General features: G+C 42.2%; 2 protein-coding genes, 1 long non-coding RNA gene and 1 pseudogene across 5 annotated transcripts; 1 reads left to right on the top strand and 3 right to left on the bottom strand.

Annotated features, from left to right (window-relative positions):
* Window positions 1–94,772: 94,772 nt before the first annotated feature.
* On the bottom strand, window positions 94,773–176,388 carry LOC126266760 (peptidoglycan recognition protein-like). Its single transcript, XM_049971280.1, has 3 exons — window positions 175,921–176,388; window positions 132,582–132,695; window positions 94,773–99,818 (listed from the first exon to the last, which is right to left on the bottom strand). The coding sequence occupies exons 1-3, from the start codon at window positions 176,321–176,323 to the stop codon at window positions 99,400–99,402; spliced, it is 936 nt and encodes a 311-aa protein (XP_049827237.1). The 5' UTR covers window positions 176,324–176,388; the 3' UTR covers window positions 94,773–99,399.
* LOC126268297 (5S ribosomal RNA) lies at window positions 147,895–148,012 on the top strand (annotated as a pseudogene).
* A 2,257-nt stretch (window positions 176,389–178,645) lies between the features above and the next one.
* On the bottom strand, window positions 178,646–343,021 carry LOC126267588 (lipase 3-like). 3 transcript variants are annotated; one of them, XM_049972888.1, is made up of 8 exons: window positions 342,899–343,021; window positions 288,558–288,750; window positions 254,533–254,647; window positions 239,572–239,890; window positions 227,172–227,330; window positions 222,582–222,666; window positions 214,117–214,262; window positions 178,646–178,740 (listed from the first exon to the last, which is right to left on the bottom strand). In XM_049972888.1, exons 1-8 carry the CDS (start codon window positions 343,007–343,009, stop codon window positions 178,693–178,695), a joined length of 1,176 nt encoding a protein of 391 aa, XP_049828845.1. In that variant the 5' UTR covers window positions 343,010–343,021; the 3' UTR covers window positions 178,646–178,692. The 3 variants fall into 3 exon arrangements, with proteins under 3 accessions (XP_049828845.1, XP_049828844.1, XP_049828846.1); XM_049972887.1 differs by lacking the exon at window positions 178,646–178,740 and adding an exon at window positions 202,852–206,466; XM_049972889.1 differs by lacking the exons at window positions 178,646–178,740; window positions 214,117–214,262 and adding an exon at window positions 202,852–206,466.
* A 148,118-nt stretch (window positions 343,022–491,139) lies between these two features.
* On the bottom strand, window positions 491,140–548,824 carry LOC126266970 (uncharacterized). Its single transcript, XR_007548951.1, has 6 exons — window positions 548,739–548,824; window positions 548,298–548,448; window positions 504,390–504,497; window positions 497,800–497,913; window positions 491,892–492,119; window positions 491,140–491,315 (listed from the first exon to the last, which is right to left on the bottom strand). It is a non-coding gene; the product is annotated as an uncharacterized LOC126266970 (long non-coding RNA).
* Between the last annotated feature and the right edge of the window lie 27,892 nt (window positions 548,825–576,716).

A 576,716-nucleotide genomic window follows, 5' to 3' on the forward strand; every position in this document is an offset into this window, starting at 1 on the left:
CTCCACCTAACAATGTAGAACAGCAGCAGTTAACAAATTTTGACAAAATTTGACATTCAACGTGTAATTTTGATTTATAGAGGCTAGTAATTCTTTTTAATCAATTCCTTGCGGAATTTTGTTGATTAATTATAAATTAAAAGAGGTATTTGATAAAAAAGGAAACAAATAGAAGTGTGTACGGGTCTCGAACCAGGGTCGCCTGGACGGGAGTCTTGCTTCCTTGTCATTCGGCTACTCGCTCACTTGCCACAGTAGTGAAACTTTTCTGTACATAAAGAACTGCCCAAACTTTAACAGGAAACATTTCATAAACGAGGCCGCATTGGCACCTACAATTTTAGGGTGTGATAGGTGTCTACCCACACTACAAGCAGGTGAAGTGGGAGCTCTTAAAGCGATTCACCTCCCAGAAGGTCCCCTCGTGAGAGTCTTCTGAAATACAACTGTTGGAATGGGAATGTCACGTGAAAGTGAATTTGATCTCGTCGCTTAAGCACTGTAATAAAATTTTCTGACTTAGAGAATACAAAATTTAATTTAGCTGCGAGAATGTAAAATGTCAATAACTTTAAACCAAGCCAAAAACTGTATGCATTTACGTAACACAAAAACTGAACCTGAAGCAACACTATCGGTAAGAAACTGGCCCTGGTAATAAAAAAAAATTGATCAACTTGAAAATAATGGTCCCTGTGCTCAATCAATCCTATCCCTGAAATGATAAAAATTCTATCTTTATACGCGCAATGGTAACGCTCTTCTCACTGCTGTCTGTTAGTACTTCAAATTGTATAGTTAGTAAACAGCGTTCTACAAGGCTGTTGCTTAGCATACATCCTAAGTAAATCGAATATGACTGAGACAATTACTTCTTGAGGAATATAGTTAGCCGGCCACGGTGGCCGAGCGGTTCTAGGCCCTTCAGTCCGGAACCGCGCGGCTGCTACGGTCGCAGGTTCGAATCCTGCATCGGGCATGGATGTGTGTGATGTCCTTAGGTTAGTTACGTTTAGGTAGTTCTACGTCTAGGGGACTGATGACATCAGACGTTATGTCCCATATTGCTCAGAGCCATTGGAACCAATATAGTTAGTCAAAAAAGACATGGACCTGGAAACTAGTATTGACTTGGGGTTAGTAACAATATGGCACTAACTTCAAAACCTCTTTTTTGAATCTTTGAAAATTTATAATGATCACAATTAACACTCTCAATAAAGTAATTACACATTAATTAGGTTTACAAAATCATTGGATGTAAGTACTATACATTAACTCTATCATCACGCCCATTGCATTAGTAACAAAACAACTTTCTTTGCCTTAATTATTTCCTACTTCTGTTAAGATTCCCTTCACAGTTTGCAAAAATAGTGTTGTTGTTGTGGTCTTCAGTCCTGAGACTGGTTTGATGCAGCTCTCCATGCTACGCTATCCTGCGCAAGTTTTTTCATCTCCCAGTTCCTACTGCAACCTGCATCCTTCTGAATGTGTTAAGTGTATTCATCTCTAGGTCTCCCTCTACAACTTTTACCCTCCACGCTGCCCTCCAATACTAAATTGGTGATCCCTTAATGCCTCACAATATGCCCTACCAACCGATCCCTTCTTCTGGTTAAGTTCTTCCACAAATTTCTCTTCTCCCCAATCCTGTTCAATACCTCCTCATTAGTTATGTGATCTACCCATCTAATCTTCGGCATTCTTCTGTAGCACCACATTTCGAAAGCTTCTATTCTCTTTTTGTCTAAACTATGTATCGTCCACGTATCACTTCCATACATGGCTATATTCCATACAAATACTTTCAGTGACGACTTTCTGACACTTATATCTATACTCGATGTTAACAAATTTCTCTTCTTCAGAAACGCTTTCCTTGCCATTGCCAGTCTACATTTTATATCCTCTCTACTTCGACCATCATCAGTTATTTTGCTCCCCAAGTAGCAAAACTCATTTACTACTTTAAGCGTCTCATTTCCTAATCTAATTCCCTCAGCATCTCCCGATTTAAATCGACTACATTCCATTATCCTCGTTTTGCTTTTGTTGATGTTCTTCTTATATCCTCATTTCAAGACACTGTCCATTCCGTTCAGGCGATCTTCCAGGTCCTTTGCAAAAATCATATTATCTTGCAAATAAAAAACTCGTTACAGTCCGTAGAGAGTGAGTATATATTCAGGACGCATCAGGTGCAACACGTCTTTACACTTGAGAGTCCTCCATACATATCTCGATCTAAAGTTACCCTAAAACATGACCCATAACACATTGAATCAGGGATCGCTGTTGAGCAGCGACGCTACTACACAATCGATACTACATTTGACCATCTCTAGTTCAATATAATATTTTCTTACATAACTTGAATTAATTTTTACCCTGCGTATATACCTTTCACATTTTATTAAATGTTATTACACTGGGTGAAGTCACGTTTATTGTAAGCATCTCCCCTTCTCCTCAGTCCGAGCAGGCCTCGGAAGCCCAACTTGACCGACCGACCTCCGTCTCATCCTCAGCGATAGGTGTCACTGGATGTGGATATGGAGAGACATGTGGTCAGCACTCCGTTCTTCCGGTCATTGTCAGTTTTTAAAAAAGAAATCGACCAAACAGCCGCGCAAATTAAGAAGTTATTTAATTTTTGCTACTAGTTTCTGCAGGTTCCATGTACACCTCACAAATATTATCGATATTGGCTCCATTTGTTTCTGGATATCAAGAATTCTCAAATGCTTCCTTCGAAGTCTTGACCGGAACTGCTACTTCTCAATTAGGTAGCCCTTCATGTGTCCTCACAAAGGCTGAGTGCTCCCGCTAGCCAACAGCGCTCGGCAGATTGGATGGTCACCCATTCAAGTGCTAGCCAAGCACGACAACGCTTAACTTCGGTGGTCTGATGGGAACGTTGCAAACATGTGAGTGCTTTAAGGTTGTGATCATAATGGCACTGGCAAAGATCGACAAACGCCGTCGTCAAAGGTCACACGAAAACATCGACCAACAGCTTAGTCACAATTAGGTCGCTCTCCTTCGGCATTCATTGGCCAAATCAAGGAGGTTAGAATTAATTCTTCTTCGTATACACGTTAGATACATCAACAAATCGGACAAACACAATTATTTAATTTCTGCTATTGTATCATGTCGCCACGTAGATCCATGTTTCTATGATGATAGCATATTGCCACATTTCACCTCCAATAACGTCTGCGGTGATGGCTTGCTTTCTATGATGACAGCATATTGCCACATTTCACCTCCAATAACGTCTGCGGTGATGGCTTGAATAACATCCACCACGTATATCACTCCAAGGCGGTGTGTTTTTTGAGGAGGGTGACTATTATATTACTGGACGAGCTAAATAAACAAAGAATTGTATGACATTATTGACTAGAAGATTCAGTTGATTAATCTGGAACGCTTTTCGTTCTCCGTATGAGAGGCTTTAATGCCCGCATCCGACGGATAGATGACAATGTTCCATGAGACACTGCGGAGAGGTGTGAAACTGTACCCACATGCCACAAAGTCGTCCAGAATCGGCTCTCTCCGAATTGACTGCCATCGCACAGTCGCGCGTAACTGTACTGAACAGTGGTCTCGATTGATGCAGACTATCTATCATGTATGATCAGCAGCATTTTCATATAGTTCATTGATATTGCCGTTGTCTGCAGCAAAATATTACCGTCGGATTATTGTATAGAAACGCAGAACATATTTCCACGTGCTGTACGGAGCAGCAGCTGTCCTGCCAGAGCTGTACGTGGTGGCCGAGCGGTTCAAGGCGCTTCAATCCGGAACCGCGCGACTGCTGCGGTCGAATCCTGCCTCGAGCATAGATGGGTGTGATGTCCTTAAGTTAGTTAGGTTTAAGTAGTTCTAAGTTCTAGGGAACTGATGACCTCAAATGTTAAGTCCCATAGTGCTCAGAGCCATTTGAACCATTCGTCATGCCGGTAATTCCCGGAAACAAGACAAAGATGCTGATAATAGTCGATTACAACACAAGTAGTACATTTAAGGAGGGTATTGCAGAGCTTGAAAACCTTTAGTTGTAGATATTCGCATGTAGGGCGCCAGTGCGACCCATTCTTGAGTACAGCTCGAGCATTTGGGATCAGTAACAAGTGAGATTAAGGAAGACGTCGAAACAGTTCAGAGGCCGATTCCTAGACTTGTTGCCGGTAGTTTCGAAAAACATGAGATGCTTCGGGAAATCAAATTGGAATTCCTGGAGGGAAGGCGAAGTTCTTTTCCTGGAACACTATTGGAAAAATTGAGAGAACCGGCATTTGAAGCTGACTGCAGAATGATTCTGCTGCCGCCAACATACATCTCATATAAGGTCCACGAAGGTAAGATACGAGAAATTAGGTCTGATAAGGAGGCATATTACAGTCGTTTCTCCCTCGCTCTTTTTGCGAGTGGAACAGGAAAGCAAATGACTAGTAGTAGTACAGGATACCCTCCGCCACGCACTGTACAGTGGCTTGCCGAGTATGTTTCTAGAGTTATATGTAGTGAAAGCGTAACGAAGTGAAAGCAACATTTGAAGTCAAGTTCTTTTCACATAAATCTGAGAGAGTAGGTTCCACAAGCACAACATTTGTACAGTCAGCGTAGGCTACACTAAAGAGTAGAAATGGCGAATGAGCAACTCCATTGGGAATAGTCAGAAGAAAAGCGACTGGTTTCACGTCATACCTTTCTCGGTTGTCGAGAACCGATCCGCAGGAAGAATGTGCAACACATCTGCTCCTTCCGTCGTACATGTCACATACACTCCTGGAAATTGAAATAAGAACACCGTGAATTCATTGTCCCAGGAAGGGGAAACTTTATTGACACATTCCTGGGGTCAGATACATCACATGATCACACTGACAGAACCACAGGCACATAGACACAGGCAACAGAGCATGCACAATGTCGGCACTAGTACAGTGTATATCCACCTTTCGCAGCAACGCAGGCTGCTATTCTCCCATGGAGACGATCGTAGAGATGCTGGATGTAGTCCTGTGGAACGGCTTGCCATGCCATTTCCACCTGGCGCCTCAGTTGGACCAGCGTTCGTGCTGGACGTGCAGACCGCGTGAGACGACGCTTCATCCAGTCCCAAACATGTTCAATGGGGGACAGATCCGGAGATCTTGCTGGCCAGGGTAGTTGACGTACACCTTCTAGAGCACGTTGGGTGGCACGGGATACATGCGGACGTGCATTGTCCTGTTGGAACAGCAAGTTCCCTTGCTGGTCCAGGAATGGTAGAACGATGGGTTCGATGACGGTTTGGATGTACCGTGCACTATTCAGTGTCCCCTCGACGATCACCAGAGGTGTACGGCCAGTGTAGGAGATCGCTCCCCACACCATGATGCCGGGTGTTGGCCCTGTGTGCCTCGGTCGTATGCAGTCCTGATTGTGGCGCTCACCTGCACTGCGCCAAACACGCATACGACCATCATTGGCACCAAGGCAGAAGCGACTCTCATCGCTGAAGACGACACGTCTCCATTCGTCCCTCCATTCACGCCTGTCGCGACACCACTGGAGGCGGGCTGCACGATGTTGGGGCGTGAGCGGAAAACGGCCTAACGGTGTGCGGGACTGTAGCCCAGCTTCATGGAGACGGTTGCGAATGGTCCTCGCCGATACCCCAGGAGCAACAGTGTCCCTAATTTGCTGGGAAGTGGCGGTGCGGTCCCCTACGGCACTGCGTAGGATCCTACGGTCTTGGCGTGCATCCGTGCGTCGCTGCGGTCCGGTCCCAGGTCGACGGGCACGTGCACCTTCCGCCGACCACTGGCGACAACATCGATGTACTGTGGAGACCTCACACCCCACGTGTTGAGCAATTCGGCGGTACGTCCACCCAGCCTCCCGCATGCCTACTATACGCCCTCGCTCAAAGTCCGTCAACTGCACATTCGGTTCACGTCCACGCTGTCGCGGCATGCTACCAGTGTTAAAGACTGCGATGGAGCTCCGAATGCCACGGCAAACTGGCTGACACTGACGGCGGCGGTGCACAAATGCTGCGCAGCTAGCGCCATTCGACGGCCAACACCGCGGTTCCTGGTGTGTCCGCTGTGCCGTGCGTGTGATCATTGCTTGTACAGCCCTCTCGCAGTGTCCGGAGCAAGTATGGTGGGTCTGACACACCGGTGTCAATGTGTTCTTTTTTCCATTTCCAGGAGTGTATGAGTCATTTCAATAACAGAAGAGTAATTAAGATTCAGACTTGTTATATCCTGTTTTCTTCCATTTCATTACGTGAGTCAGCTTATGGCCTGTTTTCGGTATAACATGGATGCTGTATTTCCTTCCTCACCGATGCTTTCCGTCACCGCTTACTCCAAGGTGATTGTTCCGACAGTGACGATGGGTTAGGAACTTCTACGAAATACACTCGTGCGGTATTGGCCCAGTACTCAAGACAATTCACACGACACTTTGGGCGATGAGCCTCATTAGCGTGGGCGAGGCTAATGATGGTGGTGGGGTGGGGGAGCGTGGGGAGGGTCAGAAACAGCGAGGTATGAGGAGGAAAGATAAAGCAGAGCAAGTCATGCGATGAGAAGTCGACTACCATGTGGCGTTGTGCTTGTCACACGACGAGAAATAGTCCAGCAGCAAGCTCTGAATATGGATACAGCTGAAATCCGCCAAGCGTGGCATCTATTGTTATTCGGACCTACCGTACATGGGTTACAATTCCGAAGACCACGGGTTACGAGAATTAAGGGATGAAGGCACATCTTATATGTTAAATGAATAACATAGAAACACATTGTGGACAATGTATGTCTGCATTTCACGCAAGTTAAAATAATTAAACGCTTGTTTGATTTTATGTCTGCTTCATTGCTTAAAAAGTCGAGGAAATGGCAAAAATTGACCTAAGTATTCATTTGGTTTTTTTTATTTTACACTGAAGAGCCGACGAAACTGGTACACCTGGCTAAACCCGTCTAGGGCTCCCGCGAGCACGCAGAAGTGCCTCGACACGACCTTGGACTCGACTGATGTCTGAGGTAGTGCTGCAGGGATTTGATGCAACGAATCCTGCAGGGCTGTCCATAAATCGGTAAGAGAACGAGGAGGTGGAGATCTCTTCTGAACAGCACGTTGCAAGGCATCCCAGATATGCTTAATAATGGTCACGCCTGGAGGGTCTGGTGGCCAGCGGAAACGTTTAAACTCAGAAGAGTGTTTCTATAGCCACTCTGTAGTGAACGTGTGGAGTGTCGCATTGTCTTGCAGGAACTGCGAAAGTCCCTCGGAATGCACAATGGACATCAATGGACGCAGTTGATCAGACATGATGCTTACGTACGTGATACCTGTCAGAGTCTTATCTAGACGTATCAGGGGTCCCATATCACTCCAACTGCATGCGCCCCACACCATTACAGAGCCTCCACGAGCTTGAACAGTCCCCTGCTGACATGCATGGTCCATTGATTCATGAGATTGTCTCCACACCCGTGCATGTCCGTCCACTTTACGCAATTTGAAACGAGACTCGTACGACCAGGCAACTCGTTTCCGTTCATCAACACGGGAGGCGTAAATGTTTGTGTCATGCAGTCATGAAGGATACACGAGTGGGCCTTCGGCTCCGAAAGCGCATGTCGATGATGTTTCGCTGCATGGTCCGTACGCTGACACTTGTTGATGGTCCATCATTTAAATCTGCAGAAATATGCGGAAGGGTTGCACTTCTGTCACGTTAAACAATTCTCTCCAGTCGTCGTTCTTGCAGGTTTTTTTTTCCTGCAACAGCGATGTCGGAGATCTGATGTATTATACTATTCTCGATATTCACGGTACTCTCGCGGAATGGTCTTACGGTAAAATCCAACTACATCGCTACTTCGGAGATACTGTGTCACACCTTTCGTGCGCCGCGTATAACACCACGATCAAACTCACTTAAATCTTGATAACGTGCCATTGTAGCAGCAGTAGCTTATCTAACAAGTGCGCCAGACACTTGCTGAGTGATATAGGCCGCCAATCGCAGAGCCGTATTTTGCCTGTTTATACATCTCTGCATTTGAATACGCATGTCTATATCAGTTTCTTTGGCGCTTTTGTGTATGTATCTGAAAATAGGAGGTGGTGTAAAAGCTTTATCATTAAGCATGTTAGGCGGATGGTTGGAATTATGTGTGAAATTTGTTACAAAACTAATTAAAAAGGAACAACATGACGTAATTTCATTACATGGACCAATGACATTAACGAGGAAAAAAAAAAATATTTGTATGTTATACTGATAGGCCGAAAGCATTACGATCACTGCTCACCGCGAATCTGAATGCTACTTGATGGTGTTGTGGGCGTGTGACAGGCTAAATGTAGCAAAAGGGCAGTAACTGAAAATGAGACAGACTGAGAGCAATAAGTAAATTGTTTATCAATCAAAAGTAATCTCCATAAGTATTAATACATTTATCCACTCCTTCATGAAAAATGTTTGCGGTTCCTAGGGAACGATGATGGTATCTAGGCATACACGTCTTCATCCGAAGCAGACGGAGGACACCAAAATTTTGGTAATCGCATTAGGAGAAATCAGTACTGTATAGGGGATGTCTAAGAACTTTTCAACAAAATTTATGCAGCGTAGTCGAAACAACCTTGGCAACATATGAGAGGGCGTATTCCTGCAACGGAATAATGCCGTCCGTTAACGTTCCTGGGCATTTGGACTTGACAGCGTGCTTCAATTTTTGCAAGTGTCTACGTGGACATCAAGTCCAAACGCCCAGGAATGTTGACGGACAGAATCATTCTGTTACAGTAAAACGCCCTCACAAATATTGCGAAAATTATTTCGATTGCGTCGTAGGAGTTTCGCAGGGAAGTCCTTGCACATTCTCCATACAGTCCCGATCGCTCTCCATGCGAATCTCATATTTGTGATTCCCTGAAGAAAGGTACTCGCGGTCGTCGGCTTGCTTCGGACGAAAGTGAACGCCGGGATACAATCGGGGTCCGTAGACAACCGCAAACATTTTCCCATGCAGGCACTGTGTAAGTATGCTGTTTAGGGTTTTTTTATTGGTAACGCCACGTAGCGCTCTGTATGAAAATCACTGGCTGTGCTGTGTGCACTCTGTGGCTGGTTTGCATTGTTGTTTTCTGTTGTAGTGTTGGGCAGCTGGATGTTAACAGCGCGTAGCGTAGCGCAGTTCGAGGTGAGACGCCGGCAGTGGTGGATGTGGGGACGGAGATGACGGAGTTCTGAGAGTGGATGATCTGGACAGAGACAGTAAATTTGTAAGACTGCATGGATATATTTCGTAAACCATATCAAATACGGACGAATCGATTCCACAGACCGAACGTAGGAGAGGGGCTAGTGTAATTGGTTAATAAAAACCATAAAAAATGCACGGAAGTATGTTTTTAAGACAAACCTACGTTTTTTTAAATGGAATTCCATTAGTTTTGCTAGCACATCTGAAACATATAAACAAATACGTAATCAGTGCCGTTTGTTGCATTGTAAAATGTTAATTACATCCGAAGATATTGTAACCTAAAGTTGACGCTTGAGTACCACTCCTCCACTGTTCGATGGTGTGTATCGGACAGCACCGAATTACATAGGGATCCAAAGGGAACGGTGATGGACGTAAGGTACAGAAGAGACTGGAACAGCAAATTACGTCCACATGCTAACACTTTTTTATTGGTCTTTTTCACTGACGCACATGTACATTACCATGAGGTGTGAGGTACACGTACCCACGTGGTTTCCGTTTTCAATTACGGAGTGGAATAGAGTGTGTCCCGACATGTCAGGTCAATAGATGTTCAATGTGGTGGCCATCATTTGCTGCACACAATTGCGATCTCTGGCGTAATGAATGTCGTACACGCCGCAGTACACCTGGTGTAATGTCGCCGCAGGCTGCCACAATACGTTGTTTCATATCCTCTGGGGCTGTAGGCACATCACGGTACACATTCTCCTTTAACGTGCCCCACAGGAAGAAGTCCAGAGGTGTAAGATCAGGAGAACGGGTTGGCCAATTTATGCGTCCTCCACGTCCTATGAAACGTCCGTCGAACATCCTGTCAAGGGTCATCCCAGTGTTAATTGCGGAATGTGCAGTTGCACCATCATGCTGATACCACATACGTCGACACGTTTCCAGTGGGACATTTCCGATCAACGTTGGCAGATCATTCTGTAGAAACGCGATGTATGTTGCAGCTGTTTGTTACAACACGCAACTGAACGTCGGAGGTTTCAAGCGTCAACTTTAGGTTACAATATCTCCGGATGTAATTAACATTTTACAATGAAACAAACGGCACTGATTAAGTATTTGTTTATATGTTCGGATGTGCTGACAAAACTAACGTGGTTCCATTTCAAAAAGTAGGTTTCTGTTAAAAAACATATTTCCATGCATTTTTGTATGGTTTGTATTAAACAATTACACTAGCCCCTCCTCTCACGTTCGGTCTGTGGAATCGGTTCGCCAGTATTTGATGTGGTTTACGAAATATATTCAGCGGTAACGTTAGGTGACTCACCGTATATATATATATATATTTTGAACACTATTAGGTAAATACGTAAATACATTGTTTGTTCTCCATCAAAATCATTCATTTGCTAACTATGCCTATCAGTAGTTAGAATCTTTTATCTAGTTGGCAGTATTGGCCCTCGCTGTATTGCAGTAGTTCGAGTAACGAAGATTTTTGTGAGGTAAGAATTCATGAAAGTTATAGGTTATTGTTAGTCAGGGCCATTCTTTTGTAGGGATTACTGAAAGTCAGATTGCGTTGCGCTAAAAATATTGTGTGTCACTTTAGTGAATGTCTGAGTACGTTCAGTTTTGCTCAGCTGTTTGAAAATCAAATAACATAAGATGTTTATCAGCACAGTAATTCATTAATTTTTCTAAGGGGACGTTACATAACTGGCCGTCTTGTCTCACAATGAAATGAAGTACCAGTTATGGTGATTACTTCTGAAATAATGAACAGTTTACTTACTTTCTTGCGTCTGTCTAGTTTTCATTTAAGTGTGCCTTACAGTTACGCGTAGCAAGGAATGATTTTAGCGACGATACGGATGGCTAATAGGTCAATCCACGACATATGCGACTTTCACAAAGCGAAGAATATTGTGACCTGGTGGTTGAGAAGGAGCCTCGGAAATTGCGAAGGTGTTCAGCTGTTCGTGTGCTACTCTTGTGATCGACTATGTGGTTGTTGAAAGATCTATGGAAAGTGGTTGTTGAAGGAGAGTGAAACGACGAGACATTGGGCGTCCACACCTCATCACATAATGAGGACATTAGAGGCTTGCCCACATTGTAAAGCAGGATAGACGGCGATCTGCGGCAGATATGACGAGACAGTACAGCGTTTGTGCAGCAACAAGTGTTTCGGAGCATACTGTTAGCAACACTTGTTAAACACGATGATCCGCACCAGAAGACGCCTATGGGTTCCGTCGATTTGACGACATCGTCAATTACGACTGCAGTGGGCACGGGAGATCCGACAGTGGATTCACGGAAACGGACCGCCTCATGGGATGAATAAGGTTTTTTGTTACACTAGGTTGACAGTCGTCTCCAGAACATGTTATCGTCGAGGCAAACTGCTTCCCGCAATATGCACCACGCAATGGACCCAGGCCGGTGGACGCAGTATCATGCTATGGAGGAGATTCATTAGGCTTTGGTAATAATCGAAGGCACCATGATGGCTTACGACCACTTGAATATTGTGAAACGTCCCCTTTATTTCTGATTTTGTTCCATCTGTTGCATTAATTGCAATAATAATGTATTAGTGTCTGGAATCTGTTTTTCTATGCTTTTTGGCAGTGCATTTTCACCGGCAACATTTAAATTTTGACAGGCAGAAAATGTGTCTTGACTCATTTGAGAAAACGGTGAGGACCCATAACCTAAGTCTACAGTATTTGCAATATTGTGTTCTGTCATTTCGGATTCCTGAGGCGAGCTGTTGCTGACTGATCGATCGATAATTGTTCCCTGTTCACTACTTGTTTCATTGTCTACACCATTATTTGCCGCCCGCTCCATTTCCCTATGCACAATTACCAAATTACTACTTCGAATGTCTGTTAATTCACTACACAGTGGTGCTGATAAGCGACGATCGTCGTCACTATTATTTCTCAGTTTACTTTAGAGCCTAGTGTTACGTTTTTCACACGCCATTATTGTCACAATATTTCACACGATAACACATAAAAGCACAATTTGAAGAGCAATAATAAGAGAACACATTAACATAGCACTGAAAATAATATCTAGTTCATTGCAAGCGAAGCTGCGAAATACTTTGTGCAAATCTACATGCATGCCACAACTGTTTTACTGTACAACAATGAAAGACTGCAACTACAAAGGAAATTCTCTCTGTGATTACGCGCTAGCAATAAACAAAGGCTACACTAACTACACAAACTACAAGAAAAAATCAGAAGATTCCAGTGAGGTATCCTTGGCTAAGGGTCGACATATGAAACGTCCGCTTAGAAAAATTTATACACGACTGTGCTTAAGCTGACACACAATATTTTTAGCGCAACGCAATCTGACTTTCAATAGTCCCTACAAAAGAGTGGCCCTGACTAACATTAACCTATACCTTTCACAAATCACTTACCTCACAAAAAATCTTCGTTACTCGAACTACTGCAATACAGCGAGCACCACTACTGCCAGCTAAATAAAAGATTCAAACTACTGAAGGCACTAACTACTGATAGGTATAGTTAGCAAATCAAAGATTTTAATAGAGAACAGTGTATTTACCTTAATAGTCAAAATATATATGATAGTTCATGACATCCAGTCTTACAAATTACAAAACTCCGCCATCTCTCTCCCCACGTCCACGACTGCTGGCGGCTCACCTCCAACTGCGCAACGCTACGCGCTGTTAGCATCCAGCTGCCTCTGCTCAACACTACAATGGCAGACAACAATGCAAACTAGCCACAGACTGCGCACAGTACAGCCAGTGATTTTCATACAGAGCGCTACGTGGCGGCGGCGTTACCGATAAGAAAATGTAAACAGCCTACTTACAATTGCTACCGACCACCTGCATCTCTTCCTGCTTGATGTATTCCCTGACAGCGGTAGTATCTTCCTGCAGGGTAACTGTTCAAAAATGGTTCAAATGGCTCTGAGCACTATGGGACTTAACATCTGAGGTCATCAGTCCTCTAGAACGTAGAACTACTTAAACCTAACTAACCTAAGGACATCACACATATCCATGAACCGAGGTAGGATTCGAACCTGCGACCGTAGCACTCGCGCGGTTCCGGACAGAAAGGCCTAGAACCGCTCGTCCACCGCGGCCGGCCGGTAACTGTCCAAGACGCGTATCGTAACGGTTTTGAGGAGCTTGATAGTGAACTCTGAAGGCTGTAGGACACAAGTGGCTAGCTATCGGGCACCATTTTTTGCTCCTGAGAGCCACCATTTCGTGCGCAGTTATCTGGCGACTCTGACCTTCGGAAATCTAGCCAGAAATTGCTGAATCCAAGCCACTTAGAATGGCTGCTAAAATATGTTACAGAGGTCGGCATAATATTTTGAGTAATCAGTGCATATAGCTTTGTGACAATCATTTGAGCAATATTTCTTTTCATGCAGGCAGTGGATCATCTAACATTCCGAACACATCCAAGGATTCTAGACATTATTTCGCTTGGTGGTAAACGTTGCACAACGACGAACTGTCGTCCTCTCTGGCAGGTATTTAGAACTGCACAGACGTGGCTCTTCCGGTACACGATACTTGTACCTCTTTTCCTCCGCCGTTTACCTGTGTCGCTCCGTATATTACGCTGAGGTGAAACTGTTCTTTTTCCAAATGTCCTGACGTCTAGTTGCCGCGCGGTTAGAGGCGCCATTTCACTGACTGTACGACTCCTCCCGCCGGAGGTTGGAGTCCTCCCTCGGGCATGGATGTGTGTGTGGTTCTTAGCATAGGTTAATTTAAGTTAGTTTAAGTACTGTGTAAGCCCACGAACTAATGACCTCTGCAGTTAGGTCACTTAAGAGCTCACACACAGTTGAACATTTGAACGTCTAGTTTCTCAGAGCCCTCATGTTCATTCCACATAATGTAACAGTTGACTGTGTTGCAATCAAATGTGTGTGAAATCTTATGGGACTTAACTGCTAAGGTCATCAGTCCCTAAGCTTACACACTACTTAATCTAAGTTATCCTAAGGACAAACACAAACAGCCATGCCCGAGGGAGGACTCGAACCTCCGCCGGGACTGACCGCACAGTCCATGACTGCAGCGCCCAAGACCGCTCGGCTAACCCCGCGCGGCTGTTGCAATCGACAAGATGATAAACAGTTCTGTGTCGCCATTTGTTCCTTTATTGATCTATCTCATATGGTTTCCACAACTGTAAAAATTTGTCTGCGTGGCTCATGTTGGCATTTTAGTATTTCAACATACAGGTAACAAAAATAATATATGTCCACTACTCCCACCCCCTGTCACACAGTATATATATATATATATATATATATATATATATATATATATATATATATATATATGGTGGTCCATTGATAGTGACCGGGCAGATATCTCACGAAATAAGTATCAAGCGTAAAAAGTACATAGAACAAAACTCGATTAGCTTGAAGGGGGAAACCAGATGGCGCTGCCATATGTCAAACGGATATCAACTGCGTTTTTTAAATAGGAACCTCCATTTATATTACATATTCGTGTAGTACGTAAAAAAAATATGAATGTTTTAGTTAAACGACTTTTTTCGCTTTGTGATAGATGGCTCTGTAACAGTCATGAAAGTGTAAGTACGTGGTATCACGTAACATTTCACCAGTGCGGACGGTATTTGCTTCGTGATACATTACCCGTGTTAAAATGGTCCGTTTACCAACTTCGGAAAAGGTCGATATTGTATTGATATGGCTATTGTGTGCTATGTATGCTGCTCGGTATCCTGGACGACATCATACAAGTGCCCGGACCGTTCGCAGGATAGTTACGTTATTTAAGGAAACAGGAAGTGTTCAGCCACATGTAATACGTCAACCACGACCTGGAAAAATTGATGAGTTCCAAGTAGGTGTTTAGGCTGCAGTCGCGGGAAATCCGCGCATCAGTAGCACACAAATTGCGCGAGAATCGGGAATCTCAAAAACATCAGTGTCTTAACATCGACTGCGCCCGTCCAAATTTCTATGCACCAGGAATTGCATGGCGAAGACTTTGAACGTTGTACACAGTTCTGCCACTGGGCACAGGAGGAATTACGGGACGATGACAGATTTTTTGCACGCGTTGTATTTAGCGACGAAGCGTCATTCACCAACAGCGGTAACGTAAACCGGCATAATATGGACTACTGGGCAATGGAAAATCCACGAAGGCTGCGACAAGTGGAACATCAGCGACCTTGGCGGGTTAATGTATGGTGCGGCATTATGGGAGGAAGGATAATTGGCCCCCATTTTATCGATGGCAATCTAAGTGGTGCAATGTATGCTGATTTCCTACGTAATGTTCTACCGATGTTACTACAAGATGTTTCACTGCATGACAGAATGGCGATGTACTTCCAACATGATAGATTTCCGGCACATAGCTCGCGTGCTGTTGAAGCGGTATTGAATAGCGTATTTCACGACAGGTGGATTGGTCGTCGAAGCACCATACCACGGCCGCCACGTTCACTGGATCTGACGTCGCCAGATTTCTTTCTGAGGGGAAAGTTGAAGGATATTTGCTATTGTGATCCACCGACAACGCCTGACAACATGCGTCAGCGAATTGTCAATGCATTTGCGAACTTTGTGGAAGGTCAACTACTCATTGTTGAGAGGAATGTTGTTACACGTATTGAGAAATGCGTCGAGGTTGACGGACATCATTTTGAGCATTTATTGCATTAATGTGGTATCTACAGGTAATCACGTTGTAACAGCATGCGTTCTCAGAAATGAGAAGTTCACAAAGGCACATGTATCACATTGGAGCAACCGGAATAAAATATACAAACGTACCTATGTTCTGTATTTTAATTTAAAAAACCTACCTGTTACCAAAAGTTCGTCTAAAATTGTGAGCCATTTGTTTGTGACTATTACAGCGCCATCTATCACAAAGCGAAAAAAGTGATCCAACTAAAACATTCATATTTCTTTACGTACTACACGAATGTGGAATTAAAAAAACGTGGGTTCCTATTTAAAAAAATACGCAGTTGACATCCGTTGGACCTATGGCAGCGCCATCTAGCGGGCCAACCATAGTGACATCTGGTTTTCATCTTACAGCTAGACAAGTTTCGCCCTGTGTAGCTTCTTCGTTTGATGCTTATTTCGTGAGATATTTGGCCCGGTCACGATCAATGGAACATCCCGTATATATACATATGGGGAAGTTTTTCCTCTTGTTTTAGGAATAAGATACATTTGTCGCTGAATTGTCAATCACAATCCCCTCCTCTCAATAACTTATCAGCTTTCAGTGCTGGCAAGTACTCCTTTTAACGTGCTTCACAGTTACTTTATTAATTTTCTTACTACTATGCCAGAGATATCAACTATAAAGAAACTGCAGTAATGGGCGTGCGAAGTGACGGGTATGCCTGACAAACTAGGCGTCCTGCCAATTGCAGCGAGTTGACACCGTTGACCGTTGGACTATGGGGGGGCCCGCATTTTCCTGCAGCAGTGACCGCTGCGAGTTTAAAGGGCAAGGAGCGGCTCTCGTCGCGTGCAACCTGGTTATAGGGAGTGCAAAATGCCGTGGCCGCTAGATGCACAGTCGGCTGGGGAAGCGTGGGAAGAGCGTCAGTGGTTTGGAGGGAGGGAGGGAGGAGGGGGGGGGGCGCAACTTGGATGATGGGAAAGTTTTTACAGCTTTCTGTTCCTGCATGGCAAGGTTTTAGTGACAAAATCGTAACTGGAGAACCTTATACGAAATCAAATGTATTAGCACTTTCATTCATAGACAACACGCACATATATTACAGTAGTATTTTAACTGCTTTAACTTATTCCATCATGGAGAGTAAGAAGACCACACAGCAAACATGTATCGTCACGTCTGATCAACCACTCTACATAAAAACTAAAGATATTGTAGTTCCAGTGGAGGCTAATGGAGGGAATGAGCTATACACCAATGTAGAGTTATTCTATTAGGAGGCTTTCACTAGATAATGTCTTTCTGGTAGCAATAGGATTCTTAATAAGAAACAAAAGACTCTCTCTACTTTTGGAGACTGTATATGCAGTAGCTTCTGTTCCCCATACACTTTCTAGTCGTGCAAATACGAGGGCAATTCAGGTTCACTCTGCAGTCATGTGTGTTGTTTCCATAATACTGGAAGAAATGGCAGTCACAGAGGAGCAGAAGCAACTTATTGAAGATTATATTTCTGATTTGATTGGAAACGATGCATCTTTCGACTATTTGGAAAAAGATCAAGTAGAATATGTCGTTTCAGTCTTCGATCGCTATTCTTTATTTTCAATAACCGGTTTCGGGCTAGCTGCCCATCTTCAGATCATATATTCCAGTTACAGAGTAACTTGTCCGTACAGAACTTATGACAGTGAACCGATTGTTCTGTACGGACAAGTGACTCTGTAACTGCAATGTATGATCTGAAGATGGGCAGCTAGCCCGAAACCGATAATTGAAAATAAAGAATAGCGATCGAAGACTGAAACGCCATATTTTATTTAATGAACGATCACGGAATTCCCATTAAGACAATCATGTCTAGTTTTGATAAAAGATCAAGTGACTAAAAAGCTGAAAAATAAATTTGTCAACACAGTGGATGATATTAAGCAAAGAGGCAAAACTTCCCACTTATGGGTACAATACATTCAGCTTGTCATCTTGGCACTGCATTTCATCCAGGCAGAGCGTGTGGGAAATTGGAAGATCCAAATAGAATGTGTGAGAGCTATGCTCCAATATTCCATGCAACTGGACACTTCCTTATGCTATCGCGTGTTATTTGTACCTCCAGGACATGGAAAAACTGAAGAAACCACGTAACTTGGGGAGTTCGATAGATTCATGGGCAGCTTCTTCACGGTTCGACGCTCTGAAAAGTATGGTGCGGAGTATGGACCGACATGACGATAGAACGAACGCTTATGAAGAACCTGAAGAATTTTAGAGGTGTTTCACACTGAAGAGGTTTGGTTCAAATGGCTCCGAGCACTATGGGTCTTAACAGCTGAGGTCATCAGTCCCCTAGAACTTAGAACTACTTAAACCTAACTAACCTAAGGACATCACACACATCCATGCCCGAGGCAGGATTCGAACCTGCGACCGTAGAGTCACGCGGTTCCGGCCTGAAGCGCCTAGTACCGTTCGGCCACCCCGGCCGGCGGAAGAGGTTTCACCGACACTATGTTGAACAGATGGATTTGCGGTATACCAGTTGTCCATCACAAATGTGAATCTATGGAACAATTGTGCAATTTACATTCGGTTTCGAGTGATCAACATGTTGGAATGACGACTGGGAGGATAGAAAGTGACGAGAAAATTCGTAGAACATTTGAAGGGCTTATTTCAATAGTGGTACAAGTCCATTTTTGTTCATATTGAGATACAGAGCCCTAATGTTAAATTAGCGCTGAAAAATCTGCAGTTGAGATACCAGAAATATTCTAGCATATGGCTTCTTGCTTAAGATGAATCTTTCCTTCTGTTTGTTTGGCTCATTAATTTGAGAAGCATTATAGACAGAAAAGTGGAGGTAATGGACTTGTACCACTATTCAAATAAGTCCTTCATTTAATCTAAGGCTGCAACAACGCACTCCATTTGTTTATATGGAGCAATTGTATTCATTAGTATCTGGATTAGTAGCTTCTCAGGAAGTACACTGCTAAAGGTGCGTCTTTTTGTGAATAAGCTCTTCGAACAATAGCTACTGTCTCGCCAAAATTTGTTTCTCTGAAGCTTAAGAAGCTTAAGCGATCCAGCATGGTTAGGACAATGTGCATGTCAACTGTTAGGTTTGAAAAAATGTAACTGAAGTAGATGCAACGCAGTTATTTTAGACATTACTGTGCACGTTTCATCCACCTGATGATTTAAAGGATTGCTTCATGTAAAAATTATCGAGTGTACCAATGTCTCTGTTTGTCAGCAGTTGATTGATGAGGAAAACAAAAAAAGTCGTTGCTGTACAGTCTTTCAATCAAGTACCTGAAAGCAATGTTGACAATAATGAATCTAAGTTCTTTGTTATAGACGTCGTGTGGCCCGAGAATGGAACTTTTGGCGACATTTATAAAACCTTAATAGCCTACATTCAGAGACATTATAAAGATGATGTTGCTGTTGTATTTGACAGGTATTCGAAATTTCTCTGGACACAAAAGCTATTGAACGCCAAAGGCGAACGATGAAGCCGACCTCACGAGAAAGTTTCTTTAATGACTAGAAACATCTGCAGTAAGGAAATGTTTATTACACAGCTTGGGCAAAAACTAGACAGTTTTGGTATTGAACCCATGATTGCGGATAACGATGCAGAGGTTAAAATTGTTGCGGAAGCAATAAATGCCTCAAAATTTTACCAGTAAGTGGTTATAGTGGGTCAAGATGCAGATCTTCTTATGTTACTTATCGCTCTTGCTCCAGACGACACAGACATAATCCCGATGAAGGAAGATAAAGGTATTAATAGAGCAAGGTCTTACAGTTCTAAAGATGTACATAATTCTTCACTCATTCACGAATGAAATAATTCAATTGGGTCGGAGATTTTCTCCGCTCAGGGACTGGGTCTTGTGTTGTCCTAATCATCATCATTACATCCCTATTGACGAGCAAGTCGCCGAAGTGGCGTCAAACCAAGGACTTGCACCCGGCAAACGGTCTACCCATCGGGAGCCCCTAGTCGCACGACATCTACATTTACCTGTATTCGTACAAACTTTATGTAATTCCTGTTCGGAGGAGGACATTTAAATCGCATTTAAATCGATAGTCGCTGCCTGAGACAGGCTCGTTCGAGTCCTGGTCCGGCACAGATTTTCATCCCATTATACAGCTGATGGTTATCCATATTAACAACTGGGAATACGTTTCATTTATTTCGTAACGGCTGTAGTTGCTGCAGTGCCTACTCCTCAGGACATGCATGCATATCCGAAGGAACAGTGCATCGATTTTCTTAACAACACAGGCACTTGAATGTCGCATTTACAGTAAGATTCATACCTGTGACATGTGTTTATATTAAATAACGTCAGTTTTTTTTCCAGCCCCTACTCTTATTATCTAAATAATACTTGGCGTTGTAGTATGAATTATATAGAAGATAAGCTGTCACTGACATTTAAAATTTGTATTTTAGTAGTCTCTTTAATCTTCTGGACCATTACTGGTACAATTTTACTCCCTCGTAGAAAACGCCGTTTAGTGTTCTTTGCTTGCTTGCTCTTGGCAAATGTAACTCTATTCCGGCTCTTTTTCTATGGTCGCGAATGCTGTTACTTGATTTTCTTCTCGATGTGCGTAATAAATTGGTAGGGGTTCTCACATGGAGTGTAAACAAGTCTTTACAAGTCTCTCGATTGCTAATTTTATTTATTATTATTATGACGGCCATTTTCTTTAGTTTGAATACTGTACCCGCTATTTATTTAGAAAATTTGATAATGTGGATTACTTTCCAAACTACTACGTAATAAATGCACACAACATAATTAATTTTCCCGAAGTGAATATAAAAAAATATTGAGAAATTAAACAATGTCGGGTCTGGCTAGCACTTTTGTAGGTCACCGTTCGGATCTTTCGAGCGCTGTTGACAAGTGGGTTGAGGCCAATTGAAGAGCTACTCGACTGAGAAGTAGCGGCTCCAGGCACAAAAACTGAGAATGGCCGGGAAAGTCGTGTGTTGATCACATGCCCCTTCGTACCCGCATTCAGTGACGCCAATCGCGCGGTCGGTCGGTACCATTGGGCCAGCCCAGACCTATTCTATAAAACTGGATCCCCAATGTGGGGATTAGCCCTGTACTGTTACTGTTACAACTGGTTGCTGTCGGTGCGTAATGAAAGAATAACAATCTTTGAAAAATCCATTTTACCTCATACCTTGGAGAAAATGTACTAAAATTTTTATTACTATACGGCTAAAATGATTACCCGATCCCAGTTACAGGTAACAAAATTTTGATATATTTTCGTATAATTGTTATGACCCAAATTAAAAATTTAAAATGTTGACATAATTTACTCATTACCAGGTGTATCGCACGTTACTGATTTAATACAAGAAGCCAAGTATGAAAATTAGAAATTGTGTGTATATATCGTGAGGCATTGTAGCCCATGGCTCCCAAATTATACCCACTACATTCATCCAGTGTTACAGAATGAGAGCATTTAACTGCTTCCAACAAACTTTACACATGATATGAACGCAAAGAAGCGAAAGGAAAAATGTTTTTTGGTAACTACGTTTTCGCTATTCATTCATCAAAAATTTCAGAGTCAGGCATGGCGTTTTAATTGGTTACTTCTTTACTGCTAACTCCTTTCGAAAAACATTTGCACATAGTATCAACGTACAGTGTGGACCATTTTAACCCATAGTGGGAGATAACTCGGATGGAGACGAGATACAGTAAAATGATTTAAATAAAAGTTGTAGGTGGCAAAGAGGGTCACTCTCTGCTAGGACGGCCAATACCTTGAACGTGATTTTCAAGATGATTTGGAGGTAAAGGTGATTTTTTAAAAATTTGAACCGTGACACTTGATTTAAGATTTGAAATGAGCGGCAAATTTTAATTATAAAATGATATATAATTCAAGGTCATAGCACGGTTCAATGAAGGTCGAATAAACAAACATGTTTTTAGTTCTAGTAGAGATTAATTTGGAATAGAGGAGGTACAAAGCAAAATAAAATGTTAGATACGAATTTGGAAGGCCATAAGGGGTCACGTATTGTTGCCAATAACCATGATCTTAAAGGTAGTTGTCTAAGGTCTGTCGAAGGTTGAATTTGTTTCACGCAAACCCCTATTTGTGACGTCGAATTTGGAAAATACATACATCTCAATGTGTAAATGTTATTTTGACATTTTGCAAGAAAGATAAAACATAAATGTAACGTATATAATTGATTTAAGAGTCGTTGAATGAGTCCCCTCATATGACATTCCTGGGGATGCTTCTTCCGATTTGTATCTAACATTGTATTTTGCTGTATCCCTCCTCTATTTCGACTTAATGCCTAAGAGAACTAAAAACTTATTTGTTTATTTGACCTTCACTGGATCGTGACATTGTCTTGAATAGTTTATCATTTTATACGTAAAATTTGCCAATCTTTTCGAATCTTAAAACAAATATTATGGCTCCCATTTTTAAAATAATCAGTCAAACATCCAAATCACCTTGAAAATCACGTTCAAGCTCATATCCATTAGCAGCAACACGTGACCCTCTTGGCTACCTACAACTTTTACCTTAAACATTTGCCTGTATCCATATTGTCTGCGTGGAGTGGCCTCGCGGTTTGAGGCGCCATGTCACGGACTGCGCGGCCCCTCCCGCCGGAGGTACGATTTCTCCCTCAGGCATGAAACTGCTCCTTCTATTGAAAATGTTCGTTGATGAAGTTCGTGCTCCGACCAGCTAGCGGTAGAATGTCTGATAAGGAAAGTTACAAAAGAAGTCTGTCCTGCTGCACTATATTCACGCCGAGTGCGTATTAGTTGTACCGACCAGCTCAAATCATCACATGCTCCCCGACGGTAGACGCATACAAACTGCTATTATTCCACTAATCATGGTTACAGTTGCGGGCTTTCAAAACGACTACGCTCCCTAAGACTCAGAGTTGCAATATTAAAGGTTTCGGCTGCTTTCATTGTCTAGGGGTAGGGATAGGTAGTTGCCGCATTACAAGCCAAATACTGCTGAGTCAGCAGTATACAATATGAATAGACACATGAATAGAATGGTCGAAGTTCCTATCACTCGGCAATTGCGAATTTTGAACGTAACATAGACGTCTACAAATGAAAGATTGAAATTAAATAAAATCTGCAAGTACTACCTTAACGTCTATAAATGATGAGTACGATAGGTAAAGTCGGTCTGAGAATGTGGTATATTTCTGTAAAACACTTATTGGCGTCGATGATCCAGCAATTAAATAAAACATAAGCTGAATAACAGGGAAACAATAGATTCCTACTGCACGTAATTAGTTATGAACGACAACATAGCCCGCGAGATATTCACTTATAAACACACACTACGTCTTCACTGCAGAAGACACGCAAATAACACAAGAGCACAGGTCGGCACGCCGAAATATTTCTATTCCCCGCGACCACACGCAAACTGCTCCACTGTCTTTCCAGCGACTGTGCGTCCGTCGCGGTGTACCGTCTGCGTCCAGCACTCACTCCCGTGTCCTGTGCCGTACCTCCCAGAACTGTCGCACCGCCAGAATTACCCTTGTGTCCTCTCCGGAAACTCGCTTCCATTCAGTCTCCCCACTCAACAGCGCTGTGATTGGCAAGAGCGCTCGCACCATGTCTTCGTGCCGACGCACATTCACACAAATATAATAAAGCATATTCGAAATACTGGATTTACATTTAAATACTTGCAATTAAATAAATATTCCTAAGGCTTGACCACAAACACGCTCTAACACACATTATTAAATACATAAACAATTAAATAAACATATATCAAAAGAAAAGAAGCAAAACGTTGACCAGGAGCCTAATGTCTCTGTGCCCTCTAAAATACAGTAAGTATTTAACCAATTTCTTCATGAATAGTATATATCGGATATAAACAAAGACATAGATGAATAAATATATTTATAAACATGCTGTTACCATTTTATCGTGTAACTGTGGAGTACTTATGGCTTGACGCTATCGATAGTAATCGGCCACTTTGACCTCCAATAACTCATGTACTATTTAAGTTACGTGCCTGTAATTCATACCAATTTAGGTTTACTCTTTTTTTTAATCTATTTATTTGGCCTCCGGCAGCTCACAGCCATTTAGCCAAAGAGTGGGGATTACCTTGACAGTGCAGCGCAGCCCGCCAAGGAAGGAAAAAACCAATGAACAACAATGAATCGCACATCTGTGTCGATCTACAGTAGTATCATTAACTCTCCATTATTGTTTCTGTCAAAGTAGACAACGAGACTACAGAATAGCGCTTCAGTGATCTTTTAGTTCGAAATACGAAATATACATTATACTAATTGTAGGATGTTGATGACAAATAATTGTTTGTCTTTTGTAATGCAACGTGTAGCCAATTATAAAAGCACAGCAGATGATTGTCCAGTAGCCGAGGGAAAGATTCTTATACATTTGGATTTATCTAGGCAATGAGACCATTAAAATAATAGGAGGGACCGACACTAGGTCTGCGCTGATCACTAGTATTCAGTTTTTTTGTGCCCTGCATCATATGACTACACTAAACCAAGCCGTAACCGCGCGACTCCGTGGCTTGCGGACGCGGCACTGAAGCCACTGAATAGCTCGCATTACTTGTGACCAGAGACAGATATCAGTATCATTATCATTTCAAAAACTTTTTGGTACTTTTAGCTACTTTTCATTCCCAACAATGTATGGTCTAAAACTGATATAACAGTAAGCTACCCGCTACATAACTGTTTCACTACAAGATTTGTAAATCAAGTGGACAACGCTGACAAATAGCATCATTTCACAATGACTGTTAAGAAATATGGAAAGATAAATGATTCAATACGAAGCTAAGATGTTACACTACCGCGTGTACAAAAATCAGATTCTTTAGCCGCATACTTTCTTCAAAATAGGTTGGGAAGCGTTACGAAACTAAGAAATCACGGGAAACTAAAAGTAGACTTTTTCTTTTTTCACGACGTAAGTAAGGCTTTTAAGGAAAAAATAAGTTCATAAAACGATGTGGCGAAGTCTTAATATACCTCTAGGAATTTTTAAAACATTAAAATCGGAGGAGTGGATTTTTCCCCCATTTCGCCGTCCCGGCTCGGCGCGGCGCGCAATGTGAATGCACCACACGTCGGCCTGAGCTGGCTAGGCAAGAGCCGAGCCGGTTGGCGTCATCCCGGACCCGCCCGGCCGGCAGTGTGAACGCAGCCTAACAGCTTTCTAAAGACACGGCGATCGACAAAATCGGATGAAGCGTTTATAGTTTGCAAATTCGTTGCTGGGTGTCACTTGTACAATTTACCGTCAGATACTAAACTTTAAACTAATAAAGATACTGAAAATCTGATTACACCACCAGAATCGTCGTGCAAATAATTGTAATGTACACGTTTCTTTTTGAGGTATCACGATTCATCTGGCTACTATTAATTTCTATACGAACTGTGAAATGTCTGCCATTATGGTTTCACGAAGTCCGCCATCTTGGGCGCTCTGGGCAAACAGCGTCACCAAGGAATTCCCAGCCACGCGGCTGGATGGACCACGTGGTCCGGCCGTTGTGCGGCATCACGCGCTTGGTAAATAGCCGCCGGCCGCGGTGGTCTCGCGGTTCTAGGCGCGCAGTCCGGAACCGTGCGACTGCTACGGTCGCAGGTTCGAATCCTGCCTCGGGCATGGATGTGTGTGATGTCCTTAGGTTAGTTAGATTTACGTAGTTCTAAGATCTAGGGGGCTGATGACCATGACCACAGCTGTTAAGTCCCATAGTGCTCAGAGCCATTTGAACCTTTTTTTTTTTTTTTTTTTTTGCTAACTACCCGCGCCTTGCCGAACGGCCCGACTGGTGGCTGTCAATTCTGAACTTTGAATATTTTCAGGGCGCCACGACTCGCCCGTTACCTCACACAGTCTATATAGAGCAATAGTTTCTCCACTAAAGTTTTCATTTTACGTAAGCTAAATAGTGAGTACGATAACTTTTTTAGAAAATGACTCTGAGCACTATGGGACTTCTGAGGTCATCAGTCCTCTAGAACTTAGAACTACTTAAACCTATCTAACCTAAGGACTTCACAAACACCCATGCGGCTGTGGATATTTTCCGTCCTTTATCCAGATACTAGGCACATAACACTCGAGACCACGATTTACAATCTGCTTAATCAGCTTTACCCATAAATCTCTACAGCCATCTTACTGGAACTAAGTGATGTCAGTTCGCTAAGTGAAATGTTAGCAACTGCTTATCGGCTCTATCTATCCTAACATTCTTCACTGATTTATTAACTTTCGTGTAGTTTCTATAGTGACACCATGATCGCTAGTCCCCGTCTCTACACTGACATTGTCGATAAGGTCCAGCCTATTTGTGGCAACAAGGTCTAAGATATTTGCATGGCGGAGGGTTGCCGAGCTAGCTGCTCAAAACAATTCTCAGAAAACGTGTTCAAAAGTATTTCGCATGACTGCATCTCTGTACTGCCGCACTGAATCCATAGACATCCCAATCTATATTCGGTAGGTTTAAGTCGCCTGCAACAATGATCTGCATGATCTGTGTATTAAACAGCTATTGACCGTAGAATTTCTGACAACCATCCAGTCTGATAAGTTATTATTTTAGATAGATCCCAGTCCATCAAGAAAGTATCCTCAACCAGTGCTACTGCGCCCTGGAAAATTGTAAAAAAATTTTATCAATCATTGCTACTGAAAATTGTGAATATTGTCTACTAATGGGGTGGACTGTGTAAGATATTTTTTTTAGCGATACTTCTTAGTAATGCTGTGTGAGTTTAAAGCCTTTCTGCACTGAAAATCCACAACCGTATTCAGTCATAGTTATAAGTATTTCTGAATTGAAATCTTAGAACCAAATTGTATCTCAAGAATACCTGAAGAACTAAACTGTACCTGTCAGAACTAAATAAACGAAAAATTCGATACCATAAGTCTTTCTTGTTGTTACTTACAGCAAAACCCATCCCAATTGTGTATATAAAGTATGTGCAAGACGTAAATGACAATCGTTTGAAACATGAGTGCCATTAAGGAGGTGAAGTTCTAAGAAGGAGAGTAACGAAATAAATGTAATGACGTGATTTCTGGGTAAAGTTACTTACTAAAAACAAAATGTGAAAATTCATGTGTTTTTCATCCAAATGAAACTGAATTTAACGTTTTCGTAAGCATACACGACAGTATTTTCACACTTCTTCTTCTTCTTCTTCTTCTTCTTGAGTCGATGCAGAGGAGGACACCCGTAGAATTCCAGGGCTTGAATAGCAGCAAACTTGAAGATTCGGCACATCCCTGTGATATTCTCCTCGCCTTTGACGTACATGATGGTATCTGTGGGGTCCAATAATCGAAACAACGTCACCATATCTTTATACGGTACACCAGGATCATCCCAGTGAATACCTTGGTTGAAACGTCGTAACCACATTGCGCTCCTCTGTGTTTTAGCTCACTTCAAAACCTTGAAGATCTCGGTGTCGCAGTTTTTGCTGAGGATGTGTCTCTTAAAATGGCATCTTATGTGTATGCAATGAATGCAACATCTGTAAATATGAACTATCTACGGTCATCATCATAGAAACCCTGAGTTTCTGCAGTAATGTTCACACCTTGAGATGCCATTATGGAATCCTCTTGGTATGGTGCACCGCTTCCCCATTTCTACAACACATTGCATGTCACCAATCAGCAGGCAATATTTAATCACACGATCACGTAGAACTAGAGCACACACTGCAGTGCGTTCTGGGAAATTTGCCGAAGATTCAGCTTCATTTCGTACACCTATAGGGCCACGCGGGGTTGATGCGCGGTGTAAGGACGCCTTGTCACCGCCCGCGCGACACCCCCGTCGGAGGTGCGAGTCCTCCCTCGGGCATGGGTGTATGTGTTGCCCTTAGCGTAAATTAGTTTAAGGTAGATTAAGTAATGCGTAAGCTTAGGGACCGATGACCTCAGCAATTTGGTTCCATAAGACCATACAACAAATTTCCAATTTCCAATACAACTATAGGTCCAGATTTATCTATTTCGTTCTGTTCTGCGGTATCTATTACGACAACTGGCATCAACTCCTAGAAATCAGTGGGATTTGTAGACATCCTTCTTCTTCATAGTAAGAAACACGGAACCTCTTGATCCTTTTAGAGACAACACAGGTCAACATTTTGTGTAAAATGAGTTATTTACGTGCAGGCCTTCGTTAAGGGTAGCTGCAGCGTTGTGTATAGAAACGACGTGATTTCCATCTACCGGTGTGTTTCTTTTGAGTCTATTGATGTGGATCCAACACTTTAATACAGTAGTATATCATATCCAGGAGTCCATTGCCATTAACATTGATTGGTCTCATTTCTATTGTGCTATGTTTGGTTTGATTAAACTGTGAAATTATTTCTTCGAAAATATCCATCCATTTGTATGAAATACAAAGATTAAAATGCATACACATTTGAGCTTTTGTTGTGCTGCTCAAACGTTCCACAATACTCGCTTTCATGCGGGTGACTGAATTTTGAATAGTGATTCCACACAGCTGCCTCATGATCTTGTAATACCAATTGTAAAACTCTCCACTGTCATCAGTTTGGAGGTTGTATGGGCATCGATTCGTACCTGTCTGCAACAAACACTCAGCCACCTCTGCAACATCTCTCGCCGTTTTTGTTTTAACAGGTAATGCCGAAGGCAGATTTAGGGCATCTACCAATGACCATTAAAATATATTTGAACCCTTTATTTGCATATGAATATTTGGTATCTACAAGCTCAGCCTGACGTAAGTCACTCAAACCTTTAACCATAACATGCCTAAGAGGGTATGTTCTATGTGCCGGTTTTTGCAGTTCTCGAACTACTGTATCCAAATTCATTCAATTATTTATAGGCTATGTGCCCCGTATGTATGTATTTCACCACTGACACGGAATATTTCGTCTCTCCTATAAATTCTGTGATGATTAATGAAATCAGCGTCCAGCCTCTCGTATGAAGTGTCCGGGAAGCGTGTTAACTTGTCCATGTTATGATGCATACTAACGTACCGACCTCTTTTATAGCTGTATATATAGCAATTCCTGTAGTTGCATCTGTGCCTACCGTCACTCAGTTTCGTTGTTTTATAAATGACAAGAAACCTGTACTGTGTGTGAGAATCCAGCAATTTCCACATATCTTTACAAATACATTGAATGACATGTCAGTTCCACATAATCTTGGTAAAAGGATTTTTAATTCAATCTGTATTTTTCAAGACTAAAATGGGGTTTGCACTTTCCCTCACAAATTATTTCGCGATTCTGGAATGTTGTTGACTCAAATAAAACACATTAACATCCATATGACAACCAAAACAGAAATATCGGATAATTTGATCCTGGTTTTCGACAGCGACATCATGACATATGTACACACTGGTTTTTCTGGTGGGGGAATTTCACTGCTTTGACTGCATGTTGTATATGTTACATCATCAACATCTTGCTGTATCTTTTGCTGCAGCTGGTACTTGGGCTGACCAGCGATTTTGAAAATACACATACCTGGTCAAAGCTGATTCCATCTGGGTGTGTTAGCAGTGCCACGAGAACATTTGTCATGCCGGAGCTGGATGGACTCACAATTAGGGCCCTTATACTATTGGGTTAGAGTATTCCAATCTTCTTCTTCTTTTGGTCTTCTTCTTCCACTCTCATAGAGCCAGTGAGTTCCAAGAAAGAGTTTGAGTTGAGCTGTGATACCAACTACATCAGTTTTGGTGATGCCAATCCCTTGAGGTCATCAATTAACTATCCCCACTCCCTCTAGAAAACCCCAGCTCATCAGAGGGTCCCTCCTCTCCCAGCCATCCCCCTATTGCTAGAAAATCAAAAATTTCGCGGTAAATTCGAACTTTGAAGGTAACTTCGAACGCCATTTACATTGCATTGCAGAGAACGTAATAATAATTAATAATAATTTATTTATTTATTAATAATAATTTATTTATCCTCCCCCCATGAACCATGGACCTTGCCGTTGGTGGGGAGGCTTGCGTGCCTCAACGATACACATAGCCGTACCGTAGGTGCAACCATAACGAACGGAGGGGTATCTGTTGAGAGGCCAGACAAACGTGTGGCTCCTGAAGAGGGGCAGCTGCCTTTTCAGCGGTTGCAGAGGCAACACTCTGGATGATTGACTGATCTGGCCTTGTAACACTAACCAAAACGGCCTTGCTGTTATGGTACTGCGAACGGCTGAAAGCAAGGGGAAACTACAGCCGCAATTTTTCCCGAGGGCATGCAGCTTTACTGTATGGTTAAATGATGATGGCGTCCTCTTGGGTAAAATATTCCGGAGGTAAAATAGTCCCCCATTCGTATCTCCGGGCGGGGACTACTCAAGAGGACGTCGTTATCAGAAAACTGGCATTCTACGGATCGGAGCGTGGAATGTCAGATCCCTTAATGGGGCAGGTAGGTTAGAAAATTTTAAAAGGGAAATGGATAGGTTAAAGTTAGATATATTGGGAATTAGTGAAGTTCGGTGGCAGGAGGAACAAGACTTCTGCTCAGGTGAATACAGGGTTATAAATACAAAATCAAATAGGGGTAATGCAGGAGTAGGTTTAATAATCAATCAAAAAATTGGTGTGCGGGTAAGCTACTGCAAACAGCATAATGAACACATTATTGTGGCCAATATAAACACGAAGCCCATGCCTACTACAGTAGTACAAGTTTATATGCCGACTAGCTCTGCAGATGATGAAGAAATTGATGAAATGTATGATGAGACAAAAGAAATTATTCAGGTAGTGAAGGGAGACGAAAATTTAATAGTCATGGGTGACTGGAATTCGACAGTAGGAAAAGGGAGAGAAGGAAACATAGTAGGTGAATATGGATTGGGGCTAAGAAATGAAAGAGAAAGCCGCATGGTAGAATTTTGGACAGAGCATAACTTAATCATAGCTAACACTTGGGTCAAGACTCATAAAAGAAGGTTGTATACGTGGAAGAATCCTGGAGATACTAAAAGGTATCAGATAGATTATATAATGGTAAGACAGAGATTTAGGAACCAGGTTTTAAATTGTAGTACATTTCCAGGGGCAGATGTGGACTCTGACCACAATCTATTGGTTATGAACTGTAGATTAAAACTGAAGAAATTGCAAAAAGGTGGGAATTTAAGGACATGGGACCTTGATAAACTGACTAAACCAGAGGTTGTACAGAGTTTCAGGGAGAGCATAAATGAACAATTGACAGGAATGGGGGAAAGAAATATAGTAGAAGAAGAATGGGTAGGTTTGAGGGATGAAGTAGTGAAGGCAGCAGAGGATTAAGTAGGTAACAAGACGAGGGCTAGTAGAAATCCTTGGGTGACAGAAGAAATACTGAGTTTAATTGATTAAAGGAGAAAATATAAAAATGCAGTAAATGAAGCAGGCAAAAATAAATAGAAACGTTTCAAAAATGAGATCGACAGGATGTGCAAAATGGCTAAGCAGGGATGGCTAGAGGACAAATGTAAGGATGTAGAGGCTTATCTCACTAGGGGTAAGATAGATACAGCCTACAGGAAAATTAAAGAGACCTTTGGAGAAAAGAAAACCACTTGTATGAATATCAAGAGCTCAGATGGAAACCCAGTTCTAAGAAAGAGGGGAAAGCAGAAAGGTGTAAGGAGTATATAGAGGGTCTATACAAGGGCGATTACTTGAGGACAATATTATGGAAATGGAAGAGGATGTAGATGAAGATGAAATGGCAGATACGATACTGCGTGAAGAGTTTGACAGAGCACTGAAAGACCTGAGTTGAAACAAGGCTCCGGGAGTAGACAACATTCCATTAGAACTGCTGACGGCCTTGGGAGAGCCAGTAATGACAAAACTCTACCATCTGGTGAGCAAGATGTACGAGACATGCGAAATACCCTCAGACTTCAAGAAGAATATAATAATTCCAATCCCAAAGAAAGCAGGTGTTGACAGATGTGCAAATTACCGAACAATCAGTTTAATAACCCACAGCTGCAAAATACTAACTCGAATTCTTTACAGACGAATGGAAAAACTAATAGAAGCCGACCTCGGGGAAGATCAGTTTGGATTCCGTAGAAATGTTGGAACATGTGAGGCAATACTGACCTTACGACTTATCTTAGAAGAAAGATTACGGAAAGGCAAACCTACGTTTCTAGCATTTGTAGACTTAGAGAAAGGTTTTGACAATGTTGACTGGAATACTCTGTTTCAAATTATATAGGCGGCAGGGGTAAAATACAGGGAGCGAAAGGCTATTTATAATTTGTACAGAAACCAGATGGCAGTTATAAGAGTCTAGGGGCATGAAAGAGAAACAGTGGTTGGGAAGGGACTGAGACAGGGTTGTAGCTTCTCCCCGATGTTATTCAATCTGTATATTGAGCAAGCAGTAAAGGAAAAAAAAGAAAAATTTGGAGTAGGTATTAAAATTCAGGGAGAAGAAATAAATACCTTGAGGTTCGCCGATGAGATTGTAATTCTGTCAGAGACAGCAAAGGACTTGGAAGAGCAGTTGAACGGAATGGACAGTGTCTTGAAAGGAGGATATAAGATGAACATCAAGAAAAGCAAAACGAGGATAATGGAATGTAGTCGAATTAAGTCGGGTGATGCTGAGGGAATTAGATTATGAAATGAGACAGTTAAAGTAGTAAAGGAGTTTTGCTATTTGGGGAGCAAAATAATTGATGATGGTCGAAGTAGAGAGGATATAAAATGTAGACTGGCAATGGCAAGGAAAGCGTTTCTGAAGAAGAGAAATTTGTTAACATCGAGTATTGATTTAAGTGCGAGGAGGTCATTTCTGAATGTATTTGTATGGAGTGTAGCCATGTATGGAAGTGAAACATGGACGATAAATAGTTTGGACAAGAAGAGAATAGAAGCTTTCGAAATGTGGTGCTACAGAAGAATGCTGAAGATTAGATGGGTAGATCACATAACGAATGAGGGAGTATTGAAGAGGATTGGGGATAAGAGAAGTTTGTGGCACAATTTGACCAGAAGAAGGGATCGATTGGTAGGACATGTTCTGAGTCATCAAGGGATCATCAATTTAGTACTGGAGGGCAGTGTGGAGGGTAAAAATCGTAGAGGGAGACCAAGAGATGACTACACTAAACAGATTCAGAAGGATGTAGGTTGCAGTAGGTACTGTGAGATGAAGAAGCTTGCACAGGATAGAGCAGCATGGAGAGCTGCATCAAACCAGTCTCAGGACTGAAGACCACAACAACAACAACAACAATTTATTTATAGAAATTCAGTTTGCATATCGCTGTTTTTGAGGGATGTAGGGTACTCTATTTCATCATATTTGGAATTCTGACGCAGTCGTTGACATTGCATTCCAACTAAGAATACTGGTGCAGTCCAGCTCCTCTCCTCCTACTGGCGGGAAAATCTAACTTTTTTTCTTGTAGCTGTGAAGTTTTGGAACAGGGAGGGACAGGAGCCCTTGATTCACCACTAGACAGTAGCTTACCCAATTGCGTCAATAACTGCTGGATGTAGAAGGTATATTTTCACTAATAATGTAGCACTAGAGAGTTGCGCCAGCCAGCCTAGCTGATAGCCCTAATGGGAAAGACGGGTAATGATAGCAAGCTATCACTGAAGTGCAGAGGAGTTGTCTCCTGGCAATCTACAATTGAATGGCTGTGGGGAGGTACATAAAGATGGTTAATAATATTAGAACACCGATCCATTGTCCAAGTGTGGTTACTTTTCCTTTATTAGTATTTCATCCCCCTCACCCCACATGAGTGAGGGATGGGCCGTCAGCACTACAGTTTTCCGCTATCCAGCCAAGCAAACTAAAAAAAATCAATGAATGAATATAACAGAACTTAGGGAATTTTCTATTTTCAATTAAAAATCAAGAATGGACAGTTAAAAAACAGAAATATGTCCAGTTTAAAAACACATTGCACGAAGGGAAATTCTGAAAAAACTCCAATGCACTGCACTTTCACTTAAAATACTAAAGAACCTGCACTAGGGTGAGAGGTGTAGCCAGACGAAAGAGTGTACCCTAGGGTTGAGCGGTGTGGATAGGAAGACAGAAGTCTGTTATGTATGAAAAAATATGGAGGTGAGAGTTAGGAGCTGAGCTGGGCAGTGGGAAATACAGTCAGTGGGAAGGACAGAGAGTGAGGAGTAGTGTGTCGTGTGGGTAGGGCAGTGGATGTAAGAGGGAAAGGATGGGAATGGACGGAGAGGGAGAGGAGTGTGATATGTTGTCCAAGTACTGGAAGCTGGGAGCCGGGGATGGGACACAGGTGCTTGTACGTTCATGGGCAGTAGAGAAAAGAGAGGAATCATAATATGGGTTATGAGGGATAAAGCAGATGTTAGACAGGTAGGATGCAAAGTGGTTAGCTTTGCTCAGGTCGTCAGGTGAGGGATGGCTACAGCAAAATAAATAAATAAATAAATAAATAAAGGCAGTTTGTTTCCATACGCGTTTTGCTTCATTTATTTTGGAAGCATCAACAGTGCTTGAAATACGTGTTTCTTTTTATATATACAATAATCGTATTATGTGATTGATATAATATGTTGATATATTACTTTTTGTCGTGTCTTTCTCTTGCTTTAGGTTAGAAGCAACTTTTGTAGCACAAGTGCCATATCGTGAAAGTATCGTTCAGTGTAACTTATGATTTCCAGCGCTGCTAACACATATATGTGTTCCTGGAGATGTATTTGTTGGTCTTCGTTCTCCATCTAGCCGAATCTGGTATTGTTTATATACATTCGTCACATCACATGTATCACTTTCACTTCCAAAAAAATGTTCAAATGTGTGTGAAATCTTATGGATCTTAACTGCTAAGGTCATCAGCCCCTAAGCTTACACACTACCTAACCTAAATTATGCTAAGGCAAAACTCAAACACCCATGCCCGAGGGAGGACTCGAACCTCCGCCAGGATCAGCCTCACAGTCGTGACTGCAGCTCCTTAGGCCGTTCGGCTAATATTGCGCGGCTTCACTTCCATTTTATAATAAACATATATGTATTTTCGGTGTGTAGTGTTGCCAATTTATTGTGTGTTTGTCTGTCTTTTGTTCCTGTTGTGTTCGGTGTTTTTCATTTGTTGTGTGTGTGTGTTACATGTGTGCGTGTGATTTGCTATGTGCAAAAGTAAATTCGTTTTAATAAATATGAGTTCATATGTGACTGTCTGTGTGATTTAGGGGGGCGGGGGAGGAGAGAGAGAGACAGAGAGAGAGAGAGAGAGAGAGAGAGAGAGAGAGAGAGAGAGAGAGAAAGACAGGGAGAGAGAGAAGAAGGGAAGGAGATTCATTAATTATTTATCCTGGTTACATTTCAGTTTGTTATTGTCTTGGTGGCTAGCATGATCGGGGAGTTATGATTTGTATGGATTTTGTCATTAAGTACCTTCTTTTTCACTGCAGTGGATCTTTGTATGTGAATGTTTTCTTGCAATGACAGGAACTTTTTGTTGTGATTGTTCCCTCTGATAACAGTCTTGTCACATTACATGCTGGATGGTTCAAGTCCATGTTTTACCAGCTGTTCGGCAAAGGCAGAATGACTGTTCTCCTATTGCTAACTTCTTGTATGTTCTTTATATCTATTTTTAAAGTTCCTGCTTGTCATCCCCAGATATAATGATTTACATACTTGGCACTTGAGCTGGTATATACCTGCTCCATGGTACTTATCTGGTTTTTCTGTTGTTTGTAAATGTGATTGGAGTGTGTTTCTTGTTCTGTAAGATATTTGTAATCCCTGTTTCCTTAGTATATTTGCTATCTTGCGAGTTGCTTTGTGTTTGTATGTAAGAGTGTATCACTTTTTTTTTATTCATATGATGACAGTTACTGTTTTGTGTTTCTGTGTGTACTGTAGTGTCTGTGGGGTTCTGTGCTCTTGCCTGATTTGATTTTCCTTTAGTTGTGTGTGGGTAAAATTTGTGGCGATGGGAGTGTTGCACTTTGTCATTCTTTGTGTGTTTTATTAAAAACCCAACAGTGATGATCAACATAATACAAAAAACTGAACACATCACAGCATGAACCCTGTAATACACACAAAACAAACACAAACGAAAAATCAGAACACTCACTAACAAAAATAACCTTAAAATAAAAGAATAACAAAGTGCAACACACCCATCACCACAAATTTACCCAAAATTAATAAATTTCACAGATTCAGAATTAATGGAGAAAGAAACATAGCAATCAGAGAAAGGGCTCAAACACAAAATCAGGACAAAAATTGATAACCACTACATAGAACACTTGATTGTAGAAACAGAGCCAGTCGTTGTGCCCGAGCGATTCTAGGCGCTTCTGTCCGGAACCGAGCTGCTGCTACAGTAACAGCTTCGAATCCTGCCTTGGGCATGGATGTTTGTAATGTCCTTGGTTAGAAATGTCTATGTAGCTCTAAGTCTCTGCGACTGCTGACCTCAGATGTTAAGTCCCATAGTGCTTAAAGCCAAACAGAAAACATCCTGGCAGAGGAAGAGAGAAAAGAAAATAACACGATAAATATTGGGCCAACATGAGAACTAGTGAAGAAATACGTAAATAACATAATCACCATGTCAAAGAAAGAGCAAAACAGTAAACTTCAAACAGAAGGAAACACCACTAAGAAATGAAAAGAAAAATTGCAAGCTAACAACATTATAGTCACAACAGTTCATAAAGGAAACAGGGAAGTACTGATCAATGAAGAACAATACATAGAAAAAACTAAAGATTTTATGTCTTCTAACAATATCACAAAACTAAAATCTGATCCACCAGCACGCTTCCAAGCACACATAAAAAACAACTTCGAAGAGAGCAGACATATACTCGCAGGTAAACAAAAACTACACATCACAAAGTATAACCCAAAAGCACGAACTCGCAGAAGCCAACCCTAGGTTCACAAACCCCACATTCCATTGAGGCCTGTTATTAATCTCATGAATGCACCATCAAGCCATGTGGCAAAACACATTAACAAAATCATAATGCAACATTATTAAATGAAAATCAGCAGAACAGTGAAAACCACAAATGAACTCATAACAGAAACAAGAGACTTACACATCCCACAAACAGCATCACTCATCTCTTTTGACATAGAGGACATGTACACCTCAATACCCACTGCAGACACAATAAAACTAATTGACGAAAACTTACTGACACACAACTAACTAACTGCAGACAATATTAATGAAATAAAAAAAAAACTCAAAGCAATCACATCCCAATATTACTTCCAATTTCAAAAGGAATTTTACTTACAAGAAGATGGGCTCCCAATGGGATCCCCAGTTTCAGGAACACTGGCAAACATATTCATCACCCACACAGAAAACACAATCTTTGATACAGTCATCACATAGAAAGGATACAGAATTCTTAACTGGTAAAGATACGTGGATGATATAATCTGTATGGTAGATGAACCAACAGAGAAAATTGATAAACTGCAGACAGATATAAACATATAAAAATATTCAATTTACCATGGAAAAAGAAACACAAAAGCAAATACATTTCTTGAATATAACAACAAAGAGAGAGATAAAAAAACATACATTTGACATCTTCGGAAGGCCAAAAGCCACAGTCATAATCATACATGCTTCATTCAACAACCCACAAAATCAAATATGAGCAGCCTTACGACACACATTACACAGGCTAAATAACATTCCACTCACGAAAGAAAATTATGAAAAAGAAGTAGAAACAATACAACTCATAGCCACTAACAATGATTACAGCACCCATATAGTACATAAACTCAATCAAAAAATTAAAACACAACTAAAGGAAAATCAAATCAGGCAGAGAGCACAGAACCCCACAGACACTACAGTCCACACAGACACACAAAACAATAACACTCATTATATGAATACCAAAAAAAGTGTTACACTCTTACATACAAACACAAAGCAACACGCAAGATAGCAAATATACTAAGGAAACAGGGATTACAAATATCTTACAGAACAAGAAACACACTGCAATCACATTTACAAACAACATAGAAACCAGATAAATACCAAGGAGCAGGTATATCCCAGCTCATGTGCCAAGAATGTAAATCATTATATCTGGGGATGACAAGCAGGAACTTTAAAACTAGATATAAAGAACATATAAGAAGTTAGCAATAGGAGAACAGTCGTTCTGCCTTTGCCGAACACCTGGTAAAACATGGACTTGAACCATCCAACATGTAATGTGACATGACAGTTGTCAGAGGGAACAATCACAATAAAAAGTTCCTGTCATTGTAAGAAAACATTCACATACAAAGATCCACTGTAGTGGAAAAGAAGGTGCTCAATGACAAAATCCATATAAAACATAACTCCCTAATCATGCTAGCCACCAAGACAATAACAAACTACAGAGACATATACACACACACACACACACACAGAGAGACATACGCGCACACACACACAAACACACACACACACACACTCACTCATACACACGGACGCACGCTGGCATGCAAACACACACACACACACACACACACACACACACACACACACACACACAAGCAATGAATGAAAAACATCATACACAACAGAAACAAAAGACAGACCAACACACAACAAGAGTTGGTAATACTACACATCGAAAACACACATATGTCGCTCACCATATGGAAGTGAAAGTGAAAGGCATGCGATGTGACAAATGTGTATAAACAACGACAATTTCGGTTAGCTGGAGTATAAAGACCAACAAATACATCTCCAGGAACACATACATGTGTTAGCAGCACTGGAAATCGTAAGTAACACCGAATGATACTTTAACAATATGGAACTTGTGCTGGAGAAGTTGCTTCTAACATAAAAAGCAAGAGAAAAATGCGACAAAATGGAATATCTCAGCATATTATATCTATCACATAATACACTCCTGGAAATTGAAATAAGAACACCGTGAATTCATTGTCCCAGGAAGAGGAAACTTTATTGACACATTCCTGGGGTCAGATACATCACATGATCACACTGACAGAACCACAGGCACATAGACACAGGCAACAGAGCATGCACAATGTCGGCACTAGTACAGTGTATATCCACCTTTCGCAGCAATGCAGGCTGCTATTCTCCCATGGAGACGATCCTAGAGATGCTGGATGTAGTCCTGTGGAACGGCTTGCCATGCCATTTCCACCTGGCGCCTCAGTTGGACCAGCGTTCGTGCTGGACGTGCGGACCGCGTGAGACGACGCTTCATCCAGTCCCAAACATGCTCAATGGGGGACAGATCCGGAGATCTTGCTGGCCAGGGTAGTTGACGTACACCTTCTAGAGCACGTTGGGTGGCACAGGATACATGCGGACGTGCATTGTCCTGTTGGAACATCAAGTTCCCTTGCTGGTCTATGAATGGTAGAACGATGGGTTCGATGACGGTTTGGATGTACCGTGCACTATTCAGTGTCCCCTCGACGATCACCAGAGGTGTATGGCCAGTGTAGGAGATCGCTCTCCACACCATGATGCCGGGTGTTGGCCCTGTGTTCCTCGGTCGTATGCAGTCCTGACTGTGGCGCTCACCTGTAAGGCGCCAAACACGCATACGACCATCATTGGCACCAAGGCAGAAGCGACTCTCATCGCTGAAGACGACACGTCTCCATTCGTCCCTCCATTCACGCCTGTCGCGACACCACTGGAGGCGGGCTGCACGATTTTGGGGCGTGAGCGAAAGACGGCCTAACGGTGTGCGGGACCGTAGCCCAGCTTCATGGAGACGTTTACGAATGGTCCTCGCCGATACCCCAGGAGCAACAGTGTCCCTAATTTGCTGGGAAGTGGCAGTGCGGTCCCCTACGGCACTGCGTAGGATCCTACGGTCTTGGCGTGTATCCGTGCATCGCTGCGGTCCGGTCCCAGGTCGACGGGCACGTGCACCTTCCGCCGACCACTGGCGACAACATCGATGTACTGTGGAGACCTCACGCCCCACGTGTTGAGCAATTCGGCGGTACGTCCACCTGGCCTCCCGCATGCCCACTATACGCCCTTGCTCAAAGTCCGTCAACTGCACATACGGTTCACGTCCACGCTGTCGCGGCATGCTACCAGTGTTGAAGACTGCGATGGAGCTCCGTATGCCACGGCAAACTGGCTGACACTGACGGCGGCGGTGCACAAATGCTACGTAGCTAGCGCCATTCGACGGCCAACACCGTGGTTCCTGGTGTGTCAGCTGTGCCGTGCGTGTGATCATTGCTTGTACAGCCCTCTCGCAGTGTCCGGAGCAAGTATGATGGGTCTGACACACCGGTGTCAATGTGTTCTTTTTTCCATTTCTAGGAGTGTATTTTTATTATATGTATAAAAAGAAACATATATTTCAGGGCACTGACGGTGCTTCCCAAATAAATGAAGCTAAACGCGTACGGCAACAAATAAACTGCCTTATTTAGTTGCATAGATGGTACATATCTTCACAAATTTTGGAGCAACCAAAAGGAAAAGACGGAAACAGATAAAAATGACCATGAAAATGATTTTAACCATCGTTTAAAATGGCTTGAGTTGTCCATCTACGAGTGGTTCGCATTATAAGCGTTCAGTACTTACAGATGCTAGTGGATGAATTTGGAGGAAGCAGTCCTTGTTGTACAGTCCACCGGCGACCGATGGTGGCGGATGTTAGAGTTAGCTGCGGCCAAACAGCGGTGGTGACTCTTTATCAGCGATCGAAACACTCTCCCGTTTCTATGCTACCTCCCACATTAGGCTGGTAACCGACACCAGTATCTCAATGAACTCGGGCCATAATGGAGGTATCTTAAGAATACGGTCTTGCATACGATTATCCACAAACGCCCTCTTTTACAGGGTTGGAATAAACATGGCTGTGCAGAGGTGAAAAAACAAACATAACAGCATCTCCCTTTTCCGGAGGCTATCTGTAGCTGCGGCATAGTGGAATTTCAAATGGACTAGCATAAATACCGCCAGCGTATTACGGTGTTTAACATTCCCGAAACGGATTCATTTGACCCATTTCAGTGTGTGGTAGTGATTGCACAATATCTTTGTGTGTCAAATGCAACTATCGTGTGTGGTCTAGGATGTGACACTGGCAGAGTGTGTAGTCTGGAGACCCCAGGTGCCTCTTGACCGAGGTTCACGAGGATGCGCTGGACAAGCGCCATGGTCTGTCAGTAAATGGAACATGTCCTGGCTGAGCTGACTTGTCTTATTCCCAGTCGCTCCCGGATGTTGGAGAAGAAGCCATGCGCACAGCGTGCCTCTCCCTGTGCCGTGCATACATTTCCCATTCTTTCAGTTGTTGCAGGGCTTTGACGACATTCTCTGTAATTTATGGCACCTTGTGTTTACGTATCTCCTCTCAGCGTAGTGCAGTTCATGTCTGTCGAGTATCGTGTATAGTGCTTCTGCTGGTGCGGTCCCTGATAGTTACAATAGCACGCCCCTTGTGCACTCCTAACAGCTCTGACATCAGTCATGAGAGGGAGGCAATATGCTCATGTACTGGTCATAAAATATACTATGGACTCGAAGAGCTTACATTTATATGTTTGTAATAGAATGTGTTACGGTTTTTTGTATTTTTCAGTGTCAATTCTGAACACGTTGTGGACTAGTTTTCTTACTTTTTCTGTTTGATATTTTCATTAAAGGGTCATTTTTGGTCAACATTTATTCCGAGATAGGTCGCTATTTGTCTCCTTGGTTTACTAACATTCTTTATCTCCCTTTTTAAACTATCTTTTAGTATGTGGGAATGCAGGCTTTCGCGGCGAGTTTAACTGACGAAATATTATCGGGTTATCAGTCGAGAAACGACGTCGTGTCGACACATCGTTTTAATTATTTTTCTGCCCGTCATCTTGCTCGTCTTCGCCTGAAGTCGATCAATAAGAAACTCGTCGAAACGTAGCGAAACACGATGCAACGACTCTGCTGATAACCAGACAAGATTTCATTCGTGACTTTGAGTAATACATTGCCTCCCAGCAGGAATGGGCAGGAACAACTATTGAAACGTCCCCTTAGAACAATTTATACACGACTGTGCTTAAGCTGACACACAATATTTTTAGCGCAACGCAATCTGACTTCCAAAAATCCCTACGAAAGACTGGCCCTGATTAATATTAACCTATACGTTTCACAAATCACTTCCCTCACAAAAATCTTCGTTACTCAAGCTACTGCAATACAGCGAGCGCCACTACTGCCAGCAAAATAAAAGATTCATACTACTGAAGGCACTAACTACTGATAGGTATAGTTAGCAAATGAAAGATTTTAATACAGAACAGACAATGTATTTACCTTAATAGTCATAATATATATGATAGTTCATGACATCCAGTCTTACAAATTACAGAACTCCGCCATCTCTCTCCCCACGTCCACCACTGCTGGCGGCTCACCTCCAACTGCGCAACGCTACGCGCTGTTAGCATCCAGCTACCGCTGCCCAACACTACAATGGCAGACAACAATGCAAACCAGCCACAGAGTGCACACGGCAGAGCCAGTGATTTTTATACAGAGCGCTATGTGGCGGCGGCGTTACCAATAAAAAAACCTAAACAGCCTACTTACATAGCCCTCATGCTCCCCACAAAAAAATTTAGAAATTGTTTTGGGCAGTGGCCAATACAGATTTGAAAATTTTTTTCATAATTACAATGACAAAGAAATGAAATGCACACACTTATCGATACAATGTTGGTCAAAAGCTAAAATTTTCTCACAGTCCATAAAGACAGTCCTGATCATTCATCAAAGTAAAATTGCAGTGTTTTTCTCAAAGTCTGAGTAGTAAAAGAAAATGCACACGGAAGTAGTGGATTTCCATGCAGTCTTGAAGGAGTAGTGTTGTCCTTCCAACGGAAAGACAGTGCTGACTCTTGACATGCAGACAGGTAATGGGCCACAACAGAGCAAACCCACAGCAGAGTCAGTCGAAGTTTTAAAGAATATTGGTAGGTAGGTCGTCACAGAGTAGACCCATTGTAGTCCTGGTAGAGATTACGGTATTGGTGGGCCACCAGATGTGCAGACCCACTGCAGTCCTTGTAGAAATAATGGTATTGGTGGGTCATCAATTGTGTAGACCCACTGTAGTCCTTGTAGAGATGGCCAGCAGCCATCTGTTTGACTGTGCAGGCGCACAATCACCATTGAAGAGTCTTGCGGATAATATAGCAAGCCCATAACCACCATTTGTGCAGTCGCAAAAATTGTTTTTGAAATGTCCTTAGAACCACCAATGCTGTTATCCAGTCTTACTGAATTATTAACACACGTGCAAACACTATCAGTCCCTACTTCTCACATATTGTCCATATACTATGACCAACAGAAACGTGTGCAGTGAAATGTAATTTACAAGTTACTTAATTTGATGAACTGGTGTCAATTACAATTTTATAACATAAGAATACAATAACAAAGGTACAAAATACATCATTAAAGAACATAACAATACAGATAACATTAGCAGTAGTACAGGCTTTACAAAAGAATCGAAATAGCAAATACATCAGTGTTACAAAATTACGACATAAGTACATACATAAAAGATCAGAATAACTTTTGAAACATCAACTTCACACATGAGCATTAAAACAGAACAGAATAAATAATTTCTAAACATATTTACAAAGAAAACGACATATTATTAATGCAAATTATATTTGAGGATAACAGTATTCCTCATCATAGTGAATGTAGCTGAATATTAGAAAATTCTACAACATAAGTCTTATCTGATGAACATATAAAGACAGCAAGAACATAAATACACAAGGGTACACAAACACATAGTGGGATAACACAAGGAAAGGGCAGGGTTTGTTTTACTGCAGTATTTTGCAAACAAAACACTCTTTACTTCTCGGAGATCTCCCTTCGTTCTTCATTATTTCCAATAAGTCCTATCTATATCTGCTTTCTGTACTTTTCTCATATAACCTCTCACTACATTTCTTAAATTCATCGCAACTCATTCTCTTATATAGGTTACCCCCTCTTAAGCTAACTTAAATCTACTGAGCTCAGATGCTTAACTAAGGGATGAGGCAATGCAGCAGCACAAAACAATTTACACAAACAGTAATGATAAAAAAATGGAAATTGGCAAAAAAGGCAGCAATGTTACAACTAATATAAGACAATGCGCAGCAAACAAGAAAAATAAATCAGTAATAAAATTGGCCTAACCTAGTAATACAAAGTGACATTCAGTAGCACTATGAATGGCAAACAGCCGCAGCAAATGCTATAACTTATACCTAAACATGACAAAGCTCAAGCAGAAAAAATGTTACACTAAAGACAAGAATGCAGATAAGGACAATGTCTATTCACATCTTAATGTCTATGCAATTAAAATGGTGCACCACAAAAACTAATGCCACAAAAAATTACCAAGTACTTGAAAAGAAAATTATATATACAGTTACTGTTATTAGTCGCTTCTTATTGCTCTTTCCATTCCAAGAGCTCCTTTTTCGAAGAATGTGGATCATAAAATAATTATTTAATACATCTGTCGACAGAAAGTGTTCACATTAGCAAATGCATTTAATTTTATAAAACCAACACTGCAACACAGCTGGGAAACAGATATCAAATGAAATAAGCAATTATGGACAAAGCATAAAAATATCATTCAATAGTCATGTGACATTTCATAAGTTAGTAGAATTCTCTCAACTCTCGTAGAAAGACGTTTGTTATAATCAGGTGTCAGATGTAAGTATCTTTCTCAGTAATGAGCGTGTCGTATTTGCGGTGCTTTCTACAAAGGAATGTCAATAGCGAGGATAATGGCCTCTTTTTTTTCTGTTCCTCTGAAAGGCACACACTAATGGCTTTCGTTTGTCAGGTGGTTGTCGCGCAGCTGGGTGCCCACGACACATTACGTGCAGGTGGTCACTTAACTGTCTAATCGAAATATTTACGACACCAGTTTCCGCTACAGTGGCAGTCTCATATAAAAAATTTCACAGGTCAAGAACTTGCGTTACAAATCTGTAGAAACAAAATCCTGTAAATATAATAGTGTCCAAAAAAGTTCCGTCGGCATTGTAATACATTCACGCATTTACATACATTTCATAACTCTTAAAGTACAATTCTTGGTTTCCAACTACCTTTTTCATAAACCAGAGTCCCTAACCACTACTCATTATTCCTTACATTATTCATAGACACTTCTTTAATATTTCATCACAAAGATACATAGCATAATCAAATAACTCATATAGCATCAGCTTATTGATCATAAACATACCGCAACAGCGTAATTCACATCGTCATCATAACATCATAAATCCTCAGCCAAATCTCAAAATCGTCGTAGCTTCTTCCAATAATTTCAAAACCGAAAAAAATCTCTGCTCATGTCAAAAGTGTCATCTACCTCAAACGTACTTTAAAAATCATGATCCCATACCAAATATATCATTCAAAGCTCTCATAATATCACAATGGTTCCGAAAAAATATGAACTGTTCACAAAGTACAGACAAAATACAATTTCATAAGTGTTAAGTTATCCAACGGTGCAATTATAAACATCTGTCACTGATGTAGTAAAATAAATCTTTGTCTCTCTCAGTTAAATAACCAGATAGCTGTGTAATTTATGTGTTAGAGAAATATGGCACCGACGTGTAAAGTTGTATAAGCAAATACCATACTATCTAGGGCTCCTTGTGTTTGCCAAACACATGGTACACAAAGTAAGCGTGTACCCCCCTGAGGATTAATGTAATTATATCCTCAGGTGTTACAGATTACAGTAATGGAATGAAATGTATCACGGGAAACTTTCTTTGTAATTCAAATATGTTGAAAAATAAATAGTTTAATGCGTGTCCTGTAGCGCTAAATGTGCGTCTTGCTGTAAGACAATCTCTGTGGAAGTGTCGTAGTTATTGTCCTCCGAAAGCTAAGTTCTGTAGAAGTCAATGTACTTACCTCATGATAAACGAAATTGAAATGCTTTGCGTATAGATATCTTAGTTACTACGCTTATTGCCGTGATGAAGTAAGTACTGTACTGTACGTATTGTTGTGCTACAGAAAAGGCTGTCTCATTGTAGCTATACCACAAAGTTACTACTAAAACATGTTTTACTTTCGAGAAAAATTCAGAAAAAACTGTGCAGATATAAAACAGATAAACTGCAAAAGCAACATTGTAAATTGTCACTCATTAGTAGCGTCGTGATAAAATCGTGTAGCTGTCACATAAACTAACCACTGTATCATCTGGTATCTCACAGAAAGTACTTTAAATCCAGAATGTATTTTCAAGTAAACCAAAATATTGCATTAAAATCTCATTAGCAATACTGGTAAATGTTCTAAGTATGTGAGCCTTATAGTCGTTACGTAATCGTGCAACTAACAAGCAAGAATGTACACACGCAATAACACAGTGATGTCTGTTCACTATAACAATGCACTCGTAAATACTGTCTAAATATGTTCTGTATGTTCTAGACTGGATAGTAAACTTCAAACATTGTTGCATGTTAACAGTTTCTCAGTGTGACAAAGCATACTAGAAATGTGAAGTGAAATGTCTTATGGCAAAGACAAAGTTAAAAAGCAGATTATCTTTCAATAAACGGTTTAACATGTGAAATGTGGTGTAAACCTTTACTCTTCCTAGTACGCAGAGTTTCAACTTCAACGCAATTATCATGTGGTATACGTCGGATTCTGTAAGGTCCATTGTAAACTAGAAAGAATTTGTGACTCAAGTGTTTCTTCTTATGTGACAATGGATGAGCTTTAATGAGAGCTTTCTGACCAATATATAATTTCTTTGCATTTGCTTTACCGTGTAATTTTTTCCTTTTGTCTGCAGCAGAATTTATATTTTTAATAGCCAAATCAATTATGTAGTTGTGTCGAAGTTTACGTGTATTCGGAAAAGGTACAAGCTCTCTGATTCTGTTTGGTGGTTCTTTGTTCTTCAGTACAAGAACAGGTGGTAAAGCAGTGGAGTCGTGAGGCATTTCATTCAGCACGTTTTGAAATAAGTGTAAATATCTGTCCCAATGCTGATGTTTTCTGTGACAATAAAGTCTGCAAAGCTTATTGATTTCTTTCATAATCCGTTCAGAAGGGTTACAATGTGGTGAGTACAATGAAATAAAAACAGATTTGATTTTATGGTTACGAAGCATGCGTGACCAAACAGCAGATCTGAATTGCGGTCCGTTATCTGAAATTACTTTACTAACGTGTCCAACTTCACGTAAGAAATTTCTAACAAAGGCGTTGGATACAGACCGTCCAGTGGCTTTACGTAACGGAGTAAAAGAAACAAATTTTGAAGTAAGTTCATCAGCGACTAGAACGTACGAAAATCCATTAGATGTCCTGACAAGCGGTCCCAAGAGATCAACAGCAGCAAATTCTTTTAATTTAGAAGGAATGATAGGAAACAATGGAGCACGATGAGAGACAGTAGATGGTTTCGCCTTTTGACAAAGTTTACAAATAGACAAGACTCTTCGAATTCTCTTTTACATATTGTTAAAATAACAAGTCGTTCGAAGAATATGATAACATTTTCGTGGACCAAAATGTGCATAGCTGAAATGAATGTACCAAATGAGCTTATTAACAAAATCGTCTGGAATGCAAAGTACCCATAGTTTGTCATCAACAGTGCATCGTTTGAACAGTATGTTGTTTCTAACCAGATAATAATGCCGAATCTGTGTGTGTGTCTTTTCATGCCATTTACTTTTGATGTCTTTCCAAATCGGATCTTTATCTTGTTCATGAGCAATGTCCGTTGAAGATGTGGTGATGAAGTTTTCAAGGCGACTTTCTGAATGTAAAGAATACTGAAATCTCTCTCGAGGTTGCTTTCTGTGTTACTTTTCTCAAGCCCAGCCGGTGCGCGTGACAATGCGTCCGCAACAATGTTCTCCTTGCCGGGAATGTAGACTATTGTGAAGTGGAATTCCTGCAGGAACAAGGCCCAACGTTTTAACCTGTCATGATTTAATTTTGAAGACATAAGAAATTGTAATGCACGATGGTCACTGTATACTTTTACGTGCTTACCATAAAGAAAGAAACGGAATTTGTTAAATGCCCAAACGATAGCTAAAGCTTCTAATTCAGTAACGGAATAATTTTTTTCAGATTTTGTTAGCACTCAGCTAGCAAAAGCAATGGTTTTCTGAACAGTAATGTCATTTTCTGTGGCTTCTTGAAATAAATGGGCACCAAGACCGACTTTAGAAGAATCCGTGCTAAGGCAAAAATCTTGTGAGAGATCTGGATGAGCTAGTATTGGCGCGTTAAGTAACGATTCTTTCAAAGAATTGAATTCCAACTGGGCTTGTTCGTCCCAGTTCCAAATAGTATTTATTCCAGTGAGAGAACAAAGTTTTGGTGTAACTAGAATTTGCATATTCAGAAAACGACGGTAAAAATTTACGAGACCTAGAAAACTGCAGACTTGTTTTTTTGTGGATGGAACTGGAATGGCTCTGATTGCTTCTAACTTTTCAGGATCCGGCTGGATGCCTTCAGAAGAAATAATATGTCCCAAAAACTTCACTTTTGTCCTACCGAATTCAGACTTTTCCAAGTTAACTGTAATTCCAGATTCTGCAAAAATATGTAACACGCTGTTGAGGATGCGATTATGTTGTTCCCATGAGGCTTCTGCTACCAGGATATCATCCACATATAAGGTGATGTGACGTTTTAAGAGCTCAGGTAATATGGAATTTAGCCCGCCAATGAATGCTGCCGAGGAAATGTTCAAACCAAAAGGAAGTTTCCGAAACTGATAACAAACGCCGAAACAAAGGAAAGCTGTGTATTTTCTACATTCTGGATGAAGTTAGATCTGATAAAAGCTGGATCTGAGATCAATGGAAGACAACACTTTTACACCATTAAAATTTTGAAAAAGTTCTTCCAACGTTTGCGGCCTGTCTGTTTCAGGAATAATGATAGTATTGATTTGTCTCGAATCTAAGACAAGCCTGATCGATCCATTTTTCTTCTCAACAACATGTAATGGATTGTTGTATGAGCTTACTGCAGGCTCAATAATGCCCTCGTCAAGCATAGATTGTATTTCTGTTCTAACACGGTCCCTATAATGTCCTGGAATTACGTATGGTCTAACACAAAATTTAGTATGCTCACGAACACGAAATTGGTATTGAAATCCCTTGATTGTTCCTGTTTTGTGATTAAAAACTGTGGAATGTGCTTGTAAAATCTGAAAAAGGTCCTGCCTCTCAGTGTCATTACAATTCTCAATTGTTTGAATTTTATTCTGAATTAACTCATTAGTTTCAAATGTGCCGTCGATATCATCCCTGTCAGTACTTGCAGAGCGACTGTTAGTGTCTAGTTCCGTAGAAAATTCCGAACTGTTGTCTAACAGAAGGAAAAGCCGATTAATTCCCTCGTCATGGTTTGAGAGCCAATCTTCAAATTTCAAAGCTATTGACTTACCTTCTTTCTCTAAACTTATTTCAGCATAGTGAAAGTTTAAGATTGCTTTGTATTCATTCAAAAAGTCTACTCCCAGTATAATTTCCGTCGACAACAATGAAACAATAAGAAAGTTCATAGAGAAGCTGTGGCTCTGACAAAAGAATTCTAAGTTGGTTTGTTGGCGTACATCTACACTTTTTCCAATGACTGCACCTTGTAATTTAATCTTGCGTAACGGAAGTGTGGGGCAATCGTTCGATTTGTTGCATTTGCTAAAAGCTGTTTCACTAATTACTGAAATGGGACTGCCTGAGTCAAGTACTGCCGTAAATTTTACTTCATTTACAGTATTGTGAATCACAGGATATGCAATGTTGTTATGTTTTACGTCGTGTTCCTGGAGTAATATGTCCCTAATGTCTTCCATTTTAACGTAGTTACTAGCTACGGCAGCTGCGTCGTCAGTTTCATAAGTACGTTTTGAGGCTGCCAGCGGTATGAGTCATTGCCTATTGTGTCTTTGTTGGCGCGCGTCGTTATTGGGATTTGGAGACCTAACTTCTACAAATTCACCTTGTCGAGAGGGCCCTGCTCTGTTTGATTCCCGCCAGTTCTGCTGCAATTCAGGTCTGTCGTTACGATCATATCGTCTGTCGTCATGTCGGTAGATTCCATAGTTTCTTTCTTGTCGGTCACGTGGTGGAGAATTTCTCTCTGAATCGTTACCGCGCGCTGGACCGTTGCGTCTAAAGTTATTCTGTCTCCCTTGATAGTAATTATTTTGGTTCCCATATTGTGTGTTTCTCTGATTGTCTCTGTGATAGTCACTACCGCGGAGAGGTGACCTTTCCCTGTAATTATTACTACTCTGCCAACGGTTGTCATACGGGTGGTGTCTGTTTTGGTCACGATTTGAATTGTGAGAATAGCCTTGTCGTGTCCAGTTATTATTTCTGTCATCGCGGAATTGCGACTGATGTGACCTGTAATTGTTGTGTTCCTGTTTTCGCGTTCCGCGATTGTCAGTGTCAATTCCTAATTCTTGTAAGAGTCCCTGAAAAGCTTCAATGTCGTCTTTGCAACGCCCTGCCAAAATAATATTCCTTAAATGTTCAGGCAATTTCATTATGCAAATGCGGATGAGTTCTGAAGGGCTATATGGGTTAGAAAGATATTGGTTCTTATGCAACATGTCTTCAAAATATTTGACAAGACTGGAAAATTCAGATTGTTCAAAGTGTTTCATCATCATTATGCTATGTTTTACTCGGTCTTGTGTAGCTTGAGAGCAATATGCTGATAGGAAAGCATGATAAAATTCTCCTTCATTGTGACAATCGTGAATGACCGATCGCACTCTTACAGCTGGTTCATTCTCCAAGTAGCCACACATAAATTCTAATCTGTGTTCTAATGACCAGTTGGGAGGAAAACAATGAGAGAATTGCTGAAGCCACACTTGTGGATGAATGTCGTTGCCAGAATTCTTAAATGTTTTGAATTTACGAGTAGTAATGAACAGCTTATAGTCAAAATCATCATGTCGGCGAGTCGCATATCGGTCATTGTTACGTCGTTTCTGCGGTTCCATCTCAAAATTCGGTGTACCTTGCCAATTTCTTTCATAATTTTCGAAGTGCCCTGTATTATTATTTTGTGGCTGTTCCGTATTTATATGTCCCTCTTCCCGTATTGGAGCGCGAGTGTCCTCTGAAATACGTAATTGTTGTATTACCTGTGACAGCTGATCTTGTACTTCCCGGATTTCTCTTTGTCGTTGCGTACTAATTTGATTCAGACTTTGTTTGAATTTCCTAATTTGTTCGTACTCTTCTGTGTCATTAAAGACTACCGGTTTTGTGTCATTCAGATTATCATCTACCTTCGTAGATAAATTAGTGAACTGATCCGAAAGTTCGGCTACTTTCTCCGATAGTGAACACATTTCCTCAGTGTGTTTTTCTGAACCAAGTTTCAGAGTGTCCATTTGTGTTGAAATCGAAGCTACTGTGTCCTTTAAGTTTTCCTGAGTTCTTGCAAGTTGCGTAACCGAATCGGTGGATGCAACTGAGTCCATTTTAGCTTGCAAGGTGTCGTGATTTTGACGAACAACAGTTTGCAATTCTTATATGGCTGCTTCGTGATTCTGTAATGCGTTTTCATGCCGCGAAAAAATAGGTTGAAAATGCTCACAAATTTGTGTTTTTACGTCATTGCAGTTTTTTTGACATTTCGATTCAATGTTATGTAACTCAGTAGTTAAATCTTCACGTGTTTGTTAAAGTGTGGTGTCTAACTTCCTAAGATTTTGTTCCATTGTGTCTAACTTTTGAAGCTTTTGCTGTGTTTGTCTCTGATTTTGTTCCATTGTGTCTAACTTTTGAAGATTTTGTCCCATTTGTTTCTGATTTTGTTCAAGCGTTGTGTCTAACTTTTGTAGCCTTTGTCCCATTTGTTGCATTAACTGTAATAACAGTGCACTGATGTCTGAAACGTGTTCCTCAGTGCTTTTCGGCAGTGCATTTGAACCGGCAATATTCTGTGATGTCCGGAATTAAAAAAAAAGTGGAGGGTGGTAATTTTTTTGTTTTTTATTTTGTTGAAAGGAAAGAAAGAAAAAAGGGTGAATAAAGGTGAAGGGAAGTGGTTCTATTTTTACTGGAATGAACTTATTGATGGACATCACAAAAATTTATTTTACCTATATTTTTTTTTTACTCATCGAAGAAGACAACACAACACATATAAAAGAAATCATCACACTAATATTATCCACAGAATGATCGTTTCACAAGACACTTTCTAGCTCGACTGACTCTTAAGACTGAACAAGACTCGACTGACTCTACTCTCTCTCTGGACCACAGCCTCTTCACGTCCCTCTGGACCAGAGATTTCAACTGTGATTAGCACGCCGATTATTTAATTAATCGTACAGCCGCTGGGCGCGCGCTTGGCGCGTCATTTAAATGGGGTTAAACGCACACAGCGAGAGGCGTGGGCTAGCAGTGTCTTACAGGTATCGCCACACGGCCCCCTCTACTGGTGCGTAAGTTTTTCAAACTTCGCGGCAGTACCAGATTTGAGTTGACGAACAAGGTTGTGCAGTGTTTGCACCAGCATTATACAACATTTTCAAACATATGACAAGTACATACATATATAAAGAATTATAGCCTAAAGTACAAAGTTTAAGTAAATATACATAAATTGTTGCACATTACAAAATAGCCACTTTGAAATTGATCAATGGATGATTCATTTTTTTTAGAGAGATGCCTGCACCGTTGGCAGTCCTGTTATTAAAACAATAGCTGCTACCCTGTATTCACAGTTCTTATTGTGTCGACCAGTGAGCACTATGCTTTGCCTCAGTTCAGTGTGGTGCGTTGTGCGAAGCACAGTAAAAGTCACAGCACCACAACTTTGTTTACTTTACAGTTTGCACATCAGGACAATAGGTAATGAATCTGCTTACGACAAAAGAACACAAAAGGTCATACAATTTGGTTTTAAGTTGTCGATGACAACAAAGTTCATGTCAGTATTGTTGGTGTTTAAGAGTGGCTGTGCGTGCACGAGTGCAGTAATTTTGATAAAGTGGTCCATCCACCACGCACCGCGGCACTGCGTACAGCCTCGCGCTCGGGTCCGCTGTTGAGTTATAATAGGCGGTGACACGTCTGGCGGCGCCACCCCTTTACGACGGACGCGACAGTACTGGTAGCCGCATCCGAAGACCGTACAACGCAGACTTCCAAGCACTTTCCAAGGTAGGGATCACTGTGATACGCATCATTGCTCTTTATCGTAGAATTTGAGATTAAACTTATCACTTTGTACGGAAAACACTTTTCTATCATATTTTTACTCTTGACTGGTTGATTTTTCTTTATCAACACTATTTGATTTTTTTTACACTGTTCAGAAGGGAGGTTCGACGTCCTGTTCCTTCTGAGAACACATTTTCACAGACACTTCACTTTTGAGCAAAATTACACTTTGCATCTTTTCTCCTTTTACATTAGGTGCACATAGTAAGACTGCTTTGTGTGTAGCCTTCACAAGAGGACATTTAAGTTTTGAATAGGCAAGTTCAAAATTACATAGAAAAAATGGACATGTACATATACATAAAATGATTACCTACTATAGACATGAAATTCAATATACATAATACAAATGAACTTCTTCGTAGCTAAGTTGCTACATAGCCATTGAAATATTTTGCTAGTCGTGACCTGTGAAACTCTCCCAAAATTCATATTTATATAGAGAATACTAGTTGTTTACATCTTCAAAAACTTACAATTAGACATGTTTTGCTAGTCGTGTCCTGTGAAACTTTACAAAATTCAGATTTATATTGAGATTGCTAGTTGTTTACATTTACAAAATTTTACAATTAGACATGACATGACATATTTATGTACACGAAATTCAGGTTGTGCCATCTATTTCTTGCTGTGCATGTGCACTAACGGAGTACTATCTCCTTCTTTACAGAATATTGAAATCTATGGCATCTGCCATCAAGAATTCTGCAAAACTCGACGAGAGACCCTAAGTGCTGCAAATTATGAATGGACAAAATATACAAAAGAATAGTGCAAAAACCTCACTACCCCACTATCCATCGTCCAGCAGTGGGCAAGGAGGTGGGAGTAGGATCAAGATAGAAGGATTGGGTTATATTCATATTTACAAAATCTTCATCAATACAGTAGTGTTTTCACACATGTGTGCGACGAATAGTGTATCTGTTTGCGTAACGTATGCATCATAAACTTTGCCATTGCGCAAGTGTCACTGACTTTAAGCCAATTCATGTTGTATTCAGTTTCATCCTTTAAAGTTGATCCGAATTGCTGTTTAAGCAAAAAGAAATTCAATGATCATTGTCAATCACTTCCTGTAAATCAGTCAAAGATTTTTGCAAGAATCAATGTGAGTACCGTATATGGTTTAATTCACTCGTTGAATCAGTCATGTTTAGGTAAATACGCGCTTAATGACACGGTAGTTTATATTCCTGAAAAAAATTCGGTCAGTAAACGTACTAATAAATGACTATAGGGTCCTTCCATAAGAGGTGTACTTTAGTGAGTATCACGTAGTAAAATAAATATATGAATTTCCTGTAGGTAAAGGAAAATAAATGCGCTTTAGTTTCCATAAAGACAAGAAATCGCTGTGTCCACGAAGACAGCTGCGTCGTACTGCTTCACACACAAATCTTCAAAAACTTATCCACTTTGCTGAAAGAGAAAGAAAAATCTCATACACTAAAGTATGTTTTCTTGTAATCGTGAATTGTACGTCGTACCGGTAGTCGTGTAGTTTTTGTTTCCTGGTCGAGAACATGAGCAGAGAGCGGGAGACTTCGTATCCTAGCAATTGTTTTATGAGAGTCGCATTTTCATAACTCTGGTCCAGACAGAACGACATAAAATTGCATAACTTATATACTATCCCACTTACACAAATACATATGTCCATGTCCTCACAGTATCAAGTAATGAGTGCTAGATTTCACCTAAATTACTTCACAGGATAAAAACATTTTTTTAAATAGTGTTAATGTTAGTGAGTTCATAAGTTCGTAACCATTAAACACGACCTTCGTAAATGTAGAATACGAATCTTACGAAGGCAGCCTGCATGCATGGTACTACACAATTAGCCTGTGTAAATAATGAGATTCTATAACGAAAGCAATTTTTATTCGCTACGTAAGCAGATTATTTATTTCGCTGTGGCTGATAGACATTTTTCCTCCACAATGACCTATGTACAAAATTTACGTTTGTTACGATGGAGAGCACACAAACTCTTTATGCCAAGCGTGAGATAATGGTTTTTTAAATAGGGCACATACCAAATAAGTTTTTCTTTCTCCTTTTTTTGTTGCCTACACGGCGAATCATTTCTCATTAACATCTATCAGTATTCATACACACGTATCGTTTTCATTCATACAGCTTCATATAATTAATATTCACCTTTCTTCTCATAGAACAGCTTCAATATAAATCGCAAATCATCAAATAATACTACGTGGTGGCATCATTGGCTCACACACATCGAAATCCTCATCATCATCATAAAAACTACCTTATCAACTAAAATTCACATTCATTCTTTCACACTCATTTCAGCACAATCATTCACTCATGCTGGCGTATAGTATAGCATTCTGGTGGCTCTCAAATTCATCACAGCTATTAACATAATAAAATCTTTTTTCTTGTACATAGTTTCCTGTTCTAGAAAATGCCTGTTTAAGGGGTAAGTTTGGTCGCTAACTTCGTTGTCCTTGGCTAGTAGTCAAATTATTCGTAGCATAGTAAATATAACGTAGATTAAATAGTTCTTGGATTGCATGTAATGTTTAACGTAGATTTGCTATAGTTTAATGCGTTATGATTCTTTGCATTGACTAACAATTAACACTAACATTTTAGCTGTAACTAGCACATCCTTTCTCTTTCTCTTACTTTACATACTGCTTTAAGTGGTGGTGGGCGTAAAGTCCTTTAACTTTCTGTGTTGTAGGGTGTGCTAATAAATAACGTCCAGGGTGAGGAATATCGACGATCCGGTATGGACCTGAGTAAACTAATTGCCATTTCTTAAGCAAACGTTTTAGCCTCGTAGATTTGGGATGGGTTGTGAGCAATACCAAATCATCAATTTCGAACACACGTGTCGGTCTGACCCGTTTATCAAATTTTTTCTTCCGGAGCTCCGCAGCGTGTGCCAGGGTAATGGCAGCTTGCCTTACCTTTTCCTGCAAAGAAATATCGTTCGAAGACAACTTAGGCAGGGGACTTGACCATGAGTTTTTTTTCTGGTTCGTCTGATAATAACTCGGCAGGTGAGAATCCGGTTGAACTATGTGGCAAATTGTTCACAATGTACTCGAACGGAGCGAGGTATGCTATCCATTTGGAATGTTTTGTAGAAGAATGGATGCGCATAAATTGATTAAATTCTTTAAAAATTCGCTCAACGGGGTTACCCTGTGGGTGAAATCGGGAAGTAAGAACATGTTTAATATCGGAATCTTGCAGAAATGATTTCCACTTTGCACTCGTAAAGTACGATGCATTGTCCGTTAGGACAGCGACAGGTTTTCGACGCGGGCTAGGTAGTCGGCCGAAAAGCGTCGAATGATAGCCGCAACAGTGGCTGTGCGCAAGGCGTACAATTTCACATACTTAGTAAAAACGTCCAATATAGCCAAAATGTATTTAGCACCACCGCGGGATTGTGGATAGGGTCCGCCAATGTCTACGGAAATCAAATCAAGCGGTTGCTTTGGAAGAATGGGATGCAATTCAATTGATGCATGTTTGTTCAAATATTTTGCCTTCTGGCAAATGATACATTTGCGAATGACCTGCAGGACTCTACGTCGCATGTTAGGAAAATAGCAGAAGCGTAGGATCTTGGCGGCACATTTATTAATGCCATAATGTCCCCAGGTTTTGTGGGTGAACAAAATGAAGTCGTCAACATAAGCTTCCGGTAAACATACCAACCAACGCTCTGACACGAGATGGGAACGATGAAACAGTACACCATTGTTGATCTTGTAGTAATTTTGAAGATTAGAATTTGAATTCTGACATAATTTTGTTTTTACTGTAGACCACCTAGGATCGTCATCTTGTAACTGTGCAAAATCCTTGCAGATTCGGTGATAGTAGCGGTTGTAGGATTCGTCATACATTAACATGACCTGAAAGTCGGAAGTTTGCTCACGCAAATCTGAAAGATTTTTCGCATCGTGCGGAAGACGAGAAAGAGCGTCCGCAACAATATTGGTTTCGCCGGAGATGTAAATAATTTCGAAATCGTATTCTTGTAACGACAAACACCAACGAGTGAGCCGGGAATGAAGTAATTTGCAAGACAGTAAAAATGATAAAGCTTGGTGGTCTGTATAGATGCGTGTATGTTTTCCCCAGAGAAAATATTGAAATTTTCGCATAGATCAAATAATTGCAAGGGTCTCGCGTTCCGTAACTGAATACGATCTCTCGCATTCAGTTAAGGTGCGACTGGCAAAACTGATAGGTTTTACTATTGTTCGATCATGTTCAACAGACAGTTGAAACAAAAAGGCCCCAAGTCCATAAGATGACGCATCGGTCGATAGGCAGAAGTCTTTTGACATGTCCGGATGACAGAGGAGTGGTGCGTGGATTAATGATTGTTTAATTTTTTCAAACTCGGCTTGACATTCTGTAGTCCATCGCCAAAGGGAATTTTTCTTTAGAAGATTTAGAAGATGTGGGCTGTTAAGAGCTTGCTGTGTCACGAACTTTCTGAAAAATGACGAAAGACCCAAAAATGCTTTGTTTTTTGGTTCGGGGTGCAGGAAAGTTGCGAATTGCTTCAGTCTTTTTAGAGTCCGGCCTGATGCCTTCCGGCGTGATGATGTGGCCAAGGAACTTAATCTGTTGTCGGGCGAACTTTGATTTTTCCAAACTGATTGTCACGCCTGCATCGGCGAATTTAATCAAAATTTGTCTTAGAAGATCGACATGTTCTTCCCAGGTGGCAGTCGCCACAACTAAATCATCCACATAGGGAGTGATGTGTGAAAGTAAATCTGGCCCGAGGACGTCGTCAAGCGCCTCGATAAAGATTCCTGCACTTATTCGTAACCCGAATGGCAAAACACGGAATTGGTATGATCGTCCTTCGCACAAAAATGCGGTATATTTACGTGATTCAGGATGTAGAAGAACCTGGTAGTAGGACGATCGTAGGTCGATATTAGTCAGAAATTTGGCGTTGTGAAATTTCAGGAGTTGTTCGTCCAGATTTACAGGGCGAGTATTTACCGGTATAATAATTTTGTTGATTTCGCGTGCATCGAGAACAAGACGCACGCTTCCATCGGGTTTCGAAACTGACAACAAAGGGTTGCAATACGGCGAGTGCGAATTTTCTATGATTTTCCAACGTAGCATTCTGTTAATTTCCTGCATAACCGCTGGTTTTTTAGACCACGGTATATTGTAGTGTGTACGACAAAATGTTAGGTGGGGTTTGACATCCATCTTGTACACATACCCACGTATGATACCAGGTTTATCTTGAAAGACTACTGAAAATTGTTGAAGAAGGTGAAACAGATTCTGTTTTTGCAAATCAGTTAGATGGTAGGCTTCGGCACACTTTTCCCACAGAGTTTTACTATCAGCATTGTAAGAAGAATTGCAATTGTTTGTCATAGAAAAATTAGTGATGGGCACAGATTGTACTTTCAAGTGACGTACGTCCCGATAAGAATTGTTGTTATTAATTGTTTTAGATAAAGGTATCAAAATTCTTTGCTTTTCAACCGTCAATTGACAGATACCATTCCCTAAGTCAATCACTGCTCGATACTGATTTAAGAAATCGATGCCGAAAAGACATGGAACTGTTAAATTATCCACAACAAGGAAATGATAACGAACATGCACGTTGGAAACAACAAAAGTTAGAAGAGCTTGTAATTTGACATTTTTTGATTTGTTTCCAGTGGCACCGATGATTCGGCAGTTCTGCACTGGAAACGTAGGAAGTTTAGAACCTTTATCTAGATCCAAGTACAGGGAACTAGAAATCACGCTTGCTGACGCTCCAGTGTCGAATAACAGTTCTACAATGGATTTCTCTAACGATAAAACAGCAGTTGCCTGAACCGTTACCTTTACTTTGTCGTTATTACTAGACTTATTATTCTCGGCAAGAAGGTCATGTTCTATAGTGTGTCCGTCTTGGAATCTCAAAAAACAATTTGCAAGATTATTTGCGCCCGTGCTCACGTTCTCGACCGGGGGTTGGGCGCTTACGCCGGTCTGCTCATGTTTTCCGCCGCGTTATTAGGCGACGCATTTTGGTCATCACTTACCTCAATAATATTTATCCTTTGTTCATGGACATGTTTGGTATTCGGTGGAGTTTGATTACCGCAGTCCTGATTATTAGCATTGTTTGTTGGTACAAAGTGTCGTGCATTCGGAAACATAAAATTGTAGTTGTGTGGTGTATAGTTCGGGTTTCCCCACTGCGGGGGTGGATAACTGACTCTAGAATTTTGACAATTTGAATTATTCTGCTGATATGGCGAATTTCTCTCAAAATAACCAGGGTTGTATCTTCCATCCTGACGTCTGTTTTGATTGTTGTTGTTTCGGTTACGGTTGTTGTTGCCTCTGGAGTACTGATTGTTGTTGAAACTACCATTGCGTCTGTTGCCATTACTATTACTTTTTCGGTAAAATTGACCATTACCAAAACTGTTGTAATTGTTGGAATTTTGGAATCGGGGATCGCAAGATTGCTGCGAATATTGTGTGAAGTTGGGCTGTTGTGATTTTTGCCCCTGATTTTGAGGAAGCGGGTTTGCATTCCACATGTTACCGCTGTTGTTATTTTGATTGAAATTATGGCAATTGTTTTGGCGAGAGTTGGAATTAGCATTATAAATATGTGGAGTGTTCCCTGGATCTCCTCTAAACACAAGGTCTACTTCATTCAAATAATCTAGAAATTTCTTGATGTTAGCTTCCGGAACACCAATTAATTGTGTCCGGTAATGCAGGGGTAAATGACTTTTTAAGGTGTTAATCACATCGGCAAGATCGGCCGGTTTTGACCAATAAAGTGTTTTGTCCAGGTACCTTTCAAAATATTGACGCAAAGTTTCTTTACGAGGGTTGTATGATTCGGGATTGTGAACTTCACGTCGAAGTTGTTTTTGCTCATGTTCTGACCAGAATTCCTGCAGAAAAGCCTCTTGAAATTGCTTGAAAGTTAAATTTTGCCTTTTTATTTCAGGTCCCCATCTGGATGCTCGCCCCCTCAACAGATTACTTACAAAAAAAAATCTTTTCCGCATCTGACCAGTTGTGCGGAAACATTCCGTCAAAAGACCTAATAAAAACAATCGGGTGCACCGCTTGGGTATCATCGGAACTGAACGTTGGAAAATAGGCATGTTTAATCATGTTACCGTCAACAATACCGGCAGGCACTATAGGGCCTGAACTATTGTTCCCTGGTGAAACTTCATGGCACAAGGGTGGTTGAGAATTACTGTTTTGTGCGATCACTGAGAGCGGCTCTGTTTGATGTTTTTCGCTCGCAAGTGATTCGCTGTTAGACTGTGGAACAAACTGCACAGTGAAATTAGGCGGTGAACTCGTTGTGAGTGGGGTTGTAGGCGGAACAGTAACTAAGTTAGAATCGGGAGTTAATAACTGAGAAATTTGGTTTTTTAAAGTGTTGGTCTCGGTTTGCACCTGCGACATGGCCTGGTGTAAAATCTCTTTTGTAGCGGTTTCTACCCTTTGCTCAATGAGCTTGTTGCAAATACCACATTCGTGCACAAATTTTTCTGCAATGTTTGCGTTACACTCTAAAGAAAGCGATTCTGTTTTTTTCCTCCAAATGGGAAATTTTTTCTTTCATTTCTATTTGTTGTAAGCATACTACGCTAACTTGGTGAGTAATACCTTCGATATCCATCGAAATTTTATTTTGTGAGGTGGTTTGATTTTGCACGAAATTCTGAACTAGATCATTGACCTGAGCCTGAGCGCTCGTGACCTGATCCAACTTGGTTTTACATGACTGCATTTCGGAATTTGTCACTGTTTGATATTTAACAAAGGAATTTTCGTGAGTGTTTACACGACATGACAATTCGTTGAAACTTTCGGTCAATTGTGTCGTTTTTGAATTAAGTTCTGAGATTTGGTTAGCCTGTTTTTCCAGAGTAGATGTTACCTCAGAAGACAATTGATCGATTTTGCTGTTTAATTCTTTTGTACTCTGCTCCTGTTTCTCAAATCTAGTGTCTAGTTTATCAAACCTTTCATTAAGGATGCTATCCATACTTCGCGTAAGAAGTTGTATTAAAATTCCGTACTGATTCGGATCAATGTTTGGATCATTGTTCCTTTCACTAGAGTTGTGCAAATTAGGATCGGAGTGGGAAATCCCTAGTTGGACACGTCTACTATCGTTTTCCATAGGGTCAGGATTATTGGGTGTGTCACCTGATGAATTACTTTCGTTACTTAGTATTATTTGATGTGATACACCTGCAGTAAATTCCATAGATTCTGGGCTGGAAAAGCCTAGGAAAGGGGATGCTGATGATACAGTAGCATCACCGTTATCAGTTTGCTGTTGCTGTTGTTCCATTTTTGCCAATAATTAACAAACGTGAAATATACAAATAGTACACCCAGAATGGCGATGGCTTGCAAAGTACAAAAGATAAATAAAATTTAAATAGTTAGATGGTAATAACTATTACTTGATAGAATTTCCAAAAATGTCTGAATTATTATTGTGGTTGTAACCGTATTCACGTAGCTAATCTGAAAGTGGTGACATGACGTCACAAACAGGATTGACTCATAACAATGACTTCTGCATATCTTGCTGCTGAATTTCAATGTTACAATAATAGAAATTCCATTGACAAAGGGTATGATTCTTGTTTAGGGAAAGGCATGGGAAATGGGAATAAAAGTTAGCATAGGCGGGAGGCGCACGCTGGACAATGGCATAGCAGAACAAATGCTTTTGCACTACTCACCGCGCTGCGTTGAAGCTTGCAGAAATCTTGTTAATCTTGAAACAACGTTAGCTCTCGTTTTCATATTGGGCATGAAAGAGAAAATTACAGTTTTTTAGCCAATGTACAAGACAATAAATATTACTACACGTATGATTTTACTTTAATTTGCCCTTGTTAAGTTCATTCCAGTAAAATCCGAAGATTGGCGTCCTGTCGCGGTCGCCAGTGTGATGTCCGGAATTAAAAAAAAAAAGGGGAGGGTGGTAATTCTTTTGTTTTTTATTTTGTTGAAAGGAAAGAAAGAAAAAAGTGTGAATAAAGGTGAAGGGAAGTGGTTCTATTTTTACTGGAATGAACTTATTGATGGACATCACAAAAATTTATTTTACCTATATTTTTTTTTACTCATCGAAGAAGACAACACAACACATATAAAAGAAATCATCACACTAATATTATCCACAGAATGATCGTTTCACAAGACACTTTCTAGCTCGACTGACTCTTAAGACTGAACAAGACTCGACTGACTCTACTCTCTCTCTGGACCACAGCCTCTTCACGTCCCTCTGGACCAGAGATTTCAACTGTGATTAGCACGCCGATTATTTAATTAATCGTACAGCCGCTGGGCGCGCGCTTGGCGCGTCATTTAAATGGGGTTAAACGCACACCGCGAGAGGCGTGGGCTAGCGGTGTCTTACAGGTATCGCCACAATTCGTATTTTGAAAAGCAGAAAATGTGTCTTCATTTATTTGAGAAAACGGTGAGGACGCAAAATCTGAATCTACAGTATTTGCAATATTGTGTCCTGTCATTTCGGAATCCTGAGGCGAGCTGTTGCCGACCGATCGATCGATAACGCTTCCCTGTTCACTAATTGTTTCACTGCCTACACCATTATTTGCAACCCGCTCCATTTCCCTATGCACAATTACCAAATTACTACTTTGAACATTAGTTAATTCATTACATGGTGGCGCTAACACACTGCTTTCGTCTTCACTGTCATTTCTCAGTTTACTTTGGAGCCTAGTATTACGTTTTTCACACGCCATTATTGTCACAATTTTTCACACAACAACAGAGAAAAACACAATTTGAAGAACAAAAGTAAGATAACACATTAACATAGCACTGAAAATAATATCTAGTTAATTGCAAGCGCAGCTGCGAAATACTTGGTGCAAAACTAAATGTATGCCACAACTATTTTACTGTACAACAATGAAAGACTGCAACTATAAAGGAAATTCTCTCTATGATTACGCGCTAGCAATAAAAAAACTACATTAATTACACAATCTACAAGAAAAAAAATCAGAAGATTCCAGTGAAGTATTCTCGGCTAAGGGTCGACATATGAAACGTCCCCTTAGAACAATTTATACACGACTGTGCTTAAGCTGACACATAATATTTTTAGCGCAACGCAATCTGACTTCCAAAAATCCCTACGAAAGAATGGCCCTGATTAACATTAACCTATACGTTTCACAAATCACTTACCTCACAAAAATCTTCGTTACTCAAGCTACTGCAATACAGCGAGCGCCACTACTGCCAGCTAAATAAAAGATCCAAACTACTGAAGGCACTAGCTACTGATAGGTATAGTTAGCAAATGAAAGATTTTAATACAGAACAGACAATGTATTTACCTTAATAGTCATAATATATATGATAGTTCATGACATCCAGTGTTACAAATTACAAAACTCCGCCATCTCTCTCCCCACGTCCATCACTGCTGGCGGCTCACCTCCAACTGCGCAACGCTACGCGCTGTTAGCATCCAGCTGCCGCTGCCCAACACTACAATGGCAGACAACAATGCAAACCAGCCACAGAGTGCACACGGCAGAGCCAGTGATTTTTATACAGAGCGCTATGTGGCGGCGGCGTTACCAATAAAAAAACCTAAACAGCCTACTTACACTATTCGAAGGAGAAAAGTCTAGTAAACACGAGCTTTAAAATGTATTACAGTTAGGAGCACTTCATCTTCCATACTTTGAAATGAGGCTCTTCTACCAAAAGCTCTTTACTGTCCATATTGTTGGAGGAGGTAGCATGGAGCAAAACAAGAAGAAACTCTGGTAAACATAAAATGCATACTTTAACAGCAATGTGCACTTGTTCAGTAGAGGAGACGGGTTTCACAGTATCGAAGATGAACAAGTGCTCATAGCTCTTAATACACTCACTTTAGAAAACATGTTTACTGCACCTTTCTTCTTGTTTCGGTCCACACTACCACTTACCAGAATATGGGAAGCAAAGAGCGTGCAATAAAAAAAGCATCGAAAGTGAAGAACTGTTTATAGCTCTTAAGTTATGCGTGTTAGAGCCCATGTTTACTGCATTTTTTTGATCTAAGTGGTCGCTCCTCTCATGCCCCTGACAATTAACCATTCCTCCTGGGACACCATGTATATAGGATGACTCAATGCCCCTAACAACAGGTTTTATGTAACCCACAACGCCTTCAAAAACCATCGTGATACTGTCATACACTGTCGCTCTATCTGTCCACACTATTAGTCCTACAGAAAAAATTGATTAGAAACTTTTTGTAGAAAATTAAATGTAGTTAAATTTTGTACTGGCATATGTTCTTGCCGGAGGTCACGGCTTTCCAGTTAGCGAAGGAAATCGCTTGTGAAGATACTTTGGAACGATTTTCTTGAATAATTCGAAAACTACTGCCTCTATCGAAAATGTAACCAAGTACAAAATTTAGTTACATTAAAAGGACCTGTTCCTTTTTTGCTGTTGGACTACACGTTTGCATGTAGTAAGCGAGAGAATATGAAAATCTTACATATGGTATTTGAAGGCACTGAAGGTTGCATAAAACTCATAGCTAGAGGCAGCTGCATCACCCTTCATACAATGCCTTGTTGATTGCTATTGATAACATATTTTGTCTATACCACTAGCCCATATGATTAGAGAGGCTGATTTAAAACGAATATTCAATAAAATGGTGCAACACTCGTGTTGATATCGGTTAGGATGGCTTTTAGACCTCTATCGTTACTCTGTGTTACACGACTGCAGTAGATACTATCGAAATTCCACACTGGTAAAGAAACCATGTTCATGTCAAAACTAGATAGCTGGTACCAGTTCGACGCATTCTACAGTGTTCAGAAGCGTGCAGTGTGTTTTTCTAAGAGCGACCAATGTTTTGTCCAGTCAGATATCTCAGTGAAGTCTGTTAGGAACAAGGAACAGACGATAATGCTCAGTTTGTCGATTGTTGATTAAAGGTTTATCATGAATATGGCCTTATCACGGTCCCTTACTGCGTGCAACAACATGAAAGAACGCTTCCTTGAAGTGCTTGCCCAACAATGAAACTCTAATATTTCCTCTGTTTTTGGCAGGGACCTTATCGAGTAACTGTCATTGCAACATATGCGTACGCAACAGATTAAGTACGAAGGTAACTCCACTGACGAAACACTGAATGTGGCAGTCATGGAATCATGTACCATCAGAAGAAATGTATTTTATACTTCTGAATTCTTATTTGGAATTATGTGGAACATTGGATTCGCCGTACTCCATCCTTCGAATATTTTACCACACAAAATAAATAAGAGCAGAAACGTGGACACTTAAATCTATACTCGATGTTCACAAATTTCCCTTCTTCTTTCCTTGCATTGCAACTCCACATTTTATATCCTCACTACTTCGACCATCATCAGTTATTTATTTACCCAAATAACAAAACGCATTTACTACTTTAAATGTCTCATTTCCTAATCTAATTCCCGCAGCATCACACAATTTTATTCGACTACATTCCATTATCCTCATTTTCATCTTATATCCTCCTGTCAAGACATTGTCTGTTCCGTTCAGCTGCTCTTCCACGTCCTTCGCCGTCTTTGACAAAATTACAAACTCATCGTAGAACCTCAAAGTTTTTATTTCTTCTCCATCGATTTTAATTCCTACTCCGAAATTTTTCTTTTGTTTCCTTTACTGCTTGCTCAATATACAGATTGAATAACATCTGGGAGAGGCTACAACCCTGTCTCACTCTCTTCCCAACCACTGTTCCCTTTCATGCCCCTCGACTCTTATAACTGCCATCTGGTTTCTGTACAAATTGTAAATAGCCTCTCGCTCCCTGTATTTCACCCCTGCCACCTTCAGAATTTGGAAGAGAGTATTTCAGTTAACATCGTCAAAAGCGTTTCCTGAGTTTACAAATGCTACAAACGTAGGTTTGCCTTTCCTTAATCTATCTTCTAAGATGAGTCATAGGGTCAGTATTGCCTTACGTGCTCCAACATTTCTACGGATCCCAAACTGATCTTCCCTAGGAAGCACCATATCACTCATGTTTTACTGCATGACTTCCATGAATTACTACGAATTGTGACCTTACTAATAGGAAATCTTGAATCTAAGCCTACATCTGAGGCGATACTCCATAGCCAGGCAATCTGATTAGAAGTCGCTTGTGAGGAACGGTATCAGAAGTATTTTGAAAATCTATAAATATGCAATAAATGTGAGATTCCCTGCCTACATCACTCATTACTTCGTGAGAATAAAGAGCTAGTCCTATTTCAGAAGGACAACATTTTCTGAATCCTTGCAAATCGTATGTCGACAGATCGTATACATCGAGGTAATTCATAATGTTCGAACACAGTATATGTCCCAAAACCCTACTGGAAATCAGCTTCAATTGTATGTGTCTGTATTTCATCGGATTACTTCAGCTTCCTTTCTTGAGTAATAATGTGTGCCCTTTGCAACTTTCCTCTCTCTCAGTATAGTATTTTGTCGTTGAGTACAGAACTATTACATCTACATACTCTGGAAAGAATATAATTGGTATCCAATCTAGACCTGAGAACTTACTCATGTTGCAGAAGTTCTTGATTCAAATTTGGGAATATTTACTTTGATTCCTTTGATGATGAAATTTCGGAAGGACATATTTAGTACCTTTTCCTTCGTGGCCCTGTCATCGTCAACATTAGCATCGATCTCGAACAGTGAAGGTATAGACTGTTCCTTGCGGCTTCGCATACCACCCGAATCCATCTGGATTTTTTGCCAGATTTCGAGTTGGATGAAACTATTAAAACCACCATGCTTAGAGATGAGAAGTTGGTACAAAAGTTATGGATGCACCAGCAGGTTGTTCATCACCAAAGGGTGCTGAATTAGTCGCCTTATTGATTGCTTATTAATTCCTCCTCGACTCTTTCTTTGTTTGCAACTTGACCAGCCACTCATGACCGCGTCCCGCCACGTGACATTCCTGGGAATGTTCGTACAGAATGATATCTTTGTGCAAACTGAGACGAAAGGGAACCCGAGAAGTTCCTTAGCACAGTGGAAAGTCGCTTCTAAACTCATGCTCATAAATTAACGAATATGCTGATACAAGGTGAAACAACGCTCGGGTGGGCGGTTTGCGGGTTTAAATCACCTCGGGGTATGAGTATGTGGTGGATTTGAGCTGCGGTCGTCGCACCGTGGCGCTGGCAGCAGTCCACATACGCAGAGGAGTGTAGGTGCAAGTCAGAGTACGGTGCAGCGAGTAAGTGTGCAGACGTTTTCAGACGTGCTAATGGTGACTGTGTGTTGAAAATGACTCAAACAACACATATTGATGACTTTATGAGGGGTAGGATACTAGGCCGACTGGAGGCTGGTCAAACACAGCAGGTCGTAGCACGGGCACTCCGTGTGCCACAGAGTGTGATCTCAAGATTATGGTAACGATTCCAGCAGACAGGAAACGTGTCCGGGCGCTACAGTACGGGACGTTCACACTGTACAACACCACAAGAAGACCGATATCTCACCATCAGTGCCCGCAGACGGCCACGGAGTACTGCAGGTAGCCTTGCTCGGGACCTTACCGCAGCCACTGGAACAGTTGTCTCCAGACACACAGTCTACAGACGACCCAACAGACATGGTTTACTCGCCCGGAGACCTGCAAGGTGAATTCCACTGACCCCTGGTCACAGGAGAGCCCGTAAAGCCTAGTGTCAAGAACACAGTACATGGTAATTGGAACAGTGGCCCCAGGTTATGTTCAATGATGAGCCCAGGTATAGTCTGAACAGTGATTCTCGCCGGGTTTTCATCTGGCGTGAACCAGAAACCAGATACCAACCCCTTAATGTCCTTGAAAGAGACCTGTATGGAGGTCGCGGTTTGATAATGTGGGGTGGGATTATGATTGGTGCACGTACACACCTGCATGTTTTTGACAGGTCAGGTGTATCGGGACGTCATTTTGCACCAGTATGTCCGCCTTTTCAGGGGTGCCGTGGATCCCACCTTCCTCCTGATGGATGATAACGTACGGCCCCACCGAGCTGCCATCGTGGAGGAGTACCTTGAAACAGAAGATATCTGGAGAATGGAGTGGTCTGCCTGTTCCCCGGACCTAAACCCCATCAAGCACGTCTAAGATGCTCTGAGTCGACGTATCGATGCACGTCTACAAACCCCTACGACACTTCAGGAGCTCCGACAGGCACTGGTGCAAGAATGAGAGGCTATACCCCAGCAGCTGCTCGACCACCTGATCCAGAGTATGCCAACCCGTTGTGCGGCCTGTGTACGTGTGCATGGTGATCATATCCCATATTGATGTCGGATTACATGCGCAGGAAACAGTGCCGTTTTGTAGCACATGTGTTTCGAGAGGGTTTTCTCAACTTATCACCAATACCGTGGACTTACAGATCTGTGTCGTGTATGTTCCCTGTGTACCTATGCTATTATCGCCAGTTTCGTGTAGTGCCACGTTGTGTGGCACCGCATTCTGCAATTATCCATAATTTATGAGCACGAGTGTATATCTGGTATGGTAAAAGGATAAACATGAGTATGGCGCTTAAGAAGAAAAGAAAGAATCGTATGGTATTGTTATTTGTGGAACTTCCAAGAGCAGGTTCAGCTGCATAATCTGACATTACTTTCTTCCATTGGGGACAATGACCTCTTTCCACAAGATGTTTGAACGTTGCGTCTTAAGTATATTTTTTAAATGTAGGCGATTGAAATGGGTATAGTGTCATGTTGGTATCCTACGATGATAATAGAAGGGAGAGGATGAAATCCAGTTCCGGCACACAGCCTATACTTCTGCAGTTAATGTATCCATCTGGCTGACGTATCACCATCAACGGCCATACGCCTTCGGTTCATGAAACGCTATAGAGAGGTTTGAAATTTAAGTGATGACACTACCGCAAAGTCTGGTTATCAAGACTTTTACACTGCCACCTCTCCTTTCGTTGCCGACCATATGTCGGATGAGAAATTTTTTTTCACCGCCAAGGTTCAAACACACTACCATCAAGTCGAACGCCTACACACAAGTATGAGTTACCATCCCCGGCTACGTAGACAGGTGCTTAAGAATAACATGACGGTCTCTAAGAATAAAAATTTGATTATGTGTTGGGTAAGTAGAACCCTACTTTACACACGAACAGTATAGCTGATGTACTACACTCACATTACACGAGGGTAATCCCAAAAGTAAGGTCTCCTATTTCTTTATAAGTACAGAACTCTGTTTGTGTGACAGTTGGTCATACTGTTATGAAGAGTGCTTCACTGGCTGTGTGTAAACATGCGCACGCCGCGCTTCGGCGCTCGGTCTTGGCTTGGCAGCCGTTGAGAACGGAGCTCCCGTTGGATGTTACCGCCAAGTGCGAATTGCAAGCAGTTATTCGGTTTCTGAACGCAAAGGGCATTGCGCCGATTGAAATCAATCACCAGTTGACGAAAGTGTATGGTGAGTCGCGCATGGATGTCCAAAATGTTCGTTAAGTGGTGTAGAGATTTTGCAGCTGGTCGGACCGAAAATCACGAGGAATACAGGTGCGGGAGGCTTTCAGTTTCTGAGGAGACAGTGTTGAAGGTTGAGCAAGGCATGCTTGAAATCGTCGGATCACCCTGGATGATCTCTACACGTTGGTTCCTGAGGTTTCCCGAAGCACCGCTCACAGAATTTTAACGGAAACATTGAACTACCGGAAGGTGTGCGCAAGATGTGTGTCCCGCATGCTGAGGACCACATGTGGCAACGTGTTGATGTTTCCTGCACATTTCTTCTCCACCTTGCAGCCTAACGGGACAAGTTTCTGGATTCAAATGTCACGGGTGACGAAACCTGGGCATACCACTTTACACCTGAGACCAAGCAACAATCGCGCCAGTGGCGGCATCCTTCTTCGCTAAAGCCGTGGAAATTCAAACAAACGCAGTCTGCCGGTAAATTCATGACAACTGTTTTTTGGAATCGGCACGGGGTGTTGTTGGTCGACTAGGTTGGTCATCTGGGACCACAATCAACGCTTACACGTACTGTGAGACTCTGAAAAAAACTCAAATGGGCAATTCAGAACGGGAGAACAGGAATGTTGAGAAAGGGCGTACACATTCTCCATGACAACGCTCGGCCACACACCACTCGGCAAACCGTTGCTATCCTGCAACAATTACAGTGGAACATAATCATCCACCCACTCTATAGTCCTGACTTGTCGCCCAGTGACTATCACTTCTTGCCTAGGTTAAAAGAACATTTGGCGGGAAAGCGATTCAGCTCCGACGACGAGGTGAAACAACAGGTTTATAACTTTCTGAACAGCATGGCGGCGAGCTGGTATGAGATGGCCATACAAAAAAAAAATCATCGACAGAAATGGTGATTATGTCGAAAAATAGCTAAATGTTCACGCTGTAAACTGATGTAAACCATTGTAGGAATAAACAGGTCTACGTACTTTTGAAAAAAATAGGAGACCTGACTTTTGGGATTACCCTCCTAATAGGAAAGCAGATTTAGCATAGAGGCCACCGATTTCTTATACTCTCTATGGGATATACAATGTTTACCCAGCATCCATTTGATCACCTAGCATTATAGAGGGATCTGGAGACTGCATAATCCAACATCTAAATTGATTTCAATAAAATGAATATTTATGGATATGTCATTTTTACTGTGGAACCAAATGGTAATAGTCATGATCATTATCTATCGGAAAACGGACGCACGTGAATAATGCAAGACCAGCAGCAGGAGGGTCAACTGTGAGTCAGAGTTAATGCCAGTCTACCACAAATGGTACTTATATTCATGATTCTGGTTGAAGACAACATTAAAGTACAGATAACGTCTGATCCTTACGTCATGCGAACAGGCCATTGCTGCTCGGATAGCTCATGAGGGTTAGATTTCCATCAGTGGTGCTGCGGACAAGGTGGAACTCAGTTGGTTTCTCCTCACTCTCGTTACCACACAGAAAGTTTCTGATGATGTTAAGAAAGATGTGATGAGTTACACACTGCTTTGTTTAGAGATGTGAACAGATTCCGCCCCGGCGGCATTCGTGATCGTTAGCCACCGTAGCACGTCGACCAGCAGATAATTGCTGGAGTGAATTTGGTACTTGCGTAATGAGAAAATCCGCGCATTATGACTACGCAAAGTCTACAAAGCCCAAACGTCTCTGTTGTTGAGTGAGCGCTGAACATTATAGATAAATACATAAAGACCTGAAGTGAAGAAAGTTATGGGATACCTCCTAATAATGGGTCGGACCTCCTTTTTCTCGGCATGGTGTTGCAAATGGACGTGACATGGACCCAACAAGTAGTTAGATGTTCCCTGCAGAAATATTGAGCCTGTTTAGCCATCCATAACTGCGAATGTGTTGCCAGTGCAGGATTTTCTGCACGAACTGATATCACGATTATGTCCCAAAATTTTCGATGGGATTCACGCTGGCAGATCCATATGGTCAAACCATTCGCTCGAATTGTCCACGATGTTCTTGAAAACCAACATCATTGTGACCCACTGACATGGCACATTCTCATACATAAAAATTCCATCGATTTTTGGGAACTTGAAGTCCATGAATGGCTGCAAATGATCTCCAAGTAGACGAAAATAACCATTTCCAATCAATGATCGGTTCAGTTGGATCGGATGACCCAGTCCATTCCGTGTAAACACTGACCGCACCATAATGGAGTCACCGCCAACTCGCACAGTGCCTTGTTAACAACTTGGGTCTGCGCCAGACTCGAACCCTACCATTTGTTCTTGCCAACTGAAATCTGGACTCATCTGACCACGTCACGGTTTTCCCGTTGTGTGGAGTTCAACCGATTTGGTCACAAGGTCAAGAGAAGCGCTGCAGGCGATGTCGTGCTGTTAGCATTGGTACTCGAGTCAGCCGTCAGCTGCCACAGTCCACTAACACCAGATTTCGCCACACTATAGTAGCGGATACATTCGTCGTACGTCCCACATTGATTTCTGCGGTTATTCACGCAGTGTTGCTTGTCTGTTAACACCGAAAACCCTGCGTAACTGCCGCTGCCCTCGGTCCCTAAGTGAAGGCCTTCGCCCGTGTCCGTAGTGAGGGGTAATGCCTAGAATTTTGTATTCTAGGTACACTCTTGACACTGTGGATCTCGGAATACGGAATTCCCTAACCATTTGTGAAATGGAATGTCCGTGCATCTAGCTCCAAATACCATTCCGCGTTCAAAGTCTGTTTATTCCCGTCGTGCGACCATAATCTCGTCGGACATCTTTTAAGATGAATCACCTGAGTACAAATGTGAGATCCACCAATGCACTTCTCTTTTATACCTTGTATAAGCGATGCTACCACCATCTGTATGTGTGCATATAGCTACCCCATGCCTTTTGCCACTTCATTGCATAATCCTGCTAGTATGGTTTCTTCAAAAGAACACAGCTAATTTTCTCACTTCTCCCTTCTCAGTCTGAACTGGTTCTTAGTCTCTAATGGGCTTAAAGTAGATTCTATGTTCTGATCATCCTTCCTTCCTAATAGAATAATATCCCACTCATTCTGTTGTCGTTCCTTCAACGTCATGGAAGTACACTCTTCCAAAGAGATAGCACCCCTCAGAGGCTCACTCAATAACAGTGTGTCATCAAACTTTTATGTTGCCTACTAGTATTCGTACCTATTTTGACAAACGTCGCACGTACCTTCGGCATGTGCGTGAAAAGACATAATTTTTCGTTGTTTGTAAACAGCTTTTCATTTCACGTACATACTCTGGTTTTTGTATTGGTCAAAGATGTCGCGTTAGATGTGGTTCACTAACGCAAGAGACTGTCAAACTGAGCAGAATCTGCAACAAGAGAGAACTAATTTATCTTGGCTGCTCAGTAAAAAGACTTAGGAAATCTGGCAACAAAGAGCCACTGGATTGCACACTTTTGTTGAAGATGCTGCTTGCAAGGGGCGTCGCCGCTGCTGAAATACCTAGGTCATAAGATGCCTGTTTGTATGTCGGCAGCGCTGTAGACTGTTTAGATATCGCTGAAAGCGCTCTGCGCGCTCGGCAAGAGATTCTGTCGTTGGACGGACTAGCTGTCAGCGAGCAAACAGAGAAGGGTTTGGACTTGAGGTCTTAGTGGAGACTCAGTGTTGGTAGGACATGGATTGTAAAATAAAGATGGATGTAGTTGGTAGTATTTGGGTAGTGGAATTATTGACAACTGTTTAATTTTTGGACTGTATGTCACATGAAAAAGGTAAAATCTTCTAAATACATTGTTTGCTCTTCAACAAAATCTTTCTTTTACAAACCATATGCCTCATAGTAGTTAGCATATAGTAGTTAGAATCTTTTTATTTAGCTAGCTGTAGTTGCTGTTTACTGTAATAGCCGGCCGGTGTGACAGAGCGGTTCTAGGTGCTTCAGTCTGGAACCGCACGACCGCTACGGTCGCAGGTTCGAATCCTGCCTCGGGCATGGATGTGTGTGAAGTCCTTAGGTTGGTTAGGTTTAAGTAGTTCTAAGTCCTAGGGGACTGAAGACTTCAGATGTTAAGTCCCATAGTGCTCAGAGCCATTTGAACCATTTGTTATTGTAATTGCTGTAGTTCGTCTTATGAATATTTTCTGTGGGGTAAGTGACCTATAAATTAAAAAAAATGGGGTTCTACTATCGGGATTCGTGATTGAAATGAGTTTAGCCAGTTAACAGAGTTGGAGGTAGTTTCATATTTCTTTAACTTCAGTTTTTGGATTTTTATTATTGTTAGGATTTCTTGCAATTCAGGGCCATTCTTTCGTGTTAATTATTTCAAGCCATGTTGTCATGGGATAGCAGTCATATTGCGGTGGGTTTGTATATTGTGGGTAATAAATGAATAGGTTAAGTCTGAGTTGTCTTTCTCAGGGAAAATTCCGTAGGTCAGTGTTGAAATGATGAAAATAAGTGAAGAGACAGCAGTTTCAATTACACTCAGTAGTTGGAAGATTGGGAACGTTCACGAGGTAGAATTAATCAACCTTTATCGTTACAGATCCTCTCTCACATTAACTGTATTATTTAGAAAATTAGTTCATGAAATTAATAATTAAAGTTCTCCAACTGCACGTGGCTCTCAGATAACCAGTTAGTGCATCACCAGTTACTTAAAAGCTTTATTATAATTTGTTTCTGTACGTATAACTTAATCATAGCTAACACTTGGTTTAAGAATCATGAAAGAAGGTTGTATACGTGGAAGAACCCTGGAGATACTAAAAGGTATCAGATAGATTATATAATGGTAGGACAGAGATTTAGGAACCAGGTTTTAAGTTGTAAGACATTTCCAGGGGCAGATGTGGACTCTGACCACAATCTATTGGTTATGACCTGTAGATTAAAACTGAAGAAACTGCAAAAATGTGAGAAATTAAAGAGATGGGACCTGGATAAACTGAAAGAACCAGAGGTTGTACAGAGTTTCAGAGAGAGCATAAGGGAACAATTGACAGGAATAGGGGAAAGAAATACAGTAGAAGAAGAATGGGTAGCTCTGAGGGATGTAGTAGTGAAGGCAGCAGAGGATAAAGTAGGTACAAAGACGAGGGCTGCTAGAAATCCTTGGGTAACAGAAGAAATATTGAATTTAATTGATGAAAGGAGAAAATATAAAAATGCAGTAAATGAAGCAGGCAAAAAGGAATACAAACGTCTCAAAAATGAGATCGACAGGAAGTGCAAAATGGCTAAACAGGGATGGCTAGAGGACAAATGTAAGGATGTAGAAGCTTATCTCACTAGGGGTAAGATAGATACTGCCTACAGGAAAATTAAAGAGACCTTTGGAGAGAAGAGAACCACGTGTATGAATATCAAGAGCTCAGATGGCAGCCCAGTTCTAAGCAAAGAAGGGAAGGCAGAAAGGTGGAAGGAGTATATAGAAGGTTTATACAAGGGCGATGTACTTAAGGACAATATTATGGAAATAGAAGAGGATGTAGATGAAGACGAAATGGGAGATACAATACTGCGTGAAGAGTTTGACAGAGCACTGAAAGACCTGAGTCGAAACAAGGCCCCCGGAGTAGACAACATTCCATTAGAACTACTGACGGCCTTGGGAGAGCCAGTCATGACAAAACTCTACCAGCTGGTGAGCAAGATGTATGAGACAGGTGAAATACCCTCAGACTTCAAGAAGAATATAATAATTCCAATCCCAAAGAAAGCAGGTGCTGACAGATGTGAAAATTACCGAACTATCAGTTTAATAAGCCACGGCTGCAAAATACTAACGCGAATTCTTTACAGACGAATGGAAAAACTGGTAGATGCAGACCTCGGGGAGGATCAGTTTGGATTCCGTCGAAATGTTGGAACACGTGAGGCAATACTGACCTTACGACTTATCTTAGAAGAAAGATTAAGAAAAGGCAAACCTACGTTTCTAGCATTTGTAGACTTAGAGAAAGCTTTTGACAATGTTGACTGGAATACTCTTTTTCAAATTCTAAAGGTGGCAGGGGTAAAATACAGGGAGCGAAAGGCTATTTATAATTTGTACAGAAACCAGATGGCAGTAATAAGAGTCGAGGGGCATGAAAGGGAAGCAGTGGTTGGGAAAGGAGTGAGACAGGGTTGTAGCCTCTCCCCAATGTTATTCAATCTGTATACTGAGCAAGCAGTAAAGGAAACAAAAGAAAAATTTGGAGTAGGTATTAAAATTCATGGAGACGAAGTAAAAACTTTGAGGTTCGCCGATGACATTGTAATTCTGTCAGAGACGGCAAAGGACTTGGAAGAGCAGTTGCACGGAATGGACAGTGTCTTGAAAGGAGGATATAAGATGAACATTAACAAAAGCAAAACGAGGATAATGGAATGTAGTCAAATTAAATCGGGTGATGCTGAGGGAATTAGATTAGGAAATGAGACACTTAAAGTAGTAAAGGAGTTTTGCTATTTAGGAAGTAAAATAACTGATGATGGTCGAAGTAGAGAGGATATAAAATGTAGACTGGCAATGGCAAGGAAAGCGTTTCTGAAGAAGAGAAATTTGTTAACATCAAATATAGATTTATGTATCAGGAAGTCGTTTCTGAAAGTATTTGTTTGGAGTGTAGCCATGTATGGAAGTGAAACATGGACGATAACTAGTTTGGACAAGAAGAGAATAGAAGCTTTCGAAATGTGGTGCTACAGAAGAATACTGAAGATAAGGTGGATAGATCACGTAACTAATGAGGAGGTATTGAATAGGATTGGGGAGAAGAGAAGTTTGTGGCACAACTTGACTAGAAGAAGGGATCGGTTGGTAGGACATGTTTTGAGGCATCAAGGGATCACAAATTTAGCATTGGAGGGCAGCGTGGAGGGTAAAAATCGTAGAGGGAGACCGAGAGATCAGTACACTAAGCAGATTCAGAAGGATGTAGGTTGCAGTAGGTACTGGGAGATGAAGCAGCTTGCACAGGATAGAGTAGCATGGAGAGCTGCATCAAACCAGTCTCAGGACTGAAGACAACAACAACACGTATATTATTCCTTGAATTAGCGTTTATTGGAGCTTGTTACCATGTTTCTTCGTTTGACTGCAAATGTCTTTACTGTGGTTCTTTCTCGTTGACATATTCCTTTAATGTTGAGTAATTTGTTACGGTGAAGTATGTGATAGGCTCAGGACATTTTTGTGGGTAATTTATTTAGTAAATTGTCATATGTTGTCTTCTGATCACCACCTAATTTATTTTACCACATTCTGGTTTTTTGCCCCAGAATTCTTGCGACTTTTATGAAATAGGAATGTTGTCTAATACTGCACAGAAATTTATAGTTATTTGAGTCAATAGCGAGGTATTTTTATGTTCGTGTGGGAATCCGAAGCATTCATGGTTTGCGTTGGTGTAGAATAAGAGTGTCAGGAGGCTCGTCTTATAGTGTTACCTGTGTACTACATACACTCCTGGAAATGGAAAAAAGAACACATTGACACCGGTGTGTCAGACCCACCATACTTGCTCCGGACACTGCGAGAGGGCTGTACAAGCAATGATCACACGCACAGCACAGCGGACACACCAGGCACCGCGGTGTTGGCCGTCGAATGGCGCTAGCTGCGCAGCATTTGTGCACCGCCGCCGTCAGTGTCAGCCAGTTTGCCGTGGCATACGGAGCTCCATCGCAGTCTTTAACACTAGTAGCATGCCGCGACAGCGTGGACGTGAACCGTATGTGCAGTTGACATCCAAACCGTTATCGAACCCATCGTTCTACCATTCCTAGATCGGCAAGGGAACTTGCTGTTCCAACAGGACAATGCACGTCCGCGGTCTGCACGTCCAGCACGAACGCTGGTCCAACTGAGGCGCCAGGTGTAAATGGCATGGCAAGCCGTTCCACAGGACTACATACAGCATCTCTACGATCGTCTCCATGGGAGAATAGCAGCCTGCATTGCTGCGAAAGGTGGATATACACTGTACTAGTGCCGACATTGTGCATGCTCTGTTGCCTGTGTCTATGTGCCTGTGGTTCTGTCAGTGTGATCATGTGATGTATCTGACCCCAGGAATGTGTCAATAAAGTTTCCCCTTCCTGGGACAATGAATTCACGGTGTTCTTATTTCAATTTCCAGGAGTGTAACATGTAACTTCTGCTGTTCATACCACTTCTGAATGTACGCATAAAAAGTAATTTTCGAGAGTCTGTCTATAGAGTAATATTTCTTTGTTAGTGAATGCTTTTTTCTTGGAGCACACTATATAGGTGGTGTACGATCGTTTGCAGGCTTAGTTCTTCTTTAATTTAGGTCTAAACCTGACGGGTGTGCATTATGCATTCGTATTTTTCTTTTCTAGTATCTTATTAATCTGTGTTGGATACATCTTACATCTCTGCATCCCTAGGCCGCTTATGGCTTTAGCTTAGATTCCTTTTATTAAAACTGACTGAAGACTGATATTCTATCTCAGCTGGGGAATAGGTAAGAGAAGATTTACGTTAAGAGATGCTATGTTTTTGAAAGCAAGTGGTCAAGACCAAACTTGGCTATTGCACAATCACTTGTTACAAAGCATAGTAAAGCATCGCTTTCCTTTCAGGTCATTGCTTCGCTATAAGACAGCCAATTTGTCTGCGAACTTCACAAAGCTGCTACGAAGTTTTAGATGTCATTAGGTATAGAATAATGGGACAGATATTACGGGTAATCTTTTCACAGACAGAAACGTTATCCAACGTTCGCTTTTGCTTAAATAATGCTAAATTAATTCCGTTGCACTTAAATAATACATCTTACAAAGACATGCTAGTGCGCGTGTTATATTAGACGTGCCTGTATATTCCACAAGAGAGCAATTTTCAGCTTAAAATAATAGACCTTCATTCTGAAAACTTTCAACTTGTCGTTATGACCTATATAGAGCCAGGGACATATTCGCCAAATACTCTGCGATCTAGCTGTGGGATAGACCTGGTCCCAGTTGGCACTATACCCCTCTTGATCCCCTGTCAGCTCCCGTAATCAGCACGACAGCGGAACTTATAATCTATCAAGTACCTTAGGGCCACAATGTCGTGGGATTTGGTCCCTTGGCTAACTCGCACAACAGGTGCACGAAACGTGGAACATGCTGTCACAAGATGATATTTCACACCTCTTGGAGTGTCATGCACAACTAGGCATTGCCTCAAAAGCCTTATGGCGCCGTGATTATGATGACATGCAGAGTAAAATAAATGAAATACCTGAACAGAATTTCATCTCGGACCACTGCTTCAGTAAGTTCTGTTTTCTGTTTAAATTAATGTATAAACCTCTCGCCCCGATTAGTTTTGCAATGATGCAATAGAAAAGTCTAACATACTAATTCGTGCAAGTTTAATCTGTTTGACTCCTTTGTTCAATCTATTCACGTCTTTACTTCTTCTGCGAGCACTGAAGTAGCAGCCAAGTAGACACACTAATCTGAGAGATACAATCTACTTTCGCGAAAAATCCATTCAAAGGTTAACAGTAGCGTTTCACATTAAACAACGTGCACCATACACATAATTATGGTGATAAAAGTCCGCTCTCGTTATATAAGGAAACCCTGTTTCAGACTGACGCGAGAACGTTCGGTCGGAGGTGTTGGCAGAGCTAACACGATAAACTAGTTTCAGGAAGTGGGCAGAGTTTAAACTCACAGCTGTTTTACTCCTTCGGCGAAAAAGACCTTTACAAGCCACTAAGAATTAGCTGTTCCGGTAACAGTTGACTAGACCGCCTGAAATACGTTTCCCTGTTAGGAAAACGTTATAACCGTTCCCAGTTTGAGCACTGTTTTCCTTGAACCATTTTACACAGTCGTTGGTGGTGAATTATTGCCAATCTAAGTCGGGAAGTGTCAATCATCTGTAAGACTGAAAACTACAAAAAGGAACATAAATCTTGATAGCTCTAAGAATGCGTAGGTGCTCTGTGCTTACAAACGTTTCGTTGCACTTTATGCCACCCAGTTGTCTCAGAAGCCAATATTGAATCTACGAGGGCGTACTGAAAAGTAATGGCTCCAATTTTTTATGGGAAAACACTTAAGGCTTTTTATACTACTGGCCATTAAAATTGCTACACCACGAAGATGTGCTACAGACGCGAAATTTAACCAACAGGTAGAAGATGCTGTGATATGCAAATGTTAGCTTTTCAAAGCATTGTCACAAGGTTGGCGCCGCTGGCGACACCTACAACGTGCTGACATGAGGAAAGTTTCCAACCGATTTCTCATACACAAACAGCAGTTGACCGGCTTTGCCTGGTGAAACGTTATTGTGATGCCTCGTGTAAGGAGGAGAAATGCGTACCATCACGATTCCGACTTTGATAAAAGTCGGATTGTAGCCTATAGCGATAGTGGTTTACCGTATCGCGACATTGCTGCTCGCGTTGGTCGAGATCCAATGACTGTTGGCAGAATATGGAATCGGTGGGTTCAGGAGGGTATTACGGAACGCCGTGCTGGATCCGCATTGCTGTAGCGGATCGTGGAGCCACGTCTCTATCCCTGAGTCAACAGATGGGGACGTTTGCAAGACAACAACAACTGCACGCACAGTTCGACGACGTTTTCAGCAGCATGGACTATCAGCTCGGAGACCATGGCTGCGGTTACCCTTGACGTTGCATCGCAGACGGGAGCGTCTGCGATGGTGTACTCAACGACGAACCTGAGTGCACAAATGATAAAACGTCATTTTTTTCGGATGAATCCAGGTTCTGTTTGCAGCATCGTGATGGTCGCATCCGTCTTAAGCGACATCGCGGTGAACGCACATTGGAAGCGTGTATTCGTCATCACCATACTGGCGTTATCATCCGGCGTGATGATATCGGGTGCCACTGGTTACACGTATCGGTCACCTCTTGTTCTCATTGACGGCACTTTGGACAGTGGACGTTACATTTCAGATGTATTGCGACCCGTGGCTCTACCTTTCATTCGATCCCTGCGAAACCTTATAATTCGGCAGGATAATGCACGACCGCATATTGCATGTCCTCTAAGAGCCTCTCTGGATACAGAAACTGTTCGACTGCTGCCCTGGCCATCACATTCTCCAGGTCTCTCACCTTTTGAAAACGTCTGGTCAATAGTGGCCGACCAACCGGCTCGTCACAATACGCCAGTCATTATTGACGAACTGTGGTATCGGGTTGAAGCTGCATGGGCAGCTGTACCTGTACACGCCATCCAAGGTCTGTTTGACTCAATGCCCAGGCGTATGAAGGCCGTTATTACGGCCAGAGGTGGTTGTTCTGGGTACTGATTTCTCAGAATCTATGCACCCAAATTGCTTGAAAATGTAATCACATTTCAGTTCTAGTATAATATATTTGTGCAACGAATACTCGTTTATCATCAGCATTTCTTCTTGGTGTAGCAATTTTAATGGCCAGTAGTGTAAATAAAACAAACGTTATTTACAATATACGTCCTTACTCTTTATGTCTACATAATTGTAGCCCTCTGCCGCTAGAGGGCACATAATTGTAGCGTGTAACACGCGTAACTCAGCTGTGTCCTTGCGTGAGAAATAGTGTTTTAAAATCGAGTTTCGAATTCGAAGATTTTGTCCACTAATGGAACACTGTCTTGTTCAGCACGACAGTGCCAAACCACACATGAGCTGTGGTGTCACCGCAAGGCGCCACACTGGCTAGGTTGTAAGCATCAAATCGGCCGCGGTCCGTCAGTACACATCGGACCCTCGAGTCGCCACTGTCGACTCTAGCAGACAGAGCCCCGCCACTCGGCTGTTCTTACGAGACAAGCTAGCGCACTGCCCAGTTCTACAGACGACATTAATAGGAATGGTTGACCTGTTATAGCTTCAGAGATCTCATTTTCAGACGCTAGTTAGCATAGCCTTCAGCTAAGTCAGTAGCTACGACATAGCCAGTCACCACATACAATTTATGCATTAACAACTGATCTATATGTGTGAAACAATCAGAACTGTAAAGAAGTATTCGCAGTTCAGCCTATAACTGCACTTGTAAATATTATTGCACATAGTCAAGATCGATGTTCACCGCAGATGTTGAATTAAAGTTAAGTTATAATTGTATTCCTGCCTACTAACTTTCTAATGACTTAAGATGTTCCAGATACATCCTGTAAAGTACAGTTCATTGATCCTCACGTCAGCCTACGTGATCAGCGCTTGCATTTAATGGCCACACCTCGTGATCAGACTAAGAGTCAAATTGCGTGACTCAGCCGGGTCACTTTTTTTTCCATGAGGTCCATAGTTCCGCCTCATACATAACATGAGCACTATCTGGATTAATCCGATGCCTGTTGTTCACCGTCATCAATCATCCTCCATCAAGTTCCGTCTTGGAACCATACGATTTTCATCTGTTTGAAAAACTTAACGAACACTTTCGAGAGCTTCACTTTGATAGTGATGAAGCGGTGCAAGCAGAGGTGAACTTGGGTCAACAACGTCAAAGATTTGGCAATGACGAGGTCAACAAACTTATCCCTTGCTGGGAGAAATGTCTTGAGAAATAATGTGTAGACATGAAGGATAAAAATGAAGAATGTTAATAACGTTTGTTTTATTCAAAATGCTTCAAGCTTTTTCACATAAAATATTTTACTTTTTAGCCCGCCCTCATACTCTACACTCCTGGAAATTGAAATAAGAACACCGTGAATTCATTGTCCCAGGAAGAGGAAACTTTATTGACACATTCCTGGGGTCAGATACATCACATGATCACACTGACAGAACCACAGGCACATAGACACAGGCAACAGAGCATGCACAATGTCGGCACTAGTACAGTGTATATCCACCTTTCGCAGCAATGCAGGCTGCTATTCTCCCATGGAGACGATCATAGAGATGCTCGATGTAGTCCTCTAGAACGGCTTGCCATGCTATTTCCACCTGGCGCCTCAGTTGGACCAGCGTTCGTGCTGGACGTGCAGACCACGTGAGACGACGCTTCATCCAGTCCCAAACATGCTCAATGGGGGACAGATCCGGAGATTTTGCTGGCCAGGGTAGTTGACTTACACCTTCTAGAGCACGTTGGGTGGCACGGGATACATGCGGACGTGCATTGTCCTGTTGGAACAGCAAGTTCCCTTGCCGGTCTAGGAATGGTAGAACGATGGGTTCGATGACGGTTTGGATGTACCGTGCACTATTCAGTGTCCCCTCGACGATCACCAGAGGTGTACGGCCAGTGTAGGAGATCGCTCCCCACACCATGATGCCGGGTGTTGGCCCTGTGTGCCTCGGTCGTATGCAGTCCTGATTGTGGCGCTCACCTGCACGGCGTCAAACACACATACGACCATCATTGGCACCAAGGCAGAAGCGACTCTCATCGCTGAAGACGACATGTCTCCATTCGTCCCTCCATTCACGCCTGTCGCGACACCACTGGAGGTGGGCTGCACGATGTTGGGGCGTGAGCGGAAGACGGCCTAACGGTGTGCGGGACCGTAGCCCAGCTTCGTGGAGACGGTTGCGACTGGTCCTCGCCGATACCCCAGGAGCAACAGTGTCCCTAATTTGCTGGGAAGTGGCGGTGCGGTCCCCTACGGCACTGCGTAGGATCCTACGGTCTTGGCGTGCATCTGTGCGTCGCTGCGGTCCGGTCCCAGGTCGACGGGCACGTGCACCTTCCGCCGACCACTGGCGACAACATCGATGTACTGTGGAGACCTCACGCCCCACGTGTTGAGCAATTCGGCGGTACGTCCAACCGGCCTCCCGCATGCCCACTATACGCCCTCGCTCAAAGTCCGTCAACTGCACATACGGTTCACGTCCACGCTGTCGCGGCATGCTACCAGTGTTAAAGACTGCGATGGAGCTCCGTATGCCACGGCAAACTGGCTGACACTGACGGCGGCGGTGCACAAATGCTGCGCAGCTAGCGCCATTCGACGGCCAACACCGCGGTTCCTGGTGTGTCCGCTGTGCCGTGCGTGTGATCATTGCTTGTACAGCCCTCTCGCTGTGTCCGGAGCAAGTATGGTGGGTCTGACACACCGGTGTCAATGTGTTCTTTTTTCCATTTCCAGGAGTGTACTTGCAACTGAGAAAAGTCTCTTTCAGCCAGCTGTTAATTGGGTGTCTAAAAACACCCTGTCTGCAAATACTTAAACTGTTTCTCTTGGCCCTTGCGACTAATTTCAAGCATTTAATTAAACTGTACTTAAAATTCGAATGCTTCAAAAGCAGCCTAATTATCTAGTTACAGATCCATGTAGATTAAAAAGTGTGTACACGTCTGAACACATTATAATGTTTTCTGATAATTATCGTTTCCTTAAAGACAAGTATATTTCAATAGATCCCACAGTGCAGTATTTGTTAAATGACTTTTACAGGGTGGATAGATTGCGCCACTTATTTCAGCACGATTTTATAATACTTGCTCTAAGAAATATAATTTGAGACAAAAAAGAGTGTTAAAATTTACTGTCTGTTTTCTTCTTCACAGTTGCCTTGCTCACAGTTATTTATCTACTGTGCTTTTTAGAATAAAAGTTCATTTGTGTTTATTGTACGCTATCAAAAAATAAACACTCGGCCTTTAGAGTCCATTATTCATAACACCCTGATGCAGTTGACTCCATTACTGCAGTGCTATTTCTGCAGTACAGCTTATTTTCCTAACAAATGAATATCATTACGGTATTTCTAATGTAGTACGCTGATAAAATGAATGAACTGACTATTGTTGAACGAACCTAACACTTGTTTGCAATCGAATGTGGCGAATGCAATTAGTGTCCATTGCAACATGCGCTCTGCACATTGATTCATTCATTCAATTGTTCGTTCATTCCCTCTTCTTTTCTACCTCAGATAACACGTAACAGTTCCCGTTTTTATTTGAAATGAAGGACGTGCTGGGGACTACCAGGGCAGATGAATCATGCTGAAAAGACTGAAGAGCAAAGGATAAAGCGATCAGAATAAGAAAGTAGCTGCTTATAATTCCTCACTAGTGAACATGAGAGCAAGTGACGCAGCAGCGAGCACTGATATGTCAATAAAAAGATGGATTAATTAAGGAATATCAATCGCAAAGCGTTAAGCAAAGTAACAAAATCTATACAATCTGAAGTACTTGTCTTCATGAAACCCTTGCGCAGTACAGCAGATGTATACGTAGCTAAATTAGCTATGCAAGTATTCAGTGAGCTTTCACTCAGTTCTTGGATGCTACATGAAGGTATAACACTGAGCTTTTGTAATTGTCTACCCATTTGATGTCTTTGCTCCTGTGGAGACGTCGCGAGTCTGTTGTTCTTGAGGTGAAGTTTTAATAATCTATCTAGTGAGTAGGCTAAGGCTGTCAGATCAGCAGTCGAATTTCCATCAGCGATGCCGGAAGGTATTCTTTAAGTACCACACGGATCAAGTACGGGACAAAGCCATAACTGCTAACAAAACACACTAAAAACTCACGCCTACAAAGTCTCACATATCACAGTTCCTTTTTGAAACATTTACTGTTCTGGTACATTCAGTACATTGTAGAAATTACGTTCACAATTTAACTTACTAATCGTCTACTCCTGTCTTTTCTGCATTGTACACAGAGTCGTGATTAAGATTATTCTATGCAGCGGGCATCTCAGATCTTAATTGCGCAGCCCTCAAATCGAACTGTCCCTCACAGACCAAGGTCTGACTGAAGCAATCAACACGAATCAATTTGTTCGGCTCACATTTTTTGCGGCAGCCGATGACGAAGTGTTTCTTCTGAATATCATTATTCTAATGTTAATGAAAGCTGTTATAATGTAGGTTGTAAGTGATTGGATGACAACTTGCAATTGAGACATTTGTTGGCACAATTCAGTCTGAGCTATACTTTATAAGTCAATAATAAATGAAAATTATATTTGGTGCTCTGACTCGTGTCGTGGCAGCCACTCAGTTTATCCGACTACTAAACTGGCGAAATTTCTCACGGAACTGGCACTCATTGTACCAACTGTCGTCTGCCTCTAACTCCACTTGTCACGTCACACCTCAGCTATTGCAGTCCCATCCAAACCATGAAAGAAGCGATAGGATATTATGGCTTCTACATGCCGAAATAAAAGGCATCGTCACCCTTGTGAGATTTCTGGAATTTTCTCGGAGACAGTAGACAATTTTGAAATACGTTGTGCTTAGATTACTAGGAAGAAAATTGAAACAACCAGAACCCCTCAATAACAGTTTTATCACACTGATCTTCGGTCTCTACGTGCACCCAAAATTTATTTGTGCCATTCTATTAATGGAAATAGTTAATTAATGTACATAAATAAAAAGAATATTCTCCTTTTAAGTAGTTCATAAATCATAAATGTTTTGCTACCTAAAGCAGTATTCGGAGAAACTAACTTTCTAAGCATTTTATCACAACTGATGTAACCCATTTTGTAATCATTCTGTTATGAGTTCTTCTGTAACAAACTCTAGTTTTAAATGGGTTAATAACTTTAAAGGCTGTAGTACTTCACTAATCAATTCATTTACACTGCAAAATCCTAATACTAAGATTTTATTTAACATTTTCTACTGGAATTGTGCTTGAGCAGTTGTATGATCACAATGAAAAATTTTATTGCTAATACATGTATTTGTTACGAACAACTTTTCCATCAGTACAGTGCGGTTCCTCCACTCCATTATGTTTTCACATAGACGTTCGCTTTTTTTTTTTAAAAAAAAAAAGCTGTTCTTAAGCAATTTACAAGGACTTCTCACACGTTTCTTTGATGTTCCCTTTCCCAACAAACTTTCCACTCAAGCGGTTTCGTGAACGTGGACATAAAGGTTCCCCTTTATCTTACACTGCTACTGGCATCGATGTGTCAGAAACAGAGAAGTCTGGACGCGACTCCGTCATTTGTAGCGTAATCTCACACTCCGTGACGTCAGACTGCTCCATGGAGAAACCACAATAGTTAATGTCCACCTTCTCTCGTCTCCAGTACCAGCATACAGGAATCGTACGCATTTACAAGGAAGGCACAAAAATGGCATCAATTCGTTACTTAATTTACATAATCAAAACTAAACATGTAACTATACATAGTAAAAACACTCATTGCTCCTCAGCGTCTCCATCAATATGCCATAAAATCATCATAATATCTGTCAGCCATTTAGTTCAGAGATAAAATCTCAATTCGTAGTGTTTAACTGTTTACACGGCTCATGTGTCCAGAGCACGTTGCTTCATCTGAGTGTGTCACAATGTCAGTGTACAGATGAAGATAATCTCCTATTCCTGTTATGAGTCACCCGGGTTCACTGGTCTCTCTTCACATCATGTGTGCTTTAAATTCCTTTTATGGTCGTCTGCCACTGTATGACTTGCCTTACACTATGCAACGTCACTTTGCTGCTCCAGCCATGTCATACTTGAAAATACAATGTCACTATTGGTTCCAAGTTCCGTAAACTTTATCATAAATACATGTAAAATGTAACATTTTGGTTATTCTTTTTTTTGCAAACTTTCTTACACATAGGCCGTTCATAATCTGCTTTGACAGTGAAAGTATGTCTTATTAATTATTTAGACGTTACAAATATGATTCATAGCTGTTTTGTGAAAACACTTTGGTTTTCATGTCAAAAATTTGTGGATATATGCTTTCATACACCGATAAAAATGAAAACTCAGTAGCCAGTATAATACACTCCTGGAAATGGAAAAAGAACACATTGACACCGGTGTGTCAGACCCACCATACTTACTCCGGACACTGCGAGAGGGCTGTACAAGCAATGATCGCACGCACGGCACAGCGGACACACCAGGAACCGCGGTGTTGGCCGTCGAATGGCGCTAGCTGCGCAGCATTTCTGCACCGCCGCCGTCAGTATCAGCCAGTTTGCCGTGGCATACGGAGCTTCATCGCAGTCTTTAACACTGGTAGCATGCCGCGACAGCGTGGACGTGACCCGTATGTGTAGTTGACGGACTTTGAGCGAGGGCCTATAGTGGGCATGCGGGAGGCCGGGTGGACGTACCGCCGAATTGCTCAACACGTGGGGCGTGAGGTCTCCACAGTACATCGATGTTGTCGCCAGTGGTCGGCGGAAGGTGCACGTGCCCGTCGACCTGGGACCGGACCGCAGCGACGCACGGATGCACGCCAAGACCGTAGGATCCTACGCAGTGCCGTAGGGGACCGCACCGCCACTTCCCAGCAAATTAGGGACACTGTTGCTCCTGGGGTATCGACGAGGACCATTCGCAACCGTCTCCATGAAGGTGGGCTACGGTCCCGCAAACCGTTAGGCCGTCTTCCGCTCACGCCCCAACATCGTGCAGTCCGCCTCCAGTGGTGTCGCGACAGGCGTGAATGGAGAGACGAATGGAGACGTGTCGTCTTCATCGATGAGAGTCGCTTCTGCCTTGGTGCCAATGATGGTCGTATGCGTGTTTGGCGCCGTGCAGGTGAGCGCCACAATCAGGACTGCATACGACCGAGGCACACAGGGCCAACACCCGGCATCATGGTGTGGGGAGCGATCTCCTACACTGGCCGTACACCTCTGGTGATCGTCGAGGGGACACTGAATAGTGCACAGTACATCCAAACCGTCATCGAACCCATCGTTCTACCATTCCTAGACCGGCAAGGGAACTTGCTGTTCCAACAGGACAATGCACGTCCGCATGTATCCCGTGCCACCCAACGTGCTCTAGAAGGTGTAAGTCAACCACCCTGGCCAGCAAGATCTCCGGATCTGTCCCCCATTGAGCATGTTTGGGACTGGATGAAGCGTCGTCTCACGCGGTCTACACGTCCAGCACGAACGCTGGTCCAACTGAGGCGCCAGGTGGAAATGGCATGGCAAGCCGTTCCACAGGACTACATCCAGCATCTCTACGATCGTCTCCATGGGAGAATAGCAGCCTGCATTGCTGCGAAAGGTGGATATAAACTGTACTAGTGCCGATATTGTGCATGCTCTGTTGCCTGTGTCTATGTGCCTGTGGTTCTGTCAGTGTGATCATGTGATGTATCTGACCCCAGGAATGTGTCAATAAAGTTTCCCCTTCCTGGGACAATGAATTCACGGTGTTCTTATTTCAATTTCCAGGAGTGTATGTTCTTGCTTTAACTTGACAGTCAGAGGTTGTTCCTGTTGCTGTAGTCTTGCCTGTGACTTACAATCTCGTCACTAATCTATAATGTATTTATTACATTAACTTTATTTAAAAAATCATGGATGATTGATTTGGAAACATGCGTATTTACGTTTACCCATGGATAAACGTCTTAAAATATTCCTCCGAGCAAAGTCATTGTCGCATTTGCAATAAATAACTTCCTATGAAGTATGACACATCCCATGAGGCTAAGTAGATATTTTGCAGCCGAGTTAGTCATTTGTTTACTGTAAAAGTGACTCTTACGAGTGCATGACGCTCCAGATTGTTCGTTGTATTGTAGCCTTAGTCTAAATTTTTTATGTACTATATCTTGTTTCATTTGTAGCATTCACATTGCTGACGCTGAACCTTGCACTTAGCAGCTGTATATGTCTTCTCCCTAATACTTCTTTAATCATTGGTGGAGACCACAATGCCTTAAATCTCCTAAAAAGTCCATCTGTATTAAATAATTAGCCGACTTGCCGACTTACCTGTCGCTTTATAAATCTGCCAAATACAATATAAATCTCATAGGCAAGATCATCCCTTCCCAATAAATTTAAAAAAAAATCATATTGTTGGAAATATATGTCGCATAGTAAACTCCCACCATTACAAAATAACATTGTTCATACATACACCGGCTTCACCTTGTTATGACCATGAGACAGTGTACTGGTTCTACTGTCTTCTGACATCACCCATGTAAATTACATTTAGTTCATACAATCGTTATTACGTCCTGACCACTTACCTCGTTTTGTTTAACCACTCATCCACTGCAGTGAAATAATACGGTACTATACAGTACCACGTAACTTCGGTGTTATTTGTTTCTTAATGTCATTTACAAAGTATGGGTGTATATTAAACCTCTTTATCTCTTTGTTTCATGTTTAAGGAAACGTGTTCTGTGAATAACTGCGCTTATTAACAGGTCTACTGCAATTGCAGTCATCGTGTATTTTACAAAAAAGTTGCACCACTGTGTGTTGTAAAAGTTTCAGCCATACGTCAGTAAACTGCGAGTGTGCTCATTGCCAACGCAAAAATTAAATGAGATCTCTTAAGTCATGACATGCTTTTGCTTGTTGTTTTTCGGTTGTATCACGTCTAGACATGCAGACTGTTACAGAAATGTATTTGTTCTATTTGTTCATTGATTTGTCACATATCTGTTGTAACGCTGTCACATCTCGACACTCTCATTTTACGCTTATATAATTTTTACGTACGCATACGATTCCGTGTCAACATCTATTCCCACTTATGTAACAAACATTTCTCAACACTCTTAACTTACCTTCCTCGCATTTCTGAAACTTAGCTTTCATAATGTAGGATGATAAAGATGATAGATGTAGCTCTGAGCGTTAGCAGTGGAGGAAATGACAATACGAAACGAAAATGAAATAGAATTATCAGTTAACTTGGGCACGTGACCTGGCTAGCAATGAGTAATTGCCTCCTGAGCTGTTTATTCTTGGTCTTGCAACTCAACATCATGGATGCTTTTCCCACTACTGTTCTCATATTGCAAATCAACAATATTCTGCGTAGTTTGGGCAACCATTGTTCTCTTTTCTGCGACTTTAAACTAGTAAGCAACTCACTGGAATTCTTTTTGTTGTGCCCACTGGAAAAGAATAATGATCTCTAACAGACGCATGAAGATCAGTCCCCGCACGTTTCTTTCAGCGAAAACACTAGGCGGAGTGACACACCGCAGCTTGGCACTTATATTGACTCTCCATTCTCTCTCATTTACGAATCACTTGGTGATTGCATTTAGAATTTTACATTCCCTGTAAGTTTAGTTAGATTAATGATGGAAGTTTCACTCACTACTTCGGTAAATTGCTCTTCCTTTTCTGCGGTATCTTTCAAGTTAACTTGCTCACATTTGACTTATCTTTACAAACGGATTCTACATTGGAAATCTTATTTCTAAGTTTCTATATTTATTTATACATTGAATCAATCTGTGGGTCTCGAAACGAATAAACTGTACTACCAAGTTCACTAACCTCATCATTTGTTCTGACAACTTTACTTGTGTCTGATGTTACAACTTCATTAATGCCTAATGCTTCAATACCAGTTTGAGTCACATTCATTTCGTCTTTAGCCACTGATTCTACATTAATAGTTTCATACCTTAGCCAGATACTGGCACAATCCTCGTGTACGGACTGATTATTCGTATCACAGAATTCACTGACTTAACTTTACATAGGAATTATTTGACTAACGTTGGAACAAAGTGGTACGATATCAGTTTGAATCACAGCTTTCATCTTGACAAATAAACTCTACGTTAGCTAAGCTAGTGTTAATTTCACGTTGTTCATTGGATACTGATTCATTTCATAGTAAACGTTAATGTGGTCCTTTAAACTATCCCTTACTCTATCCTCACATTCAGCAACATTTTGTCTGAACTCTTGCATTTCTGCCTGCGTCTCTTCCCTTCTGTTTTAGTGACATAAGTAACCACAGCTTCTGTTTAGGGAAGATTTTCTACCTTTTCCTCCATTTCTCTGAATTTAATGTGAAACCCCTTTGTGTTGTCTTTACTTTTTGAGCCTACATTCGAAATTTTCCTGGTAAGTTTATTTCGCTCATTTGTAACAATTTCTAATTTTATACACTGCAGCTAGTGTCTGTATTTACATGCCTTAATAACTCGAGTTTGAATGATATCTATTTCACCAAGTTTCTGACTTATTTTGTTAATTACAGCTAAATATTCTCCTAGCTACTCCCTACGATCCCTAATTTGTTCGTCAACTTACTCTCCATTTTATCCTGACCCTCATTCAGATTTTTAATCAATACCTTTGTTTCTGCAAATATTTCATTGATCATTTTATCTGTTTTAATTTAAAGTTATGAAGTCTTTCCCTGCATTAACGTCTATTATTTCATATTTACTTTCTTGTAGTCTTACCTTGAAAGTCATTGGCATCACTGATTCCAACTCTGACATTGACTTTAAATCTGATTCTGATGCCCAACATTATTCTCTTAACTGTTACACTCATTTGGCAAAGTGCCGGATGATACAGAGCCATGGCTTCACCTGTGTAAGTCTTATGTCGGTTCATTTGAAATGTTCTAAACATTCATGGTGGTTTCTGTTTGTTCTATATCGTGTCTCCCTACCACTTTCGCGCAACGACGCTCTGAGCATGTCTTTTACGGAATTGACTAGTTTGAACCTGGGACCTGTTGCTGGTAAGGAGACGCCAGACCACACATGACATGTAAAATTCAGAAGAGTTCAGTGAGACTAGTGATGATATAACCAAATACTTAATGATCCCAGCGTCAGCTCCACTGCACTCCCTGTAAAAGAATCTTAATACTAACTAAATTTAGTGGAAGGGGTTCAAGGCTCCGCTCGCCATCTCGGAAGCAACTCTTCTCCTAACTTCTCCTTACTACCATTTACCGAAGTTGGTTTAAAAAAAACTACCTGGCTGTGTTTTCATCTGACCAATCAGGATCTCAATGTTAACCTTAAGCTCCGCCTACAAAAATTCTGTCCATCCAATGAGAAACGTTATACTTTTCGTAGGGGGGCAATGTTTTTAATGTTCGCAACGTAACAGAGATGCGAAAAAGTCTCACGCTAAAACTTGCAGCTGGTGTGGTCCTTTTTGCGTTATCGTAAGATCTATACTGTTCTTTTGGAGGGCTCTATCTTTTAACACGGGCTGGGGGGGGTGGTCCTAATGTAACAGAGATGCGAAAAAGTCTCACGCTAAAACTTGCGGGTGGTGTGGTCCTTTTTGCGTTATCGTAAGATCTATACTGTTCTTCTGGAAGGCTCTATCTTTTAACACGAGCTGGGGGGGGGGGGGGTGGTCCTAATGTAACAGAGACGCGAAAAAGTCTCACGCTAAAACTTGCGGGTGGTGTGGCCCTTTTTGTGTTATCGTAAGATCTATACTGTTTTTCTGGAGGGCTCTAGCTTTTAACATGGGCTGGGGGGTGGTCCTTGACGCAACAGAGATGCGAAAAAGTCTTACGCTAAAACTTGCGGGTTGTGTGGTCTTAGCGGTTAGCTGGCGACGTGGGTGTCCGTCCATCCCTTATCGTAGGGCCTTCCAGCTTAACACGGTTCTGCTCTCGGCTTCTCTGTTCTCGTTTCTCCCCTCGGAACTGCGTCTGTCTCACGGTGGGAAGGTATGACATGCATTTAGCCATTCTTGTGTTAGTCTGTGGTATTCCATTTGCTCACTCGTTACTCGTATTACTTTGGTTAATTTAATGTGACGATTTATTCGGAGCTATGTGACATACTACTGGATTTGCTTATCGTGTAAGGGTTTTCATGGAAGGTGTTGGATTTGCCTGACACCTTACAATGTCGACGACAGATTTTGCGTCTCTGGCATCTTCATTCAATCTAACACATCATTGTTGCCAGGCATGACAGAACCTTCATTCTCAGTGCAGTCATTTAATACGGAATCTGCCTTTTCACATTCATTATATATGTTTTATCTACTTGTTATCGGAATATGGTCAGAAGTATCATCGCTACCATTATCACTCTGCATCAATTGTAGCTGATCTGAAAAGTGTCGCTACTACAGTAAACTTCACTGCTTCCAAGAAGATACTTTCTCTCCCCTTTCTTAATCATATTACAATTTGAAAAAAATTAGCTTAGTTTTTAGAAATGTACCTCAATGCAACAATTATTATACAATACACTTTAACCAATTTCGGGTTATTCAGTTACTTCTACTACCAGCTAATCATTCTGAACCAGACTATACAGACATAACATTTACTGCAACCTGCTTTTTAATCTGTGTGCTGCCACCGAGAAGTTCTGACTCCACTAGCGGCTGCTCTGAAGCCTGCGTGACATACTGCTTACATGACTGATGGAACACGCCGGCCGGTGTGGCCGTGCAGTTAAAGGCGCTTCAGTCTGGAACCGCGTGACCGCTCCGGTCGCAGGTTCGAATCCTGCCTCGGGCATGGATGTGTGTGTTAGGTTAGTTAGGTTTCAGTAGTTCTAAGTTCTAGGGGACTGATGACCTAAGATGTTAAGTCCCATAGTGCTCAGAGCCATTTTTTGACTGATGGAACATCCTGTTCAGTGTCACAACTAATGTGACTCGTTCGTTGCTCCTAGTCACTCATTCTTTCATCTGGCGTTGATTACTTTTCGTAGCTCTGCTGCTCTGCCTTCTGCGTTGTATAGTTTGGTAGCATGGTGAAATCTTCATCAAATCAGCACTCACATAATCCATGGATCGCGCATGTGAACATTGCTTTACACAGTTTATTATGTCCTGATACCAAATGAACGTTTAGCCTGTTTTCATACAACGCACTTACGATTATGTAGTTAGAAATCGTTTGTAGCGTAAGTCCCCACAGGTCAAACACAATTCAAGTGGAGTTCAGAAACAGTACAATTACAACACAGATACGATTCTAATACAGTCCTACACTCATATTTTCAATGATCTGTCTCGTTTAATATGAAAGCTAAGGAAGAGTGTGAACTGGTAACATAAAAATGTCTAGTTTACTTATTATACCATTTACTGATAATACGTTGTGGGAAAAAATTTGCTTTCAGTTCCGTTAAATACGCTATTAGGTATTTCGTGTAAACATTTGTCATCGATGAGTAAGTATAATATAAACTCTGGAGGCCAAATCAAACAAAAAAAGATAATTATGACCTTCATCATGCTCCTGCTGCTCAAAATGCTGACGATGATGATACTGTATCTGAACTTATGTTCTCTTACATATGATGTCTGAGTCAATAAAAAGCCTATTTTTTTACATTGTACGTAATATTACGTTTGATCTCCCATTTATTTACGCCAGTGTAGTATTTTCATTTCGGTGGAAGTAAATTTCACGATTGTGAACTGACAATCATTAAGAAACCTTCTGGCGGTAACATCATCATTTTTCTTCTAAACAAGATCGAGGCCTTCACCAGACAAGTGGGGTTGCTGAAGTTTTTGCATTTGCACCAGATATGCAGAGATGGTCAATATTATGTACTGTTTGGAGGTCGTTAGGTTTCGTACGACACAAATAAGAACGATTACCGAAGATTTCCACATTCCACAGTGAATACGCTTCACAGTACATTTCCAGCACGCAGAAAGTATAACCATATGGAGGCTGTACACAGCTTACTTCTCCTCTGTGAATTCCAAATATTTAGTGTACCCAAGAAGATCTAATCAATAGCAGAATACGTCTAACAGAACATATTGGTAACAAGCTACTTGTATGGGTCATGCAGCAGTAAGCCCCTTCAAGAACAGGACAGTGCCTCCCTGCTGCAAGTATCTACACTTCTTTCAATAATTATAAATCCTATTATTTTCCTGAATGAAACATCAAGCCGATAACTTAGACGATCACTGGATCCCCTTGATTTGGTAACTATTTACATGAGAAAATTCCATTTCAAATAAAAAGTTCAGTTTTCTTGACGTCTTGTCTACTGGAAGAGCAGCGAAATATTATCAATTTACTCATGCAAAACTTCAGTCAGAGCGTTATTAGACATCGACACATAAATTATTTGGTCGGAGGTGCCCAGTTATTTGACACAAATATAGGTAAAATATACGAATTGTAAGCTTTCACTAAAGTTCTTTTGGTTGAATGGCCATGGCAGAATCTGAATACAATTTGCGAATAGAATAAAAATTAACAGTTCAATTCGTGCGGTGTATAAAATGGACAACTGGTGAAAAACAGAGTGTATTTGACTGTTATACAGATAAGAAACGTTAATACTTCTTACACTTGGCGAACTGTTGCTGTTTAAAACTGATTTTTGTGGAACAGCATTTATTTATAAAATACTTTATTTATCATTGAAATATCAATATTTAATATCGAAACAAGACATGACATAAGAGATTACAGCTTTCAAGGAGAGCATACGTGCAAATAACGCAGCACAGGTACTGATACTTTCATTTAAGAGTATACGTAGTTTCCATCTCCTCAATGCCTCTTCACATTTCTGTGCAACAACTCATGGACTTTCCACCATCAATGTAACATACGACATAGCGAAACAATGATAATATGAGAGCCATACAGATTCAGCAGTACTGTTTCTAACATTTTAGGAAAAGTGTAAACGTTTCATATGCTTTGAAATGAAGCGTAATCCATCTTTATTTTCCGTGGTTAAAGGCAGGCAAAAAGTAGAGGGCTTTTGCCGCTCATTTCCCAAAACTTTTTTGAGCGCAGGGAGCAGATGAAACGGCGGTTAGGGTAAACGAAAAAGATCTCCGTTTACATAACTGCGACACATATACTAAGTTTTATCATAGATATTTTAAAAGGCTTATTGAGGAAAAAGCATGAGATTTCATTCGATAAGGCCTATACTTCAAGTACAAATATTCCATCTGTAGGTAGTCCAATTTCTTTTTTCTTTAATGTGAAAAACGATAATTGCGCCATGGTTCACCATCCACATTAAACTGAAAATCCCTCTGCAATAGCTGGGGAGAGGCCTACCTCTAAACAAAATGTATGTACAAGAAAACCCTATGGCTTTGACATGATAATATGGCTTTACTATAAAAAAATTATGTATTTTCGAAAATTGCTGTGGTTTCCCATTCCAAACTACTGTGTACTTCCTCGATACAATCTCTCTTACGACAATGGTAAACTCAAAGAGTAAGAAACCACACTACCTGTCGTGAGATGTTTGGCTGATATACTGCTTTCCTTCCAGAGCACGAAGACTTTCATGATTCTGCTTATTCTTTGAAGAATAACGCATAGATGAGCAAGACTTCAGTCGGGCCCCCTTCTTTGTGCCTCTCCAACAATCCTCGCTGATGGCTTTCACTATCTTCCTAAAGTAGAGTTCTATTTATAATTATGTCTTTGTAGACACGATAAAACCCAAACATAGTTTGAACTGTGTTAGGTTAGTGCTACAACCGAAAGTACATTCTTCGTACTCCAGACGAGATTTCGTGTCTCTCAGAAAAGTTGCCTGAGGTGTTTTATGGGTAGGAACTCACCTGTCAGTACCAGACGTGGCGACACAGCCGTTAAGAGAGTGGACTGACTTCCAGCGAGTAGCAAATCCCCGTCAGATTACACTTAGGTTTTCCCTAAATTGTTCCAAGTTGATTCTGAGATTGTCCCTTCAGTTGAGTCGTCTCCAATTTCCTTCCCTACTTTTATTCAAATTATATTATTTAGTGGCACTAATCTCGACAAATCAAGAAACTCAGAACTTTCTTTCTTTATCTTGCAGCCCTGTGGAATACCTTCAAAGCTCACACGGAAATTGTGCCCAGTGTACGATTCACGTGACATGTTCATTCTCAACCCCGGAGACTGCACTCCATACAAAGGGAGAGAATCTATTTATGGCAGCGTTCAAAGATTAATTAACTACAGCAATGCATTTTACTGTTGATTATGTACTGCATATTGCTAATGTGGCAGTTTCGCAGGATGATTTTCATTTAATTTGATCTGATGACTATCAGATGATCGCAACGTTTTCAATTACCTACGAGCTGTGGGCAACGAATTTCACAAAACGTAAGCATGGCATACGTGAATACAGTATTTTATGTTTTTGATCTTCTACTGTTCACCTCATGCATGAAGAATCAGTTACCAGGATATACACATTAACCGATTGTCTTCAGTCAGTAGTTGATCAGCTTGGCACAGGGTGCCTATTCGAAAGCATTTAAAAGCAGTTCACATCCGCGACACACACTATGGTGCGTTATATCATGACTGCAAACCCAGACAGCCACTCCAACATGAACCCGTTGCGATTGTTTTCTATATCATCAACAAGCAGACTGTTAGTAGGCGGTAAGGTGTCATACAGTGTGTGACGTCACATGTTAGCACACGTGGCACCACGCATAGCTACATAAATATTTATATGGATGTGGTGTCTCTTCCTTCGGACATGTCCGAAAGAACAGGCACCATTTCCATATAAATATACAGTTCTGACAATACCGGCCATGACCTTCCTCTTCTGTGCGGATGCACACATATTCCCCGAACTCTTAACAGACTTGGAAAGCATGTCTTCCACGAGTAATGAGAGTGTTGCGGTGGGACACTACGGACGTAGTGTGTGGATATACAAGGTAAGAATGTGAGTATCGCTGGAGGCGTGCGCGAGATAGCCCCTGCAGTCGCGCTATCCTCTGTGCCCTCGGTGGCTCAGATGGATAGAGCGTCTGCCATGTAAGCAGGAGATCCCGCGTTCGAGTCCCGATGGGGGCATACATTTTCACCTGTCCCCGTTGATATGTATCAACGACCGTGAGCAGCTGACGGTATTAATATAATTCTAATTTCACACATAGCTACAGTGGAGACGGCGAAAGAGGATCCCTGACAGCTCTCAGTGCTGTTGTCAGCTTTCAGTTGTGAAGTGCTAATTGTTGCAGGCGACAACAGTGGGCGTCTACAGAGCTATGACGACACTGAGCTGATGCAACAGAGACGTTCACACAATTGCTTTACGATATTGGTTGAGGCATGCGAAGCGGCCATGTCCAGCCCGCTGTATCTGTCAGAGATCAATTTGCAGCGACTCAAAGCTTCAGTTTTCTGAGCATGTGGCTTAATGAGACATTCCAGCCGTCACACACAGCTGTATATGACACCAATGAGTGTACTGGCAGGGCCCTCACTGTCCGAGACTATCTGTCATCAATCACAAGGTTGGCCACCACTGGGTGTTCTGCGGAGTGTCACACCACCTAACTTTTGGAGCCAGGCACTACCAGCTGTGAATGAGGCCATCATGTACATGCCAGGGCTGTTTAGTACCCAGATCCAGCTCGGTGAGCACATGGCAGTCCACAGCTGGGTGTCACATGGTGTTCCACATCGTATGTCGCCACAGCTATGGCACACAGAGCGTCCATCCAGACATGAGTCCAAAGGCCACACGGCCCAGTCTCCAGGTCCAGCTGGCTCACCATGATCACACGAGAAGCAGCCCCCAAATGTGACATAGTGTTTGACCTGATACGATGTCAGAGCTGTGGCACCCAGCACGGTCAACCCAACGTGAGACCAGCGAGCTCATGACCCCCACTTCCGGTGTTCCAGGTCCAGCTGGTTCTCGGCCGATCAGACACTAGGCGGCCTCTCCAGACGACGTCACAGTTGTGGCGCCCAACGCGGCCAGCCCTGCATGAGGCTGGCGAGCGCGCGGCCCGGACTCTCGGTGTCGGGGTCCAGCTGGTTCTCGGCGATGAGGCGATAGTCGTCCGCCAGGTGGCCTTCGCGCTCGCCCAGTCTCAGCAGCCGGTGGAGCGCCGCCAGCGCGTCTGCGCTGGGCAGCCGCGTCGAGAAGGAGCCCACGAAGGCGACGCTGAGGCAGCCCTGCGCCATCCCGCTGCCCACCGCCTCGGGCGCCGACGCCCAGCCGCGGCCCTCGTACACCTGCCCGTCCATGCCCACCATGAAGTTGTAGCCGATGTCCGGCCACATGCGGCCCTCGATGTGGAACGTCTGAAGCCGTCGCACGATCATCGTGTTCTTGCCCATCGACGTCGAACTGTCCGTCGCCGTGTGGCCTGAAACATGTTAAAACACCCAGGTCAAAATAGCCTCGGCCAAATACACTACTGGCCATTAAAATTGCTACACCAAGAAGAAATGCAGATGTGAAACGGGTATTCATTGGACAAATATATTATACTAGAACTGACATGGGATTACATTTCCATCCAATTTGGGTGCATAGATCCTGAGAAATCAGTACCCAGAACAACCACCTCTCGCCGTAATAGCGGCCTTAATACGCCTGGGAATTGAGTCAAACAGACCTTGGATGGCGTGTACAGGTACAGCTGTCCATGCAGTTTCAACACGATACCACAGTACATCAAGAGTAGCGACTGGCGAATTGTGACGAGCCAGTTGTTCGGTCACCATTGACCAGACGTTTTCAATTGGTGAGAGATCTAGAGAATGTGCTGGCGAGGGCAGCAGTGGAACATATTCTGTATCCAGAAAGGCCCGTACAGGATCTGCAACCTGCGGTCGTGCATTATCCTGTTGAAATGTGGGATGTCGCAGGGATCGAATGAAGGGTAGAGCCACGGGTTGTAACACATCTGAAATGTAACGGCCACTGTTCAATGTGCCGCCAATGCGAACAAGAGGTGACCGAGACGTGTATCCAATGGCACCCCATACTATAACGCGGGGTGATACGCCAGTATGGCGCTTCCAATGTGCGTCCACCGCGATGTCGCCAAACATGGTCACGACCATCATGATGCTGTAAACAGAACCTGGATTCATCCGAAAAAATGACGTTTTGCCATTCGTGCACCCAGGTTCGTCGTTGAGTATACCATCGCAGGCGCTCCTGTCTGTGATGCAGCGTCAAGGGCAACCGCAGCCATGGTCTCCGAGCTGATAGTCCAAGCTGCTGCAAACGTGGTCGAACTGTGCGTGCAGATGGTTGTTGTCTTGCAAACGTCCCCATCTGTTGATTCAGGGATCGAGACGTGGTTGCACGATCCGTTACAGCCATGCCTGCTATCTCGACTGCTAGAGATACGAGGTCTTTGGGATCCAGCACGGCGTTCCGTATTATCCCCCTGAACCCACTGATTCCATATTCTGCCAACAGTCATTGGATCTCGACCAACGCGAGCAGCAATGTCGCGATACGATAAAACGCTATCGCGATAGGCTACAACCCGACCTTTATCAAAGGCGGAAACGTGATGGTACGCATTTCTCCTCCTTACACGAGGCATCACAACAATGTTTCAGCAGGTAACGCCGGTCAACTGTTGTTTGTGTATGAGGAATCGGTTGGTGGTGGTTACGGTTTAAGGTCCCGTCGACAACGAGGTCATGAGAGACGGAGCGCAAGCTCGGGTTAGGGAAGGATTGCGAAGGAAATCGGCCGTGCCCTTTCAAAGGAACCATCCCGGCATTTGTCTGATACGATTTAGGGAAATCACGGAAAACCTAAATCAGGATGGCTGGAGACGGGATTGAACCGTCGTCCTCCCGAATGCGAGTCCAGTGTGCTAACGACTGCGCCACCTCGCTCGGTGAATCGGTTGGAAACTTTTCTCCTGTCAGCACGTTGTAGGTGTCGCCACCGGCGCCAACCTTGTGTGAATGCTCTGAAAAGCTAATCGTTTGCATATCACAGAATCTTCTTCCTGTCGGTTAAATTACGCGTCTGTAGCACGTCATCTATGTGGTGTAGCAATTTTAATGGCCAGTAGTATAGTTACAATTATCCTTATTCCATTCCCTCTATTCTTCAAATCTAGTTTCATATTCTTCTGTAGAGACCAACGTTATAGCTGCCACCGAAGTTTAAATACTTCCTGCAAGGGTGACATTTGTCTCGCAACCATATGATTCTATTCTGTACTTTGCAATGCGTGAATGCTAACATGTTCTAATATCAAAGCACACATCACTGCAAGTCTCTGGATCTTTTTTCAGATTTTACTATCTTTGGTGGTACAAAGCACCAAAACCATTGACGTGATTTCTCCGAGGGTGTGTTTGTAAGTAGACTTGTCTTTTAATCTAGCGAGCCTGGACAATACAATATCTCTGATAAATTCGTCAGTCAGATTTGACATGTGTTCAGGTTCACAGCCGGCCGGAGTGGCCGAGCGGTTCTAAGCGCTACAGTCTGGAACCGTGCGACCTCTACGGTCGTAGGTTCGAATCCTGGCTCGGGCATGAATGTGTGTGATGTCCTTAGGTTAGTTCTAAGCTCTAGGGGACTGATGACCTCATAAGTTAAGTCCCATAGTGCTCAGAGCCATTTGAACCATCCGGGCATGGATGTGTGTGTTGAAAACATTGGAGGTATGAATTAAACAACGTCTTCAGTCACAACTTTTTCGTGTTTTATTAAGCACACGATGCATTTTGGAACCTGTGGGTCTACCGTCAGGTGTAATTTGTCTTAATACATGTTTTATTTCTTCTCCTGCATGTGGTGAAATGCATATTCCTGTCACAAAAAGGTTTAATGTTAGATTATGAATTTCGTTCAGTCGAACGCAGAAAATATATGCAAAATTGTGGAAAATGAATAGTATAAACTTACCACATAATCCAAAATCAGGAAACCAGAATCTATGTTAAACGAACAAACATATTTTGCAAGCCATCGTTATTTCTGTAATTTTAAAGACCTATTCTATAGTTATTTCTTGCATATGTCTATTGTTTATAGCTATATCTTTAGCACTACGAATAAATTCATCTTTGATAACACCATGTACAAAAACATCTGTCAAGTGTTTATAAACACGTGTAGGCAAATGTACATCCTGAAAGAAGTGACATGCACCAAAACGACGGAGAAAAGAATATTTGCCAGTACTAAAACGTTGAAAATGCTTTCCTTGTGTTATGTAGTAAACTCACACTCTTCATTTTCTACTATTTTGTACATATTTTTCGCGATCTACTTACGAAATTCATAATTTAACATTAAACCTATTCCTGACAGGAATATTCATTTCACCTCATTCACGAGAAGAAATAAAACATGTATTAAAGCAAATTACACCTGACGATGGAGCCACAGGGTCCGAAATGCATCGTGTTGTTAATAAAACACGAAAAAGTTGTGACTTAAGGCGTTGTTTATTTCATACCTCCTATGTGTTACATCACTAAAGTTTAGCTCGAGTGAATTCTTGTTACAGACATTTGTATATGTGAAACGTGCGTACAATAAAAATTTCTGAGCTCCACTTTTCACTATTTCGGCCAACAATTTGTTTGTTCTTACAAAGGAAAGAATCCATTCCACAGATTCTCACCAATACGGCTTTGTATTCACACAATCTAAGAGGTGCAATTAATACCATTATTTTGGAGACAGTACTGTTCGATTAACAAAATATTCTCGGGTTTCAAGTTGCGCCATATGGTTAAGTGCCCACGAACTTTCCGCAGAAATCTCCTCTGCCGCTGCTGCGCGTGAAGAAGGCCAATACGTTTGTTAGCCTTCTTACTAAGGTGTCGTGCTGACAAGACGATCCCATAATTAACCATCACATCGACGCTGCGGTAACTAGAACAAGATTTCACCGTGCCAGTTTCACCCTGCTGCTGGAGAAGATGTAGAAGATACACTTTACCAGAAAACAGCTGGATACAAACTGCCGCGAGCTTTTGGCTGTTCACCTGTTACTGACGCGGTCACTTTCGACATTAGACTGGGACCGAATCGACGCAACAACGGTGGCACAACTCGCATCATCAATGGTGTGATCCGCAGAGAAGCATAAACAACCACAACATGCGGCAGAACTAATAACTGTAGAACTTACCGTGGTCAACATGACAGCAAGAAATTTCGATGCAGCTGCCAATTCAGCGCTTAAGAAGGGACTTAACTTTATTCCTTCTCCATGAAGTATCCCTTCCGCTGATATATTAAGTAGTTTTGAACAATCAGTTTGTAAGTTTCCCAGTTAAATTGCGGGAGAAATTCGAAGAGGAACGAGCTGGATTCTTTTAAAATCCAAACCGCCAGCAGTAAACATGACCAGAGCTCAACACAATGGCCTCTGTGCTCTAAACTGCTTTCCTCTAATGTTTTTCGTGCCAGATTACAAGGTCAATGCTGCTCTCCTAATGCAATGAGCCGACTATGAGGGCGAAAATCCGACGGACGATGGAAAAAGATATGTACGAAAAACTGCCTCGTGACCCAACATCCAGAACAGTGAGGACAACGTTAGTGTTTCTCAAATGATCATCGCTGGAAAAATGTGCTGTTAAGAACCTCATCCCTCAGGCACCCAGACCAACCACGTCCAACGGTCTACCATAGGTACATATGAAGAATATACCTTCAAGCCCTATAGTGAGCACCAACGCATTGCAAAACATTTGGTCAGCCTCCTCTCGACGCACACTCAACACTGTGCCTATCAGATAAAGCATTAGGCTGACTTCATCGACAGTATTAAACGTCTCCGCCTTACTTCTGATGTGGTTTCCGTATTCACGTGGGCGCCGATCACATACTTGCGGGGTCATGGATTTTCTCTGCCTCGTGATGACTGGGTGTTGTGTGATGTCCTTAGGCTAGTTACGTTTAAGTAGTTCTAAGTTCTAGGGGACTGATGACCATATATGTTAAGTCCAATAGTGCTCAGAGCCATTTGAACCATTTGAACCATATACTTGCTCTCCCAGCTCTTTGACAGCACCATCGTGGATTTATTTAAGTATTGCCTGACAACATCGTATTTTTTACATGGTGAAGAATATTTCAACCAGATGGACGGCGTCGCGATGGGGAATCCATTAGCTCCATTTGTAGTTGACTTCTTTTTGGAGCATTTCGAGGTCATCGCCTGGGACACGGTACCTGCAAAGCCTAATTGTTTTTATCTCTGCGTCGACAATATCTTCGTGAGAAGCTGGAACAGTTCCTGGAACACAACAATAACCACGACCTCACAAAGTTCACGATGGAAGTAGAGAAGGACGGTTTCCTTGCCTTTCCTGACATCCTTGTCCGCTGTAAACCCATTGGTGTCTCATTCATAGTCTTTTTCAGAGGACCATGGCACGTTCAGCTGAAACCGTCCCAGGGGCTGATAACTGCCAAGGAAACTGATCCACCTACGTAACGTTTTTCAAGCAAAAGTTTACAACATCACCAACTACAGAAAGCAGGAGAAGACACGAAGAAGATTGCCGTTTTACCGTTTTGCGGTTTAGTAACAGAAGATTAGCTGACTCCTGAAGAGACATAAAATCGAAGTCTTCTGGCCACTTGCAAAGACCCGGCAACTAATGAAGCCTGTGAAAGATTATATAGGCCTCAAACTATAATATACAAAATACCGTGTGGATGTAGGCATTTTTATGTCGGTCGAACTGTCCATGCTATTCAACAGCACGGCTTACAACATGAAATGTGTTCCTGCGTACCGCGAAAAATCAGCTGTAAAGAAACATGCACTGGAAAACGGACAAAGATTTGCATTCGGCGGGACTTCTACTATTAAACAGACCAGCTGCTTCTGTGATAGCGTAGTAAATGAGACAATAGAGATCAAAATACCGGGCCGGTCGGAGTGGCCGAGTGGACGCCGCCACGGTAGCTCAGCGTGTTCGGTCAGAGGGTTAGCTGCCTTCTGTAATAAACAAACTGAGTAAATCGATCAACAACGAACTTAACCGGACGTCTTACGACGTCCGCCCCGAGCAGATGAAACGATAACAAGCGAACAAAATGAGCTTAAAAAAAAAAGTAGTCTAGGTGCTGCAGTCTGGAACCGCGCGACCGCTACGGTCGCAGGTTCGAATCCTGCCTCAGGCATGGATGTATGTTATGTCCTTAGGTTGGTTAGATTTAAGTAGGTCTAAGTTCTAGGGGACTGATGACCTCAGAAGTTAAGTCCCATAGTGCTCAGAGCCATTTGAACCAAAATACCGGGTAACAGTCTCAATAAAGACGGTGCATTGCAACTGAGTACCGTCTAGGATCCTGCGAATGGGGAATTGAAGTGTGCACGGCGGTCGCTCCGTCAAAACATTACCATGTGTTAGGAGCCGGCAGATAGCGGCCTGCGTGGCACATGCCGTCCCTAAGGGTTTTTGTGTGGCTCGCTAAGGCAGCCAGAAAAATCCGCCTTGAACAAGATTCCCTTCAAGTGCGCGACCAGGCATTTCCACGAAGCCTGGCGACGTCAATACGTATGCGCACCACACAGTGTAGATACTAAACGCACAAACAAAGTCGACACTTAGCGCAGTGGCTGATAGGAGGGACATAATGACATTTTCCATTTACTTGTTGACATGCAGTCAGACCACGCTGTGAAAGACGTACTTAATGCTTTGACATTAGTAGACTTTTTCAAACCCTTTCCTGCAGCAAAATTTCAAAGTACGAAGAAATTTGCTGGGAAAATGTTCTCCACTCTTCGGTCTGCACATATTTATGATGAGAGTTTTTCTTGAATGGGATTTTCACTCTGCAGCGGAGTGTGCGCTGATATGAAACTTCCTGGCAGATTAAAACTGTGTGCCGGACCGAGACTCGAACTCGAGACCTTTGCCTTTCGGGGGCAAGTGCTCTGCCAACTTTTTTTTTTTTTCGTTATTGATCGTTGTGTTTGGTCGTTGCGGACGTCGCAAGACATCCTGTTCAAGTTCGGTGGTTGATCCTTCCACTCAGTTTTTTTATTACAGAGGCCAACCGGCTCTCTGACCGAACACGCTGAGCTACCGTGTCGGCGCCAACTGAGCTACCCAAGCACGACTCAGGCCCCGTCCTCACAGCTTCACTTCTGCCAGTATCTCGTCTCCTACCTTCCAAACCTTACAGAATCTCTCCTGCGAACCTTGCAGAACTAGCACTCCTGAAAGAAAGGTTATTGCGGGTACATGGCTGGGGGATGTTTCCAGAATGAGATTTTCACTCTGTAGCGGAGTGTGCGCTGATATGAAATTTTCTGGCAGGTTCAAACTGTGTGTCGGACCGAGACTCGAACTCGGGACCTTTGCCTTTCGCGTGCAAGTGCCCGCAAAAGGCAAAGGTCCCGAGTTCGAGTCTGGGTCCGGCACACAGTTTTAACCTGCCAGAAAGTTTCAAAGTTTAGCTTCCTAGATGCTCTTTGACACACATTAACTTGCTGCTTGTAATCAGAATGCAACAAGCAATTCCCCCGTTCAAGAAAAAAAAAAGAGTGTAGAAAGAGGTGATAGGATACATTTGTCTCCATAAACCGATTCTAAAATAAAACAGGCTTGCAGCCATACATGATATGACATTAGGATTATAAATAAATTGATTATAACTGCCACTATTTTATTTATATTTATTGATTTTTATGGTATAATTTATACTTTTCTTGAAACGGAGCCATCTTAAAAGGAGCGGCCCTCCCCTAACCTCTGCTTCCATAATGTTGCCCCAAGCCAGAATAATTGCGACCCCTGCAATATACGACAGAGGGTTGAGCACCCGTGACGTTGTAAGTAGGCTGTTGAGGTTTTTATGTTGGTAACGCCACGCACCGGCTGTGCTGTGTGCAGTCTGTGACTGGTTTGCATTGTTGGAATATTTGGTATTGTAGCTTTGGGCAGTTGGATGCTAACAGCGCGTAGCGTTGCGCAGTTGGAGATGAGCCGCCAGCTGTGGTGGATGTGGGGAGCGAGATTGCAGAATTTTGAGAGCGGACGATATGGACGTGTGTCCATCAGAAAGAGTAAATTTGTATTACTGGATATCATGAGCTTATATATATATATATATATATATATATATATATATATATATATATATATATATATATATATATATATAATGACTTTTGAACATTGTTAAAGTAAATACATTGGTTGTTCTCTATCAAAATCTTTCATTTGCTATGTCTATCAGTAGTTAGTGCCTTCCGTAGTTAGAATCTTTTATTTAGCTGGCAGTACTGGCGCTCACTGTATTGCAGTAGTTCGAGTAACGAAGATTTTTGTGGGGTACGTGATTCATGAAAGGTATAGATTATTGTTAGTCAGCACCATTCTTTTGTAGGGATTATTGAAAGTTAGATTGCGTTGCCCTAAAAATATTGTGTGTCAGTTTATTCGTGATCAGAATAAGTAAAGAGAGAAATGTCTGAGCACGTTCAGTTGTCCTCAGCTGTTTGAAAATCAAATAACGTAAGAAGTTTAGCAGCACAGTAATTTATAATTTTCAAAAGGGGGCGTTTCATCGTCACTGGCGGCGGCGCGGCTATAAATATGACAGCGGCATCCACAAGACAGTCAGACACTTGGAAATGGCAGACGACATCTCTGCCGAACGCTCGTAGGTAGTGCACCACTTGATGCGGCTTGAAACCAGAGAATATTTTATTAATGGATATCGCCGCCAGAGCATGCATTCGCACAGTCTTGTTCGAATTTCAGCGACATATTTCTGCTCGTCGCAAAACGGTACATAAAATTTTATGTTGTGTTGTGCGCCGCGGTGCACTAGGAAACAGTTACACCACCAGTGACAAACAGCTTCATTAGCTTTCCGCACTAATTATAATATTATCAGTATTTTGCAAAATGATGCTGCCCAGTGACAGACGAAGGCTTCTAGTACTCACATGCCACCTGAAGTATTTCACAGCGATAAATTTCGTAATTGTCTAATAGCGAATCACCGAATACATTCTTTGCAGCCTTCGATGTCTTTTAGACTATTTTACATGCAATAATTTATGAAGAAGTAACGAATTGTGGTTCCAGGATTCGTATGTTTTTCCTAGGGCTTCTGTCAGCAACTGTTATCATCTGAAACTAAAAGTAAGTCAGAAACAAAAGCGTTCTTTTCACCTAATTAAAGAGGCATCATCTGCTGTCACACTTGTAGGCCACCTACAACTGGTATGAGACAAGAGGGATTTGTTTGTAGCTGAACTCTAGAGAGTGGGTCCAGGTCCCAGAGGCTACCGTGGGCGTCCTAGCCGAAACAACCGCTATTGGTCCCCCAATGTGCAAAGGCGAGTGGCAGGAGGACAGAAATGGGTAAACCCAGAGTTGCGAATGTGCGGTTGATCGCATGGGTATGGAGCAGGAGACGAACCAGAAATGGCGCAATTTAAGGAAGTCTGAAACGTGGCTACTTACAGCTCCTAGAAATTCAGCAACAATTCACCGTTATGTAATATAGCAAATCTTAATACATCTGTAATCTCAGAAAAATGAGGCACATCCAACGAGAAAAAAAATAACGTCAATATCTTAAAAATTACCAAAGTTACTTAAAAATTTATACTGACTGAATGTCTTCTCAATAAACTTTAAAATTAACAACTTCTAAACACATTTCAGCATACAATGTCTCGGATGATAGCTTTGCACTATAGCTATAAGCCCTGAAAGTTAAATATCTGTATCTATTTTATTACTGACTTATTACATATTTATATCTTTTTCATGCTACAGATGGAACGTACTCGTCGCCACGTACCATACGATGCCTTGCAGAGTCATATGTACCGGATGATCAAAAAGTCAGTATAAATTTGAAAACTGAATAAATCACGGAATAATGTAGATAGAGAGGTATAAATTGACACACATGCTTGGAATGACATGGGGTTTTATTAGAACCAAAAAAATCAAACGTTCAAAAAATTTCCGACAGATGGCGCTTCATGCGATTAGAATAGCAATAATTAGCATAACAAATTAAGACAAAGCAAAGATGATGTTCTTTACAGGAAATGCTCAATATGTCCACCATCTTTCCTCAACAATTACTGTAGTCGAGGAATAATGCTGTGAACAGCACTGTAAAGCATGTCCGGAGTTTTGGTCTTTCAACATCCCTAGAGATGTCGTTCGACCACGATACACTTGCGACTTCAGGTAACCCCAAAGACAATAATCGCACGCACTGAGGTCTGGGGACCTGGGAGGCCAAGCATGACGAAAGTGGCGGCTGAGCACACGATCATCACCAAACGACGCGCTTAAGAGATCTTTCACGATTCTAGCAATATTTTTGTTGTTGTTGTTGTTCTAATAAAACCCCATGTCACTGCAAGCATGTGTGTCAATTTTTACCTCTCTATCTACATTATTCCGTGGTTTATTAAGTTTACAAATTTATATTCATTTTTTGATATGTAGGTGTAGAAATGTTTGTCAGAACACTGTATCTTACACGATAATGTACCAACTGAATGTAGGATGAATACCTCACATCTTGACACTCTTGTGTAGTTATTTAAGGTATATGTAACCGTTTTTGCCATTAAATTTATTTAAGATAATTACAATTGGTATTAAAAACCATGGTCAATCGCATGGGTTATCTGACACCACCATTGAAAAGAATGCCAAAAGACACTTCTATCAACCACACATAAGTAAGTTTTCATTCAATATTTAATAACATTTTTCTGTCATTTAACGTAAGCACTCATGTGCAAGAAATCTGGCTTTTTTATTTATGAACAAACTGTTTTTTATATTTATTGTAGATGGTATGAGTGTGGCAGAATGAGTATAACATTTCTGTTATTTAAATGCTGTTCAACATATTATTTTAGCAAGGAAAGTAGTGGACTTGAATCACATCATGTCTGTAGGACGTAGGAACCATATATGCTCGGTGGGGGTGGCCTTCAGCCAGTGGAAAAGAAGGCTTTAGTGGAACACTACTGGAGTTAAGTGGAGACTGACACTTTTTGAATGGTGCACGCAGGGGATCGAGTCGGAACAATTCAAATCGAGATCTGGAAGAAGGCAGACTTGCTGGAGGTAACGTGTGAGGTTATCGTGTGGGTGACAGATCATGGGCGGTGAAGCGCCGTTTGAATACTTTAACTTTTGAAGGGACTTTAACTTTCACGAGGTCTGAATGTGCCCCATTAGGGAACACTAACACTTCGACATGCATTTGGATGTGAAACTAAACGAAGTTTGACTTTCTAATAGCTATCTCTCGTGTGTTAACGAGTAAATTGTCCTGCTGAACTCTGAATTACTTTATCTGGCGAATATTCATGTATCGTGTTAAGGAAATGGACTGCATTTTTCGGGGGTCTTGGATGGCCATTTCGCTTGGGGATTCTGCTGCCATTCTTGCTACGCTCTTAATGATACTTTATTGTATTTTAATATGGTTGCTGTTTACATTGTAACTGGCAATCATAGGACCACTTTCCGTTGATTTGAGATTACTTTCTTGAATAGACATCGTTCTATATAAATATCTGATGTCATAATAACAACCTTCCATTAATTATTCATTTGCCATTTATGTGATATTTCCGACTACTTTATCATTTCGCAACTATAGCCAACGCACAGAATATTTGTCTGCAGGATCTCAGGTACAGGTCGTTATTTGCAGCGAGTTAGCTGCTGGGCATGTAAGTGGACATGTGCGACTCGATCCTATGACTTCATCAAGCCAGTCTTTTCAGTCAGAGCCATGAATAGAGCAATTACCTAGCGGAGTTAAGAGAGTAATAAACAAAGCAACCACAAGTTTCTGAAACAAGTGAAGCTGTTGCGGGCAAGAACTTGAATTGACATCTTATCTTCTATAAGAATCTAAAAATATCAGTCCATTCGCCTTCTACGATAACCTACTGCTGGATGGACAAAACTAAGAAGTTTAATGACTGCCATACTGAGCTACTTTCCATGCTTCAGCATTTCGCATGGCACAAGAAAAACAGTCACAGTGAAGGACAGCTTCCTTCAAAGATCTATATCAGCTGTAGTACTCTTCCATTTATACACGAATAGTGACCTGCCTTGTACCACTTGTGGTAAACTCAACAAGTCTGATGATACAGTGTTGGTTGTACAAAATACCTCATTTGGGGAGAACGTCCTGGGATGTAGACAGCTCGATTTGGCTTGTATGAAAGTGGAGACATTCTACAGCTGCATTCACTCTGATAAATTAATTTGCGTGCGGCTGATCACGAGTATTACTGCACGGACGAGAGTTCGGTTACTCCAAGAATTGTAAATTATAATCACTGATGATAGATACATTCTTGCAAAGTTCCATAAAAGGTGAGTTTTGTCTGCTCTACAACGAGTTTTTTTTTCAGTGATCTGCTGGATGTATGTCCAATCTAAGTGTTCTTCTACAGTTTTAAACCTCTACATCTCTCTTCAATACCATACGAGTTATTCCCCGATGTCAACACTTTTTCCTATCACTCTATAATTTATTATTTTATTCCATATGTTTTTCTACTCGCCTCTTCTGAAGAGGAACTTCTGGTTTCTTGTGTCCGCCTAATTTTCAACATCCTTCTATCACACCACAACTCCAATGCTCCGATTATCTTCTTTTTCGGTTATCTCACAGTCCATGATTCACTACCATATGACACTGGACTCCAAAAGCACATAGAGATTCCTTCATCAACGTATGATGTTTTATATCAATAGACTTCCTTCGGCCAGGAATGCCCACTTTTGCTGCGCTGGTCTGCTTTTTATATCTTCCTCGCTTCGTTTTCTACGGGCTATTTTGCTTTCAAGGTAACATAATTCCTTAACGTCTTCTAGTTTGCGGTCACCAATTTTGATGTTAGTTTTCTCGATATTCTAATTTCTTCTATTTCTCATTACTTTCGTCTTTGTTCAGTTTACTCTCAATCCATATTCTGTACTCATAAGACCAACGTCAGCCAAGATTTTTGTTCAAGAGCTGTGTTATGGCACGAGTGCCATAGGGCTTAGCCTGGACTGCAAACTTCCCCCACTGCCACACCACACTGTCTGAGTGCAAGGAGGGGAAGAGGGCGAAACTGCAAACGTGCCACATTTAAATAGTTGTGCGGTCGCAGCCATTTTCCAGCCACACAGATCACAAACAATACAGAATTTCAGTACAATTTCATTATTTTTTGGGTCAGGGAAGACATAATCTAATTTTTTATCTGTTAAAAACTGTTAGCATATACCCACCAGGTTAGCCCTGGACTCGGGTAGGCGCGCCTGCCCCGGATCGAATCCGCCCGACGGATTAACGAGGGCCGGTGTGCTGGCCAGCCTGGATGTGGTTTTTAGGCAGTTTGCCACATCTCATTAGGTGAATACTGGGCTGGTGCCCACGTCCCACCTCAGTTACACGACTCGCAGACATTTTAAACATTTTCACGCTATTTCATGATTTACACCACATGCAGACAGCTGGGGTACTCTGTTTCCGTCCCGAGAGGTAAGGGGTGACGACAGGAAAGGCATCGTCCACCCCTTCGAACTAACCACGCCAAATCCGACTGAATCGGTGTCGATCCTGCGCAAACTGCGGGACAGAGGCTCAAGTAAAAGTAAAGTACCAACTGTTAGCGCCTGGACTGACGCAGACAATTTCACAGATTTTTGGACACAGTTTGCCACATAATCACGACCTGCTTAGTTTCTAATCGAGTAAAGGTCTAACACATAAATATGTCGATACAAATACTGTAGCACTTTCGCAATATCATTACAGAGACGTGGAAATTGTATCTAAGGAAAGCAATGTAAACGCCCTGGACAGTTTTGACGTGAAATGATTTGCCATTAAAACGAAAGTTACGTTGCACGTCAATTAGTTACATGCACAGTCGCGCTTTTTAACGGTCTCGAAAATACCTTTGAAACAGATGTAAGACTGGCAGTGTCTTCATAACGTTTAGAAAATTATCCTTTTAATTATTTCGAGGCCACAATGAATTCTTGAAACCTTGCGTCTTCTTTAATGCCAGTCGGCTTAAGTGGAGGCTGTTACTCGTCAGTATCTGTCCCTTCCACAATGCATCCCCATCAAATCAGAAATAAGTTGTTTCTCATCTTGCAATGTCTTACTGTGGGCAGTGGGCGGTCAAGTACACTTAAAATGCAAGGTCTAAAATCCATTTCGAATGTTATAACTTTCGTTCCTGTACTCTTCTCTCCTTCATGAATTTAACATCATCAAGTTTTAAATCGCAGAATCGTTCCAGGCACTTCACTTGACTTAAGGGACGTACTTTGCAGTAGTACAGAAAGACCCCATACTCTCATTTCGATTTCGTCGATAACTGTTGCAACTGGCAAGTAATGCGTGTGACTCAAGAAATTTTGTTATTCATACAACTAGTATCTTCACGTGCTGCATGCCTGTAAATTTAGCACAAAGTGCATTTTGATGTACAGAACAGTGAATCCCGTCTGTCAATAGTTGTAATTTTTTGCTGTTTCTTTGTGAATTAAATCTTTAAATTCTTTCTCCGTTGTATTGTAATGTCGTAGACAAGACAAATGACAGCCTTAATAAATACTAACATTGCAGCTGTTGAGCACATCTGCTTTCATTAACAAGGGCAACGTCATGACTGCCTCTGTGGTGCCTCTACCTTTTCTAATGCCAAACTAATTGTTATCTATAACAGACAACTTCATTTTTGATTCATGTGTATATTATTCTTGTCAGCAACTTACATCCGTCTTGCGATAGTTCTCGCACTTCTCACCCCTACCTACATTCGGAATTATGCAGGTGATATTTTTCCGAAATTCTGATGGTACTTTGCTAGTTTGATCCTACACACCAACTTAGATTGTCGTCTTGTTGTCACTTCCCCCAATAATTTTAGAAATTCCGATAGAAGCCCTCCATCTTATTTGGTCGCAAGTCTTCGAGGACTTCGTCAAGTTCTCTGAGGTCAGACGGACACGTGGAAAGAGTATACTGAAGGCCTGTACGAGAGGGTGCAACTGTCTGATGACGTGTAGCAGAAGAAATGGAAATCGACATGGAAGATACTCCCTTATGTATAGAGAATATCTTCCATATCGATCTCAATTTCTTCTGCTATCACGTCATCATATGATTGCTCCCTTTTGTATTGAATTTCAGAGTACTATTTCTACATATCTGTATGACCTCTGCGTTTCACAGTGGAATTTCTTTGTTCTCTTGATTTTGGCGCTTTTGCTTTTAATTTCACTTAATGTCCTTACGATAATTATTTCTTTTCCAATTTCTTTGAACATTTCCTGAGTCATTTTGTTTTGGTATCCCTAAATTTCCTACTTATTTCACTCCTAATTGACTTATAACCTGTTGTTGTTGTTGCGGTCTTCAGTCATGAGACTGGTTTGATGCAGCTCTCCATGCTACTCTATCCTGTGCAAGCGTCTTCATCTCCCAGTACCTACTGCAACCTACATCCTTCTGAATCTGCTTAGTGTACTCATCTCTTGGTCTCCCTCTACGATTTTTACCCTCCATGCTGCCCTCCAATACCAAATTGGTGATCCCTTGATGCCTCTCAGAACATGTCCTATCAATCGATCCCTTCTTCTGGTCAAGTTGTGCCACAAACTTCTCTTCTAGCCAATCCTATTCAATACTTCCTCATTAGTTATGTGATGTACCCATCTAATCTTCAGCATTCTTCTTTAGCACCACATTTCGAAAGCTTCTATTCTCTTCTTGTCCAAACTATTTATTGTCCATGTTTCACTTCCATACATGGCTACACTCCATACAAATAGTTTCAGAAATGACTTCCTGACACTTAAATCTATATTCGATGTTAACAAATTTCTCTTCTTCAGAAACACTTTCCTTGCCATTGCCAGTCTACATTTCATATCCTCTCTACTTCGGCCATCATCAGTTATTTTGCTCCCCAAATAGCAAAACTACTTTACTACTTTAAATGTCTCATTTCCTAATCTAATTCCCTCAGCATCACCCGACTTAATTCGACTACATTCCATTACCCTCGTTTTGCTTTTGTTGATGTTCATGTTACATCCTCCTTTCAAGATACTGTCCATTCCACTCAGATGCTCTTCCAAGTCCTTTGCTGTCTCTGACAGAATTACAATGTCATCGGCGAACCTCAAAGTTTTTATTTCTTCTCCGTGGATTTTAATACCTACTCCGAATTTTTCTTTTGTTTCCTTTACTGCTTGCTCAATATACAGATTGAATAACATCGGGGAGAGGCTACAACCCTGTCTTACTCCCTTCCCAACAACTGCTTCCCTTTCATGTCCTTCGACTCTTATAACTGCCATCTTGTTTCTGTACAAATTGTAAATAGCCTTTTGGTCCCTGTATTTTACCCCTGTCACCTTTAGAATTTGAAAGAGAGTATTCCACTCAACATTGTCAAAAGCGTTTCCTGAGTTTACAAATGCTAGAAACGTAGGTTTGTCTTTCCTTATTCTTTCTTCTAAGATAAGTCGTAAGGTCAGTATTGCCTCACGTGTTCCAATATTTTTACGGAATCCAAACTGATCTTCCCCGAGCTCGGCTTCTACCAGATTTTCCATTCGTCTTTAAAGAATTCATATTAGTATTTTGCAGCTGTGGCTTATTAAACTGATTGTTCGGTAATTTTCACATCTGTCAACACCTGCTTTCTTTGGGATTGGAATTATTATATTCCTCTTGAAGTCTGAGGTTATTTCGCCTGTTTCATACATCTTGCTCACCAGATGGTAGAGTTTTGTCAGGATTATATCATTGTACTCCTTTATTTTCCTGTACGTTTTTCTTCTGTTACCCAATCTTTCTTTGCGTCTACCTGTCTTGTGTCTATGTGTGTCCAGCTTCAGTGATTGGCGTTTTAGTCCTCTTCAACAGAAGTGCCTATCGTGGTAACTCTTAGAGCTGTAGCTAAAGCTTCTCATCACAGTGTCCAGTTTCTTCCAACTTTGATTCTCTTCTACCATTATCTTAAATTTATGTCTCTTTTCGTGATTACTTAATTAGGATTTGACTCTTTTTACCCGCTCCTGGGTACGCCATAAAATCCATCGTATTTCAGAACCTCTCTCTGACCACAATGTAATCCATCAAAAATCTTCTCGTATCGCCGGACCTTTTCGAAGTATACCTCCTCTTCTTGTGATTTCTGAACAGTGTATTCGGTTTTATTAGGTGAAATTTAATGGAGAAATGTCTGCTCAATCATTCCTACTACCGAGCTCACATACTCCCATAATCCTGTCATCTATTCCTTCGCCCACTACAACGTTTCAGCCACTTATGAGTATTAGATTTTCCTCTCGCTTCAGATACAGAGTTACACGTTCCGTATCCTCATACACTTTGCTGTTTCTTCTTCTGCTTCCTAGAGTCACAATTCGTAAAGGATCAAGTAGAAAGAATGGATACCGATTTTCGCCAGAACACATCCCCTGAAGAGAAACTCTTCGTCAGTTTTAGGAATGTATGATGAAATAGGTCAGTTATCTTTCTGCAGCATCAGGAACTAAATACTAAAGGAATGAGTACTATATTTTATACTTATAGATATAATTTTTAGTTAGGTTAAGTCAGTAGGTAAGGTGCAAAAATTTTCAAGTCGTCCATATTTTTGTCAAAGTCCTTAGGAAAGTTACTCTATTTCCAAGGATCTTCCCATACTACACCAAATAACAAAAATATTTTCATTAGTTAATGACTACGAAAATGTGTAAAAAGAAGAAAATGTTTTACCGATAAAATAAATTGCCCTCAGAATTGCGAATAAGTTTCTCGAGTAAGGATAAAAGTATGAAGGATGCAGCTGCTACTGAATATCAGCCTAACCCTAAGGAATTACGTAATTAAGCGGGATATTGATAATAATAACGATAGTGACTGTCCTATTAGCTGGCGTTAACTGTACTACTCTGTACACCATTTTGGGAAATCGTATGCTGTTGCTGGTAGCTGCCAAAATCAGTTTAATGTTGGTAAGATTCAACCAGTTTTATCATTCCTGTTTTTTTTCGTTGTTTTTGGAATAACCCGGTATCTTTCGATAAGCACCGAGAAGTGGCAGCAGAAACAGTTTGTCAAGTCATGACGTTCTATCTCGTACGAGAGGTAAGCGATATTTTAAGATAGTAAACAATCCAGGGCCAATTTCATCTTCAGTGAGTTTTCTCCGCAGAGCTCAAAACTGTTTGGTGCTGTTGATTGAAGGTAGATAACAATAATTCTTAACCCGCCATTTCTTAATAGATGACTAAACTACACGGTCCAGTCAGAATAATGAGACCACCGCCTATATCCGACGTCAACGTGCAATAAACACTCACAGACGCCATGTGACCACACCAGCAATGGAGGGTATATAAGGCGTTTTGAAGGGACGCGAAAAACAGTGCAATTGTTGTCAATTTATCCGGCGTCCAAAACGGCATAATCATTTGCTTTCGGCCAAGGCTGGAAGCATTTCCCAAACGGCTATGTTTGCAAACTGTTCGCACGACACAGTGGTAAAATAATAAAAATATATAAAACCGGCATGGAGGTATCTGTGTTTTCCGCCTCTGTCAGGTTCTATAAAGTCCTCCAAATCCTCAAACACCATGCACTCCGCCTCGCCTTCCTCATCTGCCTTCCGTTCCCCACGCGCATCCTCTACGGCCTCATCCCCTTCTCCCGCCTTCTCCTTTTCCTTGAACACATCCTCTATCCCTCTCACCCCTGGTGTCTCCTTTCCTTTCCATCCCCAGTCCATTGCTGTACCTTTACCATTGTGTCCCACCCTCCCTCCCTCTCCACACCCTCTGCCTCCATTTCCATCTTCCAGCATCTACCCCTCCCAGATGATGAACTTCGCCCAGACGTCTACCTACCCCTACCTACCTCCTGCCTCTTCCTCAGGCCTCCCTCTCCTCCCCCTCGCTCCTCAATGGCTTTCCCCTCCTATGCCCCCTCCCTCTTCTGTGCTCCTCTGCAGTGTCTCAGCACTCCCTCCTGCCTTGCCTTCCCTCTTCATCTCCTGCCCCATCTGTCTCCTTCCTTTTGGTGTACCCCTGATGCCCCTACTCGTTTCATCCCGCCCCCTCCCCTGCTGCATCTTGCTCTCCGCTCCTTTTCCACCCTCTCCGAGTGGGTTTAAAGTGTCTTGTTCGGAGTGTTTTCAATACTGTGGACAACTTTTAACCTGTGTGTGTGACTTCAGTGTCTGTTTTGTGCTCTACGAATCGCCAACTGTGTATTTTAACTTACATCGACTTCTTTTAATTGCCGCCCCCCCCCCCCCCCCATGAACGTCTCCATGTCAGTATATTTTTACCTTCATTTTCTCCCCTTACTCTCTTTTTATGTCTCCCTTTTTATCGTCTTTATATGTATAATTTTCTTCTTGTATTAGCTGTGATGTCATTCGGCTGAAGAGCGGCATATTGTGCTGCAGACAGCCCTCAACTGTCCATGTGGGAGAGGGGAATGAAATCACAACAAAGAAAAGAAAAAAAGCAGCAAGTGTGATGCACAATGGACCATGGATGACAGGGATGAATGAGGTCTGCGGAGATGTGTACGAGCGAACAGAGTGCAATTTTTAAGCAACTGACCGCCTACATGAACCTAGGGAGCAGCAACAGTGTGTCATCGACGACCTTTCAGAGGTACTCGTTGCGTTTGAGCCTCTGCAGCAGTTACCTGGTTCATTCAGCCAATCTGACTGCTGTTCATCGGCGAGAAGGCTGGAATTTGCACACCGATACTGCAACTGGACGTCCAATGAGTGGCCTTTCCAGGTGAATCATCTGAGAGCAAACACCATGCTAAATGTAAATGTTGTGAGACTACGGCCTTCCTTCGGGTAGACCGTTTGCCAGGTGAAAGTCTTTCTATTTGACGCCACTTCGGCGACTTGAGCGACAGTGGGGATGAAATGATGATGATTAGAACAACACAACATCCAGTCCCTGAGCGAAGAAAATCTCCGTCCCTGCTAGGAATCGAACCCGGGCCCTTAGGACTGACATTCTATCGTGCTGACCACTCAGCTGTTGGGGGAGGATAACACCATGCTAACAGGACAGAATGTTATGGTGTAGGGAATGTTTCCGTGACGTTCCCTGGGTGATCTCGTAATTCCGGGTGACACAATCAACACAAGTACGCATCTACCCTTGGGGACTATGTCCACACTACATGGCAGTTTGTTTCCCTCGGCACGATGGCCTCTACCAGCAAGACAATGCAAAATTCCACAAAGATTGCAGTCTACGTGTGTGCTTCGAAGAGCACCAGGATGAGTTCATCGCACTCCCGTGGCTACCAAATTTCCCTGACTTAATCCCAATCGAGAATCAGTGAGACCGCCTAGATCACGCTCTACACGTCACGAATCCTCTACCGAGAAACCTTGCTCAACTGGCCACGGCACTGGAGTCGGAATGATTCCATATCCCTCTCAGTACCCTCCAGAATCTCATTCACTCTCTTCCTACGCATATCGCAGCGGTCTACGGCCTTTTGGACAGGTGATCACATAGACGTGATTGGACAAGGGACTTTTTCACCAGCATTGTTTCCTGTGATGCATATACAGCTTGTAAGATTATCGGCTTTCATAAATACGACCAGAAATACATTAAGTCTACAACTTTGCTACCGCTGTTTAGCAGTAGACGGCAGTAGCGACAAGTGTGTTCCAGGTGGTTGGTCATAGGTGTAATACACTCTTGGAAATGGAAAAAAGAACACATTGACACCGGTGTGTCAGACCCACCATACTTGCTCCAGACACTGCGAGAGGGCTGTACAAGCAATGATCACACGCACAGCACAGCGGACACACCAGGAACCGCGGTGTTGGCCGTCGAATGGCGCTAGCTGCGCAGCATTTGTGCACCGCCGCCGTCAGTGTCAGCCAGTTTGCCGTGGCATACGGAGCTCCATCGCAGTCTTTAACACTGGTAGCATGCCGGGACAGCGTGGACGTGAACCGTATGTGCAGTTGACGGACTTTGAGCGAGGGCGTATAGTGGGCATGCGGGAGGCCGGGTGGACGTACCGCCGAATTGCTCAACACGTGGGGCGTGAGGTCTCCACAGTACATCGATGTTGTCGCCAGTGGTCGGCGGAAGGTGCACGTGCCCGTCGACCTGGGACCGGACCGCAGCGACACACGGATGCACGCCAAGACCGTAGGATCCTATGCAGTGCCGTAGGGGACCGCACCGCCACTTCCCAGCAAATTAGGGACACTGTTGCTCCTGGGGTGTCGGCGAGGACCATTCGCAACCGTCTCCATGAAGCTGGGCTACGGTCCCGCACACCGTTAGGCCCTCTTCCGCTCACGCCCCAACATCGTGCAGCCCGCCTCCAGTGGTGTCGCGACAGGCGTGAATGGAGGGTCGAATAGAGACGTGTCGTCTTCAGCGATGAGAGTCGCTTCTGTCTTGGTGCCAATGATGGTCGTATGCGTGTTTGGCGCCGTGCAGGTGAGCGCCAAAATCAGGACTGCATACGACCGATGCACACAGGGCCAACACCCGGCACCATGGTGTGGGGAGCGATCTCCTACACTGGCCGTACACCTCTGGTGATCGTCGACGGGACACTGAATAGTGCACGTACATCCAAACCGTCATCGAACCTATCGTTCTACCATTCCTAGACCGGCAAGGGAAGTTGCTGTTCCAACAGGACAATGCACGTCCGCATGTATCCCGTGCCACCCAACGTGCTCTAGAAGGTGTAAGTCAACTACCCTGGCCAGCAAGATCTCCGGATCTGTCCCCCATTGAGCATGTTTGGGACTGGACGAAGCGTCGTCTCACGCGGTCTGCACGTCCAGCACGAACGCTGGTCCAACTGAGGCGCCAGGTGGAAATGGCATGGCAAGCCGTTCCACAGGACTACATCCAGCATCTCTACGGTCGTCTCCATGGGAGAATAGCAGCCTGCATTGCTGCGAAAGGTGGATATACACTGTACTAGTGCCGACATTGTGCATGCTCTGTTGCCTGTGTCTATGTGGCTGTGGTTCTGTCAGTGTGATCATGTGATGTATCTGACCCCAGGAATGTGTCAATAAAGTTTCCCCTTCGTGGGACAATGACTTCACGGTGTTCTTATTTCAATTTCCAGGAGTGTACAATAAGCTTAGGCATCTGTAAACATAACGCCATAAAAATATTATTCGATTTGTGATTGCCTCATAAGGTTATTCTCGATTAAGTACGTCCACTTACGTACCCATTTCTCGCCATTTGCTGGAAGTTTTAATTTTCTGCTTTGCCGTCAAGAAATCTGCAGCTGTGGCTCTTAAAACGCTCGGTGAGACCAATGGTGAGGGAACTATTAGTGGAAGAACGTGCACAGAATGTTTTCAACGCCTTAAGGACGGTGATTTTGATGGCGAAGACCGGCATTCTGTGGGAAGACAGAAAGTTTTCGTAGCTACTGAAACAGACGAAAACTGTTACAGGACATTATTATCGAAAGCAGTTAATGCGTTCGAGCCCAGGACTGAAAAACAAACGGCCACAATACAGCGATAGACACGTAAAGGTAATTTTTGAGCAGGTCAGTACTCGACTCCATGTCGCAAAAACCGTCAAAATATACATGGAAACGTTGAAATCAGAAGTCTTATCTCCCCACCCCCCCACCCCTCCCACCCCCCCGTATTCTCCATACGTTGCTCTCTCTGACTACCACCTTTTTCGATCAGTGTCATACAGTCTGGCTGACCAGCACTTCCGATCATATGAACAAGTGCAAAATTGAATCGATTCATGGATCCCCCCAAAAGACGCCCAGTTCTTCCGCCACGGGATTCGTATGCTATCCGAAAGATAGGAGAATGTAGTGGCCAGCGATGGGCAATACTATCAATCGTAATTTTTTTGTAAGTTTTTCAGAATAAAATCCAGAACTTCAAGAAAAATCGGCGTAAGTGAAGTTGTAGACCTACTACATGCACATCTGAAAATACGTACGTAATTATGTAGTTGCACCGCATCGCTACCGCAAAATTGGTCGCTTGGAAGTTGACAGCCGCATTGTATCAGCGAGTTGGCCACATCGCAGCCTACTGTAAGTGACAGCCGCGTGCCGGAACTTCCCTAGCCGCGGGCTAGCGGCCGCTCTAGTCTGAACGCAGTCTAAGAAGGAAGTGTGAGCACTCCATTTGAACAACAACAAGCATCACTGCTCCTTTCGCAAGCTGGTAATGAACTAATTCTCTTTTCGATATTGTTTGTAGTTATTTCGATATTTCGAAATTAACAGAGTACCGCATATATTTTTAAAAGTTTGAAGTGCAAATATAGTTCCTGGACAGTTTAGGTTTGGTGTATTTTAGGTTATACATGAATGCATACCAATTGTAAACTATACTATTTTTAACACTGGAAAGAGAGCGTTTGCAGTCCAGAGTAAATAGATTATGTATTTTGACGTTTGACAGCGATGACCTGCGACGCACCACACTCAAGACTATAGCTGTGCGCTATGCAGATATCTTTACCATCTTCCTCTTACATATGTGATTTAAATAATCAGCTGCAGCCATTTTTAAGTAAACAATGCATTAAGGGTTTTTTCATTTTAAAATTAGAGCCAGACAATTGCAGATCCAGTGGCAGATTCAGCTATATATCGAATATATCGATTTTCTTTGTCTGCACTAACAGTTTCATTCACAAGTCAGTCAGTAACAACTTTAATCGAACAAACGATGTGTGTGTTCCAGCGAGCAATCAATATGAGACGTCATTTTGTAATTAATGTTAACTAAAGCACATTGTGTTATAGATGTCACCAACTTCAAGACACATTTGCTGCAAGAAGGTTTGAGTCTGCCACAATCTTCGGTGAAAGAAGAAGAAATAAATCAGCAATAAGAAAATAGATGCAGTGACTGGTTATTTTATAAGTGAGATACGTAAATTACCTTGGAAGGATGGTAAGTTGTAAAGCCTTTCATGCATTTCCATACACATGTGCAGTTCTGTGAATTTTATTGCTCCATCTTGATTCCTATTTTTTGTAGTTGTATCTATAAATGCCCCGGAAACATAATAAAGCAAACTAATCTTTTACTAATGACTCAGATTCTTCCTCGGACTATCTAGCTATCCACTTTGGAGCAGCGCTTACTGGACGTGGATTGCTTAATATTCCAAGTTTATCGATGTAAAACCACTAATTCCAATAAGCTAACTGTCCGAGGAGATAATGTGGCTTCATTCATGTGATGCAACAGAAATGATGCCATTATTGCAACTTGTTCTCGAAACGAAAGTGGTAACAGTATCCTTTGTCACACCCTATAATAGATGATAATGTTTGCAGCCACCAATGCCTCATTCTTATTGGTCATTCATTTAATTTGTTTTGCACCATTACAACACAATTAAAAAATTACATATTTACCTTTAAACCAACAAGAAGTATGTTAGACATGTCCTCATTATCCAGCCATCGATCAACCACGCCAGGAATTCTTCAGAAACTACATCATTTCGAATTTTTGTAATTATTTCATGTGTCTTACCCTTACTTGCATGTTAAGAAAAACTCGTTATCAGAGTCCGTCATAACTGAATTGAAATTTGTCTATTTGCTAAGTTGCATAGGAAGATGCACAATGCAACCTCTCAGCAATAAGAGAAACGTGGGAGTTTTTCAAAACTTGATCCCATAGCTATTTAGCATCTAATTAGCGAAGTTTCTTCACACCTTTAAAAAAATTACACAGTAAACACTTTATTTTTTTAAAAAAACTAAAACAATCTATGTCTAATTCTCTTGTGGCAATCCTCTATTGGTTCTGGACAAGAGAGTGCGCCTTGAAACAATATTTTACTGAAACAATATCCTTTAATCACTCTCCCATCACTGATGTGATCATACTTCCAAACGTCAACTGATAAAAGTAATCCATTTGCATCTAAAACAGCCAATACGATTATGGGTTGGTACTATAAAATGTTGATACAGATTCAGCAGAAGCTTTAACCCTGATATGGTTTCCGTCGAAGCTACTACTACAATTCGGTAAATTCCATTGCTACCAGTCACAATCAGCTGTTTTATACCAGAATTATTTAATTGATGTTGATAGGAACTCAGACTGCGGATTTTCTCATATTGATTTTGAGACGGCGGATTCCAATACGGCTATGCACAGCAAATAGCTGAAATTTTTACGATGTATTCCTAAGATCCCGATCTACAACAACCTTGAAAATTTTCTTGATATATTTATCTGTTTCCAGACACAGAGGTTCAAAGTTACCCTGTTTGTACGCGTGATGTGAGGCAAAAACGTAGTTTATTAAGTGACGTAGCACAGAGAACTGTGTTGCACAGTGCTTCCGTTACCATCAGATGTGTTCTAGGAATCCCAAGTTGTTGTAGTACTGAAGCACATGCAAAGTTTTTGTGCCCATAAAATCGGATCCGAGTTGTAAAATTATATACTTTAGCGTATTTCACTTTCACATGCGTAAACCATAAAAGTTTGTCTGATTCATAAAGTTCTTTTCATGTGAGTGACATGCTCAGCAGCAGCGGGGATAAGATAGGGAACCAGCGGAAAAATTCTCCTATAGGAGCACAAAAAGGCGAATATGGTCCTGTTTATTAAAAGACTCTGACTAAAGTGGGAGATACCACCTTTCTCATTCTATCTTACTTGGCACCTTCCAAAATTTTCCCATAAATTTTGGCACGCATTTTTATGCTGAGAGAGAAGCAGACAATGGCTGTGGGAAAGAGACGGAAAAGTGATAAATACTGGAAGACAGTGGCTGTGGTATTGAAAGAGTGAATTACAGTTAGGGGAGTTTGTGGAATTAGAGGTGTGGTGCATCTTAAAAAGAGTAGTACTGTTTCGTACGCCAAAATTTTTGGGAAAAGTTTTAAAGGTGCTGAGAAACATAGAATCCCATCGTTTAATGAAAAAGGTAAGAGCATATGGACTATCAGACCAATTGTGTGATTGGATTGAAGAGTTCCTAGATAACAGAACGCAGCATGTCATTCTCAATCGAGAGAAGTCTTCCGAACTAAGAGTGATTTTAGGTGTGCCGCAGTGGAGTGTCTTAGGACCGTTGCTATTCACAATATATATAAATGACCTTGTGGATAACATCGGAAGTTCACCGAGGCTTTTGCGGATGATGCTGTAGTATATCGAGAAGTTGTAACAATGGAAAATTGTACTGAAATGCAGAAGGATCTGCAGCGATTGACGCATGGTGCAGGGAATGTCAATTGAATCTCAATGTACACAAATGTAATGTGCTGCGAATACATAGAAAGAAATATCCCTTATCATTTAGCTACAATATAGCAGGTCAGCAACTGGAAGCAGTTAATTCCATAAATTATCTGGGAATCAGGAAGTCGTTTCTGAAAGTATTTGTATGGAGTGTAGCCATGTATGGAAGTGAAACATGGACGATAAATAGTTTGGACAAGAAGAGAATAGAAGCTTTCGAAATGTGGTGCTACAGAAGAATGCTGAAGATTAGATGGGTAGATCACATAAATAATGAGGAGGTATTGAATAGAATTGGGGAGAAGAGGAGTTTGTGGCACAACTTGACAAAAAGAAGGGACCGGTTGGTAGGACTTGTTTTGAGGCATCAAGGGATCACAAATTTAGCATTGGAGGGCAGCGTGGAGGGTAAAAATCGTAGAGGGAGACCAAGAGATGAATACACTAAGCAGATTCAGAAGGATGTAGGTTGCAGTAAGTTCTGGGAGATGAAGAAGCTTGCACAGGATAGAGTAGCATGGAGAGCTGCATCAAACCAGTCTCAGGACTGAAGACCACAACAACAACAGGCATTAGGAGTGATTTAAAATGGAATGATCATATAAAGTTGATCGTCGGTAAAGCAGATGCCAGACTGAGATTCATTGGAAGAATCCTAAGGAAATGCAATCCGAAAACAAAGGAAGTAGGTTACAGTACGCTTGTTCGCCCCTATTTGAATACTGCTCAGCAGTGTGGGATCCGTAAAAGATAGGGTTGATAGAAGAGATAGAGAAGATCCAACGGAGAGCAGCGCGCTTCGTTACAGGATCATTTAGTAATCGCGAAAGCGTTACGGAGACGATAGATAAACTCCAGTGGAAGACTCTACAAGAGAGACTCTCAGTAGCTCGGGACGGGTTTTGTTGAAGTTTCGAGAACATACCTTCACCGAAGAGTCAAGCAGTATATTGCTCGCTCCTACGTATATCTCGCGAAGAGACCATGGCGGATAAAATCAGAGATGCTAGAGCCCACACAGAGCTATACCGACAATCTTTCTTTCCCCGAACAATAAGAGACTGGAATAGAAGGGAGAACCAATAGAGGTACTGAAGATGCCCTCCGCCATACACCACTAGGTGGCTTGCGGAATATAGATGTAGATGTAGAATGAGACAGCTGGCACTCCAGTTTTCAGTCTTTTAACAAATAGGAACATATTCGTCTCTTCTCATTTTTTCCGCCGGTTGGGACTATTTGCACCTTTTATTGTCCTTTACCCCGCGCCTTTCATTTAGATACGAAACAGTCAAACACCCTGTACGGAAAAACACTTTGACAGATGCATGACTCTTCCTACAGTTTTTATCGTAGCCCACTGTCACATAGTGGTCATCGGAAAGTAATTTTTTAATAAGTACATTTCCATTAGTTGTGGTTCTCTAACTGAAGAACAACGAGTGAAATCCGTTGAACGGCACAGCACATGTTTGAAGCATCCGTAGCTTCGGAAAGAATTCACTGTAAAGTTGTTCTAGGCAGGCCTGTGGAAGCGATTTCTGCATTACGTTCTCCCAATTCCACTGCGCTAGCCACATATCTTCTGCTCGTACGAAATATGAACCGCGAAGTTGCTGACGTGATTTCATGCTCAAAGCTCTGGCAAACACCGACAGCTTTGCGAAGCGTTTCCGCGTGACAGGACTGTAAGAAATTTGAAAAGACCTTCACCAAAGATGCTATAACACTTCCTTGAGAAAAGTACCTCACTAACGTCATTACATTTTGGTAAAATTTTTCACAATAGTTGTTCGGTAATGCGAAGAAGCGTCTACTGTAAAGGTAACAGCGATTACTTTGTTTGGAAATAAAGAGAAATTGAAGCGATTGTGGGTGAAATTGTGAATAAAGAAAAGATAATCTCGAAGTGTTCAGCAGAATTTGGTTCTTGGGCTACAGTGCGAGGACGTAAAAGACTACGAAAAAATTTGAGAATGGACGAAACAAGCATCCTCTCATTTTTGTAAATCAGATACCTACCTAAGAAATACTATTTCTGCTAAACATCGCCTCACGCTTACGCTAAGATTTTTACTGACGGATGATAGTTAATCGCTAAGAATGAAGTAAAGTGATTATTTCAAATTAAAAAAAAATATGTAGGAAAATGTCTTATTTCGATAAATATATAGTGGCTTTGGTCCAAATGAAAAGCCTCCTGTTATTATCCATTTCTCAGTCAAGTATTGACTACTTGGGCTGTGTTTGTGTTATACACAAGATAAACTGAGTTTCGTTCCTAAGTTGTTATCGCTAGATGTCGTCTTTGGTTTAGGACTGCGAACAACATCAGCAGTCTAGTAGGAGGGCGCCGTTTCGTGTTCAAACGTGTTGCATTCTTGCTGTAATGAATATGAACTTAAGTCAATCGAACTGTAATACAATTCAATGAGTAGAACAAAAATGACATTTACACTAAAGAATTTACTAAACATCTAATTCCGTATCTCATGTCACATTATGTTTCGTTTTACTTAACTCTTCGCGAAGTCAGAATTTTATGTGACTCCGATGGGCCAGGAGTATTTTCATTGTTATTCATTACTAAATAGTTTATTAGTTAGTACTGGACACACGTACACCGAGCAGCTACAGTGCCACAGTTTAAACGTTGCAGCTGCTAGAAATTGAAGACATGACGTCATAGTCACGAAGATACCGACTCGTGCCGTTAAGTATCGAGCAGAATTAGAGAACAAAGTACACTGCTACATGGTTACAGGTCAGCACCTTTTATTTCTATTACGTCTCGTAGTTTTCTTGTTTGATTACAAGAAATTTCCTTTTAAAAATATAAATTTCAGAATAGTGCTTTGTAAAAAACGATTTCTCACTTTAAGTTTTATACAAGTGATTTTTATGGTTGGAGCGTAAGATGGGTAGTTATACAGTTGGGGTGGAGCATTCTGGCACTTAAAATTTTAGTTCTAAGCTCTGGGACAAACTTCTGGAAACGGTCTCCAGAGGATAAGGAGCAAAAAGGGTCAAACGACACTACAGCTGGAAATGCTTTTCAAAGGAAGTGAACAGACCTGAAGGTGCAGATAAAAGATGTGTGATCGTGACACCAGTACCAGTAACAGGCAGGTGGCCCACCAGCTCGTAGAGCTGCACAGCGTCGGCTAGAGGGCGCTGTGGACGGCGAAGATCTTCCTTTCCCGTAGTGCTAACCTACTATGCATCGCAACCATCGATACCACAGAGGGTGCGGCTGTGATTTTTTTTTTTTTTTCGTACGAGAGAGGGTGTGGCGGCACTCCATGGATTGCCGTTTCGTTTCGGGTTTGATACGGTGGACCCACGTCTCATCGCCGCCTGCGCTGATTCTCAACAACAAATTGTCACGATCAGCCTCTAACGCACGAGCAATTGCGCACAGAAAGTCCTTCGTTGCTTTTTATGATATTTTGTTAGGCGGCAAGGAACTCTGCCGGCACACGCCCTTGAGTACCCCAACCGATGGACCAGTGTGTCTACACTACCAACAGAGACATAAACTTCTGTAGCCACGTGTTTGTTTGTGATCCGACAATCACCTCCAATGAAAGTGTCTTTTTTCACACAATCCAATTCAGCCACTGTCACGAATGATGAATATGATTATGATGATTAAGATGAAATGATGAGGGAAACACAAACACCCAGTCCCCAGGCAGAGAAAATCCCCAACACGGCCGGGTATCGAGCCCAGGACTCTGTGGTCCGGAAGCAGCAACGCTAGCCACTACACCACGAGCTGCGGACCCAGCACTGTAGGAGTTATACTCGTGTCCATCCGACCGGCACACAAACGATCGGACAGGTAAGTGCGACCTTGTCGCCTCACCCAACGACTCACCGTGCTTTTGTTTACTGCCAGGTCTCCGCCATATTCTGCAAGCACCTATGAACATTTACGACATTCTGGTTTACCGCCAAAAGAAACTCAATGACAGTTTTCTGCTTGGAATGCACTGCCATTACAGATGCCATTTTCAAGGCTCTTTATATCGTCGCCACCTATCGAAACTTAATGTAACCATGTCGGCTAAGGCGGAAATCTTCCACGATGCCCCAAATCAAATTCAATTTTTTTTCGACCGAAATTGGCCGAGACACAAAAACGTGTTGCATTACTTAATTGGGTGCCCCTTGTAGCTACTGTAAACAACAGGTGTGCATTCGACAAGTCCTTTGAGAGCAGGCAGCGTTAAGTAGTGGTCGTGTGGATACAGTATGCAACATTGCTGTATCACGAATCGAATGGAGCAATATCTCTAAATCAAGTGCTCGAGACATTCTCTACAGTGTCCTCAAGAAGAGAAAAGTGTGTGCAGAGTTTGTCTCGCAGACATCGACTCCCGCGCAAAAACGACGATTCGTGGACTCCTGCCACGACTTGATTGAAATCCAACACGCGAGCAGTTCTTTTCTGGAGGAAATTATCACGGCTGACGATATTTGGCGCTATCAATAGGATCCTACCGCAAAACGACAATGTGCAGAAATTCCCATGAACGGTCAATGCTTAGATGACATAACCGACATTCAAGTCAATGCAACGCGCGAGTTCCTGGCTGCGCCCTGTCCTCAAATATGTGGAGACAGTGGAACGTCTGTCACGCTAAGACCACCATCTTTACTTTTCTGTGCTTTTTATTAATCCAGTTTTGCAACACTCTGGATAGACAAGGTAGACATATACTACCCACAGTAACCATTATACACACTGCTGCACTCGCGCACAGGACAAGCACTAAATGACTGAGTACGTTTTCACGCGCGTAGGTATTGCTTATCTCTTATCTAATTCTTACGACCCATATGTAAGATATGCGATAGAGACAATAGCGCTGCGACATTTTCGGTTCAGAATGATTCAAATGGCTCTGAGCACTATGGGACTTTACATCTGAGGTCATCAGCCCCCTAGACTTAGAACTACGTAAAGCTAAATAAACAAAGGGCATCACACAAATCCATGCCTGAGGCAGGATTCGAACCTGCGACCGTAGCAGCAGCGCGGTTCCGGTATGAAGCGCCTAGAAGCTCGGCCACAGCGGCTGGTCGACATTTTCGGAATCCATGTTGGCTGTTTGTCAAAAAAATCTTTTTCTTGGAGGTGATTCATAACGTTCGAGCACAGTACATGTTACAAAACCCTACTGCAAATCGATGTTAGTGATATGGGTCTGTAATTCAGGGGACGACCCCCATTTCCTTTCTTGGGTATTGGAGTGACTTGTGCAACATCCATTCTCTCGGTACGGATCATTCTGTGAGCGAGCTGTTTTATATGATTGCTAAGTATGGGGCTAATGTATCAGTATACTCCGAAAGGAACCCTACTGGCATATAATATGGGCTGCAAGCCTTGCGTTTCTTAAGTGTTCCAAGGTACTTCTGTAGCCAAGAATATCTGCTTTTAAGTTGCACGTGTTGGCAGTTCTTCTTGATTCGAATTCCTGAATATTTACTTCGCCTTCTTTTGTGAAGGGATTTCGCAAAACCGCGTTTAGTAATGTTGCTTTAGTGACACTATCACCAAAAACATCACCAACCCGCGCGACCGCTACGATCGCAGATTCGAATCCTGCCTCGGGCATGGATGTGTGTGATGTCCTTAGGGTACTTAGATTTAAGTAGTTCTAAGTTCTAGGGGACTGATGATCTCAGCATTTAAGTCCCATAATGTTCAGAGCCATTTGAACATTTTTTGAACATCACCAACGTTATTGAGTAGTGAAGGCATCGTTTGCGTCTTGGCACCCATTTACTTTAAATCTCTTCACATACGACTGAAATTTTTTTGGTTTTTCTGCCGGATTTAGAGACTGAGTTTCGTCGTGGAAAATATTAAAGCCTTTCGAATTGAGGTTCACGCTAAATTTCGAGCTTTTGTAAAACTTCGCCAGTCTTGGGGACGAGCTTTTTTTCGTTGATTCTGCAATAATGATCTCGCCTGGACGAAATGTAAGTTGTCTCTCAGGAAGGTGGTTGATTTTATGCTTGGGCTACATTTCGCCTAGCTTTCCGTTGTTACTCTCTATACGTTCAAAATGGCTCTGAACGCTATGGGACTCAATATCTGAGGTCATCAGTCCCCTAGAACTTAAAACTACTTAAACCTAACTAACCTAAGGACATCACACACATCCATGCCCGAGGTAGGATTCGAACCTGCGACCGTAGCAGTCACGCGGTTCCGGACTGAAGTGCCTAGAACCGCACGGCCACCGCGGCCGGCTCTCTATACGTAATTGATTTTTATCAACACCGCCATAATTTAACACTATTAAGTTCGTGCCATTTTTATAATTATGTTTCATTTATGCCAGCCGAGATGGCCGAGCGGTTCTAGGCGCTACAGTCTGGAACTGCGCGACCGGTGCGGTCGCAGGTTCGAATCCTGCCTTGGGCATGGATGTGTGTGATATCCTTAGGTTAGTTAGGTTTAAGTACTTCTAAGTTCTAGGGGACTGATGACTTCAGAAGTTAAGTCCCATAGTGCTCAGAGCCTTTTTTTTTGTTGCATTTATCCACATTTAGAGTGAATTTTTATTGAATGCAGCTGTTGGAAACATTGGTTAAGTCATTCTACATGTCTTTACATCATGTGACGACGATATTCTTGTGCACACGTCAGACAATAATCTTGAGAGTGTTGCTGATAATATCTAATGTGTTAAGTGTAGCGACCTTGAGTCTTGGACACGCAAGGAATCTGTGTCACATACAAAGGCAGGTGAAGGTTTGCTACCCTGGGTGATCTTGAGAAAAGCGTCTGGGAGGGATACTCACTGATGATTACGGTGCTCACCGGCCTCTGCAGTGGAGTCAGGGTGTGCAGGGGCGGCTGCGCCAACCACTCCAGGCGGCGAACCACCTGCACCTCCGGCTCGCCCTCCTGCCCACCTGTAACATACAGCAGCACGGTAAAGGACAGCCACTGTACACCGGGGACACAGTCGTTACTCAGCGTAAATGAAGCTCACGGCGCACAGGAACGAGAGGGGTCTGGAAAACTACAAAATACTTGAAATTCAGATAGCGAGCAAACCGAGATCGGTTACGTGTAAAAAGACATCAACTACAACAACCTGTCTGTATCTCTCTCTACCGTGTAGTTATAATTAAAGTGGAGCTACCCATGGAGGTCCAGAGTGGGCTGTAATCATCGTATGGCAGCGACACTTGGTAGATATGCTAATGCATTATTGCGGATCCAATTTAATCTGCAAAAATTAGTTCTTACAAGGGTCATTATTTTTTTAAAATCCATGTTTTAGTCTACATGTTTGAAAGTTTTACAGTGTGTAGATACATCCTTTAGAAACAATATTTTCATTTCTCCACATAGTTTCCATCCTTCTCAAATGCCTTATGCCATCTTGGAACCAGCGCCTTTATACGCGCACGGTGAAATTCTGGACCAACCTGTTGGATGAAGCCACTCCATTGATTGCCTATTCGTCTCTGGTGAAAAATGATGGAGCCATGTTTCATCACCTGTCACAATGCTTCCCAGAAATTCATCTCCACCATTCTTGTACTCTTCCAAACGTTTTTCTTGTTTCTTTGTGAGCAACTGTCAACAACCTGAAAACCCACCTGGCACAAACCTTTTTTAACGCCAACACTTTCAGTATTCTGCAAACACTTCCTTCTCCTGTCCCAACGTAGCGTGACAATTCGTCCACTGTGATGTATCTGTCAGCAGTCACCAATTCGTTAACTCTCTGCACATTGTCTCGAGTGTGTGCAGTATGAGGCCTGCCGCTGCAGGGGGAATCCTCAATATTGCCGTGTCCGCTTTCATGACGTAACCTGCTTGCCCACCGACTAACTGTACTGCGATCGACAGCAGCATCTCCATATACCTTTTTCAACCTCTTGTGGATGTTTCCCACTGTCTCGTTTTCACAGCACAGGAATTGTATGACAGCACGTTGCTTCTGACGAACGTCAAGTGTAGCATCCATCTTGAAGACATGCTGTGACAGCGCCACTAACGGCAACAGGTCAAACTAAGTTTGAAAACAAGCCGGAAGGATGTATCTACACACTTTAAAACTTTCATACATGGAGAATGATAATGGTATTTTTACAAAAATAGTGTGCATTTCTTTTGGACTGACCCTTGTATTTTGGTTACGAGGTACATACAGGGTGTCGCACGAAATGTGTTACCAATTGTTTCTTTCACAATTTACGACGCACATTAGATATTCCGCTGGGATTTCTACAGCAGTACCAGCAGAGCTTGGAAAAACAAATGAGTTACGAAATGACGTGTAATTCACGATACTGCCGCTAGGATACTAGTAAGCAGCAATGGCTGACAATGGAAGACTGACTACACAGCAACGATCGGCAATTGTGTTACATTTTCATGAAACGAAAAGCCTCGTTGTGACACAGAGGCGTTGTCGACAACAGTTTAAAACACGATGGGTCCCTTACAAGAAGACCATCCACAGGTTCTACGATACATTTGTACAGGAAGGAACAGTATTGGAATCGAAGCGACCTCAGCCTAAGCCTGTTTGTTCTCCGGAGAATATTGAAGCGGTACGAGTTGCTGCACTGAGAAGTCCGGGGAAATCGTGTAGAAAGGCAGCAGTGCAACTGGGAATATCCAGATGCTCCGTTCACCGCATTCTTAAAAGTGACCTCCATATGTACAGGGTGCACCCATCTGCAGGTGGTCGCTCATGTCGGCACCAATGATGTGTGTCGCTATGGATCGGAGGAAATCTTCTCTGGCTTCCGGCGGCTATCTGATTTGGTGAAGACTGTCAGTCTCGCTAGCGGGATGAAAGCAGAGCTCACCATCTGCAGCATCGTCGACAGGACTGACTGCGGACCTTTGGTACAGAGCCGAGTGGAGGGTCTGAATCAGAGACTGAGACGGTTCTGCGACCGTGTGGGCTGCGGATTCCTCGACTTGCGCCATAGGGTGGTGGGGTTTCGGGTTCCGCTGAATAGGTCAGGAGTCCACTACACGCAGCAAGCGGCTACACGGGTAGCAGGGGTTGTGTGGCGTGGACTAGGCGGTTTTTTAGGTTAGATGGCCTCGGGCAAGTACAGAAAGGGCTACAGCCTCAAAGGGTGCGAGGCAAAGTCAGGACATGCGGGGACCAAGCAGCAATCGGTATTGTAATTGTAAACTGTCGAAGCTGCATTGGTAAAGTACCGGAACTTCAAGCACTGATAGAAAGCATCGAAGCTGAAATCGTTATAGGTACAGAACGCTGGCTGAAGCCAGATATAAATTCTGCCGAAATTTTTACAAAGGCACAGACGGTGTTTAGAAAGGATAGATTGCATGCAACCGGTGGTGGCGTGTTTGTCACTGTTAGTAGTAGTTTATCCTGTAGTGAAGTAGAAGTGGATAGTTCCTGTGAATTCTTATGGGTGGAGGTTACACTCAACAACCGAGCTAGGTTAATAATTGGCTCCTTTTACCGACATCCCGACTCAGCAGCATTAGTGGCAGAACAACTGAGAGAAAATTTGGAACACATTTCACATAAATTTTCTCAGCATGTTATAGTCTTATGTGGAGATTTCAATTCACCAGATATAGACTGGGACACTCAGATGTTTAGGACTGGTGGTAGGGACAGAGCCTCGAGTGACATTATACTGAGTGTACTATCCGAAAATTACCTCGAGCAATTAAACAGAGAACCGACTCGTGGAGATAACACTTTTGACCTGCTGATAACAAACAAATCCGAACTTTTCGACTCTGTAAGTGCAGAACAGGGAATCAGTGATCGTAAGGCCGTTGCAGCATCCCTGAGTATGGAAGTCAATAGGAATATAAGAAAAGGGAGGAAGGTTTATCTGTTTAGCAAGAGTAATAGAAGACAGATTTCAGACTACCTAACAGATCAAAACGAAAATTTCTGTTCGGACACTGACAATGTTGAGTGTTTATGGAAAAAGTTTAAGGCAATCGTAAAATGCGTTTTAGACAGGTACGTGCCGAGTAAAACTGTGAGGGACGGGGAAAACCCACCGTGGTTCAACAATAAAGTTAGGAAACTACTGCGAAAGCAAAGAGAGCTTCACTGCAAGGTTAAACGCAGCCAAAACCTCTCAGACAAACAGAAGCTAAACGATGTCAAAGTTAGCGTAAGGAGGGCTATGCGTGAAGCGTTCAGTGAATTCGAAAGTAAAATTCTATGTGCCGACTTGACAGAAAATCCTAGGAAGTTCTGGTCTTACGTTAAATCAGTAAGTGGCTCGAAACAGCATATCCAGACACTCCGGGATGATGATGGCATTGAAACAGAGGATGACACGCGTAAAGCTGAAATACTAAACACCTTTTTCCAAAGCTGTTTCACAGAGGAAGACCGCACTGCAGTTCCTTCTCTAAATCCTCGCACAAACGAAAAAATGGCTGACATCGATATAAGTGTCCAAGGAGTAGAAAGGCAACTGGAATCACTCAACAGAGGAAAGTCCACTGGACCTGACGGGATACCACTTCGATTCTACACAGAGTACGCGAAAGAACTTGCCCCCCTTCTAACAGCCGTGATTGGAAAAGAGCACAGGTAGTCCCAAAGAAGGGTCGTCGAGCAAATGCGCAAAACTATAGACCTATATCTCTGACGTCGATCTGTTGTAGTATTTTAGAACATGTTTTTTGCTCGCGTATCATGTTTTTGGAAACCCAGAATCTACTCTGTAGGAATCAACATGGATTCCGGAAACAGCGATCGTGTGAGATCCAATTCGCATTATTTGTTCATGAGACCCGTTAAATATTAGGTGCAGGCTCCCAGGTTGATGCCATTTTCTTTGACTTCCGGAAGGCGTTCGATACAGTTCCGCACTGTCGCCTGATAAACAAAGTAAGATCCTACGGAATATCAGACCAGCTGTGTGTCTGGATTGAAGAGTTTTTAGCAAACAGAACGCAGCATGTTGATATCAATGGAGAGACGTCTACAGACGTTAATGTGACCTCTGGCGTGCCACAGGGGAGTGTTATGCGACCATTGCTTTTCACAATATATATAAATGACCTAGTAGATAGTGTCGGAAGTTCGATGCGGCTTTTTGCGGATGATGCTGTAGTATACAGAGAAGTTGCAGCATTAGAAAATTGTAGCGAAATCCAGGAAGATCTGCAGCGGATAGGCACTTGGTGCAGGGCGTGGCAACTGACCCTTAACGCAGACAAATGTAATGTATTGCGAATACATAGAAAGAAGGATCCTTTATTGTATGATTATATGATAGCGGAACAAACACTGGTAGCAGTTACTTCTGTAAAATAGCTGGCAGTATGCGTGCGGAACTATTTGAAGTGGAATGATCATATACAATTAATTGTTGGTAAGGCGGGTGCCAGATTGAGATTCATTGGGAGAGTCCTTAGAAAATGTAGTCCATCAACAAAGGAGGTGGCTTACAAAACACTTGTTCGACCAATAATCGATTATTGTTCGTCAGTGTGGGATCCGTACCAAATCGTGTTGACGGAGGAGATAGAGAAGATCCAAAGAAGAGCGGCGCGTTTCGTCACAGGGTTATTTGGTAACCGTGATAGCGTTATGGAGATGTTTAGCAAACTCAAGTGGCAGACTCTGCAAGATAGGCGCTCTGCATCGCGGTGTAGCTTGCTCACCAGGTTTCGAGAGGGTGCGTTTCTGGATGAGGTATCGAATATATTGCTTCCCCCGACTTATACCTCCCGAGGAGATCACGAATGTAAAATTAGAGAGATTTGAGCGCTCACGGAGGCTTTCAGACAGTCGTTCTTCCCGCGAACCATACGCGACTGGAACAGAAAAGGGAGGTAATGACAGTGGCTCGTAAAGTGCCCTCCGCCACACACCGTTGGGTGGCTTGCGGAGTATAAATGTAGATGTAGATGTAGACATACAAGATGACCTGTGCATAGAAACTCACTGAAGAACACAAGCAGGTTTCCAGGTCGCTTCAGTGACGGACAAAATTGGCCCCCCAATAGTCCAGACCTCAATCCATGTGACTTTTTTCTTTGGGGGTTCCTAAAGCAAAAAAATTTCCCGAAACGTCCACGTGATTTAATGGAGCTCAGAAGACTTATTCTGCAAGCTTGCAGTGAAATTACGGAAAACATGTGCCGTTGGGTAATCGCTAACTTCAGTGTTCGTTTGAAGGAAGTTAGGAAACGAAATGTTGGACATATTGAGCAGGTTCTGAGTTAGAACAAATCTCCATGGACGTGTCTTCATTGAAGTATATGTTCCTTTCAGATTGTATTGACAATAAAGTTTATATTCAAAAACAAAATGGTAACACATTTCGTACGCCACCCTGTATCTGGCGCTGTCCACTGTTTCTATGATGGTATGTCATCCACGCTGTCACTTGACAAGCCATGACGTGAGTGAACAGTATGGCTATCGAGAAAACGGGCCCCGCTCTATTAATGAAACTGTTTTATGTCAACGGCAGTAATTACAGTGCTGGATTAAGAGATTATCGCCGAGTGAAAGGTCTGAGGAGAGGCTAAATTTCATTAAAAGGTTTAAAGAAGGTGGTAATGAAATTCGAAAACATGGGTGAGCTTAGTGTGCACCCGGAAGGGGAAGGCGTCCTATCCGGGTGGAATTTATTCACGATTCTGCTGTTGCTGTTACTGACCATGCATCACGTGCCCCAGATAGCACTAGCGCTGGTGCAGTGTCGCGAGAGTTACTCACCCCATGGTCAAGAGTGCAAAAGACTTTCATTCTATATTTACACTGGTACCCACACAACATCCATACGGTTCAGCAAAGTGAATTCTCAAGATCCGCAGCAACGTTCTAATTTTGCTCTTCGATTTCTGGCTCAGATCGAAGTTGATGATATGCCAGTCTATGTTATTTGTAGCGACAAGTCGCATTTTAGGCAGTGAATGTACAGAACTGCCGAGTTTGGGGTACTGCTACTGCTGGTCACGAAGAGCCATTGCACTCGCCGTATGTGACTTCGTGGACTGGATTCACAAACACCTTTATTCTCGATTCGTTCTTCTTCGAAGAGAATACAGCCACAGAGCCTGACCTGTGTACCACGACGTCTGGACGTTATCGAAGCCTCTTTGTACAGCATGTGATTCTTGCTATAAAAGGGCGCAGCTGTATGGAAATCAGTGGTTCCATGCGAGATGGGGAAACACTTCATGTCACTCGCCCAGTGAAAGATCTGCTTAATACAGCCTTCCACGTACTTGTTTTCTCCAGCTTTTTTCTAAATGAATGGCCAGCAATATGTCCTGATCTGAATCCATGTCACTTTTGGCTCTGGGAATATCTAAAAGAACACGTTTACCAGGGGCACGTTTAGTCTGCATCTGACCGAAGCCCAGTATGAAGGAGAACGTTGCTCATATTCCATTGGAACTGCAAGTAGCAGCCGCGCGGGATTAGCCGAGCGGTCTTGGGTGCTGCAGTCATGGACTGTGCAGCTGGTACCGGCGAAGGCTCGAGTCCTCCCTCGGGCATGGGAGCGTGTGTTTGTCTTTAGGATAATTTAGGTTAAGTAGTGTGTAAGGTTAGGAATTGATGATCTTCGCAGTTAAGTCCCATAAGATTTCACACCCATTTTTTGCAGATAGCAAGTGTTGATTTCATCGTTTTACCTACGCCGTTTCCGGTGCTCATATTGAACAAATTATCTAAGTGGTGTTAATAATAACATCTACATTACGCCTGTCTCACTCGTTTGAGCTTGTTTGCCCACGTCCCATTCCTAATCCGTACATATGTAAACATTCCAACACGTCTTTCTTGCATTTACGGCGCCACATCTGCACCAGGTGGCCAAAATTGGAACTAATTTTTTTCAGCGTGAATCGGTTTCTCGTTACCGCAATTGCATATTTACCTATTTCTCTGCGATACGGTAATTACAGTGCACACTAGGCCTCTGCGAGTAGCTGCACTTTAATTATAGCCACCTGGTATCTAAAGGTAGCAACATCTTGGAAGCTAACGAGGTGCACATTAGAAGTACATTTTAACATCGTAAATTAAATTACCTTGCTATTTCAAGCGTGAATGACATGTGGGGAGATTAAAAGTCGAGGCACAACGCAATTAGTTGGGGAGCTGGACAAAGACTGTAACATTTGCGGCGTGGGCATACAATCAAGCGAAATAAAAATGGTCTTAAAATACGGAGATGAGCGTGTTCTGCCACCTGTCTGTAAAACACTGCATTTCTGTACAACCTTTAACTGAAGGTCAACGAATATAAAGAGTAGTGGAGAGTGTTGTACCTGGAGGATGTTGTACCTAGAAACACATGTTTCATAGTCGGTATTACAATACAGTTACAGATTTTAGATTCACATGACGGAACGCGAACCAGAGACCTCCATAAGCAGTTTCCGGCATTTTATACTGTTTCTCTTGTTGTGCGACAAGGGTATGTTTTTTGCAAAGCGTTTATAAATATTACGAATTCTACATATTTAAGTGTTGTATAAAATAATTAAAGTTTTTTTGAGGACATTGTTAATCCTTTGTTTAGAGTTTTATGGCGAGTAAAATTTTGTATATTTTTGAAACTAGTTCCATAACGCATGAACAATTAAGCCATATTTCGTCAGTCGTAACAATCTTACAACTTGAAACGGAAGGACTTTTTAACATGAAACACGTGATATTCGCAAATGAAATTTGTTTCTGTAATCTCTTAACAATCTTCCCTATCTCAAAACTACAAGTTTGTGTCAATTGTTAAAAGGTTATGTTTTAGAATGGTTTTAGTAAGTATCTGGTTTCTGATAATATTTCTTCTCACCTTGATTTCATTTACTGATTGTTGGTAGTTAGTAGATTAATAATGCAGCACATACAGTATTAAACATCGTATTGCCAAGATTTTCTCGATTGAATCACTTTTATATTAGAACAGAATATTTGTTCCTAAATACATAATCATACTGTACCTCGAAACAGGTTTTAACATTTGTGAAAACCTTATTGTTCTCGAGTAATGTTTGTAATTTCCGAAAAATACTGCACTGCACGTAAAGTGAATACTATCATTTTAAACCGGAATAGGAAAATATATTAAACTTCTATTACAGGACTGCTAGAGACGGATGTCTGAAAAGTATTCTAATGTGCAACACTCTCTCCTACATTAGCACAAGTCGCTGAAGAACAATTATGCCCATCAGCTTTCCAGGAGTCATAACTGAGGTAATATGGGGCATAGTGAGGAGTTTAGTGTAGTAATTAGCACACAGCGAAATAGAATAGCACGCTCCAAGGTTGCAGGTTAAAGTGTACATTGTGGATTTTATTACTGGACTGCAGCCATCCAGATACACCGAAAATAATGTTCCAATGTCTTCATGTTGCTCTTATCCAGTGTACATTCTGCTATGTTTTCATCCACTGAAACTGCATAGTTATCTTTCGGTGACGAGTACTGACAGAACGCATGGTGACATAGCAGCTTCTGCTGTGACAAATATGACTCTGTAAATACTCCATGGTTTACTATACCACGTGAACCAGTATTTGCACACTCGGACACCACTTGCATTACTAACGTTTAAAGAAATGTGCCTAACATAATTTCGTTTCATGCACATTTTCAGTAGAAAATGCCCGCCAAAGAAAGTCAATTTGGCAATATTGTAATCACGTGAACGGTAAGTATCTTTATTGACTACAAACAGGTGAACAGAAAGGAAGATTGACAAAGAAAGTTCTTTGCTGGATTTCAAGAGATAAGAAAAGTCAGTGACATAATAGAAGGTAGGTAGCTCACATTCGGTGACGCCTGGTTATCATGCACCAATGTGCTACACTACATTGTAAACATCGCACTTAAATTACATCATTTCTCTTCCAATGCAAGCCGGAAATTGCATTAAAAGTACGCAATTTCTCTATGAGTGCATACTGGTATGCAAATAAAATGCACAAAAACATATTTTCTAACGCTCTCTCCGTGATAACTAGAAACCAGTGTCGAGTGCTGAAACCACTGTCAGCCCCACTGCAGTCGGCTTAGAGAAGGAACATAGCTGTCTGTTTTCGACTGCACACTCTCTGTTGTGACGTCATACCTTCCGGCACTACGAGTGCTTTGTTGTTCACAGCACTAGGTCAGTATTTTTCTTTGAAAGTGCATTTAAATCTAACAAAGGGAGGTCTTAGGATGAAGTTCGTCTATTTGACGCAAACTATGTAAGTAGAAGCAGGTAGACGCCGTTTGAGTTTCCTACAGTATTGGGCCAAAGGAAAATGTAGAACACACTCTAAAGATTTATGGATAGAGTAGGAGGGATTTTTGATCTTCAGGATACGTAACGGTGACATGACTCAATGGTCAACTGCACTTACTCGGGTAGGGTTCTACACATCTCTCAACTGCAGTCGCCAAATTTTTCTTCATTTTAATTCATTCCTCACCCAGTTAAGATATTAATTCTAAAATTATCGTAGCACATTGATAACATTTTGTACGAGCTGCCGCTGCTCACCTTAGTTACACAAGTTCAGCGGCATTTTGTCTAAGGCGCTGCAGTCATGCACTGTGCGGCCGGTCCCGGCGAAGGTTCGAGTCCTCCCTCGGGCATAGGTGTGCGTGTGTTTGTCCTTAGGATAATTTAGGTTAAGTAGTGTCTACGCTTAGGGACTGTGACCTTAGCAGTTAAGTCCCATAAGATTTCACACACATTTGAACATTTTTCAGCGGAATTTGTTGCACTGCCCTACTACTAAACAAGTCTGTGACCACTCTTTGCCAGTGCTTTATGTCTTCCATTTTTCCAAGACATTTAAGTGTCTCACAAGTGCGAATACTAGCCCAGAATAAGCTTTGGAGTATTTCTGTAAGTGATGCACATTAAAGCAAAATGGATGTTCCATAAAAACCAAAAAGAGTTCTGAATTGGTACTACACTTCGACTGAACCTGGAATTAGCTTATACAAAGAGTTCGTGAAGTTCATTTTAAAATATACTAAATGAAGACAGGTGTCGTTCTTGTGAGGCTTCATATGTTTTCAACACTTGCGTCTGGCTATTGTTTTAAACAGCCTGAATGTTTTGGATATTGACAGGTCTGCATAAAAAAAACGAAAATGTATTTGTCAAACATGCTCAATAGATAATTCCCTTGTAGTAGCCTTAACAGATACTGACCACAAAATTGTTTTGAAACGAAGAGGCCAGTCATTAACACATTCTCGAATTGTACTCGAATCTTTTAGTCGAAGTTGTTAACTTCCGTGGTGAAACAATATCCAATTATTAACGAAGAAAAGTAATAGAATATTGCATGGTAGACAGAGGACCATAGAAATATGTTTAAATAGACATCACACATTTAATGTCTGCATTTCCGTCATCGTTCTGTAAGAGTCTGCTGTTCTCACTCATTTACGACCTGAGCGTTGAGACATACATTTCAGAGTAAGTGCTTTAGCTGACAACGAGGAAGCTAATAACAGAAATTATTTCGTCAAGCAAGTAATTCAGTAATGTATTCTTCTATCCCAGTCAAAGCTGAAACTTTCTTTTTACCGCTGCCTAATTAACATAGCGTTTTGATTTACTACCAATAACAAAAATCGAATAAGTTCGACTGAATACGAATAATTAACGAGCAACCATTTTCTTTAGTATGAAAGAAAAACAGCATGTTGTCTGCATTCTTGATTGATAAAAAGCTTTTCATTATTCCCATCTGAACTGCGTGGCTTTCGTTGACACAAAATAATGTGTCATTCTAAGAGTGTTAAAGAAAGATTCTAGGGCGCTAGCAACGTTAACACTTAAGATATTTTAATTTATTGGTTTTTGACGTTCGATAGGTCGGGAGCTAACGATCGCTAATAATAATATGCATAATTGTATTGTCCATCTGTATTATTTTTTTGCGTTTTACTCATATGTTTTCGCTATGATCATACCGACATTCCACTGTTTACATTTATATAAAAATCGATGCATTACAAAACCAACGAAATATAGAAATGAAGATCATTTCTTACTGCCTGATTCAGTCGTGAAGAAATGCGAAACTGTCGGTAGAAAAAAAAGCTATATTTATTCTGAAAAAATATTCTATGTTTCTCTTCTTCCTTTCTTCTTCTTTTTCTTTTTCTTCTTCTTCCTCTTTAAGACATGATGTTTTTGGGAAAACGGTCGCAGGTTCGAATCCTACCTCGGGCATGGATGTGTGTAATGTCCTTAGGTTAGTTAGATTTAAGTAGTTCTAAGTTCTAGGGGACTAATGACCAGAGCAGTTGAGTCCCATAGTGCTCAGAGCCATTTGAACCGTATTGTGGAAAAGTTTTCTGGTGCCAGCTGTCATCTCAGACGGTAATGAGAAATTATAATCGTCTTTCGAAGTGACCTGGCATCAACTGTTACATAAAAGCCGCCTTCAGCCACTTGCATGTACTACAGACTTCTTTGCTCCTACACATTCCGCAGAGTCAGCTACGCAGCGTCCATTACGACACTGCCTAGGGTCTTTTTTATCTCTTGGAACGTAACCAAAAAATTCCTTTGTTTATCATTCATCCATTACCTTTTGCTTAGCACCGTAAGGACATTCAAAACAACTCCTGCCATTTCGGAAGGTTTCATGATCCGTTTGTATCCATCCCCTGATTCCCCTACTAATTACCATCGTGTACATCTGCAATGATCAATAACCTACTGTTGGATTCTGAATGGTTGTCACATTAAAGTTAAATGTTCATTGCTGTAACTCGAAACTCGTAACACAGACGCATTGTAACCTAATTCATGATCATTGCAAGTTAACTTTTGAAAATTCTATTTATTTTAAACATTTTTATTTTTCAGCTTATGGCTGTTTATGTCCATTCAGCAGTCTACAGTCATTCTAAATCGAAAACGTCTTCAGGTGTTCTAAATGAAAAACCTCGCCTAATGGTTCTGTGAATTCGTTGTTACTTCGCATTGTTTTACTTTCGTTGTGTTTATTCCTATTAAAACTGATTTTGGGGTTCCTTTTGACTTAATCTATTATCTTCTTGCATTCGGTGTGCAAATTTAACTGTACTAGAGGCAAACTGTTCCATGTCGTCATCTGCACATACGTGTTTTAAGGGTGTTGCAGCAGCATGTACCGTTACTGTTTCCGAGTTTAAACGTCTAACAACGTCCGCTAGAGCTGAGGGGAATACTTTCGGTTATATGGAAACTTCTTTCCTGACTTCTCTTTCAGTTCCAAAGCTGGCACTTTCCTGATGACTCCTTGTGTAACAAGGTATATTTAAACAGATGCTTGTTAAGCTTTGGTAAAAGCTTCCACAACTCATAGGATTAAAAAATGCCGTTTCCGAGTGTGTTCTAGAACATTCGAGGGTATTCTATAACTTTCGAAACATTGGTTAGCGTTGGAGAGAATCTGAAATTTCCAGAACGTTATAAAACAATCTCCAATTTTTTACCTTGACAAATACATTGATACAAAAAATATAGATGTACTGGACATCAGTATGGAATCATGGAGAGCACTTCAAATACTCATGTCCCCACGACAACAGAGACCACCACACAACCACTATAGTGCACAAAACAGGAATCAAGGGAGGCACCAGACATAAAAATCAAGCTTTGGCAGTATGTAGTTTTAGAAGTATCGTCAACTTCACTCATAAAGGCTTAAATTTAAAGTGATTGTGAACTAATTAATAGTTCTCAGAGGGAAAGATAAACACAGACAGATATCCTGAAAAAAATACAATGCACCTTTAATTGAACATATAGTTAGGTAGTATGTTATATACTGATATGCAGCAGCTCTGTAAACTGATTGTCGCTGCCCCACCATGTAAAGAGACCGTCATTTCCAAACGCTGTATACTGTTTATCATTAACCTAACTGCATTCAGGATAATGGCAGGGACCTTGCAAACTGACCATCATTGACACAATTATGATTGAGATAACGATAGTTACCCTATGTCAACTGAACATCATCACCCGAATTGTATTTGGGGTAATGGTAGTCCTCATAAATATGTCAATTGACAATCACCCCCCCCCCCCCCCCACCAACCAGCTGCCTTTGTGCTAGTGACAGCCACACTATAAATTGACAATCATTGCCCCATCCTTAGAAAAAGACAATAACTGCCCCATAAAATTGCATTTGGGGTAATGGCAGTCACCTTGTCAACTGACCACCATTGCTCCCAATGCACTTATGATAACAGCAGTCACCGTATCAACTTTGGTAATGAGTGGGAAAAATCTGGACAATACATCTGTAACTTCGCGACGTATGGACCATTTTTGACACAAAAAATAATTTCTCTCATTTTCCCAATCTATATTTGCAAAGACGTCTTCCATGGAGCCGGCACGTTCACCGATTCCGCTCTTCACCACGAGAGAAGGTGCTCTGTGTAGCAGGGACTGGAGCAAGCGATCTGCAGAGAACTGACACACAACCTCTTTGCATATTCTTTAAATCTTGTTGTGCAATAAAAAGTACAAAAGTAAATACAGAGAACAGATCGTAAGTGTCGATCTGCCTTAAGAAAACTAGTTTAAATCCATGAAAAATTTTAAAAAAGACCAATTACCGCCCTAACCTGTGGGAATTCAGTGGTACATTCAATCAGCTGCAAGGAAGCTTATAGTGATTTCTGAGCTAGACGAATACTGATATGATCCATATTCGCCTATAGCTACTGATCCCTTCAATTGGCGGAATCCAGAAAATTGTTGTACCCAACGCTTCCAATTTCGAACAAAATTATGTACCCCAGCTACGTCAGTGGCCCCTGAGCGTATCTTTTCCAAAGCAGGGCAAATATGCACAGCAAAAAGAAACCAAATCACATTGAGTAAATTGCTTTATTTTTGTTCATAACTCCTAATTTTGACCAGTTCCATCTTCTTACACCCATATTGTGATACTGACTGTAAATGACAACAGCAGAAAATTTCAGGTGGTAGGTAATTAATTCAGTTATTTCTAGCTTTCTTCCTGTATTTTATTTTACAACAAAGTTATGAAAAAGTAGGAACAACTAGTTCAAGTTTTAAATTTCGAAACCTAATAAAAGTATTCAGAATTGTTTTGCGAATTTTGTACTTTTTACTGACGATGAATTTTATGCAAATCTTAAAACTGCAAGCGGCGTAGTGGAAAATTATTATCTCTCTGTCCACGTTCTTTCGAAACATGGTAAAACAAGGTTAAAGTAACAGTTACAGTGACCTGGATTAAAAAGTCAAGGCAGTTTCATTTATTCTAGGAAGTGAATAGTATGGGGAGTCATGAAAAAGTACTAATGCGTTCCAGTTAGTGAGCGATTCTGATCTGATCTCTGAAGAAAATGGTTTACTCTGTAGTCCATCTCTACCAAGCACTTCCTGAGCGAGACACCGCGCTCACAAAAACTGTACCCCAGCTCTTCCAGTGTGATTATGTGTACTGTCTGGAAAAGTGTGATACTGCTCCTTGTGACAGAGCAGCGAATCTTTATGGACAGGATGAAAAGAGTGACAAAATTAGGTAATCACGACAAACTCTCGCTCTGTACAGTGACTTGTGCATTAATGTAGACCACCTGAAACTGCATGTCTTATAAACGTGTCTACAGTTATTGAAATTACGAAACTGGATCTATACAAGTTAGAACGTTTTATGGCAAGTTTCGTCGTATGGTCTTACTACGCAATTCCCGCTGTCTCCCACAGCTAGCATTGTTCAGGGCAGCTATCGCCAGCTGTCATCTTTTACTGTGCCTTCGAGCCAACATTCCGGCCCCAAGGTCGGGTCCCTGCTGCTGAACTGCGCATCTACTCTCTGGTAGCGGCACGCGTTTGTTCCCTTCCTAAGCAGTGAGGCGTCTCCTCCTGTGAAAGACGCACGCTAAGCAGTCGTCAGCCACTCGTATTCGACTCGTTCCTCTGTCCATTTGGACCGTTCGATACTCGCCTATCAGGGAACATATTAATCTCATGCGAGCTACGAAAGACTTACGATTCATACAAAAATGTATGTTTCAAATATGGTTGGTGTGGACCTCCACAGATCAGGGTTTATAAAAGGAATGTTCTACCCAGTCAAGTATGTATGACAAAACTCAGGTTATATCCGGCAACAGCCTTGCCGCAGTGGATACACCGGTTCCCGTCAGATCACCGAAGTTAAGCGCTGTCGGGCGTGGCCGGCACTTGGCTGGGTGACCATCCGGGCCGTCATGCGCTGTTACCATTTTTCGAGGTGCACTCATCCTCGTGATGCCGATTTAGGAGCTACTCGACCGAAGAGTAGCGACTCCGGTCAAAGAAAACCATCGTAACGACGGGGAGAGCGGTATGCTGACCACACGCCACTCCTATCCACATCCTCAGCTCAGGATGACACGGCTCAAATGGTTCTGAGCACTATGGGACTTAACATCTATGGTCATCAGTCCCCTAGAACTTAGAACTACTTAAACCTAACTAACCTAAGGACACCACACAACACCCAGCCATCACGAGGCAGAGAAAATCCCTGACCCTGCCGGGAATCGAACCCGGGAACCCGGGCGTGGGAAGCGAGAAGGCTACCGCACGACCACGAGACGCGGGCGATGACACGGCGGTCGGATGCTCCCAGTGGGCCACTTGTGTCCTGGAGACGGATTGCTTTTTTTCTCAGGTTACATCCGAGCTTTAATTAGCGCTCCTGTGAAGGAGAGTGGTTTAGACACTCATCGGCCATCCAGGCATCCATTTCACTAGCTCACACCAAACAAAAATGGAGATACTCCGTTGAATGGCCGGTGACAGATTCTTCTATTTGTTGTCAAATGCTCTACTTCGCTATTTTGCTGGAAACTTTGGAACTGCTTCATAACCAGTACTCACAGACCTACAAGAGCTATTGCCAAGTTTCGTTGTGGTGGTCATGTAGATGTTGAAGTAGCAATATGTGTGTAAGTCTCCACGATTTGCGTCGAACATGTTAACTGTAACGACTGGCACATAAGTTCAGCAGCGACGCACATTGCATGTTAACTACAACTAACTAAACTTCGCGATCAGACACTGCAGACTACGCGATGTGGATCGTTCAGATACCGTTCTTCCGGCCATTGTCTGCTCCCCAGACTTTGGAGCCGCAACTTCTGTCAAGTAGCTACTCAACTGGCATCACAAGTCTGAGTGCACCTCCTTCTTGTCTTTCCAACAAGGAAAAATTTCTGGCATTATGGGAGCTGAACCCAGGACCTCCGCATGAGAGTCAGATGTGATGATCACTAGGCTGCAAAGGCGGACCTTACACATTAATACAATTACAAAACTGCATTTTTTGTATTTTCTTGCTTTGGTACATGATTCGTCTTTTTCTCTCACACAACCCCTTAATTTCCTACCGATTTTTTCTTGGTTATTACTATACTACTATCAATTGCCGTGCGAATTAACAATATTTCGTATTCGATTACATAGGTAATTTCTAACAAGTCTTGATACTCTGAACACAATTCAGAAAGAAAATTTTAGTAGCTTGTACGTTCATTCTCAGACATTGCGTGTGGCATTAGACATAAACACTAACGTAAGGGGTGTTACCCACTTTCAATTTTATCGCACATTAACACTTAATGAAACAGCAGACGTCGCAAATAATCATTAATTTAAAAGGATTATATCCGATCTTGGCTGGCTCATTATGTAATAAAGTACAATAGACCGCTTTTTTTATCTTCAACCACGCCATCTAAAATTATCGTACTTTCTCATGCTGATTATTCTGTCTTTTCATCACTATGGAAAAATTAGAGAATCAGAAACGGGGAGACAAACATACTTTTTGTAATAAGTACACTCACACTTCTTCCACATACATGCAAGCAGTTTCACTGGGGAGCTTTTGAAAGGCAAATAAGATTTTTTTCCATTTAATTGAGGGATAGTTACGTCGTTGATGAACTGAAGTGGAGTTTATGAAATCGGGTATCTTGAATGTGATGAGTTTTGCGTTGGTCAGTGAGTCAAAACGGTAGCAGATGGATTAGCTGTAGATGAACGTAATCAGGCTTGCGGATATGTAGTGAGAATCAAGTTGCCGTATCATCTGAGACATCCCCTTGTCCTCCGCATGGTAAAGAAATGACCCAATTGGGAGCCCTTGTGATGAAGAATCACCCAGCTCAAAAGCCACGCATAAGTCAGACCAGTCATAAATTCTAGCTCTCCACATAATCCTCTCGTTTCTCAGTACTATCCGCACCGTCTAATACATGCTGCACATCTGTTCTGATTTTTGTTTTGATATGTTCCAAATTGTTTAACAGTCTGTAGCTTTACACGCGTAGCTTCTCTGCGGTTTTGAGTAATTATGTATACAACACTACAATTTCCGTCATACCTACAACATGTAGGTATCCTCAGCCATAAATTTCGATTTATGGTTCAAATGGCTCTGAGCACTATGGGACTTAACATCTGTGGTCATCAGTCGATTAGAATATAGAACTACTTAAACCTAACTACTCTAAGGACATCAGACATATTTATGCCCGAGGCAGGATTCGAACCTGCGACCGTAGCGGCCACGCGGTTACAGACTGAAGCGCCTAGAAGCGCACGGCCACACCGGCCGGCTATTCGATTTATGTGTAATGTTATTTTAACCTGGAATCTAATTTGAATCACATATTTATTCAATGCATAGTTTCAATATTTTCCTCTATGGCACGCTAGCTCTTTCAAAAATATTTTTACTTTGTGTGTTTAGCAAAGCGTGTTAGATCTACCTCAAAGCTTTTCGCCAGTTCTGTAAACTCCTTGAAGACTAAACTGTTCTTGGTACACGACAAAAAGATAAATAAGTTTTCTTACGCAGCATTACCTTTGCAACTTACATGCATGCTGATAACTAGTGTTCACTTAAAACCGATGACCTATCAGTCAGAAAATTATAACGTAAGCATTCCAAAACCATATCTAACTTTACTTGACATTCAGCCAAAGTTACTACTCCCACTCTACTGCACTGCGATTCGTGAGCAAGTTCGATACAATACGCCACGCGGTTTTTGCGTTAGACACGAAAGGAAAAGCTAAAAGTCACACTGTTTACAAAAATAGTCAAACATCATAACCGTGCCGTTAAATCACAGTTCTACCAATACCTAACATTTTATTCACGATGTCCTATACATCATACTGTACGGAGAGGTACACCTTTGGTTTTCAGAGCACTAGACGGCACATATTTCCTGCTCGTTGGCTTGGAACTCTTTATGGAAGCATGGCTTCTGAAGGCTTCCAGAAAACAAGATCGTTCTCCTTCTGACTGGCTGTTACCGGCAAACTACCTGTTCATATAATCCCGTTCACTTTCGTATCCTCATGACTGACATTTCACTACTAAGATGGCTATATGAGCACGTCCCGAAAGTATATGACGTTCTTCCACTGCCCAGCCAAGAAAAAGCCTTGCTACAATTAATTAACTACACCTCAATATTTAGTAGAATAAGTAATAAAATTATTGTTCAAATGTTGGCCCTTTTCCGAAGGAAGAGTCAAAAATCTTCCTTCGGTCAGCATGAAAACCAGTTTTACAATTAGCATTCACATCAGTTCCAGTACTTACTGCACCACTGCACAACATTCATTCCCACGCTTGGAGACATGTAAATAATAATAATTACTTTATTTAATATATACGGCAGCCATTTATTATCTCATTCACCCAGACAGACATCCTAAATATTAGTAGTATTATCAGAAATCCACGTTAGTTGAAAATGAATACATCTTAAAGGTTTAGTATTGAAAGCTAACCATCTCAAACTAAATTATGTACAAAAAAACTACACAAGTAATTTCCTTCTATGCGCAGTATTTTGTTCTTATTTCGGTACCTATCCGGTTCAGACGTTGGCAATCATTATGGCTATTCTTCTTTTGTTGGTAGCAACACGGAATGGTTCGGTTGAAGACATACTGAACCAGATTCTACAATTGTCAAACCAAGATATTCGTCTTCTTCCAACTCCTCTTTTGGTGTTGATTTTCCCTTGAGGATTTTTTGTAGCAAATCATGTCTAATTGAATTACGCATGATGTCTCCTAGATATTGCAACCGTCGGCATTTAACTACCTGCGTTAATTTAAGCGTTTCACGTCCATTCTTCTCAAAACTTCTACATTTGTCAGTATCTGGGTCTGAGGTACTCTCAGCACCAGCCTATAAAGCCACAATTCAAAGGCGGCCAGCTTCTTCTCCGTTTTTTGATTTAAGGTTCATGTCTCTATCCCATATACGAGCACAGAATACACATAGCAGTGCAAAAATCTGTTTTTTGTTCTGAGAATTAGGTTATGGCTTTTGAAGACAGCACTCATTTTCTGAAGCATATTCTTGCTTTCCCGACGCGAATCTTGATTTCTTGCAAGTTATCCCAATTTTCATTAATTATGGTTCCAAGGTACGTGCATTGTTTTACCCTTTCTATAGTTCTTTGGTTTATGACTTATTTTACTCCTGTAATATTTTCCTTACTTACGACCAATAGTTTTATCTTTGTGGTGTTTACTTCAAGCTCACACTGATTGAATTAAATCGGGTGATGCTGAGGGAATTATATTAGGAAATGAGACACTTAAAGTAGTAAAGGAGTTTTGCTATTTGGGGAGAAAAATAATTGATGATGGTCGAAATAGAGAGGATATAAAATGTTGACTGGCAATGGCAAGAAAAGCGTTTCTGAAGAAGAGGAATTTGTTAACATCGAGTATAGATTTAAGTGTCAGGAAATCGTTTCTGAAAGTATTTGTATGAAGTGTATCCATGTATGGAAGTGAAAGATGGACGATAAATTGTTTGGACAAGAAGAGAATAGAAGCTTTCGAAATGTGGTTCTACAGAAGAATGCTGAAGATTAGATGTGTAGATCACATAACTAATGAGGAGGTATTGAATAGAATAGGGGAGAAGAGGAGTTTGTGGCACAACTTGACAAGAAGAAGGGACGGGTTGTTATGGCACGTTCTGAGGCATCAAGGGATCACAAATTAGCATTGGAGGGCAGCGTGGAGGGTAAAAATCGTAGAGGGAGACCAAGAGATAAATACACTAAGCAGATTCAGAAGGATGTAGGTTGCAGTACTTACTGGGAGATGAAGAAGCTTGCACAGGATAGAGTAGCATGGAGAGCTGCATCAAACCAGTCTCAGGACCGAAGACCACAACAACAACAACTGATTGATAACTCTTACAATTCTATTTAAGCAAGTCATAAAACTAGCCAAAGTTAAAAATTTGCATAACTGTTAAATTAATTGATTTACTATGCTCTTGGTATTCGGAAAACGTTTTTAATCAGAAACTCATGTTTAAAATTTCATCTCCATTTTTGATTAGAAACGGAGATATAAAAATCATAGTTGGATTTTTTTGGTAGTATTTCCATCGTAATTAAACAAGCGTGGCATCGGCCAGCAAACGCCAAGACCACGTGGGGCGATGAGGACACAACCTCTTAAATAGAAAATCTAATATTCCTAAGCCACAACGAATTAACATGAAAAATTATTATCTTGTAAACCATGCACAGTTTATATTGCTTACTTTTTATTTGAAGGCTATGTGATCATATGTGATGAGCATTTAACTTTATACCTATCTATTGTCAAACTCAAGCCGAATTCATTGTACCTTCATTACTTCAATTGCAGCAAAGTAATTGTACGTCTAATTATTATCTTGCTTGGTCTGCTACCCTAGTCTGTAGACCGGTAAGAGCCGACAGCTGCAGTGAACAGCCGTTCTGGATCTGCAGCGCATCATATTGCTTTAGTTCTCGGTTCCGGAGGATTCTCGGTTTCGGAGGATGTCAGATTACAGTGGAACTCTGATAAAGACAAGGATGCAATGGGAGCCTGGGCTTGGTGTTTGATAACACGGTCAGTTCCAGGAAATGAGGTTTCCTGCTGTGTTCGTCGACACCCAAATCTGCTGATACGTTCTTCCGGAAGCTTTCTGGGGACGCAGCTCGTGACATGTTGTTTCGAACAGTAGTAATAAGAGGGGAAATGCGACGGTGGCCCACACTGGTACTATCTGTAGCTTATCGTCCGCTTTACTCGTGTCAGATGCATCAGATTACGAATTAAAAGAAGAAATAAGTACGAGTTGTATGAGTAGTATTCTACACCTATGGCACTTGTAACACAAATTACGTGTTACAAAATATGGACTACATAATGAAGCGTGTTAGTTCCACGTGGAAGCAGACAGTGTCAGCTGCATTAGGAGTTGCTGACATGAGATCTTCGAGGCTGTATAGGCTGGGACAATCAGGGAGAGAATATATACGTTGCGTTGACGGTCCTCACCACTAGTGCACAGGTCACGCGTTAGTGATTATCCTAATTTTAGGACAATTGTCCTGACTGCAGTCTATTAAGGGATTCTGTGATGGCCAGGGCAAGTTGTTCTGCTGGTTCCATCCTGTAACGCCCTTTTTTTTTAACTTGAACGGATCTCCATTTAAGGCTGGGTTTGTTGTTCTTACTCTTTAGAAGCTCTGAAGAAGCTATTTTTAGATTTAAGCCTTTGAGTAGCTAGCCTAATGCAGTACACTGAGTGTTGTACGACGTAGAGAGCATTACTGTCCGTTTGTAGACAACTACCTTTCGTCGAATTGTCAGTGAAATTATTCTATCGAGGTATCCGGTTGTAGACCGCTGGTAGCTTCTCATACTACCAAGGAGGTTGTGTGAAGTGGGGGAGTCCACTCGTTATCAAGACGACAGGACAGCCTTACAGACAGGGGGTTGCTAAATTCAACATAAAAACGGTACCACGGCACCAGTCATATCAAGCAACATGAAGCACTCTAGTCCACCCTCCCCCCTCCCCTCTCCCCTCCCCCCCCCCCCCCCGCCCCCGCCAGTACCATCACCACCCAATCACACACACGCGCGCGCGCACGCACACACACACACACACACACACACACACACACACACACACACACAGCACAGATGCATACAAATGGCGATTCATTTTTCCTCGGACGATACCTGAACGGAATAGAACAAAATCAGGTTGACACTGATACGAAATACCGTCGACCGTCCACTGGAAACTTCCTTGCGGAATATAACTTTAGATGTACGAGTAGACAAAATTTGACAATGAAATTACATGTACTGATTCAATTCTGTACTCCTATTTAATGTACAAACACGATCTTAACGATTGTCGGACTACACGTGTGACTGGATTCAGGACTTTCTAACAGATCGATCACAACATGACATTCTTAAAAAGTAAAGCTGCTAACAACTCGAAAACTATGGTTTCTAAACCACGGTGGTTTATTAAGCAACGACTTACTGTAAGTGTTATACATTTGCTTTCCACTAAGCCAGCCGGCCGAAGTGGCCGAGCGGTTCTAGGCGCTTCAGTCTGGAACCGCGCGACCGCTACGGTCGCAGGTTCGAATCCTGCCTCGGGCATGGATGTGTGTGATGCCCTTAGGTTAGTTAGGTTTAAGTACTTTAAGTTCTAGGGGATTGGTGACCTCCGATGTTAAGTCCCATAGCGCTCAGAGCCATTGCACTAAGCCATTACCTCAGCAACCAGGAAGCAAGCTATAGGGAAACATGGGTGATATATAATACCTATACGAACCAGGAGGGAACAATAAGATTGAGAGACCAACAAAGAAATTTAACAAAGAAGTCATTCGCTAATAGTGTCAATTCATACATCTAAATACATAAATGAATGAAACAAAAGAGAGGTTCAAGAGGGGGATTAACATTCAGGATGAAGGGATGTCAATGAATTTTCGCTGATGACATTGCTACACTCAGTGAAAGTGAAGGAAATTAACAGGATCTCTGGAACGGAATGAACAGTCTAATGAATATAAAATACAGACTAAGAGTAAACCGGGGAAAGCTAAAAACAATGAGAAGTAGCAGAAACGAGAATAGCGAGAAATTTAAAATGAAAATTGGTGAACACGAGATAGACGAAGTTCAGGACTTACTCTTCCTTGGAAGCAAGATAACCCATGAAAGACAGAACAAGAATGATATAACAGCATACTAGCACCGGAAAAAGTGGCATTCCTGGCCAAAAGAAGTATGGTTGTATCAATCATTGTACTTAACCCGACGCAGAAATTTCTGAAAATGTACGTTTGAAGCACAGCATTGTGTGACAGTGAATCAAGGACAGAGGGAAAACAGGAACAATCGAAGTGTTTGAGACGTGGAGCTACAGAAGACTGTTGAAAGTCTGGTGGACTGATAACAGGTGGAGGCTCTCTGCAGAATCGGCGAGGGAAGCAACGTATAGAAAACACGCAACAAAGAGAAAGGACAGGATGTTAGGACCTCTGTTAAGGCACCAGGAATTAACCTCCATGGCAGTAGAGGTAACTGTAAGGGAGGACAGGGATTGGAATACATCCAACAAATAATTGAGAACGTAGGATGAAAGATTGGCGCAGGAAAGGAATTCGTGGAGGGGCGCATCAAACCAATCAGAAAACTGACTTAAAAAAACAAAAAACAAAAACTAAGTACTGTCTGAAAAATGCCGCACAAATATTCAGTTTGAGCTTGATAAGATTTCAAAGTGATGTCAGGATTGGGAACTTACTTTAAATGTTCAGAAATGTAAACTTTACACATAAAAAACGAAAGCACGTAGTATCCTTTGACTACAATACTAGTTAGCCACAGCTGGAATCAGCTCGTACAAACACCTGGTTGTGACAATCTGTAGAGGTACGATATGTAGCTATCGTACAGGTTCTAGTGGTAGGTGAAGCAGACAGCAGACTTCATCGTTTAAATACTACGGAAATGCAATCAATCTGCAAAGGAATTCGTTTACAAAATAATTGTGTGACACATTCCTTGAATACTGCTCAAGTGTGTGGAATCCATATCAAACAGGACTAAGAGGGGATACTGAACATGAAAAGAGAAAGGCGCAAAGAATGGTCACAGGTTTGTTGGGCTCCTTAGAGTGTGTCGCGGGGATGCTCGGAGAACTGAAGTGGCGGACTCTTGAAGATAAACGCAAACTATCCCAGAAAACCTACTTAACAAAATTTCAAGAGCCTGCTTTTAGTGATGAGTCTAGGAATATACTAGAGCCCCAACGTATCGCTCTTGTAGGGATCACGTGGACGAGGTTAAACTAATTACAGTGCACAGAGAGGCGTTGAAGCGTTCATTCTTCCCGCGTTCCATACATGAATGGAACGGGAAGGAGGCCTAATAAATGGTACAACGGGAAGTACCCTCTGCCACGCACATCACAGTGGTTTGCAGAGTACGGGTGCCGATGTAGATGGATTGGCAGTTGACCCCAAACGTGAATATATTCCTGTTTATTTAAAAGACTCTGACTGAAAAGCGGAGTACCAGCTGTCTCATTCTATCTTTCTCAGCGCCTTCAAAGATTTTCGGAAAATTTTTGGCATGCGAACATATTCGCGCTCTTTTTAACATGTAACTCACTTCTCACGACCGTAAGTTCCCATAACTTCAGTTCACCCTCATCTGGCGTCGCGTCGCTGTAAGTGGCTTGCACCCTTCCAGGCCGGCCGGAGTGGCCGAGCGGTTCTAGGCGCTACAGTCGCTATGGTCGCAGATTCGAATCCTGCCTCGGGCGTGGATGTGTATGATGCCCTTAGGTCAGTTAGGTTTAAGTAGGGGACTAATGACCTCAGAAGTTAAGTCCCATAGTGCTCAGAGCCATTTGAACCATTTTTTTTTGTACCCTTCCACTATCAGTTGCACTTTGTCTCTCGTTCATTCAGCCCAACTCATTGTCATTATCTCTCAGTCATTCTCCTGTGTTGCAGCAACAGTCCCCTGCGTTCTGTACTACCACTACCGTCTCCTCCCACTCGCTCTCTCTCTCTCTCTCTCTCTCTTTCTCTCTCTCTCTCTCTCTTGCTCTCTCCAACTGCTAATATTTCGTTCCCTCCTTCCTGCTGCTGCTCTGTCTTCTCACTGTAACTATCTCTCTCTTTTTCATTGTCATTGTCATGTACTATGTCTCTCATCATTACTGGCTCTCACCTACTCCCACTTTTTCTTCCTCTTCATTTCTCAATTCGCCCCCCCCCCCCCCTCAGGCACTGACTCCTTCATGCTTTTCCTAGCACTGTTCTGTCATGTCAACTATGTTCCACTGCACTGTGTCGCTCTCTTTCTTTCAGACTGCCATTGCATCCTTCGCTCTTTCTATAACACTTCCAACACCTACTACCTTCCAGTATTTATCACTTTTACGTCCCTTTGCCACCGCCAAAGTCTTCTCCTTTCTCAGCATAAAAAAGAGCGAATATGTTTGCATGCCAATATTTTTGGCAGGGAAAATGAGATAGTTGGTACCCAATTTTTCAGTCAGTCTGTTAAATAAACAGGAACATTTTGGATTTTTTGAGCTCCGACAGGAATATTTTTCCGCTGCTTCACTTCTCATCTCTGTTGCCGCAGGGCATGTAATTCATATGAAAATAAAAATTTTGTTTACTCATGTGAAACAGAAATAACGCAAAACTAATTTTACACCTCAGACTGGATTTATTGAGGGAAAAAAAATCATGCGCCTAAGTAATATAACACGGTGTTCCCAGATGATAATAGAGACACTTTACACCGTATTTCTACGTGCTACGTTACTTTATAAACTACGTTTTCGACTCACGCCGTATTTTACGTGCTTATTTTACATGTACAAGTAAGGTAGCGCTGAACCTCTGTACCTCGGAAAGAGATAATCATTTGAAATAAATTCTAATCGTTGTTCGAGATCGTAAAAATTACAACCATTTGCTGTACATAGCCGTCTCGGAATCCGCGGCGTTTAGGAAGATACTAGGTAAGCATGCTGTCGCATGCATACCGATTCACGAACGAAGTGGTTTTTATAACACTTGATTCCTGAGTATCGCTCGTCAGTGTGGAGATCTATAGAAGATGCAGCCAAGAGCGGTTGTGCTAGGGTGAGTCAAATGAAAACCTTAAATTTGTAATAACAAATCGAAATTTCGCGCCGTTATCCTGTAAGTTGGTAAGAGTGCTACAAACAGCGTGCAAAATGGCCTGTAGGTGCAGATACACACATACCGTCGCAATATCAGTATAAATATGGCCGCCCCACTTGCTACTTGCACCAGGGAAGAACAGTGTTCTGTTATTCGGTTTTTGCGTTGTGAAGGTGTGAAACCTACTGAAATGCATTGACGAATGAAGGTTCAGTACGTTGATGCATGTTTGTCACAGCAGCAAGTTTACGAATGGAGTAGGAAGTTCGCAAATGGTGTGACTTCAGTGGAAGATGCTCCTCGTCCAGGTCAGGCACAACGAGTTGTGACGCCACAGAACACTGCAGCAGTTGAAGCCATAGTGAAGGAAAACCGCCGAGTGACACTGAATGACACTGCAGCGTGTTTACAGATTAGTCATGGGTCAGCACACCACATTGCGCATGATGTGCTCCAGTTTCACAAAGTGTCTGCAAGATTCCAAATGGCTCTAAGCACTATGGGACTTAACATCTATGGTCGTCAGTCCCCTAGAACTTAGAACTACTTAAACCTAAATAACCTAAGGACATAACACAACACCCAGCCATCACGAGGCAGAGAAAATCCCTGACCCCGCCGGGAATCGAACCCGGGAACCCGGGCGTGGGAAACGAGAACGCTACCGCACGATCACGAGATGCGGGCGTCTGCAAAATGGGTGACACGGCAGCTGACTCCTGAAATGAGAGAACGACGTGCCTGTGAAGAACTTCGGCGCTTTGAACGAGAAGGTGATGGCTTCCTTGCAAGAATCGATACTGGGCGCGAAACTTGGGTTCACTTCCACTAACCGGAAACGAAGAGATCGAGCAAGGAATGGCGTCATTTCTCGTCACCAAAACCAAAGAAGTTTCGAACAGAACCATCAGCAGGGAAGCTTATTCCGACTCTCTTTTGGGACGAAAAAGGCGTCAATTTGGAGCATTACATGCCTAGAGGGACCACTGTCACCAGTTAATCATACACAAATTTCCTAAAAAATCATCTACATCCTGCAATCTAATCAATGCGACGTGGATTGCTGTCAGCTGGTGTCCTTTTGCAACATGACAATGCAAGGCCCCACACTGCCCGTACGGTCGATTTCCTTCCCTAACCCGAGCTTGCGCTCCGTCTCTAATGACCTCGTTGTCGACGGGACGTTAAACACTAACCACCACCACTGCCCGTACAACAGGTGCAACAATCATAGACATGCATTTTGAGTGTTTTCCTCGTCCACCATACGCACCAGACCTTGTCCCAAGCGGTTTCCATTATGTTTAGACCACTCAAAGGCGCAATGGGAGGAAAGAAGTCCCTTTCTGATAAAGAGGTACGCCACACGGTGCATGAGTGGTTACGCGGACTATCAAAAGAATTTTTGTCTGAAGGAATTTATTCAATCTGTAAGTACTTGCATTGAGTGTGGGGGAGATCATGTTGAAAAGTGATACAGCTTTGTACCACTTCGGCACAATAAATAATATTTTTAAAAACATTAAAGGTTTTCATTTGACTCACCCTCGTATTTCGTCAAGGGATCATTTAGTCGGCGCAAACGCGAAACATAAGAACAAAAGGAAACACTGTAGTCTGCATGCTGACTCATAGCTCTGACAAGCGAAGTTAATTAGCGCCTCCAGGAGCACACAGAGGACACTAGTAAGCCAGCTAGTCAAGGTGCACCAGTGCCACTACGAGTAAAATGCACTCGGCAACCTTTCTTAAACGACTTTAAGGAAACTGTTCGGAGAGAAAAATTAATCTACACTTCTGGAAATTGAAATAAGAACACCGTGAATTCATTGTCCCAGGTAGGGGAAACTTTATTGACACATTCCTGGGGTCAGATACATCACATGATCACACTGACAGAACCACAGGCACATAGACACAGGCAACAGAGCATGCACAATGTCGGCACTAGTACACTGTATATCCACCTTTCGCAGCAATGCAGGCTGCTATTCTCCCATGGAGACGATCGTAGAGATGCTGGATGTAGTCCTGTGGAACGGCTTGCCATGCCATTTCCACCTGGCGCCTCAGTTGGACCAGCGTTCGTGCTGGACGTGCAGACCGCATGAGACGACGCTTCATCCAGTCCAAAACATGCTCAATGGGGGACAGATCCGGAGATCTTGCTGGCCAGGGTAGTTGACTTACACCTTCTAGAGCACGTTAGGTGGCACGGGATACATGCGGGCGTGCATTGTCCTGTTGGAACAGCAAGTTCCCTTGCCGGTCTAGGAATGGTAGAACGATGGGTTCGATGACGGTTTGGATGTACCGTGCACTATTCAGTGTCCCCTCGACGATCACCAGAGGTGTACGGCCAGTGTAGGACATCGCTCCCCACACCATGATGCCGGGTGTTGGCCCTGTGTGCCTCGGTCGTATGCAGTCCTGATTGTGGCGCTCGCCTGCACGGCGCCAAACACGCATACGACCATCATTGGCACCGAGGCAGAAGCGACTCTCATCGCTGAAGACGACACGTCTCCATTCGTCCCTCCATTCACGCCTGTCGCGACACCACTGGAGGCGGGCTGCACGACGTTGGGGCATGAGCGGAAGACGGCCTAACGGTGTGTGGGACCGTAGCCCAGCTTCATGGAGACGGTTGCGAATGGTCCTCGCCGATACCCCAGGAGCAACAGTGTCCCTAATTTGCTGGGAAGTGGCGGTGCGGTCCCCTACGGCACTGCGTAGGATCCTACGGTCTTGGCGTGCATCCGTGCGTCGCTGCGGTCCGGTCCCAGGTCGACGGGCACGTGCACCTTCCGCTGACCACTGGTGACAACATCGATGTACTGTGGAGACCTCACGCCCCACGTGTTGAGCAATTCGGCGGTATGTCCACCCGGCCTCCCGCATGCCCACTATACGCCCTCCCTCAAAGTCCGTCAACTGCACATACGGTTCACGTCCATGCTGTCGCGGCATGCTACCAGTGTTAAAGACTGCGATGGAGCTCCGTATGCCATGGCAAACTGGCTGACACTGACGGCGGCGGTGCACAAATGCTGCGCAGCTAGCGCCATTCGACGGTCAACACCTCGGTTCCTGGTGTGGCCGCTGTGCCGTGCGTGTGATCATTGCTTGTACAGCCCTCTCGCAGTGTCTGGAGCAAGTATGGTGGGTCTGACACACCGGTGTCAATGTGTTCTTTTTTCCATTTCCAGGAGTGTATTAGCAGAAGTGGAAATGTACACACGAAAAAACAACTCTCCTTACCACACCCCTAAAAGGCAGGCTGAGTGGCTAATACTCTTTTGCTGAAAAGCGCCGGCCGCGGTGGTCTCGCGGTTCTAGGCGCGCAGTCCGGAACCGTGCGACTGCTACGGTCGCAGGTTCGAATCCTGCCTCGGGCATGAATGTGTGTGATGTCCTTAGGTTAGTTAGGTTTAAGTAGTTCTAAGTTACAGGGTACTCATGACCACAGCAGTTGAGTCCCATAGTGCTCAGAGCCATTTTTTTTTTTGCTGACAAGCTTCCAGAAAGTACTTTCCACACTTCACATATCTGTAGATCACGTTACAAATCTCATAATACTGTATGGATCTCCATACTCAGTAACTTTCATGGCACTAAATGTAAATACATTTTAGTGTTCTGTATCAGTAACGTTCAAATAGCAATGAAGTTTCTGCATGCCTTCTTATCCATATTTCATTCTCCACCGTTTTCAAAAATAGCTATGTAATGCTGCAAGTAACTAAATCATATTTACTTCTCTATATTTAACGCACTATACTTAATGAAAAATACATGTTCAGTTTAATATAACAGTAATATGAGCCTCATTTTTCAGAAATTCTATATCTTTTAATGTGTCACTGTACTGCAGCGTCTTTTGACACTCATTTACTTTGCAATCACGCTGCATTTGTTTTCATAATTTATGAGTCAATCTAAATAAGTGAGTGCATTGGTTCAAAATGGTTCAAATGGCTCTGAGCACTATGGGACTTAACTGCTGTGGTCATCAGTCCCCTAGAACTTTGAACTACTTAAACCTAACTAACCTAAGGACATCACACAACACCCAGCCATCTCGAGGCAGAGAAAATCCCTGACCCCGACGGGAATCTAACCCGGGAACCTGGGCGCGGGAAGCGAGAACGCAACCACACAACCACGAGATGCGGGCAGTGCATTGGTAATTTGTTTTAGTAGCCCAACGAAGCTATACAACAATGAAAACAAATTGTGTGTGTGTGTTTGTGTGTGTGTGTGTGTGTGTGTGTGTGTGTGTGTGTGTGTGTGTGCATGTTTGTGTGCGCAAGAGTGCCCGAAAATACGAACACCACTTTGAATATGACGCACTGGAGAAAAACTATAAAAACAAATGTTCCAGGTAAGCATTCTTCGTATGTTGCATTCAAACACAAGTTGTAGCTCAACCGTTATTACTTTACTTGTGTAACTGTGAGTCATCTTTTATCCTAGGGCAACTAACCTGTAAATGAACTTACGTGTTGTGACGAAAGCACCTGATGATAAATTGTATCAGTTCGGAACTGGTACCGGTACTTTTTCAATGAAGTATACCAAAACGAAACTGCGGCTGCATGCACGTGAACAATTTGAAAATATTGTTCTTCTGCATCTTATAGCCTAATTTGTCAGCTTCATGATGAATTGACTATTTTTTGCTAATACTTATACGTTTTTATGATATTTCGAAATTAAATAGCTCTACGCGGAATTTGAGTAGTCTGCAATGAAAAATTTGTGTCATCATGAGTTTATGTCTGGTGGATGTTATATTGCGACATACGAAATGTAGCTAACATATTGAATTTCGTTTGAACCTGGGAGCGGATTTGTACATTTCTCCAGTCTCGAGAAAATGTGTTTATGTGGCGCACCAGCAATTAGTCATAACAGGCTCAAAAACAATTAGCTACGTACTTTCGTAACCTCCGTATACAGAGAGATAAATCTGTCTCTAATAGAGGTATTCGAATAGAACTATTCTGCTTCTTGGCTCCACAACTGTAATCCTCGTTGAGAAAATACAAGTATTTCGTAGCGCTGAAGCTGTGAACAATGTTGATGACTCCTCATCAAGGTGAAGATACAATACCAAAATGTTTTGACAAACAATATGAAGTTTGAAGGAAAGAAGTTTCACACACAGATGGAGTCAGGTTTTCATTGCCTATCATGCAAGCGTTTTAACAACGTGGAAATCGGAGACGCGGATTTTCCCCTTGTCGCTGTCCTGGCTGGGCGCGTGGCGTCGTTGCAGCGTAAAATGCAATAATGCACCCAGCAAGCTGCGAGATGCGATGTGGCAAGTGTTAGCAGCGCAAAAAAACATTTCCTACAAAAAAATGGCTCTGAGCACTACGGGACTCAACTGCTGTGGTCATCAGTCCCCTAGAACTTAGAACTGAATTACTTAAACCTAACTAATCTATGGACATCACACACATCCATGCCCGAGGCAGGATTCGAACCTGCGACCGTAGCAGTCGCAAGGTTCCGGACTGCGCCCCTAGAACCGCGAGACCACCGCGGCCGGCCATTTCCTACAGTGATAAGTTTAGAGCATCGTGTGTCTCCACACTGCAAATTCGTGGCCAACATGCAAGCGCGTGGCATCCGTGGGGTTGACAGAAGCACTGAAGAACGTGACTACGCACAGCTGTCAAAAAGCTCTCAAGCGGTTGCGTTATCAGGCGAGATCGCATCGCTCCATCTTCGGCAGCTTCCAGCAAGTAGCATAGTAGAATTGTAAACTTTCTTGTTACTTTAATGAAAGTGTATTATGAAATATTTGACGGTAAGAAAATATAAATGTGCTCTTTCTGAGGAGTGAGTTTGCTCGATTGGCATAATCTACAAGATATCTTGCACAACTTGCAGTAACATATTTTGCACTACCTTCTTAAAAGTTTTGTATTTTATACACTACTGGCCATTAAAATTGTACTCCACGGAGATGACGTGCTACAGACGCGAAATTTAACCGTCAGGAAGAAGATGCTGTGATATGCAAATGATTAGCTTTTCAGAGCATTCACACAAGTTTGGCGCCGGTGGCGACACCTACAACGTGCTGATGTGAGGAAAGTTTCCAACTGATTTCTTATACACAAACAGCAGTTGACTGGCGTTGCCAGGTCAAACGTTGTTGTGATGCCTCGTTTAAGGAGGAGAAATGCCTACCATCACGTTTCCGACTTTGATAAAGATTGGATTGCAGCCTATCGCGATTGCGGTTTATCGTATCGCGACACTGCCGCTCGCGTTGGTCGAGATCCGATGACTGTTAATAGAATATGGAATCGGTGGGTTCAGGAGGGTAATATGGAACGCCGTGCTGTATCCCAACGGCCTCGTATCACTAGCAGTCGAGATCACGGCATCTTATCCGCATGGCTGTAACGGATCGTACAGCCACGTCTCGATCCCTGAGTCAACAGATGGGGACGTTTGCAGAACAACAAACATCTGCACGAACAGTACGACGACGTTTGCAACAGCATGTACTATCAGCTCGGAGACCATGGTTGCGGTTACCCTTGAGTCTGCATCACAGACAGGAGTGTCTGCGATGTTGTACTCAACGACGAACCTGGGTGCACGAATGGAAAACGTCATTTTTTCGGATGAATCCATGTTATGTTTACAGCATCACGATGGTCGCATCCGTGTTTGGCGACATCGCGGCGAACGCACATTGGAAGTGTGTATTCGTCATCGCCACACTGGCGTGCCATTGGTTACACGTCTCGGTCACCTCTTGTTCACATTGCCGGCACTTTGAACAGTGGACATTGCATTTCAGATGTGTTGCGACCCGTGGCTCTAACCTTCATTCGATCCCTGCGAAACCCTACATTTCAGCAGGATAATGTACTACCCCATGTGAAGGTCCCCTACTGACCTTTCTGGATACAGAAAATGTTCGACAGATGTCCTCGCCGGCAAATTCTCCAGATCTCTCACCAATTGAAAACGTCTGGTCAATGATGGCCGAGCAACTGGCTCGTCAAAATACGCCAGTCACTACTCTTGATGAACTGTGGTATCGTGTTGAAGCTACATGGGCAGCTGTACCTGTACACTCCATCCAAGCTCTATCTGACTCAATGCTCAGGCGTATCAAGGCCGTTATTACGGCCAGAGGTGGTTGTTCTCCGTACTGATTTCTCAGGATCTACGCACCCAAATTGCGTGAAAAATGTCAGTTCTAGTATAATATATTTGTGCAATGAATACCCGTTTGTCATCTGCATTTCTTCTTGGTGCAGCAATTCTAATGGCCAGTAGTATATCTTGTAAACATTCTGCTACTGAGTAGGAATAGGATCAAGTAAGAATGACCTTGCTGTTTTACTAAAAGATGAGTATGATAATTTTTATCTTTTTATGGAGAACTGTGGTAAATTTGTATCGCATTACTTACAATGGAGCTTTTATAGGCTGATGTCGTTACTGACCAGACATGGTACGAGGGCTGTTCGGAAAGAAGGTCCGTTCGGTCGCGAAATGAAAACCACAATGAAAATTAAAAATTTGTTATTCGCAACAGTTGGCCACACCCTCAAGCTACCTCTCTGAATAGTCGTCGCTCCAACTTACACCTTTGTCATGGCGTTGTACAAACTTTCCAGTACCCTCGTCACAGAAAGCTGTCGCCTGTGCTCTCTGCCAATTGTCTACGCTAGTCTGCCTTACGTTGTTTGCGGCAAAATGTTGTCCCCTTAGCCTGCAGTTCATGTGAGCAGCGATGAACAATGGAAGGAACCAATTAAGGGCTGTACTGTGGGCGACCAAACACTTCCCATCGAAAACGCTGCAGGAGCGTGTTCACTGCCCCTGCAGAATGTGGCTGAACATTGTCTTGAAGAAAGAAAGGCATGTCATTTAAGGTGTGCAGGCTGCATAGATTCAGGCGAAATCTCTCCCCATATCCAAATACTTGGCGGAGACACTGTTGTTGTAGGCATTTCTGCGTGATCACTTTGCGCTCTGAACTGAAAAGAGCGATGTGAAGCGATCGACAGGCAAACAAAGACACAGCGCAACACATCTGCGCTAAGTTCCATTGGATTTTCACAGTGATTTTCATTTCACGCCTAATCGGACCCTATTGTCCGAATATGCCTTGTACTTTCTTTTTTGACGTATAGTCACCAGTAATCTTTATTTTACAGTTGCTTTTGCCTACTTTCGCCCAAATAAACAGGTACTCATCTGCATTGAGCTTCTCCTTTCTTCTTGTAGACAAAGTAAACGGCTTGTCTGGCACCTAAGTACCATAGGGAAACTTAGCAAGCAGTCCTCTGCTCTCAGCTATACTCCATGTCTTCCAAGCCAAGATGTTTGCATCAGGGAAAGCTTCAAGGCTACCATAATCAGCATGGTTATCCCGAAAATGAGTACTGACGTTTTTATTTATATGTGGGCATACAACAGAAAGAATAATACGAGCAGCGTAGAACAAGAGAGGAAATGTGCTTTTTAATAGAGCTAATGTCGGAATTTTATGCCCGTTCCTTTCGGAAACAGTGTGATCTGCGAGCTAGATACAGCCAACTAACGCCGCTGCTAGCGCTGCGTTCGCGCACATCACATAGACACACGTAGCCCGTACACTGGTCGCATTGTTTCTAAGTGTTCAGCAGCATGTTGAAGTCGGCACGCTCAACGTTGGCTTTCAACAGCACGATCCGTGTACTGACTGCTTAAGAATTTCTCGTTTCTAGAAAGAAACATCTATGCCCTTTAATACGTAAGTGTTAATGTGAATACGAAGTGGTTATAATATTTTTATGTACCAAGTTACAGTGGATTAGCAAGATATGTGAATGATCGTGAAATAAAGATAAAAACAGCCAAATATCACTGATGTGATGAATGACATAATCTATAGCAAAAATAAATAAATAAATAAATAAATAAACGTAAGTTAATGCGGATGAGTAGGGTGAACTAACCTGCAATGTTCGGATACAGTATCACAGGTGTCCAGCTTGACACAGTCAAGTTGTTTAAATACCTGGGGGTAACGTTGCAAAACGATATGAAGTGGAACGAGCAATGAAAACTATGGAATGGAAGGCAAATGGTCGACTTCGGTTTATGAGGAGAATTTTAGGAAATATTGGTTCACCTGTAGAGGAGACGGCATATAGGACTCTGGTACGACCTGTTCTTGAGTACTGCTCGAGTGTTTGGGATCCGTACCGACTCGGATTGAAGGAAGACATCGAAGCAATTCAGAGGAGGGCTACTAGGTTTGTTACCATTAGACTCGAACAATACTTTAGCTTCGGGAACTCAAATGAGAATCCCTGGAGGGAAGGCTGCGTTCTTTCCGGGAAACACTATTCAGAAAATTTAGAGGACCGACATTTGAAGCTGACTGCCGAAGTATTCTACTCCCGTCAACATACATCACGCGAAAGGACCACAAAGATAAGATTCGAGAAATATGGGCTATACGGAGACTTACAGACAGTCGTTTTCCCTCGCTCTATTTGCGAGTGAAATAGGAGGGGGAATGACAATTAGTGGCACAGGGTACCCTCCGCCACGCCCCTTACGGTGGCTTGTGGATGTATATGTAGATGTGACATAATCTACAACTTACCCACGAAGAAATACTTATGAATACATGTATAATCGCAGCTTATTCTACTGAAAGCAATAGAACAAAACTTAATATTTTAAGCATGATAAGCATAATTTCAGTTGTTGTCTGCTCTTATTATGATAGGCACTTTCCTTGCCACGTACAATTTTTTTGTTGAGTAGACCCAATCATAAACTTCGCTCGATTTTCTAATACAGGAATGTTTTTGTAAATGTAATTACACTCCTGGAAATGGAAAAAAGAACACATTGACACCGGTGTGTCAGACCCACCATACTTGCTCCAGACACTGCGAGAGGGCTGTACAAGCAATGATCACACGCACGGCACAGCGGACACACCAGGAACCGCGGTGTTGGCCGTCGAATGGCACTAGCTGCGCAGCATTTGTGCACCGCCGCCGTCAGTGTCAGCCAGTTTGCCATGGCATACGGAGCTCCATCGCAGTCTTTAACACTGGTAGCATGCCGCGACAGCGTGGACGTGAACCGTATGTGCAGTTGACGGACTTTGAAAGAGGGCGTATAGTGGGCATGCGGGAGGCCGGGTGGACGTACCGCCGAATTGCTCAACACGTGGGGCGTGAGGTCCCCACAGTACATCGATGTTGTCGCCAGTGGTCGGCGCAAGGTGCACGTGCCCGTCGACCTGGGACCGGATGCACGCCAAGACCGTAGGATCCTACGCAGTGCCGTAGGGGACCGCACCGCCACTTCCCAGCAAATTAGGGACACTGTTGCTCCTGGGGTATCGGCGAGGACCATTCGCAACCGTCTCCATGAAGCTGGGCTACGGTCCCGCACACCGTTAGGCCGTCTTCCGCTCACGCCCCAACATCGTGCAGCCCGCCTCCAGTGGTGTCGCGACAGGCGTGAATGGAGGGACGAATGGAGACGTGTCGTCTTCAGCGATGAGAGTCGCTTCTGCCTTGGTGCCAATGATGGTCGTATGCGTGTTTGGCGCCGTGCGGGCGAGCGCCACAATCAGGACTGCATACGACCGAGGCACACAGGGCCAACACCCGGCATCATGGTGTGGGGAGCGATCTCCTACACTGGCCGTACACCTCTGGTGATCGTCGAGGGGACACTGAATAGTGCACGGTACATCCAAACCGTCATCGAACCCATCGTTCTACCATTCCTAGACCGGCAAGGGAACTTGCTGTTCCAACAGGACAATGCACGTTCGCATGTATCCCGTGCCACCCAACGTGCTCTAGAAGGTGTAAGTCAACTACCCTGGCCAGCAAGATCTCCGGATCTGTCCCCCATTGAGCATGTTTGGGACTGGATGAAGCGTCGTCTCACGCGGTCTGCACGTCCAGCACGAACGCTGGTCCAACTGAGGCGCCAGGTGGAAATGGCATGGCAAGCCGTTCCACAGGACTACATCCAGCATCTCTACGATCGTCTCCATGGGAGAATAGCAGCCTGCATTGCTGCGAAAGGTGGATATACACTGTACTAGTGCCGACATTGTGCATGCTCTGTTGCCTGTGTCTATGTGCCTGTGGTTGTGTCAGTGTGATCATGTGATGTATCTGACGCCAGGAATGTGTCAATAAAGTTTTTCCTTCCTGGGACAATGAATTCACGGTGTTCTCATTTCAATTTCCAGGAGTGTACTTTTGCTTAAAAAGCGAGGGGGTTGAACATTCATGCCATTTCGGCCCAGAGATCTAGCAACTGTTGCGATTCCGCAACAGTTGCTGGTTTCTGCTGCGTTGGGAAGCAGTTTTATTGCTTTCGACGTTTTACCACCACGTCTGTGTCGTCTTCCTTTCACCTATAAATGTAGTGGCTTATTTGGCACCCTTAATGATGAAGGTATTACTTTTCATTAATTTGTCCTACGGTCCACATCCACCGATTTTGCCGAAAGTGAGTCGGAAAAAACCTCGTGACGGTGGTAAATATAGGTCGCCTTTCTGAAACACGCCAGTCTTCCGGTATTAACTAGGAACTGTTAGTTATCCAAGAGAAATGACATTCTTCATTAAACATCTATACATTACAAGAGAATCGCAACCGCCTTTGATGTACGTTTTCATATCTCTCAGAGTCCTTTTGAAATTAAAGAACGACTAATTTGATGTAATTTTTTAGTTATTGTCGATTTTTATGTCACTTCACACTCTTCCTATTATATAAACAGTGTACAAATCAATATAAACGGTATTATTCGCATTCATCCGATATCGTTTTAAGAAATGTCGCTTGCTGATCCCTCAGCGCAGTGCTATCGCAGTCGGTAACAAAAGTGACTGAGAGTTTCGTGACTGTTATGTTACACACTGCAGCACGTTGAACTCGGCATGCTCAGCTTTCTTTCTGAGTTCTTTCACTGGTGCCGTGTCCCGCATTGACGCAGGATCGGCATTGGTAGCAACGGATTTGGCAAGGTTAGTGGAAAGGTGTGGCCGGATGCCCTTCCTGCCGCCACCCCGTATCCCCCGGGAAGGAATTAGTGGACCCCAATAGTCTGCGACTAGTGTAGTCTGTGGAAAAGTGCGACAGTGTTCAGATGTCTGCGAGTCGTGTAATTGAGGCGGGACGTGGGGAGCAGCCCAGTATTCACCTTGGGGGATGTCGAAAACCGCCTAAAAACCGCATCCAGGCTGGCCGGCACACCGGCCCTCGTCGTTGAGCCGCTGGGCGGATTCGATCCAGGGCCAGTGCCTACCCAAGTCAACGGTGCCTATTCTGTATCTTTCCACTATTGTGCGATCATTTCGGTACTCAAGAGCACCGAACGGTCTAGTACTCGAATTAGAGCCCCTATATTATTCAGTATGCATTTCGAAAAGGATACCGTTCAGGTCTAGAGAACCGAAGCGCTGTTGTTCGGTTCGCGTCGCGCAAGCCAATCAAAAACAAGCGGCCACAGATCCGCGCATGCGCAGTGCAGTGTGCACAGCACCATGAACACGAAGGGGCTAGCAGACGTCAAAGGCGCGCTGTTCTTCGAAGTACCGAAAAAACAGCGTATCTGACTGTATTCTTCAGATTGTCGTAAATGCCGCATTATGTTATCTTATTCTCATTCAGATTGACATCGTGTTTCGGATTTTACGTTTCGGAAAATGAGATAAGAATAGTGTGAAGTACTACATTGCACTAATACATCTATTAAAACACCCGAAAAATTGATCCTGGGAGTTTCAATGAATAGAAAGATAAATAGAATGTGGTTATACCTCGCTCCTAGAGATCCAAATGATTAAGTAGCCCACTTCCCTTTATGATACGTCAACGATTTGGCTCTTAAAAACAAAGTTGAGGGGAAAAAAACGCATTTTCGAGAGCTCCTGCAATTCACATGAATGAAAATATTTCGTATATGGTGCTACATTCTAAAAATATTACGGCGGAGGTCTTTCATCTCTGTCTACTGTTGTTGAGGATTTGATTGCAGATAATGACTTGTGACAAGCAAGATTATGAAGATGACTGCTGATAGTTACATTCCCAGTAATTTAAGCTGTGCTCTTAGATTCCTGTCTAACAGCACTCTCGGAAATACCTACATATTCGTAAAAAATGATAAATTATTTCCTACAAGAAAAAATATAAAGGTCACTGCCGGTTGTTTCCCTCACAGAAATTTCATATTTCGATTTTAAACACACAGAAATCACGAAATCATTACCGAGGAAGTGCGCTCTTACATGTGAGTAATGACGAATCACAATGTCTCAGAACGTGTTGCATATATGAAAAGAAAAAAAGAATTGCGTTCATCCCTGCGCGAACCTGTGTCATTTTGTTACGCATTCCGGCGCGCTAACCACTTTTTTTTCGTTGTTGATCTTTATGTTTGCTCGTTGCGGACGTCATATGACATCCGTTGAAATTCGTTTGTTGATCCTTCCACTCAGTTTTTTTTTATTATAAAGGCCAACCGGCTCTTTCTTTTTTTTTACGATATTGTTTTTAAATAAAGAAAATATGAAACACAGAACCAGGTTTGAACTCAGAACCTTTCGCTTAGCAACCAAACACTTTTTTTTTTACCTTTTTTTTTCTAGAAAATTACCTCTTCCACTTCAGGTGTTGGCCCCTATCACCCATACTGCCCCCCAAAACCTATCTAACCTAAAACCAAAAACAAAGCTAGTGCCACCGCCACTTTCATCCTAAAGCTAACTAGAACTTCCGTTCGCCACCACTTCAGGTTCCACCAACGAAACAAAAATTAAATATGCCTCTGAACTTTAAATAATAATAATAATAATAAAAGGAAAAAGGAAAGGGTATAATACTTTATTATATTTTATTTGTTGTTCATTTTGTTCTTAGTTTGGTCTTGTGTATTTATTTGGATTCGAACGCAGGTCTCCTGCCCACTTTTTTATCTTTTTTTTATTTATATACGTATCAATGTGCGAACAGTCATACTTAATCAAGCCTGGAAAACTCTCTCTGACCGAACACGCTGAGATACCGTGCCGGCGCTACTTGGCCACACCAATCACCAGGCACACATTGGTCAATTCTTGTACTATTGAGGCCGTGAACCGTAGGCTGACTTCGTTCCCAAACGCTGCTGCCTAAGTCATAAACGCGTAATAGTTTCTAAGGTTTCAATATCAGGCTTCACATAACTGATTTCCAATGTTACTTGAAAGTTGTAAACACGTTTCGATAAATACTAACTAAACTATTTGTGGGAAAAAGTACTCAAAGGCACTAGTAACGTCAGTTCACACTCATGTAATGCCGGCCGGAGTGGCCGTGCGGTTCTAGGCGCTTCAGTTTGGAACTGCGTGACCGCTACGGTCGCAAGTTCGATTCCTGCCACGGGCATGGATGTGTGTGATGTCCTTAGGTTAGTTAGGTTTAAGTAGTTCTAAGTTCTAGGGGACTGATGACAGATGTTAAGTCCCGTAGTGCTCAGAGCCATTTCAACCATTTGAACTCATGTGATATACGTAAGCAGAGCCGATGTCTTGATATTTAATGATCTTTGAACTCTTATTTGCAAAAAAATAACACGTATTTTGAGAGAATATTGACCGAAAACTTTTTTTTTATGTAATCATTCACAGTAACAACTTAACCTAATCATATTTAGAACAACGGAAAGTAGTCTATTCTGAACTCACTTTCTAACCAGATGCGTCCTCTGGTGATTAGTTAGTAACACAATCATTAAATCCAAAGCTAAAACCGCTAAAGATGTTTAAAATAACAAATTATGTGTGTACATAAACCACAGCTCACCGATCGATGCCTGACCGAAATCCAAGACCTCTCGGCACAATTGCCATCAAATCGGTGGGAGGACCTTTCGGTAACAAGTCTCAGAAGCAGCAGGAGGTTGCAGAATTCAGACACTGTATTTGCTGAGCATGTACTGAGTGCGGGTCACAACTACCAGCCAGTGTTCCAAGGCCATAAACTCAACCTGCTCGAAGCCCTGGAAATTAACAAACATCTTGCTCACAGACCAGATCTCATCCTAAATGACCAGACACAGCTCAACACTTCCTATCTCCTCAACTTCATATAACCATATTTGTTGTTCATTACTTCCCACACTCTCTCTTCCTACATATTCCCATTTTCCTGTATTCATTAAGTTGTTCTGTTTTGTTAAAGTTGTCTTTGTATTCCACATACACTGTAGTTTCAATAGTTAAGGCTTTCTTTTAACTGTATTACTGTCCATGTTTAACACCTCTTGTAGTTGTCTCAAATACTGTTCATATTTTACTTTGCTCATTTATTTAATGAAAACTGTTACACAGCCACTGCTTTGATTATAATGTTAAAATGCAGTACCACCACTGTCTAGACTGTAGGTTCCCTAAAACACCTCCATTTTCCTGCATTTATTTATTTCTGTTTATCTTATTGATATTGCTTAATTTCCTTATATATTTTCTATTTACACTGATAACTGTCTCTTCTTTTAAATTGTTGTGTATCACTCTCCATGTTTCATACCTCCTGAGGAAGCCTTCTCTAGTACTAACTTTATTTTATTTTATTAGTTTCGTTTATTAATAGAAACTGTTATCTAAGCATGCTATTCCTATTTTGTGCTAAAGGTTTTCCTGTCTACTCCATTGTTATTGATGTACAGTTCAGTTTCTACTTTTTAATTGCAAAGATGTTACTTACTGTATGTTTGTACATCAGTCTAGGGGTGTTACTTTTCTTCCAATGTTGTCTGCTAACATTTAACTTCTTTGGTGACAATACTCGCAAGGGAACCTCCCCATCGCACCCCCCTCAGATTTAATTATAAGTTGGCACAGTGGATAGGCTTTGAAAAACTGAACACAGATCAATCGAGAAAACAGGAAGAAGTTGTGGGAACAATGACAAAATAAGCAAAATATACAAACTGAGTAGTCCGTACGCAATATAAGCAACATCAAGAACGACCTGAGTTCAGTAGCGCCTTCGTCCCATGGTTAGCGTGAGCATATGCAAAATGAGAGGTCCTGGGTTCAAGCCCTCCCTCGAGTGAAAAATTTAATTTTTTGAGAGTGATTATCACATCCACAAGAAAACCTAAATCGGGCAAGGTAGAAGAATCTTTTAACCGATTCGCCAAGTGTAAAAGTTAGGTGGGTCGACAACGTATTCCTGTCATGTGACGCATATGTCGTCACCAGTGTCGTATAGAATATATCAGACGTGTTTTCCTGTGGAGGAATCGGTTGACCTATGACCTTGCGATCAAATGTTTTCGGTTCCCATTGAAGATACACGTCCTTTCGTCTACTAATCGCACTGTTTTGCGGTGTGGTCGCAAAACATAGACACTAAACGCATTACAGTGAACAGAGACGTCAATGAACGAACGGACAGATCATAACTTTGCGAAAATAAAGAAAGTAAACTTTTTCACTCGAGGGAAGACTTGAAGCAAGGTCCTAACCACGGGACCACGGCGCTCCTATGCTTACGTTGTCTTTGATGTTGCCTGTCTTGCGCATGGGCCACTCAGTTTGTATATTTTGCTTATTTTCTTCATAGTTCCACACAACCTCTTCCTGTTTTCACGACTGATATGTGTTCAGTTTTTCATGGCCTATCCACTGTGACAACTAAATCTAAGGGGGGTGCGATGGGGAGGTTCCCTTGTCAGTAAATGTCTGAAGATGGCCTTATAAGCCGAAAACCGGTTTACAATAAAAGTAATATTGTAGAACAAAAGAAAACCGGTGCTTCTCATTTATTAAATCTCAGAAGCTTACTGAAGAGGATATTTCGATAAAGAACCGAAAACGACGTCACTACCGAGGCTAACCTACTACACCGATCGGTACGAACGATACAGAATAGGGGCCCAGAAAGCAGCGCGTTAATCTGGCGCGTGAACTCGACACGCTCAGCGTTGACGTTTAAAAAACGCGGACCGCGTGCCGACAGCTTTACTGTGTGAAAATAACGCTGAACAACTGAAAAATGGTCAGCAAGTGGCGATACTGACCTGGAGCGTCGTCGGACGTGACGATGATCTGCTGGGAGATGGTGTTCTTCTGCAGGACCCTGGTGAAGTTGACGGGCCCCAGCACGTAGGTGACGTGTCCCAGGTGCACGCCGCGGCAGCGCTCGACGGCGACGCGGCCGAGCCGCTGTGCGCGCTGCGGCAGCACCGCCTCCACCAGCTGGCCCGCCGCCGTGCGCCGGCACGCCTCTGCGCCCGGGCAGTCTCCGGCCGGCGCCACGCACACGTGAACGTCGGCGCGATCGCTGTCGCCGGCGCTGCGCCTGCGCTCAGCCGGCTGCAGGCTCAGCTGGCGGTGCAGCTGCACCTGCAGTTCCCGCTCCCTGCTGGGCGCGGCCGCAGCCGCCGAGCCGGCCTCGTCGCCGTCCGCTGTCCCGAAGCTCATGTCGCCGCCTGGCTACTGCTCGCTGCTGCCCCCCACACACTGAGTGAGCGCTGCAGTCCCACAGCGGCGGGACGTTATCTGCTGCCGGAGCGGAGAGTGGGGGGCTCTACGTCAATTGGTTTCAAGGCCAGGCTGGCTTCTGCCAAGTTTCTTTCAGTGTCTTCCTCATCTGCAACACTCCAATGAGGATGAGGGGGTACCAGTTCACCACAATCGAAAATCGTCGGTAGATTCTACATACAGGGTGTTACAAAAAGGTACGGCCAAACTTTCAGGAAACATTCTTCACACACAAAGAAAGAAAATATGTTATGTGGACATGTGTCCGGAAACGCTTACTTTTCATGCTAGAGATCATTTTATTACTTCTCTTCAAATCACATTAATCATGGAATGGAAACACACAGCAACAGAACGTACCAGCGTGACTTCAAGCACTTTGTTACAGGAAATGTTCAAACTGTCCTCCGTTAGCGAGGATACATGCATCCACCCTCCGTCGCATGGAATCCCTGATGCGCTGATGCAGACCTGGAGTACCAAGAGTATCTACATTTGGTGTCGGGGTTGCATAGACAAGAGCTTTCAAATGCCCCCATGAATGAAAGTCAAGAGGGTTGAGGTCAGAGAGCGTGGAGGCCGTGGAATTGGTCCGCCTCTACCAATCCATCAGTCACCGAATCTGTTGTTGAGAAGCGTACGAACACTTCGTGCATGAACCACATGTTGGGTCGTACTTGTAAAGGCACATGTTCTAGCAGCACAGGTAGAGTATCCCGTATGAAATCATGATAACGTGCTCCATTGAGCGTAGGTGGAAGAACATGGGGCCCAATCAAGACATCACCAACAATGCCTGCCCAAACATTCACAGAAAATCTGTGTTCATGACGTGATTGCCAATTGTGCGCGGTTCCAGACTGTAGCGCCTACAACCGCTCGGCCACCCCGGCTGGCTCCCAGACTTCAGTCCATGCGATTATATGCTTTGGGGTTACCTGAAGTCGCAAGTGTATCGTGATCGACCGACATCTTTAGGGATGCTGAAAGGCAACATCCGACGCCAGAGCCTCACCGTAACTCCGAACGTCCTTTGCAGTGGTGTTCACAACATATTCCTCAACTACAGCTATTGTTGAGGAATGATGGTGGACATATTGAGCGTTTTCTCTAAGGAACATCATCTTTGCTTTGTCTTACTTTGTTGTGCTAATTATTGCTATTCTGATCAGATGAAGCTCCATCTGTCGGACATTTTTTGAACTTTTGTATTTTTTGCTTCTAATAAAACCCCATGTCATTCCAAGCATGTGTGTCAACTTGTACCTCTCTATCTACATTATTCCATGATTTATTCAGTTTTCAAAATTTACACTGACTTTTTGGTTACCCGGTATTTGACAAAGATCTTTGACATTGCACTAAAAAGGGGTATTACACTGTCATCATATTTTTCGTCAAAGTTCAAGATGGCTAACAACAACAACTTCTTATTAACCGCAGCAGTTGCATGTACCACAATTGCACTGTGTGTACATGCAGAAGAGAAGGGTGGAAAAAATAAGGAAACGTACCTGGGTAAAGCTGTGGGTTTTACGACGACCCGATAAAAGCATTCAACGAACTTGTTACGTGAGCTTATAGTGAAGGACGTCAAATCGTACATCAATTACTTAAGAATGGATGAGCATACATTTCTGTATGTGCTCCAATACCCCTTGTACCTACGCTTGTCTTATGATATAAAATCACTGTCACAAAAATTAAGACAATGATTTTATATCAGGTGGTCTGCCTCATGTATCGTTATATCCAAATGGTTTATAGATGTTAATCTACATTCAGATCCTATGATGGCACCTTTAGTGTGTTGAAACCGATTATGTAGTAAACAGTGTTTAAGCGATCTTGTCTTTTGAATTATTTCTACAACAGAGTAATCACCCCCACTACCCACTATACGTTCACTGCAAAAGATCTATTCATCTTTGAGTCTAGTCATTATTGTACAAGAAGTTCACAACTGATCGGGTTTCAGGAACAATACTATTTATCAATAGTCTGTTTTTTATTGAACTTATGTAAATTATAATGATTAATAAGCCCATGTCTCAACTTTTGTATCTTTAAATCACCTGGTGTACAACTACCAACAATTATTCAATAAATGTTTACAACACATACATTAAAAATATAGTTAATAGGACGTAATGTCAGTTATCAGTATAAATCACAGTTTGTACAGCCCACAGTCTTCATTTCTCACTTTTTACTTATTACAAACAAATAACACAAAACGTGTTTGTAAATTCACTGTCGGAAAGGAATATTTGTATAGTACTCTTGGGTCCCTGTGTCACAGAACACCTTCAGTTCTTGCAGATGATGGTACTTTTCCTTGATGATAGGCAGCAGTCCTGAAACATGCGAACTCTTATTATCATGGTATCTCAATAGGTTTGTTATGATATAGCAGGCCCTTCTATTTCACACACTGGCATGATCTAGCCTCATTTAATTACTGTGACTAGAGTCTTTACCAGCCTACCTTCGTAACAGGGTGAAGGGAACAAAAATTCTCATTCTGCAAGTTCTCGTTCCTCTTCCATTCGTCCAGCAGGAGCAGTAACAATTAATGTAATCCAAGATCCGTTGTAAGAGTCACGATGTATGACAAGCCTTGGATGGTGACGTTCTATCTTCATCTCCTTAATAATTCGCGATGGTAATGGACATTTTGATCAGTATCTTGGTTGCAAGAAATCAGTCCAGTCACGTATCATTGAAACATCAACTTCAACAACCTGAAAAGGAGTAGGTTTCGCACGCGCGTCTTTAAATATAACTGTCCAATCCTTTGGGAGCTAAGCATTTGTTTTACATTTGATGAGGCCCATGTCTTTGTCACTTTCCTGGTATGAATGTCCTCTTACGTGGATTGTTACATGAATTGAGTCAAATCGCTTTGCATGATGGATAAGATAATGGATGAACCCGAAAAGGTTGTGGTTTTTGTTTTGACCACCACATGACTCACAGAAGACTTCCAAATTTTTAACCTCAGGATCCAGATACGAAGTAACATAATGATGCAGGAAAGAAACTACTTCATTTCAACCTTTCTTCCCTATAGTTTCAGGATGAACTGAAACGCTGCATTACAGCCTGAGAGGCTATGTACATTAAATAGATATAGAGAAAGCTGTTGCTTATAATAGACAATGTTGGTACTGTGATTGGACATGGAAGATTTCGTTGGAAATCCACACATATTGATTCTGTGTTTGTAAGCTTTTTGCTTCTCTGTCGAGATTTTCTTTTACGCTGATAGAATGCATCAGCTATATGGCGATGCAGTTCATATCAATTTTCTCTCTTTTAATGGTATTTTGAACGTCTGATATGAGGATAAAATCAGAGAGATTAGAGCCCACACAGAAGCATACCGACAATCCTTCTTTCCACGTACAATACGAGACTGGAATAGAAGGGAGAACCGATAGAGGTACTCAGGGTACCCTCCGCCACACACCATCAGATGGCTTGCGGAGTATGGATGTAGATGTAGATCCAGATGATCTTTCCTTTCCATCTATTGCGTGTGTGAGTTCTGACTCTATAACTGCATGTATCACTTTGAGGGAAACCGAATGAGATGCTAAATTTTGTATTAAGTATTTTACGATAAGTTTCATATGATACGGAACTAGGAGACTGTGTCTCTTGAAACATGTCTAACATCTTCTTGAAGGTGAGTTCTTCAGGCAGATACAGTTTCTATGTTTTATTTATGCTCTAATGACTGGACTGTCCTTTAAATGATATGATGTGAGGGCAGATGTTTTGCTCTGTTTCTGTTGAAAGTTTGTGAACTTGGTTTTCGTTTATCAACTGGGGCCGTGCCTTCATTTTTTAAAGGACTTTCTGATCTCTCCTTTGAAATACGATGCAGTTATATAAATGCCTTTTGACAAACAGACCTCATAACGAAATATATAATCACTCAAAGTATCTACTGTCTCATCTCTGCGTGGCCTTTGGCGTTGTACGTTGTCAACAGAAATCATTCCTGCCAGATGACAACAATGCTCATTCCAGTCCTTTCGAAAATTGAAATTGAATATTAATGTAGACTTCTCTGCATCAGTTAGCAAATCAGTGTAATTCTTCTTGCAGTTACAATGCTCTCCTATTTTATGTGACATTGTTCTTAGCTTTCCAGATACTTCAGATTGTCTATCATAGCTCTGTCTTTTTCTAGACTCGTGACTGCAGCTTGATATTCCATCACCAGTTGAAACACCAACCTCAGTGGGATTTTACATGAAATTCAATTCTGTCTACCACACCACAAAGCGTTGAAGTGATTGTCAAGGCTGCCCTGTTTTAGGAAAAATCACGGCACGAAATTTAGTTCCTCCACAGCACAAAGCAAAGAAGCTAATGTCAAATCTGCTCCGTCTTATCTTCGACAATACGTAGGAAAGGTCGACAGTGACATTACATTGAACAATGTCAGCAATGACACTTCCATAAAAGCAGACAAAAAATCAATACAGCTCAGAAATACGCACCTGCTGGACTTCGCCCTTTCTGTCCGTGTATTGGGCTGACTTGACCCGTTTTCTCTGTGTATACCATATTTTAATCTGGCTACAGCTCCGTGACTATATCCATCACATTCATTTAAGTTCACCCAACTGGAAGTACATCTGATGACCTTCATAATGGTACCACTAACTCATTTTCGTGAGATTTGGACTTAATTCCTTCTTTCCGTATAGTCTTCAAATACTTCAGACAAAATTATTTGACATAGGACTAACAAGCCTAGCGGCTCCGAAAGGGAGTTTAAAACACCCAAACATAATTTACAAGCTACAGTTTTAAAATCAGAAAATAATTTCTTATAGGTAGAAATACATGCATCAGTTACAGTTCTGCTCAAACTTAGCAGCCTTCCACGGTCGTAAACCCACGCAGTTGTGCCGGTGCAGCCCAGCTGGCCTAGGAAACAACACGTTCCTTCTAGAACACACCAAACAAACTATCAGAACATGGCCCGTTTTACGCCAACTACGAACCTACCCAACCTTTTGCAGGCAAGATTTTAAATCAGATATTAAAGAACGGCCTTGCAAACACTCAATAAATACTAAATTCTTAAAGCAAATTTCAGTAATTTAAAGCACGCAATACATTTTCATTGCAACTTTAACCATCAAAAGATTTAAGTAGGAAGCTTATTGAAATACTCCAGCAGTACACAAAATAATAAAAGCACAGTTTATTGTAGGGTTAAGATAAAATTACACCTTTAGAATTACAACAAAGATAGCGTTGCATCATATGAGCTGCTGGCGCACACAGTTGAGCACAGGTAACCAGTACGTAAGCAAGTACTGCAAGAGCAACCTTTACCAGTATTTAAGGTTACACACTTTGGTATTCAATACAACATACTTCAAACAATATAGGAGTCTTTACCACAGTCGCACTTGTAGGACTTGTCTGGAATTGGGTTTTAAATGAAAAGCTATTATTCCGGCAAAATTTTTTAGGTGCAATCTCTATGCTGTTTGAACAATTTGCACAGCTTTTGTAAGTTACACAAAGTAAATTACGTAATAGACACATGTAGTACTTGCAAGCACAAAGGCACCTGCAGAGCGAGGAACTCCGACGCACAAAGGCAACAGCTCAACCTGAAAGTCGTTAAAGGCCACACAACAAGAATGATCCTGGATGGGAAAACACCTTACCCAACAGAATTATCTGACCTGATTTATTTATTTATCTTTTTATTTATTTACACGCCAAATTCCGTGGCACCAAATTTAGGAGCAAATCTCTAAGGTTTTGGAAGGTGTCAGTACATAAATTACAACATAAAAGTAATGAGAGATAAAAATAAAATGTTTATGAACCCGAAAAAAGTCAATCCATAATTTTAAGTAAACGCAATCAACAAGGAACTCCTCGACAAAATAGATGGAATGACCCAAGAGGAAGCTCTTCAGTTTCGATTTGAAAGCGCATGGATTACTGCTAAGTTTTTTGAATTCGAATGGTGGCTTATTGAAAACGGATGCGGCAGTATACTGCGTAACTTTCTGCGCAAGAGTTAAGGAAGTTCGATCCAGATGCAGGTTTTATTTCTGCCGAGTATTAACTGAGTGAAAGCTGCTTATTCTTCGGAGTAAGCTAATATTACTAACAAGAAATGACAGTAAGGAATATATATATTGGGAGACCAATGTCAAAATACCCAGACTGACGTTTGTAAATTTACACCACCTATTTCCCGATCCTCCTGTTTCTGAGCCAACAATATCCTTTTAGAATGGGAAGAGTTACCCCAAAATATAATATCATACGACATAAGCGAATGAAAATAAGCAAAGTAAACTAATTTTCGTGTCGAACGATTACTCACTTCAGATACCGTACGAATAGTAAAAATGCAGCATTAAGTCTTTGCACAAGATCCTGAACGTGGGCTTTCCATAACAGTTTACTATTTATCTGAACACATAGAAATTTATGTGTTGTAAACTGTAAGAACTGAGTCTTACTGTGATTTAGCTTTAGTTAATTTCCTAAAAGCCATGAACTTACGTCATGAATTCCACTATTTGAAACCGAGCTAATGTTGCACACAACATCCTTTACGACCAAGCTAGTGTCATCAGCAAACAGAAATATTTTAGAGTTACCTGTAATACTAGAGGGAATATCAGTTATATAAATAAGGAACAGGGGTGCCCTCAACACTGATCCCTGGGGAACCCCCCACTTGACTGTACCTCACTCAGATCCCACATCACAGCCATTCTCAACATTGTGAATAATGACCTTTTGTTTCCTGTTGCTAAAGTAAGAGGTAAACCAGTTGTGAGCTACCCCCCGTATTACAACTTCTGGAGCAATATTTTGTGATGAACACAATCAAACGCCTTAGTTAAATCTAAAAATATGCCTAGCGTTCGAAACCATTTGTTTGACCCATCCAGTACCTCACAGAGAAAAGACAATGTACCATTTTCAGTTGTTAAACGATTTCGAAAGTCGAACTGTACATTTGATAGCAAATCGTGTGATATAAAATGATGAATTATCCTTACATACACAGCCTTTTCAATAACTTTGGCAAACACTAATGGCATAGAAATAGGTCTAAAATGGTCTACATTATCCCTTTCTCCCTTTTTATAAAGTGGCTTTAGTACTGTGAATTAAATCGTTCAGGAAACTGACAATTCCTGATTGTGCAACCATTGCCTCTGTTGCCTGGTATCATTACTTTTCGTTATTGTTCTCGGATATATGGCCACAATTCCCTTTACACATTCTTCAACTGGTGTGTTACATTTGAAAATGACGACGTAGTTCGTTGAAAAAGGTAATACAACCCCTTTTTGTAAAGAAAATTTTTATGCGCTGTGACTATGGCTTCACTATTGTAATGCCAAATAAACATTTAACTTCTATTATAGCGACGCTCCTGTATGACAGTTATGTCGGAATACAGAATTATCACAGCTGAATGTGACAGCGGCAGACAGAAGACTTGGCACGGCGATAGGTTGCAGACGGTTGGATTTAGGCCTCTGCACGGCTACACAGTCCTCCAGACCTTGCAATGCCCCACTTCGGCTATTAGTGAGAAGTTTCACGCCACGTCGTCCAATGACGAGCGTTGCTTCCGTCCTGGGCCAAAACAAACTTCGGCCGACATGTGTGGCCGTGCGGTTCTAGGCGCTTCGGTCTGGAACCGCGTGACCGCTACGGTCACAAGTTCGAATCCTGCCTCGGGCATGGATGTGTGTGATGTCCTTAGGTTAGTTAGGTTCAAGTAGTTCTAAGTTTAGGGGACTGATGACCACAGATGTTAAGTCCCATAGAGCTCAGAGCCATTTGAACCATTTGAAATAAAACAAACTTCGGGCTTGCACGCCCCACCACTGACCACGGAACGACCAATACTGCCACGACGGCGACTAACAGGGTCACTGCCCTCTCCTGATAACCATCGTAACTTCCAGCGGGTCTCACTGCTGAGCCAGCCTCTGTGTTATCGTTCCGTGACCGCCTAAACAGGCGATCGCGACCAACTACTCCACGACAAAGCGCAGGCACGAGAAAGAGCCGACACACTAACGGTTGCAGAGTTAAGCTACGGCTGAGATTCAATTAATTACTCAACTCCACACACGAATACACTACATTATAATATCCTGACATCACCATTTTAATGAAAAAAAAGTGAGCTTATCTTTCAGTAAAAATGAATAATAAGTGTAATTTGTGAACCATACACTGAACGCTTGTATACAGGGTGGTCCATTGATAGTGACTGGGCCAAATATCTCACGATATAAGCGTCAAACGAAAAAACTACAAAGAGCGCAACTCGTCTAGCTTCAAGGGTGAAACCAGATGGCGCTATGGTTGGCCCGCTAGAAGGCGCTGCCATAGGTTAAACGCATATCAACTGCGTTTTTTAAAAATAGGAACCCTCATTGTTATTACGTATTTGCGTAGTACGTAAAAAATATGAATGTTTTAGTTGCACCACGTTTTTCGCTTTGTAATAGATTGCGCTGTAATAGTCACAAACGTCTAAGTACGTGGTATCACGTAACATTCCACCAGTGCGGACGGTATTTGCTACGTGATACGTTACCCGTGTTAAAATGGACCGTTTACCAATTGCGGAAATGTCGATATCATGTTGATGTATGGCTATTGTGATCAAAATGCCCAACTGGCTTGTGCTATGTATGTTGCTCGGTATCCTGGACGACATCATTCAAGTGTCCGGACCGTTCACCGGATAGTTGCGTTATTTAAGGAAACAGGAAGTGTTCATGCACATGTGAAACGTCAACCACGACCTGCAACAAATGATGATGCCCAAGTATGTGTTTTAGCTGCTGTCACGGCTAATACGCACATCAGTAGCAGACAAATTGCGCGAGAATCGGGAATCTCAAAAACGTCGGTGTTGAGAATGCTACATCAACATCTATTGCACCTGTACCATATTTCTATGCACCAGGAATTGAATGGCGACGACTTTGAACGTCGAGTACAATTCGGCCACTGGACACAAGAGGAATTAAGGGACGATGACAGATTTTTTGCACGCGTTCTATTTAGCGACGAAGCGTCATTCACCAAACCGGCGTAATAGGCACTACAGGGCAACGGAAAATCCGCGATGGCTGCGACAAGTGGAACATCAGCGACCTTGTAGGATTAATGTATGGTGCGGCATTATGGGAGTAAGGATAATTGGCCCCCATTTTATCGATGACAATCTTAATGGTGCAATATATGCTGATTTCCTACGTTATGTTCTACCTATGTTACTAGAAGATGTTTCACTGCATGACAGAATGGCGATGTTGGATTTGTCATCGAAGCACCATACCATGGCCCTCACGTTCACCGGATCTGACGTCCCCGGATTTATTTCTGCGGGGAAAGTTGAAGGATATTTGCTATCGTGATCCATCGACAACGCCTGGCAACATGCGTCTGCGCATTGTCAATGCATGTGCGAACATTACGGAAGGCGAACTGCTCGCTGTTGAGAGGAATGTCGTTACACGTATTGCCAAATGCATTGAGGTTGACGGACATAATTTTGAGCAATTATTGCATTAATGTGGTATTTACATGTAATGCGTTCTCAGAAATGATAAGTTCACAAAGGTAAATATATCACATTGGAACAACCGAAATAAAATGTTCCAACGTACCGGTACCTACGTTGTGTATTGTAATTTAAAAAACCTACCTGCTACGAACTAAATTGTGAGCCATATGTTTATGACTATTACAACGCCTTCTATCACAAAGCGAAAAAAGGGGTCCAACTAAAACATTCATATTTCTTTACGTACTACACGAATATATAACAAAAAAATTGGGTTCCTATTTCAAATGACACAGTTGATATCCGTTTGACGGATGGTAGCGCCATCTAGCGGGCTAACCATGGCGCCACCTGGTTTCCCCCCTTCAAACTAGACAAGTTTCGTTCTTTGTAGTTTTTTCGTTTGACGCTTATTCCGTGAGATAATTGGCCCGGTCACGATCAATGGACCACCCTGTGTATGCGTAATTGATTCGCTAACTAAACCAATATCTCCAAAAATTATTTTCTGACGCATGTAATATTTCAGTCAACATCGTCGAAACAAGTCACATAAACTTCAAATGACCCGGACAGGTCCACTTATCGCACCTAACACACCACTTTCCGGTTGACATGTCCCGTGACCTACCACACTCGTAACATCTTCCTCTTTTCCACTCCCTTATTTTCCTCTTGTGGCGTGTTTATGCTCTTTTCTACTCCTAGAAGTGGAAGTTCCCATCTCCTGACTTCCTCGGGAATCTGTGGTACCTGACATACTTCTGTTTGGGACTTTTGCAGTTGGCCTGCACGACTGGGCAGGATAGCAATTCTCTACGGTGCTCTGTCTTCATTTTTATTTAATTAAACACTGATAAACAAATAACTTATCAATCGAATAGTTAAAATATGGTAATTTTGTGTTGTAGTAAATATAGGATTAAATCTTGACTGTTGAGCATTTACAACGACTGTTAGACTGCTAAGTGTGGTACCTGCCTCAGTGCACGATGTCTGTAAGTTAGCGATGTTAATCTGTGCATCGCTTACCACTTTTTATCAAAAATGGCTCTGAGCACTATGGGACTTAACATCTATGGTCATCAGTCCCCTAGAACTTAGAACTACTTAAACCTAAGGACATCACACAACACCCAGTCATCACGAGGCAGAGAAAATCCCTGACCCCGCCGGGAATCGAACACGGGAACCCGGGCGCGGGAAGCGAGAACGCTACCGCACGACCACGAGCTGCGGACCCACTTTCAATCGCTACGCTTCGTGTCGACTTCTTATGTTTACGACTATTGCCAACTGCAGTGATCTAACAGCTGCAGCTCTACAGTACTGCGGTGAACTCATATTATGTGTCAACTTAAAAACAAATAGTGCAACAAGTGCCTCTGAACGTGAACAACTCTATGATATGCTTTCATGTAACTCTCTTCTTTCACGTGTGCAATTTATACCATAACAGCTGATTATCTACGCACAAAGTTGAGACAATTTATAGCAGACAGACAACATTCCCCTCTTACCTGTCTTCTCAACATGGCGACAAAGTTCTCCTTCCTGCTTCCTCCACAGTCCACTTAGGTCGAAGCTTAGCTTATCACCTACAACTTATATCGACTTTTATCGATATTTATAGATCTATAGATCCCCAATGTTATTCACTTTGTACACTGAGCAAGCAGTAAAGGAAACAAAAGAAAAATTTGGAGTATTAATTAAACTCCAGAGTCTTCTTCTTAGACTTTGAGATTTGCCGATTGCAATGTAATTCTATCAGAGACAACAAAGGACTTGGAAGAGCAGTTGAACAGAGTGAACAGGTCTTGAAAGGAGGACGAATATCAACAAAAGCAAAACGACGACAGTGGAAAGTAAATAAAATGATCGTGTGGCATTGATGGCCATACGGTTCCATCCAGGGAAGTTCGACTGCCGCATTATATTTTGTGTCAGGTGACGCCACATGGGGCGAATTGCACGTCGGTGATGATGCAAGGCTGGTGAGAACAACACAACACTCAATGCAAGAGAGGAGAAAATCTCCAATCCAATCGAGAACCGAACCCAGGTCCACTGCATAGTAGGCAGACACGTTACCACTCATCTAAGCTACCCGAGGAGGTGTAACTGAAGGAATCAGATTAGGAAACGAGACACTTTAAGTAGTAGACGAGTTTCGCTATTTGGGTAGCACAATATATGATGATAGATGAAGTAGAGAGGATATAAAACGTAGACTGGCAATGGCAAGAAAAAGCTCTTCTGAAGAACTGAAATTTGCTAACATCGAGTATAGATCGAGGTGTCAGGAAGCATTTTCTGAAACTTTTTCTATCGAGTGTAGCCACGTATGGAAGTCAAACGTGTATGATAAACGGCTTAGACAAGAAGAGAACGGCAGCTTTTGAAATGTCGAGCTACAGAAGAACGCTGAAGATTAGGTAGGTAGATCACGTAACTAATGAGGAGGTACTAAATACCATTGGAGAGAAAAGAAATTTGTGGTACAAACTGATTAGAAGAAGGGATCGGTTGGTGGGGCACATTCTGAGACATAAAGGGATCACCAATTTAGCACTGATGGGAAACGACGAGGGTGGGAGGGAGGGGGGGGGGGAATAGTAATGGGAGACCAAGAGATGAATACAGTAAGCAGATTCAGAAGGATACAAGTTGGAGTAGTTACTCGAAGATGAAAAGGATTGCACAGGATAGAGTACCATGGAGAGCTGCATCAAACCAGTCGCTAGACTGAAGACTGTATCAAAAACAACAACAGAGCGAAACTATTGCGTCTGAGATCTCAAAGTCCGATTTTTTTTAATACGTGGCTTAAACATAGTAGTGGCTGCCAAAAACATGACGGCCTCTACAGCTTTAAACTTCAGAGTGTCTCAGCTTCATTCGTAATGATGTAACAAAAAAATGGTTCAAATGGCTCTGAGCACTATGCGACTTAACTTCTGAGGTCATCTGTCGCCTAGATCTTAGAACTAATCAAACCTAACTAACCTACGGACATCACACACATCCATGCCCGAGGCAGGATTCGAACCTGCAACCGTAGTGGTCGTTCGGCTCCAGACTGTAGCGCCTAGAACCGCACGGCCACTCCGACCGGCAATGACGTAACAGTGAGAAAATTAAGACGGATCTATTTTCCATGGCCTAAAACTCGGTTGTATCTTAGGGCCATTGAACAATCAATGAGCATGTGGTTTTTTACATGAGGGTTACACGACGAACACAGTCCGTGGAGGTCTGAAATGATTTGTCATAATGATAACAAGAAAGGTGTTGCAGAACTTAGCGTGATTGAGATCGTGTTGTTTGTCCATTTTACCTGTAGTGATATTTCACGGTGAGTTTTTTTATTTGTATTTTGGAAGAGTCAAGTGTTGTTAAATAATTGTGTTAATTTAATCACTCTAACCTCACATAACGATGTATGTAATTTTGGTACCATCCATTCGATATTAAATTTAGCGGGTTACCACTAAATATCATATAAATATTTTCTTTCTACTGGCCCTTTAAACGCATTAAAAATAACGGCTGTGTCACAAAAGAAAAACTGGTTGCGGAAAAAATACTTTAACAGTGGAAATGCGACATCAGAATCAAACATTGTGTTTGAGATAAACCAAAGAAATAGATGAAGAATATCACGTTCCAGTTGTTGTTGTTGTGGTCTTCAGTCCTGAGACTGGTTTGATGCACCTCTCCATGCTACTGTATCCTGTGCAAGCTTCTTCACCTCCCAGTACCTACTGCAACCTACATCCTTCTGTGTCTGTTTAGTGTATTCATCTCTTGGTCTCCCTCTACGATTTTTACCCTCCACGCTGCCCTCCAATGCTAAATTTGTGATCCCTTGATGCCTCAGAACATGTCCTGGGAAAAAATAAAGGAAATTCAGCAATGTGATCTATAAAAAAAATGACATTTTTAAAAGGATAAGGGTTGTCAAGTATGACGTCAGTCCTGTGAGAGTGTTTTTTTATGAGTTTGCAACCTATCTCCTCAATTATGTGTTGAATGTTTTCCAATTTCTGTCTTCCACTACAGTTTGTACCCTCTACAGCTCCCTCTAGTCACACGGAAATTATTCCTTGATGTCTTAACAGATGTCCTATGATCCTGTCCCTTCTTCTTGTCAGTGTCTTCAATCTATTCCTTTCCTCGCCGATTTTGCGGAAAACTTCCACATTCCTCAGCTTATGAGTCCACCTGATTTTCAACATTATTCTGCAGCACCGCCTCTAAAATGCTTCGTTTTTCTTCTGTTCCGATTTTCCCACAGTCTGCAGCTCACTGCCATACAATCCCTGTGCTCCAAACGTACAACGTCTGAAATTTATTTCTCAAATTAAGGAGTATGATATCAGTAAATTTCTCTTGCCCGCCCGCTTAGCCGTGCGGTCTAACACACGGCTTTCCGGATTGGGAAGGAGCGCCTGGTTCTTGGCACGAATCCGCCCGGCGGACTTGTGTCGAGGTCCGGTGAGCTGGCCAGTCTTTGGATGGTTTCTAGGCGGTTTTCCTTCTGCCTCAGCGAATATAGGCTGGTTCCTCTTATTCTGCTTCAGCTACACCATGTCTGCGATTGTTACGCAAACAAGTTCTCCATTTACGCATACACCACCATTACTCTACCACACATAGATGTTCACTCGTCTGATGTGAGTCGTTCCCTGGGAGGGGGGATCTATCGGGGGGCAGAACCGCACAATAACTCCGAAAAAGTGCCTTGGCGCAGGGCGGCGGAGGGGTGAAGTGGACTGCGGTAGTCGTCATGGGGTCGTGGACCACTGCGGCTGCCGCGAGGACAGAGCCTCTCCGTCGTTTCTAGGCCCTCGGTTACCATACAATACAATACCATACAAACTTCTCTTGGTCACTAATGCTCGTTTTCCAGTGCTAGTCTGTTTTTTATGTCCTCCTCTCTCCATCCATCATGGGTTATTTTGCTGCCTAGATAGCAGTGTTTCTTGATTTCGTCTGCTTCATGATTCTGATCTCTGATGTTAAGTTCTCGCAGATTTTTTTTTGTAGTGGAACCACAGGACTGACTACCTTTGGGAATTTATTCTTTGTAGGTGAAAGGCACACACATTTCACTTCACTTTATTTAACAAGTTACTCTAGGCCTACACATTGTGAGGTATCTGAGCGCACATTGGGTTCTTTGTTCCTCTAATTATGTAACTTTTTCTTATGATAGAGGTATTTGTTATCATTTTCTAATTCGTTCCACGAGCTGTGGCACTCGCAGCTTTTCTATTACTGGTGCACAAACCTATTGCCCATGGCACTTTGTAATTACACCAGTGCTGGGTTTGAAGAGCTTCGGGGCATGGTTTTGCGTTTTTTTTTTTCCTTTATTGTCATCTCCATTCACCATCAGGGGCGGGCTGTCAGCAGCTTAAGCGCTGCTCTTCACCTAAGAGTCAGAAATAGACAGGAAGACATTTAAAAACAATATAAAGCAGATAACATGGCGGAATATAGAAACACAAAAGGTGGAACAGAAGCAAAGAAGACATATAAGCGGTGACTGTAAATCGTAGATAAAAAATCGAAAAAAACACACACACTACATCGAAAGGCACCAGGCTAAGTATGGAAGGCGTAGCAAGGAACTGTCGTGGAAGTGGACGATAAACAGGTCGAGCACACAATTAAAACCCACATCACTAGATGATACTGTATAACGACACCGAAACACAACACTAATGTAGCACACTAATAACAAATAAAAACCTGGGGGGATCTGCAAGAGGGGGGGGGGGGGGGGAGAAAAGGGAAATGGGAAGAAGGGGAAATGAGGTGAGGAGGAGGGGAGAGAAAGGGCGATGAGGTGGGGGCGAGCTGAAGGAGGGCTCAGGAAGGAAGGGATGGGGTGGAAAACAGACAAGGAGGGGGTGCAGAGATTCAGGGAAGGAAGGAGGAAAATACACTCTGGGAGAAGGAGAGGAGAGGAAAATGGGGCGCCCTGGGGAAGGAAGGGTGTATGTCACGGTGAAGTTCGTCATCCAGGAGAGGGAGGTGCTGGAAATTGCCCAGATGGAGGGTGTGGAGGTGAAAAGAGGGAGGGACACAGCTATAGAGGCGCGGCAACGGACGGCTGGAAAGGAGAAAGGAGGAAACCAGGGTGTGGGGTGATCAAGACTGTAGACAATGTATAGGATGCGGAGATGTTGGAGGAGGGTCATACAGGAGAGATATTTGGGGAAGGAAGGCAGATACGGAAAGCAAGATGGAGCGCATGGCGTTAGAGGATTTGTAAATGTGGGTGGGTGTGGAGATCCAGGCAACGCTGGTATAACAGAGGATAGGACAGATGAGTGATTTGTAAGTGTGGAGGATGGTGGAAGGATGCAATCCCCACGTCTGGCCAGGCAGGAGCTTCAGGAGGCAGAGATGGGAATGGGCTTTCTGCTGGATGGAGGTGAGGGGTCCAGGTGAGGTGACAGTTGAGGGTGAGGCCAAGGAATCTCATGGTGGGGGTGAGCTGGATGGAATGACCATAAAGGGTGAGGTAGAAATCTTGGAGATGAAGGAGCTGTTGGTGCAACCAATGATGGTTACCTGGGTTTTGGAGGGGTTGAGATGAAGGAACATCTGGTTACACTAAGTGGTGAAATGGTCAAGATGGGACTTGAGGGTATGTTGGGACCATTGAAGGGTAGGATAGAGAGCCAGGAAGGCAGTGGAATCAACATACTGGAGAAGGTGGACAGGTGGGGGTGACTTGGGCATATCAGCTGTATACAAGAGATAAAGAAGAGGGGAGAGGAAGGAAGCGACCAGATCTACGAAATTGATAAGCAGGGTGTAGGTTTGGAGTTTAAAGTGGAGACCAGGATGCCATACTCGATCACAGGCATTTTGGAGGTCGAGAGAAAGACAAATGGCAGAGTGGCGTGAGTTAAGCTGGAGGGAGAGAAGATGAACAAGGTTAATGAGTTGGCTTCAGCGGAGAAGGAGGGTTGGAAGCCCCATTGGATAAGGGGAAGGAGGTCGTGTTGATTAAGGTGCTGATGGATACGGCAGGAGATTCGAAGACTGTAGAGAAGGCGGAGGTGAGGCAGATGTGCGATAGGAAGAGGTGATGGAAGGGGGTTTGTTGGGTTTGAGGAACAAGAGGATGCGTGAAGTCTTCCGCAGGTCAGGGTAGAACCGTTAGAGAGGATGACGTTATTGAGATGGGCAAAGACAGTCAGGAAGGAGAAGGGGCTTTCTCTAAGGTGGCGGTAGGTGACACAGTCGTGACCAGGGGCTGTGTTGCGTTTGTATTGGAGGATAAGTTTAATGTCTTGTGCTGTGATTGGAGTATTGATGTTGGAGGGAGCAACTGCCCCAAATACTGGAGACTATGAGCAAGTTGAGCGAGCGAGTTTTTGGCACATTCCATGAAGGTGGGGAAAAGAGAAAAATCAAAGTGGGGATCATCTGGGATGGAGAAGACCTCGGAAAGGTCGGAAGCGAAATGGTTGGCATTACTGATGTTGTCAGGAATGGGGCGGTCGTTATGGAGAATGGGATAGTGGGGAGCGAAATGGGAAACAGTAAGGCGTTGGAAGGCGGACCAGTACTTGGAGGAGTTGATAGTAGGGCGGCGTTGAGTCGTGTGCAGATCTGGCGCCAGTCCCGTGGTGACAATGAATATTGGAAACAACCAGCGCCAAGCCACTGGTAGCCGCAACAAAATTTTATGAATCCAGTCAGTCAGTAAATTATGTACAGGCCATACCAATGCCGGATAATCAGTACCCACAATGGTGGCACCTGAGCAAATCACCTCCTACTGTGGAATCTAAAAATGTGAAAATAGTGGAGGCATCCTCGGACTCGAAACAGGACTTACCAACGTCATAAACCTAATCTCGGTCACTGTAGGCCTTCGCCAGGAGACCTAGACTAAGAATGATGGCAATAGGGCTATCCAAGAGAACATCAATATGATTCGCAGTCAGGATGGTAAGAAAATCGAAGATGAGCTCTATCAAGAATTGACCATCGCTGATTGGGACGAAAAAAAAAGCATTTAGCCAAGTGTCAATGGAACCATCAATGGTGCAGCAATCATTATCCTCCTCGACACAGGTGTAAGAGTGTCGGTGATTAATGCATAATTTTTCAACAAGGTAACGCAAATAAAAAGACTGCCAATTTTGCCTGTTACGAATTGGAAAGTTGTAGGAGCGCTGGGAAAGAAGGCACAAATTTTAAAGTACCAGACATAGCTTGAAGTTTCCGTTGGAAATGATCGTGTTATATGCACGTTCCTATTAATGGAAAACTTATCAAAACCCGTGTTGCTGGGCCCTGAGTTTTTACGGGACAGAGAGGCTGTAATAGATCTCGCCCTGGGAACACGTGTACTTAGTGTACTTAAGTACTGGCAGCAAATATAGGTTGAAGCTGAATCGGGAGTTCTGTGCGAGCCGTCTGCTGACAAGAGGATTAGACTATATGTTGGCAAGCAAAAATTGTTGGTGTTAGAGTACGGTCACGCACAGAAGTGTCATACTAACGGAAACAAAAATGCACCCAATACCACGAGTGACAAAGGCGCAGCAGTAGAGGAGAAGGTGAAAGAGGCATCTTACATTGTTGGTTCACAGGATGGACAATTAATAAAATTGCTATCCAGATACCATGAAGTATTTATACATCGACTAGGTATCATAAAAGGTTATGTTTATGATATGAAAGTCTATCCCCTTAAGATATATTGTAAAGCTTCATACTCGGTCCCCTGAACAAAGAAAAATGAAGAATAAAGTAAATCCGAGAATATAAGTCGCCAATCAGAACTCCACAAGGCGAAATTTAATAAAGGAAACTAACAAACAGGAATACTGTGGCGATGAACTGGTGCCCCTAAGAACGCATCCCACGGCGTCGCTAATCAAGAGCAAGAATAGAAAATGACAATTATTGTACGAAGGACCATTTAAAATAATCTCAATCCCACATGACGGGTGTCATGTACTAGAGGACGTCAGTGCACGGAACCTAAAGGGACTGTATTGTCATAGAGAAATATTTGCAGTAGGAAACCACTTTTGTGTCTCTGTAAAGATAATACTATGTCCAGTGTAAATGCACAATTGCGCAAATGTAAATATGTAAATAGTAGTTGTAGTGAAAATGTTATCATAAGTAATTTTGTGAATTTATTTGTACTAGTCTGTAAGCTTACATGCCATTAGTTATACTGTAGTATTAACGAAGTGTAAAGGGTAAATAAGTCATGTGACTACGAACCTCACCTATGAACCTCACACGTGACGGACGTTAGTTGTGTGTTAGTTCGCGTGTTTGTCTGTATCCGCATTTCACCCGTTTGGAGCATTTTCTTTTTTGTGTACCGTTTTGGAAACGTTTTCCTTATTCGGTTGTATTTGCCGTTTCCTATCGTGAGCTTTTCTGCTCTTACGTTAACGGAACATGGACATCTGTCCCGTAATCTGGTAATAATTCTAACAAGAACATGAATGAATGAGTATAAATGAACTTAAATAAAAATGTATGCTATCTAATATGGAAATGTACTGGTATCTACATAGTTCAGTGATGATCCTACGATCAGAACAATGTAGAGGATTCCAAGAGTCATCTCATAATTTTTTTTTTGGCAGTAACGCTGGTTCTGTAGCGCCTAGCGAAAATGTTTGCATACCGCAGAAAATAAACAGAGCACACGATGGATACCAGACTGAGAAACAGTACTGGCGCCATCAGTAGTTCAGTTCGTCAGCGCACCTGACGATGGCGACATGTCTGATCGCCGAAATATTGTGCCAGTTGGACACTATGAAGCGGCAGTATACCCGTGGACTGTTCGAGCAACAAATACGCCGGGAGAAACTGAAGAATCACATAAATACTTGTGTTCAAAGTATTTTCTGTTGTAATCATGTCAAGCGTGACACATAAGAGTAGGTAACTGTATTCTCTTGAAGCCCCATGGACGGTTTTGTTCCCTGTTTTTCGGATCCAGTGAACCCAGATAGGAGGGTGGAGGGGGGAGATAAGTTAATCCGGGAAGTCTTCGCCGCATTTTCCAAGATCTTACAGTTACTGAAGTCATTTACACAATCACATCAACATTAATTGTGTAATGTGTCACTCAGTGTTATATCTGGACGTTTCCAAAATGAAAACAGGGTGTTAAGGAGGTGGAAGTGAACAATAAGCAACGTGGATATGGTGATTTGATAGGAAAAATTACAATACATCAACTAGTTCTTTTTCTTAGCCCGAGGGACAATGTAATATCCTCGCCTACGTTTTATTCAAAATAATATTCACGACAGCATTATATGTGGAATGGGACTGAACATTGACCTATTCTCCTAATAGTAATAAAAAACACTTCACCGTTAATAAAATTATAAATAAATATCGTCAACGACATAATTTAAAATTTTGTAAAAAATTATATCTCAGACAATACCCATGTAAAAAGATAATAAAAAATTTCCATCTTTTGTTATCTATGATTTTTGGAAACATCTTTCTTCTTGTTCAAACTGTATTCATAGGATGTGATTGATGTCTCACAACACAGAGATCTATAAAAATGTGTATCATGTTCCTAACCGGTATTTGAAAACAGAATTTATGTGTTATTGAAATGAATTTTCTTTGGTTAGAGTTTTATTTTATTGTAATTCTCGTTCTATACAAATGTTAAGTTTTTTGCTCACCTACTAAAGAGCGCTGCCATTAGTGGTATTGATCTGCAGCGAAGTGTATTGGTAAATGGTGAATGTTAATATGTTTTGTAATACTGAGAAATACGTTCAAATATTAATAAATATAGTAAAGGTGAGAAACGAATTAATATACACTATTTATTAAGAGTAAAACACAGCCTGAAGCAGAATCGATAAGTGATTGTCTTATGTTAGCCGCCATCTTAGGGGAATATTGCAGGACCAGTTTTAATTTGATTATCTATACAGACATAAATGTTGTTGGTTGTAATTGCAATAATAATACTGTTTAGGTGGCCGAGGACCCACTCTGAGGTAATAAATTCCAGTTAGACTGCGAATACATTGAACTTCTACGAATGCAAACAGCATCATACATATAAATTCTTATCTGCTGATGTATGAAGACTGGTAATTATGTAACAATTGTTATGTAATATTTTGACAGCAAAATACGGTAGTGTTGTGTATGTGTGGTCCAACTGTCCATTTTACTGAAGGAAAAGTGTTGCCACCTCGAATAACAGTAGCATTAAATTTGATAAACGATCTGCCGCTAGCAAAGAGCCGTACGGGATTGGCCGAGCAGTTTTGAACGCTACAGTCATGGACTGTGCGAGTGATCCCGGTGGAGGTTCTTGTCCTCCCTCGGGCATGGCTGTGTGTTTGTGCTTAGGATAATTTAGGTTAAGTAGTGTGTAAGCTTAGGAACTGACGACCTTAGCAGTTAAGTCCCATTCGATTTCACACACATTTGAACATTTTGCTAGCAAAGAGTATTTTAAACAACAACACTGGAATTACTGAAAATCATTAATCTTGTTTAGTTCAGATTACTTGTGATGCATTTAACTTGTTTGCTGGTTATAAATGATTACTTTTGTAAATGAGCTTAGTGACATTTACACTGCTTGGCAGACAACATTGCTATGCGTTCCCAGGTGGAGGTTTCTTTAACAAAATAATATTCTTTAGCTGGAAAAATCTGTGATTAAATAAAACCTCATGTTACATTAGTAAGAAGTAACTAATTTTATTGTAATCTTGCTGAACTTGTACAGCACAACACAATCACAATTGCACCATATGTCAAGAAACAATGTATGTTGATTTCATTTCCAAAGTTAATTGTTCAGGAAATTTGTGAGCTACAAAAAACCACTTCCAGAAAGCAGATGCCACTTATTGTTGCTCCTTCTCTATCATGTAGAGATGCACTGGTGCTTTAAAACAGTTTAATAAAACATGTTTAAAAGAAAAAGTTCGTTTAAAACTGTTTAAACTGTAAAATTTGATATTTGTGAAAAGAATAATATCGTAAGAAGACATCATTTATGTATATGAAAACTCAGAATTTACAGCTATACATAAAGTAATCATTTTAAATCTAAAGGCGTTACTTAAATGGTTTGCTTCCTTTACTGCAGACAATGGCTATGCACCTGGACTAGAAGTAAACCAAAATTAATAACACTCCATTTGATCCTGAACAGTGAGATCACTGGATGTATGAAATAAATTCACATAAAAGCATTCAATAGTTGACAGCACTTCCTCAGAATTTGAACAGGGAGATCACTAGAACAACAAATAAATTCATAAAACTATAGATACAGTTTCCAATATCCAGATGACAATGACACTGAGTTCTCATGAGATCAAAGGAAGTTATTTTCTTACAATCACTTGTATATGCTTGATCCGAATTGTACCTGGGTTTCCACTCCACTGACACTGGTTTTTCTGTCCGTATTTGAACCAAGACGTTTTGGACTTTGGTGTGATTCCAGTCATGAGTAGACTAATTGCAATATGCCCTAGCTGGTGTTCGTGGTAAATTTTAAAATCCTGGATGCCACACTGCACAAACGTTGCTGCATGCACAATTCCAGCCTCTAGCTCAATGGAGACGTGTGATTAAAAACAGCCCTGACACAATCTTTCAGGAACAAAACAACATTAGCTTGAAATTCCTCTAGATTTCCTTGAATCAAGTTGAAGCAAATTATTTAGTGTTGCTGCATAGTTAATTCCTTTTATTTCCTCATTTACATTAAGAGCCCATGTCCTACTCTGTGGGTCCAGAAGGTTTGTTGCATGTGGATCATTTTTAGTGTAAACTTTTTCCTACAATTTTTCCTATCTGATTAGCCTTCAGTGGAAAATGTTTTACTTTCCTTCAGCGGTACCTCAATATTAGCTGACATCGTAGTAATAATCTCATGTAGCTCCAACCAAGTGGTACTGCCTGCTTCTGCTCACATTATAGTGTCACGTTTAGGGTTCAATAACTTGAAAGCATCTTCCATTTTCAGCAGTGTCTCATCCTCTAGTATGGCTGTCTTCATGGTTTTGTCGAATAGCATAGTGGGAGGGCATAGCTTCCCTGTTGCTTAACAAACTATCAAAATCTATTGCTACAGCAGCCCATCATGAGGTGGAAGTTTGAGAGTGACAGAAGACACACTGCAGTTATCTTTCCTCTTAGCCACCAATATTGCATTTAAACATGGATATTCTTCAAAGATTCAATTACTATCTTAATTACACAGTTAAGTTTATGAAGCACTTCTAGTACTACAACGTCTTCTGTCTACAGATTTATGCTATGCCGCCTATGTCGATGATATGCACATACTGTCAGTTCAAAATGTTGCCTGCAGCTGGCATACTTTGAGAATTGTCTGTTAACAATAGCAATGAAATTTGCATTTCCTCACTCTTTGACAGTATCCAGATGACATGGGACATTTCAATTTTCTCTTCAGAATGAAGTCTCATGTGAAATACGAGATATGGAATGGTTATTATGAAACTAATCACCTTGTGGCCTGCAATATCTGTCAACAGTTAGCCACAATTAATATGAGTAAATATTGCTTCTGGATGATCCATGTAACAGCTGGCTGCACACATTGGTGTTCAGTGGTGGAAAAAATCTTGCCAGCATTTGGATTCTAGCACTGGAAGCAATACACCTGCTGTATATACTGTTCTAACTATATCTTTGGCAACTCCTCAATCTGGACAGTTATAGATGGAATGCTAGATGAGGACATACCAAACTTTCAAATATTGTAAATGCTTGCTCAAGACTGTCACTATGAAGCAATTGATTCGACTGTGTTGTCTGCTGTTATCATTCTTTTGACTACTAAGTAGGGTAACATATTTGACTCGACTCAGATACATGCATTTCTATATTTAATTTTAATCTAATACCTCACAACTGATAGAAAGTAAATACTGAACAAACATAGCTCATTTTTTTCCAATCTTTCCTTCTGGCTTCCCGTTTAATCCTCTCCAATGTGGAGCAACTATTAAATTCTGATTTGCTGTCTTCTCACAGGAACAGTGATTGGCCACCTTGAGTAACTAAAATTAAATACGATGAGAGGTAAAGATAAAATGGGTTTGATTTTGATTTAGTCATGACTATAAAATTATTTTAATCTTCATTTTGCCTTAGTAGAGCGAAGCTTCTCAGAGACAGTGTTTACTTCTGCTACAAGGTTATGGGTGAAAGCCATCTGCATACAATGATGTTTTATCCTAGGTTGAATTAGACATTCACACAGGCGAAACACTCTGTTGATTGTTTTGATAGTTTATGTAACCCTAAAAATGGACAACAGTTTCTGACTTCGTCAGTCACTGCACTAGCGTTATTTTGTAAGGTTTCAGTGTACATTTGTGCACAGCTGCATAAACAGGTGCTATTGTCACAGTTTATCACCAAAAGACTAGAGATTATTAATTCACTTAATCAAAAATTTCAGGTGTGAAAGTAGATTTTAAACTAGCAAAGCAATGAATGCAAACAGAAGGAAGTCAATAAATTTGGAGCATTACTTGCACTGATACTGCCTATCAACTGGAAATAAAAAAGGTGGAAACAACCACCATCAGTCATCTCATTGGCTCATTATCTCTTGGCTACTTTAAAAACCAGCACAAAATTTGAATTTTTATTTGTTTGAAGATTAAGTAACTATTATTGTCTTTTATAAAACAGAAATGTTAATAGACCTCTCCCCTCTTGACTTTTAGCACTAGAGTTTACATAGGCACTAACTTTATTGGCTGTATTGGCTTATATCTGACCTCATTGAAGTATAATAGTCTCAGAAAAATAGACAATGGTGGCCTCTAGTTTATCATCAAGTATGACCCAGCCACTCTCTCATTAATGGCATGAAGTGCATACACCTGCTCAATACACCACCAGCATCATCAAGTGCAGAATGCTACAAACACTGACTTAAATTAAACAAACCATAGCAGATGGTGGTGTTTCAAGTTTGTAAGCATCCTCAGTCAGTTGTGATGAGTTGGTGGATGAAGACAGTGAGGTAAATTGAAATACTTTAAATATCTTGTAAGAAATTTTAGCTCCTGTTGTTTTGAACTCAGGGTGTTATGTGGTCTGTCAAATCTGTTTAGTGCTTGATCAAATAATGCATGTGCCCTTTCTAATGTAGGCTACCAGTACAAGTTTCACAAACATTATCATTGCAAGTTGCGTTTATTATATTTCCACACTTACATATTTGATCTATAGATTCTTTTTAAATACCCTGTTTCAAAAGAGTATATCTCTCACATGTGAGCATTACTTTTTATAATTAAATTTAGGATTCTAGTTTTTTTTATCTTTCATAGATGCTTAATGTGTTCTCCACTATATGCATAGCCTACATTCAGTCAATAATCAAACTAACATGTGATATTATCATATATTTAACTTGTACTATTCTCAGGTGTCTTCTCAGGTCCCATTCTAATTTCTCCATGATATTGCAGGAAACACATTTGTTGCCATGTGCAGGTGGTCTCTAATGACTGCTGGTCTCCTCATGTCTGCTTCCTACATATGTTTTCCATTATTCCCATTACACCACCCCTCCCCTAATATCACTCCACTCCCATCAGAGCCTGTGCATCTGCTGCAATCAGTAGTAAGGGGTGGCAAAATCCCACCTGCCTACTTCCACCACCAAAACAACACCACCCACCATGGTAGATGCACAGGCAAATGACAGGGGTGGAGTGACGGAGGAGTAATAGCCATATTATGTAGGATGAAGATGCAAGTAGAGCAACAGTCATCATGGATCACCTGTAGATGGAAACAAGTCTGCCAGCCATAATATCATGGATAACTTAGTATGTGACCCAGGCAGACATCCAAGAACTGTGCAATAGTCATACTTGTTCCACAGTTTTACAAGCACATCTGGAGTTGCTCCATTCGCTGCTAGCACTCTGCAATGGATCAGATCACACAAAGATATTTGCAGGGAAGGCAAAGAGATGGTCATTCACAAAATCCAACAAAAAGTGACTTCAGATCAGATGATGTTTTGCAATGCATGTTGGGTAAGAACTACATGAGAGCAACCACATGAACTGACAACTTACAACTGGCTCTAAGCTAAGCTAAACTTTTAGTTTTGGTCCATAAGCTAGAATTTACCCCAAGTATCAATTTTAATTACTATTTCTGAAACACACTGTGTTACCTTAATTTTAAGTTGTTGACAATTACATTACTGACTTTTACAAAAAACGACTATGGAGTTAGTTGTGTAGTTCTGTAGATAAGGTTACAGTTCATGAAATGAGAAAACATTTATCAGCTGGTGCAGTGCAATCAAGATAATCAAATATAGTAGAATTCCTCATTATGATCATTATCTATTACTTTTTTACATTTTGCTGCTTTTTTTAGCAAGTAATCAAAATTGCATTACCCTTAGAAATTGATTTGGCATTTTATCCTGAAAGTGATGTTCTTCTCTGTCTACAAGTTAAGCACAGTGATCAGAGCAATCATCAGTTTGTCTGTGGTGAATCTTTCAGAGATTTTCATGCATCTAGCTAAGGACATATTTTAAAAATCCTTGAAACATGTAGTGCAGTGAATGTGTTCAATTTCTAGTGCCTAACGAAAATGAAAATTAGAAAGGACAGCAGTATTACGGCAGTATTTCTGTTTATGAATAATCTAAAATGTTTTTGTAAAACATCTGGAGCAAATTAAAACTGTATGCATATGTATAGGCATCTCAATGGCAAAGCATCAGTGTTGTTCGCTCAGAAGCACTGGTTTTAAATAAATGAAAGCACATATGTAAAAAATGAGATCATTTTATTTAAATAAATTAATAACCAAACTGCTACAACACAGTTTTCAGGTCTGACAAGGATACAGAACATTTCGCTGCTGGCAATGTTATTCAACAAACGATACAACATACACACTGTTTACAGTTTAGCAACATGATAACAATACGAACAAATAGTTTTTTCTGTATATATCACAATAAATAGGGGTCGGCTGACAATAACACAGTGTTGAGAGATTGACAGGTAGGCTACCTAAAGCTGATTTTTGTAGGTAATGAGGATATAATGTCAACAGCAGCACACAAAAAGTAATAAGTTCTTATATGTTTCTTCCTTGTAATTTCAATAATAACCTTTTCCAGTACTTCAGGGAATTTCTCTCATGAGAGTAGACATTGTGTTGCTAATACTGTGTAGATATGCAGTACATTTTCTTTTGGGATTCTTAGTTCATAGTGAGACATTTCTTGCGGAGATCAAAAACATACTAACCACCTACAAAAGGTAATGTTGACAGTGATGTATATTGCTAACTATATAGTAAGTGGTTACATTAAAATTCTTCTTTTTACAGTTATTTGTGCATGTGTAAAGACACAGTCCGATATGTCTTCCCTTTCTGAAGCCTTGTTGAGATTTGTGCATTAATAATAGCATTAATCTTTATTAACTACTTTTGTATATATTTTACAATAGGAATTCAGGAGTGTAATTCTCTTTAATTTATACACAGTGACATATAATTTTTTCTATCGGATATGTTAAGGCTCCGTTCCATTCTTCTAGTACTTATCTAGTCTGCCTATACATTCATAAAGTTTGTTAGCCTCTGTAACATACTGTGATAAATGGTGTCCTTGAACTTACAATTAAGTACAAATATCTAGAGTATCATCATGAGTATAAGAAATTCAAATGCAGCTGAAATCAAGCTTTGAGGATTTAGGCATTTCTGTGGTACAACGCTATAAAAATTTAACCATGATGTTGAAAATGTATCTTTTCTCAAATTATACAGAATTATAGATCTCCTGTTACTGTTAACCATGCAAGGTGAACTGAATCGTTTGAAATGAAGTTTCTCTGCTATGTGGGATAGTCATTACTAGAAAACGGATGAAGTACTCACATTAGACAGAAATTAAAAGTAAAGTTATTTTCAGATGCTATAAGAAATACAAAATGAAATGAGAGAATCATGTTCAGCACGTGGAAGACAATACATTCACTAAACTCGCTTTGAAGTACAATCCTAGAGGAAAACAAAACATTAGCCATCCTTTAAAAAGTTTGCGTGAACAGTTTTGAGGTATAACAAGCTAATAAGCCCAACCTTTGATGTACATGAAAATATATAGGGGCTGAAATTTCCTGGCAGATTAAAACTAAGTGCTGCACTGAAACTCGAACTGGGGACCTCTGTTTTCGAGGGGCAAGTTGTCTATAGGTGCTTTTCGTTGAATCTGTTTGGATATGGGAGCTATGAGAAAAATCTCTATGTTTAGTCCTTTGTAATGCTGGGGTACGAATATGGGTCACAGTTAAGACAGAGAGTGTCAAGTACTCAGAACGAGATATATGCATCGCCTTTGTCACATGTATAACTATTTCCTCAATTTTCATTTCGCAAAGTACAGCACGAAAAAATGAAACACACCATTCACTATTCATTGGTCGCTGCTACTGGTAGAGTTCTGCTGCATAGAATATCCTTTGACTGCTAAGGTTAACGTGTCAGCCAACAAAGACACTAGTGAATTAAGTCTCCATAAAGTACTTCAGAATTAGGGAGTGGCTGTACGTAGGGATATCAGAAAATAACTTACACGTGCCATCCTGATGTAAGACCAATACACAGCAAGAGTGGTACATTGTCAGAAGAGAGTACATGTTCCAAGTTTCCTGCATACGCAGGTCTACTGAGATGTGGATAACAGGGCCGTCACAGTGTACGATTGGAATGGTGCGGTAACAAGAATCATACTCCAAAGTCAAATTATGTGAACAAAATGTTTAAATTGCATATACATTCAGAATGAAATTCTGGCGATCTATGGACAGAATGTATTGTTGTGTACAGCAGTATTGAATGGTGCCAACAATTTAACCAAAGCTGCGTAGATGTGAGTGGTGGTGATTTGGAAGTCCAGGTCTTGTACAACGTGATTTCCGTTTTGTCATGCTTGTATCGTTGAGGAACTGAACGATTGGTAGTCATTTACAAAGACTTGTGTTTGTGTGCGTGTGTGTGTGTGTGTGTGTGTGTGTGTGTGTGTGTGTGTGTGTGTGTGTGTGTGTGTGTGTGTGTGTGTGTGAATTTGAGGTGTAAGGCATCATTCCATAATAGTTACTTGCTATAATAGTGTGTAACTGACTTTCCAGAAGTCCACTCATATGAAGAAAAAGTGGTCGTATAATACTTGTACGAGGTGTAGTTAAAGTTTTAACTATCACCTCGAAAAATTAAAATTACATAATTAATTTTTTGTTTGCTTGTAGATACATGTCTGCAGTCCTGGTACACATCAAAAACCCCGCGTCACAGAACCGCAGTGTGACGCCAGAAGACGCAAAACGTAATAGTATAGCCCACTGCTAACGTGGTCTATAACGGTGTACTGTGACTGTGTTGTCAGAAGTACAGTACTATGTTCCTTCGGACATGCATGCCTGTCTGAAGGAACACGCACTGTGACGACTACAGCCGTTATGAAATACATGAAATATATCTGCAGTTACGAATATGGACAACCATCAGCTGTGTAATGGAATGACGACAATCAAAATATGTGTCGAATCCGGATTTCTTTCAATTGAAATGTCCCCCCTGAATGGGAATATACATAATAGACGTTCTAGTGCAGGCTGTAGATACACGACTGACGACATGAGGAAGTTTGAGACTGGCCGTGAATCGTATTCGGATAGCCTTATGGTAAGGTGGCCACTCGGGATAAGTGAGAAATCCGGTTCGGGTCCCCGACCAGCACAAATTTCCATTGTTGTCATTCCATTACAAAGCTGATGATTGTCCACATTCCAACTGCGAATACATTTCATTTATAATGGTATAGTTCGTTATAGGCAGCAGGGGAAATGTTTCAGCTATGTCAGGCCAATCCAGGTGGAACTACCTCATGACATGCCACTTAGTCAACGGGTTCTTCTCTGACGCTGGGATATCAGTCCGTACAACGACATGGACATGCACCTACAAATAAATTTAAAAGAAGCTTTACGTTTTTTATGATTCCGATGTAGTTGTAAAAGCTTTATGATTGTAAAAGCTTTATGACTATGGTAGTATGAACGTTAATCGTACGATGTTGTGCGACAAAAGAGCGTACACGACGGGTGCACACAGATGGAATGAATTAATTGGTGGACTTCCACAACTAGACGTCTGCACAGCCTGTTGGCAACGAAACGACGAAGTGGTCCAACGAGGCCGGCACTGACCAGCAGTCGTGTCAGTAGCGCTTCAGTATGTCAACGACACGGTCGTTGAGGAGCCTGCGCTGGTCCCTGGCGATGAGGAAGTCGATGTGGGTGAAGTTGTCGTAAGGCACGCGGAACATCCCGATGCGCCGCGGCAGCAGCTCGTAGAAGCGCTGCACCTCCTGCACACAGGCACACACCAGTGAGCATTTTACACTACCAACAAAGACCTGATCACCTAACGTCCAGCCGGCCGGAGTGGCCGAGCGGTTCTAGGCGCTACAGCCTGGAACCGTGTGACCGCTGCGATCGCAGGTTCGAATCCTGCCTCGTGCATGGATGTGTGTGATGTCCTTCGGTTAGTTAGGTTTAAGTAGTTCTAAGTTCTAGGGGACCTCAGAAGTTAAGTCCCATAGTGCTCAGAGCCATTTGAACCAACCTAACGTCTAGATACACACCAAGAAACGTCTACTGTACCACTCACTGACTCCTTCTCAAGTATGCGGGCATGAACACCCGTAGAAGTTTATCCTAGAAGGAGTAAATCTAAAATTGACATTTTTTACATTGCTCATCCGATGAACTCGAAGACATTGTGTGTCAAGAACAATAGGGTGTTTATAAAGTCACGTATTATTTTCCAACTAACCACATTATTATGTATTACAAACAACATGAACATACATTGATACACTACTGGCCATTAAAATTACTACACCACGAAGATGACGTGCTACAGACGCGAAATTTAACCGACAGGAAGAAGATACTGTGATATGCAAAGGATTAGCTTTTCAGAGCATTCACACAAGGGTGGCACCGGTGGCGACACCTGCAACGTGCTGACGTGAGGAAAGTTCCCAACAAATTTGTGATACACAAACAGCAGTTGACCCGCGTTGCCTGGTGAAACGTTGTCGTGATGCCTCGTGTAAGGAGGAGAAATGCGTACTATCCCATTCCGACTTTCATAAAGGTCGGATTGTAGCCTATCGCGATTGCTGTTTATCGTATCGCGACACTGTTGCTCGCGTGGGTCGTGATCCAATGACTGTTAGTAGAATATGGAATCGGTGGGTGCTGGAGGGCAATACGGAACGCCGTGCTGGATACCAACGGCCTCGTATCACTAGCAGTCGACATGACAGGCATCTTATCTGCATGGCTCTAACGGATCGTACAACCACGTCTCGATCCCTGAGTCAGCACATGGGGACGTTTGCAGAACAACAACCATCTGCAGGAACAGTTCGACGACGTTTTGCAGCAGCACGGATAAATCAGCTTGGAGACCATGGCTGTGGTTACCCTTGATGCTGCATCACAGACAGGAGCGCCTGCGATGGTGTACTCAACGACGAACCTGGGTGCACGAATGGCAAAACGTTATTTTTTCGGATGAATCCAGGTTCTGTTTACAGCATCATGATGGTCGCATCCGTGTTTGGCGACATCGCGGCGAACGCACATTGGAAGCGTGTATTCGTCATCGCCATAGCACAGTATCACCCGGTGTGATGTTATGGGGTGCCATTGGTTACGTGTCTCGGTCACCTCTTGTTCGCATTGCCGGCACATTGAACAGTGGCCGTTACATTTCAGATGTTTTACGACCCGTGGTTCTGCCCTTCTTTCGATTCCTGCGAAACCCTACAATTCAGCAGGATAATGCAGGATCGCATGTTGCAGATCCTGTACGGGCCTTTCTGGATACAGAAAATGCTCGACTGCTGCCCTGGCCAGCACATTCTCCAGATCTCTCGCCAATTGAAAACGTCTGGTCAATGGTGGCCGAGCAACTGCTTCCTCACAATACGCCAGTCACTACTCTTGATGAACTAAGGTATCGTGTTGAAGCTGCATGGGCAGCTATACCTGTACACGCCATCCAAGCTCTGTTTGACTCAATGGCCAGGCGTATCAAGGCCGTTATTACGGCCAGAGGTGGTTGTTCTCGGTACTGATTTCTCAGCATCTATGCACCCAAATTGCGCGAAAATGCAATCACATGTATATTTGTCCAATGAATACTCGTTTATCATCTGCATTTCTTCTTGGTGTAGCAATTTTAATGGCCAGTAGTGTAATTCTAAAACTGACATTTTTTTTACGTAGCTCATCCGATGAACTCGAAGACATCATGTGTCTAGAACTATAAGGTATTATTTTCCAGCTAACCACATTATTATGCATTACAAACATTGTGAACATACATTGAGATATTTTAAATACATATTTAGTGTATTTGAGTGTGATGGGCCTGCAAATGTAAACATAAGTTCCATCGTTCCTGTATATCTGGAAACATCCTTGCTAACATAGCTGGCGTTATTTGTTTCACAGCTGCAAAATGTGATTTTCCAATTGTTGAAGATTATTGATTTTACGTTTACATCAATACTCCCCCAACTAACTGACAGTGTGGAGCCGATGGTACGTCTGGTACATACATGCTTCGAGTAGCCATTCGCCTGGATAACTGTGTGTCGGGACTTGACTATTAACATAGTGTAATAAAACGAACATGATTCAGCCGACCAGGCAACACGTTTCCGTTGATCTACGGTTCAGTCTTGGTGCTTCCTAGCCCACTGCAATCGTAACTGACGATGTTTAAGTCAACACGGAAGATTTAGGGTAGCCGATTGTGAAGCCATTTGTTCGACAATGTGCACTGGACAGTGTGCTCCGATGCTTATAACAGTTTTCACAACGTAACTTTGTCTCGAAACCTGGCAGAAAATCCAAAGAGATTCTGGTCGTATGTGAAGTATGTTAGCGGCAAGAAACAATCAATGCCTTCTCTACACTATAGCAATGGAGATACTATCGAAGTCAGTGCTGCCAAAGCAGAGTTACTAAACACAGCCTTCCGAAATGCCTTAACAAAAGAAGACTAAGTAAACATTCCAGAATTCGAATCGAGAACACCTGCCAACATGAGTAACGTAGAAGTAAATATGCTCGGAGTAGTGAAGCAACTTAAATCAATAAAAGCAAGTCTTCTGGTCCAGACTGTGTACCAATTAGGTTCGTCGCGGAGTATGCTGATACATTAGCTCCATACTTAACAATCATATACAACCGTTCGCTCTACGAAAGACCCGTACCCAAAGACTGGAAAGTTGCACAGGTCACACCAGTATTCAAGAAAGGCAGTATGAGTAATCCACTAAATTACAGGCCCATATCGTTAACGTCGATATGCAGCAGGACTTTGGAACATATATTGTGTTATAACATTATGAATTACCTCGAAGAAAAGTGTCTATTGACACAGAGTCAACATGGGTTTACAAAACATCGTTCCTGTGAAACACAACTAGCTCTTCATTCACATGAAGTGTTGAGTGCTATTGACAAGGGATTTCGGATCGATTCCGTATTTCTGAATTTCAGGAAGGTTTTTGACACTGTACCACACAACCATCTTGTAATCAAATTGCGTGCATATGGAATATCGTCTCAGTTGTGTGACTGGATTTGTGATTTACTGTCAAAGAGGTCACAGTTCGTAGTAACTAATGGAAAGTTATCGAGTAAAACACAAGTGATTTCTGGCGTTTTCAAGGTAGTTTTATAGGCCCTTTGCTGTTCCTTATCTATATAAACGTTTTGGGAGACAATCTGAGCAACCGACTTCGGTTGTTTACAGATGACGCTGTCGTTTATCGACTAAGAAAGTCATCAGAAGATCAAAACAAATTGCAAAACGATTCAGAAAAGATATGCGAATGGTGCGAGAATTGGCAGTTGACCCTAAATAACGAAAAGTGCGAGGTCATCCACATGAGTGCTGAAAGGAATCCATTAAACTTCGGTTACACGATAAATCAGTCTAAACTAAAACCTGTAAATTCAAATAAATGCCTAGGTATTACAATTACGAACAACTTAAATTGGAAGGAATACACAGAAAATGTTGTGGGGAAGGCTAACCAAAGACTGTTTTATTGGCAGGACACTTAGAAAATGTAACAGACCTACTTAGGAGCCTGCCTGTACTACGCTTGTCCGTCCTGTTTCAGAATACTGCTGCGGAGTGTGGGATCCTTACCAGATAGGATTGACGGAATACATCGAAAAAGTTCAGAGAAGGGCAGCAAGTTTTGTACTATCGCGAAATATAGGAGAGAGTGTCACAGAACTGAAGGATTTGGGCGTTTTTCGTTGAGACGGAATCTCCTCACGAAATTCCAATCACCAGCTTTCTCCTCCGAATGCGAAAATATTTTGTTGACACCGGCCTACATAGGAAGAAACGATCACCACAATAAAATAAGGGAAATCAGAGCTCGTACGGAAATATATATGTGTTCGTTCTCTCCGCACGCTATCCGAGATTGGAATAATAGATGATTGTGAAGACGGTTCGATGAAACATCTGCCAGGCATTTAAATGTGATTTGCAGAGTATCCATGTAGATGTAGATGTAGAAACACTTATGCCTATTCCAGCATTGCCAGATTTCCTGCATCTCGGCGCCTATCCTCATTTACAGAGCGGGAAAGCCAACAACCTCAACGAGGCGTTATGACGGGTGGACGTCCAACAACTTGTGGGCAACTAGTGGTTTCGCCGTCCTTCGACCATTTTCCGCTCATGTAAATAGTTGACCACCTTCGCTTTTTCCGCGATGATTGCTGCAAGACGCTTGGTCATAAAATTTGACCTTTGTCAAAGTCGTGTTTGCCAGTGGATTTTCCAGTCTGGGATCCGTATCGTCAGTAGAATAATTCCCCATTAATCTCTGCTCTGTTCGATTCTTTACTTACCATGCCACGTGTTCGCTATATTACCTGGCGGCTTTCAGTGTTGTGGTAGTACTTTGGCTCATCATTTTGGAAGTAAATTAATTTGATTTCTAAAAGATGAACATGTTTTGTTAACGTATGCAAAGTACATCTTTACGTTATTCTTATGGATGTGATTTCCACCATTTTTGAGTTAATGATCTGATATTGCATACCCATACGATTAAACCAAACGTATCCAACAAGAAAAGATATAGAACATTCACAAAAAATACTTCGATTCATGTATCACTGAAAGTGAGTTGGATTGACAAAGATACAAAATAAAATTCGTAATTAATACTCTTCGAAGTGAACAAAAGAGAAATAAGCTTTAAATGCCACCTATACAGCTTCGATGCAATCGACAGTTCATTGCTTGCCTTGTTTGCTTCCAAAACTTCACATCGGATCACGCTAACGGATTTATTGGATTAATTTCGTTCCTCCTACTTCTTAATCTTGTGTGGCACAAGTCAAGTTGAACAAAATGTTATTTAAAAGCTGTATTCTTGGGTTGTTTGCTGGAAGTGTATCACAGGGCCGGCATTAAATTAACTGGATGCAAGAAACCTTCCAAGACGACTTTCATATTAGTCGTTAGAACTTTTTTTCGCAGCCTAGGGCTGAATCAAGATGGTATTTGTCTCCCCAATCATTTTGAGAAGTTGTTGTGCAACCCTACCAAATAGGTTGCAAAATTCGTAACAGTGTGACTACATGCTCTGCTGTCTTGCACTTCACTTCAAAGAATTCCGCATTACACTAGCTCCTGGAGTGGACAAAGAAATTTTACACTTCTCTTTTTCTTCCTTACTTTTTGACCCATAAATGAAACACAGATGAGTACAACTACAGTATTAACACTAGAGCGCTAAATGCGGGACATGTTGTTACTAAACCATCGTAAATTTTACTACTCCATATTTTATTCGAAGTAAGTCATAATTTCTAATTTATGCGCTAGTTAATGACATCTATAATGTATCCAGTGGTACGTTACATACAAAATAAGTACAAAATGCCCCGTTTTACACCGTAAACTGACAATGACCGGCTGGAGAGAACCTAGAATTCGTCCCAATGAGCCGTGTGCCACTCGCTGTCAAGATGTTTGTTCTTTGGCATTTTGTCACATCGAGTGACGTCTTGTTTCTTCCTTACTTACTGGCGTAACGAAGTTGCTGGTTTGCCCCCTTGAGTGGCAGTAGCAGCGCTTATCGGTATTAGTACTGTCGTCCTATCTTTGGTGTGACCGCTAGTATTTCCAGGTGGTGGTGGTGGTGTGCGTGGTGGTCAGTCAATTGGGATGGAGCAGCGAGGAAATCTCTGCGCCGTGAAGCCAGGTTGGGACTGCTGGCGGCGTGCACACACTGTCGGATCGTGAGGCGCTAGCTGCGAGAGCTACAAGTTCGTTGCCCAACGAACCTGGACGCTGAAGCTGAGTGATCAGTTAATCTGTTACGAAACCTCAACTATTGTGACATCTCTTCATTCATTGGTGGGTTGTTGCTCCCTGGGCCAGCAGCGACATATGACGTGTTGGAGCTGGCGAAATCTTGCAGTCGTCTTCCTATATTGTGATTAATTTTTAAATTGACTGTTCCTTGCCAGTGAAGTGCACCAGCGGTATTTTCTGCCCTGTGGCCGTTAACGCCCCATTTACATGCCCTGGTTGTTAGCACAGTTTTCTGGCAGTGTGCCTTTCCTCGCCGTGTTGATGCTGTCCAGAACAGCATTTAATTCGAAAGCCTTTTAAGTTGTTTGATTCATATTTTGCTTAGAGTGGTTGGTGTTCCCTTGGCTGTTTTTAGACGCTGTTCGTATCCTCGTCCTCGGCCCCATATTTTCCTTTGTTGTGTTGTTTGTCAGACAGAAGGGAAGTAGTTGAACTGTTGGTCGGTCCTTGGGCCATCCCTAGTTTAGGTTGCCATCCGATTATTTTTCAACTCTTGTCTGCCTGTCTCACTTCACCTAACATTTACGGTACCTTGTCAGACCGACGCATGGAACACTTCTGAGCACCACTTGTTCTATTTGCTTTAGATTGTGATTTTCATTTTAGTTTGAAGTATTGTGCGAGACCTTCGGCTGTATATTAACTCAGTTCTTTTTAAATTTTACATAAAGGCCTTCAGTGATGTTAAATTAAAATTTTGTAGATTGAGTTTGTTTAAAAAAGTTTTCCTTAAAATTTTTTCTATCTGAAATTTTAATCCAGGCCCTAAGCCGTTGGTTGTTCGCTGTGTTATGTGTGGCTTCAGCCGAGGGTTTACGTGAACCTCTTTTAATTAGGCCTTCAGCTGTTTGTATTCCTTAAGGGAATTTTTTTTTTTTACGAGAAGGAAGGGATTTATTTTAAATTGTTTGTCTGGCTTGTTGTTCAGGCCTTCAGCTGTTGTTTGAAGTTTGTTTGTGACCTTCAGCCGTGCAATAAGTTAATATTTCTTTAATTAGGCTTTTGGCTGTTCTGTTGTAAGTTTAAAAGAAATTTCTTGGTTAGAAAAATTGTTTATTAATGTATTTCAATTGTAGTTGTCCTTCAGACGTGTGGTGTAGGCCTTCAGTCGCTAATTGTTTTCAATTGCATGTTTTTTTTAATTGTTACCTTCTATTTTTAGTTGCTTTTGAGTACTATGCCAGGCCTTCAGCCGTTCTTGTCTTTGGTGTGTTTTTCGGGCTTCAGCCCGGAAAACATCTCAAGTTTTCTTTAACTAGGCCTTCAGCCGTATTGTCTAATTGTGATCTTTTAAAGGAATGTGTAAGTAAGTGGTTCTTGGAAAAATAAAGTTGTGTGTTTGATTGTGCAATTCACAGTAACTGTTTACGGTCTCATCCACAATCGTTACCTTATCCTTTGCGCTCTCTGAGTACCTAGCAACCAGGTTTCAATCAGCTGCAGTAGTAAATTTTACATGGGTTTTGTAATCTAGCGTTAAATGGCAATGTGCTTCAGGGTTTACAAAAACCGATCTGCCGTGTGAGCTGCTGTTGCCTCTAAGGTGTGCAGCAGGGAGAGGTTCGGTGCGCAGACTGACCTTGAAGGTGACAGCGTAGTCATTGTCGGCGTAGAAGACGGCTACGGGCGTGGAGTCGTAGTGGCGTAGGTCGAAGCGGGGCGGCGTGCTCTGGTTGTAGAAGCGCACGTTGCCCTCAGGCCCGTGGTCGAACGCGCGGAATTCGTCTGCAAAGCGAAAGGCTGTCTGCAGCTTCTGCATAAACCAGGCTGCAGTTGAAGAAGCCGAAGCACATAGAAGGGGGCACGAGTTGTGAAGGGAGTGGAACAGGGTCGTATTCGGTCTGTATATTTAGCAAGCATTAAAGGAAATTAGCAAATTAAAGTGCGGGTAGAAGCTTAGGAATAAAATAGATAGGAAGTTCAGGGAAGTTAAGGTGAATTGGCTGCAAGAAAAATGTGAAGAAATCGAGAAAGAAGTAATTGTCGGAAGACCTGCTAAGCATATAGAAAAGTAAAAACGACCTTCCGTGAAATGAAAAGCAAGGATGGTAACATTAAGACTGCAATGTCAACTCCACTGCTAAATGCAAGGAGAGAGCAGGTAGCTGGGAAGAGAAAAATTTAGGCCTCTATGAGGGGAAGTCTTGTCTGATGAAATGGTTCAAATGGCTCTGAGCACTACGGGACTTAACATCTGAGGTCGTCAGTCCCCTAGAACTTAGAACTACTTCAATCTAAATAACCTAAGGACATCACACACATACGTGTCCGAGGCAGGATTCGAACCTGCGACCGTAGCGGTCGCGCGGTTCCAGACTGAAGCGTCTAGAAACGCTCGGCCACAACGGCCGACACTCGTCTGATGACGTGGCAGGGAAGAAACAGCAGTCGGCTAAAAGAGATAGCGGATCCAGTATTAGAATCAGAATTTAAAAGAGCGTTGGAAGACTTACTATCAAATAAGGCAGAAGGGATAGGTAACATTCCATCGCAATTTCTAAAATCACTGGGGGAAATGGCAACAAAACGGCTGTTACATTGGTGTCTAGAATGTATGAGTCTGGCTATAAACCATATGACTTTCGAAAAATATCATCCACACAATTCCGAAGATTGAAAGAGCTGACAAGTGCTAGAATTTTCGCACAATCAGAATAAGAGCTCATGCATCCAAATCGCTGACAAGAATAATATACAGAAGAATTGAAATGAAAACTAATGTTATATTAGATATATACGACGATAGTATCTGTTCCCGAAAGAACAGCTTTGCTGGAATGAAATGATAATTAAATGGAGACCCTAACTGCAAGCAGGGGTTGATATACTTCATTGGCGACATGTTGAAAATGTGTGCCCCGCCCGGAATTCGAAACCGGGATCTCCTGCTTAAATGGCAAACGCTCTATCCATCTGAGCCACAGAGGGCACAGAGGATAGTGCACCCGCAGGGACTTATCCCTTGCACGCTCCCCGTGAGACCCACATTCCCAACATGTCCACACCACTAGATTCGTAGTGCGCCTAACATATGTTTGCCCATCATACTCATTACTCGTGGCAGATTAATCTACCAAGTCCCGTAAGAGTTATATGATGACCAGTTTGGGTTTAGGAAAGATAAAGGCACCAGAGTGGGAGTACTGACATTGCTGTTGATAATGGAAGCAAGACCACGGCTGGCAGTGATTGAAGGAACTCTGACGACAGAATGGTATGTCGCGTACATCGCAGGCCCTCATGCGTTGCCCCTCATGCGACAGTATCGTGGTGCCGTATTTCAACAGAACAATGCTCATACACACGCGGCACGCGTCTCTATGTATTATCTGAATGATGATGAGGTATTCCCGTGGCAAGCAGGAATCCCACTTTTGTCGCCGCTGAAACATGTGTGGGACCACTTCGGACGTCAACTCCGTATCAGTGCCAGTGTGCATAACATCGAGGATTAGTGGCAATATTTGTGGGCCACCTTCTATTAAGGAGAGGATACAGCGGGGCAGAGGGACTGCAAAGTAATAGCGTTTCATTTCATTTTCTCCTCCCATTTAGGGTGGTTGTAAACGAATCTATGAGGAGTGACAGGCAATACAATTTCCAGGGGAAGTAGTAAATTCCGTCAATTTAGTCAGTCAGAACTGATAGAGTTTGGAACCTCCTCCTAGAGAACAGCGCAATTAGGACTTGGCTTCGTTGCCTACAACTCTGTGGAGATACGTTAGTGTGCGAGCTGGTTCTAACAGAGATCGACGATGACACCCAGTGATAGGTGTCGGAAAGCCTATTAATCGACAAAAGAGTGCACCTGCAAATCGTATGCTGAATCACAGCCATAAAAAGTCACCACCTCGATCTACAATCACAGATTGATAACAGGACTGAGAATGAGGTTCTTCTATTGTTTTGTGGCTCCCACATCAAGCTGTAGTACAGGGAATATTGTATATTGTAGTTAGTTACATGTTCCTTAGATTATTTGAGCGTTTCTTTTATGGAAAACATCTAAAAAGGGGCATGATATGTGTGCGTGATTAGTGCTAACATTAACCAGCATTTTTTTTAGTCCTAGCCACGCAACTGCACTTCAAACCTAGGATGTTTTATACCTGTTACCAGTCTGTAAATGAAAATTCGTCCATGAAATAGAAGGACTGTCCAGAAGAAATCATTTTAGGTTAGACTTAAAAGTTGTCTCGCTATCTCTCACATTTTATGGCATTGGACAAAGGTAATAACGCTGATTTTTCCTCTACTATTGTTGGCATGGATCTCAGTATTCTTCTCAAATTGTGATGGATTAGTTCGATTACCGGCGGGGTCAGGGATTTTCTCTGCCTCGTGATGGCTGGGTATTGTGTGATGTCCTTAGGTTAGTTAGGTTTAAGTAGTTCTAAGTTCTAGGGGACTGATGACCATAGATGTTAAGTCCCATAGTGCTCAGAGCCATTTGAACCATTATTTGTGATGGATTATTTATGATGAATTTCATTGCCGAATGTTGGTTTTGTGGTGGCGCAGTTAAAACGACTAATTCCTTGAAGAGATTCCTACATGAAAACCGTGGATGAACACCACATATTACTCTTACTGCTCACTTTTGTGTAAACAGTACTTTCCTTGTAAGTGATAAGGTAGCCAAAAAAATTATTCCGTTAGACATTATTAAGTGAAAATCTGAAAAAAACCTGAGGAGGGTAGATTCGTTGGTTTCCAAGACTAGTAATTATACGAAGAGAAAAGTAGCTCATCTAAGTGTCTAGGCAGCTCAAAAATATTCGTCTTTCATTTCAAGTTTTCATCAATACGTACAAACAAACGGCAGAAGCGTTGTACCCGGTTTATTGATTCCTGCTCATATGCTACATCAACTGTTGGCATAACTATTTGTTGTCCAGAACTGAATCTAGTGCGTGTTCTTAAAATTAAGGGAGAGTCGTTTTTCAGGGAGCTACTTAATAATTCTCTAAAAACATCGTTAACTATCTGTTCTGTTGCTTTTTCTCTATAGGGTTTTATTGTAACGCTGGCACCATCTGAAAAAAGTACCAGTTCCGTGTGACGAAGGTTAAGTGGAAGGTAGTTCACACATATACACTGATGAGCCAAAACATTATGACCACCTACTTCATAGTTTGTTTGTCTGTCTTTGGAACGAAATAGACCACTGATTTTGCGTATCAGGGATCCAACTGTATGTTGCTAGGTTTATGGATGTATGTGGCATTTAATGTCTACACACAGGTCATGTAATTTGCGTAAACAACGGGCTGCTGATCTGAGTACGCGGGGATGGCACCCGATAGCGACGCAGATGCGTTCCACAGGATTTACATCAGGCGAATTTGGTCACCGAGACATCGACCTGAATTCACTACAATGCTCCTCAAACCACTACAGCGCGCTTCTGGCTCCGAGAAACGGGCAGTTATACTGCTAAAAGATGACATAAGCGTCGGGGAAGACATTAAACATGAAGGGATGCAGGTGATTCGCAGCTGTCAGCGTGTCTTCGACAACTATCACAGATCCCAAGGAAGTGCAGCAGAATGTCTCCTACAGCCTAACAGTGCTCCCACTAGCCTGCGTCGCTGGCGTTCAAATTGTTCAAATGTCTCTAAGCACTATTGGACATAATATCTGAGGTCAACAGTCCCCTAAGACTTAGGACTATTTAAACCTAACTAACCTAAGGAGATCACACACAACCATGCCCGAGGCAGGATTCGAACCTGCAACCGTAGCAGCAGCGCGGTTCCGAACTGAAGCGCCTAGAACCGCTCGGTCACTGGCGCGCTGCACCTCTATGACGGCGTTTGTGCAGACGACCATAGATGCAATGTAGCAAAAATTATGTCATTCACCCGAAGAGCTGATACGTTTCCATTGATCGACGGCGAATCCCGATGTCCCGTGCCAACTGCAATCGTAATTGACGATGTCGTCGGGTCAACATGTGAACACGTAGCGGTGGTCTGCTGTGGAGCTCCATGTTGAACAACGTACAATGAACGGTATGCTAAGAATCATTTGTGCGTGAACCAGTACTGTTCTCTTTCCGGAGAAATGCCACAGATCACCATCTGCCCCACTTTACAGAACAGACAAGCCTCCGAACCACACGTTCTGTGAAGAGTTATGGGCATCCAACCATTTAGCGCCTGGTGATAGTTCCACTGCCCTACCTCTTTCCGTAGATGCTCACGACGGTAGCACGTGAACATTCGACCAGTTTCTCTGAAGATACTCATTCACAGGCTGTGCATAATAATAATCTGGCCTTTGTTAATGTCGCTTATCTCAAGGAATTTCCCCATTTTCAGCCCATATCTTTGCTATGGTTATCCCCTGTGTGCGTCTGCTCCACTTACATACTTGTGTTACGACATCCAACGTCGTGGTCGGCAGCGGTCATAATGTCATGGCTCATCAGTGTATGTGAAGAGAAGTGAGCCCAAAATTCAGTTCCCTCCGTGATTTCTCTCTAGATATTAAAATTCTCTCTTCTTTCACGGCTTTCCAAGAAAAAAAATTCTTTACAGTTGATACTTCTGCTTCCAGGAATATAGCTTAAACGTTACGAACTGAAGATTTGTTGGTAAATAAAATTTCGTGTGGCTATGGCCTCCCGTCGGGTAGACCGTTCGCCGGGTGCAAGTCTTTCGATTTGACGCCACTTCGGCGAGTTGCGCGTCGATGGTGGTGATGATGATCGGGACAACACAAGACCCACTCCCTGAGCGAAGAAAATCTCCGACTCAGCCGGGACTCGAACCTGGGCCCCGAGATATGACATTTGTCACGCTGACCACTCAGCTACCGGGTGAGGACATTTCTTGGCGAAGAGGATGCAGAATGTTGTAACTGAATGGGAAGCTGACAGATGTAGCAGTAACTTCAGGTCTGTCCCAGCGAAGTGTTACGGGACCCTTGATGTTTGTGTGCTATATTAAAAACCTGGTGGACATTATCAGTAGTAATCTCATGCTTTCGGCACATCATATAATTATTTAAAATAAAGTAGTGTGTGAAAATAACTGCACGAGGACACAAATTTTGATGAGATTTCCAAATAGTGCAAAAATTGACAGGTCGCTTTAAATGATCAGAAATTTTACAAAAAAATATATGCAATTCACAAAAAGCTAAATCGTAGTATCCTATAATCACAATCTCAATGCATCGCAATTGGAACCAGTGAACTCATACTACCACTTGGGTGTAACAGTTTGTAGGAATATGAAATGAAACGGTCCAACAGATTCCATCATAGTAAAGCCGATGGCAGACTCCGGTTCTTTGACATATTGGGAAAATGTAGCCAAAGCAGATTGCTTACAAAACACTGTTACGAACCACCATAGAGTATTCGAAATTTTGGAAATTTGTCGTAAGTTTCTACGGTACCAAACTGTTGAGGTCATGGTCCCTAGGCTTACACACTACTTAAACTAACTTATGCTAAGGACAACACAGACACACCCATTCCCGAGGGAGGACTCGAACCTCCAACGGGGGAAACCGCGCGAACTGTGGCAAGGCGCCCGAGACCGCACGGCCCCTAGACTATTGCTAAAGTATGCGTGATCCATACCAACTAGCTCTAACACGGTGTATGGAACATGTACAAAGAAAGGCTCCGCGAATACTCACATTTTTGACTGAATCGTGGAAAGTGTCAAGGAATGCTCAAATAAACTGGCAGATACTTGGAAATGGACACCAAGTACACAGCGGGAGGTACCTTTAAAGTTCCAGGAATCAGATTAAGTGAGGCATCTGTAAATATACTGCAGCTTCCTATTTATCGCTTTTATAGAAATCCTTGGATAACAGAAGAAATACTGAATTTAATTGATGAAAGGAGAAAATATAAAAATGCTGTAAATGAAGCAGGCAAAAAGGAATACAAACGTATCAAAAATGAGAGTGACAGGAAGTGCAAAATGGCTAAGCAGGGATGGCTAGAGGACAAGTGTAAGGATGTAGAGGCTTATCTCACTAGGGTAAGATAGATACTGCCTACTGGAAGATTAAAGAGACCTTTGGAGAAAAGAGAACACTTGTATGAATATCAAGAGCTCAGATGGAAACCCAGTTCTAAGCAAAGAAGGGAAAGCAGAAAGGTGGAAGGAGTATATAGAGGGTCTTTACAAGGGCGATTTACTTGAGGACAATATTATGGAAATGGAAGAGGATGTAGATGGAGATGAAATGGGAGATATGATACTGCGTGAAGAGTTTGACAGAGCACTGAAAGACCTAAGTCGAAACAAGGCCCCGGGAGTAGAGAACAGTCCATTAGGCCTACAGACATCCTTGGGACAGCGAGCGGTGACGAAAACCATCTGGTGTGTAAGATGTATGAGACAGGCGAAATACCCTCAGACTTCAAGAAGAATATAATAATTCCAATCCCAAAGAAAGCAGGTGTTGACAGATGTGAAAATTACCTATCAGTTTAATAAGCCACGGCTTCAAAATACTAATGCGAATTCTTTACAGACGAATGGAAAAACTGGTAGATGCAGACCTCAGGGAAGATCAGTTTGGATTCTGTAGAAATACTGGAACACGTGAGGCAATACTGACCCTACGACTTATCTTAGAAAATAGATTAAGGAAAGGCAAACCTACGTTTCTAGCATTTGTAGACTTAGAGAAAGCTTTTGACATTGTTTAACTGGAATACTCTCAAATTCTGAACGTGGCAGGGGTAAAATACAGGGACCGAAAGGCTATTTACAAATTGTACAGAAACCAGATGGCAGTTATAACAGTCGAGGGGCATGAAAGGGAAGCAGTGGTTGGGAAGGGAGTGAGACAGGGTTGTAGCCTCTCCCCGATGTTATTTTATCTGTATATTGAGCAAGCAGTAAAGGAAACAAAAGAAAACTTCGGAGTAGGAATTAAAATCCATGGAGAAGAAATAAAAACTTTGAGGTTTGCTGATGACATTGTAATTATATTAGAGACAGCAAAGAACCTGGAAGAGCAGCTGAACGGAATGTACAGTGTCTTGAAAGGAAAATATAAGATGAACATCAACAAAAGCATAACGAGGATAATGGAATGTAGTCGAATTAAATCTGGTGATGCTAATGGAATTAGATTGGGAAATGAGACACTTAAAGTAATAAAGGAGTTTTTCTATTTGGGGAGCAAAATAGCTGATGATGGTCGAAGTAGAGAGGATATAAAATGTAGACTGGCAATGGCAAGGAAAGCGTTTCTGAAGAAGAGAAACTTGTTAACATCGAGTATAGATTTGTCAGGAAGTCGTTTCTGAAAGTCTTTGTATGGAGTGTGGCCATGTATGGAAGTGAAACATGGATGGTAAATAGTTTGGACAAGAAGATAATAGAAGCTTTCGAAATGTGGTGCTGCAGAAGAATGCTGAAGTTTAGATGGGTATATCACATGACTAATGAGGAGGTATTGAATAGAATTGGGGAGAAGAGGAGTTTGTGGCACAACTTGACTAGAAGAAGGGTTCGGTTGGTAGGATATGTTCTGAGGCATCAAGGGATCACCAATTTAGTATTGGAGGGCAGCGTGGAGGGTAAAAATCGTAGAGGGAGATGAAGAAAGGAATACACTAAACAGATTCAGAAGGATGTGGGTTGCAGTAGGTACTGGGAGATGAAGAAGCTTGCAGAGGATAGAGTGGCATGGAGATCTGCGTCAAACCAGTCTCAGGACTGAAGACCACAACAACAGCTAACATTGGTTACCGCACACACAAAGATGTTCAAGCACTCACTCTTCCTAAGACCCAAAAGCGAATGGCACGGGACGGAACTCTGATACGCGCTCTATTGATAAGTACACTTCCCCATGCACTTCCTACTGGTTTGAAATATTTTTATATAAATGTCGGTGTAAAGTTTGAATCCATCGACAACGTCACTAAGTAACTGTTTGTTTTTGATAACACATATCTTGAATAATTGGTGCAACATTTTATGTACTGAAGATGATCTGTAACAAATGAAATCACTTCGTGATTGTGTAGGCACTCTGCTTAGCTAGCGCATAACTCACCAGCCTTGTGATTCTGCACGAAGTGGATGAGCGTACGTGTCGACGTGCCCGACAAGATGTGCGTCAGTATGGACGGCAGTCTATCCTATAGGAAAAGAGAAATTGTTAGGTAAAGCGTCATATGAACTTCGTAACTACTCAACTATGTAACCTATTTAGTTTCCTTTTGAACACATTTCAATCCTACACGTTGTACGTGTACTGCAATTCGGGTTGCCTCAATTATCTTCTACAAAACCGGGACAAACGCTTATTAGTAATTAAAAATAGCACACTGTCCATGAAATAAGTAACACAAATATATGTGGCATAGTTTTAATGTGAAATGCTTTAGCATGCACTACAATTTTTTTCCAGTAATAATTGCGCTTTTGTGATGACTGTACAGAGTCAAGATATTAATATATGGAACGTGCAGCATTCAGAACAACCCAGAATTGACATACTATATTGGATGTCAAGAATAGCCCAAACTGAAGCCAAATGTAACTTGTTTCTGTCTTCAGTCCAGTTAGTGAAAAGACTCTTTCTACGTTAGCATTGTCAACAGGATGGGAGAAATAAACTTGGACTGTTTTCAGCAAGTCGGAGCAGTGTTCTTTTGACATACAGCTTCTGAATAACAGTACCCCCTTTTTATATTCGATAATTATTAACCGTAGTTTGAAGAGATCGGGCGGGCCTTTAAATTGCGTTTCCTTGAGAGCTATGTAAAGGGATTGCTTTATAAAAAAACTGGGATGTTTACCCAGCCGGAAAGGATATTATTTATACCACTTAACAGTCAGGGAAAAATCCGGATTTCCGGGACGTATAGCCACCTTAATTGTAATAATTTAGCCTGCGTTGCACAAAAGTCACTGCTTACAGAAGCGATGTGATTTTGATATAAGAAATGAGACAAAACATCCGAAAAAATTACAGAGGAATCTCACTTTTTACAGTGATTTATAAAATTATCTATAAAGCTTTGTCGAACCGACTTGAGCCGTAAGCGGTCCCTCAGATTGGTGAGCATCAGATGGAGTTCAGAAAAGGGAGATCGTGTATTGAATAAATGTGGCACATTGAAACAATACTAAATGTCAGACGATGCCGTAACAATATAGTCACGTTTGTGGATTTCAAAAATGCTTACGATTCTACTGAGTGACAAAAGCTGTTCAATAGCCTAGAAGAATTAGAAGTTCCAAAGAAAGACCAAAGTCATCATCAAGGAGACCTTATCTGGAAGTATCTAAAAAGTGAAATTCATTGGAGACAGCCTAGACTCATTCGAAATTCACACGTGAGTCTGATAAGGAGACGCATTATCGCCTTGTTCAACATGGTACTGGAAAAATTAGAGAACGGAGAAAACATGTCAAATGTGTCCCGATAGGAAAAGAGAAAGGAGAAAGTAATGGTGAAATGCTTGACCTCTGCAGATACCTGGCTATATTAATGAAGGACAAAGATGAAATCAAACTAGCACTAGATAAACTACATAAAAATCTGCAAATATCCTGTAAAACCGTGCTCCAAATTTCCTGCGAAGAAACTCAGTTTGTTGACACAAAATCAGGCGGAAATCTCCGACTGAAAACACAGTGTGGATAAACGTAGCACATCACTCACTTCAGGTACTTAGGAGAAACCATCTAAGCTACGTGACTGAATAAAATCCCCAAGACAGAAATAGTATTCAAACTGCCAAAGACGCAGAAACTGATAGGACTCTCTACAACAAAAACCCAACTTCATGTAATACTAAAGCACGAGACTGCAGCACAGCTGTTTTACCACAAACGTTGTATGCAGGAGAAACATCAGTAACTAGAGGGCTGACAAAAATTCATGAGATACGGAAACAAGAGTGCAAAATTCTTAGAAAAATCTGCGGTGCTGTCCTCCGAGATTTAACTTAAGAATTCCGTGGACACGTATACAACATCACATAAGAATTTAGGAAAAGACGCCTTCAGTTCTACGGAGACCTACGTAGGATGGATGAAAACGAACTTACTAACAATCTTTTGAACAACGTTAATGCAAGAAAATTAAAGACCAGCTGGATAAAGAAACACAACAAGACCTGCAACAATTGAAAATTTCGGAAGAAGAAACTGAGGACAGAAAACAGTTCAGAAGCAAAACAAAAAATAAGAAAGTAGAAAAAGGCTCAGCGAAAGAAATATGAGACGCAAGGTGCACAACGAGGAGTGTAGGCAGTCTGTTGCCGCTCTCTATACATGTGAATGGAACAGGACAGTCATGTTAATGGCCGGCCGCGGTGGTCTCGCGGTTCTAGGCGCGCAGTCCGGAACCGTGCGACTGCTACGGTCGCAGGTTCGAATCCTGCCTTGGGCATGGATGTGTGTGATGTCCCTAGGTTAGTTAGGTTTAAGTAGTTCTAAGTTCTAGGGGACTAATGACCACAGCAGTTGAGTCCCATAGTGCTCAGAGCCATTTGAACCATTTGAACCATGTTAATGTTGGCGTGAAATGGCTAGTAAAATACGTATGTGGAGGTAAATGTAAGCTCAGAACAGACAGCAAGAACAATTCGTTTTCAGGATTATATTTTTGAACATGGCCTCGCATGCACTACAGAAACGTGCACATCAAACATCGTTTCAGTACTTCGTCGAGCTTACATGCAACACGTATTGTCCACTTAACAACAATAACAAGAAACTCTTTGCTTCGATTACGGCGAAGAACATTCTGTTGACTACTAAATATCAACAATAATTATATTGATTCTTTTATGTTTGCGCATGTAAACTGTACTTGCATCAAAAGTAATGTCTTTGGTTGCATAAAAGCGAAGAAGTCATGCGCTCAACAAAGCTCTATTACATATAAGTGCAATTTACATTTTGTAAGGATATAAAATACACAACGGACTAACACTGAACGATGTGCGGTTCTAATTATGTACAAAACAGACAAACAAAAAACAACTAGAAGTCGTTGGCTCCCAGTTTCGCTCTCACAGATGTGTTTATGTTTCTTTCTCTAGCAATGCTACCTGTGCTAACGAATCGTTGTTTTGGTAGGGCGTAACTCTGCTCGGGATATATGCCTGAACACCCTCAGAAATTTTGTCAGTGTAGTTCAGGTCCATACAGAGTTATTGTTTGCGTGTGTGACTAAAGTGATAAACGAAGATGTGCCAAATAAAATCTTCAGAAGCAGCGAAACAATATCGTGCCTATTAGCGAGAACCGACGTTTAAATACATTTCCATGTGTGGCGGAGGGTACCTTGAGTACCTCTATCGGTTCTCTCTTCTATTCCAGTCTCGTATTGTTCGTGGAAAGAAGGATTGTCGGTATGCCTCTGTGTGGACTCTAATCCCTCTGATTTTATCCTCATGGTCTCTTCGTGAGATATACGTAGGAGGGAGCAATATACTGCTTGACTCTTCGGTGAAGGTATGTTCTCGGAACTTTAACAAAAGCCCGTACCGAGCTACTGAGCGTCTCTCCTGCAGAGTCTTCCACTGGAGTTTATCTATCATCTCCGTAACGCTTTCGCGATTACTAAATGATCCTGTAACGAAGCGCGCTGCTCTCCGTTGGATCTTCTCTATCTCTTCTATCAACCCTATCTTTTACGGATCCCACACTGCAGAGCAGTATTCAAGCAAGGGGCGAACAAGCGTACTGTAACCTACTTCCTTTGTTTTCGGATTGCATTCCCTTAGGATTCTTCCAATGAATCTCAGTCTGGCATCTGTTTTACCGACGATCAACTTTATATGATCATCCCATTTTAAATCACTCCTAATGCGTACTCCCAGATAATTTATGGAATTAACTGCTTCCAGTTGCTGACCTGCTATTTTGTAGCTAAATGATAAGGGATCTTTCTTTCTATGTATTCACAGCACATTACACTTGTATACATTGAGATTGAATTGCCATTCTCTGCACCATGCGGCAATTCGCTGCAGATCCTTCTGCATTTCAGTACAATTTTCCATTGTTACAACCTCTCGATATACCACAGCATCATCTGCAAAAAGCTTCTGTGAACTTCCGATGTTATCCACAAGGTCATTTATGTATATTGTGAATAGCACGGTACTATGACACTCCCTTGCGGCACACCTGAAATCACTCTTACTTCGGAAGACTTCTCTCCTTTGAGAATGACATGCTGCGTTCTGTTATCACGAACTTTTCAATCCAATCACACAATTGGTCTGGGGGACTGATGACCTTAGCTGTTTAGTCCCCCTTAAACATCCCAACAACCACCACCACCACAACTGGTCTGATGGTCCATATGCTCTTACTTTGTTCATTAAACGACTGTGGGGAACTGTATCGAACGCCTTGCGGAAGTCAAGAAACACGGCATCTACCTGTGAACCCGTGTCTATGGCCCTCTGAGTCTCATGGACGAATAGCGCGAGCTGGTTTTCACACGACCCTCTTTTTCGAAACCTATGCTGATTCCTACAGAGTAGATTTCTAGTTTCCAGAAAAGTCATTATACTCGAACATAATACGTGTTCCAAAATTCTACAACTGATCGACGTCAGAGACAGTATGAATACCATCACTTATACAGAACTTAGATACTGAGGGCGGCGGTCACCTGGTCCAGTTGCGGCAGGTCATATCCCATGATGTAGGAGAAGAGGGCGACGCAGTAGCTGTGCGTGACGGCACGTGGCGAACAAAAAGACTCGAACAGGCGCGCCATTCTAGGCGTGCGGGGGAGCAGCTCGAACTTATTCACTCTCTCCATCGCCATCTGGAACAGACACGACACAGGATAGCCTACTCTCCAATAGCGCAAATAGTACTCCAATTCTAAATGGACGAGCGAAATTTTGAGGTAAGGAAAGGTTAAGGAAGGAATGAAGTCCAGGATTTAACGTCCCGCCAACAACGAGTCGTTACGTTTAGGATTCAGGCTTACCTATGGATAGGGTGACCAGATGCAATTGTTTAAAAACTTCAAAAAGCAGGAGAGAGGAAGAAAAAAGAGGACACATCAAACGGGTCAACTGCAGATGAGGATACCACCCGTGAGCTTTGGACAAGTCACGTGACTGCCGGGAATTACCGGTAAAACTAGCAGTTCATTGTTACTGATGGTCAGGTGGTGGTTAATTGAGCAATATATAAAAGAAAAATTAAAAACAACGATTGTGGTGACAGTGTGGCGTCAATTGTTTTTTTATGTCAACAACACGGAATTGTTTACAAAGCGAAAAACGTAAGACCCTTCACCTCCCTTCATTCGAGGCACCCTACCAACATCTGCAATTCAAGCAGCGGATGACATGTAAACTGCACTTTAAGCTTCCAAATACAAATAAATTGAATGACTATGAAACAATTAAATAAAACCATGACTGTTAATCTGTCGAGTTATTTCTTACCTTCATTGGCCACTGAGACGTACGTTCCAGCTCCACATATCTTACATTGCGCTTCAAATTTATTTCTCACTTTCTTGAAAGCCGGATATTTGCAGGAAAGGACATCAGAAAATGTACACTTTCGTTTAGGCATAGCCAAATATTTTACGTAACTCACTCGGTTAAAAATTACACTCACGAATCAAACGTACACTACAGGAAGCCAATCCAATACAAAGCTAAGATACGAAACGAAAATTTCAAATAATCGATATTTGCATTCGCTTATAGGTCGATCAACGATAACATCGATGGTCCTGGTACCACCTACTAACACGGTCTTCGTGCTTGTTTATCGCGAAGGCTGTGCCAATAGTTAAAGTGTTTAAGAAAAGAGCAATAGAATGGGACGAATTGTAAATTTAACTGTATTAAGCTCAACTTTGCAAAAAGGCCGGACACCGTAAAAATCCGCCCGGACCCCGGACAAAGAGCTAAGGACATGTCCGGATTAATCCGGACTATACCGGCTGTGCACATCAGAAAAAGAGTCTAATCGGTTAATAGTGTACTTTCAGGTGTTTCGCTGAGATGTTGTTTCCGTTGAACCCCGAGGAGCACACCTTTAATCACTTACGAAGAGAGCACCAGAGAGATCACAATCTTTAATTCATTCATGCAGACCATGAAAAACCGAAATCTGGGTGGAAGACGGACCTTCGAACTCCACTACGCCCGTAAGTCAAGGAGTGACTCACCGAAGTGTGATACGGCCTCTCTAATTCTCTGTACATATAAACTACCTGAAGGATAGGACGTGCAGCAACCTTCGACTGTAAGCTGGGGACGCTGTAATGTGAGGATAAGTGTTTTCGTTGAGAGACTGTAGGACAGGGCCGGCCAAACGCTGCACACTGCAGTGTGCAGAAGTGGGGAAGTGCTGCAAGTGTGCGCACGTCCGCGACAGCGACATCTGTTATTAGACATGTGTCCTAAAGGAACGGCAGCGGCTCCACTTCCCTGTTTATGTGGTACAAGCAAGAGCGCAACATACCCAGTCTCGTTTACCCCTGGTAATCGTAACCTTAACAGAGAAGTACTGAGAAATGGCAGGTACTGTGAAAAAGCAAAGGACGGGAGATCTATGTTCTCAGTCGTTTAAATATGACTGAGAACTGCAATTCTTTTTTGTAGCCGTTGGTGAAAACTCACATTGTTTGCTATGCCGCCGAATAAGAGGCGGCCACGGTAAGTTTTCAATTGAAAGACACTACAATACATATCACAAAGACGATTGTAGTGTACTCAAGAGTGAAGAATGGCAAGCAAAATTAAATGTCCTTAAGAAAATGGATGAGACACATCAAGTCGATTATTATTTCTCATGTCCAGTGATAAACGTGTTTGGATTTATTCCTTTCGTAATTAAAAATTATTGTTTACTAACTGTGCTTTAGTGCCTCATTCTGCTCCATGTTACATTATTATCAGGAAAGTTGGTCATTAAACCGATTGTTCCAACGTATACTTACATTTATTGTTTTTTTTAATGTGTGAAGGGCTACGCTCAGCTGAAGTCGAAAAAACGTAACATTCATCTAATTGTCGGTTATTATGCAGATTTCAGACGGAACTAATGAAAGATGTAGCAATAATGGTATTGAAATAACAGGTGGTGATCGAGAAGTCTGCGGTTATCATTCTGTTCAGAGGTCAGTGAGACAGAAATTATGTGGGTGTAACTGAGGGCACCGAGATTTAGTTATAGGAGACCTTACATTAGTTTAATGTTATTTGAAGCCATGAATAAGTTTCGTTAGAAGTCACTAAGTGCTCTCTTTCTTAAATACTAGATCAAAAACATTACGCGTATTTACGTGCCGTCAGTCAAGTTGCCAAACCCACGGTTGTTAACTGTATTACTTGTCTTACTGGGTTAAACTGTTAACATAAAAGTGGACGCGTCAATGAGTAGACTGTGACACTATTTTAAATGTTTAATACGTGAAATACCTTCCCACGGTTGGCTTGCAAGCTGTGGAAAGAGCACTAGAGTGCGCCGGTACAGAGTATCCCAGCAGGTGGATAAAGCGACATCTGTGGGTAGAAACATGCACTACTTGAACGCTGACGGCTGCGGCGAGCACGCTGTGACCCGGAAGTTGCACATGTGCAGGAGCACCGAAGGCGTGCAGAATTTCTGGCCGGCCCTGCCGTAGGAGGATATATGATTTCTCTTTGCAGTAATGAATGGCAGCTTGCTCCAAATATAGAAAAATGTAAGTTGATTCTGTTTGTTAGGAAAAACAGTCGTGCAGTGTTCGAATATAGGATAAGTGGTATGCTGTTTAAGTATCTTGGCGCAACGATGCAAAGCGATATGAAATGGGACGAGTACATAAGGTCCGTTGTAGACGAATGCTCTACTTCAGTTTAATGGGAGAATTTTAGAAAAGTGGACATCGTCTGTAAATATTACCACGTGCAGCACACCTGTGCGATGCATTATTGAGTACTGTTTGAGTGTTTGTAATCCCCACCAAGTCGGATTAAAGGAATACATCGAAGCAATTCAGAGGTATGCTACTACGTTTATTATTGCTAGGTTCGATCAAAACACAAATATTACAGACTTGACTGTTTCATTAAGTGATAATTTGCAGTAGATCTCTGTTTCATCTACAACCAAGTTATCTAAAATAATTATTGCGGAAACGCTCCGGAAACTCAAATGGGAATCCTTCCATATAAGAAGATGTTCTTTTCGCAAAACACTATAGAGAAAATTTACAAAACCGCCATTTAGGCCTAACCGTACAGTAATTTTGTTGCCACCAACGAAATTAGAACTCATACAGAGACTTTCTTAAGTTAAAAAAAAAATTGAATCAACATTCTTCTGACTGGTTTGTAGTGGTCCACCACGAGTTCCTCTCTTGTGCCAGACTCTTCATCTCAGAGCAGCACTTGCCCCCTATGACCTCAGTTATTTTCTGGGTGTATTCCAATCCCTGTCTATCTGTAATGTTCTAACCCTCTACAGTTCCCTCTAGTGACATACAAGTTAATGCTTAATGTCTTAACAGGTGTGCTATTACCCGCTCACTTCTTCTTGTCACTGTTTTCCACATATTCGTTTCCTCGCTGAAGCTCATCAATTTACCTCGTCAGTCCACCTGAGTGTCAAGACTCGTCTGTAACACCACATCTCAAATGCATCGATCTTCTCTTGTACCGGTTGACCCAAAGTCCATGTTTCTCTACCACAAATGATACGTTCGAAATGCACATTCTCAGAAATTTATTTCTCAAATAAAGTAAGGCCTATTTTGATAAAAGTAGACTTCTCTTGTCCAGAAATGTCCATTTTGCCGGTGTTCATCTGCATTTTATGCCCTCCTTGCTCCATCAGAGATTTTATTGACACCTAGGTAGCAGAACTACTTAATTTTGTCTACTTCGTGATCCCTAATTCTGATGTTAACTTACTCGCCGTACTTATTTCTGCTACTTTTCATTACTTTCGACTGTCTTAGTTTTCCTCTCAATTCGTATCCTGTACTCACTAGACACTTCGTTCTATTCAAAAGATCATGTAATTCATTTTCACTTTCATTAAGGGTAGTAATGTTATCAGTAAATCTCATCATTGATGTCCTTTTACCTCCAATTTTAATCCCACTCTTGAATCTTTATTTCACTTCTGTTCACCGCTTTTACGACGTACTGATTGAATAGTAGGGGCGAAAGACTACATTCCGGCCTTATACCCATTTTAAACAGAGCACTTCATCCTTGTCTGTCAGTGCTGTTGCTCCCTCTTCGTATTTATACATATTGTATATTATCTGCCTTTACCTAAAGGCCGGCTTGGGTGGCCGAGCGGTTCTAGGCGCTACAGTCTGGAACCGTGCGACCGCTCCGGTCGCAGGTTCGAATCCTGCCTCGGTCATGGATGTGTGTAATGCCCTTAGGTTAGTTAGGTGTAAGTAGTTCTATGTTCTAGGGGACTGATGACCTTTGAAGTTAAGTCCCATAGTGCTCAGAACCATTTGAACCATTTACCTAAAGCTTACTCCCATATTTCTCAGAATTTCGAGCATCTTGCACCGTTCGACATTTTAGGACGCTTCTTCCAGGTAGGCAAATCCTATGAACGTGTCCTGATTTTTCTTCAATCTTGCTTCCATTATCAAACACAACTTCAGAACTGCCTTTCTAGTGCCTTTACCTTTCCTCAAGCCAAACTGATCGTCATCTAGCACATCCTCAGTTTTCTTTTCCACTCTTCTGTATATTATTCTTGTCAGCAACATGAATTCATGAGCCCTTAAACTGATTGTGCGATGATTCTCGCACTTGTCAGCTCTTCCAATCTTGAGAATTGTGTGAAAGATGTAAGTCTGACGGTATATCGCCAGACTCATAAATTCGACACACCTGTATCAAATAATCGTGTTATTACCACTCCCCCAACGATTTTATAAATTTCCTTGGAATGTTATCTGCCCCTTTTGTTCCTTTGATTTTAAGTCTTCCAAAGATCTTCTAAATCCTGATTCTAGTACTGGTTCCCCTATCCCTACCCTGTCGACTCCAGTTTCTTCCTGCAACACGTTATTAGACTTGTTCTCCCCCTCATAAAGGTCTTCAATGTACTATTTCCTCCTATCTGCTTTCGCTTTTGTATTTAACAGAGGAATTCTCATTGAATTCATAATGTTACCGGCGTTATTTTTAATTTCATCAAAGGTTGTTTTGACTTTTCTTTATGCTGAGTCAGTCCTTCCAACAATCTTTTGCTTTTCGAGTTCTTCATTTTTTTAAAGTAGCCATTTCGCCTTAGCTTCCTGCACTTTCTGTTCATTTCATTTCTAAGTGACTTGTATTTCTGTATTTCTGAATTTCTTTGAGCTTTTATGTCCTTTCGTCGAGCAACGGAAATATTACTTATGGTACCCATGGTTTCCTCGCAGTTACCATCCTGGTACCTACGTTTTCTTTCCAACTTCTGTGATTGTCCTATTTTGAGATATCTATTCCTCTTCAACGCTGCTTATTCATTATTACAATATCTACAACCTCAAGTCTATCTCTTCATTCCTTAATACTTCCTATTCCACTTTTCTTACATCGATTCTTCCTGACTAATCTCTTAAACTTCAGGCAACTCTTCTTCACTGCTAAATTGTAATCTAAGTCTGTATCCGCTCCTACGTAAGCCTTCCAATCCATTATGTGATTTCGAACTCTCTGCTTGACCATGATATAACCTAACTGAAATCTTTCTATGTCTCCCGACCTTTTACAAGTTTTTTACCTCCTCTTACGATTCTCGAGCATAATATTCGCTATTACCATCTGAAAGTTTTGCAGAACTCAATTAGTTTCAGTTGGTAAAGTACTTGATCGCGGAAGGCAAAGGTCCCGAGTTCGAGTCGGGCACACAGTTTTAATCATCCAGGGAGTTTCATATCAACGCACACTCCGTTGCAGAGTGAAAATCTCATTCTGGAAACATCCCCCAGGCTGTGGCAAAGCCATGTCTGCGCAATATTCTTTCTTTCAGGAGTGCTAGTTGTGCAAGGTTCGCAGGAGAGCTTCTGTAAAGTTTGGAATGTAGGAGACGAGGTACTGGCGGAAGTGAAGCTGTGAGGACAGGGCGTGAGTCGTGCTTGGGTAGCTCAGTTGGTAGAGCATTTGCCCGCGAAAGGCAAAGGTCCCAAGTTTGAGTCTGGGTCCGACACACAATTTTAATCTGCCAGGAAGTTTCAATGATCATTCTGTTGGAAAAGACTGTTTGACTTGGATTAATTGTAATTCTAGAGTAAAATTATACACTAAATTTATTTGCCAATTTACAAGTCCTGGAGTTAACAAACTACTTGCCAGTTATCGAGTCCTGCAGTTCACAAGCAACTTGGTAACCATATTACAAATTTCTTAAATTGTCCAGAAAGTAGGTAAAAGAAAACATTTGCTTCAAAAATAGTGAAAGAAAATGGATTTCTAAGGCTAGAAGCAACAATCTATAACTATTTTAACCCATATTTCCAAAAAGAAAAAGAATTCGATCCATTAACAGATTGGCATTTAGGACTAATAACAAATAACTGCAAATATTTCGAGAAAGCTCCTTTTTACTCTCTTCCACTGCCTAAAATGTGGTAAAAATTAAGAGACACACTACAAAATAGTTGTTGTCTTATTTACAATAAACTCTTGCAATATATCTGTTGAGGTAGTAAAAATACGAAAAACTTAACAGGAATGCAAATAAAACAGGAACAGAAAATGAAAAAGACAGAAAAAAAATTTGTTAAATTTGTTTGATCTGCTTTTGGTTTTAACTGGTTACCTATTAACTTTATAATAAGCTCTTCCAAAATTTCTGGTAGTTCTATTAAAAGTGTAGTTAATTTAATATCTCCTAATACCGTTTTGTAAGAAATAGCAAAAGGTTTTTATATTTTTGTTTTATAATTTTTATGTCTTTATTAATAATTTTTTTAGTAGCTTTAGTTGTTTGTGTATTGACATCTAATAAATATGGAATTTTTGCTTTAACTCCAGGTCTTGCCAAATTAAATTTAGAAAATCTAGATATTTAAATACTGTTAAAACCACCACATGTTTCCCTTTTTAGAAGAAATTTTCCATGTTTAATGCCACCTTTACAATATATAAAATCTGTTATTCTTATAATAATAACATCATCGAAAAATGGTTCTGTAATAGGCTTAAATTCTTTTAATTTATGATCTCCCTTTGTATAGATAATATCATTAATATTTGTAACATAATTATTATTATTGAAATTTTCTGTAAGTAACTATGAGCTAAATCTCATATTGGTTTGTTTTACTTTATTTCTAAGCAGTTATCTTACAGAATATTTTGTTTGTTTGTAGCACACGATTTAATTTCAGCTTCCATTTATAGAGGAAAAAATTTACTAGATCTGTGTAAAAGTAGCTAGAATTTAAACAAGGAAAAAAGTAGAAAAAGATAAAAAGTACCCGAAACTGGGTAGCTGAAAGTAAAGTGAAGTGATTTTATTACCTATATGAGATTTAATGGGTATTACTGATAAAGAATAAAATTTGTTAGATTTGTAAATTTTTAAATAAGGAAATGAGAATTCGTTTTTTCAGTATAGGCAGATGAGATTTGATGGTTTTTACTTAAAAAGAATATAATTTATTGAATAAAAATATGGCGTTTCAGTCTTTGATCGCTATTCTTTATTTTCAATAACTGGTTTCGGGTTAGCTGCCCATGTTCAGATCATATACTGCAGTTACAGAGTAACTTGTCAGTAAAGAACAATCGGTTCGCTGTGATGGAGTTATGACAGCGAACCGATTGTTCTTTGCTGACAAGTTACTCTGTAACTACAATATATGATCCGAAGATGGACAGATAACCCGAAACCGGTCATTGAAAATAAAGAATAGGGACCAAAGACTGAAACGCCATATTTTTATTTAATGAACGTTCGCACAATTCCTATTAAGACAATCATGTCTAGTTTTGATAATTTATTGAGTTTGTAAATTTTCTGATGAGAAAACTCGAATTTCGTTTTTTCAGTATAGGCAGATGAGGTTTGGTTGGTGGATACTCCAAATTTAAAATCTTGGTTTGCATTCTGGAATTTTTAATCCGATATGCACTTTGGTCCAGAAGTCTTGACAATATACTACTAACGGGCGACTAGTTGTGAATCCTTTGGTAATAGGAAGATCATCATAACACTTCTTCAATTATAAGCCACATGTTCTGTGGACACACATTACGAGTCCTTAATGCAGCAGTTACTTTTGCCTTCTGCATCTTCATGCCATTGGCCATTGCTGATTCCTTAGCCTTATAGGGGCAAGGCCATTGGGAGAATGAGAATAACTTCTAATGCCGGAAGTCTTGACCTGCCGTTGATGATTTTTCTGTATCCAAAATTTAAGCAGTGGTGGGTTTCTAACCTGGGACTGAGGATATTTTGATTACTAGTCAAAGGTGGGTAGCCTCATTTTTCTCGTCATTTGGCCTCCACGGACATCACAAGACACCACTTCAAGCTCATCATTGAATACTTCACTCAGTTTTTGTACTACAGAGAGCTGCCAGCCTTCTGACCAAATACGCTGAGCCACTGTACTAGGGGTGTAGATCACAGGTAATCCACAAAAAATTAATATTGGATTAATTGACTCTTCTTTGGTTCTCAATAGAATGTTTCATACATTATGAATGAAAAAACGCATGGTACTCACGTGATGATCAACAATATTTATTAAGAATTTTCTGCACCGTTGTCCATGAAAAATTATGATCGATAAAACTACAGCAAAATTATTTCAATAAACACAGTCTTGATCACATGTGAGTTGTTTATTTGGTGACTGGTTTCGTTTTCTATATAAGACCACCATCAGATCATTTTTACTTTGTGAAAAAGAGTTATAAACATTATTATAGGTCAAAGGACTTGAATACAATACTAAAATTAAAATAATATTAATGTACAACTGATTGCCCTTGGTGACAGCAGAAGACTACTACTGCCAACACCAAGGGTATATCAGGCACACATTAATATTATTTTAGTATGGGTATTGTATTCAAGTCCTTTGACCTCTAAGAATATTTTACTCATTTTTACCAAGAATATTTGTCCGATGATGGTCTTATAAAACTGGATTTGTTGCAATACTTTTATTACAGTATTTGTTATTTTACAAACAGGTTTTCGTTTCGGCTTTTATACCACCCTCAGGTCACAGATAAATATGTGTGGCTGTAGGAGTTTTTTAGTATTGAAGATTTTAAAGAAGGTGAATGTAAGTAGTGATAGTTTTCAGAGATAATAGCTGTTAATATTTTATTTAGTGCTGAACTAGAGAAATTGTTTCACATAGTGACTATAAGGTGTGTTAATTGTATGGATCAATGATTACAGAACACTTCTTCAAATTTCTATATTATTTGTGGTTAGTAGTTAAAATTCAAAGAATTTGGACAGTTGCAAAATGTTCTCAATGACGGAAGAAGTATTAGCAACTGCAGAAGGATTCCAAATGCTGACGAAAGACTCATCCATAAGTTTGATCTCGACTATATAATTAATTCCTATCAAAGCAGCTGCCAATACCATGCACTGGACAATAGATCCCTTGTGGAGCGAGGAGTAGAAACCAATTTGAATGCGATTAACCATTCCTTCACAGCACATAATACTATAACTGCGTCAGGTAAAGTATTCCCTTAAGTTTTTTTATGCATGCAAGAACCATTCGGGATATCTGATAGGACTGTTCAAAAAATGTCGATGAACTGAGTCATAAATAAAGAAAATGTAATTATGAAGTCAGGGAAGTTCACAAAAGTGCTGCATGAAATGTGTAAGAACTCTGATGGTAGTCTTCCAGTCAATAAAAAGCGATGTAAACCTGTTAGTTTAGATAAAATAGTTGACACATTTGTACTCTCAGAACGGTTGTGATTTTTCACGTAATTTATTATTTAAAGTATCACGTAGTTTATCTAAGTCAGACAGAATTATATCGCATTTTACTGAAATAATGCCTTCCATTTTAGTCCTAAACCAAATATAAACGAATGTAATGTTCGAAAACCAATTGAGATAATCTTTAGATGTATCTAGATCAAAATTTTTGATTCTACAAAAATTCGAAGCCACGCGTCTTCAACTGGAAACCAGTTCGTAAAATAATAAATATTGCAGAATGTTAAAACTATCATCATCAATGAACTGCGGATGAAGCCCGACTGACAGGGAATTACATGCACTGAGCGAAAATAATAGCGCATTGAGAATGGCTAGCTTCTACCCGAAATCTAGATCTGCACAGAAAATTGAAGAAGGACAACTGATGGCTGCAATATATAATTTGCAAATATTACAGCTATATCATGTGCTTTTTCATTCATAAAAACTTATATAATTGAACATTGTGATAAGCTACGATTGCTGTCATACACTACTGGCTATTAAAATTGCTACACCACGAAGATGACCTGCTACACACGCGAAATTTAACCGACAGGAAGAAGATGCTGTGACATGCGAATGATTAGCTTTCCAGAGCATTCACACAAGGTTGGCGCCGGTGGCGGCACCTACAACGTGCTGACATGAGGGAAGTTTCCCACCGATTTCTCATACACAAACAGCAGTTGACCGGCGTTGCCTGGTGAAACGTTGTTGTGATGCCTCGTGTAAGGAGGGGAAATGCGTACCATCACGTTTCCGACTTTGATAAAGGTCGGATTGTAGCCCATCGCGATAGCGGTTTATCGTATAGCGACATTGCTGCTCACGTTGGTCGAGATCCAATGACTGTTAGCAGAATATGGAATCGGTGGGTTGAGGAGCGTAATACGGAACGCCTTGCTGGATCCCAACGGTCTCGTATCACTAGCAGTCTACATGACAGGCATCTTATCCGCACGGCTGTAACGGATCGTGCAGGCACTTCTCGATCCCGGAATCAGCAGATGGGGACGTTTGCAAGACAACAACCATCTGCACGAACAGTTCGACGACGTTTTGCAGCAGCATGGACTATCAGTTCGGAGACCATGGCTGCGGTTACCCTTGACAGACAGTAGCGCCTGCAGTGGTGTCCTCAAAGACGAAGCTGGGTACACGACTGTCAAAACGTCATTTTTTCGGATGAATCCAGGTTCTGTTTACAACATCATGATGGTCGCATCTGTGTTTGGTGACATTGCGGTGAACGCACACTGGAAGCGTGTATTTGTCATCGCGATACTGGCGTATCACATGGCGTGATGGTTTAGGGTGCCATTGGTTACAGCTCTCGGTCACCTCTTGTTCCCATTGACAGCATTTTCAACAATGTACGTTACATTTCAGATGTGTTAAGACCCATGGCTCTACCCTTCATTCGATCCATGCGAAAGCCTACATTTCAGCAGGATAATGCACGACCTCATGTTGCAGGTACTGTACAAGTCTTTCTGGATACAGAAAATGTTCGACTGCTGCCATGGCCAGCACATTCTCCAGATCTCCCACCAATTGAAAACGTTTGGTAAATGGTGGCCGAGCAAATAGCTCGTCACAATACGCCAGTCACTACTTTTGATAAACCGTGATATTGTGTTGAAGCTGTACCTGTACACGCCATCCAAGCTCAGTTTCACTTAATGCCCAGGCGTATTATGGTCTGTATTACGGCCAGAGATAGTTGTTCTGGGTAGTGATTTCTCAGGATCTATGCACCCAAATCGCGTGAAAATGTGATGACATGTCAATTCAAGTATAATATATTTTTCCAATGAATAACCGTTTATCGTCTGCATTTTTTCTTGGTGTAGAAATTTTAATGGCCAGTAGTGTATAAGAACCAAATTGCTTTCTAATACGCCAGTAGGTTCTCTCCCATAATGATTCTGTCAGAACGGAAAGCTACCTGATTTTGCCACCGTACGTCAGGAAAGCCTCGATCCGTGTACAGAGACAGAAATAAATTGTCGTGTTTCTTTGAGATTGCATCAGAAATTTCAGAATCTTCCATTTTTGGGTACACTGTGATAGACGTTACTGCTCAGCGGAGATGGCAGGCTGCAGCTGCGACTCACCGCCACGTCCGGAAAGTACTCTAGCAGCAGGTGGCCGAAGGGTCGGCGCGGCGGAGCCAGGAAGACGGCAGGCGCCAGGCAGACCGCGGCGCGCACCGCCGCCGGGGAGTCCCCGCGGGCGAGGCCGTGGCCCGGCGGGGGAGCCCCGCGGCTGTGGCCAGGACCTGGTGGGGAAGCCCCGCGCGCGCCCGACATGAGCACGGAGAGTGCCGCCGCGCCCATAGAGTGCGACACCACTAGCGGCGCGCTGGACCAGCGCGACAGGCGGCGCGCCGCGGCCAGCATAGCGGGCAGGTCGTGCTCGCCCATCTCCTGCCAGCTGTCGGCACAAGTGGCGGCACTTGAGGATTAAGATATCGTGGGTTCTTGTTTGGCGAGAACAAGCTGAAGTCACCCAGAGGGCAATCGAACATAGAAGTCTGCTTGGCTTAAGTGGTTTTACAGCACTTCAGAAATTGTTCATCTAATGTGGCCATAATGATTCCAAGTAAGTATTTTTTCCTTTATTGGATTTCGATTCCCCCCCAAAGAGGGCGGGCTGGCAGCAGCTTAGTACGCCGCTCTTCACCCTACAGAATTGTTAAAACGTAAGAAGATAAGAAACAATAAAAACAGGCGGTAAAACAGTAACATAAAATGTAAAACGGCGGAAAATTGTGGAAAGTTAAAACATAGAACTAATGGTGGGCGATGATAATAAAATACACAGGAAGCAGACAGGGAAAAAGGAGACAGACTATTAAAAAAACATGGCGACAGCCTGGATTCTGTTTGCAAGATATATTAAAAAAATTACGCCCTGCAACAGCATGATGTCTGTTCGCAACACTTCAGAAAGACGCACGACACGTAACAATCACTGTGAACACAGCATTAAAAGGTCAGCATGAAGATGGTACACCACAGGCAAGGGTAGATGGGAGGGGGTACCTGGACAGATGAGGGGAATGAAAAAGATGAGGAGGAGAGGGAAAACAAAAAGTGGGGGGGGGGGGGACGACGACGAAGGAACAGGACTCAGAAGGGGGGAGCAGGGCAGATGCATAAGGGACCAGGAAAGGCAGGGGAAGGAAAACGCAATAGGACTCGGGGAGAGAAGGCAGTCAAAGAGAGGGTAGGTGGGGAAAAACTGGATGGAGAGGGGTAGGGGTAGAGGAAGTGGGAGCCTGGGAAAAGGACAAAGGATAGGAGGGGGGTGAGGATCAGAGTTGATAGGAGGAATAAATGAAGGGACAGAGGGCATCATCCAGTTGACGGAAGCCACCTTTGGAAAGGAGATGAAGGGTGTAGAGATGGAGGGCACGGGGAACACAACTGTGAAGGCGCAGAAGACGGCGGGGATTGGAGAGGAGAGGAGCAACCAGAGGATGAGGGGGACTAAGGGGGTGGGAGGTGTAGAGTATGCGGATATGTTCGAAGAGGAGGAGCAGATGGGGGAAAGGAATCAGGTCATGGAGGATCTGCGTCGGGGATGGGTGGCATATATGGAAGGCGAGGCGGAGTGCATAGTGCTCCAGATAAGTCCTTGAACTTCTCTTTCGTAGTAAACACGATGATGTATGGTCTTGAAAATCTTCAGGGGGTGATTATGGTACATACGTATGAAATGCATGTTCTTTCAGACATGTCCAAAAGAGCAGGCACCGCATATACAGGTTGAACATTAATAAGTCCGACAAACTGCAGGGGCGGATTCATAACTAGAAATGTAGGAAAAAGGTCCTGTAAACATGTGTCCAGAAATGCATCGTTGCCATGGTAGATGGCACTGACGAATGAAAGTTCCTCTGACTACGTGGCGTGAAAGTAGCCCACTGGTGATAATTATGAAGAATGATGATGCCAGTTCCGATAAAGGTTGCTTCGTTGGTAAAGAGGTCTGATACCAGAATTCTCATAATTGTTATAGCGCGGTGCAAAAAAACCTTCCCATTGAGAGAAATCCGCTGCTGACAGTCCGTGCACTTGTTGCAGGAAATAGAGTTAGTAGCGGTTGTCATGCAGGATGCACATAGTCGTACTTTCGATTGCACCACGTTGGCAGGCCACTTGCCTGGAGCTTCTGCTAGGGGTCATCTCAGTATCCTGTAGAACCTGGTCTTCCAAATCTGGTGTTTGCACAGTCTGCCGCCTCCCTGGACGTTCATCTTCTGAAAGGACCTACGATCACGAAAACACCCTAAAAGCGCACGAAGTGTTATGTGATGCGGCTAGTGTCTGAAAGGGTACTTGCTTTGGTATAACCGTGCTGTCTCTCGACCATCTGCTTGGCACAAACACAATCTCCGAATTTTCTCGACATGAATACCGGAAGATTCTGTTGGTTACAGTACGCTGCGTCAATCACACAGGCTGCAACACAAGTGAAATGTGGCACGTGGTTGAGGCACTTTCATTCGTCAGCACCATCTGTCGTAGCAACGATGCATTTCCGGGCACATGTTCATAGGACCTTTCTGCCTTCATTTCCAGTTTGTTTTATTGGTTTCCACCTTGTATATATAATTAAGACGAGACGGCCAATGATCTCTTCAGTGCAGATGCACACCAGGCTCCAGTTCTTACCGATATAGGTGACATGTCGCGAGTAATGAGGATAATGGGCAAGGGTCACTATGTTAGTAGTCTGTGGATAAGTTGAGAATTTGGATCTGAAAGGGAACTACTAGTTCCGACCTCACGGTTACAACAACCACTGTGTCCAGGTGGCTGACGGTGGTCGCCGCAACTGCCTAGTCAGTAGGAAACCCAGATTCGAATCTCGTTCCAGCACAAAATGTTCAAGTTTCTCCATTCATTTCAATCAATGCCCAATCACAGCCAACGTCTGTAATGCCTTTGTGTCTTGTGCATGGTAAATATGAAGGTTTCTCTGAACACTAGGTACTTCGTAAGGTCCTAGGATAACGGAAGTGGCAAGCCCTTACCTTCCTCCAATCTTTGGTCTGCTTTTCACAACTAGTTTTAGGGAACCCTAATTTAACGTCTGGAACACAGCATTTTATGGTAGTAAAACATGAGCTGTGGGAAAACCGGAATAGAAGAAAATCGAAGCATTTGAGATATGGTGCTCCCGAATAATTTTGAAAATCAGATAGACTGATAGGGTAACGAATGAGAAAGTTCTGCGCAGAATCGGAGAGGAAAGGAATGTGTGGGAAAACGGACAAGGAGAAGGCACAGGATGATAGGACATCTGTTAAGACATTAGTGATTAATGTCCATGGTACTAGATGGAGCTGTAGAGGACAACAACAGTAGAGGAAAACAGGGATTGGAATAGGTCCAGCAGATAATTGAGGACCTAGGTTGCAAGCGCTACTCTGTCTATGTGATGAAGAGGTTGGCACAGGAGAGGAACGTGGCGGGCTGTATCAAATCAGTCAGAAGACTGATGACCCCCCCCCCCCCCCCCCCCCCAAAAAAAAAATGCGTGTGCTCCAAACCACGGGGCACATTAACCAACGATGGCAGATGAAAGAAGTGATGAGTAGCAGATAAAAGTTCTAGGATTTACTTAAGAACTGATCGCAGTATCTTCGGCTCCTCAGTCTGACACCTAACTATTGAGCCATAGCTTGGAGTTCGTCACTAATCTATGGGAATCATTGGGATAAAGACGACATAGTTTCTGCGAATTCCTGTTGGGGAAATTTAGGGGACTTTCATTCGAAGAAGACACTGTATCATGGCGCCATCAACATGTACATTTATGTAACAAAAGCCTTGGTATGCATCCAAATATGCTGCCGCACCTCCTTTTGCTTGGCATAGTTCAGCAACTCGACGTGGCATGGACTCAACAAGTTGTTTGAAGACTCCTGTAGAAATATTGACCCATGCTGCCTCTATAACCGTACAAAACTGCGAAAGTGTTATCGGTGCAGGATTTTGTGCACGAACTGACCTCTGGATTATGTCCCATAAATGTTCGGTGGGATTCATGTCGGTCAGTCTGGGTGGTCAGACTATTCGATCGAACTTTCCAGAATCTTCTTCAAACCAACCGTGAACAATTGTGGGCCAGTGACATTACATTGATGTTTGGTAACATGAAAACCATGAATGGCTGCAAATGGTCTCCAAGTAGATGAACGTAACCATTTTCAGTCAATGATCGGTTCAGCAGGACCAGAGGATCCAGCCCATTCCATATAAACATAGCCTACATCACTATGAAGCCACTGCCAGCTTGCACAGTGCCTTGTTGACAATTTGGGTCAAAAGCTTCGTAGGGTCTGAGCCACACTGGAATCCTACCACCATCTCTTACCAGCTGAAATCGGCACTCGTCTGCCAGGGCCGCGGATTTCGGTCGTCTAATGTCCAACTGATATTGTCAAGAACCCAGGTGAGGCTTCACAGGCGATGTCGTGCTTTTAGCAAAGGCACTGGCGTCTGCCGTTCACTGCCATTGCCCATTAACTCCAAATTTCGCTGCACCGTCCCGACGGATACGTCTCACGTTGATTTCTGCGGTTATTTCACGCAGTTCTGGTTGTCTGTTAGCACTGACAACTCTACACAAACTCCGCTGCCCACGATCGTTAAGTGAAGGCCGTCGGTCACTGCGTTGTCTATGGTGAGAGGTAAAGGCTGAAATTTGCTATTCTCGGAGAGGTAAAAGCTGAAATTTGGCATTCTCGGCGCACTCTTGATACTATGGATCTCGAATTTTTCAATTTCCTAACGAATTCCGAAATGGAATGCGTCTAGCTCCAACCATTATTCCGCGTTCAAAGTCTCTCACTTCCTGTTGAGCGGCCATAACCTTTTCACATTTGCATAGCGCTACCCCATGACACTCAACAACAAATCTGAAGTGAAATTGTGTAAATTGCATAATTCTGAGTTATGTTTATTTCAGTAAAAAATGATACAAAATCATCATCTTCATAAATATTTAGCTCTAGTTTTTTAAAAAATATTTAGCCCTAATTTTTTTTGTATAAATAACTCACTAATCAAATATGCATTCATGTTCCAAGATTCAGCATAACAAAATTTAAGGGAATAATTACTTGAATAATGCTATGTGTTATGCACTGAAAATTTTCAGTGCCATTCTAGAAGTAAAAAATAAAATAATAAGAAAAAATGAAGATAATATTACATGAATGAAAATACTTTGTGAGTCTCCTATGTACCACTACTATGTAAAGCACAAAAGTAAATCTATAAATTAACTGATCAGAAATGTATATAAAGGCTTACAAATGTTAAATGTCCATATGTACAATATATACAATTACATATTTTGTCCAGAGATCAATTCAGAAGACGACTGTATCCACTTGGCTTGACATTTATACACATAATCGGGAACATACCTTATGACAGTCCAGCAGTAATCTGCTAAAATAGTGGGGCTCCACTTTCACCATACCTCTTCTCGAATGTGGCAATATCTTGATGAAATTGCTCCACATGTTCATCACTTACTGCACCACAATCTTTGGGGAAGAAGTCAAGATGACTAGGTGAGACATGCATTTTCAATGACTTGTTGCAACCAAGTTTTTCACAAGATGACAACATGTTATTTACAATCTCCTTGTAATTTGTTGTTCCTTAAGAACTGTAAACAGACTGTCTTAAAACTTTCCCATGCGTGCTTCTCATCACCTTGTATGATTCCATCAAAAGTATGGTCTCCAAAAAACTCTCGAATCTGTGGGCCTACAAAGATGCCCTCCTTTACTTTGGCATCACTTAAGTAAGGGAATTTTTGCCTTCAATACTTAAAAGCGTTACGTCATTGTTCATTCCCGTAACAAAGTTCTTAATGATACCCAAGCTGATGTGCAAGGGCCGGAGCAGAATCTTTTTAGGGTCTACTAGAGGTTCGCTTTTAATATTCTTTATACCTGGCCGAAGAGATGTTCTGGTGGCCCATTCATGTTTACTATAATGAGATGCACGAGCTCGGCTATCCCATTCACAGAGAAAGCAGCAATATTTAGTATAACCTAACTGCATACCTAATATCAGTGCAACTACTTCCAAGTTACCACAAATCTGCCATTGAGAGTCCTTATATTTGATGACTTCTAGTAAAATTTGCATGTTTTGGTATGACTCTTTCATATGCACACTATGCCCAACTGAAGTAGAAGGAAGCTCATTACCAATATGTAAAAGCACTGCTTTTAAGCTCATCTTTGACGAATCTATAAAGAGTCTCTACTCATCAGGGTTGTAATTAATTCTGGGAGCCTTCATTATACCATTTATGTCCACACGTGCCACAAGACTATATTGCATCTTTTAAAAAAGGAGTGAACTGTTGCTCTCTTCTGCGGTAAGATGAGACAGTTATATTGCTTTCCAGAAAATTTCGCTGCTGCAATCTTGATGCTAAAATCTCACCTTTACCTTTAGAGAGCTCCAGATCTCTAATGAGATCACTTAACTCATTTTGAGACCATTTTTGTGGATCATCAGTTGATGATATATTTGTAATAATCTCTGGATCTTGTGATGTACGTGGTTCAGGACATTCAGAATCCCCATCAGAAGTAATCTCGTACTCTGTCGGTGGTTCTGGTATTGGCAATCCTTCCCCATGTGGAAATGGATGTAAGGCAGATGGAACGTTAGGATGGATCACTGTCCGCTTCTCCTTCTTAGATATCCCCTTCTTGATAGGAGGAACCATAAAAAAGTAGCAGTCACTGACATGGTTAGTTGGCTCACGCCCAGATCATGGGCACTGCAAAGGGCACAGAACGTTCTTCCCCATGCATCCAATTCATGAGGTTGCTGGCACAAGTGTTACAGATTACTTGTAGAGCCCAGGGTTTATACTGATCATCTATTCTGCACCGAAAATAACAACTGTAAGCTTTTTTAATCAATGAAATTATTTACATTTTTTGTGAAGCAAATGTCACTTCTCCAAGCAAAATGTGTCAGCACTGTCAACACAAACCCGTGGCATTTGTGTTCACTTCACTTCAGTAGCACTCAACTTGAACAACTGGTATTTAATCTGGAAACAAACGTGGAAAATTATTACACGCATTAATAAAATCACTGGAGTTGAAGAGGAGGGAGACAAAAGGTTCACTAAAATTGATATCAAAATGTTTATATCCAAAATGTTGCACACAACTAAGACCAGGGACAATGATGTAATCCATCCTTGCCGGTTATTATGACTGAAAAACAACTGTAATATTTGATTTTAAAGTTAACATAAAAATCCGTTTATAATTATCTCACCATAATAAAAGAGTGTAAAATGAAAAATAGAGCTAATGTTGAATTGTCTTTGTGATATTCCCTATAAGAACATTAGAATTGGTAGGAACTGGCTACTTTCATTCGATTTACATTTTCATTGTTGCATAGTGTGACTGTAGTCACCTCATTGTGTATCTCGCGTAGCGGTGATGAGAAAGAGATAAGAGAAAATAGGGCTCCTATAGAGTAATATCACTTTCACGTATTCAGTACAGGGATGTAAGAGCAAAGAAAATCGGTGCCACAGATACGACGTACCCTCCAACACTCACTACCTGGCAGAGTGTATGCGAGGGTGTGCTGAAAAGTAATGCCACCGAATTCTTTTATCGTCGTCTCAACATTGGTTATTATATGTCATATGTCTTTGGAGCTTACGGGCGCTCAAGTCCGAGACTAATAGCGCCTTTATTACATGCCATGCGTATCATTCAGTCGATTTCCCCTCTTCGCTGAGGCAAGCTGCAGCTCTCTGCCGTGGAGGGCTCCGAACTGCAGCGTGTAACAAAGTGTTGTATAACGTCACTGTATGAAACCTGAGAGAGACAGCTCAGAAAACTGAAAGCTCGAATTCGAAGAGTTCTTCTCCACACGCAGAGCACGCTCTCCTTGAGGATGACAATGCCAGACCGTACACGAGCTCTGCCACCTCTGCAACAACCTCTAGCCTACGGTTTACTGTCATCGATCATCCGATACAGTCTCCACTCGGCCCCATTAGATTTTAATCTGTTCCCAAAACTTACAGAACATCTTCAAGGACTTTAGTTTGATAGTGATGAAGCTGTGCAAGGCGAGATGAGGTTGTGGCCCCGTCAGTAAAGTCAAACATTAAACATCGACGGTGTCAGCAACTGGACTCCCACCTGAGAAAAACGTGTTTGTCGCCAGGGTGATTATGATGAGAAATAAATATGTAGACGTGAAGAATAAATATATAGAACGTTAATAAAGTTTGTTTTATTTAAAAAGCCTTAAGAATTTTCGTACAAAAAATTCAGCGTCATTACTTTTCAGCACGCCTACGTATACGTAAGCACTGAGTTTAACATGCTTCAGGTTCTCACGGAGCATATGGTGTATAGACCAACTCCGGAATATGTCAGTATATGAAAATACCCCGATACTATAGCGGTAGTGAATCGGGCCATATGTGTTAAGATTTGTGCAGACATCTGATGTGGCAAACAATAGTGTCCATTGAAACTTCCTGACATTAAAACTGTGTGCCGTACCGAGACTCGAACTCGGTATCTTTGTCTTTCGCTGGCAAGTGCTCTACCAACTGAGCTACCCAAGCACGACTCACGGCCCGTCCTCACAGCTTCAATTCTACCAGTACCTCGTCTCCTACCTTCCAAACTTAACAGAAGCTCTTCTGCGACCTGCTCGAACTTCTGGTAGAGCACTTGCCCGCGAAAGGCAAAGGTCCCGAAATATGGCTGTGTCCTCGACGATACGTGTTCTGAGACACGAGCTAGATGGTTAGGGTGACAGCGATAATGTCGGTAGAATCCACAGTACAGTAGAAAACAAAGGGAAGCTCACATTGGGCACTGATGGGAATGCTCTCGCCACACAGCGACAATCCCGAAAAACGTACTGAATTCGTCTGTAGAGGATGTACGACACAGTGAACTTTTCCCCAAGTACACTCAATAATCGGATTTGACGAACAGGGTCGTAATTCACATGATACAGACATTTAGTTACAAAAAATACCTGTATAAGCCGACATGTCTAGCGCTAGCGTACATAGCCAGTGTATGGTGACACGGCCGTTACTACGCAGAGAAGGAGTCCACGTTCAAGAACTGCTTATTCGAACTCTCAAAATTTCGTAAGAATTGAATACAGTGAACACGTCCTGGAACAGGGCTCTTCCAGCATCTAAGTCCAACATTGTCAGGTTGAAGCAATCTGTGTAGTCCCGTGTCATATCCGGAGCTACGACGCAGACTTCCGAGCAGACGTCGTGAAGTTCCTCGGCGGTCATTCTCGCTGGGACTACCGCCTCTGTTTCACTGAAGACCTCCGCATAGGCATGCAGGGTGGTTACAAAAAATGTTCAAATGTGTATTAAATCTTATGGGACTTAACTGCTAAGGTCATCAGTCCCTAAGCTTACACACTACTTAACCGACAATATCCTAAGGACAAACACACACACTCATACTCGAGGGAGGACTCGAACCTCCGCCGGTATCATCCACACGGTCCATGACTGCAGCGCCCTAGACCGCTCGGCTATGGGTGGTCACAACATCACTCGTAACCGAACAGTCGCGATGACGAGCTGCTTGCTAATTGGCTCGCCCGGAGAGATGATACCATGTGATGTTTGACTGCCGCCTGAGAAGGCCTTCGCAAAAGGAGTTTCCCTCGCCTGGAATGCGCTCTGGACACAGCCGTCAATGTATGCCTTGCTGAATGACCGCGCCCGCGATCTAGGTTGCTCGTGGCACAGTAACGTGTGGAGGGATGTAGACCGGCAGGCGTCGAGGAATGTAACGCCATGTTGTACCGTACCTATCCACGCCGCACTTCACACCTACGGAGACACTGCACAGCTGAGTCTTAGAGCCTCAAAAAGGTACAAAAATGGTTGACAGACACCGTTGCTTTCCTATCGCCCTCCACCCACTTGCTTGTATCAGGGACATCAACTACCCTGTTCATTTTCAGAGGGTTGACATAATTATCATTAGATGTGTGATATTTCTTGGAAGCATTATAAATCACATCGTCTGGCAGTCTGTGTACCACGATTTGATCCGCTGTACACTTTTCAGGTAGCGCAGTACTTTTGTGATGATAGTCAAACAATGATATCATCTGTAAGCACATTATAATTTACTTTATTTACGAATTCATGGGTGCACTATGGCATCACACTCTGTTACAGACTAGAAGCTTAAGAGATTTTCGATAAGTTACCTTCTAACAGATCCATCCACACATTTTATAAAGTCAAATACGGCGTTTGTTTTTCTGTTTGTATGTGAAGGCTAATCTCAGGAACTACTGTAGAGATTTTGTTACAGTTTCGTCCAACAGAAACACTGAGTCACGAGAAAGGTTTGTGTTTATAATTTAAAAGTTTTTAGGTAGAGACTTAAGGGCTACCCTTGCGAAGCTGTGGTAAGTCGTCATGTTCAGTCTGAAGGAGAGCAATCATATACCTGTCAGTTGATTTCAGCACCTTAATGGATCAGGAGGTAGGACTAATGTTACAAGTTATATAGTATCGGCTGCCTGTAGTGTATGAGCGGCTCATCATGCCGTTTATGACTTCAAGAATTACCGGTTTTACGAAAAATGATATTCAGTCTGCGGCTTGGTCAAAGATTAATAATAGTATGCTGGAAAATAGGACGCTGTTTACTTGGTTTTTGACGCGTTGACGATGGTCTTCATTCCGTTGAAGAGGCGACTCGTTAACTCATAAAATGTCTGCCAGAACGGTTGCTATACTACATTTACTCCAAATGTCCTTATGATCCTAGAGGATCACATGGAAAGATTTTTCTTCATACATACACCACTGGGCACATTTCATTGCGAAATTCGTGTGTTGTGCCTTAAGTGTGGATATTTCAGGTGTATGACTGATGAGTACATGTAGAGTGTAATGCCGTGGTTAGCTTTTTGCAAACGATGATTCAGAAGAAGGGGGCTGTAAGTAACCCGAATAACACCAAGCAGGCAATTGAGCAAAGCGGAGCAGTGGTACAGAACTGGACCTGTATTTGGTATCCTCTGTATTTTTCCCTACAAGTTTTCGTTATTCAAGCAATGTTTTATAGACCCGTATATAATATAAATGCAGTAGCTTTTAATCACTGTTATCAGAATGAGAAAGAAAACCCGCACGTGATACTAGAGAATTACTAGAATATGTCTATATAACTATAAATAAACCTTCAGCTTGCGCAAAAAGTCACTCTCAAACAACACGTTTAAAAAAACAAACAGGGAGATCAATTTATGTATCATCATAATGAATGCCTCAGTAAAATACGTCACACACACTCTCTATGCGATGGTTTTCGGCCTTTTGGCAACCGAGTACTGAAACGTAATTTCACCACTGCTTATCATTCAAGGTGAAGAGGATTGTAATAGTTATTAGATTTTGGATGCGAGGCTGCATGGTAATTAGCACCCTTTCTTTATTAATCAACGTAGTTCAACTGAAGAACCGAGTCTCTTAAAAATGCAGGATCGTCTAGAACACGGTTTCCATACTTCGTCACTGCGCACCTCTGCAAAGTTTCAGAAATTTTGGGTACCATTATAGCTTGTCTATTTTTAACGGACCCGAAAAGGGGTAGTGTTGCTTTACTTCCTTTACAGTTCCAAAACTAGCCAGGTAAGAGGCTTTTGTCAAGTTAGCACGAGTGTTAGTAAAATTTTCCATGCTTTTGCAATCTGTTTTACGAAACGCACATTTCCTTGGAAAAAATTAATTAGGTTTACCAACTAACTCAGAGTGCTTAGAACTTGGATGACGTTTCAATAAAAAAGGCTTCATGCTTTGATTTGAAAGTGTTTCTAGGAATATAACGCATTGGGAAATTGAGTTATCACTGGTTTCTTTACTGGTCTTTACTCAAAGCCATACTGTAAGGATCTCCCATCATACTCGCGGTTTTGTGTTTGTTTCAGCTTTTTAACTGCATCTTTGGAGGTAAAAGGAGTTCACCTTCTAAACAGTCGCTTCACGATTAACTTAAAACAGAATAACTTATAAGTCATACAATCAAATTGGACTTCAGAGTTATATTAGTCAAGAATCAGGTCGTTGTAACACGCACACTTCGGTTAGAGACCCATCCTTTCTTCATATCACGATGCCATTTAACGTAATGCCTAACAAGACAACAGAAATGACAATAAACCATTCACTGCGTAATGAATACCGCTGCGCTAGACATTGGTACACCGCATACATAAGCAGCAGCTTCACAGCGGCAGGAAAACTTTCGAATAATCATCGTCAAGACCCGACCAAAATATCGCCAACGACAAAACAATATTAATAATTCCCCGTGAAGGTAGAGGAGTGGGAAGCGAGCATTCTGGGGTAAATCGACTTTCTTTAACAATACAGATACTGAGCGAGTGTAAACGTCAGATGCAGACGTCTACTGGGAGCCCGTGCTCTGCAAGATACGGGACACAGCCCACATAGAATAGCGCCGAGTTGCCTACAAGCCAGGCGCAGTATACTTAAGGTTATAGACTCCAGAAAGGGCGCCTAGGAGAAGGTTTAGGTTACACATCCGCCTTACGTCACACAAGTAGTTCTCAAATGGACAACCTGGATATAAGCAGACACACGGATACACTCAACGATTATCTCAGGACTCATCTACAGCTGCCACCAAGAAGCAACCTGGACATAAGTTATGTTAGCCTTCGTTCACTGGTTTTGGAGCTATAGTAGCGTTCAACGATAGATCAGTACAAGTTAACAGTGAACTATATTGCCACGTACAAGCTTTACATTCCACTTAAGATTTGTGGAACATCTATCTATAAATTATTGTGAACTGTTGCACATCTGTGTTGTCATCTAGTGGCCATCTATTTTTGCCATAGTTTTTGGCTAATCGTAATTGCTCCTGTTGCAGATATGTATAGCTTATGTCCGAAGAGCATTCAGTAAGTAATACGAAACACTTCTTTTTCTCAAAACAGATTGATTTTATTGAGAGTTCCAGCACACTACGCTACTCCCAACTCTTTTGGCTACAACATCCAATTTTTAATACGACGTCTTACGCCCTGTTACAGTGAGGGCTGTGTGCCAACATGGTACCATTCTGCAGGTCGACGTCGGTGCCAACGTCTTGTAGTACCAATAGCCACCTCACCATCCACGTACTGCTTCCCAAGTAGTGCATCCTTCATTGGTCCAAACACATGGAAGTCGGAAAGTGCGAGATCGGGGAATAGGGCGGATGAGGAAGAACAGTTCAGTGAAGTTTTGTGAGCTCCTCTCGAGAGCGCAGACTTGTTTGAGGCCTTGCGTTGTCCCGAAGAAGTTCGTACGCATACTTGCGGCGAAGAACACGCCAAAGTCGTTTCTTTCATTTCCTGAGAGTAGAATAACGCACTTCAGGTTTGATCGTTGCACAGTGGAGGACATCAGCAGAATAAACCCTTCAGATTTCCAGAAGACTGCCGCTATTATTTTGCCGGCTGAGGCTGTGCAAAGTGATGAACCAATGTTTTATCTTCTGTGACGATGTTCGACAAAAAAATGTGCTGATCAGATCTGTAGTGCGGAAGCAACTCTGCACACTTGGTCCTTCGTTACTGTTTATGGTATCCTGTTAGTCGGCGAGGATCCAAGCTGGCAGGCCGCTGTGGCCGAGCGGTTCTAGGCACTTCAGTTCGGAACCGCGCTGCTGTTACGGTCGCAGGTTCGAATCCTGCCTCGAGTATGGATGTGTGTGATGTCCTCAAGTTAGTTAGGTTTAAGTAGGTCTAAGTCTAGGGGACTGATGACCTCAGATGTTAAGTCCCATAGTGCTCAGAGCCATCTGAACCATTTTGAGCCCAGCGGGCACACACGTTTGAATATTGCATCTGGTGGACGAGTGTATCAGCGCTACCAACAGAAACGTCCAGTTGAACAGCGATGTGTCTGATTGTGATCCGTTGATCACCTCCATTGAGCGTGTCCACACGCTCCAACATTGCAGAAGTCACAGGTGTGTGCGGCTGGCCGGCACGCGGGAAGTCAGACAGGTTTGCGCGACCTCGTTGCGATGACGACAGACGCCTCGCCCAACGACTCAGCGTGCTTTTGTTCATTGCCAGGCATCCGTAGACATTCTGCAAGCGCCTATGAATAGCTGCAACCCTCTGATTTCCGCCAAAAGAAACGCAATGCCGGTTCTTTGCTTGGAATCCACCTCCATTACAAATGCCACTGTGAGGGCTACAGATAAGACCGTGTCCTATCTGGGGTTCATCAAGCTGTAGTGGCTGAAGCGGGAATATTCCATTATTTCCCGCAGCAAATTCCGCATTCTGTCAACCGAAATCAGGAGAGATAAAAAATGTGTTGTTTTACTTACTGAGTGACCCTCGTAGTGAACAAATCCGTAACAGCAACCACTTTAGTGATAAAAAATAAAAACACCATTTTATTTTGTCGTTACAAGTTTCGACGCTTCATTTCGTCATATTCAGGCTGTTTTGATGCGGTACAGGTTGATACGATCCCCAGGTATAACCCACCAGTTGCCAGCATTACTGGATTCGCAGATAATGTGTCAACACTCCAACCATCAACTGTCAACTGTCAACAATAAAATCATAAGGACGGCTGTACGTGTTTTTATTTTTTGTCGCGATAGTAAACAGCCGTCGTCCCAGAGACCTCCTGCTAAAAGCATGGGCATACAAAAACTTTGGTGGCAGGCGATTCTCATTCTGATACATTTATATGTTTGACGCTAAGGGCATTGGACGAATACAGCAAAAACAATGAAACAGTAAATGTGAGTTTGATGCACCAAAGCGAGGCCACTTCATTATAGGAATAGCAACAGCAACTATCACCACAACTGCCTTGTCCAGCGCAACAATTCGTGATTCCCGCATTACTCCAACACTCACTGCCTGACTGGTACTGACTTGGAGTCGTTTTCCACCACCGTAAGTATTTGTTACGTTCGTATTCGAGACAGTGATCGTTACCTGAACCTCCAGAAGGCAGGATCGTCAGGAGACAGCGATTCGTGTCTTCTTGAATAGAAGTTCCCTCTGAAGTTTGCCATGAAGACGTCGAAGCCTTCGTCCGCCAGGAGGTAACCTGTGAAGCAGAAAACGACGGTATTTTATATTATATTACTAGTGGGTGCAATAATAAATTAAATTACAAAACTATATTTGAATTATTCCCTATTTCCTATTACTCCTTCCTCCTCATTTTTACTCATCACAGAAATATCATTCCAATTGTATTTTATAATGTTCTCAACACTCGTTTTCAATGAATTCTTGAAGACTGCAGGTATAATAAACAAGTAACCATATGCGGTAAATGGTGGTTTTCAAATATCCTCTACCATAGTTTCGACGGATTTAAACTAGTCTTCCTCAGTAGGACAAAAAACTTCACATTAGCAATCAGTCAGCAAAGCTATGTCGTCCCCGAAAAAAAACGGTTCAGCCCGTGTTCGATTCTCGGCTGGGTCAGGGATTTTCTCCACTCAGGGACTGGGTGTTGTTTTGTCTTCGTCATCATTTCATCCCCATCTGACGCGCAGGTCGCCCAATGTGGCGTCGAATGTCGTAAGACCTACGCCAAGGCCGCCGGATCTGCCCCGTAAGGGGCCTCCCGGCAAATGAGGACAAACGCTCGTTTCATTTTTTTTTAGTGAAACTATTTCCACATGACCAGTGTTGGAAACGATCTGTACGTCCATGTGTAAAAGTTAAGGCCCCTACAATCAAGGGCTTGTCACATCAATAAAACAAATATCTTAAAATAACAGACCATGTTAATAGCTACAGGCCGACTGAGAGAAAGTGGAGAGGGTGGATACAAGGAAAACGTAGGGTTAACTTTTACATATGGATGTACCGACACATATCATGTGGAGATAGCTTCACTGGCTGACTGATTATGTAAAGTTTGTTGTCATTCTGGGGAAGACGGATTCAAATCCGTCGAAACCATGCTAAAGGTTATTTGAAGACCACCAATTACAACAACTGGTTGGCTGTCTATTACGCCTGCTGTTCTGTAACAGTTGCTGTAGTGCAGCCATGTTCAAACTATTGAAGACTGCCTAATTTCGTAGTTTGTGACTTTGGACGCGCCATACGTTTCACAGTATTTCGTGACGGTATGAATTCATCGTTTGCAATTTTTCTATGTTTGTAGAGATTGCTGCTCTCCTTTATTATCTCCAACAAATTTCAGGACTAACAGTGATTGTAAATACGGATTACCATGCCCTATATTACACCTTTATATCAGAGATGTGAAACTGCTGCTGTTGCTAATGACGTTAGGTGTTTTATAGCGATAAAAGATGTGGTCATCTACGAAACAACGAAAATAAAACAATAACATTCAAATCGATGTGGTATCCTCACGCAAGTACTGAGAACACAACCCTGATAGTGCCAGAAATAGAAAACAATGCAGAATAACCAGAAAAAATTAAGGAAAAAATATCAGGGCAGACAGAATTAAAAGTTGACAGCTGACTCCGGCTGGGTGACTCTTTAGAAATAATGGGTGACTGAGCCATTCTGTGACACATTAAAATCTAGCTGTTGTTGTTGTCCATGCTGATCTAATCTGTACAATCCTCTTCATATTGGAATAACTGTTGCAACTTATATCCTCCTAAATCTGCTTCCCATATTCATCTCTTGGTCTCTCACTACGATTTTTACCCCCACACTTCCCTTCAGTATAATGCGTCCCCTTAACTGATGCCCTCTTCTAGCCAGGCTGTGCCACAAATTTATTTCCTCCCCATTTCAGTTCAGTACCTTCTCGTGGTCTAGGGGTTCAGTCTGCTTTCGGCTGCGGTGGGGCGAGGACGTCCGCTGCGCCCCGCCGTGCGCGACCGTGAGCGCTTGCTTGTCTTTACCTTCTCGCGGCGCGAGTTGTATTAGTTCCAAGTTGAGTGCGACTATGGCACAAACATGGCGCCACGATACGATCAAAATTACTTTCCAACCAGATCACGCGCGTCCTCGAGCCTATGAAATAGAACAGTTCATACGCGACGATCTACGTTTAGATCCGGCGACTGTCGTCGGAATACATTTTTCTATAACGGCGAGCGTGGTTGACGTTAAAATGACCAGTGCACAGGTCTGCGCGACAGTGGTGTCTAAATACTCGAACTCTCTCAGATTCAAACATTCTGACGGACATATCGGTGCAGTGACGTGGATCATGCAGGCATGGGCCTAAGGACTGTAAGGGTTTTTGAGCTCCCCTTGAGTTGTCAAGGACGCCTTCCGACCATATGGCAATGTTATCAGCCACGTTGCAGAAAAGTGGCAAACTTTTTCGACGTATAAGGTCTACAATGGTGTGCGCCAAATTAAACTTGAGCTCAAGAAACATGTGCCGTCCTATTTGAACATCGGTGGCTGTCGTGCAATCATCATGTACGACGGTCAGCCGCGTACCTGTTCCGGATGTGGGCAGGAAGGCCATGTTCGATCCAGCTGCTTACAACGTCGAATTACGCAGATACCAGTGGGAGACTCCGTTTCCCCGACGGGGACGACAATCCTGCCCCTCACGTACGCTCAGACGACGATGCGCACCATAGTTGAGGACGAAACGGGCGATCAGCCACACCGATCGACGCCAGAAGTACCAAGGGAGGAAGAGGAAGGACCCCCGATTCCAACCCATATGTCGACTTCTCCACAGCAACAACAGCAGCAACAGTCCCACGGACTCCAGACGCAACGTAACATTCAGAACGCGATGGACGTGGACTCGAACATTGTCCCAACCGCGGCTTTCCTAGCGGAAGGTGATACGACTCTGGATTGCCTCCCACATTCGGATACGGATGTCCACGTTCGAAAGCAACGTTCACCTCGACGACGGAAGCGACGTCGACGGACCCCTTCTGACGATTGCCTCCTACACACGGCCGGTCAAGAAGGTGACATCTCATCAGACGGCATGGATGCTGCGCCTGCTGTAGACGGTTCACTTTCCCATACCACAAGTGCCAAGTTACTTCTTGCACCACAGATGCAGCAGGTCGCGTCGATGGATGGCGCTGCGTCTACCTCTACCAAAGACGACGTACGTGAGGGAGATTTAGGTGCCGATCAGCTACACAGCATGGTATTGCAGCCACTGTGGTCGGACGATGTTGAAGAACTTCCTGAAGAGGGCACGGGTGACAGGGGAGGGGGTGCCATTGGGGAAGCCACTCCTAGCATGAAAGACTCTTAATTTGTAACTGGTTTGGCGGGGCCGGCATCTCTCGCGGTTAGCTTTGATTGCTATGGCGTCTACCCTAGGTGAAGAGGCTAGGCAGCACACCTTTCGCCTTGCCACAATCAATATCAACGCGATAAGGGCACCACACAAACTGACAATGCTACAACGCATGCTTGACGTGGCCCTCTTACAGGAAGTATGTGTCGCTAGTTTCCCTGACTTCTACGGATATACCGCCCACATCTCCCACGCCTCTTCTACCGATTGTGGTGTGGCTGTTCTGCTACGAGACGGTCTGATGGCTACGGACATACTGTACTTACCGAGTGCAAGAGCCATGGCGGTAACTGTCAACGGTGTACGACTCATTAATGTATATGCCCCGTCAGGATCAGGGAGACGGAGAGATCGGGCCCGCTTTTTTTCGGAAGATATTACGCGTCTATTTATGGGCCGCCTAGACGATATGGTGATCGGAGGAGATTTTAACTGTACATTATCTCCGTCTGATCAGCAGCTACATCACGTCCCGTGTGCGGAGTTGGAAATGCTAGTGCGTGACCTCCACCTGATGGACACGTGGCGTCACATCCATGGCCCAGCTCCTGGATACACCCATTATACAAGTCATTCATCAAGTCGGTTAGACAGGATTTACGTCACAAGCACCCTTTCGATGGCGACGAGAGGAGCAGAGCTCTGGCCCACTGCATTCACCGACCACACAGCCTATATTTGCACCATTGCCCTCCAACCTGCACGTGTGTGGCGCAGTAGCCCCCCCTGGAAACTGAACGTCGCCCATCTGGACGAGCCGGCATGTAAAGGTGCTATCGAAGAGTCGTGGAACGCGTCCTAACAGCGTCGTGGTCGTTACCGATCGACCCTCAGTTGGTGGATTGAATGTGCGAAGCCTGCTATTAGGCGCACCTTCATGGCTTACGGCAGGGATGCGGCGGCGTGGAGGAGGAGCACGGAAAACTTTTATTACACCATCCTGCGGGAATGTCTTGCTATGGAGCCCTCACCTGACGGGCAGATCATAGTCAATCGCGCGAAAGCGCAACTCATCTCCTTAGCACGCCATCATTTACAAGGCGCTGTTATACGGTCGCGTGCTCCAGACATGATACAATCAGAAAGGCCATCTATGCACCACGTGCTCCTAGAACGCAGGAGGCGCCGTAGGGCACTGGTAACCGACATGATAACGGACGACGGACGACACGTGGCAGAACAAGCATATATAGCAGAAGCCTTCTATGGGCATTACGCTCAACTTTATTCGGCAGTGCTCCCTGATATGGCGACGGTAGACACCGTTACAGCACATGTCCACGGTACAGTTCCACCAGACATGGTACCGACTTTAGTGGGAGAAGTGACAGAAGAGGAAGTGCTCGACGCCATTGGTAAAGGTACTCCCCATAAATCACCAGGAATCGATGGATTACCATTAGAGTTCTATCGAGTATTTAAACAACTGTTGGTACCGTGTTGGGTTGCAATTTGTCAGGAATTGATGTCCCCGGGTATACCGTTGCCTGCATCGTTCTTGGAAGGACTGATTGTTCCCATCCATAAGCCGAAGGGACGGAATCATGTCCGCGATTATCGCCCCTTAACGTTATTGAACAGCGACTTCAAGATCTTTTCGAGGCTGCTATCAGGACGTCTTCGGGGCACACTATTTCACGTCCTGTCCAGCGATCAGATGTCCTTAGGAGGACCCAACAACATCAGAACTGCGTTATGTCGTTACAGAGATCTCATCTCCCTTGCACGGGTGAGACGTTTGCCGGCAGCCCTGGCGTCTATCGACTTTAGCCAGGCTTTTGACCGTGTGGGCCTCACTTTCCTCACGGCCGTTCTACGGCGCATGGAATATCCCGACCCCTTTATCACAGTGTTGACACGCCTTCTGCATGGGGCTACTTCTCGAGTTCTTGTTAATGGAAGACTGACGGCACCCATGCCGATCCGCCGGTCAGTACGACAGGGATGTCCATTATCAACGTTGTTATTTGCATTGATTTTAGAACCTTAGTTGTGTGGTCTTCGAGACAGGCTCACTGGGATACAGTTCGGCGGCTCCATCTATCGATGCACCGCATATGCGGATGATTTGATGATCGTCATACGAGGAGCTGACGATATGGCCGCGGCGTTGGACTGGATTGCAACCTACGGTACAGCTTCTGGTAGCCAAATCTACGTTGACAAGTCTGTCGCCTTGAGCATCGGGATTGGGCTACCGCAGGAACACATTGCTCCCTTACGCTTCAGTGATACTGTCCGCTTCTTTGGCTTAGAGTTCATGAACGACATGCGACGCGCGACGACGCTCAATTATCGACGCCTTCTTCACCAAATTAGAGCCGGAATTGCAAATCAGCGCTTGCGATCCCTGAACATCGTTCAGCTGACGTATTATGCCAATTTATACCTTGCATCCCGCATACCGCATGTCGCCCAAACGCTACCCGTTCCGAAACCCTTGGGTCATAGCATTATGGCAGCGCTGGGATACTTCGTCAACGCTGGTATGTTACTGAAGATCAGATACGTATCTCTTACCCTCCCCAAGGGAAAAGGTGATCTCGGCCTAGTCAACGTCCATGATAGGGCCATTGCCCTCTATGTATGTTCACATTTATGTCTGCTGCGCCGTTGTCCTACGAGCCTCACCAGTCTGCTTCTGACGGCGCTACGACCTGCTTCACTAAGAGCGCCGGTGCCACTACAGGACATCCCAGCACCCCTCTTTTATATAGGACGTTACTATTTAGAACAAAGTTATTGCAGTGTAGCGCTCACGACACCACAAAAGGCCACGACTCGACGCCTATATCACGACATGCTGCAACGCCGCCCCCTAAATGTGGTCGAACTAAAATATCCTGACGTACGGTGGTGCGTGGTGTGAAAGACTGTACACGATGCCATGCTTGATTCCGACGTTGTTTCCCAATGGTACGTAGTAGTTAATGGGAAGCTGGTGATTCAAGAACGTCTCTACAATATCCACATGGCAGAATCTCCCAATTGTGTGGGTTGTAACACAGTAGATTCTGACGAGCACTGCATCAGCTGTGGAGAGGCGGAACCGGTTTGGCACCTAGTGCGGCAGATGCTGGCTTATCTCTTGCGAGTTAGGCCGGAGCATATATCTGCACGCACGTTATTATTTCCGGATGAGACATTTTACCCCAAGACTCGAAGCAACTCCGTCACCTGGATACGTGGACATACTGTCCATTACCTCTGTAGTGACGGACACAAGAATTTCCTTGACTTCTGGCTCTATTTGCAAGAAAGACATCATGCTGTTTCCGGGCATACCAGATATCGACAATGCTTTGCAAACTACCTATGGAGTGCCTTTCACAGCCCGCCGCGCAGCTGGAATGTTCCAGGCAGCGGCAGATGAGGTCAGAACGACCTGCAAACGAGCATATATTGAACAATCTTTATCAGTGGGTGCAGTCGCTGGGAAGCCTAACTACGACGTGGTAGCTTTCTTTTCATGTTATTTACGTTTAATATCTTCGATGGTGTCTTCATTCTGGTTTAGGTTTTCCAGGCTTGATTAATTATGACTGTTCGCACATTGATATCTATATAAATAAAAAAAGATTTAAAAAATTGGGCTGGAGACCTGCGTTTCCAATCCAAATAAATACACGAGAACAAACTAAGAACAAAATGGACAACAAATAAAATATAATAAAGTATTATACCCTTTTCCTTTCTCCTTTTATTATTATTTTTTTGTAAAAAGTTCAGAGGCGTATTTAATTTTTGTTGCGTTGGCGAAACCTGAAGTGGTGGCGAACGGCCGTCATAGTTAGCTTTAGGATGAAAGTGGCGGTGGCACTAGCTTTGTTTTTGTTTTTAGGCTAGATAGGTTTTTGGGGGTAGTATGGGTGATAGGGGCCAACGCCTGAAGTGGAAGAGGTAACTTTCTTTCTTTATTTATAAAAAAATAGGGTAAAAAAATAAAAAAGAGTGAGAAGTCAAAAAAATAAAAAAAATAAAAAAGGGGTAGCGTCTTTGATTCATAATTAAATACGTCTTCGGTCCCGGGTTCGATCTCCGCCACTGCCTAAATTTTGATAAATAATCAGCATTGGCGGCCAAACCTTCCGGCATAAGAAGACAGCCTCATTCTGCCAACGGCCTTGTCAAAGAGGGCGGAGGAGTGGATAGAGGTTCAGGGCACTCTCTTGTCCTAGGGGTGGGAAGTTGCCCCTAAAGGCGGAAGAATCAGCAATGATCAACGACATGAGGATGCAGAAGGCAATGGAAACCACTGCATTAAAGACACGTAACGTGTATCCACAGGACATGTGACTTTTAGTTGAAGAAGTGTAATGATGATCTCTCCATTGGCAAAAGATTCTGGAATAGTCCCCCATTCGGATCTCCGGGAGGGGAATGACAAGGGGGAGGTTACAATGAGAAAAAGATTGAATAATCAACGAATGGATAATGTTCTACGAGTCGGGGCTTGGAATGTCAGAAGCTTGAACGTGGTAGGGTAACTAGAAAATCTGAAAAGGGAAATGCAAAGGCTCAATCTAGATATAGTAGGGGTCAGTGAAGTAAAGTGGAAGGAACACAAGGATTTCAGGTCAGATGAGTATCGGGCAGAAAATGGTATAACAGGTGTAGAATTCGTTATGAATAGGAATGTAGGGCAGAGGGTGTGTTACTGTGAACAGTTCAGTGACCGGGTTGTTCTAATCAGAATCGACAGCAGACCAACACCGACAACGATAGTTCAGGTATACATGCCGACGTCGCAAGCTGAAGATGAACAGATAGAGAAAGTGTATGAGGATATTGAAAGGGTAATGCAGTATGTAAAGGGGGACGAAAATCTAATAGTCATGGGCGACTGGAATGCAGTTGTAGGGGAAGGAGTAGAAGAAAAGGTTACAAGAGATTATGGGCTTGGGACAAGGAATGAAAGAGGAGAAAGACTAATTGAGTTCTGTAACAAGTTTCAACTAGTAATAGCAAATACCCTGTTCAAGAATCACAAGAGGAGAAGGTATACTTGGAAAAGGCCGGGAGATACGGGAAGATTTCAATTAGATTACATCATGGTCAGACAGAGATTCCGAAATTAGATATTGAATTATAAGGCGTACCCAGGAGCAGATATAGACTCAGATCACAATATAGTAGTGATGAAGAGTAGGCTGAAGTTCAAGACATTAGTCAGGAAGAATCAATACGCAAAGCAGTGGGATACGGAAGTTCTAAGGAATGACGAGATACGTTTGAAGTTCTCTAACTCTATAGATACAGCATTAAGGAATAGCGCAGTAGGCAGTATGTACATCTCTAAAAAGGGCCATCACAGAAGTTGGGAAGGAAAACACAGGTTCAAAGAAGGTAGCTGCGAAGAAACCATGGGTAACAGAAGAAATACTTCAGTTGATTGATGAAAGGAGGAAGTACAAACATGTTCCGGGAAAAATCAGGAACACAGAAATACAAGTCGCTGAGGAATGAAATAAATAGGAAGTGCAGGGAAGCTAAGACGAAATGGGTGCAGGAAAAATGCGAAGACATCGAAAAAGATATGATTGTCGGAAGGACAGACTCAGCATACACCGGCCGCGGTGGTCTCGCGGTTCTAGGCGCGCAGTCCAGAACCGTGCGACTGCTACGGTCTCAGGTTCGAATCCTGCCTCGGGCATGGATGTGTGTGATGTCCTTAGGTTAGTTAGGTTTAAGTAGTTCTAAGTTCTAGGGGACTAATGACCACAGCAGTTGAGTCCCATAGTGCTCAGAGCCATTTGAACCATTTGAAAGTCAAAACAACCTTTGGTGACATTAAAAGCAACGGTGGTAACATTAAGAGTGTAACGGGAATTCCACTGTTAAATGCAGAGGAGAGAGCAGATATGTGGAAAGAATACACTGAAAGCCTCTATGAGGGTGAAGATTTGTCTGACAGAAGAAGAAACAGGAGTCGATTTAGAAGAGATAGGGGATCCAGTATTAGAATCGGAATTTAAAAGAGCTTTGGAGGACTTACGGTCAAATAAGGCAGAAGGGATAGATAACACTCAATCATAATTTCTAAAATCGTTAGGGGAAGTGGCAACAAAACGACTATTCACGTTGGTGTGTAGAATATATGAGTCTGGCGACATACCATCTGACTTTCGGAAAAGCATCATCCACACAATTCCGAAGACGGCAAGAGCTGACAAGTGCGACAATTATCGCACAATCAGCTTAACAGCTCATGCATCGAAGCTGCTTACAAGAATAATATACAGAAGAATGGAAAAGAAAATTGAGAATGCGCTAGGTGACGATCAGTTTGGCTTTAGGAAAAGCAAAGGCACGAGAGAGGCAATTCTGACGTTACGGCTAATAATGGAAGCAATGCTAAAGAAAAATCAAGACACGTTCATAGGATTTGTCGACCTGGAAAAAGCGTTTGACAATATAAAATGGTGCAAGCTGTTCGAGATACTGAAGAAAGTAGGGGTAAGCTATAGGGAGAGACGGGTCATATACAATATGTATAACAACCAAGAGGGAATAATAAGAGTGGACGATCAAGAACGAAGTGCTCGTATTAAGAAGAGTGTAAGACAAGGCTGTAGCCTTTCGCCCCTACTCTTCAATCTGTACATCGAGGAAGCAATGATGGAAATAAAAGAAAGGTTCAGGAGTGGAATTAAAATACAAGATGAAAGGATATCAATGATACGATTCGCTGATGACATTGCTATCCTGAGTGAAAGTGAAGAAGAATTACATGATCTGCTGAACGGAATGAACACTCTAATGAGTACACAGTATGGGTTGAGAGTAAATCGGAGAAAGACGAAGGTAATGAGAAGTAGTATAAATGAGAACAGCGAGAAACTTAACATCAGGATTGATGGTCACGAAGTCAATGAAGTTAAGGAATTCTGCTACCTAGGCAGTAAAATAACCAATGACGGACGGAGCAAGGAAGACATAAAAAGCAGACTCGCTATGTCAAAAAAGGCATTTCTGGCCAAGAGAAGTCTACTAATATCAAATACCGGCCTTAATTTGAGGAAGAAATTTCTGGGGATGTACGTCTGGAGTACAGCATTCTATGGTAGTGAAACATGGACTGTGGGAAAACCGGAACAGAAGAGAATCGAAGCATTTGAGATGTGGTGCTATAGACGAATGTTGAAAATTAGGTGGACTGATAAGGTAAAGAATGAGGAGGTTCTACGCAGAATCGGAGAGGAAAGGAATATGTGGAAAACACTGATGAGGAGTAAGGACAGGATGATAGGACATCTGCTAAGACATAAGGGAATGACTTCCATGGTATTAGAGGGAGCTGTAGAGGGCAAAAACTGTAGAGGAAGACAGAGATTGAAATACGTCAAGCAAATAATTGAGGACGTAGGTTGCAAGTGCTACTCTGAGATGAAGAGGTTGGCACAGGAAAGGAATTCGTGGCGGGCAGCATCAAACCAGTCAGTAGACTGATGACCAAAAAAAAACCTTCTCGTTAGTTATGTGAGCCACCCATCTAACCTTCCACATTTTTCTAAAGCACCACATGTCTAAATCTTCTATTCTGTTCCTGTGTAAACTGTTTATATTCCATGTTTCACTTCCATAAACGGCTAAACTCCATACGAATACTTTCAATAACGACTTCCTAACACTTCAGTCTACATTTCTAAGGGTTCACCCGACCACAGCCAACCGTCCGCTTTTAACGGTGTCTGTCCTGATATTTTTCCTTCATTTTATCTGGTTATTCTGCATTGTTTTGTGTGGTTTAGTATTTCTATTTCTCGCAATTTCGTGGTTGTTTTCTGGCTCATCAGTAAAGGTTCTGTAATTTTTCATTAGAATCTGCACAGATAAGGATATCATGGCACTGTAGCCTCCACGGAGTCTTCTTTCCATACTGTTCCTCCCACAGTCTTAACCTCACCATTTTGTTAACTTAATTCGAGATTCAATTGATTTCATTTCACTGCTAAATTTTGTCTGATAGTAGCGTCAGCAGCTACACTAGGTCAGTAGTGAAAAAAGTCATATGATATGCCTTTAAGATTCTACAAAGATTATGCGCAAGAATTTGCTAGCAACTATTGATCGTCGGTCCCTGAAAAAACGAAGATTACCTAGTGACTGTAAAAAAGCCCAGGTCATCGCCATTTTCAAAATGGTTCGTGGGACTGATGCACATTATCTTACGCCTATATGCTGACGTAATCTGTTGTTGACGTTTATGGAGAAGAAAAAGCTCCTCCATAAAAATCCAGATGGATCCCGCAGACAAAAAAGGTGCAGGGACTGGCAGTTGACCACGGGTGTAAATAAATGTAACATATTGCGCGTATACTGATGCCAAAACATTATAACCACCTGCTTAATAGCTTGTTTGTCCGTCTTTTGGAACAAAAATTGTTCAAATGGCTCTAAGCACTTAGCTTCTGAGGTCATCAGTCCCCTAGAACTTAGAACTACTTAAACCTAACTAACCTTAGGACATCACACACATACATGCCCGAGGCAGGATTCGAACCTGCGACCGTAGCGGTCGCGCGGTTCCAGACTGTAGGTCCTAGAACCGCTCGGCGACTCCGGCCGGCGCTTTGGAACGAAATTCATCATTCATTCTGTGTATCTGGAATCCGACAGTTTGTTGGTAGGTTTGTGGAGGTACGTGGCATTAGATATCCACGCACATGTCATATAATTCATGCAAATAAAGGGCCGCAGATCTGCATAAGCGGTGATGGCACCCGATAGCGACCCATATGGACTCCACAGAATTAACATCATCCGAATTTGGTCGTCTAAACGTCAGCGTGAGATCACTATAATGCTCTTCAAACCGCTGTATCAGGCTTCTGGCTCCGAGACACGGACAGTTATACGGCTGAAACGTGATATCGCTGATGGGGAAGACATCAAGAACAAAGAGATGCCGGTGGTTCGCAGCTGGTAGCGCATCTTGGATTACTGCCACAGATCCCATGCTAGCACAGGAGAATGTTTCCCGTAGCACGTTACTGCTCCCACCACCCTGCGTACGTGGCGCGCTGCTCGTTTCAACCCGCCATTCACCTCGATGACGGCGTTTGTGGAGACGACCATCGTATTGATCGACAGCCGAATCCCTATGGTCCTGCACTCACTGCAGTAGTAACTAGAGATGTCGTTAGGCCGGCCATTGTGGCGGAGCGGTTCTAGGCGCTTCACTCTGGAACCGCGCGACCGCTATGGTCGCAGGGTCGAATCCTGCCTCGGGCTTGGATGTGTGTGCTGTCCTTAGGTTCGTTAAGTTTAAGTAGTTCTAAGTTCTAGGGGACTGATGACCTCAGATGTTAAGTCCCATAGTGCTCAGAGCCATTTGAACCATTTAATGTCGTTAGGTCAACATGTGAAGCGGAGATCCATATTCAACAATGTACGATGAACGGTGTGTCCCGAAAAACTGGTGCGTACATCATCACAAATCACCACATGTCTTGCTTTAAGGGCAGACAAGTCTCCGAAACCTCAGATTCTGTGAAGAGGCGTGGACGTCCAACCATTTAGCTCCTAGTGGTATAAGCTGTCCTTCTACCTCTTTCCGTAGATGCTCACGACAGTAGCACGTGAACATACGATCAGTTTCGCCGTTTTTGATACACTTGTTCACAGGCTCTGCTTAATAGTAATCTGATCTTTGTCAAAGTCGCTTATCTCAATGGATTTCCTTATCTGCAACCCATATCTTCGCTAGGGTGATTCCCAGTCCGTGTCTGCTCAACTTACATATTTTTGTTACCGCGTCACGTGCCCACAGCGGCACCAGGCGACGTCGAATGTTGCGATGGGCAGTAGTCATAATGTTTTGGCTTATCAGTGTATATTCGATGTTGACAAATTTCCCTTCTTCAGAAACGATTTTCCTGACATTACCAGCCTACATTTTATGTCCTCTCTACTTCGGCCATCATAAAAGAAATGGCTCTGAGAACTTGGGACTTAACATCTGAGGTCATCAATCCCCTGGAACTTAGAACTACGTAAACCTAACTAACCTGAGAACATCACACACATCCATGCCCGAGGCAGGATTCAAACCTGCGACTGTAGAGGTCGCGCGGTTCCAGACTGAAGCACCTAGAACCGCTCGGCCACACCGGCCTGCCCGGTCATCACCAGTTATTTTACTACCCAAATTGCAAAACTCATGTCCTACGTTAAGTGTCTCGTTTACTAACCTATTTCCCTTGGCAATACCTGATTTAATTAGACTACATTCCATTATCCTTATATAGGCTTTGTACATATTCATTTTGCATCCTTCTTTCAAGATACTGTCCATTCCGTTTAGCTGCTCCTTTGTTGTCTCTGAGAGAATTACAATGTCATTGGCAAATCTCAGTTTTTATTTTTGTCTCTGAGAGAATTACAATGTAATCGGCAAACCTCTGTTTTTATTTCTTCCCCCGGAACCTTAATTCCTTCTGCTGTGGCCTTCTCCACCAGACATCAAGGCGCCTAGAGTATCAGCAACCAAACTGACAGCCTGCAGCCACGGGTTGCCCGCGTTGCAGGCGCACCGAAGCACTACACAACCGACAGGAGCTATTGATGAACGGCCACAGCTACAACCACAACAACAACGCCACAGCGAAGACACCAGCGGCCATCAGGAGCCACTACCGGCACACATAAACATAAGGAAGAGGTCGCTGCAGGTCACGGAACTATTTTCACACGTCCGAGGAACTCATCAGCCGAAGCGCTATAAAGGCCGGCCCTCGACCGCACATCGGCAATTCATCGACCGCCAGCAGACTTGGATAGCTGCCGTCCCGGCAGCCCGGCTTGGATCATCTTGCTGATCTCTGCATTAGGCTTGGTACATGGTGAAGTCTCTGGCGGAGACTAGTAGGAAAGTATTTCAGTTGTTTTCTATCTTATTGTTGTATGTAGTTGTGATTCGCAGACGGATCACTGTTTGTGTTGGTAATATACTTGGAGAATTTATTTTGGTTAATTTAACAGCCCAATAAATTGTTTTCGGACTTCGATCGTTAGTTTCTTCTGCTTACGCAGACCTTCCCCAAGCTTTTCTTTGGTTTTCTTTAACGTTTGCACAATGTACAGATGGAATAATATCGGGCATAGACTACATTCCTGCCTCACTCCCTTCTCAACCACTGCTTCCCTTTCAAGCCCCTCAACTCTTATAACAGCCATCTGGTTTCAGTGCAAATTGTAAATAACCTGTAGCCCCCTGTATTTTATCCCTGCTACCATCAGTATTTCAAAGAATGTACTCCAGTCAACTTCGTCAAAAGCTTTCTGTAAGTCTACAAATGCTACAAACGTAAGTTTGCATTTCCTTAACGTATCTTCTAAGATAAGCGTTGACAGACGTCTGCGTACACTTCTCCGGAATTCAAGCTGATTAAAATATTATACCCAGTATTTTGGGAAGAAGTCCGGACATTACACAAAATCTTAAAACGTGAACCACATTACAAGTTAAAATACAGGGGGGGGGGGGGGGTCCTTTAGAAGACCAAGAGCTCCCCTCAGGTCATCACATAAAGCACTCTGTTACAATACGTCGGATCGACTGCTGCATTTCACATCTGTAACACACGGAGGGCTTCTCGTGACCTAAGAGAAAGCCACGTGTCAATGGGAAACATCCCACTCTAAGCTAGGCAAGGGCGATTTCTTCAGCTTGTGGTCGACAGGAGGTAAACCACGGTCGCAGTAAATGTTTTAGGGAACGTAGCTTATTATATCTCACTTCCAGCCCGTGAGCCTCTCAGCAAAACATGGTTTTCTGGGTCACAAATGTTGTAACAGGCTGCGGAGGGACTAGACAGCAAAGATGGAAGGCGGCCGCATCAGCGAGTTCGTTTTCCCGCATGCCTATATGCCCTGGAACCCAGCAGAATATTACTTCCTTCTCCTGCCTTTGCAAGAGATGCAGAGTGTCCTGCACTTCTTGTACCATCCGATCTGCTGGGTACACCTGACCAATGGCGAGAATGGCTCTTTGGAAATTTAAGGAGATAGGTATTTTCTTGACATGACTCCGTGTCATCTGCACCAGTTCCCTCAGGGTAGCAAACAGTTCAGAGCGATATACTGAAAACTGCTCTGGGATCTATATCCTGAGGACAATGCAGGGGAACCCGAAAGAGCTGCTGATAAAATCTAGTTATTTAGACTCATCACATCCGTACAATCAGTAACAAAATCTGGATGACGATGTAAAAACTCGATAAAGTTAATTTTAAAAAATATAGTCTGGAGTATAATTCTTCCTGTAAGCAGTCAATTAGGAAAGTAACCTGGGTCCCTTTCGTATCCAGGGGGATCCCCTACTCCACCCCTGCCTTTGGACCTAAATACTCCTGACGTAATTCATGACTCTCCCGCGCACGGATCCCATTTGGCAATGTTGCCCACGGATGGAAACGGAACAGACTTTACAGCAGCGGCTATGGAACAGAGATGAATGCTAGCGATTTAGGAACGGACAAAGCCCTGTATGCTGGGTGTACCATGATACCACGAGGAGTAAACGTTGAATAAACAGCCAAGGCTCATCAGCCTCTGCACACAGGCTAGCAACAGGACTCGAGCGACAGGAACCTGTTGACAGCCGAATCCAGTCGTGGAGAACCGCATCCTGATATCTGAAGCAAGGACGCCTTGCTGATCCATAGGTCTGGCATCCGTAATCAAGCATGGGTCGCACAAAGGCTTACAAAATTGGAACAGACGTGCCCTGTCGGCTCCCAAAGATCTATGACTGACGCAAGGTTATTTAAACACTCTCTGTTTTATTTCTTTAAGGTGTGGCAGCCATTTTAGCCTGTCATCAAAAGAGAGGACCAGATATTTCTCATTTTCCTTAACAGTGAGAGCAGTATTCCCTAGTTTTAAACCAGGTAAGTTAAAAAGAGAGTGTGGGCGATTAAAATCAACGCAAACATTTTACTCCAAACAGAACTGAATCCTGAGGTGTTCGATCATTCCTCCAACAGCCTAACTGTCAAATGCAATTGCCAAGTAGTCGTTGCAAAGATGAAGTATACGAAGAAGTTGGAGAAGTCATCGACAAACAATGAATACAGTAGGGGACGCCATACCATGGACGTAATAATATCGATCGCATACGCGCACGGTGTGACACATAAAACACTCCCTGGAGATGTGAACGGTAATTCACTGGTAGATACTTTGCTTGGTATTTACAGTCGCATTCACGGTTTTGTCTTGGAAGCATCAGCATCCACCACTCATCTCTGGTATTTTACTTCATGGGTATTACAATATGATTGACATTTGTAGCTGTGGCTCCGCAGAGGGGAAAGAATTGTACAGTTGCTTGTGCCTAAGGTTTCTTCTCCGTCTTATAGGATTTATAAGAAGAGGATCTACCTACTTGTCTCACGAGAAGAGAAACATATCAACAGTTGAAACAAGGAGACAATGAACTTTGACTAACGTAGTTAGAGGCACCTTCCTGGTAGTGTGTAACGCCCACTTTCGTCCTGAAAAGGGCAACGATTAGCCGTTTTGACATTGCGAGATAACGAAATCGTTTGGGGAGGCATTACGATACACGATGCAACGTATCCGAGGTTTCCTAGTTATGAATCGGAATTTTGATTATGATAACATCTTTAGTGTGATAAATAAACATGCTACAGAAAGTATCGTCAATAAAACTGAAACCACTGTATTTATCTTAAGTAAAAAGCGGATTTATTACTGTACTAAAGGAAACATCCGACGTTGTTTGAGAGGATGTATAATAAATCATATTCTTTAATTGATTCTGAGGGTGCCATACTACATTCATACGCGTGCATACTTCACTAACATTCCGCGTGCACTTAAAACAATAAAACAAGAAGTACAACAACAATAATAAAATTCAGAAGCACTATAATATAAAGATATAAGTGTGGAGGTTTTCTCACTAAAGTTAAATAAATAATCATTTATAAGAAAGTAATATAGAGCCTTGCTAAAAGTTATTTTTGTGCAAGAAGTTTAATTTTACCAGAGGACGTAAGATTAGGGCCACGTAATTGCTAACAGAATACTTCATAATTCAGACTAAATTATTTCACAGATTATCATCAGCTATTTCTGCATAATGAACACACACCTGACAACCATATCATTTCAGGAAACTTCTCACGAAAAATTCTGTTAACCATCTGTAGCCAACTTTGCTTGAAGTGTATTTCATGGTAAAACGCAGATTCTTACGTGTGGTTGTTCATGTCTCACGATTCCGCTGCAGTGACATGGAAAATATTGCTGATACTGGCAAAGTTCTCTCTCAACGTTGAGCACAACATTGAGATAAAGGAACAGTTTATATTTAGCTGGTTGTATATCAGTCGCAATAATTGTTATGTTCCAGTGTATTATCAAATTACATCACAGCAATTAAGTAAAAAAATAACCTCTTTTTAGTTATGAAATTAACGTATTTATTTACGAAGGGTAATGCTGCTGAAACAGGCTGTAGGTTCTTATGCGCAGTCGGGAAAACTACTATAAATTTTACGAGAACTTAAAAAACCACAAAAGAATGAAGAGAGATAACTTTACAATCTGTGAAGAATTTAGCTGTGGTTCTGAAAATGTCTCTTGCCAGAGTTTCTCAGTTTGAGGCAAATTGAGTATAAATTGACATACAGAGAGTTGAGCCTTTACATGTGCAGTAAAAAGAAAAATAAGAATACTTCGGATGAATAGTATTAAATTTTTCAGTCAATACTTCTTCTGATATACAACGGACGCAGATGGACGCCTGCACAGAGCGGGAGTAAGGTGTGTGGTTGTGCCAAAGCATGTATCGGCGAAACTGGAAGGAAAATAAACTTCATATAACCATCTATGTTGTTCATTACTTCCCAGACTGTCTGTTCCTACATATTCCCTTTTTCCTGTATTCATTAACTTCTTTTGTTTTATCGAAGTTGTCTGCGTATTCCATATAGACTGTAGTTTCAATTGTTAAGGCTTTCTTTTAACTCGTACTTGTATATTTGTCCATGTTTAACACCTCTTGTAATTGTCTCATCAAGTATTGTTTATATTTTACTTGGTTCATTATTTAATGCAAACTGTTACATAGCAACAGTTTTTAATATGATATTAATGTTAAAATTCGGTACCGCCACACTCTCAAGGATTGCATTTACTGTGTGTTCCCTCAAACTCCTCCATTTTCCCGCATTTATTTATTTCTGTTGATCTTATTGATATTGCTTAAGTTCCTTGCATATTCTGTAGTTACATTGATAATTGTTTCTTCTTTTAAGTGATTTGGGTATCACTCTCTATGTTTTATACCTTCTGATGTAGCCTTGTCAAGTACTTATTTTATTAGTTTCGTTCATTAATAGAAACTGTTATGTAGGCATGCTATTCCAATCTTTTGTGTTAGAGGTTTTCCTGTCTATTCCATTTTTATTTACTTACTGTTCAATTTTTTACTTTTGTCTTCCATTACCACCATACTGTCAAAGATGTTACTTACTGCATGTGTATGCTTCATTATAGACATAATACTTCTCTTCCGATGTTGTTTGCAAACGTTGTAACTTCTTTGGTGACAGTACTGAGTAAATGTCTGAAGATGGCCTTGTAAGTCGAAAACCAGTTAACACAATAAAAGTAATATTGTAGAACAAAAGCAAACTGATGCTTTTGATTTATTAAAATAAAATAAAGCAGAAAGAGCATAAACTTCGCACACGTCTCAGAAAAAAATGTAAAATAAAAGGTAATGGAACATGGAAAATGAAGCAGTCTAAATACGTAAGAATGAGTACAATTTCAGTAGAGATGACGACCATAGGCTTCCGTTTCCATGGCTACCCGCTATCAAGGACGTAAACACACAGCTGCGGCAAGCGGCAACATGAACAACTACCAGGAAAAAAACCAAAGTTGGACAATAGCAGTTGTATTTTATTGTCCCCTTCTGGCAGTATCTGCCTTCAGTATTTACCCAATGATGACGCCTAACCATAGAAGGTGAAGATTTTTACCCAATAACTTGACTTCTCCGAAAAAGTTCACTAATTAGCCTTTTGTAAGTCAGTGTGACACTATCTTTCAACAGTATTCAGCCATCTAGGACCAGCAGTAGGACACTGAAGAAATTTCCAGCGAAGGAATCGAAACGAGGAGCGCGGACGAAGTTTGAAGAGTAATACACTACTGGCCATTAAAATTGCTGAACCACGAAGATGAGGTGCTACAGACGCGAAATTTAACCAACAGGAAGAACATGCTGTGATGTGCAAATGATTAGCTTTTCAGAGCATTCACACAAGGTTAGGGCCGATTTCTCATACACAAACAGCAGTTGACCGGCGTTGCTTGGTGAAACGTTGTCGTGATGCCTCGTGTAAGGAGAAGAAAAGCGTACCATCACGTTTCCGGCTTTGATAAAGGTCGAATTGTAGCATATCGCGATTACGGTTTATCGTTTCGCGACATTTCTGCTCGCCTTGGTCGAGATCCAATGACTGTTAGCAGAATATGGAATTGGTGGGTTCGCTAGGGTAATACGGAACGCCGTGCTGGACCCCAACGGCCTCGTATCACTAGCAGTCGAGATGACAGGCATCTTATCCGCATGACTGTAACGTATAGTGCATCCAGTCTCAATCTCTGAGTGAACAGATGGGGACATTTGCTAGACAACAACCATCTGCACGAACAGTTCGACGACGTTTGCAGCAGCATGGACTATCAGCTCGGAGACCATGGCTGCTGTTACCCTTGACGCTGCATTACAGACAGGAGAGCCTGCGATGGTGTACTCAACGACCAACCAGGGTGCACGAATGGAAAAACGTCATTTTTCGGATGAATGCGGGTTCTGTTTACAGCATCATGATGGTCGCATCCGTGTGTGGCGACATCGCGGTGAACGCACACTGGAAGCCTGTGTTCGTCATCGCCATACTGGCGTATCACCCCGCGTGATGGTATGGGGTACCATTGGTTACACGTCTCGGTCACCTCTTGTTCGCATTGCCGGCACTTTGAACAGTGGACATTACATTTCATGTGTGTTACAACCCGAACAGTGGACATTACATTTCATGTGTGTTACAACCCTTGGCTCTAACCTTCATTCAGTCCCTGCGAAATCCTACATTTCAGCAGGATAATGCACGACCGCATGTTGCAGGTCCTGTACGGGCCTTTCTGGATACAGAAAATGTTCGACTGCTGCCCTGGCTAGCACATTCTCCAGATCTCTCACCAATTGAAAACGTCTGGTCAATAGTGGCCTAGCAAGTGGCTCGTCACAGTACGCCAGTCACTACTCTTGATGAACTGTGGTATCGTGTTGAAGTTGCATGGGCAGCTGAACCTATACGCGCCATCCAAGCTCTGTTTGACTCAATGCCCAGGTGCATCAAGGCCGTTATTACGGCCAGAGGTGGTTGTTCTGGGTACTGATTTCTCAGGATCTATGCACCCAAATTGCGTGAAAATGTAGTCACCTGTCAGTTCTAGTATAATATATTTGTCCAATGAATACCCGTTTATCATTTGCATTTCTTCTTGGTATAGCAGTTTTAATGGCGAGTAGTGTATAATGGGGCCTTATGATTTTACAACAATCTGTTCCCTTACACGTGTGACTGAAAATGTCGAGCACCTTGATCTCGGCAAAGTCTACAGTGACGAACCATCAACTGTCTTACACGCTCAAGAACCCAAGGGGAATGGCGTACTACTGCCGCGGCTGGGACAATCCTAACAACGAAGTCCAACCTAGTATCCATCAAAATTTCGTGCACTGGACTCTTTACGTGATCTCAGGAGAAGCAGTCTATTAACGTCAAGTGTGGTGACCAATATGGGCATAAACAGGACAACTGCGGCCAATTCATAGTTGTCCAAATCGTACACACGTCGAGTGCAAATTGCGTTGGCGCCCTGTTGTTTTGCAATCATATGAGCTGACGAATTCTTAGCGGCACATCTTCTACGACCTGAGCCGCATTGTACAAGACTTCGTTCAGTTTATCCGGAAGTACGCAAGTCGAATTACATAATTGAAAAAACCACTCCAGACATTTACAGTAAAATGTTGTCGAACCAACGCACTACTGCGTGTACTTTTCGTCATCCCATATAACATTATCCCCACTTTTGAACACGACCTCTATTGAAAACATGCCCTCACCCGGAAAAGAAACAGCACATCATCACCCTTCCAAGGACTAAGTTTTATGGTAGCGTGCTCCAGTCTCTGCCATCCTTCCACCTCTTACAAAGTTTTCCTAATTCTCTCTATACAGTCGGCCGATAATTGCTTATTCCTTTGGCAATAATTGTTTTTGTAATTTAATAAATATGACCCTTCTGTTTCATTTTGTTCTCTTCTGTCGTGGCATTAACTGAAAATATTTTTAAATCTGATCTCATTGTTTCATTCAGTATAATATCCGTTTTATTACAGTTCCTTACATATCTCATGAACTTGATATCTGATGCTTTTATACGTAAATTTCGTTTTTTGTTACTGCCTATTCATCGGAACCATATGCAAGTGTAGCTACAGCCATAACTTTATAGAATTTCATCTGTTTCCTTTTTTTTTCTTCCCATAGTTCTTCCGATTAAACATGGAGAGGTTAAGTTGCAAATAAAATTTTATTCGAACCCACGACCTAATTTCTAAAATAATATTCTTCATAAGATGTAATGGCCGTTGATACATCACATGCTGATGAATAAACATTGAATAAAATCAAACGGCTATTATCATATGAGACTTCCATCTTAAGAACAAAAAAAGCACAAGCCATAACATAAGACTGTAGTAACATAGCTTTTCAGATGTGAAGATTAAATGCCAAGTGTAGTCCATTGGCTTACGACTCTTGTCACCGTAAAAGTTGACTTACATACGATAAAGCACAGTGATTGCAGCAGTATGCATATGGCAAGTAGCAGAAGTGAATTTTTCCATAGATAGCTTGGAATTCATGAACCTCCATCCCAAAGTCTTTGTAACAGTCAAAACTAATATCACATCCTAGATAACTGAAGTGGGATATTTGTTCTAAAAGTTTCTAATTTATCTTTGTATTATTTGCAGATATAGTTTAATTGTGGTATACTGCGTTGTGGCTTAATATATATAAAAAATGGCTCTGAGCACTATGGGACTCAACTGCTATGGTCATCAATCCCCTAGAACTTAGAACTACTTAAACCTAACTAACCTAAGGACATCACACACATCCATGCCCGAGGCAGGATTCGAACCTGCGACCGTAGCAGTCGCACGGTTCCGGACTGCGCGCCTAGAACCGCGAGACCACCGCGGCCGGCAATATATATAAAGCGCTTTTTAAATTATATTATGTTTCCTGTGTCATTATCTGGTCGTCAGCATATAACAGGCTTTTTAATCATATGCTAGATCCTATTTTAATTCCTAACTGTGTTTAACGTTTTCAGTTCATGACTAGGTCGTTACATATAAATTAAATAAAGTTGGTGATAGACCCCAGCCTTGTTGAACACCTTGGTTTATTAAAACCAAACTTACAGAATCTATGGTACCGGTATTAATAAGGGGTTTAGGAAAACATTTAATTTCTAATATTTTCCGCAAAAGGGGCTTTATCAAAGGCCTGCTCGTTATCAATAAATGCTAAATCCCTAATTTTTTCAATAATTTTTCTTTTACGTGGTACCACATAAGCTTTTTTTTAATTGTTGATTTTAATCTTTCCCAATCTTCCCCAGTATCGTGAGAAATAGGTAATGAGGTACCAGGGAAAAGAAAGATACAGCTTCACTTTTGCCAGCACCTTGCTCCTAGTTTACAGACATCACGTATTTTACTGTACTAGCAGTCCTGAGAGACTGGATATTTCGGAGGTGTGGTTTAGCCACAGCCTAGAGAATGGTTTCCAGAGTGAACTTTTCTTGCATCTGTTCAGTGTGCACTGTTTTGAAACTTCCTTATAGATTACCACTGTATGCCGGAGCGGGACACCAGAAGTATATCGTGCCTGGATAGCTCAGTATGTAAGAGCATTGCCATTGAAAGGCAAGGTTCTGGGTTTAAGCTGCACGAAATTTCAAGAGGTACTGGATATAATAGGGAGAGAATAATTTCATACAACTTGACTAAAGGAACGGATAGGTGGATAGGTAAGATTCAGAGACATAAACAAATGCTAATTTCAATAATTCAGGAGAGTACAGAAGATAAAAATTGTCCAGGGAATCCAAGACTAGAATTAAGTGAGAAAGTTCTAGTAGACGTAAGTCGCAATAGTTACACAGAGATGAAGATACTGGTAATAATTAGTCAACATGGTGGACATTGAATGAGATGTAATTCGAAGACTGAAAACTGTAGTAGTAGTAGTAGTAAACGAAGGTCCTACACTATGTCCGTCTTTGGAATGGACAGCAGTGGAGACTTTCAACATCACAGTTGGCATTTCATGTCGCCGGGCCCAAGGTAACAGGTGACGCCGAAAAAGCAGGCGGTGTTACATGCTTGAACTGGTAATACGAAGCTTGCGATGATCTCAGCGACGAGGGAAGAAATGTAGTGGGGATCCTTTGCGGCCAGTGTGCGCCGTCTCCCGTACCGCACAGACGAAACACGCCATTCTGAGGCACACTTTCCCCGCTGTCGAAATGCGGGCCAAGGCACGATGCGGCGACCAGCGTGTTTTCAAGGAAACGACACATTTCTTCCACTGTACTTCATACACAATTTTTGTCGCATAATATGGACGCTCATAAATTATAACCGTTTAAGATGAAAAAGCACATTTTCCGACATACGGTAGTGCAACTGTGTGCTTAAAACTTCGATCTCTTACATGTTCAGATGTTGTTCATGTTCTTGCTGTCGGCTTTAGAACAAGGCCACCTGACCACCGACGTGCATCTGATGACAGTTGACGCACTACAGTTGATCAAGTGACAAGAAAGCAATTACGTTTTCTTAATGAATCGAAATACCATCTTTGCATCATTTGGAAGCTACAGATAATGAGAGAGAAGCGATCAGAATGAGATTTTCACTCTGCAGCGGAGTGTGCGCTGATATGAAACTTCCTGGCAGACTAAAACTGTGTGCAGGACCGAGACTCGAACTCGGGACCTTTGCCTTTCACGGGCAAGAGCTCTACCCTCTGAGCTACCCAAGCACGACTCACGCCCCGTCCTCACAGCTTTACTTACGCCAGTACCTCGTCTCCTGCCTTCCAAACTTTACAAAAGGTCTCCTGCGAACCTTGCAGGACTAGCATTCCTGAAAGAAAGGACATTGTGGAGACGTGGCTTAGCCACAGCATGGGGGATGATTCCAAAATGAGATTTTCACTCTGGAGTGAAGTGTGTGCTGATATGAAACTTCCTGGCAGATTAAAACTGTGCAAACAGGTTTAATACGCTCTCTTAAAAGAGATTGGGAATGTGTTTCATGTCAAGCTCAAAAGTAGTAAAAATTTATTTCATGATGTAACTAATTTCAGTACAATTTTTCTTATGATGCAAAATGGAAGAAAGCACAGAATGAGTTCATCAGGGCCAGAAACTATGCATGGAAATAATGGCCATTGTTCTGGTGCAGCAAAAATAGGTGCGATTTTTAGTCTTCTCGTCACATTAGAGTAGAAAAATATCTACACAATTCACAAACAAAAAAATCATTAACAGACACTGGAGAGAACTTTCACACTTTACATCCTGATACAGCAACTACATCTTTGCTGACTCAATCTATGGATATGTAACCCAGAAATAACTCCCGATTTACTACAGCAGACTGTTTCTCACGTGTTGACAGGACCCTTCTCCCTGTCAGAACAGTGTCCTGCTTAAGCTCTTGTGCCTTTTGTCAGATTTTGCACAGTGTAAGCAGAGCAACGATGTGCTCCTCAGTTTGTTACTGAAGTCAATGCTGTCATGTTCGTTAGTGCGCTTAAAAATGGGAACCATCGCCTGAAATTAGGATATCACTCAAAAGATCTAGGGTAACACTTTATTTAATCTCTTCTTAAGAGGATCATGGAAAATTTGATTGCAATCCGTTTTACTTTCTTTCTTCTTTTTTAAATAAATTTATGCATATATTTTCTCCAAAGAAGAAAAATTATCATGAAAACATGTTGAAATTCATGTACGATTTTGTAACATTTTTCATTTGTACTAGGCGATTAATGGGTAGCGCTAAGGGAAAAAAATACCTGTTCCATATAGCCATAAGTGACCGAATTCCTTAGGCAGGCAGTCAATGGATGAGGCGGAGTACACATTTCATCCAAACAAAGACTTAATATTCCGCAACAGTTTAATTTTGTAGCATCTGAATAACGATAAATTAATAGTGCCTTTTGCTTATGGTGCTTCATATAGAAAATTTTAGTATTTGACTAGCGTATCTAAGCGCTCTGATATTAAATTTGACCCTCTCTTTAACCAGATGTTGAATGGTTAAAGTCTGTAACAGAAATTTGTTGTTTTATTTCCATAAATATTGTAAGTAATTTTATCTTGTAACTATAAATACTCAGAAATTATTTAATGGGATAAGATTTTATTTTCGCAATAAGAGGAGCACTTTGCTCATTACACTGTTCCAATCAAGCTTAAATATCTGATATGTTTGTTAATACTGATAGCGTAAAATCCTTCCACAGTTTCATACAAATGTAGGTGTTTGGCGTTTCTTGCCACAACAGTAAATTTTCACGCTTTTCTGATATATGATTATTAATAGAAATTGTTACTTCGTGAACTGTGACTCTGAAGGGCAGGTCATTTAAATTTAATCGTCCAGGTCCCAACGCTGTTGCAGAGGCAACGGAAAAAGCATGCGAGGTTCAGAAGAACGCAAAATCCCGAAGATTGGCTAAAATTTACAGACGCGCGAAATTTGGCACGGAAATCAATGCGAGATGACTTTAATAGGTTCCACAACGAAACATTGTCTCGAAATTAGGTAGAAAATCCGAAGAAATTCTGGTCGTATGTAAAGTACACAACCGGAAAGACGCAGTCAATACCTTCGCTGCGCAGTGCAGATGGCACTGTTACCGACGACTGTGCGGCTAAAGCGGAGTTATTGAACGCAGTTTTCCGAAATTCCTTCACCAGGGAAGACGAATGGAATATTCCAGAAGTTGAAACACGAACAGCTGCTAGCATGAGTTTCTCAGAAGTAGATACCTTAGGGGTTTCGAAGTAACTCAAATCGCTTGATACAGGACTGTCTTCAGGTCCAGATTGTATACCGATTAGGTTCCTTTCAGATTACGCTGATACAATAGCTCCCTACTTAGCAGTCATATAAAACAGCTCGCTCAACGATAGATATGTACCTACAGATTGGAAAATTGCGCAGGTCGCACCAGTGTTTAAGAAGGGTAGTAGGAGTAATCCATCGAACTACAGACCTATATCATTGACGTCGGTTTGCAGTAGGGTTTTGGAGCATATACTGTATTCAAGCATTATGAATCACCTCGAAGGGAACGACCTATTGATACGTAATCAGCATGGTTTCAGAAAACATCGTTCTTGTGCAACTCAGCTAGCTCTTTATTCGCACGCTATCGACAGGGGATCTCAAGTTGATTCCGTATTTCTATATTTCCGGAAAGCTTGTGACACCATTCCTCACAAACTACTAGTAATCAAGCTGCGGGCCTATAGGGTATCGTCTCAGTTGTGCGACTGGATTCGTGATTTCCTGTCAGGAAGGTCGCAGTTCGTAGTAATAGACGGCAAATCATCGAGTAAAACTGAATCGATATCAAGTGTTCTCCTGGGACCTCTGCTGTTCCTGATCTATATAAATGACCTGGGTGACAATCTGAGCAGTTCCCTTAGGTTGTTCGCAGATGATGCTGTAATTTACTGTCTAGTAAGGTCATCCGAAGACCAGTATCAGTTGCAAAGCGATTTAGAAAAGCTTGCTGTATGGTGTGGCAGGTGGCAGTTGACGCTAAATAACGAAAACTGTGAGGTGATCCACATGAGTTCCAAAAGAAATCCGTTGGAATTCGATTACTTGATAAATAGTACAATTATCAAGGCTGTCAATTCAACTAAGTACCTGGGTGTTAAAATTACGAACAACTTCAGTTGGAAAGACCACATAGATAATACTGTGGGGAAGGCGAGCCAAAGGTTGCGTTTCATTGGCAAGACACTTACAAGATTCAACAAGTCCACTAAAGAGACAGCCTACACTACACTCGTTCGTCCTCTATTAGAATATTGCTGCGCGGTGTGGGATCCTTACCAGGTGGGATTGACGGAGGATATCGAAAGGGTACAAAAAAGGGGAGCCCGTTTTGTATTATCACGTAATAGGGGAGAGAGTGTGGCAGATATGATATGCGAGTTGGGATGGAAGTCATTAACGCAAAGACGTTTTTCTTCGCGGCGAGATCTATTTACGAAATTTCAGTCACCAACTTCCTCTTCCGAATGCGAAAATATTTTATTGAGCCCAACCTACATAGGTAGGAATGATCATCAAAATAAAATAAGAGAAATCAGAGCTCGAACAGAAAGGTTTAGGTGTTCGTTTTTCCAGCGAGTTGCTCGGGAGTGGCATGGTAGGGAGATTGTGGTTCGATGAACCCTCTGCCAAGCACTTAACTGTGAATTGCAGAGTAATCATGTAGATGTAGATGAAGAATTATGTCTCGATTAAATCACCATTCTTCTCTATAATGTGGTGGCTGGAGAGGATTAAACAAAAAACAAATAAAACAAAAACCACCTGCAATCAGACAAGGCAGAAGGGATTTATTACACTCTTTCGGAATATCACAAATCATTGGGTGAAGTGCATAGTTAGCAGAACCTATGGAAGTGAAGAAAGGCCACCGGGCTTTCGGATGACTATTAATCAATCAAAAAACTAAACTCAAGACACTCTCATAGGAGTTCTCGATTTCTGCCGTCTTTTCATTGGTCGACCTAGCGATCTTACACTTTTAGGTTGTTAGTGTAGCATGGGATTTGGGATTCTCCTTGATCTCATTCGTTATGGACCTTTTCTGCAGCTGTTTTGGGCAGTTTTGAATATAATGTGTGATAGGTTTCATTTGAAGTTCTTTTAACGCATCTCGATTGCTTTTGTGATCACATTTGTCGTAACCAGCTGTTCGTCTCACAGGCTGATAGTCTTAACGCATCAGGTGCCTTTATTGTCCAAGGTTCATTTCCATAGCACTGATGTGTTTCTCTACCAGCGAAGGTTTCACTGCATTATTGACTCCCATTGTTTTTGCGTACCTAGTAGAATTTTCATCTAGTTCTGTTTCTTCCAGAAAGGATAGTTTATAGTTCAAATATGTAAATCTGTTAACCCCTTCTAGAATTTTATTTTTCAGACAGATCTTGCTTTTTATCGGGTAATTTCCGCTGACAGCCATAAATTTAGTCCTTTCGGAGTTCGTTTCCATGCTGTACTTCTCGGATATAGTCTGTAAATCGTGTACAGAAAGCTGAAAGGCATCCTCTGAAGATGCTACGAGAACTAAATCATCTGCAAAAAGTAAAATATCTAGCTTTGTAATTCCATTGATTTGAATGAATCTGTGTGGCATTTTATTCATATAAATAAAAGACAAGAGAGGTGAATGGGTGCATCCTTGTCGTACTCCTTCATATATTCTGCCTCAGTTTGATAAGTTGATAAGACATGAGTTTCTGGGCAAAATCGGTGAGGAAAAGTACGTATGGAAAACGCTATGGAGCAGTAGTGATAGGATGATGGGACATGAGCGAGGACATCTGGAAATAGCTTCCGTGATACTCCAGGGAGCCTTAGAGTGCAAATTTGAAAGAAAATATTGTGATGTATCCGACATACGACGTACAGGGCGTAACAAAATTCCCTTCACAGACTTGGAGGACTTGTAGTGGGGCCCAAGACAATTAAGTTCGACATAGGAACTCATGTCAGGAAATGTACCATTTTCCCGCTACACCCAAATACCACAACAAACGTTGCTCTCCGACGCCCATTCTTTGCCTGGTTCCACTTAGGGCTTGATACCACGACCACCGAAATTATCCAACACACTATTCCTCTTTTTATAATCACCAATCTTTGGTCCTCCATCATTCGCCGCAGCAATACGCCGTGACAGTAGATCTTTCGCGGAAGGCACAGGCCTCTCGTAATCCCAGGTTTTCATGTGAATCCAAAGGTAATAGTCTAACTGAGGAAACCTGCAGTCCAAACAATCGGGGCATCGCGACCTGTCTACTGTTGCCAATATCGTCCAAATGGTTTCAGACAGGACGTGAGAAATGAGATGGTGCTGGAACCGCACGCTTTGATGGAGATGCAGCGAAAGGTCTTGCAGTACGCCTTCAAAGAATCGCAAGTACGTGGCACCCATGAGTTATGGCCCAATCAAACGCCCATTTAGGAATCCTGTCCAAACGTTCAGACCGTATCATATCTGAAACCCATGGGTCACGCAGCGTGCAAGTTTTCATTAGTCTCCAAATGACTGTTGCGGAAATTGCGAACACCTTCCCATACGGATTTGGATTCATTCGTGAAAAAGGTCTGCCTTGTGAAGCTGGGCTTGTCCACACAACGGTACGAGAACCATCTTCAGAAGTGGGCACGTGACGCAAAATCCTGTGGTTGCATTGTCCATCATTGTCTGGATCTTCTGCGGGGAGGGGGGGTAGAGCGTAGCTGCTTCTCATACAGAACGCGCTACAGTTTTGCGATCCACATTCGGTGTGTTTCTGGTACTCTTCGTTCCGTCCTGTTCCACTGCATGGAGTACAGCCCCTTCAGATTCGGGTGTGCTGTGCTACCGTTGCGACTGTACGTACTTGTCTCTCCGTGGCCAGCTGATACACCGTAGCAGAAAGGGAGTGCGAGGGTGTCTGGCGGTGTGGAAAACGCTCCGCATACAACTGCTGCACTGAGTGCACTATTCGAAAATTACCTCGAGCAATTAAACAGAGAACCGACTCGTGGAGATAACATCTTGGACCTACTGAAAACAAACTGACCCGAACTTTTCGACTCTGTAAGCGCAGAACAGGGAATCAGTGATCATAAGGCCGTTGCAGTATCCCTGAATATGGTAGTAAATAGGAACATAAAAAAAGGGGAGAAGGTTTATCTGTTTAGCAAGAGTAATAGAGGCAGATTTCAGACTACCTAACAGATCAAAACGAAAATTTCTCTTCTGACACTGACAATGTTGAGTGTTTACGGAAAAAGTTCAAGGCAATTGTAAAATGCGTTTTAGACAGGTACGTGCCGAGTACAACTCTGAGGGGCGGGAAAAACCCACTGTGGTTCAACAACAAAGTTAGGAAACTACTGCGAAAGCAAAGAGAGCTTCACTGCAGATTTAAACGCAGCCAAAACCTCTGAGACAAACAGAAGCTAAACGATGTCAAAGTTAGCGTAAGGAGGGCTATGTGTGAAGCGTTCGGTGAATTCGAAAGTAAAATTCTATGTACCGACTTGACAGAAAATCCTTGGAAGTTCTCGTCTTACGTTGAATCAGTAAGTGGATCGAAACAGCGCATCCAGACACTCTGGAATGATAATGGCATTGAAACAGAGGATGACACGCGCAAAGCTGAAATACTAAACACCTTTTTTGCAAAGCTGTTTCACAGAGAAATATCGCACTGCAGTTTCTTCTCTAAATCCTCGCACGAACGAAAAAATGGCTGACGTCGAAATAAGTGTCCAAGGAATATAAAAGCAACTGAAGTCACTCAACAGCCGTTACCGCATGTCTCTAGAGGAAAGCAATATTCCAAATGATTGGAAAAGAGCATAGGTAGTTCCAGTTTTCAAGAAGGGTCGTGGAGCAGATGCGCAAAACTGTAGGTCTATATCTCTGACATCGATCTGTTCCACACTCCTGGAAATGGAAAAAAGAACACATTGACACCGGTGTGTCAGACCCACCATACTTGCTCCGGACACTGCGAGAGGGCTGTACAAGCAATGATCACACGCACGGCACAGCGGACACACCAGGAACCGCGGTGTTGGCCGTCGAATGGCGCTAGCTGCGCAGCATTTGTGCTCCGCCGCCGTCAGTGTCAGCCAGTTTGCCGTGGCATACGGAGCTCCATCGCAGTCTTTAACACTGGTAGCATGCCGCGAAAGCGTGGACGTGAACCGTATGTGCAGTTGACGGACTTTGAGCGAGGGCGTATAGTGGGCATGCGGGAGGCCGGGTGGACGTACCGCCGAATTGCTCAACACGTGGGGCGTGAGGTCTCCACAGTACATCGATGTTGTCGCCAGTGGTCGGCGGAAGGTGCACGTGCCCGCCGACCTGGGATCGGACCGCAGTGACGCACGGATGCACGCCAAGACCGTAGGATCCTACGCAGTGCCGTAGGGGACCGCACCGCCACTACCCAGCAAATTAGGGACACTGTTGCTCCTGGGATATCGGCGAGGACCATTTGCAACCGTCTCCATGAAGCTGGGCTACTGTCCCGCACACCGTTAGGCCGTCTTCCGCTCACGCCCCAACATCGTGCAGCCCGCCTCCAGTGGTGTCGCGACAGGCGTGAATGGAGGGACGAATGGAGACGTGTCGTCTTCAGCGATGAGAGTCGCTTCTGCCTTGGTGCCAATGATGGTCGTATGCGTGTTTGGCGCCGTGCAGGTGAGCGCCACAATCAGGACTGCATACGACCGAGGCACACAGGGCCAACACCCGGCATCATGGTGTGGGGAGTGATCTCCTACACTGGCCGTACACCTCTCGTGATCGTCGAGGGGACACTGAATAGTGCACGGTACATCCAAACCTTCATCGAACCTATCGTTCTACCATTCCTAGACCGGCAAGGGAACTTGCTGTTCCAACAGGACAATGCACGTCCGCATGTATCCCGTGCCACCCAACGTGCTCTAGAAGGTGTAAGTCAACTACCCTGGCCAGCAAGATCTCCAGATCTGTCCCCCATTGAGCATGTTTGGGACTGGATGAAGCGTCGTCTCACGCGGTCTGCACGTCCAGCACGAACGCTGGTCCAACCGAGGCGCCAGGTGGAAATGGCATGGCAAGCCGTTCCACAGGACTACATCCACCATCTCTAGGATCGTCTCCATGGGAGAATAGCAGCCTGCATTGCTGCGAAAGGTGGATATACACTGTACTAGTGCCGACATTGTGCATGCTCTGTTGCCTGTGTCTATGTGCCTGTGGTTCTGTCAGTGTGATCATGTGATGTATCTGACCCCAGGAATGTGTCAATAAAGTTTCCCCTTCCTGAGACAATGAATTCACGGTGTTCTTATTTCAATTTCCAGGAGTGTAGAATTTTAGAACATGTTTTTTTGCTCGCGTATCATGTGATTACTGGAAAACCAGAATCTACTCTGTAGGAATCAACATGGATTCCGGAAACAGAGAACGTGTGAGACCCAACTTGCTGTATTTGTTCATTAGATCCAGAAAATATTAGGTACAGGCTCCAGGTAGATGCCATTTTCCTTGACTTCCGGAAGGAGTTCGATACAGTTCCGCACTGTCGCCTGATAGACGAAGTAAGAGCCTACGGAATATCAGACCAGCTGTGTGGCTGGAGTCAAGAGTTTTTAGCAAACAGAACACAGCATGTTGTTATAAATGGAGAGACGTCTACAGACGTTAAAGTAACCTTTGGCGTGCCACAGGGGAGTCTTATGGGACCATTGGTTTTCACAATATATATAAATGACCTAGTAGACAGTGTCGGAAGTTCCATGTGGCTTTTTGCGGATGATGCTGTAGTATACAGAGAAGTTGCAGCATTAGAAAATTGCAGCGGAATACTGGAAAATCTGCAGCGGATAGGCACTTGGTGCAGAGAGTGGCAACTGACCCTTATACACAGATGTAGTGTATTTCGAATACGTAGAAAGAAGGATCTTATATTGTATGATTATATTATAGCGGAACAAACACTGGTAGCAGTTACTTCTGTGAAATATCTGGGAGTATGTGTACGGAAAGATTTGAAGTGGAATGATCATATAAAATTAATTGTTGGTAAGGCGGATGCCAGGTTGAGATTCATTGGGAGAGTCGTCAGAAAATGTAATCCATCGTCAGAGGAGGTGACTTACAAAACACTCGCTCCACCTATACTTGAGTATTGCTCATCAGTGTGGGATCGGTACCAGGTCGGGTTGACAGAGGAGGTAGGGAAGATCCAAAGAAGAGCGGCGCGTTTCGTCACAGGGTTATTTGGTAAACGTGATAGCGTTACGGAGATGTTTAGTAAACTCGAGTGGCAGACACTGCAAGAGAGGCGTTTGGCATCGCGGTGTAGTTTGCTGTCCAGGGTTCGAGAGGGTGCGTTTCCGGATGAGATATCGAATAAATTGCTTCCTCCTGCTTATACCTCCCGAGGAGATCAAGAACGTAAAATTAGAGAGATTCGAGCGCTCACGGAGGCTTTCCGGCAGTCGTTCTTACCATACGCGACTGGAACAGGAAAGGGATGTAATGACAGTGGCACGTATAGTGCCCTCCGCCACACACCGTTGGATGGCTTGCGCAGTATAAATGTAGATGTAGATGAACGAACGAGCAATAGCCCCACTGCACAGAGCTCGGGCGTACGCGTCCTCAACGGGTGTAAAGGGAATTTAGCTACTCCCTGTGTGTTGTGTGTGTGTGAGACGTGAGACGCAGAGGCTGTAAGTGTTGGTGTGGCGGCAGTGACTGACCGAGCGCTTCGCCGCGTCCGGCGAGGATCCAGTTGTCGGAGGCGCCCAGGATGCCGTGCACCAGCAACACCGGCCCGCGGCGTGCGCCGGCCGTCGCCTTGGGGGGCAGGCGGTGCAGCGCCAGCAGGTAGCCGTCCCGCGTGCCGACCTCGTGCTCCTCGCAGTGGTAGCCCGCCGTGGCCGCCAGCTCGCACTGCCAACACACCGCCGCGCCTCACTCCTCTGCCACACTACATCTCTTTACACGTATGGTTTATTCCTTTATTTCGCGGCATCGCGGTTGCAAAGTCACGTCTTTACGATGCGTGTAATTACATCACCAGATCTGTTTTAATCCGCTAGAAATGTTTTGTGAAAGCCTTTGACTATGAAAACTATACCTTTATTGTCGCGTCCCGGCACAGCGTCACTATACCAGAACGAAGTAAGTGTGAACCGCGTAGCGCAATCGAGACGTTAACGACAATGCGTTTATGTGGTGTGTGTACTGTAAGACCTTCGGTACACACACCATCAGATTACTTGAGTTGTCGCTCTAACGAAGTAGGCGAGTGTCAGCAATATGTCTCGTGGTCTTATCGTGACGTGTTTATCTTCTGCCCTTAGGTCCGACGATAGAAATGCCACTTGCACGCTTAGAGTAGCAGATTGACGGTGACCAACTTTGAACAGAAATTTATTAATTTTCACACGAATTTATTAAAATAATAACAATCATAAAACTTACTTGACATGGTTCTGTTCCTATTTACAATTGACAATCTGAAGTTCCTTTGGTATTGTTACGTTAATCTTATTCTCACATATATATCTGATATTTGACAAAAGTGTATATACATTTATCTTCATGGCTATGTACAGGAATATGGTAATATTATTAGGCACAGACTGAAACTTGACCACAGACTAATGTGGACTGGTACAGACTGGTGCAGACAAAAGCAGACTAATGCAGACTCGTACAGACTTACTAATCGCAGTTTTTTCCCTTTATTGTTATTTTAATACCTATACAATCAGGTAGGCTGTCAGCGGCATGCTACGCCGCTCTTCAGCCATAGTGTTGACAATGACAAAACAGAGATTGGTGAGACAGAATGAACATAGTGACGGGCTAAAAAATAGTGGTCACAGGTACACAAAAAACACGGAGCCGTTCACACTCGGCGATAACGACACTGGAAACACGTTGACACGGCGCACAGAACACTGATGAATCCGACGGCACAAGTGAACGTATAAGCGTGACGGCGGACACTAAAAACACAAAACGACGTCACACACATGAGACACAAATGGTGAGATCTCCGGCGCGCGAAAGTCCACGTAGCGTGTGCGAGTCCAGGGACCTGCCAAGAGGGGAAGAAAGGTGAGGGAGGCAGAGGGTGGGGAGGGGAGAACAAAGGTGCCAATGGCTGAAGAGATGGGAGGAGGTGGAGAGGGACAGGGGTGGGGAAACCCGGGGGAGCGGTGGGGAGAAAGGGAGGAGGGAGGGAGGGTGCCCAAAGGAACAGACAGAGGAAGAGGGAGGGAGGCTCAAAGTTGGTAGGAGAGGTATATGGATGGGAGGAGGGCATCATCAGGGTTTATCGGAGGTCTGTACACTCGTTATAATACCTCGACTGTTCAGGTATCACTGCACGAGTCTGATCCGCGAGGAGAAAAGGTTCTACGTTAGCAGCAACCTCATTGGCTGCGTTACAAATTAATACACAGGTAGGCCGAAGCAGAGTTTGGTCCGTCTCTAAGACAGCGCCATCTCGTAGTGCGGAGACGGACGAGGGCTGCGCCTGCGCTGTTGTGCTTAGTGGGGCGCGCTCTATTGTGAAAGCTGTGCACACGCTGACTACGCGGAACTATGCACACAACACTTTAGTTATAAATTGCTGTCTGTCTTTATATCGGAGCTGAGAGGGAGAGAATCTCCTTGGTTTGAAGCAAATAAGTTTCAAGAAAATAGGTTACAGAATTGCAATAGGCAAAAAAGATTGTTTAGTTTCTATCAAGTTTATTCTCACATATACCGGGTAATCAAAAAGTCAGTATAAATTTGAAAACTGAATAAATCATGGAATAATGTAGATAGAGAGGTACGAATTGACTCACATGCTTCATGCATGGAATGACAGGGTTTTTTATTAGAAGCAAAAAAATACAAAAATTCAAAAAATGTCCAACAGTTCGCGCTTCATCTGATCAGAACAGCAATAATTAGCATAACTAAGTAAGACAAAGCAAAGATGGTGTTCTTTACAGGAAATGCTCAGTATGTTCACCATAATTCCTCAACAATAGCTGTGAACTGGACGGGTCTTCAGGCTAGAGGATCTCGGTGAAATACAAAAAGGCCTTCAGTCTCAAAGGGTACAGGTCGAACATAGGAAGAAAGTAGACACAGATACTATCGATATAACAATTGTAAATTGTCGTAGCTGTCTTGGGAGAGTACCAGAGCTCCAAGTGCTAATAGAAAGCACTAATACTCAAATCGTTATAGGCACTGAAAGCTGGCTACAGCGGGAGACAAGTTCATTCGAAGCTTTTGCGAAGAACCTAACGATGTTCCGAAAAGATAAGCTAAACAAAGTTCGAGGTGGCGTGTTTGTTGCTATTAGAATTAGCTTATCTTGTAGCGAAATTGAAGAAGATAATTCCTTGGCAATCGGAATAAAAAAATTATTGGATCGTTTTACTGACCTCCAACTCAGATGATATAGTTCCTGAAAGGTCTTATTAAACTTGAGTTTAATTTCAAACACGTAACCAACTCATACTACATATATATATATATATATATATATATATATATATATATATATATATATATATATTTATTTATTTAAAAAAATTGCATCACCCCGGTTCCCAAAATCCTGAAAATAGACGTTGACTGTGGATATTGTATCACAGACACAGCCCCTTTGACTGTTCAGAGGTGTCGCTAAACCCACACAAAGTAAACGACCATGCATGAGCAGCGCCTAGTAGACTGAAGGGGTCCGACAGCCGATCAGTTCCAGTCATTCCACCAGAAAGCAGGAACACGGATCGTATTGTCTGCAGTTCAACCATGCGTATACGGTCAATACCGCGGTTCTATCGCGCCAGCACTATTACTTTGTGCCAGGAAGGCCTCTCAATAAGGGATATGTCCAGGCGTCTCGGAGTAAACCAAAGCGATGTTGTTCGGACATGGAGAAGATACAGAGAGACAGGTACTGCCGATGAGAGGCCTCGCTCAGCCCGTCCAAGAGCTACTACTGCACTGGATGACGGCTACCTATGGATTATGGCTCGGAGAAACCCCGACAGCAGCACCACCATGTTGACTAATGTTTTTCGTGCAGCCGCAGGATGTCGTGATATGACTCAAACTGCGCACAATAGGCTGCATGATGTGCAACTTCACTCCCAACGTCCATGGCGGGGTCCATCTTTGCAACCAAGATATCATGCAGCGCGGTACAGATGGGCCCAACAGCATGGCGAATGGACCGCTCAGGATTGGCATCACGTTCTCTTCAACGATGAGTGTTGCGTATACCTTCAACCAGGCAATCGTTGGAGACGTGTTTGGAGACAACCCGATCAAGATGAAGGCCCTAGACACACCATCCAGCGAGTGCACCAAGGTGGAAGTTCCCTGCTATTTTCGGGTGTCATTATGTGGAGCCGACGAACAACGCTGGTGATGATGGGAGGCGCCGTAAAGGCTGTATGATACGTGAATGCCATCCTCCGATCGATAGTGCAGCCATATCGGCAGTATATTGGTGAGGCATTCTTCTTCATGGACGACAATCCGCGACCCTATCGTGGTCATCTTGTGAATTACTTCTTTCGGGATGATGACATCGCTCGACTAGAGTGGCCAGCATGTTCTACAGACATGAACCCTATCGAACATGCCTGGTATAGATTGAAAAGGGCTAATTATGGACCACGTGACCCACCAACTACTCTGAGTGGTCTACGCCGAATCGCGGTTGAGGAGTGGGTGAAACTGGACCATCAGTGCCTTTATGATGTTGTGGATAGTATACCACGCCGAATACAGGCATGCATCAATGCAAGAGGACATCCTACTGGGTATTAGAGGTACCGATGTGTACAGCTATCTGTACCACCACCTCTGAAGTTCTAGCTGTATGGTGGTGCAACATGCAATTTGTGGTTTTCATGAGAAGTGAAAAGGGTAGAAATGATGTTTATGTTGATCTCTATTCCAATTTTCTGTACAGGTTCCGGAACTCTCGGAACCAATGTGATGCAAAACTTTTTTTGATGTGTATATTATAGTTGGTGGTGACTTTTATTTACATTCGATGTGTTGGCGAAAATACATGTTTAAACCCGGAGGTACGCATAAAACATCATCCGAAATTGTGCTACACGCATTCTCTGGAAATTATTTCGAGCGGTTAGTTCATGAGCTCACGCGAATAGTACATGTTTGTGAAAACAAACTTGACCTCTTAGCAAAAAATAATCCTGAGCTAATAATGAGCATCAAATGGTTCAGATTGCTCTGAGCACTATGCGACTTAACTTCTGAGGTCATCAGTCACCTACAACTTAGAACTAATTAAACCTATTTAATATAAGGACATCATACACATACATGCCAGAGGCAGGACTGGAACCTGCGACCGTAGCGGCCCTCGGCTCCAGACTGTAGCGCCTAGAACCGCACGGTAAAGAGCATAAATGGATACAGGGACTAGCGAACGCAGGGTTGCTGTAGCGAGATTGAATATTCTAACCCCCATATTCTACAAAACTGTTGTTGTTGTTGTTGTTGTGGTCTTCAGTCCAGAGACTGGTTTGATGCAGCCCCTCACGTTACTCTATCCTCTGGAAGCTTCTCCATCTCCCAGTACCTACTGCAGCCTACATCCTTCTCAATCTGCTTGGTGTATTCATCTCTTGGTTTCCCTCTACGATTTTTACCCTCTACACTGCCCTCCAATACTAAATTGGTGATCCCTTAATGCCTCAGAACATGTCCTACCAACCGATCCCTTCTTCTAGTCAAGTTGTGCCGCAAACTTCTCTTCTCCCCAATCCTATTAAGCACCTCCTCATTAGTTATGTGATCTACCCATCTAATCTTCACCATTCTTCTGTAGCACCTCATTTCGAAAGCTTCTATTCTCTTCTTGTCTAAACTATTTATCGTCCATGTTTCACTTCCATACATTGCTACACTCCATACAAACACTTTCAGAAACGAATTCCTGACACTCGTTGTTAAAAAGTTTCTCTTCTTCAGAAACGCTTTCCTTGCCTTTGTCATTCTACATTTTATAGCCTCTCTACTTAGACCATCATCAGTTATTTTGCTCCCCAAATAGCAAAATTCCTTTACTACTTTAAGTGTCTCATTTCCTAATCTAATTCCCTCACCATCACACGACTTAACTTGACTACATTCCATTATCCTCATTTTGCTTTTGTTGATGTTCATCTTATATCCTCCCTTCAAGACACCATCCATTCCGTTCAACTGTTCTTCTAAGTCCTTTGCTGTCTCTGACAGAATTACAATGTCATCGGCGAACCTGAAAGTTTTTATTTCTTCTCCATGGATTTTAATACCTAGGAATTTTTCTTTTGTTTCCTTCACTGCTTCCTCAATATACAGATTGAACAACATCGTGGAGAGCCTACAACCCTGTCTCCCTTCTCAACCACTGCTTCCCTTTCGTGCCCCTCAACTCTTATAACTGCCATTTGGTTTCTATACAAATTGTAAATAGCTTTTCGCTCCCTATATTTTACGACTGCCACTTTCAGAATTTGAAAGAGAGTATTCCAGTCAACATTGTCAAAAGCATTCTCTAAGTCTACAAATGCTAGAAACGTAGGTTTCCCTTTCCTTAATCTAGCTTCTAAGATAAGCCGTAGAGTCAGTATTGCCTCAAGTGTTCCAATATTTCTACGGAATCCAAACTGATATTCTCCGAGGTCGGCTTCTACCAGATTTTCCATTCATCTGTAAACAATTCGTGTTAGTATTTTGCAACAGTGGCTTATTAAACTGATAGTTCGCTATTTTCACATCTGTCAACACATGGTTTCTTTGGGATTGGAATTATTATATTCTTCTTTAAATATGAGGGAATACATCACCAGATGGTAGAGTTTGGTCAGCACTCGCTGTCCCAAGGGTGTCTGTAGGTCTAATGGAATGTTCTCTACTCCCGTGGCCTAGTTTCGAATTTTCAAACTCTTCACGCAGTATCATAGCTCCCATTTCATCTTCATCTACGTCCTCTTCCATGTCCATAATATTGTCCTTAAGAACATCCCCTTGTATAGATCCTCTATATACTCCTTCGACCTTTCTGCTTACCCTTTTCTGCTTAGAACTGGGTTTCCATCTGAGCTCTTAAAATTCATGCAAGTGGTTCTCTTTTTTCCAAAGGTCTCATTAATTTTCCTGTAGGCAGTATCTATCTTACCCGTAGTGAGATAAGCCTCTACATCCTTACATTTACCCTCTAGCCGTCCCTGCTTAGCCATTTTGCACTTCCTGTCGATCTCATTTATGAGACTTTGTATTCCATTTTGCCTGCTTCATTTACTGCATTTTTATATTTTCTCCTTTCATCAATTAAATTCAATATTTCTTCGGTTACCCAAGGATTTCTACTAGCCCTCTTCTTTTTACCTACTTGATCCTGTGCTGCCTTCACTACTTCATCCCTCAAAGCTACCCATTCTTCTTCTACTGTACTTCTTTCCCCCATTCCTGCCATTTGTTCCCTTATGCTCTCCCTGAAACTCTGTACAACCTCAGGTTTAGTCAGTTTATGCAGGTCCCATCTCCTTGAGTTTCCACCTTTTTGCAGTTTCTTCAGCTTTAATCTACAGTTCGTAACCAATACATTGTGGTCTGAGTCCACACCTGCCCCTGGAAATGTCTTACAATTTAAAACCTGATTCCTAAATCTCTGTCTTACCATTATATAATCTATCGGAAATGTGTCAGTATCTCCAGGCTTCTTCCATGTATACAACCTTCTTTTATGATTCTTGAACCAAGTGTTAGCTATGATTAAGTTGGGCTCTGTGCAAAATTCTACCAGGCGGCTTCCTCTTTCATTTCTTACCCCAATGAATATTCACCTATTGCGTTTCCTTCTCTCCTTTTTCCTACTACCGAATTCCAGTCACCCATTATTATTAAATTTTCGCCTCCCTTGTCTGAATAATTTCTTTTATTTCGTCATACATTTCTTCAATTTCTTCGTCATCTGCTGAGCTAGTTGGCATATAAACTTGTACTTCTGTAGTAGGCGTGGGCTTCGTGTCTATCTTGGCCACTATGCTGTTTGTAGTAGCTTACCCGCATTCCTATTTTTATTCATTATTAAACCCACTCCTGCATTACCCCTATTTGATTTTGTATGTATTAACCTATCCATTTCCCTCTTCAAATTTTCTAACCTACCTGCCTGATTAAGGGATCTGACATTTCACTCTCCGATCCGTAGAACGCTAGTTTTCTTTCTCCTGATAACGACGTCCTCCTGAGTAGTCCCCTCCCGGAGATCCGAATGGGGAACTATTTTACCTCCGGAAATTTTACCCAAGAGGACACCATCATCATTAACCATACAGTAAAGCTGCACGCCCTCGGGAAAAATTACAGCTGTAGTTTCCCCTTGCTTTCAACCGTTCGCAGTACCAGCACAGAGAGGTTGTTTTGATTAGTGTTAGAAGGCCAGATCAGTCAATCATCCAGACTGTTGCCCCTGCAACTACTGAAAAGGTTGCTGCCCATCTTCAGGAACCAAGCGTTTTCTGGTCTCTCAACAGATACCCCTCCATTGTGGTTGCACCTACGGTACGACTATCAGTATCGCTGAGTCGCTGAGGCACGCAAGCCTCCCCACCAACGGCAAGGTCCATGATTCATGGGGGGGTCTACAAAACCATATATATATATATATATATATATATATATATATATAATTTTATGTGCTTTTTAATATATATATATATATATATATATATATATATATATATATATATATATATATATCACATAAAGAAATTCACTTGACGCCTTCGTGAGAGACAATCTCCACTCCTCCCAAACTAAGAATGTAAGTGTAGACCAGATGTGGCTTGAATGCAAAGACATAGTATCGACAGCAATCTAGAGATTTATACAAAAATAGATTAACAAATAACGAAGATGGTCCCCCTTGGTACACAAAGCGGGTGAGAACACCGTTGCAGAAACAACGAAAAAATCATGTCACTGGTGATCTTTTACAGAAGATAGAAATTTAGCGCTGACATCAAAGCGAGATGGTTATAATAGTTTTCACAACGAAGCTTTATCTTGAAACATTGCACAAAACCCAAAAAGATTCTGGTCGTATGTAAAGTATCCTAGCGGCAAGACACACTCAATACCTGCTCTACGCGATAACAATGGAAATACAATCGACGACAGTGCTGTGAAAGCAAAGCTACTAAACACAGCCTCGGGAAATTCCTTGGCATATACAATAGCTCGCTCGACGAAAGATCCTTACCCAAATAATGGAAAGTTGCACAGATCACACCAGTGTACAAAAAAGGCAGTAGGAGTAATCCACTAAGTTACAGGCCCATATCATTGCAGCAGGATTTTGGAACATACATTGTGTTCGAACATTATGAATTACATCGAGGACAACGGTCTATTGACACAAAGCCAACATGGATTTAGAAACATCGCTCCTTTGAAACGCAACTAGCTCTTTACGCACGTGAAGTGTTGTGTGCTATTGTCAAGGGAGTTCATATTGATTCCGTATTTCTAGATTTCCAAAAGGCTTTTGACACTGTACGACACAAGCGAAAATGGTTCAAATGGCTGTAAGCACTTTTGGACTTAACGTCTGAGGTCATCAGCCCTCTAGACGTAGAACTACTTAAACCTAACTAACCTTAGGACAGCACACACATCCTTGCCCGAGGCAGGATTCGAACCTGCGACCGTAGCGCTCGCGTGGTTCCAGACTGTAGCGCCTAGAACCACTCGTCCACACAGTCGGCTACTACACAAGCGGCTTGTAGTGAAATTGCGTGCTTACGGAATATCGTCTTAGTTCTGTGAGTGGATTCGTGATTTCCTGTCAGAGAAGTCACAGGTTGTAGTAACTGGTGGAAAGTCATCGAGTGAAACATAAGTGACTTCTGGCGTTCCCTAAGGTAGTGTTATAAGCCCTCTGCTGTCCCTTATCTACATAAACAATTTAGGAGACAATCTGAGCAGCAATCTTAGTTTGATTGGAGATGATCCTGTCATTTATCGTGCAGTAAACTCATCAGAAGATCAAAACAAATTGCAAAACGATTTCGAAAACATATCAGAATGGTGCGAAATTTGGCAGTTGACCGTAAATAATGAAAAGTGTACGATCATCCACATGATAGCTAAAAGAAATCCGTTAAACTTCGGTTACACAATAAATTAGTCTAATCTAGAAACCGTAAATTCAACTTAACACCTAGAAATTACAATGAAGAACAATTTAAATAGGAAAGAAGACATAGAGAATGTTTTAGGGAAGGCAAACAAAGAGACTGTGTTTTACTGGCGGAATACTTAGAAGATGCAACAGATCTACCAGACTGCCTACACTACGCTTGTCCGTCTTGTTTTGGAGTACTGCTGCGAGGTATAGGATCCTAACCAGATAGGATTAACAGAGAGAAAGTTCACCGAAGAGTAGTACAGTATTTGGGATGGACACCATTAAAACAAAGGCGTTTATCGTTGCGACGACATCTTCTCACAAAATCACAATCAGCAACTTTATCCTTTGGTGCGAAAATATTTTGTTCACGCCGACACATGGAGAAATGATCATCATAATAAAATAAGGGGAAGCAGAGCTCGCACGGAAGAATATATGTGTTCGTTTCCTCCGCATGCTCTTCGAGAGTGGAATAGCAGAGAATTATTGGGAAGGTGGTTCGATGAACCCTCTGCCAGGTACTTATGTGTGATTTGCAGATTATCCATGTAGATGTAGATGAGGTGCGCGCCGTGGTTTTAAGCGATGAAAGCAGATTCTGCCAGTATGCAAGTGATTGTCGTTTGCGCGTACAACGCTGAATCTGGTGGGCGCTGTCTCGTAGAGTGCCTTCTTCCAGGACACAGTGGCCCCACCTCAATCCTTACGATTACTCTCTTTCACCTTGGGTGTTTCTGGAGGAGACGCAAACCAGCTTTCGGGACATGCAGAATGTTGTTAGACCCGTTCTGTTCCAGTACTTGAACAGGAAGATGACGTGTTTTTCCAACAGGTTAACTTTCGCCCAACTAAACATGCTCTACAAGACGTGCAGTAACTTCCCTCGCCAGCACGATCTCCGTAATTGTGTCCAATCGAACACGTGTGGGTAATGTGGCAGGAGAAATGACTCTTCCGACTCGTCAACCAACAACGCTTACAGAACTCTGTCGCACTCTCTCCCCTGTTTCACGACAGACAAACCGAGCTGCCCTGCTTCGAACTTTTTCGGTGTCTTCCGTTAATCCTACCTAATGCGGATCACACACCGCTCAGCAATATACCAGAAGAGGACGGACACAGTCTCTTTAGTACACCTGTTACATTTTCTAAGTATTCTGCCAATAAGTCGCAGTCTTTGGTTCTCTTTCCCCACTACATTATCTATGAGATCGCACCTATTTAAGTTATTTGTAATTGTAATCCGTAAGTATTTAGTTGAGTTTACAGCCTTTAGATTTATATGATTTATCGTGTAACAGAATTTTAGCGGATTCCTTATAGTACTCATGGGGATGACTTCACACTTTTCATTATTTAGAGTAAACTGCCATTTTTTTTTTTTTTTTTTTTTTTTGCACCATGCAGATGTCTTGTCTAATTTTACAATTCGTATTGCATCATCTGATGACTCTACAAGACCGTGAATAGCATCGTCATCTGGATACAGTCCCCTAAATCATTATGTAGATCAGGAACAGCAAAGTGCATATAATTCTTCCTTGGGGAACGCCAGATATTACCTCTGTTTTACTTAATGACTTTCCGTCAGTTATCACGAACAGCGACCTTCCTGATAGGAAATCATGAATCTAGTCAGACAACTGAATCAATACTCCACAGACATGCAATTTGATTAGAAGTCGCTTGTCAGGAACAGTGACAAAAGCCTTCTGGAAATATGGGATCAATTTAACGTTGCCTGTCTATATAGCACGATTACATGGTGAAAATAAAGAGCTGAATCCATGGTGGCTACTTATCAATAAATATTTTCCTTCGCGGTGATTCATAATGTTCGACCGCAGTATACGTTCCGAAAACCTACTGTTAATCGATATTAGTGATACGAGTCTGTAGATCAGCGTATTACTCCAATTTCCTTTCTTCGGTATTGGTATGACCTGTGCAACTTTCCAGTTTTTGGGTACGGGTGAACGATTGCATATGACTGCTAAGTGTACAGCTGGTGCAAAACAATCGCTCATGTAAAGAGGTTCAGTCAAACTGCCTGAATACCTGTTTTAAATTTATCCGAATACGACTTTAACAAAACGTACTTTGTGTACAGTTGTTGCCATTCGTTCTCAGAGTCATAGACATCTCGTTCACACAGCTCGTTTACTACTGGCTGAAAACATTTACCTCCATGAGTCAAAACAGAAAACATAACCAGTACTCAGCGTGGGTCCCATCGTTCTCTAACGTTTGTCGGTGAATGACTTGCTTTTCATTAAGGAATATTTTATTGAAATTGCATTGCTCCAAATTGTAATGCAGTGGTAAACAGAGTGAAAATATACAGAATAAGGCAAGAGCCGAGTCTTCAACTCAACCTAGTGAGACATAGTCCCAACTACGAAGCATGTGAAGCTCAGTTTCTTGTTTAGTTTACGTGTTTCTCGATTTTATCTTGTCATCGCGCTGGTTCGCAACGAACATAACACAAAATATTTAATTTGTTATGCGGTCATGAAAGCCTACCTGGAACTGCGTAATAAGAGTCTTTGTGAGATGAAAATCTAAAATGTTTGATACAAGCTGCTCCCCTATTATGTAGCCTGTATCAATGATTAGTATGCTCATCAGCGCAAATTTTGGGCAGTTCTTTCAACTCGCTGGCAGCTCGTTTATGTAGGTAGAAACAAGAGTAGACTCAATATCAAACCTTATAGGACTGTCCATTTTATACCTCCCATTCTTTGTTTTGTTACAGTAATGCAGTTAATCATTGAGACCTTCTGTTATGAAGGTAGGTTTGAACCACACAAGAAGGTTGCTGTTAGAAGCATAACATCAATCCAAGTAGGGTATGAAACCACTCATAGCGTGCAGTGGTGCCATTAGAGGCTGAAGGAAAACAAAAGCATTCCGTCTTCAGGCCAGAAGTGGCCTATCGAGACCATCCGACCGCCGTAACATCCTCCGCTGAGGATGCTGATAGGAGGGGCGTGTGGTCAGCACACCGCTCTCCCGATTGTTATAATGGTTTTCTTTGACCGGACTAGCTCCTCAATTGGCATTAGGGGTCTGAGTGCACCATAAAAATGGCAACAGTGCACGGCTGCCCGGATGGTCACCCATCCAAGTGCCGGCCTCGCCCGACAGCGCTTAACTTCGGTGAACTGACAGGAACAGACAAGGCCGCTGCCACCCCAGAGAAGGAATTTAGCAATTTACTGCTGTGCTTAGCACTTGCGTATGCTGTTTTTATGTGTGCGTAATCTATATTGCGAATAACTGGCAAAGCAACATTAAATATTTTGTGAATTATGTACCGAGCGACATTGCTCGGTGGGTGAGACACATTTGGGAGGAGTACTTCTCAAATCCTCGCCAAGCCGTCTCGATTTAGGTTTTCCTGACATCCAAAAATCGTTTAAGACGAATGCTGGGATCGTTCCTTTTGAAGGGCACAGTCGATTTTCTTTCCCAATTCGAGCTTGTGCTAATAACCTAGTCTTCAACGGGGCGTTAGAGCTGTTGAGTAAGTTTGCTACTAACAGACTTTGTGGTAGATTATACACTATTGGACATTAAAATTGCTATACCACGCAGGTGACGTGCTACAGACGCGAAATATAACCGACAGGAAGAAGATGCTCTGGTATGCAAATGATTAGCTTTTCAGAGCATTCACACAAGGTTGGCGCCGGTGGCGACACCTACAACGTGCTGACATGAGGAAAGTTTCCAACCGATTTCTCATACACAAAAAGTAGTTGACCGGCGAGCCTGGTGAAACATTGTGATGCATCGTGTAAGGAGGAGAAATGCGTACCACCACGTTTCCGACTTCAATAAAGGTCGGATTGCAGCCTATCGCTATTGAAGTTTATGGTATCGCGGCATTGCTGCTCGCTTTGGTCGAGATCCAATGACTGTTAGCAGAATATGGAATCGGTGGGTTCAGGAGGGTAACACGGAACGCCACGCTGGATCCCAACGGTCTCGTATCACTAGCCGCCGAGATGACAGGCATCTTATCCCCATGGCTGTAACGGATCGTGTAGCAACATCTCGATCCCTGAGTCAACAGATGGGGTCGTTAGCAAGACAACAACCATCTGCACGAACAGTTCGACGACGTTAACAACAGCATGGACTATCAACTCGGAGACCGCGGCTGCGGTTACCCTTGACGCTCCAACACAGACAAATGGTTCAAATCGCTCTGAGCACTATGGGACTTAACAGCTATGGTCATCAGTCCCCTAGGACTTAGAACTACTTAAACCTAACTAACCTAAGGACATCACACAACACCCAGTCATCACGAGGCAGGGAAAATACCTGACCCCGCCGGGAATCGAACCCGGGAACCCTGGCATGGGGAGCGAGAACGCTACCGCACAACCACGAGCTGCGGACCCAACACAGAGAGGAGCGCCTGCGATGGTGTATTCAACGACGAACCTGGGCGCACGAATGGCAAAATGTCAGTTTTTCGGATGAATCCAGGTTCTGTTTACAGCATCATGAAGGTCGCATTCGTGTTTGGCGATATCGCGGTGAACGCACATTGGAAGCGCGAATTCGTCATCGTCGTACTGGTGTATCACCCGGCGTGATGGTATGGGGTGCTACTGGTTAACACGTCTTGGTCACCTCTTGTTCGCACTGACGGCACTCTGAACAGTGGACGTTACATTTCAGATATTTTACGACCCGTGGCTCTACCCTTCATTCGATCTCTGCGAAACCCTACATTTCAGCAGGATAATGCACGACCGCATGTTGCAGGCCCTGTACGGGCCTTTCTGGATACAGAAAATGTTGGACTTCTGCCCTGGCACGTACATTCTCCAGATCTCCCACCAACTGAAAGCGTCTGGTCAATGGTGGGCGGGCAACTGGCTCGTCACAATACGCCAGTCACTACTCTTGATGAACTTTGGTATCGCGCTGAAGCTTCATGGGCAGCTGTACCTGTACACGCTGTCCAAGTTCTATTTGACTCAATGCCCAGGCGTATCAAGGCCGTTATTACGGCCAGAGGTGGTTGTTCTGGGTACTGATTTCTCAGGATCTATGCACCCAAATTGCGTGAAAATGTAATCACGTGTCAGTTCTAGTATAATATACTTGTCCAATGAATACCAGTTTATCATCTGCATTCCTCCTTCTTGTAGCAATTTTAATGGCCGGTAGTGTATTTTACAGCGAAGCACAGCTTTGCGGCTGTAGCGTGGCACTCGCTGTCACTGGCCGCCCGTTTGCAGCATCCGCTGGAGCCTACGCAAGCGGAGCCCCCAGGTAAATTGGTAGCTGGTGGAGGTCGCCGCCCGGCTGTAAGAGACACGAGGCGAGCGAGCCGGAGTGGCAGGTGCAGTACTGCCGCTGCGGTCAAGGCCGGCAGCTTTGCTAAACATTCCGGCGGGCTGCTTTCTGCAAACCTCGGAGAAAACGACAAGGGCTGGCGCGCCGAATCTCTCTGTCAGAGCCATGTGGTACAAGTTCGAGCGAGGTGGCCGGTGCAGTGTACTCGCTTACTGAATATCCACCTGATTTAACTGCTGTGGATTTATGGTTCTATGGCAAACCGTATAAATACGAGGGGTGAAATTAAAAAAAAGCTGCGGTAAGATATCTCAATAACTTTAATTTTACATGAAAGCTTGTACCTTAATCTACGCACTGACACCATTACAGTCTGTTCTTCCTTGTTTACGTTGTGTACTGAGTGTTTAAGTTGCCTCCGATAATCGTGAGTCCCGCCGACTGTGAAGTACGGGCTGTTATAAGATTTGTTAGTGCTAAAGGCCTAAAAGCGATCGATATTCATCGTGAGATCTGTGCAGTTTAAGGAGAAAACATTATGAGTTATGGAATGGTAAGAACGTGGGTGAGAGCGTTTAAAGATGATCGCACAAATGTGCATGATGAACAACGGAGTGGGCGTCCTTCGGTCGTTAATGAAAGTATGGTTCAGGAAGTGGACAGATTTCCTCTTTGCGGGATGACTATCCTAATGTTTCTCGCAGTGTTTTCGTGGCATTGTGAGCGAGCACTTGAATTTCCGAAAATTGTGCGCCCGTTGGGTACCGAATATGTTGACGGATGTGCACAAAACCATACGTTTATACAGTGCATTGACTTTCTTTGACCGGTACCACAACGACGGTGATGATTTCGTAAGCCAAATTGTTAAGGCCGGTGCGAGGCCTACGTCACACCAGAATCAAAACAACAGTCCATGGAAGTTGAACAAGGGCATCGTTTTGCTGCAAGACAATGCCCGTCCGCATGTGGAGAATCGGACCAAAGATCTCATCAGATCTTTTCGATGGGAAGCTCTAGACCATCCTCCGTACAGCCCCGATCTTGCGCCCAGTGACTACCATCTGTTCCTGCACTTGAAGAAACACCTGGACGGTCAGCGTCCTCAAGACGATGACGAAGTCAAAACAGTGGTGATGCAGTGATTAACAAGTCAGGCGGCAGACTTCTAGGAGGAGGGTATTCAAAAACTGGTGCAACGTTATGATAAGTGCCTCAGTACTGACGGAAATTATGTAGGAGAGTAGATTAAGGTAAAGGCATGTAAAAACAGAATTATTGAAATATCTTAGACGTCTTTTTTTTAAATTTTAAAACGGTACTTATAAAACAAGCCTCGTATTCTAGGCGCATCTGTCTCCTGAAAAACCGGTATCAACACATGGCTGTCGCACTCGAAGAGTCATCTGGCGAAATATTAATTTAGCCATGATCTGCACAATTTTGGTTCTTATCAGTAGTCGACCAGTATGATGCAGGTGGGGGAGGGGGTATTTCTTTTATTTTCATCGATCCAAGATGCTGGTAAGAACAGTACAATAAAGAATGTAACAGAAAGGGTATCTTAGGAGACGATCAGTTTGGCGTTTTTCATATTAGGTGCTTCGTGCTGCCACCTGCTGTCAGGTACTCCACGTCAGCAATCTTAGTATTCATTAGACAACATGAGAAAGGAGAATGGGGCGCTCCGCGAAACTCAGAGACCTCGAACGTGGTCAGTTGATTGTGCGTCACTTGTGCCATACATCTGTACGCGAGATTTCCACATTCCTAAACATCCCTAGGTCCACTGTTGCCGATGTGATAGTGAAGTGGGAACGTTAAAGATCCCGTACAGCACAAAAGCGTACAGGCCGACCTCGTCTGTTGACTGACAGAGACCACCGACAGTTGAAGAGGGCCGTAATGCGTAATAAGCAGACATCTATCCAGACCATCACACAGGAATTCCAAACTGCATCAGGATCCACTGCAAGTACTACGACAGTTAGGCGGGAGGTGGGAAAACTTGGATTTCATGATCGAGCGGCTACTCTTAAACAACGCAACACGCCCGTAAATGCCAAACGACACCTCGCTTGATGTAAGGAGCGCAAACATTGGACGACTGAACAGTGGAGAAATGTAGTGTGGAGTGACGAATCACGGTACACAATGTGGCCATCCAACGGCAGAGAGTGGGTACGGCGAATGCCCGGTGAACGGCATCTGACAACGTGTGAAGTGCCAATAGTAAAATTCAGAGGCTGTGGTGTTATGATGCGGTCGTGTGTTTCATGGAGGCGACTTGCATCCCTTGTTGTTTCGCCTGGTGGTATCACAGCACAGGCCTACATTGATGTTTTAAGCATCTTCTTGCTTCCCACTGTTGGAGAGCAATTCGAGGATGGTGATTGTATCTTTCAACACAATCGAGCACCTGTTCTTAATGCACGGCCTGTGGCGCAGTGGTTACACGACAATAACATCCCTGTAATGGACTGGCCTGCACAGAGTCCTGATCTGAAACCTATAAAACACCTTCGGGATGTTTTGGAACTCCGACTTCGTACCAGGCCTCACCGACCGACATCGATACCTCTCCTCAGTGCCGCACACCGTGAAGAATGGGCTGCCGTTCCCCAAGAAACCTTCCAGCATCTGATTGAACGTATGCCTGCGAGAGTGGAAGCTGTCATCAAGGCTAAGGATGGGCCAACACCATATTGAATTCCAGCATTATCGCTGGAGGGCGCCACGACGTTGTAAGTCATTTTCAGCCAGGTGTGCGGAGACTTTTGATCACATAGTGTCGTTCTGACGTTGTGCCTGATAAATATAAATTTCACTCCAGAAAGAGAACTCGAGGATATAAAATGACGTAGCATGTTCTAAATTCTCAGGCAAATAGGTGTACGCTACAGGGAGAGACGGGTAAATTACAATAAGTATACCTTGCACAGGAAAATGGCGCTATCTAAAATCAACACCGAGACAACCGTGGTATACCACGGGCCATAGATGACAAGGGTGAAAGAGGGCTGCGTGGGTGTGTACAGGCGAACAGACGTGCAATTGTTCAGCAAATTACCACCCAGATGAACAAAGGGGCTGCCAGTAGTATCTCCTCAACGAGTATTCAGCGGAAGTTGCTGCTTACCGTCCTCCGTAACAAGTGCCTGGTTCTTGCAACCCTGTTGGCTGTTGTTCATCAGGGACGAAGACTGGAGTTTGCACGCCATTGCAGCAACTGGGCGTCCACACAATGGCGACCGGTGGCCTTTTCGAATGATAGATGGTCTTTGGCGTGTACAGCGTGAAAGGTCTGAAACAAAATACCCTGCAACCATCGTCGGAAGTTCCAGGCGCAAGGAGAAAGCATTATGGTTTGGGGAATGTTTTCGTGGCATTTCTTGGATGATCTCGTCTTCTGATAGATACAGGGGATCAACAGAAGTATGTATCTTTCCTTGGAGACCCTGTCCGCTCCTACATGTAGTTTTTTTTTTCCTCGGACGATGGCATCTACGAGCAGGACAACGCAGTGTAGCAAACAGCTCACAATATACGTGCGTGGTTCGGAGAGCACCAGGTTAACTTAACCGTACCGCTCTGGCTAAATACCCCTGATTTAAACCCAATAGAGAATCTGTGGGACTACCTCGATCGTTCTGTTCGCGCCTTGGATCCCAACTGAAACCTAGCGTAGCTGACCATGCCACTGGATTCTCCGTGGCTCCACATCCCTGTTGGTACCTTCCAGAACCTCACTGACTATCTTCTTGCACGTCTAGCAGTAGCTCAAAAATGGTTCAAATGGCTCTGAGCACTATGGGACTTAACATCTATGGTCATCAGTCCCCTAGAACTTAGAACTACTTAAACCTAACTAGCCTAACACGAATGTAAGAAGCAATGGAGAGTGAAACCTTGACAATGCCAGCCACTCGTGCTCGCGAAACGTCAGAAAAATCATCAGACGAACGTCGGTCGAAGAACACGAGACAGAAGCCAACAGGCAGTTTGTCAATAAGTGGCCCCGAAAGCCTTAACAATTTTGTATTTCTCCTCTAATGTTCAATCTGTACATCGAAGAAGGAATGACGGTAGGTAATGGTAAGTTCCATAGTGTGATATGGATTTAGAGTAAATCGAAGGGAGACAAACGTAATAAGGAGTAGCAGAAACCAGATTATCTATCTACAGTGGGAACCACGAAGTTGACGAAAGAGTTATGCCACCTAAGAAGTAAAATAACCCATGATGGGCGAAGGCAGGACATAAAAAGACAGATTTGCACTGGCAAAGAAAGCTTTCGTGGCCTAAGGACGTCTGATAGTATCAAACGTCGCCTTAATCTGAGGAATGAATTTCTGGAAATGTTACTTTGGAGCAGAACACTATATGGTAGTGACTCATGGACAATGGGAGACCCGGGACAGAAGAGATTCGAAGCCTTTGAGAAGTGGTGTAACAGAAGAATGTTGAAAGTTAGGTGGACTTACAAGATAAGGAATAAGCTTCTGTACAGAATAGACGAGGAACGGTGTATATGGAAAACACTGACAAGAAGAAGGAATAGATTGATAAGAATGTGATAAGATCTGGGAGAAACTTCCATGATACTAGAGGGAGCTATAGAGCGTACAACCTACAGGGGAAGACGAAGAATGGGACACATCCAGCAAATAATTGAGGACGTAAGGTGAAATGCTACTCTGAGATGAATTAGCGACGGACGTAATTGAATCAGGAGACTGATGACTCTACCAATAACATTAAAAAGCTATAGTTTTCGCCTACATTACGGCTATCAGGAACAGTAAGCCACAATATCTCATTTCATTCGCGTACAAATTCTTCTGGTTGCATCCACCACCGAATTGGAACTGACCAGCTTACGGCAAAGCCCCAAAATTTTAAGCTATTAGTGACCTCGAGGACGTTGACAAAAATACAGCATACCGAAGAAATAGTGCTGGGAGATGTCACAGACTGCAATAAAAATCATGAAGATACCTTAGAAATAATGCGGCGAATGTGATCGCATAAAAGATATGTAAAAAACACTCGGCACAAGTGAGAAACACGGCAGAAATTTTATGGAGTCTGCAGAGCTGAAATAAACAGATTCCTAATAGCAAAGTAAAGCGTGACGATGGCAGAAAACCTAAAAACACGAGCAGTGACGGAAGAGAAAGGAAAAATGGGGTACGCATCATGTTCTCTGTATTCCCATGACTTGGGTGGGCTCATTTATGGATGAAAGGAACGAGGTCTACGTTGCTGATTGTTAATTTGAAGAAACCGACGGCGATTCCAACACACTGTGATTCTTTTGTTTCTTTATCCACGTGGCAGGTTTGACGACTTCACTGAGAAGCTACACCACTCAAGAATTTTACAGATTAGGAGATGGTGATTCTCCTCACATTCATCTCGGACGCGTTCGAAGAAAGTACAGAAAATGTAGCAGAGATATTGATACCAAGAGCCACTGTATCCCGTTTTCTAGATAAGGAAGGTCCACTTGGTTTCCCGCTACCCTGAAACTCAAGGAAATGTATTGTTTCTGCAGGGCGTGAAGGGACTGTTTTACGGTCACATTCATGTAACATCTGGTCTTGCCAGATCATTCAAAATACAACTAACGTTTGGATGTTATTCAGTATTGCACTATTTTAGTAAAATAAGGTTGTATAATCCTAAAATATAACTGGGGTTAAAGTCGAAGAATGGACTACAGTCAATAGGCTTCGTGTTGTTAAGATTTATGTTTGGTTTCAGTCGTGAGAATCAAATCCCAAACTTTGCCAACTTGTTTAATTTCTACGCTGTTAACTACCTCCTCCAAATTATAAGAGCATGTTCCTGAACTTTCTCTTATAGACGTTCTTCACCACCACGAACCCCTGTCTTGAGACGTCGAGAAAGAAAGTGCTATGCGATTTTTTCCATTATCGTCGATGAGACCAACGTGTTAACCATTAACGAAGTTTCTACCCCAAGCACTAAAGGTATAAATCAGTAACTCAAATTTTAGAAATATTTGATTAGAATGAACATGGTCATGCTCACGCTATAATACACACTGTTAAACAGACAGGCTGTTTACATTGGGAACTGTCTGAAAGATAATTAAACTGCTAAATAATCCCCAATATACGAAGGGAGGAAGCCGGAATTTTGTTTCTGTTTCAAAATTTTGTTGACAGCGAACGAGCACCTTTATTAAATTTCATAAAGCGATTATTAGTGAATCTGTCTACAGTTGCAGTAGCTAAATTTGGCGACTAGTTTCAAAACTTAAAGGTTTGCAAGAAATTGCAAAACAATTTAGAAAAGACATCTGTATGGTACTAAAATTGGCAATTGACCCTAAATGATGAGAAGTTCGAGGTCATTCAAATCAGTGCTAAAAGGAAATTTCAGTTACACAATACATCAGTCAATAAATCAGTCAAAGGCCGTAAATTCCATTAAATACCTAGAAATTACAATTACGAACAACTTAAACAGGAAATACCACATAGAAAATTTTGGGAAGGCGAACCAAAACTACGATTTATTGGCAGAACACTTAGAAAATGCAACAGATCTTCTAAAGAGACTGCCTACGCTACGCTTGTCCGTCATTTTTTTGGAGTACTGCCGCCCGGTGTGGATCCTTGCCAGATAGGATTAACGGAATAGATCGAGAAAGTTCACAGAAGAGAAGTACGTATTTTTGAAAAATTTGTTTGACTCGAACCTACATAGGGAGAAACGATCATCATTACAAAATATGTGAAACCAGAGCTCGTACAGAAAAATTTACGAGCGTTTTGACACAGGAACTTCGTTTGTGGATCTCTGTCTATAATTCTGTTAAAAAAAATCTAACTCATAATTTCGCAGCTGTAAACAATAATTGTTCTTGCGTTTATCAGACGATTCGCTATATTGCTAGCGATCAGTATAACTGAGGAAAACCGCACATCTATTTACTCTTTCTGAATATAGGCTAGGAATATTTACGCCCTTAGTTGGCTGAGCATGTTTAGTTCACGGTTTTTGCGTACTGCCATATACAAGGCTGCCTAAATGTGATTTCGAAACAAAGCAATTACCGCAAGCTACCGTAACTAACTGGCTAGCCTTCCCGCGACATTAACTGGACGCGATAGGCGAGATTCGCTCGAGCAGGTTGCTGCTGCGCTCACCCACATGCGGAGCTCAGTGTTTCAGAATGCAGCTGCGGGTACCAGCTTGTCCGCTTCTTCGGGTCAATGCCGGACGTTGGCGCGTAACTTATCCTGTAACTGGACGTCAACGCTCGCAGCTCGCATGTAAAACGTCTGCTGGCCGATATTACAAAATAAAGGTGGATAGAATCAGAAACAGTACTGCTGCATTCCAAACCAACCATCGCTAGACTTATTATACATTTGGTGACGTTTATAAGGCCGCTGGAAACTGTTAGGTAAGAACTTCGTTCAGAAACAATCGAATTACAGGTTTCGGGTCGTCCGTTAAACTTTATGCAGGCGCATGTGTTATGATAGGTGCCGCATGGATTGGCACATTCCTATTTGCAATACATATACTACTGGCCATTAAAATTGCTACACCAAAAAGAAATGTAGATGAACGGGTATTCATTGGACAAATAGATTATACTATAACTCACATGTGATTACATTTTCACGCAATTTTGGTGCATAGATCCTGAGAAATCAGTACACAGAACAACCACCTCTGGCCGTAATAACGGCCTCGACACGCCTGGGCATTGAGTCAGAGCTGGATGGCGTGTACAGGTACAGCTGCCCATGCAGCTTCAACACGATACCACAGTTCAGCAAGAGTAGTGACTGGCGTATTGTGACGAGCCAGTTGCTCTGCCACCGTTGACCAGGCGTTTTCAATTGGTGAGAGATCTGGAGAATGTGCTGGCCAGAGCAGCAGTCGAACATTTTCTGTGTCCAGAAAGGCCCGTACAGGACCTGCAACATGCGGTTGTGCATTATCCTGCTGAAATGTAGGGTTTCGCAGCGATCGAATGAAGGGTAGAGCCACGGGTCGTAACACATCTGAAATGTAACGTCCACTATTCAAAGTGCCGTCAATGCGAATAAGAGGTGACCGAGACGTGTAACCAGTGGCACCCCATACCATCACGCCGGGTGATACGACAGTATGGCCATGACTTATACATGCTTCCAATGTGCGTTCACCGCCATGTCACCAAACACGGATGCCACCATGATGATGCTGTAAAAGGAACATGGATTCATCCGAAAAAATTACGTTTTGCCATTTGTGCACCCAGGTTCGTCGTTGAGTACACTATCGCAGGCGCTCCTGTCTGTGATGCACCGTCAAGGGTAACCGCAACCGTGATCTTCGAGCTGATAGTCCTTGCTCCTGCAAACGTCGTCGAACTGTTCATGCAAATGGTTGTCGTCTTGAAAACGTCCCCATCTGTTGACTGGGGGTCGAGACGTTGCTGCACGATCCGTTACATGCGGATAAGATGTCTGTCATCTCGACTGCTAGTGATACGAGGCCGTTGCGATCCAGCACGGCAGTCCGTATTGCACTCCCGAAACCACCGACTCCATATTCTGCTAACAGTCATTGGATCTCGATCAACGTGAGCAGCAATGTCGCGATACGATAAATCGCAATCGCGACAGGCTACAATCCGACCTTTATCAAAGTCGGAAACGTGATGGTACGCATTCCTCCTCCTTACACGAGGCGTCACAACAACGTTTCACCAGCCAACGCCGGTCAACTGCTGTTTATGTATGAGAACTCGGTTGGAAACTATCCTCATGTCGGCAAATTGTAGGTGTTGCCATCGGCGCCAACCTTGTGTGAATGCAGTGAAAAGCAAACCATTTACATATCATAGCATCTTCTTCCTGTCGGTTAAATTTCGCGTCTGTAGCACGTCATCTTCGTGGTGTAGCAATTTTAATGGCCAGTAGTGTATCTGCTGCGGCGACGTTGCGAAATAGCTGTCTACACTAAACAACACAGTTAAGTAGTCACTTTTTCGAAACTCTAATTATCTCCCGTTATGACGCGTAAGTTCGAAATTTAGCTGAAAGGTGGCTTTAGCCTTCCGCCGTAGTGATGCAAAAGCGTTGCGGCCAGCGACTTCAGCCTCGCGCACGGTGACGCTTCAGACAGCAAGGTGTCGACACATGCGACAAAAAGGCCAGAGCTCAGTTCATGTGAGGTGTTAGGTGGGTTAATGATGACAAGTTGCACCAAATTTCGTCAGAATTTTGCCCAACGCCACCGTGAAAGTAGCCGGCAGCTGTGGCCGAGCGGTTCTAGGCACGTCAGTCTGAAACCGCACTGCTGCTATGGTCGCAGGTTCGAATCCTGCCTCGAGCATGCCAGTGTGTGATGTCCTTAGGTTAGTTAGGTTTAAGTAGTTCTCAGTCTAGGGGACTGATGACCTCACACGTTAAGCCTCAAAGTACTTAGTGCCATTTGAACCGTGGAAGTGTCACACTATGGGAAGATCACCACACCCCTCTTACCATCATTTTATATCTTCTTACCATACCTCTGTGATGGAGATCAGAACCACCTCGGCCAACGTTGAAATGACTCGGTCGTCTTACGGGCGGCCGAGTGAAACATTTCAGACCTACTGCCTCACCGCCGCTTACGATCCGCATAAAAGGGCTTTTCAAAATGTGTTCAAATGTGTGTGAAATCTTATGTGACTTAACTTCTAAGGGCCTCAGTCCCTAAGCTTACACACTACTTCACCTAAATTGTCCTAAGGACCAACACACACACCCATGCCCGAGGGAGGACTCGAACCTCCGCCGGGACCAGCCGCACAGTCCATGACTGCAGCGCCCTAGACCGCTCGACTAATCCCGGGCGACAAAAGGGCTTTTGGAGAGGCATAAAGTGCATGAATGAAATAACCTCTTTTCTTGAGACGTTCTGTCCCACAAATTTTAGGGGTGAAAAAAACACAACAATGTTGTGTTGATTCTGCTGATACCCCTCAGATATTAGAAACAATTCTCTAAGGAAATCGTTTACCGGCGACCCCAATGTACGTGAGCATACCCTTTTGGAGTGGAGTGAGACCGCAATCTTCATTTTGGTGTACACAATAGAACCATCAGAGACCGGTCAAAACCATTCCACGAAATCTGAACTGAGTCTGAAGCTGCAATAGGTGCTTAGGCTTTTCCAGCCCTCCGGTGATCAAGGACAATGGCACACATAATAAAATGGCAAATGGTCCCTGTAAGTCCACCCAGTTTCGCAACACCATTGGCTCTTTAAAAATTTGTGTGTACAAAGGCAACTGTGACAGAGTAGAATTCGCCTGGGGGCAGGCAACCCTTTGACACCTGTGTGATTCCACATGCTAGCTGTAGGTACTCACGACACATCTTAGGTTGTCTCTGAGTAGGTACATCTATAAGGTGCTCAGCAAAGGTGAGCAGGTAGCTCAGAGGATGTTACCAAACAACGTAATCTTAGACAGGCACTTTGTCGTTTAATTCACACATCTGTCATTGTCGCACCATCTCATTATCACGCCTAGTCAGAACGCAAATCTGAAAAGCTGAAAAAAAATAAGCATTCAGATCATGTTCAGATTTTGTCGAATGGTCTTGAGCAGTTCCTAGTGGTTCCACCCTGTACACTAGAGCAAAAATTGTGGCCGCATCACACTCCAAAGCGGTGAGATCACTTTCATGGGTTTGTTGGCCATTATGTTTGTAGAGAATAGTTGAATCATCCGGGGAGGGTTGGAAGGGGGGGGGGGCTGTCTGTGGGGAAGACTGTCGAGAATATCGTCCTGTTGCTCGTCGTACTGTGAACTGTTGTTTTCGACCGTGAACTGTGTGAGAATCAACGCCCGAAGGAAAGGGGTAGTTTTACTGAAGTCCTTTACGCCATAACCTGAGGCCTTTTCGTGTTGATTCTGAGTGGCGGTGGGTCTGAAATGTGTTCCTCGGCCACCTATAACAAAACACGTGATTTCAACGATGGGCGTCATGGTCCTGACTTCCATCGTAGAGGCTTCAAAAGAAAGAGTGAAATGTGGGTAAGGACCTTCGCATCGCGTGACACGTCCACTGTGGCGTTGGGCAGAATTGCGATGAAATCTGGTGCCAATATATCTTCACTAACTCGTTTACACCTCACATGATCTTCTAAGTTCTGGCCTTCATTTCGTATGTGTCGACACATAAGTGAAGTGACACAGAGCCCAAGGGTGAGGTCACAGGGCACTACATTTTGCACCATTACAGAGGAAATTTAAAGGCATATTTGAACCAAATTTCAAACTTTTACTTCACAATGGCACACAAATAATGGGTTTCGCAAAAGTGACTCTTGAGTTGTATTGCACAGTATAGTAAGCCAGTGTAAAAGTGTTCCAAAAGTCATCGAATTTGGATCAGTAATTTATTATTGTTCATTATTTCTACCATTTTCATTCATTTTCTCTTTGTAATTGGCACACCCACAATAATACTTTCCCTTCCACGGATTTACTTTGGCGTTACAGGAAAAAGTAGTGAGACTAAAATATTATTCGAATATAAGCGGTTTCAATGCCAGAAGTTTCTAGTTTTGCTGTTGTTTTTGGGGTGCACGGATGCTCAAAGGCAAGGTTGTCAGCGCGTTGACAGAGGTCGCCATGGGTGACTTGCTATTGTGGCTACTTTAAAATCGACCTGTCACATCCGCAATGTGAGCAAAATAAATCTGCCTAGCAAATATTTACAGCAAGACTGACACTCTTAAGGAACAGTGCAGGAGATGCTTAAACGGCTACCATTGATATTGTTGTGCAAACTATGAAACACGTATAGCAGCACCGCCTGAGGGATAGAAGAAACACCGTTTTCAATGTTCTCTTTTTAGCTCTTACGGCGTGCTGAGGATTTTTTTCATTACACTTGACCCTTTAAGTTGCCCCACAAGTAAAAATCGCAGGGAGCGAGATTGGGCGGTCGGTGTGGCCACAGTGTTGCACTCTCTCCGCTGCTTGAACTCTTCTCACTGAAAACCTCATGCATTCGTGACAAGATTGTCATGGAAGCGTCTGCTGTGAAAGTCTGCAGGCTTTCGTGACCGTTGTCACTTAAATTAACTCTTCTGGGTTCTTAGGCCGCGTCATATTCTCTTCTAAAATAATCGACGTTTCGACCCCTCTGCTGGGATCTTCTTCCGGGTGTTTCGGTGTCCACTGTTGCTAGGACTCTAAATAAGATCCCTGAAGAGGGATCGAAATGTAGATTGTTTCAGAAGGAAATATGACGCGGCCTAACAACCCAAAAGATTTTAACTTATGTGTATGCTGTTACGCGACCATGCTGAAAACATCCACACAGTCGTTTGTCATCTGTGAGATGATCCACATACGTATTAAACGGTTTATGGACATGTTACTGTTATGTTTGTCGTCTTCAGTTGGAAGAGTCGTTTTATACAGTTCTCCATGCTAGAGTCTCGTGAGCCGACCTCTTCATCTCTGCGTAACTACCCCAACTCACATCCATTTCGAACTGCTTGCTGTTCCAACTCTTTATACCTCCTCCATAATTTTTACCACCCACACTCCCTTCCTTTACCAAATTGACGATTCCTTTATGGCTCATGGTTTGTCCTATCAACTGATCCCGTCTGTTATTTGAGTTGAGGCATTCATTTCATTTTCCTTCGCAGTTCGATTAAGTACGTCCTCATCTGTTATATTATTTGCTCTTCCAATCTTCCATATACACAGCCACATTATAAAATCTTGTATTCGCTCCTTGTCTATTCACCAGACAAATACCATCCGAAAAGAATTCCTGAATCTGAGATATATATTAGAAGTTAACAAATTTCTCTTTTTCTAATATGCATTTCTTGCTACTGCAAGTCTGCTTTTTACATCTTCCCTAATTCGGCGATCATCAGTAATTCTGCTTCGCTAACAGCAAAACTCATGTACTATTAGTAGTGTCTGATTTCCTAATCTTATTCCCTCGGAAACGCCGATTTAATGCCGTTATCCTGAAGGAAGTCATTCACAAGATGTGAACGATGGCGTGAATGCCTCGCCAATATGCTGCCGATATGGTTGCACTATCGGTCGGAGGATGGCATTCACGTATCATACAGCCGTTACGGCGCCTTCCGTGACCACCAGCGGCGTACGTCGGCCCCACATAATGTCACCCCAAAACATCAGGTAACCTCCACCTTGCTGCACTCGCTGGACGATGTATCTAAGGCGTTCAGCCTGACCGTGTTACCTCCAAACACGTTTCCGATGATTGTCTGGTTGAAGGCATATGCGACATTCATCGTTGAAGAGAACGTAATGCCAATCCTGAGCGCTTCATTTGGCATGTTGTTGGGCCCATCTGCACCACGCTGCATGGTGTCGTCGTTAAAGATGGAGCTCCCATGGACGTCGGGAGTGAAGTTGCGCATTATGGAGCCTACTGCGCACAGTTTGAGTCATAGCATGGTTGCGTTGCTCTCGCGGTTCCTCTGAGACATAATCCGTAGGTAAGGGTCATCCACTAAAGAAATAGCCCTTAGGCGGTCTGAGCGAGGCATGTCATCGACAGTTCCTGCCTCTCTGTACCTCCTATATGTCAGAACAACATGGCTTTGGTTCACTCCGAGACGCCTGGACACTTATCTTGTTGAGAGCCCTTCCTGTCACAAAGTAACAATGCGGAGGCGATCGAAGCGCGGTATTGACCGTTTAGGCATGGTTGAACTACCGACAACACGAGCTGTGTACCTCCTTCCCGGTGGAATGAGTGGAACCGATCGGCTGTCGGACCTCTTCCGTCTAATAGGCGCTGCTCTTGCATGGTTGTTTACGTCTTTGGGCAGGTTTAGTTTCATCTCTGAATAGTCAAAGGGACTGTGTCTGTGATACAATATCCACAGTCAAAGTCTATCTTCAGGAGTTCTGGGAACCGGGGTATTCAAATTTTTTTATGTGTGTAACCGGGAGTGGTTACCATACAGGAAAGTTCTGTGCCGTAGTACACCATCCCGACATCTTTACCTGTTTGCCAAATACAATGTATCTCAATGTAATGGTAATGTCGCTTGGCTCATATCCTCGCGCGTGGTTTTCGACTTAAAGCAACTTCAATGACTCAGTTTCACAGCTGGACTCACTCAGGACTGGAAAACTTTCGAAACTTTCTTACACAAAAAAATTTGAATTGGCCACCTGATCTCGAAATGCGCATAATAATTTACAACTGTAAGCCTTTTCTGTTCATCTCATTAAGAACACGTAGCTTTTGCTCTCAAATAGCCATTGCATTACCAACGATTTCATATATTCTTCTTTCATTGTGTAGTTTTAAACACTTGCTAAGATTAAAAATCCCACTAATGAGTACGGAACAAAGAGTGACACCATAATAAATATCACGGACAGTTTATATGCTTTTACTCAGTTCATCTTCTGACGACGACAAAACAGGCGACTTACACACATATAAAATCCTGTGCTATGCATCCTTGTACCAGACACGAACGTCACAAGAATAAATGAATACAGATCGTATCCCGTAAACAATCCGTATTCATTTATTTCCCGATTTGGGATGCAATTAGGAAGATGTTGTGCGACTCAGTTATTTGGAGACATGGTAAACCTTTTTACATCCTTCGTGGACGTTAAGTAGATACTTGTTTGCTGGTACCCGTTTAATGAATAAAAGAATCAAGTTGGAAAATTTGTGAAAGAAAAGGACATGGAGACCTTCTAGAGTCCCGGTGTTAATATCTGGCGTTAAAGATAATTATTCGGACCTGGAAAAAGTAATAGAATGGCTGACGCACATGATCGGGATGACTGCAGCTATCACGATAGAGATGCTCGTTTGGTGGAACTCACTTGTATTACGAGAAGGGGGTATGGAAAATTAGTTTCGTTTGCTTCGGAATGGAAATGTACATTTTCCGTCTGCGTGAGATCAGTCTCAAGTACAACACTTAACAAACACAAGGAAAATGCTAAACTTACTGGAGGTATTTGAAATTAACAGGAAGCTGATATACAATTCTCACTGACGTTACGAGGTCAAACATAACTCTCCTCTTTTCTGACAAACATGACCAAATTCTCGAAAGATCTCTCCACAATTTGCACACAATCTCGGTATCCTCGTCCAATGTCTGTCCGCCTCTCTGTTTATATTCACATGTTTTTTTCGTTTTCAACGGTTTTCAACGACATGTTATAGCCGACACATAGTTCAAATGGCTCTGAGCACTAAGGGACTTAACATCTGTGGTCATAAGTCCCCTAAAACTGCTTAAACCTAACTAACCTAAGGACATCACACACATCCATGTCCGAGGCAGGATTCGAACCTGCGACCGTAGCGGTCACGCGGTTCCAGACTGAAGCGCCTAGAACCGCTCGGCCACCCTGGCCGGCAAGAAAGATTATGTCGGTTCCAATTTAGCGTCAGCCGCACAAGAGTAACGCTAGTAGCGCCTCTATGAGAATGAGAATAAGGTTTGCTTTATACACGCGCTGTAACGATCGTGAGTGTTATTTGACTTTGAAATTGGACATAAACTCTGCGAATAGACATGAGTAGGAAACATATACACGCAACCATGAAGAAATCACAGGAACGCCGTGTTGTCGGAAGCTGTAGTCAATGTCAGAATTGCTGATGTAAATCGTAGCTTCAGTTCCTAAAATGACAGATCGGTGTGCTTTCCAGTGCAGTAGTTAGATAATTCAAAAGTTCAATAAACTCAGTTATAAATTTAATATTTCGTGTCGTCTACGTCATTTAATTGAACTTTATTATGTAACTGTGAATAATTATTTTCTTTATAGAACGCCGAAGCTAAAAGTGATTGAGTGACATTATTAACAGGGAAGAGTAATTGAACATTGTATTACGACGCCTTCTGTACGTTATTTAGAGAATACATTATCTCTGGATTTACGACGTAGGGGTTGTTGAATTAGCACCGTAGCGACGCATTAACGACACCATAATACTTCACAAATCAAGGCTATAATGTGGCAAGACTATAATGTGGCATCGGCTTGAATGGAGGAACTTGTAATTCGAGATATCATATTATCTACGTTTTAACATTCATTTACAAACCGGAAATAAAAACTACTGTTTCGCGTAAGCTTATAAGCCAGTCGAGACCACGCAAAGGATATTTGGTTTACTGCTTCAGATAAAGGGAGTTGTTGCGGTACCGAGTGGTGCAGTCTCTGTGTGTAGCACTAAAGAAGACAGACATCCTTCGAGCACCATTGCTTTGCCGGCCGGGCGAAGTCACTAGACACTTCGTTCTATTCAAAAGATCATGTAATTCATTTTCACTTTCATTAAGGGTAGTAATGTTATCAGTAAATCTCATCATTGATGTCCTTTTACCTCCAATTTTAATCCCACTCGTGAATCTTTATTTCACTTCTGTTCACCGCTTTTACGACGTACTGATTGAATAGTAGGGGCGAAAGACTACATTCCGGACTTATACCCATTTTAAACAGAGCACTTCATCCTTGTCTGTCAGTGCTGTTGCTCCCTCTTCGTATTTATACATATTGTATATTATCTGCCTTTACCTAAAGGCCGGCTTGGGTGGCCGAGCGGTTCTAGGCGCTACAGTCTGGAACCGTGCGACCGCTACGGTCCCAGGTTCGAATCCTGCCTCGGGCATGGATATGTGTTATGTCCTTAGGTTAGTTAGGTTTAATTAGTTCTAAGTTCTAGGGGACTGATGACCTAAGAAGTTAAGTCCCATAGTGCTCCGAGCCATTTGAACCATTGCTTCAATTATAAGCGAGAGTCCCTTATACATTTGGGTCTGCTGCTCTATCGATACGTGGATATCTGTTAAAGGGAGGTAGTATCTGAAACTAACCAAACAAAGCGAGGAGTCTATTATTTCGGCAGTTACAGATCGGCGTTGTCATGATCGGCGGACGCCGATCTGTGTCAATCAGACTTGAATATCTATTTCCATCCAGCAGACTCTTGCCACATAGGTCAAGCCAGCTAGAACCGCCACCCCAACATGGGTCAAGAATCACCTTTCACCTCCATTGGTACAATGCTGAAGGGCACAGAGATACCCTTGAATAGATTAACACCGGCATTAGAAGCAAGAAGCATTGGGGAAGGTAGCTTTGGGACAGAATGGAGAGGATGAAAAGTCGACGCCGGCACACAGCCTACTCGTCTCGAATTGCTCCAACGGGGCCGAAGAGTTTAACGTCTGCATCCCACGGCCGGATCATCGTTAATAGTGTCATATACGGTGTGAGACGATTTTATATAGGATCAAACTGTGTCCCTGATGTGTCGGGCAATATCTCCCACCAGGGAACGGTACAGGTGGCTACTGTCCGGCAGTTTGCATCCATATATTGACCTACAGCACCACGAAAACAACCAGTACCTTGCCCAATCGCTCATGAACTGTACGACAGTTAAGTGATGAACACTCCAGGGACATGATACTTCTTGTGATATGGTTTCATTACGTCGGTGTATCGTTGCTGTTATCAGGCTGAAAGGGGGTGCTCATGGTACTGCGTCAGTATCCCAATATCAGTTTCACCTTAGCCTTAAGTGTTTTACAAAGAAAGGTGGTCTATTACGATCACAAATGACGTTCTAGTAGGCTGACAAAGTTGTTGTAAGGCACGTGAAGTAGAACCAAATACAAATATACTGGCGGAAAAAGTCGCAACACCAAAAAGCAGTTGTGCTACATAAACGAAAGTTGGTAGGCTTGTTTCTACTTCCGAAAGATTATGGTTCAAATGGCTCTGAGCACTATGGGACTTAACTTCTAAGGTCATCAGTCCCCTAGAACTTAGAACTACTTAAACCTAACTAACCTAAGGACATCACACACATCCATGCCCGAGGCAGGATTCGAACCTGCGACCGTAGCGGTCACGCGGTTCCAGACTGAAGCGCCTAGAACCGCTCGGCCACCCTGGCCGGCATGAAAGATTATGTCGGTTCCAATTTAGCGTCAGCCGCACAAGAGTAACGCTAGTAGCGCCTCTATGAGAATGAGAATAAGGTTTGCTTTATACATGCGTTGTAACGATCGTGAGTGTTATTTGACTTTGAAATTGGACTTGGAGAGTTGATGTTAGTCATGAATGCCTTTAGGCGACAAAGATGCCATTACCAACTAACTGAGTTTGAACGACGTCGTGTGACAGAGCTACCAGAAGCTGGATGTTCATTCTGCGATACTGCAGAAAGACTTGGCAGAAATGCAGCCACTGTACGTGAGCGATGGCAGCGATGGTACGGGCGCAAGAAGACCGGGTTCGGGACTGTCACATGGCATTCCCGAGAAGCTCTGGCGCATCTTACTGCATTAGCAGCAGCTATGTGATCAGCAGTTGGCACCACAGTGGCACAGCGAAATGTTACGAATCGGTTACTTCAACGGCAGTTCCGAGACAGACGCCCTGTAGCGTGCATTCTACTGGCCACAGACCAACGCCAATTGCAACGTCAGTGGTGTCAAGCGACAGCTCGTTGGAGAGCGTGGTTGAGGCAGATTGTATTTTCTGATGAAAGCTGGTTCTTCCTCTGTACCAATGACGACCATGTTTTGATTAGAATGAGGTCAGTTGAAGGCCTGAAACCAAACTATCTGCGTTCTAGACACGCTGGATCTACACTGGAGTTATGGCCTGGGGTACGATTTCGTATGAAGGCGGGAGCACTCTCGTGGTTATCCCAAGCACCCTGACTGTGAATTTGTGCGTGAATCTAGATTCGACCTTCCATTCATGAACAGCATTATAGGTGCTGTTTTCCAACAGGACAACGCTCACCCACATACCGCTCTTCTAACCCAAAACACTCTATAGAGGATCGACGTGTTGCCCAGGCCTGCTCGATCACCAGATTTGTGTCCTATCGAGCGCTTATGGGACGCCATCGAGCGACAACACCAGCGTTATCCACAAGCTGCATTAACCGTCTTTGTATTAATCAGCCAAGAGCAATAGGCAAGGCACTCCGTCCGGCACCTGTACACATCCGGCACATGCACGGTTGCATGCTTGCATTCAATATTCTGGCCGTTACACCGGTTATCAATGTACCAGCATTAAATATTTGGAATGGCTTATCTCGCGCTTACATTAACCTGTGATCTCGCAATGTTAATCACTTAAATATATTGCCAAAAACAAATGTATGCACCAAATTTCATTGCTTTGCATTAATTACATTTTGGTGCGGCGATTTTTTTCCCGTCAGTATACTTGCAGGGAGTGCCAAATAACTCAGCCTCACGGCCGCACGCCTAGGTCGAGGCTCTCGGAGACCTTCACGGGCAAGGCCGATGGCAACAAAAAATTCGAATTCGCGTAAGGCCTTGGCGAGTAAGGAGAGGACGGTGGAATCACGTGCTGCATTTGGAAGAGATCAAGTTATATGTGCCCGTCTCCGACAGACGACCACGAGAACAAGTTGAATGTGTCGCCATCCGAAGGACAGTCGTACAAGGGAATGAAACGCTGTCAAACTGGTGATGAAACTTTTTTGGTTAGCATTGGTATAACGGTGTTCAAACACCAGAGATTGCGGCTAACTTCAGGTTTGTTGGAGAAATTAATTTTGAAAGCTTATTTCGACTTTATAACGATTCTGAAGGTGCGTTTAGATGTGCCATATTTTACGGCAATATTTGACAGCAATATTGCTGCAGTATTGCAGCAATGTGGCTGCAATATACGGCAATTACACAGGAACTATGTAAATATAAAACATCTATTGTATGAACTGTCAAAAAATTACAATAAATATTCACAGTATCATACGAAAATATTACGTCACACTGTGTAAAACAGCACAAAATCGATGGGAAATGGATATTTTATAATTTCACTTGAAATATAACGAAAACAATCACCAAATACAATCACAACAAATGTTATATATATGTCAGGAGAACTCGCAGACGTAACTGAAAATGGAAATCTTTCGAAACAGCTGCTGTAATAATCAATAAACGTTTTAAGCTATGATACTGGAACGTTACTTACAAGTTACTTACTTCTTTACAGTCCCACACAGTGGAATTGTGTTTTGTTCTAGAAAATATTTAAAAATAAAAAAAAAACTTCAGATATTCTACTGTATTTTTTATACTGTTAATCTGTTTTCGCTGAGCGAGGTCACTGCCACACAAACGACTATGGACTATGGTTACCAAAGATAAAATGACATTAGAAAACATGTACGGAATACGTGCCGGGAAGAAGCTATAGTTGTTTATGATAACAATAACAAAGAACCACAAAACTAACACAGAATTATATGTACTGAATTTTCAGGTGACACAAATCATATTATACTTACAAGTCTCAGTGTAAAAATATGGTTCAGGTTACAAATATCACGAATGTTTCATGAGGAGTGGCACACACACACAGTTATACTCGTAGAACCTTTAAACAGCAGAATTTTTCGAAATTTGATACAGTTATACCAGAAGCCTGAAGTGTTACGCTATGTTTCGTGAACTCAAGTGTGAACCCATGGGGGAAGGCGACTATCATTTTGCGGAACACTACACAGAAAATTTCGAGAACCGACATTTGAATCTGACTGCAGAACGATTCTACTGCCACCAACATAAATTTCGCGTAAGAGTCACGAATAAAAGAGAAATTAGAGTTCGTACGGTGGCGTATAATCAGTCGCTTTTCCGTCCCTCTGTTTGCGAGTGGGACTGAGAAGCAAATGATTATTAGTGGTACAAGGTACAATCAGCAACGCACCGTATTGTTGTAGATGCACGCGTAAATTTAGATGTAGAAGGTAAATGCAAGGTTGTGGTTTGGGCAGTACATTGTGTTACTGAAGGTACAGGTTTCTTGCGTGCTGCTGTAGGCAGACATACGTATGCGAATGGTCGGGCAATAGACACCTGTATTTCGGCGGTAAGAGACGATGACAAGCTCTTGAATGGGGAAAGATAGATGCGGGGCATAGAAAAATTAAAGAGACCGTTGGGAAAACAGAAGCATCTCTATCAATATTAAGAGTACATATGACAAGAACTAAGTAAAAAGAAAAAAAAAGTATGAAGTTTGAAAGGAATGTATAGAGGTGAAAGATTTCAAGGAAATGTTGCAGAAAGAGATGAAGAAATTATTAAAGACAGATGCAAGATATGATTCTACGAGGGACATTTGACAGAGCTGTGAAACAAGTCCCTTAGAGTAGATTAATTACCCCAATCTTTGGAACAGCCAGTATAACATCATAACAAAGCAAATCACTTGGTATGCATGCCATGTAAGACTGGATAAATCCCCTCAGGCTTCAAGCAAAATGGAACACTTCTTATTGCAAGGAAGGCAGGTGCGGACAGATGTGAATACTACCGAACATTCAGTTTAGTAAGTTATGTTTGCAAAATACTGAAAGGAATTATTCACAGGAGAATGGAAAAATTGGTGGAAGCCGATCTCGGGGGAGACCAGCTTGAATTCTGGAGAAATGTAGGAACACGCGAGGCCTTACTGCCACTACGACTCAACGTGGAAGATATACCGAACTAAAGTTGACTACGATTGCAGAATGTTTCCCACTTAGAGGAAGCTTCTGACAATGCTGACTGGATTACACTAAATTCGCCAGGCAGCAGAGGTAAAATACAGGGAGCAAAAAGGTATCTGCAACTTTTATAGAAACCAGACTGCAGTTATAAGAGTCGGTAGATATGAAGGTTAGTAGCTGTTGATATTTAATCTTTAACTTGAGAAGACAGTAAAGGAAAACCAGGGAGACATTAGAGTTCAAGGAGAAGAAATAAAATTATTTCTGTTTGGCAATAATACTGAAACTGTGCAGGAGACGTGGAAGGATGTGGAAGAGTAGTTGAATAGAATACTAAGTGTCTTGAGGCTGTAAAATGAGTAGCAATAAAAGCAAAGGGTAATGAAATGCAACCCAATTGAATCAGGTGCTGACAGAATTAGATTAGGAAATGAGAAACTAAAAGTAATGGATGTGTTTCGCTTTATGAGTAGCAAAATACGTGACGAAGGACGCAGAAGAAAAATTTGAGCCGTAAGTCTTCTGACAGTTTTGATGCGGCCCGCCACGAATTCCTTGCCTGCGCCAACCTTTTCATTTCAGAGTAGCACTTGCACCTTGCAATCCCGGTTTTTTTTTATGTATTCCAATCTCCGGGCACGGCCTTGCCACAGTGGATACACCGGTTCCCGTGAGATCTCCGAAGTTAATCGCCGTCGGGCGTGGCCGGCCGTTGGATGGGTCACCATCCAGCCGCCATGCGCTGTTGCCATTTTTCAGGGTACACTCAGCCTCGTGATGCCAATTGAGGAGCTACTCGACTGAATAGTAGCGGCTCCGGTCAAACAAAACCATCATAACGACCGGGAGAGCGGTGTGCTGGCCACACGCCCCTCATATCCGCATCCTCACCTGAGAATGACACGGCGGTCGGATGGTCCCGATTGGCCACTTGTGGCCTGAAGACGGAGTGAGTGATATTCTCAGGCTTCCTCTACAGTTCCATCTAGTATCATAGAGATTAATTCCTGTTGCGTTAATTCATGTAATTCATGTCTTGTCATCTTATTCATTCTTCTTGTCACTGTTTTCCACATGATTCTTTCTTCCCCGGTTGTGTGGGAAACCTCCTCATTCCTTACCTTCTTATCAGTCCACTTAGTTTTCAGCATTCTTCTGTAGCACCACATCTCAAACGTTTCGATTCTGTTCTATTTTTTGCTACAGAATTATGTTGAAAATTAGCTGGGTCGAATAACTAATAAGGACGTATTGGTGAAAAAAGAAAGCTCAACCCTAAGACATCTAGGAATGGTTAGTTCGGTAATGGAAGAAAGTGTCTGCGGGTGGGTGGGGGGAGGGGCGGATGAAAATAGTGCTGGGAATCTGTCCTCAATCCAGTAATCAGATTCAATACTTGTGATGGTTATAGAAGATGAAGAGGCTTGCACAGGATAGGCTGGCATGGACATCACAGCAGTTTTCGTTCTGCAGATCACAGCAAGCAATAAATGAAACTATGGATTTTACGGGTGTATGGGAATTGTGGAGAGATGGCTGGAGTGTTAGGTTACGTTTTTGCGATACGAGGAGAGCTATATTTTATCTTTATTAGTTTCACTCACTCCTACAAGTTCTACTGTTTCCAGTTGTTTGCCGAGTGGCTGTGGACAGCCCACAACACGTGATCAGCAAATCCTTCACACACTTCGGGTCCTACTTATGCGTACATATTTTGCATTCGTTTTCAATAACATGTTTTGCAATTCCTCCCACATTGTGCGCCATTTTTCACCTGGAGTAGCTCATTATAACTATAATTACGTGCCCGTGTAATTCATGCTAGAAACCCGCGTAGTGCTCGTGTCAGCGCTGTGTCAAAATATTATTTTTATCAAATAAATGTTTTTGATAATGATGTAGATATAAGCTGATGGCGTACTATGGAAAGGACCTTTACAATTCGCCTGCGATGCTCTTGAAATGCAGTGGAACTAGAAGACGATTTTAATGCGGCGCTAGTTTCTTCGTGAAACATTTTCCACGATCAGTTATTTAAATCGCACACTTCTTCAGACGTCATATGTCGGACAACAGCAGATCGTTGCCTTCCGAAGCCTTTCGCAACGGGGCTATTAAGACTGTCCCGCTTGTCTGTAAAAGAGCCTCTAGTCTCAAGAGGGCCTGCTTTACTCGAACGGTTGGGAACGGACATAGAGTGTTTTATCGTGCATATTAATTGTTGAAACGTGATGCCTATCCACTTTATGCAACAGCAAAGCTTCATAAAGCATCATACATTCTTATAGGAACAGTTATTTCTTTTCTCAACTTATGTAACATCAAAATGCAGAAACATCAGTCGCTTCTTTAATTTAGCTCTAAAAGCTGTATATTTAACGTATAATGCTCACAAGTTAACCTGCTTATTAGATCAGGAGTACATTCATACTGGTTTGAGGTTATGTGTCGCAGTGACTGTAGGAATGACTTAAAAAGTATTGCTTGCAAAATGTTACATGCTGTATACAAGGGAATATACAAAACAATTAAATATGTATTTCACGAATAAAAGTTCGTCAACTGCGTGCATTAAGAATCTTTTTTACTGTCATATACGTACGTTTAGGAATGAAAGCTTCAGATGAAGATTTTCGTTAATACCTGGTGAAGGACTCTCAAACGAGGAACGTTATGTAGTTAAATAAGCGGACAAAGTAAACTGTTTCTGGTGAACAATAAACACAGAACAGTATCCTAGGTTATAAATACCTAGATTTTGCAAGAATCTGCTTCCTCTTAGACTATGCCGAAACTCATCCGTGTCACTAGAACTTCATTACAGTATGCACAGTTTCCCACATGTAGGCCAAAAAGACAGGAAAATTGGGGAGAAATTTAGTAAATACATTTAGTCTTCAGAAATGGATTAAAATATCCGTAGTTGGCAGTTTGCTTGTAACTAGACGCACTGCTGAGATTGTTAAAAACCTACACAAGGATATTACATAACACTACACTGATTTGACGAAAGTCACGGGACAGCGATATGCATCAACATCTATATCTACATTTATGCTCCGCAAGCCACCCAACGGTGTGTGGCGGATGGCACTTTACGTGCCACTGTCATTACCTCCCTGTTCCACTCGCATATGGTTCGCGGGAAGAACGACTGCCGGAAAGCCTCCGTGCGAACTCGAATCTCTCTAATTTTACGTTCATGATCTCGTCGGGAGGAATAAGTAGGGGGAAGCAATATATTCTATACCTCATCCACAATCGCACACCCTCGAAACCTTGGCAGCAAGCTACACCGCGATGCAGAGCGCCTCTCTTGAAGAGTCTGTCATTTGAGTTTGCTATACATCTCCGTAACGCTATCGCGCTTACCAAATAACACCTGTGACGAAACGCGCCGCGCTTCTTTGGATCTTCTCTATCTCTCCTGTCAACCCGACCTGGTACGGATCCCACTCTGATGAGTAATATTCAAGTAGAGGCCGAAAGATTGTTTTGTAAGCCACCTCCTTTGTTGACGGACTACATTCTCTGAGGACTCTCCCAATGAATCTCAACCTGGCACCCGCCTTACAAACAATTAATTTTATATGATCATTCCACTTCAAATCGTTCCGCACGCATACTCCCAGATATTTTACAGAAGTACCTGCACCCAGTGTTTGTTCCGCTAACATATAATCATACAATAAAGGATCCTTCTTTCTACGTATTCTCAATACATTACATTTGTATATTTTAAGGGTCTTGCCCCCATGAACCATGGACCTTGCCGTTGGTGGAGAGACTTGCGTGCCTCAGCGATACAGATGGCCGTACCGTAGGTGCAACCACAACGGAGGGGTATCTGTTGAGAGGCCAGACAAACGTGTGGTTCCTGAAGAGGGGCAGCAGCTTTTTCAGTAGTTGCAGGGGCAACAGTCTGGATGATTGACTGATCTGGTCTTGCAACACTAACCAAAACGGCCTTGCTGTGCTGGTACTGCGAACGGCTGTAAGCAAGGGGAAACTACAGCCGTAATTTTTCCCGAGGGCATGCAGCTTTACTGTATGGTTAAATGATGATGGCGTCCTCTTGGGTAAAATATTCTGGAGGTAAAATAGTCCCCCATTCGGATCTCTGGGCGGGGACTACTCAAGAGGACGTCGTTATCAGGAGAAAGAAAACTGGCGTTCTACGGATTGGAGCGTGGAATGTGAGATTTAAAAAGGGAAATGAATAGGTTGAAGTTAGTTATAGTGGGTACTTTAAATATGATGTTGGCAACAATCAGAGCAAAATGCCTCGGACCTTTGAAGGTGACGGAGTCCCACCTCTAACTGACAAACCAGGGACTTCTAAGACATGACTTGGCAAACAAATGGTAATGAGATGGGGAGCTATTAATATCAATGGGGGTTACTCTGGGAAGAAGGTAGAGCTGGCAGAGGCTGCAAGTAAGATGGGGCTGGACGTTTTAGCTGTTTGTGGCATTCCGGTAAGAGGTGAGAAAGAGGAAGAAGTGGGAGAATACAAGGTCTACCTGTCAGGAGTTAAAGCAGGAATAGCACAATGGGGTGTAGGGCTTTACATCAGGAAAGAAATGGAACCCAGCGTAGTTGCAATAAGGTATGTAAACGAACGACTGATGTGGATAGATTTGACATTGTTTAGCAAGAAAATTAGGATTGTGTCAGTATATTCGCATTGTGAAGGGACAGATCAAGATGGATAGTTTTTATGAGGCACTCGGTGATATAGTTGTTAGAGTAAAGGACAAGGACAGTGTTCTGCTCATGGGTGATTTTAACGCCAGGATTGGAAATCGAACAGAAGGGTATGAAAAGGTTGTGGGTAAATTTGGAGAGGATATGGAGGCCAACAGGAACGGGAAACAACTCTTGGATTTCTGTGCCAGTATGGGCTTAGTAATCACAAACTCCTTTTTTAAACATAAGAACATTCACTGGTATACTTGGGAAGGCAGGGGAACCAGAGCTGTCATTGACTATATAATAACAGATCAGGAATTCAGGAAGGCTGTGAGGGACACACGTGTATTCAGGGTATTCTCTGATGACACTGATGATTATTTAATCTGCAGTGAAATTAGGATTGTGAGGCCGAAAGTGTAGGAGGTCAGGTCCATATGTAAGAGGATAAGAGTGGACAAACTTCAGGATAAGTAAATCAGGCACAAGTACATAACAGCGATCTCTGAAGGGTACCAGTTAGTTGAATGTAGTCAATTACAGTCATTGGAAAAGTAATGGACAAGGTACAGGGACACAGTACTAGAAGTGGCAAAAGAATGTCTTGGAACAGTAGTGTGTAAAAGTAGGATGAAGCAAACAGCTTGGTGGAATGACACAGTCAAGGCAGCCTGTAAAATGAAAAGGAAGGTGTATCAAAAATGGCTACATACTAGAACTCAGGTAGACAGGGAAAGTTATGTTGAAGAAAGAAACAAAGCCAAACAGATAATTGCAGCATCCAAGAAGAAATCTTGGGAAGACTTTGGAAACAGGTTGGAGACTATGGGTCAAGCTGCTGGAAAACCATACTGGAGTGTAATTAGCAATCTTCGAAAGGGAGGTAAGAAGGAAATGACAAGTATTTTGGACAGGTCAGGAAAACTGCTGGTGAATCCTGTGGATGCCTTGGGCAGATGGAGGGAATATTTTGAAGAGTTGCTCAATGTAGGTGAAAATACGATCAGTAATGTTTCAGATTTCGAGGTACAATGGGATATGAATGATGATGATGGAAATAGGATCACATTTGAGGAAGTGGAGAAAATGGTCAAGAGATTGCAGTGCAATAAAGCAGCTGGCATGGATAAAATTAAGTCAGAACTCATCAAATACAGTGGAATGTCAGGTATTAAATGGCTACACAGGATAATTGAAATGGCCTGGGAGTCGGGACAGGTTCCATCAGACTGGAAAAAAGCAGTAATCACACCAAAATTTAAACATGGAAACAGAAAAGATTGTAACAACTACAGAGGTATCTCTTTAATCGGTGTTGTGGGTATAATCTTCTCAGGTATTGTTGAAAGGAAAGTGCGAGTATTAGTTGAGGACAAACTGGATGAAAATCAGTGTGGGTTAAGCCTCTTAGAGGTTGTCAGGACCAGATCTTTAGCTTACGGCAAATAATGGAGAAGTTTATGAGCGGAACAGGGAATCGTATCTATGCTTTATATATCTAGAAAAGGCATTATGACAGAGTTCCTAGGAGGAAGTTATTGTCTGTTATACGAGATTATGGAATAGGAGGCAAACTTTTACAAGCAACTTAAGGTCTTTACATGGATAGTCAGGCAGCAGTTAGCGTTGATGGTAAATTGAGTTCATGGTTCAGAGTAGTTTGAGGGGTAAGACAAGGCTGCAACCTGTCTCCACTGTTGTTCATATTATTTATGGATCATATGTTGAAAACAATAGACTGGCTGGGTGAGATTAAGATATGTGAACACAAAATAAGCAGTCTTGCACATGCGGATGACTTAGTTGTGATTCGATTGAAAGTTTGCAAAGTAATATTTCAGAGCTAGATCAGAAATGTAAGGACTATGGTATGAAGATTAGCATCTCCAAAACGAAAGTAATGTCAGTGGGAAAGAAATATAAACAGATTGAGTGCCAAATAGGAGGAACAATGTTAGAACAGGTGGACGGTTTCAAGTACTTAGGATGCATATTCTCACAGGATGGGAACATAGTGAAAGAACTGGAAGTGATGGTGTAGCAAAGCTATTGCGGTGAGCGCTCAGCTGCCATCTACCCTCTTCTGCAAGAAGGAAGTCAGTACCAAGACTAAGTTATCTGTGTACAGTTCAATCTTTCGACCAACTTTGTTGTATGGGAGAGAAAGTTGGGTGGATTCAGGTTACCTCATCAACAAGGTTGAGGTTACGGATATGAAAGTAGCTAAGATGATTGCAGGTACTAGTAGATTTGAACAATGGCAGGAGGGTGTCCACAATGAGGAAATCAAAGAAAAACTGGGAATGAACTCTATAGATGTAGCAGTCAGGGCGAAGAATCTTAGATGGTGGGGTCATGTTACACGCATGGGAGAAGCTAGGCTACACAAGAGACTCATGGGTTCAGCAGTAGAGGGTAGGAGAAGTAAGGGCAGACCAAGGGAAGGTACCTGGATTCGGTTAAGAATGATTTTGAAGTAATAGGTTTAAAATCAGAAGAGGCACCAATGTTAGCACTGAATAGGGGACCATGGAGGAATTTGGTAAGGGGGCTATGCTCCAGACTGAACGCTGAAAGGCATAATCAGTCTTAAATGATGATGATGATGAAATACAAAATCAAATAGGGGTAATGCAGGAGTAGGTTTAATAATGAATAAATAAATAGGAGTGCAGATAAGCTACTACCAACAGCATAGTGAACGCATTATTGTGGCCAAGATAGACACGAAGCCCATGCCTATTATAGTAGTACAAATTTATATGCCAACTAGCTCTGCAGATGGTGAAGAAATTGATGAAATGTATGATTAGATAAAAGAAATTATTCAGGTAGTGAAGGGAGACGAAAATTTAATCGTCATGGGTGATTGGAATTCGAGAGTAGGGAACATAGTGGGTGAATATGGATTGGGGGCGAGAAATGAAAGAGGAAGCCGCCTGGTAGAATTTTGCACAGAGTATAACTGCTTTTAACTTCGTTCAAGAATCATAAAAAAAAGGTTGTATACATGGAAGAATCCTGGAGATACTAGAAGGTATCAGATAGATTATATAATCGTAAGACAGAGTTTTAGGAACCAGATTTTAAATTATAATACATTTCCAGGGGCAGATGTGGACTCTGACCACAATCTATTGGTTATGAACTGTAGAGTAAACTGAAGAAACTGCAAAAAGGTGGGAATTTAAGGAGATGGCATCTTGATAAACTGACTAAACCAGAGGTTGTACGGAGTTTCAGGTAGAGCATAGGGGAACAATTGACAGAAATGGGGGAAAGAAATACAGTAGAAGAAGAATGGGTAGCTCTGAGGGATGAAATAGTGAAGGCACCAGAGGATCAAGTAGGTAAAAAGACGAGGGCTAGTGGAAATCCTTGGGTAACAGAAGTAATATTGAATTTAATTGATGAAAGGAGAAAATATAAAAATGCAGTAAATGAAGCAGGCAAAAAGAAATACAAACGTCTCAAAAATGAGATCGACAGGAAGTGAAAAATGGCTAAGCAGAGGACAAATGTAAGAATGCAGAGGCTTATCTCACTAGGGGTATGATAGATACTGCCTACAAGAAAATTAAAGAGACCTTTGGAGAAAAGAGAGCCACTTGTATGAATATCAAGAGCGTTAATGGAAACCCAGTTCTAAGCAAAGAAATGGGAGATACGATACTGCGTGAAGAGTTTGACAGAGCACTGAAAGACCTGAGCCGAAAAAAGGCTCCCGGAGTAGACAACATTCCATTAGAACTACTGACGGCCTTGGGAGAGCCAGACCTGACAAAACTCTACCTGCTGGTGAGCAAGATGTATGAAACAGGCGAAATACCCTCAAACTTTAAGAAGAATACAATAATTTGAATAGCAAAGAAAGCAGGTGTTGACAGATGTGAAAATTACCGAATTATCAGTTCAATAAGTCACAGCTGCAAAATACTAACGCGAATTTTTTACAGACGAATGGAAAAACTAGTAGAAGCCGACTTCGGGGAAGATCTGTTTGGATTCCGTAGAAATACTGGAACACATGAGGCAATGCTGACGCTACGACTTATCTTAGAAGCTAGATTAAGGAAAGGCAAACCTACATTTCTAGCATTTGTAGACTTAGAGAAAGCTTTTAACAATGTTGACTGGAATACTCTCTTTCAAATTCTAAAGGTGGTAGGGTAAAATACAGGGAGCAAAAGGCTATTTGCAATTTGTACAGAAACCAGATGACAGCTATAAGAGTCGAGGTGCATGAAAGGGAAGCAGCGGTTGGGAAGGGAGTGAGATAGGGTTGTAGCCTCTCCCCGATGTCATTCAATCTGTATATTAAACAATCAGTAAGGGAAAGAAAAGAAAAATTCGTAGTAGGTATTAAAGTCCATGGAAAAGAAATAAAAACGTTGAGGTTCGCCGATGACAGCAAAGGACTTGGAAGAGCAGTTGAACGGAATGGATAGTGTCTGGAAAGGAGGATATAAGATGAGCATCAACAAAAGCAAAACAAGGATAACGGAATGTAGTCGAATTAAGTCAGGTGATGCTGAGGTAATTAGATTCGGAAATGAGACACTTAAAGTAGTAAAGGAGTTTTGCTGTTTGTGGAGCAAAATAACTGATGATGGTCGAAGTAGAGAGGATATAAAATGTAGACTGGCAGTGGCTAGAAAAGCGTTTCTGAAGAAGAGAAATTTGTTAACATCGAGAACAGATTTAAGTGTCAGGAAGTCGTTACTGAAAGTATTTGTATGGAGTGTAGCCATGTATGGAAGTGAAACATGGACGATAAATAGTTTGGACAAGAAGAGAATAGAAGCTTTCGAAATGTGGTGCTACAGAAGAATGCTGAAGATTAGATGGGTAGATCACATAACTAATGACGAGGTATTGAACGGAATAGGGGAGAAGAGGTGTTTGTGGCACAACTTGACAAGAAGGAGGGACCAGTTGGTAGGACATGTTCTGAGGCATCAAGGGATCACAAATTTAGCATTGGAGGGCAGCGTGGAGGGTAAAAATCGTAGAGGGAGACCAAGAGATGAATACACTAAGCAGATTCAGAAGGATGTAGGTTGCAGTAAGTACTGGGAGATGAAGAAGCTTGCACAGGATATAGTAGCATGGAGAGCTGCATCAAACGAGTCTCAGGACTGAAGACAAAAACAACAACAACAACAACAACAACAATGTTAAGGGTCAGTTGCCACTCCCTGCACCAAGTGCCTATCCGCTGCAGATATTCCTGCATTTCGCTGTAATTTTCAAATGCTGCAACTTCTCTGTATAGTACAGAATCATCCGCGAAAACCGCATGGAACTTCCGACACTATCTACTAGGTCATTTATATATATTGTGAAAAGCGATGACCCCATAAGACTTCCCTGTGGTACGCCAGAGGTTAGTTTAATGTCTGCACATGGCGGTAGAACCCTCCAAACAAGATATAAAAGGAAAGTGCAATGTGTGACATGCAATTTGTTCTTAGGTGATTCAAGTGGAAAATTTACCGATGTGATTATGGCCGCACGACGGAAATAATCAATTTCGAACGCGAAACTATAGTTGGAGCTAGAAGCATGGGACATTCCATTTCGTAAATCGTTAGGGAATTCAATATTCCGAGATCCACAGTGTCAAGAGTGTGCTGAGGATACCAAATTTCAAGCGTAACCTCTCACCGTGGACAACGCTTAACGGCGCGAGCGGCGGCGTTTGTGTGGAGTAGTCAGTGTGTTAACAGACAAGCAACAATGTGTGACATAACCGTAGAAGTCGATGCGGAACGAACAATGAACGTATTCGTTACGACCGTGCGACTAAATTTGGCATTAATGGACTGTGGCAGCAGAGAACTGACACGTGTGCCTTTGCCAACAATCTTGAGGTCAGTTCGCGCACAAAATCCTGCACCGGCAACATTTTCGCAAGTATGATCGACCATAGAGGCAGCATGGCTCAATATTACTGCAGGGGACTTTCAACGACTTGTTGAGTCCTTGCCACGTCGAGATTATGCACTACGCCGGGCAAAAGGAGGTCCGGCACGATATTATGAGGTATCCCATGACTTTTGTCACCACCGTGGAAATCCACCAGATCGGTCATTCAGGAAGATCTGGATTTTTTTTCACAAAATTGCTAAATCGCATCACATGCTGAATGAAATGAGAGGAAACTGAAGCTCTCAGTAGTTCTAAGAATTTTTGGCTTAAATAATTCTACCTACAGAATGCCCTTCTTTCATACTTTCCTTAACTTACTTCCAAAAATCAACTCATTGCCATTTTTTGAAGACACTTTCATAAGAAACCTTCATTACCTCGTTTCTTTATGATTACTCAAAGCTATAAGAAAATTTTGATAGGTTGTTCAGGAATCGTAAATCCAGAGTTTTCTACATCTTTATACAAATACTTTGAGTTAAATGTCTGAGAATTTAAAAACTATGTGGCCAATGTTTTGATATATCACTCTATTGTCGCGATAATGTCAAATAACATAATGAAATTTAATCGTGGTCTATCAGTGAAGTAGATTGTCACCAAATCTCGGTATTTTACAGCGTTGTAGTTTGATTTCCTCTTGGACTCACGTGTTCTTTCCATTTATTTAACAATATAACCTCCCTCATATATGAGTCATACCATGCCATGACGAAAAACTTAAATAACTGACACAATTAGCTTTAGACGTGTATTGGCCCAAGAACCAAATTTGACACCAACTGTATAGAAAGTATTGTATCTTAATCGATTAATAGATATCCATGCAGTGTCTTTCTGGATAGCATATGTTACTGGAGCAAGCTAAATACAGGGTGATCAAAAAGTCAGTATAAATTTGAAAACTTAATAAACCACGGAATAATGTAGATAGAGATGTAAAAATTGACACACATGCTTGGAATGACATGGGGTTTTATTAGAAAAAAAAAGAAAGTTCATCAAATGTCCGACAGATGCCACTAACTGCTACCGACAAGTAAGAGGTACGCCGATATGTTACAGAATCGCATCATCCAGAGCCTGGCCGATAAACACCTGCTGGAACGTACTATGTTTATGCAGGATGGCACTCCACCCCATATTGCTAGACACGTGAAAGATCTCTTGCACGGGTCGTTTGGTGATGATCGTGTGCTCAGCCGCCACTTTCGTCATGCTTGGCCTTCCAGGTCCCCAGACCTCAGTCCGTGCGATTACTGGCTTTGTGGTTAGCTGAGGACGCAAGTGTATCGTGATCGACCGACATCTCTAGGGATGCTGAAAGACAACATCCGACGCCAATGCCTCACCATAACTCTGGACATGCTTTACAGTGCTCTTCACAACATTATTCCTCGACTACAGCTATTGTTGAGGAATGATGGTGGACATATTGAGCATTTCCTGCAATGAGCAGCATCTTTGCTTTGTCTTACTGTGTTGTGCTAATTATTGCTATTCTGATCAGATGAAGCGCTATATGTCGGACATTTTTTGAACTTTTGTATTTTTTGGTTTTAATAAAACCCCATGTCATTCCAAGCATCTGTGTCAATTTGTACCTCTCTATCTTCATTATTCCGTGATTTATTCCGTTTTCAAATTTATTCTGACTTTTTGATCACCCTGTTTATATTTCAAAATCATTAATGTGAATGTGAAAATCACAATTATAATTTAACAATGTGCAATTGCATCAATTTTATAATTCATTCCAGGGTATTCAACTAGTTACACGGAAGAAGTATTTTTATTAATACGGCAATAGTATTACGTTGACACTGAAAAGTAAAACTCTGAAATAGAAAGAAAACGAATCAAAAGTAGGAATAAAATCGTAAGTGTAACAAAATACCAAATTACTGCTTCTCAAAATGGAGAAACGGAAACAAATTTCAAAAAGACCACGATATTTGCTTTCGCGACAATGCTCAATCTGTTATTTAATCTGATAACAGACAGTCATTGCTAAAATTATACAACAATACTGTTGTGCGGGTGAACAATTTCAGCAACAAAAACTGACGTACTTCAACAAGTAAATCAGCGAATACGAAATACGATACTAAGTGAAGAAAAAATATTTAAATCTCTCGTTATAATGATGTACCAAGACAGAAATGTAGACTTCAGAACATAATTCCAACATGAGCTCCATTTCGCCATTACAGCTTCGCAAAAAGCTTCTAGGCAACATATTAAAAGCTAATATATTAACGCAAAAAAGGAAAGTCACTACCCAAACCAAAAACTCCATTCGTTCCAACTAGTTTACCATTTTAGGCTCCGATTTCCGTTAGATTTTCGTACATTACGACTATCAGTAAATCACAACGGGAAACATTCCGAGGTTTAATATAAAGTCTTCACCCCAGAAGGGCCTACTGCTCCTTCCCGCCAGCCTTGCGGACTTCTATGTCCTTGTCGATATCGAGTACAGTGTTTATGTTTCTCCTCATACGTTACCAGTATTACTATCAATATGATGACATGCTGCCTTCACTTTGACGGTGAAAAGTACACTGAAGACCTTCCAAGAACCGAGAATATTTTGATCCTTTGGATGGAAAATAGGAAGAACTTTTACCGATAACGCCTCGGATTGTTGCTTCTGTACTCTCTGTACTCTCGGATAACGACTAGGCAGACACAAGAGTACGTGGTGTTGCACAGCTTTGAAATATGGAAAGGTCTTTTCGCACAGTTCTTCAGGAAGCGTTACGCTTTTCAAAATTTCATTAGATTTAAGGTACAGAATAAAGCGTACAAGGAGATTAACGATATGCAGTATGCACATAGTAACGTAAGTACGTATATTAGTAATCCATACAGAGAATTTTCAGTATAAATTCGAACTTACATTTAAATCAAACTTTAGTAAAAAAAAAAAGCTCATCCAAGTGAGAACATAGGCTGAATAATATTTCTTATATTTCTTATATTATAATACAGATCTTATCTCATACAGGCCGATTTGACAGTGGCGTTATCTATTCGAACAGAACCGGGGCCAAACTGACGGCAGCGATTGAGGTATCTAAGAAGTAAACAAAGGCTGGTAGGTAGCACTGTCATTAACCATAGAAATGAAGAATAACTTTACAAAGAACTATACACTGCGGTGAACTATATGTCAGAACACCGTTAACAACTTGACAAAGATACATTTATGCTACCTTTATGGAGGAGAAACTCAAATATTGGCAGTTGGTGAAATTTACATAGGATGAAATATGCGTTGTTAGGTGACATCGTGTACAACGTTACAGAAAATGTCGTTGGTCGTATATCAAAACTGGTTAGTTCAATGTAAAGAGACAAAATATAAGCTGTGAAAGTGAAAGGTTACAGTCATCATAAAATAAAATTTTATCCACATACCACCGAATGTATTCGTATCACAAAAGTAGAGCATGTAATAAAAGACATACACCGTAATCAATTATGTGAACCTAGATTAGTGGCAACAACTTGGAATAAAAGGAAGCCGTTACTACAATTAAAAGGATTTTTGTTTTTTAAAGGAACTTCCACATCTAAATCTACAAGAATACTCTGCAAACCACATCTTAGTGCCTGGTAGAGGGTTCATCGGACCACCTTTACAATAATTCTCTGTTATTCCAATCTCGTACAGCGCGCGGAAGAAACGAACACGTATATCCTTCCGTGCGAGCTCTGATTTCTCTTATTTTATTATGATGATCGTTTCTCATCGTATTGTATCGTTTCTTCACCGTTCAGTATTAGATTCTAATAACAGGCCAGCTGTTATCACATTAAAACCTTCATTAAGATAAATGTTACAAGAGTATGACCAACAGTAGTCATACTGCAATAGCCAATCGTACAATGGATCACATGCACAAGAACTTTTTAAGTAAGCCTAAATAAGTGGTAACAGTTTGAAATGAAATAATAGAAAACGGAAGTATCAAATGTGCGTAAATGAGATGGAAACAATATTATATTCACCCTATGTGCTCAGTTTTTTACTAATATCCATCATTTTGATTTGCAGCTCCTTTTATTAGCCGTGTTTGCAGTTAAAATTGTTGGATGTGAGGTCCGTCAGTTATGCAGAACACCGTTTTTCTCAGTACCCAAACATGTTTCGGCACCACTGTGCCATCATCAGTGGGACTTCGTTTTTATTTATTCTGCAATGTGAACATTTCTGTTAAATGATTATAAAACTATGTACATTTTTAGTTCAAACAACAGATCGTTTCTTTTTGTAAATACCTTTACATTTCGTGTGTATGAATTTTCTGGATCACTTGTGTGTTAATTACTACAGGTAGCTTGTCCTCTGCAACCAAACGATGTTGACGAGAAAGTTTTTTGCTGGGACTTAACCTATCTTCTAGAATGTAATTCAGTTTTTCGCGATGTTTTCGCGCCTATACTCGTTTTTACTTACGTTTTTGTGTTGCAAGCACTTCCATTCTCCGCATCATGCTGAGGTGTCGTGATGCACACGTAACTATAACAAGTATTTTCCACAAATAACGTGGTAAAACACTTTTCACTTCCCAGAACACAGTGTGACTGTGGTTTGTTATGTGCTCCAGCCCAGTCAGTGTTCATTTGTTCAGCAGAGAGATCTGCGCAAAATTTGAATTTTGTTTGCATCTTTGTGAGTGTGTGTGTGTGTGTGTGTGTGTGTGTGTGTGTGTGTGTGTGTGAAGTGAAAAGCAGCAAAAATCTTTTTCATCAACGTCGTTTGGTTGCAGAGGACAAGCTACTGTAGTAATTAACACACAAGTGATCTATAAAATTCATGACACCAAATGTAAAGGTAGTTTCAAAAACAAACGATCTGTTGTTTGAATTAAAAATGCACGTTATTTTATAATCATTTAACAAAAATGTTCACATTGCAGAATAAAACCCACTGATGACGGCACAGTGGTGCCGGAACATGTTTGGGTACTGAGAAAAACGGTGTTCTGCATTACTTGCGGCCCTCACATCCAACTTTTTACTAATTTTTGATGTAAATGCAAGTACGACACTAACTGAAAATTCCACATATAGATTTCTAAGATGGATACTGTCGTTATTTTGTAAATATCGTTAATTTCATTACACACTTTATTCCACAGCTTCCGTCTGGTGATGATGATGAAGTGTGGTTTGTGGAGCGCCAACTGCGCCGTCATTAGCGCCCTTAAAAAGTCCCAAATTTTTACACAGTCCAATTTTTTCACAATCCAATCTAGCCACTGTCACGAATGATGATGATGATCATGATCATGAAATGATGAGGACAACACAAGCACCAAGTCCCCAGGCAGAGAAAATCCCCAACCCTGCCGGGAATCGAACCCGGGACCCCGTGATCCCGAGGCAGTAACACTAGCCACTAGACCACGAGCTGCGGACCGTCCGTCCGGTGATGATTTTTTACAACGCGTGAGTTTCTGAAGAAATGTGCAGTTAAGATCTTTCCATATTTCAAAGTTGTGCCAAATTTGAATGGTCGCCTTTAGATTAGATTAGATTAGATTAATTATTCTTTCCGTGGACCCATAAAAGAGGGAATCCTCCTGGGTGTGGAACATGGCAGATAAACACATCACCAAAAAGTAATCAGAAAAATTTGAGTTTCATTAATTTTAACAATCGTCAGTCAATAAACTTATAATATTTACAGGATTAATACCTACATCTGCATTCATTAAATCCATCATTCAGACATTTGCTAGTTTCTTGCCTATTACAATCAAGTATTGTCAAAAAGTAAAGTAAATTATTCATTTCAGTGATCCTCAGTTAAAAACAGTCAGATTATATACAAGATTTAAAATTAAACTTCCACTATTTACAGACTTCAGACTTACATCTGCTTTCCACACATCCATCATTCACACAGTAGGTAGTTACTTGGCTGTTACAACCAAGTATTGTCAAAAATTAAAGTATAATAAATTTTCATTAAAATGGTCTACTGCACTTGTTGAGAAACTCATGGATGGAGTAGAAGGAGTTGGCCACCAAAAATTCTTTTAAATTATGTTTAAATTGTGCCTTGTCTGACACTAAACTCTTAATGGTTGCTGGTAACTTATTGAAAATATGACTTGCTGAATACTGGATCCTTTTTGGGCAAGAGTAATTAACTTTAAATCTTTATGTATAGAATTCTTATTCCTAGTATTGATACTGTGTACTAAGCAATTAGTTGGAAAAAGAGATGTATTTATTTAGAACAAACTTCAATAAGGAATAAATATACTGAGAAGCTGTGGTTAATATGCCCAATTCTTTGAATAGGTTTCGACATGCTGTTCTTGGATTTACACTACTCATCTCTCTCATTATACGCTTCTGTACTCTAAACATTTTTTCTCTGTTTGTGGAGTTACCCCAAAATATGATACCATATGACATAATAGAGTGGAAATAAGCAAAATACGCTAGTTTTTTATATTTATATCTCCTATATCTGATATCATTAGCATTGCAAACACAGACTTGTTTAGGCGCTTTAGCAGTTCGTTAGTATGTTGCTCCCAACTGAAATTATTATCAAGTTGTAATCCCAAGAATTTTACAGTCTCAACTTCTCCTGTTTCCATGTCATCATATTTTATACACACACCAGAAGGAAAGCTCTTGGAAGTTCTGAATTGCATATAGTGGGTCTTTTCAAAGTTTAGTGACAGTGAGGCTATGAACCACTTATTAATGTCAGTAAAAATTTGATTAGCTGCTCTTCCTAAATTTATATTTGATTTACTATTTGTTGCAATGTTTGTATCATCTGCAAATAAGACAAACTTGGCATCTGGTAATGTAACAGATGGCAGGTCATTAATATACACAAGGCACAGTAGTGGACCTAGTATGGAACCTTGGGGAACACCACATGTAATTTTTTTTTTCCAGTTGGATGATTCTGATTGCCTACTGCTGAAGTGTTACGTAATGACACCCTTTGTTTTCTATTAGTAAGATATAACTGAAACCACCCTGCAGCACTACCAGTGACGCCATAATATTTTAATTTACTTAAAAGAATGCTGTGATTCAGACAGGCAAACTCCTTTGACAGGTCACAGAATATGCCATTTGCCTCTAATTTGTTGTCCAATGAATTAAGGACATTTTCGCTGTAAGTGTAAATAGCTTACTCAATAAAAGAACCCTTAAGAAACCCAAACTGTGACTTTGACAGTGTGTTATTTCCAGTAAGGTGCTTAAGTAGACGCTTGAACATAACCTTTCCCTACAATGTATGTATTTAACCATTGAGTAATGGAGTACGGAGTGTGGCGTGGCTCACCGTCGTCCTGAAGATGTCCGGGTCGTACGAGAAGACGTAGGCGCCGGCAGTCGCCGCCATCATGACCAGCGACAACGCGGCGCCGGCGATCGCACTGCGCGGGCTTTCCATTGCTACTCTCGCCGCGCCGTCCGGCGGCCCACTCATATAGCAAACTGTCTCGTGGTCCAATAGTGACTTACAGGTGGTGGGGGCGGGTGGGGTGGGGGGGGGGGGGGGGAGGGCTGAAGGCCGCACGCAGCCGTGGCCCAGTGCCTCGGCCCGCAAGGTCGCGAGCGACGACCCCGTCTGCGGGGGTGGGGGGGGGGGGGCGTGGCGCGCACGTCGTTTATCCATAGAGTTCGCCGCTGCTGGGGGAGGAGGAGCGGTTTGGCCGACCTCACACTGGACAAGTTAGCTGACGTCGACGTGGAGCTGTATGAGTTTTGTGACGTCACTGCCTGTCATTTCACACTGAGGAGGCATTGCCTAGCATAAAACACAAAATAAGGCCTGCAATATTTCATCTATGTGCTACAAAAGGAGGAACCAATACGAGGCTTGTAATGTTATTTAATTTCAGTTACTTTGCATGTGAGATATTTGTCATTTAAGAAAAGGACAGCCAACGAGCTGTAGTTCGTCAAGATGCTAAGAATCACAGCGCGAGAGTAAGGGGATGAAATATTTTTGTTTAATGTGCGCATATACCAAAACGTGCGTCCAGCGTTTAAATACTCTAAATAAACACTATGACTCGCTGGGCGTAGATATTTAAAACCACTGCCGCAGCGCTTGATAGCAAGAAGCTGCGAAACAGAAGAAAAAACAATCTATCTTTTGTTAAGAAATATTCTAGAGACTTCATTATCCCTAGTACTTTTGGTCGCCGACATGTCGTACTACATAGCGTTGCTACATGTTGTATTTTTATTTTGTGTAAAAACTATGTGAAACGACGAACAAACATTTCTGTAACTCGCGTGTGGATACAATGTACTTACGCACACGCCAGTACATTTAATTTTAAGAAGGAACGGACTGACAAAGCAGCGATTATTGGACTGCGCCATTACAAAAGAAATATCAGATGTAAGTCATGCATTTATTGTGTATTTGTCAATGTGTAGAAGTTTAAAGCCAATTTATTCAAAATACTTTACGATGCAGTAATTTTCTTCTTATTCTTTTCTTTCACTAACCAAAAATGATGTTCAAATTGTATATCAGCTATGTTACAGGTTCGCTATTCATCGCGGTGTCTCGATTGTATTTGGGAGACCACAAATGTGTTCAACTTCCAACCTGTTAATCTTTCTCTTACGAAATTCCACTAATTTGCTTTCATTTCCATTTTTATATTCAAGTAGGTCCCTTAGATATTTTCATCGAAGATTCTGATTGCGTGAAAGCAATCCGCGTCAAAAGATCAATTATTCGCGTAATCAATCAGTACGCCTCCTGAGCACAATCGAGAAACGACGCATCGGTGATCAATTAATAGTCTGTCTCTCTCTCTTTTAAAGTCGTACTAAAAAACGGCCACACAGGATAGCTCTAAGTACGCAATCTAGCGTTAGCTTGCATTTTGTCAGCAAATATTAACAACCAACAATTACAGCATCACTATTACTAATAAGCAACTTCCTGAAGCCAGGGGATCAAAGAGAAATTTGGAGACTTCATACTGGATGTTATCATCATCATCATCATCATCATCATCTTAATTTAAGACTGATTATGCCTTTCAGCGTTCAGTCTGGAGCATAGCCCCCTTACAAAATTCCTCCATATTCCCCTATTCAGTGCTAACATTGGTGTCTCTTCTGATGTTAAACCTATTACTTCAAAATCATTCTTAACCGAATCCACGTCCTACCCTCTACTGCTGAACCCATGAGTCTCTTGGGTAACCTTGCTTCTCCCATGCGTGTAACATGACGCCACCATCTAAGACTGTTCGCCCTAACTGCTGCATCTATAGAATTCATTCCCAGTTTTTCTTTGATTTCCTCATTGTGGACGCCCTCCTGCCATTGTTCCCATCTACTAGTACCTGCAATCATCCTAGCTACTTTCATATCCGTAACCTCAACCTTGTTGATAAGGTAACCTGAATCCACCCAGCTTTCGCTCCCATACAACAAAGTTGGTCGAAAGACTGAACGGTGCACAGATAACTTAGTCTTGGTACTGACTTCCTTCTTGCAGAAGAGAGTAGATCGTAGCTGAGCGCTCACTGCATTGGCTTTACTACACCTTGCTTCCAGTTCTTTCACTATGTTGCCATCCTGTGAGAATATGCATCCTAAGTACTTGAAACCGTCCACCTGTTCTAACTTTGTTCCTCCTATTTGGCACTCAATCCGTTTATATTTCTTTCCCACTGACATTACTTTCGTTTTGGAGATGCTAATCTTCATATCATAGTCCTTACATTTCTGATCTAGCTCTGAAATATTACTTTGCAAACTTTCAATAGAATCATAACTAAGTCATCCGCATATGCAAAACTGCTTATTTTGTGTTCACATATCTTAATCTCACCCAGCCAGTCTATTATTTTATCATTATCGACTAAATCCCATATTTTCTGAGTTTTGTATCATAAATTGATAAATATATGCCGTTTGAAAGCAACAGAACATTGAGGTCCTTTCGAAAACGTGTCGTTATTGGTACAATGTTTTGTAATAAAGTGACAGGAAACGTCATATTGGTGGTTTAAGAATTGTCGTATTTATATATTTTTATATTACAACTTCTGTATTGTGAAAGAGTGCCATTTCAAGGCAACGACACATTGAAAATTCATAAATTCATCAAAGACACCTTATTTCTTATGGGATTTATCGTAATTAAATATCACTATATAATATATCACCGGTTAAAATTTTCAGATGATAATATAAAATACAGTGCCATTTATTCTCAAACTTTGAGTAGCGCAATGATTAGAAGAGATCAGTTACCAAGCTCTTTACATCCTGTTGCATCCAATTTCTTTTTTTATTTACCTTTGCGTTTTCTAAAAGGTTCTCTCCCCTCTCTCTCTCTCTCTCTCTCTCTCTCTCTCTCTCTCTCTCTATCTATCTGTCTATCGCTTTCTCTCTCACACACAGAAGCGAGTTTTTCCGCTTTTGTGAACTTTCTTAAGCTGATGTCCTTACTGACTGGTCACGGGATTTTCCTTTTTGTCTTAAAACACGTTCATACCGAAGTTCTTGTTTACATATACTACAGACATAACTACGTGACTAGCATGTTGATAAGGGAGTAAATTCGTGTTTTAATAGGGCTAATGTAGGACATTTATGTGTTTCTATTTTCCTAAACAACCTGCATGGCTTGTGAGCCAGTTACAGCGAATAGCTGCCGCTGGAGAGCTAATGGCTGCAGTTCCGAATCACGTTAATCACTGTGTACGTGTGACATGGTCGCTAGGTTCAGCTGAATTTGCCGTCCACTAAGACATCAATGTTAGCTGCCTTGTCTTGTGTGAGGACAGCTGTGCACCGGACTAACTTCATGCTCCGACCTTCCTCCTCACTCTGAGGAGTCATAAATGAATACAAATGAACCGTAGAGTGCCTTGATATGAACTTGGAAGTGTGGTGTAATCTTTTTGTCTGTGTAGCTAAGCAACCACCTCCTTCTCATCCCACCAGTGGCCATGTGCCCTATCCACCTCGCCGACCTAACGATGTTCTGATGTTCTGAATGACTTCGCTCTCAGTGATTACCACTGATAACTGCAGGTTGGCCATCCAAGGAGCCAACGATAAGGACTGTTAGTCATATGGCACGCGAATACATGAAATGACTTTGACTTTGAGCAGGTATGTGATTCTTCATTCTATCAAATCACATTCCCAAGTAGTTCTATATATAGTTTAAAAAATACTGTGGCACAGTGGACAGCTCTGGATAACTGTTCACAGAGTCTACACACTGTGGTGCACATCAAATAAATCCAACACGTGCCGATAACTACAGCTCAAGTATCAGACAAAACCCCCAAGACCATTTTCTAGCAAATCCGAGCCTTTTGTGATCTGGTGTGTTTACAGGTGTTAACTGCTATGTTACCCAAAGGTTTATTCATGCTTCATGTATAATTCTGGAACTTTTGTTAATTAAAACGTTTTTCTGTCTGTTCTAGTGGCACCTGAGTTCATAATGTGGTTTATCGAATTTGCTAATCTGTCCCCAACAGCTGTGCCAAGGTATGCATTCAATACAATACTGAATACATCTCCCCATCCCCCTCTCTGTGTCCACCTTTCCCTCCCTCTGTCTGTCCATCTCAACTATCTGCTCCCCAATCTCTCTGACTCTTCATCTCCTCCTCCTTCTCTGTCCATTTCCTCCATCCCGGTCTCTGACCGTATCTTCCTCCCCCTCTCTCTGACCATATTCTACTTCCCCTCTCTCTTTCCAACTCCACCACCCCTTTTCTGTTTCCACCTGCCGACCATTGCTTTACACAATCCACCTGCCTGATGCATTTCCCCCTCTGCGCCTGTCTGTGTCCATTTCCTCCTCCCCCTCTCTCTTTTCTTTTTCATCTCCTCCTCTATCCATTTTAATCTGTCCATAGCCATTATCTTTGGCATGTGTAACTCATGCAGCACAGTTCAATACAGCACACCACTACTACTCCCATAATAAGTCTGTCATACTGGGCAGGCTACCTTTGAAATGCTTGAAAATCATTTATTTTCTCTTGATGTACAGGCTACCATGCAAAACAGGTCGATAAAGGAGACCAATAATACTCTAACACAACATTCCTGTCACGCAGAACAGCCTACATGCATGGTCTGAAAACAATTTTTTGACCCTGACATGTAGGCCACCCCACAAAGTACATTGAGTTGGCAAGCCAATAATGTTTCCTCTCAACACACTTGTGATGCATGGCAGCCTGCACCAAGGGCTGGGAAAATCCCAGCTTCGCCCATATCTTTGTTCTTATTGGCGTTGGGATGTTATAAACTCCAAACTGCTGACACTCGTGAGGCCTGGTGTTTCTGTGACAAATTTGGTCGAAATCGGTTCAGTAGTTTGTGAAGAGATCCCAGACGTAAACACATACACTGCTTAACTTTAACATAAAAAAAACAGTATGACATAGGTGACACAGAGACAAATAATTTAATATAAGACACATGTGGCAGCAAAAGTTGGGAAGTACTCCACAGGTGGGTGACAAATGTTGAACATGTGATGTCATCAGATGACATACCTCACTGTAGATGCAGCTGTTGGGCTTGTTGATCCTATCCTCACTGGTAGGGGACAGTTCTACACATTGCCCACCTAATCTTGTATTACTACTACCACAAGAACTACCATATCACATGGGATAATACAAGAATGAAAACTGAGTACCCTGGGCTATACAATTACTGAACATGCAGTGAGGTAAGACATCTGGTGAAATGACATATTCAACATTTGTCTTCCTCTTTTGAGGTATTTCCTGGTGTTTACAGCTCCATGTGTCTTATATTAAATTACTTGTCTCAGGGTCACCTATATTGGTTTGGAAATTTTTAACCTTAATATGGCTCACACTGTATAAAAACAGCTGACCTGCACGTTCCCACGACTTACAAAATCCCATCGAGTACGTGTGGCGTGCTTTGGGGTGACGATTTCAGCACTTCCTCATGCGTCAACGACCACCGTGCTAGTGGAAGAACGGCACACACTACCACAATAACCCTTTACCACGCTTGTGCTCAGCACGGGAGGGTGTTGCTCAACATGCAATGCCGTCCGTGGTGATCACACACCCTATTAAGACCCGTGTTCCACCTTTTATAATGTCCAGGTTACCATCATGAACCGCGCTGACTTCAGTGTAATTATTGTTTTTGACTAAGTCATTTCTGTTCGTCTCATAGCATACTCCTTTCAGTTACATTCTGTACTACACTGTACCAGTTTCATAGAGCTGTGCTATTTGGCACTGACAAGCGATGCGAAAATTACTTTCGTCCGTAAGTTTTGCGCACCAGTGTATGTTAATGTGTTCACATCACTTCAGTTGACAGTAACTCATTCCTTTAAATTTTGTGTTTGTTGCGCAGTGCATAGAGTTACCATAGAAACTCTAGTCCAAAATTAAGGCAATAAACCGCAATTTCACGGTGTTGTGTCTAATTCACGGTATAATCCTACAATATGTCTGCAAATGTTCGTACAATCGTGTTCTGCAAAGAAGATGCCATTCCGGTCAATGGACAATCACGTCAGCGATCAAACGGGGTAATGTTGGTCAGGTAGAAACACCTCCTGAAAACCAGGGCAGGGCTGACCACGTGTGATATCAAAAAGAGAGGCCCGTTAATTGGCGTAAGGGCACGACGGTGCCGCCTTAGTACTGGCATCTGAGAAGGAAACGTCTAGAGAGGAGTCGTTACCATGCTACCTGGACGATCGGACAATGGGACAATTCATTTCGCAGATGAGTCCCTATTTGGGCTGGAGAGTGATTGTCGAGGCATTCGCATGGAGATGGAACGTGAACACGATTTCGGAATCCAAACATTGTGGAAACAGAGCGATATCGAGGAGGATCCCTAATGGTCTTGGCAGGTATTGCGTTGACCACTTGAACACCTCTTCATGAAATTGTACGGGTGAATCGGTAAGTTGGAGACAACGAAGAACATGTTCGTCTATCGTCATGCATGTTGCAGTTGTTTACGTTCTGTGTTCTTTACATAGTTTATACTTTACTATCACCTGTTTACACTGTTTTGTGCCAAAATAAACGTAAATTTCCGTGTTTTGTTTTAATTTAGAACACCTGTGTGCATATAACAGTGTCATGTACACTGCGCGGTGAAGAGACATTAGTGTTAGTATGCTGCAGGAAAGTATTAAATACATTGTACACTATGTAGCTGTAGTTACTGCTTTTCTGGATGAATGCATTTGCTGTATGTCGCCACAGCGCACCAAGCGTGTCTATCACATTTCAAGATCATAATATTTTTTAAAGTTCACAAATTACGATTTACTTCGCGGAGACTCCCGTGTGGAAGATGTAGGAATAGACATTCGGGCTCTGAGAATCAACTGAAACAACTGAAAGCAAATAAATCGCCAGGTCCGGATGGATCCAAATTCGTTTTTATACAGAATACCCTTCGGCATTGCACCCTTACTTAGTTTGCATTTCTCTGTCAGCTATTGAGAAGAAAGCACACACGACTCCCGTATGTAAGGAAGATAAAAGGACAGACCCGCAATATACGTAAAAATATCCATAACACCAGTCTGATGCAGAATTCTTAAAGATATCACAAATTCTCGGGAATTTTAAAATTGTTTCTTTCGTAATTTTTTGGTGAAGTTTCCAGTTTGTAATTAATAGACTAAATTGTTTTATAAAGACGAAACGTAACAACACCTGGACTATCCTGCATTTGTGTCCAAAAGAAGAGCTACCAGGAAGCCGCTAAGTATCTTACGCCAGTGGAAAGAGTGCACGAGAAATATCTAAATGGTGTCCGCAGCTCGTGGTCTTCCGGTAGCGTTCTCGTCTCCTACGCATGGGGTCCCGGGCTCGATTCCCGGGGGGGGGGGGGGGGGTTAGGTTTTCTTTGCCTCGTGATGACTGGGTGTTGAGTGCCCTTCGTCATCATTTCATCATCACTGACTCGCAAGTCGCCGAAGTGGCGTCAGCTAAAAAGGACTTGCAATACGGCGGGCGAACTTCCCTGTATGGGACCTCCCGACCAACAATGCCATACGATCATTTCATTTCATCTAAATGGTAAACAAAAAAAATCTGATTTTCAGGGTGGACAGAACGGTCAAAATGTGCGCAGGAGTCTCGGAGTCGATGTGGAGTGTTGTCAGCTGTGATTCAAGTGGACGGATATGACATTAGTTGTTAACTATCGTTGTAAACGAAACGACCGTGACACTTTTTTCCAATGGAAATATGAAACTGTGTCAGGTGCGCATGATATTTTGCATGCGGGTGATGCGCTTGTCAGTGATGGGGCGTATACATTCGCACTGAAAGTAAGACAGCACTAGAAATAGCATGTCTACATAGTGATGAACCAGTTACGACCACCAGCTCGATAGCGTGGTGCTCCAGCCTTGCGTGACACAGATTTGACAAGTACTTGGTTGGTATCCGGATTTATGTGGCGTTAGATGTCCCCGCATAAGCCATTAATTCGCCAAAGTTATGGGCAGGTGGTTTGTGAGTGCGGAGCAGGTGATTAATAGCGGCCAAAATGTCTTCAATCAGCTTTATATCAGGCGGACGTAGCGGTCAAGACGTCAACGTGAGATCACTATCTTCCTCCTGGAAGATGGCATCGCCGCCGAGGGATTCATTAAACATGCATGTGATCCGCAGTACTGTTCACGTAATTCACAGCTGTCGTGGTGGCTTCGATTCCATTCGAAGGAAGCCGTGGAACAGTATGTCAAACAATGTACCCTGAACAAAGTGCTCCGAAACACTTTTTCCTGTACCAGAAGTGTCCGTCCTACTGTAATACTGCCTGACTGCCTGCTCCGCCCTACGGGTGTGGTGCGGTGCATGTTTCCAGGAGCCGTTGGCCTGGATGACAGGCTACCTGGACACGACCATCGACCTAGTGTTACAAGAAACTTGATTCATCCGACCAGGAGACACCTTTCCAATGATCCACTCACGAATCTCGATGACCGCGTACCCACTGTCGTCGTAACTGACCATTTCGTTGGGTCAATACGGGAACATGAAGGGATCGTCTGCTACGGAGCCTCATGTTCAGCAGTGTGCGCTGCACAGTGTTATTCGAAACACTTGTACCTGTAACTGCTCTGTCATCAAATCTGACAGAGATCGACATCTGCCCTACCTTACAGAGTAGGCAAACCTTCTCCACGCCTCAGGAGTAGCGTGGATCTCCAATACCTCGGCATTTACTTGTGCTATTACTCTCCTTCGACCACGTTCCACTGATCTCATAAAAGCTGTATATGTGAACAGCCAACCAACGTCGCCGACTCGGGTTGCATTTCCTTGGCTAGGTGTTGGACCACAGCAATCTACTCATTGACAAAGTCGCTTATGAATGCGTGTTTCCCCTTTTCAGCACGTATTGACGTTAAAATGACTACGAGTTACGTCTCTGCTCTGCTTATACACTTTCCTTCCCGCGTCACGTGGCCACCTCGCAACCAGGCTGCGGTGGGCACCAGCCATGTTGTTTTGGCTCGTCTGTTTATAAACATACCTGGCTGTACCAGATTAACTTGAAAGAGTGCAAATTTATAAAATTTATCATATAATCCTATGTTGGCTCACTATTATACACTACTGGCCATTGAACTGCTACACCATTAAGATAACGTGCTACAGACACGAAATTTAACCGACAGGAAGAAGATGCTGTGGTATGCAAATGATTAGCTTTTCAGACCATTACACAAGGTTGGCACCGGTGGCGACAACTAAAACGTGCTGACATGAGGAAAGTTCCCAACCGATTTCTCGTACAAAAACAGCAGTTGCCCGGCGTTGCCTGGCGAAACGTTGTGATGTCTCGTGTAAGGAGGAGAAATGAGTACCATCACGTTTGCGACTTCGACAAAGGTCGAATTGTAGCATATCGCGATTACGGTTTATCGTTTCGCGACATTTCTGCTCGCCTTGGTCGAGACCCAATGACTGTTAGCAGAATATGGAATCGGTGGGTTCGCTAGGGTAATACGGAACGCCGTGCTGGACCCCAACGGCCTCGTATCACTAGCAGTCGAGATGACAGGCATCTTATCCGCATGACTGTAACGTATAGTGCATCCAGTCTCAATCCCTGAGTCAACAGATGAGGACGTTTGCAGGACAACAACCATCTGCACGAACAGTTCGACGACGTTTGCAGCAGCAGCTCGGAGACCATGGCTGCTGTTACCCTTGACGCTGCATTACAGACAGGAGCGCCTGCGATGGTGTACTCAACGACGAATCTGGGTGAACGAATGGCAAAACGTCATATTTTAGGATGAATCCAGGTTCTGTTTACAGCATCGTGATGGTCGCATCCTTGTTTGGTGACATCGCGGTGAACGTACATTGGGAGCGTGTATTCGTCATCGTCATACTGGCGTATCACCCGGCGTGATGGTATGGGATGCCATTAGTTACACGTCTCGGTTACCTCTTGTTCGCATTGACGACACTTTGAACATTGGACGTTACATTTCAGATATGTTACGACCCGTGGCTCTACCCTTCATTCGATCCCCGCGACACCCTACATTTCAGCACGATAATGCAGGACCGCATGTTGCAGGTACTGTATGGGCTTTTTTGGATACAGAAATTTTCGACTGCTACCCTGGCCAGCACATTCTCCAGATCTCTCACCAGCTGAAAACGTCTGGTCAATGGTGGCCGAGCAACTGGCTCGTCACAATACGCCAGTCACTACTCTTGATGAACTGTGGTAATGTGTTGAAGCTGCATGGGCAGCTGTATCTGTACACGCCATCCAAGTTTTGTTTGACTCAATGCCCAGGCGTATCAAGGCCGTTATTACGGCCAGAGGTGGCTGTTCTGGGTACTGATTTCTCAGGATCGATGCACACAAACTGCGTGAAAATGTAATCACATGTCAGTTACAGTATAATATCTTTATCCAATAAATACCTGTTTATCACTGCATTTCTTCTTGGCGTAGCAATTTTGAATGGCCTGTAGTGTATTATATTCTAATAAGCCCTACCTTCTAGTTAAATCATATTTTACTTTATTTTGTGTATTCTTACTGTCAAGACCATTCGTCCTCTGGCAAAAATGACATGTTTTCTGGATCTTAAAACCTGGCTTTCAAAATCAGAGTTCTGCAAAACACAAAGGATTTCCTTTTCATGTTGATCCAGATATGTTTCGACGCCTATGTGTCATCTTCTGTGGATTTAAATATATTGTACAGAGTCCGTAGTTGTTTTTATATCTTAAGGCTAAAAACAATAAAAATACTTTTTCTTATTGCTCATCTGAAATTATATTAATGTGAAAGTGGATTTGACGGGTCTGCTTTTTGTTATTTTAGGGCATATCATCTGCTGAGTAGTCAGGATAATTTGCTTAGATAGTTATTAATTTCGAAAACTTTTTCTGAGCATTGTAGTGTTATATGTTTTGTACTTACTTTTTCCATACTGTGTTGCATCATTCGTGAGTGTTGCTGTTTTTGTAATTACCTACATATATTTTTTGCGCATTTCCCCCTACACGCTCACGTAGTAACACACATTTTCATACAAACAACGAAATCTATACGTAAACGTCTGTCGATTTTTCACTGAGAGATACTATGTTATGGCAGCGCGGCAGAGTCCCCTGCGAGCGGCCCGGGTTGCATTTCCGGCCGGCTCTGAGATTTTCTCCGCTCGGGGACGGTATTTTGTGTTGTTTTTATCATCACTTCGTATTCTTCGACACGCAAGTCGTGGCGTCAGCTGAAAAGGCTTGCATCTGGTGGCCCGACTCCCCGCAGGTGGAGCTTCCGGCTTAGCAGCACGCACTATCTTTTTGTAGCCGCCCACTTGTTGCTTCTTTGTTTTTGTCCACTGTGACGCTGATTTTGCCTATTTTGGTGCACGTTTTCGTGGTGCGTCTGCTAGGGCACAAAATTTATGATTTTTGTGTGTGTATGTGTGTGTGTGTGTGTGTGTGTGTGTGAGAGAGAGAGAGAGAGGGAGAGAGAGAGAGAGAGAGGGGGGGGGGGAGGAAGAGAGAGAGAGAGAGAGAGAGAGAGAGAGAGAGGAAGGAATTGAGAAACAGGTGTTCTACACAAACGAAAATGTGATATACTTGTCTGCTTTAAGGAAGTGTCTTTTGTACTGTTTATTAGGAATCCAAACTGTTTCGTTGCGCAGTGCCTTGTATTCACTCAAAACTCGCTTTGCTTGTTTTCATCTGTTCATCTGTGAGATGATCTGCATAAGGCTCCGTGGTTCATAGCATTTTTTTTAATTTTTTTTATTTATTTATTTATTTATTTATTTTTTTTTATTTTTTTTTTGTATTCTGTCTGGTTTCTCTCCTGTGCCACCCTCTTTATTTCAGAGTAGCACTTGCATCCAATGTCCTCAATTATTTGTTCAGTGATTTTCAATCTCTGTCTTCCTCTACTGTTTTTACCCTTTACAGCTCGCTCTAGTAGCATGGGAGTTATTCTGTGATGTCTTAACGGATGTTCTCCTTCTTAGTGTTTTCCATACATTCTTTTCCTCGCCAAGTCTCCGGAGAAACTCCTCATTCCTCATCAGTCCACCTAAACTCTACTGTAGCACCACATTTCAGAAGCTTTGATTCTCTTCTTTTCCGGTATTCCGACAGTCCATGTTACACTACCACATAAATCTCTGCTTCAAACGTACGTTTCTTCCTCAAATTAAGGCCTGTGTTCGATATTTCGCTTTGCCAGAAATGTCGTTTTTGCCAATGTTAGTCTGCTTCTTATGTCCTCCTTGCTTCGTCTGCTATGGCTTATCATTTCACTGCCTCGGCACCAATTTTTATGTTAAGTTTCCCGCTGTTCCCATTTCTGCTACATCTTATTACTCTGCTCTTTCCTCGATTTACTCTCAGTCCATATTCTGTATTCATTAGAGTGCTAATTCCATTCAACAGGTCCTGTAATTCTTCATCAGTTTCACTGAGGGTGGCAATGTCATCAGCTAAGCTCATCATTGATTTCCTTTCACCTTGAATTTTAATTCCACTATAGAATCTTTCTTTCATTTGTAATTCCGATTTGCGATAATTCTGAAACATGCACAAGACGCAATGACATATGTGCGTTTGTATGACAGCCCCGATTTTTTCATCACATTTACATGCAATCCAGCATAAGACGAGAAAAAGAGCTTCTATTGCCCGCTCAGCATCCATCCGATCGACGCGAATATTCAATCAAAAACCCACTCTATTGATGGATGTAATTGTGAAGCATCACAATTATGGTGAAACTCTCTGCTGGATGTGTGACACTGAACGGCAGAAGAGAGGACTTCCACATGCTCATACTATCATATGGCTCAAAACGAAAATACACGCAGTTCAAACTGTTAACGTCATTTGGACAGAAATTCCTAATCCTGAAGAAGATACAATGCTATTCGATACTGTGCGAAAAACATGATGTACGCACAATGCGAAGCAATAAATCCACAATGTCCTTTCATGGTAGGTAACAAATGCACAAAAAAGTATCCCAGAGTCTTAGCTCATGAAAAATGCACTGCTGATGACGGATGGCCGTAACGCAAAAGCCGAAAACCAAAGATGGAGTTCAGACAACAATAACCCAAACGAAAAATGTTGATGTTGAAATAGACAACATATAAATTGTGCCACATTCTCCTCCGTTATCGAAAACATTTAAAGCTCATATCACCGTCGAATATTACCATTCCATCAAACCGATCAAATAGACATGCAAATAAGTTAACGATATAGCAGTCGTATCGATGGACCCGATGCGCGCAACGATTGAGTAACATTCAAAAAGGTCGATATATCAGCATCAACGAGGCTGTTTGGCGTATTTTGAGTTTCCTAATTCACAGATACCATCCCAAAATTGTTCGTCTTAGTGTTCATCTTGAAAATGGACAAAGAGTCTATTTCACGGCAAACACTGCACAAAATGTTGTTGCTGAACCAGCATGCACAACACTTACAGCATTTTTTTGTGCTTTTGCCAAGACATTATTGTACGCAGAAGTTCCATAGAAATTCCAACGACGTAAGCATGGCACACGAGTTGAAACTACCAAAATCCGTATTCGTCTGACGCATAGGTCCTCATTTGTACATTACATCCAAATCATGTTGACTGTTATTATTAGGGAAAGCTGTTGGTTAATGTCAAAGGACCTATTTCATTTTCAAATTTGAGAACGATTGAGAGTTCCAGACGTGCAGACAAGCTTGCCAGAATCTTCATTTGATTGAAAATGAACGACACTGGGAAACAAAACTGATAGGCGCATGTGTTAGCTGTCATACGTGACAAATTCGAACATTATTCAGTATCACACACACATGTTCCCCATCCAACACGACAAATTTGCAAGAAAAATTCAGAGAGGATTTGAGTGAAGATATTTTGCACTATGTTTATACCGTTAGGAATGACAATTCCATCGATTTTTCAGACAGTATTTTCAATGAAGCTCTGATCGAAAACGAGGACATGTGCATAACCATCAATAACAAAGAACTGATTTATCTTGCACTGCGCCAGAACGTTCTGCACATGACCTTTTATGGTGGTGGTGGTGGTTAGTGTTTAACGTCCCGTCGAGAACGAGGTCATTAGAGACGGAGCGGAAGCTCGGGTTAGGGAAGGATTGGGAAGGAAATCGGCCGTGCCCTTTCAAAGGAACCATCCCGGCATTTGCCTGAAATGATTTAGGAAAATCACGGAAAACCTAAATCAGGATGGCTGGAGACGGGATTGAACCGTTGTCCTCCCGAATGCGAGTCTAGTGTGCTAACCACTGCGCCACCTCTCTCGGTGACCTTTTATGATCGCGCTTTAGTGAAAAATGGTTCAAATGGCTCTGAGCACTATGAGACTTAACTTCTGAGGTCATCAGTCCCCTAGAACTTAGAACTAGTGAAACCTAACTAACCTAACGACATCACACACATCCATGCCCGAGGCAGGATTCGAACCTGCGACCGTAGCGGTCGCGCGGTTCCAGACTGTAGCGCCTAGAACGTCTCGGTCACTCAGGCCCTCGCGATTTAGTGAGAGAACACCAGTACAATACTAATGATTTGCGTGCATTTGTTGAAGCAAACGAACAACTTCTGCTTATGGGAACAAAATTTGGCCCACGACACAATTAAAAATCCCATATCGAACGGCAGAGGTGGTCTGTTACTCCTTGATCCGCCCGACGGCGGTGGAAATACTTTCCTCATCCGTTTGCTACTGCCACATAGTCGATCTCAAAATGTGTAATTAGGCTGCTTCTGTGTTGGCAGCCCAGTGTAGGGCTTTGCATTGGATCTGACTGCGCTTTCTCTGTAAGAGACTCTGTGGCTGGTCGGACTCGTGGTTTGAAGTTAATCGCCAGTACTGTTGGACAGCTGGAAGTTAGTCGCCAGCAGTGATGGAGGTACTGTTGGGCAGTTGGAGGTGAACAGCCAGCAGTGATGGATGTCAGTCCGCAGCTCATGACCGTGCGGTAGCGTTCTCGCTTCCCGCGCCAGGTTTCCCAGGTTCGATTCCCGGCGGGGTCAGGGATTTTCTCTGCCTCGTGATGACTGGGTGTTGTGTGATGTCCGTAGGTTAGTTAGATTTAAGTAGTTCTAGGGGACTATGACCATAGATGTTAAGTCCCATAGTGCTCAGAGCCATTTGAACCATTTTTGATGGATGTTAAATGTGAAAAGTTAGCATTAGGGGGGGGGGGGGGGGATAGAGGTCTGAAGTGTTAGCGTAGGCTAACGATCTGTACATGTTCGACTTGGAGACTGAATATTATTCGTGACTATATACCTACGTAATAGATGGCATTGACGATTTATATTCGTGTTTGAACTGGATGTCACATTATTAAAGTAAAAAATACATTATTTGGTTTGCAACAAAATCATTCCTTTGCTAACCACATGCCTGTTAGTAGTTAGTAGCTTTTGTAGTTGGAATCTTTTACTTGGCTGGAAGTATTGACGCTCGCTGTATTGCAGTAGTTCGCGTAATGAAGATTTCTGTGAGGTAAGTGCGTCATGAAATGTATAGGCGATTGTTTAAGACTTATTTTTAGTCAGGGCCATTGTTATGAATTAATTATTTGAATTCAGGTTGTAATTTTTCTGAGCAGTCAGATTGCGTTGCGCTAGAATATTGTGGGTCAGTGTTGGCATGATAAGAAAAAAAAGAGAGATAGTAGGCTCGGTACGTACAGTTTTACTGAGCTGTTTCAGAATCTAATAAGGTGGAAGTTTCATCTTCTCAGTCATTCTGCAAATTAAGTACAGGCACACTCATTTAAGTAAAGAAATTTCAATGATCTTGCTTCATCAGGTATTGCGGCTACATTATTAGATGGTGGACGAACAGCGCATTGGCCTTTCATATTGCCATTGGATATGCATTTCTCGGAATTCAGTTTCAACATGTAACGTTTCAAAAGGATCATTGCAAAAGAATATGGCATAGCTAAAGTTATCAAACTTTACAAGCTCGTTGTCTGGGACGAACGAACCATGAATCATAAGAAATCTCTTGAAAAGCTTGATCGAACTCTTGAAGATTTACGATCAAATGCACAACCGTTCGGTGGTGCTCTCATACTTATTATCTGGTGACTGTATAAAAACTCTTCCGGTGATAGCTACATCAACACCAGCTGATGAGCTCAATGCTTGCCTCAAACCATCGCATATTTGGAGACATGTGCGAAAAAGTTACATTAAAGACTGTTATGCGCGTACATTTGGAGCGCTACGAGTCGGCAGACACGTTTTCAAAACAGCTGTTGAAAACTGGTGGCCGGCCGCGGTGGTCTCGCGGTTCTAGGCGCGCAGTCAGGAACCGTGTGACTGCTACGGTCGCAGGTTCGAATCCTGCCTCGGGCATGGATGTGTGTGATGTCCTTAGGTTAGTTAGGTTTAAGTAGTTCTAAGTTCTAGGGGACTAATGACCACAGCAGTTGAGTCCCATAGTGCTCAGAGCCATTTGAACCATTTGAAAACTGGTGAAGGAAAAGTACCAGTCGATGCTATCATTTCCATTGAACTTTTGCGTCACTTTGCCATCCATCCAACAACCCATTCGCAAAGTTTTTCCGCAAATTGTCAGCAGTTACAAAAATCATAAATGGCTTTGCGAATGTACTTTCTTGGCAGGAAATAACACCGACGTCAATGTAATGAACCATTCTGTTTGAGAAGAAACTATAGGCGATTCTGTTACCTGCAGATCGATTGACACCGTCGAATATCTTAATTCTCCAATCGAATTTTAAAATTTGTTGGAGCTTTCAGGTGTTCAAAAAAGGTTCTGAGCACTATGGGACTTAGCTTCTAAGGTCATCAGTCCCAGTAGAACTTAGAACTACTTAAACCTAACTAACCTAAGGACATCACACACATCCATGCCCGAGGCAGGATTCGAACCTGCGACCGTAGCGGTCGCGCGGTTCCAGACTGTAGCGCCTAGAACCGCTCGGCCACACCGGCCGGCTCTTTCAGGTGTGCACCGCACAAATTGTCTCTCAGGGTCGGCGTGCCAATTACTCTCTTGTGGGTTATTAATCCACCTCGATTGTGTAGTGGAACGAGACTCGCCGTGAAGAAACTGATGCTGAATGTTATGGCGGCAACTGTTCTTAATGGAAAGTCGAAAGCAGAAGATGTGGTCATCCCACGCATTCCCATCATTTCCACCGGCATGCCACATGGTTTCAGACGTCTGTATTCCTCATTCGACTAGCATTCTCGACAACCATCAATAACGCTCAAGGTCAATCACTTCAAGTGTGTGAACTGTATCTAGATAATCCATGCTCTTCACATGACCAGTTGTATATTGCATGCTCACGAGTAGGACAGCAAGGAACTTTATTTGTTTTGCTAAAAATGGGAAAAGCTATTGTCTCCCAAATTGCACCTGAAAAATAAAGTAAACGAAATAAAATGAATATCACTCATATTTCTCCATCATACATCATTCAGTTTCAACAAATGTTTTCAATATCGACAGTAAAATATATAATCATTCTTTCTACCTTTCCTAATTAAACAAGATAATTCATTCAAATATCAAGCGATGTTTCTACAATAATTTATTCTGCGGCAGCAACGCGGCGGGCACCAGCCAGTCCTCAATAAAAACGGTCTCGAGTTTACAACAGCTTGGGATCCGGCTATCTGTTGGTTGGAGCACGCACAGTGACCTTGCAACCAAAACAGGAGCTTACACGCAACTGATCTGAGCACCAGTGACGTCGCAGGTTGTATCGTTGCTGTATGAGAACTGCAGCAGCCGGTACACGACAGCCACCACTTGACAATGGCCGAGGAGCACTCGCTCTGACGCTCGTGGGTTTTAAACCACTCGACGCAGCTGGAAGGTCGAGAGAACTTTATCAGTATATATCGCCGTGAAACCATGCATTCGTATATTAAATTTTACAGATCATACACACACATACATAACGCAGGTTGTTTATAAATGAATATCGGGGTTTTAACGCTTTATAATATTTGTTACATTAAACTTACAGTTACAAATGATATGTCTAGCCGAGCGCTCTGAGGCGCTGCAGTCATGGACTGGTCCCGGCGGAGGTTCGAGTCCTCCCTCGGGCATGGGTGTGTGTGTGTTTGTCCTTAGGATAATTTCGGTTAAGTAGTATGTAAACTTAGAGACTGATGACCTCAACAGTTATGTCCCATAGGATTTCACACACACATTTAATGATATGTCAAATAAAAGAGAAACTCAAACACTTTTACCAAGAACCTTATAAATGTTCATTGTGAGCACCATTTGTCACACGGCACACATCAAGTCTACAGCCGAGTTCTTCCCAAACGTTGATAAGTTTATATTCAGTGACTGTAGCAACAGATGCTTCAATCCGGTTTCTTAATTCAGGGAGGTCTGCTGGCAGCGGAGGCACGTACACACGATCCTTGACGAAGGGCCGGCCGCTGTGGTCTCGCGGTTAAGGCGCTCAGTACGGAACCGCGTGAAAGCCACGGTCGCAGGTTCGAATCCAGCCTCGGGCATGGATGTGTGTGATGTCCTTAGGTTAGTTAGGTGTAAGTAGTTCTAAGTTCTAGGGGACTGATGACCACAGATGTTAAGTCCCATAGTGCTCAGAGCCATTTTTTGAAGCCCCGAAGGAAAAAATCGTTAGTGGCGTTAGGTCGGGTGAATGTGAAGGCCATGCAAAGCCTGTCATTGGGCCCCTTTCGTTTGGGAAGAACTCGGCTGTAGACTTGATGTGTGCGGTGTGACAAATGGTGCTCACATTGAACGTTTATAAGGTTCTTGGGAAAATTTTTTGAGTTGCTCTTTCATTTGACATGTCATTTATAGCTGTAAGTTTAAAATGATAAATATTATAAAGCGTTAAAACCCCGATATTCATTCATAAGCACCCTGTATCTTGGTATCACACACATGAGTAGGTAAGTACTGCGTATGTGTGTTTATAGCTTGCAAAATGCCGTGGGTACTACAACGCAGTGCAATCACCACAAGTGTCTAGCACCACATGCGTGTGTGTGTGTGTGTGTGTGTGTGTGTGTGTGTGTGTGTGTGTGTGTGTGCGTTTGTTCGTGTGCGTGTGTGTCTATTTACATAGTGGACACACACACACACACATAGAATTAAGTAATTTCAGGCATAGAAATAACAATTTCAATTTTTCTACTTTAAGGCGTAAGTGGTTGCAGATGACAAACTGTGGAACAAAACAGCTACTCTGGAAACACAACACCTCAGATAAACCACACCATGTGGTAAAAAGGTACGAACTCATTATTTATGTATTTTTTCAAATATCTGTAATTACGATTTAAAAACTAATAGTTACATGTGTACAAACAGTAAAGAACATTCTCTATCTGTAACAGATGAGAAATAAAACCCCATTGAAGATGCTGCAACCGAAGTAAAAAACATTTTTGGGTTGAAAAACAAAATTGTGTTTGCTGAAGGCGGACCCTATCCAAAAACATACGTATTGTTAAAGCAAACACGTAAGAAAGAGCTTCAACCCCAAGATGATAGTATATTATATTCAAATAAATTTCCAACGGGGACATGTCAGTCATCTACATTATACAGCCTATTAGTAAAATACACCGACAAAAAATAATATCAACACCAAAACATAATTAATGTACAGTAATGAAATTTCGAGAATACAGTTGCCTGAGTTACCCATTCTAGTGATTAACAGTACAAGATCATAGGTTAATGTAAGAGAGAGATAAGTCATATCAAACGTGAAATTCTGGTACATTAATAACCGGTGTAACAGCCCGAATGTTGAATGTAATCACATTGTGTTGTACAGGTGCCGGGTGTCAGTTTGTGGGATGGAGTTCCTTGCCTGTTGCACTTTGTCGGTCAATGCAGGGACGTTTAATGCTGTTGATGAAAGGCGCCGGACGGTGTGACCGAGCGGTTCTAGGCGCTTCGGTCCGGAATCGCGCGACCGCTACGGTCGTAGGTTCGAGTTCTACGTCGGGCATGGATGTGTGTGATGTCCTTAGGTTTAAGTAGTTCTGAGTTCTGGGGACTGATGACCTCAGATGTTGAGTCCCATAGTGTTCAGAGCCATTTTTTGTTAGATGTGCAGAGAAATTTATGACTCACTTAACACTATGAAAAAAATTACTTGCCACGAGAAACTAGTAACTAAGAAATCGCGCGAAGTGGGATTTACTTTTTCCCGAAAATACGGCTATGAAATAAACCAAACCTGTCGGTGGAAGAACTATATTGATAACGCTGCTCACACTCGACTCTTCACTAGCAATGACTTTTTAAGATGACTATACTTTAACACTATTACGGACGTTACCCACTTCTCCATGTTGTTGTTATGGTCTTCAGTCCTGAGAATGGTTTGATGCATCTCTCCACTTCTCCATAGTTTTGTCAAACTCATTCAGGTTCAGATTATTCGTGTTTATGGGATCAATATTAACAATTGATCTTCCGCAGTGAAATACTTAATCACAAACCAAAAACTTGATCATCAAGGCAAAGTAGAAAGTATACAAATATTTGAAGTTTATTCGCTGTTGCAAACATGGGCGACTATGAGCTGTATAACGGAATGACGACAATGAAAATTTGTGCCGCACCGGGACTCGAACCCGAATTTCCCGCTTATCTCGTGCGGTCCTTTCGGTTTTCTTTTCTTTTTTTGTTTTTGTTTTTGCATCTGTTTGTTATTGTTCATTGTATTTGGTCGTAGCGGACATCACAAGACGTCCGTTAAAGCTCGTTGTTGATCCATCGGTTTTTTTTAAATTACAGAGACTAGTCAGTTCTCTAACCGAACACGCTGAGCTACTGTGCCGGCACCATTTGTCTACCCGAGCATGACGTATGGCCATACCAAAACTTCCATACGTACTCAATCGTGTGTCTACAAACTGTACTCTTCTATCCATTATGTGTATTACCATACATAGGAGACGTTTTACTTGAAAGTCGATTGATAGATGTCGGCGGATAAATGCGACACTGCAGTGTCTCTGTTATTCCGAACTACGATGCAAAGAATATTATACGAGGGTGAGTCAAATGAAAATCTTAAATTTGTAATAAGAAATCGAAATTTCGAGCAGTTATCCTATACGTTGGTAAGCGTGCTACAAACAGCGTGCAGAATGGCCTGTAGGTGGCAGCATAGTGCAGAAGCACACATTCCGTCGCAGTATCAGTATAAAGATGACTTGCACCAGGGAAGAACAGTGTTCTGTTGTTCGGTTTTTGCGTAGTGAAGGTGTGAAACCTACTGAAATTCATCAAAGATTGAAGGTTCAGTACGGTGTCGGATGTTTGTCACAGCAGCAATTCTACGAATGGAGTAGGAAGTTCGCAAATGGTGTGACTTCAGTGGAAGATGCTCCTCGTCTAGGTCAGGCACAACGAGTTGTGACTCCACAGAACATTGCAGCGTTGAAGCCATAGTGAAGGAAAACCGCTGAGTGACACTGAATGTCATTGCAGAATGGGAAGATGTGCTCCAGTTTCACAAAGTGTCTGCAAGATGGGTGCCACGGCAGCTGACTCCTGAAATGAGAGAACGACGTGTTGATGATTGTGAAGAACTTCTTCGGCGCTTTGAACGAGGAGATGATGGCTTTCTTGCAAGACTCATTACTGGGGACGAAACCTGGGTTCACTACCACCAACCGGAAACGAAGAGAGCGAGCAAGGAATGGCGCCATTCCTCATCACCAAAACCAAAGAAGTTTCGAACAGAACCATCAGCAGGGAAGCTTATGCTGACTTTTTTTGGGTCGAAAAAGACGTCATTTTGGAGTATTACATGCCAAGAGGGACCACTGTCACCAGTGCATCATACACAGATCCCCTAAAAAATCATCTGCGGCCTGCAATCAAATCAGAGCGACGTGGATTGCCGTCAGCAGGTGTCCTTTTGCGACATGACAATGCAAGGCCCCACTCTGTCCGTAAAACATTTGCAACAATCACAGAGGTGCAGTTTGAGTGTCTTCCTCATCCACCATACTCACCAGACCTTGCCCCAAGTGATTTCCATATGTTTAGACCACTCAAAGACGCAATGGGAGGAAAGAAGTTCCGTTCTGATGAAGAGGTACGCCACGCGGTGCAAGAGTGGTTGCGCGGTCTACCGAAAGAATTCTTTTCTAAAGGAATTTATCCACTTTGTAAGCGCTGAAGGACTTGCATTGAGCGTGGGGGAGATTATGTTGAAAAGTGATACAGCTTTGTACCACTTCTGCACAATAAATAAATATTTAAGGTTTTCATTTGGCTCACCCTCGTATGTACGATATGTCTCAGCTAATTAAAACCCAACACGAACTACAAGATTAATAAAAAGTGCCTGTAACTATTGTGTTGTCTATACGTAGGTAAGCAAATCGAACAGGTGTTGAAAGCAACTACGTGCTATCTGCAGTGGGACCTTCCAGGAGACCTGTAAGTTATTTACACTGTGAGAACAACCAAAGCAAATCAGTAGTTGAATGAAGATCTCTGTCATTGATCAATGATAAATAGAAACAGACATTAGCTGTGACAGGACGTTACGGCCCGTCAGCACTGCAACGCCAGAATATAGCAGGGCATACCCGAAGTACTTTAACGGCGCTGTGATAATAGCACTCAGGGACCGCTGGGTGAAAGGAAGCTGTGTACACAGCGGGTGATAATTATTTATGAGGTGTTGCCTTAACGTCCTCAAGAAACAAACTCAGCCATTAGCGAGGTACGAGTGCCGTAGGCACGGCAGAGGCCAAGCGACCATAACCTTACAAGGCCGTCAAAATAAACACACGGTTTGGAGACCACGAAAGCCGCTGTACTGAGGATACGAATATCTTTCCGTTATTCGTAAGATGATGTTATAACGGGAGTTTCTGGCTGAAGTTGTTGATGCATGGTTATTGTATACTGTATTTTTCATAATTATGCTTATTACCGGCCCAAGAACGTCGACGATCAGTCTACAGCCTAATGAATATACCAGTAAGAGGATAGCAAGTGGGATAACTCTAAGAAACGAGGAAATACCACAGAAATCCTTTCAACATACTTCTTTATCTGCATCTACATCTACAAGATTTCCCTGCAATTCACAATTAAATGTATGTTTCCTACATTCCACTCTTGAACAGCGTGCGGGAAAAACAAACACTTAAGTCTTTCCATATGACACGGACGTCTCTTATTATGATGATCAATGTGTCTATGTAGAAGAGCGCCACGAAAATACACACATAAAAAAAAGTTGTGCATCACCACGGTTCCCAGAACTCCTGAAGATAGACGTTGACTGTGGACATTGTATCACAGACACAGTCCCTTTGACTGTTCAGGGGTGTCACTGAACCCGCCCAAACATGTAAACAACCATGCATGAGAAGCGCGTATCAGACGGAGAGGGTCCGACAGCCCATCAGTTCCCGTCAGGTAGACCGTTCGCCTGGTGCAAGTCTTTCGATTTGACGCCATTTCGGCGACTTGCGCGTCGATGGGGATGAAATGATGATGATTAGGACAGCACAACACCCAGTCCCTGAGCGGAGAAAATCTCCGACCCAATCGGGAATCAAACCCGGGCCCTTTGGATTGACAGACTGTCGGGCTGACCACTCAGCTACCGGGGGCGGACTCAGTTCCAGTCATTCCACCAGGAAGGAGGTACACGGCTCATGTTGTCTGTAGTTCAACCATACCCATACGGCCAATACCGCGTTTCGACCGCGTCCGCATTGTTACTTTGTGTCAGGAAGGGCTCTCAACAAGGGAAGTGTCCAGGAGTCTCGGAGTAAACCAAAGCGATGTTGTTCGGCCATGGAGGAGATACAGAGAGACAGGAACTGTCGATGCATGTCTCGCTCACGCCGCCCAAGGACTTTTACTGCAGTAGATGACTGCTATCTACGGATTATGGCTCGGAGGAACCCTGACAGCAACGCCACCATGTTGAATAATGCTTTTCGTGCAGCCACAAGACGTCGTGTTACGACTCAAACTGTACGCAATAGTCTGCGTTATGCGCAACTTCACTCTCGACGTCCATGGCGAGCTCCATCTTTGCAACCACGACACCATGCAGCACTGTACAGATGGGCCCAACAACATGCCGAATGGACCGCTCAGGATTCGCATCGCATTATCTTCACCGATGAATGTCGCATATGCCTTCAACCAGACAATCGTCGGAGACGTGTTTGGAGGCAACCCGGTCAAACTGAACGCCTTAATTACACTGTCCAGCGAGTGCAGCAAAATGGAGGTTCCCTGCTGTTTTGGGGTGACGTTATGTGGGGCCGACGTACGCCGCTGGTGGTCATGGAAGGCGCTGTAACGGCTGTACGATACGTGAATGCCATCCTCCGACCGATAGTGCAACCATATCGGCAGCATAATGGCGAGGCATTCGTCGTCATGGACTACATTTCTTGTCTACATGGTGCACTTCTTGTGAATAACGTGACCCGCCAACCATTCTGAGGGATCTACGCCGAGTTGTCGTTAAGGAGTGGACAATCTGGACAAACATTGCCTTGATGAACTTGTGGATAGTATGCCACGACGAATACAGGCATGCATAAATGCAAGAGTAAGTGGTACTGGGTATTAGAGCAATCTGTTTACAGCAGTCTGAACCACCACCTCTGAAGGTCTCGCTGTATGGTGGTACAACATGCAATGTTTGCTTTTCAGGAGCTATAAAAAAAGGCGGAACTGTTTTATGTTGATCTATATTCCTATTTTTCTTACAGGTTCCTGAACTGTCGGAACCGAGGTGATGCAAAACGTTTTTGGTGTGTGTTTTCACACTCTGAGGGAAAGTTAATGATTGAATTTTCATGAGAAGGTCTTGTCGAAGAGAGAAGCGCCTTTGTTTGAGCGACTGCCACCCGTATTTGTGTATCACCTCCGTGGCACTTGTTCCCTTATTTCGCCAAGATTCGCAACGATCTCTCCTTCTTTGAACTTTTTCGATTGTTACCTATCAATGTCCAGAAATAAATTAGAAATGTCATGGGTGGCAGCTTTCTATCCCTTTTCCTCGCAAACAGCGGTAGGAAACTCAGGGCCATCTGCTATCTGGCGTGTTCACGTGACTAATTGCAAATAAACTCAAGGAATGTTCACATATGAAAGCAATTGGTATGTAAATATCATTCATCTAATAGTATAAACATGCTAATTACATTGTAGGTGGAGGAATTTCTCACTTCAGCTCAAGATATCTTTACAAACACCTCTTTATTGAACGACGGCGTCTGAATTTGCTGTCAAACAGTGTCAAGGAGTACGCCTGCAAAGACATGGTAGTATTTTTTTTTTCTGTCAACTGCTACCATTTTTGCACCTTGAAGTATCGAATATTGTTTAAGACTTTTTTCAGCAATTGTCAAAAATTATACAAAAAATTTGTACTGGCAGCATTCGCTATATTGTATACAGAGATTTCACGCACAGTTACTAACGTAATATGTTAATGTGTACTTTGAAATACCAGTAAGTCGCTGAGATTGCACAGAGATGATTAGGACCACTGTTTTAACGCGGCAGCGGCTGTCTATCGAGTCGCAAGCTGTACTCTAAACGCCGTTAACGAAGTATCGTGCTGTGACGAGCTATCGATTATTTCTAGTAAGGACTGCGAATAACAGTCAGTAAAAGAGTAATAGTTAAGCAATACATGCGGTAACGTTAATGTTTGTGTCGAAAGGCGTTACGAAAAGTATCATCAAGTATAACGAGACGGTGGGTGATAATCGAACCTAAAATGTGCGATCATATTGTAAATCACGATCAAATGTTGCTGTAAATGATCCATCCCAATTCAAGATGAGCTGCAAGGTGGTGATTAAAAACCGGAGTATGCAAATTTTCATTCGTTCCAAACAGATAGGCATGTCGATACTGTTGTGTCATCTGACGAAATGTTGCTGGTTAGTTACGCGTTTGAATTATCCATTTAACCGAAACTGTTGGAAGGAACTGAGGCTCTTATGGAGTAAAAACGTGAAACTACAGCACGGCTAATTAAACTTATTGAGCCAGATTTGCCTTATCTGGAATCTAAATTACAGAATCTTCACTCTTGCACAGCCATATTGAGAAATAATAAGCAAAAAGGCCTGCTCTTTGGTTACTGAAAAGACGACTGCCTTAGTATGTGAAAAGAAGCTCCGGAAAGTAACTTATCCGAACTCATAGAAAAATTATAGAAATTGTTGAACTTCAACAGGTTCTCCAGCATTATTGGACACATCCAAAGTTAGTTTTTGCTGTGCTTTCCAATTGCTTGCCAAATATACCAAGTAGGCTGGTAGTATGAGAAGTTCCTATAGACCAGGAAGTGTTTCTTCAAAGGAGGTAGGTGGCAGTATGTACACATTGAAATGAACAACGCACTTAACACTGAAGACATAAATAAAATTCCTCATAAATATAGTTTGTGTTCCAATTTGTTCCTGCATTTACTAGCCGTCTTCGTCAGATCTGTCTGCCAGCGAGCAGAAACACCAAACACTTTTTTTTTCATTTTTTTATTTTTATGTCATCAATCATCTGACTAGTCTGATGCGGCCCGCAACGAATGCCTCTCCCATGCCATCCCTTTCATCTCGCAATACCTGTGTCCACAATTGTTTGCTGGATGTATTCCAGTCTCTGACTTCCACTATAGTTTTTGCCCTCCACATCTCCCTGCAGTACCACGGAAGTTATTCCCTGATAACTTAACAGACGTCATATCATCCTTGTCCCTTCTTCTTGTCAGGATTTTCCCTATGTTCCTTACCTCGCCGATAATGCGGCGAACCACCTTACCTTATCAGTTCCTAACATTATCAGTTCAGCCAATTTTCAAAATTCGTTTGCAGCATCACGTCTCAAATGCGTCAATTCTTTTTTTCTCACAGTTTTTACATAGCCCATGATTCACTACCATACAATGACGTGCTCCAAATGCATTTTCTCAGAAATTTCTCTCAGTTAAGTCCTACATTTGATAATAGCACGTTACTCTTAGTCAGGACTGCCACTTTTTTGCCTGTGATAGTCTGCTTTTCATGTCCTTCTTGCTTCGTTCATCATGGGTTGTTTTGCTTCTAAAGTAGCGGAGTTCCTTATCTTCGTCTGCTTCGTGATCACTAATTTTGATGTTAAGCTTCTCGCTGTTTGCATTTCTGCTTCTTCTAATTACTTTCGGATTTCTTCAGTTGACACTCAGTTCACATTCTGTTTTCATTAGACTGTTTATTCCATTCAGTAGATTCTATAATTCTTATTAACCTTCACTGAGGACAGCAATATCGTCACCGAATCTTATCACTGATATCCGTTCATCCTCGATTTTAATCCCAACTTCGAATGTTCCTTTTATTACCGTCGTTACTTCTTCGATGTATATATTGGAAATAGGAGCAAAAGACTGCATCCCTATCTTACACCGTTATCAATCCGAGCTGTTCCCTTGGTTCCAGTGCATATCGTATATTACCTGTCTTTCCCCATTGGTTACTACCCTTTTTCTCAGAATTTCGAATATCTTACAAAATTTTACATTGTCGAACGCTTTTTCCAGGTCGACAAATCGAATTAAAAAACTTGATTGTGCTTGTCTTGCTTCCATTACTAAGTTCAATGACACAACTACTTTTCTGGTGCACTTACCTTTCCATAATCGAAACATGTCGTCATCTAAAACATCAACTATTTTCTTTCTCATTGCGGCCTGATGGTATGAGCGGATTGGCGGATTACCAGTTCTCCCTTTAGATACCTGTAAACCAGTACCTCATGGGGACCGAATCTTGGTCTGTGTCATTCATGTGCCTGATTGCACTGAGGGAATTGTGTCTCAATGACCACATCCAGTGTCTAATGTGCTGTGCTTGTCTACTCACCACCCTTCTTCCTCAGTGTGCTCGCTGAATATAATGATATTTTTGTGAGGAATTTGAGAAGTTCATACCACAGTCTGGCTCTGAAAGCTGTACGTCCTAACTCCTCGGAGAACACCTTCCTGGATGATAGTTTGTTTCCTCAGTAGCAAGACTCCATTCAGCAAGAGCCTCTAGGTATTTCACCCTTTGTCCTTTTCTTCTTGCAATGTTGAACAGTCTTCTTAACTGGTTTCTTTGCAGTTCAAGTTTATTGCTCCACCAAGATTGACGTGTTGGTGATTGTACAATTTTATAAGCATGAGGCTTGATTGTAGATGGCGTACCGTTTACTATTTCTTTTCAGTCTAGTGGATTTCTTATCAAGGCTTAGTTTAAGACAAGTGTGATTTTAGGTCTTTCCTGTACGAGTCGCAACCTGTTCGCGCAAGGACAGCTACAGCCCATAGTTTGTTTAACACCCAGTTCAACCCGAAACACAATAAAAAAGTATTCAGATAAGGATGAGTCCACCATTTTATTCCAGAGTTAGCCGTAAGTACCAATTAAAATGGATCCAAAAGTTAAGTCAGTTAGTTCTCACCTTCTTCTGTTTTGAAGGCAGATTCCTTACCCCCACTTCAAGGTCTCTAGATTGCTGTCCGATAGTTATTCAAGCAGTTACCCTCCTCTTTTGTTGGTGTCGCTGCTTTCCCAAGCCACGATGAGTTAATTGGTATCACAGCCAACCAGCTGTGGTTCGTCAGCTGCCAGCCTGTTTCCACTTTCCTGGGAAGGACGAGTAGTACCCTCATAAGGAAGGTAAGCTGAGGCTACAAATTCTCTTTTGCACGTTCCTCATGCGATTTCATTCTGATCACTATTTTCCTGGTAGCGTAGGTCGCCATGGGCATGAATGGAATTCCATTATCAACATAAACACATGTTTTAGGTTACAAACGAGATTATCTCCAGTTCCTGGAAGGCCTGTTAAATAGATGTCTTCCATTAAGACGAAGTCAATTCCCTGTCTCTCCAGAAGCAACTGTTGCCCCCTGACTGTGCTACAGGTTTATCTGCGACACTTCCATCAGGTAGATTGTCGTAGTTGTTGCTTCTCATATCCTTGATCACTCTGACGGGAATCTGCTTGATTCCCATGTCAAATTTTAGTTCCTCCTCTGGCATTACCCAGCGGCTGTGTTACATGCTTCGCCATACTGAGCTGAAAATTCCTGGAGTGCGACGAATTTGGCCAAATCTGTTTTTGATACGCTCCCTCAGAATATCGACATTAGGTGCAGGAGTTGAATACACCAAAAATTTCAGTCTTCATAAGTAAAAATCGAAGAATGGGTAGTTTTGAGAGATGACATAGTGAAGACAGCAGAGGATCAAGTAGGTAAAAAGACGAGCACTAATAGAACTCCTTGGGTAACAGAAGAGATACTGAATTTAACTGATGAAAAGAGAAAACACAAAAATGCAGTAAATGAAGCAGGCAAAAAGGAATACAAACGTCTCACAAATGAGATCGACAGTAAGTGCAAAATGGCTAAGCAGGGATGGCTGTACAGGCATATGTCACTAGGGGTAAGATAGATAGTGCCTACAGGAAAATTAAAGAGACCTTTGGAGAAAAGAGAACCACTTGCAAGAATGTCAAGAGCGCAGATAGAGACCCAGTTCTAAGCAATGAAGGGAAAGTAGAAAGGTGGAAGGAGCATATAGAGGGTCTATACATGGGCGATGTTCTTGAGAACAGTATCACAGCAATGGGCGATAATGTAGATGAAGATGAAATGCGAGATTACGACACTGCGCGAACAGTTTGACAGAGCACTGAAAGACCTAAGACGAAACAAGGCCCCAGGAGTAGACAACATTTCATTAGAACTACTCATAGCCTTGGGAGAGCCAGCCCTGACAAAACTCTACCATCTGGTGAGCAATATGTTTGAGACTGGCGAAATACCCTCAGACTTCAAAAATAACATAGTAATTCCAATCGCAAAGAAATCAGATGTTGAGCCGGCCGCGGTGGTCTAGCGGTTCTAGGCGCTCAGTCCGGAACCGAGGGACTGCTACGGTCGCAGGTTCGAATCCTGCCTCGGGCATGGATGTGTGTGATGCACTTAGGTTAGTTAGGTTTAAGTAGTTCTAAGTTCTAGGGGACTAATGACCACAGATGTTAAGTCCCATAATGCTCAGACCCATTTGAACCATTTGAACCAAATCAGGTGTTGACAGATGTGAAAATTACCGAATTATCAGTTTAATAAACCACGGCTTCAAAATAATAACACGAATTCTTTACAGACGATTGGAAAAACGGGTAGAAGCCGACCCCGGGGAAGATCAGTTTGGATTCCGTAGAAATATTGGAACACGTCAGGCAATACTGACCCTACGATTTATCTTAGAAAATAGATTAAGAAAAGGCAAACCTACGTTTCTAGAACTTGTAGACATAGAAAAAGCTTTTCACAATGTTGACTGGAACACTCTCCTTCAAATACTGAAGCGGGCTGGGGTAAAATACAGGGAGCTAAAGGCTATTTACAATTTGTTCAGAAACCAGATGGCAGTTATAAGAGTCGAGGGACATGAAAGGGATGCAGTGGTTGGGAAGGGAGTGGGACAGGGTTGTAGCCTACCCCCGATGTTATTCAGTCTGTATATTGAGCAAGCAGTAAAAGAAACAACAGAAAAATTTGGTGTAGGTATTAAAATCCATGGAGAAGAAATAAAAGCTTTGAGGTTCGCCGATGACATTGTAATTCTGTCAGTAACGACTTGGAAGAGCAGTTGAACGGAATGGACAGTGTCTTGAAAGGAGGGTGTAAGATGAACATCAACAAAAGCAAAACGAGGATAATGGAATGTAGTCAAATTAAGTCTGATGATGCTGAGGGACTTAGAATAGGAAGTGAGACACTTAAAGTAGTAAAGGAGTTTTGCTATTTGGGGAGCAAAATAACTGATGATGGTCGAAGTAGAGAGGATATAAAATGTAGACTGGCAATGGCAAGGAAAGTGTTTCTGAAGAAGAGAAATTTGTTAACATCGAGTGTAGATTTAAAGGTCAGGAAGTCTTTTCTGAAAGTATTTGTATGGAGTGTAGCCATGTATGGAAGTGAAACGTGGACGATAAATAGTTTGGACAAAAAGAGAATAGAAGCTTTTTAAATGTGGTGCTACAGAAGAATGCTGAGGATTAGAGGGGTAGATCACATAACTAATGAGGAGGTATTGATTAGAATGGGGAGAAGAGAAGTTTGTGGTACAACTTGACTAGAATAAGGGATCGGTTGGTAGGACACGTTCTGAGGCATCAAGGGATCACCAATTTGGCATTGGACGGAAGCGCGGAGGGTAAAAATCTTAGAGGGAGACCAAGACATGAATACACTAAGCAGATTGAGAAGGATGAAGGTTGCGGTAGGTACTGGGAGATGAAGAATCTTGCACAGCATAGAGTAGCATGGATAGTTGCATCAAACCATTCCCTGGACTGAAGACCACAACAACAACAAGTAAATCTCCGTAGGATTAATATCTGGCAATTGCCACGGGGAAACATTATATCCCCCGCGAACAATCCATAGACTTTGAAACTGATAATCAAGATAAGTCGGAAGTTTAGAGTAAAGTGATATGGAACACTATCGTGTGGATAGTGGTAGGGATAAATGAGATGATCATGAATGATTCCGCCGCAGAAGTTTATGCTGACCTAACGAGAATCAAACAAGGTGAAAAACAAATGCGAAGACCATCTGTAAATAAGAATGTAGTTAACGATACACATGTAAGTTGCGTAGCATATACTACGATCGCTACTGGGAATTCTTTTCATAGTTCACAAAACAAGGGTATTGAATTTTTGTAATTCTTCGGTGTTAGAAACACATCTTCACATTTATGACTGCAATTAAGTCGGTCTTTTCTATTTCTGCAAAGAACTTGGCGAAATTTGTGGACTGTCATTTACAATGGACTGAACACACAACTGCAGTTTGCAAGAGGGTGTCGGCCTTACTTCATTCACTGCATAAATGAACAAAGGTTTTCCTTTCGAGTTGAAAAGGAAGTTCGTAGACATACTAACATTCTCCATACTCGACTACAGAGATGCCATTCTCCAAGGAATATCATATCAATGTTCATTCAGGCTGGAACTGGCGATGAATGCCTGTGCACGATACATTTGTGATGGACGCTTTTTCGGCCGTATCACACCAACCTAAGAACGATTATCATAGCCACGTGCCGTTAAGCACAGACACTGTCGCACTCTATGTCCACTTTATCACCTTCTCCATCATTGCACTCCCTCTTACTTGTCTTCATCTCTTGTAGTACTGTCTCAACAGTACGACACAATTACACGTTCACAACGAAGCAAAGATCTCTCTGTACCAGCACATAGCACTGACATGTTTTCGAAATTTACTTCCTGTGTCAGGAACCCTACTTGGTACAGTCTTCCTCAAAAGAATTAAATTCCTTCTAAACTTAAAAAAGGCAGCAAATGTTTACGTTTTATCACAACAGCCATCTCTGCTACGTTCTGTGCAGCCCATTCTCGTCAGTCCCCCTACCACAGAACTTTTCGCTATCTCTCGTCGGTAGAGTTCTTTGTTTCTATTCTGTTATTTCTTAACAGCCACCGTCACTGGAAGTTGAATCCTCTTCTGTTATCCATCCCGCTTCTAATAACACTAAACGTGGCTTCAAATGTGCTAGACTAATCTATATCAATCTCAATACTCTTTGCTGTTATTATTACCATTTTTATTAGTGTCATTTATTATTATTAGTTATTATTATTGTTGTTGTTATTATTCGAAAGATTTGTAATATCAGTGGTATGTGCTGCTCCTCCTCAGATGTAAGGGCCTTAACTTCATAACCTGGTCAGCTAAAAAGCAAAGATAAATAAATTTATGAACACCTTCTGTGTCTAAACCTGCCGTCTTTCACGGAAATGTGAGAATCAAGTTGTTTGATAAGTATAAATAGTATTCGATCATATTATAATAAAAAGAGACGTCAACGGCCTATAATAAAAAACTGACGATCATTTAATTCCAATCTGATTGTGTTCTTATTCTCAAGTTAGCAAAAGTCAGCGTTCGTGCGTCAATGATGGAAAGTTTGGTTGAATTTGATTTAGATACATTGTGAATAGTCCGATAGTCCGATGATACTCTTGTGGGGTACGCACACAGTTAGCTTACGTCTGAAGATATTTCTTGGTTAAAAATGATGTTTATTAAAAATCCAAGTTCGAAACCAGCATCTTAAGAATATCGTGCAAGATGAGGTGCGGTTCCCTACTTATTTTATTTTTCTAAACAGGCTTTTTTTATACAAACGCCAGTACGATCACTAAACTTTGTGGTATGACCTGCAGACAACGGCGATGCCGTCTTCTGCTGATCCCAGGGAACAGTCACAACAATGCATTGTCGCCTGAAGTCGCGTGTGGCGTCGCTTAGCATCACTGTCGCGTTCTTTTCGATACTTTCGTGTGCTGAATAGTTCTGTGCTGTGATTTAGTGAGCAAAAAGTCTATCAGTCGTATTTGTACTTGTTATCTGTACAGTTTTGACACACCAGAAGATCGGGTGTTAAAGACTCTTACCTAGCTCGGCAGCTTTGTAAAAAGCTAAGCCGCATCTTTGTGCGAGGAGGGGACTACCGTATAGCTGCACGAGGTATGGGCCTTATTTGATCTCGTAGCGTGACATAATTATGTAATTACAATGTGCATAATGCAGGTGCTATTATTTGACTTTAGACGTAAAGGAGAGTTACTGTCAGACTGAAGCTACGTTGCAGAATGTGATGTGAGATCGGGTTACGTGGTTAGCAACAGGATTACCTCTGATAGACAAACGCATAGCTTGCATTTACAGTCCTGGACTTACTATAAATTTGCATGTTATTAGAAAACTCAGTTGCTTATTGGCTATGTGAAGATGTGTATGTGTTGGTTTCGTGTAGGCTTAGATAGGTAGTTTCATGAAATAAAATGGAGATTTGATCCGCCCCCCTTAAAAGATATCGCTCTGGTATTTCATAATTTCTTAGCGAGTACACGGCGTTGCCTAGGTATCTGTCTATTCTCGTCTTACATTAGTTGACTCATCCTTCCCCCCTCTCTCAGTAAACCTCCTCCACATCCCAACCTTTTTGCATCTTCACTTGCCCCTCGGTTTATCTTTCTAATACCCCCCTCTTTGTCCATCTACTTCTCCCTCTCTGTCCATTTACTGCCTCCCACTCTGTCTCCTCCCTCCATCCAGTTTCATCTCCTCCTCTACCTCTCTATCCATGTTCTCTCCCTCCTCTCTCAGTATAATATCTCCTCCACGCCCCATTTTCTTTCCATCCCCTCCTGCCCTTTGTGTGTCCATTTGCTCCTACCCCACACTCTGTTTATTTGTTTTTCCCCTCTGTCCATCTGATCCTCAACCTTCTGTCCATCTGCTCTTTCCACTCTTCTGCTCTCTTCGTTCAATTCCATCTCCTTCTACCCCTCTCTCTATCCATCTCCTCCTCCCTCTCACTGTCCATCTCTTCCTCTCTCCTCTCTCTGTCTGTCTATTTCTCTTTCTCCTCTTAAATTTCTCTGTCCTACTCTCTGTACCCTTCCTCCACTTCTCTTTCTCCCGTCCTCTCTCCCTGTCGATCTCCTTCTCACCCATTCTCTCTGCACATTATCAGCCCCACCTCAATAAGATGCTGGTGGTTCTTACACCCCAACATTTCTTCCAGACATAACTAATGTGTGTACCAAACATGGCTGAAATCGTTCCAGGGGTTTAGGATCGCCTTTTTACCAGTGTCTTTAAACATGAATACTCGTGTGAAATGTATTTAACATATACTCTTGTATATCACAATTCACACGAATTTGTACACATATTTGAGCTTTATCTCTAGGAAATTTCGTCCTGTTCTTGCTTTTTCAGGAAGCTGAAAGTCTACGGCGTCACGTAACTAGTACTATGTGTTGTTCAATGGTTTAATTGTACAAGTGCATCCAGTGTTATTTGTGGCTTCTGTCTGCGAAATATATTGCGAATAAAGCTAGTAGTAAATAAGTAATTAATTTCAATGTCAAGCACGATGCGTCAGTTTTTCAAACATCTCAGCGTTTTTCTCCTGAACTATATGTTACACAATGTTACAATTTTGCTGATAAACTCAGTGTTATGTGTAAATACTGTCTCCAAAATGTGTCGCAAATATAGTTAATAGTAAAGAAGTAATCAATTAAAACGTTATGCTTCATGCAGCAGTTTTACTGCAAGAACAACCAAAACGTAGTAAGCGATAAACTTTTTTTGGTCTCATCTTTTTGTGGGATTTGTCAGCGTCGTAAAGGTTTGAAACTTGTGTAAAATTTGCTGCAAGTGGGTAGTGGCCTCATTCTCTAGCGCTGGATGACTGAAGTATGGATACTCGCGCGTCATGGGCTACACTTCTACTTCACCCCCACGCCTTTGACAGTAAGTAGTTCTTAAGGCGAGATTGATTATCTCCAGACAGCAACTGAGATGTGTACCGAGTTTGGTTGAAATCTGTCCAGTGGTTTAGGAGGAGATGTGGAACACACGTACATACAAACATATGGCTATATTTACATCCATTTTTGTAATATGTACGAATTTTATCTACAGTTGATCTGCTCTGTTTTACATTGCATTTTATTGACTGTCTTTTATGATCCTCTGCTTGCCAAAGTTTGTAGTATTTCAGATAGTTATGTAAGTAGCCAAACCCGTCTCTATTTTCATTCTGGGGCTGTGATACGATGTGTCTGATGACGAAATTACTTGGCCGACTATGCGTCAATCTGCGTAATCAAGATGGAGATTATAACACCATATCTCCGGACTTATTTTTAAGCGTAAATGATACAACAATTTTCATTACAAATTTTGGGCTTCGGAAAAAAACAGTTATAACTAAATTATCACAGATGGGAGAGAGAATTAATGGAGCATCAAACAAAAAGTTTCACAGCTTTAGAGGAATATTCTATGTGGAATACGAACAAAAAATATAAATCGAATGGAGTAACGCAAAATAAGTTTTATCCTAAAGCTTAAGTTGAACAACGATACATAGTTACGAATACGATTGTTAATAGCAACGTTAAACTTCTGCAGTAAGCTAACTGGAATCGTCTGATTTCTTAGCTCCTCAACCAGTAGCTGACAAGTGAAACGCACTTGGGTAACTACATTATTAACACTTCCGCTATCTTCAAAGAATAAGGTGCAGCACTCAGATGTGTAAGATCGTCCATACACCGCAATGACACAGGCTGATAATTCAACAAGATCTTAAAACCACATCTGAAACTAGGAAGATGCTATTTATCTGATACACTGTAAAGATTAAAACGAATTAGTTTAGACATCGGTGACAGTGCATAAATGAAAACCGCTATGGGCGTTACAACTGAAAATACGCATCAAAAAATGACGTCACGGCTACCCTTACCAAAACGGCACGAATCAAAAGCGACCGAAGACTCACTTGTGTACCCTTGACGACTGCACGACACAAAGTTTTACGCCTCGCCTGGGCCCTTTAGTACCGACATTGGACTGTTGATGACTGGAAACATGTTGCCTGGTCGGACGAGTCTCGTTTCAAATTGTATGGAGAGGATTGACGTGAACGGGTATGGAGACAACGTCATGAATCCAAGTATGTCACCAGGTGACTGTTTAAGCTGTTGCAGTCCCTGTAATGGTGTGGGGCGTGTGCAGCTGGAATGATATGGGACCCCTAATACGTCTAAATGCGACAATGACAGGTGATACGTGCGTGTCTGATCACCTGCATCCATCCATGTCCATTGTGCATTCCGACGGACTTGCAACACCCCCAACATCCAGAACTGCTACAAAGTGGCTCCAGGAACACTCTTCTGAGTTTAAACATTCCGCTGGCCATCAAACTCCCCAGACATGAACATCTTCGAGCATATGTGGGATGCCTCGCGACGTGCTGTTCAGAAAAGATCTCCACCCAATCGTACTCTTACGGATTTATGGACAGACCTGTAGGATTCATGGTGTCAGTTACCCCCAGACATTCGTCGTGTCCTCGCCACGTCGTGTCGCGCCACTTTTGCGTGCTCGAGGGGGCCCTACACGATATTAGGTAGGTTAAGGAGTCTCTCGTATCTTCGAAACTAATCAGTAAGATCGCACCTTCGGTAACAGTCTGCAGTGGGGCACCGTGTCAAACGCTTTCCGGAAATCTAGGAAGTATGAAATCTGGCTGTTGCCCTCTATCCTTGGGTTCTGGCTGTAGGACTTCATGCGAGAGCAGGGGAAGCTGAGTTTTACGCGAGCCATACTTTTAAATCCGTGCTGATCTGTGACAGAATCTTTTTGTCACAAAGAAATGTACTGCATTCAAACTCATAATGTGTTCAATAATTATGCAGGGAACTGAAGGTAACGATATTGGTCTGTAATTTTGCGGACCGGTTCTTTACCTCTGTTATGTACGGTAGGAAATTAGATAATGAAAACCACGCAATGGAACATGTATATCTACATGCACGTTCCAAATGTTTCCTTAAGCTTAGATGTCACTATAATACAGTCTTGGTAACTAAAACGTGAATTAACAGAAAAATGTGTGCTAAAGTAATGCTCTAGTGCAAATGGCATAACTCTTCTTTTAAAATTTGACGGTATTTAATTGCTAAAACACTCTCACATTGGAAACTGCTTTAGTAGTCTATTTATAGTAAACGTATATAGAAACGGAAAGTTATACAAGCATTAAAGTTTTCGCGAACGACTTTATTGAATGATTTTTTTTGCAATTTTTATGAAGACGCAACTCAGCAATAGTGCTCCGAAACATTTATTTCAGCTTCTGTTATTCAAGTAAGTAACCTCCTCCATAGTTGATATTCCCAACTGATGGCAGAATTTCGTCGTTGTCGTGCTTTCGTCAGCGATAAGTGGCGTGAAGGTTGATAAAAATCGGATAGTGTGCCAGAAACATACCTATGTTCAACAAAAAAAGACTGAAGAGTACTAGCATTTCACATACAATGACACAGAAACCTACACAAGAGCACAGGACATTCGTTTTTGTCTCAACATGTAGCCATAGAAAAGATCTGCTCCTGATGGATAGCACACAATTTAATCGAAGGTCACCAACAGTCTCAACTGGCGTGAAGATTTGCTCAAAAAATTGGACCGATGACACGCAGAATCTACATTCAACATGCTAACAAGAGACAGATACGAACAGGAAGCAAAGCAACAATCAACAGTTTGGAAGTGCCAAGACGATCTGAAAACAACAAGAGTAGATTGTTCGCGAAGGACTTCAAAGAACAAAGAGAATGAGGACATATTTATTGGGGTACATTGGAAATGTCGTGAGCACGGCTGTGTAGGACCGAAAAATAGATAATCCTGAATGATGCTCATCAGTTTGTTGGCCACAAGTAGTTGATAATATCAGAAAACTTGGTTTCTTTGAGAAAGCCATGAGTTGCATATCATCGAATTGATCTTCCACTGCTCGTATACAGTTTATTTAACGCCAAACGACTTCTTTATGTCCAGTTATAACAAACAAATCGTGGATCAACATCTATTTCCCACACTCCCAAGAATCTCAAACAACGTCCCAAAAGCAAGCTTTTAAGGTTACCATATCAGAGCGAAAAAAATGTTTCTGCAGGTGGTTAGAACGCAATTGAAGTGTATGCGTTTTAAAGGCAGGTTTTTTGAGAAATAGTCAAAAGATCTACGCCTTTTATTCTTTTCTTTTTTTGAACTTGTAATTCTGCCCTTGTAGAAGGAATTCAACTACATACTTCAGAAAAGCGTGCGTCATCTTTGGCGACATGAATGAACATTATACGCTATGTGGATGAAACAATATAAATTTGCTCATTTTCTCATTGAAATCTCAGTGGAGGAACTTCTTGTATGTTATACGAGAAAAGGTCTATAAGAACAGTTACTCCAAACTAACCAGATTCTACTATTGATATTCTCTTACGAATACCTGATATGGCCGCGGACATCATTTGTAGTGCCTCGGAAGAGGGTGTGTGATCTGATCAAGTGCCAGTACTGATGTCTATTGGAAGCCATTGTCTTCATTTAATATATAGGGGACCAATGCAACCTGATTGCAATGTAGGGCCTATATACTAAAATAAAGTTAAGGTCGACCTACATAAATTTAAAGAAAGCGATGATGTCACGGTATACGCTAAAAGTAAACTTCATTAACAAGGCCACAGCCAAATCTATTCATCAAAATTAACCGTTAATCTCAGGAAAAATAAGAAAGCGAAAGTGTTTTGGTGCCTCTGTAACTGCGAATACCTTTAAAAAACGAATTTAAGAACTAAACGATAGGAAATAGAACATGGCTTTCTACACCATATAAATCTGTTAGGAATACTAGACTATAAAAGAAAAAAACTAGAAGAAAAGTAGAAGTACGTAAGAAAGATTTTTGGTCGGGGAGTGACTGCGTAGACCATAAAGAAAGGAATTTACGCGCTAAACGGTAGGGAATAGAGCAAGACATTCTCTACTAAATAAAGCTGTTAGGAATACTAGACGATAAAACAAGAAAACAGGAAGAAACGTAGCAGTACGTATATATGTGAAGCAAACCGAATAATTGGAATTATGAAAGTAATGGAGCCACTAGATTCGCCACCTTGAGGACAAATGCGGAGATACGTAAAGAAATGATGCTAACTTCTGTCGTCCAGGAAGAACCAAAAGAAGAAAAAGAAGATGCATTTTTGAAGACATTCATATGCATCTGGTTCAATAACTCGATGTCTTTAGATATGAGGCCCACCTGTGACAATATTAGTTACTGATAGTGGAGACATAATTCTGATAGTGGAAGACATTTTCTATCTAGTGCGATGACCAAAGTGTCCTTAACATTCCTCATCTGAAAATCGAATGCATTTTGGTCGTAAGGAAACCGAGTAAGATTTATATGGTTGTAAAATCATACTGTTCAATATATGTCTCTCTCTTCTCGCTATAGGTAAGCCAATGGAATCAACGGTCAGAGACTTGTCTCGAAAATGATTCTAAGCTTCATAAGACACAGTTCGATTTATTTATAGAGGAGAATAGACACAGTGAATGCGCAGTATAACTACAGATATATTTAAATGCTTTACTAAAGATATAGTTCATTAAAGATTTAGCCACCATCTCTATGAGTATGGATATTGTCCTGCACATTATAATGTTAACTGTGCATGTAGAAAAGATGCAACACCGCGAGATGCCAACTAATCACTGCAAAGTAGTGATGGGACGACTGACCAAGAAGAACACCATCGTTAACAACATCGAGGACTGAACCAAGTACTTAGTCTCTCTTTTCCCCACCACCCGGTATTCCCTCTCCGTGTTTTGCGTGCTTTGCAGTTACTTTGGTATTGAGCCATTTTAATTCTTGTTACATACTCCTTCTGTATGAATAAATGTGAGTAGTAGGGAGTTGGAGCACTGAGTGAAATTTTGATATCAAATTTATATGCAAATTAAATAAAATTATCAATAAATTATGTTGATGAAATCCCATAAATCCACCAATACCTCCTGGGTGACTATCCTTTTCCTCAGTCAGCATCTGGGTCACCACCCCATTCTCCCAACCCCTCCCCACCCCTCACCATTCCTCACCTACGCTATTGGCGAGAATGTCGAACTTTGGTGGGAATTTCTTTGACCCAGGGTTGTGATAACGTCCAACCGCACCACCAACCAAGCTACTGGTGGCAAAAAAAATTATGGTGCCCTTTCGGAGATATAAATCCCATACCTTAGGATGGAGAGCCCAAGGCCACCAGCCAACACATGGAAACTGTAAATATGCAGGGGAGGGAGGTTAGGTTAGAACACTTTAATTTATTTTGAATGGGAAACTGAACTAAAGAGCGTTCGTAATTTAATCCTAAACATTGGTCATAATTACACAACTATATGCACAGTGCTACCCAAGGAGTGCCTAAAATCGCAATACAGCTTAAAAATTGACAGTGCCATACAACTGGTGCTAACCTGATGGCAAAAACTAGTGACAGACGTACTCAAACTTTGCCTTTCACCTACAAGCTTTCAGGAAAAAAGGCTGGAGATGAAGGCACTGTCTTTATTCTATCTGGCAGGAAGCTGGAATTGTGTTCAACTAACGAGATGCTGGTGTTGTACAGAAAGGAGTTTAATAAGAGTACTACCTACAGGCATACAGCTGAGGACTGTATCTATCGCTTTTTAACGTAAGGGTTCACTACAGACGCCTCCCAATGCATTGCTCAACAATCCAAGCCCAGGTAATCTAAGACAATAGACACTATCAAAACTAATGGAAAACGCTTCACTGTTAAAATTAGACACTAAACTCAAGTGTAGTGGCAGACATTTTCAATCTCTGCCCTTCACCTAGAAGCTGGTGGGAAAATAGGCTGGAGTGGGAGGTTTTTTGACAGGAATTGTGTTCAACTGACAAAATGCTGGTGTTGGATAGAGCAGAGTTTAATAAGTGTATTACCTGCTAGCATAGAGCTGAGGACTGTGTTTATCGCTGTTTGATGTAAGAGTTCGCTACAGACGCCTCCACATGCATTCTTCGACAACCCCACCCCAGGTAATCGAAGCCCATGTACGCTTTCACAAAAATGCTTCACTGTTCTAATTGCACATCGACATTGTCGGTGGGTACACACCTTTTTCAAACGGTCATCTGCTATCGTGCGGCTTTTCTGCAGCCCTATACCATATGTGCATGGTCACTCCCCCCACCCAGTCTGCCTTGAGGCGACTGTCCAAGCGCCAGCCTTTCACCAACACAAAAGGATGTAAAGCCAACTAGACAATACAAGATAAATGAGGGCCACACCAAGCGCGCCTTGTTTGTTCGTCTAAAACGTAGTGGCACCACTCCAACACACACGCCGCCCTGGTCGGGACGCAGCTGTCCATCCACACACCGCACCCACAACTGCTCGCCGTTCTGAATTTGAAAAACTTCACTGTAACAATTGTATTTAACATCGATGCACCTCTTATAATCGAGCATCTTTTAAAAAGGTAAATCGCGATGATAACAGATGTACTCTTTCGACGAAAATAGGTGCAGTCCATTTTCTTTGACTTTGATAAGCAAAATCGGTACAAGTTATACATTCGACTGCACGATACATCTCGTTCCCATTATTTTGTGACGTCCAACAAAGTGGAAGAAAATACAGCACCGCCGTCGGTTACAGATGACTGGACTGCAGAGTCCTATAAATGTACACCTTGTGTAAAATCGCGAAAAAACTTCCACTATTTTGCTACGAAAACTACCGATCACCACAGAATGTTATGTTATTTCGAAACTGTTATCGGAGTAAAAAGAAAAAGAGCGAGAATTTAATCTCCTAAGAAAAATCTTTATGTTAACCAATTTCTTTCAACTTGATGGCCAAACTGCACAACCTGAGAGGGCCTATAGCGTGCAGACACGAAAAATAACATTTAAGAATACAGCTTTTCACGCCATTTGCTCACATGTCGGAAAAACATAATCGTTTTGCATTCGACAACAAGAAGCAATAATTCAAGTTTTATACACTATGGTAGGTCCCGTTTTACAAGTGCGACGCTATAAACTGCTGGCTTTTACGAAAGAAGTCGTGAGAGCCTGTCCTCTAATAGAACCTCCTATAACATTTTACTGCGTCTCTCTTTTCCAATACATCGGAAGGAGATACCGTCTGAGTACTAACATTTGACACTTTTACTCCATAGCTCCCGTCTACCGACCTGCTGTAAAGTTTCCATCATACAACAAAAACTTGTGTTTCGTTTTGTAAGCAATTTGATCATCACAGTATGTTCCACGCAATCTACTCACATGTTCGGAATCACTATCATTTCTAGGTTCCACAATCAGCTATAATTCAAGTGGTGTCTACTTTATAATGAGACGTTATGAAGTATACTGGAGAGTAACACAGGACTTGCGGTAACACTTATTTTTAAACATGCAATCATTACGGAAATATTATAAACTGCCATGATTGCACGTGTACAGATGCAGCCGTTTTCTGTTAGCTTTACGAGCAGAATCGGAGTAGTTTTCAGAAAACTATGTCCATCCAAACTTTAACCTGTTATACCACTTCTTGTAATAGAACCTCATATAAGATTTTACCACGTCTCTCTCTTCTGATATGTCGAAAAACAAATACCGCCTGCGTAATGACATCGAGCGTATTGCATGTATACTTTTCACTGAAGATGAAGAGATAGAGAAAATATATGAGGATACTGGAAGCTCAATACAGTATTTAAAGGGAGATGAAAACTTGGGCCTCTTAGAGCACAGGAATGCAGTTGTAGGGGGATTAGAAGAAAAGGTTACAGAAGAATGTGGGCTTAGAATAAGGGGGTTGCGGCGAGGAATGAGATGGGAGAAAGACTAATTGGGATCTGTAACGAAGTTCAGCTTTTAATAGAGGATACTCTATTCAAGAATCACATGAGTAGGAAGTATACTTGGAAGAGGTCAGACGATATGGAAAGATTTCAGTTAGATTACATCTTGGTCAGACAGAGGTTCCGAAATCAGGTACTGGATTATAAGCGTATCCAGGAGCAGATATACAATCTAGTAGTAAAAAAGAGTAAACTGAATTTTAAGAGGTTAATTAGGAAGAATCAACATGCAAAGAAGTGGAATACAGAATCACTAAGCAATGATGAGATGCGCTTAAACTTCTCTAAGGCTATACATACAGCAATAAGGAATAGTCAATAGGCAATGCAGCTGAAGAGAAATAGACATCTTTAGAAAGGGCAGTCACAGAAGTTAGAAAGAAAAACATATTTAAAAAGTAGGTAGCTGCAAAGAAACCATGGGTAACAGAACAATTGCTTCGGTTGATCGATGAGAGAAGAAAGTACAAAAATGTTCGGGGAAATTCAGGAATACAGAAATACACGTCGCTGAGGAATGAAATAAATACGAAATGCAGAGATACTAAGACGAAATGGCTCAAATAGTTCAAATGGCTCTGAGCACTATGGAACTTAACTGATGTGGTCATCAGTCCCCTAACTAACGTAATGACACCACAAACATCCATGCCCGAGGAAGGATTCGGACCTGCGATCTTCAAATGGCTCTGAGCACTATGGGACTTAACTGATGTGGTCATCAGTCCCCTAACTAACGTAATGACATGACAAACATCCATGCCCGAGGAAAGATTCGGACCTGCGACCTTTCCACACTGTAGCGCCTAGAACCGCTCGCGAACTCCGGCCGGCACGAAATGGCTGCATGAAAAATGCGAAAAAATCTAAAAAGAAATCACTGTTTGAGGGATTGACTCAGCATATACGAAAGTCAAAATAACCTTCAGAAAAATTAAAAGCAAGGGTGGTAACATTAAGAGTGCAATTGAAATTCCGCTGTTAAATGCAGACGAGATACATCTACATCTACATCTACATGACTACTCTGCAATTCACATTTAAGTGCTTGGCAGAGGGTTCATCGAACCACAATCATACTATCTCTCTACTATTCCACTCCCGAACAGCGAGCGGGAAAAAACGAACACCTGAACCTTTCTGTTCGAGCTCTGATTTCTCTTATTTTATTTTGATGATCATTCCTACCTATGTAGGTTGGGCTCAACAAAATATTTTCGCATTCGGAAGAGAAAGTTGGTGAGTGAAATTTCGTAAAAAGGTCTCGCCGCGACGAAAAACGTCTATGCTGTAATGACTTCCATCCCAACTCGTGTATCATATCTGCCACACTCTCTCCCCTATAACGCGATAATACAAAACGAGCTGCCCTTCTTTGCACCCTCTCGATGTCCTCCGTCAATCCCACCTGGTAAGGATCCCACACCGCGCAGCAATATTCTAACAGAGGACGAACGAGTGTAGTGTAAGCTGTCTCTTTAGTGGACTTGTTGCATCTTCTAAGTGTCCTGCCAATGAAACGCAACCTTTGGCTCGCCTTCCCGACAATATTATCTATGTGGTCCTTCCAACTGAAGTTGTTTGTAATTTTAACACCCAGGTACTTAGTTGAATTGACAGCCTTGAGAATTGTACTATTTATCGAGTAATCGAATTCCAACGGATTTCTTTTGGAACTCATGTGGATCATCTCACACTTTTCGTTATTTAGCGTCAACTGCCACCTGACACACCATACAGCAATCTTTTCTAAATCGCTTTGCAGCTGATACTGGTCTTCGGATGACCTTACTAGACGGTAAATTACAGCATCATCTGCGAACAACCTAAGAGAACTGCTCAGATTGTCACCCAGGTCATTTATATAGATCAGGAACAGTAGAGGTCCCAGGACGCTTCCCTGGGGAACACCTGATATCACTTCAGTTTTACTCGATGATTTGCCGTCTATTACTACGAACTGCGACCTTCCTGACAGGAAATCACGAATCCAGTCGCACAACTGAGACGATACCCCATAGCTCCGCAGCTTGATTAGAAGTCGCTTGTGAGGAACGGTGTCAAAAGCTTTCCGGAAATCTAGAAATACGGAATCAACTTGAGATCCCCTGTCGATAGCGGCCATTACTTCGTGCGAATAAAGAGCTAGCTGCGTTGCACAAGAGCGATGTTTTCTGAAGCCATGCTGATTACGTGTCAATAGATCGTTCCCTTCGAGGTGATTCATAATGTTTGAATACAGTATATGCTCCAAAACCCTACTGCAAACCGACGTCAATGATATAGGTCTGTAGTTAAATGGATTACTCCTACTACCCTTCTTGAACACTGGTGCGACCTGCGCAATTTTCCAATCTGTAGGTACAGATCTATCGGTGAGCGAGCGGTTGTATATGAGTGCTAAGTAGGGAGCTATAGTATCAGCGTAATCTGAAAGGAACCTAATCGGTATACAATCTGGACCTGAAGACTTGCCCGTATCAAGCGATTTGAGTTGCTTCGCAACCCCTAAGGTATCTACTTCTAAGAAACTCATGCTAGCAGATGTTCGTGTTTCAAATTCTGGAATATTCCATTCGTCTTCCCTGGTGAAGGAATTTCGGAAAACTGCGTTCAATAACTCCGCTTTAGCGGCGCAGTCGTCGATAACAGTACCATCGGCACTGCGCAGCGAAGGTATTGACTGCGTCTTGCCGCTTGTGTACTTTACATACGACCAGAATTTCTTCGGATTTTCTACCAAATTTCGAGACAATGTTTCGTTGTGGAACCTATTAAAGGCATCTCGCATCGAAGTACGTGCCAAATTTCGCGCGTCTGTAAATTTTAGCCCATCTTCAGGATTTCGCGTTCTTCTGAACTTCGCATGCTTTTTCCGTTGCCTCTGCAACAGCGTTCGGACCTTTTTTGTGTACCACGGGGGATCCGTTCCATCTCTTACCAATTTATGAGGTATGAATATCTCAATTGCTGTTGCTACTATATCTTTGAATTTGAGCCACATCTCGTCTACATTCGCATAGTCAGTTCGGAAGGAATGGAAATTGTCTTTTAGGAAGGCTTCTAGTGGTACTTTATCCGCTTTTTTAAATAAAATTATTTTGCGTTTGTTTCTGATGGATTTGGAAGAAATGGTATTGAGCCTAGCTACAATGACCTTGTGATCACTAATCCCTGTATCAGTCATGATGCTCTCTATCAGCTCTGGATTGTTTGTGGCCAAGAGGTCAAGTGTGTTTTCGCAACCATTTACAATTCGCGTGGGTTCGTGGACTAACTGCTCGAAATAATTTTCGGTGAATGCATTTAGGACAATCTCGGAAGACGTTTTGTGCCTACCACCGGTTTTGAACAAGTATTTTTGCCAACATACCGAGGGTAGGTTGAAGTCCCCACCAACTATAACCGTATGAGTGGGGTATTTATTTGTTACGAGACTCAAACTTTCTCTGAACTGTTCCGCAACTGTATCATCGGAGTCTGGGGGTCGGTAGAAGGAGCCAATTATTAACTTAATTCGGCTGTTAAGTATAACCTCCACCCACACCAATTCGCACAGAGTATCTACTTCGACTTCACTACAAGATAAACCACTACTGACAGACACCAACACTCCACCACCAATTCTGCCTAATCTATCTTTCCTGAACACCGTCTGAGACTTCGTAAAAATTTCTGCAGAACTTATTTCAGGCTTTAGCCAGCTTTCTGTACCTATAACGATATCCGCTTCCGTGCTTTCTATTAGCGCTTGAAGCTCAGGGACTTTTCCAGCGCAACTACAACAGTTTACAACTATAATTCCGACTGTTCCTTGATCCAAGCACGTCCTGTAATTGCCAAGCACCCTTTGACATTGCAGCCCATCCCGCACTTTCCCGAGGCCTTCTAACCTAAAAAACCGCCCAGTCCACGCCACACAGATAGCAGACAGGTGAAAGGAACATATTGAACGCTTCTACGAGTGTCAAAATAATAAACAGGAGTCGATTTAGAAGAGCTATGAGATCCATATTAGAATCAGAACTTAAGAGCAGTTTGGTGGACTTAAGTTCAAACAAGGCAGGGGGAAAAGATAACATTCCATCAAAATTTCTAAATTCATTGGGCGAATTGGCAACAAAACGAGTATAAACGTTTGCTTTTAGAATGTATGAGTCTGACAACAGCGATATATACAGTCCTCCGCTTTATGATTGCAGACAACACCCTTTTAAACTCCTCTCTGTCCAAACCAGTGTCTCGTCAGTTGAACACAATTGCTGCCAAAAGTAATGAAGATAGTACTTTTCACTCCAGCCCTCTTTCCCACCAGCTTGTAAGTGAAGGGTAGAGTTCGAGTACGTCTGCTAATAGTCTCGAGTGATATTGTGAAACATTTTTCCAGCAGGATAACACCAATTGTGTGGCATTGTCAATTATTGAGCTGTATTGCGATTTTAGGCACTCCTCGTGTAACGCTACGCATGTAGTTGAGTATTTATGACCGATATTTATAATTAATTATGTAATTAGGACCAATTGATAATCGGTTTCCCATCCGAATAATAGATTCTGCCAAACTGTAACTATGGAACCAATTCTAAGTACAGTTTTTGGGCTTTCGCCATTGCTATCGCTGATGTGTGTGACGTTGCATTTCCAACTAAAATAGATGAAATCTAACCCTCTTCTCCCGCATCTGTACATGTTTCCATGTGTTGGGGTGTGCCCTTGGTCTTTCGGCCCAAAAGGACTTGGTTTCGAGTCACAGAATGGGCACCGTCATTTCTTATTTTCCTCCAGTTACCTGGTGGGCGGTGGGGTGGGACGTCATCATATCCCTGAGAGATAAAAATTCCCACCAAAATTCGAAATTCCTGCTAACACTATAGGTGGAAGAGGGGGAGAAGGGGAGGTGTAGTGGGGAGGTCGAGGAGAGTTGGGTCCCACATGCCAACTGAGGGAAAAAGATTAGATCGTCCGAGGGTGGGCGTGTGGGGGTTGGCGTGGAGTGGGGGTAGAGGTAAGTAATTGATCAATTTCATTAATGTGCATATCGACTTGATATCGAAACTGCACACGCAGCCCCGTCTCCCTCATAGTAATTTGTACTTCCACTACATGCAAACTGCGGATAAGTATCTTCATCTCCCATCAAGTAATGTGTAATCAGTTACTGTTTATAGAAATCTCTTCTCTGCAGTATCCGAACATTTGATTTGGTCTTTAATAAGCAATCAATGTTCATATTCACAAATGTACGTTGGTACTGCCATTTTTATATTGGCTGTTCCAGGAGGAATGGTCAGTATTTAGCGACATAACAGGAACGATCATTCAAATCAAAATATTCCAATAAATGTGAGCACTAAAATGTGTACCTTAAGGATTACGAGCACCTGTTCAGTAGAAAAGATGGGTTTCAGGTTAGCGAAGATGATCAAGTGTTCATAGCCTTTAAGCGAGGCACTTAAAAACACATGTTTACTCGACTTTTTTTTCTTGTTTTGGTCCGTACAACCACCTCTCAAAATAGGGAAAGCGAAGAGCTTGCACTAGAAGGGTTTTGTTTCACAGTATCGAAGTTGAAGTAGAGTCAGACCTCTTAAGATATGGATTTTGCGGCCCATCTTTATTAGACTTCTTTGCTTCGAATGGACATTCCTATCATACCGGTGAATGTTAACCGTTCCTCCTGAAACTTCATAAACAGCTTATGCACTGTCTCTCAAACGCACCTTATAGAATGTCGTTTGATTGTGCCACATAGATACTGGAATTTACATAGCTTTCTGCTCACGTCAGTGGTTGTCATATAGTCACTTTCATATGTGAGATAAAGGAATTTGTTAAATAGCTCTGTGTTTCAGTACTAAAGGTTATTTTGAATCGAAATCAATCACCGCGCTGCGGTATTCTAAAAGAGAACGGACAAGCGTAATGTAGGCAATCTCCTGAGTAGATCTGCTACCTTTTCCGAGTGTCCTGCCAATAAAACGCAGTCTTTGATGAGCCATCCCCACAACATTTTCTACGTGTCCCTTCCAATTTCAGTTGTTGATAATTGTAATACCTAGGTATTTAGTTGAATTTGCTGCCTTTACATTTGACTGATTTATCGTGTAATCGAAGGTTAACGAATTCCTTTTAGCACTCACGGCTGACATCACACTTTTCGTTATTTAGGGCGCACTGCCAATTTTCACACCATTCAGATATCTTTTCTAAACTGTTTACTATATGTTTTGATGTTGTGATGACTTTCTTAGTCCATAAACGTCAGCATCATTTGCAAACAACCTACGACGGCTGCTCAGATTGTCTCCCAAATCGTTTATATAGGTAAGGCACAGCAAAGGACCTACAACACTACCTTGGGGAACGCCACAAATGACTTTTGTTTTACTCGACGACTTTCCGTCAATTACTACATTGACTTTAGTGAGGGATAAACCCTGGTTCAGTGGTACTCTGGCTTTTACATCCCATCGGATAAACAGATTCTGTCAAACCACTTCTAAGCACATTTTTTTGCGCTTTTGCCACTGTTGTCGCTTATGTGTGGGATGGTGGATTCCCTGGTGAAAGAGCATTTTTTTGCGTACGAGCCTTGGTCTTTTTCAGCCAACGCAACTTTCAGACGATCCAACAATGAAGCACAATATAGTCCAGTTGTGGTTCAGCCTATTTCCAAGCAATTATGAGAATTATATCTTGGGAACTTCAAAAAACCGTGGCCATCATTTTACCAGCTCACAAAATGGCTCTTGCCTTTTTCGGTGACTTTTCACCAGCCTTTGAGCATTGTTTTTGACTGCCGGTTTGACTCTGATGTGTAATCATGGATCCATGCTTCATGAACAGTCACAAATCGGTGCAAAAGTTTTCCGGACTGAGATTAAACATCGCCGGACTTTAAATGAAATGTTGTGCTATATGCGCTTTTGATGGACCCATTTCTCCACGCGATAAATTCTGCACTCGTCTTTTGAGATGGCTACTGTCTCAGCAGGTTCAACAACTTTTATTTGGCGGACTTCCATTACCATATCAGGCATTAGGCCAGTAGTTTCCTTTGTGGTGACACTTCAGCTAGACGACAAGAGCGTGCTTCGTATTCGGCGTTTGTTCGATTACGTTTAAATTCATTACTCCAAAACTAAATAGTCGTCACTGATGGAGCAGAATCCGCCTGAACTTCATCCAGTTCTGTTTTGATGTGTTCAGCAGTCCAACCGTTCAAAATGAAAACATTTAGTAAGAGCAAGAGACTCGGTTTCCACCATTTTCAATCGCCGCCTACACATTGACCAGTTCACAAAGCGGTAAACAATGATCTGAACGCCGTACATTAATAAAATTCCTTATATTATCATCGGGTAATCAAGCTTACCAACTCTGAAGTTGCAACAAAAAATGTGCCATTTCTTCATGGAAATTCAGCAGACTTATCAAAGAACCCTCGTAGATTGTAACCACGTGACGTTACTATGTCGTTTCATAAATTCGCATGTAATTGTCACAGCAGCTTACGCATGATAAAATTATTCAGTTGCCAAAGTAGCGGCTTCCTATGAACACTGTCTTACGCACTACTTAATACAAAGTGTGCAGTTACTGTCATTCAAGTCTAGAGAGCATTTAGACAAGGTTTTTATGTCCTGCTGTCAAACCCCGAATGCTTACTATTCTCTGGAAGTAGACAGAATTTTCCTTTCTCACTCTACCGTTAAGTGTCTACGAAATATATTTAAACTTTTTCACATTAATTACAAGTCACTTACTAATCGAGAACCACTCAACATTCAAGAGGTAACTCAAAACTGACATATTAAGGACGGTATAGCCACCATTCTTGTGCCCCTCTCATCTCTTTCTTTCTCCTCTCCATCATAGCTTCGAATTTTACCATTCTATTTCTCTTCCTCTCACCTAGCCACCTCTTCTACATCTCTTTCACCCCATTCTATCGTCTTATGTCTCTGCTCGATTGAATAACTCACAAGCTGCAAGAACATAACGAGAAAATTCCCAACTAGCAATAGGACTGACAGTCATAAAAGAAAAATGTGTTTACTTTCATATACATTATTATTATTATTATTATTATTATTATTATTTTTATTATTTCTATCTTATCTCGGACGTTATGTCTGGTCAGAAGTAGAAAGTGACGTGGACCTTGATCAACCGTGGCTTCCTTTTAACTGTACAGTATATGTTATATTGCATTTAGGAACTTTTGGGTAATTGAACATGTATCAATAATTACGGATTTCTGTAGTGGTATATATAAGTTTGGATGTAGCTGTATTGCATTGATGCACTGGTGGATATTGTGTGGTATGACTCCTGTAGTTGATAGTATAATTGGTATAATGTTAACTTTATCCTGATGCCACATATCCTTGACTTCCTCAGCAAGTTGGATGTAATTTTCAATTTTTTCTCCTCTTTTCTTTTGTATATTTGTTGTATTGGGTATGGATATTTCGATTATTTGTGTTAATTTCTTCTTTTTATTGGTGAGTATGATGTCAGGTTTGTTATGTGGTGTTGTTTTATCTGTTATAATGGTTCTGTTTCAGTATAATTTGTATTCATCATTCTCCAGTACATTTTGTGGTGCATACTTGTATGTGGGAACGTGTTGTTTTATAAGTTTATGTTGTAAGGCAAGCTGTTGATGTATTATTTTTGCTACATTGTCATGTCTTCTGGGGTATTCTGTATTTGCTACTATTGCACATCCTCTGGTGATGTGATCTATTGTTTCTATTTGTTGTTTGCAAAGTCTGCATTTATCTGTTGTGGTATTGGGATCTTTAATAATATGCTTGCTGTAATATCTGGTGTTTATTGTTAGATCCTGTATTGCAATCATGAATCCTTCTGTCTCACTGTATATATTGCCTTTTCATAGCCATGTGTTGGATGCGTCTTGATCCATGTGTGGCTGTGTTAGATGATACGGGTGCTTGCCATGTAGTGTTTTCTTTTTCCAACTTACTTTCTTCGTATCTGTTGATGTTATGTGATCTAAAGGGTTGTAGAAGTGGTTATGAAATTGCAGTGGTGTAGCCGATGTATTTATATGAGTGATTGCTTTGTGTATTTTGCTAGTTTCTGCTCGTTCTAGAAAGAATGTTCTTAAATTGTCTACCTGTCCATAATGTAGGTTTTTTATGTCGATAAATCCCCTTCCTCCTTCCTTTCTGCTTAATGTGAATCTTTCTGTTGCTGAATGTATGTGATGTATTCTATATTTGTGGCATTGTGATCGTGTAAGTGTATTGAGTGCTTCTAGGTCTGTGTTACTCCATTTCACTACTCCAAATGAGTAGGTCAATATTGGTATAGCATAAGTATTTATAGCTTTTGTTTTGTTTCTTGCTGTCAGTTCTGTTTTCAATATTTTTGTTAGTCTTTGTCTATATTTTTCTTTTAGTTCTTCTTTAAGATTTGTATTATCTGTTCCTATTTTTGTCTGTATCCTAGATATTTATAGGCATCTGTTTTTTCCATCGCTTCTATGCAGTCCCTGTGGTTATCTAATATGTAATCTTCTTGTTTAGTGTGTTTTCCCTTGACTATGCTATTTTTCTTACATTTGTCTGTTCCAAAAGCCATATTTATATCATTGCTGAATACTTCTGTTATCTTTAGTAATTGGTTGAGTTGTTGATTTGTTGCTGCCAGTAGTTTTAGATCATCCATGTATAGCAAATGTGTGATTTTGTGTGGGTATGTTCCAGTAATATTGTGTCCATAATTTGTATTATTTAGCATGTTGGATAGTGGGTTCAGAGCAAGGCAGAACCAGAAAGGACATAATGAGTCTCCTTGGTATATTCCACGCTTAATCTGTATTGGCTGTGATTTGATATTATTTGAATTTGTTTGGATATTAAGTGTGGTTTTCTAATTTTTCATTACTATGTTTAGGAACTGTATCAATTTACGATCTACTTTGTATATTTCCAATATTTTTAGTAACCATGAGCAGGGTACACTATCAAAAGCTTTTTGGTAGTCAATGTATGCCTAATGTAGCGACCTTTGTTTAGTTTTAGCTTGATATGTCACCTCTGCATCTATTATCAGTTGCTCTTTACATCCTCGTGCTCCTTTGCAACAGCCTTTTTGTTCTTCATTTATAATTTTGTTCTGTGTTGTGTGTGTCATTAATTTCTGTGTAATGACTGAAGTTAATATTTTCTATATTGTTGGTAGGCATGTTATGGGGCGGTATTTAGCTTGATTTGCTGTGTCTGCTTGATCTTTAGGTTTCATATAAGTTATTCCATGTGTAAGTGTATCAGGAAATGTGTATGGGTCTGCAATTTAACTGTTCAATAATTTAGTTAGATGTGAATGTGTTGAGGTGAACTTCTTTAGTCAGAAATTTGCTATTTTATCTTTTCCAGGAGCTTTCCAATTGTGAGTAGAATTAATTGCTTTGGTGACTTCATGTTGCAAAATTATCACTTCAGGCATTTGTGGTATCATCTTGTATGTGTCTGTTTCTGCTTCTATCCACCGTGCATTCCTCTTATGTTGTACCGGGTTTGACCATATGTTGCTCCAGAAGTGTTAAATGTCTGTTATGTTTGGTGGATTGTCTATTTTAATGTGTGTGTTATCTATTGTCTGGTAGAATTCCTTTTGGTTTGTGCTGGATGTTTGGTTTTGTTTCCTTCTATTATCACTTTCTTTGTATCTTCTAAGTCGTTTGGCCAATGCTTGTAATTTCTGCTTCTTTTCATCTAATTGCTCTATCGCTTCTTGTTGTGAGATTTTACCTAACCTTTTTCGTTTTTTTCTGACATTTGATGTCTTATAAATTGTGTTAGCTGTCCTATGTCTTTCCTCAGTTATTCTATTCTGATCTGTAGCCTGTGTTGCCATCATGGTTTTGTGGATTTCTTCTGTGTGTTGGTTAGTTCTGATCTCTGCCTAGTGTGTATATTTAGTGTAGTGAGTGCTCCTATATAAACCAGTAGTTGTAACTCTTCCATAGGTGTGTTTCCATTTATTTTGTTGTGTATGACTGTGTTGATAGTTTTTATTGTTGTTTCGACTTGTGGGTTATTTGGCGATCTATGCAAGAATGGTCTAATGTCTGTGTTTGTGTCTTTGTATTCTATATATGTCAGCTGAAATTTTTCTTCTGTACCTAACGTGTGTCACTTCGTGTTCTGTTTGTACTTGTTCTGATGGCAGTCTTAAGATTTCGTTTTCCTCTGATTGTTAAATTGATGTGTGTTGTTCTTTGTTTGTTTGCTCTGGGATGTTTGAGTCCATTACTGTATTTTCTTCTTCTTCTGATTGCACATTATTTTGTTCCATTATTTGTTGTACTTCTTGTTTCATGTTTTCTAATTCTGACTGTGGTATCCTGTTATTTTTGATTACTACACGGATCTGATCAGCTAGTCGTTGTTGTGTTAAAAATTTTAATTCTGAGTATCTGGTAATAAATGTTGTGTATACTTGTGATCTGTATCCAGTTGTGTTGGTTCCTAGGTTTGTTGCTTGGTAATAACAGAACATGAGGTGTCTATTAACTTCATCTGACCGTCTCATCCTCTGCCTTTGTTTTCCTTCTAGGGTGGTTGCAGGAAGCATATCCTGCAAAACACCTCTATTTGGATTTAAATCATTTTCCAGTTGGCTAGCAGTGTGGTTACCATTGTGGGCGGGCATAGGGTTCAAGCGTCGTCCCCGACCATGACGGCGCTTGTCCGAGGCTTCTTTAGTTGTGTCCTGAACCAACTAATCACACTAAAAGGGTGGTTAGCCCTATTAGTGGTTTGTTCTTTTCGTCACCTTTTACGACTGGCAGAATATACCGGTGGTCTATTCTTTTCCTGGGCCTACACGGGGATTATTATTATTATTATTATTATTATTATTATTCTCGATTGTTATAATTATTTTTTCTGTTATAATTATCCTTGTAGTACTGTTATAATCTCTATTTTTTCTATAACATTAATAATCTAGAACGTGTGGTATGTCTATAATGTTCTGTACAAAATGAAATTCGTTCAATCTGAGTGTGCCTGGTTAGGTGTAAGAGAGGGCCTGAACGCCCTGATCTTGCCAGGTAAAATAAATGCATAAATAAATAAATAATGTTTTTTCAGGAACAGTTATTATCTACACGCATTACTTACACCGCCGATACATATCTTAACCTAGGCTTTCTTGTTGTTGTGAACTGGTTTGATACACTTCTCTGCCCTACTCTATCCCGTGAGAGCTTGTTCATCTGTACATAACTACTGCAAACTGTAAGGAGTGACCTATAAACTTTCGTAGATTATATACGCACCAACATGCAGACAAGGGATTAGTGTGGCATTTTTGTCTTTCTGACGTGCTTTCTGAAAATGCGGAATCGCGAACTGTGGCGACGTTATTCCCAAATGTTTCACAACAGGACTAAGATGCTGTTATTCTCTTCTTGGCTACCAAAGGACAAACACTGGAAGACATCAAACGGAGAATGAAGAATGTGTATTGCCGAAAACCGCGGTTGTGGAATGGTGCCCCAAGTTCCATGCTAGTCACGGTTCGACAGTAGACGCCAGTCTATCTGGGAGGTCAGCGTCATCCGTTACGGACAGCAATAACTGAGACACACCCAGGCAACCGACACATTGTCCTGGTCTGTCACCATATAATTATGACGGTTTCGATCGTTTAAAAAACGCGTTGAAGGGTCCACGATTCCTGTTGGATGACGATATGCAGCAGGCAGTTACGGGGCTTCTCCGCGCATCAGGACACAGTGTCTTACCAAACGGCTGTCAAAAGGAATCTTTGTTGGCACAAAATGGAACTCGGTCTACTGCAGTGTCACTAGGTTGTAAATTAGTGACGGCAACTGAGCCTGACTCGACCTGTGAAATTTTGATGGTGGAAGTTGATCCAAGTTCAAAGCGATATATTGTACGATGAACGTCATTGAATCGCACATATGCGACACCAGATTGATCCGGGTTCATTATTTGTGACAATCAAAGATCGCCTGCTTTATAAAATCAGGCCACAATGCTTACAAGTGCCATAATACCTCAAGTTTCACGTATTTCGTAACGCTGTGGAATGTGTTTCACTAATGAAAAATTCGCGAACTACTTGCAGAAGTTTGGACAATACTAGCGAATGTTAAAGTTCCACACACATGAAGTGCGGGATATTGCCGTGACGTTTATTTACGTCGAAGTTACTGACAAGTAAAGCGATGTTTTTTTCTGCAGATGTTCCGGCGTCTTGTGAGGGTTTTCTGTTGCGGTGTTGGAGGAGAAGAACCTGAAGACGCAGACCAGGTGGAGGTGAGTCACGTCCTATTACACTGTTCATGTGAGAAGAAATATAATAGTAATGAACGACAAATATCAATTCGATGTTTCGAGTCTCTTGAGTAATTCCTAAGATATGACATCTTAAGTCACTTAACGAAATGAAGTGTCAGAAGTGAAGTGTCAGAATATCCAGACGGCGAAACGCCTGGCCTGGAGACAGGAAATGATCGAGTTAGGAAGCCAGAGGCAGTACTGTAAGACGGGCAATGTCGGTAGCGAAACTTTGTTCCTGGGTTGCCGATGGTAGAGAGCAGTATCGATTGTCACATTCTTTTGCGGCTTGTCAGCTACTCCAAGACTGTACTACACGACCTGGGGAAGTGTATAAGAAGTGACGAGGATGCATCGCAGGTCATCGTATTTTATAGACTTCCTGCTATTTTTTATCCTTATAAATAATTTATCATACCAGTTACCAGCTATTTTAACAGATGATATCAATATCTTTTTTGAAGGACACAGTGAAACAGATATAACAGAAGGTCAGAAAAGATGCGAAAATATGGTTTGGTGGTGCTTGTACGGGATATGGCGGTAAAACAACAGGACTGATGTTCTCAAAGAGTTGATACGCATTCGACAAAAGTGAATGGCCAATATCTGTAATGCGTGAAGCCTTCTCAGTGAAATGAGACACATCTGCTGTGTGGAGACAAATCAGTTTGGTTGTGGCGTATGTTTTTGCAACAGTCGATCTTATGTTTTGCCTGAAAACTGATATCTGTAATAACTACTAATTGTAGTAAGTTTCACATGAAAATTGGAGGAACTGGTACTGAAACCCTTGTTATGCTGAAATAAGTGTATGGTGAAGACTGTTTATTACGTTCGCGAATTTTTGAGTGGTTCAATATGATCGAAACATCTCACGCCGGGGCGCCCTACAACATCAAAAACGGATGAAAATATCGAGAAAGTAAGATATCAGATTCAATCTCAGAGTCCTTTGAGTATTCAATCAACTGTTGAAACTGTAGGAGTTGAGAAGGAATTAGTAAGGCAAATTTACGTAACCATTTTAACATGAGAAAAGTGTGTGCGAAATTGGTGCTGAAAATGCTCACGATAGATCAAAAATAGCTCGCAAAAATGTTTGTACCGACGCTCTGAATACCACTGAAATGATACCAATTTAATGAAAAGAGTGATAACATGTTATGAATCTTAGTTCTTAGTTTTTCACTTTCGCTCTAGAAACCAAGCGCTAAACCAGGTCTTAATATTAATTAACATTACTGCATTGAAGTTCTTTCACAACTCCTTGGGAAAATAACAAAGCTACCCGAATTGTTGAAGAACACGGCACAGGTTCTGCATTACGACGACATAGAGGCTCATACCCATTTTCTTTTAAGAGGTTTCTAACGAAGAACAGAATCCCAGACTTAGACAACTCATCTTGTTCGCCTTACCTAGCACCATGCGACTTTTCTTTACACTCCAAGGTGAAAATTGCATTAAAAGGAACAAGATTTCAGTCCAATGAAGAAGTGAAAGAAAAAGCAGCATGCATCATCAAGGAGAACCATCACCGTTTCCATCGATGCCAAATTCGCATGGAAGTTTGTAGGGACAGAGGAGGGGGTATATTGAGGGTGGCAACCACTAAATAAGTATATTTTTGAAATAAAGTGTTTTCCATCAATTGTCGCGTCATTTTACAGCCATACCCTATATGGTAGCAAATGAGAATAACGTATTCGCACAAGCTACTAGAGAAATAAAAAACAAAAGACGGAAGGAATATTATCGTAAAAATAAGGGGCGTACAATATAAGAAACATCGTGCACAAACTTTCTAGCACTTTGGATAGATGATGATTTAATATGGAAAAAAAACATGTTGAACTACTGAAGACGAGACTGAGTTATAAAATTTACGTCTTTAAAACTATTAAGAATGTCTGTACCACTGAAATAGTTCAATGCATCTGCTGAACAGAAGTGCATAGTCTGTTGCGGTTTGTGGGACTTTTCTGTATCGTATTTTTCTGGATAAATGCAAGTTATACGAAAAAATCATTTACTACTAAGAAGAAGAAATAAGGACAATTACAGGATTTAAAGTTTGTGAAAGTATTCTTTAATAAAGAGTGAACAGCGATCGGTGTAAAAATATTAAAATTTACTAAAGCAGTCTTGATCACAACAGAAGACGGACTTCAATTGACCGCCATCATGTTGCCTACGACCAGAAAATGGTCTAACGTATAGAACGAAACCGGATGCCAACCAAAACAAATATCTATTCCGATCTGTTTTACTCCATTTTAGTTATATATATATGCTGACGAAGACAAAGCGCAACAACAAAAATTAATTAATGCAGAGTAATTAAATTTGTGAATTATATTTGTCTTTGTTACATATTAAAGTGACTGAAGTTGCAGGTCACTGTAAGCGTGAGATAACCCCCTGCAAATTTGAAACGGCGGTGTCTAGCACGCAGACAGGTTGCTTGCACGCCCTCCACTGGCATTCTTCTACTCAGCACACCGCCGTCACTGACAACGACGTAGGACCAACTTTTATCGAGAAACTCAACAGACATCCACCCTGCCTTCAAAGGGCTCTAGCTTGATAGCACTGTAGTCACAAATGACCGTTGGTTTGTGGTCAATCCAAATCAGGCTACAGGGAGTCTGGCTCGGAACTGTCCTTGAAGTAACCGATTTTTGGCAGTTCTTTGTCTAACTGTGGTGTCAACTTCTACTCTCATTGGGCACCAACTGATAAAATTGCCCTTGACAGCTTTTAAAGATGTTGAGAAAAACTCATTTCATACGTAAATAATTCAGCGAAGTTAATGTTGAAACTTAAGTTATAGCTCAATAAATTTATGCACTCGGCTGTGTAGCGACTTACATCGCTGCACCAGAATTAACAGTTACTTGCGACAGAGTTAGAAGAAAGGTCAGAACCGTAGGAGGGATTTTCTCGATGGGTAAGGCGGGACTCACATTTCTGTGTGGGTATTGTATCGTCTACATCTACATCTACATCTACATCTTCATCTACATACATACTCCGCAATCCACCATACAGTGCGTGGCGGAGGGTACCTCGTACCACAACTAGCATCTTCTCTCCCTGTTCCACTCCCAAACTGAACGAGGGTAGAATGACTGTCTATATGCCTCTGTACGAGCCCTAATCTCTCTTATCTTATCTTTGTGGTCTTTCCTCGAACTATAAATTGGCGGCCTTAAAATTGTACTGGAGTCAGTCTCAAATGCTGGTTCTCTAAATTTCCTCAGTAGCGATTCACGAAAAGAACGCCTCCTTTCCTCTAGAGACTCCCACCCGAGTTCCTGAAGCATTTCCGTAACACTCGCGTCATGATCAAACCTATCAGTAACAAATCTAGCAGGATGCCCTTGAATTCCTTCTATGTCCTCCCTCAATCCGGCCTGATAGGGATCCCAAACGCTCGAGCATTACTCTAGAATAGGTCGCACCAACGTTCTATAAGCGGTCTCCTTTACAGATGAACCACATCTTTCCAAAATTCTACCAATGAACCGAAGACGACCATCCGCTTTCCCCACAACTGCCATTACATGCTTGTCCCACTTCATATCGCTCTGTCAAGCGCTACACTACTAATGGAGTATTCAAACATTACAGGATTCTTTTTCCTACTCATCTGCACTAATTTACATTTACCTATATTTAGAGTTAGCTGCCATCTTTTACACCAATCACAAATCCTGTCCAAGTCATCTTGTATCCTCCTGCAGTCACCCAACGACCACACCTTCCCGTACACCATAGCATCATCAGCAAACAGCCGCACATTGCTATCTACCCTACCCAAAAAAATTATTTATGTAGATAGAAAACAACATCGGACCTACCACACTTCCACAGGGCACTCCAGATGTTACCCTCACCTCGGATGAACACTCACCTTCAAGGACAACGTACTGGGCTCTATTTCCAATCCCATATGCTCGTACCTTAGTTAGGAGTCTGCAGTGGGTCACCGAGTCAAAGGCTTTCCGGAAGTCAAGGAATATGGCATCCATCTGATACATCGTAGTGGAAACAGTGTGGTGATGTGTGACGGAAAGGCGAAAAGCAATTCTTTGGAAGTGACAGTTAGCCACATCATCACACAGATGACTAACATTAAATAGGGATGTCTTACAACGTTGTACGAGGTGGTTTCCCATCCCAAGAATTTTTTTCTTTTTTTTTAATGATAATAATGTTCTTTGTTCGTTGACAACATTTTCCCACCGTCCTATCAATAAATCCAAATGTGTCACTTGGTATTTCATACGACTGAACCTAGGTGGTGATCAAACCATATGCTCACAAACTATTGCACCAAAATAGTTGCATGAGTTGACTGATTCAAGGTATGCCTTACGGGGTTACTGTCATAGGATACAACATTTCTGTGATTCATGACGTGTACAATTGTATTTTTCTGTACATTTAAAGTAACTTGAGAGTCTTTTCCAGACACTGAAATCTTATCAACGTCTGACTAGCTATTTGTGCATTTTTTTCCACACTTTACTTCATTATACATAACTGCACCATCTAGAATCTGTCTGAGGTGTTATTACTGTCAACTACCAGATTGCCAGTATACAACACGAACTGTAACTGTCCGAACACACTTCCACGGGGCATACCCACTGCTAATTCTACAACTATCGCTGAATCTCCATACAAGATAATATGCTGCATCATCGCTACCTATAAATCGTCCATATAATCGTAAATTTAACTTTGCACGCCGTCTAACGTTTGATCCGTTTTGCTTACTTGACGAATAATTTTGATATGTCAAGCGACATTTTCTTGCCAGATATCTAAACTCATGTCGTTTAACTCCATTGGGTTATTAACTGAAAGAAGAATTAGTTAAAATTAGATTAAAAACAATTAACAATGCATGTAACTGACCTTAAATAATTTAACGACACCCACGAATTGTAAAAAATTCTGATAATTTCATATTATAATTAAGTGCCGTAAATAATCTTCTATACATTTAATGCAACAGCAATAAGACTGCCCAGAACATTAAATATTTCTCGAATACTATAAGTAACTATGTAAGTTGTACCGTGATGTATAGTAACTTTCGCGTATACTGATGTTTTCTTTCTGTTCATGCAGCGGGGTGGATTAGCTGATTTGCGCAGTTTGCGTTTGCGTCTGCGCGAATTCTTACACGGATTGTGGAACATGCGCAGTCTTCCTGCAAGAGAAGAAGGCACTTCTGGTGCTAAGGTGAGTTACATTTGTATTTTTTAATATTGTTTCCGGTCTCTTCTTTTCTTCCTTTATTGCCCCTCTTCTCCTAATTTCTACTCTGTCCCTCTCTTCCAACATTAACAATCCGGTTTGTCCTTCTTTTCCTCTCCTGGTCTTTTAATTTTGATTCCTGTGGTTTAAGTTCGTAATTGCAAGGACTGACAGCAATTCAGCCACAATTATGTAATTAATTATTCCCCGACTTAGGCTGGTGTATTACATTCCAGTTAGAATCAAAAAGAAATTGCTTCATTTCCAGTTTTATGATATCCACCATCTTTTGAAAAAGGTCCAAGACTGAATTAATTTATGACATATAAGTGACGTCAGCGCAGGAACTACGGTCGCACCTTGAGCTAACAGCTGTAAACAACAAATGACCGTTCGACCAGTCACCTACGAGAACGCAGTTTTAATTCGTGAGTGTACCGCCGTAGTGTGTCAGTTATGTCAGTCATAGTAGTGGAGCAACATCTCCAAACAAAATGTTCGCCCTGCGAATAACATATTAACTTTATATGTACAGTGATGTGGTTTATTTCTGTTCATACGGTTATGATCTTAAGGAGGGGGTACTCCTGTGTACAGCTCGTAATATGTTGACAGGTGGAACTGGACGAGCTGAAGAGGAACATATGGCTCTACAGCGTCACAGAGGAACAAATACGTTACCATGAGACGTGTTACTTGGAAGGGCGTGAAGTATTACAGGGACAGTGGCAGGATTACTATCTGCCTGTAATACAAGAGGAATATAGTGATTTTGAGTCTGATGATGGAACCCCACAGTTTGAATTCCGGCGCTCACCACTGTCAACTGCATATGTGTCAAAGGTGAGTTGCATCTGTATTTTATGCACCTTCGTTTTGGCTCCTCCATTAATTTCTTCTTCCTTGCCTATCTTCTGCTTGTTTCTTGCTCCCTTTTTCCTCATTACCCCTTCCTTTTGTCCTTATTCTTCAATTCTTTTCTATTAACTTGTATTTCTGTTGGGTCGATACTTAAGTAGTTGATTTTATTCCAAATCAGCAACAAACGGGTATGTAGTTATTCCTCGATTGATGCATGTATTTACTGATAAAATACGTTGGAAGAAGAAAATGCTTGGAGTCTGCTTTTATCCAACAATAGAATGTAATGAGTCGATTAGCAAAGCAGGTATAAAAGAATGTAAAATTTACTTTCGATATTACAATGCCACATTTGACAGATTCCTACTTTAGATGATATTTCATGTTAAAGTGAATTGCTCTAAATAATCATTCTCATCCAAAACTGTAACAGTATAGTTATCAATTAAATATACTTCTGGTGTTCAGAATATAAGATATTTCTTGTCTAGTGTAAATAAATACGGAAACTGTTTCATGCTGTGCAGTTACTTTGTACGTATAGTGATGATTTACTTCTATTTTTACAGTGGCAGTCAATGGCAGATCTTCGTTTGAGTGTACGCGAAAACATTCAAGGATTGTTGAATATGAGCAGTCTTCCTGAAGGAGAAGAAGGCGCTTCTGGAGCAGAGGTGAGTTACATCTGCATTTTTTGCATCTTGTTTCTGCTGCCTCCTTTAATTCATTCCTTCTTGCTCTTTTCTAGTCCTTTCTCACTTCCATTTCTCCACCATTAACTCTTCTTTTTGCACTTATTCTTTTTTCATTTTCGGTCTCTTAATTTTGATTTCTTTGCTTTCAGTACAACAGTACAGATGTAGGTACATGATTAGACTAAAGTTCAACAAGAAACAAGTTTGTGGTTATTGCTTTATTGAAGTAAATGCTTTGCTTCTGCTTTTATGCAATAACAATAGCATATTATGAATTTCTGTCTCCTGGAGTTATCAGTGTGCCTTTTTGAAAGTTACAACCCTACATTTGTCAAAGTCTTACTCTAGAAGGTATAAACACTGAAATACATCCTCGTAAGGTATTGGCTGGCCAGTATATTCAAAGATCTTCGACTCTGTGCCACTTCGTCTGTTGTCAACTGAGATGCAATCATAGAGAGTGTCTTATCAGACATGTGGTCTGCTCTAGAGACAAATATTCACAGAGCTGACCACATACTTGAGGAGACACTCCTTAAGGTCTCATCTCGGTTGACAGCAGGCCAAGTGGCACAGTATCGAAGATCCTTGAATGTTACTTAAAGTGTTGCATAAATATCTCTCAGAAGCGAAGCCGAGCTGTTTGACGTTATCTGAGATTCTTAAAGGAGTCGTTCCAGCATTTACGATGACTAACGAGCAAATAAAGTAACGAACATTCAGTGACGTTTCTTGCGAATCACTTCACGGTACAGCTGTTAGGTGGTACATTTCAGAACTTCTCAATCTGTCTTCAGGATGCCGACGCCGCCTTCCTGTCGGACTTTGAGGCTGCCCACCCTGAGCTGCTCAGCGCCGCCGTTTGCCTGCCGACCCGTCGCCCTGTGTCTGAGGACCGGCGTCTGCTTCGCCATCGTCGGCGCCGCGACAAGCGTAGACGGTTTGGCCGCCGGGGCGTACGACCCAGAACGCGACGTCGCTGTAATCTGTACCGTAGCGTTCGAGTGTAATAAAATTTTTTTTTTCGATAACATGTTGTTATTCTTTAGTACAGTATGACGAAGATTTGAGAAAAGTAAACACTACATCCCCGAACGGGGCTGTGTTGTAGGAAGGCACATAAATGTGTCACTTTTAATTTTTTACAGTAGATAGTACTATTGAGATGTGATACTACTCGTGTATTACTAAAAATATCTCACCAAGAAACTGAATGACGTATGCTCAAGCTTTAAATCTGCCTGTAAGCTAATGTCCTGTGCAAGTTATACCGTGGTTACACAAATACACACCCTTTAAAAATCTGCTGCAGCAACATCCCTTCGGGAACAGCATTTGAACTTACATTGCACAAACTGAAAATTTCTCATACAATAGAGCGGGATAGAGAGGGATATTTAATAGTGTCGACTGGTAGCTGCATATGGATAATATATTTTACCCTATGTACGACAGTAATCTTCGAAAATACGAAGGATATGACAGCAACACGTGTGCTTAAAGCAGTATCACGCAAAATGCGCTTGAAAATTACATACGAAAAGTAAATAAATGACTTGGAGAACATACTTGAATGCGTACGACCCAGAACGCGACGTCGCTGTAATCTGTACCGTAGCGTTCGAGTGTAATAAAATTTTTTTTTTTTTCGATAACATGTTGTTATTCTTTAGTACAGTATGACGAAGATTTGAGAAAAGTAAACACTACATCCCCGAACGGGGCTGTGTTGTAGGAAGGCACATAAATGTGTCACTTTTAATTTTTTACAGTAGATAGTACTATTGAGATGTGATACTACTCGTGTATTACTAAAAATATCTCACCAAGAAACTGAATGACGTATGCTCAAGCTTTAAATCTGCCTGTAAGCTAATGTCCTGTGCAAGTTATACCGTGGTTACACAAATACACACCCTTTAAAAATCTGCTGCAGCAACATCCCTTCGGGAACAGCATTTGAACTTACATTGCACAAACTGAAAATTTCTCATACAATAGAGCGGGATAGAGAGGGATATTTAATAGTGTCGACTGGTAGCTGCATATGAATAATATATTTTACCCTATGTACGACAGTAATCTTCGAAAATACGAAGGATATGACAGCAACACGTGTGCATAAAGCAGTATCACGCAAAATGCGCTTGAAAATTACATACGAAAAGTAAATAAATGACTTGGAGAACATACTTGAATGGCAATAACTCTCAATTGATAGTTTTTATTAACATCAAAGTAACAAATCGAGTATAAACTAGGTGCAAACCACAATTCATATGAACATGAATCGAATACCTAGAAACCACGAAACAGCAAGCTTTGTATACATGCATTACAGTAAGCCGTTTGAATGAACTAAAATGGAGGAGAGAATGATAAAACAGCGCATAATGGATAAGATTACATAGCTACTGCACACTCCTGTAACTAACTTCCAAGTCACGAAACATAAACTGCTTCTGTGCCTCTGCAACGCCTCGCACCTAAATACCATACTACGTTCACGAGTCACCAGCAGTTAAGCTTGCAAACTAAGTTTACGGACACGAGTATCAAAGGACTGAAGTATATTAAACGCTGCCTACTGACATCCACTGAAAATATTTGAAACGGCCTCACCAAAGGACTTAAGTAGTGTCCACGTACGGATCCACTGCTACTAAGTCTAGGGTAGCGTCCGAAGTTATATCCACCCAGAGTAGACTCAGGACGTGTAGGGAGTGACGGACACTCCTGCGAGAAACGAACATACAAAATAGCATAACTGAGCTTTGTCTATGTTACAGGATAAAGTCAATACTCCAACTGCACTGCATTCCGTGCAAAATGTCTCTTTTTGTGTTGGATGTAGCAGTTTGTATTATGTGGGATGACATTTAGAAGAAGTAAATTTTGTAGATACTTTGACTGGGTTGGGACTGTTACCGCCTTTCGATGGTAAAAATAGCAACCCTCACCTGGTAATATAAGCAATTAAAGCAAAATATTATAAGGGGAAATATGTAAAAAGTTGAATAAATTTCAAGTGTTCTGCAATCTCTGGCGCATTCTCTCCGTCGTTTTGGGAGCAGATTGTGCTGTAATTCTGATCCTTGATTTCCTTCATACAAAACTTGTAGCCTTCCAGGAAAGTGTCGAATACATCTTCATGAACGTATACCTAGTGCGTATGCCACCAATTTCGACAACTCCGTCTGTCTGAATACATATAGCCATTGTCACTATTTTGTATCCGGATTTTACTAGGTATTACTAAATTTTCCCTTAGCCATATTTTTTCATTTTTTCCCTATTTCAATGTTTTTTCGTATTTACACATTCTTTCTAATTTTTCCACATTTTCCTTACTCCGTATGTAAATGTATAAACGTACATACAGGATGGTTCAGGAGGAGTATGACAGAATTTGGGAATTGATGCGACATATGAAAGTTACCTTAAAAAGTACAATGAACATGTCCCCGATATGGATCGCCGCAGTCAATAAGCGGTTCTAGGCGCTTCAGTCTGGAAAAGCGCGACCGCTACGGTCGCAGTTTCGAATCCTGCCACGGGTGTGATGTCCTTAGTTTAGTTAAGTTTACTTAGTTCTAAGTTCTAGGGGACTGATGACCTCAGAGCCATTTGAACCATTTTTGTTTACGATTTGTAATCGTAATGGACCTAGAGTGGGATGAAGACTACACACATTCATGAGTGAATGTGAAGAAAAGTTGAATATTACTTACCGAAATGCTGTATAAGCGTTGCGGTAGGCAGACTAATGGTGGTACAGATGACTGATCCATCTTACAAGACTTGTGGTGGATCTACAACAGATGCCAGCATTGTGACTTTACATCAAGGCAGCAGCTGCAAGCATACAATGTGCAATCAGGAGGCCATGTGCATATGACGTTTGAGTGTTGCTTCTATAACAGTAGTGCCTTTGAGGCAGCATACCAGACACATTTGCCTAATTAACAAACACCCCATCGTAGTATGTTTCCCAGGGGTTTTCAAAAATTTTGTGAATCCGGAATAATAGTCAGTGTTCACATAACATCAGATCAAGAGACTCGTCAGTCACATGAGAAAGGTAAGACGAATCTGCGATGGTACAACAGTGTACCACCACCACTACCCAGTGAGTTAGCCATCAGCTCGATATTCCACCAATGCAAGTGTGAGGTCTTGTACTGATTCCGTATGCAGACATTGCAACATGTGTATCCAGGGCCACAGCAAGGTGGGGGGGGGGGGGGGGAGGGCGGGAATTAAAAGGGGTCGCGTATGCTATTACGGTCGCTAAACGTGGAGAACAACACATCCTCCAGCGCATTCACATATATGCTGAGATGGTTGGGAGACTTCTTGAACGTCTCTTGTAATACTGATCAGACATCTGTTCCACCATTATTCTGTCCACCACAGCGCTAGATGGCATTTCAGTAAGTAATATCTACACTTGTCTTCATACTTATTCACGGATGTGAGTATTCTTCAACCCACTCCAGATTAGGCACAGGTTTATAGGACTTTTTCGTTTTTTTCCACTTATAGAAACACCGCAAAAATAATGTGGCATTCCTCCCAAATCACCCAACAAATGCTCTTATTGATTATATTACCAGGTGAAGATTGCTATTTTTACCATCCAACTGTGATACACAGACCCAATTCCCCATAGTATCTGCAGCCTATATACTTTATCCAACTGCCAAAGCCAGTGATGAAACACAAATACACTTGTATGAATTACAGTAGAGGTTGGTATGAAAATACCTGTAGCTCATTTACATTATTTTGTGTGTGTCTTTCCTCTATGGGATGTGGGGGATCGACTATTAGGAGTAGCTCAGGTCAAAGTTCAGAAGTCATCCAAATGCTGATCCACCATTGCGTCTAGAATATTGTTAGTGTTGTATCTATCGATGTTCAGTCCTTGGTATTGTTAGAAGGTTGATACACTAGCTTTAGACCTGGTATATTGTTTGGCGTGGATCCACCAGTGTCTTTTCTGGGATAGAGTCTGCAGGTGGATCCAGCCGCACAAAGTCTGTGGTTAGTATTAGAATGTGGATCCACCCCCCACGTTAGGCCTCAGTTGGTACCTGAATGTGTGTTAAGCCCCATGGGAAGTGTCTGGAACAAATCCACCATGCATATTTATAATTGGATGAAGTCAAAACTCCAGTTTTAGCACTGGCTTTAACATCTAGTGTCATGTGGGTTGAAATTTGGAAGAAGCATAGTTTGTACATAATGTGTTTCGGATAGGACTCTGTATCACATTTGGAGTATATACAGGGTAAAGAAGAAAATGCCACACCTGGCGATGTGCTTGCGATTCCCCATCTGATTGCACCACAAAATTGTGTCTAGGAAAACCTAGCCCCAGCAATAGGTTGAATAGGAATGTACTTTAAAGAAGAGACTCTATCTGTGCTGTAAATATATACAGATAGAATTCAGGGTTGTGCCATAGCCATCCCATGAGATGAGGATATGCATGTTTGTTCCTTTTCACTTAAAGCAACAAACTGTATAAAATTTACACCTCCTGTTTGTGGTATCTAGCGTAATCCTTTTTGTTATTTATGGCATTTATAGGTTTCTTGAAATTATTTCAGCCAGTCGCCTTTTGTTGTGTTCATGGTGTAGATAATTGCATTAGATTAGCTGTATCGTAGTATGTATACTTTCATATCCATCTCTAATGACTCATCACATGGGGATGAATTTCCTAACACGAAAGAGACTATAGAGCAAAAAAATGCGCCAAAAATGAATCGAGTAGACAGCTCACGAAACTGCATCGATTAGCAATAGCCAGATCGCACAAATATTAAATTCTATCATCCTTAAATAAGTGGGTATGCAAGCAAGTGCACTATGTAGGAATAAATCAGTAGCATCTTTTTCATACACAGCGAGAAGACAGTGAGAAGTTACCACTAATCACTTAATACTAAAAGAAATAACGAAAAACATTATATCATTGATGTAATGCTGGTAGAAACAATTAAAATTAAGAAACATAATATCTATATGTAAAAATTCATCTCAACTAGCTAAGTTTAACCCCTCCATGATGTTTGGCTTTCCTTGACACGATAGCATATACCAGCAGGAGGACAATGGAAAGTGTTACACAACTCGCAGCGCACAGGCGTCGTTCGAAGAACACCACGAAAAGTTTACCGTCTATCCTGGCCACCGAACTCCCCCGATTTAAACCCAGTCAAAAATGTGTAGCATCATCTTGATCGGGCTGTTCGCACCGTGGAACATCAACCAAGAAACCTAGCGCAGCTGGCCTCAGCATCCCACGAAGAATTGTGCCCAAGCTGTCAACAAGGCATTGTGAAAGCTGGTGATGGCTTCATAATGGTTCAGATTGCGTGGGATGGACTGGGACTTCCGGTCCAGTTGGCCGATCATTGACTAGAAATGTTTATGTTCGGCTACTTGCAGACAATTTGGAGCCATTCATGGACCTCATTTTCCGACATAACGATGGAATATTGTCACCGGGCCTCGGTTGTTCGCGATTGGTTTGAAGAAAATTCATGATTATCTGAGCTAAAGGTCTGGCTACCCAGATCGCACGACATGAAACCCATTGAACATTTATGGGACCTCAACGGGAGGCAACACTTTCGAAATCAATGGACGACTATAGAGGTAGCATGGCTCAGCATTTCGGCAGGGGACTTCCATCATTGAGTCAATGTCACGTCGGGTTGCTGCACTACACCGACGAAAAGGAGGTCCGACACGATATTAGAAAGAATGCCTTGATGTTTGTCGCCTGAGTGTAGCATGAAGTTGAGATGCGGGCTGTCAGTAGCAGTAAAAGTGTTTTGTAAAAGAGAAATTTCTTAGCCTCGATATAAATTTAATTGTTCAGTAGACTTTGCTGGTGGCGTTTGTCTGGAGTGAGGCTTGTACGGAAGTTAGATGTGAGCGATACATTGTTCAGTGAAGAAGAGAATGTAAGCTTTCGAAAAGTACTGCTCCAGGAGTATAATGAAGATTAGATGGTTAGGTGTGATACGTAACGAAGAGGCACTTAATCGAATTAGAAAGGAAAGAAATTTATGCTACTAAATAGAAAGATGGTTGATGTGGCAGGTTCTTAGACATTAAAGGGAAGTGAGGAGGGAGGGTAAAAATTTTAGAGAATGACCATGTCCTGTCTACAGAAAGGAAGCTCAAACGAATGTAGGCTGTGGTAGATGCGGAGATCAGAAGATAACCGTGCACGATTGATAGTCATGGTTCAAATGGTCCACATGGCTCCAACCAGTATGCGAATTAACATCTGAGGTCATCAGTCCCCTAGAAATACAACCTCTTAAACCCAACTAACCTAAGGACAGCACACACATCCATGCTCAAGGCAGAATTCGAACCTGCGACCGTAGCAGCAGCGTGGTTCTGGACTGAAGCGCCTAGAACTGCTCGGCGACATCGACCTGCTGATAGTCAAGAAGAGCGGTCTTTCAGCTGAAGTACTATAGAATGCCAGTTATGTTTTCGCTAATGATATCATCCCCCCAAATATTTCCTATCTGGAAATCAGAATAATAGACTACTTTACGTTCGGAATTTTAAGTCACCAGAATGCCACTATCAGAAAATTATAGAGTAGGGCTGCATGTCACCAGGAGAGAGTAGGCTGAGCGATGGCTTTAATCTGACAGGATGAACTGTAAAGGGAGTAGAACGCTGCAACTTTATCACGTTTGCACATGCTGACAGTGTTGTGGTACAACTTAATACTTGCGTGTAATACCAGAACAGTAATAGTTTACCGCAGTCACTATATGAGCTCCTACCTCGCAAAAGAGCTCAAATTACTACTTAAAATTCTGACAGACATCCAGAAATTAATATTTCATACTCAAAAGTTTCCCGTTCGATTGTATTACCTATCAATGTCACGAAATAAATTAGAAATGTCATCGGTGGCGGCTTTCTACCCCGTTTTCCCGCAAACATCAGTAGGAAACGCAGGGCCATCTGCCTGGTGGCGTGTTCACGTTACTTCGCCTGATGCTGACTAATTTCAAATAAACTTAAGGAATGTTGGTATATGAAAGCAATTGGTATGTAAAAGCACTCACCTCGTAGTATGAAAATGGTAATTAAGTTGTAGGTGATGGATTTTCTCACTTCAGCTGAAAATACCTTGACAAACATCTCTTTATCCAACGACGGCGTCTGAATTTGCTGTCAAACAGTGAGAAGGCGCCCGCCTGCAAGGCATGGTAGTATTTTTCTCTGTCAACTGCTGCCATTTTTGCACCTTGAAGTAATCGAATACGGTTTAAGAAGTGTTTCAGCAATTGTGAAAAATTATGCAAAAAATTTGTACTGGCAGCTTTCGCTATGTTGTGTGATCGGTCAATGTCATTCAATACGATCACGACGACACCACTCGATCGACGTTAGCACTCGTGGTGTCACTCGCCTTCATACATGGCAGTGAACGTTTGAAAATTCGTGACGCTAGCTCAATGGTCGTCAATTGATTTAAATGTTATTCCCGGCTGAATCTTAATTCAATTACTGCCACGGGGATTAAGAGAAAGAACACATACTGGTGATACCAGCATTATGCGTATTTAGATGTTCGACTACTCTGAATGGTATGCAATGTTCCAGCGATTCTATTCGAACTCTATGCTGATGTACCGACAAGGACCATTTTCGCAGATAAACATGCAAGCACGTAATAAATGTTCAATTTCTCAATATTGTTCGTCGCACTCACACATTACACATCCGCTGTTAGAACAATTTCATGCATTTACATTTTTGGTGTCCCACAATATTGGTTGGCTAAATATTATGACGATACGTTGCATACAACTTCCACAGATATTGTTTATCATGTAGTCAAGACTACGTAATGAAGCCAAAATCGTGGATAAATTTGAAATGTAGTTTGTTTATTATTACTTTTCTTTTCACTAACTAAATATGAAATATGAATCGGGATTGGAGGTGATGATCCTATCCTTCTTTTCAATATTAGAATGGTCGATAACGTGTTCTGAATAATGCGTGTCATATAATGTCCAAATATGGGTAAACTCAGACTCTCAATTCGGCACTGAAATGTCTATTCTTCGCTCTCGAAATGTTCGATGTGTTTGACTTTCACACGCAGGGTTCAATTTAACGGTGTATGCACTGTGTTTAGTATTTTAGGTCCCCGTTAATTAATATCTGGTAGTTAATAAGCGCATTATTTTCATGCTGGCGAGTTGTTTGTATCAGTTACCCCCGCAACCGTCCAAGGATAAGATCCTCTTAATGTTCCGGGCACACGCGTTTCTCAATTTTCTAAAATACAGAATTACGTAAACGTAGCTTTCCGTTTCGTGGGTTCCTCAACCATAATAGTTTCCCAAGAGTATTTTTCCCAGCTAACACTAAGTTCGAATTATCTTGTCGGAATATTTTTAACTTCAACCGACAATAAACTTCTCTGATCACTTCGTCACAAATAATGTATTTTAAACGTACTTGAAGAGTCTTTAAACAACCTCCTTAACGTTTCCTTAAACGTGAAACTAGAGCATGGGTAATTAAACTGATTGAACCAGATTTGCCTTATCTGGGATCTAAATTACGGAATATTCACTCTTGCACCGCCATATTGAGAAATGATAAGCAAAAATGCCTGTTCTTCGATTACAGAAAAGACGACTGCCTTAGTATGTGAAAAGAAGTTCCGAAAAGTAACTTCTCCAAACTCATAATAAAAATTATAAAAATGGTTGAATTTCAACAGATTTTGCCGCATAATTTGACACATCCAAGTTGTGTTTTCTGTGCTTTCCAATTGCTTGCAAAATGTACCAAGTAGGCTGGTAGTATGTGAAGTTCATATAGACCATAAAGTGCTTCTTCAAAGGAAATAATACTACTGAAGGTGGCAGTATGTACCCATTCAAACGAACAACTCAATTAACATTAAAAACATAAATGAAATTTCTCATAAATATAGTGTTGCAATTTGTTCCTGCATTTACTCGCCGTCTTCTTCAGATCTGTCTGACAGATGACAGATACATAACACACATTTTTCATTTTTTTTGTCAACGATTATCTAACTGTTTTGATGCGGTCCACAACGAATGCCTCCCCTAAGCCATCCCTTTCATCTCGCGGTATGAATTACAACCTACGTCCACAATTGTTTGCTGGATGTATTCCAGTCTCTGACTTCCACTACAGTTTTTGCCCTCTGAAACTCCCTGTAGTGCCATGGAAGTTATTCCCTATATTTCTTTCCTCGCCGATAATTTGGAGATCCACCTTATCTCAAGAGTTCCTATCAGTTCAGCCAATTTGGAACACTCGTCTGCAGCATCACGTCTCAAATGCTTCAATTCTCTTCTCTTGAACTTTTTACATAGTTAATGATTCACTACCGTACAACGACGTGTTCCAAATGTATTTTCTCAGAAATTTCTTTCCGGTAAGTCCTATATTTGATACCAGGTTACTCTTTGACAGGACTGCCACTTTTTTGGCTGTGGTAGTCTGCTTTTCATGTCATCCTTGCTCCGTCCGTCGTGGGTTGTTTTGCATCTAAGGTAGCAGAATTAGACTGTTCATTCCATTCAGTAGATTCTGTAATTCTTATTCACCTTCACTCAGGACAGCAACATCGTCAGCGAATCTTATCATTGATATCCGTTCATCCTCGATTTTAAACTCACCTTCGAACGTTCCTTTTATTACCGTCATTACTTCTTCGATGCATATGTTGGAAAGTAGGAGCAAAAGACTGCATCCCTATCTTACACAGTTTTTAATCCGAGCTGTTCCCTTGGTTCCAGTGCATATCGTATATTACCTGTCTTTCCCCATAAGTTACTACCCTTTTTCTCAGAATTTCGAATACCTTGCAAAATTTTATATTGTCGAACGCTTTTTCCAGGTCGACAAATCCAATGAAAAAACTTGATTGTTCTTGTCTTGCTTCCATTACTAAGTTCAATGACACAACTGCTTCTCTTGTGCCCTTACCCTTCCATAATCGAAACTCGTCGTCATCTAAAACATCAACTATTTTCTTTCTCACTGCGGCCTGATGGTATGATGTGTCTCAATGACCACATCCAGTGTCTATTGTGCTATGCTTGTCTACTCACCACCCTTCTTCCTCAGTGTGCTCGCTGAATATAATGATATTTTTGTGAGGATTTTGTGAAGTTCATACCACAGTATGTCACAACTCCTCGGAGAACACCTTCCGGGATGACAGTTTGCTTCCTCAGCAAGACTCCATTCAGCAAGAGCCTCTAGATATTTCACCCTTTGACCTTTTCTTCTTGCAAAGTTTAACAGTCTTCTTACCTGGTTTCTTTGCAGTTCAAGTTTATTGCTCCACCAAGACTAACGTCTTGGTGATTGTACAATCTTTTAAGCATGAGGCTATTTTTTAAGCATGAGGCTTGATGGTAGATGGCGTTCCGTTTACTATTTCTTTTCAATCTAGTGGATTTCTTATCAAGGCTTAGCTTAACACAAGTATGATTTTAGGTCTTTCCTGTACGAGTCCCAGCCTGTTCGCGCAAGGACAGCTACAGCCCATAATCTGTTTAACACCCAGTTCAACCCGCAACACAATAAAAATGTATTCACATAAGGATGAGTCCACCATTTTATGCCAGAGTTGGCCGTAAGTAACAATTAAAATGGATCCAAAAGTTAAGTCGGTTACTTCGCACCTTCTTCTGTTTTGAAGGTAGATTCCTTACCCCCGCTTCAAGGTCTCTAGATTGCTCTCCGATAGATATTCAAGCAGTTACCCTCCTCTTCTGTTGGTGTCGCTGCTTTCCCACGCCACGATGAGTGCATTGGTATCACGGCCACCAGCGGTTGTTCCCTCAGCTACCTGCCTGTTTCCACTTTCCTGGGAAGGATGAGTAGTACCCTCATAACAGAGGTAACCTGAGGCTACAAATTCCCTTTTGCACGTTCCTCATGCGGTTTTATTCTGATGATCACTATTTTCCTGGTAGCGTAGGTCGTCATCGGCATGGATGGAATTCCATTATCAACATAAACACATGTTTTAGGGTCCATACCAGATTATCTCCAGTTCCTGGATTGTCTTTTAAATAGACCTCTTGCATTAAGACGAAGTCAATTTCCTGCCTCTCCATAAAACAACTGCCAAGACGATATGTAAAAGAATTTAGTGATATTTCTGGACTATCATTTACACTGGACTGAACGCAACTGCAGTTTGCAGGGTGTCGGCCTCACTTCATTCGCTACATAAATGTAACCGAGGTTTCCTTTTCTAGCTGAAAAGGAAGCTCGTAGACATATTAACATTCCCCATACTCGATTACGGAATATTCAAGGAATATCGTATCAACGCTCATGCAGGCTGGAAATAGCGACTGTCGTATCTTATGTCCATTCTATCGTCTTCTCCATCATTGAACTCCCTCTTATTTGTCTTCATCTCTTGCACTACTGTCTCAACAGTACAACAGAAATACACGTTCACAAGGAAGCAAAGATCTCTCTGTACCAACACATACCACTGCCATGTTTTCGAAATCATTTCCTGTATCAGGAGCCTCACTTGGTACAATCTTCCTCAAAATACCAGACAAATTAAATTCCTTCTAAACTTAAAAAAGGCAGCTAATCGTTACGTTCTATCACAACATCCATCTCTGCTACGTTCTGTCTGCTCATTCTCGCCAGTCCCCCTACCACAGAACTTTCCGCACCCCTTTTCGGCAGAGTTCTTTGTTTGTATTCTGTTCTTTCCTAACAGCCCCTGTCACTGGAAGTTTAATCTTCTCCTCTTCTGTTATCCATCCCGCTTCTGATAATAATAAAAGTGGCTACAAACGTGCTAGACTAATCTATATCATTCTCAATACTCTCTGCTGTTATTATTACCATTTTTATTAGTGTCATTTATTATTATTAGTTATTATTATTGCTGTTGTTATTATTCGAAAGGTTTTGTAAGATCATTGGTAAGTGTTGCTCCTGCTCAAATGTAAGAGAGGGCCTTTAGTCCATAAACTGATCAGCTACAGCTAAATAAGCAAAGATAAATAAATTTATGATCACCATCTGTGGCTAAACTTGACATCCTTCACGGAAATGCGGAAAACCAATTTGTTCGATAAGTATAAATAGTAACCGATCATATTGTAATAAAAAGAGACGTCAACGAATTATAATAAAAAACTGACGATCATGTAATTCCAGTCTGAATTTGTTCTTATTCTCAAGTTGGCAAAAGTCTGCGTTCCTGTAATTCCGTCAGTGATGGAATGTTTTGATATATTTCATTCAGATACATTGGGAATAGTCCGATGACACTCTCATGGGGTACACCTACAGTTAGCTCAAGTCCGAAGACATTTCTTGGTTAAAATGATGTTTAATAAACATCTAACTTCGAAACCAGCATCGTAAGAATATCGTGCATGATGATCTGCGGTTCCCTACTTATTTTATTTTTCTGACCAGACCACTACGATCACTAAACATTGTGGAGTGACCTGCAGACAACGGCGATGCCGTCTTCTGTTGATCCCATGGAACAGTCACAACAATACATTGTCGCCTGAAGTTGCGTGTGGCGTTGCTTAGCATCACTGTCGAGTTCTCTTCGATACGTTCGTGTGCTGAATAGTTCTGTGCTGTGATAAAGTGAGGAAGAAGTCTATCAATCGTATTTGTACTGGTTATCTGTATAGTTTCGACACACCAAAAGATCAGGTGTTAAAGACTCTTACATAGCTTGGTAGCTTTGTAAAAAGCTAAGCCGCATCTTTGTGCGAGGAGGGGACTACCGTATAGCTGCACGTGGTATGTGCCTTATTTGATCTCGTAACGTGACATAATCATGTAATTACAACCTGCATAATGCAGATGATATTATTTGACTTTAGACGTAAAGGAGAATTACTGTTAGATTCAAGCTACGTTTCAGAATGTGACGTGAGATCGGGTTACGTGGTTTGTAACAGGATTACCTCTGATAGACAAGCGCGTAGCTTGCATTTACAGTCCTGCACTTACTGCTATTTTGCACGTTATTAAAATTGGTTTCGTGTAGCTGCTCTTCCAAGTCCTTTGCAGCCACTGACAGAATTACAATGTCATCGGTGAACCTCAAAGTTTTTCTTTCTTCTCCATTGATTTTAATACCTAAACTTTTCTTTGTTTCCTTTATTGCTGGCTCAATATACAGATTGAATAACATCGGGGAGAGGCTACAACCCTGTCTCACTCCCTTCCCAACCGCTGCTTCCCTTTCATACACCCCGACTCTTATAACTGCCCTCTGCTTTCTGTAAAAATGTAAATAGCCTTTCGCTCCCTGTATTTTACCCCTGCCACCTTCAGAATTTGGAAGAGAGTATTCCAATCAACATTGTCAAAAGCTTTCTCTAAGTCTACAAATGCTAGGAAGGTTGGTTGGCCTTTTATTAATGTTTCTTCTAAGATACTCGTAGGGTCAGTATTGCCTCACGTGTTCCAACATTTCTACGGAATCCAAACTGATCTTCCCCGAGGTCAGCTTCTATAAGTTTTTCCATTCGTCTGTAAAGAATTCGCGTTAGTATTTTGCAGCTGTGACTTATTAAACTGATAGTTCAATAATTTTCACATCTGTAAACACCTGCTTTCTTTGGGATTGGAATTATTACATTCTTCTTGAAGTCTGTGGGTATTTCGCCTGTCTCATACATCTTGCTCCCCAGATAGTAGAGTTTTGTCAGGACTGGTTCTCCCAAAACTGTCAGTAGTTCTAATGGAATGTTGTCTACTCCGGGGTCTTGTTTCGACTCAGGTCTTTCAGTGCTCTCTCAAACTCTTCACGCAGGATCATATCTCCCACTTCATCTTCATTTACATTTTCGTCCATTTCCATAATTGTGTCCTCAAGTACATCGGTGCTGTATAGAGCCTCTATATACTCCTTCCACCTTTCTGCTTTCCCTTCTTTCCTTAGAACTGGGTTTCCATCAAAGCTCTTGATATTAATGCAAGTGGTTCTCCTTTCTCCAAAGGTTTCTTTAATTTTCCTGTAGGCAGTATATATCTTACACCTAGTGAGATAAGCCTCTACATCCTTACATTTGTCCTCTAGCCATCCCTGCTTAGACATTTTGCACTTCCTGTCGATATGGTTTTTGGGACAGTTGTATTCTTTTTTGCCTGCTTCATTTACTGCATTTTTATATTTTCTCCTTTCATAAATTAAATTCAGTATTTCTTCTGTTACCCAAGGACGTGGGCTTCGTGTCTATCTTGGCCACAATAATGCGTTCAGTATGCTGCTTGTATTAGCTTACCCGTACTCCTATTTCTTTATTCATTGCTAAACCTACTCCTGCATGACCCCTATGTGATTTTGGATTTATAACGCTGTATTCAGCTGACCAAAAGTCTTTTTCCTCCTGCCACCGAACTTCACTAATTCCCACTATATCTAACTTTAACGTATCCATTTCCCTTTTTAAATTTTCTAACCTACCAGCCCGATTAAGGGATCTGACATTTTACGCTCCGATCCGTAGAACGCCAGTATTCTTTCTCCTGATAACGACGTCCCCTTTAGCAGTCCCGAATGGGGGACTATTTTACCTCCGGAATATTTTGCGCAAGAGGGCGCCATCATCATTTAATCATACAGTAAAGCTGCATGCCCTGAGGAAAAGTTACAGCTGTAGTTTCCCCTTGCTTTCAACCGTTTGCGATACCAGAATAGCAAGGGCATAGTGTTACAAGGCCAGATCAGTCATTTATCCACATTGTTGCCCCTGAAACTACTGAAAAGGCTGCTGCCCCTCTTCAGGAACCACACGTTTGTCGGGTCTCCCAACAGATACCCATCCGTTGTGGTGGCACCTACTGTACGGCTATCTGTATCGTTGAGGCACGCGAACCTCCCCACCAACGGCAAGGTCCATGCATCATGTGGGGATTAGATAGGTAGTTTCATGAAATAAAATGGAGATTTGATCTGGCCCCTTTCAAAGATATCGTCCTGGTATTTCATAATCGCTTAGCGAGTACGTGGCGTTGCCGACGTACGTATTTATTCCCGTCTTACATTAGTTGGCTCCTCCTTCCCTCCTCTCTCAGTAAACCTCCTCCACACCCCAATCTCTTTGCATCTCTGCCTGCCCCTGCCTTTGTCCATCTTTCTCCTACCCCTCTCTCTGTCTATCTGCTTCTCCCCCTCTGTCCATTTGCTCCTTCCCCCAACCAGTTCCATCTCCTCCTCCACCTCTATTTGCCCATCTTCTTTTCCCCCTCTCTCTGTATATCTCCTCCACACCCCACTCTCTTTCCATTCCCTCCTGCAATTTCTGTGTCCATTTGCTCCTACCCCACACTCTGTTTATTTGTTTTTCCCCTCTGTCCATCTGCTCCTCACCCTTCTGTCCATCAGCTCTCTCCACTCTGTTCATCTCTTGCTCTCACCATTCAATTCCACCTCCTCCTACCCCTCTCTCTATCCATCTCCTCCTCCCTCTCACTGTTCATCTCTTCCTCCCTCCTCTATCTGTCTATCGGTTCCTCTTTTTCCTCTTTAGTTTCTCTGTGCAACTCTCCACCTCCTCCACTTCTCTTTCTCGTCCCTCGTCCTCTCTTCCTGACCATCTGCTTCTCGTCCATTCTCTCTCCACACTATCAACCCCACCAAAAATGTTTCAAATGGCTCTGAGCACTATGGGACTTAGCATCTATCAGTCCACTAGAACTTAGAACTACTTAAACCTAACCAACCTAAGGTATCACACAACACCCAGTCATCACTAGGCAGAGTTAATCCCTGACCCAGGAACCCAGGCGCGGGAAGCGAGAACGCTACCGCACGACCACGAGCTGTGGACTCAGCCCCACCCCAATAAGATGCTGGTGGTTCTTCCACTGCGCTATTTCTTTCCAGATAGTAACTAATGTGTGTACCAAACATGGCTGAAATCGTTCCAGGGGCTTAGAATAGGCTTTTTACCCTTGTCTTTAAACATGAGTACTCGTGTGAAATGTATTTAGCATATACTCTTGTATATCACAACTCACACGTTTTTGTACACATATTGAACTGTAACTCTAGAAAATTTATCCTTGCACTTTCTTTTTCAGAAAGCTGAATGTCTATTGCGTCATATATCTAGTACTATGTGTTGTACAATGGTTTAATTGTCCAGGTGAATCCCGTGTTATTCGTAGCTTCTGTCTGCGAAATGTATTGCGAATAAAGCTAGTAGTAAATAAGGAATTAATTTCAATGTCAATCACGATATATTGTACAATATTACAATTTTTTATAAAGTCAGTATTATTCGTAAATACTGTCTCCGAAATGTGTCGCCAATACAGGTAATAGTAAAGAAGTAATACATTAAAACGTATGCTTCCTGCAGCCGTTATACTGCATGAACAACGAAAACATAGTAAGCGATATACTTTTTACCTTTCATCTCTTTGTGGGACTTGTAAGGGAGGAAACGTTTCGTAAAGGTTTGAAACTACGTGTAAAATTTGCTGCTAGTGAGAAGTGCCCTCATTCCGTGAATGACTGAAGTATGGATACTCGCGCGTAGTGGGCTACACGTCTACTTCACCCGCACTCCTTTGATAGTAGATAGTTCTTACCGTGGGAGTGACTCTCTCCAGACATAACTGAGATGTGTACCGCAGACACACGCTCATACATACATATGGCTGTAGGTACAACCATATTTGTAATATGTATGAATTTTATATACAGTTAATCTGCTCTGTTTTAAATTGCATTTTATTGACTGTCTTTTATGATACTCCGTTTGCCAAAGTTTATAGTATTTCAGATTGTTAAGTATAGAGCACTGTTTGTCGCTACAGCTTGATTTGAGAATTATACTACAGTCAAACTAGTCTCTATTTGATTGTAGGGCGCTGATGACGTAGCAGTTTAGCGCCATACTACCTAAATAAAGGATGTGATACGATGTGTCTAGTTTGACCACTATGCGCCAGTCCATGTAATCAAGATGGAGATTATAACGCCATATCTCCGGACTTATTCTGATGCTTAAGCGATACAACAGTTTTCATTACAGATTTTGTACATCGGAAAAAAACAGCTACAAATAATTTATCACAGATGGGAGAGAGAATTGATGGAGTGTCAAAGAAAAAGTTCCGCAGTTATGGTGTATAAATCGAAGGGAGTAATGCAAAATGAGTTTTACCCTAAGGTGCTAGTAGAACGACGATACACAGTTACGAATACGAATGTTTATAGCAACAAGACGTTAAACTTCTACAAAAAGCTAACTGTAGTCTAGAGATTTCTCATCTCCTTAACCAGTAGCTGACAAGTGAAACGCACTTCCGTAACTACATTATTGGCACTCCCGCTAACTTCAAAGAATCAGGTGCAGCACTCAGACGTGTAAGATCCTCCATACACCGCAATAACACAGGCTGATAACACAATCTTAGAATCACTTCTGAAACTGAGAAGATCCTATTTATCTGATACACTCTAAAGATTATAACGAATTACTTTAGACAACAGTGACAGTACAAAAATGAAATATGCTACGAGCATTGCCACTGAAAATACGCATCAGTTAGTGACGTCACAGCAGCCTTCACCACTACGGCACGAATCAAAATCGACTGCTAGTACTGCGTATTCCTCTTGGCCCGTTTCACGTTGCCTAAATGGCCAACATCTGTTTCCCTCTTCGATTGCCTATGGATGAGTTTTGTGATCATTACTTCGTCGTCGTGCTGTCATTTTCAGCTGCCTAACATTGGAAACTGTTGCCAGTTGCTCATAACGGGGTAGGGTAAATACGACGACAGGACAAAAGGGTTTACTGCTCCTCTCGAATAACCAAAGCGTAGTTGTACAGTATCATTAACTAGGATAACCATTTGTTGCTAAACGTCAAGTTCAGCACCTTTCATTCTTTTTCGCATTTCATGTCATCTTCACATCGCTATAAGTAATTATTATGTCGCTCGTGAAAGACTTTCAAGCAGTTGAAGTCGTCAGTGCATCTATAATTACGATCGAGTGTATTTGCTACATGATTCAGAAGGTAAGGAGGGAAGGGGTGAGCCCTGGCATGCTGAATCCATCGACGATATCGCATGTACTGCGGAAGCATTCGTGACTTCTCCCTCTAAATTACTGCACAGTTTCACGGATCAGCAATTTCACACCACTGCCATCCCCTTGTCACCGGCACTGTTCAGTTGTTGCCGCAGTACAAATGTCCCGAGAGTGGAGACACATACTCAAACACGCAGACACGCACATCTACATCTGCATCTACACACATACGCCGCAACCCACAGTACGGTGCTTGGCGGAGGATACCACGTACCACTACATTTCGTTTCCTGATCCAGAGCGAAGGAACAATTGCTGCCTCTAATCCTCCGTTAATTTTTCTCAACTTTGGAATCGGTCTGCATTCGGCCTCAGATGACGGTTCTCTAAATTTCCGCTATAGTGTCTCCCGAAAAGAGCGTCTTCTTCGTCCAGAGATTCCCTTTTGACTCCATGAAGCATCTTCGTAATGCTTGGGCACTGATCAGACCTACAAGTAACAAATCTAGCAGCACGCCCTTTAAATGCTTTTATGTCTCCTTTTAAGCACAACTGATGAGGATCCCACAAACTCGAGCAATACTCAATATATATTCTATATACCGTTTCTTTTATAGTTGAGCTACACCCCCCCCCCCCCCCCCCCCAGTATGCTCCAAATAAAACGAAGTCGAGCATTCACCTTCCCCAACACCAGCCTGACGTGCTCATTCCATTTCATATGGCTTTGCAACGTTAAGTATAGATAAGTAATCGATGTGACTGTGTCAAATAGCACACTACTAACGCTGTATTGGATCGTTACGGGACTGTTTCTCCTACTATTCCTCATTAAATTAAAGTTTTCTTCATTTATAGCAAGCTGCCATTCATCATACCAACTAGAATTTCCGTCAAAATCATCTTGTATCCTCTAACATTCACTCAATGACGACACCCTTCTGTACGCCACAGCGTCATCAGCAAACAGTAGCAAATCGCCGTTCACCTCGCCGCCAGATCATTTAAGCATATACAGAATTAGATCAGTCGTATCGCACTTCCCTCTGACACTTATGACGATACCCTCGACTCATAGGAACACACGCCGTCGGGGACGACGACTTGTATTCTGCACTGAAGCGCCAAAGAAACTGATATAGGCATGCGTGTTCAACTAGAGGCAGAATACGGCGCCGCAGTCGACAACGCCTATATAAGATAACAAGTGTCTGGCGCTTTTGTTAGATCGGTTACTGCTGCTACAATTGCATGTTATCAAGATTTAAGTGAGTTTGAACATGGTCTTATAGTCGGTGCACGAGGATTGGGGCACAGTAACTCCGAGGTAGCGATGAAGTGCGGATTTTCCCGTACGACCATTTCACGAGTGAACCGCAAAAATCGGGAAAACATAAAATCTCCGACATTGTGGCGGCCGGAAAAAGACCCTGCAGAAACGGGACCAACAACGATTAAAGAGAAATGTTCAACGTGACACAAACTGCTGCAGATTTCAATGCTGCGTCGACAAAAATGTAAGCATGTGATACATTCAACGAAACATCAGCGAAATGAGCTTTAGGAGCCGAAGGCCCACTCTTGTACACTCGATGACTGCATTACACTTAGTTTTACGCCTCGCCTGAGCCCGTCAGTACTGACATTGGACTGTTGATGACTGGAAACATATTGCCTGGTCGAACGAGTCTCGTTTCAAATAGCATCGAGCGGATGGACGTGAACGGGTATGGAGACAACCTCATGAATCCATGGACCAAGCATGTCATCAGGGGACTGTTCAAGCTGCTGCAGGCTCTGTAATGGTGTGGGGCGTGCGCAGGTAGAGTGATATGGGACCCCTGATACGTGTAGATGCGCCTCTGACATGTAAGCATCCATTCTACTCACCTGCATCCATTCATGCCCGTTGTGCATTCCGACGGATTTGGGCAATTCCAGCAGGACAATGCGAAACCCCAAACCAATGCTACAAAGTGGCTCCAGGAGCACTCTTCTGAGTTTAGACATTCCGCTGGCCATCAAACTCCCCATACATGAACATTATAGAGCATATCTGGGTTTCCTTTCAGTGTGCTGTTCAGAAAAGGTCTTCACTCTTACGGGTTTATGGACAGTCCTGTAGGATTCATGGAGTCAGTTCCCTCCAGCACTACTTTAGACATTCGTCGAGTCCACGCCACGTCGTGTTGCGGCACTTCTGCGTGCTCGCGGGAGCCCTACACTACATTAGGCATATGTACCAGTTTCTTTGGCTCTTCAGTGGTTTGCTAAACTAGTTAAGGAGTCACTCATATCTACGACCCAAATCCTTACTCTCGGGCCCCCGGCAACACTCTGCAAGGGGGTACCGTGCCAAACGATATTTGGAAATATACGAAGTAGCTGAGTTCCACGTGAGCCATACTTTTATCCGTGCTGATCTGTGACAGAATCTTTTCCGTGACAAAGAAATTTACTATGTTCAAACTCAGAATGTGTACAATAATTATGCAGCCAACTGAAGTTCATGCTACTGGCCAGTAATTGTGCAGATAAGTTCTTTCACGTTTCTTACGTACAGTAGGGTAATTAGACGACTGTGTTATTAGTATAACTGTTACATTCATATACGCTCAGAGAGCCAGGAAAGAACATGTAACAAAAGGAAACGTAAGGGCTTCGTTCCAAACCTTCAGAATCGGCCGCTAGATGGATGATTATGTTAGTTTCAGAACGCTCAACGTCATAAATATCAGCGCTCTTGCAGACTGTGAACGAAACTGTTACTAAATACAAATATCAGTATATCGTAAGTGGTACTGAAAACCACCTATTGGAACGTACATATCTACATGCACATTCCTGTTGTTTCCTTAAGCTTAAATGACACTATAACACAGTCTTGCTAAATAAAACGTGAATTAAGCGAACAGTACGTGATAAAGTAATTCCTTGATGCAAGTGACATAAACATTCTTTTAAAATTTGACGGTATTTAATTGTTAAAACATTCTCACCTTAAAGACTGCTTTAGTAGCCTGTTTATAGCAAATCAATATAGAAACAGATGGCTGGACAAGCATAGAAGTTTTCGCGAACTACTTTATTGAATGATTTTTTTGCAATTTCTGTGAATATGTATTTCAGCAACAGTGCTTCGAATCGTTTGTTTCTACTTTTTTTAATCAAGCAGTTAACCTCCTCTACAGGTTATTGTTCCCAACTTTTGCAGAATTTCGTCGTGGTTGTGCTTCCGTCAGCGATGAGTGGCGTGAAGGTTGACAAAATCGGATAGTGTTCCAGAAACAAATCTATGTTCAACACAAAAAGACTGAAGAGTATTAGGATGTGACTTATCTTGACATCGAGACATACATAAGTGCACAGGACATTCATTTTTGTCTCAATATTCAGCTATAGAAAAGATCTGCTTCTGATGGATAGCGCACAATTTGATCAAAGCTCATCAACAATCTCAACTGGTGTAAAGATTTGCTCGAAAATTGGGCCGATGACGTGCAGAATCCACATTCAACATGCTAACAAGAGACAGAGCTTAGATATACTCGTAAGAACAGTAAACTAAGTTACAATCAACTCTCTGGAATTGCCAGGACGAACGGAAACCAACAGGAGTGAATTGTTCGCGAAGAACTTCAAAGAACAAAGAGAATGAGGACAAGTTTTTTGCCTGCATTGGAAATGTTGCGAGCACGGCTATATAGAACCGTAAAGAGATAATCCTGAATGGCGCAAGTCGGTTTGTTTGCCACAAGTAACTGATAACATCAGGAAACTTGGGTTCTTTGAGAAAGTCATGAGTTGCATATCATCGAATTCATGCTCCATTGCCTGTAATCAGTTGATTTACAGCCAAAGGACTTCTTTTTGTCTACTTATAACAAGCAAATCATGCATCGACAGATATTTTTAACACCTCAAGAATCTGGTACATCGTCCCAAAGCAAGCTTTTCAGGTTACAACATCACAACAACAAAAATGTTTCTCGAGCTGGTTAGAACGCATTTCAATGTGTATGCATTTTAAAGGCTGGTGTTTTGAGAAATGGTGAGATCTACATCTAAAAAAATTTCCTTTATACTACGCCTTACATCTCGCTGGCAACGGGTTCTACACAAAACTGGTGACTACCTTGAAGGACAGTAATAGGTGCTAACATGTAACTCTTTTGTATGGGTTGTGAAAAAATACTTGCCACTATTTAAGTTCCAACCCTCGTAAAACTTAAAATGAAGCCATTGTAGAAGGAATTCAACTACGTAATTCAGAAAAGCGTCGCCATCATTGGCGATTTGCATAACTATTATACGCTATTTGGATGAAACAATACAAATTTGGTCATTTTCTCATAGAGATCTCAGTGGAGGAACATTTTTGTGTCATACGACACAACGTCTATAAGAACAGCTGCTCCAAACCAAACATATTCTGATATTGATATTCTTTCTCTAACACCTGATATGGTTGTGGACATCACTTGGAGTGCCTTAGAAGAGGGTATGTGATCTGACCCCGAACAAATACTGCTGTCTATTGGAAGCCAATTTTTTCATTTAATATATCAGTGGACTAATGAAACCTGATTGCAATGTATATACTAAAGAAAAATTTAGGTCGATATACAAAAATGTAAAGAAAGCAAAGATATCATTGGTATACGGTAAAAGTAAACTTCATTAACAAGGCCACTAATCTATTTATCAAAATAAAGCGTTAATCTCAGGAAAACTAAAATTCAGCGAAAGTGTTTAGGTGTGCCAGTGTCTGCGTAGAACTTAAAAAAACGAATTTAAGCGCTGATCGGTAGGAAACAGAACAAGACTTTCTATACTGTATAAAGTTGCTAGAAATACTATAACATAAAACCAAAAAACTGGAAAAAATGTAAGTACGTAAATATGTGAACCAAGCCGAGTAATTTGAATTATGAAAGTTTCTGCGCCATAAGAAGAAGAAGAAGATGCATTTTTGAAGACATTCATACGCATCTGGTTTGATACATCAATGTCTTTAGGTGTGAGTCCCTCATGTGACCCAGATAATATTGATTACTCATTACTGAATACTAGGACATAATTATGATAGACGGTGTCGTTTATCTAGTGTGATGAGGAAAGTGTCTTTAATATTCCTCATCCCAAAATCTAATGCATTGTGGAAGTATGGAAACCGAATAAGATTCAAATGATTGCGAAATCATGCTGTTCAATATCCCTCGCTCTTGTCTCTGTAGTTCTAAGCCAATGGAAACAACGGTCAGAGACTTGGCTCGAACATAATTCTAAGTTTCCTAGGACACAGTTCGATTTATTTATGGAAGGGTAGAGCCACAGTGATTGTGCAGCTTAACTATAGACATATTTAAATGGTTTTCTAAAGATTTTATTCACTAAATATTTAGTCAGCATCTCTGTGAATGTGGATGTTGTCCTGCATATGATAATGTTAACTCTGCATGTAGAAAATATGCAACAGAATTGGTTACCAACTCATCACAGCAAAGCAGTGATGGGACGACTGACCAAGAAAAACACCATTGTTAACAACTTCGAGGAATGGACCATATCTGCCCTCAGGTCATAGTCTCTCAAATTTTTTCTGACGACCCGATGTTAACTCTTCTTGTTTTGCCTGATCTGCAGTTACTCTGGTTTTCTGCCATCTTGTATTCTTGTTACATCCTCCTTCTGTATGAATGTGAGTAGTAGGGACACGGAGCACGGAGCGCAGTTTTGATATCAAATTTACATGCAAATTAATTTAACTGATCAATTAATTATCCCTACGAAACCCCAACAACCCTTCCCCCACCCCCACCCTCCTCAGTCGCACATGGGTCCCCACCCCATTCCCCCAACTCCACCCCGTTCCTAACCTACGCTATTGGCGGGAATTTCGAACTTTGGTGGGATTTTCTTTGTCCTAGAGTTGTGATAACGTCCAACCCTACCACCAACCCCAGTATTGGTAGCAAAATAAAATGGCGGTGCCCTTTATGGGTCATAAACCCCATACCTTCTGGATGGAGAGTCCAAGGGCACCAGCCAACACATGGAACTGTCCAGATGCGGAGGAGGAAGGTTAGGTTAGTGTACTTTCATTTATTTTGATTGGGAAACTTAAGTGAAGATCGGTCTTAATTACGTGTTTAATCAGAAATATTGGTCATCATTACACAACTATATGCATAGTGCTACTCAAGGAGTACCTAAAATCGCAAAGCATTCAAAACTTGACAACTGATGTTATCCTGCTGCCAAAAATTATTGGTAGACGTTCTCTAACTTTGCCTTTCAACTATAAGCTGTCAGGAAGAAAGGCTATAGAAGAAGGCACTGTCTTTATTTTTTCTGGCGGGAAGTGGGAATTGTGTTCATGTGTTCAACTAACGAGATGCTGGTGCTGGACAGAAAGGAATTTAATAAATGTATTACCTGGAAGTATACTGCTGAAGACTGTATCTATCATTTTTGATGTAAGAGTTCACTACAGACGCCTCCCAATGCATTGCTCGACAAACCCAGCCCAGGTAATCGAAGCCAATACACACTATCACAATTGATGGAAAATGCTTCACTGTTGAAATTACACACTAAACTCTAAGCTAGTGGCAGATGTATTCAAACTCGGCCCTTCACCTACTAGCTGGCGGGAAAAGAGGCTGCAGTGTAAGGTTTTTTTGGCAGAAATTGTATTCAACTGATGAAATGCTGGTGTCGGCAGAGAAGAGTTTAGTAAGTGTATTACCCGCAATCATATAGCTGAGGACTGTACCTGTCGCTGTTTTACATAAGAGTTCGCTACAGACACCTCCCCATGCATTTTGTTCGACACCCCCACCCCAGGTAACCGAAGCCTATACAAGCTTTAAAAAAAATGCTTCACTGTTCTCATTACACATCGACACTTCCGTGAAGAAAACAGTTGTCATAATCAATGGGTCATAATGCACACATGTACTGGGGAAAATCGTCATCCCAAAAGATTGCTGGTGGGCAGCAGTTGAACGTTCGTCTTCCTCGATGTATGGCCGGGCACTAGCAAAAATATAGGCACTCCTACCCCTCCTCATCCCTCCCTCTCTATCCCGCCCTCCCTCCCTCCAGCTGCGGTGGGGACACGGCTTTTTAAAACGGCCAACAGTTACCGTGCTGCTTTTCTGCAGCCCACAGCCATCCGCTCATGGTCACTCCCCGCATCCAGTCTGCCTTGAGGCGACTGTCCAAGCACCGGCCTTTCGCCAACACAAAAGAATGTAAAGCCAACTAAACAATACAAGATAAATGAGAGCCACACCAAGCGCGCCTTGTTTTTTCGTCTAAAACGTAGTGGCACCACTCCACCACACACGCCGCCCTGGTAGGGGAGCAGTTGACCACCCACACACGCACACACTGTGTCGGCGACCTCGCACGCACTGGACCATCCACACAGCGCACCCACAAATGCTCGCCATTCAGAATGGCAAAACACTACACTGTAACAATTTTTTTTAACGTCGATGCACATCTTACAATCGAGCATATTTTAAAAAGGAAAATCGGAATAATAATATGTCCTCTTACCACGAAGATAGATGCAGTCCATTTTCTTGGAGTTTGTTGAGCAAAACCGGCACACGTTTTACATTCGACTGCAGGATACATCTCGTTTCCATTAATTTGTAACATCCAACGTAGTGTAAAAAGAACTTCAGCACCACCGTCGATTAAAGGTGACCAGACTGCAGAGTCCTAAAAATGTACACATTATGTAAAATTGGCATAAAGGCTTCCACTATTTTGCTGTGAAAACTACCGATCACCCCATAATGTCCCTGTTATTTCCAAACAGTCATCGAAGGAAAAAAAATCGAGAATTTAATCTCCAAAGAAAAAACATCTATGTTAACCAATTCCTTTGACGTTGATGGACAAATTACACAACCTGAGAGGGTCTCTAGAGTTCAGATTAGTGTCTGCAAATAAACTGCCAAGCAAGTGTGAATTAGAAACATTTCAGGCACGTGAAATAACATTAAAGAATACAGCCTTTCACGCAATTTGGTCACATGTCTGAGAAAATACAATCGCTTTACTTTCGACAGCAACAAGCAGCATGCAATTCAAGAGGACGTTGCTGTTTTGTACACTATGGTAGGTCCCGTTGTACCACTGTGGTGCTATAAACTGCTGACGTTTACGAAACAAACAGTGAGAGCCTGTCTTGTAATAGAACCTCCTAAAACATTTTACTGCATCTATCTCTTTCAGTACATGGGAAATCAAATACCGTCCGTGTGTTTACATTTGAAATTTTTGCTCCATCGCTCCCCTCTACTGTAAAGATTATATCATACAACACATACTTGCGTTCTAGTTTTGTCAGCAATTTGATCATCACAACCTGTTCTATACAATCTACTCACATGTTCAGGAAACAGTATCATCTCTAGATTCCACAACGAGCTGTAATTCAAGTGGTGTCTATTTTATAAAGAGACGTTATGAAGTATACTGAAGAATAACACAGGACTAGCGGTAACACTTAAACATGCAGTCATTACGAAAATATTACAAACTGTCATGATTGTACGTGAACAGATACAGCAGTTTTCTGTTAGTTTTGTGAACAAAATCCGTGTAGTTTTGAGACGACTATCTGCATCCAAACTTAAACCAGTTATACCGCATCTTTTAAAAGAACCTCATATAAGATTTTACCACGTCTCTCTCTCTTCTGATATGTCGAAAAACAAATACCCTCTGCGTGTTGACATCGAGCATATTGCATATATACACATCACTGAAGATGAAGAGAGAGAGAAAGTATATGAGGATTATTGAAAGGTTAATACAGTACTTAAAGGGAGATGAAAACCTGAGCGTCATAGGGGACTCGAATGTAGTTGTAGGGGGAGAAGAAAAAACGGTACAGGAGAACGTGGGTTTGCGGCAAAGAATGAGAGGGGGAAAAACTAATTGAGGTCTGTATAAAATTCAGCAATTAACAACGGATACATTATTCATGAACCACATGAGGAGGCGGTATACTTGGAAAGAATCGGGTGATACGGAAAGAATTCAGTAAGGCAAATCCAGTAGTAGATATAGGCTCATATCACAATGTAATAGGGATGAGGAGAAGACAGCGTTTTAAGAAATCAGTTAAGAAGAATTAATATGCAATGAAGTGGAATACGGAAGCACTTACGAATAATGAGATACGCCTAAGGTTCTCTAAGGCTATACATACAGGAATAAGGAATAGCTCAATAGGCAATGCAGTTAGAGAGGATTGGACATCTCTAGAAAGGACAATCACAGAAATTAGAAAGAAGAACATAGGTACCAAGTAGGTAACTGCAAAGAAAGCATGGGTAACAGAGGAAGTGCTTCAGTTGATCGGTGAGAGAAGAAAGTCCAAAAACGTTTAACAAAGAGGGATCAAAAAACATTTATAAATAAATACTTTACCATAAAGACAAACCTAAATAATTATCAGGGAAATTCAGGAATACAGAAATACACGTCGCTGAGGAATCAAATAAATAGGAAATGCAGGGAAGCTAAGACGAAATTGTTGCTTGAAAAATATGAAGAAATCGAAAAATAAATCACTGTTGGAAGGACTGACACAGCAGTAGGGAAGTAGACATAACCTTCAGAAAAATTCGTAGCAAGAGTGCTAACATTAAGAGTGCAATTGAAATTCCGCTGTTAAATTCAGACGAGAGAGCAGATAGGTGAAAGAAACACATTGAACGCCTCTATAGGTGTCAAAATTTGTCTGATGTGATGGAAGCATAAATAGGAGTCGATTTAGAAGAGCTATGAGATACATATTAGAATCAGAATTTAAGACACCTTTAAGCTCAAATAAGGCACAAGCGATAGATAACATTCCATCAAAATTTCTAAAATCATTGGGCAAAGTGGCAACAAAACTACTATACATGGTGACTATTAGAATGTCTGAATCTGACAACAGCAACAGATACAATCCTCAGCTGTATGATTGCAGGTAACACTCTTATTAAACTCCTCTCTGTCCAACACCAGTATCTCGTCAGTTGAACACAATTCCTGCCAAAAGAAATGAAGATAGTACTTTCCACTCCAGCCCTTTTTCCCGCCAGCTTGTTGGTGAAGACTAGCGTTTGAGTAAGTCTGCCACTAGTCTCGAGTGGTATTGTGAAATTATTTCCCAGAAGAATAACACCAGGTGTATGGCATTGTCAATTTTTGACCTGTATTGCGATTTTAGGCCAACCTTGTGTAGCGCTAAGCATATAGTTGTGTAATTATGACTGATGTTTATGATTAATTACGTAATTGGGACCAATTTATACTTTGCTTTCCCAACCAAAATAAATAAAATCTAACCTTCCTCTCCCGAATCTGGACATGTTTCATGTGTTGAGGGGTGCCTTTGCTCATTCCATCCAAAAGGACTGGGGTTCGAGTCACAAAATGGGCACCGTATTTTTTTTTTCTGCAATTCCTGGCTGAGCGGTGGCTTGGTATGTCATCACAGCCCTTGGACATAAAAGTTCCCACCAAGTTTTAAAATTCGTGCCAACACTGCAGGTAAGAGAGGGGAGGAGGGACGGGTAAGGGTGGAGAGAGCGAAGGGGTGGGGTCCCACATACCAGCTGAGGAAAGCAGATTAGTTCGTCCAGAGGTGGGCAAGGGGGTGGGGGGGTTTAGATATGTAATTGATCAATTTAAATAATATCCATATCGATTTGATATCAAAATTGCACTCGGAGCCCCATCTTCCTGCTACTAATTTGTACTTCACTACATCCAAACTGAGATAAAGTATCTTCATCTCCCAGTAAGTAATGTGTAATAAGTCACTTGTTATAGAAATCTCTTATCTGCAGCACCTGAACATTTGATTTGCTGTTTAATAAGTAACCAACGTTCCCATCCACAAAAGTAAGTTGGTACTGCCATTTTTATACTGGCTGTTCAAGATGAAATGGTCAGTATTTAGCGATATAACAGGAATGATTAATCAAAACAAAAAAGTCCAGTAAACATTAGCTCTAAAATGTATACCTTAAGGTTTACGAGCACTTGATCAGTACAAGAGATCGGTTTCACGTTAGCAAAGATGATCGAGTGTTCATAGCCTTTAAACTAGGCACTTTAAAACCCATGTTTACTCGACACTTTTTTTTCTTGTTTTGGTCCATAGAACCACTTCGCAAAATAGAGAAAGCAAAGGGCTTGCAGTAGAAGAGATTTGTTTCACAGTACTGAAGATGCAGTAGAGTCAGAATTCTTAAGATATCCATTTTAGGGCCTATGTTGTCATTTGATTGTGCTACATAGATACTGGAATTTTTATAGCATTCTGCCCACGTCACTGGTTCTCATATAATTAGTCTCATACATAAGATAAACGAATTTGTTAAACTGCTGTATGTTTACATACTAATGATTATTTTGAATCGAAATCAATCACATACTCTAAATACCAGTACTTTGGCTTCTCATGTGGAGATATTTAAATTAAATTGAGTTGATACTTCGATAAGCATGTGCAGATCACATTGTAAACTGGTCTTCCGTTCAGCTAAAACGTACCCATTTCACTAATTCATTACTTTTTGTAACACTAAACTTGGATCAAATGACCAAGTTTCACTGTTGATCTAAATGAGCACTAAACATGCTTGGCAACACTGCTTATAGGGATCGTGCATACAGAATGCTGCCCACTAGAGTGACCAAGTACGCTAGGAGAACATCAAATGGATCATTCAGACGGAATGTTTACAAAAAACCAGTTTTGTCATAATTTTCATTATCACCAATACCATGGAGATTAAATCTTTAGACAGCTAATACGAGGGTGGTTTGATCAGTATGATAAATAAAAAAAAAAAGCGTTTGTTTCATAAACAACTCACCTTACCTTCGACATTGTTCTCAGTGAGGATAAACCCTTGGATCAGCGATACTCCAGCTTTTACATCCCATCGGAAAAATAGATTCCGTCAAACTGTAGATCTGGAACCAGTTCTAAGTCCAGTTCATACGCTTTCGCCACTGTTGTCGCTATTATGTGGGATGGTGCATTTTCCTAGTGAAACAGTACTTTTTTGTGTGCCTGCCTTGGTCTTTTTTCAGACAATGCAAGTTTCAGACGATCCATCAACGAAGCACAATAGACTCCAGTTGTGGTTCTGCCTATTTCCAAGTAATTATGAGAATTATTTCTTTGGAACTCCAAAAAACCGTGACAATTATCTTGGCAGCTGCCAAAAAGGCATTTGCATTCTTTGGTGCACATTCACCAGCCTTTGGCATTGTTTTTGACTACCGGTTTGACTCTGGTGTGTAATCGTGTTTCCATGTTTCATGAAGAGTCACAAATCGGTGCAAAAGTATTCCGGACTGAGATTAAACATCGCCAGACACTGAATGAAATGTTGTGCTGGATGCGCTTTTGGTAGACCCATTTCTCCATGCGAGAAATTCTGCACTCGTCCTTTTGAGATGGCTACAGTCTCAGAGGCCTCGAGACCTTTTATTCTAAGTTGGACGACAATAGCGTGCTTCGTATTTGGCGTTTTTGGACCACGTTTAAATTCATTAATCCAAAAGTAAATAGTCCGCACTGAATGAATAATGGTCCGCTGAAATTCATCCAGTTCTGTTTTGATTTGGGGGCAGTCCGACCCTTCAAAATGTTCAATCACTGACGACACATTTACCAATAAAGAAGGTTGTCAACAATGAACTTTACGCTGTACATTAATAAGATTCCTTAGACTACCATGGAGTAATCAAGATTACCAACCATGAAGTTGCAACAATAATGCTCCATTTCTTCATGGAAGTTTACCAGACTCATCAAACGATCCTCGTAGATTATAGCCACTTTCCGTTACTATGTCGGTTCATCAATTCACACGTAATTACCACAGCAGCTCACGCACGATAAAAGCGATCAGTTAACAAACTGACGGCTTCCTCTGAACACTATCTTACGCACTACTTAATACGAAGTGTGCAGTTACTGTCTTTCAAGTCTAGAGAACATTTAGGCAACGGACGTTCGGTTTTTATTCCCTGCTGTCAAACCCCAAATGCTTATTGTTCTCTAGAAGTAGACAGAATTTCATTTCTCACTCTACTGCTAAGTCTCTGTGAAATACATTTAATCTTTTTCTCAACAATTACAAGTCGCCACCTATTTTTTTTTTTTTTTTTCAGGAGCCGTTATTATCTACACTCATTACTTACACCACCGATACATATTTTAACATAGGTTTTCTTGTTATTGTGATCTGGTTTGATGCTCTTCTCTTTACTATTCTGTCATGTGCAAGCTTCTTCTCAGCATAATTACTGCAAACCGTATGGAGTGATGTATAAACTTCCAATTGAGAGCATTACAGCAACGTACATGCAACGTACCGCGACTCCGATGCGACTCCTCGCTTCCCTCTATACTAAACCGACAATTCCTTCACATCTCAAGGTGTTTCCTTTAAACGATCGCTTTCAATCTCACAGATCGAAAAAAAAATGTTTTGATCTTCAGCAGTGTGGGAATAGCTTGTTCACTTATTTGATCACCAGTTTTCGTGTCAAAAGCGATCTTTGTTTTGCACAAAACGGAACTCGGTCTTCTGCATTGTCGCTAGGTTATAAATTAGTGACTGCAACTGAGCCTGACTCGACCTGTGAAGTTTTGTTGGTAAAAGTTGATCCCAGTTCAAGGCGACATATTGTACGACAACGTCAGTAAATGGCCGATATCCGACATCAGATTCAGACGAGTTCATTATTTGTGCTAATCAAAGATCGACCGCTTTATAAAATCCGGCCGTAATGCTTACATGTGACATAATTCCTCAAGTTTCATCTATTTCGTAACGCTTTGAAGTGTGTTTCAGCAAAGAAGGACAATGCACGAACTACTTGCAGACGTTTGGACAATACTAGTGAATGTTAAAGGTCCACACACATGACGTGAGGGATATTGCCGTGACGTTTATTCACGTCGAAGTTACTGACAAGTAAAGCGATGTTTTTTTCTGCAGATGTTCCGGCGTCTAGTTAAGGTTTTCTGTTGCGGTGTTGGAGGAGAAGAACCAGAAGAGGAGAGACAGGTGCAGACGATCATTAAACCTGTCGCAGACCAGGTGGAGGTGAGTCACGTCCTACTGCACTGCTCATGGGTGGAGAAATAAAATAGTAAGGAACGATAAATATCAGTACGATGTTTCTTTCGAGTCTCTTGTGTAATGCCTACGATATGACATCTAAAGTCACTTAACGAACTGAAGTGTCGAAAAGTAAAGGAGGGCTTCACCTATGAATATCCAGACGTCGAAACGCTGGGCTTGGAGACAGGAAGTGATAGAGTTAGGAAGGCAGAGGCAGTGCTGTAAGACGGGCAATGTCGGTAGCGAAACTTTGTTCCTGGCCTGCCTATGGTAGAGAGCTGTGTCGATCGTCACGTTGTTTTGTTGCTTGTCAGCTACTCCAAGACTGTACTATACGACCTGGGGAAGTCTATGATAAGTGACGAGGATGCACCGCATGTCATCGTATTTCGAAGACTTCCTGCTATTCTTGATCCTTATAAATAATTTAACATACCAGTTACCAGTGATTTTAACAGATGATATTAAAATATTTATTTAAGGACACAACGAAACAGATATGTAACAGAAGGTCTCAGTGACCAGAAAAAATATAGTTTGGTGGCACCTGCACGGGATATGGCTGTAAAACAACAGGACTGATGTTCTAAAAGACTTGATACGCATGGGACAAAGGTGAAAAGCCAATATCTGTAAAGCGTGAATCCTTCTCAGTCAAATGAGACATCGCTGCTGCGTGGAGACAAATCAGCTAGGCTGTGGCATACGTTTTTACAAGAGTTGATTTTATGTTTTACCGTAAAACTGATAAGTGTAATAACTACTAACTATAGTAAGTTCCACATGAAACTTGGACGAACTGGTACTGAATCCCATGTGTATGGTGAAGACTGTATCACGTACGCGAATTTTTGAGTCGTTAAATATGAGGGAAACAGCTCACGCCCGGGGCGCCTTATGACATCGAAAACGGATGGAAATATCGAAAAAGTCAGTAAAATCTGAAAGTCTTTTGAGTATTCAGTCAACTGTTGAAACTGTAGGAATTGAGAAGGAATTAGTAAGGCAAATTTACGTAACCACTTTAACATGAGAAAAGTGTGTGCGAAATTAGTGCTGAAAATGCTCACGATCGATCAAAAAAAGCTCGCAAAAATGTTTGTACCGACGCTCTGAATACCACTGAAATGATCGTAATTTCTTGAAAAGAGTGATAACATGTTATGAATCTTAGTTTTTCACTTTCGCTCTAGAAACCAAGCGCTAAACCTTGCACTGGAAGGATCCAACTTCACCGAGAGCGAAAAAAGTTCAAATGAGAAAATCAAGATTTCGAGCAAAGATGGTTCTTATTTTCGATATTCATGCAATTGTATATCTTCACAGGGTTATTAAAGTTCTTACTATTAATTAAATTTACTGCATTGAGGTTCTTGCACAACTCCTTGAGAAAATTACAAAGCGCCTCGAATTGTTGAAAAACACGACACAGGTTCTGCATCACGACGACACAGAGGCTCATACTCATTTTCTTTTAAGAGGTTTCTAACGAAGAACAGAATCCCAGACTTAGACAACTCATCTTGTTCGCCTTACCTAGCACAATGCGACTTTTCTTTACACTCCAAGGTGAAATCTGCATTAAAAAGAACAAGATTTCAGTCCAATGAAGAAGTGAAAGAAAAAGCGGCATGCATCATCAAGGAGAACCATCACCGTTTCCATCGATGCCAAATTCGCATGGAAGTTGTAGGGACAGAGGAGGGGGTATATTGAGGGTGGCAACCACTAAATAAGTATATTTTTGAAATAAAGTGTTTTCCATCAATTGTCGCGTCATTTTACAGCCATACCCCATATGGTAGCAAATGAGAATAACGTATGCGCACAAGCTACTAGAGAAATAAAAACAAAAGACGGAAGGAATATTATCGTAAAATTAAGGTGCGTACCATCGAAGAAACATCGTGCACAAAATTTCTAGCACTTTGGATAGATGATGATTTAATATGAAAAAAAAACATGTTGAACTACTGAAGACGAGACTGTGTTATAAAATTTACATCTTTAAAACTATTAAGAATGTCTGTACCACTGAAATAGTTCAATGCATTTGCTGAACAGAAGTGCATAGTCTGTTGCGGTTTGTGTGATTTTTCTGTATCGTATTTTTCTGGATAAATGCAAGTTATACGAAAAAATCATTTACTATTAAGAGGAAGAAATGAGGACAATTGCAGGATTTAAAGTTTGAGAAAGTATTCTTTAATAAAGAGTGAACAGTGATCGCTGTAAAATATTGAAATTTACTAAAGCAGTCTTGATCACACCAGATGTTTATTTCGGTGGACAAGAGGTTCAGTCTATAATTTAGACCATAAGGCCGTAGTCACGATGATAGTGTCTAGTGTTGGACGGAGTAAGATGCATAAGAAGACGAACGTCAATTGACCGCCATCAAGGTGCCTACGACCAGAAAATTGTCTAACGTATAGCTCAAAAAAGTGTGAGAAAACTCATGGGGCTTAACTGCTGAGGCCATCAGTCCCTACGCTTACACACTACTTAACCTAAATTATCCTGTGTACAAACACACACACACCCATGCCCGAGGGAGGACTCGAACCTCCGCCGGGATCAGCCGCACAGTCCATGACTGCAGCGCCTTAGACCGCCCGGTCTAACGTATAGAACGAAACCAGGTGCCAACCAAAACAAACATCTATTCCATCTGTTGTACTCGATTTTAATTTTTTATAACTGTAGGGTTATCACTCAAGGGGAGTTTTAGAGATCCTAAAATGTTGATTCTACAAATGTCATATATATATACACTGACGACGACAAAGCACAACAACAATAATTAATGCAGAGTAATGTAATTTTGAAATATGCGTGTCTATGTAACATATTTAAGTGATTAAAGTTGCAAGACCGCAGGTCAATGTAAGCGTGAAATAAGCCATTGCAAATTTGAAACGGCGGTGTCTAGCACGCAGACAGTTTGTTTGTACGCCCTCCACTGGCATTCTTCTACTCAGCACACCGCCACCACGGACAACGACGTAGGACCAACTTTTATCAAGAAACTCAACAGACATCCACCCTGCCTTCAACGGGCTCTAGCTTGATAGCACTGTAGTCACAAATGCCGGTGGGTTTGTGGTCAATCCAAATCAGGCTACAGGGAGTCTGGCTCGGAACTGTCCTTGAAGTATCCGATTTTTGGCAGTTCTTTGCGTAACTGTGGTGTCAACTGCCACTCTGAATGGGCACCAACTGATAAAATTGCCCTTGACAGCTTTTAAAGATGTTGAGAAAAACAGATTTCATACGTAAATAATTCAGCGAAGTTAATGTTGAAACTTATGTTATAGCTCAATAACTTTATGCACTCGGCTGTCTAGCGACTTACATCGCTGCACCAGAATTAACAGTTACTTGCTACAGAGATAGAAAAAAGGTAAGAACCATAGGAGGCATTTGATCGAAGGGTAAGACGGGAATCACATTTCTGTGTGGGTACTGTGTCGTCTACATCTACATCTACACCTTCATCTACATACGTACTCCGCAATTCACCATAAAGTGCGTGGCGGAGGGTACCTCGTACCACAACTAGCATCTTCTCTCGCTGTTCCACTCCCAAACTGAACGAGGGTAAAATGACTACCCATATGCCTCTGTACAAGCCCTAATCTCTCTTATCTTATCTTTGTGGTCTTTCCTCGAAATATAAATTGGCGGCCTTAAAATGCTACTGGAGTCAGTCTCGAATGCTGGTTCTCTAAATTTCCACAGTAGCGATTCACGAAAAGAATGCCTCCTTTCCTCTAGAGACTCCCACCCGAGTTCCTGAAGCATTTCCGTAACACACGCGTGATGATCAAACCCATCAGTAACAAATCTAGCAGCCCGCCTCTGAATTGTTTCTACGTCCTCCCTCAATCCGATCTGATAGGGATCCCAAACGCTCGAGCAGTACTCAAGAATACGTCGCACCAACGTTCTATAAGCGCTCTCATTTTCAGATGAACCACATATTTCCAAAATTCTACCAATGAACCGAAGACGACCATCCGCCTTCCCCACAACTGCCATTACATGCTTGTCCCACTTTATATCGCTTTGCAATGTTACGCCCAAATATTTAATCGACGTGACTGCGTCAAGCGCTACACTACTAATGGAGTATTTAAACATTACAGGATTCTTTTTCCTATTCACCTACATTTATCTATATTTAGAGTTAGCTGCCACTCTTTACACCAATCACAAATCTTCTTTGTTCGTTGACAACATTTTCCCACTAACCTATCAATAAATCCAAATGTGTCACCTGGTATTTCATGCGACTGAACCTAGGTGGTGATCAAACCATATGCTCACAAACTATTGCACCAAAATAGTTGCATGAGTTGACTGATTCAATGTCTGCCTTACGGGGTTGCTGTCATAAGATACAACATTTCTGTGATTCATGACGTGTACAGTTGTATTTTTCTGTACATTTAAAGTAACTTGACAGTCTTTTCCAGACACTGAAATCTTATCAACGTCTGACTAGCTACTTGTGCATTTTTTTCCACACCTTACTTCATTATAGATTACTGCACCATCTAGAATCTGTCTGAGGTGTTATTACTGTCAACTACCAGATTGTCAGTATACAACACGAACTGTAACTGTCCGAACACACTTCCACGGGGCATACCCACTACTAATTCTACAACTATCGCTGAATCTCCATGCAAGATAATATGCTGCATCATCGCTAACTATAAATCGTCCTTATAATCGTAAATTTAACTTTGCACGCCGTATAACGTTTGATCTGTTTTGCTTACTTGATGAATAATTTTTATATGTCAAGTGACTTTTTCTTGCCAGATATATGAAGTCATGTCGTTTACACTCCATTGGGTTATTAACAGAAAGAAGAATTAGTTAAAATTAGATTAAAAACAATTAATAATGCATGTAACTGACCCTATAATTATTTAACGACACTCACGAATTGTCAAAAATCCTGATGATTTGATATTATAATTAAGCGCCGTAAGTAATCTTCTATACATTTAATGCTACAGCAATAAGACTGCCCAGGATATTAAATATTTCTCGAATACTATAAGTAACTATGTAAGTTGTACCGTGATGTATAGTTACTTTTGCGTATACTGATGGTTTCTTTCTGTTCATGCAGCGGGGTGGATTTGCTGATTTGCGTTTGCGTCTGCGCGAATTCTTACACGGATTGTGGAACATGCGCAGTCTTCCTGCAAGAGAAGAAGGCACTTCTGGTGCTAAGGTGAGTTACATTTGTATTTTTTTAATATTGTTTCTGGTCTATTCTTTTTCTTCCTTTATTGCCCCTCTTCTCCTAATTTGTACTCTCTCCCTCTCATCCAACATTAACAATCCGTTTTGTCCTTCTTTCTCTACTGGTCTCCTAATTTTGATTCCTGTGGTTTAAGTTCGTAATTGCAAGGACTGTCAGCAATTCAACCACAATAATGTAATTAATTATAGCCCGACTTAGGCTGGTGTATTATAATGCAGTTAGTATCAAAAAGAAATTGCTTCACTTCTAGTTTTATGAAATACACCATCTTTTTAAAAAGGTCCAAGACTGATTTAATTTATGACATATAAGTGACGTCAGCGCAGGAACTGCTGTGGCAGGTTGAGCTAATAACTGTAAACAACAAATGTACGTTCGACCAGTCACTTACGAGAACGCAGTTTTAATTCGCGAGTGTACCGCCATAGTGTGTAACTTATGTCAGTCATAGTAGTGGAGCAACATCTCCAAACAAAATGTGAAGACGAAGGCATAACGAATCAAGAGTTCGAGACATTCTCAGAGGGAGCTACCAATAGTGGCTGCAGTGAACATTGCTGCGTATGAGACTCCGCATAAGTCGCCTTTGTCAATGCACCCATCCTGACTGCTCATCGTCGACGACGAAGGTTGGAATATCCATGCCAGTTCCGCAACTATATGTCCACTGCGTGGCGACAGGTGGTCTTTTCAGATCAGACACGTTCCCTATGTTAGATGGTCTTCGGCGTAAAACGTCTCAAAGAAAACACCGTGCCACCATGAGGGAGAATTACGATCTGAGGAATGTTTTTGTGGCATTCCCTGGGAGATCTCGTCATTACCGAACGACCAATGGATCAACACAAGTATGCATCTACCCTTGGGGACCATATTAACCCCTACTTGCAGTTTTTATTTCGTCGGCACGATGACATGTTCCAGCAATATACTGCAAGGTGTCACACAGCTCATAGTGTATGTGCATGTACTGAGAACACCAGGATAAGTTTACCATACTACCTTGGCCACAAAACTTCCCGCTTTAAGTCCAGTCGAGCATCTGTGGTATCAAATCAATCGCGCTGTTCGTGCCATGAATCCTCAACCGAGAAACACATTGCAATGGCCATGGCACTGGAGGTGGCGTGGCTCCACGTCCATGTCGGTATCTTCCAGAGCCTCCCTGACACTCTTGCTGCACGTCTCGCTCTGCAAGTGTTGTTTATCCAGGCTTTTGACAGGAGGTCGCATTATTGACACTGGACAGTGTATTTGGCACAAGTTCCACACACTTAATAGCTATTGTAAGAATAACCTCATGAGTGTCTCCTAGCAATCTACTTTGTAAACAGATTGTACTCCCAGTATCCTACCAATGATCTGTAGTTCTCAACCTGCATTGCCTTCGACTGAAACTATATCATCATTCAACTTTATCACCATACAATCTTTCGTATAACATATTAACTTTATATGTGCTGTGATGTGGTTTATTTCTGTTCATACGGTTATGATCTTAAGGAGGAGGTACTCCTGTGTACAGCTCGTAATATGTTGACAGGTGGAACTGGACGAGCTGAAGAGGAACATATGGCTCTACAGCGTCACAGAGGAAGAAATACGTTACCATGAGACGTGTTACTTGAAGGGACGTGAAGTATTACAGGGACAGTGGCAGGACTACTATCTGCCTGTAATACAAGAGGAATATAGTGATTTTGAGTCTGATGATGGAACCCCACAGTTTGAATTCCGGCGCTCACCACTGCCAACTGCATATGTGTCAAAGGTGAGTTGCATCTGTATTTTATGCACCTTCTTTTTGGCTCCTCCATCAATTTCCTCTTCCTTGCCTATCTTCTGCTTGTTTCTTGCCCCCTTTCTCCCCATTACCCTTTCCTTTTGTCCTTATTCTTCAATTCTTTTCTATTAACTTGTATTTCTGTTGGGTCGATACTTAAGTAGTTGATTTTATGCAAATCAGCAACAAACGAGTATGTAGTTATTCCTCGATTGATGCATGTATTTACTGATAAAATACGTTGGAAGAAGAAAATGCTTTTAGTCTGCTTTTATCCAACAATAGAATGTAATGAGTCGATTAGCAAAGCAGGTATAAAAGAATGTAAAATTTACTTTCGATATTACAATGCCACATTTGACAGATTCCTACTTTAGATGATATTTCATTTTAAAGTGAATTGCTCTAAATAACCATTCTCATCCAAAACTGTAACAGTATAGTTATCAACTAAATATACTTCTGGTGTTCAGAATATAAGATATTTCTTGTCTAGAGTAAATAAATACGGAAACTGTTTCAAGCTGTGCAGTTAGTTTGTACGTATAGTGATGATTTACTTCTCCTTTTACAGTGGCAGTCAATGGCAGATCTTCGTTTGAGTGTACGCGAAAACATTCAAGGATTGTGGACTATGAGCAGTCTTCCTGAAAGAGAAGAAGGCGCTTCTGGAGCAGAGGTGAGTTACATCTGCATTTTTTGCATCTTGTTTCTGCTCCCTCGTTTAATTCATTCCTTCTTGCTCTTTTCTACTTCTTTCTCACTTCCATTTCTCCAACATTAACTCTTCTTTTTGCACTTATTATTTTTTTATTTATTTTCGGTCTCTTAATTTTGATATCTTTGCGTTCAGTACAACAGTACAGAGTAGGTACATGATTAGACTGAAGTTCAACAAGAAACAAGTTTGTGGTTATTGCTTTATTGAAGTAAATGCTTTACTTCTGTTTTTATGCAAAAACAATAGCATATTGTGAATTTATATCTGCTGCCGTAATCAGTGTGCATTTTTGGAAGTTACAACGCTACATTTGTCAAAGTCTTACTGTAGAAGGTATAAACACTGAAATGCATCCTCGTAAGGTATTGTCTGTCCAGTATATTTAAAGATCTTCGGCTCTGTGCCACTTCGTCTGCTGTCAACTGAGATGCAATCATAGCAAGTGTTTTATCAGACATGTTGTCTGCTCTAGAGTCAAATATTCACAGAGCTGACCACATACTTGATAAGACACTCGCTAAGATTCCATCTCGGTTGATGGCAGACCAAGTGGCACAGTATCGAAGATCCTTGAATGTTACTCAGATTGTTGCATAAATATCTCCCAGCAGCGAAGCCGAGCTGTTTGAGGTTATCCGAGATTCTTAAAGGGGTTGTTTCAGCATTTTCGATCACTAACGAGCAAATAAAGTAACGAACATTCAGTGACGTTTCTTGCGAATCACTTCACGGTGGTTCAATTCAGAACTTCTCAATCTGTCTTCAGGATGCCGACGCCGCCTCCCTGTCGGACTTTGAGGCTGCCCACCCTGAGCTGCTCAGCGCCGCCGTTTGCCAGCCGACCCGTCGCCCTGTGTCTGAGGGCCGGCGTCTGTTTCGCCATCGTCGGCGCCGCGACAAGCGTAGACGGTTTGGCCGTCGGGACGTACGACCCAGAACGCGACGTCGCTGTAATCTGTACCGTAGCGTTCAAGAGCAATAAAATTTGTTTTTTTTCGGTAACGTGTTGTTATTCTTTGGGACGTACGACCCAGAACGCGACGTCGCTGTAATCTGTACCGTAGCGTTCAAGAGCAATAAAATTTGTTTTTTTTCGGTAACGTGTTGTTATTCTTTAGTAAATTATCAAGAAGATTTGAGAAAAGTCAATACTACATCCCAGAACGGGGCTGTGATGTAGGAAGGCACATAAGTGAGTCACTTTTCATTTTTTACAGTAGATGGTACTATTGAGATGTAACACTACTCGTGTATTACTGAAAATGTCTCACCAAGAAACTGAATGACGAATGCTCAAGCTTTAAATCTGCCTGTAAGCTAATGGCACACTGCCATGTACACACACTGTAAAAATCTACTACAGCAACATCCCTTCTGGAACATCATTTGAAATTACATTCCACAAACTGAAAATTGCTCATGCAGTAGAGCGGGATAGAGCGGGATATTTAATAATGTCGACTGGTAGCTGCAAATGGATCATATATTTTAGTCTCTGTACGACAGTAATCTTTGAAAATACGAAGGATATTACAGCAACAGGTGTGCTTAAAGCAGTGTCACACAAAATGCGCTTGAAAATTACATACTAAAAGTATATAAATGACTTGGAGAACATACATGAATGGCAATAACTCTGAATTGATAGTTTTTATTAACGTCAAAGAAACAAATCGAGTATACAGTAGGTGCAAACCACAATTCACATGAACATGAATCGAATACCCAGAACCCACGAAACAGCAAGCTTTCTATACATGCCTTACAGTAAGCCATTTGAATGAACTAAAATGCAGGAGAGAATGAGAAAACAGCGCATAATGAATAAGATTAAATAGCTACTCCACACTCCTGTAACTAACTTCCAAGTCACGAAACATAAACTACTTCTGTGCCTCTGCAACGCCTAGTACCTGAATACCAGACCACTTTCACGAGTCACCAGCAGTTCAGCTTGGAAAATAAGTTTACGAACACGAATATCGAAGGACTGAAGTATATTAAACGCTGCCTACTGACAGCCACTGAAAATATTTGAAACGGTCTCACCAAAGGACTTAAGTAGTGTCCACGTACGGATCCACTGCTACTAAGTCTAGGGTAGCGTCCGAAGTTATATCCACCCAGAGTAGACTCTGAACGTATAGAGAGTGATGGACACTCCTGCGAGAAACGAACACACAAAATAACATAACTGAGCTTTGTCTATGTTACAGGATAAAGTCAATACTCCAACTGCACTGCAATTCGTGCAAAATGTCTCTTTTTGTGTTGGATCTGGCAGTTACTATTATGTGGGATGACATTTAGAAGAAGTAAAATTTGTAGATACTGTAATGTTATTGGGATTTCCGTCGTATGAAAGCTGTGAGTACCCTTGGAAAGGCATTCGCCTATCTGTATATTAAATGATCAACTTATGAGACCTATTCTTTGAAAGAAATTTGTTTTATATAATTTATGTAACTGTAAAGATGCGCATCTAGCACGGACGCTAATACATCGATAGCGCAGTCAAAGAAACATTTTAACAGATGCTGAACTGAATGTTCGGCTTCGATCTAAATAAAAGATGACAGTAAAAACTTTTATAGATCTTCAAATTTTATCGTACTTTTGCTTGTGCTGTGTTGTAAATATTGCTAGTTAATTTGAAAAATATATACCACAGCTAGTGTCTCTTCCATGTTAACGAACTCACCCTGTTTTATAGCTGTAATGTGTATTGGCAATAATATTATCGCTTCCTCACGGCGACAGATTAATTGGGAAAATGATAATTTCACCGTGTGAAAAATGCAATTGGCATGGTCTGCAGCTATGGAAGTGATCGTTTGGCATCATCGGTCGGGAGGCCCCTTGTGGGGCAGATCCGGCCGCCTTGGTGCAGGTCTTGTAGCATTCGACGCCTCAGTGGCCGAGCTACGCGCCGCACTGGGATGAAATGCTGATGGAGACAGCACAACATCCATTCCCCGAGCGGAGAAAATCTCCGACCCAGGCGGGAACCGAACCCGGGTCCGCAGGATGGCAAGCCGTCACGCTGACTACTTTTTTTTTGGGGGGGGGGGCACTCCCACCTCCCCTTCTAGCCCTTCCATTCGCTCTCCTTCATACGCCTTCTTCGGCGAGCTTCAATGCCCCACTTTTTTTTTAATGGTTTATGACACTGAATTGCCTATTGAAGACAATGTTAGATAATTGTAATCCGAATAGATTACCGTGAAAATAACTCTCTCTATAATACTATTGGCTGCATTAACGGAACGCAAAATATTCTTCCATTAGAATTTAAACAAAAATGGGAGCGAAGCAAAAGTAAAAATTAAGAGAGGAAATTAATAGTTTTTTCCTTACAATTCTTGTACTGTGGCATGAGTCCTGTTACTTCTTGGGAAAACATGCTTTTTCGAGGTTCTGTTGAGGCCTTCACGGCTACCGTGTCGGTCCGGCACACGAAGTCCTCACCGTACTTCACCCTCAACAGCAATCGCCTACTTTGGCAATCTATCTTGTTAGGTCGATTTCATATTATTTAGGTATTAACCGATGCCTTGTTTCTGAAACAAAATTTGCATCATATTGCCGATCCTCTTTTTATGGTCTTTGTTCCGGTATATTTTGAAGTATTCGTCTTTCATATATTCTCGATATTCTTGTAGATTGTCATTGCCTTTGTTGTTGACAACATAATTGACAAAATTTCAGAATAGCCACAAGATGACATTGTTTTTTGTGGTGAAAAGGAAATTTCTTCTGGGAAGAGTAAATCGTGTAGTGTGATTTCTCTTCCATCGGTCCGTTTAAGAAAAGCGACTTGCGACACAATGTCATTCCAAATATTCTTGTATCCATTACAGATGAAGCTATGCTTTAAGGAGTCCAAATTGTGACATTGTTGGCACACATTGGTTGCATGTAGTCCTATTGCATACAGTTTTTCATAGGTACTAACAATGTTGTTGACAACTCTGTACCGTGACGCTTGCACTTCCGTAGTCAGTGTTTTGTTATTTATATTAGTCCATATGTTTTCCCAGATTTTGTTGGGATACGTCAGCTCCATTTTATTTTGGTTTTCGCGTGACTGTAACTTCTCTACTATATATTTACTTGTCCTCTTATTTTTGTCTGTTAAAATGCATGTCAAGTAGCTTAATTCTACATAAAAATCCTTAATACGCTTTAGGTTGTAATTTATGTTGTGAAAATCTACTGGCGGCTGCATGGTTCCGGGTTTACGAAGGTCAAATAGAGCGAAGGTTATGCTGTTCGGCTGCGTCTGTATAAGTTTTAGCGTTCTTTTAATGAAGAGGGCAGTGTTTTTCCTCCGAAGGTCTGTCAGCCCCAGGCCTACTGCAACTCTAAAGATATGGCCTTTCCATACGTATCGACAGACTGTGCTAATCATTGTAGATTTCGCTATGTCTGGACGTGTTGGTAAAATCTGAGCAACATATGCAGCTTTCGAAAGAACTGCACAGTTTATTAGTTTAATTCTTTGCTTGATATTTATGTATCTCGTTTCATGCAGTATTAAGCTGCCTCTGAGTTTTCCTAACACCTGTTTCCAATTAGCAGCCGTTGTTCTTAATGGGCAACTGTAAAAAGTTATGCCCAAAGCAGTGTGACGGCCCACCCCGTTTGCCCACGGTAGCTGCACGTTGTCAAGACCATGTAAATTTAAAAAGGAACTTTTCGTTTCATTTATCCTCGCGCCAGTTATCCTGCTATAAAGCAATACCTTCTGGGCACAGTCATCATCGCTCCTTACTAGAACTCCCACATCGTCAACGTATGCATTTGTAACCATCTTCAGCCCAGCTATTGTTATGCCTTCTAAGGTTGTGTTGAATAGCCCGAAAAAGGGGTTCCAGAGAAACCACATAAAAAAAACATGGACAGGGGACTTCCCTGAGGAACTCCACTAGATATCAATACTTCATTACTATATTGTCCACTGATCGAGATTTTGGCGAGTATACCTCTGACGATGTTCATTAAAACCGCTAAGTTGCATTCATTGAAACCTATGTGTTTCAAGGTTCTGAACAGATATTCGTAGTTGACTATGTCAAACGCTTTAGCAAAATTAATGAAGGCAATGCCTCCATTCGCTGACGATGGTGAGGAAATAGTATCCACTCAGCTATCGGGACGGACGGTCTGCACTATAGCGTCCCCAGTGCTATATTACGAAAAGACTTAAAAAACTTTATACAGAAGAGACATTTAAAAATTGAATAATATATTTTTATCATGTAGCCGCAAAATAATAAATTTCTCTATGTAAGTTTCGATTGCAAAGAAATAATTTATGACAAAATGATCTAGAGAGGTGACAAGATACGCTCTTTTGTCAATTTTTTATTCGACTTCATTTCTTCTCTTGTCTTGATTGTGTATAGACGGACATCTTGCGAGTGCTGGCAAATGTAAGCACATTTGTATGAGTTAAGCAAATTATATATTCATTTAATCTGATTGTGCACTTTTAATTTGTAAGAGGTGATCCCGATTTAATGTCCGCCTTCCTTGAATTAACCTGCATTCAAGTAATTTACAGTTCAACAATCGCAGCGGCCGATGCAGCCAACGACGCCATTACGTGGCGATATTAACTTATGAAAAATTAGCTGAAGCGAAATACTCGCCCGCTATTAACATAATATTAATTTTTCCCCACAGCCGCACGAAGTTGCAGAAATACGTAGTTTTATGATTCTTATTTTCAGTACCATAGCCGACAGCCAGAGCCATGACTCCGACTACGTGGCAATGGTTAACGGAGGTAAGAGAAAAAGTACTCACGCGCGTGTGTGGGCCGCAATTGTAATTAATAACTAAAGATCTTTTGCTTTAAAGTGGGCTGACTAGCCGAGGAAATTAACATGAAACGTTTATTACATTGTTCAGCTTATATACTCATGTTTTAAGATTCAGCGAGTCTATCATTCATTAACGTAACAAATAATTTGAAATTAATATTGTTAAAAAGGAGAACTTCACAAAAGCATTTAACCGTAAATAAAAATTGAATGAAATATCATTTTATTAAGGCCCACCACGTAAGTCGGCAACAATAAAAAAATAATAATAACAATTATAATATATTAAATTACGACGGTCGACGGACCCGAGAGCACCTATGTCAGGGGCTCATTCAATGGGCAGGAACGTGTAATCCCCAGAGGTCAACGAACACCACATTCGATACAAATGTAGATTTTTTAGGTGGTACATGTACATTTTTCTACGAAAATGAAAACTAGAGCCACAGTTCGTGATGGCAGACTTTATTTCACTGTTATAACCCTCACACATTCTGGAACATCAAACGTTAATTTATCTCAACTGAGAAACGGTTTCCGCCGTGACGTACAAAATAAAGTGTTGAGTGCAGTGTCCTGCAGACCGCCATCAGTACACGCGTTCCACGTACGTACATTATTCAGTCTACTGCTGTCTCCTGCTCGGACCTTCTGTAAGGGTGTCAGTGTCGAATAGGATAACACACTGTGACGCATTTCAAGCACCTTTTGGACAGTGCTTTCCCTGTTTTGGTCTGGCTTGTAGCAATTTCGATGGTTACTCGGTATGCTGGTCTTCAGTAATGGAGAAAAATTAGAGATAATGTTAATTCACAGTGAATGTGACAGAAATACAACCACATCTGTAGCAGTGTACACTGAACACTACTCCCTTTACGTCGTACCCCTTCCAACTTCTGCACAAGTCTCATGGAAACAAGGGAGCTGGCTGCCGAGAAAGCGTCAACGTACAAAGACTGCAAATAACAACGAATACTAAATTGCTGTTCTGGCTGCTGTAGCGCAAAATCCCGAGGGGAGTGTAAGACAGATCCGCGACCAGGTTCCCGGGTTCGATTCCCGGCGGGGTCAGGGATTTTCTCTGCCTATTGATGACTGGGTGTTGTGTGTTGTCCTTAGGTTAGTTAGATTTAAGTAGTTCTAAGTTCTAGGGGACTGATGACCATAGATGTTAAGTCCCATAGTGCTCAGAGTCATTTGAACAATTTTTTTTTTTTTTTTTTTTTTTTTTTTAAGACAGATTGCACGCAGTCCTGGAATGACTCGTAGTAAGATACGGAGAATTTTGCTTAGGCATACCTTTCATCCATATCATATCTCACTCCACCAATAACAATATGGGAATGACTTTGAATTCCGGATTGAATTCTGTCGTCTTGTACTTCAGCGGTTGCAAGGTCATCCTGACTTCCCACGTGATACACTATTCACTTACGAAGCTCCATTCACAAATCGTGGTCCTGTGAATCTGCGGAACATGCACTACTTGTCCGTGTAAAATACCCCCCGGCGTCACGTGATTGCTCATCAATGACAATGGTGAGTTACCTTTTGCTGCGACGTTATTGATATCCATATTGTAGGTCACTATTTTTATCAGGGAACTTAAACCGGATGGTGCTATGCTTTATTTCTGAAAGTTACTCTATCTGTTATCATTGAGCCGGCCGTGGTGGCCGAGCGGTTCTAGGCGCTACAGTCTGGAACCGCGCGACTGCTACGGTCACAGGTTCGAATCCTGCCTCGGGCATGGATGTGTGTGATGTCCTTAGGTTAGTTAGGTGTAAGTAGTTCTAAGTTCTAGGGTACTGATAACCTCAGCAGTTAAGTCCAATAGTGCTCAGAGCCAGATGAACCATTTGTTATCATTGAGAACGTGGGACTCGAAAAGGGTCTATCAATGGCGTTCCGCGGACACTATGCACGTATTTCTAGGGAAGTGATGGCTGTAATATTTCCAGATAGTTGGATACGACTGGAAAATCCTGTGAACTGACCAGCCTGGTCCCCAGACTTGACGCTTTTAGACTTCCTTCTCTGTGGCACACTGGAAGAAAGTGTGTACCATGAACCCCCAACGACGTTACAGGTGCGCAATATCTGCAACACTCACTTGCTCATCATCTCCACAAGTGTACTGATGCAAACGGTGGCCACATCCAAAATCTGTTGAGGTGGCGCAGGTGCATCGGACGCTACTTGATCGGTTATTTCTGAGTGCGTTTTCCATGCTGGATGTCATGCACAAACTTCAATTTTTGTGTGGGCGTTATGCCACAAATAATTCTGTTTAGGACACTAGGACCACGTCTTATCACTAAATCACACCTCTAGTTTCCATTCATGAAGAAAAACGAACGTGTTTGTTTTAAATAAACGAAACTTCGTATTCAAAGTGTTGTTTGTGTACTTTTATGAGTTGTGCATTCCTGCCCAATGTGTGAGCCCCTGACAGCAGACTGCAGGACAGCGCAGATAAACCTAGGTCTGCTCATTAGGGCAAAAACCACGGCACTGTTTCCATCCTTTGAAGTCTAGTATTTCAGAATGTGTGAGTTTTAGAAAAGTGAAACCATGTCTCCCCTCACTAACTGCACGTCTAGTTTTCACTTCTGTAGAAAAAAAACAAGAGGGTGCCATTAAAAAACTTAACTTTGTGTTGGAAGTGGTGTTCGTTGACTTACGGATTATGCTTTCCTGCTCACTGAATGAGCCCCTGACAGCGACGCATCCCTTGCCATTTGCATTTGTCACATTTGTTTCAACATAATCATCATCATCATCTCCATCGAAGGATTAGGTGTTGTAATCACCTGTTCCGGCCTCTGTCATCCATCCATCAATCACTGAAGAATCTACGTAGTTGTCTCTTTTCAGTCGACCGATAATCCATTATCTTTTGTGTCAATCTGCTTTCTGCCATTTTGTCAACACGATCTTGCCATTTCCTTTAACTCTCCTCTATCCTGTCCATTTAATCTCATCTTACTGCTTCATTCCTTATTTTATACATTTCATTACAGCATCTCATATACCTCACAAACTTCATCTCTGCTGCATGTATACTTGATATCTTTTTTTGTTACTGTCTATGATTCAGAACCATACACGAGAGTACGTACAACCTCACATCATGGAACTTCATTCTGGAATTTCATTTGTGTTAGTTTTCTTCCAGCTGTTCTGCAAATAGCTTGATGCTCATTTACCTTCGTCTCCATATTTTTACCGTAGTTAAAACTAATATCACATCCTATATAATTGCAGTGGTATATTTGTTCAAAAATTTACTTATTTACTATTGTTCACGATGTGACTGGATCCGTTGAAAGCCAATTATCTTTGTCTTATATCCAGATATAGTTAAATTGTAATATATTGCGTTTTGGCTCAAGCTGTATACTGCTCTTTGTAGTTTATATTGCTTTTCCTATATAATTATCTGGTCATTAGTATGTAACATATTTAAAGGTACACTACACCCAATTTTAATTCTTAAGTGTATTAATTCATCTTTCCACTTCATAACTAGGTCGTCAATATATAAATTAAATCAAGTGAGTGATAGACTACACACCTTGAGTTAAAATTTCGTCTGACATTTTTGAACCTGAACTTTAACTATTTTTGTTTTTACGTACAGATTCTTTATAATATTAATAAGACTTTCCGAAAACATTTTATTTTTGGAAATTTGTGGCAAGTTCCTATGGGACCAAACAGCTGTGGTCATCGGTTCCTAGGCCTACACACTACTTAATCTAACTTAAACTAACTTACGCTAAGAACAACACACACATCCACACCCGAGGCAGCACTCGATCCTCCGATGGTAAGAGCTGCGCGAACCGTGGCAAGGCACCCAAGACCAAGCGGCTACATCGCGCGGTCATTTTATTTTAAATATTTCTCACAAAAGGGGTCTTTTTACCTTACCAAAGACTTTCTCAGAATCAGTGAAAGCTAAATGCATTTCTAAGCCAAATTCCCTACGTTTTTCAATAATTTTTGTTGTTATAAATATGTATCATTACAAGAACATCCTTTTCTGAAGCTTGACTGCTCTTCTGATATTATTTCATATGTGATAGTTTGTAGCGTTTGATTAAAAATTACACATAAATTTTATATCCTGGATTTAGTAAACTTATACCTCTATAATTTCTTGTGTCTTTCTTACTGCTTTTTTTTTTAATTTACGAAGAACTTTAGTTGTGTTCCTATCTTCAGGTACAGAACAGTTCTTCCAATACATAACTGAAAAATGGAGGAAGCAAAATTTTAAAATGGTTTCCCCTATTTGATTAATTCAGCATTAATACCATCTAGGCCAGTAGCTTCACTATTCTTTGTTACATTTAAGGCTGCTTTGTTTCATTTCGGGAATATATGAGCTAGGGATGAGGTAGCAGAGTTAGGTGGAACATACACACACACATATATATACATAATGTTACAAATTTCGACCATTATTCAGAGTAAATAACACACTCTAAATAATTTTTTCAAGTGATCTGCGAACTCATTCAATCCTTACCATAGACCTCCCAGTCATTTATGGAGTGCATGCTGCTGTGATTCTAATAGTTCTCTACTTTGATATAAAACTCCTAGCCTCCTAGGAAAGTATCCAAGAGAGCTTCAGGCGCCCTTATTCAGAGCTTATGCCACAAATTTGAACAACTCTCTCTGTATCCTGTATTACCATTTTGTATCTGAATTATGCTATATTTACACTTTTTTCATTTTCCCATAATTTTCCAATCTTTCGTTCTTTCATGTTTCCCACTGTTTTTGTTTTTACGTTTTTTTCATACTCACCACATTTATATTCTTCTACATATAAATGTACATGTGTGTAGATATGCACTTATTGCTTACATTATCAGTTGTAGGTTGCTATTTTCACCACCAGTATGGAGTCCCAATTCACCCTATTCACCCACGCAATACTAACTGCCAAAGCCGTCACTAAAAGACATACATATACAATGAAGTGACAAAAATCATGAGATAGCGATGTAACACAGATGGTGGCAGCAACTTGTGCACAAAGTAAGAGTATAAAAGGACAGTACTTTAGAGGGGCTGTTATTTGGACTGAGGTGATTATATGAAAATGTTGACGTCGTGATTATAACTGCACAACGGGAATTAACAGAATTTTGAACGAGGAATGGTAGATGGAGCTAGATACAAGGGGCAGTCCATTTGGGAAATCGTTTGGGACTTCAATATTCCGAGATCCACAGTGCCAAGAGTGTGCCAAGAATCCAAAATTCCAGGCATCATGTCCCACCAACGACAGCGCAGTGGCTGACGGCCTCCACTGAAGTGCCGAGAGCAGCGGAGTTCGCGTAGAGTTGGCAGTGCTAACAGAGAAGCAGCACTACGTGAAACAACCCCATAAATCTACGTGGAACGTACGACGAGCGTATCTGTTAGGTCAGTGCGGCGGAATTTGGCGTTAACGGCCTATGGCAGCAGACGACATCACCCGCAGCGTCTCTCCTGACCTCATGTCTATATCGGTTGGATCCTAGACGACTGTAAAACTGACCTGGTCAGATGAATCCCTATTTCGGTTGATAAGAGCTGATGGTAGGGTTCTAGTGTGGCACAGATCCCACGGAGCCATGGATCTAAGTTGTCAAAGGGCATTGTACAAGCTGGTAGTGGCTCCATAATGATGTGTCCCTTGTTTACATGGAATTGAATGTGTCCTTTGGTCCAACCGAACCGATGAATAATTAGAAATGGTTATGTTCGGGTATTTGGCTCCATTTGCAGTCATCCACGGACTTCGTGTTTCCAAAGAACGATAGAATTTTTGTGGATGACAATGCACCATGTCACTGGGCCAGAATCTTTCGTGTTTGATTTGAAGATCATTCTGGAAAATTGGAGCGAATGGTTTGGCCACTCAGAAAGCCCGACAGGAATTCAATAGGATATGGGACACAATCGAGTTGTCAGTTCATGTAAAACATCCTGCACCGGCAACAAATTTACAATTATGGACGGCTATAGAGGCAGCATGGCTTAAAATCTCTGCAAAGGACTTCCAACGACTTGTTAAGTCCGTACCAAGTGGAGTTCTGCACTGCACCTGGCAATAGGAGGTTCAACACGATGTTAGGAGGTATCCAATGACATACACAAACATAAACCTAGCTCAGTTACGCTAGTTTGTGTGTTGGTTTCTCGCCAGAGGGTCCACCACACTCTATACCGCTTCCTGGTCTACGGCAGTTGGATCTACCTACGGATGTTACTCGGTACTGTGGATCCAATTCCAGACATTACCCTGACCTTAACACCAGTGGATCCACGTTTGAGGACAACTTCGAACCTTTGGTGAGATTGGTTCAGATATTTACAGTAACTGTCAATAGACAACGTTTAATATATTTCAGTCGTGTGGTATTCATATTCATACTCTTATTTTACTAACGGCTTGCATGCTGAACTGTTGGTGAGTGGCAAAAGTGATCTGGTGTCTAGCCGCAAGGCTTTGCGGAGCCCCGGAGGTAGTTCGTTTTTCGTGATTTCGAAGCTGATTACAGTATTTTGTCGTAGTTACTCAATCCGATGCTCTGTGACTCGTTTTCTCATTCTCTTCGAAATTTTAGACTATCCAAATGCCTTCCTGGAACGGGTCTTCAGAGAACTTGTACTTCATGATTGCTAGGAGCTCGATCCACGTTCATGTGAACCGTGTCTTCCATATAGTGTAGGTTCTGGATTTGTCATTTTGAACTTAATATTAAGTGTCAATTCAGAACCATTGTCACTCACCTCTGTTCTCCCACGTCATTTACACTGCTGGCCATTAAAATTGCTACACCACGAAGATGACGCGCTACAAACGCGAAATTTAACCGACAGGAAGAAGATGCTGTGAAATGCAAATGATTCGCTTTTCAGAGCATTCAACAAGGTTACGCGCCCGTGGCGACACCTACAACGTGCTGACGTGAGGAAAGTTTCCAACCGATTTCTCATACACAAACAGCAGTTGATCGGCGTTGCTTGGTGAAACGTTGTCGTGATGCCTCGTGTAAGGAGGAGAAATGCGTACCATCACGTTTCCGACTTTGATAAAGGTCGGATTGTAGCCTATCGCGATTGCGGTTTATCGTATCGCGACATTGCTGCTCGCGTTGGTCGAGACCCAATGACTGTTAGCAGAATATGGAATCGGTGGGTTCAGGAGGGTAATACGGAACGCCGTGCTAGATCCCAACGGCCTCGTATCACTAGCAGTCGAGATGACGGGCATCTTATCTCCATGGCTGTAACGGATCGAGCAGCCAGATTCGATCCCTGAGTCAACAGATGGGGACGTTTGCAAGACAACAACCATCTGCACGAACAGTTCGACGACGTTTGGAGCAGCATGGACTATCAGCTCGGAGACCATGGCTGCGGTTACCCTTGACGCTGCATCACAGACAGGAGCGCCTGCGATGGTGTACTCAACGACGAACATGGGTGCACGAATGGCAAAACGACATTTTTTGGGATGAATCCAGGTTTTGTTTACAGCACCAAGATGGTCGCATCCGTGTTTGACGACATCGCGGTGAACGCACTATAACATCCCAGCTCCTCCACCAAATTATAACATTTCAGCTCCTCAACACCAAATTAAAACGTTGCATTAGGAGGTGTCTGCTTCGTGCAAAAGGTCTTGAGTTCATATTGACGACAACAAGTAATTCTTCATTACAGACGTTTATTTACTAACAGAACTGACTTCACAGACTCAACAAATGACTCTCAGAGCTAACCGCACTGTATATCCGAACTGGCAACTGACAACTCCTAGGTGTACTAATATCCTTCCAAACAATGAGAGTCTTTGACAATGCTTTGTTCACAATACGATAGCAATTCACGACTTAAAACCAAATCAGACATTGCAGAACTTTAGCACAGATTAGAGCAAGTAAAAGGATCAGCACATATAAATTCTTACAAGCATAATTTCCAAATAGACTTTATAACATTTTTCTACCAGCCTCCGGATAACCTTCACCAGACTTGCACCGACGTTTCCAGAAATATCTTGACATTTGATTCTGGATATTTCTTGAGTGATTTAGAACAACTATTTATATGTAAAATGATTTAAATCGTGTTACAAAACGTAAATAAATCTTTTTAGCAATATTTCTTGATACAAATCGTCTTTCGAAATTAGGTTATGAAACAGTTTTCACAAGTTTTCGTATTTTTGCGATCATAATATAGAATTTCTCCATAGAAAGTTCCAGAAGTGTGCATTAAACGTTCATTTACAGACTTTCTCTTTAGCTGGTGAGTTTTTAAAAGTATCTTGTCCATATTATACGAAATAATTTAGCTCAAAACTGATAATTTATACAATTAATCAGAGCTACAGCAAACAGTGAGTCTTTCTTTTACAAAATGAAATATAATTACAAAATTGAATGAAAATAGGTTACTAACACTAATATATATTTACATTAATTCTATTTTTGTTCTTTCTGTGCAAAATGTCCTAATATTGACACAGTACATATTGAAACATCACCAAAGTTTCCCTTTACATTTTGCATATCTGTATCGACATCCCCTAAAAGTCTACAGTATCGAATACTTCAATATGTCCCAATATGTCCTGTAATGTTACAGCACATTGGAAGTGTGTAGTCGTCATCGCCATACTGGCGTGTCACCCGGCGTGATGGTATGGGGTGCCATTGGTTACACGTCTCGGTCACCTCTTCTTCGCATTGACGGGCACCTTGAACAGTGGACGTTACATTTCAGGTGTGTTACGACCTGTGGATCTATCCTTCATTCGATCCCTGGGAAACCCTATATTTCAGAAGGATAGTGCACGACCGTATGTTGCGGGTCCTGTACGGGCCTTTCTGGATACAGAATATGTTCGACTGCTGCCCTGGCCAGCCCATTCTCCAGATCTCTCACCAATTGAAAACGTCTGGTCAATGGTGGCTGAGCAACTGGTTCACCACAATACGCCACCCACTACTCTTGATGAACTGTGGTATCGTGTTGAAGCTGCATGGGCAGCTGTACCTGTACACGCCATCCAAGCTCTGTTTCACTCAATGCCCAGGCGTATCAAGGCCGTTATTACGGCCAGAGGTTGTTGTTCTGGGTACTGATTTCTCAGGATCTATGCACCCAAACTGCGTGACAATGTAATCACCTGTCAGTTCTAGTTAATATATTTGTCCAATGAATTCCCGTTTATCATCTGCATTTCTTCATGGTGTAGCAATTTTAATGGCCAGTAGTGTATTTACTTTTCGTATGAAATTTTGATACTCGCTTTGTGTGACACTGCATTGAGCTCACCTGTTGCCATCGTCCCCTTCGGCTATTCAGTGATTATCAGTGGTGGAGAGAGTAAAATTTGATCAACCGTATACATGTGCCCCATGATATTAGTAATAAATATCCCACTCCATAACACGGGTAATACTAAATTTTTGAAAGGTAAGTTCAAATGTTGTTCCAGAAAGCAGATGGCGGTGGCAGATGTTTATTGTGTATTTGTGTGACCACGGAATAACTTGCACAGGACGGGGTGAAGATGCCTATGGCTTCTACAGTAATACACGCAGGTTTCGAGCCTGAACTACATCATTCAACTGCTTTGGTGAGACATTTTCAGTGATATACCACTTTCAGATGACACTACTGGGATTACATTGGCGAGGGTTCACGTCCCTTTGGCTGCAAGCCGTGGTGGTTCATGTTGCTGTTCAACGTAGCGACATGTCCACGTAACGTGGAAAAATAATATTGGAGAATTTAGGAAATTTAACAAAACTGACGTCGTAAGGAAATAAATATTATTACAGAAAAATCGAAAAGACTTTGTAATCAACGAATATGATCTTATGATCCTTTTGATAAAGGATCGCACATACTTCCCTTTTGTTTCTTGGTTGTGTAAGAAGCCATTTTGTGACGAGGCACGAAAACGTGTAAGTCTCATGTAGTATTTAGATTAAATATAATCAAATATTACTTAATAATGTCACTAATGTTTTACTGTAACAACTTCTATATTCATGAAGTGATATGTATTAACAATTATTCATATTTTGTAGGGGATTTTGGTGCACAGGTCAACATCAGTGTTCTAAATAATAAGGGCCTAGATTCGTAATAAATATTTTAATATTTGCTAATTTTGACAAATAATTTAAAAGTAAATGTTAATGCTGGAGATTTCTCTTGAGTAATGGTTCTTCTTTTGAAACAGTAATAGTAGTCAGTTTTTACTGATATTTAACCATATAGGTTTAATGACCGCAGCTCGTGGTCTTGCGGTAGCATTCTCGCTTCCCGCGCACGGGGTCCCGCGTTCGATTTCCGTCGGCGTCAGGGATTTTTTTCTGCGTCGAGATGACTGGGTGTTGCAGTGTCGTCTTCATCATCATTATTCATTCCCATTACGGTCGCAGGAAGGCAATGGCAAACCACCTCCACTTGCCTAGTACGGCGGAGAGGGTCTCCTGCAACGTTCCCTACGCTCCTCGGAGTATGGGACCTTATCATCATCATCATCGTGACAGATTTAATGTGTTTTCAACATCTTTATTTGATCTCCGCTTAATGAATATTACGAGAATAGTTTGATTTGACCTCCGCTTAAAGAATATTACGAAAATCTCCTCAGCATTATCCTTTCTCAAAAACAATAATACAACTATCAAAAGTAAGCTGCAGCTATATAGCTGGAATACACTTTCATGGTGGTGTCTTTTGATACAAAAACAGCTTGTCGGGCAAATTAATTGCGAGAAGTACGATAACTGAGTCCTTAGCCCCACAAGAAAAAATCAGGAGATGTTAGGTCTGGTGAACGTGGATGCCACTGAATTGGTCCGCCACGTCCTATCCACCGACCAGGGTACAGTAAATTTAAAACGTTGCGCACATTTTTAACACAATGTGGAGCTGCTCCGTCCTGTTGGAACCACATTCGTTGCCTAGTTTCTAAATCAACATCTTCCATTAGCTCCAACAAATCATTGCCGAGAAGTTGTAAATAAGATTCCCCAGCAACATTTCGGCAAAAAAATACGGTCCTACCAAGTAAACGTTTAAAATTCCACACCAGACTATTAAAGACCATTTGTGTTGATTGTCAACGGGTCATGACGATTTAATTCGCCATTGCTTTTGAATGTGGCTTCATCGGTGAACATGGCGTTAATGCCTGTGCCAGTGTGATATAATACGCATGATATTTATGTGTCTTCAAAATCCTCAAAACAGTTGTTTTCAGTATTCCAGTTTGTCTATGAATCGCACGGCTACTAATTTCGGGATCCAGTTGAACACAGACGAGAACGGTAGGGTACGAGCGTCATTTCCATTGTATTCGCGATGAGAGTAGGACGGTGCATGTGTCTATTTCGAGCTCGTTGAGCGCAATTTCAAATAATGTTTTCGCTTGGAACTCATCTGTTTGGTAAAGGACCCGTATACAATTGCGCAGCTGCAGCGTAATTGTTGTGGCATTCGCCTAAAATTAACATCATATCAACAGTCTCTGTAGGAGAATAGTGAGCCATGTTTCGATAAAGAATAGTTTACTTTCGTCAGTTGATGTTTACGGTCCTGAAAGTGAAGTGACGCCTGATCGCCTTGCACAGACCTTTATACTGAGCCATAGTTGGCAGTTTGGCCACGGTAGCCCCACAGTCGGGTGAGTAACGCAATTGTGACGAGTTCCCTGACGAGATTTTAAAACCATTCCGCCTCCCTCCATCACAAACTGTGGCGGGTAGGGGTACATTTTGTACAAAAATTTGGCATAATGACAAAATTGGTGCACATTTTGTGTCGATTTGACGTGTCCTTCTCGAATCATTCTAAATAAATCGGAGTTATTCCTCAATTTTAATTTTTCTCGACTCCAGCGCCATCTGTCAGTGGTTTAAAAATGTTTCAGACAAAAATTCATTACTTTTTTATGGAGAATCCGAATCTACAATAAAAATGGGGGTTTTCATTTAAGATTTAAAAGCTTCCCCCGCCCCACCCAAGGCGGGAGGGGCTTGGGGTCACGTGTAGTATCATTTGATGTTCCCCTTTGAGCTTACGAACTTGTCTTACCCACTATTTTTACTCGATGTATAGTTTTCGAGATAATCTCATCCGAAACTTTACACCATCTGCTCCCAAAATGACTGAGACATCTACGCCAAAAGTTGAATCAGCTGACAAACCACTGGAAAATTTTGCGGTTTTCTTCTTCTTTATTATATATACTCTTATTATTCTTATTACCTATATTACTAGATGCTGGTAACTGTGTCTATAGCCCAACTGTGATATACAGTCCCAGACCAAACACAGCATCTACAAACCGTGCTCCTTCCAAATGTTAATTCACATGACACTGCCAAAGCTAACGCTAACAGAGATGCAAACACAATGAAGTGACAAAAATCGGGAGACAGCGATGTGCCCATATAGACATGGGTGTAGTATCGTGTGCACAATGTATAAAAGGACAGTGCTTCAGCGGAGCCCTCATTTGTACGCAGGTGGTTCATATGAAAAGGTTTCCGATGTGATTATGGCAGCACGGCGGGAACTAACAGACTTTTGAAATCGGATCAAGAAGATCAAATTTCCGGAATTGCCTCTCTCCACCGACAACGCAGTAGCCGACGGCGTTGACTTAGCGACCGATAGCATTTGCTTTCGCGCAGAGTCGTCAGTGCTAACAGGTAAACAACATTGCGTGAAAAACCGCAGACATATAGGACTGTATCGGTTAGAACCTAAACGACTGGAAAACCGTGGCCGGGTCAGACGAGGCCCTGTTTCTGTTGGTAGGGGCTGACGCTATGGGCCATATCGAAGGGAGCCACAGACCAAAGTTGTCATAGTGCTCCGTAATGGTGTGGTTTGTGTTTACATAAAACTGAGTGTTTCTTCTGGTCCAACCGAACCTACGATCGATTGGCTCTGGCTCTGAGCACTATGGGACTTAACATCTGTGGTTATCAGTCCCCTATAACTTAGAACTACTTAAACCTAACTAACCTAAGGACATCACACACATCCCTGCCCGAGGCAGGATTCGAACCTGAGACAGTAGCGGTCACGCGGTTCCAGACCGAAGCGCCTAGAACCGCACGGCCACACCGGCCGGTCTACGATCGAATGAAATTGTTATTTTCGGGTACTTGAGACCATTTGTAGTTGTTCATGGACATCATGTTTCCAAACAACGATAGAATTTGTATGGATGTCAATGCGCCATGTCACTGAGCCACAAATATTCGCGTTTGCTTTGAAGAACGTTCTGGAAAATTTGAGCGAATGGTTTGTCCACCCAGAAAACCCGACATGAATCCAACAGAACCTGAGACAAAATCGAGGTATCAGTTCATGTAAAACATTCTGCTACGGCAACATTTCGCAATTATGGACGTCTGCAGAAACAGTATGGCTCAGTATCTCTGCAGAGGACTTCCAGAGACTTGCTGATCCCATGCCAAGTCGAGTTGTGCACTACACCTGGCAAAAGGAGATCCAGCACGATCTTAGGAAGTGTCCAACATCTTTGTCACCTCATTGTACATGGATTGCAGTGTAGACCATAGGTTTACTTTACAAACACAAACCTAGCTCAATTACACTATTTTGCGTGTCAAGTCTCTATACCACTCCTGGTTCTACGGCAGGTGGATCTACCTACGGATGTTTCCCCCGACTATACATGGTGGATCCACTTGCATCTATTACCATGAACGTAGCTAACAACGTCGCCATAGTTCACGTTCCCGCGTTTACCACACACACGTTGGAAAGCCATGAGGGCCACGCTAATTGTTCAAATGGCTCTAAGCACTATGGGACTTAACATCTGACGTCATCAGTCCCCTAGACTTAGAACTACTTAAACCCAACTAACCTAAGGACATCACACACATCCATGCCCGAGGCAGGATTCGAACCTGCGACCGTAGCAGAAGTGCGGTTCCGGACTGAAGCGCCTAGAACCGCTCGGCCACAGCGGCCGGTGCCACGCTAATCCCTTATCCACATGTCGGTGCCTATGTAACCGCATCGCAGTCGCGCTACGCGGTTTATACGCTGCCACAACGTTTTAAATAGAACATTTTATCACCCTTATATTTTTCAGAAATTATGCAGACATGAAGAGGACTGCACAGGATAGAGTAGCGTGAAGAACTACATCAAAGCAATTTTCGCTTTGAAGCCTATGTTAAAGAAGTATCGGCAATATAAGCAATTAGGGCAGATAATAATCGTTCCCTTAAAAATCTTAGGAAACGAGTCGCAATTAATGTGAAAAAGATTAAATTTATTTCACACAAACTTGGCCGTAGAGAGGGAACTTCAGTCTATTTACAGTGAACAGTTAGTATTGGAAGATCCACTGCAGCCAATAATGGTTCAAATAGCTCTGAGCACTATGGGACTTAACATCTGAGGTCATCAGTCCCCTAGAACTTAGAACTACTTAAACCTAACTAACCTAAGAACATCACACACATCCATGCCCGAGGCAGGATTCGAACCTGCGACCGTAGCAGTCGCGCGGCTCCGGATTGAAGCGCCTAGAACCGCTCGGCCACCGCGGCGGCCAGCCAATAATGACTAAACGTCTTTCACCTAAATGCTCACTAACATTTCGTATTAAATTTTGCGTAATTCAGTGTTCAGAGAAGGGCGTCAGTTTCACAGCTGAACGCGTACTCGTGTATCGTGCGTAAACTGCTATGATAATTACAGTGAAACCACTTTAAGAAGACCACCGGAATTTTTGTAAGGAAGTATTCGTCTGGAGCGGTGCTCTTCTTAACGGGTAATCAAGGTAAAATGTGATGCTGAAGATTATCATTTAAACACAATTAATGACAACAAACGCTACGATGAAAATCAAGCTCTTATAATGTATTAATAACCGTAATAATAATACAGTACGTAACTAACGTCTACGTAGTAAAATACGCGGAAAATGGCATCTGCACAAACTGCTTCATACGTTTATTTCCAGCCGCATATTCATATTCCATTTCCACTTTAGATAGTAGGTACGTCTGTTTTTTATTCGAAAGCTCAGGAGCAAGGGACTTGTGTTTGACAGCACTATGTAAGGCATCACCTAATGAGATTGCCTCTACAGGAATAGCGGCCTTTTCATTATCACTATTTTGGTTATCTAGAAACTGAAGACCTGGGTTCTTCCGCAATGACATCTTCGCAATTATCACCACTACTGAAGCATTCCATTTCTTCGTTCACGGTATCACCTAAGGTCACAGACTTAGCCAGGCCATACATGGATGTGGCGATGTCCATTTTTGCAATTAGGGAACGCAGAAGGTTCTTTCGGTAATTTAATTTAAATGAGCGGATCACTCCTTGGCCAAGAGGCTGAACGCACAGTGTTGTGTTGGCAGGATTTACTTCCAGGTTTGGTAACTTTTCCCGACAAGGACGTGGTATATTATCTACGAAAAGCAGGATTTTACGTTTCTGAATGCTCATTTTTCGATTTAAGTATTCAGTCAAGAACGAATAACGTCACACGTCATCCATGCATTTTTATTCGCATTTCAGGAATCACCAAGCAAGGAAACGTCATTTTCTTTGAAGAACCATGGGCGATTTGCTGTAGTGGTTGTTTTTCACCACAGAGACTAGCACAAAGCACTGATCACCCTTCAATCTTAGTTTTTTGTCTGGAACAATTTTAAAAAATAGACTAGTTTCATTCACGTTGTAAGTGCCACTATCACAGTAGTCACTTGTAATTACTCTAAGTCTCGACTTCCACTCAGATACAACATCTTTATTAACTTTTGCGCTTTTTTTCCACACACTGATTGGAACACAATACTGTGTGAAACACGAAATCGGTTCAATCAGCTGTTACTTGCATTGAAATTAGGAATTCCAAGATCGAAGCAAATTTAAAAGTATTTTCCTGTAGCATCGATCCACTAATAGGCAGTCCTTAGGCATTTGCTCTATTAAACCATTCTCAAGCAGTATCACTAACGTCTTCAAATAGTTGCCACCGTCTTTTCTTTGAATTTTTGTTTGCGTTTTCATCCCATTTCTTAACACAGCTGCTACGATTTGTAATTTTTTTCTGTATTTGACTTTACCCACAGTTAAAGTCACTCGCTAACTGACGATGAGATTTTCCAGTTTCGCTCTCTGTAATAACGAAAATATGCTGTTGTAGTGCAAGAACAACAAGTTTTCTTTTAATTGAAGTAGCCTTAACTGTTCACTGCAGAGGAAAACACAGAATTATTTGCTATTAGGAGTACACATGACAATGAAATTTTAGAGAGAGTTGTGTCACAATGTCGACGAGAAATCTTAGCGTAATATAGTATTGTAATTCTCTCTTCTATGATTGTCTGTAGTCGTCTTAAAGAGAGGATGTCGTTCATTAAAGAGTGGTCCTTAGTCGGAAAAATGGATGGTCATCTTAGAGGATAAAGATGCGTTGGTCTTACGGAAGTTTATTTCCGGTTCTTAAAAATATGGTCGTTTAGAGAGGCGTCGGCTTCAAGAGGAGGTCTTCAAGAGAGATTGCACTGTACATGTGAGTTGATCTACCGAAATAATAACGCAGGGTGACGGTTAGCTACCTAATGACTTATTTTCCATGGTATCCACTATATGTCACTCTGAGACCTTTCATATCGCAGGTTTCCCACACACAGACATGATCCAGTTTCCATTCTCCTTTACTCGAGGCTGAATGTTTCTGACGTCAGTGGACTTTGTCATCGTTGGAGTGATATTACTCACTATATCTTCAATGTGTTTTTTTTGTTTCATCGAAAACAGAGCTTCCAGTATCTAATTCTGGATTTCTGCTACATGGATACACATAATATGAGGTTTCTGTTCTGGTTTACTAATAGTAACGGTGCCCTTATTTGTTGACACTTCAGTTTGATCTGAAAAATCGTTTCCAACTTCCATTTCTAAAATGACTGTGTCTCTAAAAACCACATAAATATCTATTACAATTTTCATATCATCGTTGTCAACGATACCTATAAATACCCTTTGTGAAGGGATGAAGTCTTTCCCAAATCGTCTCAAGATTACATCTGTTTTTTGCAAATTTGGAGCATTCTGTCGTAAAAAATATAAGCTGACTGTCACAGTCAATTAGCGCCTTCACCTGTAAGATACTTATTCGTAAATTTTCAAACTCATAATTTTTAATACTATTCTTAACAGCATTTGCCTTCATAGTCTCTTTTTCATTATTCTTCTCCGGTATTCAGATGAGGTTTCGTAGCTCTATTTTTCCTTAAACTCTCTCACACTTCCAGCGCCGTAAAGTAGAAGTAAAGTTTCGTGCGTGAGTCGCTTCTATCCCGTCAATCACATACCGAAATAGCGAATAATTATCAGAATCAGTACGGCTGGTAAGTTACTTCATTTCGAGAAAACATCCTTGAAGAGACTCTTGCCGTTTCTTCTTTTGTCGAGACAGTAACTGGATCTCCCTTCTTTTCGCATCTAATTATTCCTGCAAATATCTCTTCAGTGCAACCCACGATTTAAGACCCTACTCACCCTGAACGAAACTCTTAACCAAACTTTCACCTCATTTTTCTGCGAAAACAAGCATGTGCAATCCATTCGAACTATTAAAAACACTGCTTCCTCAAAGTCTACGTCAACTCTTTAATTGTACATCCGTCACCGCCGATAAATGACGTAAGAGCACCTTCGACGTAACGAAATAACAGAGTAAATTTACATTAATCTTGTGAGTGTGGTGAGAATCGTGTTTCACTTTTATCGCTTGTTTCTAAATCGGTATATTTTTCCGTTTTCTTTTAGCGTAAGCTGGGTCTTCTACCGCTATCGATTTGGATTGCATCCTCTTCTTCATCGGCATCATCACCGCCCTCTTCGTATTTTATGTAGTCGTTAGTTTCCACCGCGAGTTTTCAGTGTTGGATAAATAGTAACAAATCTCGGCAGTCATTTCACTTTTCATCCCATTATCTACACACAACATATTTCAGATTGCTCCAAACTGCGTTTCTGAAAATGACGTTTCAACGAATGGCTTCTTAGCTTCAAGTTCACCAGATGGTGATTGATAAGTATAATCTGAAAATTCTCTCTAGCGTTTCCGATTTCTTCTGCATCTGTAACTGTCCCGAAAATTAACTTATGTAGACATTTACTGGTTTTAACTGCCGCAGAGGCTATATTTTTATTTATTTTTCCAGATTCACCTAAAGTTGACTTTTCTAGATTTCTTCTCTTTTTTGTCGTCAACTGTTTCTCATTTCGTCATTTATAAATTTTTCCTTGCGTCACTCTGCCAGCATTAATCGTCGTTAAAATGTGAATCCTCGTCGCAGGTCCAAAATCACCAGAATTACACATCGCTACGTCGTCGCAGGCAAAACGGCGCTCAGAAAGGTTCGCCGTAGATTAGGCTGCAAAACTGCGTCGTCACTCGTCTAGTTGAATTCGGACAGAGCCCCCAAAATTTGTAGGGAACACGTTTCAGATTTTCATGAGGAACTATTTATTGATCTCGTAGTTATTACTTTAGTATGGAACCGTCAAAAGTAACAAAAGAACTTATCCAATAAACCAGTCTTTTTTCCGAATATTGTTTCTCCACGAATACACACTCCTGCTTCTCTGGCGTTTCACCAGTCCCGTCATCAGGGAACTCCTTAAAACCACCATCCGAATCCCACTTGCCATTCATGGAAGGGCATGTACCACGTGCGTCAAATATAGAGCTCAGGGTAAAGATGTGCGTGATCACAATTATTTTGTAAACATCGGACTGCATACTGTGGGAATGTATTACCCGACAAGTGAAGAGTCTGCCTGCTGGAGGGCATTTGTAATCTCTATGGAGGAAGGAGGAATGAAGGAGCTCTGGTACCATGGGAGACCTCTAGCACCAATGAAGACGAATATGAGGCATACAAGCGATTGATGTTTTATACTACTCACCGACATGTAAATAAGGTATCTTTGAAATAGCAATATTAGTTGGTTCTGGGAATGGTGACCTCCCCGGTAGCGTGTAACGATTAATGGAAGTTTGTGACAATATACCGAGTTAAGTGGAACCAATCTACACTTTATTTAAGTAGAGAAGTTGTGATATGTTCTATAGCCATTTCACTTATAGAAGTCTGCACAAAAGAAAGACGTCCAATGCCGAGGAAAAACTGGGCAAAGCATAGCTGGACTCTTAGATAAATCGCAAGTGTTGCAAGGATGAATCTCTACACCAATATAGGGAATGTTATTTCTGCGGTGTCAGAGGTAGCTGTGTGAAACATACGTCTCCAGAACAGACGTTGCTCAAACAGCGAAAACATCACAATGAAATGAATACCCCTAGCTGCATACAGGCTAGAACCTGCGATATCCTGCTTACATGGCAGACGCTCTAGCCATCTGAGCCACCGAGGACACAGAGGATACCGCCACCGCAGGGACTTACCTCTTGCACGCCTCCCTTGAGACCCACATTCCCAACTTATTGTCCCGCACTACATTCATAGTGCCCCTGTCCATTATACTCATTACTCGCAGCTTGTTACCGATTCCCGTAAGAGTTCGGGCGTTTGTACATCAGCACAGAAGAAGAAGATGGTCGTCGTCGCATGATCAAATGGCTGGTGAGCCTTAACTATATGTATATGAAGGTGGTATCTGTTCTTTCGGACATATATATATATATATATATATATATATATATATATATATATATATATATATATATATATATATATATATATATATTGTTGTGGTCTTCAGTCCTGAGACTGGTTTGATGCAGCTCTCCATGCCACTCTATCCTGTGCAAGCATCTTCATCTCCCAGTACCTACTGCAACCTACATCCTTCTGAATCTGCTTAGTGTATTCATCTCTTGGTCTCCCTCTACGATTTTTACCCTCCACGCTGCCCTCCAGTACTAAATTGGTGATCCTTTGATGCCTCAGAACATGTCCTACCAACCGATCCCTTCTTCTAGTCAAGTTGTGCCACAAACGTCTCTTCTCCCCAATCCTATTCAATACCTCCTCGTTAGATATGTGATCTACCCATCTAATCTTCAGCATTCTTCTGTAGCACCACATTTCGAAAACTTCAATTCTCTTCTTGTCTAAACTATTTATTGTCCATGTTTCACTTCCATACATGGCTACACTCCATACAAATACTTTCAGAAATGACTTCCTGACACTTAAATCTATACTCGATGTCAGCAAATTTCTCTTCTTCAGAAACGCTTTCCTTGCCATTGCCAGTCTACATTTTATATCCTCTCTACTTCGACCATCATCAGTTATTTTACTTCCTAAATAGCAAAACTCCTTTACTACTTTAAGTGTCTCATTTCCTGATCTAATTCCCTCAGCATCACCCGACTTAATTTGACTACATTCCATTATCCTCGTTTTGCTTTTGTTGATGTTCATCTTATACCCTCCTTTCAAGACACTGTCCATTCCGTTCAACTGCTCTTCCAAGTCCTTTGCCGTCTCTGACAGAATTACAATGTCGTCGGCGAACCTCAAAGTTTTTATTTCTTCTCCCTGGATTTTAATACCTACTCCAGATTTTTCTTTTGTTTCCTTTACTGCTTGCTCAATATACAGATTGAATAACATCGGGGAGAGGCTACAACCCTGTCTCACTCCTTTCCCAACCACTGCTTCCCTTTCATGCCCCTCGACTCTAATAACAGCCATCTGGTTTCTGTACAAATTGTAAATAGCCTTTCGCTCCCTGTATTTTACCCCTGCCACCTTCAGTATTTGAAAGAGAGTATTCCAATCAACATTGTCAAAAGCTTTCTCTAAGTCTACAAATGCTAGAAACGTAGGTTTGCCTTTTCTTAATCTTTCTTCTAAGACAAGTCGTAAGGTCAGTATTGCCTCACGTGTTCCAACATTTCTACGGAATCCAAACTGATCCTCCCGAGGTCCGCATCTACCAATTTTTCCATTCATCTGTAAAGAAATCGTGTTAGTATTTTGCAGCTGTGGCTTATTAAACTGATTGTTGGTAATTTTCACATTTGTCAACACCTGCTTTCTTTGGGATTGGAATTATTATGTTCTTCTTGAAGTCTGAGGGTATTTCGCCTGTTTCGTACACCTTGCTCACCAGACGCTAGAGTTTTGTCAGGACTGGCTCTCCCAAGGCCTACAGTAGTTCCAATGGAATGTTTTCTACTCCGGGGGCCTTGTTTCGACTCAGGTCTTTCAGTGCTCTGTCAAACTCTAGACGCAGTATCGTATCTCCCATTTCGTCTTCATCTACATCCTCTTCCATTTCCATAATATTGTCCTCAAGTACATCGCCCTTGTATAGACCCTCTATATACTCCTTCCACCTTTCTGCTTTCCCTTCTTTGCTTAGAACTGGGTTTCCATATATATATATATATATATATATATATATATATATATATATATATATATATATATATATATATGAAGATGGTGTCAGTTCTTTCGGTCATGTCCGAAAGAACAGGTACCATCTTCATACATATATAATCCAAACATCGCCACAAAAGCTAAATACAGCAGTCATCAGTCATTAAAAAACATTCCACGCGGCAACCATATGGTTATAAGTGGAAAGTCGCAAACGAAAAACAGCTTGAAAGGAAGAAATTCCATAATAAATAAGCAAAGAGAATACGTGTTGCCAAGGGCAACAGGGATCATAAACAATAACATCGATGAGCCTGGACTAAGAGTATCCCTTCAAACTGCTGAGTATCCCTTCAAACTGGTGAAACACGCAGCCGTAGACGACCTGCCAAGAGCCAGCACGCAGCCAGCGGCATGCGGGCAGCACGTAGCCGTCGACGACCGATCCATCTACACCACCGCGACGCCAGCACGCAATCTACACCACCACGACGCACCAGCACGCAGTACGACTACGGTGAGCTACAGAAGTATTTCACTTCATAATTGTTTTTTGTGGGTGTAGTGCGGTGGTTCGGTAATATTTGTGGGATTGTGTGTGCTGCTGATAACAAGGAAAACGTCGACAGAGGTTAAAAAGGAAATGTTACAAAAAAAAATCTGGAACACGTACAGAGTGAAATGAAAAGTTTTCGCAAGTAATAGAACAAGCTATGAAAAATTTTCGAAGATCGATAAAAGGTTCGGCTGAATTCTAGTGTCCGAATCCACTCGTCGGCTTTGTGCAGTGACGTCATAACTAAGGCAAAGACGCTACGTATAGGCAATCTATGAAAGCAACGTATCATGTTCGCAAACAAACGAATGTAGCATGCTATAAAATTACAACCACATTCAAGCAGTTATTTGCTTGGTCATGTATTATATAAAAAGGAACTGAAGATAACGGAAATAATTAAGAACAAGAATTAAAAACAAATTTCCATGTCTGGTCTGAAGTATTCTCGTAATTTATGCGACTAGAAAAACACAGAGAACCTTTAAATTGTATTACAGTAAAGCACATGGTGAAGTCATACTGTTACAAAATAGTGTTAATTTTATTGAATCTAACGGGAGAAGCACAGGAAAGTGGGAGTTTTGGGCGGGGAGAATCCAAAATGTGTTGGGAAAACGGGAAGATTAAACGAATTACAACATATACGAAACAGTAGCACAAAATTTGGAGAAGCGACACATTAAATTCTAAAAGAAAAGAGAGTACATGATAAACGAATATCTCAAAAAAATTAAGAACATTGGAACCGATAACTAGAACAGACATACGTAGGTCAATTCCAGTTACAGATTCCAACAGCTCCATAATTCATACGTAAATTATTTTTGCAATTGTATGCGTTGAAACGTAATACAGTTTCTACAGTTGTAACTCCTCTCTTAGAGTACTGCGGTGTATAACAAAAATTGGAATCGTTAACTAGAACCGAACTAATATACTGCTCAATTCTAATTACCGATTCCAAAATTACTATTTTTTTGCAGTAATTCAGAGGGCAATTAAAAATGCGGAAATCATATTAGCCTACATTTTAGTGCGCACATGTGCTTAAAAAGACGATGTCATTAATGAAGCATCGAATGGCTCGAATTGATAACTAGAATTGGCCTATATAGGAGGTCAGTTCTAGTTGCCGATTCTAACTTTTGGATGGTTCATAATTTTTGACACTTTTGCAGTAAATCTGTGGACTATGTTTTTGTAGGATTTCTAGATTTCTTATTGATCTCAGAACTGCTACGGAAAACTAATAAATATTGTGGGTACAGTTTCCAATTTTTTCTCTTTTTCGTAGTAATGAAGATAGTAATGCCATACGTAGAAATACTTTAGTGCACACAGTTGTTGTTAAAAGATCTAAATAATGAACTGTGGAATAGTTGGACTCGGTTAGTAGAATTAACCTATATACGTCAGTTCCAGTTACCGATTCCAGTAATTGTTAGACCTACTTTTTGTCAATTTTCGTTACTTGTGTACTCGCCCTGTTAGATTTAACAATTAGTATTAAAAGTTAATGCTAGGTCATAATACTAATCACTTCACGATGTGCTATAACTGTACTGGATTCAAAAGTCCTCTGTGCTTTTCTTTCTCTCATAAATTACGATAGTAATTTATTTCAGTCATGTATATCTCTCTCTTTCCCTTCTTATTTCTTTTCGTTGCCTTTAATTCTTGCCTGTATAATTTGTGGCCATATTTCTAGATTAATTAATCATGTGAACTGCGTTTGTAATTTTATCGTATGCTACATCCGTTTCAGTTGCTTTCAAAGAATGCATCTATGTAGCGTCTCTGCCTTAGGTATGACCTCATTGCTCAAAGCCGACGAGTGGCACCGGACACTAGAATTGACCCAAAGCTTCGTACAAAGTAATAGTCATGATAAATTTCAAGGGAGTATTGATGATAAGTTTGCGCAACTTCTTCAAGCTTAGGAATTCAGATAAAAGATACTCATGAGCAAGTAATGAAAAACCAAAACAGACTGCAAAAAAAATTAGAAATTCAAATCAAAGAGTGAGCGATGTGGGGCAGTGGCTAACACACTCGACTCACATCCGGGAGGACGACTGTTCATACCCGCGTCCGGCTATCCTGATTTAGGTTTTCAGTGATTTCCCTAAATCCCTTCAAGCAAAAGTGGGATGGTTCTTTTGAAAGGGCATGGCCGATTTCCTTCCCCATCCTTCCCAAATCCAATGGGAGCGATGACCTCGCTTTTTGGTCCCTTCCCCCCAAATCAACCAATTAACCACCCTGTTAGTTCGACTGCAAAATACATCTCAAAGATGCTGTACCTCGGTTAGTTTCGCATAATATCACAGAAAAAGCAATCAGATTAAACACACTCATGAAACGTTTGAGGCATGTTTAGGACATAAGGTAGCTCAAAGACTCAACAACGCGTTAAGTGAAGAAATACAGACCGAAGCCTTGAAACAATGTGACTTAGTTCTGCAAGAGATATATGAGAACATTAAAGATTTGCTTATGAACGTAGATAGCTGACGTAACTTTGCAGAAACAGTATGTAAGTTGAAACTCCCTGGTGGATTAAAAATGTGTGCCGGACCGAGACTCGAACTCGGGACCTTTGCCTTTCGCGGGCAAGTGCTCTACCAGCTGAGGTACCCAAGCACGACTCACGCCCCGTCCTCACAGCTTTACTTCTGCCAGTACCTCGTCTCCTACCTTCCAAACTTTACAGAAGCTCTCCTGCGAACCTTGCAGAACTAGCACTCCTGAAAGAAAGGATATTGCGGAGACATGGCTTAGAAATATCCTTTCTTTCAGGAGTGCTAGTTGATTGCCTTTAATGAGGTAACACCACTACGAAATTGGCTTCTCGCCGAAGAATACAAAGAAATAGATATTGAGTTTACTAAGCCAATAGTTTCGAGAACGATTAACGATCAGGAAGTGAGTTTGTGCATAGATTTGGGAACTGAAATTTCTATCGTGTCCGAGTCTTTGTTCGAAGTATTAAAACATAAGAGAGTTTATCCAATACTGCCAGTTACTGAGATATACGTAGAAGGAATAACTGCAATCAAAGCAAGACAAATTAAGCACGAAGTGCGTTACCGATAGCATTAAACAATTTTACGTTTACACAAACGTGATTAATATTGCCTAATTTAAGGTATTGACAGGCCTATAATACTTAAAGCACTACTGGATTTTTCAGCACAGATATTAACATGTACTTACCAAGACCAAGTGGAGGTAGTGGTGGTAAGTTCTTGTGGGACCAAAATGGTGATGTCATTGGTCCCTAGGCTTCCACACTACTTAATCTAACTTAATATAACTAACGCTAAGGACAACACACACACACCCATGCCCGAGGGATAACTCGAAACTCCGACGGGGGCAGCCGCGCGAACCATGGCCAGGCGGGGTTGTATTAAGACCAAGTATTTGTATTTCCATTTAGTAGGAAGATCACTGGTAATACCAAGACATAAAACATCTGCTTTGTAGTAACCGGCACTATGATGGATTTAGAAAACACTTTGGATACACAACGTAAGCTGTAAGAACTAATTAGGACGAAAGCTTATACATCTAACCTGTTAACTGAATTACGGAAAATTTATCTATACCATATATTATTGAAGTATAGTAAAGTTTTCTCAGATAAAACTGGAGTACTTGGCATCTATGTATGTAGTTTTAAGATCGAAGATGGATGAACTTTTTTCTATAAACCCTATCCGGTACCATTTAATGTACGACCAGATATACAAGAGAAGATTAACAAAGTGTTAGAAGTAGGAATAATAGAAAGGAGTTCTAGTGTGTGCAATAACCTGTTATTTAGTAGTGCGTAAAGCAACGGGAGAAGTACATCTAGTGTTGGAAGCGCTTACTCTAAACAAGCACATGGGATCTGAAGGAGATTGACCAGTCAGTATGTACGAAATATTGACGAAGTTTGAGCAAGCAAAGAATTTTAGCTCGATGAATCTCACATCTGAGTACTGGTAAATCAAACCTGTTGAGACTTCAAAGAAATTAACTGCTTTTTTGTATGAGTCTAAGTCATACCAATTTAGAGTGTTACCCTTTGCATTAAATGTCTCAGTGTCGGTATTCATAGGACCCTTGAATACAGCGTTGGGTAAGGATTAGTTGAAAGAACTAATTACCTATGTAAATGACATACTCCCAGTAGCCAAGGCGAGGGAAGAACATTTTGATTCACTGGTTACTGCGTTAGAAAAGTTTTACGTTAAAAAAATCATTATAAGACATTCAAAGTCGATTTGTGGAAGAGAAGAACTCAAGTTTTTTGGCCGTTTGATATACATAAATAGAAAAAGTCAGATCCAGACAGGATGAGAGCCATAAAATAATATCCAGAACCTAAAAGCATGAAACAATTGAAAGCATTTCTGGGACTATCAGGATTCTATAGGAAGTATATTTGAGGTCAACCTATGAATAATCCTAAGCTCTTAAACTTATAGAAGAAAAATACTAGATTGATTTTGGGTAACAAAGAGTCTAAGGCCTTTAATTAGATTAAAGTAGCTCTTGTAGAGGCACCCGTTTTAAAACAGCAACGGAAGAACAAAAATTTTAAGTTACGCTTCAGAGTATGGAATAGTGCGCGTTGTTTAAGGGAGAGTAGGATATTAGCGTGGGATAACATAACACACTACCTTTTGCAAGCCGAGATCTAACTAAACATGAGTTGAACTACACAGCAACAAAGAAAGAATTACTTGCTGTACTGTGGAGTACCGAAATATTTCAAACTCTAATTTCGGGATCTAAAAAACAGTGTATAATGATCACCAAGCTCTTTCTTATGGAAAGCCGACTACTACAGGGTTGGTTAATATGTTGGGTACTATTCTTGCGAGAATATCAAACTTAAATCAAGCCTACAAAGGGTTCGCAAAATGTAGTTCATGACACGTCATCACACTTACCATTGAACATGAATCATTTGGTAAGAACGGAAGGTCCTGGAGTTACCTACAACACTTTTTATCAGTAAGTTATACAAATGATGAAGTAAGAAACCTCGCCTTAAGAATACAGAAGGACATCACTAACGATCCATATTTTGGGAATAATTGGAAAACCTTAGACCAAAGAGGGACAATTGATAACGTTATGAGAGACTGGATTATGGTAAATCATGTTTTGTTTTGGAGAGTTAAGAAAATTAGACTCAAGTGGAAACTGTGGATACCGAAATCAGTAGAAATGATGTAATTAAATTTATTCATCAATGGTATGGACACTTTGAGGTACAAAAAATTTTACTGCTTTAAGAACTTAAGTAAAACAGTACTGTTTATACTACCTACATGTGAAACTTTCCAAAAGCTAATAGACAACAATCAAGCGATAATGTGTAAGTTATACCCGATGAGTGTTTGTCTCAGTATGTTAAACTCTATTCCATTAAGCATGCCAACACAGAGACAGTGATTAGATGTCTACAGGAGTAATTCTCACAGTTTGAGAATAAAGCTTTTAAAGAGTTTTTAGAATGGGAAAATGTTAGATACATTTCTGTCTCGAAATACCACCTGCAACGTAACCCTTGTGAATACGTAAGAAAAGAATTTACTGGGCTGTGTAGGACCTATTGTTGAATGAGGCACACAGGTAGAGAGCAATTTATCCCCAAATCCACATTTAACAACAGGATTGTCACCTATGGAGATAACGGATAAGCCAACTATAGGAGAATCTTTATTAATATTGTTTAGTTGGCCTCAGGCTGAAATTAGAGCGGTAGAGGAGGTACATAAACAAGTGCAGAAAAACATAACAACACAATGCGGATTCGCGAGCAAAACCGTATAATACACAGGCGCATTTACCAGAATTTAATGTTGTAGATCTAGTGTAACTAATGAACATCCGCTGACTTCAAACCTTAAGAAAGAGAGCAGGTACCACATACCGAAACATTATTTTTGGCAGAGCCCACAACAGGGAAAGAGAAAGGTTTATACAACGTGGAAATGGTAAAGAAGTACAAACAATGAATTACTTGACGGAAACAAAGGCCACTCAGCTATGAATTGGAAGAACATGGCACAATATGTGTTATGTCATGATTAACGTAACTCATGATTATTTTAACTTTTGTAGTAATTTGACGTGTTATGGGTGGGTTTGTGTTTAACTTTTGTAGGGGAGGTGTGGGATTTGTGTTTACTACACGTCACACACACATAACACGCACACACACACACGTGCACATGTAAAAACACACACACCACACACATATACACACGTTCAGGCTAAGCACAAAGAAAAATTATTTAGGGGTATTCTTTTGGTAGGCTTGTCAAGGGGAGGAAGGAAAAACAGGGTATCCTACTAATGAGCTTGATGCAGAAATGACAAGTCAATGGCAAGAAGGAAAATGAGTTTTGGAAAGAGGAAAATAGATAGGAGAACTCGTAGTGAAAAAGCACGAGATAGCTGGAGTATCATGAAGGGTCAACCTTAAGAGGAGGTGAAGTGAAAAGGGAGAAGTGCTGAAGTACTCAGCAAAGTAGTAGAAAAGTAGGTGAACTAGTTCAAATTGGAAGTTATGGGTAAGTAATCCCCAAAGAATGTAGCTTATGCAATGTTCGGGTGGACCCGTGGAATTGAGGAACACAATCACTCTAAAGGAAAGGAGAGGTTCATCACACCAACCGGGCCTACGAAATAAGGACTACTGAAGCCCCGAAAAGATTGCCTACAAAAAGAAAGAAATGCTTAAGCGTAATATTCGCTTAAGGGAACATCTCCTCCAAACTGAACAGTAAATAGAGAAAGTAAAAAATAGCTGACTCTGTAGCTTCTACATCTACATCTACATGACTACTCTGCAATTCACATTTAAGTGCTTGGCAGAGGGTTCATCGAACCACAATCATACTATCTCTCTACTATTCCACTCCCGAACAGCGAGCGGGAAAAACGAACACCTAAACCTTTCTGTTCGAGCTCTGATTTCTCTTATTTTATTTTGATGATCATTCCTACCTATGTAGGTTGGGCTCAACAAAATATTTTCGCATTCGGAAGAGAAAGTTGGTGACTGAAATTTCGTAAAAAGGTCTCGCCGCGACGAAAAACGTCTATGCTGTAATGACTTCCATCCCAACTCGTGTATCATATCTGCCACACTCTCTCCCCTATAACGCGATAATACAAAACGAGCTGCCCTTCTTTGCACCCTCTCGATGTCCTCCGTCAATCCCACCTGGTAAGGATCCCACACCGCGCAGCAATATTCTAACAGAGGACGAACGAGTGTAGTGTAAGCTGTCTCTTTAGTGGACTTGTTGCATCTTCTAAGTGTCCTGCCAATGAAACGCAACCTTTGGCTCGCCTTCCCGACAATATTATCTATGTGGTCCTTCCAACTGAAGTTGTTTGTAATTTTAACACCCAGGTACTTAGTTGAATTGACAGCCTTGAGAATTGTACTATTTATCGAGTAATCGAATTCCAACGGATTTCGTTTGGAACTCATGTGGATCATCTCACACTTTTCGTTATTTAGCGTCAACTGCCACCTGACACACCATACAGCAATCTTTTCTAAATCGCTTTGCAGCTGATACTGGTCTTCGGATGACCTTACTAGACGGTAAATTACAGCATCATCTGCGAACAACCTAAGAGAACTGCTCAGATTGTCACCCAGGTCATTTATATAGATCAGGAACAGTAGAGGTCCCAGGACGCTTCCCTGGGGAACACCTGATATCACTTCAGTTTTACTCGATGATTTGCCGTCTATTACTACGAACTGCGACCTTCCTGACAGGAAATCACGAATCCAGTCGCACAATTGAGACGATATCCCATAGCTCCGCAGCTTGATTAGAAGTCGCTTGTGAGGAACGGTGTCAAAAGCTTTCCGGAAATCTAGAAATACGGAATCAACTTGAGATCCCCTGTCGATAGCGGCCATTACTTCGTGCGAATAAAGAGCTAGCTGCGTTGCACAAGAGCGATGTTTTCTGAAGCCATGCTGATTACGTGTCAATAGATCGTTCCCTTCGAGGTGATTCATAATGTTTGAATACAGTATATGCTCCAAAACCCTACTGCAAACCGACGTCAATGATATAGGTCTGTAGTTAAATGGATTACTCCTACTACCCTTTTTGAACACTGGTGCGACCTGCGCAATTTTCCAATCTGTAGGTACAGATCTATCGGTGAGCGAGCGGTTGTATATGAGTGCTAAGTAGGGAGCTATAGTATCAGCGTAATCTGAAAGGAACCTAATCGGTATACAATCTGGACCTGAAGACTTGCCCGTATCAAGCGATTTGAGTTGCTTCGCAACCCCTAAGGTATCTACTTCTAAGAAACTCATGCTAGCAGATGTTCGTGTTTCAAATTCTGGAATATTCCATTCGTCTTCCCTGGTGAAGGAATTTCGGAAAACTGCGTTCAATAACTCCGCTTTAGCGGCGCAGCTTACCACTAGTATTTGAGTCTCTCCTTAATCTGATGTTTGATCTTAAAATTGTATATAACAATTGCTTCCGCCAAAAGCAAGAATACAAATTAATGGAATTAATGGTTAAAGAGGTGAAAGTGCTGTGAAGGACAGCAATGTAATTATGGTTCACTCTATGTCATTCTGCTTGCCAAAGTAGAGGAGCTAATAAATATAAAACAAGAGTTAATGAAAATACTAATTGGAGGGTATGTACAAAAGATATGCAAAATAATGTGAACAGTGGCAGTAATGGGATGGTTGTGTTTGACGGTCAACAACGGAGGTAAGGCACGTGTCGTGCTGGACTGTGCGTGTTCAGTAAGGACTAGGCATCAGTGCAGATTGTTTACGAGTAATGCATACTTGGTATTTCAATTCAAAGGCTGAGGTGTACGTGGAATGAAAGAACTTATAAAGTTCCAAAGAAGGCAGATTGTGGGGGCCCGATTAGCTGGAGCATCAGTAACCAGCCATCTTACTGAATACTTCAAGAGCAACTGTTTCAACAGTCATGACAGCCTGCACAAAACATGGAAAGACATCATCGTGTAAACGCAACAGTGGGCGCAATTAAAACTAAATGACCCAGATAGTCGTACACTAACACGAATTGTGTCAAAACAACACAAAACTACGGCGGCTAAAGTGACTGCAGGGCTCAACAGCCATCTTCGAGACTCCATATCTATTGACACTGTCCGCCGAGAACTACATAAAGCGAATATACCGGAACCATTAGTAACGGCAATCAACGCGAAGGAGGGTAAAACATGGTGTCAGGAGCATAAGTTATGGACGGTTGATCAGTGGAAACACGTCGTACGGACCGACGAATCAACATTTTCGATATTTCCAGCATCGGGCCGGATTTAGTGTGAATAATTCCAGAAGCAGCCTACAAGCCTGATTGCTTAATTCCAGCTGTTAAACGTGGAGCTGGAAGTACGATGTGTGGGCAGCTTTATCATGGTATTCTGCTCGTCCCATCATTATTAACAAAGGCTGTGCTACAGCCAACGATTATGTGATCATTTTTGGTGATCAGGTGCACCCCATGGTTCAAATATTGTTCCCCAACAATGATACCATATTTCAGTACGATAATGCACCCATTCACACAGCCAGAACATTACAATTGTGGCATGAGGAGCATGCAGATAAACTGCAGTTTTCTCTGGGCAGCATAGTCCCCGAACTTGAACATTATCGAACTGTCGTAAGCGGTATTGGAGTGCAGACTCCAGAGCAGATTTCCGCCTCCCTCGTCACTACAGGAGTTAAAGGAGTTCTGATAGAAGAGTGGCATAACATTCCACTGGAGACTATAAAATCTTTACATTCCAGTATTCCAAGAAGAATCGCAGCTGTATTACGGGCAAATGGTGGTCCAACCTGTAATTAATAAACCATTCCCAAGTAAGTCCAGGAGCCTACATTATTTTGGCTATCCCCTTTATGTTTGTATTGATTGGTAGTTAAGTGTATGATTACGACATCTTTCCTCTTAGTGGTGGGATATGTAGTGAGCCATGCTACTCATAGAAGGGCATGTATCACGTACGGCAGTTATAGAGTTCAGAGAAAAGATGTGCGTGATCGCAGTTAGTTTGTAAACATCGGGAAACATACTGTGGGAACGTATTACCCGCAGGGTCCATTTGCTGGAGAGCATTTGTAATCTCCGTGGAAAAAATGGTTCAAATGGCTCTGAGTACTATGGGACTTAACATCTGAGGTCGTCAGTCCCCTAGAACTTAAGAGATACTTAAACCTAGCTAACCTAAGGACGTCACACACATCCCTGCCCGAGGCAGGATTCGAACCTGCGACCGTAGCGGTCGCGCGGTTCCAGACTGAAGCGCCTAGAACTGCTCGGCCACGCCGGTCGGCAATCTTCTTGGAGGAAGGAGGAATGAAGGAGCTGTGGTACCAAGGAATACCATTGGCACTAAGGAAGATTAATATTATGAATATAAGCGGTTGTTGTTTTATACTATTCACAGACATGTTAATGAGATGTTCTTGAGACAGCAATATTAGTTGGTTCCCGGAGTAGTGACTCCCCAGGAAACATGTAACCGTTTATGAAAGTTTATGAAAATATACAGAGTTAACTGGAATGAACTACACTTTATTTAAGTAGAGAAGCAGTGTTTTGTTGCGTAGCCATTTCGCTTACAGAAATTTCCATGGAAGAAAGAAGCTCAACGTTGAGGATGAACAGGGCACAGCATAGCTGCACCCAGAGATAAATCACAGGCGTTGCAAAGTTGAATCTCTACACCAGTCTAATAAGGGAGCGTTAAGGTGATGGTGTTAGGTGCAGGTGCATGGAGTAATAAGTCTAGGACAGACGTTGCTCAAGCAGTCAAAACATAGCCACACAAGCTAAATACATCAGTGTGTGTGTGTGTCTGTTTATTTTAAAATGACTCTCACAAGGGTTATAACGATATGTTCATCCTACTGGTCCTCATGCCTCCCTCCCTCCCCCCCCCCCCCCACCCACCCCAACGCAGAATAAAGTATGCATCTGATCTCGTATACTGATAATTTTCATAGATTATGATAAGGGTATAACTTAACTTAATGTATGAGATTTTAAGTTCGTATTACTTCAGGGGAATTTTGTTTATGTGTACATCTTACTTCATGTATCATATAATTTGTTGTTTCTATCACTTTATTGCTGGGGAAACTTATATTATGAAGTTATTTCGCATGTTTATTCATTGTGTAAGAGAAATCGCCCTCACTGCTCAGTACTAACATTTTCTCTTCCATAGTGAAAGAGCTCAGTCTGAATTTGTGTTTTACTATATTTAATACGTCTTCATTTGATTTCTGTGTTAGTTGTTTACGTATGTGTCTATTAATGATTGGTGTAGAGAAGGTACAAAAATTATAACTATTATCGTTTTAACTCATGTTTAGTTTTCATTTAAAGTTTTACTATGATTTGTAACATGTACATTCCACATCACATTTCATCTGTTAATGGAGTTACACACTTTGTTATATTCTTATTAAGTTTAACATTGATCATTTTGTTACTATAGAATATTAAAGTGCATTAGCTAATCACGAATTCTGACAACCTACTGTGGAGCTTGAAACTTTTAAAGTCAACTGAAATTTGTGTCGTTTTAGAAGGAACCCATAGTTTAATAACAGGCTCTTAAAATTTCCACTGTGATGGAGATAACATACACTGAAAGGCGAAAAAAACTGGTACACCTGCCTAATATGGTGTAGGGCGCCCGCGAACATGCAGAAGTGGCGCGGCACGACGTGCATGGTCTTCACTAATGTCTGAAGTAGTGCTGGAGGAAACTGACACCATGAATCCTGCATGGCTGTCCATAAATCCGTGAGAATACGAATGGCTGGAGATCTCTTCTGAACAGTTCGTTGCAAGGCATCTCAGCTATTCTCAATAATGTTCATGTCTGGGAAGTCTGGTGGCCAGCCAAAGTGTTTAAACTCAGATGAGTGTTCCTGGAGCCACTCTGTAGCAATTTTGCAGGTGTGGTGTGTCGCATTGTCCTCCTGGAATTGCCCAAGTCCGTTGAAATGCACAATGGACATGAATGTATGCAGGTTATCAGACAGGATACTTACGTACGTCTCACCTATCAGAGTCGTATCTAGACGTATCTGGGGGTCCCATATCACTCAAACTGCACACGCCCCACACCATTACAGAGGCTCCACCAGCTTCGACAGTCAAATGCTCACATGGAGGGTCCACGGACTCATGAGGTTGTCTCCATACCCGTAAACGTTCATCAAGGGTACACGAATGGGCCTTCCAGTCCGAAAGCCCATATCAATCATGTTTCGTTGAATGGCTCGCACGCTGACGCTTGTTGATGGCCCGGCTTTGAAATCTGCAGCAGTTTGCGGAATGGTTGCACTTCTGTCACGTTGAACGATTCTCTTCAGTCATATTTGGTCCTGTTTTTGCCCCGTCTTTTCACGGCCGCAGCGATGTTGGAGATCTGATGTTTTACCGGATTCCTGATGTTCACGGTACACTGTTGAAATGGTCGTACAGAAAAAAATCTCCTCTTCGTCGCTACCTCAAAGATGCTGTGTCCCATCGCTCGTGCGCCGACTATAGCACCACGTATTGTCTCACTTAAGTCTTGATAATCTACCATTGCAGCAACATTAACCGATCTGACAACTGCGCCAGACACTTGTCTTACGTAGGAGCTGCGGACCGCAGCGCCGTATTCTGCTATTTGCATATCTCTGTACTTGAGTAAACGTGCCTATACCAGTTTCTTTGCCGCTTCAGTGTATTTCTGCAACACCTTACGAAGTCAAGTTAGTATTCAATCTGTGTGAACCTTCCAAAGAAAGGTGTTATAACGTAATGAGGTAGGAGTAGTAGAACCGCTCTTCCGTTGCCTTGAGCTTGCTAGCTTACTCTCTTGTCTGATGTTTGGCACGGAAAATGTTAAGTTTCGCTCAGAATGCTAAACTAGATAACTACTGTTGCTGTCTGATAAAGTGCCATGTCAGATATTTCATTTTCATCACCTAACCGAATTTTTTTTTCATGCAAGAATTATCCATGTATTTTTAGAATTTTATTTCAGGATTTAAGTACGAGAGGTTGGTCATGAATTGTTAGACAGTGAACGACCGAACGCTAATCCAGTTCTCTCATTACTTCTTTCTTTAAATGAAACTAAAGCGCCTCTGAGATATTTCGTATCAATCAGTCTACAATAGTTTGCGTAATATTTTTCGTAAAAATTGTAGTAAGCTGACTTGGCACGCGCCGTATAACAAGCGCGTTAAGTAATTTGCTCTCCGTTCTGACTTGAAAGCAAAAGAAGAAGGAGCATTTGAGGTAGAAAGTATTAAACATTATCTGCCCCTTTCGTACTGCATTATGTGTTAAGAAATATATTGGTCACCTTCTTCAACGAGGCTATCTTCTATATTAATTAACAACGATTATAAGAAGAGGGAGCCTCCGAGATAATAATTATTGTTATCTGCCTCTTTCGTATTGCATTCTAAAGAGTTCCACTAACATTCTAGCCTCAATCTTCAATGAGGCGACCTTTATGCTGTCAGTTAACAACAATTACAAAAGTTAAAAAAGGATGCACAGCAGGCTATTTATTCTTTTTTTTCAATGGAAAACTGTGTGAAACTGTTTCTGCTATTTCAGTGTTGTAAAAGTCACTTTATTTTTACTGAGCAGAAAATTTGGTACCCATGGGTTAGCTTTACATAATGTCCAACCTGTAGGGTTTTCCGTAGTGTTACTGGCGTCCATTTAGCTTCAGAATTCATTGTGCAATCTTTTTACACCCATTTTCACGTCCTTTAATTGTTCCCTGCAGGACACATTACAAATGGCTTTATCCTGAAAAGAAGTTGGTGATGAAAGTTGTGCTACATGACACTTTCAATCTAGTCGCAAGTTTGTTTTCCTAAGATCGTGAAACAGTCTTCACAAACTTTTTGCAAAGATATTCTGTAATCGATAATCAATAGGTAATGAAAGCTCTTTGAGTTATCTCTCAGTGAAGCACTTCTGCAGTAATGTTTCACCTCTGCTGAGTTCCGCTTACTTCCAGCCAGTGAAAGACATTTATTCTGGACGTCAAAGCGATGAAGTTAAAGCAGTTAGGAGGCGGTGGCATTTGTCTAGAAGCAATTGGATGAGGTTGTTTCTGACACAGTATTTGCAGTGGCTGTTAGAGGGGAACGTTTAATACATTTAAGTCGTGTAATATTCGTATTCGGACATTTATTTTGGTAGCATTGTCCATGCTGGACTGTTGGTGACTTGTGAATGTGATCTGGTGCGAGGCACTGCAGAGACACAGAGGTAGTTTGTTTTTCGTGATTCGGAAGATGGTTACAAGATTGTGCCGTAATTACTCAACCTGATGCATTATGCACTGCTTTGCCATTCTCTGCTGCATTTTACTACATTGTAAGGGTCTACGGGTTGCACGCAGGCGTACGGTACGTAACACGCGCTCGCCAGCCGACCTGTCTGGAATGCTGACAACTTGCTTGGTCAGTACACGTGAGTCCGGCCGCAGTACGACATAGGAGTAAGCCACTGGCGCCGTCCGCAGCGTGCCGTATTAACTAGCGCGGCGTCGGGCGCGAATATGTCTCTTTTCTTAGCTCACCATGGAGCCTTTCGATACGACCGTAATTAGGATGTCAGGCACAGGGATGATGGGTGCGCGTAGCGTGCGTGTTTTATAATCAATCTTTGTTAGTAAAACTGTTTAACTTACTTCTCGGTGTTCTCGCATTGCCGTACCTCAAGGACCCACCGCTTACAAATCCTGACAAACATTTCGTCTAATTATCACCCAAGGCAACAACACAAACAACCCCCTTATAGCATTTTAGACAGTTCAGATGCCTTAATGGAAGGCAAGTATAGAAAGCTTCTACTTCCGTGATTTCTGGATATTTGACTCACGTTCATGTGAAATGTGGCCCCCAGATGGTCTATGTTCTCGATTTGTTACTTTGAAGTTAATATAAACTATCAGTTCAGAGTTATTGTCATTCATGTGCAACTACCCGGAGATATTAGAACTAAATACCCCATTCTATTGCACGAGTAACTTTCAGTTTGTGAAAACTTGCACAGGACAGGGTTGGGATGCCTTTAGCTTTTCCAATAACACACGCAGATTTCATGCCTGCACTGCATCATTCAGTTGCTTTGGTGAGGCGTTTTCCAGTAATACATGAGTGGTGTCGCATCTCAATAGCACCTTCTACTTGGAAAAGACAAAAGTGACTCTCTTACGTGCCTTCCCACACCGGAGTTCTGTTCTCGGACGTAGTATTTACTTTTCTGAAATCTTCATCATACTCTACTAAAGAATAACAACAAGTTACTCCAACCCCATTTTTATTAGACTTGAACGCTATTACGGTACAGATTACAGCGACCTTGCGTTCTGGATCGTAGGCCCCGACGCCCAACCCGTCTACGCTTGTCACGGCGCCGACGATGGTGAAGTAGACGCCGGCTCCCAGACACACGACGACGGGTCGGCTGGCAAACGCCGGTGCTGTGCAGTTCGGGGTTGGAGGCCTCAAGTCCGAAAGGAAGGCGGCAGCGGTGTCCTGGAGACACATCACAAAGGTCTGAATTTCACCACCTGAAAGCTGTAGTGTGAATTCGTTCACAAGAAATGGCACAAAAATTACGTTACTTTCTATGCTCGTTAGTGGCTGTAAATGTTGCAACGACTCCGTTAAGAAACTCATGTATCCTAAAGTAGCTTGGCTTCGCTGTTGAGAGACATTTCAACGGCAGTTCCAATATCACTCTAGGATGTTTGATACTTTCCCGCTTGATCCGCTATCAACCGACACTCACTCGTGGGGACTGCCTTCTCAAGCTCATCAACCCGACAACGTATCTTAGAAGACACTCCCTATGAATGCATCTCGGTTGACAGCACACGAAGGGGCACTGTATTAGACATCTATATATATACACTGAAAGACCGAACTGTAATGAAGTATGCGTTGAGCAAACCGAAATGTAAATTAAGAGAACAAAAGATAGAATAAGGACAAAATGAAGAGGAAATGGTGGGATAAACGGAACGAGGAAGAAGCAGAGAAGAAGAGGCAGGGACGGCGGAATTTATGGAGGAAGCAGAAAAAAGACGCATAAAATAAAAAGTAACTCACCTAACAAAAATAAGCAGCAGACAATGATGCACGCCAGTATTCAAATTCTGGGACTTCAACACCATATTCAACATCACTATATTCCTCTTTTATTACGGGAAGATAGTATGACTCCCACTTCTGCTGCAGTATTTCACGCCGTTTCAAGTACCGTAGCTTATGCTTACATGTTTCTTCCTCTGTAGCTCTGTGGAGCTTTATATTTCTCTTGAGCTCAATCAGTTCCACCTGCCGACATAAAACAGCCTGTTCACAACAGTGCTTTCTCCTTAAGATCGTAACTATGCGAAAATAAATAAACCATCACGGTACATACAAAGTTATTACATTATAAAACAGGTTCAGTAATCATTTGAATGCATATAAAATGCAATCATCACAAAGGCTCAGTCGAAGGTAAAGCAGATGATAGATTGTAAATTAATGTTAGGATGCTGGAGAATACAAACAGTCTCCAAACTAAGTTCACTAGACTACAGTCTAAGGAAAAACTCGCAAGGCCCTTCCTACAATTACGCTCAAGCGTGTGGAACCTGTACCGGGTACACTGTTCAGTCACATTAATGCCACCACCTGTCAAAAAACTCAACAACCTCCTTTTCAGAGCAAGACTTGCAAGAAGTGAGTCAATGACGTTCTGGAAGGTATCGACAGGGATGTGGTGCCCTGTCGTATGAGGATCGATGGCGCTAACAGCCCCAGTCGAGGTGGTCCCACAGATTCCCTACTGGATTTCAATAAGTGGCGTTTGGTGGCCACTGGCGTACGATGAACTCATCCTGGTCCTCTTCGAACCACAACCCGTACACTGTGAGCTCCGTGACACGTTGCATTGTCCCCATGGTAGACGTGACTGTGCAGAGGAAAACCAAACTACACTACTGGCCATTAAAATTGCTACACCAAGAAGAAATGCAGATGATAAACTGGTATTCATTGGAGAAATATACTATACTAGAACTGACATGTGATTACATTGTCACACAGTTTGGGTGCACAGATCCTGAGAAATCAGTACCCAGAATAACTACCTCTGGCCGTAATAACGGCCTTGATACGCCTGGGCATCGAGTTAAACAGAGCTTGGATGGCTTGTACAGGTACAGCTGCCCATGCAGCTTCATCGCGATACCACAATTCATCAAGAGTAGTGACTGGAGTATTGTGATTATCCAGTTGCTCGGCCACCATTCACCACACGTTTTCAGTTGGTGAGAGATATGGAGAATGTGCTGGCCAGGGCAGCAGCCGAACATTTTCTGCATCCAGAAAGGCCCGTACAGGACCTGCAACATGGGGTCGTGCGTTATCCTGCTGAAATGTAGGGTTTCGCAGCGATCGAATGAAGGGTACACCCACGGGTCGTAACACATCTGAAATGTAACGTCCACTGTTCAAAGTGCCGTCAATGTGAACAAGAGGTGACCGAGACGTGTAACCAATGGCACCCCATACCATCACCCCGGGTGATACGCCAGTATGGCGATGACGAATACACGCTTCCAATATGCGCTCGCCGCGATGTCGCCAAACACGGATGCGACCATCATGATGCTGTAAACAGAACCTGGATTCATCCGAAAAATGACGTTTTGCCATTCGTGCACCCAGGTTCGTCGTTGAGTACACCATCGCAGCCGCTCCTGTCTGTGATGCAGCGTCAAGGGTAACCGCACCCATGGTCTCCCAACTGATAGTCCAATCTGCTGCAAACGTCGTCGAACTGTTCGTGCAGATGGTTGTTGTCTTGCAAACGTCCCCATCTGTTGATTCAGGAATCGAGACGTGGATGCACGATCCGTTACAGCCATGCAGATAAGATGCCTGTCGTCTCGACTGCTAGTGATACGAGGCCGTTGGGATCCAGCACGGCGTTCCGTATTACCCTCCTGAACCCACCGATTCCATATTCTCCTAACACGCATTGGATCTCGACCAACGAGAGCAGCAATGTCGCGATACGACCTTTATCAAAGTCGGAAACGTAATGGTACGCATTTCTCCTTCTGACACGTGGCATCACAACAACGTTTCACCAGGCAAAGCCGGTCAACTGCTGTTTGTGTACGAGAAATCGGTTAGAAACTTTCCTCATGTAAGCACGTTGTAGGTGTCGCCAACGGTGTCAACCATGTGTGAATGCTCTGAAAAGTTAATAATTTGCATATCACAGCATCTTCGTCCTGTCGGTTAAATTTGGCGTCTGTAGCACGTCATCTTCGTGGTGTAGCACTTTTAATGGACAGTAGTGTATAATGTAGGGGTGCAGATGCTTCCCAAAGATACGCACATACTTGTTTTGATTGATTCTGCCTTCCAGAATGACGAAATCACCCATGAAGTGCCATTAGAGCACTCCCCAGACCATAACGCGTCCTGTGCCTGCTTTCAGACAATTCACGCCGTAGACGCCAACGGCCATCTGTCCACTGGAGCACGAAGCGTGATTCATCTGACATGGCCATCTGTTGCTACTCAGTGGACGTCCAGTTGCTCCACTGGCGTGATAATTCCACTCTTCGTCGCCAGTAAAAAGTAACCAGCACGAGTACATGAATAATATTCGCTGAGACTGTTGGTAGCTCCTTGGTTCACAGGGGTGGTCAGTTGCTCAACAGTTGCTCGACTATTCGCCCGTACACATCTCTGCAGCCGTCGTACACTCCAGTTATGTATTTTCCGTGGTGTACCTGAGGCGCCTCGTTGACGGTTTTGGATAGCGCCATTTTGCCGTGGACGGTATACTTCAACTTCGGCGGTAAGCGAACAGTTTACAAATTCAGCCATTTCAGAAATGCTTCCACCCTTAGTTCGAAATCCAATCTTTTGGACGTTAGATAACTAGCTCCGTTTCCGCATCTCCACTCTTTTCCGCTCCCCCACAATACGCTTTATTTACTGTCGATTGGTAGTAATGTCGACCGCCGTCTGTGAGTGGTTATTGCATGTTTTCGTCGAACATAGGCGGTGGTAAAATTAATGTGGCTGGACCGTATACGATTAACTGCGGATGTTAGACGTACACAAAGACGTGCACCACGAATAGTCATCGGTTTGTTTGACTCAAGGCAGAGCTGAAAAACATGGACTGGCAGACTCTTAAGAAAAACACCGATTAACAGGTGGAAAACTGCTCACAAATTTTAAAGAACCAGTGTTTACTGACATGTCAGGTAATATACCACAGCGTCCTATGTATCTATTTACCAGAGATCACGAAGACGACATGAGACCAAAAGCCGGCCGCTGTGACCGAGCGGTTCTACGCACTTCAGTCTTGAATTACGCGACCGCTAAAGTCGCAGGTTCGAATCATGCCTTGGTCATGGATGTGTGTGATGTCCTTAGGTTAGTTAGGTTTAAGTAGTTCTAAGTTCTAGGGGACTAATGACCTCAGCAGTTAAGTCCCATAGTGCTCAGAGCCATTGGAACCATTTTTTTGAGACCAAAAACAGTTTCCAGTCCGGCACTGAATCAATACATTTTCTCCCTCTGCATATGCGAATGAAACAGTAAGAGAGCTCAGCATGTGGTGCAATGCTATGTACCCCCAACCATACACTTTTAAGTGGTCTGCTTCCTTCTACATATATGACTTTCTCTTGGTAGCACACATATGTACTAAAGATCCATGACCTGGTCAGATTCTCCATGCTGATACGTTATCGCTGATTTTATATTTCTGATCAATGCTTCAGGTACTTTAGATAGTCTCCGCCCACTTTACTACAAGGCACAAAACATTCGTACAACCATGTCAAACTGTCTGAGAATCCTTTGTTCAGCTCGCATGACCCACTTATTTCAATATTGATTATGTTGACAAAGCTTTAGCATCTGGTGTTAATGTCTGCAGTTTGTCATTTTGTAGCAGGTTTGTATTGATAATACCGTGTCTCATCATACTTGATTTTTTCTGGAAGAGACCGGTCCTGGTTTTGCATTTCAGTCAAGTCGTGAAAGACGTCCACGATGCGTTGTTTTCGGAGAATGTCCTGAGGACTTTCTTTGCAGATATTCCTCCACTGCGATCTGTGGCACAATAACGTTGACACGCAATGGCCGCACATTCACTAATTAACACTGCGTGCCCGCAACTGACTGATCTAATGTTTACATTTCTTTGTTCACGCTGCCACCGTAGTCACTGCGCTGACGTAATTTACGTATATCACAAATTAAATCACTCTTGGTACTTTTTGAACAGACGATGTATTTCATAAAAGTATAAGTAAGGCGATTTTTTCTTCATAATAACTTCATTAGACAATACCAGTATCAGTCAGGGAATAACTACTTATATACACTCCTGGAAATGGAAAAAAGAACACATTGACACCGGTGTGTCAGACCCACCATACTTGCTCCAGACACTGCGAGAGGGCTGCACATGTAATGATCACACGCACGGCACAGCGGACACACCAGGAACCGCGGTGTTGGCCGTCGAATGGCGCTAGCTGCGCAGCATTTGTGCACCGCCGCCGTCAGTGTCAGCCAGTTTGCCGTGGCATACGGAGCTCCATCGCATTCTTTAACACTGGTAGCATGCCGCGACAGCGTGGACGTGAACCGTATGTGCAGTTGACGGACTTTGAGCGAGGCCGTATAGTGGGCATGCGGGAGGCCGGGTGGACGTACCGCCGAATTGCTCAACACGTGGGGCGTGAGGTCTCCACAGTACATCGATGTTGTCGCCAGTGGTCGGCGGAAGGTGCACGTGCCCGTCGACCTGGGACCGGACCGCAGCGACGCACGGATGCACGCCAAGACCGTAGGATCGTACGCAGTGCCGTACGGGACCGCACCGCTACTTCCCAGCAAATTAGGGACACTGTTGCTCCTGGGGTATCGGCGAGGACCATTTGCAACCGTCTCCATGAAGCTGGGCTACGGTCCCGCACACCGTTAGGCCGTCTTCCGCTCACGCCCCAACATCGTGCAGCCCACCTCCAGTGGTGTCGCGACAGGCGTGAATGGAGGGACGAATGGAGACGTGTCGTCTTCAGCGATGAGAGTCGCTTCTGCCTTGGTGCCAATGATGGTCGTATGTGTGTTTGGCGCCGTGCAGGTGAGCGCCACAATCAGGACTGCATACGACCGAGGCACACAGGGCCAACACCCGCCATCATGGTGTGGGGAGCGATCTCCTACACTGGCCGTGCACCTCTGGTGATCGTCGAGGGGACACTGAATAGTGCACGGTACATCCAAACCGTCATCGAACCCATCGTTCTACCATTCCTAGACCGGCCAGGAAACTTGCTGTTCCAACAGGACAATGCACGTCCGCATGTATCCCGTGCCACCCAACGTGCTCTAGAAGGTGTAAGTCAAGTACCCTGGCCAGCAAGATCTCCGGATCTGTCCCCCATTGAGCATGTTTGGGACTGGATGAAGCGTCGTCTCACGCGGTCTGCACGTCCAGCACGAACGCTGGTCCAACTGAGGCGCCAGGTGGAAATGGCATGGCAAGCCGTTCCACAGGACTACATCCAGCATCTCTACGATCGTCTCCATGGGAGAATAGCAGCCTGCATTGCTGCGAAAGGTGGATATACACTGTACTAGTGCCGACATTGTGCATGCTCTGTTCCCTGTGTCTATGTGCCTGTGGTTCTGTCAGTGTGATCATGTGAGGTATCTAACCCCAGGAATGTGTCACTAAAGTTTGCCCTTCCTGGGACAATGAATTAACGGTGTTCTTATTTCAATTTCCAGGAGTGTATATATGTTGTTGAACTGCAGTCATCTCACGCACTGAATCCATAGGTAACAAAATTGAGAGATCAATTAAGAACAAGAAGGACAGAATAAAATAATAATGTCGTAAAAAAAGGGAGCGACAAAAAGTGGAAAGAGGCAAGAAGGAAACAGAAACAAGATCTCAAGTACAGACGTAGCTTACCTTAGCGCCAGAAGCACCCTCTTCTCTTGCAGAAAGACTGCACGTGTTCCACAATCCGTGTAAGAATTCGCGTAAGCGCAAACGCAACCTGCGTGGATCAGCTAATCCATCCAACTGAATGAACAGAAAGGAACCATCAGTACAAATACAAAGTAACTGTACATCACAAAATAGTTTCTAAAGTTATTTGTGTTACTAAAGAAGTATCGAATATTCTCGGTAACTGAATTACATTTACTTTCTAGTATACTATTTCACTATTAAATAAGTAGAACAATTACTTACGGCATGTGAGCATATTATTCCATAATAATCACCGTAACTTCAATCGTACGAAATAGCACGTAACATACTTGCGTTTCTAGTGTGAAATTGGAAAAATATATTCAATTTACAAAGAAGATAGCTAAAAAAAACACTCGTGCGACGGGAAACCGCCTCATACAGGTCATCAGATGTCCCTGTTTGGTGTTGGTCATTTGTATAATAATGTGGATCCCTGACACTAGCAAAGAATGGCATTTCGCCTTTCCAGTTCACACCAACACACCATCACCACTACAATGTAATACCCACAAAGAAATGCGATTTCCGTCTTACGCATCGATCAAATGCCTTCTATCGTTCAAAACTTTTCGTAATCAGTGTCGCAGGTGACTGTAAATCCTGGTGTAGTGATATAAGTCGCTGATCAACCGAGTACATAATGTTCTTGAGGTATGACAAACGTTTCAATGTTAACTGCGCTGAATCACTGACATGCGAAATTATTGTTTCTCAGACTCTTCAAAAGGTTACAAGGATGCGCAAAAGAACGACGTCTGCACCCAAAGCATTGCAGATGATTTTAGGTTTAAATAACGTACCTTTCTGATACAGTACATTGGTATGCACTTCTCCATGTTTCATTCATACATATGGGCAATTTTCAGCATTAAACATCAAAATTAACAGAAATCTTTTTCATAGAGAACTACATACCAATGTCCAGTATTAGAAAAGTGTTATTGAAACCGAAAATCATTTGCAGTGCCTTGCGTGCTGACGTAATTACATATATAACGGGACTTTTGCTGTCACAGAGTAAGTACGCATGCGCCAAAGATGAATAACCAATAGATGTGGAGCGTAAAGCATTCTCGGTAGAATGCGGCTTCTCTGGTGCCCGTCAACGGATTAGTGTGTCAGTGGCCTTCGTTTGTGCAAAATCGGTGCCGAAAATTCTCACGATCGAACAAAACTAGCTTGTGGAACAGTTTGTAATCACACTCTGAATTCCATTGAAAATGATCCTAATTTTTTTGGATAGAGTCTCTGCAAAGAGAATCATGTTTCTTCACTTATGATACAGAAACTAAACTCCAATCCATGCACTGGAGGAGCCCAACTTTAACGAGAGCGAAAAAAGTTCAAATGAATAAGTCAAGATTCAAAACAATGATGATTTTTTTATATCACGGAACTGTGTATCTTAGCTGGGTTCCTGAAAGTCAGATTATGAATCAACATTACTACCTAGAGGAAACTCCGTAAGGAAATAAGAAAAACGGCCTGAATTGTTGAAAAACAAGTTATGGGTCTTGCATCATGACAGCGAACCGACTCATATCGCAAACTCTGTCAAAAGGTTTCTAGAGGTTTCTACCACAGTGTAGCATCCCATTGTTAGATCACCTACCTAATTCCCCTGAACTTAGCACCGTGTGATTTATCTACGAGGGTAATCTCAAAAGTAAGGTCTCCTATTTTTTTGTAAGTACATAGACCTGTTTATTTCTACAATAGTTTACATTAGTTTACAGCTTAAACATTTAGCTATTTTTCAACATGATCACTATTTCTGTCGATGCATTTTAGTAGACGCTGTGGCCGTTTTTGTATGCCCATGTCATACCACCTCGCTGCTATGCTGTTTAGAAAGTTATGAACCTCTTCTTTCACTTCGTCGTCTCTTGATGAACTGTTGTAATCTTGTTGAAGCTGCATGGGCAGCTGTACCTGTACGCGCCATCCAAGCTCTGTTTTATTCAATGCCCAGGCGTATCAAGGCCGTTATTACGGCCAGAGGTGGTTGTTCTGGGTACTGATTTCTCAGGATCTATGCACCCAAAACGCGTGAAAACATAATCACATGTCATTTTTTCTTGGTGTAGCAATTTTAATGGTGAGTAGTGTATCTATTTCATTACGTTGTTGTTGTTGTTGTTGTTGTTGTGCTCTTCAGTCCAAAGACTGGTTTGATGCAGCTCTCCATGCTACTCTATCCCGTGAAAGCCTCTTCATCTCCGAGTAACTACTGCAACCACCTCTATCCCTCTGAATCTGATTACTGTATCTTGGTCTCCCTCGACTTTTGTTACCCCCAGCGCTTCCCTCCAGTACTGAACTGGTGATCCCTTGATGTCTCAGAATGTGTCCTACCAACCGATACCTCCTTTTAGTCTTGTTCTACCACAAATTTCTCTTCTCCCCAATTCTATTCAGTAGTTCCCCATTTGTTACGTGATTCACCCGTCTAATTTTCAGCATTCTTCTGTAGCACCACATTTTAAAAGCTCCTATTCTCTTGTCAAAATTGTTTGTCGTCCATGTTTCACTTCCATACATGGCTGCACTCCATACAAATACTTTCAAAAATGACTTCCTGATACTTAAATTTATATTCTATGTTAACAAATTTCTCTTCTTCAAAAACGCTTTCCTTGCCATTGCCGGTCTACATTTTATATCTTCCCTACTTCGACCATAACCAGTTATTTTGCTTCCCAAATACCAAAGCGCTTTACAATTTACACTTTAAGTGTCTGATTTCCTAATTTAATTCCCTCAGCATCACCTGATTTCATTCGGCTGCATTCCATTAACCTCGTTTTGCCTTTGTTGATGTTCATCTTACATCCTCTTTTCAAGATACTGTCCATTTCGTTAAACTATTCTTCCAGGTCCATTGCCGTATCTGTCTCGGCAAACCTCAAAGTTTTTATTTCTTCTCCCTGGACTATAATTCCTACTCCAAACTTTTCTTTTCTTTCCTTTACTGCTTGAGGGATAGGCTACAAACCTGTTTCATTCCCTTGTCAACCCCTGCTTTCCTTTCATGCCCCTCGACTCTTATAACTCCCATATGGCTTTTGCACAAATTGTAAACAGCTTTTCGCTCCCTGTATTTTTCCCCTGCCACCTTTAGAATTTGAAAGAGAATATTGCAGTCAACATTGTCAAAAGCTTTCTCTATGTCTACAAATGCTATAAACGTAAGTTTGCATTTCCTTAATTTGTCGCCTGTGAGAAGTAGAAGGTTCAATATTGCCTCGCGTGTACCTGCAATTCTCCGGAATTCAAACTGATCTTCCCCGAGGTCAGATTCTATCAATTTTTTCTTTCTTCTGTAAAGGATTCGTATTAGTATTTTTCGACTGTGACTTATTTCGGTAATTTTGACACCTGTTAGCACCTGCTTTCTTTGGAATTGGGATTATTATATTCTTCTTGAAGTCTGAGGGTATTTTGCGTGTATCATACATCTTGCTCACCAGATGGAAGAGTTTTGTCACGGCTGGCTCTCCTAAGGCTATCAGTAGTTCTAATGGAATGTTGTCTAATCCCAGGGTCTGATTTCGACTTAAGTCTTTCAGTGCTTCGTCAAATTCTTTGCGAAGTGTTATATCTCCCTTCTCATCTTCCTCTACGTCCTCTTCCGTTTCCATACAATTGCCCTCAAGTTCATCTCCCCTGTTAGATGCTCTATATATTCCTTCCCACTTTCTGCTTTCCCTTGTTCGCTTACAACTGGTTTTCCATCTGAACTTTCGATATTCATACAGATGATTCTCTTTTCTCCAAAGGTCTGTTTAATTTTAATGTTGGCAATATCTGTCACATCCCCTGGGATATATGCTTCTACATCCTTATATTTCTCCTCTAGCCATTCCTGTCCAGCCATTTTTCATTCCTGTCGATCTCATGTTTTAGACGTTTGTTTCCCCTTTCGCTTGCTTCATTTATTGCGCTTTTATATTTTCTTCTTTCTTCGATTAAATTCAGTATTTCTTGTGTTACCTAAGGATTTCTACAAGCCCTCTTCTTTCTTCCTGCTTGATCCTCTGCTGCCTTCACGATTTCTTCTCTCAAAGCTACCGATTATTCTTCTACTGTATTCGTTTCCTCTGTTCTTGTCAATCGCATCATAATGCTCCCTATGAAATCCTCTACAACTCTGGTCCTTACAGTTTATCCAGGTCCAATTCCTGCCTTTTTGCAGTTTCTTCAATTTTAATCTGCATTACATAACCAATAAATTGCAGTCAGAGTCCACATCTTCCCCTGGAAATATCTTACAATTTAAAAACTGGTTCCTAAATCTCTGTCTAACCATTATATAACCAATCTGAAACTTTCCGGTGTCTCCAGCTCTCTTCTACCTATACAATCTTCTCTCAAGATTCTTAAACCAGGTGTTAATTATGACTACATTATGCTCTGTGCAAAATTCTACCAGGCGGCTTCCTCTTTCATTCCTTCCACCCCACCCCCACTCCATATTCACCTACTACTTTTCCTTGTCTTCCTTTTTCTACTATCTAATTCCAGTCCCCCAGGACTATTAAATTTTCGGCTCCCTTAACTTTCTGAATAATTTCTTATATCTCATCATACATTTCCTCCATCTTGTCCTCATCTGCGAAGCTAGTTGGCATGTAACTTGTACTGCTTTGGTGAGTGTGGGCTTCGTGTCTATCTTGACTAGAATGATGCGTCCGCTATCCTGTTGATAGTAGCTCATACGCATTCCTACTTTTTTACTCATTATTAAACCTACTCCTGCATTGATCCTATTTCATAACCCTGTATTCAACTGACCAGAAGTCCTGTTCCTTCTGCCACCATACTTCACTAATTCCCACTTTGTCTAACTTAATCTATCCATTTCCCTTTTTAAATATTCTAACCTTCCTGCCAGATTAAGGGATCCATAGAGCTACAGTTTCTTTCTCCCGATAACGACTTCCTCTTGAGTTGTCCCTGCCCGGAGATCCGAATGGGGGACTATTTTATCTCCGGAATATTTTACCCAAGAGAATTCCATAATTATTTAACCATACAGTGGAGCTGCGTGCCCTGGGGGAAAATTACACCTTTAGTTTCCCTTTGCAGTCACCCGTTCTCAGTACCAGCACAGCAAGGCCATGTGGTTGATCTTACAAGGCCAGATCCGTCAGTCATTCGAACTGTTGCCCCTGCAACTACTGAAAAGGCTGCTGCCCCTCTTCAGGACCCAAACGTTTTTCGGGCATCTCAACAGGTACCCCTTGTTGTGACTGCACCTACGGTACAGTTGTCTGTATCGTTGAGTACGCAAGCCATCCCACTAACGGTAAGATCCATGGTTCAGGAAGTGGGGGGTTCATTATATTCTTTAGTAATAATTCTAGTATCATATGCGAGAAACACGAGTAAGTAGTATGCTAAACCGTTTTATCAGTCAAGAATAGCGGAAGCATTAGAACACTGCAACATGCAGGGCATCCTCATTTCGTAGGACACACCTCCCCTTGACGTCTAATACAACTTTGGAGCAGCTGACAAGCCTGAAACAACCTGATAATCGCCATTGTCCTCTTCTATTGGCAGGTCCTTAATACACTCTAGGACACCAACACCTGCCGCCTGACTTGGTCACTTCCAGTCTCCAGGTTCAGCATACAGCCATAACAGTCTGGATATACGTAGGTAAAGCCTCATACGGTCCGCTCCAGAGACGTTGCGACGAACGTCTAGAATTTCTGGGGCACATTATAAGGATTGAGAATTGCATAACGATGGCCACAAACGTCAGGGGTAAGTGGCAGCAGAGGTCGAAGACCGGAAAGGAAAGAACAGAGCGATTAATTTGAAAATTAATTGGACATAATGAGTACGTATGGTGTACGACATGAATACAGCTCTAATGCTACAATCGGTGTTAAGTTTGCTCCATCAGATGCCACGCATGACTGGCGCCGAAGGTGCAATTAAAGTCAGAAACGCTGGAATACATTGGGAGGTTCGTTGATTGTAGCAGATACGCAGGAGAGTCTTGCAACGAAATGTATTTTAGGCTCCGCATAAGAGATTTAATGGCTTCCCAAACAAACAAAAATCTATGCTCGCTTGGAGGCCGGTTACCAGACAACCATGCCCAGTCCATCGATGCTCAAATGAACTGATCAAATGCCTACGAGCAGCCAGTCCAAAACGAGCAGCCGCCACACATGCTGCGTCTCACATTTCCTGGAACTTCTTCAGACAAGCAGCGTTCACCTCCAGTTCTCTCATGTACAGCAGTTCCCTGCCGTGTGCGACGACGTTTGGGACCATGGGTTTCTATGCAGTTCTCAGTCCTTACGATGTGGGCCACGGCCCCTAGAAATTGATCGCAACGTTTCCGGGACCCCTCTACAACTTTTCGACATGTCAGTTCGTTAGATTGCTTCAGGTTTTCATGTCTCAAGTGTGATTCAGTAGCCTCGAAAGAAGCGTCGAATGAGTAATCATCATTCCTTACTATTTTATTTCTCCTCCCATGAGTACTGTAACAGGACGTGACTCACCTCCAGCTGGACTGCGACAGGTTCAATGGTCTTCTCCACCTGTCTCTCGTCTTCCCTTTCTTCTCCTGCCACACCGCAACAGAAAAACCTAAATAGACGCCGGGACATCTGCAGAGAAAACATGGTGTTATGTGTCGCCACGACCATCTATGTAAATATATGTATCCCACACGTCGCAAGTATGGTACTTTAAAATTTACTAATACTGTCCAGGCTTCATCCTGCGAGAAGTTCGTCTATTTCCCTTCTCTGGTCACGAAATTTCTGGAATTTCAGGTATTATGTCACATATAAATATTATGGTCCGATTTCATAAAGCAGACGATCTTAGATTAGCAAAAAAACTGAAATCTAATCAAGCTGATGACGGAAATCTGTGTTTTACTAACTTACCTGATTATAGACTACATTGTCGCCTTGGACTTGGATCAATTTTTACCGTCAAAACTTCCCGGATAGAGACAGGTTCAGTGGCACTCACTAAGTCACAACCTAGCGACACTGCATGAGACCCAGTTTCATTCTGCGCGAAACAGAAGTTTTGTTGATACGAAAAATAGTGACTGAATATAGGAGCAGGCTGAGGCCACACTGCTGAAACACGAAATAATTTTTTCCGGTCTGTAAGACTGAAAGCGATCGGTTTACAAGAAGCGTCCTAAGATATGAAGGAACTGCCAATTTATTATGGTGGGTAGTGATGACGGTGGGGGGAGGGCGTTAGAGTGAGACAAGGCTTGACTAGAGTAAGAAGGTCCAAGTGGACGCAGCTTGCTAAGCCGGTCCTTTGCGACCGAGCGGTTCTAAGGGCTTCCGTCCGGAACCGCGCTGCTACTACGGTCGGAGGCTCGAATCGTGCCTCGGACATGGATGTGTGTGATGTGCTTAGGTTAGTTAGGTTTAAGTAGTTCTAAATCTAGCGGTTTGATGACCTCAGTTGTTAAGTCCCATAATGCTTGGAGCCTTTTTTTTTCAGTTTGCGGTAGCTATGCAGAGATGAAGAAGCTTGCACAGGATAGAGTAACTTAAAGAAGTGCATCAAACCAGATCACGACAACAACAAAGCGTAGATTAAGGAATTTATCGGCGAAGTAAGCAGTGACAGCAGGTGGTATTAATAATAATTTTTCCCATAAAAATTGTGGGAGACGACCTCTAAATAATATGAAAAAGTTTAAAGGAATTTCATAGACCTTGGGTGGTAGAGCAAGAAAGGGAAAATCTGTCTTTTTGCACTGAAGAATAAATATTTGTAGTTCGCCAGCAGCCAGTGATGACTGAACGTCACTTACTAAAATCCTCTTTAGGCTTAAATGACGATAACTGCATACTTTGTATAAAATGGTGCGTAAGATAGTGTTCACAGGAGGGCGACAGTTTCACGAGTAAACACTTTATCATGCGTGAGCTGCTGTGACAGTTACATACGAGTTGATGAACCGAAATAGTAACATCGGGTGGCTGTGATCTGTCAGCTGTCTAACGATTTATTCTCAATGGTATTGGTGATAATGGACATTGTGAAAACGCTTTGTTTTGTAAAAATACCGGTTGAATGCACCAGTATCTGAAACTTCCTGGCAGATTAAAACAATGCACCGGACCTAGACTCAATCAAGGGACCTCTGCCTTTCGCGGGCAAGTTCTCTACCTGGTGAGCTATCCAAATACGATTGATGACCACTCTTGACAATTTTACTTTCCGCCTTACAAACTTCATAGAAATTCTGCTTCGGAACTAGCAGGACAAGCACACCTGGAAGAAAGTATATTGAGGAGACATGGTTCAAATGGTTCAAATGGCTCTGAGCACTATGGGACTTAACATCTGAGGTCATCAGTCCCCTAGACTTAGAACTACTTAAACCTAACTGACCTAAGGACATCACACACATCCATGCCCGAGCCGGGATTCGAACCTGCGACCGTAGCGGTCACGCGGTTCCAGACTGTAGCGCCTAGAACCGCTCGGCCACTGCGGCCGGCGAGGAGACATGGCTTAGCCACAGCCTGTGGGATGTTTCCAGAATGAATTTTCCACTCTGCAGCAGAGTTTCTGGTGATATGAAACTTCCGGTCAGAGAAAAAACTGTTTGCCGGACAGACACTCCGACTTGGGGCCTTTGCTTTTTGCTGGTAACTGTCAGCCTACCAGTAAGTTTCATGTCAGCACACACTCCACTGCAAAGTGGAAAATTCTTTCTGTGAACACGTGACTAAGCCATATCTCCGAAACATCATGTCTTCCAGGAAATCTAGCCCTGTAATTTTCGCAGGAGGACTTATGTTACGTTTTGCAAGGTAGGAGAAGAGGTTTCTGATGGAAGTAAAGTTGTGAGGACTAGTTGGGAGGCATGTTCGGGTAGCTTAGACGACTGAGCGCTTCTCCGCGAAAGGCAAAGGGTCCCGCGTCCGATTCTCGTCCCGGTACACAGTTTTAAACTGCCAGAAGGTTACATATTGGTGCAGAGTCCGATGCAGGGTAAAAAATTAATTTGGGGACATCAGCAGATGCTCTCCTCGAGTTTTGGGTCACTGCAGTGGGCACCGTTCCACGAGTAAGGGCCTGAAGTGGTGTTGCCAAGCGCATTTCGTGCTTATTTAGGTCAATAGTGAGACTTGTTCATTGGTCCAAGATTACTGTTACACAGCATGTCGAATTAATGTTTAGGCACATTATAATACCAAAGTCAATATTAACCTCCAGTCAGCGAGGTCCTGCCGGCCGGTGTGGCCGAGCGGTTCTAGGTGCTTCAGCCTGGAACCGCGTGATCGCTACTGTCGCAGGTTCGAATCCTGCCACGGGCATGGATGTGTGTGGTGTCCTTAGGTTAGTTAGGTTTAAGTAGTTCTAAGTTCTAGGGGACTGATGACCACAGATGTTAAGTCCCATAGTGCACAGAGCCATTTGAACCATTTTTTCAGAGAGGTCCTTCGCAGTCATCCAAGTGATTTTTGTTAAATGACAGACAGTTTACAATATGATTATATGTTCTTGTAAAATTATGAAATGAATTTAATTTAAATATCTCCACAAAAGAAACCAAAGTAATAGAATTTTAGGATGTAGTTCAGTTCAGGTCAAAATAATCATTACTAAAGAAATATACAGTAAGCGTACAAACTCGTTTATTTCAGTGTGAGATTAGTTATGTTTCAACTAATTACGCGAGGAAAAAGATACAAAAATTCCTATATGCAACAAATGGTTGAAATGGCTCTGAGCACTATGGGACTTAACTGCTGGGGTCATCAGTCCCCTAGAACTTAGAACTACTTAAACCTAACTGACCTAAGGACATCACACACATCCATGCCTGAGGCAGGATTCGACCCTGCGACCGTAGCGGTCGCGCCGTTCCAGACTGTAGCGCCTAGAACCGCTAGGCCAATCCGGCAGGCCTATGTACCACAATTAAATGACTTTTACAAGTAGTATAAGCTATATAAGAATGCCAGTACCAACATAGTTTTGTGGATGTGATTGTTGGGCAGTTATTTAACAAGAAATCAAATGAACAGATACTGCAGATAAGAGATTCCTGAAAGCAGTAGCTGACTACACATTACTTTATAGGAAAAGAGATGAACATGACAGACTGTCAGTGACAGAGCCCCTTGAGTTCCTGCTGCTAATAACGCGAGCACACCGTTCGTTTATTACATGTTTTTACGAGTTTCCAACAGGAGAAACTTCAGTGATGGATAGGAACTGTGATTTCTGAGTACAGATGCGAGCTGAATTCTGACCCTTCCCTCAGAGCGCCAGGCAGTGTTGGCTTCCGGCACACAGCTTGAGGCTGCTGCCAAGGGTCATCACTGTGGCGGGGGGTCGAACGTGAGGATGCGAGAGACGTCAGGCACGTCTCACGTGTCCCCCGGGTACTGCTTGCCGAATTTTTTTCAAACGATCTAACAAGAGTTCAAAACGGATAGATTAAATACAGTTGGTGGTGGAGTATTTATTGCTGTCAGAAGTAGTTTACATAGTAGTGAAATTGAAGTAAATAGTTCCTGTGTAATAGTATGGGTAGAGGTTATACCTCACAATCGGACTAAAGTATTAATTGGATCGTTTTACCGACCCCCAGACTCAAGATATAGTTACTGAACAGTTCAAAGAAAACTTGAGTCTCATTTCAAATAGATACCGCAATCTTACAGCTATAGTCAGTGGTGACTTCAATCTACCCTCGATATGCTATAAAAATTATACATTTAAAGCCGGCGGCATGCATAAAACGTCATCCGAAATTGTACTGAATGCTTTCCCACAAAATTATTTTGAGTCCACCCAAAATGTAAATGGTTGCGAAAACATACTTGACCTCTTATCAACAAATAACCCTGGACATATATGGATTGCCGTGACGAATTCAAGGATTAGTGACCACAAGAGTGTTGCTGCTAGGCTGAATACCTTAACACCCACAACCATCAAAGAAAAACGCAAAGTAAATATAAAAAAGCTCATAAAAATACCGTTAATGGCTTTTTAAGAGACAGTCTCAGTAGTAGGATAGCAGGGTTTGTAGCGCAATTTCGATATCAAATTGATGTGCAAATTAATTAAATTGGTCAATTAATCACACCACCCCCTGCCCATCCCCAGCCACAACCACCCCCATGATTACGTGTCACATGTTTTCTCAGCCAGTAAGTGTGCCCCAGCCCCCTCCTCCCCTCCCCCTACCCCATCCCCCCTCCACCAACCTACCCTAGTGATGGAAATTTCGAATTATAGCGAGAATTTCTAATTTTGGCGGAAATTTTGAATTTTCGTGGGAATTTCTTTGTCCCAGGGCTGTGCTGACATCCCACCCAACCCCCACCCGTGAATTGAACGGAAATTAAAATTGTCAGTTCCCTTTCCAGGGCTCAAACCTTAGTCCTCCTGGACGGAAAACCCAAGTGCACTCCCCTAACACAATCATATCACCAAAGACACATGGAATTGAAAGGAAATTAAAAATGGCTGTTCCCTTTCTGGGAATATAACCCTGGTGCTCCTGGATGGAAAGCCCAAGTGCACCCCCTAACACATGGAAACTGTCCAGATGTGGGAGAGGTTAGCGTACTTCATTTATTTTGGTCGGGAAACTGACGCAAAGATCGATCGTAATTACGTAATTAATCACAAAGGTCAGTACTAATTACACAACTATATGCATAGTACTACACAAGGACGGCACAATAAACCGCAAAAACTGACGATACCAAACAACTGGTGTTATCCGGCTTCGAAAAACTTTCGCAATGCCACTCGAAACTAGCAACAGACACACTCAAACTCTATCCTACAACTACAAGATGGCAGGTAAAATGTTGGGGTACAAGGTATTATCTTTATCCTTTTTTAGGAAAAACGTTCAACTGACGAGATGCTGGTGTTGGACAGAGAGGAGTATACAAAGTGTATTACCTGTAAGCATGCAGTATCTATCGTTGTTTGACGTCAGAGTTCGCTACGGATGCCTACTCAATAAGCATCCTGCAGCCCAGATAATCGAAGCCAATACACCCTACCATAACTGATAGAAAAAAATGCGTCGGAGTTTTAATTACACTTCGAAATTGTCATGAAAAAAACCAGCACTTGTAATGAACGGCCCATAATGCAGTAAATGTACTGGGGAAAATCGTCATCCTAAAAGACTGCAGAGGATCCGGTAGTTGAATGTGAATTCTCCTCCATAGGCTCCAGAACCTGCCGAAAATCGAAGCCCCCTTCCCCCCTCCCTCCCTCCATCCATCCACCTACGGGGAGGACACATGCTCGTTCAAACGACCAGTCGCTATGCCGACCGCCTGGCGGCGTCGGTAGGCCGCTTTCACCCTTTGCTACTACCCTTTGCCGTCGCTGGCAGCACTCGGCTTTTCATCATCTGGCCGCTGCCTTAAGGGGATGGTCCCAGCCAACACACAAGGGAAATTAAGTAGCATAGCCCCGCCCATCCAGAGAACAGACCAGATCAGCACTCAGCTTTCCACCATCTGGCCACCACCTTAAAGCAACTTCTACGCCAACACGGTAGTGTATATAGTCAGCTAAACAATAGGAGACGAAAGGACGGTCGCCTCAAGTGCAATTTATTCGTCTGCTGCCCACCCCAGACAAAGCGACTGTGTACAGTGACCACGACAGCAGGCACGTCGCCCCCCCCCCCACCCCCGCAGCTCGTGGTCGTGTTGTAGCGTTCTGGCTTCCCACGCCCGGTTCCCGGGTTCGATTCCCGGCGGGGTCAGGGATTTTCTCTGCCTCGTGATGACTGGGTGTTGTGTGCTGTCCTTAGGTTAGTTAGGTTTAAGTACACTCCTGGAAATTGAAATAAGAACACCGTGAATTCATTGTCCCAGGAAGGGGAAACTTTATTGACACATTCCTGGGGTCAGATACATCACATGATCACACTGACAGAACCACAGGCACATAGACACAGGCAACAGAGCATGCACAATGTCGGCACTAGTACAGTGTATATCCACCTTTCGCAGCAATGCAGGTTGCTATTCTCCCATGGAGACGATCGTAGAGATGCTGGATGTAGTCCTGTGGAACGGCTTGCCATGTCATTTCCACCTGGCGCCTCAGTTGGACCAGCGTTCGTGCTGGACGTGCAGACCGCGTGAGACGACGCTTCATCCAGTCCCAAACATGCTCAATGGGGGACAGATGCGGAGATCTTGCTGGCCAGGGTAGTTGACTTACACCTTCTAGAGCACGTTGGGTGGCACGGGATACATGCGGACGTGCATTGTCCTGTTGGAACAGCAAGTTCCCTTGCCGGTCTAGGAATGGTAGAACGATGGGTTCGATGACGGTTTGGATGTACCGTGCACTATTCAGTGTCCCCTCGACGATCACCAGAGGTGTACGGCCAGTGTAGGAGATCGCTCCCCACACCAGGATGCCGGATGTTGGCCGTGTGTGCCTCGGTCGTATGCAGTCCTGATTGTGGCGCTCACCTGCACGGCGCCAAACACGCATACGATCATCATTGGCACCAAGGCAGAAGCGACTCTCATCGCTGAAGACGACACGTCTCCATTCGTCCCTCCATTCACGCCTGTCGCGACACCACTGGAGGCGGGCTGCACGATGTTGGGGCGTGAGCGGAAGACGGCCTAACGGTGTGCGGGACCGTAGCCCAGCTTCATGGAGACGGTTGCGAATGGTCCTCGCCGATACCGCAGGAGCAACAGTGTCCCTAATTTGCTGGGAAGTGGCGGTGCGGTCCCCTACGGCACTGCGTAGGATCCTACGGTCTTGGCGTGCATCCGTGCGTCGCTGCGGTCCGGTCCCAGGTCGACGGGCACGTGCACCTTCCGCCGACCACTGGCGACAACATCGATGTACTGTGGAGACCTCACGCCCCACGTGTTGAGCAATTCGGCGGTACGTCCACCCGGCCTCCCGCATGCCCACTATACGCCCTCGCTCTAAGTCCATCAACTGCACACACGGTTCACGTCCACGCTGTCGCGGCATGCTACCAGTGTTAAAGACTGCGATGGAGCTCCGTATGCCACGGCAAACTGGCTGACACTGACGGCGGCGGTGCACAAATGCTGCGCAGCTAGCGCCATTCGACAGCCAACACCGCGGTTCCTGGTGTGTCCGCTGTGCCGTGCGTGTGATCATTGCTTGTACAGCCCTCTCACAGTGTCCGGAGCAAGTATGGTGGGTCTGACACACCGGTGTCAATGTGTTCTTTTTTCCCTTTCCAGGAGTGTAGTTCTTAGTTCTAGGGGACTGATGAACCATTTGAACCTCCTCCCCCCCCCCCCCACCCCGCCTCCTCGCTTACAGCAGCCTGCCATTCATTGTCAGTGAAGGAGAACAATTTTATTTGACGTCAATGCATCTATTTAAAAAAGCAAAACACATTTGCGATCATAATACATGTTCTCTTTCCACGAAAGTAGGTAAAGTCCATTTTCTGTTAGTTTCATGAACAAAACTGGTATAGTTTTTACGTTCTACTGCAGTCGCATCTCCTTATTTTGTGTCGTCCAGCAAAGTGTACCGCCACCGGTCACAAATGATCAGCAGAGACATGCCCACCCTGCGTAAAATAAGAGAAAAAAAACTTCTACTGTTTTGTTGCAAGTACTACCAATCACAGCATAATGTCTTCGTTATTTCGAAACCGTCATCAGAGAAAAGAAAATGCGAGAATTTAAACTCCAAAGAAAAAAATCTATATTAAGCAAATTCTTCCAGCTTGTTGAACAAATTACACGACCTGAGAGCATCTCTCGCGTCCATTGTCTGTAAATAAACTGTCACGCACGTGTGTATTACAGATATTTCAGCCAATATTCCACGCCATTGGCAGACATGTCGGAAAAAAACATATTCATTTCTACGTTTGATAACAAGAACATTTAATTCAAGAGAACGTAGCTGTTTTGTACACTATGACAGGGCTCCTTTTACCAGTGCGATGCTAAATCATAATAGAGTTTACGAAACAAATCGTGAGAGCCTGCATCGCCCTGTGTGGGTGGGAGATTGAAATTTCGTTAAAAGATATCGCCAAAACGAAATTAGAAGAAACACTTGTCAAGAATAATTATATGGTCCCTGAGCCATCTGTTTCACCTGCCAGGCGGCACATCATTAATATCAATTTGATAGGCTAATTAATTAAATTTATCATGAGAGCCACTTTGTAGAGTGAGTAATTTTATTTTCAGCAGTCGGATTACAGTCGCTAAGTAGGACAATTTGGAATCCATGGAGGGAACATGATGTTCTTTTCGAGGAACACTATTGAGAAATGACATCTGAAGGTGCCCACAGAGGGATTATACTGCCCACAGCATACATTTCGCTTAAGGACCGCGCTATTAAAACACGATCATGACACCTATGTTACCGTCACCCTGCATAAATAGCGGTCTTCAGTCTACAGGCACACACACGAGTCACTGATAGTGTTACACTTTCAGGTAGAAATGCTGTCTGCGATTTGGAATCAAGTCTATCCATCCTGCCAACTACGCAAATTGTATCTTGTAGTGACATCTTAAAGTGGTCACAGCCACTGATAAATGATATTGGTGCCACTCTCGTATCTCCTTTTTTGTTTTTTTTTTATTTTAACTGTCTGCTAAGGACCCATACACCAAGAACTCAAGCGCTATTCTTAGACAGTCCCTCTGCATCTTGTAACTGCTCCTATGTTTCTGCCTCGCTCTCCCTGCAGCTTAGTCCATGTGATCATCCCAATATATGCCTGACCTACACGGAAGTCGGAGAGCGCTATATCTAAGACCTTCTGCATCCTGTGGGGAAACAGGACGAGCTGAGTTAATGCAACAGGAGCGCATTTTGACCACTCGGTGGAAATGGGAATACGTTGTCATAGCTCCGCCACTCATGTATGATGTGTAAGGTCAGCATCAAATGAAGTCTGCTCCCGCAACACGACAGCTGTCTTGCTATCGTATATTCGTTCCCATGTGCAAGAATTGTTCTGCACCAATCAGAAGACATGCTAGTACTCCCTCAATTTTCACGCATTTTGGCGTATTTTGCACCAATTTATACGTATTTTTCGCAATCCTATCGATTTTTTTAATGTCACCTCTACCCACGCGATCACGACATAACCTCTCTTTCCGTGTTCATCTAGATCTACATCTACATTCATACTCCACAAGCCACCCAGCGGTGTGTGGCGGAGGGCACTTTACGTGCCACTGTCATTACCTCCCGTTTCTGTTCCAGTCGCGTATGGTTCGGGGGAAGAACGACTGTCTGAAAGCCTCCGTGCGCGCTCGAATCTCTCTAATTTTACGTTCGTGATCTCCACGGTAGGTATAAGTAGGAGGAAGCAGTATATTCGATACCTCATCCAGAAACGCACCCTCTCGAAACCTGGCGAGCAAGTTACACCGCGATGCACAACGCCTCTCTTGCAGAGTCTGCCACTTGAGTTTGCTAAACATCTCCGTAACGCTATCACGGTTACCAAATAACCCAGTGACGAAACGCGCCGCTCTTCTTTGGATCTTCTCTATCTCCTCCGTCAAGCCGATCTGGTACGGATCCCACACTGATGAGCAATACTCAAGTATAGGTCGAACGAGTGTTTTATAAGCCACCTTCTTTGTTGATGGACTACATTTTCTAAGGACTCTCCCAATGAATCTCAACCTGGCACCCGCCTTACCAACAATTAATTTTATATGATCATTCCATTTCTAATCGTTCCGTACGCATACTCCCAGATATGTAACAGAAGTAACTGCTACCAGTGTTTGTTCCGCTATCATATAATCATACAATAAAGGATCCTTCTTTCTATGTATTCGCAATACATTACATTTGTCTATGTTAAGGGTCAGTTGCCACTCCCTACACCAAGTGCCTATCCGCTGCAGATCTTCCTGCATTTCGCTACAATTTTCTAATGCTGCAACTTCTCTGTATACTACAGCATCATCCGCGAAAAGCCGCATGGAACTTCCGACACTATCTACTAGGTCCTTTATATATATTGTGAAAAGCAATGGTCCCATAACACTCCCCTGTGGCACGCCAGAGGTTACAGTAACGTCTGTAGACGTCTCTCCATGGATAACAAAATGCTGTGTTCTGTTTGCTAAAACTCTTCAATACAGCCACACAGCTGGTCTGATATTCCGTAGGCTTTTACTTTGTTTATCAGGCGACAGTGCGGAACTGTATCGAACTCCTTCCGGAAGTCTAGGAAATGGCATCTACCTGGGAGCCTGTATCTAATAATTTCTGGGTCTCATGAACAAATAAAGCGAGTTGGGTCTCACACGACCGCTGTTTCCGGAATCCATGTTGATTCCAACAGCGTAGATTCTGGGTTTCCAAAAATGACATGATACTCGAGCAAAAAACATGTTCTAAAATTCTAGAACAGATCGACGTCAGAGATATAGGTCTATAGTTTTGCGCAGCTGCTCGACGACCCTTCTTAAAGACTGGGACTACCTGTGCTCTTTTCCAATCACTTGGAACCTTCCGTTCGCCGGCCGCGGTGGTCTCGCGGTTCTAGGCGCGCAGTCCGGAACCGTGCGACTGCTACAGTTGCAGGTTCGAATCCTGCCTCGGGCATGGATGTGTGTGATGTCCTTAGGTTAGTTAGGTTTAAGTAGTTCTAAGTTCTAGGGGACTAATGACCGCAGCAGTCGAGTCCCATAGTGCTCAGAGCCATTTGAACCACCTTCCGTTCCTCTAGAGACTTGCGGTACACGGCTGTTAGAGAGGGGGGGGGGGGGAAGTTCTTTCGCGTACTCTGTGTAGAATCGAATTGGTATTCCGTCAGGTCCAGTGGACTTTCCTCTGTTGAGTGATTTCAGTTGCTTTTCTATTCCTTGGACACTTATTTCGATGTCAGCCATTTTTTCGTTTGTGCGAGGATTTAGAGAAGGAACTGCAGTGCGGTCTTCCTCTGTGAAAATTGCTTGTAAATGTAGCACAGCTGCCAACACCTAGCGCAAATGCACTATTTTTCTGATCAGGGTGCGTAGTATAGCACTGCACTCGATTGCATCTAGTCGCCTCCGCCGACAATTCCACATTTGCAGTGTGTTTGCTCTGTTTTCTGTTCGTCTGTGTACGTGCTTGTGTCGTGGGTGGCTCCCAAACATACAGAAAACCGACCAGACGTGCTGCAACTGTAGAATATGCGGTTGGAGGTGACTGGTTGCATTCGAGTACAGTGCTATACTATGCCACCCGACCAGAATAGTCGTTTGCTCTAGGTGTTGGCAGCTGTACTACAAGTACAAGCAATTTTGATGCACAGAACGATAGGTGATGTCGTGGTCTCATGGACAGAATGACATAAAAAATAGATAAAATGTCGGAAAATATGAAAAAATTGAGAGAAAATACGCCGGAATGAGGGGAAATTGAGGGAATACTTGCATGTCTTCTGATTGATGCAGAACAATTCTTGTACATGGTAACAAGCATACGGCAGCAAGAAGAAAAAGGCGAAATACGAGTATAAGCACCAGGAACCGGGGATACAATCTTTTGTTTTTCGTCGAGGCAACATTCTACAGTATGCCTATTGAGGTTCAAAGGCCGTTCAAACAGTTTTGCACAGTCGACTATAATTTTTATATTTTTTGCAGGAGTAGAAAGAAATTTTTTGTGAACATACTTGGAACATTTAGCTATAAGTAGGTGCATAAAATTATTTTACTTTATTTACAAGTGAGCGATAATGGACAGTGAAGTAGATGTCAGGCTGTGACAATTATCGATGATGGAGTTCCTCTTCAAGACTGGCGATGACACTGCCACATCGATTCTCAGGAAGTTACTCCCTGCTTATGGGGAGAGCACAGTGGATCGCAGCAGTATCCAGTAGTGGTTATAGGCGTTTAAAGATCTTGATTTCTCTCTACTGTACAATGCACGATGTGGTACACCATCGACGGCAGTGAGTGATGGGAATAAGAAGACCACTGTTCAAATTACCCAAAATGACAAATGCGTGACGACGTGACAGCTTGCTGAAATGACTCGTTTGTCATTGGGTAGTGTGGTATCAATGGTACGTTCAATAGGATACAGAAATATCAGTGCTCGTTGGGTGCCTAGATTACTGCCAAAAGAAATCAAAACGATGAGGAAGAACGTGTGCAATGGTGTCATGAAGACTTTTACTGAAGAGTGGAAACTGTTTTCACGGCGTCGTTACCCAGGATGGAACATAGTTGTTCTTGTCCGAACCTGAAAGCGAAACAAAATTCATGGAATGGCGCCATCCGGGTCCCCGTCGGAAGAAGAAACCAAGACTTTCACGAACAGCAGGCCGAAAGTCAATGTACTACTTCTTCTAGGATTAGTGTGGTGTCATTTTCATTGACTTTTTGGAACCTGGCTCCACAATTAACCGGGACCATTACTGTTTGTCATTGGACAAGCTGCGATGTGCCATCAAGACCCACAGACCACAGCTTCAACGTCAGCTCATCTGACTACACCATGGTAATGCCAAACCCCACACAGCCCTTATGATGCAGGAGAAAATCAGGAAAATGGATTGGAAAATTGTTCCTTATCCTCTCTACAGTCCGGACTTGGCTTCGTCTGATTTTTACCTCTTTGGTCGTCTGAAGACCCACCTGCGCAGTAAAACATTTCATAGTGAGAAAGACCTTATTCCTGTGTCAAGCGATGGTGTAAAAGTCAATCTCCAGAATTTTACCCAAGTGCATTTACATCATAGAAAGAACGTTGAGTCAGATACGCCACAGCTGATGGAGTCTACATTGAGTAGGCTCAATGTATAGCTAAATGTTCCAAGTATGTTCACAAAAAATATCATTCTCCTCCTGTAAAAAATAAAGACATGAGAGAGAACTGTGCAAAACTTTTTAAACGCCCTTTGTAATACTGGCACGCACGAGTTGACAGCTGTCTTCGATGCTTTCCGGGAAAAAAGAGAACCATCTCCCACTAAACTTACTTGCATATGAGTTAAAGGATGACAGAGAATGGATGGAGTGACAGGGTGCGATGTGTCTGTAACGAGGTAGGATTTAATGGTAGACTGATGATGCATTCTGGAGAGAGTGGGAGATGTTGCTGCTGGTCACTTGACAATTTTTTTTCCATTGCTCTGTCGGGATGCATCTGTTGTGTTACATAACCAGCATTCGACTCGCATGCAACTGCGTGTTCTGTGTGACATAGAGCTCTGTCTACTTGCGATCTTTAACAGCAAACCCCTCGGTCATCAGAAGACGTCCATCCTGTTTCTACACATTCCTCTAGGTGAACGAAGATCTATGATACGTACTCCATTCCTCTGCCGCATCTTGGGCATAAAATGGAGTCTTCAGTTTCCTAACTACGGTGATTGTAAGTTAGCGACAAGTGTTTGTGAGGTACTACACTCTCCTACATCTGCTTGACAGACGTATTGTTTACGTAGTTAGCGGCGGAATGACGTGTAATTTCACATGTCAAACACCGCTGCCATGAGTTTTCCCTTTCTTTGTAAGAGGCATTCCCCGTTACTAACGATCATTTTATATAGGACTGATGCGAGCATAGTATAATTTCTGAACCGTGATCGTATGCGAATAGTGGGGGCTATACACCTCTGGAGAGCTGTATTGTACGTGTATCACAAGAAATCTATATTTTAAGGAATTAGTTTTTCGTTTTGTAGTTTATCACCATAGTTTATCATAGAGAAAACTGTAAGGAGAACGTGTCATGCGCTGGAAATTACATTGGGATAGTAACAGTGCTGCATTCCATATGACTAATATGTCGGAAACCGCAACGACCTAACATTTTAGCGTGTTTTAAGCGCAGAACATTGTAGCCTTAGGAGTGCATGTGCTTATGTTCTCTGTTACCAATACCTTCTTGGTAATGCCCCCAGATACTAGAAATATACTTTAGAATTGCTAGCGCAGTTGATTTATGTAAAACGCAGCAAACTCCGTCCATCTGGAGCTCCATATGCATAAAATCCACCCGTTTCTTGTTCTTAACCGTCTGTGATGTCATGACAACAGTTTCATATCTACTGTACAGCGATAAGGGGTGCTAACCTTCTCGACGTTCGCGCATCTGGAGAAATCCTGTGCTCTTGGATGGGTGTGGGACAGCAGTTACAGCCTCGGTTCTCACCGTTCCTACATGAAATGTGGAATGTAGAGGTCTACTTCTGGTCAGCTGCAGGGAGCGTTGGTCAAAGACAATGCGAGGAGATCATTCGGTCTCTAACTTTATCCTAAGATTGCGAGAATGGTCTGCGACTCCCATCCACATAGAGAAAGATCGTAAGTTAAGCACTATGATCAAAGTGCTAGAGATAAGTAGATCGCTTTGGTGTATATGTTCGAGGATTAAAAATGAATGGACATACTGCATGGTCATCTACTTACATTCGCTATGGTACTCGCAAAGTACTGTTTAGCGATGATACAGAAACTGGTAAGTATGCTGCCGTATCATTGGTCGGAAATTGCTAAAATGATCGCACTATCAACAATTATGCATATTTTTACAGTACATACGCGGTGTCTTTTCCATCCCAATAGTCCAGATACGCTGTTGATTACCACATAATATGATTTACATAGAGCAATGTCTAGTTTCCTGGGGGAATCAATGGAACAAACGTGTTAATGCCAGTTTAGGATCGGACACAGACGTCAAAGTCGAGGCGGGAAAAAAAGTATGGCAGCGTACAAAGCTTGTTACAGTAGAAAAAGTGTATCAAACAACGAAACAGGTTCCCTCTCCTGCGACTGATAACATGTAGGAGAAGGTTCTCATACAGTACAGGCGATGGTTCTCGTACAGTACAGGCGATGAAACTTAACACCGGTATGTGCAAGCGACGTCGATCCAATGGATAAATATCTTTACATTTAATAGGATCGCCGCGTATGATCGATGCCGGCACATAGACGGTATTCTTTTTAGATATATTGGAAGAGAGAGATGCGATAAAAATCTATCAGATGAAATTAATGGAGCTTTTATAGTTCGTAATTTTTCTCTCTGGATGGTACAACGTAAAAATGATAGACTGTCTGGATGATAGACGTGAATGGATCCTGAGAGGTGAGGATCTGCTTCAGTGTTGAGTCTATCTAATTTTCCCAGCAAGAAACACCGCTGTAACTGTTTATACTGTCCTCGTGTTGCAGGAGCAGGCTTCTTTTGACACTTACCTTAGACATCGTACATGGGTGGAGGATCTACGAAACATGTTCCCACTTCCACCGAGTGGTCAAAACACGCTCCTATAGCAATAACTCAGCTCACTCTGTTTCTACAGAAGTTGCAGAATATGGTGGATATTGCTCTCCGACTTCTGGGTAAAATTGCTAAAATTGATCTTGCTATCAACTTCTGTGTGTATTACAGTACATCGATCTATATCAATGGTGTCTTTCCAGTCCTGACCGTCCACTCAGTATGCCGTTTATTACCGCATAATGATTGACTGGCACCACTCCGTTGAGATGGAGGGACCCTTGACGGAACCCTGGATATCTGTTGCTTGTCGCCGTGGAACATGGGAGTAGAGGTCATCACCTTAATACAGTCGTTTGGAAGTGTTCCTCATTGCTACAGACTCGTCCTATTTCCATCTGCTGCGATGCCCTACACATGTCTTCTTTATTTTTTTTCTCCAATAAGGCAACAGTAGCTCTTTTTATTTGTGCCACCTCACCCGTGTTGTGAATAGCACCTTCCGGCAATGGTCAATACTGGAACAGTAACCATGTACATAACTGCAAAATGAAGGAACAATGCTTTTCGAAACAGAGCACCGAGACATCCGCTACCCTTTCGATGGGAAGATGAGATCAACTGTAAAGGTAATCGTTGTTGTAAGCGTTCTACGATACTGCAAACTCATCCAGTTTCCATATGTTGCAATGTCTACCACATTTTTGCCAATGAGAAACATTGCATCCGCGTTTTATATCTACCAGCCTGTGGTGTGGTAGCTGTATAATTTATGCCATGTGATGTTCAGATCCAGAGGATTGTAGAGTGTTAATGTTGGTTTTGCAGCAGCTGACACAGGTCTCTAAGTCATGGTAGAAAAATACAAAGTGTATGGTTGTGTACACTGATTGGATGTGTTACAACCGAAAAAAAAAACAATGTATTAAACTGCTTATGAAGGAGCAATACAGGAACCCGGTCATGTGATTGATAGTCTGTTGGATATGGTCATCCTATGGTACGGATGATGAAACGTGACACCGGTTTGTGGAAGCAATTTCAGTCACAAACCACTTGCCCCAATGAACCAATACCTGTGCATTTAACACGATCGCCACATATGTTTGGGTGATAGACATGAATGCACCCTGAGAGACATATATCTCCTTCGGACTACCTGTATGTAGCTTGAAGGTGTGTCACAAAATCTTTGTCCTTCTTCCATGCCATGTATGTTGTGTAGTCTCCTCAACAAGAAACACCACCATAACTGCTCGTACTATCTCTCCCGCTACCCCGTGTTGCAGGGCAAAGCTTCGTATGGCACTGACCTTACACACTGTAGACGGTTGGCAGAGCTATGACAACGTGTTTCCATTTCCACCAAGTGGTCAAAACGCGCTACTGTCGCATTAACTCAGCTCGTCCCGTTTCCCCACAAGATGCAGATGGTCTTAGATATAGCGCTCTCCGACTTCCGTACAGGTCAGACTTAAATTGTGACGATGACATGGACTAAGCTGCAGGAAAAATGGTTCAAATGGCTCTTAGCACTATGGGACTTAACTTCTGAGGTCATCAGTCCCATAGAACTTAGAACTACTCAAAAGTAACTAACCTAAGGACATCACACACATCCATGCCCGAGGCAGGATTCGAACCTGCGACCGTGGCGATCGCGCGGTTCCATACTGTAGCGCCTAGAACCGCTCGACCACTCCGGCCAGCTAAGCTGCAAGGAGGGTGGGGCAGAAACTTACAAGCAGAGGGACTGTCCAAGAACAGCGCTTGAGCTCTTGGTGTATGGGGTCCTTAGCAGATAGGTTCGAAAAAAAAGGGGGGGGTGACTGATTTCGAGATATGGGAGTGGCACCAATATGATTCACCAGTGGCTGTAACCATTAAAAGACGTCTCTACAAGATACAACTTGCGTACGTGGTAGTATGGATAGACTTGATTCCAAATCGCGGACACGATTTATACCTGAAAACATACCACTATCAGCGATTCCAGCGCTTCGTGTGTGTGCCTGTAGACTCAAGACCGCTTTTTATGCAGGGTGACGGTAACATAGGCGTTATGCTCGTGTTTTATTAGCGCAGTTCTTATGCGTAACGTATGTCGTGGGTTGTAGAATCCCTTGGTGGTGAGCTTCAAACGTCATTTCTCAATAGTGTTCCTCGAAAGAAACATCGTGTTCCCTCCACGGATTCCCAGTTCTCCCACTTGGCGATTGTAATCCGACTGCTGAAAGAAATTACTGACCATAGAAAGCTACTCTCATGATCAATTTAATTAATTAGCCTATCAAATTGATATCAGTGATGTGCTGCCTGGCTGGTGGAAGAGATGGATTGGGCACCACAGAATGATTCTGCACTGTAGTTCCTTCTCTAGATTGTCGCACAGATGACAAAATGGTATATATCGAAATAGACGACAGAGGGATAGAGAAACAATTAAAATCGCTCAAAAGAGGAAAGGCCGTTGGACCTGATGGGATTCCAGTTGGCCCCCTTCTTGCAGCGGTGTACCGTAGGTCTCTAGAAGAGCGTAGCGTTCCAAAGGATTGGTAAAGGGCACAGGTCATCCCCGTTTTCAAGAAGTGGCGTCGAACAGATGTGCAGAACTATAGACGTATATCTCTAACGTCTATCAGTTGTAGAATTTTGGTACACGTATTATGTTAGAGTATAATGACTTTTCTGGAGACTAGAAATCTACTCTGTAGGATTCAGCATGAGTTTCGGAAAAGACGATCGTGTGAAACCCACCTCGCGCTATTCGTCCACGAGACTCAGAGGGCCATAGACACGGGTTCCCAGGTAGATACCGTGTTTCTTGAATTCCGCAAGGCGTTCGATACTGCCCTATAGTCGTTTAATGAACAAAGTAAGAGCATATGGACTATCAGACCAATTGTGTGATTGGATTGAAGAGTTCCTAGATAACAGAGCGCAACATGTCATTCTCAATGGAGGGAAGTCTTCGGAAGTAAGAGTGATTTCAGGTGTGCCGCAGGGGAGTGTCATAGGACCGTTGCTATTCACAATATACATAAATGACCTGGTGGATGACATCGGAAGTTCACTGAGGCTTTTTGCAGATGATGCTGTGGTGTATCGAGAGGTTGCAAAAATGGAAAATTGTACTGAAATGCAGGAGGATCTGCAGCGAATTGACGCATGGTGCACGGAATGGCAATTGAATCTCAATGTAGACAAGTGTAATGTGATACGAATACAAAGAAAGAAATATCCATTATCATTTAGCTACAATATAGCAGGTCAGCAACTGGAAGCAGTTAATTCCATAAATTATCTGGGAGTGCGCATTGGGAGTAATTTAAAATGGAATGATCATATGAAGTTGATCGTCGGTAAAGCAGATGCCAGACTGAGATTCATTGGAAGAATCCTAAGGAAATGCAATCCGAAAACAAAGGAAGTAGGTTACAGTACGCTTGTTCGCCCACTGATTGAATACTGCTCAGCAGTGTGGGGTCCGTACCAGATAGGGTTGATAGAAGAGATAGAGAAGATCCAACGGAGAGCAGCGCGCTTCGTTACAGGATCATTTAGTAATCGCGAAAGCGTTACGGAGATTATAGATAAACTCCAGTGGAAGACTCTGCTGGAGAGACGCTCAGTAGCTCGTTGCGGGCTTTTTTTGAAGTTTCGAGAACGTACCTTCACCGAGGAGTCAAGCAGTATATTGCTCCCTCCTACGTATATCTCGCGAAGAGACCATGAGGATAAAATCAGAGCCCACACAGAGGCATACCAACAATCCTTCTTTCCACGAACAATACGAGACTGGAACAGAAGGGAGAACCGATATAGGTACTCAAGGTACCCTCCGCCACACACCGTCAGGTGGCTTGCGGAGTATGGATGTTGATGTAGATGTAGATGTGTTTCCGTTTTTTGTTTTGACGATATCTTACAACGAAACTTCAATCTTCCACCCACACACGGCGTGACAGGCTCTCACGATTTGTTTCGTAAACTCTAGTATGATATAGCATCGCACTGGTAAAAGGAGCCCTGTCATAGTGTACAAAACAGCTACGTTCTCTTGAATTATATGTTCTTGTTGTCAAACGTAGAAATGAATGTGTTTGTTTTCCGACACGTGTGGTAGTGGCGTGAAAGATTGTCTGAAATGTTTGTAATACACACGTCCATGACAGTTTATTTACAGGATGGTTTTTGAGCAGGCATCTATAGCGAACTCTGACATCAAACAGTGATAGATACTGTATGCTTACAGGTAATACACTTTTTAAACTCCTCTTTGTCCAACACCAGCATCTCGTCGATTGAACGTATTTCCCACCAAAAACAATAAAGATAGAACCTTACACCCCAGCCTTTTCCCCTCCAGCTTCTACGTGTAGGATAGAGTTTGAGTGTGTCTGTCGCTAGTTTCAAGTGGTATTGTGAAATTTCGTCCCAGCAGAATAACTCCAGTTCTGTGGTATCATCAGTTTTTGCATTGTATTGCGCTTCTATACCGTCCTTGTGTAGCGCTATGGACATAGTTGTGTAATTAGGACCGATCTTTGTGATTAATTATGTCATTATGATCGATCTTACCGTCAGTCTCCAAACCAAAATAAATTCACTAACCTAACCTTCCTCTCCCACATCTGGACAGTTTCCGTGTTTTAGGGGCTGCACTTGGGCTTTCCATCCAGGAGCACCATGGTTCGAGTCCTGGTAAGTGAACAGCCATTTTTAATTTCCCTCTGTTCCAAGTGCCTCTGGTGGTTTAATTGTGTTAGGGGAGTGTATTTGGGCTTTCCGCACAGGAGGACGAGGGTTCCAGCCCCGGAAAGGGCACTATCTTTTTTAATTTCCTATCAATTCGAATCACCTCTGGTGTTTTAAATGTGCTAGGGGAGTGCATTTGGGCTTTCCACCTAGGAGGACCAGTGTTTGAGTCACTGAAAGGGTAATGCCAATTTTAATTTCCCATCAATTCCCGGGTGGGAGGTGGAGTGGGGTAACAGCACAGCCTTGGGATAAAGAAATTCCCACGAAAATTCGAAATTTCCGCCAAAATTCGATATTCGCGACAAATTTTGAAATCCCCGCCAATAGGTTAGAGGGAGGGGGAGGGGGAAGCTGAAGGAGGGGGCTGGGGCACACGTGCAGGCTGAGAAAACACGTGACGTCATCCAGGGGCGGGGATGAGCGTGGTCGAGGGAGGGAATTGGCAGGGGTGGGCGGGGCCAGGGGTGGTTAATTGACCAATTTAATTCGTTTGCATATCAATTTGATATCAAAATTCCGCTACCAACCCCACTACCCTACTACTAGTCTCCACTCCTTAGGATCTGATCATGTAAGAGCAGAAAAGTTGTGAAATGATTTCAGAGAGATAGTATTGATGGCAGTTGAGAGATATATACCACATAAATTAATATGTAATGGTATTGATCCCCCATGACACACAACACAGGTCAGATCGCTGTTGCAGCAGCAACGCAAAATCCCCAAGATTGGCAAAATTTTAAAGAAGTTCGAAATATGGCGCATACTTCAATGCGAGATGAGTTTAACAATTTCGACATCGAAATTCTGTCCCCAAATCTGGCAGATAACCCAATGAGATTCTGGTGATACATAAAGCACATACCTTCACTGCGCGCTAACAATGGTTAAGTCACTGATGACAGTGCCACTCAAGCAGAGTTATTAGCCGGCCGGTGGTGGCCGAGCGGTTCTAGGCGCTTCAGTCCGGAACCGCGGGACTCCTACGGTCGCAGGTTCGAAACCTGCCTCGGGCATGGATGTGTGTGATGTCCTTAGGTTAGTTAGATTGAAGTAGTTATAAGTTCTAGGGGACTGATGACTTCAGATGTTAAGTCCCATAGTGCTCAGAGCCATTTAGAGCTATTAAACATGGTTTCCCGAGATTACTTCACCAAAGAAGACGAAGTAAATATTCCTGAATTCCAATCAAGAACAACTGCCAAGATGAGAAACATAGAAGTAGATATAGTCAGTGTAGCAAAGCAGCTTAAATCACTTAATAAAGGCAAGCCTCCGGTCTAGATTGTATACCAGTCAGGTTCCTTTCAGAATATGCTGATACAGTACTCAACAATGCTGATACATATTCAACGATTATATACAACCGCTCCCTTACAGAAAGTTCTGTACCTTAAGACTGGAAAATTTCTCAAGTCACACCAATACCCAAGTAGGGAAATAGGAGTAATCTGCTGAATTACAAAATGGCTCTGAGCACTATGGAACTTTACTTCTGAGGTCATCAGCCCCTAGAACTTAGAACTACTTAAACGTAACTTACCTAAAGACATCACTCACATCCATGTCCGAGGCAGGATTCGAACCTGCTACCGTAGCGGTCGCGCGGTTCCAGACTGAAGTGCCTAGAACCGCTCGGCCACCAGAAGACGGCTGCTGAATTACAGACCTGTATCACTAACGTCGATTTGAATTAAGGTTTTGGAACATTTATTGTGTTCGTACATTATGAATTACCTCGATGAAAACGATTTATTGACACATCGTCAGCAAGCATGCAGAAAATATCGTTCCTGTGAAACACAAATAGCTCTTTATCCTCATGAAAAAAATTGGTTCAAATGGCTCTGAGCACTATGGGACTTAACTTCTAAGGTCATCAGTCCCCTAGAACTTAGAACTACGTAAAGCTAACGAACCTAAGGGCATCACACACATCCATGCCCGAGGCAGGATTCGAACCTGCGACCGTAGCGATCGCGCAGTTCCAGACTGTAGCGCCTAGAACCGCTCGGCCACCGCGGCCGGCTATCCTCATGAAGTAATGAGTGCTATCTACAGGGGATTTCAAATTGATTCCATATTTTTAGGTTTTCGACGCCGTTCCTCACAAGCGTCTTCCAACCAAACTGCGTGCCTATGGAATATCGCCTCAGTTGTGCGACCGAATTTGCGATTTCCTGTCAGAAAATTCACACTTCATAGTAATAGACGGAAATTCATCGAGTAAAACAGATGTCCGGCGTTCCCCAAAAAAGTGTTATACGCCCTCTATTGTTCCTGATCTATATTAACGACATAGGGACAATCTCAGTAGCCGTCTCAGATTGTTTGCAGATGATGCTGTCATTTACCGTCTTCTAAAGTCATCAGATAATCTAAACGACTTGCAAAAGGATTTAGATATCTGTATGGTGCGAAAAGTGGCAATTGACTCTAAATAAAGAAAAGTGTGAAGTTATTCACATGAGTACTAAAAGAAATCAGTTGAATTTCGATTACGCGATAAGTCACACAAATCTGAAGGCTGTAAATTCAACTAAATACTTAGGAATTACAAATAACCTAAATTGGAACGATCACATAGATAATATTGTGGGTAGAGAAAACCAAAGACTGCGATTCATTGTCAGAACAATTAGATGGTGCAACAGGTCTACCAAAGAGACTGCATACACCACGCTTGTCCGCCCTCTTCTGGAGTGCTGCTGTGCGGTGTGGGATCCCATCAGGTAGGACTGACGGGTGACATCGTAAAAATACAAAGAAGGGCGGCTCGTTTTGTATTATCGCGAAATAGGGGAGATAGTCTCACAGACATGATACGTGAATGGGAATGGCAATCACTAAAACAAAGGCGTTTTTCGTTGCGACGGGGTCTTCTCATGACATTTCAATCACCAGTTTTCTCCTCCGATTACGAAAACATTCTGTTGGCACCCACCTACATAGGGAGAAATTATCATCACGATAAAAATAAGAGAAATCAGGGCACGCACAGAAAAATTTAAGTGTTCATTTTTCCCGTACGCCGTTCGAAAGTGGAGCGGTGGAGAGACAGCTTGAAGGTGGTTCACTGAACCCTCTGCCAAGCACTTTATTGTGAATAGCAGAGTAACCACGTAAATGTAAATGTAGATGAATCTCATTTAGTCCACAGTGATGTACTGATACATGAAGAAGAAGTATGTAATAGGAACACAGAACAGCAAAGTTTCAGAGTAACCGCATGCCTATCAGCCTAAAAAAGCAAGAAGGAACTTCGATAGGCCATAAAAAATTTGACAGACGAAAACATTCGAGAGCAAAAAACTACACACATCAAAAAACTTTTGCTCACCCACCCCCCGTTCATAGAACTCCTGATGACAGACGTTGACAATGGATATTGTATCACAGACACAGTCCCATTGACTGTTCAGAGATATCACGAAACCCGCTCAAAGATGTAAACAACCATGCATGAGCAGCGCCTATTAAACGGCGGGTGTCCGACAGCCGAACACTTCCAGTCTTTACACCAGGAAGTAGGTTCACGGCTCGTGTTGTCTGTAGTTCAACAAAGCTTAGACGGTCAATAACGCGGTTCGATCGCGTCCGCATTGTTACGTTGTACCAGTAAGGGCTCTCAACAAGGGAAGTGTCCAGGTGTCTCGTAGTGAAACAGAGAGATGTTGCTCGGACATGGAGGAGATACAGAGAGACAGGAACTGTCGATGACATGCCTCGCTCAGGCCACGCAAGGACTACTACTGCAGTGGATGACCGCTACCTACGGATTGTGGCTCGGAGGAACCCTGACAGCAATGCCACCATGTTGAATAATGTTTTTCGTGTTACTACTCAAACTGTGCTCAATAGGCTGCATGATGTGCAACTTCAGTCCAGACGGCCATGGCGAGGTCCATCTTTGCAACCACGACACTATGTAGCGCGGTACAAATGGGCCCAACAACATGCCGAATGGACCGCTCAGGATTGGCATAAAGTTCTCTTCACCGATGAGTGTCGCATATGCCTTCAACCAGACAATCGTCGGAGACGTGTTTGGAGGCAACCCGGTCAGGCTGAACGCCTTAGACACACTGGCCAGCGAGTGCAGCAAGGTGAAAATTCCCTGCTGTTTTGGGTTGACATCATGTGGGGCCGACGTACGCCGTTGGTGGTCACGGAAGGCGCCGTAACGGCTGTACGATACGTGAACGCCATCTTCCGACCGATAGTGCAATCATATCGGCAGCATATTGGCGAGGCATTCGTCTTCGTGGACGACAATTCGCGTCCACATCGTGCACATCTTGTGAATGACTTCCTTCAGGATAACGACGTCGCTAGACTAGAGTGGCCAGCATGTTCTCCATACATGAACCCTATCGAACATGCTTGGAATATATTGAAAAGGGCTCTTTATGGACGGAGTGAACCACCAACCACTCTGAGGGATCTGAGCCAAATTGCCGTTGAGGAGTGGGACAATCTGGACCAACAGTGCCTTGATGAACTTGTGGATAGTATGCCACGACGAATACAGCCATGCATTATTGCAAGCGGACGTGCTACCAGTTATTAGAGGTACCGGTGTGTACAGCAATCTGGACCACCAGCTACGAAGATCTCGCTGTATGGTGGCACAGCATGCAATGTGTGGTTTCCATGAGCAATAAAAAGGGCAGAAATGATGTTTGTGTTGATCTCTAATCCAATTTTACGCACAGCTTCCGGAACCTTCGGAACTGAGGTGATACAAAAATGTTTTTATGTTTGTATATTTGGTTTAATTTTTGGTATTGTTAACAATGATGTTTTCTGGCCAGTAGTCCCATCACTAGTTTGCACTGATTAGTTTGTAACCCATGTTGTGATATAATTTCTGAAGTTAATACTGTCACATGCAGGACAGTAATCACATTCACACAGAGGCTGAATAAATCGTTAATAAATCATTTAAATATATTTTCAGTTAATCTGTGTACTCACTGTGACTGTACTTCTCCATAACTCGAACGAAATCCTAGGAAGCTTAGAATTATTTTCGAGCCTGTTTTCTGTTTTACCGTTCTTTCCATTGGCACAGGCCTATAGCGAGAAGAGCGAGAATGTGGTTTCACCGTCGTTCACTCTAAGATAAAAGAAAACGAGACACCACTAGTGAATTATCCGTACAGGACGGAAATCGGTTTAACGTGATTTACATGTACAGCCAAACAAAATATTACAATTTCAGAAAAATTGGGTAAGTTATTCAAGAGAAGGTGCTTCACAAAAAGGAGCAAGCAGTTATTTGTCTTGGTATTGATTGATAGAGTTGTTGGAGTCTTCTTTTGGGGAATCGTGCTAAATTCTGACGAATTGGCGATTTAGATAGCCAAAATGCAGAACTGGCTGGAGGGCCCTGCCGATACTGCTTCAAGCGTTCTCAATTGGGGAGACATCCGGCTAAATTTCCGTCCAAGTTGGGGATTGGCAAGCACGAAGTCAATGAGCAGAAATTATCGATGTGTGCGGGCGTTATAACGATATGTTTACGTAATGTGTATATATAAAATGCAGTTATAAATGTCCCCGTTCGTAGTCGCTAATTATAACAATATGTTTACTTTTGTGCTGCAACATATAGCTATAATCAGCGGTGGAAATATATTTGCGAACGCCGACCGTGTGCGGCTGTTTCTTGTTGGAACGTCTGATCAGTCGGAAGTTGCATTGCAGAGGAGAGTAAATGCCTATTCAAAATATAATTATTTTTTGGATAGCTCAACATGAATTTCCTAAGGGACCGTAGTTTATCATGCATTTACCAGTAGAATATGGCGCGGAGAAAATATTTCGCCGCATACAACTTCCGTCCGATTTCGACGAAAGTATTCGTGACTGTGAACTCTCTATTTGGCAAAGATATGAAGAAAATTAAATAACTTCATGAAGGAGTGAGACATAGATTCTATATTAAATAAATATTCCATACACCAATTCCATTTAAATCTGAATTTATGGCACTTAATAGACGAACTTACACTAGAATGAAGAATTTTAACATGGATGCCGTTTTGACTGGCACTTCTCTTCTCGTAATGACAATAATTCCTTTGACGTTTTCACACACACGTCGCACAATAAATATACTGCTATGCAGTATTGCACTTTTAGTATTGCACTTTACACTAAAATATTATTATTTTTAACGATAATAATACGGCGGCAAGACATGCGCGTCCGACACAAGTGACAAGAGACAAGAGAAGAATGAGTAACTGTTCATTGAGAATATCTCGTGCATAAAAAAAAGTGTAAAAGTGTTCTTCTTCTGTCCGTTTCTCTCGCCGCGGTTTCCAAAGTCAATAACTCACTGCAACTCTGACGGCGCTTCGACAATAAACAAGTTACGTCACAGGTCGTTCACCTTTTACATTCTCGCATCATTATTTGCTAACAGTAGCTGCTGCCGAGCGACTGCTCGATTAGTGAATGATTTAAAATGATAAGGCAATCACATAATGTTACAACGTGCATTATTTCGCTGAAATATTCAGTCCAGTATGGCTTGCCGTGAAGGACAGCAAAATAGCAAAATGGGATGTAGAACATCGTCGACGTGCAGCTGTGCTTTAAGAGTGCTGCAGATGACAACCACAAGGGCCCTTCTATGAAACGAAGTGTGACTCCAGACTGTCACTCTTGGTTGGTATAACTCCATCTTACGTTCAGGAGTGTGGGTCAGCAGCTGGTCGTTTAAAAATAATAATACTGTACCAAGAGCCGTTATTTTGATACTTGATTGTTACGCAACTACTTTCAACGTCTCGGTCAAGTCACCTTCATGCCTGTCACGTAGACGACCAGTACCACTAGTCTATTTATAAGACGAGATACCAATAACTGTGTCTGGTTCCTGTAGATATCCGAACTTCACGGCTATGTGCGCTCTTCGCACATGTGGCACCAACTCAGACTTGACCTGATTGGAACGTTGAAACTGGTTCCTAATAAAACAATATGTTGGTACAGTATTATTATACGAGGTGCATTCAAGTTCTGAGGCCTCCGATTTTGTTTTTCTAATTAACTACTCACCCGAAATCGCTGAAACTGGCGTTACTTCTCGACGTAATCGCCCTGCAGACTTACACATTTTTCACAACGCTGACGCCATGATTCCATGGCAGCGGCGAAGGCTTCTTAAAGGAGTCTATTTTGACCACTGGAAAATCGCTGAGGCAATTACAGCACGGCTGGTGAATGTGCGGCCACGGAGAGTCTCTTTCATTGTTGGAAAAAGCCAAAAGTCACTAGGAGCCAGGTCAGGTGAGTAGGGTGCATGAGGAATCACTTCAAAGTTGTTATCACGAAGAAACTGTTGCGTAACGTTAGCTCGATGTGCGGGTGCGTTGTCTTGGTGAAACAGCACACGCGCAGCCCTTCCCGGACGCTTTTGTTGCAGTGCAGGAAGGAATTTCTTCTTCAAAACATTTTCGTAGGATGCACCTGTTACCGCAGTGCCCTTTGGAACGCAATGGGTAAGGATTACGCCCTCGCTGTCCCAGAACATGGACACCATCATTTTTCCAGCATTGGCGCTTACTCGAAATTTTTTTGGTGGCGGTGCATCTGTGTGCTTCCATTGAGCTGACTGGCACTTTGTTTCTGGATTGAAAAATGGCATCCACGTCTCATCTATTGTCACAACCGACAAAAAGAACGTCCCATTCATGCTGTCGTTGCGCGTCAACATTGCTTCGCAACATGCCACACGGGCAGCCATGTGGTCGTCCGTCAGCATTCGTGGCACCCACATGGAGGACACTTTTCGCGTTTTCAGGTAGTCATGCAGGATTGTGTGCACAGAACCCACAGAAATGTCAACTCTGGAGGCGATCTGTTCAACAGTCATTCGGCGATCCCCCAAAACAATTCTCTCCACCTTCTCGATCATGTCGTCAGACCGGCTTGTGCGAGCCCGAGGTTGTTTCGGTTTGTTGTCACACGATGTTCTGCCTTCATTAAACTGTCGCACCCACGAACGCACTTTCGACACATCCATAACTCCATCACCACATGTCTCCTTCAACTGTCGATGAATTTCAATTGGTTTCACACCACGCAAATTCAGAAAACGAATGATTGCACGCTGTTCAAGTAAGGAAAACGTCGCCAATTTTAAGTATTTAAAACAGTTCTCATTCTCGCCGCTGGCGGTAAAATTCCATCTGCCGTACGGTGCTGCCATGTCTGGGACGTATTGACAATGAACGCGGCCTCATTTTAAAACAATGCGCATGTTTCTATCTCTTTCCAGTCCGGAGAAAAAAAATCGGAGGCCTTAGAACTTGAATGCACCTCGTACATCACTCCCGGTTGTCGGTCCGTACGGCGGGCGACAGTAAGACTGATATCCCACAGTTGTCTGGATGTCGCCAGACACATCTGTACTTGTCATCGGGGCTTCATCCGAAGTGGGACTCATTCCTGAAGGCAATTCTACTTCAGTCAATGAGATTCCAGAGCGACTGTGCTCGACACCACTGCAAATGGGCTTGTTGGTGTAGAGAGGTCGCGGGTAGTCGGGTGTAAGGTGCGCCGTGAGCTCAACCGCATTTCTGGTCACTGACGCACCATTTGCACGTCGGATCGATGATAATGATGTATCCGAGCCTCCGAGTGCTTCTTTGACGACTGCGCGATCCTCTCTTTTTATTGCCTCTCTAGATCGACAGCTTTCTTCTTGACGATTTGTTTCGCTTCGGTTCATCCATTCCTGACAACATCGTCGACTCGTGGCATTGCACCTATTCAGATTTCCAGCGATCCGCCGATTACTCCAAGCAGCGTCTTCGAGCCAAAGCACACGTCCTCTCTCAAATGCCGACATATCCATAAATCATTCACGCGCCTGCCTGCGAGACTTAGTTACTGTCCAACTGATCACACGATACGAAATTCGCAAAGACGTTATGCCATTGTATCTACATGTCCTCTGTTTACTATCCTTGTCGTGCGCTCCGTTAAACTGCGTTGCAGTGCCACCTACTCATCCTCAGGCCGACCAAAGTACAATTTCGCATTGCCCGTCGATACCTGTATAAATATCATTTTGTGATAAATTTGTATAATTCATTCGTGATGTGTTTTTTTCCTCTTTTCCTAGAGTGCATTAATCTTAATCTGTTTCCTCGCGGCCTCAATTCATTCGGTTTGTAGATAGCAGGTAAGGAACATGCAGCGCACGGATCATCACACTGGATAGAAAATTCCTTCCTCTATCTGAATGGTGTCTTAACATTTAATAATCTACATATACATCTACATTTATACTCCGCAAGCCACCCAACGGTGTGTGGCGGAGGACACTTTACGTGCCACTGTCATTACCTCCCTTTCCTGTTCCAGTCGCTATGGTTCGCGGGAAGAACGACTGCCGGAAAGCGTCCGTGCGCGCTCGAATCTCTCTAATTTTACATTCGTGATATCCTCGGGAGGTATAAGTAGGGGGAGGCAATGTACTCCAGAAACGCACCCTCTCGAAACCTGGACAGCAAGCTACACCGCTATGCAGAGCGCCTCTCTTGCAGAGTCTGCCACTTGAGTTTGCTAAACATCTCCGTAACACTATCACGCTTACCAAATAACCCTGTGACGAAACGCGCCGCTCTTCTTTGGATCTTCTCTATCTCCTCCGTCAACCCGACCTGGTACGCATCCCACACTGATGAGGTATACTCAAGTATAGGTCGAACGAGTGTTTTGTAACCCACCTCCTTTGTTGATGGACTACATTTTCTAAGGACTCTCCCAATGAATCTCAACCTGGCACCCGCCTTACCAATAATTAATTTTATATGATCATTCCACTTCAAATCGTTCCGTACGCAAACTCCCAGATATTTTACAGAAGTAACTGCTACCAGTGTTCGTTCCGCTATCATATAATCATACAATAAAGGATCTTTCTTTCTATGTATTCGCAATAAATTACATTTGTCTATTTTAAGGGTCAGTTGCCACTCCCTGCACCAAGTGCCTATCCGCTGCAGATCTTCCTGCATTTCGCTGAAATTTTCTAGTGCTGCAACTTCTCTGTATACTACAGCATCATCCGCGAAAAGCCGCATGGAACTTCCGACACTATCTATTATTATTATGTACGTATCTATTAGTATTATGTGTGCCATAGGCGGGACTCACACGTAAAGACATCGTTCTTTTAAAGCAGCTGCTTATAAATGTCTTCAGAAATTCATCTTCTTCTTCTCCTTCTTCTTCTTCTTCTTCTTGTTTATTCCCTCACTTACCTAAGTTACTGGATGGCATAAGGTAGCATCATTTTATCAAGCATCTCTATATTTGTCGTTGCGAATCCAGTGACTCCGTTAGTTTTCTAATTCTAATTACTCTATTTGCTTCACATATTTCCGTCTTTATAGTTTTCTTCCAGTTTTCTTGTTTTATGGTCTAGCATTCGCTAGCAGTTTTGTGTAGTACAGAAAGCCATGCTGCCTATCGTTTTACTGCTTCCTTTCGTTTTCTTTAAAAGTCTGGGCATTCACCCCCGCACCAAAATACCCTCAGGTTTTGTTTCTGCTATGAGCGGTTTATCTTGATGAACAGATAAGGCTGTGATCTTGTTGAGGAAGCTTACTTTTACCACACACCGCGACAGTTTCGCGCTCTTCAAGTTTATTTACATCAGCCTAAACATTCCTTTAGTTTGCGTTGAAATGAAGTTTCATTGGTCCTCAACTGCATGACTGATATATCGTGTGAGTAAATAGTTTCCAATAGTCAACAACATTAGTGCTATGTTAAAATATCACCAGATAAAATGTTAAGAGATTCTCATAAAAGCACAGTGAAAAATAATGTTGGTATATTGCATGAGAGCTAGATCAGCTACTTTGTCAAGCCTAGGTTTGGTTCCTGCTGATGGTATCACTAGGTGGGACTTCACAAGACATGGCCTGCATCTCAACAGGAAATAGAAGGCTAAATTAACTTGGATGACAAAAATCTTTGAGGGGGGGCATTGAAACTCATGGGAGTACCTCTGTTTTAGGCTAAGATCAGTGCCCAGTGATTCAACATTGACTGAAATTAAACTTAATGAGAAGCTCATGTAGGCGGGTACTACAGATGTAAAAATATCACAAGATTCTCATAAAAGTACCGAGACAAAAAATGTTAGTATGTTACAAGATTCTCGCAAAAGCACATTGAAAAATAATGTTAGTATATTGCATCAGAATATCAGGGGTATAAAAACAAATCAGATGAGCTTATTGTTTGTTTATAAGATTTAGAAACTGATGGTGGAACAGATGTACTAGAACTGTCTGAACATCATATAGCCACAGTTATAGGAAGGTAAATATACGTGGATATAAGCTTTCAGCACATATCAGTAGAGACACCATGGAGAAGGAATTTGCCACATATGTTAAAATCTGTCTTTGTGTGAAAAATTAACAAACTAAACGATTTTGTTTAGAGCAACATCTAGAAGCATGTGCTTGTGAGCTTAAACTAAATATTGGTACTTTTATAATCACAGCCATGTACAGGTCCCCATTGGGAAATTTTCATCTATTTTTGAAAAACTTGGATTCTTTGTTGTATTATAAGTCAGACAGAGGGAATCAAATTATTGTTTGTAGGGATTTCAATTTAGATTTTCTGAAAGAGCCTGATAGAATGGTTGATCTTGAAGTACTACTTGGTTCTTTCATTTTGACGTCAGTTGTTGATTTTCCAACTCTGGTGGGACAGGAAAGCAGCACACTGATAGATAATGTTTTTATAGACCAAGATAAATTTAATCACATGAAAACATTTGCTGTTAAAAATGGTCTGTCTGATCATGATGCACAGCTGGTTGCAGTAAAGACATAGCTCAATACACTAATGCAAAACTGTCCTTCAAAATAGTGTGTTTAATTAATGATTTACCAACTGAAAAATTTATGGAAGCTTGAAAAAGTTCGAATGGGATGAGGTGTACAGGGTAACCAATGCTAATTTAAAATTTAACCTATTTCATGAAAATCTGAGAGTATATTTCAAAACAGTTTCCCTAAGAAAACACTGAAATATAATCATAAGACACCATCTAAAAATCCATGGCTTACTAAATGTATAACAACACCTTGTAAACAGAAAAGAGAAACTTATAGCTAGAAAGAGTAATGATACAAAAACAGTATAAAATTATAAAAACTAATGTACTGTATTAAGCAAAATTATTATAAAGTCCAGAGGTATGTGAATTGTGTCTGAGATTTGCACATTTCATAATAAAATTAAAGCAATTTGAAATATTATTGAAATGGAAACAGGGCAACTGAGAGCACAGGAAGATTGTATTTCTATCACACTCGATGAAAAATTTGCTAACCAAATTCAGAAATAGAAAACATTTTTAATAAACATTTTTAGGTGTTGTAAAGAAAATAGGATCCAGCTATCCATTAGAAAATGCAAGGCAGTATGTGGAAGAGTCAATACCTACGCAATTTGATAAAACTGAAATTCAACCTACCTCTCCTACAGAAATTAGGAAAATACACTCCTGGAAATGGAAAAAAGAACACATTGACACCGGTGTGTCACACCCACCATACTTGCTCCGGACACTGTGAGAGGGCTGTACAAGCAATGATCACACGCACGGCACAGCAGACACACCAAGAACCGCGGTGTTGGCCGTCGAATGGCGCTAGCTGCGCAGCATTTGTGCACCGCCGCCGTCAGTGTCAGCCAGTTTGCCGTGGCATACGGAGCTCCATCGCAGTAACACTGGTAGCATGCCGCGACAGCGTGGACGTGAACCGTATGTGCAGTTGACGGACTTAGAGCGAGGGCGTATAGTGGGCATGCGGGAGGCCGGGTGGACGGACCGCCGAATTGCTCAACACGTGGGGCGTGAGGTCTCCACAGTACATCGATGTTGTCGCCAATGGTCGGCGGAAGGTGCACGTGCCCGTCGACCTGGGACCGGACCGCAGCGACGCACGCCAAGACCGTAGGATCCTACGCAGTGCCGTAGGGGACCGCACCGCCACTTCCCAGCAAATTAGGGACACTGTTGCTCCTGGGGTATCGGCGAGGACCTTTCGCAACCGTCTCCATGAAGCTGGGCTACGGTCCCGCACACCGTTAGGCCGTCTTCCGCTCACGCCCCAACATCGTGCAGCCCGCCTCCAGTGGTGTCGCGACAGGCGTGAATGGAGGGACGAATGGAGACGTGTCGTCTTCAGCGATGAGAGTCGCTTCTGCCTTGGTGCCAATGATGATCGTATGAGTGTTTGGCGCCGTGCAGGTGAGCGCCACAATCAGGACTGCATACGACCGAGGCACACAGGGCCAACACCCGGCATCATGGTGTGGGGAGCGATCTCCTACACTGGCCGTACACCCCTGGTGATCGTCGAGGGGACACTGAATAGTGCACGGTACATCCAAACCGTCATAGAACCCATCGTTCTACCATTCCTAGACCGGCAAGGGAACTTGCTGTTCCAACAGGACAATGCACGTCCGCATGTATCCCGTACCACCCAACGTGCTCTAGAAGGTGTAAGTCAACTACCCTGGCCAGCAAGATCTCCGGATCTGTCCCCCATTGAGCATGTTTGGGACTGGATGAAGCGTCGTCTCACGCGGTCTGCACGTCCAGCACGAACGCTGGTCCAACTGAGGCGCCAGGTGGAAATGACATGGCAAGCCGTTCCACAGGACTAAATCCAGCATCTCTACGATCGTCTCCATGGGAGAATAGCAGCCTGCATTGCTGCGAAAGGTGGATATACACTGTACTAGTGCCTACATTGTGCATGCTCTGTTGCCTGTGTCTATGTGCCTGTGGTTCTGTCAGTGTGATCATGTGATGTATCTGACCCCAGGAATGTGTCAATAAAGTTTCCTCTTCCTGGGACAATGAATTCACGGTGTACTTATTTCAATTTCCAGGAGTGTATAAACTCACTCAAAAGTAAAAGCTCACATGGAATTGATGGCATTTCCAGCATCGTACTAAAAGCTTGTTCCCAACAAATAATTAGGGTTATCAGCCAAATATGTAATAGGTCACTGAAACAGGCCATTTTCCAAGGTAGACTGAAATACACTATTGTTAAATTATTGCATAAAAAAGGAGATAGGTCTGATGCTAACAAATACCGCCCAATCTCAATTCTGACAGCTTTATCGAAACTTCCTGAAAAGTAATGCATTCAAGAACAGCATCACGTATTAGTAAAAATGGAGTACTAACAAAATGCCAGTTTGGTTGTGAGAAAGACTTTGCACTGTTAAAAAATTAAACGCTTTGAATGACCGAACATTACTCATTTGGATATTTTGTGATCTCTCAAATGCTTTTTACTGTATGAATCATGAAATTCAACTAGATTAGCTCAAGTATTGTGGTATGAGTGGCACAGTGCACAAATGGTTTAATTCATATTTAACTGGAAGAATGCAGAAGGTTGAAATTAACAGTAGAGTTCTCTAACTGGGGAAGTGTCAAGAATGGTGTCCCATATGCTTCAGTCTTGGGTCGCTTATTGTTCTTAATACATATTAATAGCTTGCCACTCTATATTTATGAAGAAGCAAAGCTAGTTCTTTTTGTTGATGATACAAGTATAGTAATCACGCCCAAAGAACAAAAACCAGCTGAAGAAACTGTAAATAATATCTTTCAGAAAATTATTAAGTGGTTCTCAGCAAATGGACTCTCACTAAATTTTGAGAAGACGCGGTATATACAACTGGCATAACATCATTGATAAATACAGACTTTGAACAGATGTCTGTTGCTAAGGCAGAATATTCACAATTTCTGGGTGTGTGCATTGACGAGAAACCAAATTGGAAGAAACACATTAATTATCTGCGAAAATAGTTAGGTTCAACTACTTATGCTGTTAGGTTCATTGCAGATTTTGCTGATAAAGCCGGCCGCGGTGGCCGTGCGGTTCTAGGCGCTTCAGTCCTGGACCGCGCGGCTGCTACGGTCGCAGGTTCGGATCCTGCCTCGGGCATGGATGTGTGTGATGTCCTTAGGGTAGTTAGGTTTAAGTAGTTCTAGGTTCTAGGGAACTGGTGACCTCAGATGTTAAGTCCCATAGTGCTCAAAAGCCATTTGAACCATTTTTGCTGATAAATATACCAGTAAATTAACCTACTATTCCTATTTTCATTCACTGCTTTCATATGGCATCATATTTTGGGGTTATATATCATTAAGAAAAAAAACATTCATTGCACAAAACCGTGTAATCAGAATAATAGCTGGAGCCCTGCCAAGATCACCTTGCAAACATTTAAGGAACTCGGGATATTCACAGTACCTTTGCAATACTTACACTACTGGTCATTGAAACTGCTGCACCAAGATGAATTGCAGATGATATAAGGGTATTCATTGGGCAAATATATTATACTAGAACTGACATGTGATTTACATTTTCACGCAATTTGGGTGCATAAATCCTGACAAATCACTACCGAGAACAAAAACCTGTGGCCGTAATAACGGCCTTGATACGCCTGGGCATTGAGTCACACAGAGCTTGGATGGCGTGTACAGGTACAGCTGCCCATGCAGATTCAACACGATACCACAGTTCATCAAGAGTAGTGACTGGTGTATTGCGACGAGCCAGTTGTTCGGCTACCATTGACCAGACGTTTTCAATTGGTGAGAGATACGGAGAGTATGCCGGCCAGGGCAGCAGTCGAACATTTTGTGTATCCAGAAAGGCCCGTACAGGACCTGCAACATGCGGTCGTGCATTATCCTGCTGAAATGTAGGGTTTCACTGAGATCGAATGAACGGTAGAGCCACGGGTCGTAACACATCTGAAATGTAACGTCCACTGTTCAAAGTGCCGTCAATGCGAACAAGAGGTGACCGAGACGTGTTCACCAATGGCACCCCATACCATCACACCGGGTGATACGCCAGTATGGCGAGAACGAATACATGCTTCCAATGTGCGCTCACCGCGATGTCGCCAAACACGGATGCGACCATCATGCTGCTGTACACAGAACCTGGATTCATCCGAAAAAATGATGTTTTGCCATTCGTGCACCCAGGTTCGTCGTTGAGTACACCATCGCAGGCGCTCCTGTCTGTGATGCAACGTCAAGGGTAACCGCAGCCATTGTCACCGAGCTGATATTCCATGCTGCTGCAAACGACGTCGAACTGTTCGTGCAGATGGTTGTTGTCTTGCAAACGTCCCCATCTGTTGACTCTGTGATCGAGACATGGCTGCACGATCCGTTACAGCCATGCGGATAAGATGCCTGTCATCTCGACTGATAGTGATACGAGGCCGTTGGGATTCAGCACGGCGTTCCGTATTACCCTCCTGAACCCACCGAATGCTAACAGTAATTGAATCTCGACTAACGTGAGAAGCAATGTCGCGATACGATAAATCGCAATCGTGATAGGGTACAATCCGACCTTTATCAAAGTCGGAAGCGTGATGGTACAAATTTCTCCTCCTTACACGAGGCATCACAACAACGTTTCACGTGGCAAAGCCGGTCAACTGCTGTTTGTGTATGAGAAATCGGTTGGAGACTTTCCTCAAGTCAGCACGTTGTGTCGCCACCGGCGCCAACCTTGTGTGAATGCTCTGAAAAGCTAATCATTTGCATATCACAGCATCTTCTTCCTGTCGGATAAATTTCGCATGTGCAGCACGTCATCTTCGTGGTGTAGCAATTTTAATGGCCAGTAGTGCATATTCACATATGAAATTTGTTTTTAATGACCTATCCCAATTCCAAAATAATAGCAAAGTGCATGGCTACAACACTAGAATAAAGGATGCTATTCACTACTCTGGGTTAAATCTGACTTTGGAACAGAAAGGGGAGAACTATTCTGCCACAAAAATCTTTGGTCATTCGCCAAATCGCTTTAAAAGTCTAAGAGATAACTAACTAACATTTAAAAACAAATTAAAGAAATTTCTGAATGACAACTCCTTCTACTCACTAGATGAATTTTTAGATATGAAGTAGTAACTGAAATAATAATAATAATAATTAGTTATATTGCGTAAAGAAAACCTTTATTAAAGTGCCACGTTCCTCATCATTACGAAATGTATTATTCATTATCTATGAAACAAGTATTAATGTAATGTAATGCTGATTGTAATAAAGTAATTATCTCACGCTACGAGACAAACAAGGAACTGACAGAAAGTAGCTGGCTCTTACCTTGTATGGCTATGCGGCAGTCCCCTCCTCGCACAAAGATGCGGCTTAGCTTTTTACAAAGCTCCCAAGCTAAGTAAATGTCTTTAACACCTGCTCTTCTGGTGTGTCAAAACTGTACAGATAACCAGTACAAATACGATTGATAGACTTTTTCCTCACTAATTCACAGCACAAAATTAATCAGCACACGAACGTATCGAAAAGAACTCGACAGTAATGCTAAGCAACGCCTCACGCAACTTCAGGCGACAATGCATTGTTGTGGCCGTTCCCTGGGATCAACAGGAGACAACATCGCCGATAACCGCAACCGATGCCACAATGCTTGGTGATCGTGCTGGCGTTTGCGTAATGACGACTGTTTGGAATAATAAAATAAATAGGAAACCGCACCTATCTGTGCAGGATATAATAAAGATGGTGGTTTCGAAATTAAATATTTAATAAACATCATTTTTAACCAAGAGATATCTACCGACCTAAGACTAACATCAGGCGTACCCAGAGAGTGTCATAGTACCATCTTATTATCCACAATACGAGTATCATGTTCGATTCCATAGTATTGATTGTGCCCCACGAGCAGTTGGACTGGTGCGTATACATGCATGAGTTAGACTGGAATATGTACATTAGAATTATGTTCATAACGATTGCTTATAACACACTGATGATAGCTGCATCGTCAGTTGAAATCTAGATCTTTAATGCAATAAAAAAGACGGATGACTTAATGACCGATTCCGTCCTCCTTTCTGTCCTGGTTCACAATATATTTCATGTAGTAAAACTTTCCGTCGTTGACGGAACCACAGGAACGTAGACGTTCGATTAGTTGATATTAAGAATAAATTTGCCTCAGACTGCAGTTAAAGGAATGCTTTTAGTGTAATATAATCGATAACTGTTTATACGTATCAAACTACTGCGTTCCCGCGACTCCAACAGCGAAAGAAAATTTAAATATACACAGAGCTCTCATCTGATCAATAATCGCACATACCAAAAATATTACAAAACCCTACCAATGATAATAATAATAGGTAGAGTAATAATAAAGGCATATAGAATGAAATACACTCATGCTCATAAATTAAGGATAATTGCATAACGTAGTGCCACACAACGTGGCACTACACAAAACTGGCGCTAATAGCATAGGCACATAGGGAACACACACGACACAGATCTGTAAGTCCACGGTATTGGTGATAAGTTGAGAAAACCGTCCCGAAGCACAAGTGCTACAAAACGCCTCTGTTTCCTGCGTATGTACCCCGACGTCAGTATGGGATATGATCACCATGCACACGTACACAGGCCGCACAACGGGTTGGCATACTCTGGATCAAGTGGTCGAGCAGCTGCTGGGGTATAGCCTCCCATTCTTGCACCAGTGCCTGTCGGAGCTCGTGAAGTGTCGTAGAGGTTTGAAGTCGTGCAGCGATACGTCGTCCGAGAGCATCCCAGACGTGCTCGATGGGATTTAGGTCTGGAGAACAGGCAGGACACTCCATTCACCTGATACCTTCTGTTTCAAGGTACTCCCCCACGATGACAGCTCGGTGGGGCCGTGCATTATCATACATCAGGAGGAAAATGGGACCCACTGCACCCCTGAAAAGGTGGACATACTGGTGAAAAAATAAGTCCCGGTACACCTGACGTGTTACAGTTCCTCTGTCAAAGACATGCAGAGAAAACCCGGCGAAAATCACTGTTCAGACTATACCTGGACTCGTCCGTGAACATAACCTAGGACCACTGTTCCAACGACGATGTACTGTGTTCTTGACACCAGGCTTTACGGGCTCTCCTGTGACCAGGGGTCAGTGGAATGCTCCTTGCAGGTCTCCGGTCGAATAAACCACGTCTGTTCAGTCGTCTGCAGATGGTGAGTCTGGAGAAATCTGTTCCAGTGGCTGCGGTAAGGTCCCGAGCAAGGCTACCTGCAGTACTCCGTGGCCGTCTGCGGACACTGATGGTGAGATATCGGTCTTCTTGTGGTGTTGTGCACTGTGGACGTCCAGTACTGTAGCGCCTGGTCACGTTTCCTGTCTGCTGGAATCGTTGCCATAATCTTGAGATCGTACTTTGTGGCACACGGACGGCCCGTGCTTCGACATGCTGTGTTTGACCAGCCTCCAGTCGCCCCAGTATTCTAACGCTCATAATGTGATCAACATGTGCTCTTTGAGCCATTTTCAACACACAGTCACCATTAGCAAGTCTCTAAACGTGTGCACACTTAGCCGCTGCACCGTACTCTGACATGCACCAACACACCTCTGCGTATGTGGACTGCTGTCAGCGCGACCGTGCGACGAACGTAGGTCAAATGCACCGCGTGGTCATACCCCGGGGTCATTTAAACCCGCAAACTGCCCACCAGAGCGTTGTTTCGCCATGGATCAACATTTTCCTTAATTTATGAGCATGAGTGTAGATTAGCTTAGCACTGAAGCCATCAGAAGTGGAAGGGATAACATAAGAAGAGAACACTGAATTGACAGTGACAGTGGTTTTTAGGAAAAAAACAAAGTAGAAACAGAAAATTATGCCGACGACGGTTAGGGACAAATTCTGCAGGAGGGGGACTGACGAGAATGAGCTGCGTAGAATATAGGAGAGATGGCTACTGAAACAGAACGTGAACCATTGGCTGTCTTTTGAAGTCTGGAAAGAACTTAATTTTTCCCATGTTTTCAGTTAGATTGGTCCAAAGTCGAGTTTCTGATACAGAACATAATTTGGAAAATATGGCAGTGCTATGTGATGGTACAGAGAGAATTTTACTTTATTGGGAACGAGTATTTCTGCTGTGCTGTTCAGTGTGTAATTGTTGAAGACAAATAAGAGGGAGTGCAATGACTGAGGAGACAACAGAGCAGACACAGGGTATCATAGTGTCTACACTTATCGGTACGTAGCCAACATATGTGTTCGTAGGCTGGTGTGATATGGTCGAAAAAGCGTACGCCGCAAAAGTATCATAGCAACGTTCATCGTCAGCTGCACCCTGCTTGAGCTTTCCTACTGAGGTCCTTGGAGAAAGGCATCACCATAGTCAAATATCGAGAATGTTAGTTTCTCTATGAGCTTCTTTTTTTAGCTGGAAGAGAAATACTTTTCTATATCTCTGTAGTGAGTCAAGTGACGCTGACACCTTCTTACAGATTGCAGTTATGTGTTCAAGACAGTCTAAATGATAGACCAGAATTATCTCCAAATTTTTTGCAGAAGAAGAAAAGATCGTTATATATGTTGTCATTAATAGTGAGATACGTGTCTAACACCAAAACATTAAAATAATTCAATATCCTTGTTTAGCATATTATGAAAAGAACACCCTGTAGCGATCCCTTACTATGCAGCGCACGTGACAAGTGGGTTCTTACTTGCATTCTTCTTTATAGATGGTTTTCGCATTTGTTTGTAGCTGGTCTGATTCTCTTTATTCCAGCATTAACCTGTGCGATGGAATCATTCATGATCATCTTATTGATCCCTATTGTTACCCTGAGAGACTTTCTGGACAAGCATAACCTTTGTTTGTGAATAATGAGATACTTCATTTTCTTGACACTAGCTCTAGACGTCATCCAATGGGTGTGGATTGCGCAAGATAGTGCTCCATTTCACTTCACTCTAAACTTTCGTCGGTATCTCGAAAACCAGTTTCCAAATCTATGGATTGGTCTAGGTGGATCCACTGCATTGCCTACCCGATCACTAGGTTTGAATACAATGGAGTTTCACCTCTGAAGACATTTAAATCCTTGATCTATTCAACTCCTGTACATAACGTCCATATTCTGAGGGAACGTATCCAAAACAGACTTGGCCAAATAAGACGCACACCAGAAAATTTCAACACAGTATGGGAAAGCATGTAACGCAGGCTCAGGATAATGCCAGAGCAGAATGTAAAACTTTACTTAGGATTCATACAGGTTAGTGTCAGAGCGAGTAAGGATATCACAGACGACAATACCATCAGCCTGGAGGCTGGAAGTACTGAAGATAAACCTGCAACCGAGCAAGGGGCGACTACAACCTTGAGTCACCTACTGGGAAGACAGGAAATGGACGTCACCATGATCCGAGACTGCATTTATCAAGTCTCCGAAAAACTGGAGGTAATCTGATTTACACAATTAATTTAAAAAGCCGCAGAACATGTATTTATTTTAAAAGTGGAAATTCATTCAAGCCTATGGATATCTTCCATACCAGGGACTTTGTGATCAGTAGAATGAAACAGCGTGAGGAAAGTGCAAGAGGAATTTGTATTGGCCTTAGATTACCTTTCTTATGAGAACAGTCCTCCTCCCACTCATGAAGTGATGTAGGAGTGGTAGATGGCGAGTTGCAAAAGGAATTCCCTGTAGTGATCCTTGATTATGCTACGGACGTGAGAGGTGCATTTTTAATTACAATCTTCTTTACACGTAGCCTTGGCATTTGTTTTTAGTTGGGCCTGTTCTGTTTAATTCAGCATTAACTTGTGCCGTGGAGTCATTCATGAGCATTTTATTCACCCCTATTGCTACCCACAGGGATTCGGTGGACAAACGTACCCTCGGTTTGTCAGGAACCATGAATGGGGTTCATAGGGGTACTCAATCATTTATAATTGACAAACAATCTTTGGCAGCTTTTATGCACTGTGACGCCTCTCTGCGGTAATTTCCTTATGTAAACAAGCAGCGAATTTTCTAGAACTTTCAAAAACTCCCTGGAAACAGTTCATCAATTAGGAATACTGTTTTCCAAAACAAAAGCAAAAATCATACTTTTGCGGGTAACTGAAGGTGCATCTGAATAAATATCAGTAATTTTGCCAAGATCAAGCCTTTATGTCGCACTTTATTACAATACAGGCGGTCAAAGATGAATGAAATTTTGAAAATATGTCCTTATCTTCTCCAGACACTGAGTGAACTAACAGAACAGGGATATGAAGCATCCGGTGGCCTGGTGAGTGTTACTTGGGGCTGGTAAAACATACCTAGATTTCATAATGGGGAAACAAGAAACTGAGCTTCTAGAAATCTTCAACAATAGTTTCCAAGGAGATAGAAGAACAGTCACAGGACTTTACTCATCAACTGAATTTATAATTGATGCCCATAACAGACTCAGGACGAATTAAACGTTTTCTGCCTTATACGAAGGATGTAATGTTAAGGTATCAGAGCGTGGCTCAGAACAGACGTAACTTCCAAGGAACACAGCAGTTCCTAAATGGTCGACCAGAGCATGGATCCACATGAAATTATATCGCCTGAAGAACTATACAGGAATGAGTACTTTGAAATCATTGATATGGCTGTCCGAAAACTTAGACAACGAATTACTTCACTAGTCCGGCAGGAAGGAACAGGTTTCCTAAACGGCAGGAAGGAACAGGTTTCCTAGGAAAAAGTGCTTCATTTACTTGACACTGTACCTCTAGATGTCATACAGTGAATGTAGATTATGCACGATACTACTCCGTCTCACTTTACTCTAAAGTTTAGCCGACGTTTCGATAGCGAGTTTCTGAATCTGTGGATTGGTCGAGAGGGATCCATTGCATCGCCTGCCCGATCATCAGATTTGAATTCAATGGCGTTTCACGTCTCAAGCCATTTAAATCCTTGATCTATTCAACTCCTGTAAGTAATGTCCATATTTTGAGGGAGCGTACCGAAAATAGATTTGGCCAAACACGACGCACTCTAGAAAATTTCAACAGAGTATGAGAAAGCACGTAACGCAGGCTCAGGATAATGCCAGAGCAAAATCTAAAGCCTTACTTAGGATTCCCACAGGTTACTGTCGGAGTGATCAAGGTTATCAGAAGAGACGATGGCGACAGTCTGACGGCTCGAAGTGTTACAGGTAAAAGTGCAGTAGAGCAAGGGCGAAATGCCGCCTTGAGCCACCTTCAGTAAAGACAGGATGTAACTGCAACACGGTAAGTGGGAAATGTCGCCTTGAGTCACCTTCTGGGAAGACAGGGGGTGATCCAAGCACCCCATTTATCAGACCTCCGCGAACTGGAGAGAGCTGTTTTCTGCCAGTAATCTAAAAAGCTACAGAACATGCATTTGTATTAAGATGGAATTTCGTACATGCCGCTGGCGACCTTCTGTACCAGGAACTTAGTGACCATCAGAATGAAACAGCGGCTTCGGCTTACCTTCCTTACGATGATAGTGCTCCTCCTTCCCAGGAAGTGAGAAGATTGGTAGACAGTGCTTGCATCTGAACGACATCTGCTGGTTGGCTGTGATACCAACGCCCACAACCGGCTGTGGGGACGGAGCGGCACCAACAGAGCAGGATAGTAACTGGAGAGAAATTTAGAAATCTTGTGAAGTCACTAGCGTATTACGGGCGAAAAATAGAAATTACAATTCTGAATAATTAGGATGTGTCATGAGTAGATCTCGGACTTTAAGGTTCTAAAAATCTTAAATTAGGTACCTAAAATAGGTTCTATCACCTACACAAATAGGTTATAAAAATCTGAAAATGACAAAAATCTGACATTTTATTGTCTAGCAAAGAAATAGATTGACAAAAATCCAAGTTATATTATTGTCCATGTCCATAATTAGAGTCACAGTAAATAACTAACTCTTTCTCCAGATTTTCCGTTGAGAAGTTGCATCTCTTATCTGTTAATAGCGTCTTACATGCCGAGAACGAGAGATCCACGTCAACAGATGTCACCAGAGCATATTTAAATGACGGCATTAGCTGCAATGGGACCGCACACTCATGTTCTGTTGACTTATCAGATAAGATGTCAGCCACTGTACAGAGGGGAGACCGCACACTCATGTTCTGTTGACTTATCTGATAAGATGTCAGGCACTGTGCGCAGGGTGGCCCGTTCTAGGTTTTTTTTTTTTTTTTGTAGAACTGTATGTAGTTCATCACTAGCTTTTATACCAATAGAATCTGGGACCAAGCTGATTTTTTCTGTCACCTCTTCTATCAATCGCAGTCGCGTTTAGACTGGTTTCCCTGAACACTCTAAGAGCTATAATAATAGGGGCTAAAAATGCATAATTAGATTTTATGTACGCATTGTCGTTGGAAATTGTTGGGTCCCTTAGAAGATCTTTACTGAAGTAATGCTCACTGCCTCCTCCCCCAATTTAAGAACAATATTCTTAATGTCTTCCAACTGCTCGCTCTGGTGGAAGTGCTACGTTAGGAAGTTCCTCTCGAAATAACTGAATTCTTGCAGGTGATTTAATAAGAACCTTTTTGATGGTTCAAACTAGCTTATTTACATGTGGAAATTCGAGACCTATCGCCTCAGCTGCACGGTTCGTGACGTGGGCAAGACACGTGATATGGAGCAAGGGTGAGTAAAATACTTTCAACAATTTAACAGGAGCAATCATGTATGTGGCCGCATCAGAGTAGATTACAAGTACTTTATTTTCATCTAGACAAAGTGAGCAATTGATACCTGGTTAGTCTTCCTTAGCTCCTTTCTGCAGATCAGATAAGATACAGAGCGAGTGTCAGGCTCTAACTTTCTAACAGTCAAATTAGCCACAAATGGACCTTGTTTGTCAGTTGTCTCTTCGACAGAGTTGCACGTGTATGACTCACCTATATCTTCCCTTATCCTGCTCAATGTATTTTCATGTAAAGTATCTATACTTCTTTCTCTGTGCGGATTGTGATGTAATGCTGCCGTGACAGTAGCCTCTAGGAAACTTTTGAGCTGGCTATTTTCAACTGCACTAAATGGTATGTTTGCTGCAGCAATGGCTCGACACAGGTCAAGACTAAATTCGTTTTTGTTTGTTGCATTTGGTTTACTTGCAAACGTTTCTTTCAAGTTCGATTTATTTTTTACATTTACCTGGTGGTTAATCCCTGCAACATGCTGACTTAAATGCGACCTCTGCTCATCAGGTACCTAAAAATAAAAAGAAACGAGAAAAACTTTGTGAAAGAATTTACGTAAGAAAACTACTTAGCAAAATTAACCTACATGAGTGGCTTAGAAACAATATTTTTGCATTCACATGTGTCTGGTTGAAGTTAACTCGGTAAAAACAGGGGACGAAGCAGATAAAAGTTTAACATTCTACTTACGTCTATGTTGCACACATTGTAGTGAATAACTGACCCGTCTGTAGAGAAATCAGGAAATTCTTTAAACACTGACGAATCAGAGACGATTTGGAGCTGGCTACTTTCGGCACGCTTGACTTTCCACAAATACACTGTCGCTGTGAAATATTTCACCACATCCAGGCAGCACGCTGACCGACTGAATGAAGACAGAGCAGGCGTTTTAAACAGGCTGTTCCGACAGGTCAGACTACAGCGCATTGCCTTCTATTTATAACTTCATTTGGAGAGAATATTTGCCGAAGCTATAACTTCATTTGGAGATAATATACGCAGAAGGCTGTACCGCCGACCGCGGTGGCCGAGCGGTTCTAGGCGCTTCAGTCCGGAACCGCGCTGCTGCTACTGGTGCAGGTTCCAATCCTGCCTCGGTCATTGATGTGTGTGATGTCCTTAGGTTAGTTAGGTTTAAGTACACTACTGGCCATTATTTTGCTACACCAAGAAGAAATGCAGATGATGCACGGGTATTCATTGCACAAATATATTTTACTAGAACTGACATGTGATTACATTTTCACGCAATTTGGGTGCATAGATCCTGACAAATCAGTATCCAGAACAACCACCTCTGGCCGTAATAACGGCCTTGATACGCCAGGCCATTGAGTCAAACAGAGCTTGGATGGCGTGTACAGGTACAGCTGTCCATGCAGCTTCAACACGATACCACAGTTCATCAAGAGTAGTGACTGGAGTATTGTGACGAGCCAGTGGTTCGGCCACCATTGAGCAGACGTCTTCAATTGGTGAGAAATCTGGAGAATGTGCTGGCCAGGGCAGCAGTGGAACATTGCCAGTATCCAGAAAGGCCCGTACAGGGCCTGCAACATGCGGTCGTGCATTATCCTGCTGGAATGTAGGGTCTCACAGGGATCGAATGAAGGGTAGAGCCACGGGTCGTAAAACATCTGAAATGTAACGTCCACTGTTCAAAGTGCCGTCAATGCGAATAAGAGGTGATACGCCAGTATGGCGATGACGAATACACGCTTCCAATGTGCGTTCACCGCGATGTCGCCAACGCGGATGTGACCATCATGATGCTGTAGACAGAACCTGGATTCATCCGATAAAATGACGTTTTGCCATTCGTCGTTTTGTATACCATCGCTGCCGCTCCTGTCCGTGATATAGCGTCAAGGGTAACCACAGCCATGGTCTCCGAGCTGATAGTCCATGCTGCTACAAATATCGTCAAACTGTTCGTGCAGATGGTTGTTGTCTTGCAAACGTCCCCATCTGTTGACTCAGGGATCGAGACGTTACAGCCGTGCGCATAAGATGCCTGTAATCTCGACTGATAGTGATACGAGGCCGTTGGGATTCAGCACGGCATTCCGTATTACCCTCCTGAACCCACCGACTGCTAACAGTCATTGGATCTCGACCAACTCGAGCAGCAATGTCGCGATACGATAAACCACTGTCGCGATAGGCTACAATCCGACCTTTATCAAAGTCGGAAACGTGATGGTACGCATTTCTCGTTCTTAACACGAGGCATCACAACAACGTTTCACCAGGCAACGTCGGTCATCTGCTGTTTGTGTATGAGAAATCGGTTGGAAACTTTTCTCAAGTCAGCACGTTGTAGGTGTCACCACCGGCGCCAACCTTGTGTGAATGCTCTGAAACGCTAATCATTTGCATATCACAGCATCTTCTTCCTTTTGGTTAAATTTCGCGTCTGTAGCAAGTCATCTTCGTGGTCTAGCAGTTTTGATGGGCAGTAGTGTAGTTCTAAGTTCGAGGGGACTGATAACTCAGATGTTAAGCCCTATAGTGCTTGGAGGCATTTGAACCAGTAATCAGTTCGCTCGGTGCACTCTGGCAGACAATTGATGCAAACAAAGATTCAGTCCCTGGAAGGTACTGGTTTACAGGAATTATGAACAGCATGAAGATTCAGAAGGCAATGGAAACCACTTCAGTAAAGACAAACAGTGTGTATCCACAGAAAATGTGGCCTGTAACTGAAAAAGTGTCATGACGATCACTCCAGTGGCAAAATGATTCGGGACAGGTCAGCCACTCGGATCTGCCAAGGGGTAGGTGACGGTGAGAAATACATTAAACAACCAACGAAAGGGCAACGGTTTACGGGTCGTAGCGTGGAACATGCGAAGTTTGAACGTTATAGGGAATCTGGAAAATTTGAGAAGGGAGTGCTAAGCTACATCTAGATATAGTGGGTGCAACTGAAGTGAAATGGAAAGGAGATATGGACTTGTAGTGAGATGAGTATGGGGTAATATTAACAGCAGCGCAAAATGGTATAGCTGGAGTAAGATTCGTTACAAATAGGTAGGTGGGACAGAGAGTAAATTACTGTGAACAGTTCAGTGATAGGGTTATTTCATCAGAATCGACAGCAAGCAAGCACCGACAACAATATTTCAAGTACACAAGCCGACGTCGCTAGCAGAAAATGAAGAGATTGGGAAAGTGTGTGAGGATACTGAACGGCTATTTAAGTGCGTAATGGGAGATGAAAAAGTAATAACCGTGGCATATTGGAATGCAGTTATAGGGGAAGCAGCAGAAGAAAGAGTTGCAGGAGAATATGTGCTTGGTAATAGGAATGAGGGAGGAGAAAGCCTGAGTTCCGCAATAAATCTCATCTAGTAATAACGAATGTTCTGTTCATGAATCACAAGAAGACGGGTGCACCTGAAAGAGGCCGAGAGACACTGAAAGATCCCAGTTAGATTTCATCATGGTCAGACAGATATTCCGAAATCAGGTACTGGATTGAAAGGTGTACCCACGAGCAGATATAGATCAGATCACCATTCTGTAATGATGAAGAGTAGGCTGAAGTTTAAGAGACTAGTCAGGAAGAATCAATGCACAAAGAAGTGGGATACGAAATCACTAGGGAATGAAGAGATACGCTCGAAGTCCCCATAGACTATTGATAATGCGATAATCAATAGTTCAGTAGCCAGCTCAGTTGAAGAGGAATTAACATCTCTGAAAAGGGCATCACAGAAGATGGAAAGAAAGACATAGGTACATAGAAGGTAACTGCGAAGAAACGATGGGTAATAGAGGAAATACTTCAACTGATGGACGAAAGAAGAAAGTACAGAAACGTTATGGAAATTCCGAAATACAGAAATACCAGTCACTTAGGAATGAAATAAGTAGGAAATGCAGGCTGGTAAAGGTGAAATTGGTGCATGAAAAACACGAAGAAATCCAAAAAGAAATGATTGTCGGATGGACAGACTCTGCATATACTATGTCTATAACTTAGCTTCCGCGGTTTTTTCTCGAAGTTGGGGCTTTATTCCGAAATACTTACAAAAAAAATTGATTCATTGTATTGCCCATAGCTGGCCACTACATTCTCCCATCTTTCGGATAGCATACGAATCCAGTGGCGGAAGAATTGGGCGTCTTTTGTGGGGATCCATGAATCGATTCAATTTTGCATTTGTTCATATGATCGGAAGTGCTGGTGAGCCAAACTGTGTGCCACTGATCGAAAAAGGTGGCAGTCAGATAGAGAAAAGTATGGAGAATACCGCGGGAGGGATATGACTTCTCATTTCAACGTTTCTATGTATATTTTGACGGGTTTTGCGACATGGGGTAGAGCACTGACATGCTGCAAAATTACCTTTAAGTGTCTATCGCTGTATTGTAGCGGTTTGTGTTTCACTGCTGGGCTCGAACACATCAATTGCTTTCGATAATGATGTCCTGTGACTGTCTTCGTCTGTTTCAGTAGCTACGAAAACGTTCTGTCTTCCACCACCATGCCGGTCTTCGCCAACACAATCACCGTTCTTAAGGCGTTGAAAACATTCTCTGCACGTTCTTCCGCTAATAGTTCCCTCACCAATGCTTTTACCCAGCATTTTAAGAGCCACAGCCGCAGATTTCTCCATGTTAAAGCAGAAAATTAAAACTTACCGAAAATGGCGATAAAGGGTACGTAAGTTGACGTACTTAATCGAGAATAACGTTACTATCCAATCACAAATCAACTAATATTTTATGGCATTATGTTTATACATGCATAAGCTTATTGTATTATAAGTATGACCAACCACCCGAACCGCACTTGCTGCCGCTGCTGCCGTCTAATGCAAAACGTCGGAAGCAAAGTTGTATACCTAATACTACAGACAGAGCAACCTTTGGTAAAATTACGACCAAGAGCGTTATCTTTAAGAGTGCAATGGTTATTTCTCTGTCAAATGCATAGAACGGAGCGAATAGGTGGAAAGATTACAAAGAAGGTCTCTGTGAATGGAAGGACATATCCGATGACGCGATAAAACAAGGAACGGCTGTCGAGAGAGAAGAGATAGGAGATCTAGTATTAGAATTAGAATTTATAATAGCTTTGGATGACTTAACAGCAAATAAATCAGAAGGAATAGATAACATTCCATGCAATTTCCAAAATCGTTGGGGAACTTGGTAGCAAAACGACTATTCACGTTGGTGTGTAGTATGTGTGAGACTGGCGACATAGCCTCAGACTATCGGAAAGAAATAATCCACATAATTCCGCAGATTGCAAGAGCCGACAAGTGCGAGAATTATAGCACAATCAGCTTAACAACTCATGCATCCAAGTTACTGACAAGAATAATGAAAAGAAGAATGGAAGAAAAAATTCAGGGTCTGCTAGAAGACATTCAGTACGGATTTTGGAACGGTAAAGGCGCCATAGACGCAGTTCTGACGTTGAGGTTCATAATGGAATGAAGACTGAAGAAAAATCAGGACAGGTTAGGTTAGTTTAGTTAGATTTAAGTAGTTCTAAGTTCTAGGCGACTGATGACCTCAGAAGTTAAGTCCCATAGTGCTCATAGCCATTAGAACCAATTATGCACGGACCGTGTGAAAACCGGAATAGCAGAGAATCGAAGAATTTGGGATGTGGTGAAACAGAAGAGTGTTGAAAATGCGATGGACCAACAGGATAAGGAATAAGGAGGTTCTCGGAATAATCATAGAAAAAAGGAACATATGGAAAATACTGACAAGAAAAAGGGACAAGATGATACTGTGTGTGTTAGGGCATCTGGGAATAACACCGATGATACTAAAGGCCCTGTAGAGGGTAAATACTGTAGGGGAAAACAGAGATTGAAATACATATAACAAGTCACTGAAGGCGTAGGCTGCAAATGCTGCACTGAGATGAAGAGACTGGCACAGGTCAGAAATTACTGGCGGGCAGCACAAACCAGTTAGAAGAGAGATGACTCAAAAAAATTGTTTTTGTATTAACTATCAGGCAGTGTCACAGCTGCAACATACTAACACGAATTCTTTACAGACGAATACTGACCCTACGATTTATCTTAGAAGAAAGATTAAGGAAAGGCAAACCTATGTTTCTAGCATTTGTAGGCATAGAGAAAGCTTTTGCTAATGTTGACTGGAATACTCTCTTTCAAATTGTAAAGGTGGCAGAGGTAAAATACAGGGAGCGAAAGGCTATTTACAATTTGTACAGAAAACAGATGGCAATTATAAGAGTCTAGGGACATGAAAGGGAAGCAGTGGTTGGGAAGGGAGTGAGACAGGGCTGTAGCCTCTCCCCGATGTTATTCAATCTGTGTATTGAGCAAGCAGTAAAGGAAACAAAAGAAAAATTCGGAGTAGGTTTTAAAATCAATGGAGAAGAAATAAGAACTTTGAGGTTCGCCAATGGTATCGTAATTCTGTCAGAGACAGCAAAGGACTTGGAAGAGCAGTTGAACAGTGTCTTGAAAGGAGGATATAACATGAACATCAACAAAAGCAAAACGAGGATAATGGAATGTAGTCGAATTAAGTTGGGTGACGCTGAGGGAATTAGATTAGGAAATGAGGCACTTAAAGTAGTAAAGGAGTTTTGCTATTTGGGGAGCAAAATAACTGATGATGGTCGAAGAAGAGAGGATATAAAATGTAGGCTGGCAATGGCAAGGAAAGCGTTTCTGAAGAAGATAAATTTGTTAACATCGAATATAGATTTAAGTGCCAGGAAGTCGTTTCTGAAAGTATTTGTATGGAGTGTAGCCATGTACGGAAGTGAAACATGGACGATAAATAGTTTGGGCAAGAAGAGAATAGAAGCTTTCGAAATGTTGTGCTACAGAAGAATGTTGAAGATTAAATGGGTAGATCACATAACTAATGAGGAGGTATTGAATAGACTTGGGGAGAAGAGGAGTGTGTGGCACAACTTGACTAGAAGAAGGGATCGGTTGGTAGGACACGTTCTGAGGCTTCAAGGGATCACCAATTTAGTATTGGAGGGCAGCGTGGAGGGTAAAAATCGTAGAGGGAGACCAAGAGATGAATACACTAAGCAGATTCAGAAGGATGTAGGTTGCAGTAGATACTGGGAGATGAAGAAGCTTGCACAGGATAGAGTAGCATGGAGAGCTGCATCAGACCAGTCTCAGGACTGAAGACCACAACAGCAACAACAATCAGGCAGGCTTGACGGAAGACGTCGAATAAACACAAGGACAAGCTGCAAAACTAACAATATTTATGAGAAACTTTATTTATGTCTTTAATTTTAAGTGAGTTGCTCGCTGGTCCATGTATGTATTTATTAGAAGAAGACTAATATTAATTCATCACCACCTAAATTAATATTTTCTCATTTGAAAGAGCCCTGCATGATCTATAGACACTTCACTTACACCAGCCTACGTGATGTATTTGGCGAGAAACTGGGAAATAAAGGAAAACGAGGACGTAGATGTGTCGAGTATTGTTACAGAATCTTTTAAAATCCCACCATTTATATATTTTGTCTATTAGCTTAATAGCTCGATTAGCAATGCTGCTGCTCAGATGCTAATGGGAACCGTCTTTTCGGTAATCAAAGGACAGGTCATTTTGCCTATCATTTATTAGTGTGGACATGGATGGGTAAAGACCCCGCAATTTAGACACTAGGTACGGAAAATCGCCCCCACTCATTTCTCTCAATTTAATTATCCATGATATAGTTTCATGTTTTCAAACTGCAAGTGCCTTGATTCTTTCCAACAGTCTCGAATAAATGGATAATCCAAATAAATAACTAACCTGCAACACTTCGTCAAATGATGTAACAGTTTCCCCATACCAATCTCTTGAGAAGAAATGGCCTGTAAGGGTAGCCGAGAGCGTTAACGAGCTACTTCCTGGTCTCTGGCAGGCGCGCTGGTCCCATATCGAATCCGCCCGACGAGGGTCGGTGTGCTGGTCAGCCTGGATGTGCTTTTAGGTAGTTTTCCACATCCCAATAGGTGAATACCGGGCTGGTCCCCACGTTCCGCCTCAGCTATACGGCTCGCAGACATCTGAACATATTCGCACTATTCCATGGCTTACACTCGATGCAGACAGTTGGGGTACATTAATTCCTTCCTGGGGGGATACGGGGTGGCGGCAGGAAGGGCATCTGGTCAACCCTTAAAATTAACATGACACGTCTTATTAACCACGAGACTTCGCAAATTATGCTTGGAAAGTGAGAGAGTCTCTTGAGAATAAATGAAAACATTGATAAGATGATCTTCGAGCACCAACTTGTATCTCACTGTTGAATCGCGTGGTTCATTTAGAGCAGAACTCTTCGTGATTGGAATGGTGTCTCTTATTTCAAGTTCGATTAACACCCTCCAGTCGATAAACGTGACGATTTTTTCGTAACACCTTTCGACACAAACATCAAAGTAACCTCATGTATCTCTTAAGATTACTGCTTTAATGATTGCTATTCCTAGTCCTTACTAGTAACAGCCGACTGCTGGGCACAGCACGATAGTTCGTCAACGGTGTTTAATAAGTAGCTTGTGACGCGACTGACGGTCGCTGCCACATTCAAACAGTGGTCCTAACCAGTCCTTTGCACTTCCCGCGCCTAACTGATATTTCAACTTTCACTGCAGCATATTACTTTAACAGTAAATGTACGTGAACTCCGTATAGAATATAGCGAACACTGCCATTACATATATTTCGTACAATTTTTGACAACTGCTTAAATACACCGTAAACCTTATTCGGTTACCTCATGGTCCAAAAAATGGGCCCACATCTCGTGGTCGTGCGGTAGCGTTTTCGCTTCCCACGCCCGGGTTCCCGGTTTCGATTCCCGGCGGGGTCAGGGATTTTCTCTGCCTCGTGGTGGCTGGGTGTTGTGTGATGTCCTTAGGTTAGTTAGGTTTAAGTCGTTCTAAGTTCTAGCGGACTGATGACCTAAGATGTTAAGTCCCATAGTGCTCAGAGCCATTTTGAACCAAAAAATGGCAGCAGGTGACGGGAAAAACTACTAGCATGTAAACGATGGCAAACGCCTTGACACTGTTAGCAAACAGATTCAAACGCCGCCGCTTGATAAAGAGCTGTTTGTCATGACATTTTGAGCTGATGTGAGAAAACTCGCCATCTACAATTTAGTTAGCTTGTTTATACTCCGAAGTGGCTGATGTTTACATACCACTTCCTTTCTTATGTGCACTTTCCTTGCGTTTATTTGAAATTAGTCAGCATCTGCCGAAGTTGCGTGGACACGCCACATGCCAGATGGCCCTGAGATTCCTACTGTTGTATGCGAGTAAACGAGATAAAACGCCGCCGCGCATGACATTTCTAATTTATACCTGAACAGCTGATAGGTAACGCAATCGAACGGAAAACTTTTCAGAGAACCTTGCTGCATAAAATACTAATTTCTGAATATCAGTTATAATTTTAAGTAGTAATGAGAGTTGCATTATGAAATAAGATTTCCTATAATGACTGTGTTAATCTAATACAATTCTGGTGTTACATGCAAATGTTTTGTTGTAAGATAATACTCACAGTGAGATCAAATGCGATAAAATTCCAACATTCTACTCCCTTTGTAGTTTATCCTGCCAAATTAAAGTCGTCAGTATGACAACTCTCTCCCGGGGACACACAGTTCTTCTGTATGGTTTAATGATAGAGGCATCGCATTGAGTTAAATATTCTGGAAAGAAGACATTCCAGTATTTTTATCTCCAAGTGGGAGCTAATCAGAAGGATGCTGTCATCAGGAAAAACAAAACCGGCGTTCTATGGTTCTTCAGTTGTAAGACATCTCTTCATGACAGACAATTTCGTTGGTCTTACTCTATAATTTTTACCCTCGCTCCTCACTTCCCTCCATTACAAAATCATCGATTCACTGACGCCTCAGGCTCTCCCCTATCAGTCTTCTTTAGTCCTTAGTGCCATAAATTTCTTTCCCTTCCAATTCGATTCAGTACCTTCAGTACCTTCTTATTAATTATCAAATCCTCCATCTAATCTTTCAAAAGCTTCTATTGTGTTCTTGACTCAACTGTTTCTAATCCACATCTAACTTCCGTACAAGCCTAAGCTCCAAACGCCTTCAGAAAAGACTGCTTAACAGTTATTTTCGCGGTCAACTAATTTATCTTTTACAAAAACATTTTTCAACCTATTGACGGTCTGCATCGTCATGTCAGTTTTTTATTTACCTGAATAAAAAACACATTTACTACTTTTAGTGTCCCATTTATTACTTTTAGGTCTCATTTCTTAAATCAATTTGCTCAGCATGGTCTGAGTTACGAGGGAATTTCGATAAGTAAGCACAATAATCTTATTACCAAAAAGGCATTTTTTCTGAAAAATATTTTTGTATTTCACTAATTTGAATATTACAGTAGAATCACCGTGGCTGCGTCACTGGTGGGTATCTTGAGCTTATTCATTTTTAGAAAAATATGAGTAGGTTGCCACGTTCAGAAGAGTGAACCCCTGTCAGCGAAACTGGCTTGCCTATTGCCAAAAATGAAGCCAGAAAATGTTATACAATTACAACATGAATTGATTTCACATTGACGCTAAGTTATAGTCCTTGGCTGACGTATACTGACTTGATGCCAAGCTGTATCCAGCAAGAAATAAGATCCACAGGCGCTCAGCTCTCCATCATTTATACAGGTCGTACAGGTTCTTAGACTGCCTTGAGATTAAGAAACTAATGTCGAAAATAAATGTTTCAGTTTGTCCGAGGTCTTGAATGAGCAAAGAGAGCTAGACACTTATTTTTAAACAACCCTTGTTTCATAACAAACAACTTTCCGCCGCATCGACGTTCGTTGCTCTACTTTGAAAAATCACAAACACTCGTTTCCGATGATTTCACCTGGAGCTTATCACCAGAGACAGTCCACGACTGAAGGGAAAGACTTGCTCTCGTTACAGAAAATTGCAGACATAAATTTAATGGCACCATGTTGTGTAGCGAGCCAAAAGCAAAAGTTTTAGTTATTTGACGAGTCTGATCTGTCATAAAAACAGAAACTAGAGATGTATATTGACGTACCCTACATTGTACTGAACTTTTACTATACGGAGTGTGGGATCCTGCCCACTCGTGCAATATAGAGTGCCTAGGAAGCTGTTTTCTCGGATAGCTAGACAACATAAAAGCAAATCATATTAACGTAGTTTATTACAATAAATAAAATTGACGATACTTAACTTTGAAGCAATTGGCGACATAGAAATAAGCATTGTCCTTCGATATACAATTTCCATGCAAGCAATTGATATAATGCACAAGGCACGTTAAACAGATAAGATGACGACTCGTCTTCTAGTGCGGCTCTTCTAGTGAGGCCAAGGCTCTCTGGGAGCAGCGTTTATATTCTCTTCGGAAATAAGCAACTTCTGTCGTGATGCAGTCCTAATCACTGTACTATTGGCTGATGTCGTCCCACAGCCTTCTCTGCTCTTAAGTTTCTGGCCGACATACCGGCGCCTCATGTTACACCGGAACATGAAGCATCTATTCTTTTACTATACGAAAGAAATTTTGGAACTAGACTTTCCTAATATGCAGGATTCTTACAACTACACAATTTCCAGCTAGCCAATTATGCAATTCTACTCAGATTATTCTCACATAAAGTTAAGAACACAGTCAACAAGCTGACAATGAGCACAATAAATAATGTCTGTAGGAAGGCAGTCCGCGACTCTGGACACAAAATGACCTTTGACCTTTGGGCTTCCAGCATGCAGAGGCAAACACATGACTCATCATGCGGCACCCCTCTCCTAAGACACGACCCATTTCACGCTTTCCACCCCCTCCCGCACCAACCCTTGGAAACGGGCGTATCAGAGATCTTCTACGCCAACATAGACACACGCATATATATATATATATATATATATATATATATATATATATATATATATATATATATATTCTCCCTACCACAATCCAGTATTTTAATGGCCATTAAAATGAAACAGCTAGTGAGTAAGCACCTCAGAGATACCTTGTCAGCTTTTGCAGAATCCACACAGCTTCAATAGCATTTGCCAAATCCATAGTTCTTTGACAGTAAAACAAACACACATAGACAACATTTTCCTGTCATAACCACAGCCCAGTATTTTACCAGGCATTAAATGAAATAATCAATCGTTTCCCATAATTTTACTGGCCATTAAAATGAAACATCCAATCATTATGTAGTACACATATGTATCTTATTCTCTGTACACCATCGGGTGCCCAAATACTACTATAGTTCTATATTTGTACCCCATAACAAATATACAAAAATGGCTCTGAGCACTATGGGACTCAACATCTGTGATCATCAGTCCCCTAGAACTTAGAACTACTTAAACCTAACTAACCTAAGGACATCACACACATCCATGACCGAAGCAGGATTCGAACCTGCGACCGTAGCGGTCGCGCGGTTCCGGACTGAGCGCCTAGAACCGCTAGACCACCGCGGCCGGCAACAAATATACGATCTCCCCTTGCACCCCACCCAGTCTCTTCCCCCCTATGTGGCGAAGAGCGCTAGAAAGACAGTCACATACATTTGATGTGACATAAGAGAGATTGTATTATGGTTTGCGTTTATGCTTAACCGGCAAGGTCTCAGACAAATTGAGGCTTGTGGGCACTTTCAACCTTCCACAGGTGTGCATATTTACGAAATTGTTGCCAGAGAGGGGCAACTGTATACTGGTGCAACACAAGAACAGCTAGAGAAGGAATGGCCTGTAATGCTAAAGAAGGAAATGTTTGGTGCATTTAACAGTTATCTATATACACTCCTGGAAATGGAAAAAAGAACACATTGACACCGGTGTGTCAGACCCACCATACTTGCTCCGGACACTGCGAGAGGGCTGTACAAGCAATGATCACACGCACGGCACAGCGGACACACCAGGAACCGCGGTGTTGGCCGTCGAATGGCGCTAGCTGCGCAGCATTTGTGCACCGCCGCCGTCAGTGTCAGTCAGTTTGCCGATGCATACGGAGCTCCATCGCAGTCTTTAACACTGGTAGCATGCCGCGACAGCGTGGACTTGAACCGTATGTGCAGTTGACGGACTTTGAGCGAGGGCGTATAGTGGGCATGCGGGAGGCCGGATGGACGTACCGCCGAATTGCTCAACACGTGGGGCGTGAGGTCTCCACAGTACATCGATGTTGTCGCCAGTAGTCGGTGGAAGGTGCACGTGCCCGTCGACCTGGGACCGGACCGCAGCACCGCACGGATGCACGCCAAGACCGTAGGATCCTCCGCAGTGCCGTAGGGGACCGCACCGCCACTTCCCAGCAAATTAGGGACACTGTTGCTCCTGGGGTATCGGCGAGGACCATTCGCAACCATCTCCATGAAGCTGGGCTACGGTCCCGCACACCGTTAGGCCGTCTTCCGCTCACGCCCCAACATCGTGCAGCCCGCCTCCAGTGGTGTCGCGACAGGCGTGAATGGAAGGACGAATGGAGACGTGTCGTCTTCAGCGATGAGAGTCGCTTCTGCCTTTGAGCCAATGATGGTCGTATGCATGTTTGGCGCCGTGCAGGTGAGCGCCACAATCAGGACTGCATACGACCGAAGCACACACTGCCAACACCCGGCATCATGGTGTGGGGAGCGATCTCCTACACTGGCCGTACACCTCTGGTGATCGTCAAGGGGACACTGAATAGTGCACGGTACATGCAAACTGTCATCGAACCCATCGTTCTACCATTCCTAGACCGGCAAGGGAACTTGCTGTTCCAACAGGACAATGCACGTCCGCATGTATCCCTTGCCACCCAACGTGCTCTAGAAGGTGTAAGTCAACTACCCTGGCCAGCAAGATCTCCGGATCTGTCCCCCATTGAGCATGTTTGGGACTGGATGAAGCGTCGTCTCACGCGGTCTGCACGTCCAGCACGAACGCTGGTCCAACTGAGGCGCCCGGTGGAAATGGCATGGCAAGCCGTTCCACAGGACTGCATCCAGCATCTCTACGATCATCTCCATGGGAGAATAGCAGCCTGCATTGCTGCGAAAGGTGGATATACACTGTACTAGTGCCGACATTGTGCATGCTCTGTTGCCTGTGTCTATGTGCCCGTGGTTCTGTCAGTGTGATCATGTGATGTATCTGACCCCAGGAATGTGTCAATAAAGTTTCCCCTTCCTGGGACAATAAATTCACGGTGTTCTTATTTCAATTTCCAGGAGTGTAGTAAATTCTCCAGGATAAGCTGCCCGGGGTAATGCGACAATTCCATGTAGGTGACTAATACCTTATACACTGAAGAGCCAAATCAACTGCTACACCTGCCTAATACCGTGTAGGGCCCCCTTGAGAACGCAGAAATGCTGCAGCACGGCGTGGCATGGACTCGACTAATGTCTGAAGTAGTGCTGGAAGGAACTGACACCATGAACCCCGCAGGGCTATCCATAAATCTGTAAGAATACGAGCGGATGGAGATCTCTTCTCAACAGCATGTTGCAAGGCATCCCAGATATTCTCAATAATGTTCATGTCTGAGGAGTTTGGTGGCTATCAGGAAGTGTTTAAACTCATAAGAATGTTCCTCGAATTGTTCCTTCTGGAAGTGCCCAAGTCCGTTGGAATGCACAATGAACATACATGAATGCAGATAACCACACAGGATGCTTACGTACGTCTCACCCCTCAGAGTCCTATCTACACTTATCAGGGGTCCCAAATCACTCTAACCTCACACGCCCCACACCATTACAGAACCTCCATCAGCTTGAACAGTCCTCTGCTGAAATGTAGGGTTTATGGATTGTCTCCATGCCTGTACACGTCCACACTCTAGATACAATTTGAAACGAGACTTGTCCAAGCAGGCAACATGTTTCCAGTCATCAAAAGTCCAATGCCAGTGTTGACGGTCCCAGGCGAGGTGTGTCGGGCCGTTATCAAGGATGCACGATTGGGCCTTCGGCTCCGAAAGCCCATACCTAAGATGTTTCGTTGAATGGTTTGAGCGCTGACACTTGTTCATGGCCCAGCATTGAAACTGCAGCGATTTGCAGAAAGATTGCATTTCTATCACGTTGAACGATTCTCTTCAGCTGTCATTGGTCCCGTTCTTGCAGGATCTTTTTCCGGCAGCAGCGATGTTGAAGATTTGATGTTTTACCGGATTTCTGATATTTATGCTACACTCGTGAAATGGTAGTACGGAAAAATCCCCACTTCATCGCTACTTGGAGATGTAGCGTCCTATCGCTCGTGCGCCTACTATAACACCACTTTCAAACTCACTTAAATCTTAATAACCTGCCATTTTAGCAGCAGTAGCCGATCTAACAAATGCACTATCCACTTGTTGTCTTATATAGGCAATGCCGACGGCATTACCGTATTCTGCCTGTTTACATATCTCTGTATTTGAATATGCATGACTAGACCAGTTTCTTTGGCGCTTCAATGTAGATCTGAATGTAAGATAAATTTTTGACTGTCATTTTTTTTTTAAATTAAGATGTGTGATAACTTAACATCATACCATGACTTTTGTGTGGGAGAAAACTGCGGTTTGAATGTGAACTGTAATAAGACAGATAGAATAGACAGTTTAATGTGGTTGATTTATAAATGTAGGATAAAGATTGATATTGTTCACTCCTGGGCTTGGGATTTGATATATAAATTTGTTTCATGTAACAAATACTCCTGGGAATGTGATTTAACTTATAAATTTGTTATATAAGCAAGCCCAGGAGTGAACAATATCAGTAACCGTCTCATCAGTTTTATAAAAAGTACATGATATGTGTCTATGAGAAACTTTTACATCATGCTGTTATCAGACTGGAAGCTACGATTTACATCCATAGAATGAATACCGTGGGGTTGTGGAAGGCTATCTAACCGAATTAAATTCCAACAAACAGTATTTATAATCGGTATGGATGCTGTGCTTGTCCTTGTGAAAGACTATCTAAATGTAACAAACAGTATTGCTAATGGGCTCCACTGTACAGGGTTTCAGTAGCTTCTGTCTGACGTGAACTATTGGCTAACTTACAGAACATTTGCTGCATTGTATTTAACAATGTTCTGAAATTTGTTTATTCGGGTAATAACGAAATATATTAAGGTTGACTGGTGTGTAGATAAGCCTTCCAGACAACCAAGACTCAGAAAAGATTATACATTACGTTCTATCTGCCTATAGTCTTACTTATTTACCTGTGAACTGCGTGGAAATTGTTAATATATCCCCAACAAGGAAAATATAAGTACTACATATAAGCTGGAAAACATATTTTTCTCAGTCCAAGGCATTTTTTCCAAAATACTGCCAATTATAGATATCGCCGAATTCGAATTGGTTCCCATGATTCAAGTTATTTCACAGATCTTAAGAGGAAAAAACAATGCATCGAACAGACATACATCATTGTCTATTAAATAAATTATTCCATTAAAGGCAGTTAATGTATGTAAAAGAGTAAATTGGAACTGGATGCTGTTACAGTATTAGGCCAAAGCAGTTTCCATGAAGGAAAAATGGCTAAACGAAATTATAACAACCCTCATTTCTTACCTGTAAGTCTGTGTATTAAATTCAGATATTATTTTAGCAAAGTGTCATATATTTCCCACTGTGTGACAGACCAACGGAAAATTATGAACAATTTATACTGCAAGATAAAGCCCTAGCACCGCGTCAATGTACAATGTGTAATTATTATTTAATATTCTGGCAGTCACGATATTTTCAATCCTTCTTCCGAGGCTGGAGCGGGAAGGCGAGGGCCCATGTACCGCACTTCCCGTGCTGACGCTGCCCTGGTGACCAGTCAGCTTTTCCTAATCAGATTGGTCAAGTTATGCCTGGGTGGCAGATCATGCTCTCAATTACTGGCCCCGGCACGCATCAAATCGATCTTGGAGAATCTGAAGTTTTCTGCATTGCCACCCACTATATAGGACATCTGTTTCTCTTCTTTATACACTACTGGCCATTAAAATTGCTATACCAGGAAGAAATGCAGATGATACACGGGTATTCATTGGACAAATATATTATACTAGAACTGACATGTGATTACATTTTCACGCAATTTGGGTGCATAGATCCTGAGAAATCAGTACCCAGAACAATCGCCTCTGGCCGTAACAATGACCTTGATATGCCTGGGCATTGAGTCAAACAGAGCTTGGATGGCGTGTACAGGTACATCTGCCTATGCAGCTTCAACACGATACCACAGTTCATCAAGAGTAGAGACAGGAGTATTGTGACGAGCCAGTGGTTCGGCCACCATTGAGCAGACGTTTTCAATTGGTGAGAAATCTGGAGAATGTGCTGGCCAGAGCAGCAGTGGAACATTGCCAGTATCCAGAAAGGCCCGTACAGGACCTGCAACATGCGGTTGTGCATTATCCTCCTGAAATATACGGTTTCGCAGGGAAAGGTAGAGCCACGGGTCGTAACACATCTGAAATGCAATGTCCACTGTTCAAGGTGCAGTCAATGCGAACAAAAAGTGACCGAGACGTGTAACCAATGGCACTCCATACCATCACGCCGGATGATACGCCAGTATGGCGATGACGAATACACGCTTCCAATGTGCGTTCACCGCGATGTCGCTAAACACGGATGCGAACATCATGATGCTGTAAACAGAAGCTGGATTCATCCGAAAAAATGACGTTTTGCCAATCGTGCACCCAGGTTCGTCGTTGAGTACTCCATCGCAGGCGTTCCTGCCTGTGATGTAGCGTCAAGGGAAACCGCAGCCATTGTCTCCGAGCTGGTAGTCCATGCTGCTGCAAACGTCGTCGAACTGTTCGTGCAGATGGTTGTTGTCTTGCAAACGTCCCCATCTGTTGACTCAGGGATCGAGACGTGGTTGCACGATCAGTTGCAGCCATGCGGATAAGATGCCTGTCATCTCGACAGATAGTGATACGAGGCCGTTTGGATCCAGCACGGCATTCCGTATTACCCTCCCGAACCCACCGATTCCATATTCTGCTAACAGTCTCAGGATCTCGACCAACGCGAGCAGCAATGTCGCGATACGATAAATCGCAATCGCGATAGGCTACAATCCGACCTTTATCAAAGTCGGAAACGTGATGGTACGCATTTCTCCTCCTTACACGAGGCATCACAACAACATTTCACCAGGCAAAGCCGGTCAACTGCTGTTTGTGTATGAGAAATTGGATGGAAACTTTGCTCATGTCAGCACGTTGTAGGTGTCGCCACCGGCGCCAACCTTTCGTGAATGCTCTAAAAAGCTTATCCTTTGCATATCACAGTATCTTTTTCCTGTCGGTTAAATTTCACGTCTGTACCACGTCATCTTCTTGGTGTAGCAATTTTAATGGCCAGTAGTGTAATAAATTACTTTGGTGTCAGTTTTGACTTCATCTTATTATCGCAAATTCGCAGGCTATTCTATGATTTACACACCTAGCTCGACCATTCTGTACATCATTATAATGTTCGGGTGACTTTGAAAAGTTGTTCAAAGTGGGATAGTTGAAAGCTGGCTACCCTCGTTTCTTACCTATACAAATGTGTAATGAATTCAGACGTTAAAATTACTGTTCAGTATCTTATTTCATTAAAGTGTCATGTAGTTTCCACTGTGCAACAGCATACGTTAGTCCTCACTAAGAGTACCTCAACCTGTAAGTTAGACCAGTAATGCCACTAAGAGAGTGTCTTGTATTGTGACGGAATCAATAGGCAATTTTTGGATTATTCAAGTGCTATTTTACTTTGGTACAAATGTCTAGCTACGTATACTCATCATTAAGTGTATCTTAAACTGTAAGTTACATCAATGACGCCAATAAGGTAGTCACATGTACTTATACTCTTACAGAACAAATCTTTACAGATTTTGGTAAATAATGCACACAGTTTTTTTGTTTCTTGAAAATGCTGCTTTGCATTTGACGTAAAGATCGAATTTTCGTCTCCAAATAGAGCTCGAATTTTCCTCTGTGCGGAACCTTGGCCAAAGATATTACTACTCTTGAGAGTTACTCCTTTCAAGCAAACCTGGCTAGTTAGTAGAGGTTCGTGAAAAGATCTATGCGCGAAGCATACAACAGCTACCATCGTCGTTCCTTAGCAACAGATCTGGCAGAGAAGCCGAGAAAATTCTGGTTTTATGTAAAATCGCTAAGCGGGTCAATCCAGTCTCTTGTTGACCAGTCTGATGTTGCAGCTGAGGACAGCAAAACGAAAGCTCAAGTTTTAAATTTCTCGTTCCAGAAATCTTTTACACGGGAGAATTGTACAAACATACCGTTATTTGGCCATTAGACGTGACTCCTGTATGGACTCTATGGCGTGGAGAAACAACGGAAGGATTTGAAAGCAATTAAGACACCAGGTCCAAATGGAACCCCAACCGGGTATTGCAAAGGGTACTCTACGACATTAGTCCCTTACCTAGCTTGCATTTATTCTGAATCTCTCTCCCAGCGCCAAGTCCCAAGCGACTGGAAAAAACCACAGGTGACTCCTGTATACAAGAAATGTAAAAGAACAGACCAACAAAATTATACACCAATATCCGTAACATCAATATGCTGCTGAATCCTTGAAAATATTCTCAATTCTATTATACTAAATTTTCTTAACACCGAGAAGCTTACATCCGCGAATCAGCACTATTTTACGAAGCATCGCTCGTCAGAAACTCAGTTTGCCCTTTTCTCGCATAATATACTGCGAACTATGGATGAAAGGCAATAGACAGATTACATATCTTTAGATTTCCAGAGAGCATTTGACAGGGTACCCCACTGTAGGCTGTTAACGAAGGTTCGAGTACGAGTATATGGAATAGGTTCACAGACATGAGAGTGGCTCGAAGACTTTTTAAGTTATAAAACCCTGTATGTTATCCTCGATAGCGAATTTTCATCCGAAACAAGGGTATGCTCAGGAGTGCCGTAGGGACGTGTAATAGAAGCGCTGTTGTTCTCTATACACACAAATGATTGAGCGCACAGAGTTGGCAGTAATATGCGGTTGTTTGCTGATGTTGCTATGAGTGTCTTTTGCACAACTACGTCATTCCAGCTCGCCAACAGCGTGGATGTGTGGATGGGATCATTTGTATGCAAGATGGCGCACCTCCGCACATTGCAAATCCAGTTAACCAGCTGATGAAGTGCCATTTCGGAAATGCTACAATTATCAGCCGCCATTTCCCTACAACCAGGCAGTCCCGATTACCTGATCTTTATCCTTGTGACTTATGGCTGTGGGGCTATCTGAAAGATGTTGTGTTCAGTGTTCCGATTGCAAAGTTAGCTGCATTGAAGGCCCACATTACACAACAGATTCTGAATGTTACCCCGGAAACACTTCGATCAGTTGTGGAACATGCTGTGTCTCGATTGCAACTTGTTTCAGAAAACGGTCGACAGCATATTGAAGATGTTTTACGCCAGTCACACGGAAATTAATAGCCCGATTTGATTTTGATTGATGCTTTTTATGCGGTTTTTGGCCTCAGGGCAATTAAACAATCGACGTTATTGATGCTTTTTATTCTGTTTTTGGCCTCAGGACAATTAAAAACCGATTTTTCCCATCCGTGGAGGTTGGGCTTACGTAACTAACGGTATCACACCTGTACATTGAGTAGTAGAGTTTGTTTCACGTCAAACGTACACCTTAGGCATTGTTGTATGATTCATTTGTCGTTTGTAGTCCACCACTATTAAATTATGTTTCCTACGGTGCCATCTATTGCTACATTTTGTAAATATTTACTTTTCTTCTGCCATACGTTTTCCCCCTTCTCCGATAATATTCTGTTGCAATTTGACGTTATTCTGACCAGTGATGTTACTTTCACAGCGGTTTGAAAGTTTAACTTCAATTACAATCACCCTGTACTTTAATCTTTACATAGTTTTGTATGTACAACTCTATGTTGTGGCAATGTCGTGAACACTATAATACATGTAACTTGGTGATGCTTCTAACATGAAGAAAATAAAATCAGTCTATCTCGTCTTTCAATATTTCATTAAAATTGTACCACACATTTCTTTCAAAAAAGAAAATAATAAAGATGTTGCAAGGGTGAGGAAAAATTGGTAGAGCTCTTTCGAAAGAACGAGCCCGCCATTGTCTTGGAGCTATTTAGAGAAATCACGGAAAACCTAGAGGGGAGAGTACGCGAATATGAACCGTCGTCCTGCCGAAGCGAGTCCATTGTGCTAACCAATGCGACAACTCGCTCCGTAAATTTTTTCTTCGCAAATTCCATTCAGTAAGGCCATTAGATAGAGAATGCACCCCGATACTTTCACTTTGAATGTTGACTGCAGGTTTAGCCAGCCGTCAGGCTCAAGTGGAGAGGAATTTCTAGTACTTGTAGGAGCAGGTAAGGTTGGGCGAGTGTCCAACTATATTAGGAAGCGTGAGATAGGTAAAAGCGCCAAGAAGTGGATTCTGCAGCTGCATAGCACTCATGAGTGCGGTGTGGATCCACAGTTGCGGAAAACGTTAGGTAAGGGCCACCAAGGCATAAGCAGTTAAAACCAGTTTCAAGCCTCGTTAATGTGACCGAAGTTTGAGGTAGTGAGAGTGGTGGTGGATGGGAATAGTCTTGTCTGGCACTGGGGTTACGTTATAGCCGGTAGCTTGGACGGGATTGCTACTCGGACTGCTGACGTTCACTTTGTACAGCTGTTCCGTCGTTAAGATGATCTCATCTTGAAGATGATGTCAGGCGAGTTGATTTGTGACTTGAAAGCGTATGATAACTGCTTTAGAGGAACACATTTAGTGGTTCTGTTTGAGGTGGAGGTATACTAGATACGGACTACACCTGAATAGCATTAGAAAGGGATGGTTGTTTATTCCTGTGAGTGACAGTACAGTGGGTCGATCTGGGTTCACTTAAAGTCAACTTTCTGTGAGGTGTAGTAGGGCCAGACCTCGTTTTTAGGATGAAGTCAGGTTGGAAGTACCATAAATGAGGAACGTTTATTTAATGCTGGGAGTTAGTTCAGTAAATGGGGAATGCTTTCAGAAGTTTCAGTGACTTTAATATAAATCTCTCAGGTTTCTAATCGAATTAAGTTGATAGAACTTTTTCTGACGTAAATTTTATTGTACAAAACGTGGAATTTAATGCAAATGGTGTAACTAATAGGGTAGCTGGTAAAGTGAGCATGTGGCTTACAGAGAACAGACATCGCGTAACTGTAATCAAGGAATGCATACAATTTCTTATCCGTAACTCTTCTAAAAGCGAAATTTTACTATCCCAAAGTGGTCAAAGAGTCAGTGAAGTCGACTGTTTTAAATCCGTAGGACTGAGGGTAGACGAAAGGCTTTCTTGGAAGCGTCAGGCTTGAGACGCAGGTAGCGAATGCTACTACAGCTACTACAAGAATAACCTTCAACGTCGTTGATACTGAAATGTGAAGATTTCTTTACCTTACCTTCACTCTGTTATACAGTATGGCGTTGGAGCAACTCTGTGCAATCAACCAAAAAAATACACTCAGACTGATATTTATTCGTTTACTCGCACATTTTTTGGTGTTTGGTGTTTTTATAATTATTTTCCCTCTTTTGATTATAAATTTTCCAAATCAGCACTTTGTAAGCTGTGTACTGACTCAGTATGCGATTATGGCTCACATTATCCTCTTAATACAGACCAATAAATGAAAGTCAAATAAATAATTATCTATTAGTTTATTATTAGGTATCTGTTATTAACTTCCAGCATAGGCACATGCGTTTTAGTATCACAGCTTTTAAGCAATTACAAATACAGGAAAGTAACATTTGACGATTTTGATACATAAATTTTAGAGCACACATTCTTAAATCAGTATCACATTAAATTATTACAGAAATTTAATTATGTTACTTTATATAAGCGAAAGCAAATCACTTGTGTGCATCAAAAATGTCCAATAGTGTCCTTTCAATAAATTCAAATGCCACCTTTCATGTAAGAGTTTAATGTTTTCTTTAGCCATAAACCGGTACATGGCGTCAAATGATCGTATGGTTGTCTCTTCAAGAATTAGGGCAGTGCACAGAGGCAAGCAGCAGCCACGGCTAGAGAGCTGCTTTAAAAATTTGATGCTACTTTTCTCATCATACGTATAGGGTTTATATTACCAGTTGTTACGGCGTCGCTCTGACGGTAGATGCGTCGAATATGTCGATTTTGTGCAAATGGGCGGAAAAAGACCGGTTATCGAGACGCTTCTGAAATGGACGACATTATTTTGCTTCATTTACTGAGCTTCGCAAGTGTTGGCTGTCTTTGATTGAACGTCTTTCATTTTGTATCCCTTTTACTTATTATTTTTTATTTTAATCCCATTCGAAGGGATGTTAAGGTCTAATTTTCCTTCAGTCTTCCTTCAGTACTGCCGAGCACTGCTGTGTTGGCTCTTACGTGTCTCGTCGAGAATTCTGTTTTTATTTATCTTTCGACTCTAAAAAACTATCACCGTTAATTTTTTTTCGATTGAAGTTTTATTCAGGTGCTAAACTTCGTTGACACATTAACTGAGGTAGAAGCGTCAGAGCAGACGTGAACCGCTGGCCTGCAGAATGGCTGTCAAATTCGCACTGTTCCACGGAATATTTTTGCCACCCTTCCATTCCATCACTACACGATAGTGTGCATAGTGATTAACTGACTAATGAGTGGCCGATTCTCACAGTTTCTCTTGTCACTGCTTCCGTACACGTAGTAGAAGGCATATTGCGACTTTGTCTTTAAATTTCACTACACACACCGCTAACAATACCCTAAACAGCTACCAAATAGATTGTTTTTTTTAACTGATTTATTTCATGTACTTTATCAGAAAATGATTCATTTTTTGTAAACAAGAAAGATAAGTTTATTTATGTTCTGATTTTTAATTTGCGTAGTTATTTAGTGAGCGGCAATTTACTGTGAAAAACTTGTTTGTTTGTTTGTTTGTGTGTGTATGGGGGGGGGGGGGGGGAGGGTTCAAATGTAACGCATAAATGTCTCACCGGTGAAAGGTATGGGAACTTACCTTCGAACCCCCTCTCCCCACCCCCACCTACCCCCCTTAACCTCACTCCAGTACTATTGGACACACATGTGATATCACAGAGTGAGCTATGATAGATGCCCCTTCTTGAATTGTTTATGAGTGTATCTGTGCTGCTTTAGTGACAAGCGTTACCAATTACGTGCAAGATGGAATCGCTCTGTGAGCAACACGCTATGGTTTTATTGTTTTCGGCTCGCCCGACCTCCTGATCAAATGACGGGCGTGGTTAGCTGTTACAGTTTCAGTTCTTTGTTGCTTGAAATTTCCGTGAGTGTCTTTCCGTATGTCGTATTCTGTAAATGGAAGGTTATGGCAGATGAAGCTTACATCCATACTACTTGTTTTAAGAAGTCTCGTGAGATTGTGCATGAACATTTCCCCAATTCCGGTATCACTACAAAAAGCAGTGTTCAGAAGTTAATAAAATGGAGGTCCAGTGACAATGTCTTATTTCTAGGCGTATGCATAGCCCTGCAATTCGAACTCCAGGAAGCCTTGCAAATATTTTGCAGAAAATTCACGCTAGCTAGAAAAAATCTATGAAGCGGCTTTTACAACCGACTGCACATGTTAAACGAGCATCTTGTTATTTTGTACTTATTTCGTGACATCTGAACCTCACCGAGTTTCATCCCCTCAGGCGTTGCTTCCAACTAAATAAAATGCCGTGTCATTAGGGCCTCCCGTCGGGTAGACCGTTCGCCAGGTGCAAGTCTTTCGATTTGACGCCACTTCGGCGACTTGCGCGTCAATGGGTTGAAATGATGATGATTAGGACAACACAACACCCAGTCCCTGACTGGAGAAAATCTCCGACCCAGCCAGGAATCGAACACGGGCCCTTAGAATTAACATTCTATCGCACTGACCACTTTTTTTTATTTTTATTTTGTTCGTTGTCGATCGTTGTGTTTGGTCGTTGCGGACAGCACTTGACATCCGTTCAAGTTCGTTTGATGACCCTTCCACTCAGTTTTTTTTATTGCAGAGAGCAACCAGCTCTCTGACCGAACACACTGAGCTACCGTGCCGCCTGAACTGTGTGTCGGAGAGAGACTCGATCTCGGGACCATTGCCTTTCGCGGTCAAGTGCTCTACCAACTTTTTTTTTTATTTTTTATTTTTTGATTTTGTTCGTTGCATTTGTTCGGTTCGGATGTCCCATGACACCCGTTCTAGTTCCGTGTTGAGCCGTTGACTCAGTTTTTTTTATTACAGAGAGCAGCAAACCCTCTGACCGAACACGCTGTATCACTGATATTATAACTGTAAGATACTATATTTGTATGAAGATCACATTTTTACATTTCCGAACATTTAAATCAAGTTGCCACAATCTGTAACACTTTGAAAACTTATGAACTAGCCACGCGGTCTGAGGCGTCTTGTCACGGTCACGTGGCTGCTCTCGTCGGAGGTTCGAGTCCTCCCTCGGGCATGGGTGTGTGTGTGTGTGTGTGTGTGTGTGTGTGTGTGTGTGTGTGTGTGTGTGTGTGTGTGTGTGTCTGTGTTGTCCTTAGCGCAATTTAGTTTAATTAGTGTGTAAGCCTAGGGACCAATGACCTCAGCAGTTTCGTCCCATAAGACCTTACCATAAATTTCCAAATATTTCATTACAGATGACTGCATCATCTAGAAAATGTCTGTGATTACTATTAACATTGTCTGCAAGGTCATTAATACACAATATGAACAGCAAGGGTTCCAATACACTTCCCTGCGGCACACATGAAATTTCTTCTACATTTATCGATGACTCTTCATCTAAGAGAATATGCTGTATCATCCCTTCCCAAAAAACCTCAACCCAGTCGCATATTTCGATTCATATCCCTTACGATGGAGTTATTAATCATAATAAGCAAAGATGTGGTAGCGAGTCAAATGTTTTCCGGAAATCAAGAAATACTGCATTTACCTGGCTGCCCTCAGCCAAGGCGTTCTGTATGTCATGTGAGAAAAGTGCGAGTTCGGTTCGATATGATTGATGTTTTTGGAATCCATGTTCTGTTCGAGATATCTCGCTATGTTTGAGCTCAGAATATGATCTAAGTTTCTGCAACAAATCGTTGTCAAAGATACTGAACGGAAGGTTTGCGTATCACTTCTGCTACCCTACTTGTAAATGGATGTGACCTGTGCTTTCTTGCAACTACTGGGCAGGGATGTTTTGCTAGAAGGATCTGCGATAGATAATAGCTGGAAAAAGTGCTAACTCAGCCGCAAATTCAGTATACACTGGGGTGACAGAAGCCATGGAGTATCGTGTCAGATATAGCGCAGCAAACTCGACATAACATGCACTCAACAAGTCGTTGGAAGTCCCCTCCAGAAATATTGAACTGTGTGGCCTCTATAGCCGTCCACAATTGCTCCTGCAGGATTTTGTGCACGAAATGACCTCTCGATTATGTCCCATCAATGTTCAATAGGATTCGTGTCGGGTGATGTGGGGGGCCAAATCATTCTCTCGAATTGTCCAGAATGTTCTTCAAACGAGCCGAAAACAACTGTGTCATTGTGACATGGTGCAGTGTCATTCATAAAAATTCCATCGTTTTTTTGGAAAATCAAGTCCATAAAAGGCTGCAAATGGTCTCCAAGTAGCCGAACATAACATTTCCAGTCAACGAACGGTTCAGTTGTTACCAGAGGACCCAGCCCATGTTGAAACAGCCCACACCGTTATGTATCCACCACCAGCTTCCTCAGCTGCATTGTTGACAACATGGAACCACGGCTTCGTAGGATCTACGCCACGCTCGGATCCTACCATCAGCTCTTATCAAATGCAATCGGGACTTACCTGACTATGCCACTGTTTCCCAGTCTTCTAGGTCCAACCATCATGGTCAGTAGCCCACGAGAGGCGCTGCAGGCGATGTCGTGCTGTTAGCAAAGGCACTCGCGTAGGTCGTCTGCTGCCATAGTCCATTAACGCCAAATTTCATCGCACTGTCCTAACGGATGCGTTCTACGCACGTCCCGTATTGATTTCTGCGGTTATTTCACGCAATGTGCTTGTCTGTTAGGAATGACAACTCTACGCAAATGCCTCTTCCGGACTGGG

Source organism: Schistocerca gregaria, chromosome 4, assembly GCF_023897955.1.
Source record: "Schistocerca gregaria isolate iqSchGreg1 chromosome 4, iqSchGreg1.2, whole genome shotgun sequence".
NCBI classification, from domain to species: Eukaryota; Metazoa; Arthropoda; class Insecta; order Orthoptera; family Acrididae; genus Schistocerca; species Schistocerca gregaria.

Excerpts from the sequence above, each read along its gene's own strand:
- LOC126266760 (XM_049971280.1), bottom strand. The coding sequence starts at position 176,323 with ATGAGCTTCGGGACAGCGGACGGCGACGAGGCCGGCTCGGCGGCTGCG. Across the intron at positions 132,696-175,920 it reads CACGTCCGACGACGCTCCAG|GTGGGCAGGAGGGCGAGCCG; the intron begins GTCAGTATCGCC and ends TGTATGTTACAG. Across the intron at positions 99,819-132,581 it reads GGTGAGCACCGTAATCATCA|GCCACACGGCGACGGACAGT; the intron begins GTGAGTATCCCT and ends AACATGTTTCAG.
- LOC126267588 (XM_049972887.1), bottom strand. The coding sequence starts at position 343,009 with ATGGAAAGCCCGCGCAGTGCGATCGCCGGCGCCGCGTTGTCGCTGGTC. Across the intron at positions 254,648-288,557 it reads CGGACGCGGCGAAGCGCTCG|GTTACCTCCTGGCGGACGAA; the intron begins GTCAGTCACTGC and ends TCTGCTTCACAG. Across the intron at positions 214,263-222,581 it reads CGTGCAGAATCACAAGGCTG|ACGAATTCCGCGCGTTCGAC; the intron begins GTGAGTTATGCG and ends TTCGCTTTGCAG.